General features: G+C 44.6%; 1 protein-coding gene, 1 long non-coding RNA gene and 1 other non-coding gene across 5 annotated transcripts; 2 read left to right on the forward strand and 1 right to left on the reverse strand.

Moving 5' to 3' along the window:
* Positions 1–50722: 50722 nt before the first annotated feature.
* On the reverse strand, positions 50723–332895 carry RUNX1 (RUNX family transcription factor 1). Of its 3 annotated transcripts, XM_055415993.2 has the most exons (9): positions 332676–332893; positions 332418–332534; positions 157261–157299; positions 151171–151424; positions 144341–144497; positions 123601–123705; positions 96363–96554; positions 62102–62263; positions 50723–54788 (listed from the first exon to the last, which is right to left on the reverse strand). In XM_055415993.2, exons 2-9 carry the CDS (start codon positions 332473–332475, stop codon positions 54313–54315), a joined length of 1443 nt encoding a protein of 480 aa, XP_055271968.2. In that variant the 5' UTR covers positions 332476–332534; positions 332676–332893; the 3' UTR covers positions 50723–54312. The 3 variants fall into 3 exon arrangements, with proteins under 3 accessions (XP_055271968.2, XP_055271985.2, XP_055271977.2); XM_055416010.2 differs by lacking the exon at positions 96363–96554 and having other exon boundaries at positions 332676–332895; XM_055416002.2 differs by lacking the exon at positions 157261–157299.
* On the forward strand, positions 253230–281544 carry LOC148778650 (uncharacterized). Its single transcript, XR_016037141.1, has 3 exons — positions 253230–253368; positions 260259–260398; positions 281422–281544. It is a non-coding gene; the product is annotated as an uncharacterized LOC148778650 (long non-coding RNA).
* Positions 332896–414322: 81427 nt separating the features above from the next.
* On the forward strand, positions 414323–414394 carry TRNAS-AGA (transfer RNA serine (anticodon AGA)). The gene has a single exon. It is a non-coding gene; the product is annotated as a tRNA-Ser (tRNA).
* Positions 414395–515232: the final 100838 nt, after the last annotated feature.

The following is a 515232-nucleotide window of genomic DNA, read 5'->3' on the forward strand; positions in this document are numbered from 1 at the left end:
ACTTTGGCCACCTCATGCGACGAGTTGACTCACTGGAAAAGACTCTGATGCTGAGAGGGATCGGGGGCCGGAGGAGAAGGGGACGACAGAGAATGAGATGGCTGGATGGCATCACTGACTTGATGGACATGAGTTTGAGTGAACTCCGGGACTTGGTGATGGACAGGGAGGCCTGGCGTGCTGTGGTTCATGGGGTCACAGAGAGTCAGACACGACTGAGCGACTGAACTGAACTGAACTGAACTGTTGTGGTTAGAAAGGTGAAACCCTACTTCTAAGAGGTGCCTAGAATAGTCAAATTCACAGAGTCAGAAAGTACATTGGTAGATGCTTCAGGCTGGGGCTGGGGCTGGGGGGTTAGGGGTGGGAGGGGGAATGGTGACGTAGTGTTTAATGGGGACAGTTTCAGTTGAGGAAGGAGATGCTAAGAGTTGCACAACAGTGTGAACATACTTCGTGTCACTGAAATGTACAGTTAAGTATGGCTAAAATAGTATGTTTTGTATTATGTTACTTTTATCACAATACAAAAAAAAAAAAGGCAAAATCCTAAAGGCAATTAACTATCCCCAAACTTTGACCTCAGCTAAGATGGGAGCCTTCGTGGGAACAGAATTAAAATTAATCCCTGTAAAGTAAGGCGTCTGACACAGTCTGCTTCTCTTAGTAAACTAATTCTTGTGCATGTTGTAAATAGTCCTCCTTTGCATCTACACTGAAAGGCAGGAGAAACCACTAAAGAAACTAAAATGTCGAGAATCACTGCCCAGGACTGGAGGGGAAAGAAGCACCAGTTCAAGGGCGTTGTCCTCCACCCGCAGGGCGAGGGTGTTTTCTTCCCTAGAGGGGATGTCCCTGTTTTCTTCCGCAGTGCAGGTGGCCTTTCATTGCAGCCCGGGGCCTCGCATGGTGCTGCTTCACTTAATTTTTGGGGAACCCTAAAAAGCTCAACATTCAGAAACCTAAGATCATGGCATCTGGTCCCATCACTTTATGGGAAATAGATGGGGAAACGGTGGAAGCAGTGTCAGACTTTATTTTTGGGGGCTCCAAAATCACTGCAGATGCTGATTGCAGCCAGGAAATTAAAAGACGCTTACTCCTTGGAAGGAAAGTTATGACCAACCTAGATAACATATTAAAAAGCAGAGACATTACTTTGTCAACAAAGGTCCGTCTAGTCAAGGCTATGGTTTTTCCAGTGGTCATGTATCGATGTGAGAGTTGGACTGTGAAGAAAGCTGATCACCAAAGAATTGATGCTTTTGAACTGTGGTGTTGGAGAAGACTCTTGAGAGTCCCTTGGACCGCAAGGAGGTCCAACCAGTCCATTCTAAAGGAGATCAGTCCTGGGTGTTCACTGGAAGGACTGATGCTAAAGCTTAAGCTCCAATACTGGAAAAGACTCTGATGCTGGGAGGGATTGGGGGCAGGAGGAGAAGGGGTCAACAGAGGATGAGATGGCTGGATGGCATCACCGATTCGATGGACATGAGTTTGAGTCAACTCTGGGAGTGGTGATGGACAGGGAGGCCTGGTGTGCTGCGATTCATGGGGTCGCAAAGAGTCAGACACGACAGAGTGACTGAACTGAACTTGGCTGGATCACAGAGGCCTCAAGGGCAAGACCTGGACCTGCTTTACTTGGCAAATGCAGGCAGCATGAAGCACAGGTTCGCGTACCCGGCTCTTCCACGGATGCGTGCTGTGAGTGCCCCTGGGGGGCGGGGAGGGGACACCAGAGGAGAAGGGCCAGTTCATCAACACATCCCTGTGGTCCATGAGGTCCTTTGGATTACCAGGATCACAGAAGTGGCTCTTGGCTTATCAGCTTAATCAAAGTGTAATTAAAGCTGGGGGTGTTCTGGAGGAAACCTGTGGTGTCATGGCTCATGGAGTGTGTTAGCAGTGCTAAGTTGCCTCTTTCTTGTCCAGCCGTCCCTTCCCAGGAGAGCACAGTGATGCCCTTGACACGGCCGCTGCAACTTTGGTGTCTGGGTCTTGTTGGCTGAACCTCCAACTCCCAGGAGCCTTGATCTGCTTAGATCAATGGTGTGTGTGGCTAGTGGGTCAGTGTGTATGTGTGTGTGTGTGGGGAGTATATGTGTGTAAGTGTGTGGGTATATGTGTGCATGTGTGAGTAGCTTCTCCACATTGTGTATTTCATGTCATATATTTTCATGCATTATTTTGTGTGAAACCCTTGCCATAACCCTACTGGGGTGGGGAGTGGGAAGGATCATTTTTTCATATCCAACATTAAACTTGGCAGGAAAGAGCACTGATCTCTAGAATTTTCTTCACTTAGTTCTGTACATATTTCCTACAAGATAGCATATTTTCTTTCAGTTCAGTACAGTTCAGTTCAGTTGCTTAGTCGTGTCCGACTCTTTGCGACCCCATGAACCACAGCACGTCAGGCCTCCCTGTCCATCACCAACTCCCGGAGTTCACTCAAACTCATGTCCATCGAGTCGGTGATGCCATTCAGCCATCTCATTCTCTGCCGTCCCCGTCTCCTCCTACCCTCAATCCCTCCTAGCATCAGACTCTTTTCCAGTGAGTCAACTCGTCGCATGAGGTGGCCAAAGTATTGCAGTTTCAGCTTTAGCATCAGTCCTTCCAATGAACACCCAGGATTGATCTCCTTTAGAATGGACTGGTTGGATTTCCTTGCAGTCCAAGGGACTCTCAAGAGTCTTCTCCAGCACCACAGTTCAGATGCATCAATTCTTCGGTGCTCAGCTTTCTTCACAGTCCAACTCTCACATCCATACATGACCACTGAAAAAACCATAGCCTTGACTATACGGACCTTGGCTGGCAAAGTAATGTCTCTGCTTTTTAATATGCTATCTAGGCTGGTCATAACTTTCCTTCCAAGGAGCAAGCGTCTTTTAATTTCATGGCTGCAATCAGCAACCGAAGTTATTTTGGAGCCCAAAAAAATAAAGTCTGACACTGTTTCCACTGTTTCCCCATCTATTTCCCATGAAGTGGTGGGACCAGATGCCATGATCTTCGTTTTCTGAATGTTGAGCTTCAAGCCAACCTTTTCACTCTCCTGTTTCACTTTCATCAAAAGGCCTTTGAGTTCCTCTTCACTTTCTGCCATAAGGGTGGTGTCATCTGCATATCTGGGGTTATTGATATTTCTCCCTGCAATCTTGATTCCAGCTTGTGCTTCTTCCAGCCCAGCGTTCCTCATGATGTACTCTGCATATAAGTTAAATAAGCAGGGTGACAATATACAACCTTGATGTACTCCTTTTCCTATTTGGAACCAGTCTGTTGTTCCATGTCCAGTTCTAACTGATGCTTCTTGACCTGCATACAGGTTTCTCAAGAGGTTATCAAGTTTTCTGCTGATAGAAAATTTAGAGATCAGAGAAAGTTACCAAGAACAAAATTGACGTAGCTCATGATACCATAAAGGTCTTAAATGACCTGGATAAACACGATGGTGTGGTCATTCACATAGAGCCAGACATCCTGGAGTATGAGGTTAAGTGGGCCTTAGGAAGCATTACTATGGACAAAGTTAGTGGAGGTGATAGAACTCCCACTGAGCTATTTCTAATCCAAAAAGATGATGCTGTGAAAGTGCTGCACTCAATATGTCAGTAAATTTGGAAAACTCAGCAGTGGCCACAGGCCTGGGAAAGGTCAGTTTCCATTCCAATTGCAAAGAAAAGCAATTGGCAAAGAATGTTCAAACTACCATACAATTGGATTCATTTCACATGCTAGCAAGGTAATGCTCAAAATCTTTTAAGCTAGGCTTCAGCAGTGCCTGAACCAAGACCTTCCAGATGTACAAGTTGGATTTAGAAAAGGCAGAGGAACCAGAAAGCAATTTGCCAACATCAAGGGAATTATAGAAAAACATCTACTTCTGCTTCATTGACTACACTAAAGTCTTTGACTATGTGGATCACAACAAGCTGCGGAAAATTCTTAAAGTGGTGGGAATACCAGACCACCTTACTTGTCTTCTGAGAAACTGTATGTAGGTCAAGAAGCAATAGTCAGAACTTTACATGGAACAAGTGACTGGTTCAAAATTGGGAAAGGAGTATGTCAAGGCTGTATATTGTCACCTTGCTTATTAAACTTATATGCAGAGTACATCACAAGAAATGCTGGGCTGGATGAATCACAGGTGGAATCAAGATTTCCAGGAGAAATATCAACAACCTCAGATATGCAGATGATACTACCTTTATGGCAGAAAGTGAAGAGGAACTAAAGACCCTCATGATGAAAGTGAAAGAGGAAAATGAAACAGTTGGCTTAAAACTCAAAATTCAAAAAAAACCCACTAAGATCATGGCATCCAGTCCCATCACTTCATGGCAAATAGAAGGGGAAAAAGTGGAAGTAGTGACAGATTCTTTTTTCCTTGGGCTCCAAAATCACTGAGGACAGTGATTGCAGCCATGAAATTAAAAGACACTTGCTCCTTGGAAGAAACGCTATGGCAAACCTAGGCAGCATATTAAAAATTAGAGACATCACTTTGCCGACAAAGGTCCATATGATCAAAGCTATGGTTTTTCTAGTAGTCATGTACTGATGTGAGATTTGGACCATAAAGAAGGCCGAGTGCTAGAGAATTGATGCTTTTAAACTGTGGTGCTGGAGAAGCTCTTGAGAGTCCCTTAGACAGCAAAGACATCAAACCAGTCAATCCTACAGGAAATCAACCCTGAATAGTCATTGGAAGGACTGATGCTACAGCTCCAATGCTTTGACCACCTGATGTGACGAGCCGACTCATTAGAAAAGACCCTGATGATGGGAAAGATTAAGGGCAAGAAAAGAAGGGGTTCACAGGGGATGAGATGGTTGGATGGCATCATTGACTCAATGGACATGAGTTTGAGGAAACTCCGGGAGACAGCAAAGGACAGGGAAGCCTGGCATGCTGCAGTCCGTGGGGTTGCAAGGAGTCAGACACAACTTAGCAACTGAATAACAGCAGCAACAACAATGATCCCGCCATTCACAGAGAACAATTGTCTCCTCTGGTAGATATCATATACGACATATGTAATAAAAATGTACATGTATTATAACGTAGAGGCATATAATGAGCACATTTTTTTGGTGATCTTTCTTTTCATTTGCTGAATTCCCCATTCCATTAAATAGCCCGTTTCATTATTTTAAATGGGTGTAACTATCACATTCAGTTCAGTTCAGTTCAGTTGCTCAGTCATGGCCGACTCTTTGAGACCCCATGAATCACAGCACGCCAGGCCTCCCTGTCCATCACCAACTCCCGGAGTTCACTCAAACATACATGTAGTTAATTTACTTCTCCGTTTTTGGACATTAAGGTGCTTCCAGTTCTTTCCTGTTATAAGCAATGAAGTGATAAACGTCATTGAAGAAGCGTCTTTGTACACCCGTCTGATTATTTCCTTTAGGATAAATTTCTGTGAGTACAATTGTTGTGTTAAGGATATTTTTAAGGTGTTTTGGTAAGTAGGATCAAGTGCCCTCCTGAAGTGTTGTACTAAGTCCTCCCTCTGTGCTAAATGAGAGAGTGACTCTGAGTGTTATTCATTTGCAAAATAGTTTCCTGTTTTACAGGTGTGTGCTCAGTCACTCCGTCCGGTCTGGCTCTTTGCGACCCTTTGGAGCCCGCCAGGCTCCTCTGTCCATGGGATTACGCTGGCAAGAATAGTAAAGTGGGTTGCCATTTCCCTCTCCAGGGGATCTTCTCGATCCAAGGATAGAACCTGCGTCTCCTGCAGCTCCTGTATTGGCAGGTGGGTTCTTTACTACTGTACCCCTGAGCCATTTTACAGAAGACAGTGACATTTCATTGTGTCTTAATTTTTTAATATTTTATAAATAATTATTATTGAGGTGTAACATGTAAATGCACACATCTTAAGAGGACAATGCAGTGAATTTTTATGTACAGAAATGTCCATGTTTCCACTGTCCAGATCAGGGTGTAGACATTTCCACCACTCCAGGAGGCCCTCTGTGCCCCCTCCCAGATAACTCTCACCTTCACCCCACCCCACCTCACCCCTGGCTAGAAGATAAACACTATTTTGCCTTTTCCACTTTAGAACAGTGTGTCTATTTGTGACTCTCATATAAATGGAAATGTAAGTAACTACTCTGTCCCTGAAATTTACCCATGTCAGTTTTTTGTACCTGTAGCTTGCTTGTTCTCACTGCTGAGTCTATTCCATTTTATGAATAAACCACACTTTACTTATCCATTTCTCCACGGAAGTACATTTTGGTTGTTTTCAGTTTTGACCTACAATGAGTAAAACTCATTTTTTTTTCTTAAAAAAAGTTTTGATATACAATTGACATAAAATAAACCACATATTTAAAATGCATAAATTTTGAAATATGTAAACACACTCATGAAACCATCTCTACAATCAAGATGGGGACCATATCTACCATCCTTGGAAGTTTCCTTCTGATGCTTTGCATTCCCTTGCCTTCCCACTCTTATTACTATTATAGTTGACCCTTGAACTACACATGTTTGAACTGTGGAGGTCCACTTATAGGAGGATTTTTTTTCAGTAAATGCATACTGAGGGTACTTCATGATCCACAGTTAAAACTGAGTATGCAGAAGTTTGGATAACCAAGGTCAGATTGTTAATATGATACTCAACTGTGTAGGAGGGGTTGGCACCCCTAAATTCTGAGTTGTTCAAGGGTCAATTGTACCTTGTCTTTTCTAGAAGTTTATAGAATCATACAGTATGGATTCTTAGTGACCTGGCTTCTTTGACTTTGCTGTGAACATTCTTATAATGTCTTTTGAACCTAAGCACTCACATGGAGTTTATGCCCAGGAGTGAAATGTCAAGTCAGACAGCATTCATATATTTAGTGTTAGTAGATCCAAAGATTTCTAGGTGATTATATCAATTTAATTTCCCACCAGACATGTGTGAGAGTTCCAGTTGCTCCACATCTTTGCCCACACGCAGTATTATTGTCCTTTTTAATTTCAGACATTCTGGTTTAATCTATATTTTTATTATTAGAGATGAAGTTGATATTTTTGGTGTGTGTGTATTGATGATTCATATTTCTTGCTTTTTGAATTGCTTGTTCAAGAAGGATTCTACCCTTCTTTTGTATTGGAGAGACTGTTTCTTATTGTTTTGAGTCCTTTGTTTATTATTATTAATATTATTGTCACACTTGGTAGTGTATGTTGCCAAGAGATATATGCTCTTGTTTAAATAAAATGGGGCTGAAAGCAAATAAGTATTGAAGCCTTACTATGGACCAGGCACTGCTCTCAGGGTTTTATAAATAATCTCATCAATTCTTATGGTTTCCCTGATGGCGCAACTGGTAAAAAAAAAATCTGCCTGCAATGTAGGAGATACAGGAGACTTGGGTTCAATCCCTGGGTCAGAAAGATCCCCTGGAGGAGGAAATGGCAACCCACTCCAGTATTCTTGCCTGGAAAACCCCATGGACAGAGAAGCCTATTAGGCTACAGTCCAAAGGGTGGCAAAGAGTCAGATACGACTGAGTGTGCACATACATATCCATCCTTATAGTTTACAGAAGAAGAAATGAAAGACACAGAAAGGTTAAAGAACTTGCCTAAAGTCATACTGTGAATAATCATTGGGGTGGGATTCACAGTACACCATTGCACACCAGATCACGATAGTCTACCATCTCATGAGTTTTCAACTGGAGCACTGATTGTCAAGGTTACTGGCAGGAACTGTGGGGTCTTCCTTTATAATTGTCTTGGAGTGATGATTTCATTCTATGACGTGACTGATTCTGTTCTATTCTGTTTGTGTGCTCATCCTGATTCACGTTGGAAGAGACGTAGTGTGATCAGGATTTCTGACACAATTGGGCAACAAGCAGCTGAAATCCCTTTGGTGGTTATTCATTGGTTTGGGACCCTGTCTCCCCCACCCTCCTCCCTGCTGGTACCCTTGGCCCCTGGCAGACCATGCTTCTTGGTGTTTCCTGCCCACTGCTTGGGTTCAGGGTCCTCTAGCTCAGTCTTGGACGTGCAGGGCTAAATTGCTATTAGAGACAGCTCAGTTCAGTTCAGTTCAGTTCAGTCGCTCAGAGGTGCAATTAATTCTTTCAGTATCATTCTCCTCTCACACTTGAGAGACACCTATATTCCCACGTTGAGAAGTGATTCTTGAAATAATGGTGGCAGCCAACTCTGGTTCTGTTCATTCCAAGTACTTTGTGTACAGCACAGATAAGTAGGTCGTTTAATCCTCGAATGTTTTCTGAGCATAACAGTCACACCTACCACTTACCTGCCCACAGGGATATAAAGTGGAAATATGAATTATTAAAATGTGGTATTCAAAATTTAAATATTTGTAAAACTAAAAGTTCAACAATCCAAAAAGGAAATTATGATGGAACATTAAATATTGGGAATGTACAAAAATAAAAGTTTTGGAAAAACATACACACACAAACAAGAACACTTCCTTGTCTTGGGAACTACAGTGGCCTGGGGGTTAGTGCCTTGGCTGGGCATTGGACACCCCAACTCTGTCTGGGGCACTGGTTACTAAATTCCTTGCAGTTGTGGAATTCTCGTCTCTGATGATCTAGACCCTGTGAAGCAGGTCCTCTTCCTCTAAGAGGGGCTGGTGGCCACTCATCCCACTTCTGCTGTCATCACTCTAATCTCAGGCTTCCTCTGATGGCCTCCCCTCTCAACCACTCCCTGCTAGACACTCTCCCCCAAACCAATCCTCAAAGCATTTCTGGATTCATCTTAAACCATCTATATCAACAGGTCACTTCTCAAAAGCCCACAGTAAAGAAATGCATTTTAGAATATGAGCCCCCAGCTATGTGTGTGGGCATATACACATTTGTATGCATACATATGGGCTTCCCTTGTGGTTCAGCTGGAAAAGAATCTGCCTGCCAGGTCAGGGAGATCCCTGGGTTGGGAAGATCCCCTGGAGAAGGGAAGGGCTACCCACTCCAGTGTTCTGGCCTGGAGAATTCCATGGAGTCCATGGGGTTGCAAAAAGTCGGACACAACTGAGTGACTTTCACTTTCACTTTTCATGCATACATATATACATGCAACACGTAAAAAAACTCGAGACAAGATTCATGAGGAACCTCCCTGCTGGCCCAGTGGTAAAGAATCCATCTTGCAATGCAGGGGATGCTGGTTTGATCCCTGGTTAGGGAGCTAAGACCCACATGCTATGGGACAACGAAGCCTACGTGCCATATCTCTGAGTTCATGCACCACAACTGGAGATCCCGTGAACTGCCCTGAAATGAAAAGGCCCCTGACGATGAGAGGAAGATTCTGAGAGGGCCTCAGCTAAAACCTAAAGAAGTCTAATTAATTAATTAATTTTAAAAAGGTTCATGAAATGTGAATGTCCTGTGTGATAACCTCTCCGGCATCTTCTATTCCATTCCTTTTCATGTTATTCTATTCCATTCATTTAATTTGATTCCACTTTATTAAAATTAATGTTGCTGATGCCCCAATGCCTTTATTTCATGACCCCTTAATGGGTTGTCCCAACACTTTGACTCAGAGGGAATGTTTAAAATTTTTAGACTTCTTTGCAAGGTTTTTGTGAACTGGCTAGCCCCAGATTCCCCACTCCTGCCACCCAGCCACTATCATCCTCTCAGCTTTTATTTCAGGACTCCCTGTAGAACTCTTGGCTTTATTTCCCCAAACTGGCCCCTTGTTAGCAGTTTCTGACACTCAAGGCTCTTCTCGGGCTGTCTTGGTGTGTCTCATTCTCTTCTTTATCCTGATGGTCCTGTGAGCCCAGCTCAGTCTCTGCCTCCTTCCTGAAGGGTCCCTGACCACAATCCCCCTCTCTGGGTTTCTGCCCAATACACCTGGCACCTAGATCAGAAGAATGGGCTCTGCTTTCATGATGCTTAATTTATGAATAACCCACCATATCTAGATTGCTTTCCCAGTTCAAACCATGGAGAAATGCTTGACCAGAAGTAGAACACTTAGTACGTCAGCAAGTTACTGCAAGTAAAAGTGTTAGTCACTCAGTCGTGTCCGACTCTTTGTGACCCCCATTGACTGTAGCTCACCAGGCTCTTCTGTCCTTGGGATTCTCCAGACAAGAATGCTGGAGTGGGTTGCCATTCCCTCCTCTGGGGGATCTTCCAGACCCAGGGATCAAATTCAGTTCTCCTGCATGGCAGGCAGATTCTTTACCATCTGAGCCACCAGGGAAGCGCACCCCCCTCCACCCCCAGCAAGTTACTGGTGGCTCAGAATACCCAACGCTTCCTTTCCCACAGCCTCTACTTTCAGACTGCCTGTGGTAGTGGTGAGGAAATCAGAATGTTTTGGTAACATGTTGGAACCAGAAACCAATTTTCCCGCTGAGGTAAACAATGCTATATAGGCAGGTACACCTGAACAAACCTTTTGCGTGCTGTGCTTAAAGACGGTGACATAGACTTTCATGAGGCTAGCCAAACAACCTAGCTTCCACTCAGAACGTTGGTTTTACAGGAAAATACATTACATCGCATAAGGCTCTACATCGCTGACCTACAAACAACTTTTGGAACTCTGCCTGTCCTTGGGTTAGCACCTCCTGTACTGCCCTGGCTTACCCCGTTTCTATGTGAGTATATCTTTATCTCCCCAGCTCGATGCCAAGCCTTGGAGCACAGACCTGTGTCCCCAGCTTCCCTCTATTTACTCCCAGGCTGAGCAGGGCGTCTCCTCTCTCTGTAACCACTCGTGGGTGACACCTCCCTCTCCCTGCCTCTTCTGGCTGCCCAGCCTCCTTGGCTCTGCCTTCCTCTTGGTTTATCCCAGAGTAAGTGGGTCCCTTCTGTTGTTTGGAAGATCTTAAGGGATTCTTAGCAGGAAAGTGCGGAGAAGGCAATGGCAAGCCACTCCAGTACTCTTGCCTAGAAAATCCCATGGGTGGAGGAGCCTGGTGGGCTGCAGTCCATGGGGTCGCTACGAGTCAGACATGACCGAGTGACTTCACTTTCACTTTTCACTTTCACACATTGGAGAAGGAAATGGCAACCCACTCCAGTGTTCTTGCCTGGAGAATCCCAGGGACAGGGGAGCCTGGTGGGCTTCCGTCTGTGGGGTCACACAGAGTCGGACACGACTGAAGTGACTCAGCAGCAGCAGCAGCAGCAGGAAAGTGAAAGCAAAGAGAGGAGACAGGAGAATAGGGGAGGAGAGGAAAAGAAGAGGCATGGCAGGAAAGGGAGGTGAAAGAGGTGAGAAGAGGAGAAAACAAGAAGAGGAGAAAAGAGATAAAAGGGCAGGAAAAGAAGCAGAAAGAATTCTACCAATTTGACCAGAGATTGCTTTCCCGAGGGAAAAAAAACAAAACAGAGAATGAGACGATGTGAAGGCACGAGAGTGAGAACTACGATTCAGGATTCCTGCGTTAGACGAAAAGAGACCCTTTTAATACCACTGAGCTGTCCACCTGTAAGTGGTTAATGTTAGTCGCTCAGTTCAGTTCAGTTCATTTGCTCAGTCGTGCCCAACTCTTCTGAGACCCCATGGACTGTAGCCCACCAGACTCCTCTGTCCAGGGGATTCTCCAGGCAAGAATACTGGAGTGGCTTGCTATTTCCTACTCCAGGGGATCTTCCCAACCCAGGGATCCAACCCAAGTCTCCTGCATGGCAGGCAGATTTTTTTACCCTCTGAGCCACCAGGGACTCTGCAAGTGGTTAAGATGGTCAATTTTATGTCATCTGTCATCTTGCCATAATCAAAAGCACTATTTAAAAAGTTCCCATATATCCCCATTTGATCAAGCTCCCATTTGACATTCAACTAGTAGTTTGCATTTGGTATATATACTAAATTTTATTGCATATTTTTAAAAAATTTATTTACTTATTTGGCTGTGCTGGGCCTTAGTGGCAGCACCAGGGATCTTTAAACTTTGTTGCAGCATGCGGGATATTTAGTAGAAGCACGCAGGATCTAGTTCCTTGATCAGGGATGGAACCTGGGTCCCCCTGCATTGGGAGCTTGGAGTCTTAGCCCCTGGACCACCACGGAAGTCCCTTATTGCATATTTTTAAAATATAAAATGAATTCCAAGCTTCATACTAGACATCCAATGGCATTGTTTATTCAAAATAAATGAGAGAAATGCTCCAGGGGGCAAAGATTGGCTGAGAAGGGAAATGAAGGAAATTTATGGGGTTTTGATAATGTTCAGTTCTGTATCTTAATAAGCAGTTAGGTTACATGGGTGCGTGCAGACACTTATGATCACAAATGTACATTTAAGGATTGTACATTTCCTTGCATGTAAATCTTACACCAAAAGAAAAAACTGTAAATAAATATTTAACTCAAAAAAGGGGAGGGTTTGGGCAGGTGTTTTTGATGAATGAGGAGCTATAATCCTAACAGCATCACCAGTTGTTTGCTGACCCAGCTAAGCCGGTAAGGACAAGAGCACTCATCCCCTGTGGCTTTGGGGTGCAGGTGACCCTCCAGGGCCTGGCTCAAGTCCCAGCCTCCCAGGGTGAGGTATTGCTCTGCAGTTGAGTGGGCATCATCCCCTCAAATTCCCTAGAGCTGTGGTCCTGCCCATCCTTGTAGTGGGAGGAGGCAGATGTCAAGCAAGACCATGGAAGCTTCTGGAGGTTTTCAAATCCCTAAGTGCCATCAGGCTGTGGCCCTGAACATCTACATCAGGGTCTGGTGCATACCTGCCTCGGACACACCAGTTCTGAAAAGCAAAGAGAGGTTAAAAATACAAAACCAGATGCAAAGATCCGCCAGAAGGCTGTTCCCTCAGTTCCTTAAACTGGCTTGTTGTGTCATTGACAATAAGACTTTGGAGGATGAGGTGAAATGAATCCTCTGTGCTCCAGTTCCAAATGCCCTCCCTTGACGTATAACATGTTTCTCCTAGGGAGGGTCCTTGAGCCACCAGGAGGAAAAAAAAAATCACTTGTGGGCTACATAATAGAAAACAATTTAATAATGGGTTTCATTTTGCAAGCGGGGAATACATACAATGTCATCTACTTTTTTGGTAAACAACATAGGACAGAAAACTCTATTTGATTTTAGCAAAAATAATACATACATACATTGGCTTAATGTTGAAGCTGGTTAAGAGAAGGAGACAGAAAGAGGAGAAAAGTGAGGGTGGATGGAAATCAGAAAGATGGAGGGACTTCCTGGGGGTCCAGGGGTGAAGAATCCAACTCCACCTTCCAATGCAGAGGACAGAGGTTTGATCTCTGGTTGGGGAACTAGGATCCCATGTACTGTGGGGCAGCTAAACCCGTGCCACAACTAGAGAGTTCCCATGCCGCAACAGAGATCCACCCCGCAAGATGCAGTGAAGATCCTGCGGGTCACCACTAAGATTCAAGGTGGCCAAAAAGTAAAATATTTTCTTTAAAAAGGAAGAAAGATGGAGAGAGGCAGAAAAGAATGAGTGAGAGAAGGAAAATGAAGGAAGAGAGAAAGAGAAAGATGATTGACTGAGAGGGAAAACGGGACAAATATTCTGTATAAAACACATAGGTGCACACAGAGAGAGACCCTCAGGGACGAAAGGAAAAAGACACCTATGTGGGGGGGTGCACCTACATAGACAGGCGAGAGCAAAGGCTGGATGAGGAAGAAATGGTTTCAAGCTGGGGTCTTTACAGTTCAGTGCAGTTCAGTCGCTCAGTCGTGTCCGACTCTCCGCGACCCCATGAACCACAGCACGTCAGGCCCCCCTGTCCATCACCAACTCCCGGAGTTCACTCAAACTCATGTCCATCGAGTCGGTGATGCCATCCAGCCATCTCATTCTCTGCCGTCCCCGTCTCCTCCTACCCCCAATCCCTCCCAGCATCAGACTCTTTTCCAGTGAGTCAACTCGTCACATGAGGTGGCCAAAGTATTGCAGTTTCAGCTTTAGCATCAGTCCTTCCAATGAACACCCAGGACTGATTTCTTTTAGAATGGACTGGTTGGATTTCCTTGCAGTCCAAGGGGCTCTCAAGAGTCTTCTCCAGCACCACAGTTCAAAAGCATCAATTCTTCGGCGCTCAGCTTTCTTCACAGTCCAGCTCTCACATCCATACATGACCACGGGAAAAACCATTGCCTTGACTAGACGGACCTTGGTTGGCAAAGTAACGTCTCTGCTTTTTAATATGCTATCTAGGCTGGTCATAACTTTCCTTCCAAGGAGCAAGCATCTTTTAATTTCATGGCTGCAGTCAGCATCTGAAGTGATTTTGGAGCCCAAAAAAATAAAGTCTGACACTGTTTCCACTGTTTCCCCATCTATTTGCCATGAAGTGATGGGACCAGATGCCATGATCTTCGTTTTCTGAATGTTGAGCTTCAAGCCAACCTTTTCACTCTCCTCTTTCACTTTCATCAAAAGGCCTTTGAGTTCCTCTTTACTTTCTGCCATAAGGGTGGTATCATCTGCATATATGAGGTTATTGATATTTCTCCTGGCAATCTTGATTCCAACTTGTGCTTCTTCCAGCCCAGCGTTCCTCGTGATGTACTCTGCATATAAATATAAGTTAAATAAGCAGGGTGACAATATACAGCCTTGACGTACTCCTTTTTCTATTTGGAACCAGTCTGTTGTTCCATGTCCAGTTCTAACAGTTGCTTCCTGACCTGCATACAGGTTTCTCAAGAGGCAGGTCAGGTGATCTGGGATTCCCATCTCTTTCAGAATGTTCCACAGTTTATTGTCTTTACAGTGGTCCCTAAAACACAAAAAAAATCACGCTGTTTTTTCACATCTGCAGCTTGGGTGAAGATTGCTTCCACCATGACCAGATGGCATTAAGTTAGAAGTCAGACATCAGAGTGACCATCGCTACTCCTGATTGATTTGGATGACATATGGGTCCCCTTTTAGTGATGAGATTTCTCTAGTTTTCCTCTTCAGTGAAGACAGATTTTCAAGCAGCGTTTGTGCTCTTAGAATAATTTGCCATCAATTCATTTGGACATAAAAATGGGGGTAATGGTTCAGGTCTTAATCTTCAGAAACTGTGACTAGATTATGTTACACATTAAAGGGAAATTAAGGTTACAGATTGAACCAAGGTTGCTAATCGGTTGTTGCTGAAATAAAGAGATAGTCCTGGATTGTATGGGGGACCTGGTGTAACCACAGAGTTCCTGAATGGGGACGCAGAAGAGTTAGGAGTAGAGAGGCAGCATCGGGAGAAAGACTCCAACTGCCATAGCGAGAGTTAGGATGGAGGAAGGGGCCATGAGCCGTGGAATGTGGGTGCCTCTAGAAGCTAGAAAAAGCCAGAAAATGGATTTCCCCCTAAAACCACCAGAAAGGCATCCAGCCCTGCTGATACCTTGATTTGAGCCCAATGAGACCCATTCAGACTTCTGACTGACAGAACTGTAAGAGAATAAATTTATGTTTTCTAAAACCTCTAAGTCAGTGATCATTTGTTACAGCAGCCTTACAAACCAAACATAGACAGACAGCTCTTGAAAATCTATTCAAAAGACTTAAAACTCTTCGGTATGCATGCAATGAATACTTCATTTTCAGGCAGCCTCTTTATCATATGTCTATTTGAAAACATCAACCCTGATAATCTGTCTTGTGGGTCAACAGGATGACTATTATGGTTTGTTTTTTTTTTTAATAGCTATTCTTTGAACTCAGTTGAGGAGTTTTCATTATTTTACAATTAGTTTGGAATGTTTGTGTGAGTGTATCACCACAAAACCACATTACACAGGAAAACTTGAAGTAGCCTAAGCTTCAGTTTCTGTTGTTGTTCGGCTGCTAAGTCATATCGGAGTCTTTGCAGCCCCATGGGCTGCAGCACACCAGGCTTCCCTGTCCTTCACCATCTCCTGGAGTTTGCTCAGACTCATGTCCATTGAGTTGGTGATGCCATCCAACCATCTCATCTTCTGTCATCCCCTTCTCCTCCTGCCCTCAATTTTGCCCAGCATCAGGGTCTTTTCTAATGAGTGGACTTTTCGCATTAGGTGGCCAAAATAGTGGAGCTTCAGCTTCAGCATCAGTCTTTCCAATGAATATTCAGGAATGATTTCCTTTAGGATTTACTTATTTGATCTCCTTGCAGTCCAAGGGACTCTCAAATGTCTTCTCCAGTACCACAGTTCAAAAGCATCAATTCTTCAGCACTCAGCCTTTTTTATGGGTCAATTCTCACATCTGTACATGACTACTGGAAAAGCCAAAGCTTTGACTAAACACATCTTTGTCAGCAAAGTGATGTCTCTGCTTTTTAATATGCTGCCTAGGTTTGTCATAGCTTTTTTTTTCAAGGAGTATGTGTCTTTTAATTTCATGGCTGCAGTTACCATCCACAGTAATTTTGGAGCCCAAGAAAATAAAATCTGCCACTGTTTCCACTGGATCAAACCTGGGTCTCCTGCATTATAGGTGGACTATTTACCATCTGAGCCACCAGGGAAGACCCTTAAGCTCTAGAGAGCTATGAAAATTGGTGACCATCTGGAAAGCTGGAAGTGTAGAGACCTCTTCCCTAGTGGTTCAGACAGTAAAGAGTCTGCTGCAGTGTGGAGACCCAGGTTTAACATTGAGGTAGGGAAGATCCCCTGGAGAAAGGCATGGCAGCCCATTTGTTGCCTGGAGAATTCCAGGGACACAGGAGCCTAGTGGACTACAGTCCACGGGGTTGCAAAGAGTTGAGCATGACTGAGCGACGAATACTTTCACATCAATAAAAGTTTAACTGTTCCCCTTATGTGGAGCTGGAGCCTCCAAAATCATAAGTCTTTGAGTCAGAGAAGGTTTAGATCCTGGCTGCCTGTTGGCACCAGCGGGAAACTTCTAGAAGTCCTAATGGGCAGACCACATGTAAGTGAGAAGTTGGGGGAGGTTCAGTTCAGTTCAGTCGCTCAGTCGTGTCCGACTCTCCACGACCCCATGAATCACAGCACGCCAGGCCTCCCTGTCCATCACCAACTCCCGGAGTTGGCGTTAGTATTTTGTGCAGCTCCCCTGGTGGTTCTGGTGCAGCCAAGATGAAGAACTAATGCTTTCAAGGGACCCAAGGAGCATACCCAAGGACCCTCTGGGGGCATCAAGCAGGCCTGCCTTCTGCACATGAGCTGCACAGGGAGACACAGACGCAGGGAAAGTGAAGATGTGGGGGTGGTTCAAGATGCCACGGCATGAAAAGGAATGGAGTTACGCCATTCGCAGCAACATGGATGGACCTAGTGGTGATCATACGAAGTGAAATGAGACAGAGAAAGATATCACATGATATCACTTATCAATAACCTCAGAGATGCAGATGACACCACCCTTATGACAGAAAGTGAAGAAGAACTAAAGAGCCTCTTGATGAAAGTGAAAGAGGAGAGTGAAAAGGTTGCCTTAAAGCTCAACATTCAGAAAACTAAGATCATGGCATCTGGTCCCATCACTTCATGGCAAATAGATGGGGAAACAGTGGAAACAGTGGCTGACTTTATTTTTCTGGGCTCCAAAATCACTGCAGATGGTGACTGCAGCCATGAAATTAAAAGACGCTTACTCCTTGGAAGGAAAGTTATGACCAACCTAGACAGCATATTAAAAAGCAGAGACATTACTTTGTCAACAAAGGTCTGTCTAGTCAAGGCTATGGTTTTTCCAGTGGTCATGTATGGATGTTAGAGTTGGACTATAAAGTAAGCTGAGCACTGAATTTTTGAACTGTGGTATTGGAGAAAACTCTTGAGAGCTCCTTGGACTGCAAGGACATCCAACCAGTCCATCCTAAAGGAGATAAGTCCTGTGTGTTCACTGGAAGGACTGATGTCGAAGCTGCAACTCCAATCCTTTAGCCACTTGATGTGAAGAGCTGTCTCATTGGAAAAGACCCTGATGCTGGGAAAGATTGAGGGCAGGAGGAGAAGGGGATGACAGAGGATGAGATGGTTGGATGGCATCACTGACTCAATGGACATGAGTTTGGGTAAACTCCGGGAGTTGGTGATGGACAGGGAGGCCTGGTGTGCTGCAGTACATGGGGTCGCAAAGAGCCAGACATGACTGAGCAACTGAACTGAACTGATATATGGAATCTAAAAATAATGACACAAATGAATTTATTTACGAAATAGAAATAGACATGGAAAACAATTTTATGGGGATAGTTGCAGGGTAGGGGGTGGGAGAGATGAACTAGAAGTTTGGGATCAAGAGATAACACACTATTATATATAAAATAGATAAAATATCTACTGTACATGTATTGCACTGGGAACTATATGCAATATATTATAATAACCTATAAGGGAAAAGAATCTAAAAAAAGTATAACTGAATCACTCAGCTATACACTTGAAACTAGTACAACATTATAAATTAACTGTGAAAAGTACTCATCACTCAGTCATGTCTGATTCTTTGTGCCCTCATGGACTGTAGCCCATCAGGCTCCTCTGTCCATGGGATTCTCCAGGCAAGAATACTGGAGTGAGTAGCCATTCCCTTCTCCAGGGATCTTCCAGACCCAGGGATCAAACCTGGGTCTCTTGCATCACAAGCAGATTCTTTACTGTCTGAACCACCAGGGAAGCTTTACTTTAATTAAAAAAAAAAAAAAAAGACTCAGAATACAGATGTGGGTCTTTTTAAAAATAATGCTTGCAATAAAACTAAGATGCCTTGGGAAGTGATTCCAACAACTGCCTTACACACATCAGCCTCTGAGACCACGGTCTTCAGTTGTCAGTCCTCTGGACAGGGCTTAGTATTAATGGACACCTGTGGATAGGCACCGGCCACAGAAGCCGAAGTCCTAGAGAGATTCAAGCCGAAATGACAATTTCTGAGCAGGTCAACCTCCTGTGCCCTCAGCTGCTGCCTTGGTGACAGAGGCCCTACCAATCTCCTCACTTCTCGGCCTGACAGGGTCATGGGAGATGAGAGAATGAAAGACCCACGGGAGAGCAGCGCTTCAAGTACTCAGATGGCTGGGGAATGAAGGGACAGCCCAATGTGGGAATGGAATTTCTGTCTACCCACAGGGGACCAAGGGGAATTAATTGAGTCCAGGGGCTGTTCTTCCTTCTAACATAATCATCAAAAGAAATCTAGCTGTAAAATTCTACTTTGCTTGTATAAATAAATAGGAACCTCATAACTCTGAGCAAGTGAAAAGTTGGAAAGTTCTCTCAATAAAAATTTGTAGGGACCAGGGGTTTTTAAAGAACCATAATTTCTCCTGTACCAGTCGCTGATACAATAGTAATGTCATTAATTTGGATCCTGTGAATTTGCAATCTGCAGTAATATACTTGTCCATCTAAATCTCCATGAAAAAATGTTCAAAATAATTTGTTCTCTCATGGAAAAAAACTTGTACTTACCAGCTAAGCTTTTGACTGAATCCAAAGTTTGAAAACCTAGGATAAAATCCTAGATTGGCAACTTATTAGCTAAGTAATACTGGAAAAGGATTTGGATCTCTTCTGTAAAACCAGTAATAATCCCCAGTTAGTTGTGAGCTTAAACATAATGAAACAATATGGCAAACTGTAGACTGCTTCATAATTTGTCTAGTCTTTTTTATCATGCAAATCTAGTTGTTCATGAGTAGCTTTCTTAAACTCAAGAGATGCCAGATTCCTTCATGGGGCTTCAACTTCTGGGTTTAGCAGTAATTTACAAATAAGTTTACCACTGGGCTTCCCAAGTGGTGCTAGTTGTAAAGAACCTGCCTACGATGCAGGAGACGTAAGAGACGCAGGTTCCATCCCTGGATGGGAAGATCCCCTGGAGAAGGTCATGGCAACCCACTCCAGTATTCTTGCCTGGAGAATCCCATGGGCAGAGGAACCTGGTGGGCTACAGTCCATGGGGTCGCAAAGAGTCAGACACAACTGAGCAACTGAGCACGCAGGCACACATGCTTGCCATTAGGTTGCATGAAATACAGAATTTGTAGATATCCCTTTATTAACCTACAAAAACGCATCAGTTCAGTTCAGTCAGTCAGTCGTGTCTGACTCTGTGACCCCATGGACTGCAGTACACCAGGCTTCCCTGTTCATCACCAATTCCTGGAGTTTACTCAAACTCGTCGGTGATGCCATCCAATCATCTCACCCTCTGTCATCCCCTTCTCCTCCTACCTTCAGTCTTTCCCAGCATTGGGGTCTTTTCAGATGAGTCAGATCTTCCCATCAGGTGGCCAAAGTATTGGAATTTCAGCTTCAGTGTCAGTCTTCCCAGTGAATATTCAGGACTGATTTCCTTTAGGATTGACTGGTTGGATCTCCTTGCAGTCCAAGAGACTCTCAAGAGTCTTCTCCAACACCACAGTTCAAAAGCATCAATTCCTTGGCATTCAGCTTTCTTGGTAGTCCAACTTTCACATCCATACATGACTATTGGAAAAACCATAGATTTGACTAGATGGACAAGAACACAGTTCAGTTCAGTCACTCAGTTGTGTCCAACTTCTTGTGACCCCATGGACTGCAGCACGCCAGGCTTCCCTGTCCATCCCCAACTCCCATAGTTTACTCAAACTCAAGTCCATTGAGTCAGTGATGCCATCCAACCATCTCATCCTCTGTCGTCCCCTTCTCCTCCTGCCTTCAGTCTTTCTCAGCATCAGGGGGACTCTTTCCCACATCCCTTTTCAAAAACACATTGTATGTCTTTAAAATGTGTTTAATCATCAAAATCACCAAGGGGACATGGACACACATGGCATGTAGTTTTGTGTGTATGTATGTGTGTGTATGTTTGTATATGTGTATGCTCACACACATACATACACATACAGATATATATATATTCACAAAATAATGGAATATGTACAAATCTGTACAGTACCTAAGAACATACATAGTACATGCTATATATGTATATGGCTTCCCTGGTGGCTCAGCAGGAAAGACTGAAAAGCAGGAGACTGGGGTTCAGTCCCTGAGCCAGAAAGATCCCCTGGAGAAGGAAATGGCAACTCACTCTAGTGATCTTGCCTGGGAAATCCCATGGACAGAGAAGCCTGGGGTCACAAAAGAGTTGGAAACAACTTAGCAAGTAAACAACAGCATCAACCATAAGATCCATGCACATATACACATTCAGATGCATATATAATATAGAAAATGTTCAAATACGTTATATATGTATGGTGGTGGTTTAGTCGCTAAGTCGTGTCCAATGTATAGATATTTTATATATATATATTAATATGTATACATTAATTCAAATGAGTCTATGTATACACACCCAGAGTCTCCTACCTTCTGATTCTAAATCTTGGTGGAGTCCAGGAATCTCTTTTAAGTACCACCTTAATTCTGATTATCAGCAGCTTCAGGGGTGACCTCCCTCTCACTTTTCACTCACGAAGAACCTGGAGATGGGGCTAAGGTCACTGCGGTTAGAGGCAGAGCAGAAAACTGGGCCTGGCTCTCCCAATGTAGCCATGGGGGACAATAAGCCATGGGGGACACTGTGCTTAGCACCCCACTCATAACTGAGCCCCCCAGAAGATCACAACAGGCAGGTATTTGGGTCACCAGACTGGCTCGCTCTATGACTCCTCCACGCCTCCCCGAGTGCCAGATGGAGCTGTGCTGCCCAGAGACATGTCCTCTCGCTCCAGTGTCCCGCCCTCGGGCTCTCCCAGGCCCACCCTCTGGGTCCCACTCTGAGTTTCCCCGAGGCAGGGGCGGGGGTATCATAGTGCCGGAGACTGTCTTTCTCCCAGGAGGCTTGACGTCTGAATCAGAGTCTGACATCCCAGCCAAAATGGCCATGGAGGGTGATGGGAGGTCTGAAGCAGAGGGGTAACGATCCAAGGCTTACACACCTCTGCCTGTTGCTATGGGGGACAGACTGTCAGGAGCAAGAATGGAAGCAGGAAAAGTGTAGGTCCTAAGGGAGGCTGTTCCGGTACCTTGATGAGATACCTCATGGAGAGTAGAAATCCGCTAAGTGCATCCAAGGGCCAAGTCTGGCTGGCCCCTGTTTTCTCCTGTCCTGTGAATAAGACTGGCCAAAGTCCTCAACTGATCTGAAAATAAAGAGCACTAGCTTTCCACGACTGAAGCGACTTAGCAGCAGCAGCAGCAGCTTTGAATCCCAATGAAAGGAAAAGTTCTCCCCTTCAAGAAAAGAGTTCGATGAATAAACACAATAAACATTTTTAAAAGAAAGAAGTTCCGTTCTTCTCATTGGTTGGCATCTGTTTTCAGAACTGTGCTCAGTGATTCACACTGGTCTATTTTAAACTTCATCAATAAAAACATGCGGGCTTCCCTGGTGGCTCAGACAGTCAAGAGTTTGCCTGTAATGCGGGAGACCAGGGTTCAATTCCTGGGTCAGGAGGATCCCTTGGAGAAGGGTTTGGCAACCCACTCCAGTATCCTTGCCTGGAGAATCCCATGAACAGAGGAGCCTGATGGGCTACAGTTTATGGAATAGCAAAAGGGTGGGACACGACTGAGCGACTAACACATTCCATAAAGATGTGTAGAAATATGTTGTCTCCCTTGTTATATGAAAACCTGCATAAAGGTGTCCATTTGGCCTTTTTGTTTCCAGCCTCTAAAATCTTTACAATCTGGCTCTTTACAGAAAAGGTTTGCTGACCCCTGGTGTAGCTGTTGGCACCGAGGGGCAGAAAATGGGTGGATTCAGATCAGTTTTGGAGGAAGAGCTTTAATGTTGGCAGGGAGTAAAATATGAGGCAGGGGCATGGGGCTGCCTGATTTCTGAGAACTTTCGAAACAGTGGGGGGGCCAGTGGGCCAATAGCCAGTAGGATCAAGGGGACTGCCATCTTGGCTACACAGCGGCCCTGCCCAAAGACACCTCTGGGCAGGACCTGTGGGCTCCTGCGTGACTGGGGCTCTAGTGTGCAGACCGCACTGCTGACCGGAACGGGCAATGCCTGAGGCGGGTCCTGGGTGCTTCAAGGTACAGCCAGTGAACAACGATGTATTGATCCATCAGGTATTATCACTGTCAAGTTTCCAGTCGTCTCCCCCATCTTCCATATGACGGACCGGCTGGTTCACAGTTGGCACGGAGAATGAACGGCTTAAAATTTAATCAGGTTCAGGTAACAGGTAAGGACTGGTTCCCCAGCAAGGGGAAAAACACAGCAAATATTTTGGATTCAGCTATGTGTGCCGTGTCTTGCTGGAGCTTGCAGGCCCTTTGGAGGCTCCCAGACGGCTCTTAATTAATTGCTGGAGCCAAGTGGGGCAATCTTGTGAGGGCTGTTGCTTTTGCTAATCTGATCCAGCCAAGCTCAGGGGAGGGGGTGGGGCTGGCCTTGGACTGGGGAGGGGGAGGCGTGGGCATGGGAGGAGCTCGCCCCAAGTGGTTGGGATGAAGCTTGGATGGCCCACCCGTTGGGCAAGCGAAGGGACAGACAGACCTTCCCTTCTAGGCCGAGTTCCCTGGCTTGGAAATGAAGGCCCTGGAACTGAAGCCTGGCTCTGCCCCTCAGTGTCCCCGAGACCAGGAGCCAGTTAACCCGTTTGAGTTTCACTGTCTCACCCATGTAATGAACAGGCGACGACCTCGCAGATCGTTGTGGGGTTCAAATGAGATAAGGACGCCATGTAACACAAGCTCAGGGGCTGTTTCTACAAGGCCGCTGAGCAGCCGGTCGTGCCAGCGGCTACAAGCAGTGTTGACCCTGGGGATGGGGAGGGGGACGAGATCTAGGGTGGGCACATTTCCCATGGGCACTGAGGAGAGGAGGCTCTGGGGGTGGGAGTCTGTAGATGCCAGGGACCATCTCCCTAACCCCTTTGCAGCAGGGCCGGCAGCTCCCAGGGAGCTTGGCAGAGCTGCTGGGCCTGGGGTTGAGGGGTGCCTGCCTACCTGGTCTAGGCTCCTACTGGGTGCAAGGGGACCTTTCCTTGGCCCTGGTCCTGGTGGAGCCCCATTTTGCTTTCACCACCCCTGACCTGGCCTGGGCCCGGATAACCGAGGTTGAGGATATCTTCCCTACCGTCCCGTGGAGGGCCATGGCCTCCTGGAGCATCAGCGTGGGTGGGACCACAGGAAGGACACGGGTCCACTCACCACTCCTCCCTAAGCCACGTGCCTGCTCTCCAGCTCCTCTCTGCCTGGGACCCCTTCCTCCATCACCCCTCTCCTGCAGGAAGTCTTCCCTGGCCAATCCAGAGAAGGACACCCCTCTTCCGCGCCCCAGAGCACCCCTGGACACATCTCTGCCATGGTCTCTTGCCACACTGTTGCACTTATCCTTGTCTTGGCTGCTTCGTTCAAGCAGTCCGCAAAGCTCCCGAGGGCAGCCTCTGGATCTCAGGCAGCCTTGGGTCTCCAGATTGGGAGTCACCTTCCCAACAAGTATTTGCTGAAATAATTCTTTTCTTCCTAACTTAAGAACTGAAGCCACCACCAGAGGGATGGGTACCTGCATCATGTGTTCATCAACAGATCAGCTCATGCTTCTCCGGTGGGGTCAGGCACAGCTTAGATTCTCATCACACTCTTATTCAATGGAAGAATGTCATGCTCACGACTCAGTAGATCAGAATCAGTCAATCGGAAAACACTCTCTGAGCCTCTCAACGTGGAGGCCACAGGTCGAGGAGGTAGGAATTTTTAACAAGCCTCAAACTCAGGTGTGTAGAAATGCAACTGTATTTTTTCCCTTCTTTTTCAATAGAGCACATGATAATAATATAGCAAAGCAAAAAATATATTTAAAAAAATGTAATTTGATTGTTTGGGGACCGTGCTTGGGAAGTCTGCCTTCCTTTTCCTTCCAGGGGCAGCCTCGGGCTAGAATCATAGCATCTTGTCACTTTTCCTGCCTTCCCTAGCTTCCAAGGAGAGGTCTGTGGGCCCCAAATGGCTGCCTCCGGGCAACCAGCACAAGCCGTGTCTTTATTCGCCTCCTTCTTTTTCTTCTTCTGGGTCTCAGGTGTGCAGAATTGGATTAATTGTAACCCTTGGTTCACGCCCTCCCATTGGGCTTAGTTGCTCATTCATGTCTGACTCTTTGCGACCCCATAGACTGTAGCCCACCAGGCTCCTCTGTCCAAGGATTTGCCAGGCAAGAATACTGGTGGTGGTGGTGGTTTAGTCATTAAGCCGTGTCCGATTCTTGCAACCCCATGGACTATAGCCCGCCAGGCACCTCTGTCCATGGGATTCTCCAGGCAAGAATACTGAAGTGGGTTGCTATTTCCTCCTTTGGGAATTTTCCTGGCCCAGGGATCGAACCTGTGTCTCCTGCACCTGCTGCATTGCAGGCAGATTCTTTTATCTGAGCCATCAGGGAAGGCGTTATGGCCCACTTTTGGGGGTAAGTTATTTCTAATGATTAAAATGATTAGTCACTTTATGAGTCTGTGGCCCCCACTCAGGTCTCTAGACGTCAGCACATGACTCTGTTTCCTCTTGTCCTGGCTGAGGCCCTGTGACACTCCTCTGATGCGCTCTGAGCCTCTTGGCCGCTATCTCAGCTGCCCCCACCCTAGTCCCCGCCTTGGCTCTGCTGCCTCTTCTACTCAACTGCTTTGGAGGGTGGTAGGAGCCTGTGAGGTTGCAGGCTCCACTGTGTTGGTAAACATCTAACAACTGGCTCTGATCTTGGGGGGAAGGGCGTGCAGAGAGGAACCCATTTGTAGCATTTTCTGTTTTCAGGGGTGTGAAAACTCCCACCCTGACCAGTTTCAAGCTCCCAAGGTCAAGCAGTTCACAAAACTCCTGAGAATGAAACGGTTGGCTGCTGGAATGAGTGGGTTCCAGTCTCACCATGGGTAGGCCACAGGAGACCTCCCTAAACACCCACAGCATTCTCCCTTACATTTTCATCCCTTAGCTGGGGCAGCCCCTCACCAGCCTCCAGGGAAATGGTCATCTAGCTCTTATCTGTGCTCTTCTCAACCCATCATGCCTGACTTGGGCTTGGCCTTCTCTGGGGATTACCTTAGGACACTGGACGCTGATTGTACTCTGTGCAGTGCCTCTCTTTACTTTCTATGGGGACAAAGGAAGAGAGTCGTGGGGAGAACAAGGCAGCAACAGGGAAGAGTGCATCTGCCATGGAAGGGGTTTTTGGTCTGTTTTGTCTCAGCTGTTGTTTTGGTTGGCATACTGTCAATGTGCCAGCAGTGCATCTCTAAAAATTAATACATATCTAAAATCTTTATCTTGTAACTCAAAAACATAGAGGACACAGTCTTTGCCCTCTTGGAGCTTACACTTGGTATAAGATACGGGATGGACAAAGAGAGGGCTTCCCAGGTGGTTCAGTGGTAAAAAACCCTCCCACCAGTGCAGGAGATGTGTGTTCGATCCCTGGGTTGGAAAGATCCCCTGGAGAAGGGAATGGTAACCCACCCCCATATGCTTGCCTGGAGAATTCCGTGGACAGAGGAGCCTGATGGGCTACAGTCTACGGGGCTGCAAAATGAGTCTGACACGATTGAAGTGACTGAGCCCACAAGGATGCATGAATGAATATAACCTTGCCCTTGGATCAGAGAAGTTCTGGTGCCTCTTTCTGGTGAGTGTCCATCCCCATACCAAAAACATGTGTGTGCCCCTTTTAATTAAATAACCCATGGGCAGTAGTGTCCACTGGGTAGACTTGAGCCTTGAAGGGAAAATGTGAGCCCTGCTTATCACTTCTTTGTAGATCCATGCGTGGAAAGCCTCTACCTGAATCCTTCCCACTGCAGTGAATGGAGCCTCAACATCTACCTCAAATGGCCCCGTGATCATGGGCAGCCCTAAGCCACAGCTGGGTGGACTTCAGCTGCTTCTGTGCTTCAGCAGGTGCCCCCAGACTCTCTCCCAATGGTAGGATGCCAGAAGATGTTCCCAGATGCCCTCTAAAAACATCCACCTTTTGCTGAAGGGCAAGGACACAGACATGCACAGGACAAAGAAGCAATTGTGAAGCCCAGGACTAGCCAGAGTTGAGCTGATTACTTGGCTCCAGGCTCTGTGGAAGAGACTGGGAAGACAATGCCACACAAACTACAGCAAATGTGCACAGCAATCATGGTGTCATCATAAAATCCAGACTGACTCAAGGAGGCTGGAAGATGGCTAGACCACATGGCTGTGTTCAGTGGCAGAACCCGACTGAGCTGACTACTCACCCAACACACACTGACACCTGTGGGGAGAGACAGAGGCATCTGAGCAGAGTCTCCAAGGAACAGGTGGCCTGGGGGGAAACTGGGTGGGAGGAGGAGGAAGGTTTGAGAAGACAACAGGAAATGAAGTTCAAGGGCTTTGAGTTTAAGTCAGCACCTCGGGTCTTGTTTTCCTTGTGACTGACACAAGGGTCAAGTTCATTGGGAAGCGTCCCAGTCCCCAACCGCACATGCTCTTCACCTTCCTTCCGTTAGCCAGGGAACATGCCTCCAGTAATCCCACAGTAGACTTGAAATGCATATCCCACACCACAGCAGGAAAAATAAAACCGGAGTGATTTTACCACTAGCAGGTAAATCACTGGCCTTGGGCCTTTTCCTGAGGGTGAGATAGGATAAGAGAACATTGGGAAGATGGAGAAAGTACTGCCCAACTTGGGAGCTGCAGTAAGGTGAGAGAGGCAGTGAGGAGAAAGACAGGGTAGCAGGGAAAGAGGCTGGAGTGTTTAAAGAGAAACCTTGCTTCCTTTTCCCCCAAATTAATTTACATTCCTTTCTCCCTCCCTCTATTCCTTCCTTCACTTCCCTCCCTTCCTTCCTTCTTTGCTTTCTTCTTCCTATATTTTTTTGAGGCTTACTATGTGTTTTTGGCAGTAAGCCTGTAAAAATAAATATTACACAGACTTTGTCCTCTCTCAGTTCCCAAGAAAAGTGTGTATGCTCAGTGGCTCAGTCGTGGCTAGCTCTGCGACCCCATGGACTGCAACCCACCAGGCTCCTCTGTCCATGGGATTTTCCAGGCAAGAGTACCGGAGCGGGGTTGCCATTTTCTCCTCCAGGAGATCTTCCCGACCCAGGTTGAACCTGCATCTCCTGTGTCTACTGCGTGGGCAGGTGGATTGTTTTACCACTGAACCACCTGGGATGCCCTCCCAAGAGAAGACGAAGAGTAAACTAGCGAGTGAGCAGAGTGACGTGCGACTGTGCATACAGAAAGATTAAAGGTAGAAGGCGATGGAAGAAAGGGGGCGGGAGGGATTGCTTCTGCCTAGGATTGACCCTTTATTCCCACAGGCTGATCTGGAGGGATTTCTATAGAGGCTGCGTGTCTCACCCTTGCCTTCAGCTGGGATAAAAGCAGAAACAGAGGAAAAGAAAGGTTGGTCATAATGGTGGGGGTGGGGTCAGTTCAGTTCAGTTCAGTCGCTCAGTCGTGTCCGACTCTCCTTGACCCCATGAATCACAGCACGCCAAGCCTCCCTGTCCATCACCAACTCCCGGAGTTCACTCAAACTCATGTCCACAGAGTCGGTGATGCCATCCATCCATCTCATTCTCGGTTGTCACCTTCTCCTCCCGCCCCCAACCTTTCCCAGCATCAGAGTCTTTTCCAGTGAGTCAACTCGTCGCATGAGGTGAACAAAGTATTGCAGCTTCAGCTTTAGCATCAGTCCTTCCAATGAACACCCAGGATCGATCTCCCTTAGAATGGACTGGTTGGATCTCCTTGCGGTACAAGGGACTCTCAAAAGTCTTCTCCAACACCACAGTTCAAAAGCATCAATTCTTTGGCGATCAGCTTTCTTCACAGTCCAACTCTCACATCCATACATGACCACGGGAAAAACCATAGTCTTGACTAGATGGATCTTTGTTGGCAAAATAATGTCTCTGCTTTTTAATATATTATCAAGGTTGGTCATAACTTTCTTTCCAAGGAGTAAGCGTCTTTTAATTTCATGGCTGCAATGTACTCTGCAGTGATCTTGGAGCCCAAAAAAATAAAGTCTGACACTGTTTCCACTGTTTTTCCATCTATTTCCCATGAAGTGATGGGACCAGATGCCATGATCTTTGTTTTCTGAATGTTGAGTTTCAAGCCAACCTTTTCACTCTCCTCTTTCACTTTCATCAAGAGGCTTTTGAGTTCCTCTTCACTTTCTGCCATAAGGGTAGTGTCATCAGCATATCTGAGATTATTGATATTTCTCCCAGAAATCTTGATTCCAGCTTGTGCTTCTTCCAGCCCAGCGTTCCTCATGATGTACTCTGCATATAAGTTAAATAAGCAGGGTGACAATATACAGCCTTGATGCACTCCTTTTCCTATTTGGAACCATTTTGTTGTTCCATGTACAGTTCTGACTGTTGCTTCCTGACCTGCATACAGGTTTCTCAAGAGGCAGGTCAGGTGGTCTGGGATTCCCATCTCTTTCAGAATGTTCCACAGTTTATTGTGATCCAAACAGTCAAAGGCTTTGGCATAGCCAATAAAGCAGAAATAGATGTTTTTCTGGAACTCTCTTGCTTTCTCCATGATCCAGCGGATGTTGGCAATTTGATCTCTGGTGCCTCTGCCTTTTCTAAAACCTGCTTGAACATCTGGGAGTTCACGGTTCACATATTGCTGAATCCTGGCTTGGAGAATTTTGAGCATGACTTTACTAGCGTGTGAGATGAGTGCAATTGTGTGGTAGTTTGAGCATTCTTTGGCATTGTCTTTCTTTGGGATTGGAATGAAGACTCACCTTTTCCAGTCCTGTGGCCACTGCTGAGTTTTCCAGATTTGCTGGCATATTGAGTGCAGCACTTTCACAGCATCATCTTTCAAGATTTGAAGTAGCTCAACTGGAATTCCATCACTACCACTAGCTTTGTTTGTAGTGATGCTTTCTAAGGCCCACTTGACTTCACATTCCAAGATGTCTGGCTCTAGGTCAGTGATCACGTTATCGTGACTATCTTGGTCGTGAAGATCTTTTTTGTACAGTTCTTCTGTGTATTCTTGCCACCTCTTCTTAATATCTTCTGCTTCTGTTAGGTCCATACCATTTCTGTCCTTTATCGAGCCCATCTTTGCATGAAATGTTCCCTTGGAATCTCTAATTTTCTTGAAGAGATCTCTTGTTTTTCCCATTTATCTGAGTTTGTGGAGACTCGGTAGCTTTTAGACTTAGCTGTTAAGGCTAGCTTGTGCCTGACTAAGTAATGGCCTTGAATAAGCTGGTTTATCTGCAAGGGCTTCTGCGGGATTAGATAAACTCGGGTGTCCCTCTATGACTTATCCCACAATTGTTTGAAAGCTTTTTGGGTTGATCTCCTTGAGGCAGATGACTCACTTCCCTTACGGAGTTGGCGGTGGGGAGGGAGGCATGGAAACAACATAACTGTGCACCAGTTGCATTCAGGCACCATGCTAGGGAATTTTCTGTGTCATCTAATTGCTGAAGCTGAAGCTCCAATACTTTGGCCACTTAAGGCAAAGAGCAGACTCATTGGAAAAGACTCTGATGCTGGGAAAGCTTGAGGGCAGGAAGAGAAAGGAAAGGGAGAGAAGGGGAAGGCAGAGGATGAGACGGTTGAATGGCATCACCAACTCAATGGACATGAGTTTGAGCAAATTCCAGGAGAAAGTGAAGGATAAGGAAGCCTGACGTGCTGTAGTCCATGTGGTCGCAAAGAGTCTGACACGACTGTGTGACTGAACAACAACAAATTTACTCTTCTCCCAAATCCTATTGAGAGGAATATTATTAATTTCATTTTGTAGATTAGGAAAGCAATGCTTAGGGCAATGAAGCTTACACAGTTAATTTATAACAGGGTACTCAAAATCTATATACTCCATCCATGATTCCACACAGGATGATCCAGCTTTTAAAAGCAATGGGATCTATGTAGCCATGTTCATGAATATCATTAAATAAGTTTAGTTAAATTAGAATCCAAGAGGAAGATATGGTCAATTTTGGATGGCTCTGCTGTCATTAGATTACTTGGCATTTTGATTGCAGCTGTATCATCTTGGATGAGTCACTGAGCTTTTCAATATTTCAGTTTCCTCATCTGTCTACCGGGGATAATAGCAATATCCTCTTCCATACCCTATACTACCTCTGATGACTGAATTCAGTGAAGATCAACTAAGTATAAATACATGTTTTTGAATTGTAGACTGTTATGCAATGTTGGTTTGGTCTAACTTGGTTTATTAGGTTTTGGGTATCCAAATGTTAGCTTTTGGTTCTGGCATTCAAATCCACTTAGACTTTTTTTACACTGAAGTACAGGCTTCCCAGGTGGCTCTGGTGGTAAAGAACCTGCCTGCCAATGCAGGACACAGAAGAGACATGGTTTGATCCCTGGGTCTGGAAGATCCCCTGGAGGAGGGCATGGCAACCCACTCCAGTATTCTTGCCTGGAGAATCCCCATGGACAGAGGAGCCTGGCAGGCTATAGTCCATAGGGTCGCAAAGAGTTGGGAGTGACTGAGGATACACACAGAGATACAGAAAAAGACACACAAATCATAATTTGTGAATCAACTTGATGAATTATTACAAAATGAAACATTTTAATGTAATTATCCACATCAGATATTGAACATTATTCAATATTCAAGATGCCTCTCCTATGCCCCCACCCACTCACTATGCCCTTCTTTATTCCTTAGAGGTAGTCATTATGAAAAAGATCCAGACGCTATGGTCCACCCCCGACCCCTGAGGACACAGTGGGCTGTGTCCTCAGCCTGCCTTTTGTCTGAGCAAAACCTTTAGCTGAAGAATAAGTTTAATCAGAGAAGTGAGAAAATGCAGAAGCAAAGGAAAGCAATCAAACAGGAAAAAAAAACAAAAGTTTAGTCATGAAGCAAAATCAAGGACTTTTAGTTCCTTCTCAAGGGCTATAGATAATATTCTGAGCCATAACCCATGGCCTGTTTTATAGATAGTGAAACCTTTGCCAGGTGGAAGTAGTTATGTAATGACAAGATGGTAGCCATAAGCTGTCACAGTTCCGAGAGCTGGACTCAAATATATGAGAACAAATTGACAGTAAGACTGAAGGTGAACTGTACTAAAAACAATCAAGACAATGCCGGTCAGACCACCCATGACCAGTTTCAAGGAGACTGTCAGAGCTGACTGTGCTGTTTCTGCACGTAGCTCCTTCCCTCCAACAATTACCCCAGAAATTCCCATTTTAAAGCTCTTGCCCACTGCTTGTACAAGGAGATTTGTTGGCCTTTGAATGAGAGTTTGCTCCCACCCACCTTTGAACCCCTCATTGCTGGGCTCCAAAATAAAGCGAACTTTCCTCTCCACCAACCTTGCTCTTTATTAGCTTTTGGGCAGCAAACAGCTGGACCCCACTCTCGGAAACAGTTATCCTGACCTTTTTACTTATTTTTGGACTTTATGTAGATGAAATCATCCAGTATGTTTTTTAGCTTCTTAACCTTATGTTTGTGAGGAAGAAGAAGGTGTTTTTGATTTTGCCTACTGCATAGTATACTATTGTATAAATAAACCATGCTTCATACTAATCTAATAGATTGACTGATTATTGAATGGTAAGCCAGATTGAATTTTTGGAGCAAACCCAACTTTATCTGATGTATTATCGTTTTCTATATTGCTGAATTCAATTTTATACTGTTTGCTCAACTTCTCTGCCTTTGGGCTTGTGAGTGAAATTGGTTTGTACTTTGTTTTTTTTTTTTGCAATGTTCTTGTCGGGTTTTGGTGTCAATGTCACACTGGTTGCATAAAATGAGGTGGGAAATATGTTTTCTTTTTTCCTCTGAAAAAATCTGTGTACAATTGGTGCTATTAATCTTAAGGAGTTAATAGCACCATTGTGTACAAATTTTTTACCAATGAAATATATGGGCTTGGAGTTTTGTTTATGGGAAGGTTTTAAATCATGGAGCCAATTACTTAATTAGACATGAGATCTATTTAGAGTTTTCATTTTTTCTTATGTCAGTTTTGGTAGGCTGTATTTTCCTAGGAATTTTTTCATTCATTGAAAATTTCACATTAATTAGCATAGATTTGTTCTTAATATCTTTCATCTACTTAATATCCCAGGTGTAAAAGAACTTGCCTGCAGTAGATGTGGGAAATGCTGGTGTGATCCCTGGATTGGGAAGATTTCCTGGAGGAGGAAACGGCAACCCACTCCCGTATTCTTGCCTGGAGAATCCCATGGACAGAGGAGCCTGGCGGGCTGTAGTCCAAGGGGTTGCAAAGAGTCAGACACAACTGAACCACTAACCTCACACATGCATGTATTTCTTGGAGGATAAACCCTTTCACTACAGAATGCCAGTATCATTATGAAATGCTCCTTTTTATCTGGTAATGCTTCTTGCCTTCAAACAAATTTTGATGTTAATATGGCCATTTTGGTTAGTGTTTTCATGCGGTATATCTACTTCTATCCTTTTAAAGAACTGAGGCCTCCTGCCAATAACCTCAGGCATGAGTTACCTTGAAGCATCTCTGGCTGACATCCTGATGGCAACCTCATGAGAGGTTCTGAACTAGAGCCATTTAGCTAAGCTGCTTCCAAATTCCTGACCCACAGCAGCTATGAAACATCAAATGCTTTGTTGTTTTAAGCTGCTAAGTTTTCCTTAAGCAGCTACATTTCTTACTTTATTTGGAATAATTATTTCTTATTATTCTTTTACTCTGTCTGTTGGTTGTACCTTTTTTTTTTCCTCTCTTTTACTCTGGTTATTTGCACCTGACTCAGCTTATGGATGGGCTTCCCAGGTGGCTCAGAGGGTAAAGAAACTGCCTGCAATGCAGGAGATGACAGAGATATGGAGTTGATCCCTGGGTCAGGAAGATCCCCTGGAGGAGGGCTTGGCAACCCACTCCAGTATTCTTGCTTGGAGAATCCCATGGACAGAGGAGCCTTGAGGGCTACAGTCCACGGGGTTGCAAAGAGTCTGACACAACTGAAACTACTGAGCACAGCACAGCTTATGGTAGTGATACTATCAGCTAGAAATTCCTGAGGACACTCACCTGGGTCCGCGTCCAGCCCCGTGCAGACATCTTCCCTTTCGGAACCAATGATGTAGCTGGACCAGTCCTTCTCATTATGACTGCAAGATGCCCTCAGCAGCAACCATTTGGAAACTTTGAAAAAAGAGATAAGATCTGTAAGTCCCAACTCTTGGAGGGTACATGGCATGCCTGGGGCCACACAGTGAGGTGGGTATGACAGAGGAGGAGAGAGAAGGAGCAAGCAGGCCTGGCTTTTATTGGAGTCAAGAATGGGGGCTTAGGGTTTTGCAGGTTCATTCCTTATTGGTGAATTCAAAACCTAAGAGTGAGAATTAAAGCATAGCAAGAGAAAATCAATTAGAACATATAGTTATCCAAGTGAACCAGAGATCTTGAAGACGAAAGAAACTTCCGGGGTAGGGCGGCCTGGTTCTTATCTAATCCCTGGCTGGCAATTTGTTTATTTGAGATAGCTATCTTTGAAGTAGATGCCTTAACAATCAAAAACTTAAGTAGGACACTCGCATGACAATAGTAAAAAATAAAACCCCAACTGTCAGGCACTTATATTATGTGTTTGTGTGCAGGCATGCTTAGTCGCTCAGTCCTGTCAACTCTGCTACCCTGTGGACTGCAGCCCTCCAGGCTCCTCTGTCCATGGAACTCTCCAGACAAGAACACTGGAGTGGGTTGCCAAGCCCTCCTCCCGGGGATCTTCCCAACGCAGGGATGGAACCTGTGTCTCTTGCGTTGCAGGTGGATTCTTACCTGCTGAGCCATTGGGGAATCCCAGCTTACAACATGCATCTTTGACATTCAGTTCAGTTCCGTCGCTCAGTCGTGTCCGACTCTTTGCCACCCCATGAACCGCAGCACTCCAGGCCTCCCTGTCCATCACCAACTCCTGGAGTTTACCCAGATTCATGTCCATTGAGTTGGTGGTGCCATCCAACCATCTCATCCTCTGCTGTCCCCTTCTCCTCTTGCCCTCCATCTTTCCCAGCATCAGGGTCTTTTCAAATGAGTCAGCTCTCACATCAGGTGACCAAAGTATTGGAGTTTCAGCTACAGCATCAGTCCTTCCAATGAACATCCAGGACTGATCTCCTTTAGGCTGGACTGGCTGGATTTCCTCGCAGTCCAATGGATTCTTAAGAGTCTTGTCCAACACTACAGTTCAATAAGATCAATTCTGCGGTGCTCAGCTTTCTTTATAGTCCAACTCTCACATTCATACATGATTACTGGAAAAACCATAGCCTTGACTAGATGAACCTTTGTTGACAAAGTAATGTCTGTTTTTTAATATGCTGTCTACATTGGTCATAACTTTCCTCCCGAGTAAGCTTCTTTTAACTTCATGGCTTCAGTCACCATATGCAGTGATTTTGGAGCCCAAAAGAGTAAAGTCTCTCACTGTTTCCATTGTTTCCCCATCTATTTGCCATGAAGTTTGGGGACTGGATGTCATGATCTTAGTGTTTTAAATGTTGAGTTTTAAGCCAGCTTTTTCACTCTCCTCTTTCACTTTCATCAAGAGGCTCTTTAGTTCCTCTTCACTTTCTGCCATTAGGGTGGTGACATCTGCAAACCTGAAGTTATTGATATTTCTCCCAGCAATCTTGATTCCAGCTTGTGCTTCATCCAGTCCAGCATTTCTCATGATGTACTCCACATATAAGTTAAATAAGCAGGGTAAAAATATATAGCCTTGATGTACTGTTTTCCCAGTTTGGAACCAGTCTGTTGTTCCATGTCTGGTTCTAACTGTTGCTTCTTGACCTGCATACAGATTTCTCAGGAGGCAGGTAAGATGGTCTGGTACTCCCATCTCTTTAAGAATTTTCCACATTTTGTTGTGATCCACAGCAAGGATCTTAAGATACCTTAAGTTTCTTTCTGTATTTAGAGTTATCACGACATATTTTAAACTTCTCTATATTTTTTAAGCCTCACAAGACATTATCACAAGTCGTTTCATACCCACATGTTCTACCATTTCCATTGCTTTGCATTCCATTGTATGCTTCCATATGGAATCATTTTCCTTCTCCCCAGAGAATTCTGTTTGTGCTTGCTTTGTACTGCAGTGTTATTTAGTGACAAATTTTCTGTTTTTGTTTGTCTGAAACTGTCTTTATTCTATCATGTAGAATAATATTTTGACATGTAGGAGTCAGGAGTGTAAGAGTAAGGAGTCCTAGGCTTGCATATTTTCTCTCAGCACTTGGAACACCACTCCATTATTCCCCATCATTTGTTTTCCTGTTTAAATGTTATCTGTCAGTCTTACAGTTGCTCTTTTGAAGGTAATATGTTTTTACTTCTTTCTCTGGCTGATAGTTTTTTTACCTTTTGTTTTTGGTTTTCAAGAATTTTGCTAAGATATACCGAGGTGTATTTTTCTTAGTATTTACACTGCTTGTAAGCTTTTTTTTTTTTTTCTTTAAAAAAAAAAAACACTTTAAAATCTGTGGTTTGATGCCATTAGTTGTGGAAATTTCTTGGGTGTCATCTCTTTGAAGATTGTATCTGTTCTGTTCTGTTCAGTCGCTCAGTCGTGTCCGACTCTCTGCGACCCCATGAATCACAGCACACCAGGCCTCCCTGTCCATCACCAACTCCCGGAGTTCACTCAAACTCATGCCCACAGAGTCAGTGATGCCATCCAGCCATCTCATTCTCTGTCGTCCCCGTCTCCTCCCGCCCCCAACCTTTCCCAGCATCAGGGTCTTTTCCAGTGAGTCAATTCGTCGCCTATTTCTTTTTTTCCCCTGGAATTAAAAAAAGAAATATTAAAACTTAGTTGGAGTATAATTGCTTTACAATGTTGTGTTAGTTTCTGCTGTAGTTACCCTGAAATTTTGGTTAAATGTGTGTCAGACCTGCTACCATGTACTGTGTATCTCCTGTGCTCTGCTCTGTACATGTTGCTTTTTTTCTTAACTCTGTATTTCAGTCTGGGTATTGCTTTTAACCTGTGTTCCAGTTCACTAATCCTGTTTTCGGCTGTCTCTCGTTTACTATTACATTCATTGGACAACTGCTTAATTTCAGTTCAAGTATTTTCAGTTGTAGAATGCCCACTTTTTCTTTTGCTAAGGATCAACCCCATAGCCATCTAACTTTTTTGCATTTATTAATCACATATGTTTTGAAGTTCAGAACTGATAATTCCTGTGGGACTATTTCTTTTATTGGTGATTTCTCTTGGTTTTCAGTTATTTGGTCACATCTTTTGGTGCACCAAGTGATATCCAATTGAACCCTAAGCCTTGTGTATAAACATTTTATGAGATAATTTGAGACTCTGTATGCTTTTAATATATTGGTTCCTTAAGTCCCTTCTCCCTTGGTTTAATGTCCTCAGACACACACATACACCCTTTGAAGTCTTTTTTTAGTTCTTATCTATGGGAGTGTTTGCAACACACTAGTCTGTCATTACTGGAGGCAGGAATCTTTCAAAATCTACTCTTCACCTACCAGATGCATAAATCAAGACAGGCAGCTTGGTACAAGTCTGAGAATCAAATCTTTGAAAACCTAAATTATGTTTATGATGTCATGAAATGTGTAAAACTCAAAAGTTTCTGGCATTTGTTTATCCTTCAGTTTTGGCCGACCATCTTTTAGTCTGTGTAAGAAATACTTCGGCAGTCCCAAAGCTCAGATCTGAACTCAGTGTTGAATGTAAAACCGTTGCCAATAAAGCACAAGGTAAAGGGATAGGACCATGACTGTTAGGCAATGTGACCAGGTCCCCAGGCTGTACATGACTTTGGAGCCGTTCTTACACTTCAAGTTCTGGCAGCACCTAGTGAAATGGTGTTTTGTAAGTTTTATCTTTTTCCTGACTTTGTGATGGTTTCTGTTGTCAGTGTGACCAGCCAATTTTGAGTCAGCGTTATGGCATCTTCAGAACGATATACATGGAGGCTCAGACCTGCACTTTTTAAAATTCAACTTCATTAAAGGGAGGTGCTGGGCCTTTTAACACATTGGGAATAGCGTTGGATTGTCCATTAAAGGCATTTATTTACACAAACTGTAGGACTCAGTGTTAAGACAAGATGGGAAGAGCCTAATGGGCCATTCTGAAAGAACCACTCGTTGAAAGGTAAAGTATGTTTTAAAGCGACAAGCCCAAGAGCTGAAAATGACTCTTTGATCTTTAAAAGGCTCATAAACAGGGGCAGTGCACTTGCAGACCTATATTTATGTATTCAAATATTGGGAGAAAATCCAAGCAGAGTCTCAGGACTGCAGGAGTTTGCAGTTTAGACAAAAAGAGGCCAGGAAGAGGGCAATTACATCAAACTTCTTACAGCATGGAACAAGCTTTCTTCCTTCCTTGTTAACCAATGAACTGGAATCTTGCTAAGGGCTTGTTTTTTAAGTGAGGCTTGAACCAATCATTACACAGATGTGAGGTATTTGTGAAGAAAGAAAGAGGCAATTAAAGCCAAAAGAAAGGATGTTTTGTTTCTGAATTAAATCTGTTTTGCCACCTTCTTTTACTTCAGTGAAGGGTCTCCAAGTATCTCCTAACCCTCAGTGCCACCCCTATATGTGTGTGTATATATATATATACACATACACACCTTCTTTGGTACTGAACTCATTAACCACATCTGGAGAGTTAATCTGTGGACAACAGGCCTATTTCCTCTGTTTCATGGAACCACTAGAGAGGGCTCATAAATAACTGCAGGGCCATTGTCAGGGTGTTGAGGTTGGTGGTTGTTGGGAGACATTCAAAGAAAGTCAAATAACTATGGAACTCAACACTCATGACTACTCTCGGTCCTAACAGCATGCTGGGTTTTTCTCTTCGTTTGACCCAGATGGTTCACCCCTGAGGAGCAATAAATTCTACCTTACATATAAGAGCCACAGGCACTGGAAAGGGGAATGTGAGTGGTGGTTGACTCTTTTACCTTTTACTCCTTTTACCTGGTTTCCATGGTGACCACAGGTAGGTATTTGTCACATGACAGTTTGGTTCTTGAGATCCAAGGGAACTTTAGGCCAGAACAAACTCTATTGAGTGAGTTTTGATCTCATTAACCGTCTACTTGAACTAAGTTCTATGAATAATAATAAAATACATACACATATTTACCACCTAAGCAAAGTAAGAGAACACAGCTGTATCCTAGAATCTCCCAAGTGTCTCTCCTGCTGCTGCTGCTGCTAAGTCACTTCAGTCGTGTCCAACTCTGTGCGACCCCACAGACGGCAGCCCACCAGGCTCCCCCGTCCCTGGGATTCTCCAGGCAAAAACACTGGAGTGGGTCGCCATTTCCTTCTCCAATGCATGAAAGTGAAAAGTGAAAGTGAAGTCGCTCAGTCGTGTCCGACTCTTAGCAACCTCACGGACTGCAGCCCACCAGGCTCCTCTGTCCGTTGGATTTTCCAGACAAGAGTACTGGAGTGGGTTGCCGTTTCCTCCTCAAAAATGAAATTGTACTCTATATATTCTTTTGTTTTTTTCCCCTGTGGTTTATCTTGTTATATACAATGACAGTTCATTCACTTTAATATCCAAATATCCCACTGTAAGAAAAAAACATAACTTATTGATCCAGTTTATCCATTCTTCTGTAGTGGACCATTGGGGTGTTTCCAGGTTTGGCTCTCACAGTTGGCACTGGTATTAGCATTTGTATACATCTCCTGTTGTGTGTGAAGAGGATTTATGGAGTATTTTTCTCTTTTTAGTAGTAGAAATATTGGGACTTTGGGTAAATATGCATTCAGGTTTTTGAGAATTAACATCAACTTGTTTTCCAAAAGTGATAAAAGTAATTTATATTCCCAGTGGTGAAGTGTCAGAGATGTGGTTGCTCCTCATCCCCTCTGATATTTTTTATCATCTTCCTTTTGATTTTTTGGTCAAACATGTTTATTATTCAAAATAGTTAAATGGACACTTGTATCTGTACCACATCTTTGTGGAAGCTGAGGCTTGGAGGTTTCAAGTCATTTGATTAGGTTTAAGGAGCATAGATTCTGAAAATGTGCTACATTCAGGAAGGCGAACATTATCCATAATTTGCAAATTTGCACACTGCTTATCAAAGATGAAAAAAAAGTCATAATTGTTGTTAGACATATTCAAGAGTTTAAAAACCAGGATGGCAAATGAGGATGGGACATCAGGGAAAAATGCCAAAACCTTTGAATTTGGGTTGAATTTTAAGGTGACTTCACTCTCTCAGGCAAATGGATCACAGGCCAAGTAGTTTTTAATTAATTGACATAGACAGAGGATGAGATGGTTGGATGGCATCACTGACTCAATGGACATGAGTTTGAGTAAGCTCTGGGAGTTGGTGATGGACAGGGAGGCCTGGCGTGCTGCAGTCCATGGGGTCGCAAAGAGTCAGACACGACTGGGCAACTGAACTGAACTGAAGACATTTTTGAGTTTTCCAAACCCCAGGACAGAGTTATGGTTGCGCTATCTGTGAGGACACAAGGCTGCCCATCTTATGTAGATTCTGGAACCACCATACTGCCCTCTCTCACTTCCTCACTAATTTGTAGTCCCTGAACACCCTGAAGGACCCTGAATAACCTGGAAAGAACCAGAATTTGGGAGAAAAGAAAACACTTCTTCTCTTATCCAGTGCTCCTGCCAGAGGTGACCCCACGGAAACCATTCATGTGTGTGTTACTTAGGAATAAGTTTGCCTCCAGTGACAGAAACCCCCACAGATGAGTAGCTTAAGTGAGAGATAAATATTCAGTGTTGTTTTTTTTTTTTTTTCCATGTCAATGCAATCAGAGGTAGGCAGCCTGGGGCTGGGATGAGGGCTCCACAAAGGCATTGGACAAGGCTCCTTCTAAAGGGATGTGGCTGTCTCCCGCTGAGCATCACCTCCTTATTCTAGGCAGCAAGGCTGGGGAAGGGATAAAGAAGGGGCAAGGTACAGACACCAGTTCTTCTTTAAGAAGATTTTCTAGAAGCTGCCACATCCATCCTCAATTTACATAACCTTGGCCCCAAATTCATCACATGGGCCACCAAACAGCAAGGGAGGCTGGGAGATGTGGTCTTTCATCCAGGCAGTCATGTGCCCAGGGGAATCTATTGCTAAGGAAAATGGATACTAGGGTAGGCAACTAGCAGGTTTCCACTCTCTTGAATTCATTAATGGAAGGAAAATACAGGTATATTTCAGCTCTGTTGTTGTTTAGTCACTAAGCCATGTCTAACTCTTTTGCGAACCCATGGACCACAGACCATCACGTTCCTCTGTCTATGGGATTTCCCAAGCAAGAATACTGGAGTGGGTTGCCATTTCCTTCCCCAGGGGATCTTCCTGGCCCAGGGACTGAACCTGTATCTCCTGCATCACAGGCAGATTCTTTACCACCAGGGAGCCACCAGGGAAGCCCCAGGGAAAACACTATCAGATGCCAAAAGTTCACGCCACTTTGCCAGAGCCCAAGCTTGGAACCTCCCATGGAAGGAAACAGAACCAAGCTGTTGCCCCTATACTCAGCCATCAGTTGACCTGAACCCACTCTAGAGGCAATGACAGGGTGAATTTTTTCCTTCTTTCCTTCTTTCTCTCTTTTTTTGAAAAGCATCTTATATTGTGGTTTGGGATTTTTTTCAATATCACAAGAAAGATTCAGAGAATTTCAGCTCTGTGAATCCCATTTTTGCAGGTTTTAGCAAGCAGGCCATTCTGTTTGGCCACCAAAATCAAGGTACCCACAGATTTCATGAAATCCTCCTCCATCCTTGGGTGCCAGCTGGTTGGTATAAGAGGAAGGTGAGCTAACACTTAGGACCCTGCAGTGGGGCTGCCTGGCCATGGGCAGTAAGGTCAAGGAAGAGGAAATTCCTCACTTATCAAAGTGGACCATGAGAATGTGCAGAGGAGAGGTCAAGGATTTGCAAAGAGTCAGATCTAGATCATGGAGTACATATCAGAAAACAGAATTCTGCTTTTTTATCACAGCTATGTGTGATACTCAAGAGGCATTCCTAACAAGCGAGGTGGATCAACTTTTTTCATAGCTTTTGTTTCCACCTGGACAGATGCTTCATTGTTGGAAGAAATCGTGAAGAGCACACTGTCCAGTCTCTCCTTTCCCTGCTCCACCAGGAGACTGGGTTCCTAGACAAACTCAACTCTACCTAAATTTCCATCTCCAGGAATGGCTACTCCATTCTTCTAGTTTCTCAAGCCCACATCCCTGAAGGTGTCCTCAAATCCTTTCTTTCTCACACACCAGAACCAATTCATCATCATACCCTATTGGCTCTCCTTTGAAAACGGATCCAGAAACCAACCATTCCCTGCCACCTCTACTGCAGTCAAACTCCTGCCTGGAGTGCCTGACCGAACAGGTGAACAGGAGCTGAAATCCAGCCCAGCTTCACTCACTGAAAGGCGTGCTTTGCTCCAAGGCTACATCATTTGGACAAAGGACACCCTTTTCAATTTGTACCAAGATGTGCCTGCAGACAGGCAGCCACCTCATGTGTTAGCTCACTTCACTCCTCTGCTCAAAACACTCTCATTCAGAAGAAAGCCAAAATCCCATAGTGAGGGCTGTGCATGACCTGCCCCTGCTACTTCTGTGATGCTGCCTCCTTTTACTTGGGCCCCACTGGCCTTCTTGATGAATCTCAAATGCCCCCAGCAAGGTCCTGCCTTAAGGCCTTTGCACTTCCTGTCCTCTTTGCTTTCAGTCCCTAAAACTGCCCATTCCCTTCTCATCCTTCAAGTCTCTTCACAGTGACTCCTTCCCTGACACCTAGTGTTCCATCCTTGGGGTGCCCCACCTTCCTCACCCTCGGTAGCCATATCCCCATTTGTTGTGGGCTGCACTCTACTCCCCCAGAAGATATGTTCAAGTGCTAACCGTCATCACCCATGAATGTGATCTTATTTGGAAATTGGGTCTTTGGAGATGTGGCCAAGTTGGCTCATACTGGGTCATACTGGATCACAGAGGATCCATATACAAGAAGAGGGAAATTTATATAAGAAGAGGGAACTTTGTCTTACACAGTTGGTGGGAATGTAAATTGGTACAGCCACTATGGAAAACAGGATAGAGGTTCCCTAAAAAACTAAAAATAGAGCTACCATATGACCCTGCAACCCCACCCCTGGGCATATATCTGGAAAAAATGTGATCAGAAAGGAGGTATGCATCCAATGTTCATTAAAGCACTGCTTACAACACCCAAGACATGGAAGCAACCTAAATGTCCATCGACAGAGGAATGGACAAAGAAGATGTGGTACACATATCCAATGGAATATCACTCAGCCATTGAAAAGAATGAAATAATGCCATTCATCTGCAGCAGCAGGAATGGACCTAGAGATTGTCATACTGAGTGAAGTGAGTCAGACAGAGAAGGGGAAATATCGTCTGACATCCCTTATATGAGGAATCTAGAAAGAAATGATACAAACGAACTTACTTACAAAATAGACACAGACTTCGAGAATGAACTTATGGTTGCCAGGGGAGAACAGCTGGGGAAGGGATAGTTAAGGAAGTTTGGGATGGACCCGTACCCACCGCTACATTTAAAATGGATAACCAACAAGGACCTACTCTATAGCACAGGGAACTCTGCTCCATGTGATGTGGCAGCCTGGATGGGAGGGGAGATGGGGGGAGAATGGATACACGTATCGGTATGGCTGAGTCCCTTCTCTGTGTACCCGAACTATCACAACATTGTGAATTGACTATATACCCCAGAACAAAATAAAACATTTGAAAAAGAAAGGGAATTTTGCACACAGAACAGACGGTGGAGGATGCCTAATGAAGGAGGCAGAGAGGGTAGTGATGCACGTACAGCAAGGAACATCAAAGGGTGCGTGAGCATCAGATTCTCCCTCTGAGTCTAGAGACAGAATCAACCTTGCCAACATCTTGATCTTGGACTCCTGGCTCCCTGAACTGTGGGACAATGAAAGTCTGCACTGTCCCACAGCAGTGCCCTAAGTGTGAGCTCAAACAACAAATGTCTGTTGTTTGAAGCCATCCAGTTTGCAGTGCTTGGTTACAGCAACTCTAGGAAGTGGTTATGCCCTTTGACACACAGTATGTTACTCGTTCCTTGGTTTGGGATCGGCCACCCCCTCTCACTTGATAGCAAGATGCAGTTACAAATCGACTCTTTGCGACCCCGTGGAATGCAACTTGGAAGGAAGGAAAGGACTCTGTGCTTCACTAGAATAGAATACATTTTTGATGAAGGAAGCTGTCCTTTTTAAAATTTTTATTTATTTATTTTGGAGGTGTTGGGTCTTCACTGTTGCTCTCAGGCTGTCTTTAGTTTTGGTGAGTGAGGGCTCAGCTTCTTTTAGGAGTGCAGGCTTCTCATTGCAGTGGGTTTTTCTTGCTGTGGAGCCTGGGGCTCTGCAGTTGTGGCACCTGGATGTAATTGCTCCACGGCACGTGGAATCTTCTTGGACCAGGGATCGAACCCATATCCCCTGCATTGGCAGGTGGACTCTTAACCTTTGGACCACCAGGGAAGTCCAAGGCAGCCATACTTAAAGTGACATGCCTGATGAAACCCTCACTTCATCAAGGAAGAAAGTGTTCACATACAGTTATTTGTAGTGACAAATAGTTGTACTTTCTATGTGTGTAAGACTTTCTATCTTCAAAACATTTTCAAAACATTAATTAGTCCTTACCACAGCATCAGTGAAATGTAAATGAGGGAGAATTTAAAGCATGCAAAATTTAATTATTAATGCTAACATTTGGCACGCAACTAACACTGCTCTTGGCTGGGCAGTGAACATGTCCCATGCCATCTCTTCTCCCTTTGGAAGAACAAGCAGGAAACTTGAAAGTGAAAAAAAAGATGAAAGTGAAAGCCACTCAGTCACCTCTGACTCTTTGTGACCCCATGGACTATACAGTCCATGGAATTCTCCAGGCCAGAATACGGGAGTAGATAGCGTTTCCCTTCTCCAGGGGATCTTCCCAACCCAGAGATCAAACCCAGGTCTCCAACTTTGCAGGTGGATTCTTTACCAGCTGAGCCACAAGGGAAGTCCAAGAATCCTGGAGTGGGTAGCCTTATCCCTTCTCCAGGGGATCTTCCTGACCTAGGAATTGAACTGGGGTATCCTGTATTGCAGGCAGATCTTTACCAACTGAGCTATGAACTTAGTTCCATCTACATCAGGATGGAGGCGCAGATCTTCCTGAGAAAAATCAAGGGATGGGGAGGTGGATTTGTGCATCAAAGAGAGAGGTGGGTTCCAAGTTCCCTCTGGACCCTGGAATCTAGGATTCTGAAATTCTTCCTAAGAGGATCATGAACACAGGTGGGCTGGTTTTGAACAAAGATGTGGTGAATCCTATCAGGCCTCAGACAAAGCTCAGCCAATGATGGCCAGCCTAAAAGAAAAAAAAAAAGGGAATAAAAAGAGGAAAAGAAAAAGAAAAATTGCTGGTGACCTCTCACTGTACTAGGACACTTGATACTTCGGTGAGGATTAAAAAGATGTTTATTTTAGATGTGGATCATTTTGAACGCCTTTATTGAATTTGTCACAGTATTGCTTCTGTTTTATGTTTTGATTTTTTTGGCCACAAGGCAAGTGGAATCTTAGTTCCCTGACCAGGAATATGAACCCACACTCCCTGCATTGGAAGGTAAAGTCTTAACCACCAGACCACCAGGGAAGTCTCTTTGGTGAGGATTTTATCGGCATCATCTGGTTGGGGGTGGAGATGAAGGGAAACCATGGCTGTGAGCAAAGTGGGTCCAAAAAGACAGGCAATGTGATGCACTTCCGGAGCCTGGAAGCTTGGGCTTCTCCAGACAGGAGGGTCAGTGGGGTCATATGCATGCAGTCAGATGGGGAGACAGGCCCATCCCCGCTGGAGCAGACACGTGGCCCCAGTGTCCCACAGGGCCTGCCCCCTGCTATTGGGCCTGCCCTAGCCTGCCCCAGCCAAGGGAGGGAGAACATGTTTCCCCATTTCTTCAATGAGGCCTGGGTGTAGTGAGTTTTTTCCAAAGAGTACAGTATGGAAGTGGGGAAATTAAAGGGTAACCTTACAGAGGAGAACCTGGAAAACACCACTCCCCAGCAGCCAGCTGAGGTCTACATCAGTAGTCATCAGTCATGTGGATAGCATATACCCTTCACAGGATATGGCGAAAATAGCAGGGCACCTCTGTGGTCTTCCTCCCCAAACCCATACCCCGTCAAATCACGAGAGAAAACAGCAGAAAATCCCGACAGAGGGGCATTCCATGACATACCTGACTAGTACTCTTTAAAATGGTCAAGACCCTCATGAATGAGGGAAGTCTGAGAAGATATCCTGGCCCGGAGGAGCCTAGAAACTGTGACAAGGACATGTAGCGTGAGATCCTGGAACACAAAAAGGACATTAGGTGAATCCCGAGGACATCGGAATGAACTACAGACTATAGTTAATAATGAGGAATCAATATTGGCTCATTCACTGGTGCAAGTGCACCGTCTTCACGTTGAAGATGTTAATAATCTGGGAAACGGTGTGCAGGTGTCGGGGGAGGGGTGTGTGTTGGGGTGGGGGGATGGGAGCTGTCTATGCTATCTGCTCAATGTCTCTGTGAATCTAAAACCATCCCCAAAATCAAGTTTATTAATTAAAGCTAAATCTCGATCAATAGATGAATGGATAAAGGAGATGTGGTACACATATACAACAGAATATTCCCGAGTCATCAAAAGGAACAAAACCGGGTCATTTATAGAGACATGGATGAACCTAGAGTCTGCTATACATAGTGAAGTAAGTCAGAAAGAGAAAAACAAATATATTGTACATTAATGCATATACGTAGAATCTAGAAAAATGGCACAGATGAACCTATTTGCAGGGCAGGAACAGAGACACAGAGGCAGAGAATGGACGTGAGAACACAGAGGGGAAAGGGGAGGTTGCAACAAATTGGGGGACTAGGATTGACGTATATACATGATCACGTGTAAAATAACTAGTGGGAGCCCAGCTCATGCTCTCTGATGACCTAGAGGGGCGTGATGGGGGTGGAAGGGAGATTCAAGAGGTAAGGGATATACGTGGACATATAGCCAGTTCATGTCATTGTACAGAAGAAACTAAGGCAAGGTTGTAAAGTAATTATCCTCCAATTAAAAAAAAAAAGATAAATGGAGGGCAGGCTCTATATTATTCTTCACAGGGCCTGTACCAATTTATAGGAAGGTGTGGAGGACTCCAGATGAGACTCCCCATCAGAAGACTGACACACTCAGTCCTGCAGAGAAGAAATTTTTAACCCTAAGCCTCTGTCTCAAGCACTGAGCAGAGATGAACAATCTCCATGGAAGTCCTTTTGACTCCACACTCCACCCTCTTTAACCAGAAACTCTCCCACAGTCATTTTCCCCTTCTGCTTCTCACGGTAGCAAGAAGGAGGCATTATTTGAAGTTAAAGGCCACCCTTGAAAGTTTAGATAGCTCCTTTTTCATCAAGGAGTGTCCAGCGTTGCTCAGAGCTTAAGTAGAGGAGACTGGTTAAAAGCAAGGGGTCCTGAGCTGGATTGCTGGGGTTCCTATCACTGCTCCTCCAGTAGCCATAGGACCACGCGAATGGCTTAGCCTCATGGACCTCAGTCTCCTTGTCTGTAAAATGGGGACAACAATAGTATCTCTTCCATGCAGCCATTGTCAGAACTGCATAAGCTAGCATACGTGAAGCAGTTAAACCAGAGCCCAGCTTGCAGTGAGTATTAGTTGCTCAGTCATGTGCAGCTCTTTGCAATCCCATGGACTGTAGCCCGCCAGGCTCCTCTGTCCATGGAATTCTTCAGGCAAGGATACTGGACTGGCATTAGGCTCCTGAAAATGTAATTTTTTCTTCAGGCTGACACTCCTCCTCTGGAAAGCTTTGAGCACTTTGGGGGATCAGACACTAAGGTTTGGATTAAAAATTTGCTATAGATTGGAATCAAACATCTATCTGGCAAGTTTCTGTTTTCTATTTCCAAGCACAGGGCCCCAACCCTAGAAATCTAATAATACCTTCTGAAAGAGGTATCTAGAGATACATGCCAAAATGTAAAAGTGTTTTGAATTGGCAGGTTTTTTTTTTTTCAATGCACAAAAATTAATTCTTGCATAAAGTCCTAAGATATATACAGGGAACTGTTGTCATAGCAAGACGTTGGGAGCAACCTAAATGTCCACTAACAAAGAAAGGGGTAAACTGAGTAAAACCATGAAATGTTATGCAGCTCAGTCTTTACGAAGAATGACATAGATCTAAGCGGGCTGATGTGGAAGGATGCATGTTGTATACTAAAGTGAAAAATCTATGCAGTGATATGCATATCATATCAGATGATATTAATATCATATATTATCAGATGATAATATCATAATATCAGATTATATTAATCATCTGATGCCTTTCTGCATAGGTACAGATTAACTATGTGGTATATATTATGGGTATAGAAAAAAGTCTGGAATAGTGAACATGAAACTGAATAGTAATAGCAAGGCATGGATTGGACAAAGTAGAGGCATTTAAACTTTTTATTTGATATGGTTTACATGTTTAATAATGGAGAAGGGAAAGGCAACCCAGTCCAGTATTCTTGCCTGAAGAATCTCACGGACAGAGGAGCCTGGTAGACTACAGTGCATAGGGTCGCAAGTCGGACACGGCTGAAGTGACTTAGCACGTACACACGTTTAATAATGTGTGATGTCACTTTGTGTATTTAACATTTATTGAACATGTATTATGTGCCAAGCACTCTTGAAAGCGTCTGATATATATTAATTTATTTAAATTACATAACTTATTAACTCTATCTTACAGGTGAGAAAAACTAAGCCATGTTAACTTGTTCCGTGTGAGAAAGAATTGGAACTCAAACCCAGGCAGTCTGACTCCCGAGTATGTGATTCTGGTGGCTCTACTTTCTAGGCTCCCTTTTTGATTCTTCCACCAATTTCCTGCCTCTATTCATTAGCCATTTACCTCCTACACCTGTCATTTCTTTTGATCCCACTTGCTTTGGTTCCTCGGAGAAGGCAATGGCAACCCATTCCAGTGTTCCTGCCTGGAGAATACCAGGGATAGAGGAGCCTGGTGGGCTGCTATCTATGGGGTTGCACAGGGTTGGCCACGACTGAAGTGACTTAGCAGCAGCAGCTTTGTTTCCTGACATTCTTTGTGGCCATCTTGCAGTTCACTTAAGACAGTGAGGCAGCAGTGGTGAGAACTGGAAAGGACCTTTGGCCCAATTCTTGGCCAGGGGGTGCCTTGGAGAACAGTCTAGAGACTGAAATCCTCATATGCTTTTTTGCACAGGGGTGGTGGTAAGTGGAATCCTTATAAGCAACTCCTCATCACAGTCATCCAGGCTGACTTGTATAATTTACAGAAATGGAGGCAGGTAGAACTGAACTGAAGGGTACCTGGGAAGATTCCCAGGTGGTACTAGTGGTAAAGAATCTGCCTGCCAATGCTGGAGACATGAGACACAGGTTTGACCCCTGGGTTGGGAAGATCCCCTGGAGGAGGACATGGCAACCCTCTCCACTATTCTTGCCTAGAGAATCCCATGGACAGAGGAGCTGGTGGGCTACAGTCCACAGGGTTGCATAGAGGGGGACACGACTTAAGTGACTTAGCACGCAGGCATGCAAAGGTGCCTGGCCTCAGGCTGAACATATACCCTTCTCTCTTGTATCTTCTTTCTTTTTTAGAACAGGCATTTCTGCATGCTTCCTTGTTCCTTTGTACCCAAACTAGCAACCCTGGGAGCCTGGGCTGTACCAAGGCCATGGTGTTTTCAGGAGTAGGACGCTCTGGGAGGAGGTACAGACCTTAGCTTCCAGACTTGCAAAGGGCCTTCACTTCCCCGCTCTCCTTCTCAGAGAAAGACGAAACCAATATGATATGGTACACATACTTGCCAAATGGTTTATTTGCCATTTGCCAATTATAATATTGTATTTACACAATAAACTAGGATGCAAAGAAAGTAAGGCTCCATTGGTTCCTAGGCAATGGCAATCCGGCTGCCCTGCACAGGCTGGGCAAGGGGATGCTCCTGGCAGAGATGGCCACTCAGGTTTCGTGCAGTTGAGTGGACCGCACACGATGGGGTATCTGCTTTCCTGCGCTACCTAGAAACACCACGGAGAAGGGCTTCTGGGGTGTTTGCTCATAATGCATCTCGTTTAAAATTCAAGATTGACAGTTCCCTTGCAGAAAGTGTTCATAGGTCAGTACCAGGAAGAAAGCAACCACACAATTTCCAGGATGCTTTGTGAATGGGATCCAGAAACTGCTACACAAATAGACACAAGGTGGGGCTTAGACAGGTAGTGACCATTTCTCATTATGACGTTTTCAACAGATGTGTTATATACTGTCATTTCAATTTGGAAGTTTATTTTTTTTTCCATTGATTTTTATACATCCAGAATATCACAAATAACCAAGTTTTATTTTTGCACATTCATTTACCCATAACAGAAAATGAACTTCTTAAAAAAAAATTGGAACCATGCTATTAGCTCTTTACAAAAGTGAATAAAAAGTAGCTCATTTTTCAGTCTAAAATAAACAAAGAAAGAAGCATTTTTTTTGTCTACAGTATTTAGCAAACATAAGAAAATGTCCTTAGAAACACACACAAAAAATTGGAAAAAAATTATTACAGGTATTAACAATATTTTATAATGAAAGCTTAAAATCTATTTACATACATAAATACAATTAACTTTGTTGATGCAACTCTTCTGGAAGGGAAAAAAAAAGCCAAATGATCAGCATCAACACTGATCTGGCTAAAGGGAGGGGAAAACCCCAAAGAAAGAGACAAAAAAAAAAAAAAAACCCCAAAAGATTTTATACTGCAGGTAAACAAAAAAGCATTTTGTTCAGATGTGAATAATATCTTCTGATATCATTGTTAAACCAAGTTTTCATGTATAAAAGACTCCAAACATGTCATCCCCCAGAAAACAAAAAACATCGAAAAACAAAAATTACCAGGACGGAATGTCCCAAGGAAACAGGGATTTCAAGAGAGAAATCAGCAATCCTAAATTGTAGGACATTTGTGCGAAACCATTCATTTCCTTTCTAATCAGAGTATTTCTGTTTATCTGCACAGAAACCCTGCCTAGCAGAAAGTCTGTCTCTTAACTCACTGATTGTAATTTGCCCATGAAGGCTGCACTCGGACAGCAAGTAGATCCAAAATGTTGACAAGGTCTCCGTTCGGCTGGAAGAAACCCATACACAGGAGAAAGGCTGACTAAGCTCTTTTATGTAAAGGGAGGGAAAGTGCAGCTCCTCCAGTCCTGTGTTTGGTATCAGGATGGGTGTGTGTGCTGTTTCCTTATACAAAGTTGCAGAACAGAGGAGGTATGATAGAGAAAGACCAAGATGTTTAGTGGGGGCAGAGAGGAAGAAAAATGTAAGTATTTTTAGAGTTAGAAAAACAAAAAGAACAGAAATATGTGTCTATGTTGAACTTATAAATAAGGGCATTTACAAGCAGTAGAGATGGCTTATTTAATCTTTCTTCTTCTGGACTAATGCTCCCAGATACATCCAGTTATTACTTTATTGGCTTAAGGGTCTACTTGATGAAAGGACCACCTCAATTTACCTGAAGGCAGTAGAATGGAATTCCTCAGGGGGAGTGGAAATGCTTTAAGTATGAAGCTCATCTCTGAAACAACTAAAGTTTAACTGTTTCTTTCTGGAGAGATTAAATACTATATATGCTGGTAATGGTCTGTGAATCTCTGAATGGCCAAACCCGTGGGTCTACAGCAAAGTGACAAGCTCTCCTCACACATGGCTTTTTGAAAGTGAAGATTCAATGTGAGGGATTTATATGATTTCCATTATAGGGCATTACGTTGATTTTGAGTTGGAATATTTTCAGGTACCAGACTGAACTGAAAAATACACTTTTCCTTCATTTTTTAATCAACATTTTGTCAGGTCAGATAAGGCAATGTGCTGAAAAGAACACAATTTCAATTTGGGGTGAATGGGTTAATGGTCCTTTTCAGATATAAAAAAAATTGAAATCTACTGACATTTAAGGGTAACTTTGCTGCAAAAACTGTATACAGAATAAAACACGAAAACGAGTTATGGAGGGAGAATTATGTCTAAAATGAAAATAAATAGAATATTCTGAGTTTCTCTAAGATCTGTTTTAGCTCTTTTCTAGATAAGAACGATCTGACAACACAAACTGCTTTACTCTTTAATTCTTACCAAAGTGCTACTGCATCTGTGTAAAACAAATAATCAATACATATATATATATATAAGAAAACTCAAAAACAAGTTGTTTTAAATAAGACCAGCTGTTTTGCTGCCTGCAGCCAAAGATCTTTCTAATTTGAATCCTTAAATTTATAAAATAAAAAATCAAACACTGTTCTGAAGTCCTGCTTTCAAATACTCTTCAGAGTTGACCTGAAATCATTTCAACTAATTTAAGAGGTACATTAAATAACCACCAGATCATTTTGAGCACACATATGTTAAAATCAGCAGTTAGTATTTATGAGTTGTACAACAACTGCCTTGTGACCAAATCCTCCAATAAAAATAGTGCCATAAAATTTACAGTGACATTGGATATGTTTGAATTGTAGCCATGGGCAGTGACATGAATCTTTTCCTGTCACGCTGATGCACCGGCAAAAGTGCACACACCCTACAGGGTAGGGTCTCGGCCTGGTGAGAGCAACACCAAGCTGGGTGCGGAAGGAGCAGCATGGGATGGGTCCTGCACGGGTGGGATGACACCCTCCCCACACGACTTCACTGAGGCAGGTGGAGGGAATTGGGCTTGTTCGGGCCTGCTTCTGGGCCCACCCTATGAAAACTGACCTGGACACCTCGGCTGTCAAAGGCATCCGGTCCCTTCCACTCCCAGCCTTGGGGGACAGCCACAAGCTTTCTTCTGCATCAACCAACAGGTATAGTATCAAAGAGGAATATCTCCTTGGAGCTAAACAAACATCTGAACTCTGGGTTCAGATGATCTCTTTCCTACCCCAGAATGGAGCAATTAAGGAACCCCTAAATTCATTCATTTGGTTTCCATGTGGATACCATTCCTCCACACAGCTTACTTTGGACTCATTCTGTCATAAAGCACGTCTAACATTATTAAGAGGCCATGGAGTGAGCAAACCTCCTAGGCAGAAAATAAATCCTCTCCAGAGGTGCAATCATTGGCATCTATCCCAACCCTCTGGAACCAGATTTGAAGGGAGGGAGTCAGGTATGAGACCCTTTGTTGAGCTTAGCAGAAAATTCCATACTTCAGATCTTTGGAGTGACCCTCAGTATCTAAAAAGCCTAATAAAAAGATGGCTGCATTAGCTACCGACTCGTTTGATTAACATTAAAGGGAGTTTAATGTAAACAATATTTAGATAACCAAGTGATCACATTACCCATCCTTTTTTCCCCCAACCTTCTTCAATGTGATACAATTAACTCTCGCTACTAACAAAAACAAAAAATGTAGTACTTGATATTTTTCTTAATATAAGCATATTTAAATAATAAAAAAGTATCAACACATTAAGAAAGTGTCTAAACATCAAGATACATAAATATCTAGGGATTCCTTGTGGGAATACAGTAGTTGAAAATGACCCAAAGCTGCAGCTGTTTCTCAGAAAAACAACTACACCAAAAGTCCAAAAGAAAAGTTAAATAAAACTTAGAGAAAAAGGAATCATATTTCTTTCATTTGTCAAAGCAAGAAAGCAAAGCTCAAATTTATATATATATATATATATATAAAAATAAAAAAACCACCCCAAATGCAAATACACATTTTGCAATTTATAAGGTGCTGGAAAAGAAAATTAAAAATATGAATTAGATGCCAAACAGAATGAGTTGCATCTCTGCCCGCCCCGCCCTCCCCCCACAAAGAAAACCCCAAGTTCCATACTCTTTGGAATAAACGACTTGGTTAAAAAGTGAAGTCAAGGTTATAAAATCTTTCTTTTATTCACAGCATTGCTAAATCAGAAGCATTCACAGTTTCCCTCCGGGAATCTTCCTGTTTGCCTTAACGACGTGCCCACAGGGCGGTGAACCGGACACCCTCAAGTTGCGTCAGGTCAGAAGAAAAAAATCTGAGACGGGCCCACAGCGGCGGCCAACTGCGCGGACCTCAGAAGCAAGAGACGGCGAGCGCGGGCAGCCGGCAGGTGGCGAGCGCCCCCCGAGGGCCCGCGCGGGCTTCTCCACCATGCGCTGCTGGGCCCGACGGGCGCTTCCGGGACGACGTCCGGCCGCACGCAGCGCGCATGCGCACCCCACTCAGTAGGGCCGCCACACGGCCTCCTCGAGGCGCGCGGCGGGGGCCATGTTGGTGGGGGAGTTGCTGTGGCTGCCCTCGGCCTCCACCACGTCGCTCTGGTTCGGGAGGCTGGGGTTGAGCAGCGCCGAGCCGGTGGACGCGTTGGTGCAGGGCGGCAGGATGCGTGGCGGCGACCGCTCGCCACCCACCATGGAGAACTGGTAGGAGCCGGCCGACGCGCCGTAGTACAGGTGGTAGGAGGGCGAGCTGGCCTGGAACGGGCCGCCCTGCGCCTGCGACGAGCCGGGGTAGGGCGGCGGCAGGTACGTGTGGTAGCGCGTGGCCGAGCTCATGGCCGACATGCCGATGCCGATGCCCGACGTGACGGGCGTTGGGGAGTAGGTGAAGGCGCCGGGGTAGTGCATGCGGGGGTCGGAGATGGAGGGCAGCGCAGGGAACTGGCGCGGGTCGCCGAAGGCCGTCAGGTCGGGCGCAGCTGTGTGGTGGGCAAGAAATATCGTGAGATCAGGGTTCAGGGAGGCCACGCCCCTTCCCTCTCCCGACTGTTGCCCGGGAGAATTTCCCACAAAGCTGCTGCCGTCCAGGGAGCCGGTGTGAGAAGATGGTCATATATGAGTGAGTCAGTCAGTCGCTTAGATAGTCGCTCGACTCTTGGCGACCCCATGGACTGCAGTCCTCCAGGCTCCTCAGTCCATGGAATTCTCCAGGCAAGAACACCGGAGTGGGCTGCCATTTCCTTCTCCAAGGTAATATATGATCTCATGCAATGTAATACGGTTGTAATATAATGTAATATGTAGTCATACTTGCTTAACATAAACATATTAGATATAACTGGTTTAATATAAACAAATATTGCTGTAACTCTAAGATCGGCACACCCACCTGCCAGATTCACCTGCTACCAGTTTTTATATGCCCACAGTCTAAGAATGTGTTTTACTTTTCTAAATGGTTGGGGGAAAAAAAAAATCAAAAGACTTTTTCCTGACTTGAAAATGATATGAAATTTAAATTTCAGTGTTCATAAATAAAGTTTTATTGAAAGGAGCTTCGCTCGTTCTTTTATGTATTAAACTATGACTGAAGGAAATGGTAACCCACTCCAGTATTCTTGCCTGGAGAATCCCATGGACGGAGAAGCCTGGTAGGCTACAGTCCACGGGGTCGCAAAGAGTCGGACATGACTGAGTGACGGAACGGACTACTTTTTAAGTCACCATTTCAGAGTGGTCATGGCAGAGACTGGAGGGCCAGACTGGAGGGCTCAGAAAGTCTGACATATTTACTATCTGGCCCTTTGCAGAAAAAAAGTTTGCCACCTTTCTATATAATCAATATATTAATATGTCAGTATTAATGTCTTATTATAACAATATATGACAAAACAATATAACACTAGAAGAACTATTAATATAATAGGTTCATTAATAGATTAATATTAATAGAATATATATAACTATGCAGGTCAGGAAGCAACAGTCAGAACTGTACATGGAACAACAGACTGGTTCCAAATAGGAAAAGGAGTACGTCAAGGCTGTATATTGTCACCTTGCTTATTTAACTTATATGCAGAGTACATCATGAGGAACGCTGGGCTGGAAGAAGCACAAGCTGGAATCAAGATTGCTGGGAGAAATATCAATAATCTCAGATATGCTGATGACACTACCCTTATGGCAGAAAGTGAAGAGGAACTCAAAAGCCTCTTGATGAAAGTGAAAGAGGAGAGTGAAAAGGTTGGCTTGAAGCTCAGCAATCAGAAAACAAAGATCATGGCATCTGGTCCCATCACTTCATGGGAAATGTGAAAACAATGGAAACAGTGTCAGACTTTATTTTTGGGGGCTGCAAAATCACTGCAGATGCTGATTGCAGCCATGAAATTAAAAGATGCTTACTCCTTGGAAGGAAAGTTATGACCAATCTAGATGCTATATTAAAAAGCAAAGACATTACTTTGCCAGCCAAGGTCCATCTAGTCAAGGCTATGGTTTTTCCAGTGGTCATGTATGGATGTGAGAGTTGGACTGTGAAGAAAGCTGATTGCCAAAGAATTGATGCTTTTGAACTGTGGTGCTGGAGAAGACTCTTGAGAGTCCCTTGGACTGCAAGGAGATCCAACCAGTCCATTCTAAAGGAGATTAATCCTGGGTGTTCATTGGAAGGACTGAGGCTAAAGCTGAAACTCCAATACTTTGGCCACCTCATGTGACAAGTTGACTCACTGGAAAAGACTCTGATGCTGGGAAGGATTGGGGGAGGGAGGAGAAGGGGATGACAGAGAATGAGGTGGCTGGATGGCATCACCGACTCTATGGACATGAGTTCGAGTGAACTCTGGGAGTTGGTGATGGACAGGGAGGCCTGGCGTGCTGTGATTCATGGGGTCGCAAAGAGTCGGACACGACTGAGTGACTGAACTGAACTGAACTTAACCCCCAAAGGCTGGATGGCATCACCGACTCGATGCACATGAGTTTGAGTGAACTCCGGGAGTTGGTGATGGACAGGGAGGCCTGGCGTGCTGTGATTCATGGGGTCGCAAAGAGTCAGACACAACTGAGCGACTGAAGTGAACTGAACTGAACCCCCAAAGAGAGCTTCCCAGGTGGTGCTAGTGATAAAGAACCCGCCTGCTAATGCAGGAGACATAAGAGACATGGGTTCAATCCCTGGCTCGGGAAGATCCCCTGGGGAAAGGCATGGCAATCCACTCCAGTATTCTTGCCTGGAGAATCCCATGGACAGAGGAGCCTGGAAGGGCTACAGTCTGTAGGGCCACAAAGAGTCAGACACGACTGAAGAGACTTAGCATGTGCAAATACATAATATGATACTGTCATAATATGTAATAACATTTTAATATGTTATACATAATGTTTAGGTTGAATTCTAGAAATTTGCCATTTCTACTTTCACTTTTCACTTTGATGCATTGGAGAAGGAAATGGCAACCCACTCCAGTGTTCTTGCCTGGAGAATCCCAGGGACGGCGGAGCCTGGTGGGCTGCCGTCTATGGGGTTGCACAGCGTTGGACACAACTGAAGCGATTTAGCAGCAGCAGCAGCAGCATAGGCCTGCAATAGTTAAAAATAGGCAGTTTCCTCTTATTGAAGTTTATGCATGCCATAGTAGTGGCTGGGAGTGGATGTCCATGAACCACCAGTCTCTTTCTCCTCCACATCTACCTTCAGACTAGTTCTACATTTTTAGAAACAGTACAGCCTTGATTTCACATGCTTATTCTCTAATATGCATCACTTATTTGTTAACAGGAATGGCCACAGGGCCTTGATTTACCTATTCCGTTTTTATACATGTTGAAGTTCTACCAGCAATGGCAAAGCTTGGTCTATAAAACTCATTTTGTTAGGATTATGCATTTACCCTTTCACAGACAGGCTTTGGCAGACTTTCATTGCATCCTTCTGCCTTTCCCTTAATCACAGGCTGCCCTTCCGTACTTTTTTTGGGGGGGGGGTTAGGTGCCAGGACAGGTTTCCTGTATCCCATAGATCAGTTTCCCAGCAGTGGCACTGTTGACATTGGGGGCCAGCTCTATGGGGTGGTGTGGGCCTGTCCTCTGCAGGCCTGTTCTGTGCGTGGTAGCGTGTTTGGCAGCATCCTTGGCCTGTGCCCGCCAGATGTTGGTATTGCCCTCGCTCCCCCCACTGGGACAACCAACAAGGTCCTGACCTTCCAAATGCCCTGGGGGTAGGGGTGAGGCCAGGGCGCGGGTGGCGGGGGGGTTGGCAAAAGTGCCCTTCCACTGAGACAACACTCCTACTATCGATGTAGGATAGTGTCCTGGGGGAGTTTCTGTTCCTCAGAATTATTCATTAAATGACCAGGCCAGAACTGTAGTCTTTAAGTCAGCAAACCCAAAAGGCAGCAACAAAACAGAGCAGAAGCAAGAACCGAATGTTTTAAAATTTATAAGTTCTCAAATCAACATACAAAAAAACTCCAAGCTCAAGATGGCATGTGGCCTGGGTCCTTTTGTGTTTAGGCCCACAGAGAAACCTGACAGAGCCAAAAGCTTGCTCAGAAAGGAAAGCTACCGGGGTGGATTAATCTGTTTTTGGACCGCTTCGGCTGTTGATCAACTTCCTCATATTTCAAGCCTATTATTCCAGCAGGGAGAGCTAGTGTTCTGGTTCTCTCTCTCTCCCCCTCCCCCCCTCCTAATGCACTGTCTAACTTTGGGGTGCCTGTGATGAGGGGATATACTCCTCATCGGAGAAGTAATTAAAGTTTATAGAAACAACCGAAGTCTGCAGCAAATCTCTCCACTAATGAGGAAACCAGGAGTCTGACTTTCAAACAAACAGTCCTGTTAATCTTTTCAAAGCGAGTCAGACATGTGGGCAGGGACAAAGCTGTAAACTGACAGCGGCTCTAGGGCCGCCCTTCCACGGACACTCTGTCGCTAGTCCTGAAGCCAGGCCACACCCCATTCCACAGGGTTTGTCCCTGCCCGCTGGGGCCATCTGTGAGCAAGCCCTGTGTCACTTGTTTGTGTTCACACAGAGAGCCGTGACATGCTTGAGAGTTAACAGGAAGCTTTACTCCATTTTTCCAGTTAGATTTCTATAGTCAGGGAGAAGCATTAGGCAAACACAATCAATTTGTTGTCATCTGATGCAATACTCCGGACACAAATAAATGACTCCACCCATGATTCCTCTTGCTTCATTTGCCCTGAGACAAAAAGGTGAATCCACTGGAAAATGAATGAAAGGTCACCCTGTTTCACGACGGTGTCTGGACATGCTCTGCCAGTCTGTTCCAAGTACTGTGTGGTAACCTGGTGATGGCAGCAAGTTACTGGAATCCCGAGTGAGCCCGTGATTTGTCACGGACATAAGTAATGGAATGGTGTTACGGTCTCAGCTGTCAGGGGAAGACAGTTCTTTCACTTGTGGGCAGAATGAAAGATCTCAGATGCTGCTTGCGGTTCTTATTCTGCCCACAGAGTACCAGTGTCACACTACGAAAGACCATCCGACTTGCCAGTTTATCCTTTACAATACACACTGTGATGATGAAATAACTTCGGCCCATGAGTTAGGCTCAGCTTCAAATGACCTATTCAAATACTTGTTCTCATTTTTATATTCAGCCTGACACCCGCTACCCAAGCAAGCCCCACCAGTCACGGACAGTTCACCGTCCCCCTGGCCTTAACTCATTTGTCCTTTCAGCTGGCCTTGTGCCCCCTTATTCAAGAGCAGTGTGGGCAGGAGTGGGGACCCCTGACATTCACAGGGAGCTTTTAAAAGAGGAGGATATCTGGGGATTAGGCGGTATAGGTATTTTAGTTGGAAATGTTGCCCCACCGATGGGGCTAAATATTTGCCATGACAGCTAAAAGTCTTCCTTCTGCTGGGCCCCTCCCACTGCCCCCAAAGGATTAAACAGCCTGAGCAGATAATGGCTGCCTTAAAAGGATCTTTCGCATGACTCAGATTAATGCTTGCTGTCTGTCGCCCAGGTTGGCAGCTAAACATTATTTAAAAAGAAAAGAAAAAAACCTCTAGATGACAACTCTTTTCAGACAAGGTGTGGAGTCTGTCTGCAAAGCAAAGAAAGACACAGAGCGTAGGTCCCTCCTGCAGAAGGAAGCTCAGGTGAGGCTGGGGCACTCCAAGCTAGCTGGGGGCAGGGTTCAAGGAAAGTAGGCTCCGAACTCTAACAGGCTTTCAAAGCATTGATGGGTAGACCTATGGCTGATTCTTGATGTACAACAGAAAAACCACAAAATTTGGTAAAGCAATTACCCTTCAATTAAAAAAATAAAGTGACAAAAGTAAGAATAAACAGAAAAAGAAAAGAATAAAACTTCACTTGATTAGGCTTAAAAAAAAAAAGCAAAAGTAGCCTCTTCTAAGTATCCCAACCCCCTCCTGCCTCCAGGCAGATGACACCCTTCAGGCCTGGACTTCTGGCTCCATTTCTCAAAGGGAGATCTGCCAAGTTGAAGAGCAGCCTCCCATGCTGTTCTCTGCTGCCACTGGTGAAAGCGCCCCTGGAATTCTCCTGGGTCCACCCTCCAAGACAGCGGCAGGGTCAGGCTTGAGTGCCGAAATGGGACCTGGCTTTTATCTCCTTCACACCCTGGGGCCATAAAACGGCCTTCCACGGCTCCCTGGCTAATTGAAGTCCAGGCTATTCAGAAGTATAACCGTGAGATGGGACAGGGGAGGGTGCATGTTAACTCATTCCTATTAAAAAAAAAATAAGTCACCCTCTCCTCTGAACTGGTCAACAGAGCAGCTGGCCCCAAGGGATAAGGTGCTGGAGATCCTGGGTGCTGACCAAGACAGAAGACTCGTGACACACATTCCAAGGGACAAGACCCGCAGCAGGGACACTTCCAAGGAAAGCAGTCATTGCTTCAGATGTAGGCCGTAGCCAGCAGGCAGAACAGTGCCACCAAGAAGAAACAACAAAAGACAGCCAGTCCCAAGGGAGCAGAGCTGCTGGAGCAACAAGCCGAGGGACTTCATGATTCCTACACCAGTCCCTTCACTCCTGGGCCCAGCAGGTGCCATGAAATTCTTGGCACCAGTGGCCGAAAATAATGTGGAAACTGGTCAAGTAAGTTGGCTTCCCTATTTCACTATCACGCCCAAGAACAAGTGAAGACAGTTCTCAACTGGGGGACGGTGTCAGCCCTCGGGCCATCTGGCAGCATCTGGTCATTTTTGGTTGTCGTGACTGGGGGCGGGGGGTACTGCTGGCATCTAGAGGCCAGAGGCACTGATGAAGACCTGGCATCGCACAGCGCTGCCCCCACAATGGAGACGAGTTACCCGGCCCCAGATGCCAGCAATGCTGCTGTTGAGAACTGGAGAGGCATTCTGTGAAGCTCTGAGAAGAAGCTGAAGCATTTGGTGGAAACCTTAGGTAATCACAATTGTCCGCAGAACACAACATCCCACAGCACTTGAAAATGACAGACATGACGCCTTTGCCCCTTTGCCTGCCCCCTTAATCTGATATAATCTGATCCCAAGAATCGAAAAGCAGGAACAGCCGCCCTCCCCCCCAACACACAAGGAGTGTGTTCGCAGGCCTCCAAAAGCTGAAGTTCTCTGAAGTGTTTTCACAGTTTGGTCCAGCTCCAATTTCAAAGCCCCAAACAGGGAGTTGCTTCTTTTTGCTTTCAACAAAGGAATTTTTCTCTGTAACTCCAGTTTCCCTGCCCACGAGCAAAGGTGAGTGCCAAGCCCAAAGGTCCCATAGGTTAAATGACTAATATTTAATGAGCTCGTATTAACAACAATTATGCCAGCCATGACACCTGAGCTCTCCAGGCTGTTCTCTGGCCTGGTGTGAGCAGCTCTTAGTTGGAAGTATCCCACTGGGGTAGATCTGCGTTGCATTGCACGTGTGCCCCAGTGCGCCATTCATGTGACCTGTGCAAGCTTGCCACTGCAATATGGATCATCCCATCTAACTCCAGAAGCTGACTACTTTGGCCTTTTCTATTATTGACCCTTCAGCTCCCACCCTTGCTTGCCAAATAAAGGTGAGCACCCCAAATGGCCCAAAGAATCTACTTTTTCCAAGCCACTTCTACCTCCACATCCATAATCTCTGCCTCTGAGTGTCAAGGAAAATCAGTGCATGGGTGTGAGACTTAAGAGACAGACAGCGTTGTCATTAACCACATTGTGTCCAGTTAAAAATGATTGCCTCTCCCCATGCATCTTATCTGGCCTCCAGAAACTTCCACAGCAGCCAGACTTCAAAGAGTATATTCTCAAGCAGCTTACTTGAAAGTCGACTGGAAAGCTCGGCTGAGAGGGTCGTCATGCCGCTGGCCCGCCCAGGCGAGATGGGTGTGGCTGGGTGGACAGAGGGAGAGGCGATGGATCCCAGGTACTGGTAGGACTGATCGTAGGTCCACGGTGGGGACGGCTGGATCTGCCTTGTATCTGCAGAGAATCGGGGAGGTCAGTGATGCATGGAGGGGGGGTAAGATTTGAAAAATGAAAGCATTTAGTAAAAAAACCCAGCTACCTTTGTTGAACTCTTAGACATGTTTGTGGCCTACTTACCAGTGTTTAATAAGCTTCCTTAAGTCCCAAGTATTTGCTTTTGTGATGACTTACCCCCCCCACCAAATGATACTGATACACAATTTATATTTAACTCTTGAAGATTTTCTGCTGCTAACTATTCCTTCAAAGGTTTTATGTAACCTCACTATCCCAGGTGGCTCAGTGGTAAAGAATCCACCTGTCAGTGCTGGAGATGCAGGAGACGTGGGTTCCATCCCTGGGTCAGGAAGACCCTCTGGAGGAGGGCATGGCAACCCACTCCAGTATTCTTGCCTGCAGAATCCCAGGGACAGAGGAGCCTGGCGGGCTACAGCCCACGGGGTCACTAAGAGTCGAACAAACCGCGTAACCGAACACACACACACACAACGATGAGAGGAGTTTTTACGCTTTCCAGGTGGAAGTGTTGCTATTCACACTGCTGACCTGCTGTGCATACTGACTGCCCAGGTTTACCAGCCATCACAGTTACCACTGTCGGGTCATCACCCATCTCTGTACTCAGTAAGCAGAAAAGAGTGCAAGGGTTTGGGTCTTTTTTGGTACCTTGGACAAGACTGTTCCATGGCTGTTTAATGTTTTCTGTCCAGGTGATCTCTGTCCCAGGGATAATTGATAAGAAAGTCTGGCTGAGAGACTGGCAGCAAGGCCTGATCACTGTTTCACTCACCCAGCAGTGCAGAGCTGGTTCTGTCATCCCCGACTAACAGAGATGTCTTGTATTTTTTTGTTGTTGTTAAGATCCCAAGTTTGCAACTTTTAAAGGGCAGAATGTTGAGCAAGTGTTTTATAGACTGCCATTAAAAGAGGCCTTCCTGGGATAGAGAAGAGACACAAATCTGACTTCAGAAGGTTTAGGTAAAAAGGATTTTGTAAATTTGACTCCAGCGCTCATAGACATCTTAGTTTTCAAAAGCATCATACTGTTTGCAGATGAAAAGGAGGAGGAAAAAAAATCCTTTCTATTCTTAGATCAAATGTGTAAGAAAATTAAAAACTGACCACTGTCCCACCACGGGAGAGCTTTACATTTCTGTCTTTGGATTAAACATTAGTTTTCTCTTTGTGTCCCACCTTCTTTGTGGACAAAGGTGACAGCAAACACCACTAACTCCCAGGGGTCTTTGCAGCCGCGGGTTCAGGGTGCTGGGAGTAAATACAGAAAGAGCAAAGTTCCTGAGGGAAACACCAGCTGTTAAGTTCTGTGTGTGTCGTCTGCCTCTGCTCCCTCACTTGCTGGGGGTGCAGAATGCTGGGGCTTTTCACTTGCAGCGGTTACCCTTTCCCTCGTCTTTAATGCCTTTGAAACCGTCACAGTGGAGGACAGAATGAGGCACCTTCTTATCCTTACTCTTCTCTTGACGGTCCTCACCCCAGTTCCTCCCATACCGACCGACTTCTTTCTTTTCTCTGAAGTAACTGGCCTAGAACGAATCTGATCAGTCCTTGTGAGGAGGATGAAGCCAGAGCCTGTTCCACAGAGCGAAGGAAGTCAGAAGCATCGTATTCATAACGCATATATATGGGATCCAGAAAAATGGCACCGATGAACCCTATTTGTAGAGCAGGAATAGAGACACAGAGAATGGATCTGTGGACACAGTGGGGGAAGCAGAGGGTGGGATGGACTGAGAAAGTAGCGTTGAAGCACGTCCATCGCCACGTGTAAAACACAGCCAGTGTGAAGTTGGTGTGCAACACAAGGACCTGAGCCAAGTGCTCTGTAGCAGCCGAGTTGGGTGTGATGGGGCAGAGGGCGGGAGGCAGTGTACTTAGGACTGAGCCACGCTGTCTTACGGCAGAAACCAACGCAGCACTGCAAGGCAATTATCCTCCGATTAAAAAAACATCTTCCTGACCATTTAATTGTGAATATTGACAAACCTGGGGAAGTAATTTAGAATCTTTGAAACCCAATGTTAAAGAAAGGTCTTTATTTCCATCTGAATTTGAGAGAATCTGAGGGAATGGCAAGGAATAAAGTACTGGTCCACTCCAGACTCAGTGGAAAATAAGTGCTCAACCACAGTCGAAGATCCTGCATAATCTTAGAGCAAACAGTGCTTCCAGTAATTGAAAGCAAATAGCAACAGCAGATTGTTTGATATTCCCATATTGCTACAAGGATTTTGCTTCAAGTGAAAATAAAAATTATACCCTCAGATATTTTCTATTAAGCCATATGTATGTCCTGGATATATACGTATTTACTAAGTGAATATATATGGTACTCAGATATTTTAATCATTTAAAAAGCAAACAAAAGAGGTTTTATAATTGTCATAAAGCCCTCTGGGTGTGAATTGCGGTACAGTAATTCATGCCCTGTTGTGTAGACAGCCCAGCACCCCTAACCCCACGTCTAAAACCACAGTAAGCATAAAGTATTATGCCATGATTCATGCTCTGTCATGTTTTACTGTAGTGAAAAAGTTGTGCTAGGCTTTTCTAAACTCATAATTAAACCATGCAAACGTTGCATAATGTTTCACAGCCTTTTAAAAATATGCTTTGGTAAAATGATCTTTATGATTAAAGTCTAGGTTCTGTGATTTTTTTTTTTTAACACAGGGTTTCAAATTCAACATCTTCTGAGTTCACACCACAACTCAGCCTTTCAGTGCTGGGAGTGGGGTGGGAGTGGGGAATGGATGGGCAGTACTAAAAGCCCAGTGGCCCCTGATCAGTTTTCATATCTGTGACCACAGTGAACTGTGTTTAGCTTCATTGGCAGTGGTGGGCCAGAAGGTGGTGATGGCGAGCTTCTCATGTCGGGAGTTTTGCGTGTTTTCTTCTAAATGTTACATGGACTATTAATGAAAACAAAACAAAACGAAGGGCCAATAATATGGTTTATGGTGAGTTTACCATTGAGTTACCATTCTTGCCATGATGGGGCCAACATGAATACATGAAGACAAGTATGGAAATGACAGTGCTCTGGGCTCCTGAGCGCTGGGCTGGAGGCAGGAGAAGTGGCCTGTCTGTATGATGGCTCTGGATCATGTGCTTACACTTTCTTATTCTCATCTCTGAAAGGAGATGATCGATCGCTAAGCCCCGTCCAGTGGTGACAGTTCAGTTCAGTTCAGTTCAGTTCAGTCGCTCAGTCGTGTCCGACTCTCCGCGACCCCATGAATCACAGCACGCCAGGCCTCCCTGTCCATCACCAACTCCCGGAGTTCACTCAAACTCATGTCCATCGAGTCGGTGATGCCATCCAGCCATCTCATTCTCCGTCGTCCCCTTCTCCTCCCGCCCCCAACCTTTCCCAGCATCAGAGTCTTTTCCAGTGAGTCAACTCGTCGCATGAGGTGGCCAAAGTATTGCAGTTTCAGCTTTAGCATCAGTCCCTCCAATGAACATCCAGGATTGATCTCCTCTAGAATGGACTGGTTGGATCTCCTTGCAGTATAAGGGACTCTCAAGAGTCTTCTCCAACACCACAGTTCAAAAGCATCGATTCTTCGGCGATCAGCCTTCTTCACAGTCCAACTCTCACATCCATACATGACCACGGGAAAAACCATTGCCTTGACTAGACGGACCTTGGTTGGCAAAGTAATGTCTCTGCTTTTTAATATACTATCAAGGTTGGTCATAACTTTCCTTCCAAGGAGCAAGCGTCTTTTAATTTCATGGCTGCAATCAGCATCTGCAGTGATTTTGGAGCCCAAAAAAACGAAGTCTGACACTGTTTCCACTGTTTTTCCATCTATTTCCCATGAAGTGACGGGACCAGATGCCATGATCTTTGTTTTCTGAATGTTGAGCTTCAAGCCAACCTTTTCACTCTCCTCTTTCACTTTCATCAAGAGGCTTTTGAGTTCCTCTTCACTTTCTGCCATAAGGGTAGTGTCATCTGCATATCTGAGGTTATTGATATTTCTCCCGGCAATCTTGATTCCAGCTTGTGCTTCTTCCAGCCCAGCGTTCCTCATGATGTACTCTGCATATAAGTTAAATAAGCAAGGTGACAATATACAACCTTGACGTACACCTTTTCCTATTTGGAACCAGTCTGTTGTTCCATGTCCAGTTCTAACAGTTGCTTCCTGACCTGCATACAGGTTTCTCAAGAGGCAGGTCAGGTGGTCTGGGATTCCCATCTCTTTCAGAATGTTCCACAGTTTATTGTGATCGACACAGTCAAAGGCTTTGGCATAGTCAATAAAGCAGAAATAGATGTTTTTCTGGAACTCTCTTGCTTTCTCCATGATCCAGCGGATGTTGGCAATTTGATCTCTGGTGCCTCTGCCTTTTCTAAAACCTGCTTGAACATCTGGGAGTTCACGGTTTACATACTGCTGAAGCCTGGCTTGGAGAATTTTGAGCATGACTTTACTAGCGTGTGAGATGAGTGCAATTGTGCGGTAGTTTGAGCATTCTTTGGCATTGCCTTTCTTTGGGATTGGAATGAAGACTGACCTCTTCCAGTCCTGTGGCCAGCGCTGAGTTTTCCAAATCTGCTGGCATATTGAGTGCAGCACTTTCACAGCATCATCTTTCAAGACTTGAAATAGCTCAACTGGTGACAGTACAGGATCTTAATTCAAACAGGCCCCAAACAGTACCTCCCTGGGGCTTCCCAGGCACTACCTATGCACCTGCCAGTGCAGGAGACGCAAGAGATGCAGGTTTGATTCCCGGCTGGGGAGGACCCTCTGGAGGAGGGCGTGGCAGCCCACTGCATCTGGAGGAGGGCGTGGCCGCCCACTGCATCTGGAGGAGGGCGTGGCAGCCCACTGGATCTGGAGGAGGGCGTCGCTGCCCACTGCATCTGGAGGAGGGCGTGGCAGCCCACTGCAGAATTCTGCCTGGAGAATCCCACAGACAGGAGCCTGGTGGGCCACAGTCCACAGGGTCGCAAAGAGCTGGACACGACTGAGATGACTTAGCACGCACACACATATGCAGTACCTCTCTGCTTGTATGTTAATCAGAGTTAGGGAAGAATAAGGTGAAGAATGGTGCTTATAATAATAATATGTGTATTCCAGGAAGGGGAAGTGGGATGGAGGTAAGATGGCGGTTATAGAGAAAAGAAAGTCATAGGCCGAGGAAGAGAACCACTGTCTGCCAGTCTTCAGAGAAGTGCTGCTTGTTCTCAAAGGGAATGCCTTTGATAGGCCAGTCCACCAAAATGAACATGTTTCTTGAAACTTACTGTTAATACATGTGTTAATTTGTGAGTAAGACCAGTTATGTCACTGCCCCGTTGGAACTTAGAGTCTGATGTTAGTGAAGGTCCCAGACCTGCGTGAAGCCTAGAGAGTCTGTTTCTTATCGTGTTAGTCGTCATGCTGAGCTGCTTCATTCATTCACTCAGGCTCGTGGCGTTCCTCACTTCCTCATTCATTCAGGTCGCCAGTGAACACTTTTGCTTGATTACGGCCACTGTTTCCGTGACATATTTTCAGTTTCTATTGAAGAAGACAGCATGCAAAAACAGATGGGTAATGCAAGCAGGGAAGAAATTCTAAGATGCAAAAGGAAGTTCCAGAAATGAAAAGCACTGTAACAGAATTGAGAACTCCCTTTGATGGGCTCTTCGACAGACTGGACGTGAGTGAGAAAAGAATTTCAGTGAAATTGAAAATGCGTCAATAGAAACTTTCCAAACTATCAGGAAAGTGAAGGTGTGAAAGTTGCTCAGTCCTGTCCGACACTTTGCAACCCCATGGACTATAGAGTCCATCGAATTCTCTAGGCCAGAACACTGTAGTGGATAGCCTTTCCCTTCTCCAGGGGATCTTCCCAACCCAGGGATTGAACCCAGGTGGATTCTTTATCAACTAAGCCACAAGGAAGCCCTATTTACCAAACTGTGAGGTAAAGATAAAAAAGAAAAACAGAAAAATCAGAATATCCAGAAACTTTGGGAAAATTTACAAATATGTGTAATATATGTGTAATAGAAATACCAGAAGGAAACTGAGAAGAAAGCAGAGTGGAAGGGATCTTTGTGAACCTGCCAGAATTAATGACAGCCACCAAACCACAGATTCAGGTAACTCAGGGAACACCAGTTAAGCAAAATAAATACCAAGTAATTTACATCTAGGCATATATTGAAACTACAAAAAAAAAACAAAACACCCCAAAGACAGAGAGAAAATCTTGAAAGAGACCAAAAAGGAAAGGTGGGTGGGAGCACCTTACCCAGAGTCGAACATTGGTAAGAATTACTTCAGACTTTGCACCAGAAACCATGCAAGCAAAAATAGTGTGTTGTAAATAAAGTGTTGAAAGAAAAAAAGCTACCAACCTAGAATTCTATATTCAAAAAAATTTTTCTTCAAAAGTGAAGGAGAAATAAAGCCATTCTCTGACAAACAAAAACTGAGCTAATTTATCTAGCAGAACTGCCTTGCAGAAAATATTAAAAAAAATTCTTCAGGGAAAAGAAAAATAATATATGTCAGAAACTTGGATCTACATAAAGAATGGAAGAACAAATGAAGTTGAAGTCTTACGTTTCATATTCTTAACTGATCCAGAAGATAACTGTTTAAAGTGAGAGTAGTAATGTGTCGGGGGGCTGTAAGATACAGGTGAGTGACATGGATTACAGAGAGAGGAAGGAAGAAGTGGTCTCGTGTTATCTGATGGTGACTGACATTCACTGCACATGCATGCTTCAGACTCTAGGACAGTCACTAAAAGCATCTTTAAAGGATAACTGATATACCAAAAGCAGAGATAAAATGGAACGGAGTCATATAAATGCTCAGTTAAAGCCAGAAATGGCCTAAAAAGAGGCAGAAAAAGAACAGCGACAACAAATATAAAACAATTACAAACATGGTCCATGTTAATTCAATGATACCAGTGATCCCTTTAAATATGAATGGTCTGATGCATGTGTCAGCTGAAGGAGATTGTCAGAGTAGATTAAACACAAAATTCAACTATGTGTTGTCTACACAGAAACGAAATACAAAGCCTCAGGTTGGAAGTAAAGGGGTAGGGAAAAGACTGGGCTACTACTAATCAAAGCCAGAGCATCTGTGTTATTTTCGTGTAAAACTGACCTCAGAAGAAGGAAAATTTCAAGAAATAAAGAGGGGAATTGCATGAAGAAGTTATATACGGAATCACTTTTCTCTACAGCAGAAATTAACATTGTAAATCAACTATACTTCAATAAAATAAAGGGGAATTACATGATGAAAAAAGTTATGTCTAAGAAAACCTAAGAATCGTTAGTATGTATGTGCCTAACAACAGAATGTCCAAAGACATGAGATTGAAACTGGTAAGACCACAGCGAGAGACAGAAAAAGACACCATCACAGCGGGAATCCTCACAGCCCTCTTTCAGAGACTGATACATCAGGCAGGCAGAAAGGCGGGCTGCAGCTGATGCGGAGTGCTGTCAGTCAACGTCTTTGGAAAACTCCATCTGACAGTAGCAGAATACACATTCTTTTCATGCTCACAGGGAACGTGCCCCACAGGATATACCATAAAACACACCTTAAACAAATGGAAATGAATGGAAATCATAGAGGGTCCACTCTCAGGCCACAGAGATTTAAACGAAAATGTCAGTGACAGGAAGACAGCTAGAAAATCCCCCAGATACTTGGAGTTTCAACAGCACACTTCTAAATAACCCATGGGTCAAATAAGTCTCAAGAGAAATATTTCGAACTAAATGAAAATCCAACATCACAATTTGTGATGCAGCGAAAGCAGTGCTTAGAGGGAAATTTATTGTATCTTAATGCATTTATGAGAAAAGGAGAATGATTCAGAACCAATAAGCTTCCACCTTAGGAAACTAGATATGGTTTTTGAAGAGTTTAAACCTAGAGACTGTCATACACAGCGAAGTGCATGCGTCAGAGAAAAACAAATATCGGATGTTCACGCAGGTATGTGGAATCTAGAAAAATGGTATAGACGATCTTGCTTGCAAAGCAGAAATAGAGACACAGATGTGGAGAACAGCCGTACGGACAGCACGGGGGAGGGGCTGGCTGGGATGGACTGGGAGACTGGGGTTGGCGTATACATACTGTGCATATCGACATTGTTGGCGCCGTGTATAAAATAGCTGATGGGAACTGTACACCGTGCTCTGTGTGACCTGAACATTTCAGCTCAGTCCAGTCGCTCAGTCGTGTCTGACTCTGAGACCCCATGGACTGCAGCACGGCAGGCCTCTCTGTCCATCACCAGCTCCTGGAGTTTACTCAAACCCATGTCCATTGAGTCAGTGATGCCATCCAACCATCTCATCCTCCATCGTCCCCTTCTCCCCCTGCCTTCGATCTTTCCCAGCATCAGGGTCTTTTGCAATGAGTCAGCTCTTCCCATCAGGTGGCCAAAGCACTGGAGCTTCCGCTTCAGCATCAGTCCTTCTAGTGAATGTTCAGGACTGATTTCCTTTAGGATGGACTGGCTGGATCTCCTTGCAGTCAGATGGGAAGAGGGGTGGGGGATTGAAGTATAGCTGATTCTTCGCTGAACAGCAGAAACTGACCCCGCACTGTAACACAGCTATACTCCAATTAAAAATAAAACTCTCATTCTCTTGTGAAGAAGAGGAAAAAAAAAAAGTCCTACTTTGTCCTCTTGTTCTTGGAGGGCCGCAGGAGAGGATGGCCAGAGATGCCTCCTGGGTCTCTGAACACTCAGTCTGTCCATGGGCACCCTCAAAACCTGGCTCCCCAATGGGCCAGGAGAAAATTGATGGAGGCCCTGTTGCTGATTAGAGTTAGAAGGCCCTTTCTTTGGCTCTCTTGCTGTCCTCTTTAAAGACATGAGCTTTCAGTCACCTTTCAGAGCCACTTAAAAACAAAGACCAGACAATTGTGTACATGCCAAGGCCCCAGTGTCTATTTTTAAAAGAGCCAAGCCAACGTGGTGAACATATAAACCCTCAGGGCGGCGCCGGGTTTTTCCCTAGAGGATCTCTCCCCACTGCCACCCCACCGCACCCCCTTTTCAGCTTGGGAGGCAGAAGGGCAGTTCCCAGGGTGCCCTCCAAGTTCACCTCTGCCACAGGCAGCTGGTGTAATGCCCTCCTGGGTGCCTCAGCACACACAACAGGATGTGACTCAGGACTCAGAGATGTGAGTCAGTTTCCAGGGCGATGTGTCAGGGCGAGCCCCGGTGATGGCTCACTGGCACTCTCCCTGTCTGGGACCCTCGGACGGTAGATGCAGGCTTCCCTGGGAACAAAAGGGGGCACTCCCAGAGGCTCCAGTGCCACCCTCAGAGCCGGGTTAGGCTCTGCCATGAAAGAAGCATTTCCTGAAATGTCCAGCCATCTGTCTGAAGCCCTGTTTCGTCTGGCCTCTGTGATGCGGGTAGAACAGCAACACAGCAAGCAGGCATGGCGGCCCCCTACACGTGCGCCCAGGCAGAGACAGCTGGCGCTGCTATCAGTGAAAGCCCCTGGTAATGTGACTCGGTCCCCGCCAGCTCTAGGTGCTGGAATAAGAAACTATGGAACAGCTCTGGGGATCTGCCCACCATTTATTTGTCTCCTTTGGCCACAGACTCCTTGGTTAGTCATGTACAGCTAGCAGCATCCATGGTTCTAGCAATTACTCCCCAAGGGATGCACGCGGCCCCAACCAGGGGCAGAGACCCGCCTGAGGATGCTGCATTTTTTTAAAGACGGTTGGGGTTCTGAGGGATCCCATCCTCGTAGCTGACTGGCAGGCCCAGGAGGTGGTAGGCTGCCTACCAGAGGGCAAAAGGGAGCCATCTGGCCTCATCCCTATCCCCTCGTTGCCTTGGGGACCCACACTCTTGTGGGGGAGGTCTCCCTGGCAGGGAGAGGCTCCCCAATGTTGTCAGGGCGCTGGGAGTCCAGAATGCTGGTCCTTACCCAGAGCTATCCCCAGCTCCTCCCGTGGCTCAGCACAGCCTCTCAAACCTCTTGCTTCCTCATCTCCCCAAATGGGGGTGACCAGACTCACCTGCCTCACAGGTGTTGAGAGTTAATTACTGTTTGTGGAGCAGCTTTGAGCGCCACAGATGAAAGGCGCTCTATAAACGCAAAGAACCATTCCTCATTAGACCTGCCAGACAGTTCCCAGGGGAAACCATCCAAGCCTTTGCCACGAGGCCGCTCCCCTCGGCCAGATCAGAGTCTGAGCCACGTCTGGAAAAAGGCTCTGGACACAGGCACCGTCGTCTCTGAGGCAGGGCTCGGGGGATAAGTCACTGGCTTCTAGAAGAGACGAGGGTCTGGATAACACCCGATTCTCTGCCAGCACTGTCCCCTGCATCGGAGGGATGTTGGCCTTCAGGTCACACAGACGGAGGGACCTTGGTCCCAAGGGAAAGGAAGGCACCTTCTGCCCTCGGCTGTGTCCCCCCGCCTTGCAGACAAATTATTTCCTTGGACACTTTTAGACAAACATGCGTTGCAGACATCTCACCAGTAAAGACTTTTCTGCACCCTCACTTTCTGAACCTCTGCCCCCGCCCCCCAAACACACTTTCCAGGCCTGAACTGATGGTGCAGATGGGCTGGTAAATTCTGGTAAGGCCAGGCTATCACAGGCACATTCAAATTATTCCACAACTGCCCTGCTAATTTCTGTCCACTCCTCCACCAAAAAAATCTCAGAACGTGGAGGGTAAAGGTATCTCTCTGCTCCCAACCACTCATCTCCAGCAACTTTGCCCCCTTCACTGGTCCTGAAAGGGATGAGCCAGAGGGGAGACTGGGAGATCTCAGGCAGCTTCTAGCTTGGGACTGAGTGTGCCTACACCCCCATCCCAGGTGGGTAAATGAGGACCCTCCCTCGTAAGAGCCAAATTCCTGACACCTAAGGTGTGGGAAGCCATGTGTGGGAGACGCACAGCAGCCCCCAGGACTGTAATCGCTCAGTTGTGTCCAACTCTTTGCAACCCCATGGACTGTAGCCCACCAGGCTCCTCTGTCCATGGGATTCTCCAGGCAAGAATACTGGAGTGGGTTGCCATGTCCTCCTCCAGGGCTTTCCAGACCCAGGGATCGAACCCATGTCTCCTGTGCTGCAGGCAGATTCTTCACCGCTGGGCCCCTAGGGAACCCCCAGGACCGCTAAAGAAACGGAATTTGATGAAGGATCATTCCACTGAGGGCAGCACATGCTATAAAGAGGACTGTGCAGGTTTGACAGTCTTTCGTTCCGTGGCCCAGGGTATGAGGCTGTCAGAACCGAGCTACAGTCCCTTGCGGGTAGGGGTGGGGAGAGGGGACCTACAGGACTTTCAGGGAGGCAGCAGGGCCTCTCCCACGAAGTAGATACAGTAACAGGCGTCCCCTGTGCAGATCCAAGGTCCTCGAAATGCCTCAAGGTGGCAGCAGGCAAGAAAAAAAAAAAAAAAGTGATGTCACTGGGACCCGGGGGGGGCCAGAAGGTGACCATGAATTGCCAGTACTGGAGGATGTGCTTAAGGCTCAGGAGACTCGGTGCACAGCAGGTCCCAGGGAGGCCACTTTGCAGGCTGGCTGCCTCTGAGGTCCCATCCCACTCCTGCTCTGTGGTGAACTTTTCACTTTTAGCACTCCTACGGCTTTGTAAAAAGTTAGACCCTTTTGACGAATTTTACTATTATCATGAGATTTATGTATTTGTCGTAAGTGAAAGCTGCTCAGTCCTGTCTGACTCTTTGCGACCCCATGGACTATACAGCCCATGTAATTCTCCAGGCCAGAATACTGGAGTGGGTAGCCTTTCCGTTCTCCAGGGGATCTTCCCAAACCCAGGGATCGAACCCAGGTCTCGCGCATGGCAGGTGGATTCTTTACCAGCTGAGCCACCAGGGAAGCCCATTTGTTGTAAAGTAACAATAAAAATCCATCTCGCCACACACACACCTGCTCTGGGCTGTCCTCACGTGCATTCTAAGAGTGGCTCGAAGCCTGTTCAGGCACCCTCTGCATCTTGTGCTCTCAGGTGACATGGCCCCTGGTGCATGCCGAATGAATTTGACACCAGACACTCTGACTTGAAGCACACACAGCATCCCAATAAAACCAGGAGAACTCACATGAAAAGGGGGGAAAGCACAAAGAAGAGCCTCTAGAGGAGGGCGAACCGTAGCACGAAAGGCACTGAACCTGCCTTTGGTTCGAGTGGCTCCAGATACTTCTGGGTTTTGGGAACCTGTCCCCGAGCCGCCCCTTGGAGAGAAAGGGCCTGCAACAAGGGCTGGGCTTGGAGGGAGGTTTTGAGAGATGAGTGCTGAGCCCCCAGCTCTCTCCTTGCTCCCCGTGTGCTGAGGCAAGCAGCTTAAGCCATGGGAGACTCAGTTTACCCCCCACCTGTGTGGGGGGGCATTCCGGAAAGAGGAGACGGGATTCCAACCCCATCATTGCTCGTGCAGTATCTGGCTCCTAGTAAGCAAGCTGAAACTCCAGTACTTTGGCCACCTGATGTGAAGAACTGACTCATCAGAAAAGACCCTGATGCTGGGAAAGATTGAAAGCGGGAGGAGAAGGGGATGACAGAGGATGAGATGGTTGGATGGCATCATGGACTCAATGGACATGAGTCTGAGCAAGCTCTGGGAGTTGGTGATGGACAGGGAGGCCTGGCGGGCTGCACTCCATGGGGCTGCAAAGAGTTAGACACGACTGAACAACTGAATTGAGGTCTTCACTCCCTGTCCCTTCAGAGGAAGATTCCACATCCAGAGAGGACCTGCATGGTCCCACCGGAGGGAGGAGGGGGATGAAACCTGCCTTGGCTCCGAGGTCCGAGGTGAAAAATGCTCCCAGCCCCTCCGCCGGGAAGTCAGGGTCTCACCTACATGGGCTGCCTTCCCCTGAAGCACCAGCCCACCCCCGGCCACCCTGCTGAGGGTACCCATCGCCGCACAGAATCCAGAAAGTGGAGGATGCACATTAAGGATGCTTCTTCCCCTTAGTGGGGGCTAGGACACAGGCTCACAGCAGTGGCTCTTTAAGAGCTTCCATTCCACGCTCCCAGCCAGAAAAATGTCCCCACAGAAGACAAGGGAAGTGCGGGGAAGCCCCGAGCAGTGGGGGGGCCTCACCCCTCCCACGTTCGCTCACCGGCCAAGGCAGCGGGCCCCCCGGCCAGCATTCTCCCGTCCTCCCCTCCTGTCCCTGCCAGCCGCTCCCAGTGATCCTACACTCTCAGGCCTTTCCCTTTCCCACACATCAGCTCAGGCTCCTGGGAATCCCAGCTGTAGGACTAGGGGGGTTGGACCCGAGGGGCACCCCCCTCTGCACCCCTCTAGCATCCTTTTGTGGGGGACACCCCACGCCTGCCTGAGGACCGGCCCAGCGCTGTATGGTTCCTGGCCATCCCATCTCCTCCAACACCGCCAGTCCACTTTGCGCTGGGAAAGTCTCCGGACGTACAGAGCGATGCATTTCTCCCCTCTTCCAGGGCACTGCCAACCCCTGACCCTCCTCCCTCCACCGTGCTGTGCCTGCAGCGATGGCACATGCAGGCAGCCTGTCCTCTCCACGCTGGAGACAGGAGGCGCTGTGATTCCCAGACTCCCACCGTTTCGTTTGCTAACCTCGGGCGACCGCAGGACCGGCCGTCCTGACCCCAGCATCCCGCTTTCATCCCTGGAACAGGACGCCCTTCCAGAACCACCAGCTCTGGTTCCCTGTCCGTAAACATCTTTTGGGAGGAGGAACGTTTTATTAGACGTCTTAAAACACGAGGTTTCTCCATACACAAAGAACCCCACCACCCCTCCCTCCCCCAAGAAATGGCTCCTTTTATGCTTCTCATGGTTTTTTGAAAATTGCTCACTACTCAGACATTTTCCAGCAGAGTAGCAAGTGGGAAGGAAGAAGCTGAGCCGTCTGGTCACCTGGTAGCAGTTCTGTGAGCCAGAATATATCTAGGTGTCTTCGGCTCATGGGCCGGGGGCATCCCTGTTGACTTCCTCTGTGGGAGCCCATGGCTCCCCCTGCCTCCGCCCCCCGCCCTGCCATCTCCCCATCCCACCCCACCCGCCGCGAGATCCGCACGAGAGGAACCGGCTCACTTAAGCCTGCAGCCGTTTCTGCACACCCCGAAGAACTGACCTTGACGTGAACTAATTGGGACGGCAACAGATGAACAGCACAGGTTGCCGAGGTGGAGTTCTGCGGCAGGGAGGAGGCCTTTGAAGATAAGAGCTGCCAGCGCTTTCACAAGCTCATCCCTCGTGCTCTGAACAAAGGACGCAGACTAATAAAGTCAGACTCATCTGGGGGCAATCTGCGCTCACAGAGGAACATCACCCCAAACTCTGATTCAGAAAGGCAAACAAATCCGCCAGAATTCCTTTTAAACTGTGGCGCAGACCTGGATTTAAAAACTGACACATCCACATGCACAAAAACTCTTGGTAATAAGCAGACCTCTGATGATCTAAAGAGCCACAGCTTCACGTATTGACTTAGAGAAAGTAAATGGCATTTCAAATACAACCTTCACACTTTGATAGATGAGGTCACCCTGAGAAAGATGATACCGTGGGCCCGGCAGTGGGAAACCTCCCTCCAGAGAACCGCTTTGATTTTCAAGGTCAAGGAAGGCTTCCTCAGAGAAGCAGCAGGTTTTTCATGACTTGGACAAAAATGAAGATTTTTTTTTTTTTTTAAGAAAAAATTAAAAGCCAAGCCTGAGAGAGCAGACGATTAGATGTTCTTGCTCAGCAACAAGGATGACCCTGGAGAACAGGGTTGACCCCAGAGAACAGGGATGACCCTGGCCTGCAAAAGTCAAGGGTCAGCGTGGATTTAACTCCTGAGGTCCAGGTGGTGCCGTCTGTGGTTGACACCGACCTTGACATCATGGTAGAACAACTGAACTCTTGTGAGTTTCCCAGAGGGGTCTCAACAGGGGTGGTGTCTCCTCCAGGGGACACCAGACAGCATTTGGAAATGTTTTTGGTTGTTTCCACTGGAGTAAGGGGGATGCTCTTGGCACTGCATGGGTGAAGGCCAGGGGTTTGTATTTAACATCCCCCAGGGCACAGAACGCCCCTCACCACCGCCCCCCACACACACACAGCAGGGGATGACCCGGCCCCAAATGCCAGCGGTGCTTCAGGAAAACCCAGCCAGGGTAGGTATGCACCTCCCCAGTGTCCAACCATGATGACAAACCAGAACGCTGTGACTTCCAGAGTGCCCCCAGACTCAAAAGAGAATCTGAATGCAGTACAAGCCCTGGGCTGAGTACAAGTGGAACTCAGGGGTGTGAAAAGACAAGGCACCTTCTGGAGCCCTTATGGGAACCCAGGGGTGGCCGGAGGCCATTTGTCCGCCATCACGCTGTGGCCAGGGTGCCAGGGTTGGGGATGGCCGCTTTGCCCACAGTCTCACGGCCTGGCACCTGGTCTCGGACGTCTGGCGTGCCGAGCCCTGGGTGAGCCGCTGGTGTGCATGACCGACGAGACCGCTCCTCCTGAGCTGAGGGTCAGCCATGCCGCCTGGGGAAGGGGACAGGCTGGCACTTGCCTCCCCCGGACTCCCTGGGCGTGAGTCACATGTAACCAGATAATGATGCAGATCTCTGTCTGCATGTCTAAGGTTTCATTCCAGCATCTCAGGGGGTGACAGAGCAGAAAGCAACCTTGAGCCTTTGTGAGGCAGTCCCCAACCCTCTGCCGTCGGAGAAAACCGAAGCATGGCGAGGTGAGATGGCCCCCTCTGGCCCCCGCAGCAGGTTAGTGGCAGGCTGGGGACAGACTGGCTGGGTGCTGGTGGAGGGCTGTTTCTACTGTATGATGGCTGCAGCCAGCTGCCCCTACCCTGCGTCTGGTTACCAGACACTGACAAAACGAAGAAGCCGGTCGAAGCTTAACAAACAAACAAATATATATACACACACACACGGAAGTAGTCCCCAAGTACAGTGCTCTTTGGATGCCGGGGAGGGGTACGTTTTCCTGCTTACAGATCTGGGTTCTGAGCTTTGTGGGGCTGGCTGGGAAGTCCTGATTCCATTTACGTCTCCCTTCCATTCTGAAATGAAGCCCAGACAACCCCAGATCTCAAGTGCAAGTGGAAATCTCTCACTGCTGCTGTGAATTCATGAATAATGCAACTCAAAATTAGGCAGGGAGGATACCATTCCCCCTCCCAAGTTCCCTGTCCCTCACCCCCTGTGGTCTTTTGGGGGTGGTCGTGGGAGAGGCAGGCTTTCAGAAGCGAGGAGTCTGCAGTAAGGCTCACACGGTCACCCGGGTTCTGCCTTTTCTCCTAATAGCCTTCCACTGCCAAGTGGCTGCGACCAACGTGCTGCCTTTAAACCCCTTTATGGAAAGTGCCATACCCTCTTCTGCTCCCATCACTTAAAATAATGAGTTAGGCGCACTTGTATTAGTCTGTCTTTCAAGTGGATTAAATTCACGGGCTCATTCTCCTGCAGTCTCACAAGCTTTGGCCTGGCTGTCTGAACCTCCAGATTAGACAGACGAGCACATGCCAGACGGCAATGAAACGCAATTACCTAGGCAAACTTTTGAAGGATTTGAGCCCTGGGGCACAGGCTGTTTACGACAGACTAAAAGCACCGTTTGTACTGAGCAAGACCAGTTGCCTCTGTCTTTTTGAGTTCTGGATCCTGCCTGCCACTGGACTCCAGGCAGGATTTCTAGGGGCCTGATAACATCAAGCTTCTGTCCGCACCTCAGCACCTCAGGGTCTTTGCTCTGTTTTTCAACAAGAAATTGCAAGTACCAACAAAAGCCTATTATAACATCTCTCTTTGTGTTCGCTGACTCTCTCCCATTGGTTTGTTTTTTTTCGTATTGTGTACCACCCTGAAAAAAAGGCAGCAAGAAATCATCCTAGAGCTAGCTGCTTTGCTCTGTAATGTCTTTGGAAACGAACCACCTTTGCAATAAACAGGAACTTCCTGCCGGCACTGAAAAAAACAAAACCAAACCCCAGCAAACCAGTCTCAGCAGCACGTCCAACGTGCTTTCCCCTTGATTGGAACTAAGGGACCGAAGGAGAGGAGACAAATGTGAAAAGGAAGATTGATAATGCGGGTGGCAAACGCCTTTCCGGCCGCTGGTCCATGTTTCAGGACATTTTTTCAGACAGAGACCAGACAGATGTGTTGGAATCGTCCTCCGTCCACCAGCTGAAAACGATAATGTGACTGTGAAAGGCGGTCTGGAGGCAGGGTGGTTAACCGGACTTCTGTAGTCCTACCAGACACAGGGAGGCCCTCCAGGGGACAACAGTGAAAAGTTTCAGCACCTGGGGACCCGGGACCCTGAGGTCGGTCAGTGGGTCAGTTTGAGCAAGAGGCTGCGATCAGGGGTGGGAAGCTAAGATCGGCTAGCAAGATAAAAAAGTGAAACTTGGAGGGACGGATTTGAAAAGTGCTGGAACCCAGAGGGATCTATGTATGGATGCTGCTCGAGAAGGAGGGGACACGGGAACCCCTGAACGGGGTGGGCAAGGGGACAGAACGCAGGTGCCGAGGGGATGGCAGTGAGGTCAGGAGGGACGGTGTTAGGAGGAAGCCACGGACAGACAACCTCGTCTCAACTTTGGGGTTCTGAGCCATCATTAAATCTGGGAAGCCAGGTTCAGGCATCCAAATGACAGGCTCGGGTGAGCTGTCTGGGACGCTGGAAGGAGGGAAGGAAGACACAGGAGAGTCTGGCTTAGGTGGGCGGCTCAGCGAAGGGAAAGGGGCAGCACTCGAGTTAACCGGAGCTGTGTAAGGTGATGGGGGCAGGAGATGAAGAAGCGGAGGGACTTCTGGGCTCCCTCCTTGTCACAAAAGTGGAGGGAAAGGACCTAGGGAGGGGTAGTGGGTCCCCCAGGTGGGCCCATCCAGGCCCCCCCATCCCAGCTGGGCTCTGGGAATCACAGAAAGGGCAGATCGCGAAAGCAAGAGAGAAAAGCACCAAGGCAGCAGGTGCTTGGGGAGGAAGGAAATCATTTGGGTCAGGAAATGCTGAAGTTGGGATGAAAGCCTGCAGCTCTTGAAAGCAGGGAGAATGCTTGCTCGAGGATGCCCACTGACCCCCTTCCCTACCCGCCCCCCCCCGCAACCCCGGGCATCTGGGCCAGGGTCATGGGGCCTGGAGACATCCTGGAGAGAGTTCCCCTCCCTGGCCTGGGACCTTCTAGGAAAAAACTTGTCATACTCAGAACCACGATTCCGGATGGGGAGGACTGGGCACAGGTGCATGGGGTTCTGTGTTGACAGTCCGAGAGGCAGCCCTGGGGTGCGTTCTGAGGTTTCGATGAGGCCACAGTGTGGAGGGGAAACACCTCATGCGCTTGCTCCCGGGAGCCGACCGTTGGAAATGCAGCCAATCTGTACCCTCCCCGGGTCTCAACGGACAGTGTGGATGGAGGGAAGAAGGTGGGGAGAGAGGTCTCGATCAACAGGTCCAGGAGGAGGGAAATGTGGTCACTGGCATCTCAAGGAGAGCGGGCAGGATGGAGGAGCTGAGCGGGTGAGGGGTTGGGGCTTTCCAGGTGGGCCCCAGCATGGACCAACACAGGTGGGCAGGGCTGGCGATCGGTGTTCCGAGGCCAGAGAGAAGGCAGGGAGAAACAACTGCTCACAGCCTCAGCGCCCCGGCCTCCTTCTGGCTTATCTGCATGCCTCTTCGGTCGTTTTGGAGCGCTGATGGGCTCACTGTGGACCATCTCACGGCCCAGAGACAGGCCGGGGCTCCGATGGATGGAGAGCTATCAGGTCAGTGGGGAAGGTGCCCTGTTATTTCCAGACCAGCCCTCAGTGGTCGTCAGATCCTCACCAGGTGACGTGTCTAGACAGGAGGAGGAGCCTCGCAGCGGAGGCTGGTGACGCCACCTCCCACCACACGGGGTCTTCACTTGTGTGGTCAAGGCGGCACCCAAGGTCACAGAGAAGGGAACCGCGGCCAGGCTGGAGGGGAGCCAGAGTGAGTCCCCGGGTTCTCCTGTCTCTTGCTGTTTACGTGCCTCCCTCTGCCGCTCCTGAAAAGTGAGCCTCTCATCCCTTGGGGACTTTGGCTGATATTCACATAGACACCTCTTCCAGGCGACCTATGCGGGGCTTCCCTGGTGTGCTCAGTGGTAAAGAATCTGCCTGCCACTGCAAGAGACACGGGGTGCCATCCTCGATCTGGGAAGATCCCATAAGCTGTGGTGCAACTAAGCCCAAGCACCACAACTACAGATCTCACGCTCTCGAGCCCAGGAGCCCACGTGTCACCGCTACTGAAGGCCTAGCGCCCCAGAGCCCGTGATCTACAAGAAGAGAAAAGCCGCCATGGTGAGAGGCCTGAGCAGCACAGCTAGAGAAAAGCTCAGGCGGCAGCAGCCGTAAATAAATAAATGTATTTTTTTAAAAAGGTGATTTGTGCTAAGAAAATGCCAGACCCCACTTCCCCTCGGGTAAGTCCTAGGCCTCGGGCGTCCTGTGCCGTGTCTCCGAGGCTCAGGCCATGAGAACTGCAGGGACCTTGAATGCTGACGCAGTCGTCTGCCCGTGACTAGGATGGGGCCGCCTGTTTCTTGCAGAACAAGTGCCCAGATGCTTCCCAGCTCAGGTAAGAGCTTCGCTTACCTTAAGAGAAGGGGGGCTGGAAGGTGTCGGTCCCCCAAACATGGCAGCTCGGCGGGAGAGGAACCCCCAAGGTGGGCTCCACCCGGGGAGTCCGGCACTAAGGGGCGGTTTTTCTAACTCCGGGGAAATCCCTTCAGGACGGTTCTCCCACGGGCCTCCACACCACCCATCCCTATGAAGACAGAGTCATCCCAGGACGGCTCTGACTGAATAACGAGCACCCAGAGCCACTGGCCTTGAGGGGCACCAGCCTGGACCCAGAGACGGTCCCGCCCAGTGGCTGCCGAGAGTCAGGGGTCTCGGGGGAAAAAGTGGACTCGTGAAGGGTCTGCAGACTAAAGTGCTGGCAGCTGGCCGTGTCCTCTCTGCCGACGACAAGGGACACCATCTGCCGTGTCGTGAGTATCATGATACGACCTGAGCAGGAAGCTCCCTTCCGCTCCCATCACTGACACGTACAGCAATGGAAGGGGAAACCAGGAAAAGACCCCCGTCAGCACGGGGGGGAGCTCAAGCATTGGCCCTGGTTGAGGCGGGGAGGGGGTGCCTGCTAAGGCACCCCGCGAACCCACTTCCGCACCCCCACCCCCGCCCCGGGGCCGTGACTGAATTTAGTCTCCAGCAGGCCCTGGGCTGCTTGTTTTGCAGTAGGAAACTCTCCTTCATAAGGGTGCTACTGTTGGTATTGTTTATTTGTATTTTTTTTTTAATTTCCAAAAATAATGAAAGGTTTATAAAATGGGGTGGGGGGTAGGGAGGAAGGAGAGGGCGGAGGGGAGGGGAGGCGGCGACCCCAGCATGTCCCAGGCTCAGCTCTGCTTCTCCTTGCCCCCGCCCCCTGCCCGGGTGCACCCCTCCCTGTTCTGAATGTCGAGAAGTAAGCAGGCCGAGCCGCCTGGGCTAGAGATGCGTCTAACAAGGCCCTCATTGTCTCAGACAGGTGTGAGATTGGACTTGATTTGGGGCCAACATCTCCAGTCCCCGGAGCCAGCTCTGTGAGCCGAAAACATGCACCAACCCTCCAGTAATACCACTGCAGCCAGCCAGAGTCTCAACAATTTAAGGCTTAACACACACAACATAAATCAGAGGAGGATGGACCGGCCGACCGGCAGTTTCTTGGGCGGATGCCTGCAGACTGTCTGCAGATCAGACCCTGCCTGTTTGGGTTATTTGAGACCTTTTTTTTTTTTTGGTAATATAAAGATGAGAAACTGGGTGGAGCAGCGCGCAGAGGCACACTGGTGTTTGCCCTTTCTTGTTCCAACGGCCCCTGCTTCTTCCTAAGTGCTGTTTTGAAGGGACTGCTCAGGAAGCTTCATTTTCTTGCTTAACCAAAGACTCAAGACTGTGTTCGAGCTGGGCAGGACAGGCAGAGGGAAGCCGAGCGCTCCAGTATGGATGCTGCCCGTGTGACCTTCATGCAGTCACTCCTCCTCGCTGGGCTTCAGGCGTCTCCTCTGATGGGGTGGGGGAACAATCTCGTGCTGGTTTAGCGTTCTCTGACTCACATCTCCAGTGCTCAGAAGCTCAAAGTTGCTGCATAAACTGCCCGAAAGTGAAAGCGTTAGTCGCTCAGTCGTGCCCGGCTCTTTGCGACCGCGTGAACTGCAGCCCGCCAGGCTCCTCTGTCCATGGAATTATCCAGGCCAGAATACCAGAGTGGGTTGCCATCCCTCCTCCAGGGGATCTTCCCGACCCAGGGATTGAACCCGGGTCTCTTGCATTGCAGGCAGATTCTTTACCATCTGAGCCATAAGGGAAACCTCTGTAAGAACCGCCTAAAGGAGGAAATCGTCATCTTTGGGAGAAAACTTGCAAACCCTCTGAATGTTCTGTTTGTGAGTGGATGGGATTCCTGGAGCAAGAAACACCCATCACTGGCTTCCTCCTCTTATCTGTTCCTTAGGAACCTGGGATCTGCAGAGCCCAGAGCTCCAGGCCTCGGGGCAGGTGGTTGGGGCAGGTTGCGGGAGGCAAGGAGGAGATGGCAGGTCTGCACTGCTAACTAGAGCAGAGCCTCCGAGTCCCCGTTTTTTCCGTCGCCTGTGAATGAAGCACCATCTAGGAGAGACAGCTACCGAGTCACAGCATCTCAACCTAGGAAGGAGCCCAGAAACCCCGCCTCGGTACGGCGCCTCAGGGAGAGGCATCTGGACTTCACTCCTGGGATTCCTGTGACGCTCCCAGGTGGCACTGGCCCAGCCATTCGCGCCCTTAACCCTGAATTCACCACCAAGGGCGTGGCCACCGCAGGGATGCTGGGGCCTGGCCAGGCAGCCTGGCTGTTCCTGCCAGACACTGTTCAGGGAGCAAACGGCATGGGACTTGGCACTGTCCTGGCGGGGGACGCAGGGACCATCGCTCAGTCTGAGCTCCGGCCTGCCCAGGGCCCCCCTCGATGCACTCCCACGGCTGCGACCCCAGCCTGTCACCCTCCACACCTGTTTCCTGACCCCCTTCTGGCCCAGAGGCGGCACAGGTCACAGGCAGGCTTTCAAGGCCCAGGCTGGTGGGCGGACTCACACAGGAAGGTGAAATGCGGTTCAGAGAAAGCCTTTTGTAGGTAGTTCATCCAAAATGCAGAAGATGCGGACCATTCACATTCTCTGAATGCGTCCGATTCATAAGGGGACCGGCACGTAAGGAGACGCGTCAGGGGTCCCCTCCACCGGCCGCTGCCCACGTGGACCCGGTGGTCAGAAGCGTCCCTGCAGCTGTACCCATGTCTGCACCCTGAAGCAGGGCTTGGGGACACTCGGTGGGACTGAGGAGGCCAGCGGGTGGCCTTGAGATGGGAGTTCTTACTTTTTAACAAGATCCCTACTCCTTCATTAGGAAATTCAGCACTGAAAAGATGTTGACACAGAGACGCCGTGATACAGAATTGAACCAGGGGATCCATCATCTCATCTCATCAACTCATCTCAGTGAGGGGCAGAGCAGGAGTAAACATCCTGGGGTACCCTCTGTACTGACAGTGGAGCTCACGAGCTGTGCCCACCCCTGCCCCACCCCAACAGAAGGACGGGGGGCCAGCGGGAAGGCCTCTGGACCAAGCCCTAAGACTTAAGAGTTCAAGTCTGTCTCCAAGCAGGCCACTCACTGACACTCCCTGGGCCTTGATGCCTCTTGCATGAAATGAAGGACTTCCAGAAAGACATTTTTTGGGTTTCCCAGGTGGCGCTAGTGGTAAAGAACCCACGTGCCAATGAAGGAGACTTAAGAGACGTGGATTCGATCTCTGGGTCGGGAAGGTCCCCTGGAGAATGGAATGGCAACCCCCTCCAGTATTCTAGCCTGGAGAATCCCATGGACAGAGGAGCCTGGCGGGCTACAGTCTATGGCGTCACAAAGAGTCAGACGCGACTGAGTGACTTAGCACGCACACGCAGAAAGACATTTAAGGTCCCTTTCAACTGTAACCTGATGGCTCAATTGGCAAAGAATCCACCTGCAACGCAGGAGACTCTGGTTCAATTCCTAGGTCGGGAATATCCCCTGGAGAAGGGAATAGGCTACCCACTCCAGTATTCTTGGGCTTCCCTTGTGGCTCAGATGGTAAAGAATATACCTGCCATGTGGGAGACCTGGGTTCAATCCCTGGGTTGGGAAGATCCCCTGGAGAAAAGAAAGGCTACCCACTCCCGTATTCTGGCCTGGAGAGTTCCAGGGGGTCGCAGTTCATGGGGTCGCAAAGAGTTGGACACGACTGAGCAACTTTCACTTTGAACTGTAACCATTTCCATTCCATTTGACCCTGTGGAGCAGTGGGTCTGGGCTCTCCTGTTGGTTTACCCAAGGAAACCGAGCACGAACGAAGATGGCGCGAGGCCCACGCCTGCCCTTGTCCACCCCAGGGCTCTCATCGTCTGGAAGTAAGGAGACACACAAGGTCACTATCTCAGAGCAGCTGTGTGGCTCGCAGGAGAGAACAGACGTGCAATGCGCTGGTCACGCAGCAACACCACCAATGTGACGACAGCGATCCTAGTAAAAAGACCACTGGCTGCACAGGAGTGTTTAATGGGCACCGGGCTCTGTGCCAGAAACACGACAGAAATATATCTCTCAGCCCCCGTTCACGAGGAAGTGAGAGTCAATGCCACACGCCAGGTGTCCAGTGCTTTGTGTCTATTAGCTGAGTTCATCCTCACAACTCTCCAGTGATCCAAGCACCATCATTAGTGTGCCCATTTCACAGATGGGGATCACAGGGCAGAGAACTGAAGTAATTCTTGCAAGGCTACCTAATCAGGAAGTGGCCAACCTAGCATCTGAATTCCCATCATCCATATCCATACCTATGGGTCCAGATTCCACTCTCCTCACATAGAGCACTCGGGGGGCTTCCATGTGTTTTCGGAGTCACTCTGATGAAAAGGTGGGAGGAGCAGCTGACTGATGGGGTGGATGGACAGAAGAACTGGCATCCGCAGGCCACTGTGTGCTCCCATGAATGGCCAGGCAGGAAGTTTGAAAAATAAGAGAAATTCCTTACAGAGGCTCCAAGGCGTCTCCCCACTCCCGCCCTCCCCCAGGGCGTGAAAGAACCAAATGAGGAAATCGGGAAGAGATTCTGGAATAAGAATAACAAGATTTCCTCTCCCTTCCACCTGAATTGGCCGTCCGTAATTCTGCACAAATTCAATTGTAAAGTCAAGCTTTGTAATTCGTGGAGAATCATATTAAACAGAACCACGTCTGGGCAATGGTTTTTCCCATTTAGCAACATATGGTGGCTCAGAAAGCCCAATCACATAGCAAAAATATTATTAAAAAAAGAGCCTCTTAATCAGGGGAGCAGAGTCGGGGGAAGAGGGCTCTGGGCCATCCTTGCTGGCTTCCCAAGAACAATGGGGGTTAATCCTCGAGAGCCCCAGAATCTGCCCAGAATTACAACCTATTAGAGTTTAGGGCCACCTCGTTCATGGCCTTCACGATGGGCGAGGGCGGGGACTCACGTGGCTGACAGCCCCTGAGCCGGCGCAACAGGCAAGACCCCCAGGACCATGCCATATACGCTGTGGGTGGCCGGTGGGGGGGCTACAGCAGCCACCAGCATCAGTCACTCCAGAAACATGAGCCACAGCTACTTTGTGATTGCCTTCAGTCAACGTGCGAACCAGGCAATGTCCTCATCTTTCTTCGGGGGCCCCTGGCTCCAAAAACAAGCCAGGTGTACACCCCATCACAGACACACACTGCAGTTTCAAACCTGGGTGGCAGGAGGGGGAAAGAACTACACATTTCAGAAGTTTCCACACTCATCCTGAAGATCCCAGTCCCACTGAATGACCCACTGGATGGCCTACTGAAGCACAGCTTAAAACCCAGGCAACGCCGGCAGATCCACGTAGCAGGCGATTTACAGCCAAGGACGGATGAAGATTAGCAGACCCTGAGAGGAACAATCCCAATAAACCACTTAATGGGCAGAAATGCCAAGTTGAGCCCTTGAGCTTGTGCTGACTTTTGCAGATATTTTAATAACTTTATCATTATGTAATCTGCCATCTGATACGTACAGAGAGATGCGCTAATGGCGCAACGGTGGGATAACCCCCAGGAGATGAAATACAACAATGAGGTTCGCTTCCTCGGATGACCTACAACTCCGAGAAGTGCGATCACTTGTCAGATTATTTCTTCCTCCCTTTGTACCCTGAGATACTGTTTTAAAAACCTACCCAGCAAGTGTATGTGTGCAGCCCTTCCCAAGATGCACGGCATAAGCCCTCTGGGTCTTGATCTGGCCTTGGAATGACTTGTGCATGTAAAGCTGAAGGGCAGAGAGAACTTCATCCACAGTAGGAATCAGCGAGAAATGGGGTCTGGAGACTTCATGCCTTAGGACAGGTGAGCTGCTGCCAACCAGGGTCGTGCTAACTCCCTGGGGCTCCTCAGGGACCTTCCTCGCCCGCCTGCCCTAGGGATGCTCTGGTCTTCTGACCCCTCATGGTCATACCCAAGTGTCATGTCTGAAGGACCATAACTCATCCCCTTTCAAGATCCTCAAAGTTCACCACTTCGAGGACCCAAATCTGTCGCTAACCAGACCCGGTGACACTGACTTATGGAGGCTCAGATCCAGCGACGCTGGTTGGGAGGATCAGCGGTGTGCAGAAATAAGTCCTGTTGCAGCCCATGGGGCTGTTGTGTTTTAAAGCTCAAGTTTCACCAGCCGCTAAGTGACCTGAGGAAATGCTCGGGTCAGAGTCCCCCACTGCCTCCTCCACCCGTTTGTCCACATTTTTTCCAGAGAGCAAGGGGGAGGGTCCCATTGTTAGAAGGATGACCTCGCTACTGCTTACAATTGGAGGTTCTTTCCCACCATCTTGAAATGATACTTGGAATGTTCTTGACCCCAAAGCTAGCCCTGAGCTGATGTGAAATTACAGTGGGCCCCGAAGTGTTGGTACTTGAGCTTGTGTCTGGAGGGAAGGATGGTCTTTTCTGCCCAGTGACTGTCTTTCATACTGATGGCTCATTTGGGGGCCTGGGCCATGGTTCTGTTTTCCCTGGAAAAACACTTATTTCTTTTGAACAGTACATGTTTACATTCCATGCCGCTTGGAAGAGCCTGAATTAGACACTCAATCTGAAGATGCTCCAAAGCTTGATCATCAAAAATCAACTGGATAAGAAGTGGTACATTCCATCCCCCCCACCATAAATTATTAGAAGTGCCCAAAGAAACAGGAAATAAATATGATTGGCCAGTGTTTGTTATTAGGGTGAGTTCTATACCATTATTATCCTTATTTTATTTACTGTGGCTGGTAACTGAATCTCTAGTAGCAAAACATCACATGTTCTGCCAGAAAGAGATTACAGAAGAAAAATCTACAGGTAAAGAACGGGGTTCGTCAGTGAAGATTTTATTTACCGGAGGAGTTTGGCAATGCAGATCTTTAATCTCTGTTAACAATTGGGCTGCAGCAGCAGGACTTTGAAAGCAATTGTTCAATAATAAGAAAGCTCATGTGAGGCTAAAAGCTTTGCAAGTAAAATGTGAAACTACAAATATACCCTGAAGTGGCTGGGAAGAGTTGAGCGTCCCCCTGCCTCTGTTTTTCCCCAAGCTCTGTGCTCAGAGGGCCAGAGGGAAGTGAGGGAAGACAGGAGCGATGGCCGCTCCTCAGCGTTGTTTAAATCATGCGTGTTGAACTTTGAAAAGCATGAAAGTATCTGAACGACAGTGGACCTGCATTTCTCTTCCATGATGGTGGGTAGTGGGGAGGAGATAACGCAAATGAGGCAGACCAGCTCCGTTTGGAGACCTACAACCTCCCCTGGGCCTTTCTGTTCCTATCGGCTTCTGCTGTTTGCCCCCTCTCTGGGTACGGACTTCTGGTAAACTCCAATACTACTTCATGGCCGCAGTCAAAGTTTTGTTTTTAAATATCCAAATGTGAAAGGCTATCTTGGGGTGATTTGTAAATGTGGGATTATGAGATATGCAAAGTGAATCACCAGCCTTTCGCAATGGGTTTCTGGTCCACAGCGCCTGGCCATTAAAGCCATTTTTAACAAGGCAGCCTGTTTCAAAACAAGTGATACGCTGGGCTTCGGGCGGTCACATTCTTGAGTCCAGCCCAGCTGGCCGGCTGCGGTCTCCGTGTCATCTTCTGTCCCCACGCTTACTCCCAGCCACTAACTATGTCATGAGCTTTTGGGGGCCAGGGCGAAAGACACCCAGGCCTCCTGTCTCCTGCTTTTCATTGCCTCCATGTTCCAGGGAAGATGCCCTTTCTCTACCACCGCTGGGTCCTCTGGTTCTACCAACATAGGTAGGCTAGGAAATGTTAAGAACTATCGGATCTCATCTAGGGAAAAAAAAAAAAAAATCATGTGTTTTTGTGGTTGGAAATAAAAGGACCCTGATATGAGTTCCAGCAAGTGAGGGCCTGAATGAGAGTAGCTGGAAGATGTAAGTGTGGCATAAGATACTGAGTTCACATCTACCTGACCATCATGTCTGTTCTGGGGGAAACAGACAAGGGAAAGTTGCCTCCGAACTCAACCTGATGCCCACATCCTTTCTACCTTGGTGTAACGGGCAGAATGGTGTCCTTGAAAAGCTGTGTCCATGTTCAGACCCACGGGACTATGAACATGACCTTATTTTTTTTAAAAAGGGTCTTTGCAGGTGTAATGAAGTGGAAGATCTCGAGATGAGGTCATCTGGGTTATCTAGGGGGAGGTGGGTGTCTAATCCCATCACAGATGTCTTCAGAGACAGAGAGGAGCTGACACGGAGGAGGAGGCCATGTGAAGAGGGAGGCAGAGGTGGACAGTGATGCGGCCACAAGCTCAGGGATGCAAGGAGCCACCGAAGGTTGGAAGAGGCAAGAAAGGTTCCTCCTCTAGGAACTTCAGAGGGGGTGTGGCGCCTTGATGGTGGACCCTGGCCTCCAGAAACGGAAGACGATAAATTTCTATTGTTTTAAGCCACTAAGTTTGTGGCAATTTGTTATACCAGCCGTAGGAAATTAATACGCTTGGTTTGGTGATGCTGATCTGAATAGCCCACAATTACCAAGCCTTACCCATGGGCTGGCTCTCACGTCTGCTCTTTCACCTTTTGCAGTGGTTCCAGGATCGCCAAAAGTAATTATTACTCCCATTTTGCAGATAGGGAAACTGAGGCTTTAAGAAGTTAGGTAACTTGCCAAAAGTCCTACAGTGATGCATGGTGGAGGCCAATTTGGGGCCAAGGTAGTCTGCCTGTTGGGCTCATTCTTAGCCACCAAGCTCTGCTATCTTTCTTGGCCATGAGATTTTCAGCTTAACCTGCCTACTGTTTCACCAGTAATAGCAAGTAAGTCTTCCAGCTGTGTTAAAAACTTACTTTTCTGAACAAAAACCTTTGGGTGTGTGTGTGAAAATGAGAGAGAGGGAACTGGGAGATCACAGGAATAAGGGAACATTTTCGAATGTATCAAATTCACAGAAGGGATACTTTATCATTAGGATCAAGACCTAAAGTGAACTCTTCTTTCCTCTAATTAGGAAAGATGTCCACAGACATTAACAACATGTTCCGGAAAGCATGGTCTGATCACCTTGAACGACATCCATGAAAACGCTCAGTCTGAGAACGCCGTCCCGCTAAAATGTGGTTTATGATGACTAGGGTGCTGACAGCTCGCCAGGTTGGCGGCTCCTTTGAAGGGCTGGTTTATTAAGTACTTAGCTGAGAGGTGCTTGTAAATACATCACAGGCATTGGCGCAGCACTCTTCAGGGGAGTTCTGTGTTGGTGACCACACGGTCCATAAATAGAGTGTGGAGAAGAAGTCAGGCGGGCCACCACCAAGCACCGCTCCGTAAGTCACCCCAGGTCTCGGATGGAAAGCAAGGGCAGCCCGCACTGCTGAGACCACAGGCGGACTAAGAAGCAGCCAAGGCCTGAGGGCTGTTTTTAAAGGAGAAAAAAAAGACGAAAACAGCTTTTTCTCCATGCTTCATCCCCAAAGTTTTTAAATGTCTATGATACAACTGATGGGCATGAGCTTTTTAAGCGTTCCTTAATACTGATACATTGTATCAGCCAAGAAGACAGAAAACAGGACCTGGGTTCTGAGTTCCTCTAACTCTCCCCAGTCATCTGGTTCTAACACCTTATAACCTCTCTGCCCACAGGTGAGAAGAGGGGTGTGCATCGCCCACCAGGAGCCCAGGAGAGCTCTTCATTCTGTGTCCATTTCACTGTTTCTCCTTCCTTCCCTTCCCCTCTTTCCCCACTTACTTCTCACATTTATTTATGTTTATTTATTCATGGGAACACCTGATCCAGGCTTGTTTTCCGTGTAACATTCTGCGGCTGTAGACCTTGCCAGGCTCTCAAATTCTACTACACCTAGATAAGAGAGCTATGTTTAGATCACTCCCTTTTCATGTTCATAGCATGTCTTGTAAGTTGATTTCTAGCACCTTCAATATTTTGCTTTGTGTAACCATGACCATTTGTAGATTGACACAGGAGAATGACTGCAATCTCCAAGGTAATGCAACTGTCCCCAGCCCCCTGCTTTGCTTTTGAACTTCTAGAATTGCTGGAAGAGAGAAACAGAGAGAGAAGCCAGGGAAGGGAAGAGACATTGTGCATTTTATTTTACCCCCAAGGCTGGAAAGGGGATTTCTCTCTCCTCGTACAGAAAGTCAAAAGATTATTTCTTTTTTCTTTGGTCAATCCAGCTGACAGCTGACAAAGATTGGCATACGGAACCCAGTATGGCTGAGAAACAAAGTCGATTCAGTATCTCAAAAGGCTACCCGGATAATAAGTACCAGAAAATGGTGTTTCCAAAGTAACTTTGGGTAAATCACTAGCATAACAAAATAACTTGGAATACTAAAATTTAGGAGGTGATTTAAGAGGTCAAGCCCCGTCAGCCATATGAAAATCTTAGAGCACCCACACTCCTGCAGGCCGATCAGACATTGCTGGGGTTTAGAGGTTAGGAAGGCCTTGGTCCCACTGAAACCCACAAAGAGAGCCTGCCACGCAGGAAGGGTTGCCCCACTAAAGTGAATGGACGGGTAAGAAGCCCTCTGCCTACCCACACATCTTTCCTTCATGCGTGCAGTGCTCAGAGAGTCATTATTCTGAGTTCAGCCTTCTTTTCCCCATCTTCAAAAACACACGTTTCCAAAGCAGGAAATGTATTGTGGTGCCCACCCCCAAGTCTAGCCTAATGGTTCATTATTATCAATACCTCACGATTCTCAGTCTACTCAGGACTGCCGAGGGAATGGCCAGCCCAGCACTGCTCCCATCTCCCCATGGGCGACGGGGGTTTCACTTGATGCTGACCAGCCCTGTGTCTAAGTCCTTGATTCCAGGGTGGGAGCCTGGGAGAACCTGCCACCCACCAGCACTGGTTTTGGAGCCAGAAAGGGTCTCCGTTTGAGTTCAGTTCCCATCTTGGAGAATTCTGGCAATCGCTAACCTCTGAGGTTCAGTTTCTCTGCCTGTAAACCACACCTACAGGACTGTAGGAATAACACAATGTATAAAATGGTCTGACATATCAAAAGATAACTTTTCCCATTAAAGAGTTAAGCCTTGGGCCTTGATGCTGACGGCAAGACACACCAAAAACAAAACTTGGCTTCTTAAGTTTCTCTGGTTTTGACAGTTTTCTGCACCAGTAGATTTCACCCTGCTTTCCCCGAAAGGAGGGAGTTACATACATGGCTTAAACGTGGTTCGTCATTTTTGGTAAATCAGGAGTCAGATTCTTAAAACTACTTGCTCGGGTTGCCTGAAGCCATCTCTAAGGGGAGGTGTGGCTGACACAGTGGCAGCGGCTCTCTGTTTGTCTAGACTTTGCCTGGTCCATCTTTCAAAAGAACATGTGTCGAGTTTTCTTCCCTGTGACTGGGAAAGAAATCTAAAACTCGGCCGCACAAGTGCGTGATGGTGTCCTGACTTGCTTAAACGTGCAGCCATGACCAAATGGCTTTCTGTTTGATTTTAAGACCTGGTAAAGTAGGAAGTTGAAATTAACCTCAGCGCTTTTATAGCTGAAACCTCAACAAATAAACAGTGGTTTGGTGGCATGGCAACCTAGCCCCCTTTTCCATCTGTACTCTGCTTCAGATCACTTGAGGTGTCTATTTTGAGTGATTCTTAAGCACATCTGATTCTAGATAAACAGGCAGTATCCTGATCTGTGATTTCGTACTGCAGGAGTTAAAGGGCCAGGCACAACCCTCCAATGAAGCCCGAGAAAGACCAGGTCCATCAGCCTATCGACCCAGGATCTCTCAGAGCCCCTAACTGCCAACGATTCCGCCAGGCTGAAAACATCCACCCATTGGTTCGGCACGGCTGTAAAATTGCTCTTGTTAATACTATGGGGATGTTTTTCTTCCAACTACTGCGGCCATTTCAAAGAGAGCCATAAACACGTGCTGAATTTTTATACAAGCATCTTCTTAAATATAATATAGAAGCTCTAGTGCTAAGCTGGGAAAATAACCATTTTCATACCCATCAAGAACAAAATGAAGGTTTTGGCTGAAAGCGACTTTACTGTGATTCCTGTTAACTTTCTAATTTCAGGGGGAAAAAAAAAATCCCAAGGGTCTACTCGAAACAGGACGAAAGCAAAAAAGCATTAGATTCTAATGGGGAAAAAGAAAGGAAAAGGAAAAGTCGTTTTACATAAAACTCTCCCAGATACTTATTTTTTAAAAGCTGTTCCTGTAATTTTACAAGTGATGTCCTGAACGGCAAATCATATGTTGGAAAGAAAGGCCATCAGTGACATAGTTAACACATTCTCTACAGAGAGCAACTAAGACTCCAGGGCACTCTCAAAGCAAGTTATTATTACTTAGAGGTTGCAGAAGTTAAAAAGGTTTTAAAAGGAACAAGAGAGGGGGTTAAACCTGATACTGTGCTAAGCATACAGTATTCCAGTGAGCTGAGGAACGCCCGTCAATGGCGGTGCCTCCGACCCAGAGCTGCTGGCGGCTGAGGACAAGACTTCAACACCCCACCCCCAGGCCCACCATTTTCTTTTCGGTAAAGAGAGTGTATCTGACCAGGAAGAGAAATCAGATCTGGCTCACTCTTCACCAAAACCGAAACCAAGCCAGACTCCTGGTGGTGATTTCTACCGGCCCCCGTGTGGTTCAAGTTTCCATTGCCTTTCAGAAGGCCTCATAATTTTGGTTTCAAGAGCAGTAGAAAAAGGCAAATCCTTTTATCAGCCCAGAAGTAGAAATAGTGACGCCATGAGAGGATAAGAAAACAGACGTCTCCCCTTGAACGTTACAAGTGGAGTCCTGCAGGTGATACACATGTAAACGGCCCCAAACACAAGACCCAGCCATCTCCTAAAGAATTTTATTCTATTTAGAAGAAAAGCAGCAATTTCCCTGCCCTGCCAAGCCCATCTCACTTAATGGGCCATTTGATCTAATTTCTCATACACGCTTGCATTTTGGAATTTCAAAAAATCAATATGCATATTTTGAGTAAGTATGCAATGATGAAGCACCAGGAAACCAATGGTTTCATGGGACCTCTTCTTAAATACAGCTCAGAGGCAACTGGAGATGAGAGGCAGCCCTCCCAAAGCCAAGCTTGGGTTTCTGCTGTCCACCAAAGGGCTCATCTACAGAAAGACCCCTAAACAGCTGTCAACATACGATCTTACATGAGGGGGTTCTCTGGGGATTTTTCATGCAAATAAGAGAACCTTCCCCAGAGACATGAGTGTGACAGCGAACGGCATGGGCCATCAGGCTCTGGGGAAGACGATGGAATTCCCTTTTGAGACCCTCACATGTGCTAATCCCAAAAGAAAGCTATGGGCTGGAAACCCTCAAGGACGTGGGATTCTTGCACATCTCACAATAACAGCTTGGAACACAGAGAACGCCCGGGAAATCTAAGTTCTGCTGTCCCAGAAGGGCAGGTGCATGTCCCCTGCTGGCCACCTGCCCCAGATATCTTTTCCTGTGAGTCAAGCAAGCCTGCCCCTTTGAGAAAGGAATCTTACTGTGACCCTACCGTACACAGCTGTGTCCCGCACACCCTGAGAAAAACTACTGCATTTCGGAAATTTGAAATGGTATCACAGAGCAAATAATCACTGACGTCAGTGCTTTCTGCAGTGTAAATGAACTCTGGGCATTATCTCATTTGGCACAGTGGGTTTTATGCAATTACTGTATTTTACAGTGTTTTTGCCATTGCCAGCTAACCCCCATGGTGGTGGGAGCAGGGAGAGTCCACCTTCTGGACTGACTTCAAGTTCATTAGTTGCAATGAATACCCTGAATAGAATGGCGTCCAGACACTCCTATTTCCTTATATTTTCAAAAGGACGTGCACAAAATACAAACCCCACAAATAATCGGGAAGGACGTGAAACGTCTTGACCTGGCTTGATGCGTGCCATGTGTTACTTTCAAGCCAAGTTAGGTGAGAAAATGGCCAGAGCTCCTGCGTAAGAAATTCCAGACATGACCTACAGAGGGATATATACATATCTGGATATGCAGGACTTCCCTGGTGGCTCAATGGTAATGCAGGAAACATGGGTTCGATCCCTGGGTCGGGAAGATCCCCTGGAGGAGGAGATGGCCACCCCACTCTAGGATTCTTGCCTGACAAAATCCTCATGGACAGAGGAGCCTGGCGGGCGATGGTCCGGGGGGTCTCAAAGAGACGGACAGGACTGAGCAACTCAGCAACACCCTCTCTATATCCTCTGTAGCAGGGCCTTTCAGTCTGGGGGTCTTGTCACCAAGCAAATCTGACTCAGTAGCTCTGGGGTGGGCCGGGAGTGGGGTCGGGTGGGTGGACACTGCTGTTAGCAAGCTCCCAGGCTGCCTGCTGGCCTGGGGAAGTGGGGAGGAGAAGCCACGATGGGTCTGGGTGGGTTCTGCCCAAGGGCGCGGCGGCACGGGCTCCGTCCGGGTACTTACCCTGCATCTGACTCTGAGGCTGAGGGTTAAAGGCAGTGGAGTGGTTCAAGGAGGCCCGAGGGTTGGGTGTGGGGGCTGGGTGGTGTGGGCTGACCCTCATGGCCGTTCGCCGCAGCTGCTCCAGTTCACTGAGCCGCTCGGAAAAGGACAAGCTCCCGGGCTTGGTCTGATCATCTAGTTTCTGACGATGTCCTATTGCGGGGAGGGGATGGGGAGGGGGAGAGGGAGGCAAGGAAGGAGGGAGGCAAGAGATCAGAAAATGTACACTGCAGATTTGCTGGAAGTCGGGTGTTTCTGGGGCTCCCCTCCCTCTCCCCTCCCCGCCCTCCCCGCCACGTGGACCTGCTGGAGACCTGCTCATTCACAGGCACCCCTGGGGATTCGGGGCTGGCAGATGGGGGACCCCTTTCGTCATGTAGCTCATGGGGCGCTCCTTCGGTCTGGCCCCAGGTGCCTACTTCAACCTTCTACACCCATCTGCATGGGGCAGAAGGCAGAGGGCACACTGGGCTTGGTGGCAGAGGTGGTGGATGGCGGGGGAAGGGGGGAAGGGGCACGCCGTTGGCACTTGCTTGGCCCTGCGCTGTGGGCTGGAGAAGGAGCCCTAACCGCTTGCCCCCCACCACACACCCAAGCCCAGCTGGTTTCAGAGCAGCGAAGTGGGCCCTGGAGCTTCGTGGCACGCCCCTGCCAACAGGAAATGAGGTGTGGCTGCAAACCACAGCCCAGGGAGGTCAGATTTCCGGTTAAGTGCGGGGCAAGGGCCCCTTCTCCTCTCCTAGCCAGCTCTCCGAGAGCATCCTCTCCTCCCTGGAGCCGACTTCCCCGGGCTCGGCCTCCATGGATACGAGATTCGCAGCAGCCTGGGGCCCCAGGAGCCCAGAGCGGGCTGCCAGCAGAGTGGAGGCGCTTTCCTGGGGGGCCTCTGGAAATCCAAGGTGGGGAGGGGGACCCTCAGCACCTTGGGAGCCAGCAAGTGCCCTTGCCTGCCTGGCTCCTTGTCAAAGTCACTGTCACCAGAATGCAAGTGACATCCTTCACTAGAGAAGGCCAGGAGGGTCGGGCTTCATCTTTCTTCCCTTAGCTCTTCATCAAAACGTCTTTTTAAAAAATGTATTTACTTTCTAGCTGCACTTTGGGTCTTGTGGGAATCCTAGTTCCCTGATCAGGGATTGAACCCATGCCCCCTGCAGTGGAAAGGCAGAGTCTTAACCGATGGAGGGCCAGGGGAGTCCCCACAATATCCTTAAAGCAGAGATTCAGGCCCACTGAGCAGAGCTGAGGATCCCAGGTACCCATGTAGCCACGAGGGTTAGAGGGGTGGGGCTAGGCTTGGCCAATTCATTGGAAGAAAGAGTCTCTGACCAATTTCACAACTCTCCTCCTCCCCTCCTCTGTCGTCAAGGGACCTCAAAACAAGACTGGGGAAGCAGCCCCCTTGCCGGCACACTCCAGTGGCCTTCCCCATGCCTGACCCCCTCCTCAGTGAGAAAGATGATCCCTGGATTCCAGCCCTGCCCACCTGCCACCCCCAGCCCAGGGTGGGAGTGGAGTTGGGAGAAGTACATTTTAGCCCAGCTCCCAATGGCTACAATTATAAAATTAAATTTTATAACTTGTATTATGGTTCCAAATGTCTGTGGTTTGCCGTTTCTTCCTGCTGCCAGGCCCCTTGGCACAGCTGATGCTGTCTCAAATTCCAGACCAGAAAAAGGACCCACTATACTGCAGTGATTTTATCACGAGCAAGACCTGTTTGGCTCTGAGATGAGGAAAAATACTTAAGCATAATATTTGTGTAGCTCAAATGCAGTGCTCCCTCTTTTCATGTGTCACCAAGGCAAATCTGGTCTCTGATTCAGCCCCTGCAGCCCACAGCCCTCGGCCTAAACCAGGCAGCCCATGTCACATGGGCCCAGCACACATGCAAGTCCTCTTACCCGCTGAGTATTTTAAGCACCAGCCTTGTGGGTGAAAGGCCACAGGGCCAGCTCCCAGAACAACCCCTGCCACTCCTTTTCCTCAGAGGGACGAAAACAATCTTTTTCTAGAACATTCTATGTCAGTCCATCATGGAGTCATTTGTGGTCTCTGGATGGAGAGTCTCGGAGACTCCTTCCTCCTCTTATCTCTGTGACACATTCTTAGCTTCCTGATGGTCAGACTGAAAAATCTGAAGCTTTCTTGCAGAGGAGCAAACGATAGCGACTCAAAGGCCATCCCAAGCATATTAGTATGGTCCTTTCCACACCTGCCACTACCTAGCACCTGGAGTTAGGAGTCAAGGCGAGAAGAAAGCAGGACACATACTTCTGGAAAGTTCTACTGCCTCAGAAAGAATGCCAGTTGGCATAGGGGTGGTGCAGAGGCTTCTAGCAGGTTTTGTACCCATTTCAAAACTGCACGTTCCTTGGGCATCCAGTGGTGTTTTTGAAGAACAGTGTGTCAAGGACAGTAGGTGATCCAGGAGAATGATGTGTACCAGATCATTCTGAACACATGCATTTGGTGTTTTGGAGCCTCCGGCCAGCCTTTGAAGAGAGGCCTTGGGTTCTGTCTACCTCAGTCCCCAAGCTTGGGGAACACGTGCCACCAAGAAACTAAACAGGAATAAGTCATTTCAGGGAAGCCACTACTGTGGCCGGGCACAACCCAAGATATATATATATATATATATTATTTAATGAGACCCCTTCTCATCACCCTATGCTTGAAAAAGAAAGTTTCAATGTGTGAGCAGTTTTTGCACCAGCTGACACCTGCCAAAATCGCAGTCATTTACAGAGATTAACTGATGACTGTCTGCTTCAGCAGGAATGTTTGGGCATAGCTCTTAGAGAAAACAATTCTTCACTCTAAGCTCTGTTCTAAGCCCTGAGAGTCTCAGGGCTGAGTTTAATGCTGGAGGAGGGGTGAAAGTTCACCCCACACCCTCCCTGCGTGTGATCCTGGAGTAAGTCAGAGCGGTATTACTTTCCTGGGGACCCTGAGACCCTCCTCCCCACTTGAGCTGGAGAGCTGGAATACCGAGACATGGGGGAGATAAAAAGCATTAAAGGTGTGGTTCTGATGCATTCAGAAGCTAGATCAAAGGAAGACCTAATTCTTCTTTTCTGAAACCATCAGATTTCGTGTGCCAAAGAGCAATATTTTTTTTTTTTGCATGAAATATAGAAGCTTCCGATATAAACTTTCAAGCTGGGGAAAATGAATGCTTTTTCTGTCTCCAGTTTCCTGTATCTGTGTGCAATTAAGATGTCAGTTTGCTCCCTGAATTTTAAATACAGGAGTATGGAGAATGTCCATATCAAATTCATTTTTCTTCTTTCTTACTGACTACTGGGCTTTCGAGGGCAACAGGGAATTCAACCCTGGATCAAACCTTCTGGTAGAAATTATGTGACGCCTTGAACACACGTATGTTGGCAGCCTGGATTTTTTGGACACGTTGGCAGTCAACTGTGAATGTTTACAAGGTGGTCCTGAATACAGTCACAACCTCGAGAGGTCATACAGGAACATCTGATCCTAAATTATGTTTCTCTATTACTATTCCCACATTTTTTAAAAAAGTACTTGATTAGAGTTTTATATATATGCAAAACTATACAAAGCCAAAAGAACAACCACCAAAAAGAATAAAAACTAATTCATCCCATCTGCTAAATTTTACTTCTTCATTCCAAAGACATATGTCCTGCAGTCTTCTGGAATGGGTGCCCACTGGGCATCCCTAAATGTTAGGTATTTGTGATGGATAATGAGACCAGCTTTTAGTTTTATGCTACTGAAAACAAGGCTGAGAGGGTATGCATATTTCACTGACAATTGAAGTCCCCTTTTCAGGAAAGCATTGTTGATCTGTGGCTCAAAGTAACTGAAACACAATACAGATCATTCTCAAATTATGATGGCTGATGTCCCAATAAATCCATCCTCCACTGAAAATATCATAGGCTGAAAATGCATTTAAAACACCTAACCCACCAAATATCTTCAGTCAGTTCAGTTCAGTTCAGTCGCTCAGTCGTGTCCGACTCTCTGCGACCCCATGAACATCTTAGCCAACCTTAAACGTTGTCAGCACGTTAGCCTAGAGTTGGGCAAAATCATCTAACACAAAACCTATTTCATAATCAAGTGTTGACCATCTCAAGTCATTTATTGAATACTGTGCATAATGAAACTGAAAAACAGAACTGTCGTCTGAATACAGACGGTTGCAAATTTATCTGTTGTGGATCCCTAAGAGGTCACGGCTGATCACACAAACAGCTCACCACACATCGTGAGCCCAGGAAAAGATCAAAGTTCACAATTCAAAGTATAGTTTCTACTGAGTATGCATCATATTCATGTCATTGTAAAGTAAAAAAAAAAATTCCAAGTAGAACCATTTTAAGTCAGGGACAGTCTGTATATGATCATCTATTAAAGAAAACGGCTAAGACTAGGTTGTCACCTTTTCTTGTCAAGTTCTGTGTAGACAGAATCATTTTCTGACAGTAAACATGTAAGTCCATGTTTCTGATATAAGTTTACCGATTTTCTTGATGGATTCTCAGCAGAAAAATTAGAAAAGGCATGTACCCAAAGCACCGTCAACATGAGCAGCTGAGGAAAACTGATGCGAAATGAAAAGACCAAAAAGACATCTATCTATATACGTGTGTATACACACATCTCTGGATTCTCTGGTGGCTCAGCAGTAAAGAATCAGCCTACAACACAGGAGATGCGGGTTTGATCCCTGAGTCAGGAAGATCTTCTGGAAAAGCAAATGGTAACCACTTCAGTATTCTCGCCCGAGGAATTCCATGGACAGAGGAGCGTGCTGGGCTACAGTCCACAGGGTCAAAAGAGCAGGACATAACTTGGTGACTAACCACCCGTGTACATCTCTGTCTCCCTCCCTCGCTCCATCCATCCTTCCCATTGTGATTCTTCTAAAAGGGTGTATCTTTTTCAAAAGATGTTTGCCAATCAATCTGGTGCTAATGACAATACCTGGATATAAAAACATCAGTATTTCTTTCTTTAATATGTTATCCTTTATGGACTAGGGAAAAGAAACTGACGAGTAGAGAAGATAGCTCATTTTTCCTGGTATAACATTCTCACTTCTGGGCTCCAGAGTCAGCAAAGTCACTGGGACTCTAAAGCAATGATTCTGAATGTGGATGTGATCCTTCCCCAAAGCCCCCTGGCCGCTGGTGAAGTAAACCTTTCTAACTGCAAACCTATCCAACTGCTGGCTAATGAAACACTGGGAAATATTGTCCCATACTGTGTATAGGTTATATACACACAGATTTATATATATAATTATATAATAATGCACAGATTGCATATTCATTATATACACAATACATAATGCGATATAAAACATACGCTGAGATACGTTACGATATTGGAACACATACGATCAGTTCAGTTCAGTGAGTCGCTCAGTCGTGTCCGACTCTCTGCGACCCCCTGGACCACAGCACACCAGGCCTCCCTGTCCATCGCCAACTCCCTGAGCTCACTCAAACCCACGTCCATCGAGTCGGTGATGCCATCCAACCATCTTATCCTCTGTCGTCCCCTTCTCCTCCCGCCTTCAATCCTTCCCAGCATCAGGGTCTTTTCCAGTGAGTCATACTACAATACATGTTTATATATCACCCAACGGTACATACACGCAGGGAGCCTAACTTCGGCATGCTGCAGTTCACACGGTCGCAGGGAGTCAGACACGACTGAGTGACTGAACAACAAGCCCAGCTTTCCCGCCACCTCCTCCCACACCATTAAGCTTAGAGAAGAGCGCAAGGCTGAAGTCCTTCCGAACTGAAAGGCTAGAGGAATTAGCTTCATTTCTAAACTCCTACGTGGGAGTGAAGTTCAGAGAGACTGTCATTTACCCAATCTCACACAGCCAACTAGACAAACGGCAGGTCTGAAAACACACCCACTCCCTCAACCCCCGGCACCCACCTCACACTCCATGCACCTAGAAATACCCATTTCCCTGACTCCCATGTGATCAGAGCCACAGCGTCCCGTGGCTGTTCATCACAGGGACCCTGGGCGCTTACACGCGTGCACCCTCCGCCTTGACCATCCCACTTCCATTCCCGGCTTGTCCTTAGAACAGAAGATACCCAGAGCTGCGGGGGGGACCTGTCCCAGAGAGCTGGGTCTCACACATCTGAGCGGGCATCAGAGTCTCCTCATGTGCTGGCAGGTCTGGGGGCAGGACTGGCAAGTTCAGAAGGAGGTTCCGGCGATGCAGAGGTTGCTGGGGTTACCGGGGAGTGCGACGGTGAGTGTCGGCCCACTCCTCCCCGCCGCGCATGTGTTTTCAACCTGCTGCTCATCTGTCGTGGGCTGGAAACTAAAACACCAAATCTACCAGAACCATGTTTAGACTACGTGTCCATGGACACTGAGTGATGGCCTTGTTTTGGTGATAACTATTTTGTGGTCTTTAAAAACTTTTTTTTTTCTTAAAGATTCTTCATTGTGCTGTACAGAGTGCCTGAAAATGGGAAAACTCTGCCTGATGATGGCTATGACTGTCTCTCTCCTGCCATCCTGGAGAGGACCCCGTGAGTCACTGCTGCAATCAGCAGGAGGGTCTGAGAGGGGAACCCAGAATTCTCAAATAGGAAATGACTTCCTCCCCGTTGTCTAAGGAGAGGCTTCAGGGGACAGCAGAAAAGGGTTATGTGGATCCTATGAGTCCTTCCCAGAAATGCAGGGGTTATGACCTTGGAGCCCCTGCAAGGATGGGGGTGTTCATGTGCTGTGCTTAGTCGCTTAGTCGCGTCCGACTCTGTGGCCCCATGGACTGGAGCCCACCAGGCTCCTCTGTCCATGGGATTCTCCAGGCAAGGATACTGGAGTGGGTTGCCATGCCCTCCTCCAGGGGATCTTCCCAACCCAGGGATCGAACTCAGGTCTCCTGAACTGCAGGCGGATTCTTTACTGTCTGAACCACCAGGGAAGCCCAAGAACAGTGAAGTGAGCTTCAGTGGAGAAGGCCATCCCTTCTCAAGGAGATCTTCCCGACCCAGGAATCAAACTGGGAATCCTGCGTTGCAGATGGATTTTTTTTTTTTTTTAACCAGCTGAGCTACCAGGGAAGCCCGGGGGTGTTCATACGGATGCTTTAATCCTTCTCCCTGAGAGAAACAGCATGGCACCAGCGAAATGGGACTGCCAGTCTGGATGTTCATAACTCTCCATCCTAAATCTGCTTTTCACTCAACTTTCCTGTGGACAAGAGCAAGTCTCTTTCTCACTAGCCTCCTTATCTGGAAGCCTGGAATTAAAGGACTAAGACGGATTACTGCACGGGGCTCTGAAAGCATTCACAGCAATTACATCTGCAGTGATTCGACTCAACCGGATCCTGTTCGACGACTCTAAGCAGGGCTCTCTTGAACAACTTCACGTGACAGGACTCTGAAGAGTTTGCTTTCGGTCTCTTTTTCAGGCAGATCCCTGGCCTTTGGGAGCCATCAGGCTGGTCTTCCGAACTCTAACTCAAAAACGGGAATCTCTCCGGCCTGCCCTACTCCTGGGTGCGCTGATCGCTGGCAGCTTTGCACAAGGCATCCTGAAAACTCTCTCCCTACCCCGTGCCTCCTGCTGTTTCAGCCGTGGCCCTCTGAACAGTTACGAGCGACCTTGGACATCAGTTTTCACAGATCCTTTCCCCCTTTCCCCTGGAGCCTTCACTGAGCATTTCCTGGGACCTACCAGCCAGGACATCCCCTTCTGTTTCCGCCCCTTCCCCACGATGGCCCAAAGGCTGCATCTGGAGGGAATGGGCCATTCAAGTCACCTTAAAAACCTGCTAACAGGTTGTCAAGGGCTGCAGTTGGTGCGGGGGTTGGGGGGAACACCACTGTGCTGAACTTTAACCCAGGGTGTCATCTTCCTGCTTCCCTAATGGGTTAGAAAACAATGGTACTTTTCAGTGCCCTGGCCACGCCCTCCGTCAGCGGTCAGAGGAAAGTAAGGCTGAGATCAACGCCCATCTTCCCGCGTGTACAGCTGTCCAGCCCCCTCACCCACACTCCTGGTACATGGCTTCTCTTCCCTTCGTGCGTGAGCCTTCTAAATCACACGGAGCCGGTGGGGAGAAGCCACCAGGGTGCCACTGCTCCCTAGGCTGTGGGTTTCTACTGACCGATTCTATAGATGTGGTTTACCCCGGAGAATCTCCACCAGGGGCTGTGATGGGCGTGGTTGAGGGAGCTTTGGTTCCCTTGCAGGCTGTTGTTCAGTCACTCAGTCGTGTCCGACGCTCTGCGACCCCACGGACTGCAGCATGCCAGGCCCCCCTGTCCATCACCATCTCCCAGAGTCTGCTCAGACTCATGTCCACTGAGTCAGTGATGCCACCCAACCATCTCATCCTCTGTCGCCCCCTTCTCCTCCTGCCTTCAATCTTTCCCAACATCAGGGTCTTTTCCCATAAGTCAGTTCTTCGCATCAGGTGGCCAAAGCACTGGAGTTTCAGCTTCAACATCAGTCCTTCCAATGAGTATTCAGGGTCGATTTCCTTTAGGACTGACTGGTTTGAGCTCCTTGCAGTCCTAGGGACTTTCATGAGTCTTCTCCAACACCACAGTTCGAAAGCATCAATTCTTTGGCACTCAGCCTTCTTTAGGGTTCAATTTTCACATCTGTACTACTGCAAAAACCACGGCTTCGACTAGACGGGCCTTTGTCAGCAAAGTGATGTCTCTGCTTTTTAATATGCTATCTAGGTTGGTCATAGCTTTTCTTCCAAGGAACGAGCGTCTTTTAATTACATGGCTGCAGTCAACTTCCGCAGTGATTTTGGAGCCCAAGAAAATAAAGTCTGTCATTGTTTCCAGGTAAGTGAGTGAGCCTTGAGTCTGTGTGTAGCGGGGGGGCTTGTCTATCCTGGGTCTTCCCATCCACGGTCCTACACTGGCTCCTCAAAGGGCATATCATACATACTTTAAAGGTCAGGCTGGCTTTTGCTAAGCCTACTTTCTAGACTAGAAGGCAGACAGCCTGAATTCCCTGCTTTGCTCCAGTAACCTTATGACTGCCTGTATGCCTGTCTCAGGGCCTTTGCACTTGCTGTTTCCTCTTCCCAGGACACCTAGTCTCCAGATACACTTAAGTTTCATCTTCTCCTTGAGGAATTCCTGAACACCCTAGGTTAGGCCGCACCTTCTCTGGCCTGGCCAGTCCCAAGCCCTTTATCGCTGGTTTCTCCACAGCACTTATTAATGTTATTTATGGTTTGTCTCTGCCCACTAGCCTGCCAGCTCTATGAGCCAGGGACTTTGTCCCTTTTCTTCACAGCTGTATCCCCAGTGCATAGAAGAGTACCTGGCACACAGTAGGCTCACTGCACGTTCACTGCCTGACTGACTGACCAGCTGAATGCTGGCGCCAACCAACTGTCCTCCACTAGATTGTGGGAAAGTAGGATTATTCAGGGCAAAGGAAATTTGAACGACAGTTTTTAGCTGAAATGGAACTCTAGAGGGCTCAGAAAAACTACTTAGGGAGGAAAAATATCATCATGGAACACAGACAGTTTTGTGTGGAGAGCTGTCTTATGGGATGTTAAACAGTCCGTAAAACTGGTCTTCCCTATTTTTTCCCTTCGTTACACAAAAAGATAAAAAGGGATAAAAGGCCTTTTGTGTGGAGCGGAGTGTAGTACCCTCACATAAGCAAGGCACTGCTAGAGCTTCCTTGTGTTTCTGGAGAGTAACACACACACACACACACACTATCCCTAGACACAGGCTAGAGAGAGTAACACACACACACACACACACACACTGTCCCTAGACACAGGCTAGGACACAACTGCTAGAGCAAAGGCTTAAAGGAAAGGTGTAGAAGGTGGAGAGTGAAGCCGGCTGGGGCCACAACAAAAACAACTGACCCAGACTTGAGGCCAAAGGGCTGCACAGGGCCTGCCCCCCGCCCGCCCCTCGCTGAACCGTGCCCTCAAAATCCACGGGACAAAAACACGAAGCAAAACGGGGTTCCCTGAAGTGCCAGGCTCACAGTGACAAGCAGTGGGGTTCTTAGCTCATCCCCACGAGCTTTCGGAGACCTGAGGCCCCCTGAAAGCAGAGGAGTCAGGACGGGTAGTCATCGGTTGCCATGGTTACCCCCTGTTTCTGTCTGGTGACTAAGCAGGTAATTGCAGCTTAGGGCGGGGGACCCGCCTGGTTTCTTGCGCTCCTGACCAGAGGTAGCCCTCTGCGGGGGCGGGGGAGGCAACCGCCATGGACGGGTGCAGACAGCTCACAAGTTCGAGATTCTTTCTCCTCTGCAAGCTTGTGATTGCAAGTACTGTCAGCCTGTCCTTGGGGAAGGGACAGTCTGGAGAAAACGCCGTGAATGGGAAAGAAAAAGTAACCCCAGGGTGGTACCTGGGAGTCTGTGGATCCATTAATCTGACGGGCTCCTCCCCACAAGGACAGGCTCTGTGAGTGGGAGGTGGCTTTGGAAGGATGTGTTTTTGGTGGTGAAGCAGGGGTCGAGTTGAGAGGCATTAACCTAGCTGTGGAGTCCAAGCCTCAGTAGTATTAGCCCCGGGGAAGACAGGCAGGCAGGCTTGGAGGAAGGAGAACACCGTCCCAGACGTCCATAGGCTCCACCTGCTCCCTCTAGCTGCCTGGGTGATGCTGGTCTCCCATAAGCCTTCTGACACCCCTGTGGGTCTCCACTCCCCTCCAAGACCTGCACACACTATGCACAGAAGGCAGAGGGCCCCCAACCTGTTCAGACAGGGCTGCGGTAAACGGAGGGCTCTGGAGGTTGGCTGGTGTGCCCCAGTCAGTGCTGGGTGAATGAATGATGAATGAATGCATTCAAAAATAAATAGATAGATATCCAACCCCCTTCCTGGGCTAGACCTACTCAGGGACGAACATCCTACAGCAGTAAGGAAAAAGCCCCTTTCATTGCTAAAAGCTCTCCTGTTGGTCCCTGGTTGGGGTGGCGTGGGTGGGGGGCTTTCCCAGCAGCAGGGGAGGAGTGGGAGCGAACAGCATCTGATTCCCGTCTTCTCTCACGTCACAAATGCCCACTGACTTCTGGGCTGGCCTCACAGCAGCAGGAGGCCAAAAGGCCAACTCAAAGCCCTCACCCAAGTCTTTTAATAGATAGCCAAGCAGGTGTGAAAGGACAGTGGCCCTCTGACCACTCACTGAGCACATGCTCGTCAGAAAGCCAATAGTAACCAGCAGTCATTTGCAACCTGCCCTTATCCCTACCTCACACCATCCAGAGAAAACGCTGGCAGGTTATTTTGGGGATACTGGCCTCACTCAGGCTGTCATCATCCACCATTGCGCACACAGCTGAGAAACAGCACCGGGGGGGGGATGGTGGGGGACCTCTCCCCTCAGTTACTTGAAAGGGCGGTGGCTCTTTGTCTGGGACTCCCCAAGAGGTGCCGCACGATGACAGAAACACTGGTCCCGTGCTTGCCAGGCGATCTTGGGAGGGAAAGTTCTATTTATCCCAAGACACAAGTGCCCCCTATTCACCCCGATGACCCCATCTGAGCCAGCACTGGAGGGAAGGACAAGAAGGGTGTTGATACTTCCCTCCAAACCCCCTGCCCCTTTCTCCCATCTGAATCCTTTCCAGACTGGACAGCAGCAAACAGCAGGCCTTCCTCCTTCCGTCTGCACCTGGGGACTCTTGTCTCTGCAAGGCTGACTCTCATGGGACCAGGTTCCCTGCTCGCCTCTGCTACCAACGCCAACAGGAGAACCAATTTTGCGACGGGCATTTTGAACCTTCTCTCCTTTTAACTCCGTCCACAGTTCCCTCTTCTGTGCGAACACTCTGGTGTGTGAAAGCACAGCCTCCACTGGGTGAGGGTGCCCTCGTAAACTGCAGGTTACTCCCCGTCTTTTCTCAGCCAGACGGGGCGGCCCCCACCTCACTCCCTTCTGGGTCTCTTCCCTACCCCCAACTTTTTTTTTTTTTTTCTGAAACCACTTCTGCTTCCTTCATTTTCTCTGCAGCTGCGGCAGAGAGATATAGTAAAGCTACTGTATAGGATTTTGAAAGCAGGGCCTCTGAGAGCCTTCCAAGCCCTGTACAAGCCGGTTATTCTCTGGCTTGTTTTCTTTGGCTTCAGGTTAGTAACACAGAATGAGTCAAACAGTATTAACTTTCAATAGGGAAGTGGTGTGGTCAACCCAAGCTGTTTGCGGCTAGATGGTGCAGATAGGTAAGGCAGGTAGTGAAGAACAGCCCATAAGGCTGCGAAGAGGCAAAGGAGGGGAAGGCAGCCTCACTCAGAAACATCCAACAATTCGGTCAACAGGACTCTAACCATCTTTTTTTTTAAGTTGGCTGAGGAATGAACCCCGAGGTCTCTGGCCGGCCAGCTTCCGGAATTTGGCCAGGTTGGGGCTCTGTAGCTTGCACAATCGAGCACTTTGTGGGTAGAAGGATGACTTTTTTCCCCCCTTTTCTTTCTCTTTTTTTTTTTTATGATGCCAAAGTCATAGGAAATCAAGTTAGGATAATTTCCCCTCCTTAGGGCATGTCCCTCTGGGTGGACCTTTATCCATTTCTTCCCCCTGCTCGGGTTGTGAGTGGCTGTGCCCTCCACCTGGTCCTCGCCCATCTTCTCAGCCCTGAATCTGGCTCCCCAGGTTGGTGGGCTGGCTGCAAACCTGGGCTCTCCTCCAGGCCAGGTGACCCCCCAGGGGGATGCGCTTGCTCCTACAGACATCAACTCTTCCTTTTAGAAGCTGATAAGGATCTTCAAACCATCTGATCCTCTCTCTCTTGTTTGGCAGGTGAGGAAACGGAGGCTCTGAGAGGGGATGGGGGCTGCTGAGCTCTGCAGAGCCAACCCGGGGCCAGGATCTGCGATCTTTGCACGTGGCCGCCTCTCCCTTGCCCAGGGCTCAGGACTGCTCTTATGGCTCAACAGAACGGTTCCGAGAATGGCTCAGCTCTTGAGACTCAAATTTCAGCGATTCCCAGTTTCTTTCTCCCTGCCCTCAGCTACTTATTTATTTTGAGACCGGCTGAATCACCCACGGAATAGAGTGAGTTTCTCCTCCCAACTGGCTCCAACAGCATGTCAGTGAAGGAACAGGACAGCCAGCCAGCCTCTGGAGCCTTGCAAGGTTCTCACCTCGGAGTAGCTGCAGGTTTTGACTCCTCCTGGGAAACTGGCAGGAAGGCTCAAGGGTGTAATATTTCACCTCCCTGCAATATAATCCCTAAATCTCAGGCGAGCAGCATATATAAAAAGCCACGGGTGAAAACAAAAAAAGAACAAGGACTCGGCAAGCTACACTACAATCTCTGCAACTCTGCCTAAGCCTTTCACGGAAAGAAAATGAAATAACACAGAGAGGAAGAACTGCATTTTGTTTTGGAAAAGAAATAGATATTAAAATTAAACTCAGTTCTCTTAACTGTGAAGTTTGCCTTTTGTTTGTTTCCAAAATGCCTACAGGGTGTGGAACAGTAGGAAAGGAAGTATTAAGATATTCTGATGGCAAAAAGTAAAGCTTCTAAAAGTATGGATTCACAGTGGGGCTGATTTAAATGCCTTTATTTTTTCCCCTATCAATCCTAGAAGACAGGATGAGATGAAATGTACCTTTAAGAAGCCAAGTTTTATTTTAGATCCCTGAGATTTTTGTATAATGTACACAGCAATAATAACATTTCCTACGCTTTTCTGTTATCTAATTACGTATTTATAGATTTCTGATAGACTGATAGATTACCTGACAGACTGTTTACAAAGCATTTGGATATTTATCACCTCAATTCATGCAAAGCAATCTTCTGCATTAGAGCTATTATAATTATCTCCACCTTATAGATGACTCAATGGAAGCTTCTAGATGCTAAGTGTCTTGGCAGATCACACAGCAGCATGTTCAGTTAAGAAATAACTACATTTTGATAAAATCTTTGTTTGGGAGAAGAAACAAAGGAAGCAGGGCAATATGGTGAACCCGGTTTGGCTTCAGTGAGGAGAAAATTGGTGAAGTAATGCAGTATTTCTGCAGTATTTGGGGTTAAAATAGTATTTTATTGTAGTATTTGGGCTGGAAGGAAAAAGACAAAAAAGCCCTTACTGTCTTGTATCCTGAGAGTTCAATCTGCAATGATTAAAAAAAAAAAAACAACCCAAAACTTGGCAATGGCAAGTATCTGGCCTCCACTTAGGCAGAATTCTAGCTGATTCCCTGGTGAGGGGTATGGGATGCGGGAAGGGGGGTCGCCCTGTGTCCAGGGCATGTGCTTTAATAATAACAGCTAATATTTAAGGGGCACCTCCGTGCCAGGCAGCATGTGTCATCATGCGCTCCTTTCTTCAACAAGCCCCAGAATCCCCCGAGATGAACACATCATCTTCCCAGGGTGGCATGTGAGGAGGCCAAACTCAGGGAGACTGATGTGACCACAGGGCAGAGGTGACCTTGAATCAGGCCATCAGCTCTCCAGCCAGGCCGCCAACCGCTGCTCCAGCCTGTGGCTCAGACCGCCTCACATCCCTTAGCAAGGTCGGTGTCACACGCCCATTCTACAGATGGGGAAACTGACGCACAGGTATGGAAGTAGCAGGGCTCAGACACAAGGCCAGATCGGTCCACCTCCAAACTCCTCTCTCACTCCCCCAGCTCAGAGCTTCATTTTTGAAGCTTGGGGCTGTGCCCTTTAGCAATGCCAGAAACAAACAGAAAGATGTGACTATGGGTATTTCTCTGGAGAGCTTTAAAACGAGTGAATCAGAAATATCATAAAACCACTTCAGAGGTAAGTAAAAATAAGGTGATACCAGGAACACATCCAAAAAGGGCCATAAATGTATATAGTTCTTAAGAGCTTAGATATTTCAAATATTTACTTTTTATCTCAAATGACCAGAAGGCTGACTTCTAAGCCATGGTGAACAAAAACAAAAACAAACAAACGGAATCTCAAATGTTCGCCATTTCAGTGTATGAAAGTACTCTGAAAGATTCAATAACAGGCTGAGTTTTAGTCAATACTTGCTTTAATGGAACCTGAGTATATGTAAATCGTGGAAGCACCAAAGTAATGTATTGCCATTAACTTACTTTATAGGGGTCTAGGGAGTTGGCAGATTAATTCAACTGTATTCCTTAGAAAAAGGCAAACAGAAAACAACTTTGCTTTGGGTACTTCAATGTTACCTTGGCTTTCATCTACAAATATATAGCCAGAATATTTGGCTTGGCTATCAGGAATTTTCCCAATGACAATGCATAACTTATCTGCACAAAAACTCACTGTAAATATATCATGTGTAACCGAGAAAGGCATGTCGCACACAGCCAATGTCAGTGTTTGTGACATGTCTGATAATACAGTTATAATGCTCAGTAATAGGCTATACCTAACTTACCCCTTCTTCACAGTCAACTGTTCATAGCAAAAAAAGCAAACCTTTAAAATAGTTTATAAAGGAAAAGCACATGGGAAGAATGGGAGAACACAGAAACTGCAAGCTAGCTCAGATGAACGTAAGCACAGATCTAGAGCAAGGGGGGTTAATTCTACTTTACTTAAACTAAACCTCTTTTTTGGCAGTGTCAGTGAGTTCTATCTGACCCACTGGATCTAATTCTTACTAATGCTTTTCTTAGCTACATGGCTCACAGGAAAAAAAAAAAAATCCAAGCCTTCACTCAAGGAGAGTTTTTCTGAAAAATGGAAAGTGATTAGAGTATAAAAATTCTAAGTCCATCCCAAAGCCGACAAAAGGACGCATTATAAAATGCTGTGCTAACTGCAATGCATTGCTCCATCAGGTCACAAGGTGCACGGGCAGCTATAACGGAGGCACCGCAAGGCCCAGAAGGGTCTCTGATGGTGAAAGGTGGACGCGCGGTCACTGAAACGCATCTCTGAGTGTCTCTGGGGGAAATGAAGGAAACCCCTACCAAACACATACCAGAAGAGAAAAATCCAAATCAAGTCTAGAGAGGCATGTTGGTTTAGGAAACTCAGAGAGTGGCTGAGTGTCACGCCCATGAAGCTTTACTGTGGCTAACAGGGGGGGCCCAAGCACCCCAGGAGGTGAGCTCTGTGCATCTGATGTGAGGCTTGAGACCCCAAGAAGAGTCTGGTACATTTCATGTCAGTTTTCCTAAACAAAGTAGAGGAGCCTCTCCCAAGCTGTCATGCGTATATGTGAAAGGACCCACAGGTAAGACCTCAAACACCCACTTTTTCACTCAGACAGAAGTTTCTCCCCTGCTGCTAAGTTGCTTCAGTTGCGTCTGAGTCTTTGAGACTCTATGGACTGTAACCTGCCAGGCTCCTCTGAGTTTTTCCACCAGTCTCAATCTTTGGTGGCAAACCGATATGCCCATTGAGGGACTTAGAAATGGTGCCCAGAGTGTTTCAAGGGTCCATAAAAATGTAAGAAAAGAAATTTTACTGTGTCTAAATACAAAAGAAAAAAAATGAAAAAAAAAATCAAAATTTATAAATGTTTAATTAAGTGTCTAAAAAAATGAAACATTACGGCAACTTCATGAATTTTTAAACTTAGGAATCACAGATCGTTTTTGTTTCTAGTCCTCTCATTTCCAAAGGATACCAAGATTCAATGCAAATAACTGCTGCATCTCCCGAACACTGATTATGTGCCAGGCATTGGTTCAAAAGGTTGACCGAGGCTGTCGCATTCAGGTTCCCTGCCCTGTGAGGTTCATACGGCCACTGTCCTTGTTTTCCGGAGGCTGGGTCAGGCCGGCACTCCTTCCACCCACCCCAGGGTCCCCACACAGTCAGCAGATGCCAAGACGGGGACTGCAACCCAGTGGTAATCACTCTGCTGATGGCAATGACATCAGGGCTGCAGGAAATTAAATGCGCTACTCATAGCCAGATTAATTTCAACACCAAGTGATAAAAGCCATTCAAAAATTCACAGCAGAAAAAACATCTAACGTAGGACCTGGTGTATACGTAGGACCTGGTGTATACGTAGATGCGTGATGTGATGAAGGATACATCCCCCCGACGCCCCACCCTGTGGAAGGAGGCCGCCAAGGGTTGACCTCTAGGGGGCGCTGTTCGTGGGGAGCTCAGGGCTTGTTTTTCTGATGGTATTTTGCTATCCTTCTTTCAGCGGGAACTAATTTAGAGATTATCACTGGTCCTGTTGCCTGGTTGGACAGAAGAGGACAGTAAGGAGAAAGTACTTAAGATAATTGCATGAGTTCACACCCACTGGCCTGGTGGCGCCAGTCTGAAACCCAGGTCCCCAAGCTGAGGATCTAGAAACCTTTTCACATGTTTTAAGATTAAGAAACTGAAGCCTAAATGCAGAAAGGTTTTTTTTTTTCTTTTAGCACTTCATATACTAAATTCTAACAAGGACTGGGATGTTAGCTTATATCTCAACTTCACCAGGGTGGCATTTAAAATAGTGATGTGGGTCTCCAATGGTCCACAGGGACAGAGATATTCAAAGTCATGGTTTAAGATTCATTCCACGTTTCTTCTCTATCCCCTGCTCCCCTACATTAGATTGAGATGCTACCTAGGTCATTTCTTTATGCTCTCACTGGTACCTGGAAGGAACCATTTTTTCCTTCCTTTCTGCAGCAACACAGAACATCTCAGGACTTCTGTATAAGACAGGGCTAGTTACACCAAGAGGTCACAGGCCTGCCCAGGTCCTGGTGAGCTAATGAAGTGGCTTATCACTGCTTCCAGGGGCAGAAGCTTACTCCTTCCAGGGTCCTCTTACATCCCTCTCATCCAAAGGGCTCGTTCAGACCTTAGGCTGGATGTGAAGGGAATGTAAAGGGAAAGTCACTCAGTCGTGTCTGACTCTTTTCCAGAATACTGGACTGGGTGGCCTTTCGCTTCTCTGGGGGATCTTCCCAATCCAAGGATCAAACTCAGGTCTCCTGCATTGCAGCTGGATTCTTTACCAGCTGAGCCACTAGGGAAGCCCAAGAATATACTGTATTGGGTGGCCTATTTCTTCTCCAGCGGATCTTCCTGACCCAGGAATCAAACCAGGGTCTCCTGCATTGCAGGTGGATTCTTCACCAACTGGGCTATCAGGGAAGCTCTGATAAGTCCACTAAAAACTCAAGAGTCATGGAAGTCTTTGCTGTTTAGTTGCTAAGTCATATTCCACTCTTTTGAGACCCAGTGAACTGTGTAGCCCACCAGGTTCCTCTGTCTGTGGGATTTTCTAGGCAAGAATACAGCAGTGAGTTGCCATTTCCTCCTCCAGGGGGTCTTTCTGACCTAGGGATTGAGCCTGCATCTTTGGCATTGTGAGGCGGGTTCTTTACCACTGAGCCATCTGGGAAGCCTGTGGGAGTCTTTATCTATATAAATACTTCTTGGTCTAGTTTGATGCTACTAAGGATAATAAACAGAAAGACATTCTAAAATTCATTGGAAACATTTAGGCAGGATTATTAGTGCTTTAAAAACTGCTTTTGCCCAGTCATCAGATAATTGAGGAGCTTAGCACAGCGGGGATTATAGCTCCAGTGGAAGTCACCCCACAATGTCCATCTTAGCACCGAAGTGCTGTTCACAGTGGGGAGGAGGAATCTAAGTTGAACATTCTACCTCTCTGACCCTCTGTCTCCTTTATATCTGGGTGAGAGGGAAGAAAGAATTCTTTTTTTTTTTCTTTTCTTTTGGGGATCACGATTTCATCTAGAAAGAATGAAAGTCCACATCCAGCATCTGAAGAATCCAGGGAAAGAGGGATTAAGTAGATGATCATTCATTAGAGAACATGCTTAAAGCAATTCCCAGAGAACAAGGTGATTAGGGATTGATAATTACAATCCTGAGATCACAGATCTGGAAAACCACCTGGCATTCCACTAACCGGTCAGGGGCAAAAAATGAAAAATTTGCATCCTCCTAGCAGGCTTCATGGGCTTCCTGACGGCTCACTGGTAAAGAAGCCTCCTGCCAATGCAGGAGACGCAGGTTCGACCCCTGCCTTGGGAAGATCCCCTAGATAAGGAATGGCAACCTGCTCCAGTATCCCATGGGCAGAGAAGTCTGGCGGGCTACAGTCAATGGGGTCGCAAAAGAGTCGGACACAATTGAGCAACTAAACAATAAGAAGCAGGCTGCACTGTGCATGTGGGCCCTCTAGGAATCTCTTTGCTGAAGGGGGAACTGGACTTGGACAGCTCGTTTGGGGTCATTTTTGTCACATTACTCATTCTTCCTGCCTGCCTCTGCTGGAGGGAGAGGTTTATGTTGGGTACTTCCTTTGCTTCAGCTTCCCAGATGCCAGGCCCCTAAGCAGACCCTGGTGACAGACATGGAACCCATTGTCAGCCTGTATGGCAGGGTGGGTGGTACATCTGACAGCATCCTCACCCCAGGGAGAATGCTGATTCCATCCCGTTGGTACCAAAATGATGAATGTCAAGACTATGAGGCTCTGCTTTCTTGAAGAAAACTGAACTAGAATTTTATTGATAAGCTCTCCTAATAAAAAATTTCTGCACTGAAAATTTCAATACCATAAAGCTCAAGCAGCAGTTGATGTAGTTCTTAAAAACAAGAATTTGGCGTCTGTGGATGGCAGTGTCTGGATGGTTGTGTTTCAGTTCTGGCTTATGAACTAACTGTGTGACCTTGGGCAAGGGACTGGATTTCTCTTTGTGTAAGGATCTATCCTTACCTGATCTTGCAAAAATTATGTCAATTAAGGTACGTGTGGCTCTTTGTACAGTGCTGAGCAAACAGCACTATTTGAGTGTTTCATATTATTATTATTGAAAAGTGAAAGTGAAAGTGTTAGTCGCAGTCATGTCTGACTCTGTGACACCATGGACTGTATAGTCTGCCAGGCTCCTCTGTCCATGGAATCCTCCAGAAAGAACACTGGGTAGCCATTCCCTTCTCCAGGGGATGGAACCCGGGTCTCCTGCATTGCAGGCAGATTCTTTACCATCTGAGCCACTGAGGAAGCCCATTATTATTATTATCAGGCATTTTTATTATTAAGAGAAAATAACATTTTAAAAGAAAACTGTACGTTACTCAATTACCAGAGAAATTCATAAACATTTCTGCTCATCCCATACTCCTCTGGATAAACTTGATTTCAAACATTTTTAGGTCCAAGATCGCTGTAAGTTTATAGGCATCTTTCATGCATTTCTTTTTCATCTGAAATATACTCGCCATAAACAAAGATTCTGTTTCTTCTCTCTATATACCTTCTTTCTATATATATATATATTTTACAGCTTTGCTATTTGCATTCGACATCATGCTAAGTCACTTCAGTCGTGTCCGACTCTGTGCGACCCCATAGACGGAAGCCCACCAGGCTCCCCCGTCCCTGGGATTCTCCAGGCAAGAACACTGGAGTGGGTTGCCATTTCCTTCTCCAAAGTGTGAAGGTGAAAAGTGAAAGTGAAGTCGCTCAGTTGTGTCCGACCCTTAGCGACCCCACAGACTGCAGCCCACCAGACTCCTCCATCCATGGGATTTTCTAGGCAAAAGGAACTAGTGATTTTTTAAAAAAAATATTTTCAGATCTGTGGGCTATAAGGTCTCTGTTAGAACTACTGGACTCTGCTGTGGTAGGTGGAAGGAGCCATGGACAAATGTAGATAAGTGTGGCCCTGTTTCAATCAGTTCAGTTCAATCGCTCAGTCATGTCCAACTCTTTGCGATGCCATGAACCTCAGCACACCAGGCCTCCCTGTCCATCACCAACTCCCAGAGTCCACCCAAACCCATGTCCATTGAGTCGGTGATGCCATCCAACCATCCCATCCTCCGTCATCCCCTTCTCCTCCGCCCTCAATCTTTCAAGTTATATTCATGTGATATAGTTTCAATAAAGTCCTTAACAAAAGCAACTGATTGATGGGGAATGAAGTCTATTTTAAATTGACCAACTTCAACTATAACTCTCCATAAAAATGTCGTTAGTTGGCAAGAAGGCTAATGCCCCATAAAGTAGCGTATTCCAAAGTTTTTAAGTCACAGCTCCACCCCTGTTACTCTGAATCTCAAGAGTTCAAACACAGCAGGTACCGTGAAGGGCTCCATTAACTCGAGGGCAGAGGTTGTCCTAGAAATGGTGAATGTTTGTTTCATGAACCTTTTAAATTTTTAGTTACTCAATGTTCTAGATGTAACGGACACCTGGCCAGCCAGGTGATGGCTCATGCCCTCACAGTGGCTGTCCAATCCTGAGTCCACCCCACTGGGACACCCCCACCCCCACCCTGCTCCTCAACCCCTCCTTAGCAAAGGATCTTCCTCTACGGCACTAAGTCACGCATTCAAATTGTTCAGTGAAATATCTGCAGAGAATATGCTTTGGTATCTCAACATTATCATATTACAGACACATGGGCTAAATTACAGACACATGGGCTGAGTGCTGGAATTTCCCATTAGGTTCCCTGAAATATTAAAAAAAAAATACATAAAAGCAATCTCAAATATCTTTCCTTGAAAACTCCTTTCACTCAATCTTTCATGCTTAAAGAGAAGACCAGTTTTTAATATGTTGACAAGCTTCTAAATGTTCTACTTACAAACTGAAAACAGGTCCCACCTTGCGGCTTACAAGTACTACTCCAGCAGAATATACCTTCTGCTGGTGTTCTTTCTCCATAATAATTTTAATTTTTCAACAGTTAATCATTTCTCTATTCACCTGAGATGTACAAATAACCCTGCAAGATGTGGGAAAAACAAGTTTTTGACTTAATAAGGGGCAGGTCAGTTATGGAAAAGGGCAAGTGATCACCTGAAATGGAAAAAAAAAACATTTTCATTTCTTCTTCTTTGGAAGATACTTTTTGCTACTTCACCACTGAAAACCAGGAAATTGGTTGGGAAACATCAAGTGATTCCATCAGCCTGGCCAGCAGACTAGCAGTGGCATGTTCCTTAATTCTTTGTCCTTTTCTTAATTACCTTACTGGCAGGCTGAATGAGATAAGCTTTCCTTCCGGTTTTTGCAGAAATGCTTTAAGTTGAAGGCTTCATGCCTGCACTCAGGCACTGGCAATTGCCCTTTCTAGACTATCTTAGAGCTGGGACAAATGTGAGAAGTCATACAAGCCAACAACTCGCTTCAAAAATGAGAGTACTGGGGCCAGGTCAGAGAGTCTAGAATAGGTCATGTGCAGATGGTATGGTGCGGGATGGGGACGTAAATGCATGGATGGACAGAGGGATGGATGGACAGAGTTGATTAGTATGAAGCATCAGGAGCTCCTCATTGTAATTCTGGCTTTATCACCAACTCTTTCTTTCCAACCTAAGCAGATCATTTCATTTCTCTGGGGCTGTTTTCCCTTATCAATGAGGCAATTAGCCCTGAAGTCTCTCAGGTCCCTTTGAGCTCTCATAGTCATTAATTTCACAAAACAAAAGAACTTTTCAAAATGATTCAACTTGGCTATGCTGGAACCATGTTGCCAGAATCACTCGGAATTCATAGCGCCATAATAATGATGGAAGGGACTTGGGAGATCTTACTAACCCATAGATTTGACACTGCCTGGGCATTCTAATTTAGATGCAAGGACCTCTCTTAAAACTGCACTGAAAGTGAAAATCACTCAGTCGTGTCTGACTCTTGGCGACCCCATGGACTGTAGCCCACCAGGCTCCTCTGTCCACAGAATTCTCCAGGCCAGAATACTGGAGTGGTAGCCATTCCCTTTTCCAGGGATCTTCCCAAGCCAGGGATCGAACCCAGGTCTCCTGCATTGCAGGCAGATTCTTTACCATCTGAGCCACCAGGGACTGGAGTGGGTAGCCTATCCCTTCTCCAGGGGATCTTCCTGACCCAGGAATCAAACTGGGGTCTCTTGCATTGCAGGTAGATTCTTTACCAGTTGAGCTACCAGGGAAGCCCTAAAACTGCATTGGAAAGAATAATTCACAATACTCAAAACATGATAACAATCAGAAAATGTGTTTTACACATACACACACACACACAGAGGAACATTATTCAGGCATATAAAACATACCCTGCTATTTACCATTTGCAATATGGATGGACCTTGAGAGTGTTATGCTAAGTGAAATAAGTCACACAGAGAAAGACAGATACTATATGATCTCACTTATATGTGGAATCTTATTAAAAAAAAAAAAACCACACAAACTCACAGAAACAGAGAGTAGACTGGTGGTGGCCAGGGGTCGGGGAAAGGGATCAAAGGTACAAACTTTCAGTTAGAAGATTACAAAATTCTGGGGACCTCATGTATAGCATGAACTATAGTTAACAGCACCACCATATATATTTGAAAACTGCTAAGAGGGTAGACCTTAAAAGTTCTCAACAGACAAACAAACCGTCACTATATGATGTGAAGGATGTGTTAACTAATCCCACTACGGTGATCATTTCTCAAGGTAGATGTATATCAAATAATCATGTTGCAAACCTTGAACTAACACAATAAGTCAATGATATCTCAATAAAGTTGCGGGGGTGGGGGGATTCTGTTAACTTCTTTAAAAAAAAAAAAAGTGGCTGTGAACACAGTTTCATCAAAAAGTAGTTCCCACCATGAATCAAGACATCCAAATGATAATAAGAAAAATGCATTCTAAAAGCCTGCCTAGCTTCCAGGAGTGAAAAGGCAACATTACCAAAGTCACCCTGGGAGACTGTGCTTTTGACGTTTTTCTAGAAGTTCCTTGTGACATGGACACTCTCTACTTAAGCCTGTAACACCTCTTTCTATCATACTTCTATATATTCATTTAATTTAATTTGCTTTTTAAGTTACTTTTTCCCCAGACCCCAAATTCCATTTGGCAGGAAAGACTCCGTAAAAATGCGTGCCTCTTTAGAGCCAATCCCTTCTGCCTACTCCAAAACCCTTCTCAATAATGACTGTTTTCTTAAGTCATAAAGCAGCAGGACGTAGAGTCCACTGTATATACAGGCGGCCCATTACAATCACATATTTTTCCCCTCTGACTGCCAGTTCTTAAAAATTCAAGCGCCCATCATTTACTTTTTGAAGTTCAATGACTGTTAGTTCTTTGAATGTTACAGGAAAATACTGGCTATACAGCAAAAACTGTCCTTGTTTATGCACCAATGAAGAGGGGCAGTGGAAGGCATATGGAGGAGTCATCTGATTTAAGTTTCTTCCTCCTGGTAGGTTTGCCTTTGAACTCTCCCAGAGATGGCTGTTTTTTCTTTTACTTGAATGTTTTTTTTAACTGAGGTATAGGGTTTCCCAGATAGCTCAGTTAGTAAAGAATCTGCCTGCAATGCAGGAGACCCCGGTTTGATTCCTGGGTCGGGAAGATCCCCTGGAGAAGGGATAGGCTACCCACTCCAGTATTCTTGGGCTTCCTGTGTGGCTCAGCTGGTAAAGAATCTGCCTACAATGCAGGAGACCTGGGCTCAATCCCTGGGTTGGGAAGGTCCCCTGGAGAAGGGAAAGGCTACCCACTTCAGTATTCTGGCCTGGAGAATTCCACGGACTATATAGACCATGGGGTAACAAAGAATCAGATGCAACTTTCATTTTTCATAGCTGATGTACAATATTATATATGAGTAAGTTTCAGGTGTACAACACAGTGATGCACAAGCTTTAAAGGTTATATTCCATTTATAGTTACTATAAAATATACTCCCTGTTGTACTATATATCCTTGCGTGCATGTGTGTGTTGGTCGCTCAGTTGCTTCCAACTCCTTGTGACGCCATGGACTGGAGTCCACCAGGCTCCTCTATCCCTGGAATTTTCCAGGCAAGAATACTGGAGTGAGTTGCCATTCCCTCCTCCAACTACATGTCCTTGCATCTTATTTATTTTATGCATCATCATTTGTGTCTCTTAACCTCCTACGTCTATGTTGCTGCTGCTGCATCACTTCAGTCGTGTCCGACTCTGTGTGACCCCATAGACGGAAGCCCACCAGGCTCTCCCATCCCTGGGATTCTCCAGGCTAAGAACACTGGAGTCGGTTGCCATTTCCTTCTCCAATGTGTTAAAGTGAAAAGTGAAAGTGAAGTCGCTCAGTCGTGTCCGACCCTTAGCGACCCCACAGACTGCAGCCTACCAGGCTCCTCCATCCATGGGATTTTCCAGGCAAGAGTACTGGAGTGGCTTGCCATTGCCTTCTCCCCTCCCCAGTTCCCTGCTTCCATTTTTATTTTTTTTAATTTTGTAGGCTTATTTATTTTTTTAAAGTCTTCATTGAATTTGTTACAAGACTGTTTCTGTTTTATGTTTCAGTGTTTTGGTCACAAGGCATGTGGGATCTCATCTCCATGCGCAAGGACGGAACTCACACCCGCTGCGCTGGAAGGAGAAGTCTTAACCACTGGACCACCAGGGAAGTCCACCCGCTTCTATTTTTCAAAAAAGGGATTCTGCAGCCTCCTGAGTGAGCCCTTCTGGAAGTTTAAGTATCTCAAGGTCAACCGCCTTAAACCTCACAAGGGCCTGCCCCCCCAACCCGCGCCTGCTGTAATCTGAGCCTGCTTCCTCTTTGGTCCTCTGCAGAACGCCAGGGCGCTTGCGCGGTGTGTCTGGTTTGTTTAACGCAGGGTCACTAGGAGTCTTCAATTTGCCGTTCCTACTTTGGAAAGCTCCCAAGTTGGGTTTGGTTGGAACTGTGTGGTTCTGAGCCTGTGGTTTTCTTTTCACACAGAAATGGGAATCGGGGGTGGTTACCAAGTCCTGGAGTTTCCCGAGTCTGGGTGTGGCCAGAACATCTCTAGGTACTTAAAGAGAACAATCTGCAGGGCGGGGGAAATAAGGTCAGAAAGAAAACAGGCAAAGGGCACCAAAGAGATGGTGAACTGACAGCTTGTCCTCAGGGGTGGTCCCTGGTGGGCATGGTGTTCTCTGTGGGGCTCCGCCCACTTTGGGGGTAATAGGAAGGTTGACTGGGTGATCAAGGTAACATGAGGCTGGGGCCAGGACTCCAGGGAAGACTGCCACGAGTTGTAGGGCTCACAGGATGACCTATAGACAGCCATGCTGCAGGGGCCACTACAACCACCACAGGGCAGGTCCTCTTGGACTGGGGGGCAGAGGGTGGAGGGGCACCCAGAGACACAGGCAGGGAGGCACAACTGGGGATCACTGGCATTTCCTGATTTCATTCTCCATGCCAGGCACACAGCACTGTCTCCTTCAAGTTACAGAGACGCTCTCATTAACTTCTCCATTTTACAGATGAAGAAACTGAGGTTCAGAGAGGCTCCATAACTTCCTGAAAGCTTAAGAACCTCAGCCCTGCACTCCACTATGTGGCCCAGAACTCAAAATCCTTAACCACTTCGCTTTAAGACCTGACACGCCTGCATCTCAACTTCCTGGCCTAGCAGGAAGCCTTGTTTTTCACCCCTTACCCGCACCCTGAGAATAGAGGATAGTAATTTTCCACCGGGGGCCTGACATGGTTAGAAGGCATGCAGATGCCGGGCTGGGGCTCCAGTCAGCTCCACAGATCTGCAAGTATAACCCAGCCTCCATCCAAGGGAAGGGTGTGGTTCTGGAAAAGAGTGCTACTCTTGTGTTTACTCAAAGATAGTCATTAAGTCACCGTGAAGACATTTTTCTGCAGACTAAACAACCCCACTCCTTTAAAAAAAAACTTTTCTTGCAGGAGCTATTTTTCTGGTACCATCTTTCTATATTTGCTGGTTTTCCCCCAGGCATTCCTCCCGCCTCCCATTCTCTATTTTAAACATAAGATTTCGATCTGTGGCACAGAAAGAAAAGGGTCATTTGGGTAGATTTCATCTCCAGCCTCCAAATGAATAAAAGGCCAGCATGGATGGTAATCAGCCCCTTGTGGTCCACTCTGACCCTCTGGCCTTTTTTGGGCCACCTCTGTGCCTGGCCAGTCTTCCATGAACTTTACCACGTATTTGGTCCTTAGGCCCATGCTGTCCCCAAATGATTCTAACATGTACTTGAGTTAGTCTGATTTCCTTCTGCCCTCTAAAAGGATGCTTCGAAAAAAGAGCCTGGAGCCCAGAGACAGCCTTTGACAAGTGAGAACGTCAAAAGTAAAATTCTCTCTCTCTAAGGGGCCTGACATTCCCCTCTGGGAGAGGGTTCAGCCACATCTGCGTGAGTGATGCTGATTGAACGCAAGGTTTCGAAGACATGGTCCCTGGTGCCTGAGTGTACCAACTGGGGCAGGGGCGGGGGGCTGCCAGCCCCGAAGGGGGCCCACTTACTTCGAGGTTCTCGGGGTCCATCCACTGTGATTTTGATGGCTCTGTGGTAGGTGGCAACTTGCGGTGGGTTTGTGAAGACGGTGATGGTCAGAGTGAAGCTTTTCCCTGTTGGAACACAAAAGAGAGCAAAGAAGGATGAGGCGATGGCCTGATTATAGTTGCTAGGTAATTCAAAGTTAATGTATGCTTTCCAGCCCTTGTACTGGAAAGGGGGCAGGGCTTGAGCACGTTATCGGTTTTTCCAATACTCCTTTTAGTCTGGCTCTGCTGACATTCTGGAAAGTACAACTATGCTGTCTAGATGTGGCACGTCTGGTAGTCACATGGCTTTCATTTGGTCATTAATAACACAGGATCAAGAGAGATTCAGATGTGTTTGCTTTTAGGTCTAGAGCCCAGGAACATAGGGGCATACTGGCAGCTAGAAACCCCCATGTCCTCCCTTTCAGTAAGCTCAGGGCAAAAGGAGTAAAAGAACCCATTTTTGACTTTCCCCTCTAATGTTCTTTGTACCTCCAAGGATTAGGAGAGAGAGAATTTCTGAGGATAGGCTTAATTGGAATGATTCTCTCTGTATTTTGAAAATACTAATTGTTGGTGATTGAAAATATTATTTTGACTATGCCATAGGCACTCACGGGGTTGGCCAGACAGAAGGATATGTAAGTGACAGACTGAGATTCAGTGACAATTTGGAGCATAAATAAGCACACGGATTTCCATCTAAGTGTCTTATACGTACTCACAAAATGTGAATATGTACTCATTGCATACCTGTCATGCAGAGTTTTTAAAAATTGTTTAAAACATAATCTATAATAAAAATATTAATACATAAATACATTAGTTATTTAAAAGCATTTCTTCTTGGCAAAGTGCTTCAGAGAATGTCCTATGGGTTTGAATTCCGGCTAACAGACCTTAAACAAGTCACTAGTCTTCCCTGTGCCTGTGTCCTTACCTTGAAGATGAGTACACATAACTTCTCCTGCCTTATAGAGTTGTGCCTGTGCACGTGCTAAGTCACTTCAGTCATGTCTGACTCTGTAGGACCCTATGGACTGTGGCCTGCCAGGCTCGTCTGTTCATGGGATTTTCTAGGCAAGAATACTGGAGTGGGTTACCGTACCCTCCTCCAAGGGATCTTCCAGACCCAGGGATCGAATCTGTGTCTCTCATAGCTCCTGTATTGGCAGGCGCATTCTATTTGGAAAGCCCATAGCGTTATGGAGGAGGTTAAATGAGTTAATGTGAGTAAAATCATTAAAACAGCACCTGGCATATGGTATTCAGAGGTGCGTGTGTGTGTGTGTGTGTAGAGAGAGACAGGGAGAGGCAGACAGAAGGTTTAGGCTCCTGTACTGATGCTAGGAAAGGTTGGGGGCGGGAGGAGAAGGGGACGACGGAGAATGAGATGGCTGGATGGCATCACCGACTCTGTGGACATGGGTTTGAGTGTACTCCGGGAGTTGGTGATGGACAGGGAGGCCTGGCATGCTGTGATTCATGGGGTCGCGGAGAGTCGGACACGACTGAGCGACTGAACTGAACTGAACTGAACACATCTTTAACCTCTGCAGATCTCAGTTTCCTGGTTTGCCAAGTGAAGGCGTTCATGGGATACATACATACAATGTCACTGTTCACTTTGGTTTTGTCTTTGAGATAAATCCCATTGTCCATCTCCATAGGTAGGCGTGTGCCTGCACCCAGGGTGTTTCCCCTGCTGCCTGAAAAGCCAGCATTTCAGATTCCATTAAAACACTGTCTATCCTTCCCAGGGCTGCTGTAACAGATTATCACAAACTAGGTGGCTTAAGGGCTTCCCTGGTAGCTCAGCTGGTAAAGAACCTGCTTGCAATACAGGAGACCCTGGTTTGGTTCCTAGGTTGGGATGATCCCTTGGAGGACAGCATAACAACCCACTCCAGTATTCTTGCCTGGAGAATCCCCTTGAACAGAGGTGCCTGGCAGGCTACAGTCCATGGGGTCGCAAAGAGTCAGACACGACTGAGAGACTAAAGCACAGCACAGGTGGCTTAAGGGCTTCCCAGGGGGCACTAGTGGTAAAGAACCCGCCTGCCAAAGCAGGAGATGCGAGAGATGTGGGTCTGATCCCTGGGTCAGAAAGATCCCCTGGAGGAGGAAATGGCAACTCCAGTAATGCCACTGCAGTATTCTTGCCTGGAGAATCCCATGGACAGAGGAACCTGGCGGGCTGCCATTCACAGAGTTGCAAAGACTTGGATACGACTGAAGCAACTTGGCATGCATGCAGGCAGGTGGCTTAGAACAACTGGAACTTACAGTCTCCTAGTTCTGGAGGCCAGAAGTCTAAAACTGAGGCGTTGAGTGGGCCATCCCCTACCAGGAAAGACTTATTCCTGGTCTTGCCCCAGCTTCTGGTGTTACTAGCAATCCTTGGCTCTCCTTGGCTTGTGGCAGCATCACTCCAAACTCTGCCTCCTTCCTCACATGGCCTCCCTCCCTCTGTGTGCGCTGTCTTCAAATCTCCCTCTCCTTATAAGGACACCTGTCATTGGATTTAGGGCATACCCTACTCCAGTAGGACCGTCCCTTAACTTGCCTATATATAACTTGACTATATCCCCTATTTCTAAGTAAGGTCACATTCTGAGGTTACTCATGGACATGACTTTTTAGGGAATGCTACTCAACTCAGTGGGTTTCCCTGGTGACTCAGTGGTAAAGAATCCACCTGTCAATGCAGGAGATGTGAGTTCAATCCCTGGGTCGGGAAGATCCCCTGGAGAAGGAAATGGCAACCCACTCCAGTATTCTTGCCTGGGCAATCCATGGACAGAGGAACCCCCATGGGATACAGTCCATGAGGTGGCAAAAGAGTCAGACATGACTGAGTGACTGAGCGACAACAACATTCAACTCAGTACAAACACTAAGTGTCATAAGAGTTCCAGTCGTAGCACAAGTGACCACTGCTCTCTAGGTTTTACCTGTGGGTTTGACCCCTGGAAACAGTCTTACTCCTGTGGTGGCCCTCCTATTACCATCCTATTTTTTGTTTTCTAAAAATTTTTATTCAAGTGTAGCTGCTTTACAATGTTGTGCATTTCAGGTACATAGCCAAGTGATTCATATACATATGTATATATATATATAGTTTTCTGCAGATATATATATATATATAGTCTTCTTCAGATATATATATATATATAGTCTTCTGCAGATATATATATATATATATAGTCTTCTTCAGATATATATATAGAGAAAGTCTTCTGCAGATATATATATATAGAGACAGTCTTCTGCAGATTCTTTTCTGTTATAGGTTATTACAGGATATTGAATGTAGTTTCCTGTGCTATCCAGTAGGTCTCTGTTGTTTATTTATTTTATACATAGCAGTATGTATCTGTTAATCACAGACTCCTTATTTCTCCCTCTCTGCCCCTTTCCCCTTTGTTAACCATAAGTTTGGGCTTCCCTGATAGCTCAGTTGGTAAAGAATTCGCCTGTAATGCAGGAGACCCTGGTTCAATTCCTGGGTTGGGAAGGTCCGCTGGAGAAGGGATAACTACCCACTCCAGTATTCTTGGGCTTCCTTTGTGGCTCAGCTGGTAAAGAATCTGCCTGCAGTGCAGGAGACCTGGGTTTGATCCCTGGGTTGGGAAGATCCCCTAGAGAAGGAAAAGGCTACCAACTCCAGTATTCTGACCTGGAGAACTCCATGGACTGTATAGTTCATGGGGTCACAAAGAGTCGGACACGGCTGAGCAACCAAGTTACCAACCATCTTATCCTTGATTTCCTAAATGACAACAAAGATCACTGTCTTCCTAATGTTGGCATTTTCAGGACTGTGTAGAACTTACAAGTTTTCAAGCACTTTCCTCTATACTATTTATCTGGTCCTTCCAGCACTCTCATGAAATAAACAAGACAGATTTCATTGCCTTTGGTTAACAGACAACAAAGCTAAGACTCAGAGAGGGTGAGTGCTTTGTCCAAAGTCACACAGCCTGGATACACAGAAAACCCACATCTCCCAGCTTTGTGTTTCATATTATTGTCATGAGGTCCCCAAGCTCTACCTTCAAACTCAGTGGCAAGAGAACCAGGAATCCAGACTTGTGGTACCTTCGCCATGCTCTGCCACTGCCCTCAAAAGAGAACACAGTCCTGGGGAAGATAATGGCTCCAAACCGTATTCAACAGCTAATTGACATCCTGGGTTATAGTTCAAAACTACTTTCTTCCTGAGCTGAATTTAGGCTCCTGGCGCTTAATGCCAGTCCCCTGGTTAACCACAGAGACTGTCCTACTGAATCGGGAAGGAAATTCAACCAAAGTGAATATTTGCGAAATCGCTGCTTGTAATTATAATTAAAATTCTACTATTTTATGCCCATCATTTTATGTGCAGTCAAGAACTGTCTGTCCGGCAAAAGCTACTAGGTGGGGCGTTTTGGCCCCAGTAACCATGGCTTATGAAGGCGGAGGTATTCCGACTCACAACAGAGCCGTTGTGTACAGCTTTGAACACCACGACATCTGCTCATGACCTCATAGACAGCGGCGGTAAGTGATGACATTTGGCTCACAGGTGTGTGTGACATTTTTCCACTCTAGGAAAGCTCTGCCTTCCACTTCTCGTATTCTTCTATGCAGACCTGGCACCGAACTTGGCACCTGGGGACGGGCCTGCCAGTGGGCAGTCAGACCCTTGGAGCCCCGCCCTCTGCCCTGCCCACACCCCCACCACATCCTGGCCACGCCCCCACCACACCCTGGCCACGCCCCCACCACACCCTGGCCACGCCCCATCACACCTAGCCACGCCCCAGCTCATTTCGGCTGAGACACAGCCATTCTCGGCCAGCACCTACCACGATGGTAGATGCACCCACGGCCTAATGTGTTATTAGCCAAATTCCCTCATCAAAATGACCTATGGGCCTGGTATTTTAAGTGCGTAGGTGTGGAGAGTGAAAGCCTCTCAAGTGTTTTTCTCAGCAAGCTGTGGGCAGACTAGTAGGAAGGCAGAGGAGAGCAAAGAAAAGACAGCTCAGCTCCATAACCACCGCCCCGAAATCGGCTTTTCGGGATCAAACACGGGGCTAGGAGACGGGGCTGCCATAGAGAGAAAGGACGCTCCCTTGTGTAGCCTGCGCGGGTTCTTTCATGGAGAGGCTGGGCAGCTCCTTGTAGGCCATGGTGGGACCCGAGGTGCCCCTGGCTGTGTTGCTGAAAGACTGCATGGTCCTGGACTCCCGAGGGGACAAGGTGCAGGGTCATGGGGGTGGCCCTTTGTGGGTTCGCAGCTGAGGGAAACAAGGGAAGGGGAGCACTCAGACCTGCCTTCTCCTGCGCACAAACCTCACCCAGACAGCACCCTGAGTTGTGGCCGTTGGTTGGGTCCAGGAGGAATTCTTTAGAAGCACACACACTAGGACTGAACTAAGAAGGTGGAAGAAACCACGAAGGAGAGAAGGGCTGTCTTGACTTAGGAAGCCTGCAAGCAGCACAAGACGAGAACTTGATTACACAACCCCGCGGTAGTGCCAAGGCATGGGGTGCTAGTAGTTAACAACGAGGCTGCTTGGGTTCGAATGCCAGCTCTGCCCCTTGCTAGCTGTGTGACCCTGGGCAAGTGACTTAACCTCTCTGAGGAGCTTCATCATCTGTAAAACAGGGGTGATCATGGTCCTTCCATCTCACAGCGTTGTTATGCAAATTACATGAAATAAGGCATTAGCAAATATCAGTCTAATTATCATTAAAGACGTGACAAACACGATTCCACAAAGAGCACAGCTGGAGGCAGTCCCATGAGCCGGGGCTGGTGGCCATTCGGCATCGAGGTCTGATGGTGGGCAGTGAGGGAAGCCTTAGTGCTTGGTGGGTGGTGCCAATGGAGCTCCTTCAGGTTCATCCTCTCTTCTCTAGAAAATTCCAGCAGACCCAGGTGGAGTGCAAAGGACCACAGGGAGGCAAGGATGGGGCCTAAAGACCCATCAGAAAAACTGCACATTCAACTGGAACTTCAAGGTCACTCCTGCCTTGCCAGCTGGCCACCTTCATAAGGCACAATTGCAACTGGCAGAGCCACTTGACAATCAGCCAGCCAACCGCTCCCCCCACCCCCCCCACCCCAGAGCACGTGTTGTTCCCCTCGATGCCCGTGTGTTCATCCAAATGCCAGCACAAAATAACCAAGTGCTTTATTTAGTTGGGAAGAAGGTCACAGGGCGCGTCTTCCTGGACGTCGGCTGCCATGGACACGCTTTCCAAGGCGAGGCAGGGATGAGGCTCCAAGTCTCTGCTTTCTACGGCTCCACGTTTACCAGCCACGGGGCTGGTGGACTCGGGCAGCTGGCTGTGGTCTCATAAAGCCACGGCTGGACACTGCAGTTCCGCCAGGGCCCCGGGGCACCACGCCACTTCCTCACCACATCTGGAAGTGGCGAAACCTCAGGATTGCTGCAAATGGGCGCCCTGCTCCCCCAGCAAGGGCAAGGGTGGGGAGAGGAGCAGAAGATGAAAAGGTGACTCAAGATTATCTGGGGCCCGAGAGTCCTTAGAAGTTCATCAGGTCGCGGCAATGAGCTCCGACGGCCACGGGCGTGTCTCCCTCCTTCTCTCGTGATCATTTGGTTCCCGGGCAGCCAAGCTGCCTGCGTTGACTCCTCCGCCACTGGGCTCACTGTTTCGGTCACTCTCCTTAGTGAAGGTCTGGACCCCGTGAGTCATCTTCTCCTTTTTGGGACCAGTTTCGGTTGGGATGTGAAACTCGCCCTCTGTCACGCAAAGGCAGGCTGTGTGCACCGAACACGGGCTGCTGAAAGGGGTCACATAGCTAAGGAAACGCAATCACGGCATTTTCCATTCATCTGCACATCTTTGCCGGGAGACTGGGTGAGTTCACATACTTCAAGCACCCAAGACAGCGAGAAAGGAAAAGTAAAAAAAAAAAGACACCGAAAAACAAAAACGCAACTTTGGAAGACGAAGAAAGTCAGGGAAGGCTCAAGTTGTGCTCTTTGCAAATTCTGGAAATGTCAGAAGATTTTGAGATGTGGCACGAACGTTTCTCCCCTTACTATGTAGTTTGTGCCGGGTCTAATTTTGATCACCCAGTAATTAAATATTAAAATGAACAAATCGGCAGAAATTCTGGGAGAAATCTGAATCAGAGATGTTTTTCACAAAGTATCTTAATTTATGTTTTTCACTTTTCCACTGGAACAAGCTAATGGCCAAAATGCATGCTTTTGCTCCTCAACCATTTCCTTGCCCAAACACATACCACTATTTTTGACACTGGGGCTGTATAATTATTTATTTGGGGATTTCTGAATAGAGGGCAGATTCTTCAAGTGGTGCAGAACTTTCTGGTTTCTCTGAATTGAACTGAGGTGACGATGTCTGTGCGTGTCCACTTGGATGCAGAGTGTCCATGTTTAAGATGTCCTTTTCCCATAGCACCTGCAGCCACTCGGGAAGAATGCAGGGGGGCATCCCCAGCTATTGGCACAAGGACAACCCCCCAAAGTTGCCTGCAAGTCAAGTGTTTAAAATACAAAACTAAGTTTTCCAGAAAAAAATCAGCATGCATTGGATATGATGGAACATTTGAAAAACAGCAGTTTGCTTGGAGAAAAGCCAAAACATGCGAAGTGTTTTCTCTGGAGCTGCTCTAGAAAAACGAGTTGTTTGAGGACAGGGACGGTCTTTTATTAATCTTTGCATCTTCTGTTCTGAGGCAATAGAAAAATGTTTGATAAATGGATCAGTGAATTATTCTGTAAAGTTGCAGCTTGACAGCTGGTTCTTTATGATGTCTGACTTCACTTGGAAGGTTTGACTCTCCTTTTCAGTGGCCTGGATGTGAGCTCCGCTTTAGTAAGGGGATGGTTGGACAAGTCCTTCTCTTCATGAGAAGCATTAACCAAACCCCAAAGAACCATGATGCTCTCACATGATTTTTGCATTTCTTCCAGAGGAGGCTGGCAGGCTACAGATCATGGGATGGCCAAGAGTCGGACCAGACTGAGCGACTAAGCACAGCATGCCCGCTAGATATCACAGTCCCTTTCTGATCTTCCCTTTTCCTTTTGGTGTCCCAGTGCCTGCTTGTCTCGGATGAGCAACCAAGGTTAATCTCTGCAGCCAAACACCTCCAGGGCCTTGAATTCACAGCTTCTTTAGGTCAAGGCCATGCCTTCTGCCCTGTATTTCCACCCTGGGGAGCCCTCTGGTTGGCGTACTCCAATTCCCTATTCTCCACCCATCAGGCCAAAGGCCACACAGGACAGGTGACCACGGTAACCTCCTGTGGCTGGCCTAGTCTTGGCCCTGACCTGATGGCGCCCACAGCCCAGTGCCTGAAACACCGAGCCTGAGGCCACCTGGCGCCGTGACAGACAAGCCCAGGGGTGGGCATTCTGCAGGGAAACCGGCATCAGGGTCCTCAGGGCCTGCTTGCCAGACTGTTGGCACCCACGGCTCTGCTGCAGGAGGTTAGGAGGGTGGGTGGGGGGCGGAGGCTGAGCAGGAAGAAGAGGGAAGCTCCAGGCAAGACTGCAGGGCCTGGTAGGCGGGTCCCAAAGGGAGCTGATTTCTAGAAACGGTGGCATTTACCTCCGTATCTGCGGCGTCAGCACCTGCAAATTCAACCCCCAAACAACCTTGGATCCCATCTCTGAGCTCCCAGTTACACTCCCAAAGCCCTGTCTGCTCTTCAGCCTGCAGCCCCAGCCTCTTCACACCATTTGTATATGGTGATGTCAATTCCCTGATTAAAACCTCCATTTTGCCGGCATCAAACCAGATTCCCAGCGTCGGAGGTCAAGGCCCTCTCTGCTGGCTGGATGCTCCTCTCCCACCCTGTTTTCTCTGCTTGGACATCCTTCCTGATGCCTTCCCCCAGAGAGCCGCATCGTCACGTGGAGGTGTCCCCACTGAGATGACAAGTGGTCCAGAAAGACCCCTGAGCTTGTAGTGGGTGAGACACCTGGTGGTGCGTTTTGCCTCGGTCACTGCAGTCCTCTCACCCTGGCCCTGGCCCCTCAGAACAGCAACATCTGTTAACTGGGGGCCCCTCACTGACCCCTGCAGGCTGTGGCTTCTCTCTGGCTGACCTTTGTGTCCCCGGGGCTAGCCCAGTGCCTGGCACATGGCAGATGCACACTGTTCGTCTGATGAATGAATGAATGAAATACCCTCATGAAATGACCTCTGTGGGTGGAGGACAGTTCTCATAAAGTCGCCATGGGCGCTATACTTCTTTGATCAAAGCCTGTGAGCAACTCACCAGTGAAAACAGAGAACACCAGGTCAATCACAGGGTACGACTCTACCTGAGATGACTATATTATTATTATTCCTGTGTTTATGTACAGATAAATACAGCAAATGCCTGGGATGATTATATTATTATTATTGCTGTGTTATTTATGAATATTACGAAATTCCTGCTGTGTCTGACAGGCATTCTCATTTACAACCTTCCTTGGAAGATAAAGGAACGTAAATTCCTTGCCAATGAGGAGTGGAAAGTGGAAATGGTATCGTTCTTGCCTTGCTGATTCAGGGGGACATGGGCTAACACCTGCCTGGTCTCTGCCCTCCTCCCTTAAAGAGTCTCCTGTAGAAAGAAGGATGTTACGGAGGTGAGTCGTACCTCTTTCTTCCTAAGTCTTGTTACACACACATCATCTCCTTTGAATCACTCTAAAAACCTTTTGCAGTACGTATGAAGGGCACTGGTATACCTATTGTACAGATGAGGAGAGTGAGGCCAGCACACCTAAGTGAGTCCAGCAAGCAGGCCACCTGCTCGTACTTTGTCACACTACCTTCCAAAGAGCCACAGAACTGGCATGAACAGATGCATGCGTAGTTATCAGGAAATGGAGGACTATCAGTTGGGACTTGATGGCCATGGGGGCCTCTTGAGTCCATGGATTTTGGCAGAATGCAAGACACCTCTTCAAGCCAACAGTCAGGTGAATCGATTCTCTGCTAAGATGTGGCCAAAAAAGAAAAACACACACGGATGTTGGGTTGTGTTTTCTCAACACGCTGAGATACAACCTTAAGATGGCCTGCAGGGGAACAGCAAGGAGGTCCTGAAGTGCGTGGTCCAGGGTGCCACAGTGGAGCAACTATAAACCCCCCTCCATTTGGGTGGAGTCAGCAATTACGGAGCAGGAAGAATGCAATGCCGCTGGGTGTCAGCCTGGGGAGCCAGCGACAGGACAAAGGGACTATTCTGCCTCACTGTGAAAATGGCAGTGTTTATTGTTAAAATACGATTGGGAACTAAAGGGGCATGTATGAATCATAAATATTTGCATGCCGTTAATGTCTGGACAAAAGAGTTGCAAGGGCTAAGTTGGGAGGCCTTCTTTTCCCATGAAAAACAGTGCTTTGGATTACAGTACATATTTAATTTCGTCCCTTCCATTGCTGATCTGAAATTGCCGTGCCTGCCACGCATAACTCTTTTGTGACCTGAGAGCTAGCCCTACGGGGGACAACGGATCAGGATAAAGGCCTGATGTCTCAGAAAAGTCCCTCATTTAAACAAATAAAAAAAGCAGGTCCCGGTTGTATTGTTTGTTAGGAGCTCACAGAGTTGCCATCAGAAACTCTGCAGAATTAGGGTCAGAGCAACTGACCTTGCCATGACAAGTAATAACCCCTAAAGACTGTCTTATTTCAGGCAATCTTCACTGCACTTTGTCCCCTTTGGACAAAGTTTGAATCGGGCTCAGATAGGTCAAGGAACTTGCCCATGGACACACAGATCTGAGTCAGTGCTCCTTGCCTCCACCTCTCCCCCAGGGAGGGACATTTGGCAAATTCTGCAGACATTTCTTGTTGTGAGCACCCAGGATGGGGAGGGAGAATGCCGCAGGCTACTGGGTAGAGGCCAGAGATGCCACTAACCATCCCAAAATGCAGAGCACGGCCCCCACCATAAAGAATAATCAACCCTAAACGTTGCTGGTGCCCAGCTTGAGATGCTGTCCTCCCAGTGGCAAATCTAGGACTGTCCATGCAGTAACCACTAGGCTCTACTGCCTGGGGAGGTCACTCATTTGGATATTTAATGAGTCCCCACTCTGTATCAGGCACCGGTCCACCGATATCACACAGGGCTTCTCTAGTTCAGGGTGGAATCTCTTGTGTTTTGAAAATTCTTGGAAGGTAGTCTCCTGGGGACTCTTGGGCCCACGTTCATCCTTTCCCGGGTGCTGGGGTCTCAGCATCACCGTGCCCCCGTGCGTGCCTGCCTGCCATAGTTGGTCCTTCACACCTGCAGCCGCCCAGGATCTCCCACGTGGAGAGTTAACTCTTACCAGTCTCAGAGGATGTAACACACAACCGACCTCCATGCCGGATGTGGGAACTGATGACTTTCCTGAGGGAAATGCAGAGGAAGCGGACGGGGCAGGAAAGTTCAGAGTGAGGGTCCCCAGGCAGACTAAATGCAACCAACCAACCAGAGTCCACAGTCACAGCAAAGCATATTCAAGAAATTCCACCTGTCTGGATGAACCTAGAGCCTGCGACATGAAGTGAAGTCAAGTCAGAAAAACAGTGTACGTGAACACATACAGATGCAATTGAAGAAAATGGTCCTTGATGATCCTATTCGCAGGGCAGGAATACAGACGCAGACATACAGAATGGCCTCGTGGACACAGTGGGGGAGGGAGAGGGTGGGATGAACTGAGATCGTAGCACTGAAACATATGCACTACCATGCATGAAACAGACAGACAGCAGGATGCGGCTTTGTAACACAGGGAGCTCACAGGGCTCTGGGAAAACCTAGAGGGGTAGGGTAAGTGGGTGGGAGGGGGGTGCAAGACGGAGGGGACATGTGTATACTTACGGCCGACTCTCAAGATTGTACAACAGAAACCAACACAGCATTGCAAGGCAATTACCCTCCAGTTAAAAAGAAATTAAAAAAAGAAAGAAAATTACACCCGTAGGAGACACCACCATGATTCAATGAGAATGCCAGAGGACTCTTTTTTTTTTTTTCCCCAGACCTTTTTTTAAGCCATCTTTCCCTGAATCTTCTTGTAGCAAACAAGTGATGGCAGAACCAACATGGAGCTGGTGGGAGAAAGCTCCAGAAGAACCCAGCTCTCTGTCTGTCTGTGGTCCCTGCGAAGCTAGCCTGTCGGCCGCTAACCAGGGCTTCCCAGGGACGGATGGTAAGTCAGTCTCCATCTGTCTCTGCAACTCCCCAAGGTGTGCAAAGCGACTCCTTTTCGGTCTCTGTAAGGTACCGGTCAGCGATGCACACCAGGACCTTGCTTTTAGCGCCTTGTAGTTCAGATGGAGGCAATGGCAAGCCACTCCAGTACTCTTGCCCAGAAAATCCCATGGATGGAGGAGCCTGGTGGGCTGCAGTCCGTGGGGTCGCTGAGGGTCGGACACGACTGAGCGACTTCACTTACACTTTTCACTTTCACACATAGGAGAAGGAAATGGCAACCCACTCCAGTGTTCTTGCCGGGAGAATCCCAGGGACGGGGGAGCCTGGTGGGCTCCTGTCTATGGGGTCACAGAGAGTCGGACACGACTGAAGTGACTTAGCAGCAGCAGCAGCAGTTCAGATGGACACTGTCCACTCACATCAGTTCGTGTTCCTGGAGAGCGGATCTCTGGCCCCTGACTGACACCTGATGGATAGGGGCAGGCACTGAGAAGCCAGCTGTGCATTTTCACTGCTTGGACGGTCCCCATGGACCTGCACCTGCGTGCATTCCTAAGGGAGAGGCTGCAAGGAGGGGGGCAGTCCTCCAGGGAGAGATTTTCCTGCCGAGGGCCCCCCTCCGCCTGCAGTCTCTTTTTCCCGCAGCCACACACCCCCCCAACCAGGACATGCGGAGATGATGCGGTTCTGTGTATACAGAACTCTAGTATATTTTGATATTTAGAAAAAGACTTTCATATTTAGTGATGTCCTCTACTTTTTAAAATTCTGTGTGAACTTTCTGATTTCAGTTTTTCATAAATTTTGTGAAGAGGCAGAAAGTGCTAGGAAAAAAAGGAGAGACATTCTATCACTGATCATGATCAGCATGAGAGGCCAGCCCAGGGTTTCTCAGTCTCGACGGCGTGACTAATGCTCTGCATAGCAGGGCTGTCCTATGCACTGCGGAATGGCCTCTGCTCTCCCACCCCGGGGTGGGACACAACCCAAAATGTTTGAATATATTGCCAAATGTGGGGACCCACTGTAGGAGACCACCACGAAAATTGATAAGCAGATACACAGGTAAGATCTACCAGCTCTAACCAGCCCTGAGGTTTCAAACGAGATGGGGAAAGCAGAAAAATGTCTGGACCGATCCCGGGTCGTAGGTACTGGAAACACACCATTTAAAGAGGTGAAAGCTGTGTTGGGATACGAGTTTAAACTGTTTCTCATTCATTATAGACAGACAGACAGACAGTGACTATACTCCATACAATGATTTCAAATGGAATCAAGGAAAAACATCTCTAAAAACCCCAAATCAATGCCTGGAGCAACCTGGAGCACTTCCACCTCTGAACAGGCCCACCCCACCTAGCCTCCTCTGCTGAGATCTGATAAGCACACAGATCACCAACTGTGCTCAAACGCTCATATTCATGTGCTCTGCCTTTGTTTGAGCCAAGGAAGTCTCCTTTGTTTGCATAAGGTGACTCAGTTAAGGCCACACACCACCCGCAGGAGGGTGCTGGCCAGACCTCCCATTCACCAGACCCAGGAGAGTCCTTGGATGGGAGGCTGGGGGTGGGGCTGGGGGTGGAGGAGGCACAGCTCTGCAGACCAGGCTGCACCTACATTCTTTTGAACTGTGGTATTGGAGAAGACTCTTGAGAGTCCCTTGGGCTGCAGGAGATCCAACCAGTCCATCCTAAAGGAAATCAGTCCTGAATATTCACTGGAAGTACTGATGCTGAAGCTGAAGCTCCAATACTTTGGCCACCTGATGCAAAGAACTGACTCCTTGGGAAAAGACCCTGATGCTGGGAAAGATTGAAGGCGGGAGGAGAAGGGGATGACAGAGGATGAGATGGTTGGATGGCATCACCGACGTGATGGACATGAGTTTGAGCAAGCTCTGGGAGATGGTGATGGGTAGGGAAGCCCGGCATGCTGCAGTCCAAGGGGTCGCCAAAAGTCAGACACGACTGCGCGACTGAACTGAACTGACATCATTAATGATGCTCTGAAACCTCAAGGTAAAAGTAGGGATTCACTGAAGTTGAGAAATAGACAGGAAATGTACTTCCATCTTCAAGAAAAACAGTCTAAGTGGCTCCTACATGAAAGCTTACTCACCAAGGAAACCAGAGGAAGCACATTCTGAGTCCACTGATAGTATGGCCACAGGGTCTCCTGAAGGAGGTTGTTGGGATCACCTTACGATTTATGGGTCTTCAACAACCTGAAACCCTTGGTGATGGAGGAAGTTCGGTGACAAAATAGAGTTTTTAAATGAGATACACTGCCCGATATAGCCTAAGAGAGACTGGAACGTGCTAGACTCTCAAATCAGTGCCAACAACAGGAATGCCATAGAAAGCTCTGTTCTCAACATGGACTAAATAATACATCTCTGTTGAATACCGTACTTGCATCAGGACCAATGACAGAGGGTAAGTGTCCACTAATGCATGTTCATAAACATAAAAATCTTAAAGAGCAGCAATTCATCCTCCACACCCTAAGACCGAATGGATAAAACGAGAAACCTTTGAAAGTATTCATTCACAGGCAGCTCATTAAAGCTACACTGCTCACTTATTAATTTCTGTTAACTGCTTTTGGGGGGCCTCAGATGAGATGTTATTAGTATGGATTTAGTCCTCAAAGATAATTTGGTCCAGGAAGTCTTTTCAGTGGAAGTACATACACACAGACACACGTACACATACACACGAGTGTACACACACATACACACACATGTACACACACCCGTACACACACACAGCCCTTGTGACTGAAAGTCCAACAGATCCTTCAAAACTACATAACCCTTCCATACTAACAGTACATGGATAGTCATAAACAACCCCTTTTCTGATCTGACAATGTTTTATAATCACCAACAGAAAGAAAACAGTCATCAGGCAGTATACCATCTCTCTTTTCAGCAAGTCATTTTTCTTTAAAAATAATAAAGAAAAGGAAACAGCATGACCAGTCCTCACCACCCTCTCTCGCCCCTCACCAACCAGCACAAAAGAAGATACAAAACTGATTTATTAGAACCAGTGCAGCACTGAAGCCGTTGGCTGGATCACTGTTTGTGTCTATAATGCTTGCTGCTGAAACAGGAAGCTCTAAAAATCACTCAACCATTATTTCTCTCAGAAGCACTTTCTGACTGATAGTCTTCTGTCCCCGCCAAAAAGAGGTGCTTCCACCTAAAGCGAGTGGGCCAGCAAGGAAGTGATTTGCAGGGGTGGGATGGGAGGTGGGGGTGGGGGAGTGGTAGACAGAGTCCAGCTTCTGCCCATCAACTCTTACAAATAACCTCAACTTAAAAAAGCTGTCTAACACCATCAACAATACATAGCACTCCATAAAATCAGCAAGCAAACCATGAAGAGATCTACTGAGAAGCTACGTGTTCCAGGTACAAGCATTTTTTAAGAAAGCTCTTCTCCTTGGTCTTTGCCACGACACCAAGTGGGACAGGAACTGCTGGGTGGTGGTCGGAGGAGGGGGCCGGTGGACAGCAACTTGCTTTGAGGAAATGCTATTCTTTTATGCGCAAATGTGAAACAGAACGAGAACAGTGATCTCTAGAAATGAACTCTGCATCAGATCATGGATACCAGCTTTCAACCCGCCATCAAAAGGCGTTATCTGCTTGGGCTGCCTGAGGCTGCACATATCAGAGGCTGAGTCTTTTCCTATCCATGTTTGCCCACCTGGAAGTCTGAAAACAGATTTTAGTGTATATATTATCATTTTAAAAGGTAGATCTATAGCAATCCAAAAAAACCCAGGGGGCGGGGGTGGTAATGGGAGAGGTGACTTTAATACAACCCATGTCTTTTCCTTGTATTCTCTCCAGGAGGTCTGACTGCCAACTCATTATCTTGAATGTTATCCACGAAACAACGATGGGATTGTCAGATGAATTTTCCTCCCCCTATTATATGAGTCTGTGATAAAACAGAGAATGACTGGGATCCGATGATAATACTGTGAGTCATCCAGATCATTTCTTAGTAATAACCACTCCATAAAGACACGTCTTGCTTTGTTTAGAACACCGGTGCTCTCTCTCCTTTCCTGCATGTGCCTTTCCTTCAAGCGGTCTTTCACTCATCTGAAAGGCAGCCTCCCCATCCTGTTCTGCGAATACAGTCAAATACCTCAAGAATGAATATCCTTCAGTAACGAACATTACACAAATGTACAATCACCCTGATTGTGGCAGGGTAAATATTATGTCTGGGAAGTCGTCCACAGCAAGAAAGTGAGGAAGGAATTTCATTTTATAAAAGGGTTGAGAAGGGTACTATTTGGAAAGTGGGCAAGATTAAAGTTGCTATGGAGGTCAACATAAACAGACATTTCCACCAAGAAATTAAACCCGCTCCTAATGGACGGTGGGGGACCATGTGGCCTTGCTGGGCTGGTTGGGAATGCGAATTGCAGGTCTGTAGCACTCCAGTGTTCTTGCCTGGAGAATCCCAGGGACGGGAGCCTGGTGGGCTGCCGTCTATGGGGTGGCATAGAGTCGGACACGACTGAAGCGACTTAGCAGCAGCAGCAGCCAGGTGGCCAGGCAGTCACTAGAGAGGAGGCTGCCCCTTCAATGACAAAATAAGCCCTTCTCCTTTGTAAGGGCCCATCTGTGTGTATACCTGCTGGCGTCTTAAAGGTCTGGACCAGCAGTTTGAATGGGATCTCCTTTACTAATTATGCAAACCAGGCCCTGGATACAATAAGAGCAGGTGTAACCAAAACAGCACAGGGCGCAAGACTGTCTAACTCATGTGTTCATTCAGTTCCCCATTGTCTAGTTATCTGTAATGTGCAGCACCATGCGAGGCTGGCCCTCCACGGTCAAGGCAAAGTTCCAGATTCACAGATTCTCGCCTTGGGGAGAGCGGGTCCATGGGATCCCCAGAAGTTCTATAAAAGGAGCTTCAGCAGCCCTGAAATTGCAATTGTACAAGAAACTGGGTGTGTGAGTGCATACATTCATTCCCCCCCCCCTCCCCAGGGAGAAGGCTTTCAAGGATTTTCAAAATGATTCCTGATGTTCCGAAAATTAAAAATCTCAGTCTTAGAAAAATCAGAAGGAAATCTGCAGTGGATTCTCTTCCCCCATTTACAATATGATAGATAATACGGTCTGGTAGATTTCCTCTTTGGTTCTAAAATGAATTAACTAAGGCCGTATTCCCTGATTGATCGATTCCTTTCCAACTGATTAAGTACTCCAACAGGGGAGGAAGCACTCACGGATTTCACCGCTAAAATTTCTCCAACGTCTCTCGACTGCAGCCATGATACAATTTCTTATAACTGAAAATGTCCACAGCACCTGCTGCAACGGCAGATGGAAGCTATGTGAGTTGCCACTAATGAACGTCACAAAACAAGAGTTCCCCTTGATCCTGAACTTGGATTTTTCTGGAGGTAAGGGACAGTCCCCAGGACGTGTGTTTAGGTGTGAACGGTTCTGAACAACAACCCCCTCTCCTGGGATCTACTATCTCACCTTCCATTGTAAAGGAATGGTGGATCTATACAGTGATACTGAATCAAAGGGAGAAAATTCCCAGGGTGAGATAGGCCTGAAGGAGAGATTTAAGTTGTCAGGGACAGAAAAGAAAGGAAGGAGGAAGGCCTAGACTGCTGCAGCCTTCACCAGTATTTTTTAGGGGCCAGGGTTGTCAGCGAGGCCTTCAAAGCCGGATGGGCAGGTTTTCCCAGTTGCAGGCTGAACCCGAGGTTAGGAACCGCGATCCTGGACACGAGCCAGCGCCCAGGCAGATCGGTTTTGTGGAACAGAGAAAAGCCCTTCCATGTTCCACCTCTGACAATTTCTAGGAGGTTTTACAATCCCTAGGGACTGAAGGCTGAGAAAAGGAAAGGGAGTTTCTTTTTCTACCCTTTATTTAGAAGGGAGTACCAGGCCGCTTTGAGAAAACTCATCAGACCACTGGCTTTGGACAGAATGGGAAACTGGCTTTGAAACGTTCGGATGAGCCAGCAGCCAGGACCTTCCCGGCCCTGGTGTAGTGTGTTGATGCCAGCGTTGTATTTTCAGACACATTTTCAAAACCAGAAAATGAAATAGGGGATAGTCTTAAGATCACTTAATAAAACATTATGAAACTTTTAAAAGGACGAGATTCCGCAAGGGAGATTAAGGCTAATTGTTAAAATGAGGGAAAGTCATCTGCTCCCTTCGTAATGAGAAGCAAATTGCAAAAAACGAAAAAGAAAAAACCTGGCAGGCGCTGATGTTGACACTCAAGACTTGAAAGAGTAAAATAAAGTTGTATTTTACGACTATGGAGAGAAATTACCAGTCAGAGTCAAACTGGGCCTTTTGACAGCTCATTTTGTCTTGCAGTACTTAACCAAAAAAAAAAAAATCACTCAAGACTGACAATATACACGGTAACTAATTGGGTACAACATTTATTTGGGGGTTCCTCTGTTTTGGATTGTTTATTAGCATACATGGGAAGCAGAGCCTGGTCAAAACAGATACTGTTCATATTTGCAGCATTTCAATTAAGTGTCTCATTCCACACCATCAGAAGACAGCCCAGCCTGGGTTGCAGCTACTCTGCAGACTCAAAGGCATCCTGGCACTAATCAGGCAGCCGAACGCAAACAATCCACACCTTGGGGAAACAGTTCACTGTTCCCCAAGTCAACACAAGCTCCTCTTAGTCACCCACTCAAAACAGACATGGCCAGTGAGGGATGAGAAATGCCAGCGCAGAAAGCAGGCTGCTTTCAGCATGTCCTTCTTTATCATCACCAACCTCCTGGCCCTTGCTGGAAGGCCACCTACTGTGCTTCTTAGGGGAAAATAGCATGGACCACTAAAGAGTTCCCAGAACTTGCATAACCAAAACCCGACCCATAGACCTACATAGATGCACACGATGTAATGCTACTTCCTCTGGAAACACAACCCAGTGACCCTCAGCTGTGGCTTCTTAGGAATAGAAATCCACAGGAATTGAACTGAGATGGTCACTGGACCGGACAGTCGGGCATTTGTTTTTTATTGTCTTCTCACCCACTCTGCCAGCTACTCATCTGAAACCTCCGAGATGTTTTCCAAACATGCATCTCTGAAGCACAATGGGAATTCCATTTCCTGAAAGGCGAGGACTTTTAATATAGCAAGTGAACCCATAGACGAACTTGTGCCTTTATACTTTATAACATCATTCATGCTTTCAATAAGTGGATAGAATTTTCTTGGCCTTAGCCTACTATTAACATAGTGCTATAAACAAACATTTTCAACCATGTTATAAGTTAAAAAAATTTCTCTCCACCTATGATTCTGTTTTGAAAATTCCCCAGACAGCTAGGATAACACAAACATAACAGCCAAAAAAAGCAACGTGCCTTTACTCCCTTTCCTCTCTGACTAATCAAATACCCCAAGAACACAGATTTTCAAATGCCTTTATAAAGACTAATGATTAATCTTCCGTTTAACTGTCTGTTGGTTGTACTTTTACTTTTTTTCAAAACGAGTCATTTACTGTTATTTAGGTATTTTCTACGTCACTTTTTATCACACTCAAAATAACTTTTATTCATAAGCTTATTCAACACTGCATCCCAAAAATGTGATTTTCAAAACAAACTATCTTACCTCCTTCAATTAAACAAATAGTACTTACTTCTATTTATAAAATAGGACCAAGGTTCTTATAAAGAAAATACAATATTTGAAACTGATTGGAAACCAGAGGAGATTACAACAAACCAAGATTTCTCTTTCAGGTTGAATACTTTGATAACATGTATGGAGAAAGAAAACTACACATAGAAACGCATTGATATAACAATTTCTCGGGAGAGTTCAACCTTTGGTATTATTAGTATCTAAAATATTAACTGGGCCCAGCCCCTCCCTACAGATAATAATAAGCCATCCAAATTATATATAGGAACGTCATGTTACCATCAGAATCACCGAATCAGAATGTTACTAACACTATTTCTTCCTATTTCACCATAAAAAGTGCTTCTTTGAAACATATTGCAATAATCATCTACTATATAACCCTTAAAATTACCAGAAGTGATCATTTGAAACTTGGTCACTCATAGCCCATGGACCAGACGTTAAAGGCTTCCAGTAAAGAGATTTCTGAAAATTATCAGAGAGAACCCCAGTTTTATAATCTTAGCTTCCATGATGGCACGTTTTATATTTTTACATTTTAGTAAAGATCTGAGAGGTTTTCTTGGAATTTGCAATTCATGTCTTATCTGCTTCAAATCAGTCTTAAACCAGTTCAATAACAGAAAGCAATAATGTAAAGCCATATTCTGTTAGAAACATTAAATATTAAATAACAAGGCTGACATAGCAACAGCAATGGGAAGGAATGACTATGCTTCCAGGGAATCCCATCACAGAAACTTCTAGATGTTTTGAAATCTGGGTTTGTTGGCATGTAAATACTGGGTGTTTCAAGTTCAGTTCTGACAGATACATACCTCTTCCACTCCGACCGACAAACCTGAGGTCATTGAATCTCGCAACTTGGTTTTTCATGGCCGCGGTTGCATTTCTCAGTTCGGCTGAGTAGTTTTCATCATTCCCTGCCATCACGGTCACCAGAGTGCCATCCGGAACGTCCCCCAGAGCCACCACCTAAACACCCGTCAAGGGACAAACACAGACATCAGGCATGTTAGAAACTTTGACGTCATGTGTGTACCTGTTCTTAAACTGAATGGATATTGTGATGCTTTTTAGTTTGCAAAGGAACAGCAAACTAAAACATAACTTATATCATAAATTAAAACAACAGAAAAGTTACTAATAGGAAAATTTACTTTAAGTTCCACTATGTAAAATTATGGGCTTCCTTGGTGGCTCAGATGGTAAAGAATCTGCCTGCAGTGCAGGAGACCCAGGTTTGATCCCTGAGTGGGGAAGATCCCCTGGAGAATGGAATGGCAATCCACTCCAGTATTCTTGCCTACAGAATTCCACAGACAGAGGAGCCTGATGGGCTACAGTCTATGGGGTCGCAGAGTTGGACACAACTAAGTGACTAAGTACATGCATGCACGCGCACACACACACACATATGTAAAATTATAGATATTTAAATCATAAAACATTCACCTAATAAAGCCACATAAGGTCACAGGAAACGGCTGGAATAAGGTTCACTATAGCAAGGGCTTTGAAAAGCTATGGCTTCTCATGAATACAATCATCTCTTCTTAATTCTCCATATTTGAGAAACAGAACGTTTTTTTTTTTTGTAAGTTTATAGCCTAACCCATTTTTAATTTGTCCAGACCTCCACCAGTAGGCCTAAGAGGGTTGATTTTGCCTTTGAGGTGTTTAAATTTCTGCTAAAATTAAATCTGATTGCTACCACAGAATTGCTGACTGTTCGTGAATGACTTACACTCTCCCTTCACAATTAGTTCAACCTTATTGTCCCTACTTGATTCTATGATCTTGCTTTTCATTAACACTGAATTGCAGTATGCAAGAGAAAAAAATCAGAAACATAATATTAACTACAAAATCAATAGACCTCAGAGAAGAGCAAGGCTCACTTTGATGTGCTGCTCTGATTTCAGGAGCAAAATTTCAACACATTTTTATTCTGTGAGTCCCAGAGATGTCTTGCTGCTGCTGCCAAGTCGCTTCAGTCGTGTCCGACTCTGTGCGACCCCATGGACTGCAGCCCACCAGGCTCCTCCGTCCATGGGATTTTCCAGGCAAGCGTACTGGAGTAGGGTGCCATCGCCTTCTCCAGAGATGTCTTAACATAGACCTGATAGATGACTGAGATTTTTTCCAAACCCAGATGATGCTGAAGAATTCCTTCAATGTACCTGAATGGAAATGGATTTCCTATCAGGACTATTAAAGTAAATTAGTAAATAAATATTTGGCACTTAGGTAATTTTTTTAAAAAAGCAGGAATTTTAAGGCAAAATGCATGGCCAATGATGCTTCACGTAGGAGTGTCCATTTCTTGGGTCATCATTTGATCCTTCTAAAAACTATTTTCTTGGTCAAAACTATTTCCATTGTTTGTGTTTTTTAAAGTGGTCGTAGAATTTCAAATCAAAACAAGTTCTACTCGTGATCACGATCTCCTATCACTTGCAATATCCCTGATTGGTATTTTCTCAGTCACTAGCGAAATGTGTGCTCATCATTCCAATTTTATAATTGTTTGGGGGGTTTATTTCATTTTATATTTTTTAAACTTATTAAATACATTTATTACGAAAATAAACTAGTCTTTAACCCAATGTCCATAAACTGATAATGGACTTTAAAACAGTGATAGATCCATACAATTGATATCATCTCATCACAAAAGGGAATAAAGTTCTGATACATGCTGCAACACAGATGAACCCTTGAAACAGTATATTAAGTGAAAGAAGCCATTCACAAGAGGTTCACATGTGATTCCATTTCTATGAATAATCTAAAATATGCACATCCACAGAGATAGAAAATAGATGTCTGGTTGTCAGGGGCTGAGGGACAGAGGAATCGGGAGTGATTGCTAAAGGGCATAGGTTTTATTTTTGAGTTGTGTTAATAAAGCATTCCCCAGTGGTTATTCCTCCTCCTGTTTTCCACTTCCCCATTTTCCCCTAATATTTGATACGTAATTTTTGCAGGGGTAACACCTATATTTCAGTCCTCTGTTTCTGTCTGCATATAAGGCTGCCATAGGCCCCATTGTATGACAGAAAAGCCATGTTTCTCTAAATTCTCATCTCCATTGCCTGCTTAGTCATCACCCTTTCTCGTGTCATCCAGTTGACCATTTATTCCTTTTATTTCCTAGGGTGCTTCCGCTGTTGGATTCTAAGGCCTATGACGGGGAAACTGAACCAACTCACTATAAGAGGTAGGCATCCTTCCGACCCCAGGACTGTACCAGGAGACTCAATTCTTATAGCAACAGGCAGGCCTGTTCCTCACCTATTTTATCCAACTTGCACTCTTATCTTTCTTTCTAGTCCTTTCCATCCAAATGTTGGACGTGTTTTCTATAGAGGAAATTTAAAAGCGCAGCTATTTCTTCCCCAAGCACCCTCTAATTAGGTAGTTAGAGCCCATTATAAGTATGTTTGTTGCTGTTAAATTAAGAGCAGTAAGATGACAATTCCCTTTTGTTTCAAAACCATTATTGAAATAAATCTCCTTGATCAGTTATATAGCTCTTGTTACCGTGTTTTCTATTGCCATGAAATAGACTTGCTTTATTCTGCTCTCGTCAGTCTCTTAAAAATCCATCCCCAGTCTGTCCCCCCCCGACTGTTTTCACTTCCCTCTGTAAAATTAGCTCACAATGTTGAAATGTCCTCCTTGAAAACATATTTTTACTTCCTCATCCCCATCTCCTTGTGATGACCTGGCGTCTCTGTTTTAATCCCACACTCAGTAAGTAAGTATACAGGGACCGGATCAACTGCATGGTTTTCAAACTGAATAACTCATTGTTGGCTAAAGAGCTTAAAATAAGTGAATCTTGCTTTATAACCACCAAAAGGTATTCTCAATCACCTTCCTCCCACTGGCCCCTCACAGTGCTCCACGCCTGTGCCTCACTAGCCTCATCAGTAACGTGGCAACTTCACGAGGCAGTCACCAAAAATACAGAGTAAAATAATCACGGGGGCTAAACAAGAAAAAGCTGCTGATGCTGGCATTTAAGACTAAAGAAATCAAGAGTTTAACTCCTTTTCCCTGTTTCCAAACTGAAGCAGGAGTCAAAGATATTTCGGGGCTCAAAGATCATTTATTTGGCCTTTTATAGATTTTTTTCTTGGTGAGGAGGAGGGAAAGAATTAAATCCAGGAAAATTACATTAATAAAGAATACCATGTAATTGTTAGCAAGCATTCTTAGACTAGAAAAATATTTTTAACTTAAAAACTAACATTTCTGTTAATTTGATATAGATTTTATCACTGATAGGCAATATGCAGAGAATTTTTTTTAAAAAAATCTAACTTCAAACAGAATAAAAGAAACAACTGGAATGAAAAGCTATAAACAATAGGTAAGGAAACACAAACGTTTACATTTTAACACAGACCAAACAGACAAGAAGAGACTTGTTGGCCAAAGGATATCTCATTTTTTTTATTTTAACTTCTCTGTTTTTAAAGTATCAGGAAGTTGGGCAAAATATCAAGCCTCTTCTATATTACAGAACCTCCCCACACTGCTCTTGGTCAGCCTGTTCACGGCTGAAACTGGCATTTTAAACCAACACTAGTTAGGCTGAAATTATAGTCACAATTCATTTATTTCAAATTCCTTAAATTTCCAGTGTTTTAAAGAAAGCTGAGGGGTGGAACTTAGCATTCAGCTGAGATGACATTTACTGCATAGCTAGGAGACCATGATCTCACCGACAGAAACGTTACTTCTTTCTTTCTTATGAAAAGAATATTACTATCAGCGTCCAAGGCCTCTCAACTTGCTGAAGACATGTTTATGCCTTCGGACTCTGGTGTACCAGGGCCTAAATAAACTTTAATATTACAGTCTTACAAAACATATCCTAAGTCATCCAAACAGCTTTTTTGACTGCTTCGGTAATTAATGAGTAACAGGTAGCAAATTTAAGACTTTTCTCTGTAGTAAAATAGGGATCTCTCCTAAGCTAAAAAATAAAGGCAATTTCACCAGAGACACGGGGGCGTGGGGGATATTTTAGGGCCCAGGATAAGCAATTAGGATGGTTTTCATCTATTTTAAGGGAAACTCACACCTTTAAATCTCCCTTTAGTTTCAAAGATTAAAGCAGAGGATTTACACATATTCAGAAGATGCCTAAAGAATCATTTCAGTGCTCCTTCTCATTACTACTGTCAGATTTTATCATGGTTTTACATTTTCTCCCCCTTAGTATGGGGGATCTTAGTAATTCTTTAGTGCTTACCTTCTTAAAGAGGTTGTCTGGGGCTTACATAAAATCCAAATTCTAAAGTAGTAATTTCTATAGAAAGTGCTTGGGAGGTAGGTAGTGCAAGATGAGTACAGAGTGCAGTCAGGGACATGAAAGTTTCGCTTGCTTTATTCCTAATCTCTGTGCTTGCTCCCTCACTGGCAGTTTTGTCTGCTTCTTCCGTTAGGCGGTGAGCAGGTCTCCTTTAGAAAGAGGCCCCTCTTCCTGGGGACTGGAGTGGCGACAGATTGTTCACCAAGCGGTCTGAATCCTCTCCTGTCCTTTCCTTTGCCCCCAGAGTTGTCAAGACCCACTTGAACTTTTTTCAAGAGGTTTATACCTTGATCTTGATCCTAGAAATTATCACTCAGTAAAACAGATCTTTTTAAAGCAGTGAATTGTCAAAAGTCATTTTAAAAAGGAAACCTCTAGGGTTATTAAGATTTCTGCTAAAGGGAATTCCCTGATGGCTCAGGAAGGCAATTTACATGATTTTTTTTTTTCCTTTTTTTCCCCATTCTTTTAGAAGGAAATACTTTCCTGGGGTGGCTTGAGAAATGACCTGGCTCTAACTCCTTCAGATTCTTTCTTAATCAGTTAGTATTTGGGGTGTGGGTTCCCTAGCCGAGGAGGAGAGAGGCAGAGGAGGCTATGACAGCCCAAAGGAAGCCACAGATCTGTGAGAACCCACACTCCCTTGGTGTGTCCGTAGCACCTGGTTTAAAGGACCCTCTGGGTTGATTATCAGCCTGTCCCCTCCCCTCTGCACTTATCTGCAAGTGACCCAGGGCCCATCCCTGTCAGAGCCTAGGAGGTCTGCCCGATGAGTCTGTTTATATACAGGGATTAGAGTGATTTAAAATTGAAATGGGCTCCCAACCTAAATCTACAGAGGTGGCGGAAGAGACAGGATAGAGTCCAGCAGCTGCTCAGACTCATCCTCCTTCCTATCCTCCTCAAAAACTCCTTCTTTCAGAAAATTGAGGCAATTCTATACAGGCAGCCACCTGCACTTTTTGTTTATTTGTCTGTTTTAAAAACCATAATCTAAGTTTGGAAGGTGTCTAAAGCTTAAAAATAAATAACTCCGATAGTTAACTTGTTTTTTAAAAAGTGAACATTTATTCACTGTAACTAGCTAAAATCCATCCCAGGCTTGGAACCATAAAAAACTTTAATCTCCCCTTAAAGAGGACAATTATGTAGCCAGATTTTTTAAGAGAGAGAAAAAAAGAGTAGCTGATCTTTATAGCTTCCACCCCCAACCCCTTGCCTGCCTTAGCCCCTTTAAAAGAACAGGAAATGACAGCACTGATTGTATTTAAAAAGCTGTCCCTCCTTCAACCCACCCAAGACAGAAGAACTGAATCCCTACCGCCGAAATGAAACGTCTTCTGTTTGCTGCCAGGGGTGGTGGGACGGTTGTTTAAAAACGCCCGGGGTTGTTTATATAGCCCCTTTGAAGGCCAAGGTTTTTCAAGACAGCTGAAAGCTAGCGCACGATGAGCGGTGAAAAGGGAACGCGGACCTCTGAAACTAAAAGGCTGAAGTTGTCCTGGTCCACGTCGCCGTCCCCCTCCCCTCAAACAGCAAAGCCGGCGGATGAGACCCCCAGGCTCGCGGCAGCCCGCCTTGCCTCCTTTCTCTGACCGGGGCTTCAAGCTAGGTGAGCCGGCGATAACGTTCAGGAGGGTTCCCGGAAAAGAAACAGGATTCGCTACTTGCGGCTTCTGGCAGGAATAGGATAGAAGCTCAAAACAAAACCTCAACAACAACAAAAAAGCACTCCTCCGAAAACTTCTGCAGACTTAACAGAGTCCGTCCGCCGTGGACTTTGAACTTGCTAATTCCTACAGTGCTGTTAAAGAGGGGGTGGATGTGGGGAAAAGCCCTGAGTGTTTTCCTCGTCAAGTTTCTTTTCCTGGACCCAAAGGTATATCAAAGTATCTCGATTTTATTTCCTGATGCCTTCCTCAGAAGGGCTTGGGTGTCAAGCCGGGAGCAGACTGGGTTCCGGCCGGGTTATAACTTTTCTTACTTTGGATCAAAGCGAAGGACCGCTGCCCGGGGAGGAGGTCCCGCCGGCCCTCTGTGGACGTCTTTGGCCGGGGGGGGGCACCCTGATTTTTTTTTTCAACCATCCCCCGGCCGCGGCGGCCTACTGAAGCGGCCCCCCCGCCCCGCGCCCATCGAGGGTCGCCACGGCAACGCAGCATCCCCCGTGTGCGGAGCGCACAGGGATGGACCACGGGCCTCCGCGCCGGCCCCTTTCTAGAACCCTGCCCCGCCTGCCTGGCCGCGGCCCTCCCCGATCGCCCATGCGATCGACCGGCCTCTGCCTGTCCTCCCGCTACCCGCTCCGGCCCGAGTTACCTTGAAAGCGATGGGCAGGGTCTTGTTGCAGCGCCAGTGCGTGGGCAGCACGGAGCAGAGGAAGTTGGGGCTGTCGGTGCGCACCAGCTCGCCCGGGTGGTCGGCCAGCACCTCCACCATGCTGCGGTCGCCGCTCCTCAGCTTGCCGGCCAGGGCGGCGCCGGCGTCCGGGGCGCCCAGTGGCAGCGCCTCGCTCATCTTGCCCGGGCTCAGCGCGGTGGAAGGCGGCGTGAAGCGGCGGCTCGTGCTGGCATCTACGGGGATACGCATCACAACAAGCCGATTGAGTTAGGACCCTGCAAACAGCTCCTACCAGACGGCGACAGGGGCGCGGATCTTCAGCAAGCAGCTCCCGGGAGACCAACATACAAGTTCAGGGGCCTTTATTGCTGCAAGGTGGCTGGGGGAGAGGGGGAGACTAAGTTACGAACAGTCTAGGAAGGCGGAAAAAGTTCTAGTTCTGAAGATCGGCCTCAGCTCAGACCCGGAGAACGACCGCTTAGTGCTTTAAAAAGTGGGCGACCAGAATCCAAAGTCAAGTGCCAAGGGACCCTATCTTCTGAGTCTTGCTTTGAGAGTTTGAAGTTTCAGTCTTTGGCTGTTACAGAAGTTCCCGGAGGCAAAAATTCCCATACACTTCCTAAACTATTTATGCGGAGAGCAGAATGACCAGCAAATACAGGATTTGGAAGTTCCAGTTGTTAATTGCCTGTCAGTTTTTTTTTTTTTTCCCCAGGTGAGTTTTGTCTAAAGTCCAAATACAACAGAAAATACACGAGTGTCTTCAAATACGGCGCCAATTTTTATTCATGCAAAACTGGTTTCGGTCCTCAAAAGCGAGAGCTGAGACTTCCAAAAGGTCCTGCTTCTAATGTATGTGCACATATATATAAACATATACATATGCTCTACTTCATAAAATATTTACAATACAATCTGTAGAGAATTTAAACACAACAGAAACCCATTAATGTTCGCTGCAGGGTTTTTTCCCCCCCTTCTAAGTAGCCTTGAGAATCAGCTTCAGTAGTTGAAGAAGGGCTGGGCGAGAAGGACTTGTCATATTTTCAATAAATGCTCAGTTCAGAAAATTCAAGCTTTATCAAAGAAAAAGCTGATCTTAAAAAAAAAAGATCCAAGTCGATGACACTCAGGGTTCAGCTCTCCACATCTGAGAACTCGGGTTTGGGGATGTTGGTTAAGTTCGTGGCTGATCCTGTGGTTTGGTGGGAGGTGAGCTGCAGCGGAGTCAGACGCACGCAGGCACGCACTCTTCGGAAGCCAGCCGCGGTCTACATCGACTCCGGTGAGTCAGCCCCGACTCGGGCAGTAGCGAGAAGAGCTTCCTCCAATGTCGCCCCAGCGCCGGCTGGGTGAACTGCCCGGACGCGCCAGTTTACCCACACTCACCGCGGAACCGCAGCAGGTGGAGCGGGCCCTGGCGAGAAAGGCTCTGCAGCGCAGATCGCAACAGACGGGGCGGCTCGAGTTACACAAGCACGCACACCCTGCCACGCACACGCGCCACTTCACCACTCGCCACGAAGCCCGGCGCACTCTCTCCCGCTGTTGTCAAAGGACACAAACGGAGAAAAGTTCACACCCAGGAAAGAAATGGAACCATCCAGCCAAGAAACCAGTTCATTCAAAAGTAGGAAAAGGCAAAAAAAAAAAAAAAAAAAACCCGACACACACACAAATCAAAATCGAAGTTCCAACGCGGTTCTAGGAAAAACAGCAAAGATTGACTTTCTTCTGGCGTCCCCAGTATCCCCAGCAAGAGGTGCCTGCCGGCGCAGGGCCGGGCAGCGTGGTGCCCTGGCTGGGTCCGGCCGCGGGCGCTCGTCCCGCCTGCGCCCGCTGGCTCTATGAATGAGAGTGCCTGGAAATGAACGTGCTTTTACTGTAAGCCCGGCCCGAGGAATTCCATTCCCTCAGCTCGTTTGCATAGGGGCGGCCGCCGGCCAATCACAGGCCTTTCCGGTATCAGGCAGGGCGCGGCTCGGTGCCGCGGGCTCCTGGAATTGGCCCGCGCGCCCCCGCCGCCGCCGCGCGCTACTGTACGCGACCCGGGTGGAGAGTCCACCGCCTGTGCGGTGGCCACGCCGCGCTCCCCGCGTCCACATCCCCGCACGCACAAGCTCTCACGTTCGCTCGAGACCCCCATCCCAGTACGGACGGCGGCTCTACGGTTTTGCACACCCGCGGGCTTGCGCGGCCGGCAGTCCGCCAGCCCGCCCCGGGGGGCTGCCGTGAGCGGCTGCGCCAGGGGCGGCCGTGGTTCGGAGACCCAGGAGGTGGAGCAGAAGGCCGGTCGGCCTGGAGGGACTGGGGCCGCGCGCTGAGCTCCGAATGGTCCGGGCTCAGAGATCTGTCGGAGGGAAGCGTCCCGCGAGCCATGGAGATAGATGAAACGGCCGCCGCTAGGCTCCCGAGACCGTCCGGCCCCAAGGCCTCTGCCTTCCCGGCGTGGATGGGATTCGGCCGCGAGGGGGCCGGGAAGGGCCGAGGGCCCAGCCCGGGGAGCCGCTCGGCGCCGGTTGGCAGCAGCGGCGAAGTGGCGCTGATTCATTTACTGAGGCCAGACGGTGGTTGGTCTCCACGACCTGCTTTTTGTGTGTTGAGTTTTCTCTCTGGGTTTGTTTTCTTGCTGTTTTTCGCTGCGTCTTGACGCGGCGCGCCTCGCTCAGGTGGAGTTGAGCTTAGCGGCCAGCGAAGGACTTTCGTAGTTCAGAAAAGAACCCCCAAAGAACAAGCGCCTGGAAAGAAAGTGGAAAGCCTCCGGGCGGGCTTCCCTCGCGGGGCCCAGGTCGTTCGCGCCCCGCACCCACCTCCGGCTCCCCGGAAACGGCCCCCGGGCTCCGCTCCCCGCCCGCCCGCGCGTGCGCGCGCCAGCCGCCCCGGGAGCTGAAGCCACCCCATCTCTGCGCGCGGGCGGGAACGTCCCCCCTGCTCCCGTCCCCGCGGCGCCGCGGGCATTTTCGCGGGGCTTAGAGGGGCCCCGGGTCCCCCCTTCCCCCCACCGCCCGACCGCGGGGCTGCACCCCAACACACACACTCCGCGCGGAGCCCACCAGCTCCCTCCCTCGGGGGGAGGGCGCTCATCCACTACCCCGGTCTCCTGGTACGGAGCCCTCCACGTCGATCTTCCCTGGGCGGGGGTCCTTCGCCCGCCCCCGCTCCGGGGTGGGGGACCCTCCCTTCCCACCCCCCGCCTTGGTTCCCCCTGCCGACGTGCGATTTTGGGGTGCCGGAGCGCTGCCGCCTCGGCTCCGGCCTCCCCAGGCCTCCAGCGCCAAGGGGCCTGCCAGAGGCGGGGGCCGGGGCGGGCCAGCCCGCGGAGGCCTTTCCGGGCGCCGCGGCCGCTTCCCTCGCCCCAGGCCTGGAGAGGCCGGGCGGCTCAGCGCGGGCGCCAGGGGGCAGCAGGCGCCCGGCGGCCGGCCCGCGCGCGGGGGAACGCCCCCGACGGCGCGGCTCTCGCGCAGTACTTCTGGCGGCCTTTGGGTCTCGGTTAGGAACCTCAGCTCGGGAAGAAGCGAAAGGAGAAACGGCGGCCGGATCTTGCCTGCGCGGCCCCGTTCCGCCCCCAGCCCCGCTATCCCAGCGGCCGGGAGGGCAGCAGGGGAACCTTCGGGCAGGGGTCCCGGCTGTCCCAACCCGCGCGCATCGGGGTCTTTTTTCCCCGAAATCCCTTGGCCGTCCCCACCGTCGGGTGGTCCCAAGCCGTAGGGGCTGCGGGCGTCCCGGGCGCCCTGCGGCCCGGCCCCCTCCTTCCGGCCCGGCATCTCGCCTGGAGCGCCAGTCCCCTCGCTCCTCTCGCTCCGGGAAACCTGGGACATTCCGGCACTTCTAGCATTCAGCTGTATTTTGTTTGATGGGTCTGGGGGTTGGAGGGAGTCTCAGAAAACGCCCTTGTACTTTTATTTAAAAGTGGTTTTTGAAGAAGCCTCATTTCAGACATTGTGGGTGTAAAGACCCCCCACCCCCAGCCGTCTTCTCTCCACCCGGGCCGAGCGATCCCGAATACCGAGCAGTCCCCAGACCCCTCCCTCGCCACCGTCTGCACCGGAGCCCCGGGGCCACACAGTCTCTTTTCTGCGCCCGGGCTCGACGCTGCCCGCTCTAGAGGCGAGTTCGGGCCGAGTGAAATCTTTCTGCTTGGGCTCGAGTGTATTTCCTCAGGAGCCGATCAAGTGCATCCCCATACACCCCCGAGGACCGGGGCTGGGGGGACTCAAGAGTGTAGTGGAGGCAAAAATGGGCGCTGCCTCGGAGGATGTATCGCTGCGGGGTGGGGGGTAAGCCGCCTGCTCGGAAAGCTCCGAGAAAGCGCCTCTGGGGCTGCGACCGTCTGCCTGAAACCCTCAACCCTGCGAGGGGCCGCGGGTGCCCCATGCAACGCGGTCTTCCAGGCGGGGATCAGGTTTCCTTAGTAAGAGAAGAGGCTTAGCGATAGATGCACCCGGTTCAGACGCTGCTTAGCTCAGAATCTCAATCAGTAAATCCCGAGTTCAAACTCCAAGGACAGTAGCAGCAAGGAAAGCTGCTACTGATTGTATTTGAGTGGGGCCGCCGGGCATTTGGGGTTCTCAGGACCTTGCGCAGGCTGTAACTGCGCTAACGGGGTGCACGCTTGAAAACCAGCAATAAAATACACCGCCCTCCGTATCGAGGAACTAAAATGAATGGAAAGCTGGCAGCCTGGGATTCAACTAAAGGGGTACCGCGAACCCCTTTAATCTAAGGGCTTTGTACATATAGCGTATGGAGTTGAATGTACTCTTTTTCCACCAGGAGCGCTCGTTTAAGCGGCGATATAGAATTTCCCTTTCTTTGCTTCTCTGAGAGAAAAGGAAACATTTCTGTATACACTCGTAGTGTTCCCCTGGAATAATACTAATATTTGCTTTTGTCATAATACAATACAAAAATTACAACGAAGCAATATGTTGGGCGGATGGATGCTGTGTGACAGCTTCTTCCAAATTTGCTGCATGGGGGAAATTTCTAAAAGGCTCCTAGTTAATTGAATGAAATGTGAGTTTTCACAGTGAATTGAAAAATCAGTATTTGCTTTGCTGGAAGGGGAAAATAAAACAATATCACTGGAAAACAGCTTATTGACACTTTTTTCCCCTACAGCTTTAGGTAAATATATACTGATGGGGGTCTCAGAAAACATTTAAATATTACACATTTTTTACTCTTTCAAAACGCTCTCAAAAATAAGGATCTCAACCATTCTCTTAAAATCCCCTCTGTAATATATTTCTGAAATTATATTCCTAAAAATGTAACATTTCTAAAAGAATCGTTTCTGTTTTCAGTGACCATTTTCATGAAAATGGAAATCAGAAAATGTATTTTGCTAGAGATGGACCACATTATTTGGTACAAATGGCACAGGGAATGAGAATAATTTTGATGCAGACTAACATACATGTAAATATATGTATGATACACATTGTCCGGTTTTCAACATTGGAATTTAAATAATTAAACATCCCTTTCTCCCAGTGGGTTTGAGATGATTTCACTTTTGAAATATAATTACTTTGGGGCACCAGATCCCTTCGTTTTTCCACTGCATCCTTCCTGTGTGTGAACGTTTCCATGGGATCCTGTGGTTGATATATGACTATTTCACAAACTTTATTAATCAATTTACAACTTACAAGTAACAAACTGGGAAAGAATTTAATCTTTTTAAAAATTAGGGATGCTTGGTAAGCATTTTGCTCATAAAAATTTTTCATTAACACTGCTATAGCAAAAGTAATAAACAAGGTTATAACACATAGAAGCCAAGCTGTTTTTTTTTTTTTTTAGAGAGAGAGTTATATAGAGTCATTTAATAACAGCACAATGTATCTGTGGTAAACGCTGTAGAACCGAGGGTATCATTTAAGGCTTCATTGGAATGTTTTATACGTTTGACATTTACAATATGGAAAACATTTTAAATATTTTTGAATCAGCAAAAAAAAAAAAGTCTTGATTATTTGGGTTAATAGAGATACACAGGTAAAATGTCATATTTATGCATATATGAATATGCATGTAAAGAATATAATTTGGAATCTAACATACAGTGAACGTCTCTAGATGGATTCATTCCATGAACACATTCTGAAAGAGTAGAAAATAGGAAAATAAAAATAATTGTGTGAATATATTGACAGCAAACACCAAATTTACTGAAGTTGATTAATTGTAATTGGAACCAATGCCAGTGTGAAAACTAAATCCCCTCTCTCATTTTTTTTTGGAGCTTGTTGCCTCTCACACTTTTTAGCACTGGAGATTTTTATAGCATATTGTCCAACTTTGGGTCAAAAATAACTTAAAACAGTAAATCATCATATAAAAAATGAACTGTTACATATGCATATGGTTTTTATGTACCTTCTACCAATGTCTCTCTTTGCTAGCTAATACTGAGGTCTTTATCATTCATAGAATCACTTCTTTTAAGCTCTATATGGAATGCAAATGTGATTTATTTCATGAACATTAAAACTATATTTGGATAATATAGGGATGGATCACAATTCAAAGTGAAAACCAAACCCAAAGGGGAAAGGTGGGAGGGGGTATAAATTAGGAGTTTGGGATTAACATATACACACTATAAGATACAAAACAGATAATCAATAGGGACCTACTGTATAGCATATGGAACTCTAGTCAATATTCTGTAATAACCTATATGGGAAAAGAATCCGAAAAAGAATGGATATATGCGAATGTGTAATTGAATCACTTTGCTGTACGCCTGAAACTAACACAACATTTTAAATCAACTGTACACCAATGTAGAATAAAAATTAAATTGAAAAAACATTGTTGATAGGTAAGGAAAAGCAAACAACAACAAAAGCTCCCAAACCCTAACTTAATACAAAAACATTAAAAAATCTGTGACATACTAGAAGCTAAATGCAAAAAAGTAAAAATACAAATAGTTTTCAAAGTGATAAAAATAACAATTTGGAATATATCTTCTAAAAGAAACTAGTAGACAAACATTATGATCATTTACTTCCAATGATAAGATATTTTAGAAATATTTTCTTCCCACTTGACTTCCTTTCTTTCCCTTTGATAGGAGGGCAGATTGCTTATCCTGAAAGCTTTCATTCTTAAAGTGACAGATGATATCAATTGTTACTGAAAATAATTGTTAGGATAATTTCCACATATGGATCACCTACTATATACTATATAAATAATTGTTAGGATAATTTCCACATATGGATCACCTGTACAGTTACAGGTAAAGTCACAGGTAAATCCATTAAGTAAAGCCATATGAAGCTATTTCTCTTTCCCTTGAATATCTATGTATAATGTTCTGAATTTGAAATGATTTCATTAGCCTTGTTATGGATAATGGTCAGAACTGATTGATTAACATGGAGGAAACAGCATTTTTCAAAGCCTTAAGATCTGAACATTTCAAAGACTGCAGACTGAGAGCTTTCAACTCCACTGCACCATATTAGTATAATATTGCTTAAATAAAACCTTTAAGAAAGGAGGTAATTATTTCAGATTTCCAGATGCTGTTTAAATAGGCAGGAGAACAAGATTTTCAGCTCCTTAGTTTTATGGCTTTGCTAAGCAAAAAGGGCAACTTAAATAATAAGGGGTTCTGAAGGACTGCCCTGTGATGAAAAATGAAAGGAATTAAGTATGTATAGTCTCAAAGGAGGCTTCCCTGGTGGCTCAGCGTTAAAGAATCCACCTGCCAATGCAGGAGACGTGGGTTCGATCCCTGGGTTGGGATGAAGGAAATTGTCATCCACTAAAATATTCTTGCCTGGGAAATCCCATGGACAGAAGAGCCTGACAGCTAGAGTACGTAGGGTTGCAAAGAGCTGGACACGACTTAGCAACTAAACAACAACAAAATTCTCAAGAGAGCCTTCTTAAAGACACACACACACACAAGATTGTGGTTTACAAGTACATAAAGTGACTCCACAAAAATTTTTTAAAAACAGAGCAGAGAAAGTGTTATTTGCACTAATTGTGAATGTTAAGGCAGAAAATAACAAATACACCCTGAAGTTAGTAAATTTAGTTTTAATAGGCGTGGGGGTCGGGGGAAATTCACAGCAGTAAGATTGACCAGACAGTTGAGTTTATGCTAAAGAGACCTAACAGAATTAACCACCCTGGAAATTCTCTCCTGAGACCCTGAGAAGCCTTTCCATGTCTGAGACTGAGAAATAGGAGAAGCAGAGTGGAAAGGCAAGTGTTTTGTCTACACACCTAATATTTCAGTGATTCTGAGAGAAGAGCCAAGAATTTTTTTTATTTAACCTAAAAACAAAGGCAGAAGTGAGAGGACTTTGAAAGGTGTGCGGCGGTCTGTTGAGAGCTCTTTTTGTTTGTCCTGTGTCAGTAGCTTCAAGGAGACAGCATGCATCATTAAGCTGGGCGGTAAGAGGGGAGAGAGGAGGCAGGTGTCTGTACCCGCAGTCACACCTGTAGGAATTTGAAATGATTTGCCCAAGGAGTTGTTAATGATGCTAGAACCTGAGCTGTAAGAGAAGAGAGGTCTTGGGTATTCACAGCAGTGAGAGCTGACTTTGACCAGCGTTCGCTTTCAGTCTCTCCATGGCTGCTGTATGCCAGGCCATGGCCAAAAAGCTTACCTTGCCCAATTTATTCCTTGCAACAACCCCATTCCCATTCTAAAGACCAGAAACCTTACACTTGGACAGTTTAGGAAATCTGCCCAAAATTACTTCACTCTTGGTTCTCTGTGGATACGCACACATTCTCATCCCCACATCTGGGTCTACACACGTGATGAGCTATGTTTCTTTTCGACACAACTATGTATTTTTATCAGTGTCCTTTGTAGCCTTCTGAATGATTAAACTGATCTCATCTTTGACTTTTATCCTCCCTTGTCTCAAGGTCTCTATCAGAAAATAGCCCTGAAATTCTTTACTGAGCAGAATCGCCAAGTATTTAGGATTCATATCCCGAGGTTATTTCTGGCCATCTACAAAGTTTGAGAGCAGGTCAAGGTCCCTTTGGCCAATAAGTGGGAGCTGTGGAGTATCAAGCCCCCAATGAACATGTGTGTAGAGTCCAGGAAGCTGGAGGGAGCACACACAGGGATTGACATCACCTGGTGGGCTTTGAAAAGACCTGATTCTTGGTTGGAGAGATTATTGATTTGACTCTTGGAGGTCATGTAGATTTTCACCAGGTGGTCAGTAAGGCTTGGGGGTGCCTGGGGGGTTGGAAGAGAAGCCTTTCCAAACAGAAGGATGAGCATGAGAGAGGCACGGAAGACGTTATGACACAGACCCACAGCATAGTTGGGGCGTAAGTTGGGGATCAGGTTGGGGTGTGGCAGTTTGTAGGTGACACAGCCCTGGCAGACACAAACACAGGCAGGTCAGAGGCAGCTTACACAACCTAAAGCAACCTGAACTTCAATGTGAGGGCAGCGGGTTCTCTCAGAGCCTGGAAATCTGGGAAAGAACACGATGGAGATATATTTCAGGAGAATAAATCTATCAGAAGTGGACAGGTGAATTAGATGGAGTAGAGAAGGAGCAGACAAGCTACAACCTTGCCAAGCAAGACTTGTGAGCATTTAGGTGAAAAAAATGGAGACTGAAAAGGGGGGACTGAAGTGAGGGAGAGGGATGGACCTTCCCCCATTTCCCGCCCATGTGCCATTAGGAGCAGTCAAGACCAGTGACGATGGGTTGGACGTGGACATCAGCAATCAGCTTGGAACGGACAGGACAAGACACTGGTAGAATAAACAGGAGGAACCAGTGTTGTGTAAGCTGCAAAGTTGGTGATCATTTGCTAGTTTGGCTGCAATAGAAAAGTAGCACGCCAAGCATGCCTTCCCCTCCTCTTATTGTTTGGGGAGACACCGCCTGCGTCCTTATGAGTCTCTGTTTCTGGGGTTCAGGGGCAGGAAGCCACATGCCTAATTCCCTGTTCTCCAAAAGTCCTGTCTGTGATAAGGCTGATAGTTTGACCTCTGTCTGCTCTGCTTGTTTGCCTGTCTCACAGTTGGTTCTGGATCACGGGAGGGCAAGGGTGTCTTGCACTGGTCTCCCTCAAGCCACCTCTGTAACTGTCTCGTTCTCTTCTGATATCACCCTCAGCCCCTCACAAACACATAACCGCTAGGGTCTGAATGCTTTGCAGGGAGGTTCCCTCCTCTTCAAATCCTAGACAGCCCCATGTAAGCAATGTGTACCCCAGGCCCCTGGGGACCAGGTCAAGTGCAGACTCTGATTCACTAGGTTTGGGCGGGGGGACTGAGGTCCTGTATTCCCAGCAAGCTCTCTGTGATGCTGCTGCTCCTGGTTCAAGGACGCCACTCAGAGCTGGCAAGGCCAGCAAAAATGATGCCCAGCACCCACTAGACTGCAGTGTCAAAAAGGTGATTGTAAACAAATTGCAAATCGTCGTGAAATCTCTCTCTGATTGGACTTTTGAAATGAATGTGTTGGACTGAATGTCTGCCTCCACCTAGCCTCCAAACTCATATGTTGAAGCCCTAAACCCTAATGTGATGGTCTTAACAGGTGAGGCCTTTAGGAGGTCATCGGGTTTAAATGAGGTCATGTGTGTGGAGTGATCATGATGGACTTAATGCCCTTGTAAGAAGACACTGGAGCCTTTCTCTCTCCTGCTCCCTGCCATGTAAGCACACAGCAAGAAGGCAGCCAAGTATTAATACAAGCCAGGAAGAAGGGTCTCACCAGAACTCAACCATGCTGGCATTCTGATCATGGACCTCCAGCTGCCAGAGCTGTAAGAAATAATTTTCTGTTGTGGAAGCCACCCAGTCGATAGTATTTTGTTACAGCAGCTGGAGTTGCCCAAGGCAATCATGATTATTGAAGCTCCCTTTGATCAGTGCATCAAACCTCACACTAAAGTCTTGACATGCATTGTTCCATTTAGCCTTCTGGCAGTAAACAATCCACCATTACTCCCTACATTTTACAGATGAAGAAACTGAGATGCAGTTATTGGCCAGTTTGCCCCTACATTGCCAGTCATAGCCAACCAATTCAACCAGCTTGCAAGATTCACATCATTATGTCATTGTCACTCAAACTTCTTTACTAGTTCTTGACAATTTACCTTAAATCCTGTGGGCATCTCTCTTATTCTAGAGCAGCACTGTCCACTAGAAATGTAATATGAGCCATATATGTAATGTAAAATTTTCTAATAACAACATGAAGAAAGTAAAGAGAAATGGGTGAAATTAATTTTGATAATAAATTTAAACTGTACAAAAAAGATCTTCACGACCAAGATAATCATGATGGCGTGATCACTCACGTGGAGCCAGACATCTTAGAATGTGAAGTCAAGTGGGCCTTAGAGAGCATCGCTATGAACAAAGCTAGTGGAGGTGATGGAATTCCAATTGAGCTATTTCAAATCCTGAAAGATGATGCTGTGAAAGTGCTGCACTCAATATGCCAGCAAATTTGGAAAACTCAGCAGTGGCCATAGGACTGGAAAAGGTCAGTCTTCATTCCAATCCCAAAGAAAGGGAATGCCAAAGAATGCTCAAACTACCGCACAGTTGCACTCATCTCACACGCTAGTAAATTCATGCTCAAAATTCTCCAAGCCAGGCTTCAGCAATATGTGAACTGTGAACTTCCATATGTTCAAGCAGGTTTTAGAAAAGGCAGAGGCACCAGAGATCAAATTGCCAACATCCGCTGGATCATGGAGAAAGCAAGAGAGTTCCAGAAAAACATCTATTTCTGCTTCATTGACTATGCCAAAGCCTTTGACTGTGTGGATCACAATAGACTGTGAAACATTCTGAAAGAGATGGGAATACCAGACCACCTGATCTGCCTCTTGAGAAACCTGTATGCAGGTCAGGAAGCAACAGTTAGAACTGGTCATGGAACAACAGACTGGTTCCAAATAGGAAAAGGAGTATGTCAAGGTTGTATATTGTCACCTTGCTTATTTAACTTCTATGCAGAGTACATCATGAGGAACGCTGCGCTGGAAGAAGCACAAGCTGGAATCAAGATTGCTGGGAGAAATATCAATAACCTCAGATATGCAGATGACACCACCCTTATGGCAGAAAGTGAAGAGGAACTCAAAAGCCTCTTGATGAAAGTGAAAGAGGAGAGTGAAAAGTTTGGCTTGAAGCTCAACATTCAGAAAACGAAGATCATGGCATCTGGTCCCATCACTTCATGGGAAATAGATGGGGAAACAGTGGAAGCAGTGTCAGACTTTATTTTTTTGGGCTCCAAAATCACTGCAAATGCTGATTGCAGCCACGAAATTAAAAGACGCTTACTCCTTGGAAGGAAAGTTATGACCAACCTAGATAGCATATTACAAAGCAGAGACATTACTTTGCCAACAAAGGTCCGTCTAGTCAAGGCTATGGTTTTTCCCATGGTCATGTATGGATGTGAGTGTTGGACTGTGAAGAAAGCTGATCGCCGAAGAATTGATGCTTTTGAACTGTGGTGCTAGAGAAGACTCTTGAGAGTCCCTTGGACTGCAAGGAGATCCAACCAGTCCATTGTAGAGATCATTTCTGGGTGTTCACTCGAAGGACTGATGCTAAAGCTGCAACTCCAATACTTTGGCCACCTCATGTGACGAGTTGACTTGCTGTAAAAGAGTCTGATGCTGGGAGGGATTGGGGGAGGGAGGAGATGGGGACGACAGAGAATGAGATGGCTGGATGGCATCACCGACTCTGTGGACATGAGTTTGAGTGAACTCCAGGAGTTGATGATTGACAGGGAGGCCTGGCGTGCTGTGGTTCATGGGGTCGCGGAGAGTCGGACACGACTGAGCAACTGAAATGAACTGAACTGAACTGATCTGAACTTAGTACAGCCCAAACAATTTCAACATGTAATCAATATTAACGTTGTTTATAGATATTTTACATTATTTTTCTTTAGTAAGTTTTCAAATTCCTCCATGTATTTTGTATTCACAGTGTATCTCAATTCAGTTTCTTTGTGTTTCAAGCCCTCAAATGTCAGAAGGCCAGTGGCTACTGTATTAGACTGTGCAGTTCAAGGGCGATCACTCAAAACACAATTCCCTCTGAAGAGCAGTTTTGCTGCTGTTCAGCTTGTGCTCAAGCGAGCCCTGTTTATAACCTGCTATTAGCAAAGGCCATTAAGTAATGCATCTTTCTTGACTCATATTTTCCCTCCGAGCTGTCCTGAAGTTCAGAATTTTATTACAGCATCACTTGATTGGCTGTGTCATAAGGACACACACATACCCGGTGAAAACAACTAAGCTGCAAAGATTAGGGACCACTGTCATTGCCACCACTGCATTTTCACAGCCATGGATGAGCTATGGGTCTACCTCATGCATTGCTTGTTTCCACTTAAAGTTTACCAGCCACTGATGGCACAGCCTATACAATATGCTTTGGTTTCTTCGACTCTGAAAGAATACTACTAAAGAATCTCTTGACCCTTTCTTTTCCAACACCCTTGTGCTCCATGAAATTAGTACAGGCAACATGTATTAGAACAAGAGGTTTTATGTTTACCAGCCCATGACTTCAAAACAGAACTGCAAAGTGATAGAGGGATATTCTCAAATAGTGGCTGAGTGTTGAAGAGTCGATGCTTTCCAATTGTAGTGCTGGTGAAGACTCTTGAGAGTCCCTTGGACTGCAAGGAGATCAAACCAGTCCATCCTAAAGGAAATCAACCCTGAATATTCATTGGAAGGACTGATGCAGAGGTTCCAATCCTTTGACCACCTTATGTGAAGAGCTGACTCACTGGAAAAGAACCTGATGCTGGGAAAGACTGAAGGCAAAAAGAGAAGGGGGCAGCAGGGAATGAGATGGTCGGATGGCGTCACCAACTCAATGGACATGAGTTTGAGCAAGCTCCAGGAGATAGTGGAGGACAGGGAAGCCTGGCATGGGGTCGCAAAGAGTTAGACATGACTTAGTGACTGAACAACAGCAAATAAACAGGTTTATTTTGAAGTACTGCATACAGATTTTAAAACAAAACCAAACCACCCAAGATATCAATTTGGAAGCCATCTTCTAGTTTAAATAATGAGTTCCCATCAGTGGTGAGTTGGTTCCTGGCCTCAGCTGTGGAGTGGGCCCACCTGTTTTTCTTCTAGTTCTCAGAAGCAATAACAAAGAAGAAATATGGAGCCAGGTTTGTAACAGAAACGACAGGTCCCACCTCGTAGCTTTGGTTCCTTGGGGGCTGTTGGAATCTGTGAAGCTCCAAGCATCTCTTAGGAGCCAGCCGCCCTGGCCTCCACCCCTCGGTGCTGGGCTTGGATGGGACCCAGATCTCCCCCACATTCTCTCTTTTGCTGTTCAGTTGCTCAGTCGTGTTCCACTCTTTGTTGGCCCTGTGGACTGCAGCATGCTAGGCTTCCCTGTCCTTCACTATCATTTTCTTTGGCTCTTTAAATGAAGGGCTGAGAAACCACTTGTGACACATAAAATTAGTTCTCGGAGTGACTTCCCCCATCCAAGCAGTATGGAAAGTACCCAAGCGTCTAGGAGCTTCTCAAAGTCCACGACTCTTGAGAAACACACTTGAGTGTACACACTTTTCTGTGGCTTTGAGTCCCCCAACTGGGGAATGTTACAGCAGTCAAGTTTTCTAGCAGATCACAGAAGTAGCTTCTACTTAAAAAAATTACTTTCGGAGGCTGCTTTAGACATTTTAATTAATATTTTTAAAACCATTTCTGCCATTATGAATTAGAAACAAAATACAAATTTTCTACAAATTTATGGTTACTAGGGGATGGGGTAGGGAGAGGAATAAATTGGAGATTGGGATTGACATATACACTAGTACTAAATACACTATATTGCTGTAGAGTAAAGGGAACTCTACTCAATACTCTGTAATAACCTATACTGGAAAAGAATCTAAAAAGAAAAAAAAAGTGGAGATATATGTACATATATACACCTGATACAGTTTGCTGTATAACTGAAACTAGCATATTATAAATCAACTATACTCCAATAAAAGTAAAATAAAAACAAACAAAAGAGCCCCCAAAGAAACTAAAAAGAAACAAAACACACGTTTTCTAAGTTGAGGAAAGAAAAATAAATGAGAATGTCTGAATGAATATTTAGGAATTTCAGTTGTCATTTCCCAGGGTTCCTTCAACAGGGGACTCTCCTCCCCACAGCGAGCACTTTATTTTATTCTTTGTGTTTATAATTTATCTTTACTCTCTCACTGGGGCAGTTATGACAAGGGAAGGTCTGACTCTTTTCCTTCTGCATCATTTATGTTTAAAAATAGCTAGGTGAGTCAGTTTAACTGGTTCTTGAACTGCTAGACACAGGGAGGAGGGTTGGAGGTTAACTGTAGGTCTGTTTGATTAGTCACTTTGTGCTGGCCTCAGTTTCCTCCTCTGAAAAATGAGAGCCCTGGACAAGCTTTTCCAGTTTTGTATTTAAGTGCCACTTGGAACTGTGAGAAACTGACCTGGTCTGATACTGATGAGGTCAGCATATGGCTGGAGTGAACTTGGATTTTGAGTGGGAAGGGGAAAGAAAAGAAAAAGGGAAACATAGCATCAATTCAAGACAACACATTTTAAGAATGTTACCAGTTTACATAGGGTTCCTCCAACTGCACATATGTCATTTCTATTCATACAAGCAGGCCTGAGAAGCTGTGATTTAAATACACACACAAATAACTTTGAGATTCTCCATCTTCTGGAAAATAACAGAAATACATTGCTGTTCTGTACTGTAATTTACACAGGACTGAGGTCAGAGAGGCACTAGCAGTAAAGAACCCTCCTGCCAATGCAGGAGACATAAGAGACTAGAATTCGATCCCTGGGTTGGGAAGATCCCCCGGAAGAGGGCACGGCAACCCACTCCAGCATTCTTGCCTGGAGAATCCCATGGATGAGGAGCCTGGCGGGCTATAGTCCATTGGTTCACAAATAATTGGATACAACTAAAGCAATGCAGCACAAGATTAGAGAGAAGTAGATATTTACTCATAACTATTACCTATAATTTATTACCACAATTATTTAAAAATATTAAAATTCATCCTTTTTACTAATTCTGTTTTCTCTATGTCAACCCAACTAGTGAGGTTTCATTCTATACTGTATTATAAAATGATCACTAAAACATATGCATATATAACATACTTTAATTCTTTTAGAATAAATAGCTACAAAGTTCATCATCCTTATTATTACAACTGTGCATCATATTGGAGCTTTTTTTCCAACTGAAATAAAAAATTATCTATCTATGATCCCGTATAGCCTGTAGAGAAATTTCTCCAAATATAGCAGAACTGTCTAGAAAGAGAATGTAAAGGCCTGAGATAAACCTTAGGTGCTGACTCCCCAGTCTGTCCTGAACATGGAAATATACCTAAGAATCAAGAGTAAGCAGTGATATTTAAAATGGATAACCAACAAGGACCCCCTGTATAGCATAGGAAACTTTGCCTAATGCTGTGTGCCAGCCTGGATGGGAGGGGAGTTTGGGAGAGAAAGGACACATGTATGCATATGGCTGAATCCCGTCACTGTTCACTGAAATGATCACAACATTGTTTGTTAATCAACTATGCTGCTGCTAAGTCGCTTCAGTCGTGTCCGACTCTGTGCCACTCCATAGATGGAAGCCTACCAGGCTCCCCTGTCCCTGGGATTCTCCAATCAACTATACCCCAATACAATTTTTTTTTTTAAGTTTAAGAATTCTTTTCCTTCTTTATAAAGTTTTTTTTTTAATTGAAGTATAGTTGATTTTTGAGGCTTCCCTGATAGCTCAGTTGGTAAAGAATTGCCTGCAAAGCAGGAGACCCCAGTTTGACCCCTGGGTTGGGAAGATCCCCTGGAGAAGGGAAAGGCTACCGTATTCTGAAGAATTCCATGGACTATACAGTCCGAAATCAGATTGATTATATTCTTTGCAGACAAAGATGGTTAAGCTCTATACAGTTAGCAAAAACAAGACCAGGAGTTGACTGTGGCTCAGATCATGAACTCCTTATTGCCAAATTCAGACTTAAATTGAAGAAAGTAGGGAAAACCACTAGACCATTCAGATATGACCTAAATCAAATCCCTTATGATTATACAGTGGAAGTAAGAAATAGATTTAAGGGACTAGATCTGATAGAGTGCCTGATGAACTGTGGATGGAGGTTCATGACATTGTACAGGAGACAGGGACCAAGACCATCCCCAAGGAAAAGAAATGCAAAAAAGCAAAATGGCTGTCTGAGGAGGCCTTACAAATAGCTGTGAAAAGAAGAGAAGCGAAAAGCAAAGGAGAAAAGGAAAGATATAAGCATCTGAATGCAGTTTCAAAGAATAGCAAGGAGAGATAAAGCCTTCCTCAGCGATCAGTGCAAAGAAATAGAGGAAAACAACAGAATAGGAAAAACAAGAGATCTTTTCAAGAAACTTAAAGATATCAAGGGAACATTTCATGCAAAGATGGGCTCGATAAAGGACAGAAATGGCATGGACCTAACAGAAGCAGAAGATATTAAGAAAAGGTGGCAAGAATACACAGAAGAACTGTACAAAAAAGATCTTCACAATGAAGATAATCACAATGGCGTGATCACTCACCTGGAGCCAGACATCTTGGAATGTGAAGTCAAGTGGGCCTTAGAGAGCATCACTACGAACAAAGCTAGTGGAGGTGATGGAATTCCAATTGAGCTATTTCAAATTCTGAAATATGATGCTGTGAAAGTGCTGCACTCAATATGCCTGCAAATTTGGAAAACTCAGCAGTGGCCATAGGACTGGAAAAGGTCAGTCTTCATTCCAATCCCAAAGAAAGGCAATGCCAAAGAATGCTCAAACTACCGCATAGTTGCACTCATCTCACACGCTAGTAAAGTCATGCTCAAAATTCTCCAAGCCAGGCTTCAGCAATATGTGAACTGTGAACTTCCATATGTTCAAGCAGGTTTTAGAAAAGGCAGAGGCACCAGAGATCAAATTGCCAACATCTGCTCGATCATGGAGAAAGCAAGAGAGTTCCAGAAAAACATCTATTTCTGCTTCATTGACTATGCCAAAGCTTTTGACCGTGTGGATCACAATAGACTGTAGAACATTCTAAAAGAGATGGGAATCCCAGACCACCTGACCTGCCTCTTGAGAAACCTGTATACAGGTCAGGAAGCAACAGTTAGAACTGGACATGGAACAACAGATTGGTTCCAAATAGGAAAAGGAGTATGTCAAGGTTGTATATTGTAACCCTGCTTATTTAACTTATATGCAGAGTACATCATGAGGAACACTGGGCTGGAAGAAGCACAAGCTGGAATCAAGATTGCTGGGAGAAATATCAATAACCTCAGATATGCAGATGACACCACCCTTATGGCAGAAAGTGAAGAGGAACTCAAAAGCCTCTTGATGAAAGTAAAAGAGGAGAGTGAAAAGGTTGGCTTGAAGCTCAACATTCAGAAAACAAAGATCATGGCAACTGGTCCCATCACTTCATGGGAAATAGATGGGGAAACAGTGGAAGCAGTGTCAGACTTTATTTTTCTGGGCTCCAAAATCACTGCAGATGCTGATTGCAGCCATGAAATTAAAAGACGCTTACTCCTTGGAAGGAAAGTTATGACAAACCTAGATAGCATATTGAAAAGCAGAGACATTACTTTGCCAACAAAGGTCCGTCTAGTCAAGGCTATGGTTTTTCCAGTGGTCATGTATGGATGTGAGAGTTGGACTGTGAAGAAAGCTGATCACCGAAGAAATGATGCTTTTGAACTGTGGTGCTAGAGAAGACTCTTGAGAGTCCCTTGGACTGCAAGGAGATCCAACCAGTCCATCCTAAAGAAGATCAGTCCAGGGTGTTCATTGGAAGGATTGACGCTAAAGCTGAAACTGCAATACTTTGGCCACCTCATGCGACGAGTTGACTCACTGGAAAAGAGTCTGATGCTGGGAGGGATTGGGGGAGGGAGGAGATGGGGACGACAGAGAATGAGATGGCTGGATGGCATCACCGACTCGATGGACATGAGTTTGAGTGAACTCCGGGAGTTGGTGATGGACAGGGAGGCCTGGCGTGCTGTGATTCATGGGGTCTCAGAGAGTCAGACACGACTGAGCGACTGAACTGAACTGAACTGATACAGTCCAAAGAGTGTCACAAAGAGTCGGACATGACTGAGAGACTTTCACTTCACTTTCACTTCATAGTTGATTTATTCTATTAATTCCAGCTGTATAAAGTTGTTTTTAATTATGCTTTCCCAATGAAATGTCATTTTATAATTAAAAATAAATAATATTATTTATAAAAATAGTGAAGGAATTGTTGAGATAGCTGTGATAGATCCATTTTATTGATAAATTAAATCATAAATTGCTAAATGTTGATCTTAGAGTGTTTTTCCAGGCACTCAAAATGAATCTTTTTGTATTAATCCTTCTGTCTTCAGACTTGAAAAACAGAAGTTTGCATGGAATAATGGATTAAAAGACTATCATTATCCTACTTGCTGTGAGGTCATGGAATTATATGCCACGAAAACTTGGAAATTTTCATGTTATAGCATGCAATAGAAAAGACCTAAAAGAATTTGCAACAATGGAAGCAATCATTCTATGAAATTACATTTCCTAAGTTTCATAAAAATCTTAAGATCTGCACTGTAATGTTTACATATTTTTAGATTACAATAATACTATTAAATAATATATAATCGATGTTCCAGTAATAATCACATTTCTATGGATAATGTTCCAGTCAATGAAGTAAGATAATAACAATTCTGTTAACAACTAATAGGGACATATTGTATGACACACGGAACACAGTCAGTATTTTATAATAACTAAAAATGGAATATAACCTTTTAAAATCTGTATATAACTGGATTGTACAACTGTAACATATATATTGTACAGCAACTGTATGTCAATTAAAAATCTGTTTTAATTAAAGAAAACAATTTTGGGGAAGATTTCTTAGGAAACATATTGCCTATTTCTCAATCAAACAGTAGTCAAGTCAGATTTAAACTTAAGGATAGGATTGTCTTAGACTTCCTTAGAAAAATGCTATGCATGCATGCTCGATTCAGTTCAGTTCAGTCGATCAGTCGTGTCTGACTCTTTGTGACCCCATGAATCTCAGCATGCCAGGCCTCCCTGTCCATCACCAACTCCCGGAGTTCACTCAAACTCATGTCCATCGAGTCGGTGATGCCATCCAGCCATCTCATTCTCTGTCATCCCCGTCTCTTCCTGCCCCCAACCCCTCCGAGCATCAGAGTCTTTTCCAGTGAGTCAACTTGTCGCATGAGGTGGCCAAAGTATTGCAGTTTCAGCTTTAGCATCAGTCCTTCCAACGAACACCCAGGATTGATCTCCTCTACAATGGACTGGTTGGATCTCCTTGCAGTCCAAGGGACTCTCAAGAGTCTTCTCCGGCACCACAGTTCAAAAGCATCAATTCTTCGGTGATCAGCTTTCTTCACAGTCCAACTCTCACATCCATACATGACCACGGGAAAAACCATAGCCTTGACTAGACGGACCTTGGTTGGCAAAGTAATGTCTCTGCTTTTTAATACGCTATCTAGGTTGGTCATAACTTTCCTTCCAAGGAGTAAGCGTCTTTTATTTTCGTGGCTGCAATCAGCATCTGCAGTGATTTTGGAGCCCAGAAAAATAAAGTCTGACACTGCTTCCACTGTTTCCCCATCTATTTCCCATGAAGTGATGGGACCAGATGCCATGATCTTTGTTTTCTGAATGTTGAGCTTCAAGCCAACCCTTTCACTCTCCTCTTTCACCTTCATCAAGAGGCTTTTGAGTTCCTCTTCACTTTCTGCCATAAGGGTGGTGTCATCTGCATATCTGAGGTTATTGATATTTCTCCCAGCAATCTTGATTCCAGCTTGTGCTTCTTCCAGCCCAGCGTTCCTCATGATGTACTCTGTATATAAGTTAAATAAGCAGGGTTACAATATACACCCTTGACGTACTCCTTTTCTGATTTGGAACCAGTCTGTTGTTGCGATGGCACCCCACTCCAGTACTCCTGCCTGGACAACCCCATGGACGGAGGAGCTGGGTGGGCTGTAGTCCATGGGGTCGCTAAGAGTCAGACACGACTGAGCGACTTCACTTTCACTTTCTGTTGTTCCATGTCCAGTCCTAACTGTTGCTTCCTGACCTGCATACAGGTTTCTCAAGAGGCAGGTCAGGTGGTCTGGTATTTCCATTTTTTTTGCTGGCTCCAGCAGCGTGCACACTGTCATGTCCAACTCTTTGTGACTCCATGGACTGTAGCCCGCCAGGCTCCTCTGTCCATGGGATTTCCCAGGCAAGATTCCTGGAGTGGGTTGCCATTTCCTCCTCCAGGGGATCATCTCAACCAGGGATTGAACCCAAGTCTTTTTCGTCCCTTGGGTTCCCACATTGATTGGCACATTCTTTACCACTGAGCTACCTGGGAACCCTGAAAAATGCTACAATTTAAACCTACTCAAAAAAATGAAACAAATTTTTCTGTCTTTTTTGAAAGAATAATGGTGCTGATTCTAGAGAGTTCAGTTCAGTTCAGTGACTCAGTCATGTCCAACTCTTTGCGACCCCATGAATCACAGCATGCCTGTTTACCTCTTCTTAAAAGGTAGAGTGGAAGAGTGAAATAATCTTTAATGAAATTACAGCTGAAATATAACTATCTGTTAGGTAATTGCCAATTTGTACTTCTATGTTCAATGAAAGCAGTCTACAGAGATCATCCAAAACTTATTAGAAATGATTAAATACATAAACTCCAAGACTTTTTGTCATATATTTTTGCAGAATTGGTAGTTTTTTTTTTTTTTAATAGCAAGAGCAAAGGAACAGATGACAGTCCAAATATGATGACAAATAAACCCCTGAATGAACTCAGGTTTTTTCTAGTTGAATTACTGATTTGGAAGTTCACTAATGTTTCACAACTATAAAATGACTAATTCTTATTTCTCTTGTCACCTTAACAATGCCAATTCCATGACTATACCCAACCGAAGGAGAATTTCACAAGTATTATTGGGAAATAAAGTACTCCAGGGTAAATTTTGAAAAGGGGCATGTAGTAAGTATTTATATAAAAGTGGATTTGAATAGTTTTTAAAAAGCATTCAATTACAAGAAGTTTTTTAATTGTCAAGTTCTCCATTTAAGAAGTATCTCACTTTTTTTTTTTTTTGAGAAAAATATCCCAGATCAAGTCTATTTCCTTACCACTTATGAAATAGGAAATATTTGTTTAGCTAAGAACTCTCTTTTGCTGAAGACATGAGATAATGACATGGACTTCTAAGAGGAAAGAAGCAAACTTTACCAGGGTGCCAGTGAGGGCCCTCCTTTGTCCCTGTAAGCACCACGATGAGCTGTCACCCTGCACTGGCTCCAGGGTTAGCACAACCTGAAGGGAGAGTGACCAGAAACTGCCTAGTGCCCTCAGTGCAGGAGACCTAGGCAGACAGACCCCTTCGCTGGATCCACACACGGTTCTGGAGATCACTATTCAATACTGGCACATTAAACAATGACACGAAGTCAGGTTTTACCCCTCACTAACCAAGCTCGCAAGAGAATTCATTGCTTTTCTTTTTGCCTCAGGCATCTATAGGCTAGCCATTTCTATTCTGTTACTGAAATGATTTTCCCCCATCCTTCCCAATTAGAGTGGAAAAGGGTGAAGATATCAGGTTAACCCTTTGCTTACCGGGAATGAGACGGGAACTCACATGGAAGCTGGATGCTTTCTTTTCACTTTTGTATATGATTTATTTTTCTAATTATGGTAAATGATGTTTCGATTAATCATACTATCTCCCAAAGACACTCCTTTAGCAAAAATGTGATAATACCTTAAGGTAAAGCAGGAAAAAAACCCCAAACAAAACAAAAGCCCCCAAAACAAAACCCAAACTTCTTTTACGAGAATGTTATTGTTACTTATCATCTTTATGTGTTCTAGAATTCTTATGAATAAAACTAGATATAAATTTGGATACACCCTAAGAAGTTACAGCAACAAATGCACACTTCTTCCCTGTATTACAGGGAATAGATACAGTAAAAGTGGAATTTTTTGTTTGTTTATCCTAAGGTTGAAATATCTGGAGCTAAACAAGAGAAGTGTGGATAAATATTTAGAAGCATCTGAGACACCTGAAACTTACTAGGTAAGCTCTCCCCTCCACAAATCTAAGAGTAAAAACTTCTACAGAAAAATATCTTCTCTTTGTTGATCTTTAAAATTTTGGCATGTTGAAATCCAAAGTACATAGACTTCAAATAACTCCTCGGCAGAAACCTGTGAAACAAAAGTCTTTTCTCTGCTGAAGGTCTGTTTGTTTCACTTTCAACATAAGAGAAAGGAGCATTTCTGATGTGTGTTATAAATCAGCAGTCCCTCAAAAAGCAAAACTCCCCATGGGACAAATTTTTGGATATTTAAAAGCAAATATAATTTTTTTCTTATTTTTTTAAGGAAAACTAATATATAAGTGTTTATATTGACTTAGTAGGTTGAATAAATAATTGATCATATCAGGAGCAACCTGCAGTAGCTCAGGACACACAGCGACGTTGGATTTTGGCTATGCTAGGTTTTAACAGGTTTGGGGGATTCATTTACCTGAACACAAGAGAGTAGGTCACTTGACCTCTGGGGATCCCTCGTGTTACTTGCCTCTGAGAACAGAGAAAGCTGTAGAATTGATTCATGAAATCTGAAAGCTTTCTTTACACTAGTGAACGAATAAGAAGGATCGGTAACACTCATTCAGAACTGGAGCTGCTCTGAGGCCCAGGCAATGGGACAAGGGCTACCCAGGACTTGTTGCTGTTGTTCAGTCGCTAAGTTATATCTGACTCTTTGCGACCCCGTGGACTCCTGCAGGACACTGGGCTTCCCTGTCCCTCACTTTCTCCTAGAGTTTGCTCAAACTCATATCCTTTGGGGCTTCCCAAGTGGCGATAGTGGTAAAGAAGCTGCCTGCCAATGCAGGAGACTAAAGAGATGCAGGTTCGACCCTCTGGTCAGGAAGATCAGCTGGAGGAGGACATGGCAACCCACTCTAGTATTCTTGCCTGGAGAATCCCATGGACAGAGGAGACTGGAGGGCTGCAGTTCATAGGGTCGTAAAGAGTCGGACACGACTGAAGTGACTTAGCACGCTTGCGTGTCCATCGAGTCAGTGATGCGTTATCTCATTTAATTCTCTCCATGGTCTTACCGAGTTTGGAACTCTTACCCCCTTAAGTCTAAAGAAGTTTAAGAGCTTGCCCTCGGCCACGTAGAGATGGAGCAGCGAAAGGAAGAACTTGACTGGCTGCACTGAGAAGTCAGTCTCTGAATTGTATGTATTTTTAATAAACTTGCCGTCTTCACGTTTCTCACCGAAGAAGTTTCGTAGACAGTGACTTTCCAGAAGGACAGCCTTTGCTTCTGCCAGGCCGCCCGTCCCCAGTCCAAGGGCATGTGGAAGCAGGTCCCCTCGAGGAATGTGACACCAAGAACTGAGCTGCTTCCGAAGCTCTGAACTCAGAGAGATGGATTAATATTTCAACGGCTTATTCCAGAATGGTACTTAAGGATGAGAGCCCATCTCAATTTGGGTTTGAGCCCAGGGCCTTACGGTTTAAATATAAAATGCATTAAAGCCCTTTATTTAGAGAGCCAGATGCCATTTTTAGGGAGCAGCCCCGGTTCTCCTTCTGACTTTGTTGGGAGTACAAAGCAAATAGGTGTCTCAGGGTTGTCATTAGTATTCATTATTTATTAGGACTTGATGGTGTACTCATAGCCCGGAGGGTCATGATCTGCCTGCAGTGCAAGGCTTGACCCTAAGGACAGTGCTTCCCTGGTGTACAGGCTTGCGGGGTGGGGGCATTCTCGACAGAGCAAGAAAATCACAACAGGAGGAAAACACACAGCATCACCTGTGGAGGGGTCAGGGACTCAGCTGTACTTCTCTGATTTAGAAAGCAGCAGAAGGACATTGCCTTGTGAAAAGCTTTTTAACAGTGACTTCAAAATCATAGTCTGTGACCCATTCAATGATTTCAAATGAAACAATAATAATAACAACCATAACAGGCTTCCCTGGTGGCTCAGATGGTCAGGAATCTGCCTGCAAGGTAAAAAGTCCTTGGGTCAGGGAGATCCCCTGGAGAAAGAAATGGCAACCCACTCCAGTATTCTTGCCTGGAGAACTTCATGGACAGAGGAGCCTGGTGGGCTACAGTCCATGGGGTCACAAAGAGTCGGACACAACTCTAATAACTACTATTACTGTTATACATATGCAAGAAAGAGAAGCAAAAGAAATAGAAGGAGATAAATTAAAGAGCACTTCACAAGTAGTTAGAACAAGTATTGCTTCCTGGCCCTTTTTTCAATTGCTAGAACCATCTCCTGAGTCATGGTGGTGGTGTTTTAGTCACTAAGTCGTGTCCAACTCTTTGCGACCCCATAGAATGTGTAGCCCACCAGGCTCCTCTGTCAATAGAATTTTTACCTTCAACTTACTTCCTATGGTCACTTGCAATTCAAAAATGTTTGAAAGCTTCTGGCCTAAAATGTCTTTTTTTCTTGATACTTATTTTGTTAAAGTGACTTGGTGGGGGAGCCTCTGTGAGTCTCTGTGGGTCCTCTAGCCTGGCTGTGCCTCTGTTACCTCCCTGGCCAAGTTTAGAGCCTCTGACACTGGCAGAAGGTTTACAGAGAAGACCCCTCTCAACCATCACTGCTGAAGCACTTGGAAAAACCTGACATGATCATCAGAAGTCAAAGATTATTATAAAACAAATCAGAGGGAAACTGTTTTGAAGGCCACTTTTCCGTGGAATGGCCTCTGATCATTTTGAGAGGTGAAGACAGTTTGAGCAAACATTTTGAACAATCTATTCATTGAACTGTGGTGCTAGAGAAGACTCTTGAGAGTCCCTTGGACTGCAAGGAGATCCAACCAGTCAATCCTAGAGGAAATCAATCCTAGCTATTCATTGGAAGGACTGAGGCTGAAGCTGAAGCTTCAATACCTTGGTCACCTGATGCAAAGAGCCGACTCATTGGAAAAGACCCTGATGCTGGGAAAGATTGAGGGTAGAATGAGAAGGTGATGACAGAGGATGAGACGGTTGGATGGCATCATCAACACAATGAACATGGGTGTGAGCAAACTGGGAGAGATAGTGAAGGACAGGGAAGCCTGGTGTGCTACAGTGTATGGGGTCGCAAAGAGTCCAACACAACTTAGTGACTGAACAACAATGAACAATTCATTTTATACAGAGAAAAAAGGTTCCAAACAATGAGTGGTTTTTCCCAAATCCCCTAATAGTGACCCACCTGGGACCTCTGGACCGGTGAATTAATGTCCTGTCCCCAAACCTGCTACTGTTTCAATAGCCTTGCTGTTTCTCCTTTTAAAACAGGGATAGTCTTGTGAAATTTTATTTACAGAAAATTTACAGCTCACGAAAAAGTAAATTGATTTCTTCCCTTTCAAAGTGGTTTCCTGATTGCAATCACATAAACTAAACTCCAGCTCCCAGAGAAATTGCAGGGACTGAGTATTAAATCTCCAAGGAGAGATAACTGAAAATCTTTGGGAAATCTCAAGAAATAATGAAATAAGATGCAAAAAAGGAATATGACTCAACTACTACCTGAAATGTCAATCAGGAAGGGATTTTTACAATTGTATTGGAAAGGCAGAAGAGAGAACATCTCTTTTCTCTCTTTGCCCGTCTAAACTGAAAGTAGTGAACCAAAAACATGTCACCCCAAAATGTCCCATTTGTCTTTCCAGTGGGGGGAAAATGTGCTATAAAACAAAAGACTTGGATGATACAGCAAGGTCGTTGCTCAATGCTATGTTGTAACACTACTTTAACTGTCACTGAGGGCCAGGATGGCAAATATTGCATCAACTCCTCTGCAAGGTGTTTCCTGGGCTTTGCAGACAGGGTTGTTCAGGGGCGGTGCAATCTATTCTTGTGGAGGCCAGATAAAGCCTTGTGCTCTGGGCCACTATCTTTCAGTGCTGAGGCTGTAGATAACACAGTTTCACACCCGCTGCCCAAGTCCTGCTTTCCCAATTTGTAAGTCTTTATTGCTAAAGTCTTTTGTGTGTGTTTTATCAGACACATTTTATCATCCTTCTCCAAATGCCCTTTGTCAAAGTCAGCCTTTGAACTTCTTTTGCATATACATCGAATGTGACCAATGATGCAGTATATGTAAAGGCTTATCTTATAATTCGAAAGAAAGAGGAACAGAGTCATTGATCTTTCTGCTATAATAGACTTTGGGGGGGGGCAGTGTGTGTGTGTGTGTGTGTGTGTGTGTGTGTGTGTTTGTACAAGTGGGCATGGATGCTGGAGGCACAGGAGGTATAATCTTGTTATCTATCTTTTTAGATATTATGCAACAGATTACTCTAAGCAAATTGTTTGTCTTTTTTCTGAACAAATTAAACCTAAACATTAAGGCAGCACAAAAATTGCTATAAGCCTGTTTTGGATGGTGCTAAAAGATGGGGCTGACCTCGGGAGTCTTTTCACAGGACCCCCTGTGTGGACAGCACACCAGGACAACTCCATGTTCCTTTTTCTGTGCAGTTTGTGCACAAAAAAATGATTCTTGCTCTCCTCTCATTTGATATGGGCACCCATCCTCACAAGAGGGACTGATGCTCTCTCACATCATTTATGGGCTTCCCTGGTGGCTCAGATGGTAAAGGATTGGCCTACAATGCGGGATACCTGGGTTCAGTCCCTGGGTTGGGAAGATCCCCTGGAGGAGGGCATGGCCACCCACTCCAGTATCCTTGCCTGGAGAATCCCATGGACAGAGGAACCTGGCAGGCTACAGTCCATCACATCATTTTTATCTCCTTTACACGGCAAGCAGATGGAATTCATTTGGATCACACCAGAAAGGTTTATAACTTTGTCCCTCCCTTCTCATTTGTTTTCTTGCCTGGAAAATCCCAGGGACGGAGGAGCCAGGTAGGCTGCCATCCATGGGGTCGCAAAGAGTCAGAGATGACTGAGCAACTTCACTTTCACTTTCTCGTTTGTTTTAAGCAAAATTTCAACACTGCTCTGTGAAAATCAACCAGAAAAGGAGAGGTGGGGCCAGATGAGGGTGCACTGTTCCCTTCTGGGACACAGAGGCAACTTCTTTTGAAAAAAAAAATATATATATTTTATTTATTTATTTATTTGGCTGTGCCACGCAGCTCATACGCTATACCCAACACAGAGAAGGTTGACTGCTTATGGGGACAATATTACACTTCTTTAAAAGATAGACAAAGATCATGGCATCCAGTCCTATCAGTTCAGTTCAGTTCAGTCGCTCAGCCGTGTCTGACTCTTTGCTGCTGCTACTGCTAAGTCACTTCAGTCGTGTCCGACTCTATGTGACCCCACAGACAGAAGCCCACCAGGCTCCCCCGTCCCTGGGATTCTCCAGGCAAGAACACTGGAGTGGGTTGCCATTTCCTTCTAATGTGTGAAAGTGAAAAGTGAAAGTGAAGTTGCTCAGTTGTGTCCGACCCTTAGCGACCCCACAGACTGCAGCCTACCAGGCTCCTCCATCCATGGGATTTTCTAGGCAATAGTACTGGAGTGGCTTGCCATTGCCTTCTCCGTCTGACTCTTTGAGACCCCATGAATCACATCACTTCATGGCAAATTGATAGGGGGAAGTGGAAATGGTGTTAGAATTCATTTTCATGGGCTCCAAAATCACTGTGGATGGCAACTGCAGCCACAAAATTAAAAGACACTCGCTCCTTAGAAGAAAACCTATGACAAACCTAGATAGTGTATTAAAAAGCAGAGACATCAAATTTGCAACAAAATTCCATCTAGTCGAACTATGGTTTTTCCAGTAATCATGCACAGTTGTGAGAGCTGAACCAAAAAAAAGCTGAGCACCAAAGAATTGATGCTTTTGAACTGTGGTGTTGGAGAAGACTCTTGAGAGTTCCTTGGACAGAAAGGAGATCAAACTGGTCCATCCTAAAGGAAATTAAGCCTGAATATTCGTTGGAAGGGCTGATGCTGAAGCTCCAATACTTTGGCCACCTGATGCGAAGAGCCAACACATTGGAAAAGACCCCGATGCTGGGAAAGATTGAAGGCAGGAGGAGAAGAAGGGGACGATAGAGGGTGAGATTAGATAGCATCACTGACTCAATGGACATGAGTTTGAGCAAACTCTGGGAGTTGGTGATGGATAGGCAAGCCTGGCGTGCTGCAGTCCGTGGGGTCACAAAGAGTCAGCCATTACTTAGCGACTGAACAACCACGACAAAATCAAACAAACATAGATAACAGGTCTCATATCCTGCATGTCCCCGAGGGAGATGCAGAGGATGCTGAGGGCTGAGATGAGTCAGGAGGGTTGATCGTGGTTCTCTGGTGCCAGCCAGACCATCCTTCCTTCACTGGCGTGAAGGTGAGCTTCTCTCAAGGTTGGGAAGAGAAGCAGACACGCCCCGTGAAGATCCAAACCTGCTCTTTTGAGTTCTGGGTCCTCTCACCAAATTTCCTCACTTTTCATCACCTCTTTCCCTGTTTCTTTTTTCTCCTCCTTTTGAAAGCTTCCTTGCTGCCTTGCATGTGGGCCACTCTGCAGTGTCTTATGGTGGAAAGAACACCACCAGGCCAGTATGGACAGTGAACCAACGGATTCGGTTCTAAAGAAATCGAAATGTACACCAACTGACCCTGAAATCAGCTTCCATCAACCAGCTGGACTCCTGGCTTAGCTCTCCCTTCCCCAGGGACTCACAGACATCTCTCATCCTAGGCTGGCCATCCTGGAAAACCAAAGCTTCTGGGTGGGGTCCTGAGTCATGCCTCGTGGCTCCCTGGTGTCTGGCAAGTGAGCAAAGAGCTCGGCTTCTGTTGCTCCCTCACCTTCCCCCCTCCCCGCTAGCTGGAGGCTCTGGGCTCTCCCAGGTCCAGTTTTTCTCCTTTCCTGATCCAGTCGTCAATGACAGAGATCATTTTTAAGACATACCTACTTTTTCTAGTGGGGAATTCACTTCGGCTTCTGGGAACTAAGAACAAATGAGCTGGTTCTTTCTGAAGTCAAGAACCACATAATGAAAGCAACATGCGGAGGCGGAAAGCTCCCTTGTGCATTGTCCTGTCCATCATGAGTCCTCAATGTGGCACTAAAGCTCCCTGTCCCCCATGGAAACCCAGCACCAGACAGAAGCCTCCCCACCTACCCCGGGGCACACGGGGCAGAACCCTTCCCAGTGGGTATCATCCTTAGCACTGGGCACTACAGGTGGGCTTGTGAGTGAATCACACACCAGTTGGGACTCCTAATAAGCATGTTGGCACGGTGGTTGCCATGACCTCCTCCAGGGGATTTTCCTGATCCAGGGACTCTCATTAAGTACTTTTATGAACGAATGAATGAATGGACCATGAATGATGAGGACCAGTGGCAGCCACCTCCTCTCTGGCCTGCTGTGCCCTGAGGCAACCCAGGTCTCATATTGGTGGGGGGGAACTGATTGCAGGTGTGGAGTGGTGAAAAGGCATCTCCCTTTATGACTTGCTTCTTTTAATCTCCGGGTCTCAGTCTGGGAGCCCAGGGAACTGCCCCTCTGTTTCTGACTCTTGTTGCCTTGAGGGTTTTGGATGTTGACCTGGTCAGCAACCTGAAGAAGCACCTCAGATGGTCTGTGAGTTTCAGACACAGCAATAATCACAGCTGGCCCGCAGCCAGAGGAGGAAGCATCCTACTAACAGGAGCAGAGGATGCTTTGCTTATGCAAATATATGGTTTCTTTTTTCTCACTCGGATGGTAAAGGTTTCTGGTTAAATCAAAACCAAAGAACATAGAAAGCCTAGGCCCTCATCCTACAACTATAGACCATTGTTTCCCCCTGTTTTCCTTGTGTTTGGGGTGCAGGCTCAGCTGAGGAGGAAGGGATTCTCTCTACCTTTGGGGAACCCACGTCTAATGGTATCTGAAGTGCCAGGCCAGTCTCAGCATTGTTCCTGGATACGCAGGACTCAGATGGATGAGTGTCTTTGGATCTGAGCTAAATAGTCTGAGTTAATACAAACCAGGGCCTGGGAAAAGCTCTGGCCTTTCCACCCGGGTGGCTCCATGGGCCCAGGCCAGGCTGGAGACAGGCCTAGAACTGCAGGTGCAGGGAGAGTGGTGGGCCTTGCAGGAGCTTGTCTCTGGGACACATGGGACTCCAGCAAAGGAAGAAGCCTGTAGGGCTTTGCACAGAGCTGCCCATCTACCAATGAATGAAGATGAGCAGACCAGAGTAGACCTTCTACAGTCTTGTCTGAAGGCTTAGGGACACATGTTGCCAACCCACAGCTGGCTAGCATCATGAGGTAGCCTTTAGCAGCATCAGCGTGTTCCTACTTTTCTGCCCCATGCCTCCAAAGCTTTGTCACTTTCTCTCTCCCTTCCTCTCTCTCCTCTTTTTGGCCCCTTCAACTGTGTATGATTTTCATTTGGAATTCAGTGCATCTTTTGAACCGCCCTATGACACAGGGCTTCAGGTAGGGGTGGGCAGTGGGGACCTTTAGGTTATATTCTTTAATAATTCAAATGGCAGCTTTGTAAGGATACTCTTAACTACTTCTTAAAAGTAATTAATTGATTTTCTGACATATCAGTTAACCATGTATTCCACTGACACGAAGTTGCATTGAGGTTCTTGATTAGGTTGAAGAATAATGTGACTTAAATTCAGCCCAGAGTTTCGCTTCAGAGATTCTAAAAATATGCATCTGTAAAAGGACAGGTTTTTTTATTTTTTTTTTTAACATGGAGTGTTGTCTAAAAATCTAAACCATATGTACTTTCCTGGCCTGTCAGTGGGCTAAAATATAGGTTCCAGTGTGTGTAGCTGCTCAGAGGTCGAACATTCAAGAAGCATGGAATAACCTACTGTTACTCAATATGGTCAGCATTCTGGACGAACATCCGTGCGGGGTCTGCAGGGGGGATTCACTCTCTCAGTCAATGCCTGACGGGAGGAACGCCATCCAAACACAGTTTGCTCAGGACTCTTAGAAGAAGGCAGACCAGCTCTCTACTGGGGGTGGTCACCTGTCTCCCGGCAGACTGGGTCTTTTTGTAGCTGAGTTTGGAGGTTGCTTTACGGCCGCCCATGGTGGAGGCATTCTGCATGGAGCGGATTCCCATCCACGGTGCAGACTTTATTAATGGGGACATGAAAACACAGACTAGCTCAGTGGCTTGCCCTGGGCCATGCAGTGAGTCAGAGCAAGGACTTCTGACATCGCAGTTTCTGGAGGGATTCATGCGACAGAATTTTGCAATGAGGATGGGGGGATATTAAAGGGTCACACCTGCCAAGAAGTTGTCATGTATATTTGAACGATGATGATGCCTGTGATATGATACTCCTTAGCATAAACTTTCAAGGAACCAGGACTTCTTCCCCATTCCTAAAACTGGCTGCCACATGGAGGCACCCCCCGACCCCAGGGAGATGGCTCTCATCTCTTCCCCTCACTTGGTGAGTTGGTGGGTTTGGGAGGAGGAACTGATGCATGTGGGAACGTGGTCCCCTCCTTTCTTCTCCGGGGGTTGGTGACTGTACACACTTTGGTCTGTGTCTTTGTGTGGTGTGTTTGGCAAGGTGCCTGAGACAGAGAGTGAGTCTGTTGGATATTGAGTGCCTTGTTGCGGGGGAGGGCGGGCATTAGCATTGCTGTCCCAGGTCTAAGCTTCGTTCTGCAGCCTGGCTTTGAGCAGCAGTACAGCTGGCCTTTGGACCTATGTTTTTGCCACTCCTTTCTGTCTGTCACACTATTGATTCAGGATTCAGGAAGGCTGTCATTGATTGGACGCGCTTCAACCTTCAGTGTTCACAGAGTATAGAGCATCTGAACATGAAGCTGGGATGCAGGCTCATAGGAGAACGAGCCCACGTGAACTTGATATACGCAACTCAGAGAGCTGAATCTGACTTCCTGGCTCTGTTACTTCTCTTGGATTGGTCAATGGATCACTTTCCTGAATCACGGAATGGAAACAGTTCTTCCCTTATAGCCCTGTTATGAGGATCCGATGAAATATCCTGTAAGACTAATCTTCGACTATATTTAGGCAATCTGTTGTCTTATTATGGCTTGGACATATTGAACTTGAACTATTTCTATTGAAAACTATCAGAAGAGGGAAATATAAAAGTATTTAAAAACCTTAAAACATTTCTACATCATGCTGCTTTCTGTTTAGTCACAAAGTCATGTCCGACGCTTCGCAACCCCATGGACTGCAGCACGCCAGGCTTCCCTGTCTCTCACTGTCTCCCGAAATTTGCCCAAATTCATGTCCATTGCATTGGTGATGCCATCCAACCATCTCATCTTCTGTTGCCCTTTTCTCCTGCTGCCTTCAATCTTTCCCGATTGTGCCACTTTAATTTTTACTAATTTGAGAACATTTTAAGCTCTGACTGAGTCTTATGAGGAGGAAAATTTAATGGAAGGATGAAAAGCCAGGTGGAAAAAAAGGGAGTGAACCTTTTAAGAGGTGGGAGAGCAGTAAGAAACACAACACAGGTAAATTTCAGCTCATCACCAGTCTGATACTGCTGAGAACGGACTTGGACTTGAAATTTCTTTAGTGATTATTCGAATTATTGTTCCTTTCTCCTTGTTGAGCCCAACCCAAGTGGGTGTAAAGATGCATGCTCATAGCACTTGCTTTGATTTCATAGCAGGATTGCCCCATAGTGAACCACAAAGGAGAAAAGCATTTTAAACTTATCGAAGAAGAGTTATATGCAAATGTAAAAGGTTCTTATTGACACGTATATGCCACTCTAGTTTGATGGCATCTGTTACTGAGTTTGTTGCTTCTTGGCAAAGTGCAAGGTGTTGTCAGACTAAAGAAATAAGGGCAAGAGATCCAGAATGTTTGGATGACTTATTACAAATTATCTTCAAATTTTAATGCTTGGCAAATTCCATCTTTTTCCTAAGTCAGTGTTATTTTGCTGACGTGGATAACAAACCATAACATTTTAAATATATGAAAAAAAGTATCCTCAAGGGTCCCAAGTGTTGAATATCAAGAGCCTCTTCATGTTGTTTGTCTTAGGAAGTGAAAAGCTTTTACCTTGAAATGGAAGGTGTTTTCTTTATTCTTTAAGTATGATAATAGGAGATCCAAGCAGATTCAATAATGCATATTCTGAAAGTTACTCAGGTTTAAGAATAGAAGACTTTTGGGGAGAGGGGGTGGGGAAAGGGACATCAATTATTTACCATGGCCCTGGAGATAGAAGACGGTCTCGAGATTTTGCTGAAGTCACTGATTGATTTTCTGACCCAACAAGGGAAATGAAACTTCAGTGGCTCGTTGGTTTTACACGTCTGACACACCACCACTTGGCACAGCTGCATTTCAGGTTCTAGAAGTTTGTATCCCAGGGCAGGGGAAAGAGTGGTGATCTCTGCTGCCTTAAAGCGATTACAACCAGACTTCCCTGATGGTCCAGTGGTTTAAGAATCCGCCTACTGATGCAGGGGTCATGGGTTCGATCCCTAGTCCCGGAAGATTCCACGTGCCGTGGAGCAACTAAGCCCATGTGCCACAACTACTGAGCCGGTGCTCTAGAGTCTGTGTGCTGCAAGAAGGTAAGCAGCTAGAGAGTAGCCAATGCTTACTGCACCTAGAGAAAGCCTGCGCACAGCTATGGAGCTCCACCACAGCCAAAAATAATAAAATAGACAGGTAATAAAACAAAAAATGAATACCTTTAAAGTTCTTGATGCAATCAATAAAATATGAATTCCATAGTCATGCAAGCACTTTGCACCCATATACAAAGACCTGGCCTGGATAGTCTCAAGGGGTAATATCTACTAAAGGCACAGCCCTAACCCTTATCCGATGCACAGTTCAGAAGTGGCTGTTTGATCGCCAAATACTGTTTAATGTAGATTATAATGAATGTGATGATGGAGGGATAAACACAGTGTCAAGGGAGCTTAGGAAAGGGGAGAAACGAGCTCCATCTGGAAGAGGGCTGGGGACGCGTTGAGGAAGAGATGGAGGGAGGTGTGAGCCTGGAGAGAGTGTAGACTTCGGGAAGGGACTTTAAGATAGCTCACAGGACGTGAGCAAGGGAGGAAGCCCTCACAGGGGATGTGACGGATGCAGGACGCAGCTGCAGCACATGCTGGCCTGGAGAACAGAAGGTCCAGGGGGGATTGGAGGCTGCGGGGAGGCCAGCCACATCAAGGGGTCACATCTACTGGGCGCTTACTGTGGGCTGCCAGGCACTAAGTCAGTCCTGTATGGATATTATCTAGTTTAATGATCATAATAACCCTTCAGTTAAACAGCAGATTTAGAGAGAGTCTTCCCTAGTAGCTCAGTTGATAAAGAATCCTCCTGCAATGCAAGAGATTCCGGTTCGATTCCTGGGTCAGGAAGATCCGCTGGAGAAGGGATAGTCCACCCACTCCAGGATTTTTGGGCTTCTTTGGTGGCTCAGCTGGTAAAGAATCCACCTGCAATGCGGGAGACCTGGTTCGATCCCTGGGTTGGGAAGATCCCCTGGAGAAGGGAAAGGCTACCCACTCCAGTATTCTGGCCTGGAGAATTCCATGGACTTGATAGTCCATGGGGTCACAAAGAGTTGGACACAACTGAACGGCTTTCACTTTCACTTTCTTTCAAAGAGAGTCAGTAATGTCCCCAATTCCACTGAGACCATAAGTGCAGAAACAGAACCTGGACTGTTCTGTCTGCCATTGGCCAAGCCCCTGCCCCAAATGCATTCTGCTCCCTGCATAATGTGAAGTCCTATAACCAAGTCTGTCCCTAAAGGGTTTGGAGATTAAAGTTCTGACTCCAGTTCCAAAGTATGTATGGGGCTGGGGGGGTTTCCCCACACACTCAAGGAATTCTTTCTGTCTCTTTTTATTTTTTAAAATTTTTATTTAAATTTATTTTAACTGGAGGATAATTGCTTTACAATATTGTGTTGCTTCTGCCATATATGGATGATTATGATTCAATATATGATTCAACGTGAATCAGTCATAGGTACACATATGTCCCCTCCTTCTGAAACCTCCCGCCCACCTCCCACCCCATCCTAGTCCTCAAGACTGTTAGAGCACTGGATTTGAGCTCCCTACATCATACAGCAAATATCTACTAGCTATTTAATTATACATTTGGTAATGTATATATTTCAATGCTTTGAACTCTCAATTCGTCCCACCCTCTCCTTCCTTCCCCTGTGTCCAGAAGTCTGTTCTCTGTGTCTGCATCTTCACTGCTGCCAGGTTCATCAGTACTATCTTCCTAAATTCTATGTATAAGTGTTAATACATGATATTTGTTTTTCTCTTTCTGACTTACTTCACTCTGTATAATAGGTTCTAGGTTCATCCACCTCATTAGAACTGAGTCAAATGCATTCCTTTTGTATGCCCAAATAATATTCCATTGTGTATATGTACCACACTTTCCTCTCTTTCTAACTGAAATACATTTTATTTACAGTGTTGTGTTAGTTTCAGGTGTTCAGCAGAGTGATTCAGTTACATCCATATGTATGTCTTTCTCTTATTTAGATTCTTTCCCTTATAGGTTACTATAATGTATTAAGTATAATACCCTGTTATACAGTAAGTCCCAAGGAATTCTCTGACACCAGCTGGTGTCCTGCAAGTCAACTCAGTTCTGACACTACCTACCTGGAGACAATGTCAGATCTCACCAGTTAAGGGCTCAGTCTTACAAGACTGCCCACATCTCTCCCACAAGGCAGATGTCAAATGCAAGTCCAGGTTGTCACCGGCTATGAATTGGAGGTTCCGAAGACCTCCCTTCTTGGGTGTGATTACTTTGCTAGAGTGGGTCAGGGAACTCAGAGCAACATTTTACCTACTAGATCACTGGTCCATTGGAAAAGCCAGATAGAAGAGATGCCTAGAGCAAGGTATGGGAATATGGCCCAGAGCTTGCTTGCTCCTTTTTCAGCATGCGGCTCTCCTCACCTCTGTGTGTTACCAGCCCAGAAGTTCTCCCAACCTTGACCTTTTGGAGTTCTGCGAAGAATTCATTCGATAGACAGGCTGATTAAATCATTAGCCATTGGGACTTGAACTTAACCTCTAACCCTCCCCCCTCATCCCCCGCTCTGCCCAGAGGTTGGTGGTTGGCGTGGGACGGATAGTTCTAAACCTCCAATCACATGGTTGATTCTCCTGGCAAACAGCCCCCATCCTGGGGTGCAGTCCCGAAGTCACCTTATTAATACCACAAGAGACCTCTTTATCACTCTTATCACAGGAAATTCCAATGGTTTTGTGGTGCTCTGTGTCAGAAACAGGACAAAAACCAAATACATGATTCTTATTATAAATCACAATGTCACAGGAGACTTGTTTCCCAAGAACAGGCAGGCATTACGGAGGCACCACAAGACTGATGCTGAAGCTGAAGCTCCAATACTTTGGCCGTTTGGCACGAAGAGCCGACTCATTGGAAAAGACCCTGATGCTGGGGAAGATTGAAGGCAGGAGGAAAAGGGGACGAAAGAGGACGAGATGGTAGGATGGCATCACCAACTCGATGGACATGAGTTTGAACAAATTCTGGTGGACAGTGAAGGACAGGGAAGCCAGAAGTGCTGCAGTTCATGGGGTCATGAAGAGTTGAATGCGACTTAGAGACCGAACAACCACCGCAAATAGTCTTAAGCACACCCTTGCTTCAGGGAGAGCATCGGGGAAGGACGAGTTTGAGCCGCTGGGATTGGAAGCCCATAGATCATTTAGGAGGTGAGAAGGTGGACTTGGTGACAGGCTTGTGGCAACCACGGAAAAGGAAGGCAGATGGAGAAGAGCTGGGGTAAAAAAGAGTCAGAACTTGGAACAGAACGTTGGGGTGGGGCTCGGGCACAGGAAGAGATGTCCAGGATTTCAGTCTGGATGGCTGGGAGATGGAACAAACCCATGTAACGAATCACTCAGTGGCTTTTGGTTGATCTCAAAGCGTTCAGTTCAGTCGCTCAGTCGTGACCGACTCTTTGCGACCCCATGAATCACAGCACGCCAGGCCTCCCTGTCCATCACCAACTCCCGGAGTTCACTCAAACTCATCGAGTCGGTGATGCCATCCAGCCATCTCATTCTCTGTCGTCCCCGTCTCCTCCCGCCCCCAATCCCTCCCAGCATCAGAGTCTTTTATGCGAGCATTCTACCTTCCACTTCTGAATGCATGAGTATTTGATTCTTAGGCAGTAAAAGATGTTGGGCAGGGTCATAATGCTGAGTCGAACCTAGGGTGCCTTTATCCTGGATGAGAAATGTAATGAAATAATTGTATCCCTTGGTATTCCTTCCTTGGAAGAAATATCTCAAAGGTGAGAGACAGATGGAGGGGTGGACAGACACAGAGAAAATGAGGGAGAAAGTCCGCTCTGTTTAGCCCTCATGTAAGTGCTGAAATGAATGTGGAGTCTGGCAGGTATGAAAGGCAAGCCAATTAGCACCACTGGAACGTGGAAGCAGTGTGTGAGATGGCTCAACAGAACCCCAGACACATAAATGGGAGAATAAGAGACGGTTATAAATCCTTGGCTCTTGGCCAAGTTATGAAGCTGTGGTAAGATCAGCTTGACCTAAGAATCACCCTGCAATAAACTGAGTTTTTCCCCTGTGGGCGCTCAGGGGATGGTGACACTTCTCACCTTGAAAACCTCTTGGGAACATTTCTCAACACAGGTCTATGACAGCTGTCCTCTGGCTACGAGTTGAAAAAGTCTGGCCAGTCATCAGCACTGAGAGATGGACATTTCATTCAGTGAGGTAGTTAGCCCCAGATGCAACAGGTATGTGGAAAGATCTACATTTATCAGATGATTTTCAGATTGTTTGCTTATTTTATGTACTCTGCTCTCTTACAGATGCTTTGAATTTTTTCTTTGTTGGGAAGAAACATCATGGTTTTATAATCCTGAGGGCTGTATTGTCGATCTTTCACAAATTTAATAAATTACATAAAGCAAAAATTCATAAAATAGATGTAAAATCATAATACAGTGTATTTTGAGATGAAAGTGAAAGTTTCTTAGTCGTGTCCGACTGTTTGTGAGTTCATGGACTATACAGTCCATGGAATTCTCCAGGCCAGAATACTGGAGTTGGTAGCCTTTCCCTTCTCCAGGGGATCTTTCCAACTCAGGGATCGAATCCAGATCTCCCACACTGCAGGCAGATTCTTTACCAGTTGAGCCATAAGGGAAGGCCAAGGATCCTGGAGTGGGTAGCCTATCCCTTCTCCAGGGGATCTTCCTGACCCAAGAATCGAACTGGAGTCTCCTGCATTGCAGGTGGATTCTTTACCAACTGAGCTATGAGGGAAGCCCAGTTTTTGAGATTTGGCATAATATTTAATGCCAGATGCTATTGCAGTGTATCAATTCATTACAAACTAATATACCAATCCCTTTCACATCAGTGCTATCAGGTAGGTATTATTATCATTATACATACTTTACGTATGAAGAAACTGAGCCACAGAGGTGTTGATTAACTTACTTAAGGTCACTTAGCTAGCAGGGCTTGGAATCGAACTCAGTTTGGCTCCAGAGCGCACACTCTTAATCACTTTCTTAAAGTGCCCACTCTTGATACCAAAACTTAGTCCTTGGTGTGGATTCGGAAGTACAGTTTTTGAAAAGTGATGACCCCCGAGACAAGACAGTTAGAGGGGAGAAAGAAGGTCTGATCCAGTAACCAATGAGATGACTATGTGTTCTCAGTCGTGTCTGACTCTTTTGAGACCCCATGACTGTAGCTTGCCAGGCTCTTCTGTCCATGGAATTTCCCAGGCAAGGATACTGGAGTGGGTTGCCATTTTCTTCTCTGGGGAACCACTGAGAACCCGATGACTAAATTCATTTATGACTGTATTTAACATCTGCACTCTTTTGCTGGAGACCAGATAAGAGACCTCCCCAGTTCTTTTGACTTCTTGACCTATTGACCCAGCACACTATTTTACTAGCTTTGCATGGAAACCCCTGCTGTATAAGGTTTCATCAGCACCATGGCCTGTCCTTTGCTTCAGTGGGTCTGGTGGTCTGCCCTCATTCCTCTGGGGCTTTTTCCCCACCCCATATCTGCATGTGTTCAGCAGAGCTTGACTCTTCTGGGGAAAAATGATTGACCAAATTAGTGTGGAGATAAAAATACTTCCTTCTTTGATTGGGTGGTCTACTTATAGAACGGAAAAAAAATTAGATCCAGGAAGTGGCAGGTATTTTGGAAACTGATACTTGAGTATTATTAGATTTAGGTTTTTGACCCAGGCAAACTTTGGAGATTTTTAGGAAAGACTATTTCAGATGAACACTTTTAGGGGTGAATCAAATAGTAAACAGGACAGGCACACCCTATTCTGTATTAGTGCTGTGAGTTTGAAACATCTTTGAGAACTAGCTTTAAGCATCATTCATGAAATCCATTGTTTTGAGCCAGTCCTCCTGGCCAGCACTGTTTTAGGAACCTGGATAAGAGCCCGTGAACCAAAGAGCAAAAACCTCTTCCTCCAGAAAGCCGACCTTCTCGATTCAGAAAGGGAAAGCTGAACAGATTCAAGGTCCATGTTTTGCACGTGGACAAAGCAAATAACCGCTTTCAAAATAAAAAATGCTCTTCGACTTTACATCCTCGCCTTCACACTATTTGCCCCGTTATGTCCGGGATTCTCAGCTATTTTCTTCCAAGGATATATTTCAGCATCTTAGCACATTTTATGGCCTCACCCCCAAACCCCCTTCCAAAACTCTCCGTTACTTTTCCAGCAAAATATTTATTTCTGATTCCACAACCAAAGGCTTCCCCAAGACCCCAGGTTTCCCACCTTTCCAAGCTACTTATGTCCAAGTCATCAAAGATGGTGATAGTCCCAAGTTTCTAGCCAAAAACAGATGAAACAGACATAAAAGCACTTGAAGCTCTTGGTACCACCTATAAGGGGATAACTCTCAATCAGAAACACACCAAGAACGTTTCCAGTTTCTGAACAAATGGGACCGTGAGTAATAAATCCCCACGAGCAGCCCCACTTTTGCTCTTGTCGCTCACGCCACACACGGTTACACTCCGGAGGACACTGGAAGGCATCTTTCAGATGAATCTCCAGAGAAAGTCTTCACTCTTTGCAGAGTAAAGGCAGCATCCTGTTCCTCATCTAAAATCTAGAATTAGAAGCCTGGGTTCTCAGGCCGCCCCGATCCTCTGATGATACTGCAGAGGTTGGAACAGTTCCAGACGTGTGCACATGGACAAATCACATATGCTCTAAATAAGCCCTTTGTGCAACTACCAGGCGCTCCTTAACATGATTTCCCCCTTTTGTGTCGTAGTAAAGTGTTAGTCGCTCAGTCGTGCCCGGCTCTTTGTGACCCCATGGACTGCAGCCCACTAGGCTCCTTTGTCCATGAGATTTTCCAGGAAAGGATACTGGAGTGGGTTGCCATTTCCTTCTCCAGGGGATCTTCCCAGCCCAGGGATTGAACACAGGTCTCCTGCACTGCAGATAGATTCTTTACCGACTGAGCTACAAGGGAAGCCCATGTATTATAGTAAACTGTACATAATTCACCATTTAAACCATTTTAAGTGTGCAACTCCGTGGGATGAAGTACACTTACTTTGTTGTACAACCATTCATCTCCAGGAAATTTTCACCGTCCCAAACTGAACCTCTGCACCCACTAAACACTAACTTCCCATTCCTACTTCCTCCTAACCCCTGTCACCAACATTCTGTGTTCTGTGTCTATGGTTTTGACTGCCTAGGCACCTCATCTAAGGGCAATCATGCAATATTTGCCCTTTTGTGATGGGCTTATTTCCCATAGCATGACATCTTCAAAGTTCATCTGTGTTGTAACTTGTGTCAGAATTTCTTTCCTTTTTAAGGCTGAATAATATCCTATTGTCTGGTTAGACTGTATTTTTTTTTTAACCTATTCAGTGGTCGATGGACCTGGGGCCGCTTCCAACTTTTATTAATGCTGCTCTGAACATGCTTGAACAAATATAAATATTCTTATTCACTCTCTTGACAAACGGATTTTTTAAAATGTGGTAGGCTCAACTGTGAACACACTCCTGAAAATCTGTAACAGAATAAGGTGAACTTAACTTTTCTAGGACACTTTGTACCCTTTAGATAGACAAGTGCCCACCAGGTACTAAGCACTCTATGAGATTTGGGGAATTCCAGTAGGTATGGTTCTGGCTTTTAAAGGAGACAGATGTGTAACTGACAGGTTAGCCTGGCACCCTGTGTGCCTTCAGAAAGGTGTGTGTTGGCTAAAAAAAGGGAGAATGCAGCTACGTTTCACCTGTTCTGAATTGTCAGTGGAGGTTCTGAGTGGCGGTGATACCAGATCTAAAGGAGAAGCCCCTGAGATATGTGGTCCCTGATGTATACTGTTTGGTGCAGTTCTCGCAATAGTTTTATGAGGTAGGTGCTTTATTTGACCCTATAGTATAGATAAAGAACCAAGGCTTGGAGAGAGTAAGTAATTTATCCAATGTCACACACCTAGTAAGAAGCACAGCACTTTACAGTTAACTACTCTGTTATACGGGTGTTCCAAACCAGAACTCACAAAGTAATGTGGAGGGTAGGGCTGGAGGAAGGACATTCCAGGAAGAGGAAACAGTAAACTGGATGCATGGACTAAGGAAGGCATATGGAGGAATTAGAGAATGTCAAAGCATCCTATGTGACTTAAAAAGCAATGGGCATCTTCAGCAATAGGGATGGACCTAGAGATTGTCGTCCTGAGCGAAATAAGTCAGACAGAGAAGGAGAAATATTGTATGACACCCCTTATACGTGGAACCTAAAAAGAAATGATACAAATGCACTTACAAAACAGAAAAAGACTCGCAGACCTGGAGAATGAACTTACGGTTGCCTGTACACACTGCCATATTTAAAATGGATAACCAACAAGGACCTACTGTGTAGTGCAGGGAACTCTGCGTAATGTCATGTGGCAGCCTGGATGGGAGGGGAGTTTGGGGGAGAATGGATATATGTATATGTATGGCTGAGTCCCTTTGCTATTCACCTGAAACTAACACAGCATTGGCTATAGTTAGTTAGTGTTACTTTCTCAGTCCTGTCAGACTCTGTGACCCCATGGGCTGTAACTCACCAGGTTCCTCCATCCATGGAATTCTCCAGGAAAGAATACTGGAGTGGTTCAGGAGGGGGAACTTTTGTAAACCCGGGGCAAATTCATATCAATGTATGGCAAAACCAACCAATATAATATTGTAAAATAATTTGCCTCCAATAAAAAATAAATTAACTACAAAAAACAAACAAACAAAAAAAAAGAATACTGGAGTGGGTAGCCATTCTGTACCCATCATCCCGACCCAGGAATCAAACCCAGGTCTCCTGCATTACAGGTGAATCTTTTACCATATGAAGCCCCAGGGAAGCCCTAATTGACTATACTCCAATACAAAATAAAAAGTTTAAAATAAATTGTAGACATTAAAAACAATTGCCTCCTGAAACCCTCAGTGTTTAGGTTTGTATCCGTCCTTCATTTTCCTTCTGGGTAGGGACGCAACTGTGACCTCTGGAGAACCCTGACAGTAGGAAACCACACGATATTTTCTGCCTGATTTGGGTCTCTGCCGCTTGCAAACTTCTGGTATAAACATATGGAAAATATAAAAATCATTTTTACTGAATAAATACGTATCTACCATGGACTGATGGTTTTTTCTAAGTCAGACACTCTTCCAAGTACTTCTCATGTATTAACATTCTAATTCTTCACAGCTAGCCTTAGAGGTAGGTCCCAAGATGGTTCTCTTTTACAGAATAAAATAAAACCCAAGGAAGATAAGCAACTTGTTTCTGGTAACACAGCAAGGAATGGGCAGGGCCACGATTTGGAGCACACAGAGGTCCCCCAAATTGCAGATGGACTTTGCCAACATCCTCCTTTTGTGTCAGATTCTCAAGGCCAACTTTCTCTCCATGGAATTATGCAGTGAGGTTCTCGGTCCACTCTCTCTGAGACTGCCGATCCCTGGCCGTTAGGACAGGTGTCTACCCAGCTCAGGGTGCCCAGAATACCAAGTGGAAATACTGAGCACTTGAGAGTTGTTGATCCCCTCTCATCCTGTGCAGCAGCAGAGACGAACCATCTGTATTTAAATGGACCTCTTCAAGAGGCAGGCAGTCACTGTCCGTTAGCTTTGTGGTTTCCATTTCTTTCCAGGTTACAACTGGACTCGTGAAACAACAGAGCAGGGATGACCTGGGTCCCTCTCGCCCTGAACTGGCAGCTGTGTTCATTTTAAGTCACGATGTTATGAAAATCTGAGGCACACTTCTCCAGAGTCAGAACTTGATCTCAAACATGATTCTAATTATAGTTCTTACTAAAAAAACAAAACAAAACAAAACAAAAAAACCCCACATGACCTCCACAACCCCTACCACTTAGTTGCTAACTTTATAAAACCTAGATGTCCCATGGGAATTCAAAGTACGCAAGAGCAAAACGAAACTTGGGGCCAACCCCACACCTTCCTGCCGTCCCCATTTCTCTGAGCAGAAATTCTATCAGCCATCCCTCAAGGGAGTCGCTCACTTCTTTCTCTCTCAACATTGCGATCCTGTCCATGCTACCTCCTCATGGGTGGTTCACATCCCGTGACTCCTTCCCGCCCTCAGTGTTTCTTTGGCCTGCCCTGTTCTCTCTGGGGTTGATTAGTTTTTTCCCCTGCATCTGGCTTTGACCGCAGGATGCCATCGCCTTCCATGTCGCTACTGTAACATCTCCTATATTCAGACCCAAATGCATTTCCATGCCAGGAAAAATTCTGCAGTCACTCATCACTGAGGCCCTGCTCACTGGACCTCTGTGTCTCCTGCCTTCCTCCTCTTGAGTCTCATGCTTTGGTTGTATTGACTCTTTTGTGTTTTCCTAGCACATCAGGCCTTCACTCACTCACACACTGACCCCCTCCCATACCCATGGTATGTTTTGAGCCTTCCCCAGTGAGGACTTACTTGCTTGTCTTCACCATGGCTCAATCACCAGTCCATCTGCAGATCCTGGCCCTCGGCTAGGCTGCAGTGAGGCTCATCCCCTCATTTCCTGCCCACGAAGAGTTCAGTTCAACTAGATTTCAGTAAACCTTTGGTGAGCAATGACAGTGCTAGGCTCTGTGCTCTGTGTTGGGAATACAGAGACTCCTGGGGCATGGTTCTCATCCTTAAGGGACACCAGGCTATGAGTCAACATCCACAAGGTGTGCTGGTGGCCCTAGGAGAATGGTGACTAATTCTCTCCAGGGGTCTGGATTCCCGGAGCTATGATGTCAAGGTTGGGCTTGTGGAAGGGTGAATCGGAAATTGGACGGGGGTGGTGGTGATGGCAGGAACTGGTGAGGGGGCATCCTGGTTAGAATGAGCAATATGTGGACAGGTGTGATGGCGCAAAAGAAGAAGATGTCTGAGGGACTCCTGTGTGGTTTAGCATCGCTGAGCAAGTCTCCTGGGGCCTGAGACTCAAGAGGAGGGCAAGAGCTAGCTGGAAAAGTACCTTGTTTACTATGCCAAAATTAAAATTTAATTTTTAAAGTTATAATTGTGTCCCCTTCCCTGGAGTGTCTGCTTCTCCCTCTATCCATCTTTCCTACCAAGATCCACCCAAGTGTAATGAAATTCATCAACCTTTTCGGAACTATCTCGTCCTTCTAGAATAATTCTATGAATTTCCATAGCATTGGTAGATTGGGTCATGTAGCTGAACACTTAATTTTACAGGTCTTTTATTGTTCTCTAACTGAATCCTGGGAAACTTTTTGCTTCCTCAGTGCTTTGGATCGAATATGTTGAAGATCTAACTCCTAGTTAGATCTGTGAAGGTGACCTTTATGGAAATAGGGTCATTGCAGTTTAATGAAGTTAAGAGGAGGGTCATTAGTGTGGGCCCTAATCCAATATGACTAAGGTCCTTATAAGAAGAGGAAATTCCATAAGATGACACAGACACTCTAAAGGCTACATGATGTCAAGGGTAGAGATTAGAGTGATGTAGCCAGAAGTCAAGGAACCCCAAGGATTGCCAGCAACCACCAGAAGCTATGAAGAAGTAAGAGCTATCCCATAAAGATTTCAGAGTGTGGCCTTGCTGACACCTTGATTTCGGACTTTGGGAACTCCGAGACAATACATTTCTGTTGTTTTAAGCCTTGCCGTTTGTGGTACTTTGTTAAGGCAGCTGCAGGAAACTAATATTCCAACTAAATCATAAGTTCCTTAGAGGCTGAAAATAGATGGGATATTTTAGCATCGTTACACCGTAGCTCAGAAAGGTGTTCAGGAAACCTCATTTACTGCCCGAGTGCTTGGAGTGGGGGTGGGGTTTACAACGTTTGGAAGGGCAGAGAGTTTTGTGTGTTACCCAAGTGCCAGTGCTGCGGTGGGTCTTCCTGGGCATCTCATTTAGCTGTGGAAAAGCTGGGTTTCTCCCCATTAAACTTACCCTCTTCCATGGAGATAAAAGGCAATACTAAGGGTAGAACATGCACACAATTGTTCTAGAAGGTGAAACTTTGAGTAACTGTGATCCACTTTTTGCTTGGTTATAATTTCTAGGTTTTTAAAAAATGAACAGGTATTACTTTTATAATAAAAGGCACGTATTGTCTTTTTTAAGGCAAATGTCTTATGTGCCCAATATGAAAAGACAGCACATTTTTATTCTTGATTGATTAAATCTGTCAGCATTTGGATCCACAGCAAACACAAACTTGGGTTTTTCTAAAGCTCTTTGGGGCTTCTCATAAGCAACGTTTTGAACAGATCAGGTGAAGGTATGTGAAAGAGTCGTTCCAAGTAGGATTTTTTAATAATGCAATAAGAACTGAAGATTTAGTAGGGGGATTTTTTTCCCCTAAGCATAGGAAGAAGCAGGTAGTTGTTAATCATTCTTCGTATGCAGCACTTCAGTTTTTCTCTTGGACACACAGATAAAACAAATGTTCCTTGTAGACATCACACCTTCCATAGAAAATCCAAATTGCTCAATAGAAAAATGCAAGGAGGACGAGAGAAGCAGCCAGTGTCTATAATCAGCGGCTCAGTAGCTCTGTGATTTTTTTTTTCCTTCCCCCTGCATCTCTTTCCCCAGATGTCCTGGGCTTTTCCACTTGGCAAAAGTGCTGTCAAGGGCTTCCCAGGTGGCTCAGTGGTAAAGAATCCTTCTGCACCGTAGGAGACACGGGTTTGATCCCTGGGTTATGAAGATCCCCTGGAGAAGGGCATGGCCACACACTCCAGTATTCTTGTCTGGAGAATCCCATAGACAGAGAAGCCTGGTGGGCTACAATCCACGGGGTCACAAAGAGCTGGACATGACCGAGCAAACAAAAAACAACAACACAGTGCTGTCAAAGGATGAGCTGTTGGAGCCAGTTGCCCGCACAGTGAGTTGCTGAGCCAGGAGTGGACAAGAAAACAAAAATGGTGACTCAAACATCAGAAAGTTCGGAGCAGGGAGGAAATTGATGAAGGAAGCGAGTGCGTTAAAGAACAGCATTTGGGGGTGCTGACCCAGGGAGAGAACTCAACCTGGAAAGCAGCACTCAGGAACCAACGACAGTAGCCTGGACTCCAGCTTTCTCTCCCCTTGCCACCTGCAACACAGAATGTGCGGACACAGCGCTGCGTGGGTGGCTTCTTCTGGCGCACAATTGTAGGGCGACCTGATATTCAATCCGTAGTCAGTTTACCATTTGCTGACTGGATAGCTCAGCTGGTAAAGAATCCACCTGCAATTCAGGAGACCCTGGTTCCATTCCTGGGTTGTGAAGATCCACTGGAGAAGGGATAGGCTACCCACTCCAGGATTTTTGGGCTTCCCTGGTGACTCAGCTGGTAAAGAATCCGCCTGCAATGCGGGAGACCTGAGTTCAATCCCTGGGTTGGGAAGATCCCCTGGAGGAGGGAAAGGCTACCCATTCCTGTATTCTAGCCTGGAGAATTCCATGGACTGTATAGTCCATGGGGTCACAAAGAGTCGGACATGACTGAGCGACTTTCACTTTTCACCTGTGAGGCAATTACTTTTCCAGAGATGTTCTGTTTGGGATAGAAGTCAGTGGGTGGTATGCAAAGGCCCTGTTCCAAAGGTGGTCCCTCTTCTCTTCTGTACGTTGGGTGGACGGGGCACCTCCTTTCTCTCGAGGCTTTTCCTTTGTTTATAGAAGACTTACTTGTATGTTTGGACTCTGAACTCTGTATGCTTCCCTTGCGTTGACTTGGTGATTTGCAGAAGCACCATTTTTGAGCATTGTAGCATTGTACACTGGCTATGTTAGAGCATGGCAAGGATGCTAGTCGAACAGATTAGACATAGTGTCTGCTGCATAGTATATACTTGCAACAGGTTGTCTGAAAAGAGTTTGCTTTAGGGACACCACCACACCACCTGTTGAACTGATGATATTCAGGGGTTTGAATGCATCCGTTAATGTATTGTCTAGTCTGCTATAATAACTCTAGTAATGTCCCTTCTAGAACAGTGATTCTCACCTTTGACCATACATTAATGATTATCTGAAGAGGTTTTAAAAATCATGATGCCAAGGCTACTGCCCAGACAAAATGAAATCAGAATCCTTCGGGGTGGGACCCAGTCATTGGAATTTTTGAAAAACTCCCCAGTTAATTTCATTAAGAAGCACAATTTGAGGACTATTTACTACTCTAGACTAGAGTTAGATTATCTAAAAGTAGCTACTAGTCTCATGCGGTAATTTGAATTTGGTATCATTTAAAATTAATTCCTCAGTTGCAATAACCAGTTCTTAAGCACTTAATAGCCACATGGTGGCTACCATAAGGGACAGAGTCGATTGTTGAAAGTGCTCATCATGGCAAAAATTTCCTCTGGACAGCATTACTCTATAGTCTAGACTTTTAGATTTATGTCTAGTTCTTCACCCTAAATGAACACCAAACAACTACATAATTGATAAGAATTTTAAGTAAAATATTTTTGAGTATTGTTATCATTTCTCTATCTTGACCTCCATCTCTGAAAGGGTCAAGTTACAATTAGAAAGGTAACTAAAACAATTTAAGATTTTCTGGACAAAGCTACATCCTTCTTGGGAGAAGGGGATCTGATGTACAGGCCAAAGCAGTAGTGTGCTTTCTTGAATCACAGTAGTGGTTGGGGTCCATGGTGGTTGTCAAGCCCTGTAGAAGTGGTACTCCCTCCAGAATGCATTGATGAATTCTGGGGCTCAGAAAGGTCCATACAAGCTTGTAAGTTTCTTTCTCTATATCTCCTTGGGATTTCACTTTGTGGATAAAATCCTCTTTAGGACTGTTCTTATTCTGCCCCCATTCTGGAATCTGTAAGGAAGCATGCCCCCCTTCATGACAACTCTGGATCAGCCTGAAGCAACTTACCACCAAAAACTAGAAGGTTAGAAGCAGATTTATCCTCAAAGTTAATAATGCAACTTATTAAATGCAGTCTTTATTTGGAAAAATCAGATATATAAGTCAGCGGGTTGCTATTTCCTTCTCCAGGGGATCTTCTTGACCCAGGGATCAGGGTATCTAGAATTGCAGGTGGATTCTTTACCACTGAGCCACCAGGAAACCCCAAGAAGAAAGGTGTATTTATTTAGGGGTTTGATTATAAAACACTCCTAGAGCAACACTATTGATCTAAGGGGAAAAAGCAAAGTGGAATCCAGTAGTCAACTTGGAAATAGCATCACTTTGATAAATTCACTCCATTTAAACTAATGGAAATAAATTTATTCCCAGAACTTTTTTTTTTTTTTTTGGTAGGGAGAGGGATAGGAAACAACAGAAAAAAAGGCATCCAGGGAGGATACTGATCTCTTTGCTCTTTACCTAAGGTAGATTCTCAAATTTTTGACTTTTTATGGAGCTTACCAAGGTGCCCAGATCAGTCTTTCGGTGGAAAGGGATTTTGGCTGAACAACATAATCACCAAGGGAAAACTAGTGCTGGTTTTGATAAAATACTGATGAGGACAATTTTTAAAAATACTCAATATATGATTCCTGTAAGGAGAACAAGTGACACGAACAAGAATGTTGGTTCTTCATGAGATAAAACTAAGAACCATCTTGAGCCCTTCAGTAAGGTCCAACCATAGTAAGTTTTACTTAAGTCACTTTTCTTCTGTCCTTTTCTATTCCCCTTCACTAAATACACACAATACACACACAAGCATGTGTGTAGGAGATTCCTCACAGTGGCCTCCTGAGAGCTCTGAATGGGGCTATGTATTCTTTGAACTGTCTTGGAAAATTTCTAATATTTGAGTATTCATGTATACACTGTAGCAGATACAAAAAAGTATCACACAAGTCTTCATTCTTTAAGGATAAAAGATGCCCCATATCTAGAGCCAGTTACTCAATTCTAAGGTCATACCCATTTTTTTTCTCGATTTGTAGAAAGATGATGATAGTTTGTCTCCCAGGAATTTCATGGTTGTTTCTGCTGGGTTTTTCATATTTATTAACCTACAAACTCAGGCATCCCTGGTAGCTCAGCTGATAAAAAATCCACCTGCACTGTGGGAGACCTGGGTTTGATCCCTGGGTTGGGAAGATTCCCTGGAGGAGGGCATGGCAACCCATTCCAGTATTCTTGCCTGGAGAATCCCATAGACAGAGAAACCTGGTGGGCTGCGGTCCATGGGGTCACAAAGAGTTGGACACGACTGATCGACTAAGCAGATCACAGCACAGCATAAGGCTTGTCTAATTTATCTCTGAGTTTTTCTTTGTGATTCTTGGAGCCTAAAGTCTTGACGAATGTATACAGGGGATTTTGAAGTGGTTTGTGGTAGTTATTCTTACACACCTATGCCAAGAGATGACTGACTCCTTAAAAATGTCTCCAATAATATTATTATTTTTCTAAGTGTCTGGAAGATAGAGTCTTTGGTTACTAGGGATTTTTTATATTTGAAAACAGGTTAATCAACATATCTTGCTGTTAAAAAAACAACTAACAGTAGCAATCAAACAGTCTGAACCTAAGGTAGATTCTAGATTTATTTTTTTTTTTCTCTGACCAGAGGAACTACAGCAGGGATGGCCAAATAAGGTTCAGCTGGAGTCTCAGTTCTGATCAATTGGTACAATCTGAGGATTCTGAGACCATGACTCAGACTCAGGAGCAAAGGGTGCTGTGATCAATTATTGATGTCTGCAATAGGCAAGGGGTGAGGGGAAGGTGTGGTGGTATACATGCCAGATACTTCCAATCTCCAGACTAAGGAATTTGGAGAAGATAGTGGAAGATAAGGCAGTACAGGAAGGTTGGGTTCATGTTAAAATTTGTATCTCTTTCTGTAGGCAGTGGAGAGTCAAGAAAGAGTCTTGAGCATGATGGAAATATGATCAGATTTGAGTTTATAGGCAACCAGGTTGGCCATATCTGTAAGATAAATTGAAGTGGGACAGTGTACCCAAAGGACTAGGAGTTCATAAAAAGAGACATGGAAAAGGCAGATGTAAGAAACATTAGAATTTCCCAGGAGCCAATGAAAACCATGAAATTTCCATTTTGGATGATTTATTTCATAGAGAGTCTTCTCAGTATCACTTCCCAAATAGAATGCTTTGTATATGAGGGGATGAAGGAATGAATGAGTTAGTGAATGGAAGTTAGGAGGAGAAGCTGTAGAAGTTTTTACTATGTTCTGAGTTCGGGGTGTTGGTAGAGCCTCTATGGAGGTGCCCAGGCCAGATTTAGTTCCCCAAGTTTCTCCAATCATGACACCATTGAAAGAGTGTAGATCCTTTTCTCTTAGCAACTATTTTCAATGCATCACTTTCCCCTATAGCTGGGCCAAGATGCTCCTTTAGGAAACCACGCCAGAGGTCTTTACCCATCTAAAACAATGACTATTTATTGAGGACTCAAACTACATATTTTGTGTGATCCAGTATGTCATTAAACCTTTATGACTACCTAATATTTTATGCATGCTCCGTCGCTTAGTCGTGGCCGACTCTTCAGACCCCATGGACTGTAGACTGCCAGGCTTCTCTGTCTATGGAATTTTCCAGGCAAGAATACTGGAGTGGGTTGTCATTTCCTTCTCCAGCAGATGGGGAGAGTTTATTTCCACTTTCTGCAGAAACAGAGACCAAGCCTTGGAGAGGTTGAGCCACCTGCCAAAGCCCGCAGAGCTGGTTGCTAACTCAAGTAGCAGAGCCCAGAATTAGACCCCAGGCCTATTTCATTTTCTCATGCTGCCTCTCATTTCCAGGCGATCTATTCTAAAACAATGCTCATCCCAGGCTGTTAATTTCATGTCAACTGATCATGTATGGTGACCCCTGCATCACGCTTTGCATTTTCTATGCTTTCTGCTGCTGCTAAGTCACTTCAGTCGTGTCCGACTCTGTGTGACCCCATAGACGGAAGCCCACCAGGCTCCCCAGTCCCTGGGATTCTCCAGGCAAGAACACTGGAGTGGGTTGCCATTTCCTTCTCCAGTGTGTGAAAGTGAAAAGTGAAAGTGAAGTCGCTCAGTCGTGTCCGACTCTTAGCGACCCCACGGACTGAAGCCCACCAGGCTCAACCATCCATGGGATTTTCTAGGCAAGAGTACTGGAGTGGCTTGCCATTGCCTTCTCCGTTTCTATGCTTTCTACTTACTTGTTAATTTGCCTCATCCCTACTTCTGTAACCACTTAGCTGTTCTTCCCTGTTTCCCAGATCCATCTGGGTCCTCACTGGGTCTGGGTTCTCTTTTGTGTTCTCACTTTCTGCTATTTCTCTCATCGGTACAGATGCATCTATGTGCATAATGATCACGCATCTTTGGAGCAATGCAAGGTAATCTGTGTAAGAAAACATGGGACAAACATGGGTGCATTGCGGTATGGGTTCAAAGCTGCTGGCTTTTACCAGGGATTGGAGAGGCTTATGCAGAAGACATTGACTGTTTATTTTGGAAAGTTATTGGTTGAGACCATCTTGATGGTGAAGTTGTTTAGAACTAAATGACTTTTTTCTAACCTATAGGCCACTTGCCTTCTACACTCAGTACCGTGAGACGCATGATTGTTACACGCTACAAAGAGCCCTGCAGGTAGGAGTCCATATTTCCCAAACCCACATAACTAGGTCAGAGGACATCCGGAGCTAGGCTGTGATGAGGTGATGCTGTTGACATTGATTCGTTTCAGTGACTCTAACACGGTAAGTTACTAATGATACACTTGACATGGGATATTTTAGAAGTGGTGGGATGTCGTCCATCCTTCATCAAGTTTTGGTGTGCTTTTTTGAAAACCGACTTCTGACAAGTTGGAGTCATTAAGATTTATTACCAGAAAAGGAAACCGATTCCATTGTTTTACTACATTCAATGTGTACCGAGGTGAAGGTAGAAAATTATCAAGGCCTGGGTTCCTATTTAAATAAAAAATTCCTGTGTCTTGCCTTAGTCTTTGGTTTGACTGGGCATGGAATACACTGCCAAAGGGAGTTCACCGAAGCGGACAAGGCTCTCTCAGTTCAGCTTGGTTTTGACCTTCATGTCATGCCCAACTGGCTACCTGTATCTTGGTCTGGCTTGCTTTGTCTTGCCAGGTGTTGGGAACCTTGGCCCTGGAGGCACTAACAAATTAAAAGGATTCCAAAATGTGAATGCATAGGCTGACTCATGTGCTGGTGTTTTAGGGGTCACTGGGGCCATGTCAGGGCAGCAGAAGGGCAGTGTGGAGGGCCATGGTTTGTGGCTGCTGGCTCTGCAGGTCTAGCAGTGAGAGCGGAGGGTGTGATGGACTCAGAGAAGGTGGCTGTGTGGCTGTGAATCATGGCAAGGGTTGTGAAGTCAGGGGTGGAAGCCGGGTTGGAGAATAGGCATAGGACCCAAGTGTTCCACGGAGGTCTCATGTGCCAAAGGCATCCAGCCGCCCACCAGGAAACAAAAGTCCTTGCCTATTTTCCCCTCTTTCCTCTCTGCCCTGCTCCCCCAGCGTTATTCGTTTACTCTCGCTCTGCCTTTCTTTCACACTTCTGTTTCTGTCTTCAACATCTGACGATTTAAAATACGATCTCTTTACAGCTAATGAATTCTTAAGCCAATGACATTTAAAAGAGTGATATTAATAAAAAGGATTAGAGAGGAAACCAAAATATACTTCTATAATTAAAATAATGTGTTTCTCACATGCCCACTGACTCTAGTTGACTGCTCTTGAGGAACATAAAGAGAACCAAGAAATGGATCACACGGTTGTGGGCGCTCCTTCTACACCACCCTTTCCCTTTGCAGAGTCATATTGGGGGTCATTTCTCATCAGGATGGAAGTTGGACTGAAACCTGGGCTTAAATCCCGACTCCAAAAATTCAACATTATACGACCTTGAGTGAATTACATGCTTTCTTAGCTTCTCCTTTGCTACTCAGAACATACATAATATGGAAGTTTAAGAAAGATAAATCGTCTGGTAAATGTGACTTTGAACATTTTTCAACAGCACTCTGGATTCAGGGATTTGGTATTGGTGGTAATCACATGGATGTGAGAGTTGGACTATAAAGAAAGCTGAGTGCTGAAGAACTGATGCTTTTGAACTGTGGTGTTGGAGATGACTCTTGAGAGTCCCTTGGATAGCAAGGAGAACAAACCAGTCCATCCTAAAGGAAATCAATACTGAAAAAGCATTGGAAGGACTGATGCTGAAGCTGAAACTCCAATACTCTGGCCACCTGATGCGAAGAACCAACTCATTAGAAAAGACCCTGATGCTGGGAAAGATTGAAGGCGGGAGAAGAAGGGGATGACAGAGGATGAGATGGTTGGATGGCATCACTGACTCAGTGGACATGAGTTTGAGCAAGCTCCGGGAGATGGTGAAGGACAGGGAAGCCTGGCGTGCTGCAGTCCATGGGGTCGCAGAGTCAGACATGACTGAGCGACTGAACAACAGCCACACTTAGAAGAAACCAATACTTAGGAGACCACACTTAGAAGAGGTCCAGAAGACCCCCTTCTAGATCAGAATGCCCGTGTGAGCACTGACCGTGAATTTATTTATAACCCAAATGCTATTTGTCCACATCCACCAAATAAAACCCGAGACTTAAAGACCCAAGCCAAAGTGTTCATTCATCCTCTTCATTTCTGATAACCATTGAAACCATTGAAAATTCAGCCTCTCTGTTTTTTTTTTTTTTTACAATAGCCTTCTGTCATTTCCAGAAAATGTTTTAAATTAGTATAAAACTTGGCTAAATTTAGCTTTTATAGAAGAACGAATAAAACATAATTAACTGTTTAAAGAAGAAAACAAAAACCACATGAAGGCATGGGACTTGCTGGCGAGAAATCTAACAGTAGTGTTTGGTAGCTAACCCGTCTCCTGTGTAACAGATGTTCACGGATTTAAATGGAAACAGGATGGGCGTCCGTGTAGAGGGCGTTGGTGATAAAAAAGCTGGTAACTGCATACACGTAGGAGTCCGGTACAAGTGTGCTGTTTTAGCTGTAATTGCCCAGAGATGGGTTCTCAAGAACACTGTGGTGGACAGAGGACTCTCAGTGTAGTCAGAAACCTCGGTAGATAGATGCTCTGAGAGCCTTGGCAAGCAGGTTGCCCCCTTAGTAACTTTTTGCTTGCTAATAATTGCCAGCCCATGTGGAAGATCATGCATTCTATTTTAAGGCTCTGGAAGCATTCGTCTCTGATTTTAGCAGAACATATACCATCTCCTGTAATTTCTATGTAAATACTTGCGAGTTGAACAAGTTTTTTTCTCCCTATCCGGACTACTATTTATGACTGTTCACTGGGAAAAGGGGTTAATTTGATTTAAAAGCTAAAAATGATTCTCTGTTTGGCTTCAAAAAAGGTATTTAAAAAATTCTCCGTAGAACAGAGAGAGACAAAGGATTCTATTGTACCCCTGACCTAGGCATGCCGTGTCTTTTTCCTCCATGCACAGACAGAAGGTTTGGCCCAAAGCACAAACGATTATGCACAGATGGGTCCAATCTTTGTCACCTAATAAAGACTCATTAAATCAAAGGCCAGGTTATCATTTATTCTGCCTGACTGACTAATGCAACATTCTCTCTTTCATGCAGTCTTTTCTTAATACTCAAACGATTATCGTTATTATTATTATTGTTGGTACTGTAATTTTTTAAGACGCCGATGGACCTGGGAGAGTGCCACTATGACATGATGGCTCTGAGCCAAAAAACTACAGTCATCTATTGTTGAGAACTGGAATGCCCTGGGTGACTCGCCGAGGCTCTGGGGTAATGTGTCTGCAATGATCCCAACAAGTTCATTGACTGGTTCTGCTTATATTCCTCAGTCTCTGCATTTTATCTCTTTTTGAATAAATAAAATGAATAATAATTCATTTTAAATACATTAATAACATATGAGATAGATTTAAAACAAATGGCATAACCCATAAGCACCTTGTAAGATGAACTCATTAACAATCACTTTTAACCTGAAGTCCCTCTAAACATTCCATGGGGCTTCCTTAGTGGCTTAGTTGGTAAAGAATCTGCCTGCAGTGTAGGAAAACCGGGGTTCGATCCCTGGATCGGGAAGATCCCCTGGAGAAGGAAATAGCAATCCGCTGCAGTACTCTTGCCTGGAGAATTCCCTAGACTGAGGCGCTTGAGGGCTACAGACCATAGGGTCATAAGAGTCGGACTGACTTAGTAACTACACCACCATGACTAAACCTTCCAGGAATGGTTTTCTTCAGTTGGAAAAATCTAAAACACTGGATCCTAAAATGCTCTGAGGCTCAGTGTGGGGCTCTGGGGTTCACCTTTTGTGTCATCCCTCATTCCATGAAGTAATGCAGATTCATAGTGAAAAAACATAAAGAAAAAGTACTCTGTCCCCTGGGATGGGGATGGTAAGGGAGCATCCTCTTCTGCATCAGTGAGCCTACTTTCCATATTTGGGGTTTTTATTTTTCAAAGTCAATCAACTTTATTTTTTTAAAGTGAAGATAATCTTTTTTAAATAAATAAATAAAAAAACGCCAGGTGAGATTGACCTTCCTATCTCTAAAAGTGTTTTCTCTTCAACTCAGGTAACGCAAAAGGCCTCTGAGCTCCAAAGAAATGAGACATTAAATTTGCTATTTTTTTTAACATAATTCTCCCCAAAGATGCCAAACCTTATTATGCAAGCTTTTAAGGGTGTTTATTGTGCAGGCAAGCCTGCATTTCAGAACCTGCGCAGGGCTAATTTTTTTCTTTTAAATTTACTTTTAATTGGAGGATAATTGCTTTAGAAATTGTGTTGGTTTCTGCTGTACAACAACGTGAAGCAACTGTAAGTGTACACACATCCCCTCCTTCTTGAGCCTTCCTCCCAAGCCCCCATCTACAGAGTGCTAGTTTATGGCTTTTGATTAATTGGAGAAATTAATAAACCATGAGTTATATAATATTCACAGTGAAAAGACCCTCTGTGACCAAGAAGAAACTGAGATACTAGATGCCTGTATGTATCATACATAGATTCTTTCAAGTAGTCACATGCCAATTGCATTTCCAGGAGAACTACAGTTCTTATATTCTTTTTTCACTGCGGAGTAATCTCTTCCAAAGCCAAAAGGAAGTGAATTCTCTCAGTACTTGGTATTTAACTGAACTATTCCAGTCTCTAATTTATAACCAAATTAGTTCTCACTGGAATGATCTTCTCTCTTAAGTTTAGTTACAGTCTGTCAGTCCAACATCTTGCTGAGGGTCTGTGCAGACAAGTTTTGTTTGTTCCCTTGTTCCTTTCCATTTTCGTCCTGCTCTGCATTTGCCCTTCCTTTTTCTCTTGGAACTTCATGCTTGTCTATCCGTGGGATCCTTCTGGCCACATCTGCCAATATGCTGAACACACACTGTTTAAAATAAGGATGGATTTGACCAATGGTACTGGGACTACTGGATATCCATGTGCCAAAAAAAGTGGTGGTGGGGGGCGATCTAGATACAGACCTTACATCCTTCACAGAAATGAACTCAAAATAAATCAGAGGCCTAAATGTAAAACACAGAACCCTAACACTCCTAGAAGATAATGCAGTAGAAAATCCAGATGAGCTTGGGTTGGTTTAGCGACAATGCCAAAGGCACAATCCAGGAAAAAAATAATTGATATGCTGGCCTTCATTCAAATTAAAAATGTGTGCTTCTGTGAGAACGAGAAGAGAAGCCACCAAAGGGGAAAAATCTTTGCAAAAGTCACACCTGACAAAGGGCTGTTATCTGAAAAAAAGAACTCTTACAACTCAAAAATAAGAAGCAACCCAATTAAAAAAAAAAAAAAAAACGGGCCAAAGACTTCAACAGATACCACACCAAAGAAGACACAGATGGCAAATAAGATGCTCCACATCATATATCATCAGGGAAATATAAACTGAAGCAACAGTAAGATATCACTATCCTCCCATTAGAACGGCCAGAGCTCAGAACACCGATAACACCAAATGGTGAGCAACAGGAACTCTCATTCATGGCTGGTGAGATTGCGAAACGATATAGCTAACTTTGGAAGGCAGTTTGGCAGTATTTTTTTTTTTTTTTACAAAGCTAAACATACTCTTACCACATGATCCAGCCATCTCACTCCTTGGTATTTACCCCAAAGAGGTGAAAACTTATGTCTGCACAAAACCATGCACAATAATGCTTATAACAGCTTTTTTCCCCCCCATAATGGCCTAAACTGGAAAGCAACCAAGATATCCTTCAGTAGGTAAATGAATAAACTGTGGTACCTCAGACAATGGAATATTATTCAATACTAAAAAGAAGTGAGCTATTGATCTACAAAAAGAATCTTAAATGCATTGTACTAAGTGAAAGGAAGCCAATCTGAAAAAGTTACATACTGTATGATTCCAACTCTATCTCAATATTCTCGAAAAGGTAAAACTATAGACAGAGTAGAAAGATCAGAGGTTGCCAGGGGTTGAGGGCAGAAAGGAGGGACTGAATAGGGAGGACACATGGATTTTTAGGGCAGTACAAATATTCTATATGATACCATAATGGACACACATTATTAGACATTTTCCCAAACCCATACAAGACCAAGGTGAACCTTACTGTAAACCAAGGGCTCTGGGTCATAATGTAGTATCAATGTAGGCTCATCACTTGTAACAGATGTTCCTCACTGTTGGTGGGGGATGTTGATAATGCAGAAGGCTGTGAGTGTATATGGGCAGACAGGATATGGGGAAACCTTGTATCTTCCCCTTCAATTTTGCTGTGAACCCAAAACGGCTCTAAGAGTCTTAATTAAAGAAGATGATTATAAACCAATAATAATAAAAGGCTAGAAACTTGGCCTTCATTAAAATCTATGTAACAAATGCCATTCTCTTTTTTTGCAATATTTAATTTTTAAATTGATTTTATTGGAGTATAGCTGATTTATAGTGCTGTGTTACTTTCTGCTGTATGAAACAGTGAATCCATTAAACGTATACATAAAGCCACTCTTTTTTAGATTCTATTCTCTTACAGACCACTGGGACTTCTCTGACCATTTGAGTGGAGTTCCTTGGGCTACACAGTAGGTTCTTATTATCTATTTTATTTATTTAGTTATCTATTTTATATATAGTGGTGCATAGATATCAATTCTAGTCTCCCAGTTTACCAATACCTTTTTGTATTTGATATTATCATCTGTAATAAAATTTTGTTATGTCTTTGCCTATATCTTTTCTATGTCAGTTATACAGAGTAATAAAAAGGAATAAGCCTCTGATGAAACTCTTTATCAGATAGGTTCCTGAGAATATTCTGATGACAAAGTTTAATCTTGGTTTTGTTACTTATTTTGCAAATTGTTGAGACCAAAGGGACTTATGCATTTTACTGGTAAAAATTATTCTAAATAAAATTTATATTTATCACTCTTTTTCTAGATTCAGTTCATATAAAGGCAAATTTCATATTTTAAATGTTTTCTTCACAAAGGTTTTATAGATGAAATTTGTAAACAAATTGGATGATTAATTAATGATCATACTGTGTCAGCATTCGATACTTTAAAGTACAAGAAAATTATTAATATAATAGATGGGTAGTTTCTGTATTAGATTTCTAATGGATTTTTCATTTAAAAAATTTACCCCAGAGAACAAAAAAATCCAAGAAACATGATTTAATACCTCACTAGGCTCAATAGGTATATTTTCGTTTTCCAACATCTGCTTCTGTGGGCAACAATAAGAGATGAATACATGTGATTTCACAGCAGAAATGGTCACATTTATTGGATTGGCAATTGTCAATAGTATCTGTTTGCTACCATGTTGTCCATCAGTGGACTTTATTGCTAAAAGATAAGAACGTATGATCAAGTGTAGGACACACACTCACACACATATGAAAGAACAGAGTCAGAAGGAGAGGAGAAACAGGGGTGCCTTAGTCTCAGTCTTGAGTACCTTAAACGAACATCAAAACTTGGGGTCCAGGGTCCAGCCTCCCAGGAAAGTATCTAGTATAAGCATCAAGTATCATTTCTCTAAGACAAGGGCTACTATAGATTACTTAAATCTTCCCACCCAGGGATCTAAACATATCTACAAAAACGAGAGCTTGTGGAGACATAGCTACACCCTTAGTGGGGATGCTAGAACCCCACCAGGGGCTGCCCTGAAGGGGTTGGAGAACTCTGGTACATTTCAAGTTCTGTGATCTCTGTATCACTTTGTTTCCAGGTTTTGTTTTGCTTTGTTTTTTTCCTTGCTCTGGTACAAGACCTTTCAGGTTAGCCTAACAATTGTTCAATCTATAACCAAGTATGCCTCTCCCATTCATGTTTGGTTTTGTTTTTCATTTAAAATGAGGAATAAACAGCCAACCACCCATTTATTGATCTGCAACAAAGAGATTGGGATGTTTCACTGTTATAACTTTCCTGGATTCTTTCCCATGTTAAAAAAACAATGTTAGTTTCTTCTGGTCCACAGTCAACCCTTACTGCTTTTGCTTTGGATGTCCAGTGGGTGCTATGACTTGAGAAATAATGCCAGAAATTGGCTCCTGAGAATCTCAGGAATGGAAATTGCCAATGGGATAGAGAGACACTAATGACTTAATGAGGCAAATTAATAATGGCAGCGCCCACAGAAGCCACAGCCTAGAATTCTTGAGCCATAAGTGAAGTGTTGCTTGTGGTTCCCCAAGTGGCTGAGGACTCATTGGTTCTTTAGTGTCCCAGTTACATGGTTTCTGTTAGTCATCAAAATCTGGAATTTCTCAAACCAAGTTCTTAACACACAGAAAATAAATGGCACATGAAAGGAATAATTATCCTCAGGATTTTAAAACTCAGTCTTTTGATAGCACACTTCCCATGTTCCTATAGAGTGCAGGAAAGAGACGAGTTGACTACATTTAGTTTTGTGTTAGGAGCAAGAACCTTGTGAGCCCTTTAGAAGCCTCACCAGTAGTTAAACCCACTTACCCCTGAACTGTTCTGCTTTTCAAATGAAGCAAGACGATGCTTCACCTACACCTTTCACAGGGAAGTGTAGGAACTTTCTGGTGCTCTAAAGACTGATACTGAGTAGGTATCTCTCACTGGGCTCAGAAATGTTCGATTTGTGCTTTCGGCTCCTCCAAAATGTATTTGCCTTCTTCAACTCAAAATCAGATGAATGCAAACCTAGCTTTCCTTCTTGATGAGAGCAATGATCCAGCACTACTCAAATGGCAGAGAGCTGGAGAGGTCTAATTTACCCTGGAGGGATGGCTGTGGCTTACCAGTACCCTGGAGATGCCAAGAAATGGCCCTTCCTCAGCTCTCTCTAACCTAAAGATTCTGGCTGAGGGTATTTCAGTGCCTTTCTCTAACCTTAATCATCTGATCAACATGTGAACAGCCAAAGGATGCTTCAGACAAACCTTTATCCAGAATTAGGATAATGCCTATGTTCGCTCTGGTGTCCAGGAGGCAACCTGGCTCCCTTTAGCCTCTGTGCCTCCAGGGAGCCCCAGACAAGGCTGGCAAGTTGGCACTGTTCTGCCTCCGAGGGAGGCATGGGTTTATTCATGGGACATGGGTCTAAATAAAGATGGAGAGAGAGAATGAGTGCCGAACCAGGAGTTAAGAGCCACTTTTCTCCTCCTGGCTTTGCCACTAACTAGGAATGAGATATGGAGAAGGACATGGCACCCCACTCCAGTATTCTTGCCTGGAAAATCCCATGGATGGAGGAGCCTGGTAGGCTGCAGTCCATGGCGTCACTAGGAGTTGGACACGACTGAGCGCCTTCACTTTCACTTTTCACTTTCATGCATTGGAGAAGGAAATGGCAACCCACGCCAGTGTTCTTGCCCGGAAAATCCCATGGATGGAGGAGCCTGGTGGGCTGCAGTCCATGGTGTCGCTAGGAGTTGGATATGACTGAGCGCTTTCACTTTCACTTTCACTTTTCACTTTCATGCATTGGAGCAGGAAATGGCAACCCACGCCAGTGTTCTTGCCTGGAGAATCCCAGGGATGGGGGAGCCTGGTGGGCTGCCGTCTGTGGGGTCGCACAGAGTCGGACACGGCTGAAGCGACTTAGCAGCAGCAGCAGGAATGAGAGATGGGGCAGTTTCCACTTTGGGACTCGGTTTCTGTGTCTTTAAAATGGAGGCTATCCAGTCACATCCACGAACTGGAACTGTGGACCGTCTGTATGAACCCCTTCTCTGGGCTCCCCTGGTGGCTCAGACAGTAAAGAAATCGCCTGCAATGTGGGAGACCTGGGTTTGATCCCTGGGTCGGGAAGAACCCCTGGAGGAGGGGCATAACAACCCACTCCAGTTTTCTTGCCTGGAGAGTCCCCGTGGACAGAGGACCCTGGTGGGCTGTAGTCCGTGGGATCACAAAGAATGAGAGACTAAGCACAACACACTTTCAGAATAATCGTGTGCGATGCATTATTTTGTACCCCTATGTGTTTTAGAGAAACAGGTAAACGGAACACAACGGCATGTGTTGAGGGAGAAAACTGAGGTTGACTGTGGATGGTGCCTACCGTGGGAGAAGAAAGAGCTCCTGGAGATTTCTCTCTGATGCTGACTGTATTCTCATCTTGGGATTTCAGCCTCTCTGTTCTTACAGAAACTCCCAGGGCTTCTCCCACATACCCTGTGTGAATAGTTACTCTTCCATATGGGCTCAGATTCGCGCTCGGTCCAACCCATCCTGAGTGAGGTATCCAACGATACTACACAGAAAGTGTCTGACAATGAGACACAAAGATCGACCCAAACGTAAGTCCAAAGGCACATGCTTTACTTCGTGATTCTTAACATAATCTTCCAATCAATCTTTCAAAACTCTTGTCTTTTCATGTATGACATGTTAAGACTCTTACTAAAAAAACTCTCTTAAATGTCAGCCCAGATACTCTGCAGAAAATATTTTACCTCTGTTCACCCACATTCTTTTTGAAGGTTATTTTACTAAAGCTAGACATCTGAAAGATGAAGGTATAAAATCTAATTTCTTAATGGTATGGAGGGCTAATAATAGCTTTATTGTTTGATGTTTAGCTATAGATGATGACTTGATTTTCTTTTTCTTTCTTTTCTTTCTGTTTTTGAAGTTCAGTGGATTATTTAATGAGAGACATATGCAGCAAGTTAAAGCTTGCAAGCTTACTTCATCTCAGCAATGCATAAAACTCCTTAAATGGTGGATTTTCTTTCAGAGGGCACTCTGAATCATGCAAATGGGGTCTGATTTCTCAAGGAGAATGACAAAACAATGAAGAAAAAGTACCTTCAACGCTTATGAGTTCATCACCCCCCTGGTCCTTGTAACCCAATCCAGGATTGAATTAATAAGATTCAAATACCAGAGATGTTATGATAATGGGTTGTTTAGAAGTCATTCCCTTGAGGCACCGACCTCTGTTGGGTTGGACTGCTGGGTTCCTGGGGATGGAACGTGAAACCAGGCCCCAGTGGTTTGATCACTAGCCTAGGTGATCTTCTATAGGCTGCTTATATTACAGTTTTCCAAGATTTGTGAGACTGTACCATCTTTGGACTTGCGTTAACGAAATAAAGTAAAAGTTTCAGGTTCAATTACTTGTACACTGATGACTATCTGGTAAGATTGTCTACAAGTGTCATTGTGGAGAATTTTCACAGTCCATTGGCCCACTATGCAGATTTCATAGTCACCTGACAATCACTCGACAAATGCCTTAAGGAGCTTCTTTCCTTCAAGCTCAGGTAAATGTCCATTATGGCTCTAAGAGCTCTTCTTGATTGGATTTAATTGGTATTTCCAGTAATCTTATGAAGACAGATGGTGATAAATGCTGCAACTGGTCACAAATTGAGTACAAGATATCCTTTGCATCCACATGGGAGGGTGAGCAGGGTTTTAATTAGTGGGGTTCATGTGCCCTTTCCGGGGATGAGATGATGCCAGATGCCCTTCTGTTGCTGGCATTCAGTGTACACTCATGTTTGGGTTTTCCTGTGTAGCAGATCACATTCTTTTGGACCCAAGAGGCTCCATTCGTCAGTGGTATAACTTTGAGCTGGTGTGCTAAGACAGCATGGCAGCAAGTGGCTTGAAGCCTTGGGTCAGGTTGGAGGAAAGTTTCCGTCCTCCCCAAATGGATGGCCACTTCAGGCTTGTAACCTGAAGTTCCTCAAAGCTGTCATGACTGCCCACTGCCCTGAGTTCAGAGCCCCAGGTGAGTCTGTTCAGCTTTAATCCCCTTTCCTCAGGCTGTGTTGGCACACTCTAAGTCTCCAAGTAACTGGGAAACAAAAATGGAAAAGGTCCACAGGGGCCATCAATCTATATCGTCAAGATCAGATTCTGAAGAAAACAACTAAAAGTGAAAATAAACTAATTTCACCCTGAGTCTTCTACTATTCTTGGTTTTATGACCATGGTTTTCACAGTGGGTGGAAAAATACCAATTGCCCAGGAACTAAACACAGAAAAGAATCTGTTTCGAGGACAATTTTCCCCTGTTGACTTCTCTGCTGTATTGACCAGACTTAGTCCATGGGTTCAAAAGGAATCGCATAATGGAGCTTAGGTCCAGTCCAGCACACAGTACCTAAAAATGTAGATTCTTAAAGCCCAAAAAGCATCTTTAATGTCTATTTGGCAGAGTACTTCACTTTAATTGCCAGTTTGCCAGTTGTTACACCAAAGAGTAATCAGGGGACCAACTATTCCAAACTATTTTACTTAATACAAAAGAGAAAAATAATTGTAGAAGGCCAGTGGGGAGAGAATAGGCCCCAGTGTTGGTCCAAGTATTAGATCCCATCATCTGCCTTACGTTATTTATGATGGTGTTTTCCCACTTCTCTAAGCAGGCTCAGAGATTTATAAGATTCTGCTTTGGGGCTTGTTCTAATGAACTCAAATAAAAATCCCATACATCAACAACGGGGTATGGTAAAACCTCTGACCTTCCCAAGTCCATTGTATACAAATGTGTTTGAGCCAAGCATTTTCACTTCTAGTCCCTTGATAGGGGTTTTCCTGGTGGCTCAGTGGTATAGAACCTGCCTGCCAATTCAGGAGATGCGGGCTCTATCCCTGGATTGGGAAGATCCGCTGGAGAAGGCAACCAATGGCAACCCACTCCAGTATTCTTGCCTGGGAAATCCCATGGATAGAGGAGTCTGGCAGGCTGCAGTCCATGGGGTCACAGAAGAGTTGGACACGACTTAGAGACTAAACAATAACAGTCACTTGATAAGGATGCTGGTGGTAGATTTGCCTAGAGTATATGTTTACACAATAACTTTTCTCTTTTCCCCAAATACTTTCTTTTCTTTCCTTTTGTAATCAGATAGGAGGAAAGATAGGCGATTTACGAAATTATTTCATGTGCTTACTATACTCCCCAACAATTTTCTTATTCTTTGAGTGTGTCAACCTTATTGGATAAAGTTTCCTTGAGCTACATAGTGATGAGGGAGAAGCTGTGTAAAACAAGATCAAATTATACTTCTTTTCTTGAGCAGTTCTTCTGAGAGTTTAGGTGGGGCAAGTATTCCTCTGGATTGGTTAGTATTGGAGTGCACAAGCATCTCAATACATGAAAATGTGGTGAAATATTATGGTGCTTTGGGTGCTTCATTTAAGGTGAGTGCTTCTTCTAGCATGAAGCTCATTTGGCTAACTTGATCCTCCAAGTTCAAATGACCTATGTGGATGGAGAGTGCTAGAAGGTCCATGTTGCATTGGGAATATTAGATCTATGGAGAATTGTGTTTGTATTTATATGACTAGAGAATATATTAACCATCATAATTAGGTTGTGTCTGTGAGTAAAGAGAAGTATTTTATTTTCAATAGTATCAATGGCTAAGTAAGCATTTTGAGAATAAGTCTATAACTCAAATATCTTCACTGGCTAATGTTCATCAATCAGCTAAGAGCTAATTATATTAGCAACATAATAAATAATTTCTTTTTCTTGCAGAGAGTCTTGGTCCCTGTCTCCTGTACAATGTCACAAACCTCCATCCATAGTTCATCAGGCACTCTATCAGATCTAGTCCCTTAAATCTATTTCTCACTTCCACTGTATAATCATAAGGGATTTGATTTAGGTCATACCTGAATGGTCTAGTGGTTTTCTCCACTTTCTTCAATTTCAGTCTGAATTTGGCAATAAGAAGTTCATGATCCGAGCCACAGTTAGCTCCTGGTCTTGTTTTTGCTAACTGTATACAGCTTCTCCATCTTTGACTGCAAAGAATATAATCAATATGATTTTTGTGTTGACCATCTGGTGATGTCCATTTGTAGAATCTTCTCTTGTGTTGTTGGAAGAGGGTGTTTGCTATGACCAGTGCATTCTCTTGGCAGAACTCTATTAGCCTTTGCCCTTCTTCATTCCGTGCTCCAAGGCCAAATTTGCCTGTTACTTCAGGTGTTTCTTGACTTCCTACTTTTGCATTCCAGTCCCCTATAATGAAAATGACATCTTTTTTGGGTGTTAGTTTTAGAAGGTCTTGTAGGTCTTCATAGAATCGTTCAACTTCAGCTTCTTCAGCATTATGGTTGGGGCATAGATTTGGATTACTGTGATATTGAATGGTTTGCCTTGGAAGCGAACAGAGATCATTCTGTCATTTTTGAGACTGCATCCAAGTACTGTATTTCGGACTCTTTTGTTGACTATGACAGCTACTCCATTTCTTCTAAGGGATTCTTGCCCACAGTAGTAGATATAATGGTCATCTGAGTTAAATTCACCCATTCCAGTCCACCTTAGTTCACTGATTCCTAGAATGTCGATGTTCACCCTTGCCATCTCCTGTTTGATCACTTCCAATTTGCCTTGATTCATGGACCTAACATTCCAGGTTCCTATGCAATATTGCTCTTTACAGCATCGAACCCTGCTTCCATCACCAGTCCCATTCACAACTGGGTGTTGTTTTTGCTTTGGCTCCATCCCTTCATTCTTTCTGGAGTTATTTCTCCACTGATCTCCAGTAGCATACTGGGCACCTACCGACCTGGGGAGATCACCTTTCAGTGTCCTATCTTTATGCCTTTTCATACTGTTCATGGGGTTCTCAAGGCAAGAATACTGAAGTGGCTTACCATTCCCTTCTCTGTAATCACTCACCTAGAGCCAGACATCCTGGAATGTGAAGTCAAGTGGGCCTTAGGAAGCATCACTACCAACAAAACTAGTGGAGGTGATGGAATTGCCGTTGAGCTATTTCAAATCCTGAAAGATGACACTGAAAGTGCTGTACTCAATATGCCAGCAAATTTGGAAAACTCAGCAGTGGCCACAGGACTGGGAAAGGACAGTCTTCATTCTAATCCCAAAGAAAGGCAATGGCAAAGAATGCTCAATTCTCCAAGCCAAGCTTCAGCAATACATGAACTGTGAACTTCCAGATGTTCAAGCAGGTTTTAGAAAAGGCAGAGGAACCAGAGATCAAATTGTTGACATCCGCTGGATCATGGAAAAAGCAAGAGAGTTCCAGAAAAACATCTATTTCTGCTTTACTGACTATGCCAAAGCCTTTGACTGTGTGGATCACAATAAACTGTGGAAAATTCTGAAAGAGATGGGCATACCAGACCACCTGACCTGCCTCTTGAGAAACCTGTATGCAGGTCAGGAAGCAACAGTTAGAACTGGACATGGAACAACAGACTGGTTCCAAATAGGAAAAGGAGTATGTCAAGGCTGTATATTGTCACCCTGATTATTTAACCTATATGCAGAGTACATCATGGAAATGCTGGGCTGGAGGAAGCACAAGCTGGAATCAAGATTGCTGGGAGAAATATCGATAACCTCAGATATGCAGATGACACCACCCTATGGCAGAAAGTGAAGAAGAACTAAAGAGCCTCTTGATGAAAGTGAAAGAGGAGAGTGAAAAGGTTGGCTTGAAGCTCAACATTCAGAAAACGAAGATCATGGCATCTGGTCCCATCACTTCATGGGAAATAGATGGGGAAACAGTGGAAACAGTGGCTGACTTTATTTTTTGGGGCTCCAAAATCACTGCAGATGCTGATTGCAGCCATGAAATTAAAAGACACTTACTCCTTGGAAGGAAAGTTATGACCAACCTAGACAGCATATTGAAAAGCAGAGACATTACTTTGCCAACCAAGGTCCATCTAGTCAAGGCTATGGTTTTTCCAGTGGTCATGTATGGATGTGAGAGTTGGGCTAGAAAGAAAGCTGAGTGCCAAAGAATTGGTGCTTTTGAACTGTGGTGTTGGAGAAGACTCTTGAGAGTCCCTTGGACTGCAAGGAGGTCCAACCAGTCCATCCTAAAGAAGATCAGTCCTGGGTGTTCATTGGAAGGACTGATATTGAAACTGAAACTCCAATACTTTGGCCACCTGATGCGAAGAGCTGACTCATTTGAAAAGACCCTGACGCTGGGAAAGATTGAGGGCAGGTGGAGAAGGGGTCGACAGAGGATGAGATAGTTGAATGGCATCACCAACTCAATGGACACGGGTTTGGGTTGACTCCGGGAGTTGGTGATGGACAGGGAGGCCTGGCATGTTGGGGTTCATGGGGTCACAAAGAGTCGGACATGACTGAGCGACTGAACTGAACTGGAGTAAATAATTTCGGTGTTAACACTTCCACTCTCAAATGAATTGCTTAACAGATGACTTCTGACTTATTTGGATGATGAATGGCATCACCAACTCTATGGACATGAGTTTTAAGCAGGCTCCGGGAGTAGGTGATGGACAGAAGCCTGGCGTGCCCCAGTCCATGAGGTTCCAAAGAGTCAGACATGACTGAGCAACTGAACTGAACTCTGACTTATGTGGGAACTGTTATAACATCAAAACCTGGTTTATAAAGCTTGGCAAATGATGCCTCGTGTTTGAGTGTAATCTTTAGTTTCCAATGTTATTTCTAAATTACCTTTTTGGATACCTAAGGTTAATGAGCATGTAGGAGCTTACCTGTGCACTCAGTCATGTTCCACGCTTTACCACCCCACAGGCTGTAGCCCACGGTCTTCTCTGTTCATGGAATTTTCCAGGCAAGAATCCTGGAGCAGGTTGCCGTTTCCTCCTCCAGGGGCTCCTCCCCACTCAGGGACTGACCCACATCTCTTGCCTCTCCTGCATTGGCAGGGAGATTCTTTACCAGCTGAGCCACTAGGGAAGCCCAAGATTAACGAGTACAGCTAAATAAATCATTTCACTGAGAACAGGCAGGCGAATGTAGATATTATCAAGGCAAGTAATTTGCTAAAAAGTACTGGTTGAGTATCAGCCATGTGCCAGCCATATAGTGGTGAATATTTATTGATCGTTCACAGCTATTGGATATAACATTTGTATAATCTATATTTTCAGGTGGACTGCTGCTGCTGCTAAGTTGCTTCAGTCGTGTCCGACTCTGTGCGACCCCATAGACGGCAGCCCACCAGGCTCCCCCATCCCTGGGATTCTCCAGGCAAGAACACTGGAGTGGGTTGCCATTTCCTTCTCCAATGCATGAAAGTGAAAAGTGAAAGTGAAGTCGCTCAGTTGTGTCCAACCCTCAGCGACCCCATGGACTGTAGCCTTCCAGGCTCCTCTGTCCATTGGATTTTCCAGGCAAGAATACTGGAGTAGAGTGCCATTGCCTTCTCTGTCGGGTGGTTTAAAATATCCTAATTACATAAAATATAGGAAAAAGCTTTTTTAGAGTTTATTTCTTTTTCAAGAGTAAAACGATTCCATGTTATCTGGATGCAGGTCCATTTCCCTGTGATTGAAAACAAGTATTTTTTTTTTTTTTTTTTTGCCTTTCATACTGTTCATGGGGTTTTCAAGGCAAGAATGTTGAAGTGGTTTCCCTGCAAAGAGATCAAACCAGTCAATCCTAAAGGAAATCAACCCTGAATATTCTTTGGAAGGACTGACGCTGAAGCTGAAGCTCCAATATTTTGGCTACCTGATGGGAAGAGCTGACTCTTTGGAAAAGACCTTGATGCTGGGAAAGACTGAAGGCAGGAGAAGGAGGGGATGACAGAGGATGAGACGGTTGGATGGTATCACCGACTCGATGGACATGAGTTTGAGCAAGCTCCAGGAGATGGTGAAGGACAGGGAAGCCTGGCGTGCTAGACCATGGGGTCGCAAAGAGTCAGACACGACTGAGCGACTGAATGATGACAACAAAGAAACAAACTGGGGCTTGCCTGGTGGGCGTGTCTCCCACTTTTGCGTGACCTCACTCCCTCCCTCTTTTGAGGGCAATTTCCTTTCTCCACTTCTCTGCTAGATCCTCCACAAAAGTGCTCCCACCTTCCACCTCCACATTCTCACCATCTCCTCATTACGCAGCCCAGCATCCTGCTTTTTACTCCCACTGCTCTCCTGAAATTGCTTTCTCAAATGTCACCAGTGTCAACAGCTGCTGATTCAATTCTTCCCTTCTAGATTTCTCTGCAACATCCTTGACCATGCCCTCCTTGAAATATCCTCTACCCTTGGTGTGTCCTTGACACTGTAGTAGCTGGGGGTTTCTCCACCCCTCTGATACCTCCTTCCATCTTCTTTGCTTTCATGCCCTGATGGAAGCCTTCTTTAAGGCTTTCTTTTCTCTGTACACAGATTCTTGTAGATCTTGGGTGTTTCCTGAATGCTGACTACTGTATATATGAAAGTGAAAGTGTAGTTGCTCAGTCGTGTCTGATTCTTTGCAACCCCATGGACAGTATCCCCCCAGGCTCCTCTGTCCATGGAATTCTCCAGGCAAGAATGCTAGTGTGGGTAGCCATTCCCTTCTCCAGGGGATCTTCCCAACTCAGGGATCGAATCCAGGTCTCTGGCATTGCAGGCAGATTCTTTACCATCTGAGCCATCAGGGAAGCCCTTTCAATCCTTGCCTCCAGACTTGCCTTCTTCAACTTCAGCCCTCCGTCACTATTTGTTAGCGGAATACCTCATCTCTCTTTCTCTCTTTTTTTGTATCAACATCTGAAGAAATAGAACTTATTCCTTTCCTTCTTTTACAAATGTACTCGGCCCTACATGCTACTAACACTTTTATTAGGAACATTAAAACATGAGGTCTGCATGAAAAGTAGCAGGGCTCTGGGGGTGTAGTAATACCACTTCCTAGCTTTCAGTGTATCAGAAAGAATATTAACAGGTACATTGTTGGCACACTTAGAAGACCAGAAAACTGATCACCTGTTTTTTTTTTTAATTTTAGTTATTGACAAACCCAAACTGCCTTGAGTTATTTTAGATTAAAAAAATACATAAGTTTGGATGGAACAAGTTATTCTCTTACTGCAAATCAACTATTGAAAACACATAGAAATTAAAAGATTATAATCCACCAAGTGATCATTCAGAAGTTCCTCGAACTGTGAGCCTTATGATACTCCCATGCCCAGCTTTGAGCCAGGCAAAAAAGTCAAAGTGTGTACACCTTGTCTCTTGATGAACTTTGGAATTCAACTTATCCCACGAGAAACCCATCGACTCCTTCTCCCTGGTAGTCTCCTTTTCCAGGATTTCTGGTTTGGACCTGGCACCCTCTTCTCCCAGTTGCCTATGTAGTCATGGATGGGCATTGTCCCCATCTGCTGGTTGTCCAGTTCTGTCAGTCCTCCCCTCACTGTGTCTAGTGATATGTTTCACTTCCTGGTTTGCCCTGGCACCCCCTCCATGCAGTCCCTCCTGGATTCTCTCTCTGAACTGGTCTCTCCAGTTCCAGTGCCTTCCCACCCTCCAATGTCTTCCCGTCTCTCAAGGTCTCTAGGCTAATCTTTCCAAAGAAATTATATCACTGTGACACTGCTCTCTTCTCAAATGCTTTGCTGTGTTCTGACTCATAAACTCATGTTTAGGAGCCTTGTATCTGCTCTTCCTCAAACAGGTAACGTGTCCTTCAAACCCAGTGGATTTGGTGATGGTCTGAATCACTCACGGCATTCCCCTCTCTGCCCCTTTGTCTCTGCTGTTCCAGCTGCTTGAAATACCCTCCTTCACACGTTCCTGCCCTTGTCATCCTTCAAGTCCCAGTCACACTTTCCACAAAGCTTGTGGTGATGCTCTGAAAATTAGAATAAAGCTTTGCACCGTTCCATAGCTGGGCTTGTTGAATGCTCTGCAGATACAAAGTTGGTCGGGAGCATCACATCACACAGCAAGACGTGAGGACAAATCAACATCGGAAGTGGTGGAGGAGAACGGAGGTTAATTTAGCAAAGGCTATATAGCTCTGCAAAGAGAGGGTATGAGAATACATCTGGCCAGGATCATCTGGTGACTGATGAGCAGACATGGATGGCAGTCCGAAATGAGTTTGAGCGGTGACATCCCAGCTGTCTCCAGGCTCTGCTAATCATCTCGAAGGGACCAGTGAACCCTACAGGACTCTAACGCGTGGGTATCACATGTCTCCTGAGCTTAGAGGAGAGACAAGCTCTTCCACCTTCAGATTTACCCGTATACACTGCACTTGGTCTTATCGTGGTCTATAATAAATTATTTATTCCCATCTTGGCCAAACTTTGGCCACCTGATGAGAAGAGCTGACTCATTTGAAAAGACCCTGATGCTGGGAAAGATTGAAGGCAGGAGAAGAAGGGGACGACAGAGGATGAGATGGTTGGATGGCATCACTGACTCAATGGACATGAGTTTGAGTAAACTCTGGGAGTTGGTGGTGGACAGGGATGCCTGACGTGCTGCAGTCCATGGGGTCACAAAGAACTGGACATGACTTAGCAATTGAACAACAACATCTTTAAAAAGAGAATATGAGTTTTTTGAACGGGAGACTGAATTGTATTCATTATGACCCCAATGGCTTCAGACACAACTGATGTGACCTCTTTTTCCCTCAAAAGGCCAGGCACCACTTCATCCAAGAGAGCCGTTCATTTCATTCATCTGAACGCACCTCTAAGTGTTTCCTGTCACAAGAAGCGTTTTAGAAGACTCTGTTCTAGAAAGGAATGGGCTTTGGGAGGAGGATTTCTCAGAGGAAGTCTCAAGGGCTCTGCTTAGGTTTCCCAGGGCCCAGACTCTCTGGGCTATGAGTCCAGGAAGGGGACTGAGGTTGCCTTGTGGGCACAGTGATTAGCATCCCAATTTGGGAATGACCCATTGCCAAGGCTGGGCTACATCTGGAGCAGTGCAGAGCAGACCACCGCCCACTTCTTGTGAGTCTCAATGGTGCAGAAACCAGGGAAAGTGCAGAATCTGGTTTAGAGATGTTCATTTATTTATACATTACTTCTCTGATCCATCTCCCAAACAACTCAACTATCTAGAGAGTTGGAAGATGGTAATGAACAGATGTTTGTGCATTAAACAGAGGTTTCAGTTCAGTTTGGCCTAAAAGTGGGGGTGTGAACCATGCATGCTTGCATGCTAAATTGCTTCAGTCATGTCTGACTCTTTGTGACCCTATGGATTGTAGCCCGCCAGACTCCTCTTCTCTGTTCCTGGGATTCTGCTGGCAAGAATACTGGAGTGGGTTGCCATGCCCACCTCCAGGGGATCTTCCCAACCCAGAGATGGAACCCGTGTCTCTTACATCTGCATTAGTAAGCCGGTTCTTTACCACTAGCACCACATGGGAAGCCCGGCATGAATCACACAACACGTCAAAATCCTTCCTATTCATCAACTACTAGGATAGCAATCAGTTTGAATATTTCTATTAAAAAAACTACTTTTGGGGTTCACTGGGGGCGGCTTTACTAATGGCAGGATTTAAAGACAGCAACATGGGGACTTCCCCAGTGGGCCAGTGGTTAAGAACGCACCTGGCAATGCAGGGGACACAGGTTCAATCCCTGGGCAGGGAACTAAGATCCTGCATGGTGCAGAGCAACTAAGTCAGCGTACCCCAACCACTGAGCCTGCGTGATGCAACCAGAGAATCCGTGTACCGCGACGAAAGGTGTGCATGACTCTACATGCCACAACTAAGACCCAACACAGTCACATAAAAAAATAAATATTAAAATAAAACAAACAGCTCCACTCCCCGCCCAATCAACCTTTGTCTTCTTGAAGATATGCCCTCCAGCTGCAGAACCATAGAGCGAAAATATACGAAGTAAATGGTGTGTGTTTTTTATTCCATGACAAAAACAGACATGCGATCTTCATCCCAAAGAGGCTAGGTTGAAAGCTTTGGTCAGAGACTGAGGAAGGGGACATCGTGAAATTGTCACAAGCCAACGAGGAATGGGGACTGGCTGCCCTTCCGCGGTTGCTCTCATCCATTAAGGGCAAGGTCATGAAGGAGCCCCAAGGCTGGAGACAACCACAGGGGACAAGACCACCACACCAGTGAGAAAAAAGGCCAGTCAGGCCCGTCCTGAGATGTGTACTCAGTCACAGCCCTACAGGGGGTGAGGGGGGGACATCTCTAGGCTGTCACCCAGCCCTGTTCAGCCAACCGATAGCTAACATTTATTGGTCATATCCCTTCTGGCAAGTATTGAGCTAGGCCCTGGGAGCACAAAGATGAATAATACATGAAGACCTCCTTTAAGGAGCTTAGAGTTCCTCCAGGCTAACCAAGTTAGGGTCCTCCTGAATGGGCTGGACACCAGTGAAAGTTGCGACATACTGCATGCAGCGTTACAGAATCACCGCTCAGTAGCTATCGCAGGACTGCAGAATGTTCTAAGACTAAAGGATCTTAAAGATCTTGTAGCAAATTGAGGCAAAATCAAATGATTGTTATAGTTGCTTATAATCTACCCAGAGCTAAACAAACATTTAAAGGAGATCAGTCCTGGGTGTTCATTGGAAGGACTGATGTTGAAGCTGAAACTCCAATACTTTGGCCACCTGATGCGAAGAGCTGACTCATTGGAAGAGACCCTGATGCTGGGAAAGATTGAGGGCAGGAGGAGAAGGGGATGACAGCGGATGAGATGGTTAGATGGCATCACCGAGTCAATGGACATGGGTTTGGGTGGATTCCAGGAGTTGGTGATGGACAGGGAGGCCTGGTACGCTGGGGTTCATGGGGTCACAAAGAGTTGGACACAACTGAGTGACTGAACTGAACTGAACTGAAACAAACATTATTATCTGGTCTAAGTCACACAGTTTATGAAGGAGAAAGATGGACACAAAGTTAAGTGATTGTCCAGGGTCTTATAGCCATCTCATTACATCTGAAGTTAAAAATCACAACTCACACTCTATTTCTTGTTTAGTATTCAAAACCAATATCTTATTTTTAAAACTATACTGTGAATTGGGCTTACCTGGTAGCTCAGACAGTGAAGAATCTGCCTGCAATGCAAGAGACCTGGGTTCAATCCCTGGGTCGGGAAGATCCCCAGGAGAATGAAATGGCTACCCACTCCAGTATTCTTGCCTAGTGGGCTATAGTCCATGGGGTCACAAAGAGCCAGACATGACTGAGCTGCTAACACTTTCATACTATGAATAATAGAAATTATACATAAGTGCATAGAGATGATGGGAAAAATTGCATTGAGGAAATAACGGAAATGCAATTTTGTTCTGCAAAAAAATCAAAATACGTGTGTATGAGCTTAAGTAATAATTGATTATACATATAATTATGCATTTTATAGAGTACAATGGTAGGCAGAATCTTAAGATAGCCCCCTAAGATTTCCCTTGTGGATCAGCTGGTAAAGAATCTGCCCACAATGTGGGAGACCTGGGTTCGATCCCTGGATTGGGAAGATCCCCTGGAGAAGGGAAAGGTTACCCACTCCAGTATTCTGGCCTGGAGAATTCCATGGACTGTATAGTCCATGGGGTCGCAAAGAGTCGGGCCTGACTGAGTGACTTTCAATTTCACTACGATTTTCTACCCCAATCCCACCGGTGTCCTTCTTTGTGCTAACTTCCAGCATGATTTAGGGGAAGCACTGACATCCTGATGAAGTCTACAAAGTATAAATAAGGTTCTGTTTATGAATCCTTTATTGACATTTAGTCAGTGATTACAGGACTACATACTGCCCTGTTCTGTAATAGCTCATTATGAAGTTTGCTAGAAAAGACATTAGAAGAAATTTGTCCACAGCCCCTATTGACTTTCCAGGTATTTATGTTTTACAGTGTTGCCAACTGTTAGGTATCCCCTAGCAGGCAGAGCTGTTTCATCAACTCATCTTCCCAAAGGGACTTCATACAGGTGGTTCAGATGTTTTCAAGACATACCGTAGTGAATTCTCCAAGTCAGCTAGGAGCATAAGACACAGTTCACATTTTTAGGTATGAGTTAAATAGCTGTTTTTGAGGTGGGAGGAGAAAATAAGAGAGGAAATGCCATTTATAGGGGATCCCATCTGGGATGATGTTAAGAAGTAGGACTAGATGCCTGTGTCCCTTTCCCCTACCAAATTCGTATGTTGAAGTCCTAAGCCCTAGTATGTTAATATTAGGAGGTGGAGTCTTTTTATTTTGGGTTAGATGAACTCATGAGGGTGGGGAACTCATGATAGGATTAGTGCCCTTATAAGAATAGATCCTCCAAGAATTTGTCCTCTCCCCTGCATGCATGCACGCTAAATCACTTCAGTTGGTGTCTTACTATGATCCCATGGACTGTAGCTGGCCAGGCTCCTCTGTCCATGGGATTCTCTAGGCAAAAATACTGGAGTGGGTTGCCATGCCCTCCTCCAGGGGATCTTCTGGACACAGGGATCAAATCTGCATCTCTCACATCTCCCGCATTGGCAGGTGGGTTCTTTACCACTGTGCCACTTGGGAAGCCCTTTGGCTACTTGAGGACACAGCAAGAAGACAGCTGTCTACAACCTAGGAGGAGAGTCTTCACCAGAATCTGATCATGCTAGCACCCTGATCTTGACTGTCTCAGCCTCCAGATCTGTAAGAAAAAAATGCCTGTTGCTTAAGCAACACGGTCTATGATATTTTGTTGTAACAGCTTAAAATGGCGAATATGGATGTCTTTTATACCTTTCTGTGGGGGAAGTACTTTGCAGACAGTTTCATTGCAGGAGTCATGCTGGAGGTGAGCCTGAAAGGCAGGAGGCAAAAGGAGCAGAAAACAGAGGATGGAGAAACGAGGTCCAGTCCCAGTGGTTAATGAAACCTGGGGTGTTTGGACACTGATACCTAGTCTCAGATCTCTCACTTGGGTGTCACTAAACAGACATGTGATCCTACCATTTCCTCAGCCTCTCTCACAGTCAGACTGGGGCCACCTGGCTGAATTATGACCAATGTGATGTAGGTAGAAATGATCTAACCTTTTACAGGTGGGGCCCATTAGTATCCCGGGTGATCATCCAGCATTCTCTCTCTCCACTGGGGTGACACTGGATCTTGTATTCCAGGTGGCATAGTGACCAGGTGGAAGCAGCCTGGAGCCCTGGGTCACTGGCTGGAGGAGATCCTTGTGGATGAGTTACCCTCAGAAGAGTAGCCTTTGCCAAAGCGAGAAATAGTCCTTGGTTGTGAGAAGACACTGGAACTTGGAACTGTTAGCAATGTCACCTAGAGTTAACGACTCTGACATTGTGGAAATCACTATCAGTCCTTCATAAAGTGCGTGAGGACTGGTGCACCTTTGGGTAGGAGCATGGAATTCAGAGTTGGCATCATGTAGGCTCGGTTTGATTTCTGAGTCAGCTTGAGCAAGTTTCCTACTGTCTGCCCCAGATTTTTACCAATAAAATGGTAATAATATTTGAACCTGCTTTCTAGGGCAATATTTTGCAAAATGTAATCTCATAGACTACCTATCCGGACCCTACTCAACCTAAATATTTGCAGTGGTGGGAGAGCTGGAAGTCTTGTTTGTAATAAGCTCCCGCAGTTGATATTCCTATACTCACTAAAGTTTAAAAAATGTTTGTTCTCAGGGGTTTTGAGGATTAGATGAGATCACATGACCAAATGCACAGCACAATATCTGGCATATGGCAAGGGCTTCATAAATGGGAGTAATTACTTTCATCATTAGAAATCACAGTGGTACAAAACTCTTCTCAGGAAAGTGGGCAAGTACAGGAAAAGTAAAGAGGAAGCAGACTTTGTGTTTTCTCAGGCTCATCACTCTGGCCTCAAAGGAAGCCAGGAGGTCAGGCACACTGAATGTGACCTGATTTGACTTAAATGGAGAGTTCACTGGAAAAGAGTCTGACGCTGGGAAAGGTTGAGGGTGGGAGGAGAAAGGGACGACAGAGAATGAGATGGCTGGATGGCATCACCGACTCTGTGGACATGAGTTTGAGTGAACTCCGGGAGTTGGTGATGGACAGGGAGGCCTGGCGTGCTATGATTCATGGGGTCGCGGAGAGTCAGACACGACTGAGCGACTGAACTAAACCGAACTGAGGCAAATTGCTGTGATGTGGTGCATATCCAGAAACAAAGCAACAAACTGAGAACAGAAGAAGGAGAAGGTCATTCCCCTTCAGCAAAATCCCTGAAGACCCCTCGGCTTTAGGAAGGCGGATTTTTAAGCACTGATGGAGGTGTGTTAATGAGCATGCACAAATGTGGTTGTCTGGTGCCCACCATGCCTGAAGCCCTGTTGAGAAATTATTGACAGCTATATTGCTTATTCCTGTAGTGGTTAGGAAATGAAATGCCTTTCTCTCATCAAGTAATTGCATTAAGGAGCTACTGGGAACATTGGGTCGCTTTTCCGGAATAGGCAAGAAGTCAACTGCACTTCAACCAGGTTAACTGTCAAGAGGAGTTTGGCTCAAATTTCTTTTAGTTCAAATGACATATTTTTCCCCCTCATGCATATGCAAACAAAAATAGAAAAACAAAGTGGACTAATACTTAAAACACAACAGCACATTTGCAGTAGGTCTTTGCATGTTTGTGAAATGAAATTTAGCAAAAGAAGTGTTTTTTCCCTTCTATTTGGAGGGGAGATGAGGGGTGATTTTGGACACAGTAGAAAGCCCTGGAAAGAGCAGTTGCAGAGCTGGGGTGAGAAGGATCTCCAGTGACTTAAGAGAGGCAGCTTTGGGAGGAGCCTTAACAGCAGGGAGAGTCACTGTACGCTTTGCTACGACCCAGGTGCAGAGAGAGAGATTTTCTAGTTAGGATGGTTTCCATTGGCAGCATTTTCCTGAAAATACAAAGTCCAGCAAATTTCTCACTTGAAAAATCAACTGAGGGAAAATCACAAGCACACAGAACAGTAAAGGAAATGACTGGAAAAATGGTCAGTTTTTGGTGAACCTGATATTATGCAGCTTCAAGTCTTTGCCCGCTGATGTCTACACTTCTTAAACCTATGGCCACTAAGCAAGAAAGGAGTTCCTGGCCGGTTTATTCACATAGTGTCAGGTTCCTGGCCACTCCTGCCTGTCACCCACTTGCCGATGACGGGCTTTGTTTTTACAACACACACCAGGCGCGATGTTGTGAGTTTGTGTGTTCTCCCACCAGGAGGGGTGGCCACCTCACTCGTGGGCTATGGTTCCAAGGCCCCTGGAAGCTGAGCGTGGTGGGTCCGAGTTGCTAGAACTTTTGACCTCATGGTCTCCAATTTCTCCTTTTTCTCTGCCATTTATGACAGTAACATGCAGGGCGTACCAACACCGCATACAGCTCATCCCTCTCAGCTGACAAAATTCCCTTCCTGAGGTCAGTGTTCTCTTTTACTTCAGCTTTGAGTTTTGCCCACCAGCCTTAAGGTGAAGAAGAAAGGATTCCCACGTGGCAGGACAATAGGTTACAGAGCACAGGTGGGCACCAGGACAGGTCTCCACATCTGTTCTTGTTTGAAAAGACGGTGTTCTGGAAGGGGATGCCGGAAGAAGTGACTCCAGAAAGAAGCTGGCACTTTGTGCGCCTGAACTTCGGGAGGTCGTGTGCCTCCAGGTGCCAAACAGGGAGCAAAACACCGACTTTGCCAACATGGGTGTTAGGAGGGTTGACTCGTGTTTGCTTTGAAGACGAAAAGTCTTATGGGGCACTGAATGTGATCATGATCAATTATAAATCCTCACACGACTCCCTGGACAATTAGGGATGAACGGGCAGGAAATATAAAGGTTTGTGACAGGAAGCTTAGAGCCAGGGTGGCTTGTAAAATGGGGGGAACTCAGCACAGTGTCATTACCTGGAGTCAGCCAGGGACTCACTTGTTTTTGGAGAGTCAACGCTTCCTTGAGCTGAAGTAGTAATATTGGGAGCTCAGAGAAGAGGAGATCTGTTTTAGGCACCCAAGGCATCCTGAGCTGACTGTGTACTGACCTGCGCCTCTTACTTCCTGAGAGGAAGCACCTCTTAAGCGTGCCACCTCCCTGAATGCTATGAAAGGGACACCCTGTTTAGAGTTTGGTCTTCACTTTCTCCTCAACCCTTTTTTATAATTAGATGATGGATAGAAGACCTTGTCGGTCTTACAACATCTCTAAAGTTTATTTCTCTCAGTTTTATTGAGATATAATTGACATGTAAGCCTGTTTAAGCTTAAAGCATTCAGCATAATGATTTGATATGTGTATATATTCTGAAATGATAATGGCAGTAACTTATGGTTAATAAGTCAACCATCGCCTCACATAGCTACACATTTCTTTCCTTGTCATAAGAACTTTTCAGATCCACTCTGTGAGCTACTTTCTAATATACAGTTCAGTTCGGTTCAGTTCAGTTCAGTCGCTCAGTCGTGTCCGACTCTCCGCGACCCCATGAATCACAGCACGCCAGGCCTCCCTGTCCATCACCAACTCCCGGAGTACACTCAAACTCATATCCACAGAGTCGGTGATGCCATCCAGCCATCTCATTCTCCGTCGTCCCCTTCTCCTCCCGCCCCCAACCTTTCCCAGCATCAGAGTCTTTTCCAGTGAGTCAACTCGTCGCATGAGGTGGCCAAAGTATAGAATAGTATAATTAGCTACAGTCATCAAGCTGTACATTACACCCCTGAATTTATTTATCCTATCACTGAAAGTTTGTCCCTTTGTACTACCTTCACCCAATTCCCTCTCTGAATGTACTAAAAAAGACAAGTGTGTCTGTGGACACATTGGATCAGGTGGGAGAGATGGCCCTGAGTGAAGCGTGGACAAAGGGGTGTCATAAATGTCCTTGGGTGAGGAAGGATGAGAGGGGAAGGGAAAGTTGGGGAACTATCCTGCAAAGTTCCTCTAGGATTCAGGAGCCATATCCTTTCTGAATTAGCAGATAACTGTAAAGGAAAAATATCCTTGTGGCATAAGATGCCATAGCAGTCATAAGAAATTGAAAGAAAGTCAAAGTCAGTCATGTCCATGGACTGTATAGTCCATGGAATTCTCTAGGCCAGACTACTGGAGTAGGTAGCCTTTCCCTTCTTCAGGGGATCTTCCCAACCCAGGGATCGAACCCAGGTCTCCCACATTGCAGGCAGATTCTTTACCAGCTGAGCCACCCGGGAAGCCCAAGAATACTGGAGTGGGTAGCCTATCCCTTCTCCAGTCCATCTTCCCAACCCAGGAATTGAACTAGGGTCTCCTGCATTGCAGGTGGATTCTTTACCAACTGAGCTATCAGAGAAACCACAAACCTAATGAGTTTTAAGGAATAAGGATAGATAGTCCATATCCATGGACTGGAAAAATTAATATTGCTAAAATGTTTGTGTTATCCAAAGCCATCTACAGACAATGCAATTCCTATGGCTTGCCTGGTGGCTCAGATGGTAAAGAATCTGTCTGCAATGCAGGAGACCCGGGTTCAACCCCTGGGTTGGGAAGATCCACTGGAGAAGGAAATGACTACCCACTTCAGTATTCCTGCCTGGAGAATCAATTGACAGAGGAACCCGATGGGTCCATGGAGCTGTAAAGAGTTGGGCATTACTGAGTGACTAACACTGTGTATCTAAGTATCCATGATATTTTTCAGAGGACTAGAAAAATAGTGCTAAAATTTGTATGGAACCATAAAAGACCTGAAAAGCAAAAGCAATCTTGAGAAAAAGGAAGAAAGTTAGAAATATTATGCTCCCTAACTTCAGAAGGTGATACAAAACTACAGTAACCAAAGCAGTATGATTTGACACACAAAATGGACACAGAGATCAATGGGGCAGAATCAAAAGCCTAGAAATAGACCCCTGTACTTACAGGCAATTAGTCTACAACAATGGAGGCAGGAATACATAATGGAAAAAAACAATCCCTTCAATAAGTGGTGTTGGGAAAACCGGACAGCTATATGTAAAAGAACAGAATTCAAAAAAATTTCACACCAAATACAAAAATGAAACATAGCTGTACTTTTTTGGATCTGTTTTCTAAAACAAAGGAAACAAAGCCTAAACAAATGGGACCTAATTAAACTTAAAAGCTTTTTTACTGCAAATGAAACCACCAACAAAATGAAAAGACAAACTATTGAATGACAGAAAATATTTGCAAGTGATATGACTTATAAGGGGTTAATATCCAAAATATATAAATAGCTCATACAATGGAATATCAAAAAAAAACATGATTAAAAAATGGGCAGAAAACCTGAATAGATATTTTCTAAAGGAGACATACAGATGGCCAAATATGGATGAAAAGATGCTCAACGTTGCTAATCATCAAAGAAATGCACATCAAAATCTCAACAAGATATCACCTCAAACCTGTCAGAATGGCTATCATCAAAAAGATCACAGATGCTGGTTAGGATGTGGAGAAAAAAGAATCCCAGCACACTGCTGGTGGGAATTTAAGTTGATGCAATGGCTGTGGAAAATGGTATGGAGGTTACAGAATAAACTAAAAGTAGAATTACCATATGATCCAGCAGTTGCACTTCTGCATATACATACAAAGAAAACAAAAAGACTAATTCAAAAAGATACATGCGCTCCCATGTTCATAGAAGCGTCATTTACAATGGCCAAGACACAGAAGCAACCTAAGCATTCATCATCAAATGAGTGAATAAAGATGGAATATGTACACACACACACACACACACACACACACACACACTGGAATATTATTCAGCCATAGAAAAGAATAAAAGTTTGCTATTTGCAAAAACATGAATGAACTTACAGGGTATTATGCTTAGTAAAATAAGTCAGACAGAGAAAGACAAATACTGCCTATTATCACTTACATATGGAATCTAAAAACAAACAATTGTATGTAACAAAACAAAACTAGACTCACAGATACAGAGAACAAATCAGTGGTTGCCAGTGGGGAGAGGGAAGGAATAAGGGGCATGGGGCAGAAGATTAAGAGGTACAAACCACTGTGTATAAAAGAAATAAGCTATGAGGATATATTGTATAGCACAAGGAAAACAGCCAATATTTTATAATAACTTAAATGAAATATAACCTATAAAAATACTGAATCAGTATCTTGTACACCTGAAGCTAGTGTAATAATATAAACCTGAATGCAATTTTTGTAATAAAGTAAAAAAAAAAAAAACAGGAAATAAGGAAATTCATATACTTCTTCCATGTTTTGACTGCCCACTTGAGAGAGTCATAAATAATGATATGTGATGAAAAATTGGGGTGACATTTCTGCAATTCATCTAGATATTTAGCTATCCTGAAACTCTGGCTATGAAACTTTCCTTGACAATGGTACTAGTGGGTGACGTAGGTGATTTCAAGGTGACTCTTGGGTTTTATTGATAACGGTGTGAACCTACATCTCCTTTTTATTTCTGTCTCTGCAGTGAGCAATGACTTCTGTCATGATGCACACATGATAATCTTTCCCAAGTAAACCTTCTGTGAGAAATAGGGGAAGGGGTGGGCAGGCATATTTGGTCTTTTCTCAGCAAATTATCTTTCTGAATCAGTGTCCTTCTCTAAGTAAGCCTCTTTCTGTGTTTCAAAGTTCTTGCCCAGTTTGATGGAAGTTCTGTTTATGTGTTTTATTAATTTATAGTTTTTTGATGTCTTAAGAAGTTCATTGCACTTTCTGCTCCCACTAAACATTTTTAAACATTTAGAAAGAAGAGGCTGTGTTTTGCCAAAGGCAAAAGGCTGAGCACCCTTTTTGACTTAAGAGCTTGCTTGGGACTCAAAACAGGATGTTCTGTTCGACCAAAAGAAATTTCTTTCTCTGCTTTTAATGCTCTGATTAGCTCTTCTTCTTTGATGAGATTTGAGACAAATGTCATCAGGCAGCTGGTAAAGAGAGAGCTTACAGAAATTTGCACAAATGAGGTAAATATCCCACTCCCACATTCTTTTCCCTACAGAGAGTTGACATCTCGCTATGGCTCTATTAGTGCTGTTTTGTGTTTATTTCTTTACTGCTTTTCTCTGGCACTTGGAGGCTATGTTGTTATCATTCAATTGTGTCTGACTCTTCACAACCCCATGGACTGCAGCACGCCAGGCTTCCTTGTCCCTTACCATCTCCCGGAGTCTGCCCAAGTTCATGTCCATTGCATTGGTGACTATGATTGGAGGCTATGCTTGAGTTCAGACAACCAAGTCAAAGGATTTTGGCCAAATGGATCCGATTCAGATTTAAGCACCAGGTAACGTTCTATGTCCTCAGACCCAGACATACACATTTCTACTGCAACCATCTAAAAGAGGGTGATTAAGAGTCGAGAACCTGGCGTTTCTTCTGAAAAGCAAATGAAATTCACCCACAGTTGTCACTTTCCCTAAAACCTTGAATGGCGCGGCCGTGGGGATGATATTTGAGTATAGGTTTTTGTGCTTTGGCAGTCAAAACTCGTGCCTGCCCCGTGGTCCTCAGGAGAGGTCCCAGCAAACGGAGGAAAGAAACAAACAGTCCTATTGACACCAGCACTTGGCTCTCAATGTTTTTGAAAGGCTCCCCAAAGGATTGTCACGTGGAATCAAGGTTGAGAGTCCGGATGACAGCGTGTTTGGCATCTGTAAGACTGTGGACCCCCTGAGGGCAGGGCCGTGTCTCATGGCGTTAGTATCTCGGTCATGTGATCCAGAGCATCATGGCAGGAACTCTCACTAAGCACTTGCACTGAAGACACACCCACATTCCTGCAGAGCCTGGCACCCCGAGCTGTGCCCTCGGTCTCCCAATATTCTCAGAGCCTGCTTTCCTCTAGCTCAAGTCAGTAAAGGTTAGTTACAAAGATGGAAGGCTGGGCTGCTGTTCATTTATTCATTATCTCCAGATCCTGTGCTCATGTGGCTGATGGCAGAGGGTCTCTGCACTTGGACTGGGGGGAACACAGAGAAGAGTCAACTGACGGGGCTCAGGGTCCTGCGGCCACTGCGAGCAGCCTGGGAGCCGCGAAGACCGAGGGGGAGGCTGTGGTCCTTGTGGCATTCAGGGTGTTTCAGTGCCCACCCTGGACTGCAGACAACTGTCTAGACCCGGGTGCATGTCCCCCAGAGCAAGGGCTGGAGAAACACACCGTTAGCATAGGGGGACATGAGAAAATAGCCCAGAGGTGGTGGCGTCTCAGAGGTCAGCAAAGAGGAAGGAAAAGGAGCACGATGGGAAGGGAGGTGTAAGAGGAAACTGCTCTCGGATCAGGCCTCTGCCTCAAACCAGCTCTGCCATCAGGTGAGCTCCACCCCTCTCCTGACATGACGTCAACGACTGATGCCAGGTGGTCTCGAGTCTCTTCTGGAAGAACATCCTGAAGGTGTGATGGGTGGATGGAGCAGAGTCCACACGCAGAGTGCTCTCACTGCACACACACACACACATGCACACACAGGTACACTCCAACTCATAGTTTTGTGGGCATGCGAGCCAGGAAAGATTGAAGGCAAAAGGAGAAGAGGGCGGCAGAGGATGACTGAGTGGCATCACCAATTCAAAGGACATGAACTTGGGTGGACCCTGAGAGATGGTGAGGGACAGGGAGGCCTGGCGTGCTGCCGTCCATGGGGTTGCAAACAGTCAGATGCGACTTAGTGATTGAACAGTGCACAGTCACATGCACGCACGCACACACATACACACACACACAGGCTTATAGACACGCCCACTTCCACGCACATGCAACACCCACACAGCTACACTCATACACACACACAGACACACGCACAGACCTCCTGACACGCACTTCGACCCATGCACACACTCTCTCGTGCACACAAACACATCCGTGCAAACCAATCTGAGTCTAGATTCCACGCTTCATCTCCAAATTTTCAGAAAATGGTAATAGACCCATCAGGAAACTAAAATAAAAATTATCTGGTGTGTTTTCATCGGCTTCTGATGCACTTCTGCCTCTGGTTTAGCCTTTCTCCACTGCAGAGGGCTGGGGACTTCAGCTTTTAGGTAGGCACCACTTTCAGGGCAACAAGATGTTAGGAGAAGAGAGCAAAGGCATTAAGGGCGCAAAAGGAAAAAGCTCTCCGCCCGCATCCGTAGGGGGAGGGGAGGAAGGATTTTTGGTGTGTTCTTTGAGAACATTTGTATAAAGAACTGCATGTTCTTGTTTACTTTCCGTGGAGCCCTATTTCCTCTCTAGAACTCCTGGTGGTCAGAGTCACCAGCTACAGCCTCTTCAGATGAAAACCCCAGACACAGAGAACGCACACACGCACTAGAGCAGGGCATCCTCTGGGTCTGGGTCTCCCTCTGAGATCTGGGGCATTTCCGGATGAAGTGTCTACCTTGCTCCTCACTGTTCTCTGACCTGACCTCAGGCTGCAGAGAGAAGTTGAAGAACATCTTTGGGGGGTCACACCTGGAGACACCAAGGTGTCCTGTTGTAGCAGCTCAGGAAATCCGTGCAGAAATGGGGCAAACCTGCTCCTGCACACCAGGGCAGGGACTGGCCAGTCACATCCCAGGGAGCCTTGCTGGAACTCTGTCCTTTGCAGCAATTCCAGTGCCCCCAGGAGAAAGGTGAATTCTGAGGACTCAGGTTCAAAGACAAACTGCTCTCCCATTTCTTACTCAATGTCGTCAGTCAGCACATTAGGCAAACTGATAGAGGCCCATTTTACAGATAAGGAAACTGAGGCTTCGGTTTACTGGCCCAAAAGAACATGGTCAGAAAACAGGAGAGCTTAAACTCAGATTTGCAACTTAGCCCAAATCCATTCCTATTACCATTGATTCATGGATAATAAATAATAATAAGACATAATAATAACAATTAGCTAACATTTTCAGTTAGCCAACTACCTGGTACCTCTTTAAGTGCATTATTTCTTTTGTTGTTGATTTTCAGTTGCCAACTCTTGTCTGACTCCTTGCAACCTCATGGACTGCAGCACGCCGGGACTCCCTGTCCCTCACCATCTTCCAGATGTTGCCTGAGATTTAATCCTTACAACTGTATTTTATCCTTGTTTAATCATTACAACTCACCCAGGTAGGTACTTTTAGAATCATCAATGAGCAGATGAGAAAATCGAGCCCCAAAGGCTCAAGAAACTTGCCCAAAGCCACCTATCAATGAATGGAGAAGTGGACGCCTCAGCCTAGAGACCATTCTGCAGTCTAGAGGAAGCCCTGGGTGGGTGGGAGCGGTCACCACCAGTCCCACCGGATCCCCCACTCCTTCCAGTTTCAGTGGACATCATCCATGCGTTTCCTCCTATCCCACATGGGCTTCACCCACCAATCAATGACAACCTACTTTCTCCCTGAGGATCTGATAACTGATTCAATTATGGGTTTGCTGCAAATGGAAATTAATGTCATTTGACCTTCTATTTATTTTTGCTTTCTCGGCTGAAATGGCTATTATGGTTACACATGCCATACAAAGATTGTGGTAATGTTGTTTCTAAATTAATTTCCACCTAAGAGTTTTCGATTTCCACTTTTCGTGGTGATGGAGGCTACCAACAAGAAAACTGCGATTACGGGAAATGGTTCTCGTCCCTGAAGCACGTGGAGGAGGTGAGGAAGGGGAGGATCGGGAGCCTGAGAAAGCACGGGCCTGTTTACAAATACATTCAGACAACCATCTCATTTCTTCAGTAACTAGAAAAAAAATATCTTACAGGTGTAATGAAAGCTAGTTTACAGATCCTCAATTTTTAAAAAATTTGTGTTTTACTTTTGCATTGAGCTTTGGGCCGGATGAAAGGAGTGGTTGGTGGACCCCTCTAACCAGGTCACTGTGAGTGTAGTAACCCATCTCTCTCTCCCATAAATGTGTTGGAATGAGCCGGGGTGGCTGACTCCCTCCAAAAGCCCCTGAACCATGAGGGATTCGTGTTGTTGCAAATCCACCCTTTTGTAGGCATGCATGGGGGTGTACAACAGTCACTTCTGGTGTTATGTTGAGCAGGTCTAATTTAGTGTTCTAGACAGAAAGATTCTCCAGCCCCATTGTGGTGAGAAGTGACACACAGTCACGCTAAGTAAACTGACAGGGCGTGATGTCCTTGTAACAGCGAGGTGACTGACACTAGTGCCGGTGTCCCCTGAGACCCTGGGAGCATCCCAAATACTGGATCGAGAGGCTGCATTTGGAGACTGCCAGAACTAGGCTGCACTCTCCCAGTTTGTTGTTTAGTCGCCAAGTTGTGTCCGACTCTTTTACAACCCCATGGACTGCAGCCTGCCAGACTCCTCTGCCCATGGGCTTTCCCAGGCCCAGATGTCTGGAGTGGGTTGTCATGCCCTCCTCCAGGGGATCTTCCCTCCCCAGGGATTGAACCCATGCCTCCTGCATTGGTAGGTGGATTCTTTACCACTGAGTCACCAGGGAAGCCCTAGGACCGCAGGCATTTGTTTCTAAGGCAGCTTCCATTCAAGAGAGCTGCAAACTCGCTGTGTCACGCCTGTTCTGGAGAAACAGGGTTTTTTCCATTCAGATCAGAATCGACTGGGAGCCCTCTGAAATGCAGCTGCAGAATCTGAACAAGGCAGAGAATAAATGGACGGCTCCTCTGCTCTAAGCCCTCTCTTCCCAGGGCCTGAACGTCCGGGGGGAAAAATACCGATCTGCCTTGGTGGGCTGCCGAATTTCCCTCTCCACCGCTACACCCTGGATGCAGCTCTGTGCCATCTTTTCAGGTCCCAGACTGCCTCAGGAGGCAGGCTGCAGGGGCATCTAGGGCTGTGTCCTGGCCTGCCTATCATACCTGAGCAAGTGAGTTGGTTCTAAGCTCTTAGCACGACTCTGGCTGGCTTGCTGCTTTGGACACTCTTCTACAAAAACACAACCCTCCACAGGGACCCTTAATTCCCAGGCAGGAGGGGAGAAGCAGGAGGGACCCTGAGAAGCCTTAGAAATTGAAGTCCTGGCTAAAAGGACCCTTTCACCTTATCCTCTGAAGGGGTTGAGCCTGGGACAGGGCCCTCTGAAGGCAGTGGCTTGTGGAGTCATTAGTGGACAGGCTCGCCTTGGGAGGAGGACTTACACTCCACGTCCTCACAGATGCAAAATCCATTCAGGCGGCCTCCCAGGGACTCCACTTTCTATTCAAGGTCAAGACACTCTTTTCTAGAATGTTCTTTCATGCTTAGTCCAACTGACAGCATCGGTATGGGGTGCGTATGAGGAGGGACGCATTTCCCAGTGGCCAAGTGGTAAACAATCTGCCTGCCGATGCAGGAGATGCAGGAAATGCAGAAGACATGGATTCAATCCCTTGTTGGGAAGATTCCCTGCAGGAGGCAATGGCAACCCACTCAAGTATTCTTTCCTGGAGAATCCCAGGGACAGAGGAGCCTGGCGGGTGACAGGCCTTAGGGTCACAAAGATTCAGACATGACTGAGCGCACGCACATGAAGAGAGATATATGACTTGCTCCCAGGCTCCTCTCTCATGAAATCCCAGGTGGTCTTTCAGGGAGGAAGTTTCTGGAACATTCTAACACTGCTGCAAGATGTCCATGACCTGGGGAAACCTTTAGTGACTCACCCAAGGGACAGAAACTGCCCTTTGTGATTTGAAAAAGTAAGGCCGATACTTTTGTCACTTCCAAATTTGTCCCCTCCTTAGTGAGGGCTGAATTTGTATATATTAGGAAGAGGCCGTATTTGGGTTTACATCCAGCTAAAACAATTCTGTATCCGCACAGTCAATTCTGCAATAGGTCTTGGTGTGGCGAAATCAAGAATGAAAAGTTCTCTTTCCCTGTTTAGAACAATTGAGCTGAGGGATCTAAGTCAGGCCTTTTGTATCAGAGTCTCCTGTCTGAGGATGAGGTTCAGTTTTCATTTATCTCCTGTGTGCCCTTTGAAGTACAAGCCTCTGTCTGCTTAATGCCCTAAGCCAGTGAGACTCCGATGAATTCCTTTTACATGAAACAAATCCAAGTCTGGAAGGGCAGTAATATTTCTAAACAAGCAAACCCAGCCTTGACTTTGGCTTCTGCAAAGCTCAAGATGGTTATCCAGACTGTTGCTAACGGAGTAAAAATCTAACACACAACTAGCAAGGACCTGACGGAGGTGCCTGGAGACCCTCTGACGGGTTTCTGGCTATAAACCCACCTCCTCTTTGAATCCATCCTATTCACAAGGCAATCTGTCTCCTTCAGGGGCTGAGAAAAAAATGGGACAGGGAGTCCGGAGAAAAAGCAGGCAAAAAAAAAAAAAAAGGAAGAAAAGATGAAATAGCAGAAGGAAATGAAAAGAACTTTACTGCTCAGTTTCTTCTCCTGCCTGACCCAATTATCAGATTTTGCATTTAAGTTTAAGACAGTAGATCAAACAGCAAGAGGCACTTTGTACTTCTGCCAGGAGACCATATGATATCTTTCAGTGGCTCTCCTGCATGCCAGCAATACGGAACCATGCCTCTCTGCCGGGCCTGCATATGGTACAATGTGCAAAAAAATAGCAAAATTCGTAAGCGACTGCACTCATGGATGTTGTCCAGGATTCACGGCACTTTATCAGTTCAAGGAAGAAAAAAGGCAAATCACGATCTAATTATAACTTTCCACAAATAAGTCAAAAGTAGAACAAGAATGAAAGAGAGACAGAAGGAGAGGGTCGTGCTCACTCTGCGAAACTGATCATCTCCAGGCTTGTTTTTATGCGACACAGGACGTTTTAGAAGTGATGGGTCATATCTTTTCTGGGTATTTGGACATGGCTGCTGCTGGCCGTGTGCATTCTCCAAGAAGGCCTGGATGGCAGACGTTATCGTCTCCCAGCCCTCATGCTTTGCCTCTTGAGAGAATTTGTCAAAGCGCATCCTTTGCTGTGTATAGAGATGGTTTCTGTGGGCTGCGCATGGTATTTAAGTGGTTTTCATACCTTTGGACAAGGATTTGTCTTTGTGGAGCTAGATGAATAGACTCTTTGGAAAGGCCACATCTCACTTCTGAGAACGGTGTTAAGTGCTGGGAAACTGTGATTCTATTCCAGGCTTGGGGTTTGCAAGGAGATGGGCCAGAGGGTGTTCGAGTCTTCACAGTAACCCTTTGGAAGCGCCGCAGATGACCTCTACTTCACGGATGCGGTGGATTTAGCAGCACTCACTCACTTCTCCAAATTAATACTCCGCGAATAGCCTTTATGCAGAAGGAAATGGCAACCCAATCCAATATTCTTGCCTGGAAAATTCCATGGACAGAGGAGCCTGGCGGTCTATAGTCCACGGGGTTGCAAAGAGTCAGACGTGACTGAGCGACTGAGCACAATATTCTTTAGAAAGCATCAGTCTCCAACCTTTTTGGCACCAGGGACCAATTTCATGGAAGACAGTTTTTCCCTAGACTGAAGGGCAGGGATGGTTTCAGGATGATCTGAGCCCATTACATTGATTGGGCTCCTTGTTTCTAATCTAATACCACTGCTGGTCTCACCAGTGGCACTGGTCCACGGCTCTGAGGCTGGAGACCCCTGCTTTAGAGATTTTGCCAATCCAACCATTTCTCTGGGTAAAGACAAGGAGTGGTGCATGGAAATCACTGTTTTTGTTCTGATCCTGGATGTCTGGGTGTTCAAAGACTGACCTCAGGGGTCACCTCCTGTGTGGTGGGCTGCCCATTGGTTGGAGGTCCCTTGAGGCTTTGCTGCAGTTTTTATGTTTATGGGTCTTCTTTTTCACATCTGTGAACTCATCCAAATCACACAATGGCCCTCTGAGGTCAGCACAATGATCACACCTGCTTTACAAACTCTTCTAGACCCCATCACACCCTGATGGAAAATATCAGCTCGTGGAGCAAGAAGTGAACAATTAGTCAATCTAGGTGAAAAGTATACAGAAGTTCTATGTATTACTCTTGCAACTTTCCTGTATGTTCAACTCATTTCAAAATAAAAAGTAAAAAAGAAAAAAAAAAGCCTCAGGACTTAGGCAATTCTGAATTTCAGCACTGGCGCCACCACTTACCAGCTGTTTATAAACTAAGGGTTTTACATAGATAACCCCTCTTGATCTTCATAATCCTAGAAGGTGAAGTAAGCATTATATGTTTATCCCACCCAACTCTACACATGAGGAAACTGAGGATCCTAGAGGCTGAAGAACACGTCAAAAAGGCCAGTGCTTATGTGCACCATGCTGGTTGTGCAGTTTTAATTGACTTATTAACACAGTGTTCAGCTCCCTAGAGCTCTGGGAAAAAAAGAAATAGAATGTTGGGTCAATTCCTTTTACCAAAGAAATCTTATGGAACACGTAATAGGTTTCAATCAAGACTCTGACCTTAAGAAATGGGGTGTGTAACTTGAAATTCCTTTTGTTAATTCATTTTTAGATAGTACAGCAATAAGAAGACTCCAGGAAAGGCTTCCCTGGTGGCTCAGACAGCAAAGAAACTGCCTGCAATGTGGGAGACCCAGGTTCAGTCCCTGGGTTGGGAAGATCCCCTGGAGAGGGACATGGCAACCCACTCCAGTATTCTTGCCTGGAGAACTCTGGACAGAGGAGCTTGGTGAGCTACAGTCCATGGGGTCGCAAAAAGTCAGACACAACACAACTAACACGTCACTTCAGGAAAGGCTAAACATTTGGAATTTTGTTAATTCTATCCTTTCTTTTATTCATTACAGTTTAAAGAATGATATTTTTTTTAATCTTATCTTAAGAAACACTTTATCATCTTATTGGCCTTAATTGCTTTCTGCTGCTGCTGCTGCTAAGTCACTTCAGTCATGTCCGACTCTGTGTGACCCCATAGACGGAAGCCCACCAGGCTCCCCCGTCCCTGGGATTCTCCAGGCAAGAACACTGGAGTGGTTGCCATTTCCTTCTCCAATGTGTGAAAGTGAAAAGTGAAAGTGAAGTCGCTCAGTCGTGTCCGACCCTTAGCGACTCCATGGACTGCAGCCCACCAGGCTCCTCCATCCATGGGATTTTCTAGGCAATAGTACTGGAGTGGCTTGCCATTGCCTTCTCCGTAATTGCCTTCTAGGCACATGTAAAATTTTTGTTATACTTCCTTCCTTCCACCAACCACCGATCCATCTATCCATCCATTCAACCATCATCCGTCCACCAATTTATCCATCCATCCATTCGTCCACTCATCATTTCACCAACTTACCCATCCACTTATTCATCCATCTACTCATCCATCCACCAACTTATCCATCCATCCATCCAGCCACTCATTTGTCCACCCATGATCCCACCATCTGTTATGATGGAATTCATGGTGTATGTACTATGAACAAGGTCTTTGTAAAGGGGAATGTGCATATTTTGCCTTCACTGAATTGAAGAAGATACATGTACAACCAGACACAAAGAGGGAGGGAAACTCTAGCAGCTTAGAGGAGGGAGAAATGATTCTTCTATGAGGCCCATGAATTGCAGCAATCAAACCTCAAGCACCACATATTGCACAGAACAAGCATAACAACATGTTGTGTGGTTCACCAGCCCCTTTTAAAGGATTTCTGTGGCCTGAACTGGATGGAACAGTACATTGCACCGATGTCTCTACTGGAAGAACATTTTCTGGGACAATTTTAATAATCTTTTGTAGAGTTGTAACTTAGAGACCATAATTTTCTAAACATGGTTCAAAAAATCTTTTCCTAAAATAATAGGCCAACATTTAAGTTGATGTGATATTCTCATATCCACTACCCAGATCTTTACTTACTTTATTCCATTTATATGGCACCAGGATAAGCTCATTTTTCACTAGGAATAAAACCTGGAGATTTCATTGCCCACTGCTCCAGCTTCCAAGTGATTAATGAAATATTGAACTAGAGAGCCCAACCGTGATCTCTGGGGCACTGAATTAATACTTTTCATCTAGAGAAATGTCCATATGGTTTCTGCCTCCATATCAATATTCTATAGCAAAATATCTTCAAATCCATGGTGATTAAACAAACAGAAGACTTTACTAGGTTCTGTGCCAAAGACCTTCTGGAAGGAGAAATTGATGTCTGTTGGCCCCATTTATCCATTCAGAAATTTATAATATGCATTGACTTAGAAAAGCAAACATATGAAAATAAGCAAAGGCAAACCTGTTCCCCCAAAGTGTGGGCAAAATGTAATTTTCGTTTTGCAACTTGAGAGGTGAGGCAGCTGCTACCATCACCAAAGACATTTGCCATTTGATAGAATTCCACTGTGAACGCTATCATAAAATATGTGATCACCCTTGATTGATCTTTTATGTAAATAAGGTATTTATACCTTAGGTTTGGTATTTATGATGGACGATCCTATAGTGGATGTGATTCCCTGGTGGCTCAGCAAATAAACGAATCCACCTGCAATGCATGAGTTACCAGAGTTTTGGGTTTTTCTCTCTGAGTCAGGAAGATCCTCTGGAGGAGGGAAGTATGACAACCCACTTCAGTATTCTTGCCTGGAGAATCCCATGGACAGAGGAGTTGGTGGACTACAGTCCATGGGATTGCAAAGGCTCCGACACAACTGAAGTGACTGAGCATGCACACATAAACGCCTCCTGTAGTGGATAGTAGGATGTGACTTACTATTATACTTAAAGGCAAAAGTGGTTTGGGATTTTGCATGACCAGCTCTGAAGGATGACAATGAGAATGGCCCCTTCAGTTGATGGCACGTGGCCCTGGCTAGCAGCCATCATTTACTAAGCCTGTTCTCTTAGGTGTCCTGTGTCATCCAGTTGCTTGTATAGGACTTGGGGGTCAACCCCCCATGCTCCCTTCTTCAGCAGACTGTCCTGGGGGTATTGCTGACCAACTGCCTCGACATCGTGCTTCTGCCGGTGTGCTCAGTCGTGGCTCTCTGTGACCCAGGGGACTGTAGTCCACCAGGCTTCTCTGTCCATGGGATTTCCCACGAAAGAAAGCATTATGGAGTGGGTTGCCATTTCCTTCTCCAGGGGATCTTCCCAACCCAGGTATTGAACCCATGTCTCTTGAGTCTCCAGCATTGGCAGCCAGATGTTATATTCTTTACCACTATGCCACCTGGGAAGCCCATTCCCAAATCCATGTCTCCAGCCCAGAATTCTTTCCCTGAACACTTATACCTAACTTTCTAGGGGATCTTGAGAGCTTGCCTTGTATATTTCACGAGACCCTCAAAACCAATATGTTCAAAACTAAGCCTGCCACTTGGATGCCTCACAGAATGGCACCATGTTACAAATCTCGTTTTCTACAGCTCTGTCTCCCAGAGAGATTCTAGTTTTCTGTCCTGCATTCTGTTGTGTAGAAAGAGAGGAGTGCGGGGATCTTTAATTCCTGCCCCTTAACTCTTTATAAGATATTCCCACCCTGGGACATTATATTGCAATGATTAGTACATGTGATTGTCTCCTTTTGCTGTATAGCAATTCTGCCGGGAGAAATATCAATAACCTCAGATATGCAGATGACACCACCCTTATGGCAGAAAGTGAAAAGGAACTAAAAGCCTCTTGATGAAAGTGAAAGAGGACAGTGAAAAAGTTGGCTTGAAGCTCAACATTCAGAAAACTAAGATCATGGCATTTGGTCCCATCACTTCATGGGATATAGTTGGGGAAACAGTGGAAACAGTGTCAGACTTTATTTTTTTGGGCTCCAAAATCACCACGGATGCTGATTGTAGCCATGAAATTAAAAGACGCTTACTCCTTAGAAGGAAATTTATGACCAATCTAGATAGCATATTAAAAAGCAGAGACATTACTTTGCCAACAAAGGTCCGTCTAGTCAAGGCTACGGTTTCTCCAGTGGTCATGTATGGATGGGAGAGTTGGACTGTGAAGAAAGCTGATCGTCAAAGAATTGATGCTTTTGAACTGTAGTGTTGGAGAAGATTCTTGAGAGTCCCTTGGACTGCAAGGAGATCCAACCAGTCCATTCTAAAGGAGATCAGTCCTGGGTGTTCACTGGAAGGACTGATGCTAAAGCTGCAACTCCAATACTTTGGCCACCTCACACGACAAGTTGACTCACTGGAAAAGACTCTGATGCTGGGAGGGATTGGGGGCAGGAGGAGAAGGGGACGACAGAGAATGAGATGGCTGGATGGCATCACTGACTCAATGGACATGAGTTTGAGTGAACTCCGGGAGTTGGTGATGGACAGGGAGGCCTGGCGTGCTGCGATTCATGGGGTCACAAAGAGTTGGACACGACTGAGCGACTGAACTGAACTGAATGAACTGAACTGATCCTGCCAAGGTTGTGTCATTGTCTGTGCGTGCTGCATGTGTGCTAAGTCTCCTCAGTCATGTCTGACTCTGGACTGTAGCCCGCCAGGCTCCTCTGTCCATGGGATTCTCCAGTCAAGAATACTGAAGTGGGTTGCCATGCCCTCCTCCAGGGGATCTTGCTGACCCAGGGTTTGAACCCACATCACCTGCATGGCAGGAAAATTCTTTTTTGCACTGAGCTACCTGGGAAGTCCATTATTGTCTGTGGATGGAGGTAAATGAGAGAAGATAAAATTCCTGCAGTATAATAACCTCTTGACCTGGATTGGACAAATACATCATCTTTCCAAGGTCTTCACTGATTACCTCATGGATTTTTTTTGGGGGGGAGATGGGGTGAATGATCCAGTATGTCAATGTGGGAAGTTTTGTGTGTGAATTTTATAGTATTACACAGATATAAGCTCTTTTTCAACAGGTCATTTATTTTCTCTTATTGTTAATCTTTTAAATTTTGCATTTATTGATGTAAAAATGCTTATTTATAGATCCAATCCATTCTTCCATGTGTTCACGATTATAATCCTCTTATAAATCTCCAGCACTCATTTAATTTACAGAGAGAACAATGGTGGACTGCTTTAAAGTCAAGGAACACTCTGCTTTAGAGTTCCTTCACATTAATCCTTCTCCAAATGTCATCACCTCCCAGGGAAAATGGCTCATCTGACACTCTTGGCTTCTAAGAAGGGCTTTAATCTCCTTCTAAGGAAAGGAAAGGGCTTCCCAGGTGGCTCAGTGGAAAAGAATTCTTTGGCCAATGCAGGACACAGGAGACACAGGTTCAATCCCTGGGTCAGGAAGATCCCCTGGAGTAGGAAATGGCAACCCACTCAAGTATTCTTGCCTGGGCAATCCCATGGACAGAGGAGCCTGGCGGGCTATAGTCCATGGGGTTGCAAAGAGTCTGACACTGCTGAGTGTGCACGCGTGCACACACACACACACACAAGGAAGGAAGAACTGAGTGGTTTCATCGCTCCATACACTCATACAGGCCACTTTGCGTTTATTATCTTACTATGTCCTGTGAAAGTGGAATTTTGGCCTTGATTACTCTAAGAATTTCTTCAAATCTCCTCTTTGCCACCATACATAGATAAATCTTTAGACTTTCCCAACTCTTTTTGATTCATTGCTTTTCAAAAATTTTCTTCTCTGTTTTTGTAAAAGCTAAGTACAAAGAGATGAACTGATTGATTGTATTTCTTATCAATTCATCTTATGATTTTCAGTCATCTTAATGATCATGTGATTAAGATTGCACAAAACCTGGGCAGTGTTTGAAGGGCAGAATGAGAAGAAATTGCCTCTACGCAGGCTGACTGAAGCTGCCAATGTCACAGAGTCCATACTAGCTGAAGCCTTGCCTGTACTCTGCCAAGGAACTCCTCTGAAACTAGGGCAAGCTTTGCATGAAACCCCGTTTTCAAATCGAAACCATAAAAAAAATGGTGGTTCAGTGTGGTTTTTACTCAAAACCAGGTGATGCTTTGTGGTTCAGCCACGTTTTGACTTGAAGCCAAAGAGAGCTCACTGTGTTTAGTTGGGTCGTGTTTTATGTTTCATGGGCCATTTGGTTTTGTTTCCCAAACCTGAAATCTGGGGTTCAGATGATGGGTGCAAACAGAGGAACATGAAGGTGGAATGAAGTCTGGGGCAGATCAAGATGGCACCAGGTTTGTAAGGGCCACCCCACTCTCCTGGGTTACTGTCTGCTCCTGTTTTGTTTCAACATTCTTCCTGAAAAGAATTATCTGCACACTAACTAGTTCCTTGGGACTTTCTTTCAAGGAGCAGAATTATCAATACTGTGCAAAAATAGCAAAGCCTATCTCACTTGTCTTTTCTATAGGTCCATTGAAAATTTTGTAATTTTGGGTCAGCCATTGAAATACTGGGGGAAAACGTTTTAAGCAACAGATTGTGACATTATATATGCATGCCATGCTTTAAGCTTCTACTTTGTGTTGGATATCTTAAGTTGTTAAATTCTCACACTGTATCACAATATTTTATAGAAGTGAGAACAAGGCTCAGAGTGATTGGACAACCTGACCATAGGGCAAGTGTCCAGCAAGCAGTAGAAGAAAATGTTCCTCCTTAATGAGCTTCCCTCATAGCTCAGTCGGTAAAGAATCTACCTGCAGTGCAGGAGACCTGGGTTCAATTCCTGGGTCGGGAATATCCCCTGGAGAAGGAAATGGCAACCCTCTCCAGTATTCTTGCTTGGAGAATCCCATGGACAAAGGAGCCTGGCAGGCTACAGTCCATGGTGTTACAAGAGTCGGACACGACTTAATGACTAAACTACCACCACCAGGGTTTTCTCTAGCTCTTTTCATGATACCATGTTGCCTAGTATGTGCGTGTGTGTGTGTGCGTGTGTGTGTTAGTCATTCAGTTGTATCCAACTCTTTGCAACCCCATGGGGTTCCTCTGTCCAGGGGATTTCCCAGGCAAGAATACTGGAGTGGGTTGCCATGCTCTCCTCCAGGGCATCTTCCTGACCCAGGGATCGAACCCATGTCTCCTGCAAGTCTCCTGCATTGCAGGTGGATTATTTACTGCTGGGCCACTGGGGAAGCCCCCAACAGAGACCTTCTGCATAGCAAAGGGAACTATACTCAATATTTTGTAATAACCTGTAAGGAAAAACTATATGAAAAAGAATCACCAAATCGCTTTGCTGCACACCTGAAACTAACAATACTCTAAAGCAACTCTACCTCAATAAAAAGTAAATTAAAAAATATTTTCATAAAATAAAAAAAAACTAAATAAATAAAACCAAATTGTTAAAGTTTGAGAGAGGTTGAGTATCTAATTATTTGTTTGTTTTTTATTTGACTATGGCTATTGTTTGAAATGTTCAGAATCTTCACCAAGAAAACACTGAAGAGTACTTTACGCCCAGTGAATGATCTGTCCAAAAGGTCTACCACAATCACTTGCTTCACACGGATGAGTATGAAGGTGCTGCTTCTAGGTTAGTTTTCTGCTGCTGCTGCTGCTGCTGCTAAGTCGCTTCAGTCATGTCCGACTCTGCACGACCCCATAGATGGCAGCCCATTGGGCTCCCCTGTCCCTGGGATTCTCCAGGCAAGAACACTGGAGTGGGTTGCCATTTCCTTCTCCGAGGTTAGTTTTCTACTGAACTCAAAATTCAGTGGTCCTCACAGGGGAAATCAATGGGAATACTATTCCATAAAGTAAAAAAATAAATAGACACATTTTCCCTTTTAACCACCTTCAAGTATATGTCAAAAAGCCTAGTTTTATTGTGTTATTATTTGTACTTTCACAGGAAGAAAAAACTATTGCCAAACTTGAGGATTCTATTTTTTACTGGAATAACAAGATGTCACTGGGAGAACATTACTTTACTGGAAAGTTTTTGTTTATTTATTTATCTTACTTGTCTACTGCAGCTTCACATATTTCATCGCTGTGTGTTTATTGGTTAAAAAGCACTAAACTTTGCAACATTTTCTGCTCCTTTTGTGAACCAGATCAGCGCTAAGAGATTCCAATATTTAAGAACAGCTGTAGAGGGTAATTAAGGGATTGTCTGATGTTTCTGCCAGTTTTGCTGATAAAGCGTGGGCTGCCTTATCATTTAAACCTCTACATGCTTCAAGTCTCCCTTTTCTGATACTGAAGCATGTTTTCCTAAGCCACCTGGATTCAAAAAGGAGTTTTTAGGTGGCCATGGAGTCTCCCTGGCCAGAGTTCTCAGACAAAAATAACTCCTTTATTCATGCTGGACCAGGTAAGCTCTTCCTGTCTTTTAGGAGACGGATGTTCTTTCTCAAGTTGGAAAGTTACTCTTTACTAGCTCCATTGAGATTCCCACTCTTATCAGTAGGCTGTGAGCACTGAAGTTTCAGCCATGGGTGGCTCAGACAGTAAGGAATCTGCCTGTAATGCAGGAGACCCAGGTTTGATCACTGGGTCAGGAAGATCCCCTGGAGAAGGAAATGGCAACCCACTCCAGTATTCTTACCTGGAGAATCCCATGGACAGAGGAGACAGGTGGTCTACAGTCTATGGGGTTGCAAAGAGTTGGACATGACTGAGCAATTTTCATTTTCACTTTCAAGGCTAACTGGGAGCCATGAAGGCTTCAGGATGCTCTGCATATTCCCATGCCCAAGTTGTAGGGTACCAGCTGTGACTCACACAGTCCATGGGATGAGAGAAAGATGCTTTCTGGATTTGGCCCTGCTCTTAAACATATGCTCCAAGCTTTATATGCTGTAAACCTTCTTCATTTTTTCCTATAAGTTCTATGGTCAATACATTTTATTTTTGCATAAGTTGGCAACTCAGAGGCAAGTACTGAATATTATCACCATCACACAGTATTTATTAACAGAAACTTTTCCATGGGTGCTTTACCAGCTGCTCTGCAAAGAGAATTATATAAGTGTGTACATGATTTGTTCGGGGGCTTATGGTATCATTCAGCAGAACTTGACAAACAAATGCTAACACGAAAAGCACAGGGCTGGGACTTCCCTGGCAGTCCAGCAGCTAAGACTCTGTACTTACTTCCATTGCAGGGGGTACGAGTTCAATCCCAGGTCAGGGAACTATGATCCCGCATGCTGCACAGCATGGCCAAAAACTAAAATAAAGTTGTAGTTAAAAAGAAAAACGTCACAAGGCTGATTTTTAGCCAGTCCCTCTGGGGTGGCCGTCTCGGCCATCTTACTGCTGCCTTCCTTCCAAGTGGTTGTACCAGTGAGTGTTCTTGTGGTTCAACATTGTGGTTATCTTCTCTGAAAACGTGTTTATCATCTGCTACAGACAGTTGCTCAGTCGTGTTCAACTCTTTGTGACCCCATGGACTAAACAGTCCATGGAATTCTCCAGGCCATAATACTGGAGTGGGTAGCCGTTCCCTTCTCCAGGGGATCTTCCCAACCCAGGGATCGAACCCAGGACTCCCGCATTGCAGGCGGATTCTTTACCAGCTGAGCTACTGGGGAAGTTGTCTGGTAAGTCTGTGTCATATCTATTTTTAAACCTTCTCTGTTTTTAAGTGACTGTGGTAGTACTTGGATGACGGTCGGAGTAATAGAAAAATATCAACTTGGAAAACTCAGGCTAAGTTTTCACTAACAATCTTTTCTCTCCTTGGTCCAAAAGCAACATAATACAGAGAAGAAGGTAGGAGCAAGAGTCAGAAGTGTTGGCTTTGGATGGAAGAGTGAGGTGTGGAACTCACCAGATGCTAGAACCAGGCGGCCTGTCTCCTAGCATAGCCTTGCCCTCCACTGGTTCATGGCCTGGGGCAAGCTGCTTGTAGTCAGACAGGATAACAATTGGACTGACCCTGCAGGTTATTGTCAGGATTAAATGAGTCAATGTACACAGAGGGCTCAGAGCAGCACCTGGCTTGACAGAAGGCGCCATATGAAGATTTGCTCTTATTACTCTGATCCTAGCTTTGTCACTGAGGAGCAGGGCTTAGACCCCTCAGGGTCTCCATCTCGCCATATGAACAATGGACTAAGTTCTCTGAAACCATTTCATCTTATTATTTTCTGTCTAAATAAGGCATCTTGCAAACACCTAGGGGTAAGTCTTGGAAAGTTCTTTGGAGAAGGAAATGACAACCCACTCCAGTATCCTTGCCTGGGAAATCCCATGGACAGAGGAGCCTGACAGGAAACTTATCATCAGAATAGAATATTTTCCAGCTTGACTGGAGATATGTGTGCTGTACTAAGTTGCTTCAGTCATGTCCAACTCTTTTTTATACTATGGACCATATAGCCTGCCAGGCTCCTCTGCCCATGGGATTCTCCAGGCAAGAACACTGAAGTGGATTGCCTTGCCTTCCTCCAGAGGATCTTCCTGACCCAGGAATTGAACCTGCATCTCTTGTGTCTCCTGCATTGGCAGGCAGGTTCTTTACCACTAGCGCCTTTTGGGAAGGTGGTGCTATTACTAACTAAGAACTATTGGGATGGTCAAAAAGCTCACTCATATTTTTCCATAAAAACGCCAATGAGTGTTTTGGCCAACCCAAGACTCTAGGACAATGGGTATAAGCCAAACCAGTGTGGTCCCCCACCTATAGCAGAACATTGTGAGCCATACATAAACTGGGGACAGGGGATTCTGCTTTGAAGATACGAAGAGCGCATTTTCTGTTTCAGGTTGTAAGGGTGGCATTTAAATAGCACAAAACTGAAACAACAATTTCCAAAACATGTTGTACTGTTTGGCCTCCCACTTTTTTCAATTTCCCTCTTCATTTATTTCCAGGTCGCTGGCAGAATAAGGATCAACATCACTAAAAAAAAAAAAAAACAAAACACGCAGATTAAAAATCAGCTGTGCTGATTTTTATTTCTGCTGAGTTTTCTTTTATAAATCTACCTCTACCGTCCTGAGGGAAACCATTTTCCCCATTACTGTTGGAAAGTTAAGTCTTCTCATAAGGAGGATTTCCCTTCCAGAAATTTAAAACGAGAGAAAAAGTACCAGACAATGTGATTTTGCGCCAACAAACAGCCCTTTCCAAAGATTTGAATGGAATAATTTGTTTTTCATGGTTTATAGGTAGCAGATAAAACCTACATGGAAAAATGGACAAGGAGAAATGGAAAATAAGACACAGAATCTGGACCTGTAAGCTTAAAAAGCAATTTATTTTATTTCAGCTGTGCCCAGAAATAACTTGAGGTTAACAAGTGAGTATTTCTACTGGAAGCATCAGCTACAATTAGGTCACCAACTTAGAGAAGACGTAGGCAGAAATTTAAACGCCAAGTCTATCATTATAAAGGTTCTTTATCAGCAGAACTGTCAGCTATGGATTGTTGACTTAAAATGATTAAGAGGCTAAAATATCAAAGAGGGAGATGAAGTTTGTGGAAAGGCCCCCGTTAAGATCAACAGCAGCTGAGGGTCTAAATGGGAGAGAGTTGTTTTACTAACATTCCTTGGGAAGTGAATTTTGAACTTCTTGATTTCTACATTAGTCTGATGTGAAAGAAACATAAGTGCTTCCTCTTGAAGACTCTGCTGTGGCCACATAGCCCTGGAGTCACACATTTAATTCTGGTGATGATAAAATGACCTATCTGTGATTGTTTAGGATAGCTGAGATGTGGTAATACTCTTCTGATTTCCCACTGCTAAAATTAGATATGAAAAGCCTATAACAGTACTATTCGAACTTCCTAATAAAAATAAGCAATAGGGACTTCCCTGGAGGTCCAAGAGTTAAGACATCACCTTATAATGCAGGCAGTGCTGGTTTGATCCCTAGTTGGGGAGCTGAGATCCTACATACCTCCTGGCCAAAAAAACAAAGCATAAAACAGAGGCAGTATGGCAAAACATTCCATAAAGACTTAAAAAAATGGTCCACATCAAAGAAAATCTTTAAAAAAGCAATAAACCAATAAAAATACGGGGTTCTTTGATCTGGCACCAAGAATTGATTCTGTGTGGATCGTCTTAGCTCATCCAAGAATGAATTTTTTTTTCCTGAAAGTTTATTTGAGAGTCTGAAAAAGGTTTAATAGTTAATTTACTACCTATCATTGGGTAGTTTAGTCATGGCTAGACTTTACAAAGATCTGGATCCACATAGCCATGGAATTCAGAAGAATATTATTTCCACTTACATTGAGAACTGAGTTTTCCTGGTGTGTTTCACTTGATCATGAATCTGATCCATTTAGTTTGATCGTTTAGATGTTCCAAACTATTAAACAATGACCTAGTTTTTAAAGTTTCTGTTCACCATGATGACACAGCTTTAAGTTTCACAATGGCTGTGTCTATTTCCTTAGAGAAAATGTCCCGAGACCTGTTTTCTCATTATTTGTAGGTCATTGCCATCACTGCAGTGGGAGCCCCCATTTCAGATTGCTCTTGTTAAGATGGGGCTGTTGTTTGAACAAAAGTCTGAAAGGATGGGTCTTAGAACAGCTGCTAAACATGCTTCTCTAAAGGGAGACTGCAGTGCACCTTGCCGGCAGCTGGCTGGGCATGTTCATTAGGATGTGTGGAGGTTGAGGGCTTCGTGCAGACAGAAGGGGCTGACCCTGGGACCCTCGTAAGAGCTACACTTTCACCAACAGCAAATCTTCCTTTTACTTAACGTCTGGTATCAGTGGTAGTTGCATGGGTAGATTGAATTTAGAAATCTGTCCCAGGACTTCCCTGGTGGTAAAATGGATAAGACTCTGCCTGCCAATGCAAGGGGGTTCGATCCCTGGTCCAGGAAGATGCCACATGCTGCAGAGCAACTAAAGCTGGTGTACCACAGCAAAGAGTAGCCACAACGAGAGAAAGCCCTCGAGCAGCAGTGAAGACCCAGCGCAACCAAACACCAGTCGGTTAATCAATTTTTAAAACAAGCAACTCAAAGAAATTCTGTCCCTGAAAGAGCTCTCTATAACTTGTACGTGGCAAAAGAGACCTTAAATCTTCAATGGGAAGGACAAGGGCAATGTATAGTTGCAATGATTCCAGGAGATAAGCATTGATGTACTTGTGACAAAGGGAAGTGGAGCCAGGAGCTCAGTGAATGTTGGACAAAAAGCCCCTTCTGTTTGCACGAAGCCCTCAACCTCCACACTAGTATAAAAGTGTGTGTGTGTTTGTGCACGCGTGCGCACACACTCACGTGTGCCTGAGAGAGAGACAGATGGATTGGCTGGGAAAGCTATCATCCACTGGGTTCTTAGCTTCATTGTCGATTTTTCTCCTTTATAATTTAAAAATTTAGCCTCATGAATAAAACTGTGATATTATCTCCACTTTGTAAAAAAGGAAATAAACTTAAAGGACTTAAGCCATCCCCCAAGATCTCACAACAAGGATGTAATAGAACCCAGATTTGAAGCCAGGTTGACATGTTCTGGTGTCTACTCCATCATGCTGTTAACCAAGTGAGTCTTCGGGAATGTCCCACGCACCTAGTTCTCTGTGGCTCTTCTCTGCATCCAGCAGACTACACAGGGAGAAGGCACTGAACATACCTGTTGTCAACCAGCAAGTTTGCGAAGTTGAATCTTTGGAAGATTCAGGCCTTACGGAACAACCCAGATTATGCCCCCAAGCATCTCTCTTGTCTTTCAATATGACTTCTAGGAAGGTTAAGCATTAGAAGCTCCAAAGGTGATGTGAATCACAGGAAGCACGAAGCTAAAATAATGAGTGAGTCATTCTTTCCAGAAAGAATGGCCTTTATTTCTCTAAAATGCTTGATAGACTTTTATTAATCGGGGTAAAAGAAAAGCTAGTTAAATTTAATATTGTGACTATTACTAATACATGCTGAAATAAATTGACTTTTATTTATTAAAAATAAATAAATTTGTGCCGACTACTAAATGGCCTTCGCTCTTTGATAAGTTATCATGTTGGATTCTTTGCTCATTCACACAGCTGATAGCATGCCACATGCCTTCTGGGAGCAACGTAAAGGTTAATTACAGTAAGTGGAACGATGCAGTCTCGTTACCGTGTTGTCCTACATGGTCTCTCTCTTGTGTTCCGGACCTACAGCACACTTGGTTCTCAGATGGGAGGGAAGAGTTTTAGAAGCTTCATGGAGTTGGAGTTTATAGAGCTCTGCCGTGGTTGGGTGTGGAGTGAAGGATGAGCATTCACGTAAGTCAAGTCTGAAATTTCAGCCCTGGCGACTAAGGGCTACTTTCTAGAAAGAGGGAAGTTTGAAAGTGTGAGACAATGATGACAGTTTAGAATAATAATAATGAAATTGTGTCCCTCGCTTAGAGAACCAACTTATGGTTGCTGGGGGGGATGGTCAGAGGAGAGGAATAGTTAGGGAGTTTGGAATGAACATACACACTGCTGTATTTAAAATGGACCTACTGTCGAGCACAGTGAACTCTGCTCCATATTACCTGGCAACCTGGATGGAAGGAGAGTTTGAGGGAAAGAATGGATACATGTATATATGGCTGAGTCCCTTCCCAGTTCACAACATTCTTTGCTAATTGGCTATACCCTAATACAAAATAAAAAGTTTTGAAAAGATTGTGTCCAGGTGGTTTGGTAATTCCACTAATACTTAGGAGGCTTAGAGTGAGACTAGATAAAGGACGTTGTGGAGTTTTTACCAGTAGCCCTTAGTCACCAGGGCTGAAAGTTCAGACTTGACTTACGTGAATCCCCATCCTTCACTCCACACCCAACCATGGCAGAACGCTATAAACTCCAGCTCCATAAAGTTTCTAAAGTTTGCCACAGCCCTTCTTTGTGACTGAAGAACGAGGGTGAAGACTTCAGAACTCTGCCGAGAGGTAGAAGGGAATTCATTTGAATGTTGGGTTGAAAGCGCTCATGGTCCAATTGCAGTGTCTTGCAGTAGTGTTGATGGGAATGTAGGTGCTGGTGAGACCTTCAGGGAATGATGGACTGCAGGGTCCAGCCCATCGTGTCTGGACAGTGCTTATCAAGGTGCTGACTGGCTTGAGAAAAGGGTTGGCCAGAGACCTCTGGGGTCACCATGAAGGAGTGAACATGGTGGATGGAAAGAGTGGAGGCTACAGATGGAGGAACATTCCAGAATGTAAGATCTTGGAAATGGTACCAATTTTTGCTCTGAATGCTAATAGCCAATGGTGCACATTAAAACATCCCAAAGCCATGGTTTCTCTAACCTCCATCCTGATTCCTTGCTCCAAAAGTTAGAGGGAATCCTTGGGATACCTTACGGGAGTTCCTGCCACGTTCCTTAGTGGGAGTATCTTCCTTTCTTATATGTGGACAAGGACTATAATGTGTGGGGTAGATGAATATCTTATTCAATCATTTTACTATCCTCTATTGCGATTGTTGTTTTATTACGATCAACATTTCCTTCTTCAGTGAGGGCACATCGGATTAACTAACAGTTCTGAGGAAGCGTGTCTGCTGGTCTATCAGGACATGACTCTTTGACCAGACTATGCCGACTGGGAACTGCCCACTCTTCCAGCTTCTAGATTTCCCCACAGAAACGCTCAGTGCTCTTTCCACCAAACCATACCAGTCGTGTGTCACAGGCTGACACTGTTCTCTCAAACATGAAAGTCAAAAGGTCAGGATTCAACATTACACACCGAGTTGCTCAGTCGTGTCTGACTGTTTGCGATTCCATGGACTAATTCTCCAGGCCAGAATACTGGAGTGGGTTAGCCTTTCCCTTCTCCAGGGGATCTTCACAACCCAGGGATTGAACCCAGGTTTCCTGCATTGCAGGTGAATTCTTTACCAGCTGAGCCACAAGGGAAGCCCAGGAATACTGGAATGGGTAGCCTATTCCTTCTCCAGCAGATCTTCCTGACCCAGGAATCAAACTGGGGTCTCCTGCATTGCAGAGGGATTCTTTATCAACTGAGCTATGAGGGTAGCCCAGGTTCTAGTCCAGGAGGCTCCAAAATCAAGGCCAGGAACAACGAAGTCTGCAAGATGGACAGGGGATGATGTGGGGAACACAGCCAGTGAGCCATGGTCTCTGTCTCCGAATATGCATGTCTATCTGGAACCTTAGAATGTGATTCTGTTTGGAATTGAGATCTTTGTAGATGTGACTAATTTAAGTTAGGATGTGGTCATGCCAGATTAGGGCGGGCGCTGGATCTAACGATGGGTGTCTTTGCGAGAAGAGGAGACACGCATACATGAGAGAATGCTTGTGAAGACAGAGGCAGAGGCTGGGTGATGCAATTACAATCTGAGGAATGTCAGGGATGACTGGGAGACATCAGGAGCAAGAAAGGACTCTTCCCTAGAGCCTCAGGAGGGACTCTGCCCTTGCTGACACCTTGATTTTGAACATCCAGCCTCTACAGCTGTGAAACAATACATTTCTATAGTTTTAAACCAGCTCATTTTTTGTTACCTGTTACAGCAGCCTTGGATCCTGATACATCCCCTCACTCTGTTGACTTCTCACTGCCCAGCTGGGAAGCTCCTCCCTGGAGCCAGTCCTCCTGTAACTAACACGATTGAAAGTCCCGGACACCTCACCCCAGAAGGCTTCAAGCCCAGGTAAGTGTATTTCTTCAGGCTGCCCTTGCCATGATACCGTTCTCACTGATGTCTTTGTTCCTTTGAACTTCATTCAATGGCTGAACCAGGAACATTGTTTTGACTATGCTGACAGTTTCTAAACTCCCCACTGTGTGGTTTCCAGGTCAGACGGTCGGGCTTTTCTTCTGTGAATCATCGCCAAGAGATTCAATTAAATCTCGTTTTGCCCGCCTTGTGGCCAGGGTTTCAGTGACTTAGTGAGAACAGGGGCACTCAGGGATTTACTGAGGAAAGCCAGACACAAGAGGGGAGCCGAGTGCTGACACGAGGCAGGGAACACGAAGATTAGGAGGTTTGGGGGGGGGGTGCTGTGACGAATGAAGTCACCAGGAGCTCAGTTTCTTGGCTTCGTAGGCAGCTGTTGATTCCTGACATACTATTTTAGGACCCGAAAGAGAAAGTGAGGGGGCTTTGTAAAATCACTTGAAAGAGACTGCATGTCAAGGGGGAGATGAGACATGTGTTAGCACCACCGTCCTTTCCTCCGCAGGAATGAGAAAGAATCGCTAATGTGAGTCTGGTCGTGATCTTTACGGTGGGAGGCTTCCTTTGAAGTCTGACATTGCACACACACACACACACACACACACACACACACAATCCTCATAAAACCAAAAAGAAAAAAATAAAAGCATCTCATCCTGACCAGGAGCGCTCTAGACACCAAAGAATACAGGGATGAGAAATAGTTATGGCTCTGCTGAAACAGAGGTTCAGCAGAAGACACTAGGAAGAGAAAAGAAAAAGACAGGTGTTTTTCAGTGGGTCCGGAGGATGCTGCCTTGGTGGGGAGGCTCACTCTAGAGGAGAAGAATCCCGGGTGATGCCAGGATAGCCTGGCCAAAGAACAATCCCCATCCTGAGTGCCCACGTGGCCTTGGGCAAGTCATGAAGAGTTGGAAGCTTGTGTCCTCACATGGAAGAAGGGCCAGGACTCTTACTTCTAGTTTGCTGGTGATGCAAGTAAGGTCTGGACCCTCCTAACCATGGTGATTGCTGCCGGAGGCTCCCCACGTTGAAACCGGGGTCCTCGAGATGGAAGAGCTGCATGTGTGACCATGTGGTACCCATGTGTCTAGACCTCGCATTTCAAAGAGAATCAGGTGTGCGTCTTTGCCTCAGTGGGGAACATGAGCAGATGTGATGGGTCATAAAAGTAGATCAGAGGCGCTTCCCTGGTGGGTCAGTGGTAAGGAATCTGCCTGCCAATGCAGGAGACATGGGTTCCATTCCTGGTCCAGGAAGATCCCACATGTCTCAGAGCAACTAAACCCGTGAACTACAACTACTGAAGCCCGTGTGCCCTAGAGCTGGTGCTTTGCAGCAAGAGAAGCCACCACAATGAGAAGCCCCAGCACTACCACGGAGAGTAGCCTTTGCTTGCCACAACTGGAGAAAAGCCTGCGCAGCACTGAAGACCCAGCACGGTAATAAATAAATAAATAAAAGTATTTGCTTAAAAGGTAGATCAGAAGGACAGGTTTTAGTTGCGAGACATCAAGACAGTAAGCCTCATTGCCCTACTGTGGTCGTATCATAAGTCAGGCTCACACACACACGCACACACACATCTGGGATGCCTCCTTTAATAGATACAACACCGGGAGACACACTGAATTTTTTGCTGATGTTTTTCATAAAATTAGATGAAAGCTCAGCAACTCTTTCACAGGAAACCTCACCTCTGGGCTTCCTTTGTGATCACAAAGTCACTGGCAACCCGTGTATTGGTCCTGAGAGCTGGGTAGTTCAAGGGAATACTGGTTTATTCTGACCAACCCAGGGCTTAGATAACTACTGATGCTATAGACTGAATGGAAGTGTCCTCCACAAACTCATGTTAAATCCTGATGCCCCAGGTGATGCTATTTGAAAGTGGGGTCACTGGGAGGTGAGAAGGTGGAGCCCTCAAGGACGGGATTAGGGTTCTCACAAAAGAGACCCCAGAGAGCCCCTGACCCTTCCAGAAAGCCCCTGACCCGTCCAGAGAGCCCCTAAGCCTTCCATGTGAGGACACAATAGAGACGATAACATCTGTGAACCAGGAAGCCAGCCCTCACCACTGAATCCTCCAGAACCCTGGTCTCGGACTTCCCAGCTTCCAAGACTGTGAGAAGTAAAAGTCTGCTGCTTATAAGTTGCCCAGTGTATGGTATTTTCGATAACGCAGCCTGAACGGATTAAGGTGTCTGAAAGCCAGAAGCAACCTTTGAGAACTCCAGGGGCCTACCCCCTTGACTCCTCTGCCTCTCTTGCTAACTATCTCGACCAGTGACCATTTCTGAACATGCCAGGTCCCTCCTGCCTCCTCCCCCTTCCTACTCCCACCACCCCCCACTCCAGATGAGATGCCCCCTTTCTCCTCTCTTTCCTTGGCTCAATTCTTCTAGATAAAGAATATTCCCATGTAGCATGGCTTCGACCTGGTTGGGTGTCCTGCCCTGTGCTTCCTGGCTGGCCCTGTGAGTCTGTTTCCTTTACCCGTCATCCCCAGAGGGGTCCTGGATGACACGGATGTCCAGTTCACCTCTGTGAAGCATCTACAGGCACTTGGCTGGCCACATCTTACCCTACGCAGCTCTCCAGGTGTTCCAGTCACCCTACTAAGCACATGACAATAACCCAGAGAGGCAGGGATGGCTGGCATTCCTATTTTACAGCCAAAGACACAGAGCACAGGGAGGGCATATGACTTACAGCAAGTAAGTGTGTGGGGTCCACTTGCCTGATCTCAGTTGGATAGTGTCTCCAAGATGCACGCCCACCCATAGCCTCAGAACACAACCTTCTTTGGATATAGGGTCTTTGCAGAAGTAACTAGCTAAAATGAAGTTATTGGATTAGCTGCTGTTGCTGTTCAGTCTCTCAGTCATGTCCGAATCTTTGGGACCCCATGGACTGCAGCATGCCAGGCTTCCCTGTCCTTCACTATCTCCTGGAGTTTGGTCAAACTCATGTCCATTGAGTCGTTGCTGCCATCCAACCGTCTCATCCTCTGTCGTCCCCTAATCCAATGACTGATATCCTTGTAAGATGAGAGAACAGCATCCCACAGAGGAAAGAGAGATGCATATGATGATGATGGAAACAGAGACTGGGGTGATGGCCGGACACCAAGGAACACCTATTGCTGGGAACCAGTAGGGGTGAGAAGGGTGCCAGGAAGGAAGCCTTCAGAAGCAGGGTGGCCCTGCCTCAATTTCAGACTTCTGGCATCTGGAACTATGAGAGAAAACACTTGCGTTGTTTCCACTCCTCTGCCCTATGATCAGTTGTTACGGCAGACACAGAAAAGTAATAAACTACCTCTCAGAAAGAGAAGCGGGGGGCGGGGGGCTGTGACATCCCTACCCTTTCCCTGGACAGGGGAAAGGGTGGGCCTGCCTGTCCTTTCATGAGACAGCATTTTGGGAGAGACACAGGCAGGAGCCTGGGGGGACATTCCCAGCAGCTGGACTCCAGGAAGATTGGAGGCAGCCACCTGGTGCCTCAGTTTTTATGTTTTACAATGTGGAGCCCATGAGTGAACATGAGTTAGGCATGGGTATAGGCAGTGGGAGACTGGAATAGACAGTGAAACTGATCAGGTCTCAATCTCTGAGGGAACCGATGATAAGAGTTTATGCAGAATCTTTATCCTTTAAGCATGCTGCCCCGTTTATTCAGGCTCCTCGGACCAGAGGAAACATTGAATGAGATTTAATATAAAAATGGTTCTTTGCAGTATGCTTTTAAAATTCTTCTATAGCTAACTTTTTATGTCCAGATGGTGCGAGTTGTGGAGAACCCACATGCCAATGCAGGAGATGACATAAGAGATGCGGGTTCAATACCTGGGTTGGGAAGATCCCCTGGAGGAGAGAATGACAACCCACTCCAGTATTCTTGCCTGGAAAATCCCTTAGACAAGGGAACCTGGCGGGCTATGGTCCATGAGGTTGCAGTGTGGGACACGACTGAAGCAGTTCTGCATGCATGCACTGTCCCCACGAAATTTACATTCTAGGGGAGACAGGCTGTGACTAAATCAGTAAACAAATGATTTCAGAGAATCACTAGGGATGGGAAGAAAAAAAATTCCCATCTCTAAAGATAACGAGGCTTCACAAAATTAAACATTCTAAATAAAAACAAAAAACTGAGTTGAATGGTTTGCCTGTGATAACGATCGGACAAATGTCTGCCCGGTGGTCCAGGCAGGAGCCTGCGAGCTCTGACTCAGAAGGGCCTCGGGCTGGCCCTGCTAGACTTATGCCAAAGGCCAGCCTAAGGTGCAGCCAGAATGTGGCCCATCCAAGTCTAGTTTCTCCATTTCGGGGCCAGCAATAAAAGAGATGACTGGGCAGGCAGCCTGCCCAGACCTCGCAGGAGGGAGAGTACATACCCTGGGCCAATTCTCCAGGCTGAACTGGCAGAAAGGCTGACTGTTCCCCGAAAGGGCCATGCTCCTTCCCTGCCAGGAAGAGCATCTGCAGGCCCTGGAGACACGCCTATGAGAGGTGCCGGTACTGGACATGCCTCTTGTCTGTAGATTTCACCCCCCTGAGGGTGCAGTGGGGTGGCCTCTTTGAGAAAGGCACATGGAGCCAACTTCAGGAAGAACAGAAGGCAAACTTTCCAAATCAAATGAACACGGTCGCGAACATGAACAAGGATGGTTTTAGAGGCAAGCACAGAGATGTAGCTATAGAACAGGACAATGGAAAAGACAGGTGCCTTTAGTCATGGGTGACAGAAGCAATGGAGAAGGCAACGGCAAGCCACTCCAGTACTCTTGCCTAGAAAATCCCATGGATGGAGGAGCCTGGTAGGCTGCAGTCCGTGGGGTCGCTAGGGGTCGAACACGACTGAGCGACTTCACTTTCACTTTTCACTTTCACACATTGGAGAAGGAAATGGCAACCCACTCCAGTGTTCTTGCCTGGAGAATCCCAGGGACGGGGGAGCCTGGTGGGCTTCCGTCTATGGGGTCACACAGAGTCGGACACGACTGAAGTGACTTAGCAGCAGCAGCAGCAGCAACAGAAGCAATGAGAGAAATGGAACTGTTCTGGAGAGAGGAGCATATAAAAGCTGCTTCTGGGCTCCTGTGTCCGCAGTGACTTTTCACCCAGTTTGTCTTCTCAGGTCAAACATCCGAACCAGTGTGGGACTGGAGGAGAAAACTGGCCTGTTTGCTTATTACTAGACACACACATGGAGAAGGCAATGGCAAGCCACTCCAGTACTCTTGCCTAGAAAATCCCATGGATGGAGCAGCCTGGTAGGCTGCAGTCCATGGGGTCGCTAAGGGTCGGACACGACTGAGCGACTTCACTTTCACTTTTCACTTTCACACACTGGAGAAGGAAATGGCAGCCCACTCCAGTGTTCTTGCCTGGAGAATCCCACGGACGGGGGAGCCTGGTGGGCGTCACACAGAGTCAGACACGACTGAGGTGACTCAGCAGCAGCAGCAGCAGCAGACACACACACACATGACTGAGGAATGTGGGGGAAAAACATGGAATAAAGGCACTAGTCTAATTTCTTCCGTGTCAATCATTGAAGTTCCCCACTCTCTAATTGTCCTAAAAGCCGATGTTCTTTTATACTTTGAATTCAGGCAAGTGGATTTGGGGAAAGCCCCTCTGAGGGGCTTCCCAGGTGGCTCAGTGGTAAAGAATCCTCCTGCCAATGAAGTAGACACAGAAAACTCGAGTTCAATCCCTGGGAAGATCTCCTGGAGAAGGAAATGACAGTCCGCTCCAGTATTCCTGCCTGGAGAATCCCATGGACAGAGGAGCCTGGTGGGCTACAGTCAGTGAGGTAGCAGAGAATTGAACGTGACTGAACACACACACACATACACACACACTCACATGTTCCCTCTGAGGTGGCTCTTAACATGTCAAGTTACCTCAAGAGCTACTTCAGCAACAGAAGAAAGCTCCCTTTATGAATGAGAGAATAAAGACTGTGATTCTAACTGAATAACTATGGAGCTTGTTTTGACAATCTCTGGATCACTAAATGCTTCCAGAGCAACCAGGAAGAACAGGGTTTTCTTGACCATTGACATTCAAATTTTTCTTAAGTTAAAAATATAGCCAATATTTTCAAATAACTTTAAATGACGCATAATTTGTAAAAATATTGACTCACCATGCCATACACCTGAAACTAATATAATACTGTTAATTAACCACAGTTCAATTAAAATAAATCTTTGAAGAAATTTTATAAACTTGGAGATAGGTAAACTGTCTAAATGAAATGATGCTTTATCTTTTTCCACTGGTGAGTATAGAATGAACGTTTTCCTGTTTTAAACTCTTACACATATATATCAACATTTTTATGCTCATAGAGAAATTGCTCAATAAATTAAGTTGACCTAAAAAAAATCAGCATTGGTGTTTTGTATCTATATGAGATGGTGGATGTCAGCTAATCTTATTGTGATAATCATTTCACAATATGTGTAAATCATTATGCTGTACATCTCAGACTTACACAGTGATGTATATCAATTATATCTCAGTAAACCAGGAGGGAAAAGAATGGAAGAAAAGAAACAAAAAATGGCCTTCACTCCTAGCCTAAATATTGACTGAGAACCTCTGTTCTTGTCCACCCTCAGAGACTTCAGCCAAATTCTGGGGCGGTTAATTTGGTTTCCTGGCTGGAATTGCGACACCGATGGGGCAGAGTGTCTTGTAGCTGCCGACAAGCCCGTGAACAGGGTGTCAGGAAGTCCGGGAAAGCATGAGTCAGCTCAGCCTTGGCACCCTTGGCACTGGGGCTCCAGGGGAAACTTGACCAGTAGCCGAAGTCAACACAGGGCGTCAAGCAAGCCATGCAGATGCAGGGAGGTGGGGGGCAGGCAGCTGGCTCGTGAGCAAGGGCTGGGGAGGGCCTGCCAGTGTGTCCCCATGATCCCCACACAACCACACTCCACCCTTCCCAGCAGAGCCGGTCCAGCCCTTTCGGCTCTGACCACAAAGGGTGGAATTTAACGACCTGGGGACTAATTCCTTGCTGGTTTTGGTAAACTAAAAATGACAGAATGAGTAATGCATTAAAATCATCTTTTTCCTAATTGAAAAAAAATTTTTAAAAAAAGCATTACAATTCCGTTGGAGACGTGATGTCTTTGGAATATAGAGTATAACTTTCTGGGAGATAATTTGAGATTTAAATATGTAAATGCTCTAATTGACTCACTGCCCTGTGCTGACACAGGGGCAGGATTTCCAGAAAAGATTCACAGGAACTACGCGTCTCTTAGTTCTTTCCGTCTCTTCTCTGCCTCTCAGCACGCATGTGTAGGTATTTCTTTGTATTCTTGGTTTCTTCTATCACTCGTCCCTTCTAAAATATTGCTGCCCCACCTTCAGCATCGGCTTGAATGCTGAAAATTATTGGAAGCTTTTGGTCGTTTTTTTTTTTTTTTTTTTAAACACCTTGAACCTGATATATCTGTAGCCTGCCCCCAGGAGTGCAGAATAATAGAAACGCAGATTTGGTAGGACCATGGAGCCAGGGGACCTTCCATCTTACTGGGCAGGGATTCCCCCCAGAGTACCGTACTCCCAGAGTTTGACCCCACTTCACCAGGTTCCATCTCTGCTTCTGCCTTTCCACCCAGCTGGGGAGCTCAGACGTGTAACTACTGCAGACAGGATGAGGAGGCGGTTAAACTGAGGGCCAAGCGAGAAAAGCCCACAGTCTGGTGCAGGACAGGAGCTGACATCAGTGGAGATCTCGGGAGAGGTTGCGCCTGCAGGGCTGCACTTAGAGACTGGGGGCCTCTTGGCCTAGAAGCAGGCTGGAGAGGTGGTTCCCCAGATGCTGCCTCACCTGCCTCTGGCCCATGGCTCCTCCCTTCTCAGACCCCAAGGATGAATCTGTCAAGTCAGCCCATCACACACCTCTAGAAGTTTCTGGGTGTGCAAGGAACTTATAGACCAAAACTCTGGCCTAAAAGCAGACTTCTCGGACCAATATCAACACAAATAATTAGCTTGAAAAAGAATACCAAGCTCCTCCTCTCTCTCCCTCCTCTCCCACTTGACTTCATGACCCATCTCATCTCTATTAAAACTGTAACTGGAAAAAAAGCTGGTTTCGCAAAGATCCCTGTTATAGAAAGTGTGGCTGTAAATTATCTAGTAACTTGAGCATTTCTGCTTTACAGCTTTCACTGGAACTTATCACTTGTCTTTACATTCCGAGGCCAGGAGGTTAAAAACAAAAACACACATAAAAGAAACAACCAAAAAAACCAACAAACAAAAAGACCCCAAAAGTAAGATTTTAGATCTTGAGAAATAAGACATAGATACTATCAAAACATGTTGCAAAATTACAGAAACATTGCTACATTTTCCATAGGGTTCACTTTTGAGATGAAAAACTAATTTGGAACTTATGATTTCTTTGAAAAAAATTCGCTTAACCAAACCGAAGACATTTACTTGGGAGAAGAAAATGACTAACTTGTAGTTTCCACAATGAGAAACACATTCCCATGGCTTCTGGCCACTTTATGTCATTACGTGATGGGCTTAAATTGTGTTCAGTTATAATGAGTTAAAAATATGAATGAAATCTTTAAATTAGTCAGAATAACGTCATGCCTTAAACATCCTCCCCTGCAAAGAAAGAGAGGATATTGGATGGCAACTGACCTAACGATCGTTTCTGAGGATCGATCCCAAACCTGACAGCCCATATTTAACTTCAAATCAAGTGATGCAACTTCATAATTTAAAAAAAAGAGAAAAAATTTGCAGGCCTCTTATGGTTGCCATGAGATAGGGCAGTGTAATGGCTTTGAGCATGTCTCTTCCTGCAGCGTATCTGGCCTTGAGTCCACAGAGCCCCCGTCAACATCAAAGGAAGCTGTAGGAGCTGGTGTGTGGAACCCCAGATAGCCCTAGGAAGGGGGAGGACCCATCCTCTGCCAAGAGGAATTGCTAAAATTAGATGGTGAGGTAGTCCCAGTGCTGGAAGGCATCTTGCTGATCATCTGCTTCCATCGATGATAGAACCCGTCAGACCTTCCAGACCTTCAAAGAAAAGGGCTTATGCAACCGGCAGGAATGCCTTTCTGTTGGAGATTCTTCCCTCCCTCTATCTTAAGCTCTTCATGTGATATTCAAGTCAATTTCCTCTTGCTTTGGGGCTCAGTGCAGATGGCGGGCAGCCAGGCCCTGCATTTTCCTCCGGGCTTTCTAAGACGGTTTTTCTTTATAATCTGAGACCATCATTTGGCCCTCCCCCTTCATCTGGGATGCTGTCCTGAGGTCTTTATTTTGGTTTCTGGGTGCACTGGGGATGCACACGAAATCCTGCAAGGAGGACTGGAAAGGTCAGGGCCAGACTCACACTGGGGCCGAGTGAGCAAGTGGTCCAGTAGCATCTTTGCTGCTGCTGTTCTGTCTCTAAGTCATGTCCGACCACATGGACTGCAGCACGCCGGGCTTCCCTGTCCTTCACTATCTCCTGGAGATATGTCCATTGTTCAAATTCATGTCCATTGAATTGGTGATGCCATCCAACCATCTCATCCTCTGTCGCCCCCTTCTCCCCCTGCCCTCAATCTTCCCCAGCATCAGGGTGTTTTCCAAGGAGTCAGTTCGTCCCATCGGGTGGCCAAAGTATTGGAGTTTCAGCTCCAGTGTCAGTCCTTCCAATGAATGTTCAGGGTTGATTTCCTTTAGGATGGACTGGTTTGATCGCTTTGCTGTCCAAGGGACTCTCAAGGGTCTTCTCCAGCATCACGATTCGAAAGCATCAATTCTTTGGCACTCAGCATCTTTATCTCCCCCTTATCTCCCTCTCTACCCGCCTTGCCTTGCCCTGGTGACAGTATCTGAAACGTCTGTCACTCGAGAGTTAAGCTCAGGGGTAAGCACTGCCCCTCCTTCTATGTTTCTCTTCAAAACTTTGGGTCTGCCAGGAAAGGGTTAAGTCCCTTAAAATTAATATCTTTGCTGCCCTGATTTCCTCTCTAGGAAATATTTAGGGCAGCAACAGAGGCTGGGAGAGGGGATGGGGAGGAGAGAAAAGGGACTTAGGAAAAGGGGACCTGAGTGGGGACCACAGAGATCAGGCTCACTTCCCTGAGAATGTCCCTTGTGGCTTCCTCGGCAGGACCACACAATGTCCAGAGGCCACTGTGTGACTCGTAGAGATAACAAAGGCAGTTCCTGGCAACATCCGCTCCATCCTCCCCCCCCTCCATCATCCGTCTTCCTCCCCAGAGAATCTCTCTTTGGCTTGGGGCACCACGAACCTCAACTCTGCCGAGCGGGGACAGAGCCAGATCCTCGTGAGTCCAGTCTGCAGCCCATCTTGTCAATTTCTTTCTTCTCAAGACCAAAACAAACCACAAACCCTCTTATCCCCTGAAATATCCACCCATGAAGCACAAACAGGGGATCTGTGTTCCAAAGCAAAACCTTTCTCTTTGAAGGGGCCAGCCTTTACTGCTTCTGCCCTCCAAATGGTAGGTTTAATAGACATGACCCTGAGGCAGGCATATGGTAGTAAGCAGGTCTATTACGGGGTTGAATTGGTGACTTGTGGTGGCTGTCAAGCATTGGGGGCCTTGAATTCAGGCCTGTGGGTGAGCAGGGCACACACAGCTGGGCAAGAGCGGCCCTTAATCTTCTGCCAGCTGGACCCAGAGACAGGCCTGGGAGGCTGGAGTGCTTCGGGCTGCTCTTGGCACATGTTCCAGAAACAACTCTGGTAGCAATGTGGGGCCGTGGCTCCAGGCCTGCCCCAGAAAAACACACTGTCAGCATATGTTAACAGGCTGCCTTTCCTCCAAAGATCACAAAATGCATTCCATCTAGTGTCTGTTTTGCAAGTGTTACTATCTGTGTTTTATGGGCAACAAAACCAAGATACAGCAAGGCCTTTGAGCTCTGCTATGTGGGGGTGAGTGCTGAGGGACTGACCTGGGGAGACCTGTGCTTCCCGAGTCTCAGGAGGTTGCAAAAACAGCTCCCTCTCCCTCTCCAAAGTTCTTCCAGAATGGTCTTCCTGGCTGGCAGATCTCAGGGGCTGGTGGGAGTTAAAAGGAACACGTGTGTTCCAAACTCCCTGGAAGAGAGAGTGGTATTAAAAACACATGCACCCAAGCCAGTGTTGCCATGTGTGGACCCGGCTGAAAGGGGTTGGCTGCTTCAGAACTGGGCTTTGTGACCACACGTGGTGAGGCCTTCATGCCCCAGGAAGCACGTGGAAATGAACAGAAGGCCTGGCTCCTTCTTTCCTGTGAAGCATAAGACCATGCAGATTCTGGTCTTTCTCCTTTGGAAAATGTGTGTATCAAGTCACTTCACTGGTGTCCAACTCTATGTGACGCTATGGACTGTAGTCCGCCAGCCTCCTCTATCCATGGGATTCTCCAGGCAAGAATACTGGAGCGGGTTGCCATGCCCTCCTCCAGGGGATCTTCCTGACCCAGGGATCGAATCTGTGTCTCTCGAATCTCCTGCATAGCCAGGCGGGTTCTTTACTTCTAGGACCACCTGGGAAGCCCTTTTGCAAAATGTGACCATCCCGTAAGACTCGATTTTCTTAGGAACTCACCACCGACACCAGCCAACAGAAAGAGGAACCTTCTAGTCTAATATTAAGTGAAATTTTCCAGTTGACTCTGTTCTATTTCAGCTGTCTCTACCCACATAGAGCTTCATCTTCATTGGGCAAAACAAGATAAGCTTCCCTCCTGAGACCTCAGAGCCATATTTACAATATTTGAATCTTACACAAATTATTCTTTCATTGAAATTTAAGCGATCACTAGAGTTAGGAACTAAAAGTTAAGACACCGAGGCATCTCAAACCAATAGGCTGAAAGGTGTCTAAGGGACCTTTCCTCAGGGCAGTATAATAAGCGACCTGTGCACTCATTCGTGTCTGACTCTTTGTGACTCTATGGACTGTAGCCCGACAGGCTCCTCTCTCCATGGGATTTTCCAGGCAAGAATACTAGAGTGGGTTGCCATTTTTTGTCTCCAGGGGATCTTCCCAACCAAGAGATCTAACCTGAGTCTCCTGTGTCTCCTGCACTGGCAGGAGGATTCTTTACTACTGTGGCACCTGGGCAGTCTATGGGTCGGAAAGAGTTGGACGTGACTAAGTGACTGTTTATTACTCTGTGCAAGGCCGTAATCAATTCCAAAAAAGGCAAATTAAATCTATGGACCTTTTCAAATCTCTATGGAAGACGAGCCCAGAATTTTCACTGGAAACTAGTACTTACCAACCAACCAGCAAACATTTACCATATACCTACTGTGTGTGAGGTTCTGTGGGCACAAAGATCTCACGCAGGTCTGCGTGATCCAGTGGCTCCTGCTCTTTGCCCTTCTGTAATTGGCAAGGACTGCTCTCAGTATTTGGGGATTCTTTGTTATTGCTCTCAACTGTGTCTCAAACCCTGTATTCTGGAGTGGCCTCCGAACCTGAGTTCTGTTCTGGGGGAGCTGGAGTTTGGGCCAACTCTTCATGATAGCCTTGCACATACAGGGAACAGCTGTTAGTTATCAGCGGTGGAGCCACTTCTCCCAGGGCCAGGATGAGCTGGGGATAAGGCAGCAGAACGCAAAGGGCTGGCTTCAGTGTGTCTGAGCCTAAACTCTGGATTGTTTCCTCCCAAATCTAGTCTTCCATAGTCCTCCGTACTTCTGCACCAACTGTAACTTCCAAATGGTTTAGAAGAACGTTTGATTCTTCCATGCCTTTTTTTTTTGCTCATGCCCTCTATCCAAACTATCATCAAATAATGGTTTTAACCTTTAAATCAGCCACTTTATCATTCCCATGAATTACCATAATTTCTTGCTTCCATTTGCAATATTCTCCTATTTGGCTTTTTAAAAAGTTTTTTTGTTTTAATCTTTATTTGAGACATAATACACATAAAATTCACCCAATTAAAGTGCAAAATTCAGTTTTTTGTATACTACATTATTATTTTTTGAGTTGTAAAATATATGCAACATGAAATTTTCCATTTTAACTGTATTTAAGTAAATATTTCAGTGTCATGAATTATATTCACAATGGTGGTTGTGTGACCATTATAACTATCTCTTATCAAACCTGTTTAATCACCCCTAAACAAACACTGTAAACTAGGAATAGAAAGGGACTACTTCAACGTGATAAAGACCATATATGAAACACCTATAGTTAATATCATACTCAACAATGAAAAACTGAAAGCTTTCCCTCTGCAATCAGGAACAAGATAAGGAAGCCCACTTTTGCCATTTCTATGTAACATAGTACTGGAAATTCTGGCCAGAGCAATTGACAAGAAAAAATGATCTCTGTTCTTCAGTTCAGTTCAGTTCACTTCAGTTGCTCAGTCGTGTCCAACTCTTTGCGACCCCATGAATCACAGCACGCCAGGCCTCCCTGTCCATCACCAACTCCCGGAGTTCACTCAAACTCATGTCCATCAAGTCGGTGATGCCATCCAGCCATCTCATTCTCTGTTGTCCCCGTCTCCTCCTGCCCCCAACCCCCTCTGTTCTTAGGTGATGTTATAACCCTCAAAAAATCTGCAAAGCCCCTGTTAAATCTAATAAACGGTTTTAGCAAAGTTGTAAGATATAAAATCAACATATCAAATTAGTTGTGTTGCTACATATGCTTAATGAACTATCCAAAAAGGAAATTAAAAATCAATTCCATTTACAAAACTATCAAAAAAAAAACAAAATACTTAAGGGTAAATTTAACCAAGAAGGCAAAAGACTTGTACACTGAAAACTACAAAACATTACTCAAAAAAATTAGAGGAGATTTAGATAAATGGAAAGACATTCCATGTTCATGGGCCAGAAGACCTGATAATGTTAAGATGATGATGATACTACTCAAAGCAAACTAGAGATTCAAAGCAATCTATCAAACCCCCATTGGTGCTTTTTCAGAGAAATAGAAAAACGCATCCTAGAACTCTGATTGGCCTTTCACTTGCTAGTTCCTCTGCCTGACACTCTCTGGCACCTGTTATCTGCCTGACTCCCTGTCTCAGCTCCTTCAGGCAAGTATGATGGTGTCAACACCCAGGTCACATGCCATCAGCCATCTTCTCATCAAGGCCCTCCCTTCCCACCCTTGCCCTCCCAATCGCCTCTCATTTGCCTTATTTTTCTTCATTTTGCTTACTATCAGCTGCCCCCATGGTATACTTTACTTATTGTTTGACTTCCCTTTTTGAATATAAATTTCATGAGGTCAGGGAATTTTTTTTTCAGTTGGTTCACTGCTACATTCCTAGCACCTAGAACACGTCAGGCGCATAGTAGGCACTAAAGATAGATTGAGTGCAGGAATGTAAAACACACAAGAAAAATAAATACATTAGAGTCTATTGCTTTTGTCCTGAAACAAGAGCAGCAAGTGACTACTAATGGGAGTTCTGCCTCGTGTCCTCCTAACAGAATTTAGCATAAAGTGAAACACGTTGGTAAAAGAACAATACAGTTTCATCAAACAGCCAAGTAAGTGGTGAGTTCGTGTATTTCCTCCTATCTGAATGTCATGTTCACTTCGGGCCGTTTTCAGACCATCAGTTCTCTTTCCCATGTACTGCTCCACGAATCTCAATATATTTGAAATCACCTCCCAGTCTGAAAAAGTCATCAGGGTATCTTAATGCATCTTAATCTTCCATGGCAAAGGACCTGAGTGCGTCGAGATTCGGTTATGACTATATGTGAGAGGCCAAGAACTTGACTTTGGCTGGGTGAGAGCAAATCTCGATACCAAGGGAGCAGGCAGACAGCTGGTAGGAAAATAATGGGAATGGACGCGAGTGAGTAAAACAGAGCTGAATGGTAATGAGAGACTCCCATGAGTGCGAAACTTAGTACGTGTAGACACAACTACATGCCAAACAAATTTGCAATTTCACATACTTAAGTTATGATTTTCACTTTGATGATGATGAGCGAACAAGAAGGAGGAAAGCTGTCTGTTAAAAGAGATGACTCATCTACGTCTTATTTTGCATCCATCTTGGAAGCGTCCTCCTGAATGACATCACTGGCCTAATGAATCCGTGATATCTCCAATAGAACAGCACAGAACTCCAGTTTCAGTGACAGGGTCAATGCATTGGGACAACCCCCGCTCCCTGCAAGGCTCAATTCCTACATTCCCATTCTCGGGGGGGCGGGCAGTTACTGTCCTGAGAAGGAGAAGCCTGCTGCCTCCCCAAGATCACAGATGAGCTGTTCCTATCCTGACATTGACAGAGCTGATGTTCCTGAAGCAATCATTCCATCAGTGGAACAGAATGTTTAGAACACTCATGAGGTAAAATCAATGAAAACAGAACAAATATGCTTTAGAAATTTTCTTTTAAATATGTTCTTTATGTAGGGTACGAGTGTGGACCTTCCAACTTTGCATTTATCTATGTATCTATCTATAGATTTTCAAAATACTCCGTTTGCACTGATGAATCCCTTCCGTCTAAAGTTTCTTTAAAGTAGAAAACCATTTTCACTACCATTTGCCGTTGAGAAAATGAAGGTAAGAGGTTGCCATGGTAGCCGCCTTCAGGAAATGGTCGAGTCAAAGAAGGAAGAACTTGAAAATACAGAACTGTGCTCATCCTGCGCTCTGCTAGCCGTCATGCAGAATCAGTCACACCCATGGTGGTAAGACTCCACAGGCAGCACAGCATCTTCGGCTGCAGCAGATGCTTGTTGTATCAAAAGATTCTAAAAGCCCAAAAGGCCCAGAAACTATAACTAGGACAGCCCCTTATTATGAATGACGAAAACCTCCCTTGTTTTCCAACGGCAGCTCTGGTGACAGCATGTAAGATACAGACCTCAGCATCAGGGCAAATCTCAGAGGACCCTGAGTGAAAACTGCTCTCTTTTTATGCTGCCTGAAGAATAAGACAGCAATTACAGGGCACAGCTAAGGGCGTGTCGCGAGTCAAGTCAGAAAAAGTTCAGACCAGAACCCAGAAGTTTTGACCCTGTTCTTATCACCCTGTCCATTGTAGAACCGGCCATTTAATCTTTCTGAATGGACCAAGGATTCTTTGAAATGGAGCCCAACATGGTCCCACCCCACCTCCAATTTATCCTATTGCTTCTACACCTGTGGATATCACCACGTGATTGGGTTGTGTCCCGGGGAAGTGGATACACTCAGCTTTCAGGTCCACAATGGCAGGCAGCTGAAAGCCCAGCCCTTGTTGGTTGCCTGCCTCCTGGAGGGGTGACTTTCTTGTGCTCAGCCTCAGCTAGGGTCAAGACCGAGACCTTCAAGGGCACAACTTGGCCATGATGCCCATAATTCAAATTCACATCACTTGCTCATCACCAAGGAACTTTGGTTTGCCTCATTCTAAAATGGGATTGGGAAATCCTTAGTTTTGGTTAAAATTTCTGTGCTTCAGGGTTTTAAGACGATCTCATTCCTTTTTCCATTAACAGCAAAAACCTTGAAACCTGATGTCTCTTCTTTTTCAGTCACTGAAGTCCTGGGCAGATTTTGTTGATTTACACAGAGGTAGAAAGCATGTTCTTTGTTAGAGTAGCACTTCTTACTTTTACCAACATACGCATCCCCTTTGACAGAGAGATGGGGAAATAGGACAAACAGAAAAGAGAGGAGGGAGGAGAGAGAGACAGAGGAAGAGAGACAGACAGACAGACAGGGGCAGAGACTATATTTTGCTTTTTAAAGACCCCCTCCTTCCCCAAGGCTGTCTACAGTCTATAAACACCATTTGGATTCTATGTGACTCATTTTTTATCCCAGGAAATAGCCTCTTCTGCCCTCCAAAGCACCACATTTTAAATTCTTAGACTTGAGTCTAATTGGAGTCAGATTAGACTTCTGTTCCCCTCTCCCCTCCAAGACCTCAACAATTATTTAGTTAATAAATGCTATGAAACTCCACATTACACAGTTTCTATTTTTAAGCCTAGAAACCCTCTGCTTTCCAAACATGCTATACTACTTAACAGACTGTCTCCACAATTCCACCCTTGTCCCTGGGATCTAAGCTCCATTCCTATAAAGGACACAGATTGGTCCTGCTGGCCCCCAAGCATCCTTCTTGAAGTTCTGTCTCTTGTGGGTATGTGCTATGTGCTTAGTCGCTCAGACATGTCTGACTCTTCTCGACTCCATGGACTATAGCCTGCCAGGCTCCCCATGGGGATTCTCCAGGCAAGAATAGCTGACTGGGTTGCCATGACTTCCTCCAGGGGATCTTCCGAACCCAGGGATCGAACCCAGGCCTCCTGCACTGCAGGCGGATTCTTTACCATCTGAGCCACTAGTGAGTGGGTCTCTAAATCCTCCGTCAGCACTTGTCAGCAGGGCACCTTTTCTTGCCATGGAAGACGTTGCACAAGGAAGAAAACTTTGGCATTTGGCTCAGCCCAGACCTCTTCCCCACTGCATACCTTTGAAGCTCCCTTTGAATTTCATGCCAGGACCCGGAGTGTTGGGATGGCACTATTTTGTGAATTTCCTGCTGCCCTGCCAGGATCGATACAGGGCCTTGACACGTTTACTCCCTGCCCAACTGGGACACGTGGCTGCCAGTGCTCCAACCCCCAGCTGGAATGCCTGGGATTGTACTTGACTGCAACTGCCTCTTCACAGCTGGGAACATCTTCCCAGGGTCTCCAACAATGAGTAAGTCTCTCACATCATCCTTGGCAGGCTCATCCCAAGCATAAGTCAAGACTGACAACAAGTGTGATCCATCATTGCCAGAACTTCTTCAGGGACTGAGGAGCTAACATGTCACTTCATAGCCAGGGATCAGGCACACTGAAGCTGAGAGACAGGATTACCGGGGGAGGTGAAAACACACACATGCTAGAGATTGGAGATTTACAAATTCAGTGTCCTCAATATTTTTACGGGCTTCCCAGGTGGTGCGAGTGGTAAAGAATTCCTCTGCCAACGCAGGAGATGTAAGAGACGCGGGTTCCATCTCTGGGTCGGGAAGATCCCCTGGAGAAGGAAATGGCAACCCACTCCAGTATTCTTGCCTGGAGAATCCCCGTGGATAGAGGAGCTTGGTGGGCTACAGTCCATGGGGTCACAAAGAGTCAGACACGACTGAATGAGTAAGCACACACGCGTACATATAATATTTTTAGAGAAAATCTGCTTTGCTTCCATAAAAGGCTCAAGAAGGCAAACCAAACTTGCTATTTTTTTCAGAAAGCACAACGAGAAGGACAGTCCATCTGGTTAGCAAAAGAAAGCCACATTACTCTTTCAAGTCTTCCAGCATCTTTCATATAATCCCCTCTCTCTAGCCAATATGGAAGAAAATTATCCATGTGGCTCAGATGCCGAGAGCCTGGCAACTAGAGTCAGCCAGACCTGAATCTGAGTCCCTGTCCAGCGCTAAGTTAGGTATTCCCTCTGGACCTCATAAAGATAACAGTGATACCAATGTCAAGGATGTCACATATGCAGGGCTCAGCCCAGGACAGGACACATACATGTTCATGTGTTAGTGACATTGTGATGTTAACATTTTCTTTTTGCAGGGTGGGAACAAGGTGCACAGTGCAGGAGTCATGGCAGCCAAAGCTTTGACACCAGGGCTCAGCTTGGTGCTTCTGACAGGCTGCCACTAAGATCTGAATCAATGCTTGGACACAGACCCTTCCCTTTCTCTGCCAAACTGAAGGTCCTGGGGTAACAGGGGAGAAAACAAGAGGTCTAACCTGGAGTCTCCTGTAGGATACCGCCCTTCCTGGTTCACCAGGATGGTCCCCATCTCCTGCCTCATCCCTCTCCCCTCCTGAAAGTGCCTCAGTTTGGAGGACAAATGATGTGCTCACCCTATCCTCGAACTACCTTAGGTAGCTTCCAGAACTGTGCCGTCTATAGTTGTGTGTGTGTGTGTGTGTGTGTGTGTGCACACATGCTTAGTCACTCAGTCGTGTCCAACTCTTTGCCACCCCATACACTGTAGCTCCCCAGGCTCCTCTGTCCAAGGAATTTTCCAGGAAAGAAGACTGGAGTAGGTTGCCATTTCTTACTCCAAGGGATCTTCCCGTCCCAGGTCAAAACCGCATCTCCTGTAATGGCAGGCAGATTCTTTGCCACTGTGCCACCTGGGATAGCCACTCGCAAATGTGGCCTATAAACCCTTGAAACATAGCTGGTCTGAATTGAGATGAACAGCAAGTGTAAAATACCCACTGGATGGCAAAGACTTAAAAAATGTAAATTATCACATGAATAATTTTCACAATGCATGCTGAAATGACATTATTTGGCTATATGGGCTCAATAAACATACAAGCAGAATTTAATTTTGCAAGTTTCTTTTTACTTATTTGATAGGGACTACTAGAAAATTTGAGCTTCAGCCAGCTCCAGGAGATGGTGAAGGACAGGGAAGCCTGGTGTGCTGCAGTCCATGGGTCACAGAGTTGGACACGACTGGGTGACTGAACAACCACCACCAGAATATTGAATATGCGGGCTTGCGTTATATTCCATTGGACAGCGCTCTTCTAGAGAGATGTGTGGACCTCACACACATAATGCCCCTTGGGCGTGCGCTGTGCCTGCCCCTGAATTTTCCCTTGAGCTTTAGGGGCCTTTGCCCGCCCCGCGGAACTGCCCTAATGTCCTTGGCTGGCTGGCTCTCCACTCCTCAACCCCTGCCTCCAGACCAGACTTCGCTTCTTTGCTCCTTGGTCACATTCGAAAGGGACCCAAATTCAACAAGTCCAAAGCAGACCCCATTGGGCCCCAGGTTCCACCGTGGTCTTGCTTCGCACCCTGGATGATTACTCTTTGCTTCACCAGACTCCAGACTTTCACATCACCGTCTCTCTGACCTCGAGTTCTTCCCTCCAGAGGCTAAGTTGATTGCCAATCTCCTGGGGCACTTCCCTGTCATACCTCTTCCTCTATTCTTGCTACTACCCTCCATTGTCACCTGTATTCTTTAATAATACATGCTATATTTATAAAAATATAAAAATAAATAATATGTTGTTTCAATATTCTTCAAAAGTATACTCTAGCCTCTCTCATAACCACCATCCCAAACATTTTCCAAGCAACATCAGCAAGATCTTTATACAACCCAAAACTACTTCATACCTCAACTTAAAATATGTTTTTGACCTTTCATTGTGCCTAAGCTCTTCATCCTAACATCGAAAGCCCTTGAGAACCCAACCCTGTTTTATGGAGTCAGCTTAATTCCCTATTATTTTCCCTGCCTTTCCATTGCTAGACCACGCTATTTTATATGAACATGCTCTTCTGCCTCTAAGTCTTTAATTGGTGCTGCTTCTTACCTCCGATGTCCCTGTCACTGCCTCATTTGCTTGGGAGAGTTCTATGTAATTCAAGAGTGCAGTTAATACCCACATTCACCAAAAACTTGCCCAACTCCTCCTGCAGTGAGAATTGATGTATCCTCCTCCTTTCATCACGGAGCCATGATAGCACATTTACGGTGGTTCCATGTTAGCATCACGTACATAAGTTTTCCCCCTTCCCAACCAACTAGAGGTGTACTTCTTTACTATTTAGTTTATTCATCTTCTGACCCTCCCTTCCCCATGACCACTAGCCCCAGTTTCCAACAATCATTTGGAAGGTGTTCAAAAACCTATGGTGAGTTGGATCCATGACAAGTGTGTGCTTAGCATGTTCTTTGGAGGGATCACAGACCAGTTTTGTCTCAGCTCTGCCCTGAAAGAATTCCTTGAGGACAGAAAAGGAAGAGCCAGATCAGGGAAACATTTAAGGAGCAAAAGGGAAAAAATTAGGTTGTGCACATCTTTCTAAGCAGATTTTCTAATTATGTTATACCAAAATATTTGCTGAATGTGAACTTCAAGACTATCAGGGTCAATCTTCAGGAGCAGTGAGCCAAGGCTGTGCTTCAGACACTGTTTATTCCACCACTTACACCTTCTTTTCCTTCATTACAGGTATGACAGGTGCCTAGAGGTGGACTCATTTCTAACTGCAATGATGATGGATGGTCATTAGAGGCTGTGAAAAAGGAAGGCTTCTGGAGAAAGACGAAATTACACTTATATGAGGATGCCAAACTGGACTTTGCTTAAAAAGAGCCATGGATCTAAAGGGGAAAAAGATAAAGAAAAACAAAAACAAATGCAAACTTGAGGCCCCTCCCCGCACTGTAACAGAGAAGCTGATGCTTGACTTTCAGGAGAGCTGGTCGTGTGTGTGCTGAATTACAGGCAGTTATCGGTGGTCACCCCGGTGGCCCTCAAGAATTTTGAACAGCATCAAAGGGAAACATGATCGACCAGAAGGGAAATTCTACTGCATCTTTTAACCCTGGGCCAGCTCTGCTGAGTCGATGATGTATTTTATTTTTGATGATGCATTTTATTTCCATGATACGTGTTGTTCTTAAAGTCTCACAAATAGTTGCTAGTGAAGGGCAAGGTGAGGATAAATACCTCTCAGAGACCATGTGTTTGAACAATCCAAACGGGGTCTGTGACATTGCTGAGTGATTCTGAAATTAATCTGGCTTCATCCGGCAGTCAATCCACAAGGGAGGAAGTAACATTTTTGCATTAATCACCTGTGTGTTGCTCACCACCATGAAGTTGGGGTGCAAGACCATGCGATTGGTCTGATGCTTCAAAGAAAATGACACTCTGGTCAATGCAGCTTTAGTATTAATTATACCTCATCTTGCCTGGAGAATCCCATGGACAGAGGAGCCTGGCAGGCTATAGCCTATAGGTTTGCAAAGAGGCCGACACGACTTAAAACTGAACAGCAAGAGCATACTTCATCATATTATTATATTTCTGGGAAATGGTACATTGACCTACAAGCACACAAGGCAATGCACAGACATCTTTGGAAAATAAGGGATACCAGAGTCGTTCAAACCCTTCCTTGAACCAGGCCAGCTGGGGCGTAATGGACATTCAGTTAATGCAGAGCCACCTGAGCTGATGAGAGATGGCTTTGTTCAACTCTGTTTCCAGCCTGAATCAACAACTTCTGTTGAAGTAGATGAAATGAAGCTTATTGAGGAAGAAAATGGAAGATAAATGCTTCAAGAATGGCTGTTTCTAGGCTCCTAATTTCCAGGTTGGATCAAAATCTTGACATTAACTAAATGCAAACCGTGGCCAATTAGTTTAACATTTCTATGTTTCATTTCCTCATATGCAAAAAAATGAGCATCTGATTGTATGCTGCTCCCAAACGTAAAAGTTCTATCCGTGGATGCTGAAGAAGTATCAGTGGTTTGTTAGACAAACCACACCCATGTATAAATATTCTAGATGAAAATCTCCCCTGAGTGTTCACACAGTTTCATAAAGAGCTGATTTTGAGAATGAGAGCCTACATTAGAATAGTTCAGGGAAAGCATTTTAGTCTGTAATAGCCTGAATATTGGTGATATGAAGTTGGAGTCTCTTTCAACTCTGGCTTTAGGGCATATGAAAACCATATTGCATGGTCTGGTTTCAGGGTTTTATTTCCCCCTCTACGTTTAGGCCAATAGCAAGGGATTATTTCTCCATAAACTTCAGGAAAATACTTTTAAAAAACACCCCATACCATAGATTTGGGGAGACTGATAACCACTGCTGGAAATGTTATCTGTTCATTCATCTCCTTTTCATTATCTTTTCCATCATAATGTTTGAATAAGCAGAGGCCCAAAGCACTAACAATTCCTGTATTTAGAACGTTCCTACTATACTTATCATATAAAGGCACAGTCTTTGTTTACGAGAGTGTCTTTATCTGTTTGTATCTTGGGTTTCCTCCCATTCCTAGTCTCTGGAATGCTTCCTGGTAGGGAAGGATAGTCAACAAAAGTTTGTTAAAGGAATCAATAGATTAATGTACCATCCTGAGCAGAAAATACATTCACACACACAGAGTTCTACACAAGAAACTATTGATCTTGGCAGCTCTGCTGAAAATCTGTCTCCTTCCTCCGAGGCACAGGGAAGATCGCTACTCAATCATGAGTTGTCACTTGGGAGAAAATAAATATATAAACCAGACATTGCTTCTCACTGGCCCAGGATATGTTCATGTGCTGGGTTAAGGTAGATCGCTCAATGAGTTGAAATGGAAAAGAACCCAGAACAACTTGATGTTGGTCAAAGGAAGCAAAGGATGATTGGTGATAAACCCACATTAACCAAAATGCTAGAGGAGGTTTTAGTGCCTCTGACAGTCACTGCCTCAGTGACTGTCAAAACGATTTCTGTTGATTGTCAAATGGAATCTAGCATGCTCACATTTTAATTGTTTGAATAGTGAATTAAAGCAAAGGAGCATTTATTACCAGAAAGCAGAGAAGGCTTGCTAACACCCCTGCCATTTTGTTTCAAAGTATAGTAAAATTTTGGGCCCTCTCGCTACCCCAACTAGTTTCTTTCCTTGGCTTTTATGTGGGCAGGGTTGCTGTAATTTCTCTGTTCAAATAAAGTCTGTAGAAAGCCACAAAAGGAGATCTGGACCCTACAGCTTAACGAATTCTGGAAAGCAGCTGGCTTGTAACATGAGTCATTCCAGCCAAGGCTTTCTCTTTTGTATGTTTCTCTCTGACCTAAAGAGTGGGTTATTGGATGTCTTCTGGCAGGTGCTATGGGATTAAGGAGGTAGTTGCTCAGAAACAAACTCTGAATTAGGGTTTTTTTTTTTTTTTAAGAGTTTACTAAAGTAAATACGATCGTTAACTTAATCTCCCATATCTAATGTACCAAACATGAGGTTCACATTTAATAGTGAGGCTTAAAAATATTGGTTGCTGTGTGTATCTATTATTTGTGTACAGATCTCTGTGCTTTTCTCTAAGAGTTCAAGTGTTAATGATGAAATATCTAGTAAATTTCTATTTATCAGGATTCAAGCATCCCCAAAGCTCAAATATCCACATACTTTTTCCTTTTCTGCCATAATGAGAGAAAACTAGCTGCAATATGAATGAATTTACAGTGAGGTGGCAGAGAGGCTAAAGTCACTTTTAAAGGATACGATAAGATCTGTGAGGATTCAGTCACCCACATCTATAATTCTGGGCCATGGAAAACTAATAAATTTTCATATGATAACTCTCAGGTATTTCTGAAAGTGGCTCGGGTTTCTGAATCATGGAAGAAAGATTAACTTACATGCCAACTCTGTCAATATACTTAGGACTCCAATTGTATATCCACTTATTTTATATGCATATATATAAAATACAGGTTAGAATCTGCTTGAATATGTCACCACCACCAACACATCATTCAATTTCCCAAGGGAAGGATCTTATAAAAAGAATTTGGGAAGGAACTGACACACAGTGTTTGGTAAAGAGACGCAAAAGAAGAGGCAAAACAGAGAAGCTTCTTCCCTCTAGAAAGTAGAAAGCATCAGATTGCAGAGCAAAAGTTCTGAATTCAAACTTCAGCTCCTCCTCACAGAAGCTAAGCCTGACCTTGGACAAAAATCTAACCTCGAAGAGATCCATTTACACATCCACACACTGAGATGAGTAATGATGCCAGCTCTCTGTCCTGAAACAGCGAGGAATGAAGAGTGAAACTCTTTGTCTGCTTTTAAGTAGAGTATAAATCAGGCGTGGGACACTTTCTTTTGGTAAAGTGCCAGACAACAAATATTCTAGGCTTTGCAGATAAGGTCTGTACCAAAATGACTCAACTGTGAAATTTTAACAAGGGAGCAGCCGCAGACAACGTGCCAATAAACACCTATTCACAAAATCAAGTGGTGGTCATACGTGCCCCACGGGTTATAGTTTGCCGATCCCTGAAATAAATCATAATTCTTATTGTGACTGCACAACATAAGTGTCCACAGTACAACATGTCTGCAGATGGATTATCCCAATCATAATGTACATTTAGACATCATTTCTGCTCATTAAAGATGTCCTGTCCTTTTCCTGCCAACCTGTGTTTGTAAGTAAATGAAATTGAACGGAAGTCTACAGGTACAGTTGAATTTTCATCTTGGTGCTCTAGGGCAGAAAGCTAGGCTGAGGCAAAGCATTTGAGAGCTGATACTTACAAGTTACGAAGTCTTATCTAGATACAACTAATTCACAGACATCTTTAAGTATTCCTATAAATCTAACTTCTAACTGAATATCAACTGTTTCGTTTATTAGATACTAATTCATGGATCCATAAAGAGGAAGGAAAGACTGCCACAATGAAAGAGCAACTCTGAGAAGCTGAAATTAGAGGGAAAGAGTATCAGAGCTGAGTTATTAAAGGGCCTCGCCCCCAAGCTGGAGGTGGGTTATAATCAAAAAAGAATAAAACAATGTGAAGCTGGTGTTCAGTGATGGTAAATGGATTGGAATGCACTATGGGTTGGAATGTTCACTGGTGTATCCTTTCCAAAGGGTAACACGTCAGTATCAAAACCCTTAAAAAGTGCTTGGAGCCTCTGAAATAATGTCCATTTCTAGGAATTTATCCTAAGAAATAATCAGAAATGCAACCTAGATAGTATATTAAAAAGCAGAGACATTACTTTGCCAACAAAGGTCCGTCTAGTCAAGGCTATGGTTTTTCCCGTGGTCATGTATGGATGTGAGAGTTGGACTGTGAAGAAAGCTGATCGCTGAAGAATTGATGCTTTTGAACTGTGGTGTTGGAGAAGACTCTTGAGTGTCCCTTGGACTGCAAGGAGATCCAACCAGTCCATCCTAAAGGAGATCAATCCTGGGTGTTCATTGGAAAGACTGATGCTAAAGCTGAAACTGCAATACTTTGGCCACCTCATGCGAAGAGTTGACTCACTTGAAAAGACTCTGATGCTGGGAAAGGTTGGGGGCGGGAGGAGAAGGGGACGACAGAAAATGAGATGGCTGGATGGCATCAGCGACTCGATGGACATGAGTTTGAGTGAAATCCGGGAGTTGGTGATGGACAGGGAGGCCTGGCGTGCTGTGATTCATGGGGTTGCAAAGAGTCGGACATGACTGAGCGACTGAACTGAACTGAACTAAACCCAAAGATTATGTTCAGAAATGTTCACTCTAGCATCAATCATTACAGTGACATACTGGAAACAATCTGAATTACCAAAGATTTAAGGCTGGTTAAATAGATTATGTGTCATGCAATAAATAAAATAACGTTTTGAGTTATTCTTAATGGCACAGAAAAGCTCACACTACTGTTTAAGACATGAGCCACTAAACTGAACTGAACTGGTAGTGTGACAGCTGGCGCACAGGGGCTGGCATGCAGCGAACGGGCAAGAGGAGCTACTGACTGGAGGAGGGAGGGGAGGTGGGGGCGGCAGAGCTGAGGGGTCGTCAGCATAGGAGACGGGGGGCGAGACGCAGCGTCACTCATGTCTGACATCGATGGCACAGGTTCTGGCTCCTTGCTGGAATCGGATGCACATTTGCATCTTTGAAAGTTTGCAGCTTGAAGGTTCACATGTAGGGAACTTACTGTAGCCTATATGGGAAAAGGATCTGAAAAAGATTGCGCGTATATATATCACTTTGCTGTACGCCTGAAAGTAACTCAATATTGTAAACCAAGTATACGTCAATACAAAATAAATGTATTTTTAAGAAAGTAGTTTATAAAGTAATACTTCAAATGTGATATCAGCTAAAAATGCACTTTAAAGGACACTCAACAAGGGGCACAAATAATTATTAGGTTACCGACAAAGCAAACTTCTCCTTTATACTTTTCTGGGTTTTCACAATTTCTCCAATTAACTCTTGAAAAACATTTTTTTTTATTCAAGTATGGTTGATTTACCATGTTGTGTTAGTTTCAGGTGTATAGCAAAGTGAATCAGTTACACGTATACATATACCCACTCTTTTTAGATTAAAATCAGCTTTTTGAAATAAAAAAGAAAATAAACTTTATCTAAAAACCAGATTCAACTGAATTCTATTTCACTGGATGTTTTTTAAAAAGAAATGGACCACCTCTTCAGGTATTTAAGAGTACAGTTTTCACATTGAGGACCACACAGAATCAGTCTAATATTTCAATCCTCTGCAGCTACTGAATTACATCATAGTGGAAACAGTGTCAGACTTTATTTTTTGGGCTCCAAAATCACTGCAGATGCTGATTGCAGCCATGAAATTGAAAGACGCTTGCTCCTTGGAAGGAAAGTTATGACCAACCTTGATAGTATATTAAAAAGCAGAGACATTACTTTGCCGACCAAGGTCCGTCTAGTCAAGGCAATGGTTTTTCCCGTGGTCATGTATGGATGTGAGAGTTGGACTGTGAAGAAAGCTGATTGCCGAAGAATCGATGCTTTTGAACTGTGGTGTTGGAGAAGACTCTTGAGAGTCCCTTATACTGCAAGGAGATCCAACCAGTCCATTCTAAAGGAGATCAATCCTGGATGTTCATTGGAGGGACTGATGCTAAAGCTGAAACTCCAATACTTTGGCCACCTCATGCGACGAGTTGACTCATTGGAAAAGACTCTGATGCTGGGAAAGGTTGGGGGCGGGAGGAGAAGGGGACGACGGAGAATGAGATGGCTGGATGGCATCACCGACTCTGTGGACATGAGTTTGAGTGTACTCCGGGAGTTGGTGGTGGACAGGGAGGCCTGGCGTGCTGTGATTCATGGGGTCGCGGAGAGTCGGACACGACTGAGCGACTGAACTGAACTGAACTGAACTGAAGTCTTGTTCCACTGATGCCATACAGACTGGAGTAGGAATCAGACAACTTTCCTTCTGGTCCAGGATCAAGTCTTAGCTTTAAGCACATTTCATAGATCATTATCTCAGCATCTACACCTATAAAGAGGAGCTGATCAGCTTTGCTCAGTTTACCTCCAAAAAGTCGGTATTTAAACATGAAAAAAAGACATAGACTGAAAAAAAAAATCAGTATCCTCTACCTCAATCAATAGTTACTCAATACTAGAGGTAGCATTTAGGCAGGAAATTCAAGTTAAAGATTTTAGAATGATGGTAGGAACAAGGTAGAAACAAAAGTTTTCTGGTCAAGTTCAAGTCAACCATACAATCCAATTTGCCTTCCTTTTCCTACAGTCTCTACTGTGGAGGAAAATGGGAAACCAGAGCTCCCTTCCAGGAACCGACGTTGTACTGTCTTCAAACCCATCTGCAAAGGTAAAAATGTTTAACTCCATTTCATGGTCAAAACTCCAGCCTCTCTAACTAGAACCTACCTAAAATGTCACCACAAGAGAACACGGAGGGCAGGAGGGGAGACCCTGCAGGCTGAGAGCCTTGGCCGTGGTGAGGAAGGGATGGATCGTGGTCAGCCTAGCTAGCCACTCTCTGAAACACGTCTGAGGGAGTCAGGTCTCTGGGTGCATCCTTTCGTGTTGTTCCTGACCGACTTCCTGACCTGTCTGCTGGATCGCGTGTGTGCATGTGTGCTCCCCCAGCCCAACAATATTCATGGTCCCAGGGACACTGAAGACAAATCAGGCTCATCAGGGTGTGGAACGCCCAGAACCACAGTTTGTCAAGTTTTCCTCCAGAGTCAGGAAAGGAAACCACGTGCCTAGCAATTTTGAGAATCTCTGTTTTGGTGAATAGCAATCCATTGTAGCCAACCAGAGCCTCCCTGTGGGCCGGTGCGTCCCTGGCACTCTGTCCACCACCCACGGGTGGGCTTGAGACCTCTGTGCAGAGGGGAGGAAACACTCTGCCATGCCCTGCAGGGCCCTTGGCTGCTTCTGTGGACCCTCAGAGCACCTGGGATATTGCATTGTCTTGGATGCTGTGTTGGAGGATGAGATGGTTGGAGGGCATCACCAGTTCGATGGACATGAGTCTGAGTAAGCTCTGGGAGATGGTGATGGACAGGGAGGCCTGGCGTGCTTCAGTCCATGGGGTTGCAAAGAGTCGGACATGACTGAGCAGCTCAATAGCAACAACTGTGTGTGTCTCCACATCTACATGGGCTGCCTCTGCTCAGATCTGGGCTGACCCCCCACCTGGAGATTTCCTACAAGCTTCTCTCCAGGTCTGGGTGAGAGCGCCGACACTGGGCAACCCACACAGCTGACCTACCTGTGGGAACAGTGAGGGTGAGAGAGGATGCAACTCATCACAGCTTTGGAGAAAGAGAGGAAACTAATGGGGGAGCATGGGTCAGAGCAGAGACTCATCAAGGACCCCCAAGCTGACCTTGACCTTCCCCAATGACCTTGCCTTCCACCCTCTACTTCTTCCTGAACAGATGACCATGTGAGGTTAGGGTCTCATTTGCCTCATTGCCCCTCATGTTTCCTTCTGGGGTGGATTCTAAAACTCACTGATGTGAGCTTGGATCTGCTCAAACACACCAGCATCTGAATGGTTTCCCTTCAGGGAAGTCCTGAGTGTGTGTAGGTGGGTGGGTTGTCATACAGTGGGGCTCTACATGTGACCAGCCTTGTCACTGCCACTCAAATCTTTTGAGACACTTCCCTATCTGCCTCTCTTAGAGGTAGCTTGTTTGTTAAATGGGAATAAGCATCATTAATGGTATTTCTCCATTTTTTTACAAAATACATCTTCTTATCCATTCACGGATCCCCATAAGGGCTTCCCAGGTGGTGCTAGTGGTAAAGAACCCGCCTGCCAATGCAGGAGATGCAGGAGATTCGGGTTTGATCCTTGGGTGGAGAAGATTCCCTGGAGTAGGAAATGGCAAGCCACTCCAGTATTCTTGCCTGGAGAATCCCCCGGACAGAGGAGCCTGGTGGGCTACAGTCCATGGGGTCGCAAAGAGTCCAACAAGACTGAAGTGACTTAGCATGCACAGACGCACAGATCCCCATAAATTGTGATACTGTTTAGAAGTCATTCACCATTCGAAGGAAGAAGATTTTCTTCCCCATCTCTCTGGAGATGTTCACCATGAATTCATTTTCAAATGAGAGAGGTCACAAAATAGATCTCCTTACATATGGTCTGTTCAGCTAATCCCAATGTGTGTGTGTGTCCTGGAGTACTAATAAAAGGAGGGTTTGTTGTTACATTGGTTTGGGGAACAGAGTTAAAACACAGAAAGCATTCATTCCTAGAGACCTTCTGAGAGCCTGTAATGTATTCAATTGACCAAAAATTTCATTCAGCTTTTACATAACATTGTACAGAAAATCCGAACGAACTTTTTGGCAAACCCTATACCAATCAGTCTTGTGATTCTTCCAGAGGGGGCTTTGCGGGCAGCAGAAGCATGTCTGCCATAAGCATCTCTAGGAGCAAGGTTTTGAGCACACTTCTTTGGAAAACGTCCCTTTGGTGATGTCCTTTTCATCCTCTAGATGAGGAACATGCCCAAGAAGGTAAGGTGACTTGGCCAGACTCACAGAGCATGAGTTGCAGAACCTGGATTGATGTAAAACCACTGTGAGGTGCGTTTCCCATTGCCCTAAAGATTTTGTCCCAGGGAGGAAAGTGTACCTTTTCTAAGGGCCCACTCTGAGTGAGAAAATATCCCTGTGTTTACGGAGGCTTGTCCCTACCTGTCTGTTTATCTGGGCTACAAACAGTTTCTTGATTGGACAACAGAGAAAGCAGTAGGACATTTGAGAGGTGGTGTCCTTCATATGATCTGAGAAGTCTGTCCCAGGATGGGTATTGGGACACTCGGAAGGTCCCAGGGAGGGGAGCCAGAGAGGCTAGTACAGGAGAAGAAAGAGGAGGAGAGAAGCAAACTACCCTATTATACACTTTGCCCCTGTTCTAGAAAGGGGGTGTTGCCACCCCTTCCTCCTCCAGCACATGGTAACTTTATCTTAGGACCCAGATCTTCAGGGATTTCTGCACTTGGCATATGTTGGGGACCATTCCATAAACCTGATTCCCATGTATAACCTTATTTTAATAGAAAACCTGACTCAGGCTGCAAATGACTGACTCATCACTGCTCTTTAGGAGAGAAGAAACTGTTTACAAGAAGAGGTGAACATCCCGCAAACTTTGCTCCAGATCAGCCCTTCACCTTGTGCCCATCTCCCGCATAAATGGGATGGGGTCTCGGAAGGCAATGCCACATTGAGAGCAAGCAGGATATAGTTAACTACAGCCAGGCCTGCCCTTGCAAACTCGCCAACCAGACACTGTTTCCACTTGCCTAGCACCCCAATTCTGTCTCCTTCCCACTGAATGGCTCTTTGCAGGCTTCTGATGCTGTCATTTGGGGATCAGGCTACTTGAGCTGTTCTGAAGCCTGAACCACCATCGAGGTTACTGTCAGTCATCAAGTAAAACTCACAACAAAGTCAGTTGAACACACACACAATGGTTTCTGTAATTGCTCTTGGGCTGCGTGGTTTGGAGTGAAGCAGCTAATGGGTTGGAGTCATAAGGACCCAAGCTTAACTCTCTGCTGGGTCATGAAATAGCTCTCAACCTTGGGTGATCTCTTCACCTCTCTGAACCTTGGTTTCGTCATCCCTAAAATGAGGACAACACCCCCCCCCATCATGTTCCAGTGAGATGAATGGAAGATGATGCGAGTAGAATAGTCCTGTCATCCAGGGCTTAGAATACAGCAGATGCCCAAGAGACGCTCTTTTGCTTCCTCCTCCCTGTATGATCATCAGGCACACCTGGTAGGCCACTGACATCTGTCTAGGTAAGCCCTGCCATTGGTTTTCTCACGCTTGTTATGAGCACTAATATTTGACATTCAAACTTGGGCTACCACCGCCTCCACGAGCCTCTGTATATTTCATTACCAGTTAGATGGTCAAGTTCTTTCTACCTCGGGTGGGGTGGAGAGTCTTAATAAAGCAGCCCTAGTCCTTCTAGGCCCACAAATCAAGGGCCAGTGCGGTCATTTCAGAACTTCATTTCTGGGGCCAGGAGGATCCAGCAATCAAAAGCCCAAAACAGGAGCCCAGGGGCCTCCCAGTGTTCCCCACCCCCAGAGCGCCTGGGCATCCAGATCGCTTTCTTTTCCCCCCACCCAAGGGCTGTGAGTGAGCAGCCTGCAGGGCTCTTACCTCAGGATGTCTGGGGCTTAAGCCATGTGGATGGTCTCTATGTGTGTCTGGGGTTGGGGGGAGGGTGGTGGATACAGCATCTTTGTGGCCTTGAGACAGAGTGGGGAGCAGAGAAGCTCAGAAAAGGCTAAGTGACAGAGCAGGTGAAAGGAAGGGAGGAGGGATTTCAGGATCTAGAAATCACCACTTTGCAGATGGTCGGGGCATCACCCTTGGGTAGGTAAATAGGCTCCATTTTTGTCTATGTTTGAGCAGTGCCAAAGAATGCTCAAACTACCGCACGATTGCACGCGTCTCACATGCTAGTAAAGTGATGCTCAAAATTCTCCAAGCCAGGCTTCAGCAATATATGATCGGTGAACTTCCAGATGTTCAAGCTGGTTTTAGAAAAGGCAGAGGAACCAGAGATCAAATTGCCAACTTCTGCTGAATCATGGAAAAAGTAAGAGAGTCCAGAAAAACACCTATTTCTGCTTTATTGACTATGCCAAAGCCTTTGACTGTGTGGATCACAATCAAATGTGGAAAATTCTGAAAGAGATGGGAATACCAGACCACCTGACCTGCCTCTTAAGAAACCTGTATGCAGGTCAGGAAGCAACAGTTAGAACTGGACATGGAACAATAGACTGGTTCCAAATAGGAAAAGGAGTACATCAAGGCTGTATATTGTCACCCTGCTTATTTAACTTCTATGCAGAGTACATCACAAGAAACGCTGGGCTCGAGGAAGCACAAGCTGGAATCAAGCTTACTGGGAGAAATATCAGTAACCTCAGATATGCAGATGACACCACCCTTATGGCAGAAAGTGAAGAGGAACTCAAAAGCCTCTTGATGAAAGTGAAAGAGGAGAGTGAAAAGGTTGGCTTGAAGCTCAACATTCAGAAAACAAAGATCATGGCATCTGGTCCCATCACTTCATGGGAAATAGATGGGGAAACAGTGGAAACAGTGTCAGACTTTATTTTTTTGGGCTCCAAAATCACTACAGATGGTGATTGAAGCCATGAAATTAAAAGATGCTTACTCCTTGGAAGGAAAGTTATGACCAACCTAGACAGCATATTAAAAAGCAGGTCCGTCTAGTCAAGGCTATGGTTTTTCCAGTGGTCTTGTACGGATGTGAGAGTTGGACTATAAAGAGAGCTGATCGCTGAAGAATTGATGCTTTTGAACTGTGGTGTTGGAGAAGACTCTTGTGAGTCCCTTGGATTGCAAGGAGATCCAACCAGTCCATTATAAAGGAGATCAGTCCTGGGTGTTCAACGGAAGGACTGATGTTGAAGCTGAAACTCCAATACTTTGGCCACCTGATGCGAAGAGCTGACTCACTGGAAAAGACCCTGATGCTGGGAAAGATTGAGGGCAGGAGGAGAAGGGTACAACAGAGGATGAGATGGTTGGATGGCGTCACCGACTCAATGGACATGGGTTTGGGTTGACTCTGGGAGTTGGTGATGGACAGGGAGGCCTGGTGTGCTGCGGTTCTTGGGGTCGCACTGAGTCGGGCATTACTGAGCGACTGAACTGAACCAAACTTTGTCTATGTTTGGGCCAGAAAGTCCAAGCCAGAAAATCTGAGAAGGAACCAGGCACAGTTGTGTAAAGGTGCAAGAATGCTGAACTGGAAGTGAAGATATCTGAGGTCAGGTGTCATCTGCCCTGGGTGATTTTGGACCAGGCACTTGACCTCTCTGAGCCAGGAGAGGCTGACCTATGGAAGGAGCAGGGGACAAGTGGGTTCCTGAAGCCTGTCCTGCTGCGACTTGCTCTGAGCCTCTGTTTGAGGAACTACCCAAGTCCTGGGAGCCTGGGTCCTCAATCTTTCTCATCTGTGTCTCCAGTCCACTTTTTGTCATCACTAGCTTTCAGGAAGAGATCTGTGAGCCCTTCACTCTGGGTACCAATGACCAACAACACTTCCAGAGACAGAACGAACGTCTTCAACTAAAGAATGGAAGCTGGATGGTGGAATTGTCCATGAGTAAGCTGATTATTACTCTTGCCTGGAAAATCCCATGGACCAAGGAACCTGGTAGGCTGCAGTCCATGGGGTCGCTAAGAGTCGGACACGACTGAGCGACTTCACTTTCACTTTTCACTTTTATGCATTGGAGAAGGAAATGGCAACCCACTCCAGTGTTCTTGCCTGGAGAATCCCAGGGACGAGGGAGCCTGGTGGGCTGCCATCTATGGGGTCACACAGAGTCAGACACGACTGAAGCGACTTAGCAGCAGCAAGCTGTTTATTAGGGTGAGCTGATATTTTCCAGGTTACTACTCAATTTGGGGACTAGATAAAGGCACTCTAGGCATAAGTAGGTCCCCAGGTGTGTGGCTTGGTGAGCAGATGATCCCTTTGTTTGAAGAAGGCACCTTTTCCTCTGGGCAGTCACACTGCACACAGGGACTCTTGATCAGCCAGTGGAGCCCAGACTGGATTTTATCCTCCACTGGCCCTCAGCTGGTTGCCTTGTGCAGTGCTCAACCTACTCAACTCTCTGTAGTGAACCTGCATGAGACCAGGAGCCCACCGGGGACAGAAGCTTATCTTCATCTTTCTGGAACCCTCAGAGTTAACCCTGGGCTAGCCCTCTAAGAACTCTTAGCCAACTTTGTAGTTTGAATAAAGGCAGCTTAAAAGAATAGATATATGCATAGCTATAATTGAATCACTTGCCTGTACACCTGAAATTAACACAACATTGTAAATCAACTGTAGTCCAATATAAAATAACTGTTTAAAAGATCAGCAAAGACCTACTATATAGCACAGGGAACTATAGTCATATCTTGTAATAAACTACAATGGAAAAGAACCCGGAAAAGAGTATATACATATACATATAGATTTACATATGTACATATTTACATATACTTATTTAAACATTTATACAATACATAATAAATATTTCATTTTAAAATAAAGACTATTATGCATATGAATATATTCTTTTCCAGATTGTTCATTCTATATAGATACATATTCTTTATTCTATATATACAGCTGAATTGCATATATACACACACACACACAGAGAGAGAGTTGAGTCGCTTTGCTGTATACCTGAAACATTGCAAAATCAACTATATTTCAATTAAAAAATAAATTAAAAAGCAATCTGAATGGCTTTCAGGTTTGGAGGAACACAGGGACTAATTTTGCCTGGACACCTTCTGCTCTTTCCACTGTCTTGGGGATGAAGTCCTACCCCTTGGCTTGGACCGACCTGAACTAGTTTAGCCTGGTCCCACCAACCTGTCCTGACCTCTCTACACCACATTCTCCTTTAGTCAAGGTGATCGACTCATCACTCAGAAATTCCTGCCTTGCCTATGCTGTTCCACTTTCCTGGATAACTTTTCCTTACTCTCCTCTGAATGTTTAAATCCTGACTTGGCCAGAGGCCTCTGTGATGGTGCCAGCCACACTGACCTGCCAATTCTTTGAGCTGCCTTTGCATCACTGCGGGTACTGTTCAACTCCTTGCAGTTTTATGACGTCACCCAGCTATTCCATGCGCCTGTGTCTTCCATCCCCAAAGACAGGGTAACTGCTGGAGGCAGAAGCTACACAGGCCTCCTGTGTGTTTACAAGAAGCTTGGTACACTATTGTCAATGAGCACAGCAAGTTAGCCACAGATTGAAATAAAATGCTCATGCATAGCAAATAAAAGTAATTTAGCATGTGTTTTTAAAAGTCCTAAAGTTATCACCTACACTTGGGTAAAACATTCTGGAATTGCACTCAGTGAATGAGGTAAATTCCTTGAGATCCCAGGCTTTTGTAGGTCATATGGGGTCACCTCTGCCCCAGAAAGATGAGTAAGATGCTGTTCTCAGCAACCATCCAGGAAACGGGATTGATAGACAACCTGCCCAGCCAGCCTCTCGCCTGGTTAATCATAAACCCAAACCTACAGATGCCAAGATCATCACCAGAACAAAGGACAGTTAATATTGCCTTTGGACTCACTGGGAAACCCATTTACTACTTGGCTGACACAGAGCACCAACTTTCTCCTGCACCTGGAATGTTCTAGCAGAGGGCTGCTTATCATTCGAATGTCATTTTCATGGCAAAGCAGGCCACTGTAAGCAGACAATGGGCCGTTTGCACAATTTGGGGCATCCCAGGATCCTGGGGTTTCCCAATCTTAGATTTTTCAAACATACAAAACATCAACACAGTCATGCCCTCCCCCTCAATGATTCAATCCTGTACATATGGCCAAGAAAGAACTGAAAAAGCATCACTCCCTAAACCCTTTGCATTCATAGGTGGTTTAGAAACAGAAATAGTGTGATTTCTATTTCAAACTCTCTATAGAGAGTTTTTGTCATTTTCTCCTAGACCCTATTCTTCAGAGAGCCTGGAATCACACAGAACGGTCTCCTGTTCACTTTTCATCACAGAAGTATCCATTTACCAGCACCCAGGAATCCTGAGCTGTGGCGGTACCTGGTAGAAAACAGTGATTTCATGGTTGGCTTGGGTTTGCCCTCATTTAGATTTCTGAGGGATGTTCCTGAGGGGCTTTGTCAAGTTCTTTGCAGAGTTGAGGACTGGGAGGAGAAAGTTAAAGGCGATGAGACTTGAATGGCTTTGGTTATGCAAGAGCATTTCCATGTACCCCAGAGAAATGCCTTCTTAGTCTCACTGTCATCTTGATGATGAAGAAGAGGAAGCTAAATGTCCATCTCTGTTTTAGAATTAAGCCAGGACTCATTCTCTGTGGGCTAGGCCAAGGTGTAGGTAGAAATCTTGGTTTAAAAAAAAATAAGTGACTAAATTAATTGAGACTGAGAATGCCTTGAATCTGCCCTTAAATAGTAGCAGAAATACAATTAAACTACCACTTTCACTTTTGTTTTTTAGAATTTGTATTGGAGTATGGTTGATTTACAATGTTGTGTTAGTTTCAGACGAATAGCAAAGTGAATCAGTTATACACATACATCTGTCAACTCTTTAGATTCTCTTCTCATATAGACCATTACAGAATATTGAGTAGAGTTCCTTGTGATATAGAGCAAGTCCTTATTAGTCATCTATTTTATATATAGTAGTGTAATCTACAACTTTTAAAAGAGGACTTTGCTTCTATGGAGTCTCACAAAAGGGTCTGTCATGGCCTCTGAGAAGGTGACGGGAAGTCTATTATTTCTTCCCCAAACGAAGGGACTCTAGCTGGTTTGTGACTCATCAGAAACCCTCCCTAGGTCTGGATGGAGGTGGAGAATGAGGTTTACAGAGGACTTTGAGGTTTCATGTCATTCCCAGCTTACCTCCAAGCTGGCTGGCCCTGTCACCTGGGAAATAACCGTGGGGGAGTTGGGAACGTATGTGGCTTTTCTTGAGAGACAACTCCATGGCTGGCAGAACCCCCTGGGTACCTTGTCCTTGGGGTTAGGGCTGCACTTAGGCAGGTGAACTCGAACCCAGGGCCAGCCTGTCTGAGTTGGAACTCAAAACCCTGGGCACTAATCGGTGCCTCAGTTTCTTCATCTGTAACGCAGGGTTCACAACAGTATCTACCACGTGGATTGCTCTGAGGGTGACATGAGTTCCCATTTGCAGTCATTAGAACAAGGCCTGGCACATCACAAGCACCACATAAAGTTTGGGAGCTGAAGTAACTAAATGAGCTGGTCCTAAGCTTCTAGGCAGTAATATTGGGGGCATTTTGCTTGTTTGCTATTTGTGAGGTAAGCAACAACCGCAGAAACTCAAACCCATAGTCACTATGGGGCACTAAGGGGTATTCTGTGTATTTGTGGGTGTACATCCTGTGGCTCAGTGATAAAGAATCCACCTGCAATGCAGGAGATGCAAGAGACAAGGGTTTGATCCCTGGGTCAGGAAGATCCCCTGGAGGAGGGCATGGCAACCCATTCCAGTATTCTTGCCCGGAGAATCCTTTGAAGAGAGGAGCTTGGCGGGCTATGGTCCAGTGGGTTGCAAAGAGTCAGACACGACTGAAGTGACTGAGCACACAGGATATGATAGAAATATGCCGGCTCAATCGGTACTGCCCTCCCCACTTCAAACTCTAAAGTCGCTGAGAAATAGACCGTAAAATCCAGTGGAGACATCAGGGGTGTTATTTTGCTTGTGGAGATAGGTTGGAGGATGGGGCTTGTTGCTGAGACCAGAGCCCAGCGGGCTTTCCTGCGATCTGTGCCCTAGAGTGGATCATGGGAAAGCACCCCTAGGGACCCAGGAAGCCAGCCATGGGGGCCTGAATTCCTCATCCCTGCTGAGCCCTGAAGTGAACGGTAGTTAGACAAGGAGTAGGTGTTCTGGAAGGCTGGCCTGCTTGGGGCAGCATCCCAGGAGACCGAAGCCAAAGGACAAGTACCCATTCCAGGCAGCCTGGTCCCAAGGGCTCTCATCCAATGCAACTCTCCTCCCACAGGGGAGGGGGAATGGAGGGAAAAGGTCAGAGCCATTATCTCCATGTTTCCAAGAGGATGGAAGCGCTCATGTTACAGGCTGGCAAGAGCTCCAGAAAGAAAAGAAAGTGAAGTCGCTCAGTTGTGTCCAACTCTTTGGGACCCCATGAACTGTAGCTTACTAGGCTCCTCCGTCCATAGAATTTTCCAGGCATGAGTACTGGAGTGGGTTGCCATTTCCTTCTCCAGGGGATCTTTCCAACCCAGGGATTGAACCCGGGTGTCCCACATTGCAGGCAGACACTTTACCACTGAGCCACCTGGGAAGCCCAAAGAGCTCCAAGAGCAGGTGAAAAATGGTCTTCTAACCCCTTTTCCCTGGAAAAGACCCTGATGCTGGGAAAGGTTGAAGGCAAAAGGAGAAGGTAGTGGTAGAGGATGAGATGGTTAGATGGCATCACCAACTCAGTGGACACGAATTTGAGCAAATTCCAAGAGATAGTGGAGGACAGAGGAGCCTGGCATGCTGCAGTCCTTGGGGGTCGCAAAGAGTAGGACATGACTTAGCTATTGAACAGCAGCAACAAAACCCTAATGTTAACATGGGACTCAGTGGGAAATGAATGTTTTTATTTTTGGATGTCTTCTACCTAAGTATTGAAGAGCCAACTCATTGGAAAAGACCCTGATGCTGGGAAAGACTGAGGGCAGGAGAAGGGGCCACGGAGGAGGAGATGGTTGGTTCGCATCACCGACTCCAAGGCCATGAGTTTCAGCAAACTCTGGGAGATAGTGAAGGACAGGGAAGCCTGGGCTGCTGCAGTCCACGGGGTTGCAAAGAGTCAGACACAACTGAGCAACTCAACAACTTAAGTATCAAAAGCAATTTGCTGAGGGATCATCATTTGTCTAATCTGTACTGGGCACAGATTCAGGGGTGGCTGAGGTGACCTGTGGGTAATAGCAACTTTCCTGAAGGAGCTGCTTAGCAGTCCTGTGGTTTGTGGACAGCACTGAAGATAGAAGCATGGCTGGTCTTTGAACAGGATAAATGGATTGGAAGGGTCTGTACTGGGTGTGTGCAATCAAGGGATGGTGAGAATTAGTGTTGTGAATTAGATGGTTGAGAATTAGAGAATTAGCAACAAAGAGACTCCTTCTCGGCCTTGCTTTTGATGGAGTCTGTGGTCTTCTCAGACCCACCCAGAATGGCCTGAAATGCATTTGGTGTCAAGGACAGCCTGCAGCTGGCTTACTATAAATAGAAAATATATGCATATACAATAGGTAAATTATTTACATTTTACATGTAACAAGCAGCTCCCCAGGACAAAATGCCTGTAGGGTTTTTGTAGATGTCAGCGATCACCCATCAGCACCATCTGCCCACAGTCCGCAACACTGTGTTTCCACCATTCAGAAATCACAGGTGTAAATGACCTCAAACACAGATGACCATAAACCAGAGTAAAATAATCTGGCAGCCACAAATTTTGAACATTGTATTATATATGTTGTCCTAGAAGTGGTTGAGCTCCAAGTTTATGTAAGTTCATTTTGAATGAGGGCTGTGTTTACACTCCCAGCAGGCAAAATTCCTGAAAATTTGCAAGCAACTCTTGTGAGATGAGCCAGGCGTGACAGGTTTGAAGCCCACCAGTCCTTGCTGTAGGAAGACGAGGCCCGTCTTCACCCACAGAGGCTTCCCTTCTCCTTCTGGGATTCTCTGTCCCCTCCCCCACCCAGCGTGGTGAGCAGATGGGCTGAACCTGCCGCTACATGGCAAGCAGGGGGCGGGCTGGGGGCCTGCCAGTGACCTGGTTTGCCTTCCCATAGTGAGGCCGAGGGTCCTGGGGGCCAGACAGGCTTCCCCTGCACTTTGTGTCCTGGTTGAGCACCGCTACTTTCTCTCTTGGGTGCTCCCCATGTGCAAACTCATCTAGATGTCGATGGGACAGAAGCTTGTGCATGGTGAAACGGTAGAGGGGTGACGCTCCGGAAGCAGGCCCAGAATCACCTGGTCCACAGTGGGGGCCTGCTGGGGCCACAGGCGTGTAAGACTGAGAGCGCTGAAGAGAGAACTCGGGGAGCACCGTGGGCGCCAGAAGCTCTGGGATGTCAGTCTGCTCCTGGTGCACAGGTAGATAACATATAGATGACATCCAAAATACAAATATACTAGCTACATCTTTATATAGCAGATGCTGATATGTATTATTTATTATGTTAATATGCTATGTTAATAAGTTAAGATACATTATTACAATGATCATATTAAAATCATAAGTTAATATATTTAAAATCTATGCATTAAACTATTTTTATTATATTATTGGGCTTGCCTTGTGGCTCAGCTGGTAAAGAATCCACCTGCAATGCAGGAGACCTGGGTTCGATCCCTGGATTGGGAAGATCCCCTGGAGAAGGGAAAGGCTACCTACTCCCGTATACTGGCCTGGAGAATTCCATGGACTGTATAGTCCATGGGGTCAAGTTAATACAGTTATACAGCTTCCCTGGTGGCTCCTGAAGTCTAAAGAATCCTCCTGCCAATGCAGGAGACATGGGTTCGATCCCTGGGTCGAGGAGATCCCCTGGAGAAGGAAATGGCAATCCACTCCAGGATTTTTGCCTGGGAAATCCCATGCACAGAGGAACCTGCTGGGCTACAGTCCACGGGGTCACAAAACAGTCGACACAACTTAGTGACTAAAAAACAACAAACAATTATATTTTATATAATAATATAGTAATATAGCTAAATAGTAAATTAAATATTTTATTATATTATTATATATTATATCATATACTTATATTAACTGTGTGTTTTACATATGTATATGCTTATATTTAAATATAAATATGTGTTAATGTATTAAACATAAATAAACATACATATTTAGTTTGGCATATGGCTGCCCAGCAAGACTATATTTCCCAGCTTCCCTTACAGTTAGGTGGCCCTTGGGTGTTTGTTTAGACAATGGATTGTGAGCAGGAGTGTTGTGGCAAATTTCTGAACCTGGTCTTAAAGGGAAAGGATAGATCTTCTGCTTCCATATTTTTCCTTCCTGCTGGCTGGGGTGTGGACGTGATATTGGGGACTAGAGAACCATTTTGAGCCATAAGTTAAGAACCACATGTTAGAGGGGAAGAGACCTCGTTATGAAGACCCCATACCAACCTACCTAGACTTCTACAAGGGAGAGAGAAGCACACTTCTATCTTGTTGAAGCCTCAGTAATTTGGAATCTCTGTTACAGCAGTGAAAGCAGTGCCCTGATACAGCACAACGCCACCATCGGCCTGCTGTGAGTAAGCAGAGCCTGTCTTGGGTCATAGTTGATCGCTTAGCATTCCCCCAAAGACTACAGAATTTCAACGCACTTTCTGCATCTTATTCTTTTAACTTTTAAAGCAGTGATGATCCGTTTTATGGTAAAGTCCCTTACCAGTGCAAGAAGCCTAAGAGTAAAGGTCCTGCATCGTGACAGTGCATCAGGCTGGTTATTTTTTGGTTTCTGTTTTCTTTTTCAGTTAGGTGTGGTTGTAAGTTAAAGCTGACTTTTTAATATTGCCTTGTTCAATTTTACATTATATTTTGGTGATGCTGAAATTCTCAGCATCCAGTAGGATGGAGGATGGAGCATACTTTCTGGAATGACCACAATGTCTGAAACATCAGCAATGGATCTGATCTTTAGAAACATCCAAAAGCCATTTAATCCAGAAACTAGTGATAAATCAGGTAGCTAATGAAGCATGGTAATGCTTGTCTGGGACAAAAATGAAGTGGATCTAAAAGTTATGAGATTTTCTGACTTGCTTTTACCAATAAAATGCCCAGAAAATCATGTCAAAAAAGTAGCTCCCAAAAGGCTTAAAATAATAAGGCAACTGTTGGAATGATGGTATACTTCCCCTAGGGGACTACTTTGAAGGACACTGCAATTATAGATGTGTAAATTCCAGAAAACATAGTTAAAATCAGATCTATTATTTTCTAGTCACCATCTTTGTAGTCATCTGTTATGATTTTTAAATGAGACAGAAAGCCCATTTAGGGCATCACTGAGGTCTGCAGAGTAAGTAACAAAAATAATCACGCCATCAATTTGGGCAATTGCCCACAAAAGAAAGTTCCTCCTTAAGTGTATTTAGAGCTCTCCATTGGCCATTCCCACATGAGCAGCAGTATCACCCTCTCCCCCCAGCACCTCCTATGACCTAAATCAGCCTTAGGAGACAGCCAGTGTTCCCCATCAGACTATTTCTCATGAATCTTACCTGGCTCACGTCAGCCCATCTCAAACTCTCCTTTATCCCTAAGAATCGACCATCCTTTGGCTTGAGTTTTCACTCCTTTATTTCATTGTACCAGTTGAGTTACACTGTCTATACCTAGATCGACCAGAAAGTATAGGGCCTTCTATTTATCTGGATCAAACAAAAGATAAAACAGCTAGTGGGAAGCTGCTGTATAGCACAAAGAACTTAGCTCACTCTGTGAAGACCTAGTGGGGTGGGAGGAAGGCCCAAGAGGGAGGGGATATATTATATACACAGAGCTGATCTATACTGTCGTACAGCAGAAACTAACACAGCACTGTAAAGCAACTGTAGTCCAACTAAAACTTTATCAATTTTTAAAAAAGATATATTAAGAGTGAGTTCCCCCAACCCCCCCTCCAAAAAATAACCAAAAAAGTAAATGGTACTAAAAAAACATTTGTTTTCTTCTTTGATAGTCAACTAAATAAATAGAGGAAAACCAAACAACAACAACAAAAAATAAAGAATAAAAGAACTTCAACCACATGAGGCCACACCTGAGATAAAAGAGCGAAGGTCACTGAAATGGGAACAGGAGCTCCTAATAGAGGTCAGAGCAGTGATCTCCTGTGGAGTTTCTAGGGGAGGAAGTGGAAAAATGACAGGACTCTCTGGAAATCCTTAAAATAGGTAGATTCTTATTCACCCAGCGTAGTTACTCATCAGGAACACTGAAACATTAATGAACGGGTGTGGTCTGTTTCTAGCCTGCCTTTTGGGACAAAGAGGAACAGCAGAAGCAAATTTGAAACTTCAAGGTAGCTAGTGGCCCCAGTGATAATCAGGACCCTTTGAAAGCACGGTGGTCTCCTTCTGCTGGATTTTCAATTAGCCCCAGTAAGAGCTGTGTTCTGTGATGTTCGTGTGTGTGTGTGTGTGTGTGTGTGTGTGTGTGTGTGAGGGGGGAGGGGTTGTCCTTTTGAAGCTCAGAGAAGTCCCAGTGACTGACTTGAGAACAGTGAGTTTCACAGCTTGTGCGAACCTATTTTCAGGTTACTTCTCAATGACACCCTTGCCTTGGAGGGTCAAGTCGTTTGGTTTCCAGCGAATCCTGTGGTTGTACCTGTGGTTACCCACCGACTTCTCATCTGCTTTGCTTATCTGATAACAGGCGAAGGGGGAAAGAGCTTTTAATATCCCCCAAAAGGGGAAGACTGGTAATTAGCTATTCACCGCAGGGAATCAGGCCAGGTTAGCCAGCTCCAAGCAAGAGAACAATCTGGATGTTGGACTTGGGTGATATTTTGAAATTTGCTTCTATTATTCCTCTTTTATACAAGATTTAGGTGTTCGGGTCTTATCTGGATTGCCTTTTCTTTGTCCTGCTTTTTAAAAGCCAGGTCAAGGCATGATACGCTGCAGGGGAAAGAGAAACTTCCGTCTCTCCTAAAACTGTCTTTTGCACGACAGCTTGTACATTTCGGGCCCCCGTGTGAATCTGCGCATAGAGTCGTCCCTCCATCCCTCGTCGCGCGGCAGCGAGGGGATCCTTTAGAAAAAAAACGAGTGAAGTAACTGAAAGAGCGGGAGCAGAGGTAACAGCCAGAAACGGCGAGGACGCGAGCGGCAGAGACAGGAAAGGAGGCGGTGGCGCGGGCCCTGGCGCGCTGCGCGCTGCAGCGACGGAACTTCTGCAAAAGCTGCCCGCCCGCGCGTTATCAGCGGCGCGCAGGCCTGTGGTTTTCTCGCTCTCGCAACCCTGCTTTAACTGCCGGTTTATTTTTCGACAAACAGGATGCCTCCATCTGAGGCTGTCAGCATCCCAGGCTCTTTGAGAGAAAAGAGGTAGTGCAGCCCCACCCTACAGGCAAGGCCTGGGGCGGGGTTCTCTGCTTCAAGGGGCTTCCCAGGGAGGCGACAACCCTGCAGGTGCAGCGGCTGGGAGGACTTCAAGGAGGACCAGGAGGCTGGAGCGAGTGCAGCCCGCCTTCCCTCCGCCACCCCTCCCTCCCTGCAACTGATTCCACTGCCCAGTCTTGCTCTGCAAGCACCCCGAGGCAGAGAAGCCCAAATCGTGGGGCGCAGGTTGGAGACAGAAAAGGGTGCTTCTTAAACTGTAATCTGCAGGAAAATTTTCATTTGCAAGCCAACTGGAAAGTGCACGCCAGTCACCTGCAGCTCTTGTGAAACCTGCAGACTCTGGTGGCTTCCGGTCTGGGACCCCCATCTGAGAATCTGCACTTTTAAACCCTGCTCCCAGTGATGCTGGTCTGCCAGTCCGAAGACGACACTGCGAATGGCCCGGCTCTGGGAGATTGCTATCTTGTCACTCTCCGTGCATTTCTTGCCGCCAGTCTCTGTATAGGCTACAAGCTACGTGCAGAGGAGTCCGCATTTAGAAGAAACCCTAATGCAGACCATCCAGTTTCAGCCCAGCTGTATTTATTCCTGTGGCTTGGGTTTAACACTGGCCACCTTGCTAATGGAGAAGAAACTTCCTTTGTGTTCCAGGGGGAAGGGAAGCTTGAATGAGCCAAGAGATTTCTTCAATCCTAATAGGCAACACCTTCAGGGATTCAGGGGAGATGATGTTCTGAGCCTAGAGTTAGAGGGGGTATGAAAGTGAAGTGAAAGTCGTTCAGTCGTGTCTGACTCTGCGACTCCGTGGACTATACAGTCTATGGAATTCTCCAGGCCAGAATACTGGAGTGGGTAGCCTTTCCCTTCTCCAGGGGATCAAACCGAGGCCTCTCACATTGCAGGTGGATTCTTTACCAGCTGAGCCACTAGGGAAGCCCAAGAATACTGCAGTGGGTAGCCTATACCTTCTCCAGTGGATCTTCCCAACCCAGGAATTGAACCAGGGTCTCCTGCATTGCGGGCAGATTCTTTACCAATTGAGCTATCGAGGAAGTCCGAGGGCGCAATGTAAAAACACAACCTCCCAAACCCAACTTAGTCAAGGTTTCCAATTGATTGAAACATTTACATCTCACAGTTGGAATTCAACGAATGTCCACATTTTCCAGAAGCTGTGCACTTTTGGGTTGCAGTAAGAATTTGGAGCCCATATTTGAATATTCTAGACCCAACTTGATCTCAGACTTCCTTTAGGATCTTGCGGTATGCTCTATAAAGTATGTATTTTTGAGTCACGTTGAATTAGCACTAAGACTTAGATTTTGAGAGACTGGACTAGGAAATCCACAGCATGTGTATAAAATGGCAAGAGAGGGCTCACAATCCAGAATGTGTAGGTCCTGCCAAAGGCGGTGCTATCAGATGTGCAAAAAAGTCTCCTAAATTTTGCTAAGCCCTGAAATTTCATGAAGATTCCATTTTGACTTCATCAAAACCAGTCAAGGGCTCCCTGTTGCTCAGTATTTCTCAAAGTACGACTAAGATTACAGGGTGGTTAAAATGCAGACTCCTGGGCCCTTGAATCTTATTTCTCACGGCATCCAGGAATCTGCATTTTAGCAGACATTCCAGGGGATTCTGATGTACTGCCTGGTCTGCAAGTTCACATCCAACATTCTTACGGCAGCGTTCAAAGTTCTGCCTTCAGTTTCCCTGTTCACCTGTGAGCTGAAGTGGCCTCTTCGTTGCCCGTGAATGCTCCTTGACCCACTCTGAACGGCTGTCTCCTTTTCATCTCCTCCATCTTCCCAGCTCTGTATAAAATGACTTCTTCCTCTCTGAGCCCTCCTGGGATCGTGATTTCTCATTCAGCAATCAGTTCTTTTCCTGCTCTGTGATGACTCTTGGATTGGGCTGGGCTATTTGCTTCTCCTTTTGTTCACTGCCTATTTCTGATACTTCTCTCACTGGGCAGTAAGCTTCTGGAGAGATGTTTCATGCCATATGATCTTTGCATTCCAGACCATTTTGTCAACACTGTGTCACCCACACCCTTCACGTGTTCAGTAAATTTACTGATGGGTCATTACTGACATGTTTTACCTTGTGTGATAAACCTGGCACCCTAAGTCCCAGGATCAGAAGGAGCTGGGAAGGGAAAGGGTGATGAGAGCATCGAGAATCTGGTTCTATGGTCACAAAAGACACAGAGGAAGTGAGAAAAAGGGAGTGTGGACCCTCGCTTACGTGTCTGCTATATGACTTGGGGAAGGAATTTCCTTTTGTTTAATATAGCTTCCGTTCTACTTGAAATCTCGACTATTAAATCTATGATCCAAGCGGCAGCTGTTTGCTTTTCACTCCCACTCCCCATTGCTAGATTTCTTGGGTGGCCTCTCCCCACTGTCTCTTGATCTGACTTTTTATTTTTTTGTCCTATTGGTGGTGGTCAATAGCCCAACTCCAAGCTCAAGCTGGAAGAGATTTCAGTTTATGACATAAAGATTGAAAGAATGGTAGTAATTTAATGATTTAGCTGAAAGCTGTAAGCATACCTCTGTTTTAATCCTGACATGGCCAGGGTTATTACTGGTCATGAAATCTGGTTTTTCTTTCTTAACCTTTCTAAGCTTTGTGATGCTGGTTTTTGTTATCTAAATCCCAAGCCTCCGTGTTTTCATCTTCAAAGTCAGCCTGACAATAATAGTTCACGAGGCGCTGCAACAGTGTGCAGAGACTGCTGAGAGGTTTGAGTCGCCAGCAGCTTCCAGTAAACCCTGGTTCCCTGCTCCCTAGCCCAAGTGTGGATGAGTGTCTCCTCATGTTCTAGGCCATTCCTTGCTTCCCACACCTTGACTATCATCTCAGCCTCAGGCCCGCTGCTCTTCCTGGACCACCCTGCTGCTGCCCTCCAGTCCACAGCTTCTCTCTTAAGGCAATCTTCTAACCTCTGTAGAAAACCTTCCTTCTCAGGCTTCAGACACAGTCATGTTGGCATCTGGTCAACCTCAGTGTGGCAGTGCCCTTGACTCTGCTCCAAGAACTCCTTCTCCTGGTTTCCTCTTTCCAGCCTCTGCTCTGGGGTCTCTCAGTGCTTCCCTGGTAGCTTGGATGGTTAAGAATCTGCCTGCAGTGCTGGAGACCTGGGTTTGATCCCTGGGTTGGGAAGCCCTGGAAAAGGCCATGGCTACCCACTCCAGTATTCTTGCCTGGAGAATCCCATGGACAGAGAGCCTGTTGGGCTGCTGTCCGTGGGGTCATAAAGAGTCAGACATGTCTAAGTGACTAACACTTATTCTGTCACAAATGGCAGCTTATATTTTGGGGGATTCTTCCCTGGTGGCTCAGATGGCAAAGTATCTGCCTTCTATGCGGGAGACGTGGGTTCGATTCCTGGGTTGGAAAGATCTCCCAGAGAAGGGAGTAGCTGCTGACCCCAGTACTCTTGCCTGGAGAATCCCATGGACAGAGGAGCTTGGCGGGCTGCTGTCCATGGGGTCGCGAAGAGTCGGACACGACTGAGCAGCTAACACTTTCACGTTCAGTGCTCCCTTCCGTTTTGACTCTTCATCCTCAGTTCTATTCTGTCTTCTTCCCTTTCCTCTGATACTCAGAGGCCTTATGATAGTCTCCAGACCATCTCTTTACAGTAATAGCTTCTTCCTCCACATAGAAAACAGAGTAGAAGTCCTTTTTATAATATTAAGATGCCTACAGTAGATCCTGAACCATGGAAGTCCTTGGAGATCCCAAAGTGACATAATTTCTAAGGCCTTACAGGTTCCCCATTTACCCTTTGACACGTACTTGTTCTAAAGGCACAGTCGTTTTCCCAATTTCAAAAAGCAAGGAGGGTTGCACTTTTTAGAAATTAAAATGTTAAAAGGGAATAAACGGAAGAAATATGTCTTCACAACCATCATTTTGGTGGTTGGATTTCTCAACTATTCATACGTGGGACCTGATTATCCAATACTTTGGCCACCTGATGAGAAGAGCTGACTCATTGGAAAAGACCCCGATGCTGGGAAAGACTGAAGGCAAGAGGAGAAGGGGACGACAGAGGATGAGATGATTCAATAGCATCACGGACTCAATGGACAAAAATTTGAGCAAACTTTGGGAGATACGGGACGTAGAGGAGCCTGGCAGGTTGTAGTCCATGGGGTCGCTAAGGAGTTGGACACAACGTAGCTTAGCGACTAAACAGCAGAAGCAAATTCTTTGTTGATGGCAAGGATGTTCTGTGCTCCTCTGGTCTCTACTCAATGGATGCCAATGTACTTCTGCTACTCCCCACCAGCTGTGACCACGCAGGGATCGAACTTAGGTCTCCTGCATTGCAGGCTGGTTCTTTACCAGCTGAGCAAACAGGGAAGCCCCCAGTTGTCTCTAGACATTGCCAAACGTGTCCTGGGGACTAAACTACCCCCACACCTCTCACCCTCTCTCTCCAGTTAAGAACCACTGATTTAAGATATTCAAAGGTGACAGGCATAGGGAAGAAAATAGGAAAAGTAAGGAGAAGGGACTACTCTGCCAAGAAGTTCCCTACATATGATCTCAATAAAAGAACGGATATGAACAAACAAACCCATGAGGAAAGAACCAGGAGACCCAATGTTAAAGAAAAGTATGCCAAGTACAAAGATAAGAAGGCATTTATTTGAACAGAAGATCTACTAAGGAACATTCTTGAATGGAGCAAAGAATGAGGTCTAACCTTCAGGGAATTCCTCTCCTGTACAGACATGGCGTATGGACAAAGTTGGGCGCTTCCATGTGCCCAAAGTTCAGGCTTGGCTAAAGGGGATTTATGTGCAGAGGGACTTTTGGGGAATGGTTAGGGGTGATTTGGAGTACCAGACCCTACAGTTATTCAACAGATGCCCAAAGTCTTGGAATGGAAGGGGAAGTCACATAATATAACATCACCTGCCCAACATTTCACTGAAGATAATGCTCCCCTAAATTGACAGATGGGTTTCCCTGTTGGCTCAGCTGGAAAAGAATCCACCTTCTAATGCAGGAGATGCTGGTCTGATCCCTGGGTCAGGAAGTTCCCCTGGAGAAGGAAATGGCAACCTACTCCATATTCTTGCCTGGAAAATCCCATGGACAGAGGAGTCTGATGGGCGACAGTCCTGGTGTCGGACATGACTGAATAACTACACAACAATAATAAATAGAAGGATATAGAGGCATGGTGCTGGACACAACGGGTCTGCGGTCCAGCAGGACAGTCCACATGCATGCCCCATCCCTGACTTCACCAAGACAGGCAAGACCTAGAACTTCAGGCGAGATCTACTGTGTGTTATCCACCAGCTGTTTCTGATGTTCCAGTACTTCCCTCTTCCGAACAGGAAAAGACATAGTTAAGATTTCCCACTGAAACAAGTTTCTTTGAGCAGATGACAGGAACACAGAGCATCATTCCTGGTCTTCGTTTGCTGTTGTAGAGGTAACCCAGTGGGAAATGGACTGGGCCTCATTTTCAGTCCTGTGATTATGGCTCTTCCACATACATATCCTATTTAAAGCGCAAACCAATCAACTCAGGAACAGAAAGAAATCCCTTTACTATGTATCATTTTTCAAAGGTTCTTCTTACACTTGCCTAGCCTCCCACAAGGAACATCCATAGGACTTCTAGCTCGGCACTCTTTGGATAGAAGTGGCACCAGCCCCTGCCATCTGCTCTTCTTTGCTCCAATATGCCCTCACATTCCTTCCTGTTCTTAGCTGATCACAAGTCTTAAGGGGAAACCAAGTCTGGGTGGAGGTCCTAGTTACTTGCTCCCTGCCATGGTTGTATAGGTGTGACCAGGGTACAAAATCAGGCGTAGGAGTACAAATATGCTGTGGAGGGTTAAATCGTCACTGTGGACTCTTTTGCTCATATCCATTGGGGTTTCTACAGATCAGCAGTAAGTATGAGACTGATGGAGCGCCAACGTTCTATCTGTTCATCTGTCCATCCATCTATTTATCCATCGGTCCACCCCTCAGTTCATCAGTCCATCCATCCAACATTTGTTGAGTGCCTGCACACTGCCATGTATTGGGAATAAAGAGAAAAATGAGAATGAGTAAAGCTTCTCTCTCGAAGAATTTAGAGAATGCTTCGGAGAAGGCAATGGCACCCCACTCCAGTACTCTTGCCTGGGAAATCCCATGGACAGAGGAGCCTGGTAGGCTACAGTCCATGGGGTCGCACAGTGTCGGACACATCTGGAGTGACTTAGCAGCAGCAGCAGGAGAATGCTTCCACGAACAGAAAACCTTGAATTACTGCTAACATTTCAGTGGGTGCTACAGTAGCTTCATGGACCGAATAAACACCAGCCAGAACTAGAATGTGGTCTTTTGCGTGATCCTCTAATGGGTATCCTACAAGACTTGGTCATCAGAGCATCATTGATGCTTCAGGGAGCAAACACAGATCATGTCCGTTCATGTCTGTGGTGGGCATACGGGGAGACCTGCTCTTGTACCCAGCACCCATAACCTGCACAGTGATTTCCCTCCACTGATCAACAGCCCAGTTAGGTTAATGATCCTGCTACCAGAAATTTGGGGTGTGATGGGAATTGTGCAGAGCAGCATGGAGAAACATCCTTCTAGAAGGGATTTGAAAATAGCGTGTAGAAAAGTGAAACTGAATGTGCTTTGGGAGTTTTGAAACGTTTGACCAAATTGTCAGTGATTCGTCGGTCCTTGGAGCAGTCATTAGCTGGTTTTTTGATTACCTATTTTCTAGATTTCAAGAGCTTCATCAAAGACCTGCTAACAATCCCTTTACAAAAAGGGAAGGAAAATGAATTATTCAAAATCAGGCACTGGAAAGATTCAGACTGACAGTACCATGTGCTTCAAACTCTTAACACACTGTTAGGAGTGTCAACAGTTAAGAGCTTTTTCATCATCAATCCCATGATGTCTGTAATTAGAGATTCAGATCACTCATTTTGAATTTATTCCAGATGATATAAGTGTCCAGGTTATAACCTCTCTGGAAGACCATCTCTTTGGAAAGAGGCACCATTCAATAGTTAAGTGCTCAAGATCAAAAACCAGACTACAGTTGAAATCAGCCTTGCCACTTCTCAGCTGTGTGACCTTGGTCAAATCTTTTGACCACTCTGTGCCCTAGCCACTCATGTGTCAAAAAGGAGGCTAATTGTCTCTGCTGCCTAGGTGACAATGATGACATGAGTTTCTGTGTGTAAGGCGCTTACAGCAGGGCCCAGCCCATGGAAAATGCTAATAATAGTGTTTGTTCAATAAAACTTGAGGTTCCAACAGTGCTTTCTTAGCACTTCTTATCAGCTTACTTCTGTTTTCTGAATTTAATCATTATGTACATTAACCCAGGTGGCTCAGTTGTAAAGAATCTGCCTGCCAATACAGGAGGCTCAGGAGACTTGGGTTTGATCACTGCGTTGGGAAGTTCTCCTGGAGGAGGAAATGGCAACCCACTCCAGTATTCTTGCCTGGAGAATCCCATGAAAAAGAGGATTCGGGTGGGTTACAGTCCATAGGGTCAAAGAGTTGGACGCAACTGAACACACACACACGTGCCCATTAACCAAAGCAAAGGAGGAGGAGGCATTGTTCTAGGAGTACCTAATTTTCTCTCAGTAGAAAAACTATTAAAGATTGAGTTCACAGGCCTGGCTTCTGCTGGAACTAATCCTAGCATATTAGTTCTTTTTGGTTTGTCCTCAGTAGACTGGAATCATGGATGGTTTTAATTTCTGCTTTTAATTATGGGGAATATGACTGCTCACTCTGCTCTCAAGCTTCCTGCTCATAGACTGCTAGCTGTTACAGACAGCTTGAATCAACAAGAAGGGATGGGGTGGAACCAGGGTTCAAACTTGGTGTAGGAGCACAACCATGCTGTGGAAGACCAAATCATTGTTGTGGTTCGCTGTTCGGTCACTCAGTCACACTTGACTCTTTACGGCCCCATGGAATGCAGCACACCAGGCTTCCCTGTCCTTCACCACCTCCCAGAGCTTGGTCAAACTCGTGTCCATTGAGTCGGTGATCCAACCAACTCATCCTCTGCCATCCCCTTCTTCTCCTGCCTTCAGTCTTTCCCAGCATCAGGGTCTTTTCCAGTGAGTCAGTTCTTTGCATCAGGTGGCCAGAGTATTAGAGCTTCAACTTCAGCATCAGTCCTTCCAATGAATATTCAGGCTTGATTTCCTTTAGGGTTGATTGGTTTGACCTCCTTGCAGTCCAGGGAACTCTCAAGAGTCTTCTCCAACACCACAGTTCAAAAGCATCAATTATTCAATGCTCAGCTTTCTTTATGGTCCAACTTTCACATCCATACATGACTACTGGAAAAACCATAGCTTTGACTAGACAGACCTTTGTAGGCGAAGTAACGTCTTTGCTTTATAATATGCTGTCTAGGTTTGTGATAGCTTTTCTTCCAAGGAAAATAATGTATTTTAATTTCATGGCTGCAGTTTCACCATCCTCAGTGATACTGAAGCCCAAGAAAATAAACTCTGCTACTGTTTCCATTGTTTCCTCCTCTATTTACCATGAAGTGATGTAACCAGATGCCATGATCTTAGTTTTTTGAATGTTTAGTTAAAACTTTTTCAGTCTCCTCTACATTTTTTTTAATTTCTTTGGCCCATAAATAAATAGAAGGTGACCATAGTACACTGGTTCCTAAGGGATCTCTGGACCAGTAGTTCTCAAACAGGGTAACTGTAGCCCTCAGGGACACTGGACCATGTTTGTAGTTTTTGTTGTCACAGTTTGGGATGGTGGAGTTACTGGCATCTAGTGGGTGTAGACCCAGATCACAGATACACTTCCTGTGACACACAGGTCCCCTCAGCAAAGAAAGAGCCCACCCCCATGTCAGCACTGGTGAAGTTAACAGAGGGCAAAGTGTCAGGCTGCATGAGGCCGGATGCCTTCCTTAGAAAACCAGAGCTGCAGTGAACACTCGGGTGCATGTTTCTTTTGTACTATTTACTATAATCAGGACATGGAAGCAACCTAAAGGTCCATCAACAGAGGGATGGGTAAGGAAGATGTGACACATATGTACCATGGAATATTACACAGCCACGAAAAGGGACAAAACGGATCCTTTGCAGAGATGTGGATGAACCTAGAGACTGTCATCCAGAGTGAGTAAGTCAGAAAGAGAAAAACAAATATTGTATATTAATGCGTATATGTAGAATCTAGAAAAATTGTAGAGATGAATCTATTGGCAAAGCAGAAATAGAGACAGACATAGGCCACAATCGTATGGACGCCAAGGGAGGAAGGGGGATATGTGGGATGAATTGGGAAATGGGATTGACATATATACACTGTTGATAGTATATATAAAATAGATAACTAATGAGAAGCTAATGTGTAGCACAGGGAGCTCAACTCAGTGCTCTATGGTGATGAAGACTGGATATGTGTATATGCAGAGCTGACTCGCTTTGCTGCAGAGCAGAAACTAACACAAAACTGTAAAACAAGTATGCTGCAAAAAAAAAAAAAAGAAGCAAAAAGCTCAAAAAAAAAAAAGAGTACTGGGACTGAGAGATCTCAGGGAGGGGCTGACCGGGGTGCAAGGGCGCACACCGCCCCAGGAGGGACCCCGTGTCAGCCCCAGGCTCCTCTGCCACTGCATCGCAAGCCTCACCCCACATGTCAGTCCTTTGCAGCCAGCAGCCAGGAGGCATCAGATACCCACGCACCGTCACATGAGTGATGGGATCAGGGTTCACTTTGGGGATCTGGGGGGGCCTTGCTGTGTAAAGAGGGAAAGGGGAACATCAAACTGAATGGTGTCTAACGCACAAGGGCAAATCAGATTGAAAGAAGAAGCGCTTTACAAGCGGTAAGATCAACTCGAGGTGTCCCATGCCATTCCTAATACAGGTCCCATGACTGTCTGTGAGGTGAGCATCATCACCGTTACTCTGGGCAGATGAAGCAAACGGAGGCCCAGAGAGGTGAGGCCATCCGTCCAAGGCAACACAGCAGGAAACAGAGCTGGCTTTACACACAGAGGCTCTGCCCCACGTTGTAAGGTGGCAGTGAGTAAGGCACAGAGTCGGTGCTCCCCACCTGGCTCGGCATCCTATTAGCTGTGCGGCCGGGCGGCTTGCTTCACCCATCTCTGCTACACCCTCCTTTAAAATCTTTATCAACTGGGGATTACGAGCTGTGCTTTTCTCTACATCTCTGTCTCTATTTCTGTTTTGCAAATAAGATCTTCTATATTATTTTTCTGGATTCCAACAACAATTAATTAAAAATCCCACAACAGTCACTTTCACTTTCAAAAAAAAAAAAGAGTTGTACTTACATACAAGTTTTTTGATTAAAAGAGATGAAGGAGGGATCGTGCCTGACACATCATAAACCATTGGTTAATGTTAGCTACGCTTGTCATCATTTATAAGCAACAGTGTCACTTAATTATCTCATGTGAAGACCGGAAGCTTTCCCAACAGGAGTGTGACGGAAGCAGGATGTAACTGAGCCTGGGGGCCACTGGGAGTTGGGGCTGGGGGCGTGGGGAGGTAGGGAGGTGGGAGAGTGGGACAGGTTCCCTGAGGAGACGGAGGACTCCCTATCTTCTCTCCCCATTGTGGACTTTTCCAGAACCCGTCCTCAGGCCCAGGCCACAGGGGTGGTCCAGGCTGACGTGAAGCTGTGGGGTCAAGGTCCCTCAGTTTTTCATTTCTTCAGGTTGTGAGGTTCTTATAGAAAAGCTGACTTAGAGGCAAGAGGCTGTGTTGAAACAACTGCTTCTGCGGCAATGACCTGCTGGGTTCTAACCAGACGTGCGTGTGTGCTTGCCTGCTCAGTTGCACAGTCATGTCCAATTCTTTGCGACTCCATGGACTATAGCCCACCAGGCTCCTCTGTCCATTGGGTTTTCCCAGCAAGACTACTGGAGTGGGTTGCCATTTCCTCCTCCAAGGGATCTTCCCGACCCAGGGATCGAACCCATGTCTCCTGGATTGGGCAGGCAGATTCTTTACCAGCTGAGCCACCTGGAAACTGACATGGGAGGGGGTAAAATCTGTCACAAGAAACAGTGGTGGCGAGGGGGCGGGGGGGGCACTGGGCCTCAGAGGGCGACCACTAGTGGGGAGAAGGGGTCAGCTTGGACCTGAGGCCAGGACTCCCCAGAAAGAACTCACCCTCAGTAAAGGTCAAGTGGAACTCACGGAGGGAAGATGGAAGAAGGAGCAAGGGAAGTGGAGCTGGGGGTCAGGCCAGGCCCTGGGGTGTAGGCAGCTGGCTCTAAGCATGGCGAGGACACTTTCTGAGTCACAAGAATTCCTCAGTGATAATCTTTCAGTTCACACCATGAAATTTTTATTTCCCTTCATACTCTGTATAAGGAAATCGAGTCTAATACAGAGTCACCTTTCCAAAGGAGCTTTATTAGTTTATTATTATTTTTTTATTGCGAAGAATAATTAGCCTGAGCGCCTTTTAATTTGTTCCCATTACGATGTTTGCATAACAACAATTAGAAGCTGGCCAGGCTCCCTGCTTCTAGGCAAGCAGGCGACTCTCGCAGGCTGGCTGGGAGCTGGTTTGGGTGAAGAGGTTGCGGGGGCATGTAATTAATTATTGTGTCCTTTGCCACGTGGAGCCCAAGGAGAAAGGGAAGGAACTTCGTGCGACCCTGTGGTAACTCGCTGGAGAATAATCAGATGAGACGCGACTTTTGTACAAATAAGGTCAGAGAGAGAGAAAAAAAGAAAACCTCAAACACACCTGCTTGAGAGAAGGATTTGTAATGACATCAGAGAGCTGGAGATGTGGACTTTTGAAATGACAGCTATTTGCAGAAGGACAGAGAGATGATTTCCAAATGCCCACCAGGCAGTGTGTCTCTGGCTTTGCAACTGAGGGCTTATGATGGGTGGTGGGGGCGGGGGGGTTGGGTCTGTCGTTGGGAGGGCAGGAGGCCACTTTTGCTAATCACCTGTTTCTGGGTGGAGTTTTTATCCCAACCATGGGAATAGCTGGATGTGAATGCTTACTGGGAGCAACACTGAAAACCCTGGCTAGGGTTTTGACTGGCAGGCTCCCAGAGGCTCCCTGGCGTCCTGAAGGATAGACTGGGGTCTGAGGTCCCTGATTTCGGGCGGGGGAGCATCGTTTGGTGGGTTCTTCCATACGTGGGTCCCAGGACGAGGACTAGGATGGGGCAACAGAGGCACCTTAGACACGGCATTTTAAAAAGGTGCTATCTCTCCAAGTCTTCCCAGTTCAGGGTCAGCTTTACATGATCCTCAGAAAGAGCGCCTCCTAAAGGTTTTTTCGGGAAGTGCCTTATTGAATCAAACTAGTCTTACTCCAGACGAATGGCCAGACTGGTGAACTAACAACTATCTGGTTGGGAAGAAAGGCTTAGTCATGGCATCCACCCACTCCCACCCCTAGCCAGCCTATCACCATCATCTTGGGAATGGGTGATTCTGATGTACGCTTGTTTGAGCACTGCTGGCTCAGAGTGGCATCCTTCATGGGCAATCCTGGGGCCACCAGGGTGTCTCTCTCCCTCTCTCTCGGGGGGCAGCTCTGATAGGGAGGGGCCCTGAGGATGTAGCTAGTGACCAGGGGAGGCATTCATACCAATGGTGGGCACCTAAAGCCACCAAATGTGTCCAGAGGCATGCCAGCCTCCAGGAGAGTGGACTCTGCCGGTGGACAGTGGCCCCAGCCTGAGGCTCTCTGAGGTTCAGAGCCCCTTCCCCACCTCCTCACAGCATCGCCTTCTGTCCAGGGGCTTCGGCAAGTCTTTAGCTCCATAAAGCTCAGCTCTCTGGTGTGTCAGACTGAGAGAACGGTAACAGCCACTCTTCTCCCTGCAGAGAGAACCCCTCCATTTGAACCTGGCTCCCTCCTTTGCCAGACGCCTAACCTCAGGGTCCCACATCTCTGCATTCCATACCCCTGAATAAAAAGAGGATTAGCAATGAGGCGGCCTACTCACAGGTTTGCGTGAAGGGTTTAACGAAGTGACACAAGGGAAAGCTGGACACAGTGCCAGGGCTGGCACAGAGCACATGCTCAATAAACAATACCCCTTGCTGGGATCAGCTTTGCAGAGGATTTCCCAGGTGACTCCAGTGGTAAAGAAGCCGCCTGCCAATGGAGGAGACATAAAAGACGCAGGTTCGATCCCTGGGTCGGGAAGATCCCCTGGAGGAGGGCATGGCCACCCACTCCAGTATTCTTGTGGGGGAAATCCCACAGACAGAGGAGCCGGGTGGGATATAGTCCATAGCGTTGCAAAGAGCCAGACATGACTGAAGTGTCTTAGCAAGCACGTAGTCAGCTTTAATGTTTGTAAGCTCAGCCCTCTGCCATGGAGTACTGAGACCATCCCTGCACAGCTGTGTGGGGAGAGAGAAGGAGACCCAGCTCTCCATCTGCTATGTGGCGCTTCTCTGGGCACAGCTGCCAGGCCATGTTCTGGGCCCAGCAGAGGCTCCTGCCCTGCCTCCATTCTAGACAACTTCAGTGGCATTTCCCACGGTTACCTTTCCTATTGACTTCTCTGTGTCCATTACTTTTTATATATTATCTCCAGTCTTTTTGACAACCATCTGGATCATCGTGCCCACTTACAGATGAGAAACCCAGGCTCTGCAAGGTTGGGGAAAAGCAGGTCAAGTTCACACAAGGGATAGGAGCCAATCTCTTGGCCCCAAGCTCTGGGCTCCCTGCTCCCTGATCTACTGGCTAGTCAGGTCTGTCCACCTCATGGCTTTGGCACCAATGACATTTCATAGAGAAGAGCCTGGGGCTCAAGAATACACAGTTCCTTCTGGAGTAGAGTTGGTACTTCAATACAAGTGGAAGGTTGGGGGACGGACGGAGCGGGAGATTGGGGTTAACAGATATAAGCTATTATCTGTGGAAGGGATAAACAACAAAGTCAGAATGTAGAGAACAGGGAACTATATATATTGATTATCCTATGATGAAACATAATGGAAAAGAAGACAAAAAATATATATATATATATAGATGTATAACTGAATCACTTTGCTGTATATCAGAAATTAGCATTGTAAACCAATTGTACGTCAATAAAAAAACCAAACCAAACCAAACACACCTACTGGAACTTCCAGCTGAAGGACTCAAGGGTGCTGATATAAGCTGAGTCTCAGTGAGCATGAAATATATAGTTACCTGGGGACCTCCTGATTTAAACTGAGGTATTCATGAATGAGCAAGGTAGGGGAAGGAAAAGCATCATAATTTACCTTTTTAGTTTTCGTCTTATTTTAACTTCTATTTTGGGGGTGTGTTTACACTGAGCATACTATAATCATACAGTACAGTAGTATGAGTACAGTAGTATAGGCGTGTCACTTCCAAATAAATAAATATGCATAGGTTTAGGGGGCATGCGAAAATAAGCTTTACTTCTATTTGATGTGATCAAAAGTGTTTGGAAATGACTGCCTTGCTGTTCAGTGGTTACTGGTTCACTCAGAAGCAGCTTTGCTGAATTGAATGCTTCAGACGAAGAGGAGCCACTAGAATCCTGAAAGCATGGGACTTGAATGCCTGCCTCTGTGTGTGTGTGTGTGTGCGCGCGCACGCACGCACAAGAGACAGAGAGACAAACTGACATGTCTGCTGAGGGAGGCCGCCTTTGAGAGTAGGAGCTCTGACTGCAGAGTGCCATGAGGACATGTATCCTTGATGGGACTCATAGCTGGGTTCAGATTTGGTCAGGAGAGAGCACCCCCCCCACTTCCCAGGGGTCCCTTTGAGAACCGGTGGCTGGCAGCCTCGGCGGGACACCAGCTGACACCCTCTGTCCCTCCGTGTGAACACAGGCACTTGCCCTTCTGTTGGTTGTCCAGATTTCACAAGCGATGCTCATCAGAGCCAACCTGGTTGACTGTAAAGTTGCCTCGGGGATGGGGGTGGCGGTTGGACACAGCTGGATGCTTGGCTCAGGTGGTGCTGGGTTTCTGGGTAAGAGATGACACCCAGAACCACTGGGCAGGAGAGAGCATCCAGGCTGCACCGATGGGGCGGCTGCACCTCTTGCATGCACCCGTGGCAGATCTTTGGGCCTCGGGGCTCCACAGAAATTGTCTGCTTGATGTTTCCACACAGAGCAAGGGGTTTAGCCCGACGCGGGTTTAGAGCTGTGGTGTCTGACTGAGGTGATGGAACGGAGGGTGATGAGGAGGAGAATCTGCTGAGTATTGAGGCTCCCGAGTGGAATCAGCCCCTGAAGGCCAGTGTCTGCGAAACTCTAGGGTCGGGAGCAGAGCGGACCCAATCTCCAGCTCTGACTCAGGCGCTGAGCCAACAGTAGGACCTCCGGCAAGGGACTGTCTCTGGTGCCCCAAGGCACAGAGGTGTCTAACATGATTCTAGCCAAAAATACAGTTGTTTAATATTTTTATAGTTATGTAGTTTTATATATAACATTATATAATTTCAGATGCTAGTCAAAACTAGACAGAACTATATATAGAAAACATATAGACACATCTTCGAATGTATCACATGTGACAATATCTCATAGTTTATATGTCTCATAGTTCATTTGCTATTTAAACAGATTCATCCACCTCTAAGATACAATTACTTCTTTGTTTTGAACACAATCTAGTGGGAAGCATGTTGGAGGTATAGTTTTTTTTTTTTTTTAATATGAAGTAATGACTCACTGGAAAAGACTCTGATGCTGGGAAAGGTTGGGGGCGGGAGGAGAAGGGGATGACAGAGAATGAGATGGCTGGATGGCATCACCGACTATGGACATGAGTTTGAGTGAACTCCGGGAGTCCCTGATGGACAGGGGGGCCTGGCGTGCTGTGATTCATGGGGTCGCAAAGAGTCGGTCACGACTGAGCGACTGAACTGAACTGAATGATGCGGGATGATTGGCAGTTGAACAGAAATTCCCATTGTTGGTGTTTGTACTTCTTTATACGACCCCACCCCTTTCACAGCCTGAATATTTGTTTAAAATTGTTTGGTAATTGTTTCTTTCCTCTCGGACTTTGGGAGGCATAGCCATCCTGATTTTTCTGAACGGTGGAGTCAGTCAGTAATAATAAAAGAGCAGTGTGAGTTTCTGTTTATACCCACCAGTGCATAGATCATTTCATCGTCACTCGGTCCTTCTATGTTACTAACCCCAGGCTGCAAAAGGCAGAGACAGGACAGCAAACTCATAAAAGATATGGATAATTTTTCACTTCCTCCTAATTCCTCCAGACTTTTGCACGGGCTGTGTGTGTGTGTGTGTGTGTGTGTGTGCACGTGTGTATACATCTATATACAGTTTCAGAGTTTACAGATTGTATACTTTCAAAGTGGGTTAATGTCAAGTTCAGCTGTGACTGTTAGTGAGGTGGATGGGGCTGCACAGATGCAGCTTGCAGATGGTGTGGAGTGAGCGGCCTCCAGCACGTAGTTCAAAGTGCAAACAGAAGCTGTGTAATAAAACAGCAAACTGTGGTTGGCGCTGAAACTGCTCCTGGAAAAATGGCACCCAAGCTAATGTATTTTTGTCTACATTCTGTTTTGCACGTTTTGAAGCTGTAATAAAAATGAACATCAAAGGTTATACGAGATCTTTTGTGTGTGTGTGAGTATAAGATGGAAATTGTTCCTTCACTGAGCAATGAAAGATTTTCTGACACTGTGCTTAGCCTCCTTGAAAAAACTCCACTCACAACAGCCTGTGACCACCTAACAGTGAGCCATGTACTCAGGGTTCTAACTTTATTTTTATTGAAGTATAGTTCTTTTATAATGCTGTGTAGTTTCAAGTGTACAGCAAAGTGATTCAGCTATATGTGTGTGTATATGTGTGTGTGTGTATACATGTGTGTATGTGTGTATTTTTTTTGTGTTATATATATATATATATACACATAGACTCTTTTCCATCATAGGTCTTTTATAATAACCTATAGGTTATTACAAGACAGTGAATGCAGTTTCCTATGCTGTACAGTACGTCCTTATTGTTTATCTGTGTTATATACAGTAGTGTGCATCTGTTAATCCTAGGGTTCTGACTTTAGTTTGCTCTTTTTAATATAGCCCTATCTGGCAAGTTGACCACTGGAATATTTTCTAGGTCTTTCGTTAAGACATCCTACTAACAAAAAAAATCTGAATTCTTATACATTTTCAGAAAAACTTACATGCTGTTCAGGACCAATATGGCTCTCAAGGAGAAGAGGTTTGAGGCTATATTTGATTTACGGCTCATATCTTATAATTTTGTTCCCTATCAGAAAGGGTTTATTTTAAGAGTGCTAGTCTTCACAGAGGACATCCAAAAGACCAGGAGTAAAAATCAGATGGTTGGCAAGGAAGGTGAGCAGAAGTTTTGAAAAATGTCAGTGACATATTTCTTCCAATAGACATGGCTTCAAGACTTCATAAGCTGAGCTTTGAATCAATTTAGCACAGGTGGCAAATTTACACAAAGAAACATCAGTCTTGAAAGCAGCAGAGCCACTGAACAAACCCAACTAGCCAACTGTGATTTCTATTTTGAGTGACCTTTTACCCTGGGGCTCCCGAGTTGTCTGGGAGAGCCCACTCTTTAGAGAGAAGTCCCCCTGAGAGTAGATACAGAAGGACCAGGGGCAGGGAAGGCAGTGTGTTCCACAAAATCAGCCATTCTCCATGTTCACTGATCTTGCAGCAAAGCAGGATGAAAGATTTACACTTTCTTATTTCAGGGAAAAACTGAATAAAGGCTTTTTTTTTTTTTTAAGGCATTGACTTTCAGGGAAGTAGATTTGCATCCAGACTCAGGAAGCAGACAGGCCAGTAATTACGAAGCAAAAATAATCTGTAACTTGCGGAAATACAAGGTATGAATGCGTGTTCTATCTCCCAGATAGAGGGGTATTATCTGGTCGTTGTCTTTCAATCAGAGATAAAACATCCTTGGGTAAATTTAAGGAGGGTGACTTAAAAGAAAATTTCCCTCCAGAAATTCTGTAGAAAAGAATTCTCTTAAAAAAAAAAGAAAAGGTGTAGAGGGTTAGGTCTTGGGGTTTTGAGAATTCAAAAGGGCGAGGAAGAGAAGAAAGGAAACTATTTCCAGTTACGAGTAGATACATCAACCCAGGGGCCAGGTGTGGTGGCTTTTATATAAGCAACACTCCGGTCTATACAAAGCTGGTTGCTTTTTGCAACACTGTGAGAGTCAAGTGTGCTTCTGGGTTTCAACCCTGAAAATAGGTGTGACCCTGACTGACTCCCTTTTGACAGGCTCCCTGTCCCACTCCATCCCATCTCATGCCTATTTTGCTTTCAGTAAGTCAAAAATGAAAGAGCATTCATCAGTACCATTTTTCTAGATTCCGTGTATATGCATTAATACACGACGTTTGTTTTCCTCTCTGACTTACGCCACTCCGTCTGACAGGCTCTAAATGCGGATGCAGCGAATGGACTTGTGGATGCGGAGGGGAAGGAGAATGTGGGACAAATTGGAAGAGCAGCACTGCATATACACACAATCATGTGTAAACAGCTAGCGGGAGGCTGCTCAGTCCCCAGGGAGCTCAGCGCTGTGCACTGTGACGACCTAGAGGAGCGGGATGGGATGGTGGGAGAGAGCCTCCAGAGAGAGGGCACAGGGACACGTGTGTGCATACAGCTGATCCACTTTGCTGTATGGCAGACACTAACACAACATCGTAAAGAAATTATATTCCAATAAAAAATGCTAAAAGTGGGGAGGGATAACTTAGGAGCTTGGATTAACAGATTGACACCACTATATATGAAACAGATAAACAATCAGTGTCTACTGTATAGCCCTGGGAACTATATTCAATACCTTATAATAACCTATGATGAAAAAAATCTGAAAAGGATATATAACTATTCACTATATATCTGATATATATATATATATGTATGTATATAACTGAATCACTTTGCTGTATACCTGGAATCAACACATTGTAAGTCAATTATACTTCAGTAAAAAAAAAAAAAATTCAAGACCTTTACTTGAAGGTGCTTTCATTTTCTTTCATAAAGAAAAAAAAGAAAAAATACCATCCTCCCCACCCCCAGGATTCACTGGCAACTTCCAAGGACTGAAGGAATAACTCAGAGCTTCTCTGAGTGTATTTTCTTCTTCTTTTTAAAAAAGTTTTATTGGAGTATAGTTTCTTTACAGTTTTGGTACTTGCTACTGTACAGCAAAGTGAATCAGCTATGGCTGTATACATCCCTTTTATGGATTCCCTTACCATTTAGGTCACCACAGAGCACTGACTGGAGTCCCCTAAGCTATTATAGTGGGTTCTCATGAGGTAACCCTTTCAGACATAGTATTGGGGTGACACTGGTGGCTCAGGGGTAAAGAATCTGCCTGCCAATGCAGGAAACTCAGGAGATGTGGGTTCGTTCCCTGGGTCAGGAAGATCCCCTGGAGGAGGAAATGGCAACCCACTCCAGTATTCTTGCCTGGAGAATCCCATGGACAGAGGAGCCCAGCGGGCTACAGTCCACGGGGTCTCAGAGTCAGAGATGACTGAGAAAGCAGACGTGTATCAGCAGTGTGTGCATTTCAACCCCAGTCTCCCAGTTCACCCCACCTCTGTGTGTATTTTCAAAGCACAGCTCACATGGAGGACATAGGAGAAAAGACATCACCAGGAATGCCAGGGTACCTGCCAGGGAACAATGTGGCCTGGCAGATGTTGCCCTGGGCTCCCTGACATCATTCCCACCCACCTTCCCCTCTGCTTTCCTCTGCTCTGTGAGCTGATAAGTGCTTCGTCTGCTGCCCTGGGCACCTTGCAGTCAGAGACCCTGTGACATGGTTCTGTCTTATGAGATACATAAGAGGGAGCTGGCAGAGAGGGGCTTCCTTTCTTGAGTAAAAAGACGAGCTCCAAGAGGAAGGGTTTGAGGCCCCCATCTCCTTCCTGCCTGAACGGATCCGAGATGCAGGCATCTCGTGGTGGAACCAGAGCACAAGAGCATCCTGCTGTACCAGCCATGGACCACTTATTCTTGAACCACATGTCACCCGTGCTGGACCAAGGCCTGGCTGCTTGAGCCACTGTAGTCAAGTTCCCCTTAATGTACAGCTGAACATACTTCACACTGGTAAACGCTAGCAAGAGTTTCAAGCTCTTTATGTCACTGTAAGAAAATGCAGCATTTCAGTCATCTTTGGGATGCATGGTTTTTCCACCTGAATTCCTTCTTTTCTTTCTCTGGCATCATTAAGTGTTTTCAGGACAGCAGAGGGGAAAAGGAAGGGAGAGATTCAAGGAGCTAAGAGAAAATGAAAGGATGTCCCTTCGATGAAGAGAAGGTTGTGTGATCCAGGGGAGTGTCCAGCTTACTTGTCCAGCAGGTGAAAGCTTACATGAGACTTCAGACTCTGTTTCGTGTCCTGGTTCCAAATCGGGAAAGGAGTACGTCAAGGCTGTATATTGTCACCCTGCTTATTTAACTTAAAGGCAGGGTACATCATGCGAAATGCCAGGCTGGATGAAGTTCAAGCTGGAATCAAGATTGCTGGGAGAAATATCAATAACCTCATATGCAGATGACACCACCCTTACGGCAGAAACTGAAGAAGAACTAAAGAGCCTCTTGATGAAAGTGAAAGAGGAGAGTGAAAAAGGTGGCTTAAAACTCAACATTCAGAAAACTAAGATCATGGCATCTGGTCCCATCACTTCATGGCAACTAGATGGGGAAACAATGTTAACAGGGGCAGACTTTATTTTGGGGGGCTCCAAAATCACTGAAGATGGTGATGGCAGCCATGCAGTTAAAAGACACTTGCTCCTTGGAAGAAAAGCTATAACCAACCTAGACAGCATACTAAAAAACAGAGACATTACTTTGCCAACAAAGGTTCATCTAGTCAAAGCTATGGTTTTTCCAGTAGTCATGTACAGATATGAAAGTTGGACTATAAACAAAGTTGAGCACTGAAGAATTGATGCTTTTGAACTGTGGTGCTGGAGAAGACTCTTGAAAGTCCCTTGGACTGTAAGGAGGTCCAACCAGTCCATCCTAAAGGAGATCAGTCCTGAATATTCATTGGAAGGACTGATGCTGAAGCTGAAACTCCAATACTTTGGCCACCTGATGCAAAGAACTGACTCATTGAAAAAGACCCTGATGCTGGGAAAGATTGAAGGTGGAGGAGGAGGGGATGAAAGAGGATGAAACGGTTGGATGGCATCACCAACTTGATGGACATGAGTTTGAGTAAACTCCAGGAGTTGGTGATGGACAAGGAAGCCTGGCATGCTGCAGTCCATGGGGTTGCAAAGAGTTGGACATGACTGAGGGACTAAACTGAACTGAACTCGTGTCCAGGAACCACCCATAGTTCTCTGAAAGCACTCCCTGATTATGTGCACGGTCTGCAAAGCTCTTGAAGGAGATGTTCCCTCCCTTTCTATCACCCTGGGGCATCATATAGATATTTTTGAAGGGGGATAACTGGGCCAAGTATAACACATTACTTGAGGCTCTTTTTACTTAGCAAAGAGGCTGAAGGAGGGGATCGGTGGCCTTGAGGAGAAGGGACAGGGGAGCTCAAGGAACAAAATTTTTGGAAAAAGAATATTTTGCAAACTTTAAGGACCAAGTAAAGGAAATGGCAACCCACTCCAGTATTTTTGTCTGGAGAATTCCACAGACAGAGGAGTCTGGCGGGCTACAGTCCGTGGGGTTGCAAAGAGTCAGACAGGACTGAGAGACTAACACTTTCTTTTCAGGTACCAGAGCAGCTTCTTGGGAGCTCTCTCAAGAATGGGAGTTGGAAAAAAAAATTTTTTTAAGAGAAATTGGTAAAAAATGTTTGCCATATGTGAAATGGTAGGATCACTGTTTTCCACTGGGAAATAAAATAATTAAAAAAAGATTGCTTCGTGTTGTTACACTGAGACACTTTGTGATGCGTTTTATGGTACCTCTCTCTGACATGTTCAAAGGTTTTGAACAGGAACTCGGTCATTCGGAGGCAAGCTCATCTAGAACGTTATTAGTCCCTTTTGCAGAACTCAGATGAGACACGGAGCCATCTAATGACTCATCTAGGTCACTAGGAAGTTACCTGAGAAACAGAAAATTCATTTGAGTTTCCTGTGCGGCCTTCACTCCCACCCGCAACCTGGCAAGCAACCAAGGTGCCTTCACTGGTGGCGGTGGTGGTGGTGAAGTCGCTAAGCCGAGTCTGACTCCTGCGACCCCATATACAGCCTGCCAGGCTCCGCTATCCACTGGATTCTCTAGGACTTTGACAAATACACAGAAATATCCCCAGAAGCATGGATCTGGGGGCACCTGTGGAAGGTCACCAGGTGAGGAGGTGGCTGTTTCATTAAGAAGGGACTTCAGGAGAATAAAGTGATACCAGGACCTCAAAGAGGAGAAACTTCCATCGGGATTCCTGTCCCAACATGCCCCAACTAGCTACGACAGTGAAAAGCTAAGCCCACCAAGTGACACCAAGTGCCCTCACCTTTCCTCTGTCCTCTTTCTCATAGAGCTAGAGAGACATGGTGTTGAAGGGACGGCTAATTTACTCACCAAATTCCACACCCCATTGGGGTCCTGCCACCCTGCCTTGGCCTAGGCTGGACCCCCACGGCAGATCCCCTTCCCTCCTGTCTTGGTTCTGGCCTTCCACACTGTCTCCTCCCCACCCCGAGTCTCTCTCTTAGGGAGCCCCCGCCCGGGGTCCCTATGACCTCTCCCTTCTGAGCGTAGGTGGCCTTGACTAAGCATCATCTGGGAAGCTGAACCGCAGTCTCCGCGGCCGACACTGACTGCCCGGGTTTTATGACTGCACCGAGCACTGTACTTGGATTGTTTAATTTAGTCCTTGCAGCCACTCTAACGACAGGTCCTACTATCGGGTTGGCCAAAGAGTTCATTCGGGTTTTACCATACGGAAAAGCCCAGATGAACTTTTTGGCTAATCTGATACCATCCTCACTTTAGAGATGAGGAAACCAAAGCTCAAGAAAGAAGCTGTCCCATGCTATTTTGGCAAAAAACCGGAAAAACTGAAAAGAAAGGAAAAGGGTGACACTGTACTGTCTGCCTGGTCCTTCTTCAGCCCTGGCCCCTTCTCTTTTTTCGTCCTGGCTGCTCTTACAAACTCCTGGGCTCTATGCTTTAGACCAACACCCCCAAGCCTGTCTCTCTTAGATTCTGTGTGTGCAGTGGCCCAGCATCACTCGCTTTCTCAGGAAAAGGGCAGATCTTTGCAAAGTCCACAATTCAGACCTGTTTCAAGAGAAGAGAGAAACCTCCTGGCGATGAATTTGCTTCCAAAAGCTCTCCCAGGCTGTTTGCTTTCCGGTTAGCCCCTGGGTCAGCTGTTCCTTCTAAAGTTGCTTCTGCTCCTGGCAGCTCACTGGGCCAGCCCTTGGAGTCTGAGCAGGTGTGGGGCGTCCTGTGGCCCGTCTCCCAACCCCAGGGGTGGGGTGTGCCTTGGGAAGGTCTGGAATTACAGGGACGATCCCTGGGGAGGAGGCAGAGTCAGGGAGGTGGCATCTCTTGGGGGACTGTTCTTTGCTCTTTTAACGCTTAAACATTTCAGAATTGCCTTGTCATTTTCACAGGTCTCTCAGCATGCAAAGGAACTAAATGGCAAAGGGTCTGATTGTGAGTTTAGATAGATTTTAACACCTTTTTTTTCTTTCTCAGTTTCAAAATGTGTGGACAGTTTCAGAACGCAAGAGTTGCATCTCACATGGAGGGAGCTGGGATCTGATTCCTCCACATCCAGGAGGGCACTTAGGAAAAGTCCAGGCTGCCTGTGGGTCCAGGGGAGTCAGACTGGCTAAGACACACCGTCAGGGACTGAAGCGTGTCCTCCCCAAGTTCACACGTTGAAGTGCTAACTCCCAGCGCTTCAGAAGGGGACTGTATTTGGAGATTGGGTTTTTGCAGAGATCATTGAGTGAATGAGGTCCTCATGGTGGGATCTAATGCAGTACGATGAGTAACCTTGTAAGGAGAGGAAATTATGACACAGATAATTACAAAGGAGGACGGTGTGAGGCCACAGGGAGAAGACAGCCGTCTACAAGCCAAAGAAAGAGGCCTTAAAAGACCTCCCGATGCCTTGAAGCCTTCCCAAGACCAAAGCTACACCAGGGTTCTCCATGAGATTCTGGCCTCCAGAATCACAAGACAATCCATTTCTGTTGTCTAAGCTACTCAGTCTATGCTTGTTTGTTACAGCAGCCTTGTCAAACGGACACGGTATTCACACAGTGTCTGATACCCAGTTGAATCAACGGCTTTGTGTGATCTTAAACCTCCAGCAGAGCCAGAGATGTCTTCATGAATATTTCTCTGCAAAGAAGTGGCAAACTGAGACCCATGGAGAGGCACGCCTCACACGTTCAGCCTCCGCTCCTGCAATTCCCTTTGAGAGATAACCTCGAGAAGACAGCGGTGCGTCAGCTCTGCCGAGATTTTTACCTGTGGTTCTAGGAACTCGGAGGCATATTAGCATTTAGGCTTTGCATAGACCACTAAGCCACTTCTAAGAACACGGCTACCTGAGGCATTTTGCAAAAACACGTATGTGCCGATGTTCTTCCTCCGCACTCCTTCCCCACTCCGCGAGCCTGCACGCGGTACCCCGCCAGGGGCCCGAGTTTGGGTCCTGCAGGGACGGCGTGCCGTGAACCCCGGGGGATCATGCCTGGGAATTTCAATCACGCCTCATCTTGCCTGAGCACATTCAGTGAGAAGGCACAGCAGCAGCCTTCTCTGTGGCAGACCACATTTGTTTTGCATGCCAGGCTCTCAGACTCTCGCTTGCCTGTCACACAGAAGGGAACAATGGTTGGCCTGGTCCCACAGCTCTTTTCCGCCTTCGTTTCCACATGGGTATCTTGCTCAAAAAATGAGTTACGGGTTTCCTCCTGTGAGAATTGCACGCACTGATAAACGGCCATCCCAGGAAGAAAGCAAGATACTTTCCCCGCTCCCTTGGAGCTGCAGTTGGGGAGGGCACACACACTATAAATTACAGGCGACAATAAATGAGCACAGTGCGGGGCGCTGCTCAGGCCAAGCTGGGGGAACAGGGTAGCCACTGCGAGGAGAATACAGACTTTAATAGAGAGTAGGGCAATTCTTCGATCGAGCATCGTGCTCTAAGGCAGGGTCCACATCATACCAAATGCGGTGATGTTTTGCTATCTCTCCAGACTCAAATGAATGGTGTGGACTGCGAACCCAGACGATGCAAACCCTCAGTCTGACGAATCAACTTGATAAACTGAGCCGTGAAAAATGGCCCAGATTTCACTTTGAGTCTCTGTAATTCAGTCTCCGTTTTATATTCTTGAGTGAGTGATTGTAATCGTCCCTGAGTTCCTTTTAATGACCGGAAGGAATGAAAAGCCCTTTTCCCGTGAGCCCTTCTGAGTCTTGGTTGGGGTGCTAGGGTCCCCTGCACACAATTCCTCTTGAAAGCTATGCTGCCACCAGTTCCTAAACCTGGGGGGCAGGTCTGGTCAGTGTCCGTCCTGGGGACACAGGGACTGTGGGGCTGGGTTAGGGGCTGAGCTCCTTGTCTTTGCCAGCGTCTGAGCAGGTCACCACGTCCCCCCTCGCTTAGCTCTGCAGTATCACCAGTAAGGACAAGAAGGCAGGCCAGTGCTGCACACCGAAATCCCATCTATTACCGAGTGGGATGTTGAAAAATTTCCTGAATCTGCCTTCCTGAGTTGATAGAATAGGAAACAATCATCATTTGGAGAGAGTATTGAAAGCAGAGTTGAGGCAGGAAGATTTTTTTTTTTCTTTCTGTTATTCTACAAATATTGCTTCCTCTGCTTGTCAGAGGCCCAGAGGAAATGCAGCGAGAGGGCCCTTCACAGCTTCTCACCCCCAGCGGCCGGCGTTTCTGCCGCAGGAGCTCAGCACCCTGAGGATGTGTGACTCATACCCAGCGCATGACTCAACTTCACTAAAATGTCCTCAGCTGCCAGTAAAGAAGCACTTGAAAACCCTTTAATTTGAAGCTTTGAATCGGTTAATGACTTGCTTTCTTCCCCTTCTCCTGAAATCCTACTCTCCGTACAACACACACACTCACACACACACACACTCACACACACACACACTCACACACACATCTTTGTCAAGTGTTTAAATTTCAGGGACCCGGAAACACAGAGGCTCTGTGGCATCCACAATAGCGTTTGTTGTGACAAAGTGGCTGGCAGCCCTCTGCATTCTTCGGCTAACTTGGCTCGATGAATAAATAATGAGTCACAGACACTATTTGGGTGCGCAGGAGCGTTTGTAGTTAGAAAATGAATGATCCCCACCCCCCACCCCACCCCCCATCCATCCCACTCCATCCCAGCTCTGCCAAACCATCAAGCCACATGCTGTGAAGGCACTGGTCAAAGGGCTCGCCCCGACGCACACGGCAATGTCTTGGTGACATTTCTGCATTTTTCTTTGTGTTTGTTTAGGCGTGGCCCTCTTTTTTCCCAGCAAAGATAACCCCAGACGCCCATGCACACCACACACGTACTCACACACTCAGAGCTCAACCACAGCTCACCGCGTTTCAAGAGGCTGGTTGCCAACATGCAGGCAGGTACCCCGCATTAGCTGCTTCTATTAGGAAGCACGCAATCTCAATGACTTCAGCTGCCACTTCAGACGCTTGACTTAGGCAACTTCTTCGTTGCTCTTGGCGGGAGAGACGTATGTATGCTTCGCTTTCATTCTCTCTCAGAAGATGCCGGCAGCCTCTTTTGCATTGAGGCTGCAAGGAATAACCCAGCAAGGCCCCATTCTGGGGCTTTCAACCTAGACCAGTCTGCCCGGCTCCTCTACTATCCGCCTTTTGGAGACAACTGACTTGCTACTTTGTCCCTGCGGTGTCCCCACCCGGGTGGTGGGCCGACCTCTGCCTCCGCCCCACACTGGCACCAGCCTTCTTGGCCGGCGATGCTGGAGTCCGCTAAAGCCCAGAGCAGGCTGGCATGTGGGCCACACTGCCTGCCCAGCGCGGGACAACTCAGCCACAGCCATCTCCGGCCAGGAGGGCAACCAGAGAAAACCCAGAGAGCTTCCTGCAAGCTTTATGATGTCTAGGATTTTAATCAGGAACAGCCCAACTGAGCCCCGGACAAAGTTCTCACCCACCGACGGAACCCCTCGACAGCTTAACTAAGTATTTATGAAAACATTTCTCAAGAGCGGCCATCTGATGAATAAGTAATCCAATAGCCTTGAAATCTTACGCCAGAGGAGGTGTTTGAATTCCTCCCCCCTAAACAGACGGGAGAGCGACAGGGGCTCTCCGCACCCAGTTACAACAGGCAGCCACTTTATTATCTACAGAGCCGAGCAAAAGTAGATATTAAAATCTCAGAGTGTACTCACCTCTCATGAAGCACTGTGGATATGAAGGAAATGACTCAAACATGCTGTCTGAAGCCATCGCTTCCTCCTGAAAAGGCACCCTCTTCTGAAGGCGGGGGATTCAATGAGTTCTTTTACCTTAAGAGCGAGAAACCAAGAAAGGTCACCGTTTTAACCTCACCCCCAACCATGGTTCCCTACAGGTCCTTTTTGGTTTTTTTTTTCCCTTGACACCTCTGGGGCTCCCTGAGCCCTAAGGAAAAAAAAAAAGAAATGTACCTTTGCAAAGACAAATATTCAAATTGGTAAAGATTAAAAAAAAAAAAAAGCGGCGCCTTGGCTGTGGGTTGATGATGTTCAGAACTCTGCGAAACCCTGTGGTTTGCAGTCAGAGTGATCCGTCTTGCCTGCTGACCACTATGCTGGGCTCAGACTTCTGACACTGCCAGGCTACCCAACTTGTGGTTCTGTGGTTGTTTATGAGGCCCAAAGAAGTTTTCACACAACCCAAATTACAAATTTAACTGTTCCCCTTTCCACAGCCCATCTTAATTGGTTCTTGCCAATCATGTGACTTCAGTGATGTCAATTTTTTCTTTTTTTTTTTTCTTTCTGAGCAATGCCCTTGCTTCCCTCCACCTGCCCTCCCCCAGGCGGTACAAGAAAATAGCCGAGGAGACTTTGCAAGAGAGAGAGAGACTGCAGAAAAAAAGTGACTCAGAATCTTATTATATCATAACGATCTTTGCTGATTTAGTACAACTTGAGTCCCGTTGTTGTTATTTGTGGTTTTGGGAACCCCTGATTATTTTGATAAAGATTTCACTGCTGCTTATTCAATAGTAATTCAACCCTGGCATCGGGCTGCTGTGCAGACAGGATATGGAGCCCATCATTTCAGATGCTGGGCATCAGATCAGCAGAACTCAGCCCCTGGTAAAGATGATCACAGCATAAGTGAAACTGTAAAAGGAAAAAATAATAAAAGGAAATGTTTGGATGAGAATCTGACCCCTAAAAGGGTCTAGCAACTTACTGGTATTTTAAAGCCTGCAAAGAAGAAAACATTTTAATTTTGTGACTAAAAGACCATTTTAATAAAACCAAAAGTATGTGGTTTTCTTCCTCCCAAGTAGACATCCTTTCAATAAAGGGGTAAAATTATGTTTATCTCTTACACACACATGCACACACTGAATTCAGGAAGCTAAAGGAAAGCAAAGAAAAACGAAATTCTGTACTTGGGGTCGAAGCAGTGGCTGCCTTAACACTGTTCACTTTTTGCTTTCACCCATGAACGATCCCTGTATTGCCCTTCTCAAGTACAATTCAAATTAGTAGGCTAATTCACACCTGTAGGTAAAACTCAGCCCAGCACTGTGGCAATTGCACTTTGAGAGCATCAAGAAGGCTTCACAAAATATAGGGAGGGCAGAGGAGATGGTCCTCCAGAACAAGAACTGACAAAAGAATACTAGACAGCTCATTCTGTAGCTTAGGAAGAAGACACGCCTGCTTGGAAGTGCTGAAAACAGGCTAATCTTGCACATGGGCCAGCCATTAGGGGCACACATACTTATTTATTTTTCCTGCCCATTTGTTTTGTTGTTGTTGTTCTGTCCTACTCTTTGTGACCCCATGGACTGTGGCCCACCAGGCTCCTCCGTCCATGGGATTCTCCAGGCAAGAATACTGGAGTGGGTTGCCATTCCCTCCTCCAGGGGATCTTCCCGACCCAGGGATAGAACCCACAACTCCTGCATTGGCAGGTGGAGTCTTTACCACTGAGCCATCTGGGAAGCCCCAGCCCACTGGTTTTACCAGCTCACTAATCAAATGTTGTTCATTTTGAAGTTCCAAAGTAAACATCTCCTTTCCCCATTAATGACTTTATTTCTTTTGCTCTGTTCTGTATACATCCTCCAGGGCAGGATCACCAACGCCCTTCCCTGGGCTGCACAGCAGGAGGTGAGAGGCAGGTGAGCAAGAAAAGCTTCACCAGCTGCCCATCACTCACATTACCACCTGAACCATCCCCTGCCCCCAGTCCTTAGAAAAATTGTCTTCCACAAAACTGGTCCCTGGTGCCAAAATGTTTGGGGACTGCTGTTCCAGGGCACTCTGTTCATGATTTCAATGCACATGGTTAAGAGACACTATGAGATAAAGGTTTGCTTTTTTTTTTTTGGTGGGGTGCGGGATGCTCTGCTGGGTCTTTGTTGCTGCTCTGGTTTTTCTCTAGTTGTGGAGAGTAGGGGCTACTCTTGAGAGCGCAGGCTCAGCAGTTACGGTGCATGGGTTTAGTTGCTCCGCTGCATGTGAGATCCTCCTGGATCAGGGCTCCAACCCGAGTCTCCTGCCTTAGCAGGCAGATTCTTTACCACTGAGTCACCAGGGAAGCCCGAGACAAGGGGTTTTGAACTGCTAACCATGGATTCCAAGCTGGTCAGCGATAGCCAGCAAAGACACTTTGTAATAAAGTCTGTACTATTAGAATAACCCCCTGGGTTTTCCCCTCCCATTCTCTCAATTTCACCCCCACACACCAGGGATAACACAGTCAGAGATCAGGGCACAGGGCTTTTAAAAGGAATAGACATGATTCTTTCTTACTATTGTTTTGACTAAAGCAGGAATTGAAACTCCAGAGAGAGACTGCTTTCTCCCAGACGGGTGTGAAGTTAGCTTGCCAAAGCTTGACACCTTATTAGTACTTAGAAGGATAACAACGTGTGCATTTCTTCAAATTTATGAAGATCTCAATGTCATGCATGTTACCTAGAGCTCTCGGTGGAAATCCTCTGTTAAGATAATTACCAGTGTGTTTCTGGGCTCCCTGATAAAGTCGAGGCTGGTTAAACCCCATACCAGGGTCTTTTCTCTCTGCTACACTCAGTACTCCCAGGACGGACCCTACGAGCTCAACGCTGTAACATGCAGCTGCCACGTCAGAGTTGGTTGAGACTTAATAATGACTTAGAAATTCAAGTGGTGATGCAACTAGTCCTTTGGGTATTCCATTCCAGAAACTGCCCAGAAAATTTTAACCTGAAGTGTCCAGATGCTCAACGACAGAGTTTGGATGTGCCCATTAAATGCACAGTTTCTTGGCTTTTCTCTGTGGGCCCAGTTGGAGCTGAGTATGGATCTTTCCCAGTGGGATCTTCCTAGGGCAGGTCATGGTTAAAGATGAAAGGAAGACTGGGGTTGCAGAGATCTCATGGTTTGTTGTGGGCTTCCTAGGTGGTTCAGTGGTAAAGAATCTGTCAAGATCCCCTGGAGAAGGAAATGGCAAAGCCACTCCAGTATTCTTGCCTGGAGAATTCTGCTAGAGTAGCCTAGCGGGCCACAGTCCATGGGGTCTCAAAGAGTCAGACACAGCTGAGCACGCATGCACGCACACACGGTTTGTTGCAGTCATCTGTGACCCTTAGGGCTGGAGCTGCCACGGAGCAGCAGCAGGCAGAGTCTAAAGGCCTGCATGCTGGCTTGGAGCTGCCTTGCTCCAGGTTATCTGCTGCAACAGCAGATAACTCCCCGAGGCCACAGTTGGAGTTTTTCTGGGTTTCCTGCAAGTCATGACAATAGCAAAGACTCAACCAGCTGCTGGTGAACTTGGCCTTACCACTTCCTTAGGAGTCCGAGAGCAAAGGACACATGCACCACCCGTGAAACGCCTCGGGGGACACCTTTGGCCATCTCTCAGCTAGCACTGTTCAGGATTCCTTAAGTCTGTGCACTGGCCCACCCCTCTCTCCTGCTTCCTCCAAGTGACTCAGGCTCTGGGCTGGCGGCGCGGGACTTGTACCCAAGTGGCTGCAGCGAATGTGGTTTTGCCAAGTAATTGGATGGCAGTTTTCATCCTCGCTCAGATTGGCTACGGCTTCTACTGGGGGACAGATACGCTCAGGTGGTATTTTTAGCGGCTCTCTAAAAATAATAGCAAAGCTGGAAAGATGTGTGTTCGCATAATCCTGTAATTAATGTATATGCTTCTGTGTGCAGGACGCAGTCCAAACGTCCTCCGAGACTTTCGTTTCATGATTAGTGTACATTGTCTCTGAACCTGCTTATCGTTAAGAAGATTCTCCGGCCAGAAAATGGAGGCAAAGAAAATCCCCCCCAAAACTGTACAGAGTCTTTATATAGTCTATATATAGTCTTTACATGGTCTGTGCGCAATCTTTACATAGTCTCTACATAGTCTGTATATAGTTTATAGTCTGTGTATAGTCTGTATATAGCCTCTATGTAGTCGGTATATAGTCTATACCTGGTCTTTATATAATAGTCTGTATAAAGTCTATATATAGTCTTTCTATAGTCTTTATGTAGTCTGTGTATAGTCTGTATATACTCTAAAATCTTAGGAGGACAAATGAGCTCTCCCTAGCACACATTTTCCATTATTTTATAAGTCTTTGTGTTCCAACAGAGGTGCTATCCAGAAACTCCATGCCATGCTGACAATGACCTCAGTGATGATTTTTTAAAAATTAAGTTAAATATATGTTTAGCACCAAAAGAATTTTGTGTTGTGGTATAACCGATTAACAACGTTGTAATCGTTTCGGTTGAACAGCGAAGGGACTAAGCCATATATATACATGTATCCATTCTCCCCTAAACCCCTCTCCCAACCAGGCTGGCACATAACATTGAGCAGAGTTCCCTGTGCTATACAGTGGGTTTTTGTTGGTTATCCATTTAAAATATAGCAGTGTGTACATGACCTTCCCAAAGTCCCTAACTATCCCTCCCTCCTCCCTCAGCAAGCTTGAGTTCATTTTCTAAGTTTGTGAGTCTCTTTTTGTTTTGTAAGTAAGTTCATTTATATAATTTCTTTTTAGATTTCCCATATAAGAGATGAATGATGATTTTTAAACTGGGACATAGACGACAGAACTTCATGGAAGGATTATAACCTGCTGTTTGGCAAATCCAAAAATTTAAAGCAACTGGAGAGTTCTGCAGGCCCGAACATTAAAAGCTTTGTCTCCTGGACCCTCGTGGTGGGGTCCAGAGTGGAGACATCTGTCTTGCACAAAAGGCTCTCAGGATAAACGTACAATTCAAATTTAAGAGGATAGTTTTTTTTTTAAATTATTTATTTTATTTATTTGGCTGCACTGGGTTCTCATTGTGGTATGTGGGATCTAATTCCCCTACCAGGGACTGAACCCAGGTCCCCCACATCCAGAGCACAGCATCCCAGCTGCTGGACCACCAGGGAAGTCCCAAGACTTAGTTTTATAGACAGGCAAGAGTTTCAGTGTTTATTTCTTAACCTTCCTGAGATGAAGACATATTGCTCAATGGGGAAATAGGAATTTTTTAAAAAGGCATTGAAACTAACCCAGCAAATGAAAGGTGTCTAATGGTATAAAGAGCTGTTTAATGACCCTTGTTTCAAATACAAGACGTTAAGCTACTGAGCTCCTCAAAGTGGTCCGTGGATGAGTAGCACTAACATCACATAGGAATTTGTTAGGAATCAGAATCTCGGGTTTCCCTCACCCCCCAGGCTGACAGAACCAGAGTCCAGAATTTCATAAGATCCCATGGGGAATTCCTCCACCCAGTCAAGCTGGAGAAGCGTGGCTCAGAGGGAAGCCTTGCCTGTGCAGGATTCAGTAAAGAAAGCATATTTTAATTTCTCACATGCTTTGAGATCAGTTTTTCCCTCGCACTTTCTGAAAGGTCTGACTTTCCTTCCTCGCTCTTGTTCAGTCGCTCAGTCTAGTCCGACTCTGCGACCCCACGGACTGCAGCACGCCAGGCTTCCCTGTTCCTTGCCATCTCCCAATGCTTGCTCATACTCATGTCCATTGAGTTGATGATGCCATCCAGCCATCTTATGCTCTGTCATCCCCTTCTCCTGCCCTCAATCTTTCTCAGCATCAGGGTCTTTTTCAGGGAGTTGGCTCTTCACCTAAGGTGGCCAAAGTATTGGAACTTCAGCTTCAGCCTCAGTCCTTCCAGTGAATATTCAGGGTTGATTTCCTTTAAGATGGACTGGTTGGATCTCCTTGCTGTCCAAAGAACTCTCAAGAGTCTTCTCCAGCACCACAGTTCGAAAGCATCAACCTTGGTGTAATTTGTTCAGTTCAGTTCAGTTCAGTCACTCAGTCGTGTCCGACTCCTTGCAACCCCATGAATCACAGAACGCCAGGCCTCCCTGTCCATCACCACCTCCCGCAGTTCACTCAAACTCATGTCCATAGTTGGTGATGCCATCCAGCCATCTCATTCTCTGTCGTTCCCGTCTCCTCCTGCCCCCAATCCCTCCCAGCATCAGAGTCTTTTCCAGTAAGTCAACTCGTTGCATGAGGTGGCCAAAGTATTGGAGTTTCAGCTTTAGCATCAGTCCTTCCAATGAACACCCAGGATTGATCTCCTTTAGAATGGACTGATTGGATCTCCTTGCAGTCCAAGGGACTCTCAAGAGTCTTCTCCAGCACCACAGTTCAAAAGCATCAATTCTTCGGCGATCAGCTTTCTTCACAGTCCAACTCTCACATCCATACATGACCACGGGAAAAACCATAGCCTTGACTAGACGGACCTTGGTTGGCAAAGTAATGTCTCTGCTTTTTAATATGCTATCTAGGCTGGTCATAACTTTCCTTCCAAGGAGTAAGCGTCTTTTAATTTCCTGACTGCAGTCAGCATCTGCAGTGATTTTGGAGCCCAAAAAAATAAAGTCTGACACTGTTTCCACTGTTTCCCCATCTATTTCCCATGAAGAGATGGGACCGGATGCCATGATCTTCGTTTTCTGAATGTTGAGCTTCAAGCGAAACTTTTCACTCTCCTCCTTCACTTTCATCAAGAGGCTTTTTAGTTCCTCTTCACTTTCTGCCATAAGGGTGGTGTCATAAGCCCCGGATGTTTCTAGACAACAGAAACCCCCAAGAGGCATGGCTTATGTCCTCCAAGATGGAGCTTTCTTGAATGGCTGCTTGAACTTCTCAAGCTCTGGGTTTGGGTCATGTTTCTGAGGCTTGACCCACAGCGCAGGAGACTCCTGTGTGTTCCCTCTGCCAGACGGGTAGTCACATGCATGTAAATGGAGTAAGTCAAGTCAAGTCGCTCATTTGTGTCCGACTCTTTGCGACCCCATGACTGTAACCAGGCTCCTCTGACCATGGGATTTTCCAGGCAAGAGTACTGGAGACGGCTGCCATTTCCTTTTTTTTCTCCAGGGGCATCAGAGTGTCAGTTTCTACCTTGTTCACGCTTTGGAAGCACATTCCTGCTCCGAGGGAAGCCTTGCCTGTGACCCCACAGCTGTGCAGCACAAGTTTGCAGAGCCACAGCACTGCAGGTGGCTTCAGGGGTCCCAGGAGGGGCTGTCCCCCTCCCCACTGGTTACCTGCCTCTGCTGTCCAGTCACAGCCTTGCCAGTTCACACCCAGTGCTGTTCCAGAAAAAGGGACCCAGCCTTATACTGTATCTGCTCGTAACAGCCAGACCTTCCAGAATCCAGAGGCCCTTTCACACAGGCACCCAGGAGTTTGGCGACTTCAATCAGATCCATCTGGAGCCTTTCAGGCCTGCCTTGGGCCAAGAATCTTGTTTGGAATAGCTTCTCCTTACAGATTTTGGCTCTTCTGCTTCGGGTGCCATTTGAAACCAGGAGGGGTAAAGTTGGGAAACTTCAACAAACCCTCTTTGAATGTTAGAAATGTTCAGTATTCGAGGTTTGGTCAAAAGATGGAAAACATTTTGGGTTGGTCCTGAACTTTCCAGCTCCTCCAACCTTGAGGTTAATTTTAGCATGAGATCCAGGCAGAGAAAGCTAAGGGGAATGAGCAAACTAAAATTATTCTGGGTGAGAGATGCCAGAATTCACATTGGTGAGATGGTGGAGGATTCAGTGATTCAGTTTGGGTGGCAAAGAATGATGCATGTGCCCGGCCTGAGCAAAGCACCTGGCTCCAGGAACTTTGGACTTTTATTGTAATTGCTACTTGTTTTCCTGGTGATAGGCAAATTAACAAACTTCCACATGACTCTTTAGAAGCATGAAGCATAATACTGCCTTTTTCACTAGGGTGCTGTGAGGATCACTAATTTTTGGACTATGCAAAGTGGTTTTGAATGGAATAAGCGAGATCTGTGGTTGATGTTTCAATATGGAAAAATGCAATATGTGAATTTTAATACTTGCACTTGCCAGTGTCATAAAGACATGGCATTGGGCCCCTAAATTAGAGGTCTGGGTAAGAATGAGTCGCAAATCTCCTCTGCAGAAAGAAACCTTTGGTGTTCATCACTTAATTATTGAATTCAATGTTCTTTTGGAAGAGAATCATTCAGACTTTACAGATGCAGGCTGCAAATTCTTACAGAACCTCAAAATGTCAAAATGAAAAAATATCAACTCTACTGAGAAAACAGAATATCACACTTACAATTTGTGGTGTGTGCTTTAATTTCCTCCTCCTTAAATTCCCTTCCCCTCCCACTGCCAGTTCAGACACTGGCTGGATTTCTGGGGGGAGGGCAGGAAGCAAAATCTTGTTCATGTTCTGGTTCTCATTTCATCATCTTCTTAAGTTTTTAGTTTATTCAAAAGCAGAAAGAAGAAACCAAGGTACCACTTTATGCTACTCCACCTACATCCAACTAACAGACTATGACTCCCTCAGCCTCTGGGGCTGCCTGTGAAAGGGGGGTCACATTACATCATTACTGGAACCTGGGGTCTTTAGAGATGCATATAGACACAGAGATTTTATTGAAGATACTGTTTCTCACAAAGGATTTACATCTGGGATAATATTCCTTGCAGGATAAGGACATTTTCAGGACTGGTGAGCGTTAATGGAACGAAAGGATTATAGAGAGGTAAAACAGAGGCACGTTCATCTGGGTTTCCATCATGAGGGCAATCGATGATCTTTCCTTGCAGGACACGTCAGAGCTTTAATGACTTTCAATTATTATGGAGGTATTCCCTTGGTTGATTTCCCTGTGCTTTTTCTGATTTTACTAGTGCTTGTTTACAATTATCAAATTAATGTTGAGAATGAAGACTCAAGACATTAGCTTTTGCCCATGTGGTCTGTGTGGTGTGAACTGCGACTCCAGAACTTACTGAAGTAGTTGTCCAACGGACGTTAAGGGGTTTCAGAAAATCAATCTAATGAATGCTGGAAGGCCTGGAAGTGAAGTGAAAGTGAAGTGAGAGTTGCTCAGTCATGTCCAACTCTTTGCGACCCCATGGACTACACAGTCCATGGAATTCTCCAGGCCAGAATACTGGAGTGGGTAGCCTTTCCCTTCTCCAGGGGATCTTCCCAATCCAGGGATCAAACCCAGGTCTTCCACATTGCAGGAGGATTCTTTACCAGCCAAGCCACAAGGGAAAGGCCTGAAATTGTACCCAAATCATCTGGGGCCCTTAAAAAATCCTGAGTTCATTAAGAATATTGATTCTTATGTCTACATTGGTCTCATTGTCAATGAAATGCCTTACAGGGAACTTGCACTTTACCAAATTTTGCAGATGTTTTCCTGCTGTGCCTTTGTCTTTGTTAAACAGGAACCCATCATTGCCCTTCTGACTGGTCTTTTCTGAATCACATTTCTGTGATGTCATGGGCTTCCCTTCTCTTGACCCCCTGTCTTGGCTATGGCCATAGTCGTGCATGTATTTAGCTTTATCCTCCGGAGAAGGGAATGGCAACCCACTTCATGCCTGGAGAATCCTATGGACAGAGGAGCCTGGTGGGCTGCAGTTCATGGGGTCACAGTGTTGGGCATAACCGAGCAACTAACGCTACTACTACCCATTCGAAAACTCAGGTCTCCCTGTGTCTGTGGGTTTTTTCCATCTTTATGAATTTACATCTGGGCCCTCCCTCTCCCCTGCTCAGACTCATGATTTTTATGCTTCTCTCCATCCAGCAAGCATCACACCTCTCAAGGATGCTCCATAAACCAGCAGGTCGCTTTCCTTTAATTCATATCACAGAATGAATAGACTTGTCTTCGTCTTTGGCAGAATTACCCAGTCCCCCCTTTATCCCTTCATTCTTTGTTTCTTCCAGTCTTTTTCCTGAGCTTTATGCATTACAGGCAGATTCTTTACTGTCTGAACCACCAGGAAAGCCCTTACCAAATATTAGGAACATCCTGCTTTCCCTGCAACTTTAGTTATAATATTCCACTGAATATTTCCTAACCTTGGGTGAGGCAGACTTGGTACTGTTAGGAGCAGATTTATAGTCTTATGAACCATTGACCTTGAGAAAGGAAATGAATAGAAGATATCAAAATGACAGGTATGGCCAAGGCGGGGACTGGGGAGAGGTGAGTGAGGCTCCCAGGATGCGATTTAAGGAAGCACTGACTGTACTGTGGTGGGTCTGACTCTGAACTGATGGTGCATGACCCCGTGAGTGAGTGCTTCCTTAAATACTGCCCCCTAGGCACCTCATTTTTCTTACCCCAGCCAGGACCCTTGGTCTGCCCAGGGACTGTGGGTTGGGGAGAAGGTGGTGTTTGAGTCAGGAAGAAATAGTGTGACTGAAAAGTCTGTAGCCATGGAATAGCAGAGTCCTGAACTGGACATTGGCAGATACAGGTTTCATTTTTTTATTTTTTATTGGAGGCTAATTATTTTACAATATTATATTGGTTGGTTTTGCCATACATTGACATGAATCCGCCCTGGGTGTACCTGAGTTCCCCTTCCTGAACCCCCCTCCCCCTCCCTCCTCCCTTTATCCTCCCTCTGGGTCATCCCCATGCACCAGCCCAGAGCATCCTGTAACATGCATCGACCCTGAACTAGGGATTCTTTTCATATATGACAACATACATGTTTCAATGCCATTCTCCCAAATCATCCCACCCTCACCCTCTCCCTCAGAGTCCCAAAGACTGTTCTATATATCTGTGTCTCTTTTGCTGTCTCGTATACAGGGTTATCATTTCCATCTTTCTAAATTCCATATATATGCGTTAGTATACTGTATTGGTGTTTTTCTTTCTGGCTTACTTCACTCTGTATAATAGGCTCCAGTTTCATCCACCTCATTAGAACTGATTCAAATGCATTCTTTTTAATGGCTGAGTAATACTCCATTGTGTATATGTACCACAGCTTTCTTATCCATTCGTCTGCAGATGGACATCTAGGTTGCTTCCATGTCCTGGCTATTATAAACAGTGCTGCGATGAACATTGGAGTACATGTGTCTCTTTCAATTCTGGTTTCCTTGGTGTGTATGCCCAGGAGTGCGATTGCTGGATCATATGGCAGTGCTATTTCCAGTTTTTTGAGGAATCTCCACACTGTTCTCCATAGTGGCTGTACTAGTTTGCATTCCTACCAACAGTGTAAGAGGGTTCCCTTTTCTCTACACCCTCTCCAGCATTTATTGCATGTAGACTTTTGGATAGCAGCCATTCTGATTGGTGTGAAATGGTATCTCATTGTGGTTTTGATTTGCATTTCTCTGATTATGAGGGATGTTGAGCATGTTTTCATGTGTTTGTTAGCCATCTTTATGTCTTCTTTGGAGAAATGTATGTTTAGTTCTTTGGCCCATTTTTTGATTGGGTCGTTTATTTTTCTGGAATTGAGCTGCAGGAGCTGCTTGTATATTTTGGAGATTAATCCTTTATCAGTTGCTTCATTTGCTATTATTTTCTCCCATGCTGAAGGCTGCGACTTTCCTTATCTATGTGAGGGGGAGTGGCAGGGAAGGAGTCACACTAAATAGCTTTAGAAGGACAGTGAATGCCAAAACTCAAGTTGCTTTTCAAAAGGTAGAAACAATCCCAAGGGTCCATCGAGGAATGAATAAACTGTGAACTATCCAGACAATGGAATATTATTCTGTCATAAAAGACCTTTGATATATGTTATGATACGTACGGACCTTGAAAACATCATGCTAACTGAAATAAGCCAGAGACAGAAAGACATACATTGTGTGATTTCACTTATGTGAAATACTAGGAGGAGTCAAATTCAGAGACATTAAGTAGAATACTAGTTAAGGGGAGCTGAGAGGGACGGGGGTTGGGGAGTCTTTGTTTAATCCATACAGAGTTTCACTTTGGGAAAATGAAAAATCTGCAGACAGACAGTGATGATGATTGCACAATATTTTGAGTGTAATTGTGAATGCCACCGGATTATACACTTATGGTTAAAATGATAACTATGTAAACAAAATGAAAGAAAGCCCCACGGACTGGGAGAAAGTATTTGCCAACGACGCAACTGACAAGGGCTTAATTTCCAGAACAGACAAAGCGCTCACACAACTCAGTGACAAAAAAGCGAACAAGCCAATCAAAGACTGGATAGAACTAAATAGACATTTCTCCAAAGAAGACATACACATGGACAACAGGCCCATGAAAAATGTTCAACACTGCTAACTATTAGGGAAGTACGAATAAAAACTACAATGAGGTACCACCCCACATGAGCCATCATCAAAAAGCCTACAAATAATAAAAGCTGCAGAGCGTGAGGAGAAAGGGAATACTCCTGTGCTGTTGGTCAGAATGTAAATTGGTGCAGCCACTATGGAAAAAAGAACGGAAGTGCCTTAAAAAACTGAAAATGGTGTTACTATATGATCCTGCAATCCTATTTCTGGGCATAGGTCCTGAAAAGATAAAAAACTCTAATTTGAAAATGTACCTACATCCCAGTGTTCAAAGCAGCATTTCACAATAGCCAAGGCATGAAAGCAACATAAGCATACTTCACCGATGAACAGAGAAACATGTGGTGTGTACATATTCAATGGCAACAACGTGGATGGAAATAGAGATTATCATACTAAGTGAAGTAAGTCAGACACAAAAAGACAAATATTATGTGACATCACTTTTATGTGGAATCTAAAAGACAGTAGAAATGAACTTATTTACAAAACGGAATGACCCACAGACATGGAAAACAAACTATGGTTACCAAAGGGGAGTGGGTGAGAAGGACAAATTGAGAGGATGAGACTTAGAGATATATACTGCTGCTGCTGCTGCTGCTAAGTCGCTTCTGTTGTGTCTGACTCTGTGCGACCCCACAGACGGCAGCCCACCAGGCTCCTCCGTCCCTGGGATTCTCCAGGCAAGAACACTGGAGTGGGTTGCCATTTCCTTCTCTAATGCATGAAAAGTCCTTGAAATTCTCCCAGCCAGAATACTGGAGTGGGTAGCCTTTCCCTTTCCAGAGAATCTACCCAACCCAGGGCTCAAACCTAGATCTCCCGCATCGCAGGCGGATTCTTTACCAGCTGAGCCACACGGGAAGCCCAAGAATACTGGAGTGGGTAGCCTATCCCTTTTCCAGGTGATCTTCCTGACCCAGGAATGCAGGCAGATTCTTTACCAGTTGAGCTACCAGGGAGCCCATATAGCATAGGGAACGATATTCAATATCTTGTCATAAACTATAATGGGAAAGAATGGAAAAATAATATGTAGATGTATGCTGGTGTATAATCGAGTCACCTTGCTGTACACCTGAAACTAACACAATATTGTAAATCAACTTCAGTGAAAAGAACAAAATCATATATTTTGTCACAATGAAGAAAAATCAAGTGGTTTTTGATGACTGGACTCAATGAATCCCTTGTGCCCAAAACAACTTTATATTCATGGTGGGACATTTGTATGTGTGTGGTGGTTAGTCCCTGGCTAGTCATCTGGCCTCAGCTTATTGCAAGGAAGCCTGGGAGGTGTGATCAGTTTTCCTAAGGAGGAAGATTGTTGTTAAGGCACTAAGTTGTGTCTGACTCTTTTGCGACCCTGTGGATTGTTAGCCAGTCTCCTCTGTTCGTGGGATTTTCCAGGCAAGAACACTGAAGTGGGTAGCCACTTCCTTCTCAAGGAGATCTTCCCAGCCCAGGGACTGAACCCTTGTCTCTTGTATCTCCTGCATTGGTGGGCAGGTTCTTTACCACTCAGCCACCAGGAAAGCTCAGGATTCTTGTATATTTGTTCACAAAGCTCCAGGGTAAGGAGCAGTGAGATTTATTTATTTAACATTGCTTATTCCCCTTAGCAAGGATGGGTCAGCCCATTTAGAACAGATACAGCCCAGATCTGAGCAGTCATACCTCATTTTAAAGTGCTTCCATTTATTGCACTTAGCAGATATTGCAGTTTTTTGAAAATCAAAGGTTTGAGACTGTGTCAAGCAAGTCTAACAGTGCCAGCTTTCTAAAAGCATTTGCTCACTTTGTGTCTCTGACTTGCATTTTGGTAATTATTATTACCGAGTTATCACCATCTTTCAAACCTTTTTTGTTATTATTTGTGATATGAATCTGTGATTAGGATCTTGATGTTACTGTTGCAAAGAGTTACTGTACTCTGAAGGCTCAGATGATGGCTAGCATTTTTTAGGAATAAAGTATTTTTGAGTACATGTACATTTTTTTTAGACATAATAGCTTAATAGACTATAGTGTAAGCATAGCTTTTATATATGCACTGGAAAACCAAAAAAGTCATGTGAATCACTTTGCTGCTGCTGCTGCTAAGTCACTTCAGTCGTGTCCGACTCTGTGTGACCCCATAGACAGCAGCCCACCAGGCTCCCCCGTCCCCGGGATTCTCCAGGCAAGAACACTGGAGTGGGCTGCCACTTCCTTCTCCAATTCATGAAAGGGAAAAGTGAAAGTGAAGTCGCTCAGTGGTGTCCGACCCTTAGAGACCCCATGGACTGCAGCCCACCAGGCTCCTCCATCCATGGGATTTTCCAGGAAGAAGTACTGGAGTGGGGTGCCATTGCCTTCTCCAGTGAATCACTTTACTCAGTATTTAATTTATCATGATGGTCAGGAACTGAATCCACGAACCTCCGAGTTCTGCCTGTATAGACAGTGCCTTTAGGTAGTTGGGTCTGTCAGTGCAGTGTATCTTACGGCTTGAGTCTCTTCAGAAGTTTCCTTTAAGTCCATGTACAACACAACTGAAATACTACTGATTATCTGTTAGGCACTTACTGAATTTTTATTGTTTCTCTGATAACTGGAAGAAATCAGAAGACTTCCCAGAGAAATGCTTCTTCAGAAAGTTTCTGACTTTGACTGCATCTTACATGGTGTAGACTTTTCCTTAGCTTATAGAAGAATCTAGAGCTCTATCTTGAGAAAAATGAAATTTAAGATTTTTTCCAGAATATGGTAGTTTGTACTAAATTTTGCTTCAAAAACTAGATAGATAAAATAGAGAGATCCACACACTCAGATGCATACAAGTACACACACACACCCACACCCACACCCACACACCCCTGAATTCAGGAAACTGATTTCACTTTATGATCTGCCCTTGCTTGACCACCAATGTGGGAGCAAGCCCAAACATCATCTTAAGGTGTTCCTCATTTCTGTAGTTAGCAGACCACACGGAGGGCAGACCTGGAGGAGAGAGCCGTTTTAATGATAAGCCAATGCTTAATCCTCTTGCTGCATCATCTTAATATGCAGACAGTATCTTGTTTGATGCCTGAACTGTAAATGCATTTCCACTTGTGATCAATCCTAAAATACTTATTTTTTCCATGGATCTAGCATTCTTGGATTCACCATCAGGCTCCTACGTTTCCAGCTCTCAGATCAATCAGGTGAGCCCATGAAAACGTGCTGATTAAACTGTTTTATCCTTTTTGGACTGACCTGACTCCAGCGCACCCTTTGCAGAGGTGCCAGTGGAAACTGACAACCAGGGAAGGAGGGATGACTCTGTGCTGACTGTTAGGTCCCCTGTGCTGTGCTGTCCCTGGACTGTCTAGGGCCTGGTTACTAAGGTGATGAGAAGGAGACGATGACTTCTTTTCGATTCAGAACCTCTCACCTATTGAAATACACACCTTTTAACTCCAAGAATTCCATCATCATTCACATCCCTTACCCAATGAGTAAATAAATTCTAGCTCATTCTCCCTTTTAGGATGGACTGGAAACATTGGGAACAATTAAGTGTTAATAATTTCGCTGTACTTTCTTAAAGCTCTAAGCATACTGGAGTAACATATCACTTACTTTCAAGTTCAAGGTTACCGCTATGCTTCTATAATGCAATCTGGTAGGGTTGATAGATATAGCAAAACAAAATAAACAAAAAAAAAGGATGCACTGTTATCTTTGAATTTTAGACAAGAAATGAGTATTTGTTTGTCTCAAATACTGCACGGGACACACTTCTAGTAAAGGGCTCTTCACTGTTTAACCCACATTCAGATTTAACCAAGTGACCTGTATTGTACCTGGCAGTTCTCACTGATGGTCCAGACGTGAGATATGGATCTATACACATATCACCTAAGGAGCACAGACCTTGGGAGTAAATTTAATCATATAGGAGAAGATAATAGAACACGCCTGTGGACGTCAATCTCAGCAGGCTGGCACGGATTTTGTTATTGTTTACCCTTTTTCTTGCAGCCCTTTCAAGGTCTGGGAGGAGCATTTAAAACCAGGCTCACTTTGCCTGCGGTTTGTCCATCGGTAAAGAAACAATGGCCAAAGGGATCATTTACCATATTTTTTTTCCACGCTGGACTCACCTGTCTTCTTGTCCAGGAGGATTGGCTGCGGCATTGTTCTTCCGTGCTCCCTTTCCAAAGGAGAACCCAGGCAAGGTAATTGCCGGGTGGCAGCTCCGCTAAACGGAGGTGGACGACAGCTGGGAGTGGGGCACGTTCTGCAAGGAGAGGTTTGGGTTTCCATTGTAGTCAAGGCATAATCTTGCACCCTTCCATCTGCACTAACTTTTGTTTTTGGTCTCAAGCAATTGGCTAGCCCTGAAAACATAAACACCCTCGTGCGCTTGCCCTTATCATTTTCCTTTTATGTTGGTTTAGAAAGTACACCTGAGAGACCAAAGGCACACAATGAACCCAGCAATTACCAGCCACTATGGGCAGGAGGCAAACGCTCAAGCAACAAGACACCGGAGGATGGGCTGCTGCTGGCTTCTGACCTGCCCCGTGGCGCCGGGCGCCCCTCTCAGGCTCCGGATCTGAGTCTAAGGCTCCCTCCCACTTCTGTCCTGGGACAGCTGATTTCAGTGCTGCCCAAAGATGGGGAGTTCAGGAACTTTCTCTTCTGATTTATTTTGGGTAAATACCTGGTACAGATCATGCACAATGCTGGGAAAAAGATTTAATAAAGGGAAAGAGGCAGGGCATAACTAGTCTGCCATCTATGAAACGCTTCCTAGAGAAACTGTTAAAAGGAAAAATAGATCTCTTTTTCTCACCAGGTATGGCTTTGACAGAAAAATCCCAAAGGGGCATTCGAAAGCGGAAGGGGAGGATGGGGGATGGGGAGACACACTTGAAAACATCACCTCCTTTTCACAGCTCAGGGACTGAAACTTCCACGCATTCAACAAGCATTTATTCAGCATATTCTGTATGTCTGGCACCGCTGCAGTGAGCAAGGCAGACAAAACTGCCTGTTCTGGGGCAATGCAGTCTAGAATAGTGGTTACAGATGTGTGTGTATATACGTACATATGGTTTCCCAGGTGGCTCAATGGTAAAGAATCCACTTGCCAATGCAGGAGGTGCAAGAGATGTGGATTCTACCCTGGGGTCGAGAAGTTTCCCTGGTGAAGGAAATGGAAACCCACTCCAGTATTCTTGCCTGGGAAATCCCATGGACAGAAGAGCCTGGTGGGGTACAGTCCATGGAGTTGCAGAGTCAGACATGACTGAGCACACATGTGCACACACATGCACACACATTTTCCACTACAGGTTATTACAAGATACTGAGGTCAGTTTCTTGGGCTGTACAATAAAAAGTTCTTCCTTTAAGTAATTCTTTACAAATTATCAGAACAACATCAATGATATGAGCCAGCTTTCAGAGCGTGTAGAAAGCCCATTTACCATCCTGAACTAGAAATCAAAATTATCCTATTGGGTGGCTAGACTCGATTCTTGTCCAGAATATTCTCTGAGGTCCTCTGGGCCTCACAATCTCATGTAAAATCCTTCTTTGCTCAGTCTGCCCCGAGCATGGCAGCAATGGGGCGGCTCTTCAGCAGACAAGGAGCAGAACCACAGCCAACGTGTAGCTGTCAAACACTGTGGGGAAGAGCTCAATTGCTGTGGCCGTAAACCTTGAGATTTGGGTAGTTTGTGGCCATAACCTGCCCATCCTGTCTGATATAGTGGCTACAACCAACATCCACCTAACTCGTGGTTTTCTCTCTTTCTCTGAAGTCAACTCTTCCTTTTGTGTTAGGTGGTTATTATACAGAGTGTAAGTTTCATGCACTAAAAAGTAAGAGTTATTAGAACAACCTTGTCCGCTTACTAAATGATTATGGATTCAACACTCATGCATTGATCTAAGTTCACCATTTTTCACTTATTCACTGGACAGTCCTTTGAATGACACCCAGTCTATAGTACTTTCTGGGCTGAGTGCTGGGGGAAGCAGAGAGGCAGTTCAGAAATGCATATAAGTCAGGGTTCCTGTCTTCCAAAAATTATCAAGAGAGCAGAAAACATTTGTTTTAAGACACATAAAATTCTGGACATTCATTATATGCTGTGTAAGGTAACATTTTGCTTAGCTTTTACCATCTACCCTTCACTTCAAGGCCTGGCCCCTAGTTATAATATTTTATAAGGTGCTAGTGACTTGTAATATTTTATAAGGTGATATTAGCTTCCCTGGTCGCTCAGAGGGTAAAGCGTCTGCATACAATGCAGGAGACCCGGGTTTGATCCCTGGGTTGGGAAGACCCCCTGGAGAAGGAAATGGCAACCCTCTCCAGTACTCTTGCCTGGAAAATCCCATGGATGGAGGAGCCTGGTGGGCTACAGTCTGTGAGGTCACAAAGAGCCAGACACGACTGAGGGACTTCACTTTCACTTTCACTGACTTAGTGGTTACCCTAATAGTAACCTTTATAAGGGTTACAACGTAAATCACACCCCTCCTTCCTTAGCCTTCCATGATAATCAGGAGCCTTTAATTAAAATAATCTTTCCCCAGAGTTCCCTCTATCTTCTCAATACTGTTGGTTACCTCTTATTGGCTATTCACTCCTCAGTAACTTTTCTCTTCTGGGAAGATATCTAAAGTAACCAAAATCTTTCCAGGTTTTGATATTCTATTATTTTTTTGGAAAAGAAGATGATTTTTTTTTCTACTGTTTTCCTTCCAAAAAACATCCAAGTGATAAACACTGCAGACATATTTCTGATTGCCATTAACGTCTGGCTAGAACTTTCCAGGTAACAGGGTCAGTCTTCTATTTCTTTTCCCTCATCATCCACTTGCACTTGGGATATTATACACACTGAGTCCAGAAATAGGGGAGTAAAATTCCTTAACTTTTAAAGTAAAAATTGTTTAAAGTAAAATTTCCAGGAACCTGGGTATATCACATATTAATTACCAAATGACTATGCTTTTAATAAGTCTAAACTCTTAAACTGAAGAAGAAAATGGCAACCCACGTCAGTATTCTCGCCTTGAGAATGCCATGGACAGAGGACCCTGGCAGGCTATAGTCCATAAGGTCACAAAGAGTCAAACACAACTAAAGTGACAACACAGAACTATAAAACAAATATATATAATGTTTCATGTAAATATGGGCAAATGAAGTTTGCATCTCAATCAGAGTAAGGAGTTAGACTAAAAATATGATGATGATAATAAGAAGTAATTTTTCTTCCTCTGATGGCCATATTTTCACCTGGAATGTTTTCTTCTGTGAACAGAGAAGGAAAAGAATGATTGTGCTTATTTCTGTTGTCAAATTAGTAACCTTGGATAATTTAAAAACTCTTCCTTTATAAAAAATTAAAAGTGAAATGATGGGAAAGCACTTGACATGTCTTTGACACATCATGACGTATGTATGACATGTGACAGGTGACATCTTGATTTCATCCACAATTGTGTTTAATAATTTGAGTGAGTGAAAGTCACTCAGTCATGTCCGACTCTTTGGAACACCATGGTCTGTTCATGGAATTCTCTAGGCAAGAATACTGCAGTGGGTTGCCATTACCTTCTCCAGGGCATCTTCCAGACCCGACCTGGGGATCAAACTGGGGTGTCCTGCGTTGCAGGTGGATTCTTTACCATCTGAGCCACCAAGGACGTCCATAATGGCGATGATCACTGTTTGACCCCTGCTAAGTGCTTTACACTAATTTAATTCTCACAACCCCACATTTATCCCCTCTTATAGATGGGAAAACTGAGGCATAAAGAGACTAAGCAATTTATAAGGCCACACAGATAGAAAGTGGGGGAGCCAGAGTTGCAAACCTAGGTAGTCTGGCTCCAAATCCCATGCAAGCCTTCACTATAAAATAGTGCTCAGAGCATCCCAAGCCTGCACACTTACACTGTGTTTATTCTCAATCCAGGAATCAGCTAAGATTAGGAAAGAGAAGATTTGTTTCAACAGGAATTCAAACTTCACATGCTTTGTGGATCAGCACTGGGATCATTTGCTTGAGGTTAATAGAAATATTTTCACTCAAGTTCAGAGGGTTAGTAGGAGGTAGTTCCCAAATTTTATTGTCTTTCTTGTCTCCACAATATGTATTATTTACAAGATGTTCAATTATACTACAAAGGGGTCATATGTTCCCTTTGGAGATTTAAATAGCATTTTTCAGGGATAATATGAGTTGACCATGCCCAGGCCTGCATGTGTCCTTGTCTTTATAAAACGTAGGATGAATTCAGGTCATTTTAGATCTTGTTCAACAAGGAAAGAGGATGATTTAGCAGTTAACTAGATTGTCTGTGAAGTAATTCAAAGTGAAATCTTTCCTTCCTCCAAATTATACGGGTACTTTTCAACCATTCATGCGATGAATATTGTGTACCACCCTGGCTACCCATGCCCACGCTTTATCTTCCCTGACAGGCTGTATTATGAGACTTGCAAAGGGCCTGTCTCAATCACTGTTATAGTACCTTTAGGTCTTAGAAAGTCATAGGGTCCCATCACTTTTTTGTTGACCAGTGTATCCATTGTCGAGTGCCATAATCATGCTGCATTAAAAATATCCTCCCATCCTGAGTGCCTTTAGCTATGAACGTTTATCACTGTTCTTGGGTCTGTGAGTCAGTGGCACTCACCCATACATCTTCTATCAGCTGCATGTTGAGTGGGCAGCTTTACTCATCTCGGCCGGACTCTCTTTCTGGTTGGGAGTTGGCTAGTCTAGGAGGGCCTCAGCTAGGATAGCCAGGCTCTCTTCCACGTGGCCCCCTGTCCTCCAGGACAACACCCTAGGGAGGGTCTCATGGAGATGGCAGTGATAGAGAGCCAGCAGAAACGCACCTAGCTGGGAACTGACAAGTTATCATTTCTACTGCATTCTATCGCTGAAGCAAGTGAGCAGGCCGGGCACCGTTGGAGGGGTAGGGGAGTAAGCTGCACATCTCAGTGGGAAGAGCAGCAGAATCCCGTTGTAAAGGACATGTCCACCAGGAGGGGTGAAGAGCTGTGGCCATCTTTGAAATCAATCTGCCACCACTGGAATAAATCAACAAAAACGAATGGTGTCATGCAACGGGGAGAAAAGGAAAGGGTGGAGCAGCTGGTTCAAGATCCTTGCCCTTTCCATAGATGCTGGATCATGAATATGTCATATCTTGCCATGTCATGTCATGGCATTCCCCCATCTCCTCAAGGTTGTTGGGGGAATCTAATGGAATAAAGCATCCCCAATTGCTTTGTAAATTATAAATCTCAATGCATGTGTGAATCATCAGTGCTGTTATTTTATCTAAGGTTGAGCAGCCTATCGACAACCTGAAAGAACCTCGTTATTGACAGATGCTGAATAGCACCCGCAAAGAATATGTAAATCTCCTTAAGCCGCCTTTTTTTCACTTTCCTCCTGAGAATCAGGGATGGTCCTGCCGTGTGTAGGGGGCATCACAGGACCCCTTCTGAAAGCTGTCACGATCACCTCTCAGAGCACAGATGTATGCTCCTGCCCTGGGTGCCTCCCACACCAAAGGACAGAGGCATGCAGAACATCCGACTTCTCTATTTGTTTCTGCTTGAAGGATTAACAAGCTCTGTAAAAAAAGAAAGTCACAGCTTCTCCTCTTCCAGATTTTGTGAGAGCACATCCCTCTTTACTGCTGTCTAGGATGATTTTTACGGCCCTTGTTGAAGTGAGAAATAGTCTCTGGTGATATTGAAAACAGTTCTCCCCTGTTATCCATAGAGGATTGGTTCCAGGAGCCCCCCATGTGTGCGTACTCAGTCACTAAGTCATGTCAGACTCTGTGCGACTCCATGGACTGTAGCCTACCAGGCTCCTCTGTCCATGGGATTTCCCAGGCAAGAATCCAGGAGTGGATTGCCATTTCCTTCTCCAGGGGATCTTCCTGACCCAGGGTCAGAACCTCCAACAGATACAAAAATCCTTGGGTGCTCAAGTCTCTTATTTAATTGCCCAATTCAATGAATATAGTCAGCCATCCATATGCGGGATGCAAAATCTGAGGATACAGATACAGAGGGTGAGCCAATTGTATTTACCGACTGGATTTGAATGGGTGGATTTTTCCCCTCTTGTGACAGCCCTTGTGATTAAAATCGAGATGCATTTTGCATGAAAGGCTCTTAGGGAGTCTCTTACACACCACTACCCCCTCCCCCCCAGGGAATCTGGCCCTGTTTATGAGCCAAGTGTGAATGCAAATATTTAACACATTGCTAGAAAAGACATTTAGGGGAAATAGGCCCAGCACTGATTTCATATGTGTAGGGAACTGCCCTCACTGTTTTTCCCCACATTCAGAACTCTAGTCAACAATTGAGGCCTCTGAGAGGCTCCATGGGGGTGTTTATGGTGCCTGAGAGCATGTGTCAATTCAGTTCAGTTGCTCAGATGTGTCTGAATCTTTGCAATCCCATGCCAGGCTTCCCTGTCCATCACCAACTTCCAAGAGCACGTGTGTGTGTATGCATGTGTGCTAAGTAGCTTCAGTCGTATCTGACTCTTTGTGACCCTATGGACTGTAGTCCACCACACTCCTCTGTCCAAGAGGATTCTCCAGGCAAGGATACTGGAGTGGGTTGCCATGCTCTCCTTCAGGGGATCTTCCCAACCCAGGGATCGAACCAACGTCTCTTATGTCTCCTGCATTGGCAGGCAGGTTCTTTACCACTCAGCCACCTGGGAAGCCCAAGTGCCTATGGGACCCCAAATTAAAAGACCTTGCCAGCAAGAGAGAGAGGCTAGAGAGAATTTGTCGTTCTGGATTCCCCAAAAGATTTACCATGGTCTGTAAAAATCCTAAATCGCAAATTACCTTAAATGGCAGTACACATTGTACATAAACCAAAGGGACATTCAAACCCACAATACACTTTTTTTTTTCCTTCGGTCTTCCTGGCATTGACATAACCCACACACTCCAGGAAGTTCAATCTGTCATTCATTTATTAACCAAACCCAAGGCAAGGGCGGTACCAGTTCTGCACAGACAATCGTTAATTCCTTTGAAATGGAGTTGCTTCTTTCACTGGGGCTGCCTTAGGCAGATGGGGAAAAAAAGCCGGCTGGCTTTTGACTTCCTAATATACAAGCCAACACTTACCTTTTCCTGGCTCCCTGTCCCCGAGTTGTCTTGGCAGAGGGGCTAGAATTCAGAAGATGGCCTTGGAGGAACAGGTCATTCTCTTGACTTCCTTTGAGCGCCATCGTGCTGTGCTGTCAAGGCGAACTGTGGGAGGGGAGGGTGGCGGGGTCTCTGGGGGTGGATGGGGGTGGATCCCAGAGCTGCTGGACCCTCTGGCCAACAGCAGCAGCGAAGTCGTGGAGGAAAGACAGCACTGTCCTTTTTTCATTAAGTGTATTTATAAACATACCGAACATGAAACATTCTTCCTTTCTTCACAGTGATGGATGATTATATGTCTATGAAATGTTTTCATTTATTTGGCGCCAGGGTAATCAAAATCAGTTGAAACTGTCCCTCTGAAGGGAAAGAAAACAAGGAGGCGTGGGACAGCCCATGCTCCTTGCCTCCTGCTCTGCAAGGGCAGTAGCTGGCAGAAGCGCTGGCTTCGCAAGGAGCACCCTCTCCAACTGGTAATTACTCCCAGTCGCGTTCAGGGCTGCCATCCACAGAGGCTGCAGCTCTGCAGGACGTTCAAAGCCGTCGCCTCCTCTCTGGGAGCCGTGTGGGAGCGCCAGGACCAGCCTGTGCGTGACTCTGTTTAGGCTGAGAAAGAGCTGGTCCCAGGAAACCTTTGTGAATGAAACTCTCGTGCTTTCAAGTCTGCCCTGGCCCATGTTCTGGGTCAGCCGTCCTGATCTCTGACATCCTGTTTAAACTGGTGTTTTCCACTACATGCAGACAAAACGATTTCTATTCTAAGCTCGCAATGATCCTGCAAAGACAGGCAAGGGGGATTAGGTGGGGAAGTGGGGTTGACCTGCTAGGGAGAAAAAATACAGGAAGCAGAGGCCTGATTCCTTCTTTGGATGGGGCTCCTTGGACAGTTAAGGAACTTGGTTCTTTGTTTTGCAAAACCGACGTTCCTGTGGAAAGGCCACTGTTTTGGTGAGCTTATCCAGCCTAAACCACAGAAGGGTTTTGCTCACTTCTGGCTATCTCTCTGCTTTATGGGTTGTGATACAGGCCAGTTGAGAAGCTGGAAGGCTAAGATTCTCAGTGGGTAAAGTAAACACGATTTCCCTGGTCTCAAATCATCATCACCTTTCAAGAAAATCATTTGAATAGTAGATCAAGGAAAAAACTTTCACTTCTTGAAAAGATGTGAAGATTTTTTTAAGTGAATTTAAAAAAAAATCTCTTTAGAATATATATATATATTAACACAGGCAGAGTCCTGAGTGATCCTTTCAAAGCAGGCTCAGAAAGGCATGACCTATTGGCTCCAAAGTTACAAGATGAAGAAGGATTTGGAGAGGGTCTTTTCAGAACTTACCTGTGTGTGCTAAGTCACTTCAGTCATATCTGATTCTTTGCGACCCTTGGACTGTAGCCCACCAGGCTCTTCTGTCCATGGGAATTCTCCAGGCAAGAATACTGGAGTGGGTTGCCATGCCTACCTCCAGGGGATCTTCCTGACCCAGTGATTGAACCTGCGCCATTTGATTCTCCTGCATTGGCAGGCGGGTTCTTTAAAACTAGGCCCATCTGGGAAGCCTATATCTAATTAAAAAATATATGATTTCAGTTACAGTGTAGAAACCACTGTCCTAGATAAACAGACTGCATTTATTCTGTAGTCGTTAGCTACAGGAAATTAGTGACCTCTCCTGCTGCTGCTGCAGCTACTAAGTCGCTTCAGTCGTGTCTGACTCTGTGCGACTCCATAGATGGCAGCCCACCAGGCTCTGCTGTCCCTGGGATTCTCCAGGCAAGAACACTGGAGTGGGTTGCCATTTCCTTCTCCAATGCATGAAAGTGAAAAGTGAAAGTGAAGTCACTCAGTCGCGTCAGACTCTTAGCGACCCCACAGACTGCAGCCCACAGGCTCCTCCATCCATGGGATTTTCCAGGCAAGAGTACTGGAGTGGGGTGCCACAGCCTTCTCCGAGTGACCTCTCCTAGGACTTTTAAAATTCTGACATTGGAGTTCCCAGATTCTTTATGTTAGAGACGATAATTACTTGATAAACTTGACCTACAAGGACACAAAGATTTTACGTTTGTGCTGTACCAGGGCATGAAGTTGGCATTTTTACGTATGAAAACTGAATAAAAATTATAAAATTAAAAATATCCCTGGGGGTTCAGTAGTTAAGCATTTGCCTTCCAGTGCATGGGGGATGGGTTCAATCCCTGGTCAGGGAGCTAAAATCCCATATGCCTCGGGGCCAAAAAACCAAAACATAAAACGAAGCAATATTGTAACAAAGTCAATAAAGACTTTGAAAAAGGTCCACATCAAAAATATTTTTAAAAAATTCCTCTGATATGCAGACATCTTTTCTATGGGGAACAAGGGAAAAAAGTGACCACTGAATAACCAATATTCTTTCCTGTTGTTTTCATACATGTTACCATGTATGGGTGTAAACTTTGGAGGCGCCCGATTTTTAAAAGTTAGCCAGCATAAATCTCACATAACAGAGTGCATTATTGGAGATATTTTAAATTGCTTCTGGAATTCTGGAGCAGTTTGAAAAAGACAGATACAGGAGTGGGAGAAAGTTTTCTGTTTCATCTTATCTTTCCATAATTAAGAATTAACCACTATGGTTAAAAAATACCTTGGTAATACTTATAAAACAAGGTGTGAGGAGACTCTGGATCAAAAAGAGGTGGTTTGAAAAATGCGTAGGGCGTCAACCCTGATTTCAAATGTTTAGCTCTTCGATTACTTGATGTGAAATCTGTTGCTTCACTAAGAGAGGAACTGATTAATTCAGAAACTGGTAGCAACCAACTTCCTCCCAGTGAGTTGCAATGATATCACCCCCAAGGTCGGAGGGTATGCTAAATACAATTTCAAAATAGCCAATCACATGGGCTGAGATGAAGCAGCCACAGCCAACCACCATCGCTCATCCTTCATCGTCCAGCCCCATGACCCCAGCCTTCAGGAAGCATCAGAGTGAGCAAAACCAGGGGCATCCAGCCAAGTCTTAAACAAATCCCTGAGACGCCTTTATCTCTGGATGAATAGATCATGTTAAGGATTTCTGTGGCAGAAAGTGATCCTATAGAATGTAAAGCTTTGGTGTCTTTTTTAGGTAATATGTTTCCTTCCTGGACAGAGCCCACTGATGTATTCTAGAATAAGCATTTTCTATTTTTATAGATTTTTTTTTCCATTTTACTTAGAATCTTATCTGAAGTGTGAACAAACCCTCAAAAATTTTACTCGAATTGAGAGGAAAGAACCCCTTAGTCGGAGTTTGACTAACTGGTTTTGTTTGCCAACAGATTACATATTTCACAAAAACAACTGGCTGCCACCACTCCTGCTTGGTTACTTCCCAGTGGGTTATAATCCCTTCATTTCTGCCTGTAGCTTCTTCCAGGTTTAGCCAAATGGACTTCCTTCTCCCATTCACCAGCAATCATTCTTTCTATAAAAGACTCAATTTCTTTAAATATACACAAGGCTGCATATACACTGTCACTTATATTCAGGAGAGGCTATATAATTTGTGAGGCCCAGTTCAAAGTGAAAATGTGGGTCCTTTGTTATAAAGAATTTCAAGATGGCCATGAACTTATTAAGAATTTTAAAATAGCGACAACAGAATTTCAAGAGCATTAAACCAAGAGTGAGGGAGGCCCTTTTGAGATGAATCCTTATGGGTTGCCTGCCTGTGACACGACCCCAACATTCATACACACGCATCTCCTTACAAGTGCATAGCAAAGAACATGCATACAAAAATCAAATTTTTACTTTGTGCTAAAGCTTTTCTTTTAGCCCAACACCAATTCCCCAAAACTCAGTTGTTAGGTGAGCAACAAAACTTTGATTTCTTACATTAAGATTTCTAGGACATTTATCTCTATTTTCCCTTCGATATTCAGAAGTTACTATGCCCAATGTGCCAGTATGCAAACAGGCAAAGTCACTTACTCAAGGCCACACTCAATATTTTTTTCTGATTATAAGAGTATTCTAGAGAACATTTGAAAACTGTGTGGATTTAAAACTCATAATGCACAGTCAATTAGAGATAGCCACTATTAAAGTTTTGGTGATCTTCACGACCCAGATAATCATGACGGTGTGATCACTCACCTAGAGCCAGACATCCTAGAATGTGAAGTCAAGTGGGCCTTAGAGAGCATCACGACGAACAAAGCTAGTGGAGGTGATGGAATTCCAATTGAGCTATTTCAAATCCTGAAAGATGATGCTGTGAAAGTGCTGCACTCAATATGCCAGCAAATTTGGAAAACTCAGCAGTGGCCACAGGACTGGAAAAGGTCAGTTTTCATTCCAATCCCAAAGAAAGGCAATGCCAAAGAATGCTCAAACTACCGCATAATTGCACTCATCTCACATGCTAGTAAAGTAATGTTTAAAATTCTCCAAGCCAGGCTTCAGCAATACGTGAACTGTGAACTTCCAGATATTCAAGCTGGTTTTAGAAAAGGCAGAGGAACCAGAGATCAAATTGCCAACATCCGCTGGATCATCGAAAAAGCAAAAGATCTCCAGAAAAACATCTATTTCTGCTTTATTGACTATGCCAAAGCCTTTGACTGTGTGGATCACAATAAACTGTGGAAAATTCTGAAAGAGATGGGAATCCCAGACCACCTGACCTGCCTCTTGAGAAACCCGTATGCAGGTCAGGAAGCAACAGTTAGAACTGGACATGGAACAACAGACTGGTTTCAAATAGGAAAAGGAGTATATACATCAAGGCTGTATATTGTCACCCTGCTTATTTAACTTAAATGCAGAGTACATCATGAGAAACGCTGGGCTGGAAGAAGCACAAGCTAGAATCAAGATTGCTGGGAGAAATCTCAATAATCTCAGATATGCAGATGACACCACCCTTATGGCAGAAAGTGAAGAAGAACTAAAGAGCCTCTTGATGAAAGTGAAAGAGGAAAGTGAAAAAGTTGGCTTGAAGCTCAACATTCAGAAAACAAAGATCATGGCATCTGGTCCCATCACTTCATGGGAAATAGATGGGGAAACAGTGGAAACAGTGGCTGACTTTATTTTTCTGGGCTCCAAAATCACTCTAGATGGTGACTGCAGCCATGACACTTACTCCTTGGAAGGAAAGTTATGATCCACCTAGACAACATATTGAAAAGCAGAGACATTACTTTGTCGACAAAAGTCTGTCTAGTCAATGCTATGGTTTTTCCAGTGGTCATGTATGGATGTGAGAGTTGGACTGTAAATAAAGCTGAGAACAGAAGAATTGATGCTTTTGAACTGTGGCATTGGAGAAGACTCTTGAGAGTTCCTTAGACTGCAGGGAGATCCAACCAGTCCATCCTAAAGGAAATCAGTCCTGAATATTCATTGGAAGGACTGATGCTAAAGCTGAAACTCCAAATCTTTGGCCACCTGATGCGAAGAGCTGATTCATTGGAAAAGACCCTGATGCTGGGAAAGATTGAAGGCAGGAGGAGAAGGGGACGACAGAGGATGAGATGGTTGGATGGCATCACTGACTCAAGGGACATGGATTTGTGTGGACTCCGGGAGTTGGTGATGGACAGGGAGGCCTTATATGCTGCAGTTCATGGGGTCGCAAAGAGTTGGACATGACTGAACTGAAAGTTTTGGTGTGTATGCTTCTATTTTTGCATTATTTCTAACATCAGAATTTTTTGAGTTCCTTGTGTATTTTTCAATACAAGTGGAGATAACCTTTATAAGGTAACCTATTATAAGCCTAATAACCTTTTTGACTCAGTAATATGACCCAGGCCTTCCTCACATTATTAAACACTCTTAGGAAGAATAATTTTTAACTACATAGTTAACTACATAGTTTTCCATCATGGTTGGCAAAGAATCCATTTAGGAATGAATGAATAGCAAACAGAGAAAAGATGGCACAGTCAGTGCTAATTCTTTTTCACATTATGACTATTACACTTCACAATTGTCTTATAAGCTAGATGTTACCGTCTGTATTTCACAGATAAATAAGCTAAGGCACCAAGGATTTAAATAACTAGCTACAAGTCACACACATTTATCAGGGAAGAGTTGGGATTTGGACCCAGGTCTGACTGAAGGTAAGTCTATGTTCAAATCATTCTGCAATAACAGTGATACAGAATTTATTATTCTATTCTCAGGAAAGGTCCCTGGGTCAACACATTAAAATTTAGAGCCTTGAAGATGCTTGAGGTGTGGCAGGTTTTCTGCTATTTGGAAAGGGAAGCCAGGCAAGTCCATGGAACAGAGAGTATCTCCAGATGGAGATACTGACAAATAATGACCAGGAACAGCCTCTGGGCTAGAGACCTGTCACTGCAGAAGTTATTTGCTGGTTGCTGGGAATTTTGGGGTCAAAAGGCAGTCACGTTCACACACCAGGAGAACCTAGCAATGAAGATCGTATGCTCACGAAGAACAAAACTAGGAACAGAGATAGGGCAGTGGGTTTCCATGGTAAGAAAGTGGCATTTAGAATCAATCCCCAAGTCATGTGTCTGTTGAACTGGTTGTTTACCCTCTAAGTGAGAATTTAGGACAAATTTCAAAAAAAAAAAAAAATGTTCCTAAAAGTTCTCAGAAGAGATCACTTGAAAGTGATTTCCCTGATGTAATACTGTTTGCCTGTCTCACTCGCCCCCACCCCGGCCAGACTTAGTCAACTAGTTTCTCACTGATGTTCTTAGTTCCAGGAGCTTACTCCCAGAGGGGTATGGAAATGATTCTTAGCACGTACACGAGATGAGTAAGAATAGCCTGGGCTTCCCTGGTGGCTCAGTGGTAAAGAATCTGCCTGCCAATGCAGGAGTCTCGGGTTTGATCCCTGGGTGGGGAAGATCCCCTCTGGTAGGAAATGACAACCCACTCCAGTATTCTTGTCTGGGAAATCCCATGGACAGAGGAGCCTCGCAGGCTTCAGTCCAGGGGGTTGCAGAGTCAGACAAGACTTAAGGGCTAAAAGCAACGACAAACAAGAATAGTCTATCACCCACCTTGCCTCAACTACAAAACCTCTCCACAAAGTGAAGGAGATTAGTGGGCAAAGCTTCCTGTGTCTTTTGTAACCACGTACCACAGACAGAGTGGGCTATAACAATAGAAGTGTCCTCTCCTTCCTCTTCTGGGGGCTGGGAATCTGAACTCAAGGTGCTGATGGAGCCATATTCCCTCTGATAGTCCTGGGGGGAGATGCATCCTGCCTCTCCCAGTCTCTGGCAGTTCCAGGTGTCCCTCAGCTCATGGCTACACCATTCCAGGCTCTGCCTCCATCTTACATGGCCTTCTCATGTCTGTGCCTTCTTCTTGTCTGTATCTTTTCCACTTAAAAAAAAAATTATTTATTTGGCTAGTATTGAGTCTTGGTTGCAGCATGTGTGATCTTAGTTCCCTGACCATGGATTTAACCCATGTTTGCTGCATTGCAAGGATTCTTAACCATTGTACCACCAGGGAAGTTGCCCTATGTCTTTTCCTCTTTGAGCTCTTTTCAGGAGACTTGTCTTTGGATTCAGGGCCTGGATAATCCAGGATGATCTCATCTGGAGATCCTTAATTATTGTGTGTGTGTGCTAAGTCACTTCAGTCTTATCTGACTCTATGCAACACTAGGAACTGTAGCCCTCCAGGCTCCTCTGTGTATGGGATTCTCCAGGCAAGAATACTGGAGTGGGTTGCCATGCCCTCCTCCAGGCGATCTTCCCAGCCCAGGGATTGAACTCACATCTTTTATATTTTCTGCATTGGCAGGAGGGTTCTTTACCACTAGCGCAACCTGGGAAAATAGTTTCTCCAAATAAACTCATGTTCACGATTCTGGGGGTCGGCTCATGGATGTACATTTCAGGAGCCACCATCGACCTCTCTCCAGGGCCAAAACTTAGACGCTGATGTGTCCCTGAGAGAGAGGCGCTGAGCCCTCTGTAGGGCCTCTTGCCCTGGACACAGCTCTGGCAAGGAAGGAAATGCTCAGAGCCAAAGAGTTATTTGGGTTACCTAGGCAGACAGATCTCTGGCTGTCTCTGAGCTCCCAAGTTTTAAATTCAGTAAAACCATGTCTGTGCACCCCAGGGAGGCATGGAAAAGAGGAAGCCATACCTGAAGGCACCACCCACCTGAGTGGCAAAGGAAATGTTTGACCAGGTGGGGTGATGATCACTTCATCAGATTTAAGCCTAGAGACAGAAGATTACCAAGGACCCAAGGCCCACTTTCCCACCCTGGGTGGACACAGCAGAGCCTAGAACTTTGACTTTGGCCAACAGGGTGCTACTGAATTGGAGATGAGTATCCGGACCCAGCGACTGGATGGAGAGTCAAAATGGAAATCAAAGCTGTACTTTCCTTACTGTGTTAGTCATGGTTCTCTGGAAAAGCAGAACTGTTAGAGAAGGAAGGTTTATTTTAAGGAATTAACTTATGGGATTGTGAATCTGTTATGTCTGGAATCCGGGCAGGCCGACAGACTGGAAATTCAGGTGAAAGTTGAGGTGATTGTCTTGAGTCCTCTCATTCCACAGGTCAGCAGGCCAGAAACACAGGCAGTGTTTCTGTGCTGTAGTCTTAAGAGCTCCTTTGTCTTTGGGGAACCTCAGTTTTAGCTCCAAAGATCAGCTTGTTGAATGGCGTTCATATGCATTATAGAGGATAATCTGCTTGTTAATCACTTCTAAGACAATACCTCTCCAACTACATCTATCAAAGAATCGATGCTTTCAGATTGTGGTAGGAGAAGACTCTCGACTCAACAAGGAGACCAAGCCAGTCAGTCCTAAGGGAAATCAACTCTGAATATTCACTGGAAGAACGGATGCTGAAACCAAAGCTCCAGTCCTTTGGCCACCTGATGTAAAGAGCTGACTCTTTGGGAAAAAAAGACTGATTCTGGGAAAGACTGAGGGCAGGATGAGAAGGGGGTAATAGAGGATGAGATGGCTGGTTGGCATTACCAACTGAATGGGTGTGAGTCTGAGCAAACTCTGGGAGATGGTGCAGGACAGGGAAGCCTGCATGCTGCAGTCCATGGGGTCACAAAGAGTCGGAGATGACTGAGCAACAGAACAACAACTACATCTAGCCTGGTGTTTGACTCAATGACATTGCGCTGTAGCCTAGTCAAGTTGACACATAAATTAACTATCACATTTACACATTGGAGCATGTGGACTTGAAATTCCAACTTGTTCTTCAGTACTCCTGAGCACCTAGTAAGTGTCAGGCATTGCGGTCAGGCCAGCTGTGGCCTCTGCTGCCAGAGTTTACTGTTGAGCCATCAATCTAGGTCAAACTGGGTGGGTGTTACAACATCTGGAGGCATCACGAGAACACCTCGAGGGGTCTTGATTGATGGCTGTGGGGCCTGGGAAGATTTTCTCCTGACTTGGAGGACAGTGGGTGTGAGTCACGAGGGGTGAGGAAGGTAAAAGGAGAGAAAACAGAAGCAGAGACGAAACAGCGTGGAAGAAAAGCATGAGGGGTTTGAGAAACTGAAAAAAAAATCATTAAGAGGAAAAGAAGGTGAGACTCATAGTCCTGGGGATACGAGGTTAGAGGGGTGAGTGAGCTTGGGGACCAACCCTCCTGCTCCTCCTCTGAAATGCTGTAGAAGTCACGGCTTAGCTTCAGTGCACTGAGGAGCCCCTGAAGGGTGCTGAGCTGGGGGCTGGTGTGATCAGATCCCCTTTGAGAAGAGAGCTCTGACTGCTGTGCGCAAGTGGGTTGGAGGTGGGGAGGTCAGGGTTTGGGTGGTTGAAGCATCCCAGTGAGATGTGATAATGGCCAGTTAGGGCATGATGGGGTGGACGGCACAAAGTATTGGCAAGAGAACAAGTCAACCAGTGGTTGACCTGGTATTTAGAGATAGCTTTACAGACCGCTGTTGGAGCTGGGGTGGCTCATCAGGCAGAAATATACTTTCAAATTTGTTATCTCACGTGGGGATGGAATTTGACAGCCTTACAAGTAGTTTATCATCTCATCTCTGATTATCTTTCTACCAGTCTTTCCGCTCCTATCCCTAGCCTTAATTCTTGAGATTAGAATCAGATACTATGTTTCTCAAATGTTTGATGTCTAAGTCAGAGTAGCGTGCTTTATTTTTAAGCTGTGAATTAACTTATCGTCAAAGGAACAGATGATCATGTCAACGTGAAAAGTGCTCCATCCTTAAATCTTTGCAGGACTGTGCATACCCTCAGCAGAACCCCTTCCCAATTCCTCCCCCTCCACACCAGATGCTGAAATGGCCCCAGTTTACCTCTCTTTGGCAGCCCCTTCCCTTTCATTGAAAAGATGAAAATTGGAGTGAATTGTAATCGGATGTTATTCAACCTTTCCATATTAAACTGAACATGAGATCAAATTGTCACTTTTTCCAAACTTTATGTCATTTTGTATTAGATTACTTTCCTCATGCCAGGACATAGAGCTCATGTGAACCCAAATGGAAGGAATCTTCAAATTTTGCCAAGTCTATAATGTGGAGAAGAAAAAAAAAATCTAGGTGAAGTGCATTTGAATGTGAATGAAACCCCTGCTCTGCCTTGGCAGCAGGATGAAATGAACTCAACTAGTAGTTGGCATTTGGGTTGCTGACGTCCTGAACCACACCTCCTGAGTGGTCCAGATTCTACCAAACCAGAAACACGTTTTGCCAGCTGCTTTCTCCACTCATTTCCAATGTGTGTGCTTGTGCGCAATGGAATCCATATGTTTCTTATCCATTTACACTTAAATCATCAAGATGTTACTCAACGATGCTTCTGTGATTTACAGATCCTTTCAGTTTTTTTTTTAATTTGAAAAAGAGGGAAAATCATATTTCGCAAAGTGTAGACTTGCAACCACAAATTTGTACAATGAAGAAATATGTGTGTCTGCTGTTTTCTTTCTTTCCTCTTCCAAATTTCAAAGGGGGCATTGCCAACTTGCAAACACATGACTTCCAGAAGCATCTACAGCAACTGCATCCATCTTTTATAACTGCTGTAGTCCCCATCATGGGCGAAGTGTATGTGTGTGTGTGTGGTGGAGGGAGGGCAGGGAGGTAGATGAAGGAAGAATGATTTAGAGAGAAATCGATAAGGAGGAAAAGGAAGGAAGATACAAAGGGAGGGTGGAAGAGAAGAATTTAAAATTTTGGAACATATGGAAAATCAATATAGTCAGAGGTAAAGGAAGAGAAAATATGTATAACAGAAACAGGTTAAGTCAGCCAACTACTTAATCATCCACTTGTTAAAAGGATATTTTTACATGTAGTGCCTTCTATGTACTGGAATGTGGCAAAATAGATGGTGCACATTCTTTGGCACCTCCCTATCAAGAGGCAGGCATATTGCTTCTCCACTTGATGACGAGGTGGCCTGAAGCTTCTTTGACCAATGCGGCTTGGCAAAAGTGATGCTAAGGCAATCCTGGACCTGGCCTTTACTAGCACTGACACCTGCTGCCTTGGCCTCTAGGAGTCAGCCACCACGCTGAAGCCATGTATACACCCAATGAACAACCCCACACATGCTCCCAGGTGACAGCCAGCACCAACACAAGCCTTCGGATATAAAGATTGCATCACCATTTCATCAGCTCCATGTTTGGAGCCAAAAAGTTGTTTTTCTAAAAAAACTTTTGTTAACACTAGCTGTCAGGAGTGTTTACTTATACTATATGGTGTCTTTAAGATGAATCTTTAAAAAGTTTATACCACAACTGGCATGAATAAATGATGTATGTTTTTCCAGGTAATGAATGTTTTCCTTTTAATGACTTCATGTCCAAGTAACAACCATTGCCCTCCTAGAAGCCTTTCCCATTTGCACCACAGTGACTCTATTCAAGAGATCTTTGCCTGTTTCTGTGAGTATGACCCTTGTATTCGGTATCTGCTGCTGCTGCTAAGTCACTTTAATTATCTACTGGCTACTGTCTATCTACCCGTGCATCTTAAATGTCAAATTCTAAATATGTCTCACACATACGCTATATACACACATATTTACACTTTATATTTATTTATTTATTTATTATTGAAGGATAAATGCTTTACAGAATTTTGTTGTTTTATGTCAAACCTCAACATGAATCAGCCATAGGTATACATATAGCCCTTCCCATTTGAACCTCCCTCCCACATCCTGCCGCATCCCACCCCTCTAGATTGATACAGAGCCCCTGTTTGAGTTTCCTGAGCCATACAGCAAATTCCTGTTGGCAATCTATTTTGCATATGGTAACGTAAGCTTCCGTGTGACTCTCTCCATACATCTCACCCTCCCCTCCCCTCTCCCCATGTCATAAATTTATTCTCTGTCTGTTTCTCCCTTGTTGCCCCACAAATAAATCCCTCAGTACCATTTTCCAGATTCCATATATATGCATTAGAATACGATATTTAGCTTTCTCTTTCTGACTTACTTCACTCTGAATAATAGATTCTAGACTCATCCACTTCATTAGGACTGACCCAAATGCATTCCTTTTTATAGCTGAGGAATATTCCATTGTGTGTATGTACCACAGTTTCTTTATCCATTCATCTGTTGATGGACATCTAGGTTGCTTCCATGTTCCAGCTATTGCAAATAGTGCTGCAATGAACAATGGGATTCATGTTTCTTTTTCCATTTTGATTTCCTCAGGGTATAGGCCTAGAAGTGGGATTGCTGGGTCATATAGTGGTTTTACTCCTAGTTTCTTAAGGAATCTCCATATCATCTTCCATAGTAGCTGTATCAATTTACATTCCCACCAACAGAGCAAGAGTGTTCCATTGTCTCCACACCCTCTCCAGCATTTATTGTTTGTAGACTTTTTGATGATGGCCATTCTGACCAGTGTGAGGTGAAATCTCATTGCAGTTTTGATTTGCTTTTCTCTAATAATGAGCAATGTTGAGCATTTTTTCATGTATTTGTTAGCCATCTGTATGTCTTCTTTGGAGAACTGTCTAAGTCTTTTTCCCACTTTTTGATTGGGTTGTTTGTTTTTCTGCCATTGAGTTGTATGAGCTGCCTGTATATTTTGGAAATTAATCCTTTGTCAGTTGTTTCACTTGCTATTATTTTGTCCCATTCTGAGGACTGTCTTTTCACCTTGCTTATAGTTTCCTTTGCTGTGCTTTTAAGTTTAATCAGGTCCCACTTATTTACTTTTGTTTTTATTTCCATTATTCTAGGAGGTGGGTCATAGAGGGTCTTGCTTTAATTTATGTCATTTAGTTTTCTGCCTATTTTCCTCTAATAATTTTATAGTCTCTGGTCTTACATTTAGTTCTTTAATCCATTTTGAGTTTATCTTTGTGTATGGTGTTAAGAAGTGTTCTACTTTAATTCTTTTACAGGTAGTTGTTCAGTTTTCCCATCCCCATTTATTGAAGAGGCTGTCTTTGCCCTGTTGTATATTCTTGCCTCTTTGTCAAAAATAAGGTACCCATAGGTGCATGGGTTTATTTCTGGGCTTTCTATGTTGTTCCATTGGTCTATATTTCTGTTTTTTGTGCCAGTACCATACTGTCTTGATGACTGTAGCTTTGTAGTGTAATCTGAAGTCAGGAAGGTTGATTCCTCCAGCTCTATTCTTCTTTCTCAAGACTGCTTTGGCTATTTGGGGTCTTTTGTGTTTCCATATGAATTGTGAAATTTTTTGTTCTAGTTCTATGAAAAATGCCATTGGTAGTTTGATAGGGGTTGCATTGAATCTGTAGGTTGTATTTGATAGTATAGACATTTTCACAATATTGATTCTTCCTACCCAGGAACATGGAATATCTCTCCATCTGTTTATGTTGTCTTTGATTTTTTCATTAGTGTCTTATAATTTTCTGTGTGCAGTTCTTTCATCTCCTTAGATAAGTTTATTCTTAGATATTTAATTCTTTTTGTTGCAATGGAGAGTGGGATTGATTGCTTAAATTCTCTTTCTGATTTTTCATTGTTAGTATATAGAAATGCAAGTGATTTCTGTGTATTGATTTTGTATCCTGCAACTTTGCTAAATTTACTGATTAGCTCTAGTAATTTTCTGATAGCATATTTAGGGCTTTCTATGTACAGTATCATGTCATCTGCAAACAGTGAGAACTTTACTTCTACTTTTCTGTCTGCTGCTGCTAAGTCGCTTCAGTCATATCCAACTCTGTGTGAGTCCACTAGCCCCCCCTACCAGGCTCCTCAGTCCATGGGATTTTCCAGGCAAGAATACTGGAATGGGGGGCCATTGCCTTCTCTGCTTTTCCTATCTGGATTCTCTTTATTTCTTTTTCTTCTCTGATTGCTGTAGCTAGGACTTCCAGAACTATGTTGAATAATAGTGGTGAAAGTGGACACTTTTGTCTTGTTCCTGATCTTAGGGGGAATACTTTCAGTTTTTTACCATTGAGAATAATGTTTGCTTTGGCTTATCATATATGGCCTTTACTATGTTTAGGTAGGTTCCTTCTGTGCCCATTTTTTGAAGAGTTTTGATCATAAATCAGTGCTGAATTTTCTCAAAGGCTTTTTCTGCATCTATTATCATACGGTTTTTAATCTTTAAATTTGTTAATATAGTGTATCACATTGATTGATTTGCATATATTGAAGAATCCTTGCATTCCTGGAATAAACCCAACTTGATTATGGTGTATGAGCTTTTTGGTGTGTTGCTGAATTCTGTTTGCTAAATTTTGTTGAGGATTTTTGCATCTATGTTCATCAGTGATTGATATTGTCCTGTAGTTTTCTTTTTTTGTTTTGTCTTTGGTATTGGTATCAGGTTGATGGTGGCATTGTAGAATGAGTTTGCAAGTGTTCCTTCCACTACAATTTTTTGAAAGAGTTTTAGAAGGATAGGCATTAGCTCTTCTCTAAATGTTTGATGGAATTCTCCTGTGAAGCCATCTGGTCCTGGGCTTCTGTTTTTTGGGAAATTTTTTATCATAGTTTCAATTTCAGTGCTTGTAGTTGTGTTGCTCATAATTTCTATTTCTTCCTGGTTCAGTCTTGGAGGATTGAACTTTCTTAAGAATCTTCCATTACTTCCAGGCTATCCATTTTATTGCCATATAATTGTTCATAATAGTCTCATATTATCCTCTGTATTTCTGCATTGTCTGTTGCGACATCTCTTTTTTCATTTCTAATTTTGTTGATTTGATTCTTCTCTCCTTTTGTCTTGATGGGTCTGGCTAAAGTCTTGTCAATTTTGTTAATCTTCTTAAAGAAACAGCTTTTAGTTATATTAATATTTACTATTGTTTCTTTCATTTCTTTCTGCTCTGATCCTTATGATTTCTTTCCTTCTAATTTTGGAGATTTTTTGTTCTTTATTTTCCCAGTTGTTTTAGGTGTAAAGTTAGGTTGTCTATTTGATATTTTTCTTGTTTCTTGAGGTAGGGTTGTATTGCTGTAAACTTCCCCCTTAGAGCTGCTTTTGGTGCATCCCATAGCCTTTGAGTTGTGCTTTCATTGTCATTGGTTTCTAGAATTTTTTTGATTTCCTTTTTGATTTCTTCAGTAACCTGTTGGGTATTTAGAAACTTATTGTTTAACATCCATGAGTTTGTGTTTCTTACAGTTTTTTTCTTGTAACTGGTATCTGGTCTCATAGCTTTGTGGTTGGAGAAGATGCTTGGTATGATTTCAATTTTCTTAAATTTACTGAGATTTGATTTGTGACCCAAGATGTGGTCTATCCTGGAGAATGTTCCATGTGCACTTGAGAAGAAGGTGTATTCTTCTGTATTTGGATGGAATGTCTTGAAGATATCAATGAGATCCATCTCATCTAATGTATCATTTAAGACTTGTGTTTCCTTATTAATTTTCTGTTTTGATGATCTGTCCATTGGTGTGAGTGGGGTGTTAAAGTCTCCTACCATTATTGTGTTACTGTCAATTTCTCCTTTTATGTCTGTTACTGTTTGTCTTATGTATTGAGGTGTTCCTACGTTGGGTGCATCAGTTCAGTTCAGTCGCTCAGTCATGTCCAACTCTTTGCGACCCCATGAATCACAGCACGCCAGGCCTCCCTGTCCATCACCAAATCCCAGAGTTCACTCAAACTCATGTCCATCGAGTTGGTGATGCCATCCAGCCATCTCATTCTCTGTCGTCCCCTTCTCCTCCCGCCCCCAATCCTTCCCAGCATCAGAGTCTTTTCCAGTGAGTCAATGCGTCGTATGAGGTGGCCAAAGTATTGGAGTTTCAGCTTTAGCATCAGTCCTTCCAATGAACACCCAGGATTGATCTCCTTTAGAATGGACTGGTTGGATCTCCTGGCATAGATATTTGCAATTGTTATATCTTCTTCTTGGATTGATCCCTTGATCATTATGTAGCGTCCTTCCTTATCTCTTCCAACCTTCTTTATTTTAAGGTCTATTTTTGTCTGATATGAGGATTGCTACTCCAGCTTTCTTTTACTTCCCATTTGCATGGAATATATTTTTCCATCCTCTCACTTTCAGTCTATAGGTGTCTTTAGGTCTGAAGTGGGTTTCTTGTAGACAGCACATATAAGGGTCTTGTTTTTGTATCCATTCAGCCAGTCTGTGTCTTTTGGTTGGAGCATTTAATCCATTTACATTTAAATTAATTATTGATATATATGTTCCTATAGCCATTTTCTTAATAGTTTGGGGGTGATTTTGTAGATCTTTTTTCTTCTATTGCATTTCTTGACTATACAAGTCCTTTTAACATTTGTTGTAAAGCTGGTTTGGTGGTGCTGAATTCTCTTAACTTTTGCTTGTCTGAAAATCTTCTTATTTCTCCATCAATTTTGAATGAGATCCTTGCTGGATACTGTAATCTTGGCTGAAGATTTTTCCCTTTCAATGCTTTAAATATATCCTGCCATTTCCTTCTGACCTGCAGAGTTTCTGCTGAAAGATCAGCTGTTAAGTGTATGGGGTTTCCCCTGTATGTTACTTCTTGCTTCTCCCTTGCTGCTTTTAATATTCTTTCTTTGTGTTTAGTCTCTGTTAGTTTGATTAGTATGTGTCTTGGCATGTTTCTCTTTGGGTTGATCCTGTATGGGACCCTTTGTGCCTCTTGGACTTGAGTAACTATTTCCTTTTCCATGTTGGGGAAATTTTCATCTATAATCTCTTAAAAATTTTTCTCATACCCTTTCTTGTTCTCTTCTTCTGGGACCCCTATAATTCAAATGTTGGTGCATTTGATATTGTCCCAGAGGTCTCTGAGACTATCCTCAGTTCTTTTCCTTCTCTTTACTTTATTCTGCTCTTCAGAAGTTACTACCATCATTTTATCCTCCAGCTCAGTGATTCACTCTTCTACTTCAGATATTCTGTTCTTGATTCCTTCCAGAGTATTTTTAATTTCAGTAATTATGTTGTTTGTCTCTGTTTGCTTATTCTTTAATTCTTCTAGTCTTTGTTAATTGATCCTTGCATTTTCTCCATTTTGTTTTCAAGCTTTTTGATCATCTTTACTATCATTATTCTGAATTCCTTTTCAGGTAGCTTGCTTATTTCCTCTTCATTTATTTGGACTTCTGTGTTTCTAGTTTGTTCCTTCATTTGTATAGTATTTCTTTGCTTTTTCATTATTTTTTTTAACTTATTGTGTTTGAGGTCTCCTTTTTCCAGGATTCAAGTTTGAATGCTTTCTTTCCTTTGGTTTCTGCCCTCCTAAGGTTGGTCCAGTGGTTTGTGTAAGCTTTGTATAGGGTGAGATTTGTGCTGAGTTTTTGTTTGTTTGTTTTTCCTCTGATGGGCAAGGCTGAGTGAAGTGGTAATCTTGTTTGCTGATGATTGGGTTTGTATTTTTCTTTTGTTTGCTGTTTAGATGAGGCATACTGGTACTTGGGTGATTCTGGGTCTTGTATTCAACTTGTTTCCTTTATGTGAGTTTTCACTAGAAGACTCTTGAGAATCCTTTGGACTGCAAGGAGATCCAACCAGTCCATTCTAGAGGAAATCAGTCCTGGGTGTTCATTGGAAGGACTGATGCTAAAGCTGAAGCTCCAATACTTTGGTCACCTCATGGGAAGAGTTGACTCACTGGAAAAGACTCTGCTGCTGGGAGGGATTGGGGGAGGGAGGAGAAGGGGACGACAGAGAATGAGATGGCTGGATGGCATCACTGACTCAATGGACATGAGTTTGAGTGAACTCTAGGAGTTGGTGATGGACAGGGAGGCCTGGCATGCTGTGATTCATGGGGTCGCAAAGAGTTAGACACGACTGAGTGACTGAACTGAACTGAACTGATGGTTAGTTCTCTGGTAGTCTAGGGACTTGGAGTCAGTGCTCCCACTCCAAAGGCTCACGGCTTGATCTCTGGTCAGGAACGAAGATTCCACAAGTGGTTTCTTGTGGCATTAAGTGAAATTAAAACAAATATCTAACAATGAGTAACCAAAGATGAACCCCAGACAAATGGCAGTTACAAAATCAGGCAAATAATAATTAAAATATTGAAATATAAACATATACATATTCACTCATGAGCAAAGTGAAAACAGTCCAACAAAAATAAAGTACAGTAGCTTGCCCTAGTGAACAAAGTAAATCAAAAATTATATTTACCAGTTAAGAACAAAACTAACTAAAGCACAAAGTGGAAAACAAAACTAAAGCAAGGTGCCAAGTGGGGGAATAAAGCAATGAAAACAAAACTGAAAAATAGGTTGAGAGGAAAGGAAAGGAAAGAAAGAAAGAACAGATACGCAAATTTAAATATAGGTAGATGAAGAAGCGGAGAAGGCAATGGCAAGCCACTCCAGTACTATTGCCTAGAAAATCCCATGGATGGAGGAGCCTGGTAGGCTGCAGTCCGTGGGGTCGCTAAGGGTCGCACACGACTGAGCGACTTCACTTTCACTTTTCACTTTCCACTTTCACACATTGGAGAAGGAAATGGCAACCCACTCCAGTGTTCTTGCCTGGAGAATCCCAGGGACGGGGGAGCCTGGTGGGCTTCCATCTATGGGGTCACACAGAGTCGGACACGACTGAAGTGACTTAGCAGCAGCAGCAGATGAAGAAGATTTATATGCATTAAAGATTAACTGCAAGGGGAAAAGAACAGTAGGAAAGGCAAACAAAGGAATAAATGTAGAAAAAATACATAGATTTTTAAAAAATTAAAATTATAAAAAAGAGAAAAGAAGGAAAAAAAAAAGGAAGAAAAAAGGAAAACTCCATAGAGCTCAAAACCCAACATAGAGGCAGAGGTTTATAGCAACAATAAGAAGTGTGACTGAATATACACATATGCATATACACCCATCAGTTCAGTTCAGTTCGGTTGCTCAGTTGTGTCCAATTCTTTGCGACCCCATGGACTGAAGCACACCAGGCCTCCTTGTCCATCACCAACTCCCGGAGTTACTCAAACTCATGTCCATTGAGTCAGTGATGCCATCGAACCATCTCACCCTCTGTCGTCCCCTTCTCCTCTCACCTTTAATCTTTCCCAGCATCAGGGTCTTTTCAAATGAGTTGGTTCTTCGCATCAGATACCCAAGGTATTGGAGTTTCCGCCTCAGCATCAGTCCTTCCATTGAATATTCAGGACCAATTTCCTGTAGGATGGACTGGTTGGGTCTCCTTGCTGTTCAAGGGACTCTCAAGAGTCTTCTCTAACACCACAGTTCAAAAGCATCAATTCTTCAGCATTCAGCTTCATAGTCCAACTCTCACATCCATACATGACCACTGGAAAAACCATAGCTCTGACTAGGTGGACCTTTGTTGGCAAAGTAATGTCTCTGGTTTTTAATAAGCTGTCTAAATTGGTCATAACTTTTCTTCCAAGGAGCAATCATCTTTCATAATCAAACAGCCCAACAAAAATAAAGTACAATAGATCATTCAGGCAAACAAAGGAAACCAAAAATTATATCTGCCAGAACAGAACTAACTAAAGCACAAACTGGGAAACAAAACTAGAGCAAGGTGCCAACTGGGGAATTAAGCAATGAAAATAAAAGTAACAAGTACATTGAGAGGAAAGGAAAGAAAGAAAAGAAATGCAAAGTTAAATAGAGGTAAAGGAAGAAGATTTATATACATTGAAGATTAACTGCAAGGGGAAAAGAACAATAGGAAAAGCAAACTAAGGAATAAATGCAGAAAAAATAATAATAGGTTAAAAAAATTAAAATTAAGGAAGAAAAAAAAAAAAGGAAACTTCACAGCAGTGCAAAAGCCCAATGTAGAGGCAGAGGTTTATAACAACAATAAAAAAACGTGACTGAGAAAAAAAAGTCTCAAAAGCTTAATTAGATTTCATAGTGCCAATAAAATCAACAACTACAACAGAGCAGGGGGAAAGGAAAAAAAATCCAAAAGAATCAACAGAACAAGTCAAAACATAAGAATAATAAGTGTTTCTCATAAGTCACTGCTGTCAAGAGTCCTTTCCCTCACTGGGAATCACAGCCCCCCCTCACCTCCCTAGGATGCCCTCCAGCACTGTGCTGACCTCTGGACCTGCTGCAGTGGCAGCTCAGATTCTAATCTGGTCCTACTCCCATGTGTTCTTGCCTCCAATGTCCACAGCTATCAGATCTAGTGTGTTTTCTTTTGTGGGAGCTCTCAATGACCTTTTACATATTCCATAGACACAGTCTGCCTAGTTGATCGTGTGGATTTAATCCGTATCTTGCAAAGCTGGTGGGAAGGTTTTGGGTCTTCTTCCTTAGCCACACTGCCCCTGGGTTTCTATTGTGATTTTATTTCCACCTCTGCATGTGAGTCGTCCACTGGGATTTGCTCCTGAGACTGCCCTGGAGGACTTGGGTTTGCCCCGTGAGGGCCAGTGTGGAGGTGGTGCAGCTGCTTGGGTCACAGGGGTTTTGGCAGCACCAGGTACTCAGGGGAGTTGGCGGCTAGGGAAGCAGGAAATATAGTGCTCTAGAAGGGTTTGGCAACCAGTATTGGCCAACATGCTACAGTATTCTTGCCTGGAGAAGCCCCTCTCTGACAGAGAAGCCTGGCAGTCCACAGTCTACAGGGTCGCAAAGAATCTGACACTACCCAAGTGACTCTGTGCGCATAGATGCAAGACTTCTTTTGCCTGTGGCAGCTCTGCCCCAGTGACAGTTAAGCATGAAAGTCGTGCAGCTGCTTGGCTTGCAGGGACCCTGGTGGTGCTGAGTGTGAAGGGACATGGACTACCTCTGCCACAGGAGTTATGGCCCTATGAGAGTCTTTTTGGGGGCCTCTTGTGGCTGGCAATCAGAAGGCCTCTTTGGACAGTCTTTCTCTGTAGATCCACCTGATCAGGGACATAGAGGGCTCCCTTAACCTGGGCTCCTTCTCTGTTGTTCGGTGTGCCAGGCATTTGCAGGGGCCCCTCTGTAGACCAGCATGTCAGGCTCCTAAAGGGGCACCATGGGTGGGGTCCCACTCTGTAGCTGGGTGCACCAGCCACTTAAAGGAGCGCCCTGGGTGGAGCCCTGCTCTGTAGTTCAGTGCATCATGTGTTTGGTGGGCCCGCCTCTCTATTGTTCAGCTGCAGATGCTGGCGTGTGGGGAGAGAGAGGCTATGGTGATGGCTCCACCCCTAAGTGTGACTCAGCAGTATCGCCTTGCTTCCATGGCTGCCTGGCTTTCCTCCACAGGCATTTCCCACCACGATCTCCTCCCTCACATCCCCTTGATCCGTCTCTCTGCAGTCAACAGCAGCCCTTGCCCTGGGATCACTCCACACTCCCCAAACTCCAACTCCTGGCTGCTATGCCTTCCAGGGGACCCTCATCCCTGTCCAGGGTATGTGTGGCTGCGGCAAGGACTGTCTGATTCTCATTCCACTTAGGCTGCCACAGATCAGCTGTTTCACTCTCAGACTTAAATGTTTCTCCTCTGACTCAGACAATTGCCCCAATATGGGGATCTGACCCCTGCTTCAGTTCCCCCAGCCACCAAGGGCAGGTCCAGTCCTACTAACACTCCTGTTTTCCCCCCAGTTCCTTCAACCTACCGAGTTTTACTTGGTTCTATGTATTCTTTTCCTCTGGTACTTCTGTCCACTCTCAGCTGGTGTTCTGCATGCACTTCTGAGTCTGAAGGTGTATTCTGATTAGTGGAGAGAGATGTACTCCACGTCCACCTACTCCTCAACCATCTTATTCACCAACACTTTATATTTTAATTTCATAGTACCTTGAATGGTTTAGTGAACTGAATTATTTTAGATTCTATCTTCCTACAGACTAGTCTTTCTTTGTCTTCTAGATTTATTTTCTTGGACTTTGATGTAAGTCTGGAGGGAATATATGAGTAACTTCTAAAATATTGACATTTTCATCTACATTACTTGCTATATTTTTCTCTTTTTTTTTGGACGGTGTTTGAAGGATAATAATAATGATAGCTTCCATTTTTGAGTCTTCATTTCAGAAACTACACTAATGAGGTAACATATGTTATCTCATTTAATTCTTGGAATAACCCCGAGAGGTTGATATTATTTTTCCCATTTTACTGTTCAGGAAGCAGAGAGTTAGGGAAATTCAGAAACTTGCTCAGGGTCACACATCAGTGATAAAAATCAGGGCTTGAGTTCATATTTATCTGATTCCAAATCAATGAGATTGTAATATCTTGCCTTCCTGTCTTCTTATAAACTGACTCATTCAAATGGATTAATTTGGTCATCTGTCCAGTCATGTCAAGCATTTCTCAGATATCTTCTGTATTGAATAGTTCGTATAAACCATACAAGGTAAAAGGCCAAGAGAAATAAATAGGACATTCTTCACATTTATAAGGAGTTTTCTGGGAAAGAATTTGAGTCATTTTAAATTTTATCCTGAAATGGGACTGTAGATAAATATATACTTTTTTTTTTTCACCTTCCTTAATGTATCAGTCAGAATAGTCTCAGTTATGCTGCAGTAACAAATAATCTCACAAATCAGTGATTTAAAGCAAAGTTAATTTGTCACCCAAGATGTTCATCCCCTGGAGGAGGAAATGGCAATCCACTGCAGTATTCTTGCCTGGCGGTCTACAGTCCATAGGTTGCAAAGAATCAGATATGGCTGACTGGTTGACTGTGCACTTTTATCCCCTGAAGCTGGTGTAAGGCCTCTGTTCCATGTTGTCATCATTTTCACTTTGGGACACACCAGAACATTTATGGTCACTGTGGAAGAAGAAAACGAGAGCTTGGTAGGGTCTCACTGGGTTGAAGAATTGCTCCAGCCAGAAAGTGACACACACATATATTCTCAGCATATTGGCCAGAGCTAGTCATATCCCACCATAGAGGAGACAGGATAGGCAATCCTCCAGAGGTGGAATTGCTGAGAAGGAGGAAGAATTAGAATATTTGGAAACTGGCACTAATGACTACCACATTTACAGTAACATAAGAATTCATAGTCTAATATATGATAGGACTTTAAAACCAGAGAACATTTAATGCCTGATATGTGTCATTGCTTTATCATTGTCGTGGAATTCTATTGAGAAATTTGGTAATTTCAAGATTGTCTTCAAATGCCTTCATCCAGGATCTCCTAAAGGGGAAAGAAAAAGTATTTAATGGAAAGGTTATTTGAGTTTTTGATTTTTAATCTTTAGAGAAAGGCTTCAATCAGTTACTCTGAAGGGACAGCTTGAAACAGACCAGTACTACCATCAAGAACCAAGAAAAGTCGGATTATGTTGGCCTGTGTACATGCTTGTGCACATGTGCATGCACACACATAGTGTAACTCTGAGTGAAGAGTTACTAAAATGAACTTGATCTGAGGGTCTAATATCTTGTAGAAAAGGACACTAATTGAAGAGAATCTGACATTCATTATACAGCTGAAGGACAGTTTAGTTATTGGGAATATGTTGGCAGATAATAGCCAGACTAGAGCAGGGAGAAGACTATAAACAAGTGGTTTGTGATAAATTAAAATGAACATAAACAAATGAAAGTAAATACAAAACAACTGATGATGTTCAGAAAGTAGGAGTCTCACTGTCACACACACACAAAAGACAATTCTCCCCAAGTTGAACTTTTAGTTTGATATAATCTAATGAAAATGACAGCAAATTTGTATTTAGATGTGTAGAAATTGACAAGTTGACATTAAAATGTATATAGAAATGCAAAAGGTCAAGATTAACCAAGTTTTATATTCAAAAACAAAAGTAGCGGACTTATATGGTTAGATTTCAAAACTTATTATAAAGCTACAGTTACTGAGACAATATGTATCAGTGCAAAAAAAGAAGTTACACAGCCTGAATTAGTACAGTATTTTATGAATACCAAAAAAAAAGAAAGAAAGAAAAAAAAACACAGAAAAGCACATTCAATGGAATAACCTGTCAGAATGTGGTAAGCTGTAAAGTAAGAAAAAATACTTCTGATACGTTTATATCTTTTATTTTGATTTGTCTCTTTGTTGAGTATAAATATAGAAACTAGGAAAGATAAATTTAGGGGCTTTAAAGAAAAACTTTTGTTTGAACAATGTCATCAAGTTTTTGAAATGTTTTTTCATTACATGTTTCTGTACTAAATAATAATATTTATTGTGTATTTTCTTTTTTTTTTATTTTTTTTTATGTAGTTAATTTATTTTTTATTGGAGGCAAATTATTTTACAATATTATATTGGTTGGTTTTGCCATACATTGATATGAATTTGCCCCGGGTTTACATAAGTTCCCCCTCCTGAACCCCACTCCCACCTCCCTCCTCCCTTTATCCTCCCTCTGGGTCATCCCCGCGTGCCAGCCCCGAGCATCCTATAACATGCATTGACCCTGAACTAGTGATTCGTTTCACATATGACAACATACATGTTTCAATTCTGTACAATACTTGTTATGTACTTTCTGTATAATATTTATTGTGTACTTTATATACTAAATAATAATAATGACAACAGTAACTAATAATGCTAATTCTTTACAATTCCATGACACATAGTGCTCAAAGCACATGGTCTCATTTAATTTTGCCCCTCTACACTAAAAAAAAAAAAAAAATGAGGCAATTCAATGTTGATCTATTCTCACAATAACTCTGTAAAGTAGGACTGGAAAGACTGACTCTACTTCCTGTTAAGAGTTGAGAAAACTGTGATGCAGGGGGCATTAACCTACTTGTCGGTTATCACATATCTAGGCAAGTACAGACCAAGGGCTGAGAAGAAAGTATTGTGACATTGATTGCTGCTGGTATTTCCCACTAACTTCGTCTTCCTCCTGTCTGTCTTGATTTGGATTTAGAAAGCTTAGGATCGTCAGTTTCAGGTCAGGCCTGGCAGAGAAAGAACACTAATAAAGAGTTGTGTAATGGGACAAAGTCAAGCTGACAGGGCTGGAGAGCTGGATAGAGGCAAGACTGGGCTTCAATTTCCAGAACCAAACTATAAGCCAAGAAATTGAAAGAGGATGGTCATTGTACCTTAGTTGTTATTGATTAAAAAGAAAAAACCATGATGTGAACAAAACATAGAACAAGATATTGAAAACGCAGTCTCAAGAGAACACATCTGTTTCTTAAAATTTCCACTGTTTTATGAAACCAAAACTGAGAATCTTCCAACATCTCCCTGCTTCCCTTCTAATCCTGTTTCTCTGGGAAATTACTTGCAGAGCTGCACTGTGAACATTTTGTGTTTCCTTGTGCAGTAGCAGAAGGAAAAGGATCATGTGAAGGCAATTTCAACTCTGCATTGAAATCCAAGAGAGTCAGTGAAGACCCCTCAGACTTTCAAATGCCTGATCCTGGTGACTGCCCTCAAAGTGCCTTGACTGCACAGATCTGAACTCATAATTTCCTCTGTCTTGATTTCATTGCCCTCTGCCTACACTTTAATGGGCTGGGCTAGGAAGTGATGTGACAGTTAATCACGTATCGTCCTTGAATCCACTGACTTGATGACCACAAGATGAAAGAGTTGGGGTACTCTGGGATCATTGCTAAGATACTCTGGGTTCATTTTCCATGGGTGAGAAAAACACTTTGACTCCTTGGACCTCCTTTTGCTCCCTCCCTCCCCAGTCGGTTCTTCCTCTCTCTAATCTCTGATTCTCATCATCACTGATTGGCTCCAGAGACCAGAATTGATCTTGGATCCCATCTCTGTAAACTTCCATTTCCCTACTAGTTCCCATCTCAGAGATGGGATCACTCCCTACAGCCCAGAAACGTCTTTCCTTCCTCCACATTCTTGAGATTTCCTGTCTTCTTGCCGCCTCTCTAATGAGCCCTAGAAATGAGGGCTACATGTCCAACCATGTAGATTATTGCTAAGTTCTTACTCTGAGACCTCTCATTGGAACTGGTGTTATCTGAACTGTGATGGCAAGTAACAGAAAGAAATGAATCGTGGCTCAGAAATACAATCACTTTATTATCTTCCGTAAAATTTGGAGGTCGATGATTTTATCTTTGCTGTAGCAGATGGCTTGTGTCCTCAAGGACTCAGATTCTTTCTCTCCTACCTTCACTGAGATCTTTGGCCAGTTGGCTTTTTGTCTTCCGACTTATCATCTCATGGTCATAAGATGGCTGCTATAGCTCCAGATGATGCAATGTTGTTCCAGTTAGCCAAGCAGGAAGGAAGGTATTAACACAGAAAGTATTCTTCTCAAGAAGCTGTCTTTTGATTCAGAACATGAAGGCCCTCCAGTGTATGTCCCCTTGTGTCTCAAGGTGAAGAACAAAGGCATGTTCCCATCTCTTGTTGATCACAGGTGAAGGAGATTAAAATTCTCATGATTGGTCTAGGCTAATAAAGATTCATGATAAATTGAGAAATGGCCTCACTTCCTGGGGATGAAGTTACCTCTGTTCAACATTTTGAAACAAATTTGGGAGGAAGCAGCTACTGTAAAGTCCGGACCCAGTCTGAAGTTGGGTTTTGCATGCAGACATCTGCTGCTAGAGGGTGAATTCAACTCTGTCTTCTCCTTTGTCTTGACCACTGCCCAAAGCTAGCACAAAATGAACATACAAAGCATGCATGCATCACGCGTGAATGAATGAGCACGTGAGTGAGTGAATGAGTGAGTGAGTGTGTGCATCCCTTTCTTCTTATTCATGGCAGACTTACCAGGACCTTCCTCTTTATCCTAGTATTTGTTTCTACCAAGAGGCTACTTTGAGTTCCATCGTCACGACTTAGTCTTGCATTTATCATCCCGCCTTCTCTGTTTATCATTCTTAACTCTCTGACTTCCAGGAAGCTTGTCTCTATCACGTTCCTTTTTCTGAAGCAGGCTTCCCCTCATCAAATCCTCACGTCTCTTCCCTGTCGGCTGTGTTTTCCCTGACACTAGTCTAATGTTTCTCAATTTTTAAAAGTCACATGTGTTGACATATAATTCAAATGGATTAAAATTCACCATTTTTTTCTGTGTGCAATTTAATGAGTTTTGCCAAAAAAAACCTGTGCAATCACCACCACAAACTAGATTGTGGCTTCCCTGGTAACTCAGATGGTAAGAGTCTTCCTGCAATGCGGGAAACCTGGGTTTGATCCCTGGGTTGGGAAGACACCCTGGAAAAGGAAATGGCAACCCACTCCAGGATTCTTGTCTAGAAAATCCCATGGATGGAACAGCCTGGCGGGCTACAGTCCATGGGGTTGCAAAGAGTCAGACATGACTGAGCAACTAACACTTTCACTTTCATCAGACTCAGCAGTCTCCTGCCCCATCTTGCTTCATTGCAATCAGTCCTCTCCAGATACCCCAGCCCTTGGAAACCACTAGTGTGACCTCTCTTCCCACAGATTTGCCTCTTCCATAATTTCATGGAAATGAAATAATTCAGCAAATGTCTTCACTTTGTTTAGTGTCTGTGAGGTGTATCCACGTTGCTGCATGTATCAGTAGTTTGGGGTATTTTTTACTGTTGAATAGTATTTGCTTGAATGTATGTACCACACTTTGCCCGTTCACTGGCTGATGAACATTTGTATTGTTTCCAGTTCTTGGCTGTTATGAATAACGATGCTATGAACATTTATGGACACAAGTCTTTGTGTTGGCAAATCTTTTCATCTCCCTTAATAACTAGTAATGGTGCTGGGTCATTTGGTAAGGTTATGGTTTGCTTTAGGGGAGAATGGGTGCATGTATTCATATGGCTGAGTCCCTTTGTTGTCCACCTGAAACTATCACGCTGTCAATTTGCTATACTCCAATAAAAATAAGAAAATGCTAAACTGTTTGAAAATTGGAGAGTCTAATTTACATTCCTACCATAAAACATGAGGATTCCAGTTTCTTTTTGTTACATTTATATTTGTCTTTCTTTTTTATTACAAGCATCCTCAGTTCAGTTCAGTTCAGTTCAGTCGTGTCCGACTCTTTGCGACCCCATGAATCACAGCACACCAGGCCTCCCTGTCCATCACCAACTCCCGGAGTTCACTCAAACTCATGTCCATCGAGTCAGTGATGCCATCCAGCCATGTCATTCTCTGTCGTCCCCATCTCCTCCCACCCTCAATCCCTCCCACCATCAGACTCTTTTCCAGTGAGTCAACTCGTTGCATGAGGTGGCCAAAGTATTGCAGTTTCAGCTTCAGAATCAGTCCTTCCAATGAACACCCAGGATTGATCTCCTTTAGAATGGACTGGTTGGATCTCCTTGCAGTCCAAGGGACTCTCAAGAGTCTTCTCCAGCACCACAGTTCAAAAGCATCAATTCTTCGGCCATCAGCTTTCTTCACAGTCCAACTCTCACATCCATCCATGACCACAGGAAAAACCATAGCCTTGACTAGGTGGACCTTGGTTGACAAAGTAATGTCTCTGCTTTTTAATATGCTATCTAGGGGATGTTATTTTATTGTGGCTTTGTTTTGCATTTCTCCAGTGATGTTGAGTATCTTTTAATGTACTTGTTAATCATTTGTATATCAGCTTTGGTGAAATGTCTATTTAAATCTCTTGCCCATTTTTAAACTTAGCTTTTCGTATTCAAGTTATAACTTTCATGAGTTTGTTATATATTTTGGATGCAAGTCTTTTATTACATATGTGATTTGCAAATATATTCAGGCAATCTGTATGGCATGTCTTTCTGTTTTCATTGTAGTATCTTAAGTGTGAAAGAATTTTGCGTTTCTTTTTAAAATGTATATACTTTTAATTGGAAGAGAATTGCTTTGCAATATTGTGTTGGTTTCTGCCATATAACAACATGAATTAGCTACAGGCATACATATGCCCCCTCCCTCTTGAATCTCCCTCCCACCTCCCACCCCACCCCACCCTTCTAGGTCATCATAGAGCACTGGGTTTGAGCTCCCTGAGTCATACAGCAAACTCCTACCGGTTGTCTGTTTTACATCTGGTAATGTACATGTTTCCATACTACTCTTTCAATTCGTCCCTTCCTCTCCTTCCCACACTGTTTCCACAAGTCTGTTCTATGTGTCTACATCTCCAAGTTGTTCTGCAAACAGGATCATCAGTACCATCTTTCTAGATTCCATATATATGTGTTAATACATGGTATTTGTTTTTCTCTTACTGGCTTACTTCACTCTGTACAATAGGCTCTGGATTCATCCACATCATTAGAACTGACTCAAATGTGTTCCTTTTCATGGCTGAGTAATATTCCATTATATATATATATATATATATATATATATATATATATACCACAAGTTCTTTATTCATTCATCAGTCAGTGGACATCTAGGTTGCTTCCATGTCCTAGCTACTGTAAATGGTGCTGCAATGATCATTGGGGTACATGTGTCTTTTTCAATTATGGTTTCCTAGGGGTACATAAACATGAATGTTTTTAATTCTGTTTGGAGGAGAGGATTCGGGCTGAGAAATGTGAAGCATTTCTCCCTCTCTCTAAATTCTGTGGCAATTCTAGCAGTGGCTGAATCTCCCCTGTGATTCCAGCTCCCAGTTCTGGCAACTCCACTGCTTCCCTTTCTTCCTCCAACCCCCCTTTTTGCTCATCTCTGGGTAGCCCTGTCATCACTTGGGATGTTCACCTCTTTCAAAGTCTGTGTAGCTAAGTCCCCCTATTAAAACTACCTGATGGTGGGCTCTGTTTTTCTCACTGCATCCTGGCTGAAACAGCATTGGTGTTAGACATACCATCTTAAAACACAGGCAGTGCCTCTCGATTGCTGTTCACACTGTCTGCAATCTTTTATTGACTCCACAGTAAAAGAATAAATAAAAGGCTCTTAATCTGACTCTGGATAAACTGAGGGATCACTGTTTTCTCACCTCCTCCGACCAGAGGTGTTTGTACTTTTGGTATGATTCCCACTGTTACTTGACGACATGCTCATTCCCCCTCTCCTAGACTGTGAGTTGCTTCCATGAGGGCAGGGGCCGTATGCTGCTTGAGGATTTTATCACCAGATAGCAGCTCCAAGCCAAGTGCATGGGATTTGGATCACTCAGTGGAAGACTGCTTGGTGATGACAACATAAGAAACATCAAGGTCTGCCCAATGGAGAATGGCCAGTCTGAGATGAGGCCTCAGGCAGCCAGTGGTTCTTCCAGAAGGAGGTTAGAATAGTCTTTGCCCCTTCAGAGCACAGGGATCCTTATGCTGGCAGAAAATCACGAAGAGCTTCAACGCTCTGAGCATTGGGCGTTTGGTATGAATGAGATGTGGAACTTCCTCCCTATTTCTCCATTCACCCTTTACACACTCACACACACACACACACACACTCTTTTCAGCCTAGAAAATCCTTTAAACTCGTAAAAATTCAGTCTTTAGGTTTTTTTTTCTGGAAAGTCCAACCAAACGAAATCAATGGGTCCTTCTTCTGGGTTCCTCTAAGAATACAGGCATATTTCTTACAAGCACTTAGCACACTGAATGTAATTAGGTGTTTGTATGTCTGTCTCCCTCACCAGACAGATGCTCAGTTTCGTTAGGAATGGGGCCTTTTCATGTTCATGACTGGCCCACAGTCGGGCACAGAGGGCTCTTAGCACACACTTGTTGAGTCAGTAAATGCAGTTTCTTTCAGCTTGCTATACTTTTCACATAGAGATGTTGTGGTGAAAAAAAGAAATAAGAGATTAGCATCTGAGCTTGGTTCTGTGCTGGCTACTATCCAGTGGAAGTGGAAGTGTGAGGTGAAGCCGGCCATGGTGCCCCAATTCAGCTCATCTTTTGGACCAGGGAGATAATTTCCCAGCTGTCTGTGGCTTGCTCTACTGTTTCCATTAGTCATATGAACCTTCTCAACCCTTACACATCTACATGTTGTGATCGCCGCCCTCCAAGTTTTATTTTGAGGAAAAATTTTTTCGAGAACTTTATGCAGTCATCTGAAAATGTTTTAATTTAGAAATTCCATGTTCTGGAAAATTCTTCCCCATAGTTACAGTAAAAATAATTCTGAATAATATTATTAGACTTTTCTTTTTTACAGTTTCACTTAACTGCTTCTTTCGGGTCTTTGTTACCCACTGCAATACCCACCAAGAGTTCTTCCTTCCGTTCCGTTCGGTTCTGTCGCTCAGTCGTGTCCAACTCTTTGCGACCCCGTGGACTGTAGCCTACCAGGCTTCTCTGTCCATTGGATTCTCCAGGCAAGAATACTGGAGTGGGTTACCATTTCCTTCTCCAGGAGTTCTTCCTTAGGTTCAACTAAATCCTCAGGCTCACAAGTTATCATAGGATACCCTCAACATCCACTTATCCAGAGGATGTGGGGCGGGAATCACAGTTTGCCAACGAATGTCCAGTGCTTGTAAGCATTCTTGCAATAGTTGTCTACGCAGCAGGAAGATGAATCCACCTTGGACCTGTAGGGAAGTTGCCCTGGTTTCAAAGCCTCCTGCTCTCAAAGTTCACCAGCATGAAAGTGTTAGTTACTAAGTTGTGTCCAACTCTTTCATGACCCTATGGACTGTAGCCAGCCAGGCTCCTCTCTCCATGGGATTTCCCAGGCAAGTACATTGGAGTGGGTTGCCATTTCCTTCTCCAGGGGATCTTCCTGATGCAGGGTTATCTTGTAACAGCTGCAGAGGTGGAGCTCCCAGGCTCCCCTTAAAGGCCATGGCTAATTTCAAGAGTTACCAGGCTCGGGGAAACCCCCAAACGGGACACCCTAACTGGGTTCACTGATGGTTCCTCCCAGTCCAGATGTGAGCTGCATCAGGCTCACTTTCACCATAACAAATCCTGCCTAGGCACAGAGTTGACATTTTTAATTTTATCAGGTATCACAAGAACAGAACTAATCAAAGGTTGGCTTCTGACACAGAAGGCAACACAGTTTGGCCACAACCACACAACGTAAAAGCCAAATTCCTTAGTACAGAATTCAAAGGCATCTCGGCCACGCAGAGAGGGTCTTTCCAGGTTTATTCGTCTTCCTCCTGGGTCTTAAGCATCAGCCACATCTCACGTTTGACAGTTTTCTGGAAACATCCTGCACTTTCATATGGTCTAAACTTCTCCCCCTGAAAGGTCTCCCCACTTAACATCTTTCCTTCCATATCCACCTTCACCCTCTTTCTCGTCTGATTCGTGTTCTCCTGTGAAGGTGTAGACCCAATGTGACCCCTTCTAGTAAATGTTTCCCTGACAAGACTCTCTAGGTAGATTCAGTCTCGCTCATCTCTGTACCCACAACGTTTTAGTCACACCATTGCTTAAAGTAAAAGCAACAGAAAGATACAGAGGTTGTCCCTGTGCATTTCAGTGAATTCCACTTGCATCTTCAGGCAGACTGGCAGCCCTCGCCCATGGGCAGCCCTCATCTTTGAGTCTCTGGACCAAGCAAAGGGCGTGCCCCAGAAATATTGTGGAGAATTTAATGAGATCACATCAATGCCCTTTAATCCCTACATCTTAAAGCTTAAGAGCAGTGATGATGTAGACTAGCTCCTCCTTTTCCCCAAACACAGATTGTGTCTAAAAGAGCATCACACACATGTATAGCATGCAGAGCATGAAAAGAATTATGACACATGTCCCCAAGGGGTCAATGAGTTATGTGCAAATTGATACAAAATATGTTTATGTGCTTCAGTGTGTGTTGGCTGGAGTTTCACACAGATTCTTGGAGTTGGCGTGGAGCCAAGTGTTCATCCAGTCCTCTAGCTTTGCTAAGTAAGAGAAAGATGCTCACAATATCTTGGTTCGAGTGCAATGAGGTCACCTCTTATCACAGATATTCCATCTCAGTATTGACTCATAGATGCTTTCTGTCAAGTCCAGTACCCAAACCATCTTCACAAACCCCATTAAGCCACAGCTCCCCGTTGTGCTTTATACTCCCCCAAAGTTTTATGCTCAATCTTCTCACCCTCAGTTTCCTAAAGTCCCTCCAGACCTTGGTTCCTCCATTTCTCTTCCACCCATCAGGATCTACCAGACTTGACTTCTCTTCTTCTCTAGTTCAAGCTCCTTGGTTTGCTGGAAATAGTTGTCAGTTCAGTTCAGTTCAGTCGCTCAGTAGTGTCTGACTCTCTGTGACCCCATGGACTGCAGCATGCCAGGTCTCCCTGTCCATCACCAACTCCTCGAGTTCATTCAAACTCATGTCCATTGAGTCGGTGATGCCATCCAACCATCTCATTCTCTGTCATCCCCTTCTCCTCCCGCCTTCAATCTTTCCTAGCATCAGGGTCTTTTCAAATGAGTCAGTTCTTTGCATTAGGTGGCCAATTAGAGTTTCAGTTTCAACATCAGTCCTTCCAATGAACACCCAGGACTGATCTCCTTTAGACTGGACTGGTTGGATCTCCTTGCAGTCCAAGGGACTCTCAAGAGTCTTCTCCAACACCACAGTTCAAAAGCATCAATTCTTCGGCGATCAGCTTTCTTCACAGTCCAACTCTCACATCCATATATGACCACTGGAAAAACCATAGCCTTGACTAGATGGACATTTGTTGGCAAAGTAATGTCTCTGCTTTTTAATATGCTATCTAGGTTGGTCATGACGTTTCTTCCAAGGACTAAGCATCTTTTAATTTCATGGTTGTAGTCACCATCTGCAGTGATTTTTGGAGCTCCCCAAAAATAAAGTCAGTCACTGTTTCCACTGTTTCCCCATCTATTTGCCATGAAGTGATGGGACCAGATGCCATGATCTTAGTTTTCTGAATGTTGAGCTTTAAGCCAAACTTTTTGCTCTACTGGTAAGCCCCTGTTTGCTCTGTCTTCTTGTACTCCAAATCTGACAAAAAGCCAGCTATCCCTCCATCAGTGACTCTGTCTGTTCTCAAGCCCGGAAGGCAGCACACTGATGGAGAAAATCACTAAGATTCTTCAACCAGTCACACCAGGAAGCTAGTGTGTCTATTCCAAACCTTCACCTCCTTTCTCCATGCCTTTGCCTGATTAACTTCCTCTATCACAGCTAATGGCCTGGCATCTGAGGACAACCAGGCCCTCAACTTCTTGCCTCCAAGGCCTAGAGGAATGTATCATGTGCACAGACTCACCTTTAACTCCCCGCCCTTGTTTCAGCTCTTTGCAGCCAGTCCCAGCAGCTGGGCTCTGGTTCGCAGTCTCTCTCATCACCTCCAGACCTTGACCACTCAACCATCTCCCCTCTCAGCTGCCTGCTTCCATCTCCCTCTCTTCTAGATCCTTCTCTTTAGCACAGAAACATGGTTAAGTTATTTCCTTGTGTAAGAGCAAACCAACATAGCAATGAGTTTTGTGTTTTTACTTTTTTTAAAATTTCCACTCAGCTCTTTTCTTGACATTCTCAGTGTCATTGATTTTCACCTTCCTTCACTCCAGACACACTTCCAGGGCCATGCCCTGGATCTTCTTATAACCTGGAATTCTTTCTTCTGCGAAAATTTACACCCATTCCTCCCTTCCTCTGCCCACAATACTGTATTATTCTTTCTTTCATACTGCTGTATACCTCGGAGAAGGCAATGGCAAGCCACTCCAGTACTATTGCCTAGAAAATCCCATGGATGAAGGAGCCTGGTAGGCTGCAGTCTGTGGGGTCGCTAAGGGTCAGACACGACTGAGCGACTTCACTTTCACTTTTCACTTTCACACATTGGAGAAGGAAATGGCAACCCACTCCAGTGTTCTTGCCTAGAGAATCCCAGGGATGGGGGAGCCTAGTGGGCTTCCGTCTATGGGGTCACACAGAGTCGGACACGACTGAAGTGACGCAGCAGCAGCAGCAGCAGCTGTATACCTACTGCATTTGTTCTTTTGTCTCTGGGCTGATCTGCTGGCTCTTCATCTCTTACTAGTCTCACTTTGAGCACTGAGCAACCTAGATCTCATGACCCACCACCTCAACCCCCCTCTTGTCTTCATCTTCCATTTCCAGGTGTTCCTATCCCTCCAACACACTAGCTTGACAAGCCCCATCCCTGGATCCATGTGACCATCTACTTTTCTGCACCTGGACGACTGGTAAAACTTGGATGCCATGTAGATTGGGCTCCTATATACCCATAGTCTCCAGCTTGAGTTGGGATCTCAACTCTACCAAATTCTCTTTCCACAAATCCCATAATAGTTCTCTCTTTCACTCTCCTAAGGGAATGGAGACTGCTACTTCCCTCTAGTCTTTACATACCCTGGGATCGTCTCCCTTCCCTCTCTTAGAGGATGCCATCTTTCTTAATTCTCTAAAAATGGAGACCACAAGATATAGTACTTTCGTGTTCTGCCGCAAGCAGTGAAGGTAAGTGGATCTGCTTTTAGGGCCCCAGGATTTCCATGGAGAAGCTGATGTCCTCGTGTTACAGTTAATGTCCTCACATGGCCTTCAACTCCTACACCCTATCTGCTTCCTCCAGGGTCTTTCCTTATCAATTACCTCCTCTCTATCTTCAATTTCCAGTGACTTTTGTTCTACTTTCTCTTCTCTCTGAACATGTGGTTATGTTGAGGTATTCTCTCATGTAAAAACAGACAAAAATTTAAAATGAAGATGAAGTATAAATTCATCTTTGATCTTATATCTTCCTATTGTGAACACTTTATTTTTTTGCTCTCATAACAGGCAAACTTTTGTTCTGTGTCATCCCACAGACCTTCTGGGGACCTTGCTTCTGTCCCACCATGCCACCAAAAGCATGCTTAAATCCCTAGGACCTTCCCGTCAGCGGGCACTACCGTTTCATATCATTCAGCCTCTGTTGGGACTTTGTGGTTGGAAATTCTCTCCAGCCCAGATTGCTCTGATAGTCCCGTCCAGGCTCTCTGTATTTTTCTGACCGTTTCTTCTTACTGTCCTCTTCAGATTCCTCCTGCTCTGCTTTCCCTTAAAGTATTAGCATTTCCCAACTCACAGTACCTACCAGCATCCTTCAAAACCCACCTCTGCATTCCCCTCCTTGGTGTAGTATTTCCTGATGGAAGCCTTTAACACTATGGAAACTTACTATCCTGATGCACAATCTAGTGATTCGTATGCTTTCTTTTTCTGGTCTGTGAGTTCCTGGTAGTGGCTTTTTACAGAGAAAACAGTAGATACTTGTTTAATTCAACTGATTTGTTAACCTTCCTCCCTGTTGTCTGTTTTTACTACCAGCTGCCCTTCCAGAAGGTCTACCCCATCCTTGTTCTTTTTCTTGACCCTCATTTTAGACTTAGCATATTTTCTCAAACCTCTTCAAAGCGCAAGACTTCTTGACACTATTCCTTACTCTCATTTATATTCGTTTTTTTAAAAACAAGTGCTTTTACATCTGACTTTACAAACGATTTCTTGTTTGGTCTCCTCTTTAACTGCTTCCTCATTTTCTTCCCGGGCAGGATTATGCCGTTAACAAGAGATTTCTATTCTATTAAAAGCAACCTGCTATTCCATCAAGGCTTGGAGTCCCACTGGTCTTTGCTCTCAACTTTTAGAACCCTGCCTTCTTGAAACCAGGTCGTCCAACTGACAATACCCAGCTCGCTCATTGTTGGCTGTCTCTGGAGTAACCTGCTTTCTTTTTTCCAGGGCCCCTGCACTTCCTTGCTGGTTAGAAGAGACCCAGAGAAGCAGCTCTGTGTTGCTTCCTCCTTTGGCGAGTCGATCTCTGGCAGATGTCCCCACGGCTCCTCCTACCCCGTCCCCTCCCTCTGCCATCACCTCTCACTGCATCTGTGTCTGTCGTTTGATCCACGCCTGGAAAACACCATCGCTTCCGCCATCTGGGCGGGTGGACTCAGCGTATTCCCACTCCGCTTCTTTCCTTTAATCTTCAACCAAACTCTGCCCTGCACGATCCCATCATCCCAGTCACACATTTCACCTTAGGTGTTCATGACCCTAACTGGCTTAACATTGAACCTGATTTCTCTTGAACAGACATTTCATAAACTACAGTGTCTTGACAGTCAAGGGTCTGCTTCTTTACATCCTAGGGATGGCAAGTAGTGATGCTTATCTTCCCTTGCTCAAATCCATTTTACCTTTTTATTTGTTAAACTATATTTTATGCCTACCCAATTGGTATATGGACATAAGCACTAATTCTAGGCTTCTGGCAAATGATTCTTGAAATTATTACTGTCTCAGTCATATTATTATATGATACTTTTTTCCCTGATCCACATAAATTTTCCTGTATTTATTTGATGCTACTCTTGTTGCCCAGATAACCAGGAGGGTGTGATCACATACCTAGAGCCAGACATCCTGGAATGTGAAGTCAAGTGGGCCTTAGGAAGCATCATTACTCAATAATTCCAGTTGAGCTATTTCAAAGTCTATTGACTATGCCAAAGCCTTTGACTGTGTGGATCACAGCAAACTGTGAAACAGCAAACTGTGGAAAATTCTTAAAGAGATAGGAATACAAGATCACCTTACCTACCTCCTGAGAAATCTGTATGCAGGTCAGGAAGCAATAGCTAGAACCAGACAAGGAACAACGGACTGGTTCCAAATTGGGAAAGGAGTATGTCAAGGTTGTATATTATCACCCTGCTTATTTAACTTATATGCAGAGTACATCTTATGAAATGCTGGGCTGGATGAAGCACAAGCTGGAATCAAAATTGCCAGGAGAAGCATTAATAACCTCAGCTATGCAGATGATACCACCCTTATGGCAGAAAGTGAAGAGGAACTAAAGAGCCTCTTGATGAAAGTGAAAGAGGAGAGTGAAAAAGCTGGCTTAAAACTCAGCATTCAAAAAACTAAGATCATGGCATCCAGTCTCATCATGGCAAATAGATGGGGAAACAAAGGAAACAGTGACAGACTTTATTATCTTGGGTTCCAAAATCACTGAACAGCAGCCATGAAATTAAAGGACACTTGCTCGTTGAAAGAAAAGCTTTGACAAACCTAGGCAGCATATTAAAAAGCAGAGACATTACTTTGCCAACAAAGACCTGTCTAGTCAAAGCTATGGTTTTTCTAGTAGTCATGTATGGATGTGAGAGTTGGACCATAAAGAAAGCTGAGTGCCAAAGAACTGTTGCTTTTGAACTTTGGTGTTGGAGAAGGCTCTTGAGAATCCCTTGACTGTAAGGAGATCAAACCAGTCAATCCTAAAGAAAGTTAGTCCTGAATATTCATTGGAAGGACTGATGCTCAAGCTGAAACTCCAATACTTTGGCAATCTGTTGCAAAGAACTGATTCATTGGAAAAGACCCTGATGCTGGGAAAGATTGAAGGTGGGAGGAGAAGGGGACAACAGAGGATGAGATGGTTGGATGGCATCACCGACTTGATGGACATGAGTTTTAGCAAGCTCTGGGAGTTGGTGATGGACAGGGAAGCCCAACAAGCTGCAGTCCATGAAGTTGCAAAGAGTCAGACATGACTGAGCAACTAAACTGAACTCTCTTTGCAGAACAAAGCCTTGGTTATTTTTCTTCTTCAATTTTTTTAGTTTTGACTTAAAAATTTCTAACTTCTATTTCATTTTGTATAGAACAACATTGTTTTTTATTACTATGATTTAAATTGTTTTGGACTTATCTTCATAAGATACAATTTCTAGCCAAGAATTCATATTTCATTATAATAATTCCAAAACCAAAGTCTGACAATAATTTTATTAGTAGTTATACTAGGAGTAGAAGTAACAGTTACCATTCATTCAACAAGTATTTATTAAGCACCTACTATGTGCTAAGGAGCATGCTATAAATGAGAACAAAATTGTGAGACAGTCTCAAACTGTCCCTGGCCCCATGGACACTGCTGTCTACAAATGATAACCAAATATTCACACAAACAAAAATAAAAATCAGCCCTAAAATGCAGGTATGACAGGGACTACTGATCACCAACCATTATCTAATTTCTCTCTTGACCTTTGGTGGTGGAACTTCTGAGTTAGCCAGACTCATGGGTGCCCAGACAGAGACAAGGAGACCACATCCTCCTTCTAATAAAGAAAAAGAGTCTTCTATTTACTAAGCACTTATGTAACACTCCCTGAGTGCTAGCCGCTCTTCTAGTCCCTTACACATACAAGCTGATTTTGAACCCTTTTTGTGTACAGACTATTATTCTCCTCCTATACCATCGAATATTTAAAGGTCATGTACTTCTTAAGAATTGGGTTACGAATCTGGTCAGTCTAGCTTCAGAGTCAATGCTTTTAATCATTCACTAGGGTTTCTGTATAAAGATCTCCATTATTGTATGTGTGTATGCACGTCTGATCTATGTGTGTAAATGTAAAACTGAAAGTGTACGTGTCTGTGTATATGTGTGTGTCTGTGTATGTCTATGTGTCCATGTGTGTCTGTGTGTGTACAGAAATCCATCATCTCACTTAGATCAACACCAGTCCTTTAACCTAATACTGCAAATCCAATCCTTCCTCCTTACCCTATAGGATAGACTCAGTGACCATCTTCAGTTATTGGCTATAGACACCAGTTGATCAAATGCATAGATTCAGTTCAGTTCAGTTCAGTTCAGTCGCTCAGTCGTGTCCGACTCTCCGCGACCCCATGAATCACAGTACGCCAGGCCTCCCTGTCCATCACCAACTCCTGGAGTACACTCAAACTCATGTCCACAGAGTCGGTGATGCCATCCAGCCATCTCATTCTCGGTCGTCCCCTTCTCCTCCCGCCCCCAACCTTTCCCAGCATCAGAGTCTTTTCCAATGAGTCAACTCGTCGCAAGAGGTGGCCAAAGTATTGCAGTATTAGGAAATGGATTATACTCCATTTAAAGTTATTATAAAATACTGGCTACAGTCCCGGTGCACTACACTATATCTTTGTATTTTATTTATTTTATGTTTAGCAGTTTGTACTTAATTTCTCTTAAAAAACTAACTTCAGCCATAGGTTATTCAGATGATCATGACTATTCAGATTACATGGTCCCAGTTTTCAAAGGAATCTGTGATGTCTCATCTCATAACTTCAGCTTTTCCTGCAAACAGGACCCTCATGCTATTTTTGATACCCAAGGACATTAAAAATCTCAATCCAAACCTAACCGTGATGATTTTAGAAAGATACTTTTCTTACTGCTGTTAATTGAAACACACAATTCTGTGGAGGATACATATGGGAGAGAAAAAGTTCTTTTCTACCACCTGATCCTCATTTGTTGGTCATCTGTGCTGAGTTGGACTTGAGCATAGCCTTCAGTGGAGTAAGTGCTGGCAGATAAGTGGGATCACATGGGGAGTGCAATATAAGACCACAGCAGCCTTGTGCAAATGTGAACAATGCTTTTCTAAGTGGTCTTCTGAGAAAAAAAGCACTATTATCATCAGCATTGTTCACACATATTAACAGCTTTCCTTGGAGTTTTCAACATGTTGGTTCTTTGAACCTTGAATTATTTGCCAGGGAAGAAACTCATCTCCAGACCAACTAGCGGTGATTAGTGTGGCTCGTGGCTCTCCAAGCAGTTCCCAGTGTCGTCAGCACAGCAGAAAGGTGCCTGTTCCTAGATAGCCACTGCCTGGAGCCAGCCCAACCCTGCCTAGTGGGCCAGGCAAGGGGCAGCAGCCAAAGCTTTTGGTAAAACCTACAGCAAGCCTCTCAGAGGTGTGTTAGGTCTAGTGGGATGCTACAGGGAAAAAGTAAGAGGTATAAACCACTAGGTATAAAATAAATAAGATGTAAAGATGTAACATATAGCACAGGGAGTATAGTCAGTATTTTATAGTAGCTCTAAATGGAGTATAGTTTATAAAAACACTGAATCACTATGGTGTATGGCTGAAACTCATATAATATTATAAATCAACTATACTTTAATAAGAAATAAATATTAAATCAGAGAAAGACAAATGTCATATAATGTCACTTATCTGGAGAATTCTATGGACAGAGGAGCCTGGGGTCTACCTTGCATGGGGTCACAAAGAGTCAGACACAATTGAGCGACTAATACTTTCACTTTGGGGCTTCTCTGGTGGTGGTAAAGAATTTTCCTACCATGCAGCAGACCCAGGTTTGTTTCCTGGGTGGGGAAGATCCCCTGGAGAAGGAAATGGTTACCCACTCCAGTATTCTTGCTGGGGAATTCCATGGACAGAGGAGCCTGGCAGGCTACAGTCCACGGGGTTGCAAAGATCCTGACCCAGGGATTGAACCCCAGTCTCCTGCATTTCGGGCAGATTTTTACTATCTGAGCCACCAGGGAAGCCCATACACACACATATGTAGAATCTAAAATAATGATGCAAATGAACTTATTTATGAAACAGAGATAGACTCACAGATACAGAAAACATGATTACCAAGGGGATAGTGAAGGTAGGGGACGGAGATACACTAGGAGTTTGAAATTAACATATACACACTACCATATGTAAAATACACAAATAAAAAGGACTTATTGTACAACACAGGGAACTATATTCAATATCTTGTAAAACATATAATGTAAAACTTATATAATGGAATCACTTTGCTTTACACCTGAAACTAACACAAGCTTGTAAATTAACTATACTTCAATTTTAAAAAGTGGTTGAAAATCAATCAATTTTTTTAAAGCTAAAAAAAAAAAAGCAGAATAAAACATGCAGTTTGCTTCTTCTCTATTTTCTGCTTTTCTCTTTTAAAACATCAATATACAAATGGCCATTTCACTATCTAGAAGGGGCCTTAAAGTTACATAGGACATTTTAATTCTGGTATATTAGATTCCTAATTTGAACCAGATGGAGTATTCCACTTTGCACTTTTCGCTCTGCAAAGATATGTCCCACCACAATTACTCTGTGACTCTCCAAGTTGCCAGCATGCCCAGTACAGTCAGTATTTAAAAAAATAAAAAACAAAAAACTGTTAAAGTGAATGGAAGATACAAAATTCTACCACTTCTTGTCATCCACTGATAAAATGTGTAAGTAATCCTATAGTGCTTCCCATAGATGTCCTAGAGATATTTATAGAGCTATTTTGAGTGACTAAATATACAAATATTGAGACTGGAGAGAGAGAAAAACTCTGCGATAAATCTTCCATTTTGCTGATCAGGGAAAGGTGTGGAGAAGTGTCAGGACTTTTGCTTTCAGTCTCTGGACCATGCTTTCTTCACTGTGTCTCCTGATTCATTAATTCACTCAAAGACTTTGGAGTCAGACAGGTCAGGGCAAACTCACTGTAGTTTGCACCTGATGGGTACTGTTGGGCAAGTATCTGGTATTACTAAACCTCAGTGTCCTACAAAATGTGAAATTAATTTATTAAGTCAAGAGATGGTTGGGGACCCCTCCTAGGTTCCATGCACAGCACAGAGGAAAGAAAAGAGACATTGTTCCTACTTTTCTGAAGCAGTTAATGTCAAAACAGCAAATTAGAACATAGATTTGAAGAAATGTGGAATTCTGCCCACAGAGAGAAGATGGAAAATATGAAAGGGAAATAGAAATAAGAAGGACTCATCAAAATTTCAAGGAGATACTAGAGAGAGAAGAAATGTTAAAGATATCAGGCTGATGATTTTTCAGACATCATGAAAGATAGACCTCTCAGATTTAAAGAGCAAGTGGAATTAAAAAAAGGAAATTGGTATCTAGGAAACATTACAGTGATAGTATCGAATTTCAAAATGAAACTTTGACCTAAATATTTCAAAGCTGCCACAGAGAGAAGGCAGTTATTTCAACGATCAGTAATCAGATCAACAGCAGAATTCTCAACAACAATGAATATCCAAAGACAGGGAAATAAATGCAAAGAGAACTTTACCCAGCTAAACTATCTTTCAAGAATGAGGGTAAGCACATTTTCATACAAGATACAGGGAATCTTACTTCTAAGGAAGACTCACATAAAGAGCTTTTAAAACATATATAATTGACACTTGACCAGCTGGTGTTACGGTCATCAACCCTATGCAGTCAAAAATCTACATATAATTTTTGACTCCTTCAGAGCTTAACTATTAATAGTCTATTGTTGGGCTTCCCAGGAGGCACTAGTAGTAAAGAACCTGTCTGCCAATGCAGAAGATGTCAGAGATGTGGGTATGATCTCTGGGTTGGGAAGATCCCCTGGAGGAGGGCAAGGCAACCCACTCTGGTATTCTTGCCTGAAAAATTGCAGGGACAGAGGAGCCTAGTGGGCTACAGTCCAAAGGGTCACAAAGAGTCACAACTGAAGTGACAGCACAACCTATTGTTGACCCGAAGCCATGCTGATAACATAAACAATCAATATAATTTTGGACATTATATATACTGTGTTCTTACGGTAAGCTAGAGAAAAAAATATTATTATAAAATAATAAGGAAGAGGAAATGCATTTACAGTATTGAACTGTATTTATTGAGTTTACATTGTCTGTCTACAAGAAAAATTCTGTCAGTACCTATACCAATATTGTTTTATATGATGCAAAACACAATAAGTGTTATATTATTACTAACACTAGGCATAAAACACGAAAACATAGTGTGAAAAAGAAATTTATATTTATTTACAGGTACTCATATACTGAGAGGGCCTCCTATAAGGCATTAGTGGTAAAGAACCTGACTGCCAAGGCAGGAGACGTAAGAGACACAGGTTCAGTCTCTGGGTTGGGAAGGTCCTCTGGAGGAGGGCATGACAACCCACTCTAGTATTCTTGCTTGGATAATCCCATAGACAGAGGAGCCTGGCAGGCTACAGTCCATGGGGTTGCACAGAGTCAGAAACAACTGAAGTGACTTATCACATATGTATGCTCTGTACAATAATGTATTTTTTAAGACAAAGTTATAAAATAATAAGAAAACTAACACATTATTAATTTTATATGCCTTATCACTCACCTTGTGCCTATGTAAAGATAGACTAGTGCTACATGTATATTATACATTCCCAATATACCTAATTTTTCTTAATTTCTTGATATTTCTAGGCTATGTGATTCATCCATGAGGTTTTTCAAATTGCTGTACACCTCCAATTTTTTTTTTCAATATATTTACTGAGAAAAAAATCTGTGTATAAATGGACCTGTTCAATTCAGACCTATGTTGTTCAAGGGCAGGCTGTACTTCAGAAAGATAGAACGTCAACACAAAAGCAATATCTTAGATCTCAGATGTGCTTAGGAATGTTAGCAAAGAGAAACTGGGAACTATGGGAATAAAATCAAATATACTTTGACTGTATAGACCAACAAGAGTAATTATGATGACTTACAGCATAAAGAACACTGCAGAATTAAAACTCAGAACAGAAAACCGTAATATACAAGATAGCATGTAGGGTGATAAGAATTAGAGCAATATCGATTTTTCTCATAATTATTCAGGAGGAGGAAATACTGATAAATATTTTTTTTAAAGTAATTGCAGTTAAAAATTCTATTTAGTTTGGAATTAAAAAAGAAAATATAAAAATTGAATATCTATCTTCCAAACAAGTAGCAGTAAAAAGAGAACTGAACTCAGTAGAGTATTGTAATAAGAAGAGCTCTTTAGAAAGAAAATTGATAATGAAATGGAGGTGGAATTGGATGAGTTGAGAAAGAGGAGGCAGGGAGAATTATTAATGAAATAAAGTATAAGCTTTGTGTCCAGAATTATGTTGGAACCAGTTCATGGAATAATAGATAAGGCTTAACTTTATCATGGCAGGACCTGAATGACAGAATGTGGAGTTTGGGTATTATTGGAAAGATGGTTGAGTAGTTTTTGATCAGATCTGTAGTTGAGTTAAAGCAATGTGGAAGTCAGATTCAGTGGGAAAACACTAGTGGTGGTATATCAGGAATGCTTTCAGCTGCAAGTCAGGATACTTCTAAAAGGAGCTGATAAAAGCGTGGTTGTGTTTGTCACATAGCTCAGGCTATGCTGGTTGGGGTCAGATGTTCATCATCCTGCAGAGGATCTTCCCTTCCCAGGGATCGAACCTGTGTCTCCTGCATTGCAGGCAGATTCTTTACCTGCTGAGCCACCAGGGAAGCCATCATTGTATCTACAAAGGACCCCAAACTCTTTCTGTTGCTTTGCTCTGCCCTGCTTAGCACACATTATGGGCTTTAAGCTTCACAGCCACAATGTGACTGCCAGCTTCATGTCACATAACCTCAAACGAGAACAGAAATCAGGGGTGTAATTAGGGCAAAGGGAAACTTCTCCTTGTGTCCTTCTCACCTTTAATTGGTCTGTTAATTTGCCAGGGCTGCCCTAACAGAGTGCCACAAACTGGTGGCTTACAATAGCAGCAACGTGCTCTCTTACAATTCAGAGAAGTCTGAAAACAAGGCTTTGGTAAAGCCACGCTCCCTCTGAAGGCTCTGGAGAGCATTCTTTCTTCCCTCTTCCTAACTTCTGGAGGCCGACAGCAATCCTCGGCACTCCTTGGCTTCCTCCAGAAGTTAGGACATCATATGTCCTTCTTCCCTGAGTGTCTCTCCTCTGTGTCTGTATGTCAGAATCTCCCTCTCCTTTCTTTTTATAAAGACACCCATCACTGGATTTAGGACCCTCTCTGACCTAATGTGACCTCATCTTAACTTTATAATCTACAAAGACTGTGTCTCCAAATGAGGTCACATTCACACATACTGAGGTTAGGACTAATATAACTTTTTGAGGGATACAATTCAACATGCTATAATCCAGGGATCAAAATATTTTTCTCAGAAGTGCCCAGCGGGCAACTCTTCACATCTTGCAGCCAGTTCTGAGTCACAGATCCATCCTTCACCAGGGATGCACACTTCCAGGGGTGTACACTTCTTCTCTGGATATCAACAGCTTTCTGGTTGATACCTGATAAAAATCTAAATTAAAATAACAAAGGAGAAGAGAAGTGGATCTTCCAGGGTCTATTATATAAGGAAACAAGTTGGGAAGCTATATATAGCAAGAGACAAGGGACTGAACTTAAAAAGGAGGCATAGTATATGAGCAACGTATGCAGTGATGGATTCAATACATCCTGGAAACTACAATTACAAACACAAGAGAATCCATATGCAAGGATGAAAGCAACCTAGACTCTGGAAAACAAGAGACTCTGTGAACTTGACATTGAGTGAGTGAGTAGAGGGTGATTTGGAAAAGTGAGTAATAACCAAACTATGGGCTTCCCTGGTGGCTCAGACCATAAAGAATCTGCCTGCAATGCAGGAGACCCGGGTTTGATCTCTGGGTCAGAAAGATCCCCCTGAAGAAGCTAATGGCTACCCACTCTAGTATTCTTGCCTGGAGATTTCCATGGACAGAGAAGCCTGGCAGGCTACAGCCCATGGGGTCACAAAAAGTGGACAGAACTGAGTGACTAACACTTTCACTTTCAAGTCTTTCAACCAAGCTATGGAGAAATGCGGGCACCAATGAACCCAAACTTCTCTTTCCTTTTATTTGTAACCTTGATTTCCAGTCCCCCATATCCACTCATCAGCCCAAAGTGGGAAGTGTATTTCCAGCTTCAACAAATGCCTGGCAAGAGCAACTCTTTAGGAAGATATGCAGCACATACCACGGGGACTGGAAGACTTCTGGATGATGCGTTGCTTTTGTTTGGGGAGTGAACATCAGAGTGCCTGAGAATCAACGGCGGGAACTGCCGCGTTCTCGTCTTGGCTGTATTTGGACATAGCACTTTGACCATTCCTACCGCCCCATCTCCATCTACCTGAGTGGCTGCGATGAAACGTACACACTGGGCTTTTCTGTTAGTCACTGAGTTGGTTGGCCTCCAGCTGGAAGGAGTGAGGACGATGTTGGAAGCTGAAGTCATCCCTTGGATTCTGGTAACCTGGCTGGAGAATCTGCACACTTGGAAACCAGCATATTCATTTCCAGAAAGTCAAGGTTGGTAAATTAGTTCCTCATCTATTTCATTCTCAAATCCCCATCATGACAGCTTATATGAAGTTGAAGGAAAAACTTTCCAAGTCTTTCATTTAAAACATATTGTAGATTTTATATTAGCCCTGAGAAATGGTCTATGTAACTCTATTTTCCTCTTCTTTTTTTTTTTTGTTTGACTTCTGGTTCTCTTCCTGCATGTTTCATCCACACTAAACTTTCTACAAAGTTTTCCTTGAGACTTGATCTAGAGGAAACAATACATGGTGACCTGACTCATTTTACTGGCCTTGGTTATGTCAGAAATTGTCTAGTTGACTCAGAGGCCTTAGTAGCCTTATGTCCTTGTTGTTCAGTTGCTAAGCCCCGTCTGACTCTTTGCAACCCCATGGACTGCAGCATGCCAGGCTTCTCTGTCCTTCACCATCTCCCAGAACTTTTTTTTAGTGTATGTGCTGCTGAAGGGTATATCTCCCTGAGTTTGCGCAAACTCATGTCCATTGAATTGATGATGCAATCCAACCATCTCATCCTCTGTCATCCCCTTCTCCTCCTGCCCTCAATCTTTCCCAGCATCAGTCTTTTCCAATGAGTCAGCTCTTGGCATCACGTGGCCAAAGCATTGGAGCTTCAGTTTCAGCATCAGTCCTTCCAGTGAATAATCAGGACGGATTTCCTTTAGGATGATCTGGCTGGATCTCCTTGCAGTCCAAGGGACTCTCAAGAGTCTTCTCCGGCACCACCTTAGTAGAAGATAAAAGAACACAGGGCCAATTATCCCCGTTTTTTACATACAAGGACTGCATTTTAGACAAAGGAATCCGAAAAAATGACTGGGTTGCCCAATTTTTGGTGTGCAGTCTGGGGGATAATTTACCCACTCTTCCGCTCTCTGAGATGAAGGGACAGCCTTTAGCTTTCCTGTGAGTAGACATCGGCCTTGAGGAAGAGAATTCAAAAATCTAACCAATTTATGGGCTTCCCTGGTGGCTCAGTGGTAAAGAATACCCCTGTCAATGCTGGAGACATGGGTTAGCTGGATCCCTGGTCCAGGAAGATCCCGCATTCTTCTGAGCAACTAAGCCCATGAGCCACAACTACTGAGCCTGTGCCCTAGAGCCGGGAGAGAAACCACTGCAGTGAGAAGCCGGGGCACCGCAGCTGGAGAGTAGCCCTCAGTCAGCACAACTAGAGAAAAGCCCATGGGCAGCAAGGAAGACCCAGCACAATAAATAAATGCATCAGTAACATTACTTTTAAAAGTTAACTGATTTAAAATGCACATGCTTTGAATTGAAATCTGTAATCTGAAAGCACTGAATGCATATCTGCCATGTAGAATATGATCTATTAATACTGTAAAATTTAACTTTCTACCTGCCAATCCCTGTAGTCAAAGCTACGGTTTTTCCAGTAGTCATGTATGGATGTGAGAGTTGGTCCATAAAAAAAGGCTGAGTGCCAAACGATCGATGTTTTTCAATTGTGGTTTTGGAGAAGACTCTTGAGAGTCCCTTGGACTGCAAGGAGATCCAACCAGTCAATCCTGAAAGGAAACCAACCCTGAATATTCATTGGAAGGACTGATGCTGAAGCTGAGGCTCCAATTCTTTGGCCACCTGATGCAAAGAGTCGACTCACTGGAAAAGACCCTGATGCTGGGAAAGATTGAGGGCAGGAGGAGAAGAGGGTGACAGAGGATGAGAAGGTTGGATCATCGACTCAGTGGACCTGAGTTTGAACAAACTCCAGGAGATGGTGAGGGACAGGGAAGCCTGGAGTGCTGCAGTCCGTGGGGTCACAAAGAGCTGGACACAACTGAGTGACTGAACACCAACAACTTCCCAATCATGGCCTCAGTGCAGAGTTTTGTATTAATATTTAGACGCAGAACTTTCACACATTGGAGCTTAAACGCAGTCATGTGACACTATCGTCTGAGCTAGAAATGATTTTCTCCTCTCCTGAGCTGCTGTGAACCTTCCTTCTCTTCTCTGATGGTTGGCGATTTGTGTGTGAGGAAGGGCATGAGCTCAGCCTTCTCACCTTCATTCCCTGGGACAATTTTGAATCCGTGTTTGAAAACTTTGTGTACTCTAGTTTGCAGGGAAATAAAAGTGAACTGAAATCTGAGGAACTGAGTTAACAATTCGTTTTATCATCTAGGAAGATTCTTGCCTTTGCTACCGCTCTCCTTGGGGTCCCTGCTGGAGCATGTCACCCTTCTGAATCCGTCTTCCAGTTATTATGGTGGATTCAAGATTATTAGGATGGAGAATCTCTAAGTTTCTTTTCCAGCTACAGAGATGGTTGTTGGCTGAATTATGTCCCCTCGAAACTCATGCGTTGAAATCCTAACCCCTGAAACTTCAGAATGTGATCATCTCTGAAGATAGGATCTTTACAGAGGCAATCAAGGTAAAATGAGAACATGAAGCTGGATCCTAACCCAATGTGACTCATGTCCCTGTGAAAAGAGGATATTTGGACACAGAGAAATGCAAAGAAGGTAGCATGCGAAGATACAGAGAACAAACTGTCATCTGCAAGCCAAGGATACTGGCCTTAGAAGGAACCAGTGCTGTTGACGACACCTTGATTTCTGACATCTGGCCTTCAGATCTGTGACCCAGTGCGTTTCTGCTGTTTCAGCCGCCCAGCCTGTTGTACCTTGTTCTGGCAGCCTTAGCAAACCATACAGTGTTCTATGACTCCACTCTGTTTAACTGCATCATTGCAAAGTTAATACTAATGAATAACATTTTTGTCAAGGCTGTCATATCCTAGTTTTACTGAATCCTGGCTGTTGTGGGAGATGAGGATCATTCTCCTAGTCTCTGGGTGGTTAGACACTCACCCCAATTTAAAGAGGAGGAAAGATGGGCTCATGGGGGACTGTTGTGGGGCAGTTTTGGGTCACAAAGACATGGCCTGCTTCCAAGATTCATGCTCTAACTTTTCTTTCATGCTCCCCTGGGAAGGATGGTAAGAACTCAATTAATAATTATTATCAGCAAATCCATGCTTTAGAAAAATAGGAATTGTATATTTGTACAATGAAATACTATTCAGTCATAAAACAGAATGAAAGAATGCCATTTGCATCAATGTTGATGGACCTAGAGATGATCATACTAAGTGAAGTAAGTCAGAAAGAGCAAGGCAAACATTGTAAGATATTGCTTATATGCGGAATCTAAAAGAACGATGCAAGTGAAGTGATTAACAAAACAGACCCAGAGACATAGAAAGCAAACTTAGGATTACCAAAGGGGAAGGGGGAGGGAGAGGGATAAATGAAGTGTTTGAGATAAACATATATACGCTGCTGCTGCTAAGTCGCTACCTTATATAAAACATATAACCAACAGGACTGACTGCATAGCCGGGAACAATACTCACTATTTGTAATAAACTATAAGGGAAAAGAATCTGAAAAAGAATATATGTTAATATATGTGTATGAAACTGACTCGCTTTACTATGCACTTAAAGTAGCACAACATTGCAAATCAGCTATAAGTTGAATTAAAAAAAAATAGGGATCACAAAAGTTAAGGTAGCTATTCTGGGAACTTGCATAAACACTCTAAGCAAAGAAAGTTAGGGCTGACTATATGGGCAGTTGTACTTGAACAGAGAAAATATGGCAAGAATGCTTGCTTTATCAGTGTATCTCATTTGCTTGCCTCTTCAGCCCAAGTTGGCTGAAAAGATGATGGTAGCTGCCAAAAACTGCAAGATGAAGGAAGGCACAGATCTCTCAGGAAAAGAAAAGAAATTCTGAGTAAAATACCCCTAATTGGTTCCAAACTGGTAAACGCACAGCTGGGGAACCACCCTTTAATGCACGAAGACGTTTACCGCCCTCACAATGAGGATGGAAGAGCGAACATGGTGCTGGAGGGGCTGCTGGTTGGTATAAACTCCCGGACAGCAATTTGGTAGCACATCTCAAAGACCTCTGTCGTCTTTGATCCCATAATTCTCCTTCTAGGAGTTTATCCTGTCCTGTAGAAGATGGGAGAAAATGTGTGTATGAAAATGTTCTTAGCAGCTTAGGTTACCGCTTTGGAGGGTGAATAGTAGACAATGTCTCATGGGAAACTTGATGAACTGGGATCTAACATTGAGGGCTGCAGACCAGGCACTGATTATCATACAGTTGTGGTGAAAGTTGTTGTGATAATGTGTTTATCTAAAAACATGCAAAGATGTCCATGACACAGCTTAACTAAAAATAAAAAAAATACCCACTAGTAGGATATGTAACCTGACCCCATCTATACACACGCATGTTGTCATTGCTGTTCAGTCGCTAAGTCGTTTCTGATTGTTTGCAACCCCACTGACCGCAGCACTCCAGGCTTTCCTGTCCTTCACTGTCTCTTGGAGTTTGCTCAAACTCACGTCCATTGACTCAGTGATGCTACCTAACCATCTCATCCTCTGCCACCCTCTTCTCGTTTTTCCTTCCCTCTTTCCCAGCATGAGGGTCTTTTTCAGTAAGTTGGCTCTTCGCATCAGGTAGGCAAAGCACTGGAGCTTCAGCTTTGGCAACAGTCCTTCCAATGAATATTCGGGGTTGATATCCTTTAGGATTCATTGGCTTGATCTCCCTGCAGTCCAAAGGACTCTCGAGAGTCCTCTCCAGCACCGCAATTTGAAAGCTTCAGCTCTTCGGTGCTCAGTCTTCTTTATGGTCCAACTCTCACATCCATACACGACTACTGGAAAAATTATAGTTTTGACCATATGGACCTTCATCTTCATGTGGAAAGTAATATCTTTGATTTTTAATATGTTGCCTAGGTTTGTCATAACTTTTCTGCCAATGATCAAATATCTTTTAATTTCATGGCTGCGGTCATCATCTGCAGTGATTTGGAGCCCATGAAAATAAAATCAGTCACTGTTTCCATTGTTTCCCCTTCTATTTGCCATGAAGTGATTGGACCGGATGCCATGATCTTCATTTTCTGAATGTTGAGTTTTAAGCCAGCTTTTTCACTCTCCTCTGTCATCAAGAGGCTCTTTGGTTCCTCTTTGCTTTCTGCCATAAGAGTGGTGTCATCTGCATATCTGAGGTTATTGATATTTCTCCCAGCAATCTTGATTCCAGCTTGTGCTCATGCAGCCCAGCATTTCACATGATGTACTCTGCATATAATTTAAATAAGCAGGATGATAATATACAGCCTTGACATACTCCTTTCCCATTTGGAACCAGTCCATTGTTTCATTTCTAATTCTAACTGTTGCTTCTTGACCTGCATAAAGATTTCTCAGGAGGCAGGCAAGGTGATGTGGTATTCGCACGTCTTTAAGAATTTTCCAGTTTGTTATGATCCACACGGTCAAAGGCTTTAGCGTAGTCAATGAAGCAGAAGTTCTTAGACAGTTATCATCTTGCTGTGTCCTCAGGTGGTGGAGGGACAAATGAGATCTCTATTGTCGATTTGATAAGGGCACTAATTCTATCACAGGGCCTACATCCTCATGACCAAATCACCTCCAAGGGCTCCCCCTTCTAATACCATCACATTGAAGACCACGATTTCAGCATACGAATTTAAGGGAGAACTCAAGAATTTGGTTTATGGCAGAGTCGATGAAGACCATTCACATAAGGGAGGCTAATATGCTTCCCTCAACCTACCAATGCAAATGCTCATCTCACCCAGAAAGATTCTCACAGACGCACCCAGAATAATGTTTGGCCCAATGTCTGGGCGCCTCATGGCCCCGTCAAGTTGAGATATAGAATTAGCCATCACATCGGCTAACATACAAATGTGTCTCCATGGGCAGAAGCCACGGAGCCCACACATCCGAAGGTGCTGCTACCACATGTCCTCTAGATTCTAGGTCCCCTGGGCTGGCTTCCTCTCGTGGGGTCGCCCCGTAGTCGACCTTAACAATATGGAAGACCACGAGTTAGTCATTGGAATGTACTTCTACGTATTTGATTTGAATTAAAGACTGTGTGCAGCAGATGTACACCATCGGATCCAGATGATTCAAATTAAAAAATGCACGGCTTAAATTCTTCCCTGACGTTATGCAGTACATTATCAGTCGTTCTGTGGTTTGGTGAGGTTTGGTAAGCCGTTGTCACCGTCAGGTTGGCCGCCCCGTACTGGTGTTGCAAGCAGATTCATGGTCTCAAAAGCTGAGTGGTGGAGTCATTTACCTACTCTCCCTTGGATGCTCCTGACAATGCTGGTGCCAAAAATAGAGGCCCTGGCACAGCTTTCCTAGTTGGTCCCTGAATGCACGGTTCTACTCAGGTGGCTCAAGTGGTAAAGAATCTGCCTACAACTGCAGGAGACTCAGGTTTGCTCTCTGGGTCAGGAAGATTTCCTTGAGGAGGACATGGCAACCCATTCCAGTATTCTTGGTTGGAGAATCCCATGGACAGAGGAGCCTGGCAGACTACAGTCTGTAGATTTGCAGAGGACAGGACTTGTAGACTTGCAGAGGACAGGACTGAGCATGCTTGCACTCACACCCTAGCTCAGGAAAAAGAGTGACTCTTTCAAGGCAGAATTGGGACCAGGAATGACACTGCACTTGGGGGCTAGGAGAAGTGCATGTCCTTCGGAGCAGGACTGCAGAGATGCTGGGAGAGAGGACAGATCCAGTATTCAAGGAGTCCTATCTTGTCAACTTGGAAACTGGGCAGTGTTGGTTTCCCAGTCAGGGGGTAGATTGCAGACCTGGGGGATCAAATAGGACTCAGGACTGGAGTATGGGGCTGTGGTCACTAGGGACACTTATTCATGGACAGTTCAGTTCAAGGGGGAGGGTGGAGCAAGACAGGTGGTGCAGGGGGCAGGGGAAGGGCTCAGATGTGTTATAGCAGAATTGAGGTCCACATCTTGCCCAGAGGTTCTCAAATGTGACTTTGCAGTGTCTGGAGACATTTGGGGGCATTGTATTGTAGAGGGGGCTACTTGCATCTAGCGGGTAGAGATCAAGTGCTTAGTTGCTCAGTTGTGTCCACCTCTTTGCAACTCTATGGACTATAGCCCATCAGGCTCCTCTGTCTATGGGGAATCTCCAGGTAAGAATACTGGAGTGGGTTGCTATTTCCTTCTCCAGGGGATCTTCCCAACCCAGGGATCGAACCCAGGTCCTTGCATTGTAGGTGGATTCTTTACTGTCTGAGCCACCAGAGTAGAGATTAAGGGTGCTGTTAAAATCCTACGTGCCCAATATCAACCACGTATGTGCATTTATGTGTACACACACACACACACACAAACTCACAACGGCTTCCCAGGTGGTTCTAGTGGTAAAGAACCCACCTGCCAATGCTGGAGACCTAAGATATCCTGGAGGAGGGCATGGGAACCCACGGCAGTATTCTTGCCTAAAGAATCTCCATGGACAGAGGAGTGTGGTGGACTATAGCCCAAAAGGTTGCAAAGGGTTGAACACGACTGAAGTGACTGAGCATGCACACACACACACACACACACACACACACACACACACGCACAAGTGTGCCCGCACAGACCAGCAGTGTGGAGGCTTGTAGACTGGGACAGCAAAGATTGGAGGAAGAGAGCTTAGAGGGGGAGCAGAGTGTGTGTGGGGGAGAGTTTAGAGGTGTGGGAGCTGGGCTGGGGGGCAACACAGAGCCTGGGAGCCACCACCGAGGGCTGCAGGCTTGGCCCAATGGGCAGGAAAAAGGAGGTGACTGGCAGAAGCCCAGTGCTGATAAAGAGGTTGTATTCAAAGGCTGGATCTGGGGGTGCTTCTTACCAAGATCCACCGAACTCGAAGGAGGGAGAAGAAAGTGAGGATGCAGCCCCCACCTCAGGCAGGAAGGACTCAGGGTTGTGGGCCATGAAGAGCTAAAGCCGAGGGTAATGAAGCAAAGGCACAGACCCCTGAAAGCCCAGAGAGGGAAAACGTGACAACTTATGCACAACACCCATTTCAGGGGCTTTCTCTTGACCTCCGGCCATCCTCTCCTCTTTGTGCACAGGCTCTCCTGCAGGGAACAGACTCTGGTAGCAAAAAGCATCCACTTTCCAGCTACCCTGCCTGGGTGTTAGCAACCTCCCTCTACCACTTTGCTGGCTGAGTTGGTTTCCGGCAATCTACTTGACCTCTCTGTGCCTCAGTTTTCCCGTCTGTAGAGCGGACACAATAAAAAGACGCTCATCTCAGAGGAATAACAAGAGTTAAGTGAGATGTTATTTTAACACCGGGGACTATTGGTGACACCTGTTTCCCTTCATGTCTCAAAATAGATAATCTTTTATTGTCCACCTTCCAAAATCCAGCCTCATAAAATTGAAACTGGGAAGGTGAAAGAGACAGAGACAGAATGGGAGAAAACGAGGTTCTTAGCCTCTGCTGTTCCTTCCTCCCTGGTCCCGGATGGCCGGGGCTGTGAGCTTTAGGGTCGGTCACATCTTCTTTGCAGGGACTAACATGCAGAGGGATGCTGGTTGGGCTGTTTCATGGGTAAGGCAGCCCTGGAGTAACATGGAGGGGATACTTTCCCTTGCTGCTGCTGCTAAGTCGCTTCAGTCGTGTCCGACTCTGTGTGACCCCATAGACGGCAGCCCACCAGGCTCCGCCATCCCTGGGGTTCTCCAGGCAAGAACCCTGGAGTGGGTTGCCATTTCCTTCTCCAACGCATGAAAGTGAAAAGTGAAAGTGAAGTCGCGCAGTCGTGTCCAACTCTTAGCGACCCCATGGACTGCAGCCTACCAGGCTCCTCCGTCCATGGGATTTTCCATGCAAGAGTACTGGAGTGGAGCGCCATTGCCTTCTCCTACTTTCCCTTAGGGATATAAAAACATCTGCCCAAATTATTTTTTTGTTTATTGAATATATTCAACATATAGCACTGTGTACCTTTAAGGTGCACCACTTGTTAATTTGACACACTTACATATTGTAATGCAATTGCCATTGTAGCCATATTTATCGTTTCTATTACACTGTATCATTATAGTACAACGTTGTTGTCTGTGTTCATCGTTGTCTATGTTATGCTGTACGTTAGATATCTGTCTCATTCACTACTCGTTGCATCTGTGTACCCTTGAACAATGTTTTGCTCCCCAAACATTCCAAAAAGTGCAGGTCATCAGAGTGCGGGTTTACAACAGAGGGGGTGTGAACTGCCTCAGTGCAGTACAGAGCTACAACGTCTTACACAGGGCGACTCATCAAAAGACCCGCAGACCACATCTCTGCACCCCAGACACGGCAATGCCGCTGAATCTCGTGTCTAAAATATTAAAAAATGAGAGCAATGAAACAAGCTGAGATTCTCTTTTTAAATGTCTTCTATGCACTCCAGTGTTCTTGCCTGGAGAATCCCAGGGATGGGGGAGCCTGGTGGGCTTCCGTCTATGGGGTCACACAGAGTTGGACACGACTGAAGTGACTTAGCAGCAGCAGCAGCATGCACAAGGGAAGGTTTTTATTAAGTAGTCTTTAATATGCATAGAGGTATTTACACATCTCACCAACTGTCTCACTAAAGCATGCCAGAATAAAAAAAGTTTTGTGTTTCCTCGCTGAACTTTTTTTTCTTCTATGAGCTTTTCTGCTGTGATTCTGCTTATTATAAAGATACAAGATAGATTTGGTTGACCAAGTTCAACACTGGACCCTTGATTTCGTGTGATGACTTTTACTGCTAGTTCTGGCTTGATTAAACTGGGTATCTAGAAAGTTGAGTATGGAATAGAGAATGCCATAGAGTCAGATAGGTGATTTAAGACAGCTGCAAGTTCTTACTTCCCACTGAGATTCACAGCGCTCAGGACACTTGTGAATATCAGGGGCTTTGTTGAAAAGGGACAGCTCTGGGCACGAAATCACAAACGACCCCTGGTACCTCTCTCATCCCTGTGAACTTGGAAAGGTATTCAATCAAGAAGTCCTTAGGCTGATACCAATATGCACAAGACATGGAGCTGGATTTTTCTTTGTGATTTACTCCACAATGCTAGGAGCTGGAATTGACCTTCACTGCCCACGTGGTTTGTTTTAAGAGGAGCTGAGAGCCACTGAATATACATCCTTGTCCGAGCTTCCACCAATCTGTGTCTGAGGACAGCCCTACTCACAGGACTGGTGGTTCTTACTTCTGGGCTCCTTCCGCCACGCCAGGTGGGTCCCTTCCTGTACAGATACCTGCTCTGAAACATTCGTGCTTTAAGAGTGAAGTGACAAGTTTCAGCATCAATTCCTCTCTGGAAACTGGCATGCAGTGTCGTCTTTCACTTGGTACCAGCAAGTCTTCATTTCCGACTTGGCTTTAACTCAAACCTCACGCAGTGTTTCCAGATGCTGTCTCGGTCCACGTGGACTTTCAACACTGCTGACACCAAGCGAGGGTTAACTGAGATTCTCTTCTCGCTTTGCTCCTGGGGAAATGGACAAACATTAATTCTCAGGCTCCTCTTCTCCAGTCCATGGTTACAGCTAGACAGGCAGGCAGAGCCCACCCAACTCACTCTATTTGTGACCATCTTTCTAATCTCAGTTTAGTTGTCCATGGCGATTGCAAGAAACACACTGTTGCGGTTTTTCCAAGTCTGCAAAGTTTTAGAGATTAGTCAGTTGTTTCTACTTTTGACATTCACGAGTGTGAACACAGCCTAAATCCTGCCCTCCATAAGCTAAGCAATGAGAAAGATGAAAACACACCGGCATGTCTGAAAAGATGCAAGAAAGAGTAACTAGTACTATTAAAGCAACAGTGGGCTGTGACAGCAGTGTGGGTGCTTATTTGCAGAGAACGCTGGGGGCTGATTCATAGAAAATGCTGAATTTCAGGGCCTGGGGGAGGGTCCATCTGATATTCTTAATTGGCTTCATTTTAAAAGAATAATTGTCAGAAAAAGTGAGCTTTAATGCTAGTTCTGCCGATTACAGGCACCGTGAATAATCCATTTAGTTTCTCTGCATGCTTCTTCCATCTAGAGTGGGAAGAAGAATTTACTAATCTTTCAATCTGTTTTTTTTTTTTTCCAAATGTAGGAATATATATCAAACTACTGGTTTTTATTGTTGAAATGTTACTTATTGATATTATTTATTGAAATATTACTTATTGATATTGGTATTAGTAATGAGGGGCTTCTATAGTGACAAAATTGAAAACCATTATTTGCATACCACCTTGAGATAACTGTGATTTCCCTGGTGGCTCAGATGGTAAAGCGTCAGCCTAGAATGCGGGAGACCCAGGTTCGATCCCTGGGTTGGGAAGATCCCCTGGAGAAGGAAATAGCAACCCACTCCAGTACTATTGCCTGGAAAATCCTTTGGACGGAGGAACCTGGTAGGGAGTTGGACACGACTGAGCGACTTCACTTTCACTTTGAGATAACTGCTACTGGTGTTGATGTATTTCTCTCTTTTGATGCATTTTTTAAAATACAGTTGAAGGCATTCTAAAAAATTTAAAAGGACAACTCTTTCTTGAGCACCTTCTGAGGCGTCTCCTCTGTCTCCATCGGTCGCCTGTCACCCATGCTGATGCTGCGTGTGACTGGGGTCTTCCGTATCATCCACCCTGTTTCCTTTTGTAACACTTAGCCAAATCTCATCATGAAGACAAGAGAGGAATGTGTGAACGGACTTAACCCCACCTAACCCCTAAACATGGTTAAAATGGTTAATTTTATGTTCTGTATGTCTGAACACAATAAAAAAGAAATGCATGATTTTAGAAAGGAAAAACTGATATTCTAAAAAATAAGCATAATTTTAGCTGCAGGTAAAATGTAAACTTATGATGAAAATGAGTTGAGCTGGAATCATGGTGGATCTGAGCTTCTAAGGCCTTACTAGATGTTTCACTTCCTGGAAGTTGAATTGGGGGTGGCTCTTAAAATTCCCTATCTATGTATATCAAAGTCGCTCAGTCGTGTCCAGTACTTTGCAACCTCATGGCCTATATGGTCCATGGCATTCTCCAGGCCAGAATACTGGAGTGGGTGGCCTTTCCCTTCTCCAGGGGATCTTCCCAACCCAGGGATCAAACCCAGGTACCCTGCCTTGCAGGCAGATTCTTTACCAGTTGAGCCACTTGGTGATATAAGTAGCCTACTGATGGATCTCATTAAGCGGGGAGGTATTCAGCTGGAGCAGGAGGCCCAGTGCCAAGGAATTCAATTGCTTCATTGCCACTTGTTGCTATTTATTGTGTGAAAATGACACAGATTTATCCTGCCATCCAGAATTTTAAACAAAAACAAATAACTTTCATGAAAAACGCTTCATTTTCTGTCTGGTTTTCTCCTGGGAGCAAAGTCTTGCTTTTCTTAAGTGGGATGAGTTTTGCACTTCATTAAATGTCCTGATCTTTTCATCACGTTAGCCTTTAAGGCAATAACATAATCTTAGTTCATCTAGATTAATGATTACAATAAAACTATGGGTATAAATCTTAAGAAGGCTGTGAAAATGAACAGCTGGAGAGGCTAAAGTCTGATTTCTAAAATTTCAGAGAGATTTATCGTTATTGATGGTGATCCTTTTTTTTTTTTTCTGTCTAATTAGATGAAACAACTTTTTGTTATGTTTCTTTCCTAGAGAAAACTTATCAAACCTTCCAACTTATCAAACTTCCAGTTGAAGAGATGAACAAGTCTTCAGGGTGTAATGTTCCCCTGGACAAAATGTTCATCTCAAATCCTTCTGGAATGATTTAATTACAGTCTTGACATTTTCACAGGAACCCTGACAGTACAAGGAAGGAGTGCTATCTATACATGAAATGGCATTCACCACGATTCCCTACAGCTCAAGATTGGTGCCCTGAATTTATGACAGAATGGTGAAGATGTTTCCAAATGCTAGAAGGGGCTCTGGTTAATGCTCTGATCTGTACTGATCTACAAAGGAAAAATGTCCTCTTGGTCTTCACACCAGCAGGAGTGATGGTCTCAGGTCTCCAGGCTTTCACGGAAAACAGGGCAGTGAACTGAAGCTCTGGCACTTTTACATGTGCATTCGCCAAGGAATTCCAAACTCTTCTTGAAGCTCTGTCTCAATGCATCAGTTAGGGCTCCTTAACAAGGCAGGGAAAAAGAGACCTGGAAAAAGTTGGAGCTTTGTTGATTCTTCTGCATAAGGTAGCACCTTATGGTTCTATTCAGATTGTTCTGGAACACTCGATGGCTCCAGAGGTACAAGATACAACTTGTGCGACTATTCTTTGAGATAAAGTTTGAAGATGCTTATGTGCCCCTGTGCTAAGTAGCTTCAGGTGCGTCCGACTCTGTGCGACCTTATGGACTGTAGTCCACCAGGCTCCTCTGTCCATGGGATTCTCCAGACAAAAGTACTGGAGTGGGTTGCCATGCCCTCCTCCAGGGGATCTTCCTGACCCAGGGTCGAACCCACATCTCTTATGTCTCTTGCATTGGTGGATGGATTTTTAACACTAACACAACCCGGGAAGCCCAATGCTTATATAACAGAGCATAAAATAATTGTATGCCTTAGAGATACCAGTGTCTTCAACCTCATGATATCAAACACCTAGAGGTCCAAGTAACAAAATCCAAGTCAGTGTTTGATTTTTTCATTTTTCATCCCCTTGAATCATGGGCTAAGCATGACACTAGTGATTATGTTGTGGGGGCCTAGTTGGGAAGCCGAAGGAGGGCAGGCCTCAATGTGGGCAAAGTCCATGCAAACCAGACAGCTTGGTTCAGTTCAGTTCAGTCGCTCAGTCACGTCTAATCCTTTGCAACCCCATGGACAGCAGCACGCATCACCCTGTCCATCACCAACTCCTGGATCTTGCTCAAACTCATGTCCATTGAGTTGGTGATGCCATCCAACCATCTCATCCTCTGTCATCCCCTTTTCCTCCTGTCCTCAATCTTTCCCAGCATTAGGGTCTTTTCCAATGAGTCGGCTATTTGCATCAGGTGGCCAGAGGATTTGAGTTTCAGCTTCACCATCAGTCCTCCCAGTGAATACTCAAGACTGATCTCCTTTAGGATGGACTCGTTGGATCTCCTTGTAGTCCAAGGGACTCTCTAGAGTCTTCTCCAACACCGCAGTTCAAAATCATCAATTTTTTGGCTCTCAACTTTCTTTGTAGTCCAATTCTCACATCCATACATGACTACTGGAAAAAATATAGCATTGACTAGACAGAACTTTGTTGGCAAAGTAATGTCTCTGCTTTTTAATAGGCTGTCTAGGTCAGTCATAACATTTCTTCCAAGGAGCAAGCGTCTTTTAATTTCATGGCTGCAGTCACCATCTGCAGTGATTTTGTAGCCCCCCAAAATAAAGTCTGTCACTGTTTTCATTGTTTCCCTGTCTATTTGCCATGATGTGGTGGGACCGGATGCCATGATTTCTCGGACGAGCCTTTGCATTGTCTATTCTCAAGTTATTCTCATTCAAGGGTGTCTGTCATTGTCGGCTCTAGCCAAGATCAGAAGTCTGGCTCCAAGACATGGTTACAGACAGCAGTGGGTTAGGGTACCAAGGGCTGCTGGCTGTCCTCGTCCAGGGGAGATGGATGAGCCATAAACAGGTGACCCACATCTGCCTTAGTGAACAATCTTCCCAAGTCCTTTTCCAAATGCAGTGGCTTAAGGTAAGCCAATCTATCAAATACCTGCCACAGAGGAAATACATATCCAAAGATATGTTATCCAGAAACAGGGCAGCATTTGGCAAAGCATAAAAGGAAATAATTTCTTTGGTGAAAAATTAAATGCAGAATCACACAGTTAGACTCCAAACCAAGAATCTCCTTTTTGGGGAGATCTGGCTATTGCAATTTTGCAGCTACTTGGCCTGGGGTTGGTGATGGGCAAGTTCCTGATTATTTCTGCCTTGTCTTTGTTGGCCCAAGATGCTGCTGGTACCCTGCTGAACTATTCTGAAGATACTCTTGCAATACTTAAGATGGCTTTACTAATGGCTGTGCGATAGATAAGAGAAAGAGAAACAGAATGCCACAGACAGTGGGAGTGTGACTGACAAGGTTCAATCCCTGTGCCTGAAGCCCAGCAAACCTCCAGTTCGTCTGCTACTTTCCCAACTGTCTCAGAGTTCACATGCTGTGTCCTAACACTGCAGCACAGGAAGGGATTTACCCCACGTGGTTCCCCGAGACACCATCCCGTGTAAGAGAGATGGCAGCATCTCCCACTTCCATGGAGCCTGTCTTCTATCTGCCTCCGTGTCATGGAGAGAGTCAGTTCCTAGGTAGGTTGATAAGAAGTCCAGGGTTCCCAAGGAGGAGAAAGGGTTCTGGAATCCTCGAGAAGGAGAAAGGAGTCTGGGACAAATGTTCTTTTCTACATTGCTTTGTCTGAGTCAATATAGTATTATATCTTGCTCGAGGACATGTTTCTCTTTAACAAGAACCTTCTGACTAATCCTATCATCTTAAAATCTATATTATGGGAGTGGGTCTGGTCAGTTCAGTTCAGTCGCTCAGTCATGTCCGATTCTTTGTGACCCCATGGACTTCAGCACGCCAGGCCTCCTGTCCATCACCAACTCCTGGAGCTCACTCAAACTCATGACTGTTGAGTCAGCGATGCCATCCAACCATCTCAACCTCTGTTGTCCCCTTCTCCTCCTGCCTTTTCCAGCATCAGGGTCTTTTCAAATGAGTCAGCTGTTCGCATCAGGTGGTCAAAGTATTGGACTTTCAGCTTCAACATCCAGTCCTTCCAATGAAAATTCAGTATCAATTTCCTTTAGGATGGACTGGTTGGATCTCCTTGCAAGTCCATGGGACTCTCAAGAGTCTTCTCCAAAACTACAGTTCAAAAGCATCAGTTCTTTGATGCTCAGCTTTCTTTGGGTGGGTCTGGTAAGATCTTTCTATTGGTCATTCTAATCTTATTAATTTAAAATGTATGTTGTGGGAGTGGGTCTGAAAAATGTATATAAGGCCTTGATAAGACTAGCTAGGGAGGCATTCTCCGTCCCCCTTCTGATGTCTATGTCAGAAGCTTTCTCTGTCGCTTTTCTTACTTTAATAAAACTCTGCTACACAAAAGCTCTTGAGTGATCAAGCCTGGTCCCTGGTCTGGAAGCTATATCTCCTTCTTTGGAGATCACGAATCCAACATTGTTCACCGTAAGCTATCATCATCCCCTGGGAACTGAAGCCAAAAATGTCCTTTCTGGCCAGGGGAAGCTCTACCCACTGGGGTGCCAACGCACCTTTGCATCAAGAACGAAATCATAATTCCTTATATGCTAACTAGCTTAGTCATGTCCGTCTCTTTGCGACCCCATGGACAATAGCCCACCAGTCTCATCTGTCCATGGGATTCTCCAGGCAAGAATATTGGAGTGGATTGACATGCCCTCTTCCAGGGGCTCTTCCCAACCCAGAGAGCAAACCCAGGTCTCCTGCATCGCAGGCTGATTCTTTACCATCTGAGCCACCAGGGAATGACAACCTCCTAATCCAGGCAAATAAGATCTACTAGACAGACAAGCTAACTCACTTATTTAGCTTCACAGAGATACTTCATGCTCTTATTTCCCCCCCATTTCTTTAAAATGTTTGCTCCACAGGTAAGATGTTCTTCTGGAATTCCTCTTTGGGTTAGGACTTCCGCTGTATCACTTAGGAAAGGGAACTTCGGAAGACTTCCCTAGTGGTGGCAGAGTGAGGGAGTGAGAACAGGGATCAGAGAAAGTCATAAGACGCAGGACCTGTAGATCTTGTTGACTGATAGGCGACAGTTGACCAAACTCCTGGTGTGTCCAAGACAAATGGGTTTCCCAGGACACGGTGTCACCGAGACAGGAATTACTGCCAGAGGGGGTGTCAGGCCACCGCCCTTCTCACTCACAAGCAGCACCCTCTAAACACTGCTCACGCCCCCGTCCCATCTGCTCAGGACCACACAGAAGTTATCTTCAGTTTTTCGACGACTTACACGAGTTTCGATCTCTTTTCATTGCTCTTGCAACCTTGTACTGCAGTGTGTTGATTCTGCATTAGAGTTTTGGGGCATTTACTTTTTAAGTAGCATCCCTGGGGGTAAATTGTCTGAGACTGCAGATCATTGCTTGTCCTACTTAGTACCTGGTCTAACTGCCTTCCGCTCTGAACTTCCACCTTCAAATTTCCACATCTGGAAGAGATGCAATGTGGACCGTGAGAGATGGGGGAGTAAGGTCAGTCCTTAGCTGCTGCTGCTGCTGCTGCTAAGTCACTTCAGTCATGTCTGACTCTGTGTGACCCCATAGACGGAAGCCCACCAGGCTCCCCCGTCCCTGGGATTCTCCAGGCAAGAACACTGGAGTGGGTTGCCATTTCCTTCTCGAATGTGTGAAAGTGAAAAGTGAAAGTGAAGTTGCTCAGTCGTGTCTGACCCTTAGCGACCCCACGGACTGCAGCCTACCAGGCTTCTCCCCAAAGAGGTGGAATGGAGGGATGGTGCTCCATGGAAAGAGTGAATGGCTGTCAGCCTCCAGCTTAGACACGCCCCTCTTCCATCCTTTCAGCCCGCTTTCTCTATCTCTCCCTCACCGTCTGGAGGGTCTTCTGGGTTTGTACTTATCCCTTGTGAAATACACAGAGTCCTTTTCTCTGCATGATCCCTCAATACTCCACAAGGCTCGTGAGTCCATAATACCAAACTTCTAAATTGTGTGTGTGTATGTGTGTGTGTGAATGTTGGTGGAAGTGGGTGTGTGCAGAGGGGCTTGAAGGCAAGAATCTGTATGATTACTCATCATAATGATATGAGTATTATAAATATGTGTTTACTAAATATATATTGCTTTGGATTATTTCTCTATCACATGGATGGGTGGCTCTGGAAAGAAATTAGTCTTGGGTCAAATGCATTTTGTGGTGATGGCTCCCAGTCCAGGGCAGGGACCTGTACCCTCCCACCCTCCATGAGGGCTGAGTGAAATGTTGTTTTTCAGTGGCTAAGTTGTGTCTGACTCTTCGCAACTCCATGGGCTATAGCCCGCCAGGCTCCTCTGGCCTCCACTGTCTCCCAGAGTTTGCTCAGTTTCATGCCCATCGAGTTGGTGATGCTATCTAACCATCTTATCTTCTGTTGCCCCTTTCTCCTCCTGCCCTCAATCTTTCCCAGGATCAAGGTATTTTCCAATGAGCTGACTCTTTGAATCACATGGCCAAAGTATTGGAGCTTCACCTTTAGGATCAGTCTTTCCAATGAATGTTCGGGGTTGATTTCCTTTAGGATTGACTAGTTTGATCTCCTTGTAGTCCAAGGGGCTCTCAAGAGTCTTCTCTAGCACCACAGTTAAAAAACTTCAATTCTTTGGTGCTCAGCCTTCATTATGGTCCAATTCTGACATTCATACATAATTACTGGAAAAACCATAGCTTTGATTTCCCTGGTGGCTCAGATGGTAAGGAGGATGCCTGTAAAGCAGGAGACCTGGGTTCGATCCCTGTGTTGGGGAGATACCCTGGAGAAGGAAATGGCAACCAGTATTCTTGCCTGGAAAATCCCATGGACAGAGGAGGCTACAGTCCATGGGGTCTCAAAGAGTCAGATATGACTGAATGACTGAATAGAGAGAGGGGATTAAAAAAAGGAACTGTTTCCTTATTGGTAGGAGAGCCGGAGAAGGCAATGGCAAGCCACTCCTGTACTCTTGCCTAGAAAATCCCATGGATGGAGGAGCCTGGTGGGCTGCAGTCCGTGGGGTCGCTAAGGGTCGGACACGACTGAGCGACTTCACTTTCACTTTTCGCTTTCACACATTGGAGAAGGAAATGGCAACCCACTCCAGTGTTCTTGCCTGGAGAATCCCAGGGACGGGGGAGCCTGGTGGGCTTCCATCTATGGGGTCACACAGAGTCGGACACGACTGAAGTGATTTAGCAGCAGCAGCAGCAGCAGATCTGAGAGGTCATAAAGAAGGGATGTTGGGACGTGTGTGGTTGTGTTTCTGTGAGTGTGTGTTGTGAGCAGGCACTAGTCAATACAGGCCAATACGGTGAAACAGAAGAACTTGGGTTTGAACGTTGGCTGGCTGGCTTCTTGCACCAGCTCTGTGCTTTGGGGCAATTTCTTTAACACATCTCAATGCTACACTTTTCTCATCTGTCCTTCATAGAGCTCCTGGAAGGACTAACTATCTCAACACACATAAAACACTTAGCACGGAGCCCGGCGTATAGTAAACACTCAATAAACATCAGCTATTACTATTATTAGGGCTGACCCCGAGCATAGATGAGAGGCTTCTAAGGCCCCAATAAATCTTCATGAGGGGATGCCAAGAGGAGCCTGGGTTGTGCTGGCTTGAATTTTTTGGAACTGTCTTAATATATTTGAAATTTATACTGAAATCCAATGTGCTGAGGTCTCCTGATAAAAACAGGGGAAAAAAAAAAGTGGAAGCATATGGTGGTCTGAGTCTTAAAGAAGAATGACTTCTATTATAGAAACAGGGTGATGGAGAAATGTGTCTTTTCAGCCCCGTCAGTCACAAACCGTTTCCAAATGTTGACATTACGCATGATATTAATATATGATAAAGGATCCGTGGAAAAGTGGAAAAGCACAAGCACGTCATGCAAAGCCTGAGCCCCACTAACGCCCCTAATGGATTAGAAGCAACAGATCACAGCTCGTTTTAAGTATTTGCAGTGGCTGGTGTCAGGAGGCTGACAATTAATCCCCATCTAAGGACGTGGCCAAATCTGGGTTTTTCTAAATCAAAGGAAGCGTATTCTCATCTAAGGTCTTGTTAAAGCTTTATTTTATTTTACTTTATTATCAAGGACTTTTTCTTTTTTTTCCTTTTTGGGTCCCTCCTTGGTTTGTGAGGTAAATTTCTATTTAGGATAAAGGTTCATTTTTTTTTTTTTCAACCCCTAAACTTGGAGGAGTTACTCAGGCAGAGAATAACCTTTGAAGTTAAGAGAAACTGTCCTATCAAGCCAGGATACAAAACAGAATCAGAAAGGGGGCTCCTAATGCATTATGGAATACAATGCAGAATCTGCCCGAAGGTGATGCTAATTTCTGCTCTGGTCAATGAAAACCAGACTTCCAGACGACTTGCTCTGTATTCATCTGAATCCTCCGGACTCTGAGTTGCCACATGGTGATACGGGAAAGCTAGTGGGTCTGGTGGGCGAGGGGGGAGCCCCATGATGGGGCAAGAGCTGGCTCCTTTATTTTCTTTGGCATAGCTTATGGAAAAGTCAGAGAAAATGAATTTCAAATGATGGGTCAACACTCAGGATTTGAAACACATTTCTTCCATCCTGTAGGTCTCCTGCATCCATGGAAATGATTTTTATAACTTTAATTTCATTGTCAGTTGCAGGTATGTTGTTCATAGAGTTCTAGATACCCCCCCACACCCCAATATCTTCATTTCAGTCATTTACCATGCAATGGCTCTTTCTCAAGCCCATAAAATCATGGAAAAAAGTTCAAACTGGCTGTAAATGATTACACGAATTTCCTGTTTTCTTTCCATTTTTTTTCTCCTTTGCCTTTTAAAATCGTCCCTTTCTCCTGTGGCATATTTTATATCAAAAATGTGGAGGGTACAGAAGACCCACATTAAGGCAGCAGCTGGGATGGGCCGTCGCTCAGGCAACTTGTTCCCTCACTCTAATTTTTGTCCACGTCGTAAAAATGTTTCAAACGCTCAACAAATGTTGGCATGGTAACTGAAAATGTGGAAATAACAGAATGCCATTTGGTGGGGAATTTTAAGAGATTAGACAGAAGCATGAAAGCACTGATGAGCAAGGGAGAGGTGATTGTTTTCTAAAGACACCCTGAACTTCTCAAAACGTGGGAGAGGCCGATGCTAGAAGCAGAAGGAAGAATACAGTCAGCAGCACCTCTTCTTGCTGCTCCTTTTGGTTAACTTGGTTCAGCTTCTGAAAAGGGTCACACGCATGTGTGTTTTGGAGTAAAATGGAATTATGATAAAAGCGAAAATTTGTGGCTCAGACGGTGAAGAACCTGCCAGCAATGCGGGAGACCCGGGATCGATTCCTGGGTCAGGAGGATCCCCTGGAGAAGGGAATGGCAACCGACTCCAGTATTCTTGCCTGGAGAACCCCATAGACAGAGGAGCCTGGCAGGCTACAGTCCATGGGGTCGCAGAGTCAGACACGCCTTCCACTTCCAACTTTCTTTCCACTGCCCACCACCAGCCTGAGCTCAGGGAGCGCCTTGTATTCCCTGTTTTTCTGGCACAGAGTGCCTGCAGAGAATGGCAGATTCTGCCCTTGACCTTGGATGCCCCGGCGCTGCGGGGTTGTAGTGTCCTCTTCCTCTCCTAGCCCCGTGGCCCAGTGCCCCACACCCTATCCCTGTTGATTGATCGAGCCTTCCTTCCCGTGCTCAGCTCTGTTTCGTTCCCAGGCACACAGGCCCCATAAGCACACCGACTGAGGGTCCCCAGGACCCAGCTGCACAGAAGACCCCAGCCTGTAAGAAGACTCAGAGCAGCATCTGCCTCCAGCCCACCATGGAGCGGTGGGAGGGTGGGATGACCCTGTTTCTTCCCGTCCCGAGGGTCTACAGGGAGGAAAAGTTTGCTCAGAGTTGGGAATGCATCAGCATTTCCCTGGGGTGAGGGAGATGAAGAAATCGAGGTCTGGGTCTAATTCAGGGGGTGTTACTGTTCAATCTCTAAGGCGTGTCTGACTCTGTAACCTCATGGACTCAGCACCCCAGGCTCCTCTGTCCTCCACTGTCTCCCAGAGTTTGCTGAAATTCATGTCCATTGAGTCAGTGATTTTATCAAACCATCTCATCGTCTGCCATCCCCTTCTCCTTTCACCTTCAATCTTTCCCAGCATTAGGGTCTTTTCCAATGAATTGGCTTTTCGCCATCAGGTGGCCAAAGTATTGGAGATTTAGCTTCAGCATCAGTTATTCCAAGGAATATTCAGGGTTGATTTCCTTTAGGATTGACTGGTCTGATTTCCTTGTAGTCCAATTTAGGGGGTACTGAAGATATAAAATTGCCCGAAGAGAGACTTGGACTCTGCCCTCAGTTTCTGGAAGGTAATCACTAAGCCCTTGGAATGTCAAGTCTGACAGTAATCTTTGTTTGCCTGCGGGCCTTGGACCAGACAGATAATAACAGCACAACTTAGGGTGGGGACTGTGAGACACAGCCGCTTGCTGTAGAGTTGGGGCTCTAGGTCCCCTGGTGTCAGCTCTGCCCCTCAACCCCATCTGTATGATGGAGCCCCAGGAAAGCCTGGTCCCTGAGGCTGGCAACGCTCTGTGGGTACATCCTCCTTTGCTCTCAGGAGGATAACTGTCCTGAGGGCACCGGGAGGCCCCCTGCAACCTCGGTGTCTGGCGTCCTTCTCGAATCAGCCCCTCTCTCCTCCTTCCTTGGATGATTTTAACCTTTGTTCTTTGCCTTGAACAAATGCAAGTGGAGGATAACAGGTTCCAGTGAGCTCTGCTTGTCTTTCTAGCAAATTATTGAAACTAAGGGTGCTTTCAGAACCCCTGAACCTGTAATTGGTGTCGAAAGTGAAGGTGGTGATCTTCCAGACACACACTCTCTAACTTGACAGTTGGTGGGAGCTCTCACTTGGGGTCCTTTTCCTTTTATTTATTTTTTTAACATTTTCCTAATTTATATTTTTGTATATAATGGAAAAATTTAAATATACTTAATGGCAATTTTTCAACTCCATCACTCTTTTTACATTTGCCATCTGGAAATTACAGGTCTACCATAAGCAAGAGCCTTCTCTCTCACCAGGGGTCTTCTTTCTGAAGTGAGGACCTGAGGGTATGCATGCCTGGCCTTCTAGAAACTTCTCACTTTTCCACTTCTTAACAGCCACTTACTCTCCTTCCTCTTCTTGATCTCACTTTATCCACCTGCAGTATTTTCATCTGAGTCACTTGTCGTCCAACTAGCAATTACTTCTAGTGTTCAGCTGATAGAGTTTTTTAAAGCGATGCCATCGAAGCTTACATATCCAGGTGAAAGGAAAATTACTCTTGGAAGAATTCAAAGACTCCCTCTCCAAATCTGCAGGCTCAGTACAATGTACAGATTCACTGGGGATGGTGAAAGTTAGACCGAATGACACAAAATAGCCTCTCAATAAATCCGAGTTCTCACCCACATGGATTTCCTGTGTGTGTGTGTGTGTGTGTGTGCGCGCACGCGTGTGTGTGTGCGCGCACGCGTGTGTGTGTGCCTGCACATGAGTGTGTGTAGGCACCAGCTCAGTCACTCAGTTGTGTCCAACTCTTTGCAATCCTATGGACATTGTAGCCTTGCCAGGCTCCTCTCTCCGTGGAATTTTTTTCCCGGCAAGAATACCAGAGTGGGTTGCCACTTCCTACTCCAGGGGATCTTCCCAACACAGGGTTTCCCAGCGCTGCCTTAATGAAGTATCATAAACTGGGTGGCTGAAATCAATAGAAATTCATTGTCTCTTAGTTATGGGGACTGGAAGTTTGCAGTTATTAATAAAGGCTCAGTAGGACCATGCCCTGCCTTTGAAACGTGTAGGGAAAGCCTTCCAGCCTCTTCCAGCTTCTGCTGGTTTGCTGGCACCTCTCAGCATCCCTTGGCTTGTAGCTCCATCACCTCACTCCTCCATTTCATGTGAGTTTCTCCCTATGTCTCTGCCTCTTCACGTGAACTTCTGTCCATGGATTAGGGGCCCAACCACATCCATTATGACCTCATCTTAATTAATTACCTCTGCAATGACCCCATCTCCAAATAAGGTCACATTCCTGGTACTGGCGGTCAGGACATGAGAATCTCTTTTCTACACAGATACAATTCCATCTCTGACACCACCCTCTTTCTGAGCACGAGAGCCAAGCACGCGGGCTGCCAAAGTCTCAGTTTCTTCACCCGGGAAATGAGAAGCGTCACGTCAGCTCTTGCCAGTCTAGGAAGAGATCAAAGAGACGGAAGCACTCATGCGCCCTGCACACACATCCATGGATGGGCTTGATAGTTCAGGCGGTGGAGAAATGATCCCTCCTGTCGCTGAGAGTGGTGACTCCAACAAGGATGTTTTCTGATGCATTTACAGCCGTTAGAATCTGAGATGAGCAGCGGCTCCTTGCCTCACCCGTTCTTTCTCGTCCCACTGCCACCAGGTGCCTGGAGAGCGGAGAGGAGCCCAGACCGAGGGGCATTGTTTCCCAAGGAACTTCATTCATCAGCTCCATTTGGACAGCCAGCACAGCACGCTCAGACAGTCCCTGGCTACACCTTGCCTTCTCCCGTGTCTTGACTTCGAGCTTATCTGAGAGCCTTTTGTTCGGGCTCATAATTAGTCAGTGACTCAGTAGCCCACAAGCATTACCCGGGAGCCAGACAAGACCAGCAAGCTCTGAGGACCACCTGTTCCAAGTCATTTCCTGTGTGGGCGGCAACTTCACAGGCCTGAAAATGTGAGTTACGGTAAAAATGGCTTCAGCCCTGGCACACTGCGCTGTTGAAACTAGATGAAATCTCGCCTATGTTCTGGCCAGACACATTTCATTATCGTCCTTTGCATATATATTAAAAACTCTTACTCCTTTATAAACAAATGTTCTCCATGGGGAGACAACACGCCCTGGCTGTCAGAAGGAAAACACACCAGCGTTTTATCTCCTGGGTCTGCCCTGAAAGCACATGAGCTACTTAGGAGGGATGGTGAAGGAAGAGGCCTGTTTGCTCCTGTGGGACCATCACCCCTGGGGGTTCAAGAATATTCTTAGTCCATGTTAAGCTACACTCTGCACTAAACTGGAATTTTGGAAACAGTAATCAAATCTTCTGTTCGCAGGACTCTTAACTTGGCCGATGGAGTGGAAAAAAAAAAGCTCAAACAGTTATTTATGTCATGTAGACAAAACATTGGGTGGGTTGACTGATTATTTCCACGGTATAGTGAGCCATCACTGCCATTTTCACTCTGAATTTAACTGCCACGTTTTTCCATGAATAAAACTGTTCCCTCTTGAAGAGTTTTTTAAACTTATTGCCCCTCATCTTTTGTCTGTCTGATCTTGATCTAGATTGTCCAGTTCTTGGGTCATGATGAAACCTTAAAAGTCATTTCTTTTTATTTTTTCTGATTAGAAAAGTAATTCAAGCTCACACAGCACGTTTCAAAATGGAGATATGGATGAAGAAAAGAAAAACCAGCTCCAGGTCCACAAGACAGGAAAAAGTAGCACCCGATTTATTTAACCAGTCTTTTTCGTTGAGCATTCGATGGCTTTAATAGGTATTTATTTTTAAAAGCTAATATTCTATTAGTATTGGATACAAATAATGCTTTGATGATCATAGTGCAGGATTAGTTTTGAAGTTAAAATATATTTTAAAAATGCTGCTGTTTTATCTTGTTTTTCAAACTTTCATTGCTTTGCCCTTCAGCAAAGAGGGCAGTTTTAGCTAGGGCTGCAAATTTATCCATCATAAAACTGAAATCAGAACAGAGTACACAGGAACCACGGTAGCACGCAAGTCAAGGTGGAGATAAGAGGTAAGATTCTGCCCCAGTCATGGCTTCTCCAGCTTTGACACTGAAACAACTCATTTTTAAGAACAACGTTGACACTGTTCCATTAAACCAACTCTTACATAGTCCCCGGAAACCAGCCACCAAGACTAGTGAACTAAAAGTTCACTAATGAAGGTAGAGTGAACTGCTGAGTGTCGTGTGCTTGTTATGTGTGTGAGGTCGTGCTAAAATACCAGGTTTTTCAGCTCCATATATAACCTTTTTTTTTTTTTTAGGTGTATGTTTGTTCCAAGTATTGCTTATAGTGAAAAATGACTTGTTCTTTATCTGAAATTCAAAGTTACCTTGAAGTCCTGTGTTTTATCTGGGAAAACTGTGCAGAGAACTGGTGGTTTTACAAGCAGCATTTATGTCTACTGGTTGGTCTGTGCCTGTGAGCTGTTAAATGTTTTGACCATCAGCCCCCTGCAAAAACATCAAGGCACTTTGCATTCAAGAAGACTTTTTGTTTATAACCAAAGAAACAAACTAGAAGAAAATCCTCTTAAGTTCATGGGGCCAGATGGCACTGTGATATCTCAGAAAGAAGGGACTTGGGAACCTAATTTGACTTGAGTCTTGGCTGTGTGACTTTGTGTTAGTTATTTAACCTCTCTCAGCCTTGATTGCTTGATCTTCAAAAAGGGGCTAATCATATCTACTTCCTAGGGTTTTAGTGATGATGAATGAGAGAATGTACATTATCTATTATTAATATTAATTCTTAAGAAAAAGGGGATATTTTGGCTAAAATTTATAATTTAGTCAAAACAACTAACCTCCTGTATACCGCAGTGACTAGTATTAAAGCTGGCATCACATACATTTTTCAAGTAGAAGTAGATAGAGTTGGGAATGGGAACTCCAGGAAAACCTGAAGTTCCCGGAGTAAAGGGTGCAAATCTCAAGTACAAACTATTCTTTGTGCTTATAAAGGTGATCTTGTTGGTTTCAATCAGTGATTAGCCTTGCATTTTGACTTAGATCATTAATTCACACACGCATGCATTTATTTCTTTAAAAAATAAATCCCCGGGGTAGACAGCATCCTAGGCTCTGGGGAATATGAGACGTACATTGGACCTGGCACAGTCCTCATGGCAGCCCACGGTTCTGTGGGGTAGGTGGACATATTGCAAATCCTCAGGCAGGTAAGCATTTTAGCACAAGTTCTGATTAGCATTGTTAAAGCAAGGTGCCGGGTGGCATGGTAAGTGAAATAGGCAATGGTGGTTTAGAATATGGCTGTGTCGTCTCCACGCTCTGCTCTGTCTCCCAACCAGGGAAATGCACTGTCAAGGCAACACTGAAGAAAAATTAATGGGTAAAAGGAATCTGGGAATATAAAAAGTGGAATAAAGGGGGGACTTCCTTTTTACTGTTGTTTCTGCACGTTTATATAAAAAGGGCCTTTCAACATTTACAGAGCTTTAAAGTGTAACATGAAAAATAGCACTTTGTTCTCATTAGAGTGCCTTTCATCTACGTCACTGCTGAGTCCCAGACGTTACCTCACCCGCCTTCAGAGCACTCCTCAAAGCAGGTACAGAGACACTCTCGCCCCCATTTTACAGACGAAGAGACTGAGGCAACAGGAGGTGAGGTCAGGGGCCGGGGTGCCTGAGTTCTAGCCCTGGTTTTTTCACTCAATATCTGGGTGACTTTCAGTGCCTTCGCTCGGGTGTTTGGAATGGAAAATCGCCAAAATCTCACACAACATTAATCATCTGTGATGGTGTCAAGCAAATGGACAAGTGTCAGAGTGCTCATTTCCGGGATATAATTTAAGTCTTCACTGATAACTTCAGCTTTGAAATAACATCTCTGCAAGGAGACTATCCAGAAAGATTGTTAGAATAACTGAATGTTATTGAAAAGAAGAATTGTGGAAAAACTTGCTAATCACACTGATTCTTGGGACCCAAGGCAGACTTACTATAGCCACTAACTCCTACTTTTAAGGTTTCTTCTTCAATATTTCTTTAGAGTACCTATCTATCATATTCATAATACAAAAGAAAAAGCCATTTCTAGTAGAAATAATCCCAAGTCAGAGCCTGGTAAACCATTAAAGAAATCATTAGGCAAGTTTGGAAAACACAGCATCTATCCAGATCTGTGAGCTTCCCGGTGGCTCAACGGTAAAGAATCCACCTGCAATGCAGGAGCCACAGGAGGCTCAGGTTCGATTCCTGGGTCAGGAAGATCCTCTGGAGGAGGGTGTGGCAACCCACTCCAGTATTCATGCCTGGAGAATCCCATGGACAGAGGAGCCTGGTGGGCTACAGTCCATAGGGTCACAAAGAATTGGACACGACCGAAGTGACTTAGTACATATGCATCCAGATTTGTGGTCTCAAGCTTGGCTGCACACTGGAAGCACTAGGAAGCTTAGAAAAATGGGATGTCTGGGCCCCACCCTAGAGATTTTGATTTACATGGTTTGGGATATGTCCTGAGTGTCAGGTGTGCTAACCTCTCTCCAGGTGATTACAGGGGCAGCCAAGGTTGACAACCAAGTATGTTGTCATGCAGGGAAAATGAAGGGGCTTGAAGAGACTAACCTCACACTTGGAAAAACAGAGTCCAAAGCTGCTCACTGATGGGTGACAATAGAAGGCTGGATACTGAATCCCAGATTTCTGACTCTACCTCTCATTGTTCATGCATTATATGGATGCCCATAATACCTGAAAGCAAAATTTTTGTGTAAAATACAAAAAGATTTTAGTTACATTAGTTGAAGAAAAACATACCGAAAATGGAAAACTTGGGATTTCATAAAACATTTGTCTATTCAGAAATCAAACTTTTCTGTATGGCCTCCATCACCACCACCTATTGGTGGTGAAGATAGTTAAAAGACAAACATTCAGTTCAGTTCAGTTCAGTCGCTCAGTCATGTCTGACTCTCCGCGACCCCATGAATCACAGCACGCCAGCCCTACCTGTCCATCACCAACTCCCGGAATACACTCAAACTCATGTCCACAGAGTTGGTGATGCCATCCAGCCATCTCATTCTCCGTCGTCCCCTTCTCCACCCGCCCCCAACCTTTCCCAGCATCAGAGTCTTTTCCAGTGAGTCAACTCGTCGCATGAGGTGGCCAAAGTATTGCAGTTTCAGCTTTAGCATCAGTCCCTCCAATGAACATCCAGGATTGATCTCCTTTAGAATGGACTGGTTGGATCTCCTTGCAGTATAAGGGACTCTCAAGAGTCTTCTCCAACACCACAGTTCAAAAGCATCGATTCTTCGGTGATCAGCTTTCTTCACAGTCCAACTCTCACATCCATACATGACCACGGGAAAAACCACTGCCTTGACTAGATTGCTGGGAGAAATATCAATAACCTAAGATATGCAGATGACACTACCCTTATGGCAGAACGTGAAGAGGAACTCAAAAGCCTCTTGATGAAAGTGAAAGAGGAGAGTGAAAAGGTTGTCTTGAAGCTCAACATTCAGAAAACAAAGATCATGGCATCTGGTCCCATCACTTCATGGGAAATAGATGGAAAAACAGTGGAAACAGTGTCAGACTTTATTTTTTTGGGCTCCAAAATCACTGCAGATGCTGATTGCAGCCATGAAATTAAAAGACGCTTGCTCCTTGGAAGGAAAGTTATGACCAACCTTGATAGTATATTAAAAAAAAAAAGACAAACATTAACTTGCAAAAAAACTGGGCTGGAAGAAGCACAAGCTGGAATCAAGATTGCTGGGAGAAATATCAATAACCTCAGATATGCAGATGACACCACCCTTATGGCAGAAAGTGAAGAGGAACTCAAAAGCCTCTTGATGAAAGTGAAAGAGGAGAGTGAAAAGGTTGGCTTGAAGCTCAACATTCAGAAAACAAAGATCATGGCATCTGGTCCCATCACTTCATGGGAAGTAGATGGGGAAACAGTGGAAACAGTGTCAGACTTTATTTTTTTGGGCTTCAAAATCACTGCAGATGCTGATTGAAGCCATGAAATTAAAAGACGCTTACTCCTTGGAAGGAAAGTTATGACCAACCTAGATAGTATATTAAAAAGCAGAGACATTACTTTGCCAACCAAGGTCCGTCTAGTCAAGGTTATGGTTTTTCCAGTGGTCATGTATGGATGTGAGAGTTGGACTGTGAAGATGGCTGATCGCCGAAGAATTGATGCTTTTGAACTGTGGTGCTGGAGAAGACTCTTGAGAGTCCCTTGGACTGCAAGGAGATCCAATCAGTCCATTCTAAAGGAGATCAATCCTGGGTGTTCATTGGAAGGACTGATGCTAAAGCTGAAGCTCCAATACTTTGGCCACCTCATGCGAAGAGTGGACTCGCTGGAAAAGAGTCGACTCGCTGGAAAAGAGTCTGATGCTGGGAGGGATTGGGGGTGGGAGGAGAAGGGGACAACAGAGAATGAGATGGCTGAATGGCATCACCAGCTCGATGGACATGAGTTTGAGTGAACTCCGGGAGTTGGTGATGGACAGGTAGGCCTGGCGTGCTGTGATTCATGGGGTCGCAAAGAGTTGGACACGACTGAGCCACTGAACTGAACTGAACTTGCAAAAATACCTGCAACATAGGTGATGAAGCGTTATATGAAGCATCTTTTGAAATCAGTAAGATGAGTAATCCAATAGAATAATGAGAAAAGCTTATGAATAGAAAATTACACAAAAGGAGATTTAAATGTCCAATCAAAACGTAATATGGCTTTGATCACCTTAATCATTAAAGTTGTTCCTATAAATTAAAATGTTAGTGAATTGCTGATATCCACTTATCAAATTAAGGATGATTAAATGATTGATAATATCTGTTACTGGTGAGGATGCGATGGCTGTTGATGAGGTAAATTGACATAACCTTTCTGCAGAGCAATTTGGAAAAAGCCTTAAAGTACGTGCACGCTCTTTGACCTGATAATTGCATTTTAAACAAATTGTCCTAGGAGAAAAGTGTATTAAGATGTACATATAAGGATCTTTTCCATCATAGGGTTTCTTATGATATCAAACATTTGGAAATAATCCAAAACGTCCATCAGTAGAGAACTGGTGAAATAACTCTTGATAGATCCATACGATGGAATAATGAGCAACTATTAAAAATTATATTTCATAATATATGTAAATGTTTTTATTGACACAGAAACATTTTAAGCTTTCTTCTTCTATATTTCTTTAGAGCACGTATCTATCATGTTCATAGAACAAAAAACCAACAAAGTCATTTCTACTAGAACTATCCCATGTGTTAACTGGCATCTGTTTCCAGTACCAAGGAAATGGCACTTAAAATTGTAAAGTGCTTCTGTAGAATGTCAATCACAGACATTTACTGCAGAATAAGAGCTAAAGTCAAGAAGTTCAAGAACAGGGTTGAGTCACAGACAATATCTCCCTGTGCAACCACAATACCTTAGAGGGGACATGAAAATTGAATCAACAAAAATTTACTTCTTGTTTTATGGAAATAGCAGCAAATATCCTGTATGAAGTGAGTATAGATGTTAGATTTGAATCTAGAATGATTTAGCTATTTTGGCTCCCAGATAAAAAGATTGTAGCTTATGAACAATTTTCAAAGGGAGTCCTTTTTTTTGAAAATATTCACCTTGAAAGTTTCAACATCAATAATTTTTACATAGCTTTGGTAAGGCTAAATAATGCCTTTCAAAGAGTCTTGTGTTGATGGTATTAGCTTACCAAGAGAAGAGTCCTAGTAATACATGAAGTCTAGAGGGTCTTTAGAAGGAAGTTTCCCAGAAAAAGCTTTGGCTTAGGTGAAACCTACAATTGGCTGGTTTTGGTTAGCGATGGTGCTGGACAAGAAGTTGCCACGTGCCCCAACGTATGAACCACACCCTGAAAGGAGTGTAGGAGTAAGACACACTCTTCTTAGAAATGTAGAATTGTACATTTGGGCATGAATGAAATGGAAGGCTCTTCATGGTGGCTTTAACACACCTGTAGGCCTAACTTCCTCTGGGGCAAGCATCCTTGGTAATTTCTCACCTGTCGTGCAGCAGCTGCAGAAGCTAGTGGAGCCTGAAAAAAGCAAGTGAATCAAGAGGTTGTGCCCTCCAAATACCTGGCTCCCATCTCTCCAGCAGAACCCCCGACCGTGCCCCAAAACTCTCACCTAAATGCTGGATGCATTTTTGCACGTTACAACTTTTTAAATTTCCTTCCTGACGTTGTAGTCTTTGTGCTTTGTTCTCCATTTCAGGAAAAAAGCAGAGACGTCCCCGAATCACTGTCAGTTCTGCCTTCGTAAACACCTTCACTTTCTTCTGTGTCTGGAAATCACACCTGGATTCCAAAACATCCTTCATGACTTTTGATGAGAAAGTCTGATGAGAGAGCATGGTTTGATTCACTGGTCAGGATTCCTGACAAGTTTTCACACGAGGATTCCTACGGCAGTTTGACAAGTCATTTGGGGTGAAAGATGAGACTTAGCGATCCCATTAAGCAGTGAATTTCCCCTTGTCTGTCTATTTCCCCAAATTTATTTTAATTAAGCAAAAACAGGTTTCTTCTCTCAATTTCTCTATCCAGATTTACAATCCTCTCCCCTCTGGCAGAGGGCCTGCTTGGCAGCAGCCTCAGATCCCAGCCAGGGTTGCTGGAAACACAACTGTCCATGGCTAAGGCCCAGTTCCAGACCCGTACTTTCTGAAATACCTATTTAACCCAGAAAGATAAAAACACAAACTAAGTTTCTGAATATGGACAATTAAAATACTGTGTGTATTTTCTCTGGCTGCTTTGGAAAAATACATTCTTATCCAACTTTTGATGTTTAGTAGCTAAGTCATGTCTGACCCTTTGTGACCCCATGGACTGTAGTCTGCCAGGCTTCTTTGTCCATGAGATTTCCCTGGCAAGAATACTGGAGTGGGTTGCCATTTCCTTCTCCAGGAGATCTTCCCCATCCAGGGATCAAACCCAAGTCTCCTGCATTGGCAGGCAGGTTCTTTACCATTGAGCCACCAGGGAAGCTAATCCAAATGCCACTCCCTGAAACACTTCTATGGAATTATGATGGTTTGGGAATGAAACACTGAATAGAATGCTTATTGAAAACTTTGAGCTCATTCTACTGTATTACCACCTTAGATTGCCAAACTATAGGTACGTCCAAAAAAACACAAAGACGAACCCTCTAATCCTTTCTCAACCAAATCTTTTTTTTTCTTTTTAAATTAATTTATTTATGTTAATTGGAAGCTAATTATAAAAATCAGCCAAATCTTTTAAATAGCAAAATCAATTAAATTTGATTTCAATCATGGTCTTTGGTCTGTTGCTAACTGACTGCAGTGGACAATGGACTTCAAGAGTCATTTTTCTAACAATCTATGTGTTTACGCATGACATGAATTTTTCCTTTTGCTTCATTTTTATTCTTTTCTTATCTTTGTTCTTTCTAATTTTTTGTAATAGACAATTGATTAGTCTGCTTAGGCTGCCATAACAAAGCCCACAGGCTATGTGATTGAAACCACAGAAATTTATTTCTGGAGGCTGGAAAGTTCAAGGTCAAGGTGCTAGCAGATCTGGTTCCTGATGAGGCTTTCTTCTGTTCTTCTCACTATGTCCTCACAGGACAGAGAGACAGATTGAGTGAAACAGAGAGGAGGATACACTGTGGTGTCTCCTGTAAGAACACTCATCCTACAGGATGAGGACCCCACCCTGATGACCTAACAATCTTAATTTCCTCCTTATAGACCCCATCCCTGAGTTACAGTTACATGGGCATTAAATCTTCAACATAGGATTTTGAGGAAGGACACAGGTCAGTCCAGACTTAATTGATTAAATAAGTGAAGATGGACTATTCCCTTTGGGAGAGCTGGTAGAGTCTGAATGTTTCTTGCTTTTTGGAGGGAAAGGTTTGGTACAGAAGCCTTTATATAATGGCTGCAAAGCACTGCTGATGAGGAAGATCATCACTTGAATAAAGACTCGAGAGATACCTAGACTCCCTTCTCCACTGTATCCCTTTCTGGTTGTGTGAGCGTAAACACATACTGTAACTTTTCATGACCTGTTATTTCGTGGGAATAATTGTATTTATCTCAGATTATCGTTGACTAATTTCACTTGGAATTTGCATGTACAGTGCTTGGAAAGGGAACTGAGGCATAGTCGGTTCTCACTTTTAGCCACTATTTCTATCATCACCATCAACATCACCACCGTAATTATCATTTCCAAGCTAGTTAACAGAAGGATAAAGACTTGCAAGTAGTCTTATCAACCCCCAAACTGATATATTTAATAAATTAGCCCCGAAGCATAAATTTAAATACTTTTTTTCTCAAAGCAAACCTTAGAGAATCCTGTTGACTGGTTGTGTCAAACATCTCATTCTTCAGAGAAAAGCTGTTTAGACCCCCCAACCTCTGATGCCCATGAAGATATTAGCCACTAAACATAAAATGGGCTTCCCTTGTGGCTCAGCTGGTAAAGAATCTGCTTGCAATGAGGGAGAACTGGGTTCAATCTCTGGGTTGGGAAGATTCCCCTGGAGAAGGGAAGGGCTACCCACTTCAGTATTCTGGCCTGGAGAATTCCATAGACTGTATAGTCCATGAGGTCGCAAAGAGTCGGACACTACTGAGTGACTTCCACTTTCACAAACAGAAGATTCCTTTAAAAGTCTGGTTTCTTTTCCACCATATTGGTGACTCTGTGGTGATTTGCAAGAATCTCACCATAATACCAAGGCCGGAAGTATCTCCAAGATGAACCAAAACTCATAGAAAGACAAGAAAAAAAGATGTCACTTGAATGAAATTTCAATTCAATACAGTAAGTTTTTCTCAAAATCTTCAACATTTGTAATGCTTGAAAACACTTTCTCCAAAACCACTTCCAACCCACAACTCATAATGTTTTCATGATTAACCTTGCTGCTGCTACTGCTGCTAAGTCACTTCAGTTGTGTCCGACTCTGTGTGACCCCATAGACGGCAGCCCACCAGGCTCCCCTGTCCCTGGGATTCTCCAGGCAAGAACACTGGAGTGGGTTGCCATTTCCTTCTCCAATGTGTGAAAGTGAAAAGTGAAAGTGAAGTCGCTCAGTCGTATCCGACCCCTAGCGACCCCACAGACTGCAGCCTACCAGGCTCCTCCATCCATGGGATTCTCCAGGCAAGAGTACTGGAGTGACTTGCCATTGCCTTCTCCGATGATTAACCTTAGAGACAGGAAAAAGTGTAACCAGAACTATGTCACATTCCCACATCCAAACTTCTGATCTTTTCCCCCACTGGGGTGGGGAAGGGTGAGGGGTAGTGGTGAAAGGATGGAGAGAGACAGCCCTTTGTCTGGAGTGTTTAATTGCTGAGGGGTTTTCACCAAAGAATCAATTTCTTTCGCGTACACCGTGTCTCACCTTGAGCTCTTATCCACTGGAGACATAGTTGATCAGTGATGTAATTCTCCAGTTATTTAAGGATAGTGATTCTTTTATTCTCACAAAAGGTTTGTAGAAAATTAAAAGAAGCCTGAAGTCATTTATTTTAATCTCTCAAGATTGTTTATTGTTTCTGCAAGTCAGGACAGCCCCATCTTTGGAAGGCATATTCCAAGGGAAAAGTCAATGAAATTATTGCATTGTTAGATGGGTGGGGTTTTTGCAAAATAGACTCATTGTTGATGGTCCTTTAATGCAATGTTTCATATTTTATCTTATGGTCTTTCAGAAATCCACGGATGGTCATTTGGTGTAAATAACAACATTAATTTACCTTTAGAGACTTTTTTACCTTTGGAAAGTCAGTAAAGTTCTATAAATTATAAACTTCAAAAATAGATCATTGGAAATGTTCGTTTCCCATGGGACTTCCTTCCATTGCCATAAAGTCTTGACTTTTACACCAGTATGAAATGAGGAGGAATATATGAACTGAACTGAACTGAATATGCACTCAATATGGTTTCTTTGACTATTATAAGTTTCTCCCTCTCAATATAATTAATCACTTTTCTGTGTGTAATGGAAACTGAAAGACATTTCCCCCCTTTTGGGTTATAAAAATATGCCAAGGTTGTTAGATTTTGGTTTTCAAATTCTTTGATCTGCTTCAAATATGAAAGGTGCAGGACCCCAAACTGGGTGGGTGGCCTCTAACCCATAGTGTGAGTAAAAAAGCTACGAATTTTCCACCTTATTTTTTCATACCCATGAGTTTCTTATTTAGAGGAAAATTTAATACACAGTGGGTGCCTTTATAGTTAACTCACCCAAATGTTACTTGTTTAAGAGCTATTTGGTGCCCAATACACCCCTTGTTTTATTTTTTTTTTTAAAATAAGTCTTGTTAAAGCTCTTTTCCTAGAAAAAGGATATTACCTTTTGCCAAGGGCACATTATTCTCAATATCCAACATTTCAGTCTATTTTCTGCAACTTAAAGTTTCCACATCTTAAATGGTCTCAGCTCTCCAAGCTACAACTTGGTAGGGTTAGGGAGGACTTCCTTTTCTTAGTCGTAGAGTCTTCTTGCTTAGGAAGCTTACGGGTCTCCCCCAGTTGATGGAAAAACCCATCATTAAGCACTAATGCAAGAATGGCAAGGTCTTCAAAGTCTTCCTCTGTTTAGATAAGCACCTTCCAACTTCCAAATCTGCTCTAAGCTACTATAATGTTTACCATGTTTAAAACTGATAAAAATACCTTACAAGGCAAATCACCTGTGAGCCAACATTTTAAAAATGCTGTTATGATGATAAAACATCAGAGGAAAAGGACTCAATGAATTTTAAAGGGAGAACAGCTCATCTGTTATTACAGATGTGAATAAATTATATGAGTTAATTTTCTGAAATACAAGATCAGCCTTGTATCTATAGGAGAGGTCGCTAATTAAGGCATGACCCCAGCATCAGTATCCAACCCATTTTTGAAGATGTATACAAAGGTGGTTTTGGAGGGAATGTGCCTGAGTAAGTGCTTTTTTTTTTTTTTTTTTAATCCTGGCTATGGTTCCTTAGGTTAAAATAAAATTACTTGGCTACATTTGCTATGCCAAATAGAGTGTTTCATACTCTCCTAAACAACATAACTCCATTGGGAGATTTGATCAAGAGGAAGTCAGTCACATAAGATACTGTGCAGTGATGCACTACCCTTATCATCCCCAAACTCTACCCATTCCAAGTGTCTCTACACTTAGACTAACCAGCACTCAAGTGGAGGTTAATAAAGCCTCCTGGACCTTGGATGTTCTCCTGGGCCTCATACTAGGAAACTCAGCAGCTGGTAAGGATTGGTGTGAAAAACTTCCTTGATCTACACTGGATGGCCTTGGGAAGTAATTTGAAAAGACGTGGTTGCAGAAACATATTAGGTCCCTTAGCAGTCAGTACGGGCTTCAGGCAAAATGGTTGTCTGAGGAAGCCTTAGGAATAGCTGATAAGAGAAGTAAAAGGCAAAAGGTGAAAAGGAAAGATATACCCATCTGAATGCAGAGTTCCGTAGAATAGCAAAAAGAGATAAGAAAGCCTTCTGAAGTGAACAATGCAAAGAAATAGAGGAAAACAATAGAATGGGAAAGACTAGAGATCTCTTCAAGAAAATTAGAGACACCAAGGGAGCATTTCATGCAAAGATGGGCTCAATAAAGGACAGAAATGGTATGGACCTAACAGAAGCAGAAGATATTAAGAAGAGGTGGCAAGAATACACAGAAGAACTGTACAAAAAAGATATTCATGATCCGGATAACCAAGATGGTGTGATCACTCACCCAGAGCCAGACATCCTGGAATTCGAACTCAAGTGGGCCTTAGGAAACATCACTATGAACAAAGCTAGTGGAGGTGATAGAATTCCAGTTGAGCTATTTCAAAACCTGAAAGATGATGCTGTGAAAGTGCTGCACTCAATATTCCAGCAAATTTGGAAAACTCAGCAGTGGCCACAGGACTGGAAAAAGTCAGTTTTCATTCCAACCCCAAAGAAAGACAATGCCAAAGAGTGCTCAAACTACCGCACAATTGCACTCATCTCACACACTAGCAGGGTAATGCTAAAAAATTCTCCAAGCCAGGCTTCACAATACGTGAACTGTGAACTTCCAGATGTTCAAGCTGGTTTTAGAAAAGGCAGAGGAACCAGAGATCAAATTACTAACATCCACTGGATCATGGAAAAAGCAAGAGAGTTCCAGAAAAACATCTATTTCTGCTTTACTGACTATGCCAAAGCCTTTGATTGTATGGATCACAATAAACTGTGGAAAATTCTGAAAGAGATGGGAATACCAAACCTCCTAACCTGCCTCTTGAGAAACCTGTATGCAGGTCAGGAAGCAACCATTAGAACTGGACATGGCACAACAGACTGGGTCCAAATAGGAAAAGGAGTACGTCAAGGCTGTATATATCACCTTGCTTATTTAACTTATAGGCAGAGTACATCATGAGGAATGCTGGGCTGGAAGAAGCACAAGCTGGAATCAGATTGCCAGGAGAAGCATCAATAACCTCAGCTATGCAGATGATACCACCCTTATGGCAGAAAGTGAAGAGGAACTAAAGAGCCTCTTGATGAAAGTAAAAGAGGAAAGTGAAAAAGCTGGCTTAAAACTCAACATTTAAAAAACTAAGATCATGGGATCTGATCCCATCACTTCATGGCAAATAGATGGGGAAACAATAGAAACAGTGACAGACTATTTTCTTGGGTTCCAAAATCACTGAATATGGTGACGGCAGCCATGAAATTAAAAGACACTTGCTCCTTGGAAGAAAAGTTTTGACAAACCTAGACAGCATATTAAAAAGCAGAGACATTACTTTGCTGACAAATGGCCATATAGTCAAAGCCATAGTTTTTCCTGTAGTCATAAACAGATGTGAGAGTTGTACTATACAGAAAGCTGAGCACAGAAGAATTAATGCTTTTGAACTGTGGGTTAGAGAAGGCTCTTGAGAGTCCCTTGGATTGCAAGGAGATCCAACCAGTCAGTCCTAAAGGACATCAATTCTGAATATTCATTGGAAGGATTGATGCTAAAGCTGAAGCTCCAATACTTTGGCCACCTGATATTAAGAGCTGACTCATTGGAAAAGACCCTGATGCTGGGAAAGATTGAAGGCGGGAGGAGAAGGGGATGACAGAGAATGAGAAGTTGGATGGCGTCACCAACTCGATGGACATGAGTTTGAGCACGCTCCAGGAGTTGGTGATGGACAAGGAGGCCTGGCGTGCTGCAGTCCATGGGGTCACGAAGAGTTGGATTTGACTGAGCAACTGAACAACAACAATGATGGGCTTCCCAGGCAGAGCTAGAGGCAAGGAGCCCACCTGCCAATGCATGAGACGTGAGAGAAGAGAGTTCGATCGCTAAGTTGGGAAGATCCCCTGGAGGAGGGCACTCTAATATTCTTGCCTGGAGAATCCCACGGAAAGAGGAGCCTGGCAGGTTACAGCCCATGGGATTGCAAAGAGTTGGACAGCAATGAAGCAATTTAGCATGCCTGCACTCGCTTAATCAGTACTCTAAAAAAGATACTTCAAGAGTTCTTATGGGATGGTACAATCCTCAGATTGCTAATGTCTGCTCTTGGACTTCATGAAATATTCTTGCCCTTGCCAGAAACATTCTCCACCATTGCAGAAAGCTGTGGAATACTTGTTAGTTTCATTCCTAAACGTGGTGACCTTTTAGGCAAACCCCCAAAGATGAGAGAAAATAAAGAAGAAAACTAGGAAATGTCACTTGTAGGCACAGTCACTGTATTCATTTCTTGTTTTTGAAATCAACAACTCTTGAGCTAAGAGTTTAGAAATTCTATTCAGGCATTAGAGATTCTATTTAGACATTCTTTCAACAATAAGTATGTAAATGATTTCCAAGTGACCCACTCCGTAGTTTGTACTTAGTGGGATCATGCAGTCGTTGCTGCAGGCAAAGTCAAGAACAATTTGATTTTCATATAACAAACTTCTGATTAAATACTCAGTGGATTGTGTTTATCCATCATGACCTTCAGCTGACCTGTTGTTCCAAACCAGTCAGGAAGCAAGAAGGATTGGTCTTAGGAGAAACAAGCTCTGTTATATGTAAGTCTGAACTAGAGGGTCAAGAATTCTGCCATTAATTCACTCATGACTTTTAAACAGTTTCTTGTCTTATTTGTAAAAAAAAAAAAAAAGGCAGAGGAAACAGAAACAGAGCATCGATGTTGAGTCAAGTAAAAATGTGATTACTGGGTAGACCTCGCAAGGATATTGTGCTTAGTGAAAAAAGTAAACCTCAAAAAGTTACATGTTGGACTTCCCTAGTGGCTCAGTGGGATGAAAATCTGCCTGCCAATGTAGGGGACATGGGTTCGATCCCTGGTCCGGGATGATTCCACTTGCCTTGGTGCAACTAAGCCTGTGCACCACAGCTACTGAGTCAGCAGTCTACAGCCTGTGAGCTGGAACCACTGAAGCCCATGTATCTACAGCCTGTGATCCTTAACTAGAGAAGCCACCAGAATAAGCAGCCCACTTATCTCAATAAAGAGTACCTCCCACTCACCACAATGAGAGAAAGTCAGCACAAAGCAACAACAATCCAGCACAGCCAAAAAAGAAATAAGTAAATATTTATAAGCTTCCCTGGTGGTAAAGAATCTGCCTGCAATTTGGGAGACATAGGTTCAATCCCTAGGTCAGGAAGATCCCCTGGAGAAGGAAATGGCAAATCACTCTAGTATTCTTGCCTGGAGAATTCCATGGACAGAGGAGCCTAGTAGACTTCAACCCATGCGATCACAAAGAGTCAGACATGACTGAGCAACTAACACATTCTTTCAAACAAATAAAAAAATTTTTAAAGTCACAAGCTGTTTGATTCATTTCTACAACATTCCTCAGTTTGGTTCAGTTCAGTTCAGTCTCTCAGCTGTGTTCAACTCTTTGTGACCCCATGGACTACAGCACACCAGGCCTCCCTGTCCATCACCAACTCCCAGAGTTTATTCAAACTCATGTCCATTGAGTCCGTGATGTCATCCAACCATCTCTTCCTCTGTCATCCCTTTTTCTTTTTGCCTTCAATCTTCCCCAACATCAGAGTCTTTTCCAATGAGTCAGTTCTTCGCAACAGGTGACCAAAGTATTGGAGTTTCAGCTTTAGCATCAGTACTTCCAATGAATATTCAGGACTGATTTCCTTTGGGATGGACTAGTTGGAGATCCTTGCAGTCCAAGGGACTCTCAAGAGTCTTCTCCAATTCCACAGTTCAAAAGAATAAATTCTTCAGTGCTCAACTTTCTTTATAGTCCAGCTCTCACATCCATATATGACTACTGGAAAAACCAAAGCTTTGACTAGATGGACCTTTGTTGGCAAAGTAATGTCTCTGCTTTTTAGTATGCTGTCTAGGTTGGTTATAGCTTTTCTTTCAAGGAGCAGGTGTCTTTTAACTGCATGGCTGCTGTAACCATCTTCAGTGATTTCGGAGCCCAAGAAAATAAAGTCTGTCACTGTTTCATCTATTTGCCATGAAGTGATGGCACCAGATGCCATGATCTTAGCTTTCTGAATATCGTTTTAAGCCAAATTTTTCACTCTTCTCTTTCACTTTCATTGAGAGAATCTTTAGTTCTTCTTTGCTTTCTGTCATAAAGGTGGTGTCATCTGAATATCTGAGGTTATTGATATTTCTCCTGGCAATCTTGATTCCAGCTTGTGCTTCCTCCAGTCCAGCATTTCTTATGATGTACTCTGCATATAAGTTAAATAAGCAGGGTGACAATATACAGCCTTGATGTACTCCTTTCCTGTTTTGGAACCAGTCTATTGTTCCATGTCCAGTTCTAACTGCTGCTTCCTGACCAGCATACAGGTTTCTCAAGAGGCATATCAGGGGGCCTGGTATTCCCATCTCTTTCAGAATTTTCCACAGTTTATTGTGATCCACTCAGTCAAAGGCTTTGGCATAGTCAATAAAGCAGAAATAGATGTTTTTCTAGAACTCTCTTGCTTTTTCGATGATCCAGCAGATGTTGGCATTTTGATCTCTGGTTCTTCTGCCTTTTCTATATCTAGCTTGAACATCTAGAAGTTCATGGTTCACGTACTGTTGAAGCCTGACGTAGATAATTTTGAGCATTATTCTGCTAGTGTGTGAGATAATTACAATTGTGCGGTAGTTTGAGCATTCTTTGGCACTTCCTTTCTTTGGAATTGGAATGAAAACTGCCCTTTTCCAGTCCTATGGCCACTGCTGAGTTTTCCAAATTTGCTGGCATATTGAGTGCAGCACTTTCACAGCATCGTCTTTTAGAATTTGAAATAGCTCAACTGGAATTCCATCACGTCCACTAGCTTTGTTCGTAGTGATACTTCCTAAGGCCCACTTGAGTTCCAATTCCAGGATGTCTGGCTGTAGGTGAGTGATCACACCATTGTGATTATCTATCTGGGTCATTAAGATCTTTTGTGTATAGTTCACCATTCTTGAAAGAACAAAATTATAGAAGTTCAGAATAGATTGGTTGTTTTCAGTAGACAAGGATGGTGGGTATGGCTGTAAAAAAGTAGCAATAGGGAGTTTCTTTGTGACAATGAAACAGTTTTGTGTCTTGGTTGTGTTAGTTACGTGTATCTCTACACTGGAGAGCGTTGTGTAGAGTTACGTGTGCACACACAAACAGATGAATGCATGTTAAAAAGTGGTGAAACTAATTACGATTTGCAGGCCACCTGATAGGATTGCATCAATGTCAATACTTGGTGTCAACTTCTGGGTCTTGGTATTTTACTTTAGCTGTGTGAAATGTCATCACTGGGGAGAGCTAGATGAAGGTAAGGCTTTCCAGGTGGCTCAGTGGTAAAAAAAAAAAAAAACAAAACTGCCTGCCAGTGCAGGAGACACAGGAGACAAAGGTTCAATCCCTGTTTCAGGAAGATTCCCAGGAGGCAGAAATGGCTACCCACTCCAGTCTGCTTGCCTGGGAAATCCCATGGACAGAGGAGCCTGGCGGGCTGTACAGTCCATGGAGTCAGAGTCTGACATGACTGAGCACACACATGGATGAAGGTATTATTTCAAAATAAAACATGTTTAAAATGGCTTTACATACCTGTCCCAAAGTGCCTTTTTGACCACTCCTATGTTCTCTGTGTGTACAATTGCAATGAAAATAAAAGTAGAAATAATTAAAACAAAAGAAAGTGGTGAAAGAATGACAGTTGTTACATGGAGTGGGATGAGTCACAACAAAACCATCAAACGGAGTTCTTCTTTTATAACTTAACTTTGCATAAACGTGAATACAATGGCTCCTTGTTGAACATCACTTTGAACTTACAAGGCAAAGTTCTTAGGGACAGCGTTTTGAAATCTAAGCCTTTTGTAAGTTGAGATGCTGTGGAACATTTGTTCTATGGGCTGCTTCACAAAAACAAAGGCATCTGTGGTAAAATAAGTTAGGGAAATCTGAATTAAATCTTTTTCTGGGTCTCTTTTCATAATAATAATAATTTAGAAAGTCATACTTTTGAAAAAAGAAACTTTGGACTTCTACTTCTTGACATAGTAGACTAGTTGATCCAAATAATTTGGATCAACTCTCTGCTGAAGACAATCCCAGGCGGTTCAGTGGTAAAGAATCTGCCTGTAAGGGAGATGTGGGTTCAATCCCTGGATTGAGAAGATTCCCTGGAGAAGGAAATGGCAACCCACTCCAGTGTTCTTGCCTGGAAAATTCCACGAACAGAGGAACCTGGCAGGCTGCAGTCCATGCTGTAGCAAAGGAGTCAAGACTTACTGATTAAACAAAAACAACTGCTGAAGACAAAGAGAAAGTTAGATAAAACAACCCTGCCCCCCGCCCACACACACACACTGTCTAATTGGAGTAACTGAAATCTTTGGAGAGTTGTCAGTGCAATGAAGAAATCCAAGGCCAAGATCCAGAAGGAGACAGAAATACAGAGAGATGATCCCAGCATTTGGGATCATTTTTATTCTAAAGGTGAGTGGGATTCTGGAAGAGGGAGCTCAGAACTTGAAAATACAAAGTGTGCTGATCTTTTGCCAAACTCACATGGTGAGTGTGAGAATAACAGAAGTTCAGGGCCCCCCACAAGTCAGGGCTTAGAAAACCTCTCATGCTTTGGTTTGAAACACCCAAGTGCTATACCCTAAAAGCCCAGGTAAGTGGGAAATAGCACAGCCCTGTGGGAATGGAAGCATGTCTTAGGATCATTTCAGTTCTTGAAGTTGATGCTGACCAATAGCATGCTGTGCTTCACTGATGTTGTGGCTGACTCTTTGTGACCCTTTGAACTATAGCCCACCAGGCACCTCTGACCATGGGATTTTTCAGCCAAGAAATACTTGCCTGAAGTATCGCCTGGTGTGAGTTGCTATTGCCTCCTCCACTGAATCTTCCCAACCCAGGGATCGAACCTGACTCTCCTTTGTCTCCTGCATTGGCAGGTGGATTCTTTACCCAATAAGAGGACTCAAGTGGTAAAGAATCTGCTGGCCGATACAGGAGATGCAAGTTCAATCCCTGGGCTGTGAAAATTCCCTGAAGGAAGAAATGGCAACACAACAGTATTCTTGCTTGGAAAATTCTGTGGACAGGGGAGCCTGGCAGGCTACAGTCCAAGGGGTCACAAAGAGTTGGACACAACTGAGCACACACACACAGATCCCATTCCAATAGTATGCTGGTGATTCTGGCCAAAAATCAGTTCTCCAGTAAGTCATGGCCCTGCATAAATGTTCTAATCTATTACATACACCAGGTAGTCCATCAAAAATATGAAGACATAGAAGGGAATAAGAAAAATAGATAATAAACAGATCCCAAAGGGCTCCAGAATAGAGTTACCAACAACAGAATTTAAAATAACAGAGTACAAATAAATTGTCAATAAGATACAATAAAAGATAAAGAATTTTGATGAATAATTGGGAACTGTCAGGTTAATCAAAGGGAAATTTTGGAATTGAAAAGTGCAATGACGGAAATTAGAAACAGTGAAGCCTATTAAAAGATAAGAGAGAATAAGGGATTTGAAAGATAGATTTAAAGTAAATATCCAGAAAAAGTCATATAAAAAAAAGAATTAAAAAATATGAAGAAAGGATAAGAGACAAAGGAAATACAATAAGATTCATCATACATGTAATGAGATTCCTTCCAAAAGAATAAAAGACGCAGAGTGGTGTGGACACAGAAGCAGTGACTGACAAATTCCCAAACTAGTATAAACTCAGAAAGCAGAAAAATCCAGAGCAAATAGCATCAGAAAAAATGGTTGACAATCAAACAAAAGGAGAAATCTTAAAAATGACCAGAGAAAGAAAGACATATTGATTTCAGAAAAGGAATAGTGGATTACAGCTGTCACTGGAAAAAGAAAGTAAATCAACATAATGAAATAGTGAAATTTCAAAATAAACACACAAATAAAATATAAACTATAATAAAATGACATAAAATTTAAAACATAAAGAAAAACAGTAAAAGTAAAATGTGAAGTAAAACTAGAATAAAATGAAATAAATGAAATAAAATTATGAAATTTTAACAAAGGTAAAAATAAATTAATAAAGTAACATAAAATAAAATAGAAAGTAGGGATAATAAAATCAATAATGAAATAAAATAGATAACAGAACCAGAATGTAATAAAAGGAAAATTTTCATAATACTGAAAACTAATTCCCAACCTAGAATTCTACACTGGGTGAAAAAAAATTCTTCAAGAATGAAGATAAAGAGATTTTCAGAAAGCAAACAGCAGAGAGGATTTGTCACTAATAAGCTTGCATTTACTAGAGTAATATTACAGGGCATAACTTATGCTGTTTTATACAGGGCATATTTATTTTATATAGGACATATTTTATACTATGCACATACTAGAGCAATATTGCAGGGCTTCCCTTGTGGCTCAGCTGTTAAAGAATCTGTCTGCAATGTGGGAGACCTGGGTTTGATCCCTGGGTTGGGAAGATCCCCTGGAGAAGGGAAAGGCTCCCCACTCCAGTATTCTGGCCTGGATGACTCCATGGAGTCACAAAGAGTCAGACATGACTTTCACTTTCACTATAGGGCAGGAAATATAAAAGCCATTCTGCTGAAGGAAGGCGAATGATCCCAGATGGGATCTTAGAGATGCAGAAAGGATGAAGAACAAGAAAAGGCATTTATGTCTGTAAACTGAAGTGAATGTAGATTGTTCAAATTTATAATAATAATATTTGAATAGAATATGAATGCGATTAAAATAAATGACAACAAAAGCAAATAAGCTGACAGGAAGGGGAAGCGGTTCTTTCATGTTTGAATGAAGTGAGGTCTCAGTTTGTGAGTCAAGCAGGTCTCAGCGATCTTTAGGTCAGCTGTGAAAGAACAGTAACCCCCCCATGCTGAGAGGTGAAAACAAGACAAAGTGGAAATACTCCATGAAACCAAAATAATGCAAAAACAGAGGGAAAAAATTATCGAAACAGGTATAACAAGTAGAAAGCAAATAGTAGGAAGCAAATTTTGCCTCAAATACATTACTATGTACAAGACCACAGTTATCGTAAACTATGTTCTCAGTTACTGACAATATAGCTAATTTTGAAGTCATGCTGTTTGTTAAACCACTTAACATTCAGTAGCTCAGTTAATCCTCATAGCACCCATGTGTTGTCAGTATTACTATTTCGTACGTATTGTTGTTTATCCCCACGTTTAAAATAAGTGATTTCAGGAACAGAGGAGTTGAATCACTGGCCAAGTTTGTCCAGCAGGGAGGGGACGGAGCTGGATTTGAACATGTGTTTAACTCCAAGCTGGTGCTTTTGACTGCAGTGCTGTGCGTGTGACCCTACTCCTCACATGCTGGCACTGAGAACGTTCCAGGTTATTGGGCAAGAAAGAAAAAAAAATTGTTTGGGACGTTAGGGATTTCCCCTGAATTAGGTAATGAAGCCACTAATATACTAAAACTTACAGTGAAAGACCATATTGAAAGCAGTGTGGTCGCTGTTTCTTTTAAGAGCCTTAAGCAATTTCATTTTTTGATGCATGCTTTGCACATCTAGGAAATCAACCCAAAGACAAAGTAAGAAAGGAAAAGGTGGGTAGAAGGACGTGTTTGTGGGAACCTTATCTGTGACAGAGAAAAGGTGAAACAGTGTGACTATGTCATTAATATGTTTAACGGGTGAGCAAATAGGTGACCATTGGAAGAGTACTGACAAATAAAAGCATATGTGTATTAGGGTTAGACTTTTGTGTATATGTGCTTTTATTTATCAAATTTACTTTCATTATAAACATGAATGTATTCTTGTCATACACATATAAATTGTACATATATACACATACAATTTATATACATATAATAAAAAGCTACTATATTAAATGACGGGGAAAAGAAACAAGATTGCATATGCTAGAATCTTCACAAGTGTATACAATCCCCCTTTCCATGCTCTTTGATAAAAATGCCCATGGCGGGGGATAAGGGGTAAGAAACTATTCAAAAGCTAATATAATCTTGAATCAAATATGCTAAAACGTTAGTAATATGTATATTTGGGTTGTAGAATAAGATACATATTTGTTCCTCTCTTTGTATTTTCTGTTTCTCCTCGGGGCTTACACTATAAGTAATTCATTACTGAATTCACGTGTGAACTCATTAACACAAACTATGGTTGTCTGAAGCAGCCCGTCTTGTCTAATGAGGGGCCCTGCGCTTTCCTTGAGCAATTCAGGAAAGAACACATTAAGCAAGAAGGACAGAGCTCCTGATGGGAAATAGCCTTGTTTTCATGCATGGAAACAGCATGAACATCAAGTGCTTTGGATGTATTCATCTTGCCCTCTTTGCCCTTGGCATGGAGGGAATGGGACATAAGACCACCTGGCTTCTGGATGGTGATGATGGACAGCTGCCAGAGCCAGCTGCTCTAAGGGAGGAGCCTGGGCATGCCTCACAGATGGCATGAGAGGGGAGGGAAGGGGATGCTTTGTTGTTCAGTCGCTCAGCAGTGTGCAATTCTTTGAGACCCCAAGGACTGCAGCATGCCAGGTTTCCCTGTCCATCACCAACTTCTGGAGTCTGTTCAAACTCATTGAGTCGGTGATGCCATCCAACCTTCTCATCCTCTGTCGTCCCCTTCTTCTCTTGCCTTCAATCTTTCCCAGCATCAGGGTCTTTTCTAACGAATCAGCTCTTCACATCAGGTGGCCAAAGTATTGGAGTTTCACTTCAACATCAGTTGTTCCAATTAGTATTCAGGGTTGATTTCCTTTAGGATGGACTGGTTGGATCTCCTTGCAGTCCAAGGGACTCTCAAGAGCCTTCTCCAACACCACAGTTCAAACCATCAATTCTTCAAGCTCGGCCTTCTTTATGGTCCAACTCTCACATCCTTACATGACCACTGGAAAAGAGCAAATAATAAAACAACTTGTGAGTTGAGTCCACTGCTCTCTCTGCAACTTTAAGTGACACTGTTGTCAGTTCATTGGTGCGTCCATCAATGATCTTTAATAAGTAATATTGTTAAGTAACATTGAGTGTCTGTTACATGGGAGTACTATGCTGGGGACCCAGAGGGGCTTAAATAATTTGTGGGAGAGATTTAGAATTTGTCCCCAAAGCCAATCATTCACGGAAAAGGAGGCTTCATTCACGCTCTCCCTCTGTCTGCCACTCTCTCCTTTTTTTATAAAACCAAAGTCTACCTCAGTTTCCCTGTCTATGGAGCATATATTTTTCAGATGTTTGGTGTTTGGTTATCCTGAGGATCAAAGAGTCCAGTAAGTGTTTACTGTGTCCCTTTAAAGGTAGTTTCTCAAAGCATAGTTTATCCTGCTGCTGCTGCTAAATCACTTCAGTCGTGTCCGACTCTGTGCTACCCCATGGACGGCAGCCCACTAGGCTCCGCCATCCCTGGGGTTCTCCAGGCAAGAACACTGGAGTGGGTTGCCATTTTCTTCTCCAACGTGTGAAAGTGAAAAGTGAAAGTGAAGTTGCTCAGTCTTGTCCGACTAGTAGCGACCCCATGGACTGTAGCCCACCAGGCTCCTCTGTCCATGGGATTTTCTAGGCAAGAGTACTGGAGTGGCTTGCCATTGCCTTCTCCGATAGTTTATCCTAGGAAAGCATAAAGGGATGATTGTTTTTATCTCAGAGTTTCTTTTATTAGGCTCTATGGACCTTGAGAGAGTGAGGATCCTTATGAGATTGGTTACAACAAAAATTCGTGTTTATCTTTTTCTAATCTCTAACCTCAGATATGCAGATGACATCACCCTTATGGCAGAAAGTGAAGAGGAACTAAAAAGCCTCTTGATAAAAGTGAAAGAGGAGAGTGAAAAAGTTGGCTTGAAGCTCAACATTCAGAAAACGAAGATCATGGCATCTGGTCCCATCACTTCATGGGAAATAGATGGGGAAACAGTATCAGACTTTATTTTGGGGGGCTCCAAAATCACTGTGGATGCTGATTGCAGCCATGAAATTAAAAGACGCTCACTCCCTGGAAGGAAAATTATGACCAACCTAGACAGCATATTAAAAAGCAGAGACATTACTTTGCCAACCAAGGTCCGTCTAGTCAAGGCTATGGTTTTCCCAGTGGTCATGTATGGATGTGGGAGTTGGACTGTGAAGAAAGCTGGGAGGACCTGGGAGTCTTGGATCTGGGAGAAACAGCACCATACAGTACATGCTGATTCAGAGCATATAGAGCCTTCTGGAAAACCTTACCCCAGCCTGAGAAGGTATCAATGCCTAGCTGATGCTATTGAGCTTTCGAAAGACCATTGTGCTGTTCTATCAAGCCAGTTGCTTCAGGATGGTGGAGAAATACAGTTAGAATTACAGTGACTTCCATGAGATGGGTTCGTTACTGTACTTCATTTACTGTGCAGTGAGAGCCTGGGTTAGAAGCAATGTGTGGAATACCATGGCAGTGACCAAGGCATTCTGTATGTCCAGGAGTGATAGTTTTGGCAACAGCGTTGCATGTAGGGTAAGCAAGTGCACATTCAGAGTATCTATCCAGTAAGAAGAAAACGCTAAGCCTCTGCGAAGGCAGGATCTAACGTCATCAGCCTGCCACCAGGTGGCTGGTGGTCATTCCTGTAATGGTGACATGCTGGGGGCCTTGGCGGCTGGTAGATTGGGCACTCGGGGCAGGCATGGCCGTGTGGACCTTGGTGACTGGAAGTCCCTGTGGCTGAGCCTGTGAATTACCTTCAACCCAGCCACCATGGCCTCTCTGTTCATGAGCCCATTGGACTGTGATGGCAGTGGCTGGGGAAAGCAGCAGACTGGTACCCACAGAACAGGCCATCCTATTTACTTGACTATTGAACCACCTCTCTGCTGAGATATGCTTTTGGAAAGCATTCACACGGGACACAAATATCTTCACTTTTTTTGCCCCATTCTGAGGGGTCTATCCACATCCTTTCCCCCAAATTCCCTTGTTATCAGTTTTCCAATCACATGCTTTTCCGGACTCTCCTGACAGACCACTGGCCCCAGCGCCTGAAACATACATAATCACACACCTGGCCATTTCCCTTCCAAGCAAAGTGCAGCCAAGGGCAGGGCTCAAAGTCCTACCCATTGGAAGGATTGCCCTCACTCTTGTCCTTCAGGGATGTCCCCGAGGTCTGCAGTGTTGCAGCTGTCTCCTTCAAGTCATGCCTGCATATTGTGCAGAACCATCTGTAAATCAGGCCCTAGTCTTTTTTTCCTTTATCAACGGGGTTGCAGGGAATTCCTCTTGAGTCACAGGTATGGCTGGGAGAAACGCAGAGTAGCAGGAGGGGAGGGCATCGTGGGCATTTGAGCCATTTCTCTGTGTACCTTATTCATGCCTTCAGGGCCAGCTCAGTCCTGCTTACTTAAGTATCACTTCCATGTGACAACAGAGCATTGCTGTGCATGACCAACTTTATGGTTTGTGGTCACATGGTAACTTGGTGGCCCCTGGTCAAGCATTCAGTCTCTGCTAAGGCCCTGGCTTCCCTGATAGCTCAGTTGGTAAAGAATCCACCTGCAATGCAGGAGACTCTGGTTCCATTCCTGGGTCGGGAAGATCCCCTGGTGAAGAGACAGGCTACCCACTCCAGTATTCTGGCCTGGAAAATTCCATGGACTTGATTTATCCTTTGCCTCAGAAGGGATATATCACTCTGACTTGCCCCACTGTGACTGAAAGTTGTCCAGCCAGGTCCGACTCTTTGCAACCCCATGGACTATCCAGTCCATGGAATTCTCCAGGCCAGAATACTGGAGTGGGTAGCCTTTCCCTTCTCCAGGGGATCTTCCCAACCCAGGGATCAAACCCAGGTCTCCCGCATTGCAGGCAGATTCTTTACCAGCTGAGTCACAAGGGAAGCCCACTAGACTTACCCCACTAGATGCCTAGAAATTTCACTGAAGTAGAAGGACCCTGAGTTCTTGTTGGGTTATGTCCCATACACTGACAAACAAGGGTCTTACCAGTAAGTCTAGAGTAGTTGCTGCTTCTTGTTCACTAAGTCCAATCAGCGTTATGCTACCAACATAATGACCAGTATAATAAATATCTTATAGACTAGAAAAGCAATCCAGGTCTCTGCAAACTAAATGATGACATGGGTTGGAGAGTTGATGCACCCTTTGAGGTAAGACAGTAGAAGTGTATTGCTGGCTTTGCCAGCTTAAAAAAAAACATGTTTCTACTGGCCTTTATAAATATATTTCAAGAAAAAAAGCATTTTTCAGATTAACAGATGCATGCTAGGTACCAGGTTATCTGTTAGTTTCTCAAACAATGAAACCACAGCTGGCATTGCAGCTGTATTGGAGTCAACACCTGGTGAAGCTTACAGTAATCCATTGTCATTGTCCAAGATCCAACTGCCTTTGGTACAGGCCAAATCAGCAAGCTGAACGGGAATGTTATGGGAATCACCATCCCTGTGTCTTTCAAGTCTCTGCAGCCTCTCTAGGAATCTAGTATTGTCTATCCCGAAAATCAAAGAGTCCACTGGCTATTTATTGATGTCCTTCTAAAGGTAGCTTCTCAAGGGTTATTTATCCAGGAAGAAGTCAAAGCAAACTAGTCTCTCTGCGTCTCAAGAGTTTTTCTATGGTTAGCATTTTTGTGACCTAGGTTCAGTTCAGTTCAGTTCAGTTCAGTCGCTCAGTCATGTCCGACTCTTTGCGACCCCATGAACCACAGCACGCCAGGCCTCCCTGTCCATCACCAACTCCCGAAGTTCACTCAAACTCATGTCCATCGAGTCGGTGATGCCATCCAGCCATCTGATTCTCTGTCATCCCCGTCTCCTCCTACCCTCAATCCCTCCTAGCATCAGACTCTTTTCCAGTGAGTCAACTCGTCGCATGAGGTGGCCAAAGTATTGGAGTTTCAGCTTTAGCATCAGTCCTTCCAATGAACACCCAGGATTGATCTCCTTTAGAATGGACTGGTTGGATTTCCTTGGTTAGAATACATCTTTACTTTTACAAATTTCTCACTCAAATAGAGTGTTTCCTTTAATCATGAAATACTTATGACTTTCTCACCAATAGAAATCACAGATATTTTCACACTGCATTATAGTTGTTACAAATGTATCAAAATATTGTGTATGCTCATCACTACTCTGAAATTAAAACCATTCATCTTGATATTTAATAAGCTAATAAAGAATAGGAGAAGGCAATGGGAACACACTCCAGTACTCTTGCCTGGAAAATCCCATGGACGGAGGAACCTGGTAGGCTGCAGTCCATGGGGTCACTAAGAGTTGGACACGACTGAGCAACTTCACATTCACTTTTCACTTTCATGCATTGGAGAAGGCAATGGCAACCCACTCCAGTGTTCTTGTCTGGAGAATCCCAGGGACGGGGGAGCCTGGTGGGCTGCCATCTATGGGGTCACACAGAGTCGGACACAACTGAAATGACTTAGCAGCAGCAGCAAAGAAGCATAATAGTTACTATTCCTATTATTTTTAAAAACCATTTTGATAACTATCTTTATATTTCAGTATAATTGCATTGGACAGAGTAAAACCTTGATACAATACTGAACGCCCTGTGTCCCTGATCCCCTTCATAGCTTATTTGGTATCGGGAAACATCTGTATTTTCTATCTGTGTAGACAATCTGTAATAATCTTCCATGACACTGATGATACTATTTTATTTTTGTTTTTCCTCTCACTCAGCCATTTCCCAAGTTATTTTGGACCTGAGGCACACAGTTTCTATGGAAATGTGTATCTTCTTGTTTCTACTCCCCTAAGTATTCCTTTGAATCTAGTTCAATTGAAAGAATTATGCCCTCTGTTGTTGCATTCCAAACACGAGCCTTCCTACGATCTCAGAGTTTTGGGAATGGCAAAATGAGAAAGAGCTTTCCATCAGGATAATCACAGAAGATATTTATTCATAGCTCCTTCATTCAGCTAGTGTTTTTCAGAGACCAAATTGAATGTCAAGAATAATCCCAGGTTATTTAGAGCTTCAAGGATAGCTATGACATGGTTGCAATGTTAAAAAGCTTAATTGAGCAAGACAGACAAGCAGGCAAAAGGCTTTAGGCACACAGAACATGGAGCAGGGGACTCTGTCTGGCAGAAGAGAAGATGGCTTTGTGAGTGAAGGGATAAATTCAGTCTGTAAGAATGAAAAATCAGAAAGAGAGATTTAGGAAACAATCCCATTCACCAATTTCAACAAAAAGAATAAAATACTTCAGAGTAAACTTACCTAAAGAGACAAAAGAGCTGTATGTAGAAAACTATAAGACACTGATGAAAAAATAAAAGACAACACACACAGATGAGAGGTATACCATGTTCTTGGATTAGAAGACTCAATATTGTGAAAATCACTGTACTACCCAAAGTAATACACAGATTTAATGCAAACCTTATTAATCTACCAATGGTATTTTTCACAGAACTAGAAAAAATAATTTCCAATTTGTATGGAAACACTGAAGACCCTGGATAGTCAAAGTAATCTTGAGAAAGAGGAATGGAGTTGGAGGAATCAACCTTCTTGACTTCAGACTGTTACCAAGCTAGTTATTAAGACAGTATGGTACTGGCACAAAAACAGAAATGTAGATAATGGAACAAGATAGAAAGCTCTGAGATAAATCCACGCACCTATTGGTACCTCATCTTTGACAAAGGAGGCAAAAATATACTATGGAAATAAGACAGTCTCTTCAATAAGTAGTGCTGGGAAAACCGGACAGCTATGTGTAAAAGAATGAAATTAGAACACTTCCTAACACCACGCACAAAAATAAACTCAAAATGAACTAAAGACCTAAACATATGACCAGGAACTATAAAACTCTTAAAGGAAAACATAGGCAGAACACTTTGACATAAACCACAGCAAGACCCTCTATGACCCCACCTCCTAGAGTAATGTAAATAAAAACAAAAATAAACAAATGGGACCTAATTAAACCTAAAAGCATTTGCACAATGAAGGAAACCATAATCAAGGTGAAAAGACAATCCTCAGAATGGGAGAAAATAATAGTAAATGAAACAACTGACAAAGAGCTAGTCTCTAAAATATACAAGGAGCTCATAAAGCTCAATACCAAAAAACAAACAACTCAGTCAAAAATTGGGCAGAAGACTTACGCAAACATTTCTCCAAAGAAGACATAGAGATGGCTAATAAACACATGAAAGAATGCTCAGTATCACTCATTACTAGAGAAAAGCAGATCAAAACTAAAATGAGGTATCAACTCACACGTTTCAGAATGGCCATCATCAAAAAGTCTACAACAATAAATGCTGGAGAGTGTGGAGAAAAGGGAATCTTTTTTCACTGTTGGTGGGAATGCAAATGGATACAGTCACTATGGAGAACTGTATGGAGATTTCTTTAAAATTTAGGAATAAAACTACCATATGGCCCAGCATTCCCACTGCTGGGTGTACACCCTGAAGAACTGTAATTTAAAAAGGCACATGTACCCCAATGTTCATTGCCTCAGTGTTTACAATAGCTGGACATGGAAGCAACCTAGATGTCCATTGACAGACGAGTGGATAAAGAAGTTGTGTTGCACACACACAGTGGAATATGGTTGGTACTCGGTGACAACATAGAGGGGTGGGATGGGGATGGAGTTCAGAGGGAGTTTTAAGAGGGAAGGTACATATGTGTGCCTATGGCAGAGGCTGATTCGTGTTGATAGATGGCAGAAACCAGCACAATATTGTAAACAATTATCCTCCAATTAAAATAAAATAAAATTTTCAAAAAGAGTATGGTTTGCATAGTAGAGAAGGGACAAAGGAGAAGAGCTGATGATGAAAGACTGGATTGCTGGTGGAGCCCTTACAGTCAGAGGAAGCTAAAGAGGTAAAGGAACACGTTTTAGGGAGCATAACTGGTGTCTGTCAGCTTGGAACAGAAGTTATCCGGATGGGAAAAAGGAAGAAGATGTTACTGGAAAGGTAACATGCTATGGAAACTGGACTTAGGATTTCTCAACAGGTTAATTGAAAGCTGTTAATAACTTTTTAATTTAATTTTTTACTGGACTATAGTTGATTTATAGTGTTTTGCTAGTTTCTGCTGTACAGCAAAGTGAGTCAGTTATACATATATCTGTTCTTTTTTAGATTCTATTCCCATATAGGTCATTAGAGAGTACTGAAAAAAGTTCCTTGTGCTATAAAGTAGGTTCTTATTCGTTTTCTACTTTTTATATAGTAGTGTTAATAACTTTCAAGTAGGAAGATAGCACTGTCAAATGTAAGCATAAGAAAATTGACTCAGGAGATGACACATTGAAGGAAAACAGTGGCATCCAAAAGACCCTGCGAACCATCTGTAGAAAAAGAGTAAAGAGCCAAAGGTGTCTTTCTGGCTTAGGTGAGAGGTGTGGTGGTGATGTTCTTCACTGGGGAAAGGTCAAGTTAGGGGCAGAAAGCAAAGTCCTGGAGCTCGTGAGCGATATTGAGAGTCTGGGAAAATGAATGTGTGAGTCATGTGCATGGAAGTGATAGTTAAAGCTCTGGGAACAAACGCGCCTCCCTGGGCGGGTGTCTAGACTTGAGATGTGAACAACTTTGAGGGCAAAACCCCGGGGAGCACTAACGTGAAAGAGTGGAGCCAACAAAGATGAGTCAGGGGAGTGAGCGAAGGACTCGAGTCAGAGGCTCCTTTGGCGAATCTGGACGCACCACAGGAGGCAGACGCAGGCCTGGGGGGTGGGTGGAGAGGATCTCAGTAAGGATTTCCAAAGCAGCCACCGGGACTGAGGTCACAGATGAATGTCCCGGAGGTGCAGTGGCATTATCCACATAGGATGACATCTGGGGGAGGAGGGCTTGCAGTAGTCTACTACAGCTCACAAGCGTATGCCACAGACCAGGGGGCGGGAAGGACAGAAGTTTATTTCCCCTCCATTCTGAAGGCTGAAGTCCACCATCAAGGTGCCGTCAGATCTGGTCTCTGCTGGGGCCTCTCTTTGCTGTGCAGACGGCCGCCTTCTAGTTGTGGCCTCGCATGTCCTTTTCTCTGTGCATGGACCCTCTTGGTACATTTTCCTCTTCTTATAAAAGCATCAGCTCTATTGGAAAGGCCCCCATTCTTGGGACTTCATTTAAGCTTAATTGCCTCTTTAAATGTGTTGCCTCTTCATACAATTGCACTGAGTGTGAGACTTCAGCAGATGAATTTGGAGAGGACACAGTTCCGAAGCTGTGGTGGGAAATGGTGACATGGGGTAAACTTGAAAAGATCCAATATTTCAGAGTTATTGAGCAAATCACCCCGGAGAAGGAAATGGTAAACCATTCTAGTATTCTTGCCTGGAGAATTCCATGGACAGAGGAGCCTGGACACAAACTCAAGTCCACTGAGTCGATGATGCCATCCAACCATCTCATCCTTTGTCACCCCCTTTTCCTCTTGCCCTCCATGTTTCCCAGCATCAGGGTCTTTTCCAGTGAGTACCCCCTGAGGCTATGACATAAGTGAGAGAGGGGACATACACCCAGGTACCATAAGTATGAATCCACTGGGTTGTGCCTGAACCAACCAAAGCCTCAGCCTCATACCACTGAGCTTTTAGGCTCCTAAGAAACTGCCTTTTCCAGATACCTTTCCCCTGAGAAGCTACTTTTTCTGGTCACTACTGCTGCTGACTCAGCAACTTTGGAGTTGGTGCTTGGCAACGAAGAAGGTAATTTCTTGCCATGGTCAGATGCTTGGGGACACTCATGAGTATGAGGTACTCTCCCTTCCTAGGACAGATGTCCCCCAAAAGCCCAAGCTTCTGCCCCTGCTCTCACCTCTTTCTGAGCCACCCAAGTTCCTGCTGCCCATCAGCCAGAGGTCCCTTTGGAATGAAATTTACTTTGAATTACTCTCAAGCTTAAAATCCCCCAACAGATTTCCATTGCATTTAGAATAAAATCCAGTGGCTCAGATGGTAAATACTTTCCTCGCAATGTGGGAAACCTGGGTTGGATCCCTGGGTCAGGAAGATCTCCTGGAGAAGGGAATGGCAACCCACTCCAGTATTCTTGCTTGGAGAATTTCATGGACCAATGAGCCTGGTGGGGTTCATGGGGTTGCAAAGAGTTGGACACAACTGAGCAACTAACACTTTCACTATCGAGGATCATTACCAATATCTTTTTTTTTTTTTTTGATAGAGTGTGAGATGCTACACACTAGCAAATGTTCAAAATTCTCCAAGCCAGGCTTCAACAGTACATGAACCAAGAACTTCCAGATGTTCAAGCTGCATTTAGAAAATGCAGAGGAACAAGAGATCAAATTGCCAATATCCGTTGGATCATAGAAAAAGCAAGAAAATTTCAGAAAAACATCTGCTTCATTAACTATGCTAAAGGCTTTGACTGTGTGGATCACAACAAACTGTAGAAAATTGTTCAAGAGACGGGAATACCAGACCACCTGACCTGCCTCCTGAGAAATCTGTATGCAGGTCAAGAACACTCAGAACATAGAACTATAGACTGGTTCCAAGTAGGAAAAGGAGTACATCAAGGCTGTATATTGTCACCCTGCTTATTTAATTTATATGCAGAGTACATCATGAGAAATGCCAAATTGGATGAAGTACAAGCTAGAATCAAGATCGCCGGGAAAAATATCAATAATCTCAGATATGTAGATTACACCGCCCTTATGGCAGAAATGAAGAAGAACTAAAGAGCCTCTTGATGAAAGTGAAAGAGGAGAGTGAAAAAGCTGGCTTAAAACTCAACCAAAAAATGAAGATCATGGCATTTGGTCCCATCACTTCATGGCAAATAGATGGGGAAACAATGGAAACAGTGACAGACTTTATTTTTGGGGGCTCCAAGATCACTGCAGATGGTGACTGCAACCATGAAATTAAAAGACACTTGCTTCATGGAAGAAAAGCTATGACAAATCAAGAATGTATATTAAAAAGCAGAGATATTACTTTGCGGACAAAAGTCCGCCTAGTCAAGGCTATGGTTTTTCCAGTAGTCATGTATGGATGTGAGAGTTGGACCATAAAGAAAGTTGAATGCTGAAGAAGAATTGATGCTTTTGAACTGTGGTGCTGGAGAAGTCTCTTGAGAGTCCCTTGGGCTGAAAGGAGATCAAACAGGAAATCAATCCTAAATATTCATTGGGAGGACCAAAACTGAAGCTCCAATACTTTGGCCACCTAATGTGAAGAGCTGACTCATTTGAAAAGACCCTGATGCTGGGAAAGATTGAAGGCAGGAGGAGAAGGGGACGACAGAGGATGAGATGGTTGGATGGCATCACCAACTCAATGAACTTGAATTTGAACAAGCTCTAGGAGTTGGTGATGGACAGAGAGGCCTGGCGTGCTGCAGTCCAGGGGGTCACAAAGAGTTGGACATGACTGAGTGACTGAAATAAACTGAACTTATTCATTTTTTAAAAAAATTAGGATATAGTTGTTTCACAATGTTTCAGTTTCTGCTGTACAGCCACATGAATCAGCTACATGTACACATATATCCTTTCCCTCTTGAACCCTCCCCACACTTCCCATCCCGCCCCTCTAGGTCACCACAGAACACTGAGCTGAGCTCCCTAGCTAGACACTGTAGCTTTCCCCTAGCTATCTCTTTCACACATGATAGTGTATATTGTGAAAATGGGCAAGTCGCTCAGTCTGTCAGACTCTCTGTGACCCCATGGACTGTACTGCCAGGCCTCTCAGTCCATGGCATTCTCTAGGCAAGAATACTGGAGTAGGTAGTGTATATATGCCGAGACTTTTTCTTCCCATAACCTACAGGAGCGATTTTTTATGCACACACACCCCCACACACCCACACACCCACACACACACACACACACCCACACACACACACCCAGCCCAGTGCTGGGACATTTGGCAATGTCCGGGAACTTTAAGGTAGTCACAACTTTTGGAGGTGCTAACAGCATCTGCATAGTAAAGCCCGGGGATAAGTTAAACATCCTGATGTGCGTAGGACTCTGACCTCCCTCCCTCCACCGTGACAAAGAACTCTCCAGCCCCAAAGGTGAAGAGTGCTGAACCAGAGAGTCTCTCCAGGCCCCCACGCTCTGATCCTGTCTACGCTGTCCACCTTTCTGGTATTCCTCTTGGTCACCCTTCTCCTGTACAGTCATGGCTTTCCTAGACACACCCTAGTCCTCTTCGGACATTTGCATTCAGTCCTCCTTCTGGTCTCTCGCCTGACTGTTTGCAGGGCGTGCCCCTTCTTAAGACTTTCTCTAATCTTCCATTCAGTTCTGTTCAGTCGTGTCCAACTCTTTGCAACCCCGTAGAGTGTAGCCTACCAGGCTTCTCCATCCATGGGATTCTCCAGGCAAGAATACTGGAGTGGGTTACCATTTCCTTCTCCAGGGGATCTTCCCGACCCAGGGATCAAACCCGGGTCTCCCGCATTGGAGGCAGACGCTTTAACCTCTGAGCCACCGCTCCCATTCCCTTCTTTCTTCATAGCATTTCCACTTATGGGCAGTTACAGTACTATTGACCTCTCTTCATATGTCTTACTTGCACGGAGGTGACCGCTGTGATAGCATGGGCTTTATCCCCTTTCCTGCCATGTAGGCCATCCCCAAAGTAAGGGCCAGCACACAGTGGACACTCAATGAATTTTCTGGAAATTATTTTCCAGAAGACTATTTCCCACAATGCTATAAAGTGTTTCCACCATCAGTGAATTAAATGGAACTCCCAGAGTTCCCTATTCAGGAACATGAAGTTGTCAGAGAACATTTTGAAGAGCTTCTGGCTGACTCTTTGACAGTCAAAGAGTCAAAGGAGATAGGAGAGAATGGAGACCTCTCCTGAGAGGAAGAGAAGATTCCAGAGGTGCCCTGCTGGATGTGTGATTCCCTCACTCTCTCAGTACTCATCAAATGAAAGCTCTTCCCTTTAAATTTGGGAGCTGCTTGGCTCTACGAGTGCCCAGCACCCTCCCAACATAATGAGAGAAGGTCAATGGAGTCAAAGGGTTAAAAATCATGGAGGTAAATGCCCCACGTCTCTGATGGGCTTGCTTTGGTGAAAAGACCTTCACTTCATTCTCCTTTTATTCTGGACTTTAGGTTTTTACAATAATGGGCTAGACAGGTTGACCAGCAACCTCAAATTCAAGTGCAATTTCCAACACTATTTGCATTGTGTCAAATAAGCCACTTATTTGCATGTAAGTGTGCGCACATTCACAGGCTTGTTGTCATAAGGGGCCAATTGTGAGTCACTCAGTTGTGTCCAGCTCTTTGTGACCCCATGGACTGTAGCCTGCCAGGAGATTCTCCAGGCAAGAATACTAGAGTAGCTTCTCCAGGGGATCTTTCTGACCCAGGGATTGAACCCAGGTCTCCTGCATTGCAGGCAGATTCTTTACAGGCTGAGCCACAAGGAAAGCCCCCATTAGGGGCCAAGGTTCTCTTCTGATGGGTCAACCAACTAGTGTTAGTCAAATTGCTTCTATGAGAATATGGATTCAATACAAACAAAAGTAAGTCTCTAAAGACTGAGATTTGGGGAAGGAGAGTCAGCCAGAGACTCTTCAAAATGTTCTCTGACAACTTTATGTTCCTGAATAGGGAACTCTGGGCATTCCATTTAATTCACTGATGGTGGAAACACTTTATAGCATTGTGTGAAATTGTCTTCTGGAAAATAATTTCAGAATGCACTCATCTTCAGGACTCTTGATTTCCTGTCAACAGCAGTTTTTGCTTTTCTTTTTTCTTACTCTCTCTCTCTCTCTTTTTTTTTTTTTTTTTGGTATTTTTTGTTTTTTGATGAGAGCTCTCCCCAGGGAAAAAGTAAAAACAGCTTTTCCTGGAAGAGTTCCTGCTACCCTCATTTACCTTTTGCATAACAAAAGCCCAGACTATAATTCTGAATGGCTGTTTTGTGTAGTTGAACCAGGTGTCCTGCTTGGAGAGACTGAACATTAGAAGTCAAAGAAATGCCAATTTGCTCTGTTTCAAAACACTTTGTTTCAATTGCTGCCAAAGCCTCAGGGCAAAATGCTATAATCTATTTTCAGTTCCAGCTTTTCAGTTGGCTCAGCCTCTTTTTCTTTCTTTATTTTTTTTTAAAACTTATTAACATGCCCAAGTGACTGTATCACTTATTAACCTTATTGATCTGGGAAGCCTTTTATTAACTACAAAAGATATTCATTATTTGAAATTAGTTCTAGTTACTTCTTGGCAAGAGAACATCAAAGGTGTGAAAGAGGAAAACTAATTCATAAATGACAAACATGCTGGTTAAGATACATCAGCAATATATCTGTTTGTAGATTAAATAATCAGACAACAGTAAGTTACATTGAGAAAGGTATGGCCACCCAACTTGAAGAAGGATTCTGACATATTTGATGAGGGCATATTTTCAATTTAAAGGGTCAGGGGGTCATTCTGTCACCATTGGGGTTACATCACATCTGCAGGAGCTGATCTCTTTTTCTCCAGGGCAAAGAAGGATGCTAAAGAAAAGGCAGTATATGGGTTCCTAGCTGCCAGAGACACAAAAGGTCCCAGGTGAATGCACAAGACTCATTCATTCAAATATTTTCTGAGCATGTACTATGGACTGGCTATCATTTTAAACGATAAGTTTGCAAAATAAACATACATGTGTGTTAACAGAATGTTAAATGTCTGGTACTCTGAGCTGGGATTTTCCCATAATTCTTAATCAGTATCTGGACCAGTTCATACACTATAAACTTGCGGTTTTTCTCTCCAAAATGTTAGTCGCTCAGTTGTGTCCAACTCTTTGTGACCCCATGGACTGTAGCCCGCCAGGCCTCTCTGTCCACGAAATTCTCCAGGCAAGAATACTGGAGTGGGTTGCTATTTCCCTCTTCGGGGGATCTTCCTGACTCAGGGACTGAACCCAGGTCTCCTGCATTGCAGGAAGATTCTTTGCTGTCTGAGTCACTGACATTAAAGACCTGAGAAGTTAAGTTTAAACCGTGGAAAGAAATGGGACTTCCAAAGATATGGAATCTAATCTAACACGACAAACTGAGATGGACAAGTGATTTTAAATCTTTGAATCTCAGGATTTTTCTTTATAAAATAATCTGACCTCATCAAGTCAGTATCATGGGCTACATAAGATAATGTATATGCATTGCTGGCGGGAATGTAAAATGATACAGCTGCTATGGAAAACAATTTGGAGGGTTCTCAAAAAGTTAAAATTACCACATGATTCAGCAATTCCATGCTGATGTATACACAGAAAAAAAATTAAAACAGGTATTCAAACAAATACATTTAAATGCATGTTCATAGCAGCACTATTTACAATAGCCAACAGGTAAAAATAGCCCAAATGTCCATCAGTGGATGGATAAATAAACAAGTGGTGATATCTACAGACAGTGGAATACTATCCGGCCAAAGAAAAAAAAAGAATGAAGTACAGATACACACTACAGATACAACAGGGACCTACTTCAAAAACATTATGTTAAGTGAAAGAAGCCAGACACAAAAGATCACACATTGTATGATTTCGTGTGTGTGTGCTCAGTCGTGTCTGACTGTTTGTGACCCCATGGACTGTAGCCTGCCAGCCTCCTCTGTCCATGGGATTTCTTGGGCAAGAATACTGGAGTGGGTAGCCATTCTGTTTTCCAGGGGATCTTCCTGATGCAGGGATCGAACTCAGGTCTCCCGCATTGCAGGCAGATTCTTTACCATCTGAGCCACCAGGGAAAGCCAATAGTGCTGTCTAAACATATGTTGTAGGAAATGCTGAGCTCCCCCACAGAGATTCAGAAATACTTTACAAAACTAAAGTACCATCAAGAAGGAGATTAAAAAACTGCCCCCAAATATTGTCCACTGTCTACAAAATAGTGACTTCTTTAAGAAACCCTAACTTTCAGAGACACTTCTACAAGAGACATTAGAGTGAGAGGTGACTTAGAGAGGCTGTGGATGAGAAGTGGAAGAAGCCCTTGGACAGGAGGACATGAAGCGAGTCTGGGCTCAGAACTCCTAGTAAGACTGGATTTATCCTGCATGAACTGAAGCGTCCTTGAGCCTCAGTTTTAATCTGTGAAACAAAGAAAGCAATACTGTCCTCAGGGAACTTGAAAGAATAATACTCCAGGGTGGAAAAATGCTTCATAATCTTCTGTTGTATGGAAAGCATTGACTGAATTCTTTAGACAATCACACCACAAGGACATACAGCTTCCTTCATGATACTGTTGTACTGTTGTGTCATGTGTCAATATATTGAAGGATTTGAAGCAGTTTAAACATGGCGGATGAATGAATAAATGAAGCATTAACATACCTAACTGGAAGGAGAGGTTCTGATTGGCCAGTGAGCTCCTCAAAATTCCCCCAATGCAAAAAAAAAAAAAAAAAAAAATTCCCCCAACGAAGCACTCACCATTGGTTTCCCATCAGCACGCTTCCCTCATTAGAATCTCCAACTCATACACCATAGACCTGGATTAAAACCATTCTCTATGGTATGCATTTCTAGGCTCCTTACTGTCAGGACAGGACACATAATTTGGGGGACCCAGTGCAAAATCAAGACCCCTTGTTTAAAAGTTTTTAACAGTCTCAAGATGCAGATCAAACCAGTCAATCCTAAAGGATATCAATCCTGAATATGCATTGGAAGGGCTGATGCTGAAGCCGAAGTTCCAATATTTTGGCCAGCTGATGCGAAGAGCATTGGAAAAGACCCTGGAAATGAACACACATTTACATGAATGCTGCTATGAACATGCATTTACATGTATCATTGGAAAAGACCCTGATGCTGGGAAAGATTGAAGGCAGGAGAAGAAGGGGGCAACAGAGGATGAGATGTTTGGATGGCATCACCGATGCAATGAACATGAACTTGGGGAAACTTTGGTAGATGTTGAGGGACAGGGAGGCCTGGTGTGCTGCAGTCCATGGAGTCACAAAGAGTCGGACATGACTTGTAGATTGAACAAGAAGGTGACAGATGAGAATTTGCTGAAGTTGGGGGCTTTCTAAGCACAAAATATTGTTTGATGGTCCAGATCACATGGTCATGAACCCTGCCCCACTTATCACCTACAAGTGAGATATTCAAATGCCTTAGCACATTATATAAGGCTTCCATCCTCTCCCCCAGGGTTCCAATTAGTTAGGATTTATCTCATGGCTCTTACGTCACGTTTGTTTTACAACTGGGTATTCCCACAACAAAGTGAGCTCCTTGAGTTCAGGGAACATGTCTTATTTCCTTCTGTGTTTCTAGCTCCCAGCCCAGTATCCAGCATGTGGATGGTTCCAAATGAATGTGGGAATGGCCACCTGCCTGGATTACAGCCACTGTGGACCATTCATTCTCTGATGTGGCTCTGACTGGGATCTCTGAATCTTATCCTGTGCCTGTTCAGGTTTCGGCTTTGACTCTTGACCTTGCCCCCAGTTGATGGGACAGTAAGTCTTTTCTTGGACCCTTAGTACCTCTTTCTTCTCTCCTTTGATTCTGAGCCTCAGGGATGGTGCTAGCGCTCAGACTCCTGTTGTTCATATTTCTGAAACAGCGTGACCTAGGGTGAAGTTTCTCTAAAGCAGAATCCAACACAAGGGTTTGGGCCAAGATTTTTATCTGGGCCAAGGACTGATGCTGAAGCCGAAGCTCCAATAACTTGGCCACCAGATGCGAAGAGCCGATTCACTGGACAAGACCCTGATGCTGGGAAAAATTGAAGGCACAAAGAGAAGAGGGCAGCAGAGGATGAGATGGTTAGAGAACATCACCAATTCAGTGGACATGAGTTTGAGCAAACTCCGGGAGACAGTGAAGGACAGGGAAGCCTGGTGTGCTGCGATCCATGAGGTCACAAAGAGTCGGACACGACTTAGCCACTGAACAGCAGCAACAACATTTTATTTGCATGGTGAAAGACTGGGGAAGTGAGAAAGTGAAGGATGCAAAGCCAAGACGAGATACCTTAATTAGTAGGTTCCATTATGGGCAACCTGAGCTCAAGCTGCTGGGGACCTTCTGAAAAGCTGTGCTGAACCCAACTCTAAGTGATCCTATCAGGGTTATTTATTCACTACTGTTGCCTCTCCTTGATTGACAGTCACTCTGGGAACTTCCTGGCATGTCAGCCTGTTTTGTATGTGGGTGTGCATGCCCATGGAAGGAGGATGCTCTCAGCCAGGAGAGGCAGGAAGCCATCAGCATCGCTGCAGGTAGCCTCCGGGATAGGGGTGTGTGCATGTATGGTAGGAAGATGTGAGCCACTGATGGCTTCAGTTACACAGAGAAATGCTGTTAAACAAGCCTTGGCAGAGATGTTCTGAGAGGATCGTGAATTCCAGCTAGTGCACGAGTGGCAGGAGCTACAGCAGATAGTTCCTTAAGGCTGCTGTTACAAAGTCCTACAAACTGAGTAATACATCCTCTCACAGCTTGGAGGTCAAATCCACAGTCAAGGTGTCAGCAGGGCCATGCTCCCTCTGCAGGCTCCAGGGGAGAACCAGCTCCAGTCTCTCAGCTTCAGTTCAGTTCAGTCGCTCAGTCGTGTCCGACTCTTTGTGACCCCATGGATTCCAGGCTTCCCTGTCCATCACCAACTCCCGGAGCTTACTCAAACTCATGTCCATTGAGTTGGTGACGCTATGCAACCATCTCATCCTCTGTTGTCCCCTTCTCCTCCTGCCTTAAGTCTTTCCTAGCATCAGGGTCTTTTCCAGTGAGTCAGTGTCCATCAGGTGGCCAAAGTATTGGAGTTTCAGCTTCAACATCAGTCCTTCCAATGAATATTCAGGATTGATTTCCTTTAGGATGGACTGATTGGATCTCCTTGTAGTCCAAGGGACTCTCAAGAGTCTTCTCCAGCACCACAGTTCAAAAGCATCAATTCTTTGGCGCTCAGCTTTCTTCACAGTCCAACTCTTATATGCATACATAACTAGAAAAACCATAGCCTTTGACTAGACGGACCTTTGTTGGCAAAGTAATGTCTCTGCTTTTTAATATGCTGTCTAGGTTGGTCACAGCTTTTCTTCCAAGGAGCAAGCGTCTTTTAATTTCATGGCTGCAATCACCATCTGCAGTGATTTTGGAGCCCCCAAAAAATAAAGTCTGCCACTTTACAGCTATACTCCAATATAAAAGAAAAAGTTTAAAATAATGCACAAGATAATAGCATTTTTGAAAATATAATATTACAAATGCTTTTAATATAAAGATTTAAGTTAAATGTATGATATAATTTGGGATTACATGGTGGCTCAGTGGTAAAGAATGTGCCAGTCACCATCTGCAGTGATTTTGGAGCTCAAAAAAATAAAGTCTCTCACTGTTTCCATCGTCTCCCCATCTATTTGCCATGAAGTGATGGGACCGGATGCCATGCTCTTAGTTTTCTAAATGTTGAGTTAGTTTTAAGCCAACTTATTTGCTCTCCTCTTTCACTTTCATCAAAAGGCTCTTTAGTTCTTCTTTGTTTTCTGCCATAAGGGTGGTGTCATCTGCATATCTGAGGTTACTGATATTTCTCCCTGCAATCTTGATTCCAGCTTGTGCTTCATCTAGGCCAGCATTTCTCAGGATTTACTCTGCATATAAATTTAAAAAGCAGGGTGACTATACACAGCCTTGACGTATTCCTTTCCCTATTTGGAGCCAGTCTGTTGTTCCATGTCCAGTTGTAACTATTGCTTCTTGACCTGCATACACATTTCTCAGGAGGCAGGGCAGGTGGTGTGGTATTCCCATCTCTCTAAGAATTTTCCGAAGTTTGTTGTGATCCACATCAAAGCCTTAGTCCTTAACTTGTAGATACTATCTTTTCCCTCTCCATCTTTCCATGGCCTTTCCTCCACATGTGTGTCTGTGTCCAGTTTCCCTTTTCTATAAGGACACCAGTCCTATTGATTAGTTTGTTCGTGCGTGCTCAGTTGTGTCTGACTCTGCAATGCCATGTAGCCACCAGGCTCGTCTGTCCATGGGATTTCCCAGGCAAGAATACTGGAGTGGGTTGCCATTTCCTCCTCCAAGGAATCTTCCCTACACAGGGATGGAACCCTAGTCTCCTGCATTGTTAGGCAGATTCTTTATCACTGAGCTACCTGGGAAGCTTCCTATTGGATTAGGACCCACCGTAATGACCTCATTCTACCTTGATTAGCTCTGTAAAGACTCTATCTCCAATTATGATTCCATTCTATATGAAAACTGGGACTTCAGCATATCTCTTCAGGGGACATAATTCAATCCAAAGCATGATTCAGTGAAAAGAAAGCACCAACTTTGTCTCACCCAGTCTCCCTAAGTGGGCAAACAGCTAACAAGGAATTGTACCCCTTGTCAACTTAGGTGTTTCTCGCAGTTCCCCAAACAGCAGCCCCTGGGGTGTTCTTTTTTTTACTTCACTCAATCACAGTAAAGAGAAAAGAGGGCGAGACTCAGCAGGAAGACAGACTATCACCAAAGGTATATGCATAAATGCATCTGAGATGAAAGCCAGCAAGCCTTGCAGAAACCATGGGGTAATTCCGTCCCGGGGAAGATTCGCTGGAAACCCTTTTAGGTGAAGACTACTATTGTGGGAGGTTTGTGGTAAACTAGGAGAAATCCACAGGGGAATCTTTGTAAAAACTGAAATAATTAAAGGCTTCAAAAATAGGACCTAGAGAAAAAGCTAAAAGGAATTTGATAATTTTGCCTGCAGAAAGCAGACCTAGGTGTGGCTTCCCAGCTCCCCTGCATTTGAAAGGTGGCCAAAGGCACTCCTATTCCTGCTGAGAAGACAGTGATGGGAAAAAGGCTCAGACTGAAGGGGGAGATCCAGGTGGGATAAACTGAAGAATGTTCCAGAATTAGCCTGCATGGTGTCAACACTCTGGGATTGGTTCACTGACAGAAGACTTTACTTTTGCACAAATGTAATGATTTGTGCAGATTCCTTTTTTACATGTCATCTCATCTGTCTTCCCACTCTCCTTTGGTGGGGGGACAGATTAGTAACATAGTATAAACTGTAAAGTGCGGTGCACATGGCTTAGACACTGCCTTTTGCCAGTCCAGGGTGTCTCAACCTCAGTATTATTGACTTGGGGGACCTGATGATTCTCTCTTGGGAGAGACTGTCCTGAGCATAGTAGGATATTTAGCAGCATCTCTGGTTTTTACTCAGTGGATGTGAATAGGACCCCTCCTCCCATCTTGACACCCCAAAGTAACTCCCATCATTAAAAATGTTTCCCCAGCTGAGAACCACTCATTAGTCTAAGTTTCCCCAACTTCAATTTAAGCCCTTTCACTACTTTTTTTTTTTTATCCTTTGGGGGAAATGAGATGTACTGTTGTTCACTTTTTAAATATTTGAGAAAAATGGAGAGACGTAGCCAGCGATTCCAAGGGGCTCTCAGACCACTGGGGAATGGTGCCATCATTCTCCCCTCAGTGTGAAGGTGGCTGTCGCATGATGCACCCAAGGGTGCAGAGGTCACAGGAGCCGTGCATCTGCTTAGCATTGTCAGGGAGGAAGTTTCACAGAAGAGGGAAGATTGAGGCTAAAGTGTTAAAGGATGGATGGGAGTTTATCTAGTAGATCTTGTTACTTATCATGCTATATTCAACTTCTTATTCTAGGTCAGGGATTGTCACATGCATTATGGGCCAGATCAGGCCTGCTGTCTGTTATTTATTTATTTGGTTGTGTTGGATCTTCACTGTTTACGTGAAATCCTCCATCGTGGTGTTCAGGGTAGCTAGTTGTGGCATGTGAACTCAGTAGTCTCAGCACACATGCTTAGTTTCTCCAAGACATGTGGGATCTTAGTTCCTTGACCAGGGATCAAACCCACAACCCCTGCATTGCAAGGTGGATTCTTAACCACTGGGCTACCAGGGAAGCCAGTGTCTGATTTCATTAATAAAGTTTTATTGGAACACAGTCATGATCATTCATGTGAGTAATGTCTATGGCTGCTCACATGATACAATAGCAGATCTGAGTAGTTGCACCAGAGTCCAAAGGGGTCACAAAGATGAAAATACCTACTATGTGGCTCACAGAACAAACTTGTCAACTCCCATCCTGGGAGCTGTGAAGCACAACTGGGATTGTGAAGCACAGAGGTCCTTATTGGATAACTGTTCTGCCGCCTCACTTCTTACTGCTTAAAGTAAGACCATGCACCATGTGCCAAGCACTTTGGTTATAGATGCTTAATTTCTTCATGGCAATGACCTTGGCAAATATATACTGTATTCACCAGTCCAACAAACAGAAGTCCAGATAAAATGGTGAACTTTACAAAAGTATGTAATGACCTGATGTGAACTCATGGGAAAAGAGCCTGATGCTGGGAGAGATTAAAGGCAAAAGGTGAAGGGGGTGGCAGAGGATGAGATGGTTGGATGGCATCACCAACTCAATGGACATGAATTTGAGCAAACTCTGGGAGATAGTGAAGGACAGAGGAGCCTGATGTGCTACAGTCTGTGGGGTCGCAAAGAGGTGGAAACAACTAGAAAGGCTGGTGGATGGGGTGTTCAAAGTCCCATTTTACAATTCAGTGTCATTCAAACTCCATGAGTATCGGTTTCTTATCTATTAAAAGCAAATAAAGATGCCTACCAGTTTTGGACAGATAAGCTTTCTTCTGGAATAGAAGTGCTATTAACTCTTCTGATAACAGAATGCCATGTCTGTAACCGCGATCCCCGCTGTAAAACGAAGCACTAGGTGACTGCTGTGCTCTGCCTCTAGAGGCAATGGGATCAGCAGTATCACACACACAAACTATCACAGGTTTGTCCTTTTGCACCATTTGTGGCTCACTTCAGTAAATGCTTCCTTCCCAATCACAGCGCAGTTGGCAGCTCCAGGGAAACAAATAAAATTCAAGCGTGGAGTTAAAAGAGGCTTGAGAGTAGCAACTTGAATAAATCCGCTCTGTAAAGGGTTTAGAGATCCTGGAGGCCACATTAAAGACATTCCCTAAATCAACTCAGGATGGGGCTGCCTGGGTGGTAAGGGAAATTGACATGCCCCAAAGATCTGAGGGCTTCCCAGGTGGCGCTAGTGGTAAAGAACCCGCCTGCCAATGCAGGAGACATGAGACTGGGTCCGATCCCTGGGTTGGGAAGATCTGGCAGAGGGCATGGCAATCCACTCCAGTATTCCTGCCTGGAGAACCCCACGGACGGAGGAGTTTGGCAGGCTACAGTCCATGGGGTCGCATAGAGTCGGATACAACTGAAGTGACTTAGCACGCACATGCAAAGATCTGATGTTGCCCTCTCACTAGGGCAATTAGGGTTGGCAATTAACCCAAATCAATTAGGGTTTGGGTCAGGTTAGGGTCAAGGTATAATAAAGCTGGCAGCAGTTGTGCAGATGAGCTTCAAAACCAATGGACTGGGGGATCATGCATGCCCCCAGCCTTGCTTCTCTTTCCTGGATGCATTGCTGGGTGCACGTGTGTGGAGAAAAACAATTATCATGAACGATGGAGCAGTTCATTAACAATCAAGGCCCAGCACAGTACACAACGTATGCTATTAGTTTTTTCTATAAAAATATTTAATCAGGAGAGAAAGATAATCACAATTATAACTTTTAAGGGTGACAGCAATTAACATGAGATTGTAATAATTTTGGTCATAACATTCATAAAAGATCTCTGCTTACATAAATTATGTTGTGTGTGTGTATGCTCAGTCCTGTCTGACTCTTTGCGACTCACCAGGAATGTAGCCCTACCAGACTCCTCTGTCCATGGGATTTGCCAGGCAAGACTACTGGGATGGGTTGCCATTTCCTTCTCCAGGAGATCTTCCTGATGCAAGGATCAAACCTGAGTTTCTTGTAGCTCCTGCATTGGCAGGAGCATTCTTTACCACTGAGCCACCATGTAATCCCAAATTATATCATACGTTTAACTTAAATCTTTATATTAAAAGTATTTGTAATTGGAGGGACTGATGCTAAAGCTGAAACTGCAATACTTTGGCCACCTCATGTGACGAGTTGACTCACTGGAAAAGACTCTGATGCTGGGAAAGGTTGGGGGAGGGAGGAGAAGGGGACGACAGAGAATGAGATGGCTGGATGGCATCACCGACTCTGTGGACATGAGTTTGAGTGTATTCCAGGAGATGGTGATGGACAGGGAGGCCTGGCGTGCTGTGATTCATGGGGTCGCGGAGAGTCAGACACGACTGAGCGATTGAACTGAACTGAAATGAATATTATATTTTCAAAAATGCTATTATCTTGTACATTTTTTAAAACTTTTTCTTTTATATTGGAATATAGCTGTAAAGTGGCAGACTATTTTTTTGGGCTCCAAAATCACTGCAGATGGTGATTACAGCCATGAAATTAAAAGACGCTTGCTCCTTGGAAGAAAAGTGTGACCAACCTAGACAGCATATTAAAAAGCAGAGACATTACTTTGCCAACAAAGGTCCATCTAGTCAAGGCTATGGTTTTTCCAGTGGTCATGTATGGCTGTGAGAGTTGGACTGTGAAGAAAGCTGATTGCTGAAGAATTGATGCTTTTGAACTGTGGTGCTGGAGAAAACTCTTGAGAGTCCCTTGGACTGCAAGGAGATCCAACCAGTCCATCCTAAATGAAATCAATCCTGAATATTCATTGGAAGGACTGATGTTGAAGCTGAAACTCCAATACTTTGGCCACCTGATGCGAAGAGCTGACTCATTAGAAAATACCCTGATGCTGGGAAAGATTGAGGGCAGGAGGAGAAGGGGACGACAGAGGATGAGATGGTTGGATGGCATCACTGACTCGATAGATATGAGTTTGAGTAAGCTCTGGGAGTTGGTGATGGACAGGGAGACCTGGTGTGCTGCAGTCCATGGGGTCACAAAGAGTCAGACACGACTGAGCAACTGAACTGAACTGAACTGAACTGATAGCTGATTCACAGTGCTGTGATAGTTTCACGCACCAGGCATTTGAAATTCACCATCTTGTTCAATCCTTACAATCACCCTCTGTGGTAGGCACTGGTAATAGCCCCATTTTACAGATGAGAAAGGTGAGGCTCTGTAGCTTAAACAACTTCCCTTGCATCATATCATTGCAAAGATTGAAAAGCAGATCTTCCTGTTTCCTAATCAGGTCACAGTTCCATCATTAGTGAAGCAGGGTGTTCCCTGTTGAGGGCATTTCCTGCCCAGGGAGCAGAAAGGCATTCCAGCTTCCTTGAGCCAAATGGTTCTGCCCACATCTGACTGCCAGGTCCCTGGCCTTGCCAAGCTGGCTCAGATGGGCTATGGGTGTGTTGAGCACCTCAGAGAGTGTAGACCCCCCACTACCCCCAGAATGGGCATATGTAACCAATCAGTGTAGTGAAAAAGAAGGAAACGATTAAGCCCCCCATGGACAGAACATGTGGAAGGTATCTGAGCAGTAGAAGAAAGAGGTGTGAAAGTCCCCAGTGCCTCAGGCCAGAGGCAGCAGCTTGAGCCCACATGGGAGGATGCGCCCTCCCTGCCAAAGCTATGGGCTGATGCAGCCTTGGGCGTGTGGGGTCTGTCCTGGCCTGTGTGTGCAGATGTGGCTGGGAGCATCTCTGTCTCTCCCCAGCACATCCCAGCCACAGCTGCCTTTCTGTTCTAAGCTTCCTCTAGTTGTCAGGACCCCCCAAGAGGTCAGCATTAGCACCTCTGTTCTCACTGGGGCTCCCCTGGAAAGGTGAGTCCTCTAGACACTATCTAGGGGCAAAGCCAACTTCAGGTACGCTTACTGGAACCTTCCCACCATTGCCTTTTGTTGTAGGTGGAATTGTGTCCCTTCAGAAAGATATGCTGAAGTCTTAACCCCCAGGGCCTTTAAATGTGACCTTAATTGGAAAGAAGGTCGCTGGGATGGAATTGCGCCCTTCCACCCAAAAATCTACATATTGAGCTAACCCTCAATGTGGCTATATCTGGATATAAGGTCTTTAGGAAATTGTTGTTGTCCAGTGGCTCAGTTGTGTCTGACTCTTTGAGACGCCATGGACCACAGCAAGCCAGGCTTCCATGTCCATCACCAACTTCCGGAGTTTACTCAAACTCATGTCCATAGAGTCAATGATGCCATCCAACCAATTCATCCTCTGTTGCCCGCTTCTCCTCCTGCCTTCAATCTTTCCCAGCATCAGGGTCTTTTCCAATGAGTCGGCTCTTCACATCAGGTGGCCAAAGTATGGGAGCTTCAGTTTCAAGATCAGTCCTTTCAAAGAATTTTCAGACTGATTTCCTTTAGGATCAATTGTTTTGATCCCCTTGCTGTGCAAAGGACTCTCAAGAGTTTCAGCTTCAACATCAGTCCTTCCAGTGAACACCCAGGATTGATCTTCTGTAGAATGGACTGGTTGGATCACCTTGCAGTCCAAGGGACTCTCAAGAGTCTTTTCCAACACCACAGTTCAAAAGCATCAATTCTTTGGCCCTCGGCTTTCTTTATAGTCCAACTCTCACATCCATACATGACTACTGGAAAAACCATAGCCTTAACTAGATGGACCTTTGTTGGCAAAGTAATGTCTCTGCTTTTTAATAAGCTGTCTAGGTTGGTCATAACTTTCCTTCCAATGAGTAAGCGTCTTTTAATTTCATGACTGCAATCAGCATCTGCAGTGATTTTGGAGCCCAGAAAAATGAAGTCAGCCACTGTTTCCACTCTTTCCCCATCTATTTGCCATGAAGTTATGGGACCAGATGCCATGATCTTAGTTTTCTGAATGTTGAGCTTTCAGCCAACTTTTTCACTCTCTTCTTTCACTTTCATCAAGAGGCTCTTTAGTTCTTCTTCACTTTCTGCCATGAGGGTGGTGTTATCTGCATATCTGAGATTATTGATATTTCTCCTGGCAATCTTGATTCCAGTTTGTGCTTCCTCCAGCCCAGCATTTCTCATGATGTACTCTGCATATAAGTTAAATACGCAGGGTGACAATATACAGCCTTGACGTACTCCTTTTCCTATTTGGAACCAGTCTGTTGTTCCATGTCCAGTTCTAACTGTTGCTTCCTAACCTGCATGGTCTTCTATGAAAAGCTCTCCAGGTCTCTTTCTCAACCCAGTGAAGATATAATAAGAAAGTGACTATCTGCAAGCCAAGAAGAAAGCTTTTACCAGATGCCAAACCAGCTGGCACCTTGATCTTGGACTTCTCAGCCTCCAGAACTGAAAGGAAGCTAATTTCTGCCGCTTGAGTGATTCAGTCTATGATGTTTTACTACAGCTGCTCAACCGGACTAAAACAAGGGTCTTTGCAGTTCTAATCTAGTTCACATTGTTAGTCGTGATCATGGGCCCCAGTACAAGAGGCAAAGGGGTAAGAGACAGACACACACAGAGGATAGACGAAGTGAAGGCACACAGGGAAGGTGCCCACGCAAAGGCGGAGTCTGAGATGATAGCAATGCTCCCACAAACCAAGAAACCAGAAGCTGCAAGAGGCAAGCAGTCATACGTCAAGGGAGCTTTCAGAGAGCGGATGGTGCTACCGACACCTTGAGTCTGGACTTCCTGCTTCCAGAACTTCGAGAAACCTGAAAATTTATTTTGTTCTTAGACACCAAGCTTGTGGTCCTTTGTCACAGCAGCCATAGGCAGTCGAAGACACCATTTATTCAGAAAAGGCTGCTAGAGTGCAAATATTTGAAAAAAACCACTAGTAGCAGGGTATTCAGGATTCTGCTGTAAGGATTTTTTTTCCAATAAATTATTCTCAGAGCATTCTCTTGGCCTCTCATTAGTAAGTAAGACTGTGCAATGTGCTTGGCTGTATCGGCTGAGAACCATTTCACTGGAACCTTCTAAGCAGTTACAGCCCTGCCTCCCTCTAGGCTTGTGAGGGACACAATGGTGTGATGGACCCCTGGGCTCTGTGGACGTCCCCAGTGAAATAACCAATTTTGCTGCCACTGACTGGCTGTTGGTGCTTTTAGTAGCTCTTCCCTCCTAGGTGTAATTTTATGTCCACTTCAGTTGGAAGGCAACATTGCTCTGTAGTTGGCAAGTGGTCACAGTGACTATGGGCTTCCCCGATGGCTCAGACAGTAAAGAAATCAGCCTGCAGTGTGGGAGACCTGAGTGTGATCCCTGGGTTGGGAAGATCCCCTGGAGGAGGGAACAGTTAACCAGTCCAGTATTCTTGCCTGGAGATCTTCATGGACAGAGAAACCTGGTGCACTACAGCCCATGAGGTCGCAAAGAATTGGACACAACTGAGTGACTTTCACTTTTCACTTTCATGGTGACTGCAAAGGTATGAAAGTCTACAGAGTGCACTTCTAAATTTGGGCACTTAGGGTAAAGCATGCCTTGATATTGCGTAACTATGTAATCTGTTGCCTGCCACTCAATGCCCTGGGTCTGGCACTGATTGACCTCCCTAACCAGTCCACCTGACATCAAACTAAGCCATGAATGACTCTATGGACAGCCATGTTCACAGGCCTTCAGTTTATGCTGTGCTGTTTTCCTATTGCTGCTGTGACAAGTGATCACAGAGTATTGAAAGAACACAAATTCATTTGCGGTTCTGGAGCTCCAACATTTAAAATGGGTCTTGTTGCTGTTCAGTTGCTAAGTCATCTCCAACTCTTTGTGACCCCAGGGACTGTAGCATGCCAGACTCCTCTGTCCTCCACTATATCCCAGAAAAATGGGTCTTAGTCTTACAGACCTAAAATTGAAGCATCAGCAGATTTACATTTCTTCTGGATTTTTCCTGTAATTCATTGCTGTTGTTTAGTTGCTAGGTCATGTCCGACTCTTTGTCACCCCCTGTACTGTAGCCCTCCAGGCTCCTTTGTCCATGGGGATTCTCCAGGCAAGAATACTGAAGTGGATTGACATGCCCTCCTCTGGGGGATCTTCCCAACCCAGGGATCAAAGCCCTGTCTCCTGCACTGCAGGTGGAGTCTTTACCACTGAGCTACCAGGGAAGCCCCTTCATGCATTCTAGAACAAAGTACTCAGAACCATAAAGGAGATCTTTATATTGATCTTAGGCAACTCTCATCAGGTTCCCTGATGAGATGCGGATCATAGTTGACTTGCTGGGCCTATTGGTCCAATTAGACTTTGAGAATGGTCCCAGAAGGCTGTTTTCTCAGCATATCAGAATGGCTGCCCACCCCCTATAGGATGAAGCTCTGATAAGGGTGCCGGATATTCACCATATGCTCCCCTTACAACCCCAGGCATGCTCCCCAATACTCTGCTGCCCTGCTTCCTGCCCCTGGGGGTGACCTCTGTGGGGCATGCCTGTGTTCCTAGGGCTGCCTTGCCCTCTGGCAGGAGACTGCAGGAGGAGGGGAGAGAAAGGGCAAAATACTTTTTCCTCCCTCTCCTCCCACCTTGCTGTGGCTCCTCTGGGGACTGGGCTGTATGACTGCAGCTCCAGGTGGGTGGTGCTTCTTCTGCAGCTCCAGCCTCAGCCCCTCTTTGCCTGGCTTCCTCAGACTTAGAGGTGCTAGGATCTGGGTGCCTCACTGTTCCTTATGAGCTTCCCAAGCTCATACATCTGTAAATAGTTACCGTCATTAAACTCTGCCCAGTTTCCACAATTGAATGGCAGGTCATCTTTTTCCTGTGGGCTTCCCCAGTGGCTCATGGGTAAAGAAGCTGCCTGCAGTGCAGGAGATGGGGGTTCGATCCTTGGGTTTGGAAGATTTCCTAGAGGAGAATATGGCAACCCACTCCAGTATTCTTGCCTGGATAATCCCATGGACAGAAAAGCCTGGCAGGTTACCATCCAAGGGTAGCTAAAAGTCAGACATGACTGAAGCAACACAGAAGGCAGGCAGGCATCTTTTTGTCTGCTAGGAGTCTAATGGTAAGCATCAAGAACTGTTAGTGAGCATTTTTACCTCTACCATGTTATTTATACGTCTATTATGTTATCCTTGGTCCATGCTCTGGAAGATGCAGTGAAGACTTTGAGCCCATATTTGCCCATGAGAACCAGAGGATCAGCCTTTTCAGTCTGTGCCACATCTCTGTGGCAAACATAGCTCCAAAGGATCCAGAGAATTCTGAGAACACCTTGTTTTGTGTTATGCATTTTAGTTTTCAAAGGGTTTGTCTATTCACTGAAGGTATGTTTACAACCTCTTTTGAAGAAAATCATAGAGATGTTATTAGTGTTCTTCCTGTTTCACACTTTTGCCCAAGGACGTCTCAATGGCTCATGTGCAACTTGTACCCATATTTGTGGCTTTTCTGCCAGCTCTCTTTTCCACTGAGCTGGGAAGACTCCGTTATGGATTTTCCTTTCTTCCTCCTACAGCTTTACTTTGGCAGAGGCCTGAAGCAAAAAAATCCAACAATGGAATGTACCAGCTCATGCTGTAAAAGGTCACTCCACTTCATGGCATCCTGTGACACACACACAGAATCAGCTTAGTCAGAGCCATGTGCCATCTGACTAACGATTGGCCCTGAATCGAGCATTGTGCTGTGCAGCTGGAACAGATGGTCCCATCACTCTACGGTACCCCGTGTCAAATGAGCAATGCCCAATGGTGCCAAGAAACCCCTTGAGTAAGCACAGAAAAATCTCCAGTGTCAGCGTGTCACAACTGATCCTAGCACACGGGACATACTCAGCGCCACATAACTAGACCATGTCCAAAGTCAATGGAACTTCAATTGCAAAGCGGAAGCTGTGAATGCCAAACTGGGGCAGCACAGAGTGCCAGTCTCAACTTCTCTGAAGTTTGTTTGTTCAGGTTTGGAAATCACTGAAATGTGGATGAACCTTTGGCCAAGGGAGGGGGAAAAAAAAAGAACAACTTGGTTAAAGAAAGGGCAAATGGAGATAACTGTGAAAAGCAGTAAGTGTGCGGTTATTCCTGCTTATGAGTATTCTGTACCCTAGGTAGTCACAGATGACTTGGTAACGAATTCCAACAGTGGTATCGATATCAATCCTGAGTTAGTGTCTTTTGGAAAATGTCATTTCATGCATGTGTTAGTCGCTCAGTCGTGTTCGACCCTTTGCAACTCCATGGACTATGGTCCCCCAGGCCCCTCTATCCAAGGAATTCTCCAGGTAAGAATACTGGAATGGGTGTGTACCATGTGCTTAGCTGTGGCTGACTCTTTGCGACCCCATGGACTGTAGCCTACCGGACTCCTCTGTGCATGGGATTTCTCAGGCAAGAGTACTTGAGGGGGTTGCCTTTCCTTTTTCCAGGGAATATTCCCAACCCAGGGATCAAAACTGGGCCTCCTGCATAACAGGCAGATTCTTTACCATGTGAGCCACCATGGAAGCTCACTTTATACATAATTAAAAGGAGACAGAATAACTGTTTGCCTCTGAGGGGGTGCACATTGACTGAGAAAGGGTGTGGGAGAGCCTGGTGGGTGATGGTCTTGTTCTCTATCCTGGTAAGGGCTGCATTGCACACTTACCTGCGTGCATTTGTCAAAACTGTCAGAAACTCATAAGATTTATGCATTTCACTGTAGGAACTGTTTTCTAAATAAATATATATAAGCAAATATTGAGCTCTCGCTAATGATATGCATAAGGAAATATTTACAGATGAAGTATATTAATGTCCAGAAACTTGCTTTAAACTGCATCATATGCATCACATCTATCTGAAAAGTGGGTATGGATATTTTCTGTGCAATCCTTTCAATTTATTTGTATATTTTAAAATTTCTGTTATTACTGTATACAAACTAGGTAACCAGCAACAATTGTATAGCAGAGGGATGTAGCCTCAATATTTTACAATACTCTATAAGGGAAAATATGTGTATATATATATAGATAGATAGATATGTACGTGTGTATATATACATATATGCATATACTCAGTCACTTTAGTCTTGTCCGACTCTGTCATCCCATGAATTATAACCCACCAGGCTCCTCTGTCCATGGGATTTCCCAGGCAAGAATGCTGGAGTGGGTTGCCATTTCCTCCTCCAGGATATGTATATATCTGAATCACTTTGCTATAAACCTGAAACTAATACAACATCGTATATCAACTATATGTCATTAAATATTAAAATAACTTTTTAAAAAGTGTTGGAAATAAAATGAAAAGAAAAACCCCAGGGCTTCTCATACAGTTGAGAATATTTTAATACAAGTGGCATCAGTTCAGTTCAGTCGCTCTGTCGTGTCCGACTCTCTGCGACTCCATGAATCACAGCACGCCAGGCCTCCCTGTCCATCACCAACACCCGGAGTTCACTCAAACTCATGTCCACAGAGTCGGTGATGCAATCCAGCCATCTCATTCTGTGTCGTCCCCTTCTCCTCCCGCCCCCAACCTTTCCCGGCATCAGAGTCTTTTCCAGTGAGTCAACTCGTTGCATGAGGTGGCCAAAGTATTGGATTTTCAGCTTTAGCATCAGTCCTTCCAATGAACACCCAGGATTGATCTCCTCTAGACTGGACTGGTTGGATCTCCTTGCAGTCCAAGGGACTCTCAAGAGTCTTCTCCAGCACCACAGTTCAAAAAGCATCAGCCTTCTTCACAGTCCAACTCTCACATCCATCCATGACCATGGGAAAAACCATAGCCTTGACTAGATGGACCTTTGTTGGCAAAGTAATGTCTCTGCTTTTTAATATACTATCAAGGTTGGTCATAACTTTCCTTCCAAGGAGAAGGCGTCTTTTAATTTCATGGCTGCAATCAGCATCTCCAGTGATTTTGGAGCCCAAAAAAATAAAGTCTGACACTGTTTCCACTGTTTTTCCATCTATTTCCCATGAAGTGATGGGACCAGATGCCATGATCTTTGTTTTCTGAATGTTGAGCTTCAAGCCAAGCTTTTCACTCTCCTCTTTTACTTTCATCAAGAGGCTTTTGAGTTCCTCTTCACTTTCGGCCATAAGGGTAGTGTCATCTGCATATCTGAGGTTATTGATATTTCTCCCAGCAATCTTGATTTCAGCTTGTGCTTCTTCCAGCCCAGCGTTCCTCATGATGTACTCTGCATAGAAGTTAAATAAACAGGGTGACAATATACAGCCTTGACGTACTCCTTTTCCTATTTGGAACCAGTCTGTTGTTCCATGTACAGTTCTGACTGTTGCTTCCTGACCTGCATATAAGTTTCTCAAGAGGCAGGTCAGGTGGTCTGGTATGCCTATCTCTTTCAGAATTTTCCACAGTTTACTGTAATCCACACAGTCAAAGGCTTTGGCATAGTCAATGAAGCAGAAATAGATATTTTTCTGGAACTCTCTTGCTTTCTCCATGATCCAGTGGATGTTGGCAATTTGATCTCTGGTGCCTCTGCCTTTTCTAAAACCTGCTTGAACATCTGGAAGTTCACGGTTCACATATTGCTGAAGCCTGGCTTGGAGGATTTTGAGCATGACTACCAGCGTGTGAGATGAGTGCAATTGTGCGGTAGTTTGAGCATTCTTTGGCATTGCCTTTCTTTGGGATTGGAATGAAGACTGACCTTTTCCAGTCCTGTGGCCACTGCTGAGTTTTCCAAATTTGTTGGCATATTGAGCGCAGCACTTTCACAGCATCATCTTTCAGGATTTGAAATAGCTCAGCTGGAATTCCATCACCTCCACTAGCTTTGTTCGTAGTGATGCTTTCTAAGGCAAACCATTCAATATTACAGTAATCCAGGCCTATGCCCCAACCAGTAACGCTGAAGAAGCTAAAGATGAACGGTTCTATGAAGACCTATAAGACCTTTTAGAAGTAACACCCAAAAAAAAATGTCCTTTTCATTATAGGGGACTTGAATGCAAAAGTAGGAAGTCAAGAAACACCTGGAGTAACAGGCAAATTTGGCCTTGGAGCATGGAATGAAGCAGGGCAAAGGCTAATAGAGTTTTTCCAAGAGAACACACTGGTCATAGCAAACACCCTCTTCCAACAACACAAGAGAAGACTCTACACATTGACATCACCAGATGGTCAACACCGAAATCAGATTGATTATATTCTTTGCAGCCAAAGATGGAGAAGCTCTATACAGTTAGCAAAAACAAGACCAGGAGCTGACTGTGGCTCAGATCATGAACTCCTTATTGCCAAATTCAGACTTAAATTGAAGAAAGTAGGGAAAACCACTAGACCATTCAGATATGACCTAAATCAAATCCCTTATGATTATACAGTGGAAGTGAGGAATAGATTTAAGGGACTAGATCTGATAGATAGAGTGCCTGATGAACTCTGGACAGAGGTTCGTGACATTGTACAGGAGACAGCGACCAAGACCATCCCCATGGAAAAGAAATGCAAAAAAGCAAAATGGCTATCTGAGGAGGCCTTACAAATAGCTGTGAAAAGAAGAGAAGCAAAAAGCAAAGGAGAAAAGGAAAGATATAAGCATCTGAATGCAGAGTTCCAAAGCATAGCAAGGAGAGATAAGAAAGCCTTCCTCAGTGATCAATGCAAAGAAATAGAGGAAAACAACAGACTAGGAAAAACAAGAGATCTCTTCAAGAAAATTAGAGATTCCAAGGGAACATTTCATGCAAAGATGGGCTCGATAAAGGACAGAAATGGTATGGACCTAACAGAAGCAGAAGATATTAAGAAGAGGTGGCAAGAATACACAGAAGAACTGTACAAAAAAGATCTTCACGACCAAGATAGTCACGATAACGTGATCACTGAGCTAGAGCCAGACATCTTGGAATGTGAAGTCAAGTGGGCCTTAGAAAGCATCACAAGTGGCATACACCATCCTATTATTAAATATTGCTTTTAAGAATTGAAGTATGCCCCATAGGATAAGACACAAGTTATCCAAAGTGAAACCAATTCTCCCAAACTACATCTGGTTAGAAAAGCTGGTCCCAAGTCAGACACAACTTAGTGACCAAACAACAAACAAATAAAGGGGGATGAATAAGAGTTTACATGGAAAGATACCTGAGGGTCAAAAGATTGCAAGAAATGCATGATTTTGAAGAGGCTATTTCTAAAAATTAAAAAAAAAATTACTTTGAGGCTAAAGGTTGATTCAATCTCTACACCTAGCAGATCCACTCCATTCCTTTGTCCCCAAACCACTAAATTCATGTCACAGATGGTCTAGAGGTATGAACCATGCATGGGCAATGGGCAAATGTTAGATTCTGCAACACAGAATGGAGGGAATTATGGACTTACACTTTCAGATACTTCTGAACATGGTTAAAAACCAGAGCCCTTCAAATGTTCAACTTTTACAGAAATGCCTACAGTTTTATTCTTTGACAGTTTAACATCTTGACTCTGTTTTTGGAGAGACCATCAACAGGATGCCTCCATCTGTCAACATCTGGGTTTACTAATAGACTAATAACATTGCAGAGAGTACCTTGTAGAATGTAGTTGTTTCATGAACATATTACAATGGGTTTGGAATCCTCCAGCTGCTCCTCTGCCTGCCCGCATGACCTTTAGACAAATGCTTCAACTCTGTGAACCTCAGCTTCCTTATCTCTGAAAAACAATGGCAATAGTAACACGTACCTTTGGAGTCATCGTGAGAATCACATATGTTTAAAAAGATGTGAAATCTCTAGCAGGTGGTTGAATGAGACCCAAAGGAAACAAAAGAAGATGAATGAGAAAGTCTTTACCTGCTGGCCCAGCCTGTTGGACTGGCTTACAGTTGGGAAAGGAAAAAATGATCACAGCTAATGTTGGGATGAAAAGTTGTTCTGGTTGAGCTCTCAGAAGACAGTGGAGGAGGCCACTGCAGTGGGAAGAGCAGAAAACTGACCACAGTGTCTAGACATTTCTTGGGAATAATCTTTCTGGAGAGAGAGGGGTGAGGAAGTTATATCCTAGTACTGGGGGGTATGGAGATGAACAAAAAACGTGAGTTAACAATAATCACCATGGACAGATGGAACAGCAGGGACCCCGGAGTTCCTTGAAACGCTCTTTCCAGGCACTCTACTATTTATATGACAACAGCCTTGATTATTAAAGAATATTACTTTATAGTTCCACCACTCTTAATTGCTTCTCATAACTGTAATCCTGGCTGAAGGATGAAATAGAGGAGATGAGGATTAGGGAGTAAGCCACTCTTGGGTCACAAAGAGTGTTCTCAGGAAAACAACAGCAAAATGCTGACACACACATTTGATGAAGTGTATGGAGATCAGGTCTCCAAGAATAGTGCTTTCCATGTTGAGTTTGGAGAGTTGCTTCTAATAACGGAACCCATTTGGACCTGTTTTATTAACTTATTCCATTCACAAAAGCGAAATCTCTTAATGGCCGTAATAAGGCAGTGTTGCAAGCTGAAGCGACTTCCTTAAAGCGGAAAATAAGCATTTTACTACAGCTGTGGACCATACTAAACAGCTTGTAATGTGCAACAACTCCCCACCCCCATAACATCCTCTGAGGACCGCAGGAAGGAAAATGCTACTAGTGGGGAATTTTGCTAAGAAAGAAATTGGAAAGCAAACTCTTAAGAAAGCCTCTGTTCGTTATCAGAGCATGGGACTGCCAGCTATCAAAGGTGAAAAAAATGACAAATGACAGTTCTTGGTTAACCAGAAAGCAATTTCCCATTCAGATTTTGCATGCTAACTAATGTTGCGTGGTAGAAATAGAGGATGAGATGGTTGGATGGCATCACCGACTCAATGGACATGAGTTTGAGTAAGCTCTGGGAGTTGGTGATGGACAGGGAAACCTGGCATGCTGAAGTCCATGGGGTTGCAAAGAGTCGGACTCAACTGAGGGACTGAACTGAACTCATCAGTAGTGTTTGATAGACCAAGACGAGGGAATGTTACTTCATCTCCTTCCAAGTATAAAAGTATGAAAGCCCTTTGATGTTGTCCTTGAAGATGCATGAGGCCCAAATAGTTTGTTCTAATATTTCTCTAAGTCACAGGCAGTGTTTTTTTTTTTTTTTCCAAAAGTGTGGGACATTTTTGCCCTTGGTCAGAGACTGTTTAGGGAGATGGAGAAATTTTAATGGGCTTCCAAACCTTGTAAAAGAGAACTACTTTTCTCACCACGACTGCGTGCTCCATCTGGGAGGCCAACTTGCAATATTCAGTGGAAATTTTGTCTTGCTTTTCAGCTTTTTGGAGCTATGGAAAATTTCTGTATATTTTTTATTGAAGTGTTAAAAGGAAATACTTGTCATGTAGGCCTAAAGAAAAATTCAGACTTTTTTGACCCTTAAAGAGATGTAGATGAAAGCATGTTAGAATATTCAAACATGAATAAACACTTTTCAGTACAATTGAAAACTTGAAAATTTGCCTTCTCTTAATCTACCTAGTGACTTGGAATCACAAATTGCAAAAAAAAAAAAAAAATTATAGTTAGAAATGGGCAAGTGATGATCCTCACTTGAATAAACTAGATATATCAGAGAACTGTACAAAAATAGATTTTCCCTGTTACATTATTGCATGACTCAGGCTTCACAAGGTTGTATTGTAATAACACAAAATCCCCCAATTCTGAGAACCTCCTAAAAATGAAAGCTCTTTTTCCACCCATGGTATAGTATATTCACATGCCTTCCATTCTAGCATCTGAATTAAAGGAGCACTTTTTGACAATAGCCCTGCTCATGAATTGTAGTCACACAAACTGGGCTTCCCTGATGGCTCAGATGGTAAAGAATCTGCCTGCAATGTGGGAGACACAGGTTCCATCCTTGGGTCAGGAACATCGCCTGGAGAAGGGAATGGCTACCCACTCCAGTATTCTTGCCTGGAGAATGCCATGAACAGAGATACAGTCCACGGGGTCACAAAGAGTCAGATATGACTGAACGACTAACGCTTCACTTCAAACTGGGATCACTCCTGCCTCTATAACTACAGGCTAATTTTTTCCTTTTCTTTTTTTCTGCAAATATACAGTTTTAGCTTTACATTGTTATTTAAGAATCTTTCAAAACCTCTTTGTAAGCATCTTGCTTTGTATAGTATTTCTTTTTTAAGCTTTATTGAGGTGTAACTGACAAATAAAAATTGTATATATTTAATATATACAAACTGATGATTTTATAAAATATCTGCGAAATGACCACCACAACTCACCTGATTCTTAGGAACAAGACAACGATCTTAAGGCCACCCTAGGGCTCTATGTGCTTAGTCGCTCAGTCCTGTCTGACTCTTTGCGACCCTATGGACTGCAGCGCTCCAGGCTCCTCTGTCCATGGATTCTCCAGGTACCAATACTGGAGTGGGTTGCCGTGCCCTCCTCCAGGGGATCTTCCTGACACGAGTCTTCAAACCCAGGTCTCCTGCATTGCAGGTGGATTCTTAGGGCTCTAGGGATCCTAGAAGAAAGAGGAATATGTGAATCTCATGAGCAGCCATGAAGAATGGACTCATGGCAGGAGGGTGTAATTGTGTGTGTAGATTTTGGCAGGGATCATGCTCCTCAATCAGTCTTTTCAAACGCCTGTCATGTGTGACAGCCACATGTGGCACCTCTAAATCTGATGTATTATAATGGATACACTAGAAATTAAAGTCAGGAAACTGATAGATCATCCAACCAGGATGAAGGTGTTGTCAGTTTCCATTCACCCAACAATGTAAATAACCAGGGAACTCAAAGAACCAGATGCTTTTTGTTAGGAGGCCTAACAGCAACAGCTCAGATCACATGCACATTTAATGAACGTTCCCTCACATGCAAAGCGCCCTGCATGCATTATCTCCTTTGATCCTCACAGCAGCTCTATGAGGCAGCTATTATCATGTTTATTTCTTACAGATGAGGAAACCAAGGTTTAGGAAGATTAAGTAACTTGAAAAGGATTGAACACTTGGTAAGTGGTAGAGCCTTTATTCCATCCAAGGTGATCTGATTTTGGAATTTACACTTATAACCAAAGTAGAAGACAATCATAACTGAGGATCATAATCTTGAACCTGGAATATTACACATTAGAAGTGGCTTCTGAACCAGAAAAGGATAATTTATGCTCCATGAGGTTTTTATGTTAAATGTATTTTGTTATAGGCTAATTCAACGGTCAACACACTTTTTCTAAAGAACCAGGGCTACAAACAACCTCTTTTGTTTGTTTGTGGGCTACAAACAATCTCTTTTGCATATTTTGGTATTTTTATAACTCCTTAAATATGTGGGGAAAAAAACCCACTCAGTTCAATGTGACAACTGATGAGAACCTATTGCACAGCACAGGGAACTCTACTCAGCCTCTGTGGAGACCTAAATGGAAAGGAAGTCCAAAAAAGAGGGATGTATGTATACACACAGCTGATTCACTTTGCCGTACGGGAGAAACTAACACAACATTGTAAAGCAACTACACTCCAATAAAAATTAATTAAAAAAAAAAAAAAGAAACAAGGCATGGACCAGATTTGACCCGCAGGCCATTTTTTACCAATCCCTGGTGATGCTTCAAAGCTTGATACACTGAGTGTATAAGATACTCAGTGCTATCTCTCTAGCAAATGATGTCATTTGCCAGAACATCCTTTTTAAATCTGCCTTGAAGCAGTGAGAAGTTATTTAAACTGGAAGGTGATTTGGATCTATACTGCCTGTTCTCTGCGATCTTGTTTTCTTGAGTCATCTCATGGTGAAGTCAGGTTTACACAAGGATTCCAAATGCCACCTTACAGCCGGAAATGCCCTTTTCAGTCCCCACTCTGCCCCTGAAAATGGCACCAGGTCATACTTCGTAGACGTGCATGCTGCTGTTCTTGAAAACATCATCAAAAATACCAGTGCATTTTATTTTATCTGCAAGTCTCCTCTTTCTCAAAAGACATCAAAAACCACCACAAAAAATATTACACCCCAAATAATTTATAGAGCAATAACATGGCCACAAATTGTCCCTTGGATCTTTGGCATTATACTTTTGGGAAGCTGATCAGGAAGGATGAAGTTCAGTTTTATGATAGGCCGTGAGTCTATAGAAGTTCCTGGGTACTGTTCTAAGCCTCATATATAATAACATTTAAATCTCACAACTCTAGAAGGGAGGTCATAGTTTTACCCCTACATTTCAGATGGGGAAACCAAGGCACACAGAGCTATAGATAATTCATCTGAATTTATTCAGCGAGTAAGTAGTAGGTCTAGGATTTGACCCAGGCAGACTGGCTAAAGAGCTCATGAACTTGGCCACTTTATCGCACTCTTTCCATGAATTTGAAAACAGTTAGGCTGAACAGCGTTTAATTCAGGAGTGAAGTGCATTAAATGAAATGGTCCAAGTTACCTAAGGTAACTGGGGAGTGAAAGCGAAAAGAAAGTGAGTGTTAGTGGCTCCTCTGTGCTCGACTCTTTGCGACCCCATGGACTGTAGCCCATCAGGCTCTTCTGTCCACGAAATTCTCCAGGCAAGAATACTGGAGTGGGTAGCCATTCCTGTTTCCAGGGGATCTTCCTGACCCAGGGATCAAACCTGGGTCTCCTGCATTACAGGCAGACTCTTTCCCATCCGACCCACTTTCTAACTCTACTTTTCCCAATCATGGTATTGGTCACCACGGCACTGAAAGCTAACCTTGCAATTTTATTGCGTAAAAGATGCTTCGTTCTTAACACAATCTTCTCTGTCTATATGTTAAATATTTTCTAATCACTTTAAGCCCCCTTCCTCCATAGGAAGCATAAGCATGCAACCTGTGGCGTTCTCAACCAGGTCTGGGACTTCAGGGAAAGTTCTCTCTCTGAGCACTGGTCTTATTCATTTATTCTACACATATTAATATAGAGCAGTCAAGTTTTCTCATCTATATAATGCAAAGGTCAGACTGTGAGCTCTAAGGTATCTTCCATCAATAATATTTGTGTTATTGAGTGGCTCCCATAGTATTTGTCACTGAGGGAATTCTTTCCTTGATGGATGTGAGTGAAAGTCGCTCAGTCGTGTCCAGCTCTTTGCAACCCCTTAGATTATACAGTCCATGGAATTCTCCAGGCCACAATAGTGGAGTGGGTAGCCTTTCCGAGGTCTTTATTCACTAAACGAAGTCTTCCCTTAAATAAATCTCTACAGATCTCTCTTGACTGTGGCTGTTTGCAGCAGAATATGTTTTTTCATTAACGACAGGATAAAAATGTCCTTAAAATCAGATCAGCATTCATAACAATCCAGTATAATAATAACCATGTAACTCCATGTCACAGGCGATTCAGCCCTTCAGGAGTAAGAATGACTGAACTTAACTCATTCTTCTTCAAGGGCCAAGATAAAAATCTCAAGGTATCCTTTAGATGCTGTAATCTGCTTTGAACTTTGACTCAGCTATTTCCATGAACATCCTCCATTTCCACTAGGGTAGATGCTATATAAGACTGAACATTACAAATCACTTTGTTTAAAGTTACCGAAGTGGGGGTGGGGGTGGGAGTGGAGAAAAAACAGCTCAGAGTCTGCTGTTAATTAAAACCAGCCGATGATGTACAGCGATTTGTCTGGGGGCACTTCTGACTGGGCTGGTTCCTTGACAGCTGTGCATTCTTTCCTGCCTGTATTGTTTGAACTGTGTCCAATGGGACAATCATGAAATCTTTGATAGCTGTTGTTTAAATAGGAGAAAGGGGGGCGCTTTTTGTTTTAAGCAAGAGAGGGAGATGAGTCTTGTATTACATGTAAAAAGTTAGGGTTTATTAGATCATTTTCAATGGGTTTTAGTAGCACGCCTCTGGTCATTTTTGAATTGTCTATTGACACTTTTTCACAACACAAATGTCAAAAATCTTACTTCCTCCCTTCCCTCCTAAGGGATTCTTGCTGTGGGTAGGAGGAAAATGTATGAAGCACCTGGTCTTACTCAAAGGGGACTGTGGATAGGTTAATTTCACAGTTGAAAGTTTCATAAGCTGGAATGCCTCTAAATGTTTGCTAATAGCGAAAAAGACTACCAGAAAAAAAAAAAAAAGGAATTCAAGTGGCTTCAGGAAAATTGCTCACAAATGCACACAAAAATTCTGTTTCATCCTTGAGTTTGAACGGATGTTTGATGATTAACCCAAGATTGCTAAGCTGTCTATCTTCAAATACCCAAACAACTTTAAAAGGGATCATTCACACTTTCTAAAAGACAGATCAGCATTAAAAATGTAAAAAAAAAGAGACATTTAAACATTTATCCATATCTTTCAGCTTGGGTGTTAAATATTTTATAAGTATGATACACTTTCCGAATAGCCATTGTGATATAGCTATCTATTAAGATGCATAGATTAGATAGATGATAGACTGATAGATTGATAATAGATGGCAGACAGGCAGACAGATAGGTAGGTGGATGGATAGATAGACTCAGTGTTGGTATTTCAGGTGAAATTTCATTTTTAAAGTTTAACTTCAAGGTAGTGTTCACCTTCCATCAGGAGGGTGTTTGAGGGTTCACACGAGCATTCTTGCCAGCAATTGTCGCTCTGGAGTCCAGCCATACTGTGTAGCTCCCCTTCTTTCAGGAGGGTCATCCTACAAGTGTGACCTCGTTTCTTCCGAAGACTGAGACAGATTGTCATTTCGCTGGGACTCTAAATTCCCAGGGCGAAGTTTTTCAAGGACAGGTGTGAAAATTATCCTTGCTTATTTAGAAATGAGTCATTGTCTCCAGGCTGCTGGTGCTTATCTCAACCTGGTAAAGGTCAAATGAAGTTCTAGTTCACAGAAAAATGTTCTAGGCTGAGTTTTTAACCTCATGGGGGATTCTTTTGTTTGGTTCAGGAGAGCCTAACAACATTGCTGATATATTCATCTATGTCAGATGAAACTTTGACCGGACAATCATGGACCAGCTGGCCTATAGGAAAGTAGGTGAGCTGGGAGCCTTATTAGGATTACTCCTGGAGTCTGACAAACAGACAGTAAAGAAAAGAAATCTTACTGGTAGTAAAGGCAACTGACTTAGTGCCAGTTGCTTTTGTCAAATATGAGAAACATTTGACTGCTCTGGATGTTTTTTAGTTTGATCCATCTCTCAGTTAAATTTCACTGAGACTGCCCAGATCAATACATTCATTTGTCCAGATCTAATGCTAAAGCTGAAACTGCAATACTTTGGCCACCTCATGTGACGAGTTGACTCACTGGAAAAGACTCTGATGCTGGGAAAGGTTGGGGGCGGGAGGAGAAGGGGACGACCGAGAATGAGATGGCTGGATGGCATCACCGACTCTGTGGACATGAGTTTGAGTGAACTCCGGGAGTTGGTGGTGGACAGGGAGGCCTAGCGTGCTGTGATTCATGGGGTCGCGGAGAGTCGGACACGACTGAGCAACTGAACTGAACTGAATCCATTTAAGCTAGAGCCCAGTGTTTGCTTATTTGCCTTAAAAATAGTGGCTTAGGAAATATGAGTTAGAGTAAACTCTGGGAGCTGGTGATGGACAGGGAGGCCTGGCATGCTGCAGTCCATGGGGTCGCAAGAGTCGGACACGACCGAGCGACTGAACTGAGCTGAACTAGACTGAGGAAATATGAGTGCTCATGAAGTTCTTGTTTCCGTTCCTGGTTGTATCAGCATGGGACAGCTATCAGAGTAGCAAGCTAAGTTGCTATATTCAACTCTCTCCTCCCTCCACACTCCTGCTGCTCACAGACCTCACCTCCTCTAGAGTACCTAAAAATATCAGATACTAGATTTATAGCTAGATCATGAGGATAAATTATAGGCTAAGATCTGAGGGGAAGGCACCTGCAGGACTTATGAGAAAGGTTTCACTTCATAATTACAATGCACTACCCGGGAGGACATGTTCCTCTTTTATGGCCAGATGTTGTTGTAGTGATTGCTGGAATAGCTGCATCCATTTTGTCACCAGAGGATGGCACATAGACAAAGAGAAAGAGCCCTAGTCTGCGATGATATCAAGGAGCCACCAAACTGGTCCTGGACCCATGTATCTCTGAATGTCTTGAAATGTGTCTCAACGTGTATGTGAAGCATGAAACAGGCTTAACTGAGACAGGCTCAGGTTAAACAATTTGACCCTTTCACAGTGTTCTTGTGCCTATAGATCCACAGCAATGGTCTCAGTGCTCGCTAAATGCAGCAGTTCCGAGGAACTAAGAACATCAGGCTCTGGAAGGCTCAAAGGAAGGGGCCAAGTCAGCAAACAGTTGTGAGGACACTAAGCAACATATTGAAGAAAGAAATTATCGCACTCTAGTTTCATTATCATGAAACTATATTTAATCCAAAGCTGGTCTCTGAAAGTGTAAGAAGAGCCAGGAAAAGGAAATAGATCCCTGAATGAGAAGCTGAGCTCCAGAACTCAATTGAAAGTTTCTTTCAACTGTTAACATTGCATGATGTTTAGAAACACAAACTGATCATTAAAAATATGCCACCCCCCAAAATAATCCATTAGTTAATTAGAAATATCCTCATGCTCTCTGCATTTCAAGGAAGGTTGATCTGCAGCCTGAGTTTTTGGGTAATGGACTTGAAAGAGAGGGAGGGTGAGCAGGTCTGTCAGCTCTCCTTGCATGAGGGTCTGTCCATGGCAGTTAGACTTCTGGGCTCATGTAAACGGACAGGTGTATAGAATAGAGTCAGACTTGGGTTCAAATCCCAGCCTGACCTTCAACAGCTTTGTGAATAAGGTTTCTCAACCTTCTCAGCTTCAGTTATTTCATTTTAAAAATGGAAAAATAAATATTTGTCTATGGGAGTTTTTTTGATGATAATTAAATAATCCAAATAAATCATTTATCATGTCAGGGACATAACAAATGCAAAAAAATTTTAGCGACTATGATTATTTTCTTGAAAAGAGCTCTTGTTTTTCCTATTCTGTTGTTTTCCTCTATTTCTTTGCATTGATCGCTGAGGAAGGCTTTCTTATCTCTCCTTGCTATTCTTTGGAACTCTGCATTCAGATGCTTATATCTTTCCTTTTCTCCTTTGCTTTTTGCTTCTCTTCTTTTCACAGCTCTCTGTAAGGCCTCCTCAGACAGCCATTTTGCTTTTTTGCATTTTTTTTTCCATGGGCATGGTCTTAATTTTTTTGGGCTCCAAAATCATTGCAGATGTTGATTGCAGCCAGGAAATTAAAAGACGCTTACTCCTTGGAAGGAAAGTTATGACCAACCTAGATAGCATATTAAAAAGCAGAGACATTACTTTGCCAACCAAGGTCCGTCTAGTCAAGGCTATGGTTTTTCCCGTGATCATGTATGGGTGTGAGAGTTGGACTGTGAAGAAAGCTGATCGCTGAAGAATTGATGCTTTTGAACTGTGGTGCTGGAGAAGACTCTTGAGAGTCCCTTGGACTGCAAGGAGATCCAACCAGTCCATCCTAAAGGAGATCAGTCCTGGGGTGTTCATTGGAAGGACTGATGCTAAAGCTGAAACTCCAATATTTTGGCCACCTTATGTGACGAGTTGACTCACTGGAAAAGAGTCTGATGCTGGGAGGGATTGGGGGTGGGAGGAGACGGGGATGACAGAGAATGAGACGGCTGGATGGCATCACCGACTTGATGGGCCTGAGTTTGAGTGAACTCCGGGTGTTGGTGATGGACAGGGAGGCCTGGCGTGCTGTGATTCACGGGGTCGCAAAGAGTCGGACACGACTGAGCGACTGAACTGAACTGAACTGATGATTATTTTTATTATCTCTTACAACTGTGTCATACAGATTCTAGAGAGACTGAAACAGTTTCTAAATGGCTCCATATGTTCAACAGAAATAATAATGCTTGCAGGAGGAAAATACCTGTCAGTTACTACATCTCTTACACTAATCATTGCTTTTCTAGAATAACACTTTTAAAAAGTATTTAAGGGAATAATTTTGAGACAGAAACTATTTAGTTCTCTCATATAGGATTTGCCAAATTGCTTATTTCTGCATAAAACATGAGGATTTTGAATTATGACTATTAAATAAGAGCTTTAAAATGATGGACAGATTAAGTATTTCCATGTTCGAACTGCTTCTGGATTATATCTGGTTTCATATCATCACTATTTTAATGGGCTACTTTGTGGCCAAATAGTTTTAACATGTGTTCAGTCCTAAATAATCACTCATTAATCTTACATGACAACCAGATTTTAATATTTATTAGATTGCTATTGCTAACAACAGACTTTATGCTATTTATAGTATCTGAAATTTTTTTCCAGAATAAAATTACCAACACACTAAACTACTTGTCTCAAAACCATGACAATTAGATACAACCTTAGGCAAACCTTCATGAAATGTATGTTTTGACTAAAACCCAGTCTTGAAATCTTATTTGAAATTAATTGGCAGCATTCGGTAAAGGAATCTCATGATTCATTCTTAAAAAATAAAGAGATCTCATAAATGTAAGCTTGCTTATACCTTGTTGTCTTGAATACAAATATACACTGATTGTTGTTGAAAGCTTCTGACATAATCACGAAACCTGCTAAAGAGAGATCATGATATCTACAGATGGTTGATTCTTATGATAATGAAGAAAATGATAAGAATTCAAGGGTAAAATAAGACTTCAATTTAGTTGAGTGGTTTATTTTCTCTTTGAACATTATACCACTTCTTTGCAGCTCCTAGAGAGAATGCTGATTATTTTTCAAGGATGTAGGTATCAGCAGTTGTTCTGTCACCAAGTCCTGTCCGACTCTTCGCGACCCCATGGACTGCAGCACACACCTGGCTTCCTGTCCTTCACTATCTCCTGATCTGCCCAGACTCATGTCCATTGAGTTGGTGATGCCATCCAACCATCTCACCCTCTGCCATCCCCTTCTCCTCTTTCCCTCAATCTTTCCCAGCATCAGGGTTTTTTCCAATGAGTTGGCTGTTCACATCAGGTGGCCAAGGCATTGGAGCTTCTGCCTCAGCACCAGTGGTGGCTCAGATGATAGGTGTCAGAGATGGGGTTAAGCATTCTTTTTCACTTCTCTCTGAGGCTTCTAAACCATTATCCCAATACCCTCAGAATATCATTGCTTCAGTTCAGTTCAGTTCAGTCGCTCAGTCATGTCCGACTCTTTGCAATTCCATGAACCGCAGCACTCCAGGCCTCCCTGTCCATCACCAACTCCCGGAGTCCACCCAAACCTATGTCCATCGAGTTGGTGATGCCATCCAACCATTTCATTCTCTGTCATCCCCTTCTCTTCCTGCTCTCAATCTTTCCCAGCATCAGGGCCTTTTCAAATGAGTCAGTTCTTCGAATCAGGTTGCCAAAGTATTGGAGTTTCAGCTTCAACATCAGTCCTTCCAATGAATAACCAGGACTGATCTCCTTTAGGATGGACTGGTTGGATCTCCCTGCAGTCCAAGGGACTCTCAAGAGTCTTCTCCAACACCACAGTTCAAAAGCATCAATTCTTCGGTGCTCAGCTTTCTTTATAGTCTAACTCTCACATCCATACATGACCATGGGAAAAACTATAGCCTTGACTAGACGGACCTTTGTTGGCAAAGTAACGTCTCTTCTTTTTAATATGCTATCTAGGTTGGTCATAACTTTCCTTCCAAGGAGTAAGCATCTTTTAATTTCATGGCTGCAATAACCATCTGCAGTGATTTTGGAGCCCAAAAAAATAAAGTCAGCCATTGTTTCCACTGTTTCCCCATCTATTTGCCATGAAGTGATGGGACTGGATGCCATGATCATTGCTACACTGAGGCTAAATTCTCCTCACGTTATCCTTTTCTACTTCTTCTTGTTCTTAGTTGCCTATTTCCTAAGCCAACCCTATGTATCCATTGAAGAACTGGACGCCTAAAAAAGTTCCCTATTTCCTCTAAACTCACGGATCCACTGTTCTTTTCAGTGATTTTGGATCCTTATGCTTTTCTTGTTCTGTACTTCTTAACTTCCATATCTACAACGATCTTCATCTCTACCCCTTTTCAGGCACTCTCTCTCAAGGTTAAATCATAGAATCTCTCCATCCTTGAATTCTTCAACACGATAATCTACTCTTTAAAATCTCCAGTTTGTCTGATTTTATCACCACTTCTACTCTCTCTGCTCTTTAGACTTCCCATGCCTTCACTTTCTTTCAGAATCAGTTTCTCCTGATCCTCCCTCCCTTGGCTCCAGTAATTAACACCACTAGGATTCTCAGTTTCCTTACCCGCTAGCCTCCTAAAAAAAACCTACAATATTGAATCAACACTTCCAGCCACCTTCTTGGACCTGGTGGTGGAGGTGGAGGATTTCAAAGAGCGTGTATGATCTCATGTCTCAATTAGATCTTCAATCATGAATCAGTTCTCCTACTTATTGTTTGGCAAGACATTTTTTTTGATACTTTTCAATGTCCATTAAAAACCTTCATCCCTCTTCTTAAGAATCATTTCTCATACAGATGCCTCAGGATTGGTAGCCAAACTTGTCATTTTAATAGAAAATTGAGATGAATAGAGAGTTTGTTCCGTAGCTTTGTTGCAAATATATCAATGTGTACCAACTATGATATTTGATTCCCTTTTCAAATCACGAGGCTTGTTTTTCTTGTTGAAGTTCACAAGTTATAACTTTATTGGCATCTCTTTCCTCTCCCCTCATGTCCTTTTCATTCATCATCCTTACTCTTTCCTGTACCTCTGAAGTCCTCTCAGTTGAATCTTGTGGAGTAAGTCCCCTGCATACAAATAAATCCCGTGCCAAGGGTGCATTCTTAAGTCCAACAGTGTTATCCCAGGTACACAACTGACACAATCAGCTATAAGTGACTAACAGGTTATAGTACTTTGCACACAAATAATGGAAAAACACAAAGACAAAAAATAAGGAAAACATTTTCAATCTTGCAGTACAGCACTTTGAAAAGTACAGTAGTATAGTGTAACAGCTGGCATACAGGGGCTGGCATCAAGGGAACAAGCAAGAAAGGTTATTGACTGGAGGAGGGAGAGGAGGTGGGAGATGGCAGAGCTGAAGGACCGTCAGCAACAGGAGATGGAGTGAAAGTGAAAGTCGCTCAGTCGTGTCCGATTCTTTGTGACCCCATGGACTATACAGGCCATGGAATTCTCCAGGCCAGAACACTGGAGTGGGGAGCCTATCCCTTCTCCAGGGGATCTTCCCAACCCAGGGATTGAACCTAGGTCTCCCATATTGCAGGCGGATTCTTTTCCAGCTGAGCCACAAGGGAAGCCCAAGAATACTGGAGTGGGTAGCCTATCTCTTCTCCGGGGACCTTACCGACCCAGGAATTGAACCAGGGTCTCTTGCGACCCCATGGAACATACAGGCCATGGAATTCTCCAGGCAAGAATACTGGACTGGGTAACCTTTCCCTTCTCAAGGGCATCTTCCCAACCCAGGGATTGAACCCAGGTCTCCCATATTGCAGGCGGATTCTTTACCAGCTGAGCCACAAGGGAAGCCCAAGAATACTGGAGTGGGTAGCCTATCCCTTCTCTGGGGGAACTTCCCGACGCAGCAATTGAACTGGGGTCTCCTGAACTGTAGGCAGATTCTTTACCAACTGAGCTATGAGAGAAGCCCAGGAGATGGAGGGCAAGCTGAAATTTCAGTTACACCTGACTCTGATGGAGCGCACATTCGTATCTTTGGAAGTTCCTAACGTGAAGGTTCATAAGGAAGGGACTTACTGGATTCAGACTACTGGTGGGCTTGAGATTTTCCCCATTTAAGCACTTCTTCCTGGGTTGGGCTTTCATCTCGCCACCAGCTTGTTCTGCCTACTCCCATATTGTCTCCGCATCTTCAGTCAGCGTGTCTTTCCCTTATGCCCTTTTCTCCTTTACCATCCGTCCCTTCCTTGGTCCTTTGCAGTCTGGCTCTTCTCATCTCTCTCAGTGAGGAGCCAGTAACCTTCTTACTGAAAATTCTAATAAAAAGTTCAGACCTTGATTTCCAGGCTTTCTGAAGCTCTGGCTTTGCTAATTAGGGAAGAGTTAAGAAGAGATTGGAGAAGTCCACGCAGAGCAGGTGGAAGGCTCTGTGAGGCACACTAAGGAGTTTGCAGTTTCTCACTGAGATTCTGAAGAAGTTCTGCAAGTTCACATTCATGAAGCTCTTTACTTTCTTTGTTTCCATGATCTTGCACTCTCCTGGTTCTCATTCTACCTTTTCCATCTCTTTATTAGACACCATATCTTCTGCTTACCAATGAGTGAGATGCTATTGCCCAGAAGTCACTCCTGGGTTATCTTAGCCACACTTACACTTTCAAGTGTCTGATACAGGGTGTCGATTCCCCCGTGGACAGCTTTAGTCTTTTCCTCTATTGCAATGGGCTTCAAATTTACATACAGAATGGGCACCGCGAGGGTGCAGTGTTCCAAAGTTGGGAAAGAGGGTGAATTTGGTGTATACATGTGTGCAGAAAAGAAGCACTATACCTGACCTAGAAAGGATTTAGAAAGGCCTTCCTGCAAGGTTGGTCCTTGGCTGACATCCACAAGCTTGCATTTCAGTAGTGTTTTCACCATTCTCTAACTGATAAGAATAGTTTACTGTGCCTTACCTATTTATACACACAATGTGATTTATGCTTTCCTTTTCAAGAGTCTGGGATTTTATTAGGTGTTGGGGAAAGAGTACCTACGTGGCGAACTCCCAGTAAAAGCCCTGAGTCTCTAACCATCTTCCTTGATAGACAACAGGTCACGTGTGTTGTCTCAGTTTGATGGTGGAGGTACGACGCCTGTCTGTGCGACTCCAGTGGAGAAGACTTGTAGACATTTGTGCCTGGATTCCTCTGGACTTTACTTCTTTCATCTTTTTCCCTTTGCTGATTTTTCTGGGTACACTTTCACTGTAATATGTTGTAACTACGAGTATGACTGCACATGGACTCTCATGGGTCTTTCTGGTGAATCATCTCCCCTGGGAATGGTCTTGGGGGCTCCTGATAACACATGTACTCTTATTTCATGGGACTCATGTCTGATATTTGGAGAAAGGAGTTAGAATGAACAAAAGAGTTGGATTTAGTGCTAAAAGCAGAAAGAAATAAGACGGGCATAAGAAAGATGGGCTTGAGATAGCTCACCAGGCTCCAAGGTGAGGAAATCCTAGCTTTAACTTTTTCTGGGGTATTTTATGACTTTCTGGTCATACTCATCCTTTATAGGAAATCCCAGGAATTGAAATACTTTTTTAAAAAAGATTAAAGTATAGTTGATTTAATATGTTGTGTTAGATTCAGGTGTAAAACAAAGTGATTCAGTTATACATACATATACATCTATTTTTCAGATCCCTTTTCTTTTTAGATCGTTAGAACATATTGAGTATAGTTTCCTGTGCTATATAGTAAATCCTTGTTAACTACCTATTCAGTATATAGTAGTGTGTATCTGTTAATCCCAAACTCCTAATTTATCCCCCGCTAAGTACTTTTAAATACATTCTTAAATATTGACTTAAATCTCCATCTTCCTAAAATGCCTTCCCCCCCCCCATATTTACAATCATAAGAATCCACAAAATGAACTGCCTTTAAGATTTCTTGAGATTACATTATTCCATCATTCAATAAGTATTTCTTGAGCACAGACGTTTTATTGTGCCCCAGGTACTATGGGTAGTCACTGGTGATTCAAAGATGACTAAGATAAAGCCCTCTCTTATCCTCAAGGAACTCACTTAAGGGAAAGATGATGCCAAAGGAAAAACAGGCAAAAGGACTTAGTTCAGACCACAGTTTTGCAACTGGATGTAAGTCTCAGGAGCCTTCTGACCACCCAGAGTCACATGTGCTCGGCCACAGCCATGCTCCCGACAGGTGAGCACAGGAAACTGTTAGGTGAGTCAGCACAGAGAATGCTGGGGATTCCTGAAATAGCACTGAGTCATGAGTCTCTGATGCCCTGGCTCAGTTCACGAAGCAGCTGGAAATGAATAAGCAGAGAAAGTGGACTAATGGTTAGAGGACGGAAATACCCCAGGGGACATTTGTTGAGTCAGTTTAAGAACGTGGAAAACTTCAACTGTCATAGATCCCAACGGAATGAAGTAAGAGGAGAAGAGCGTCTTCCAACAGCTTGACCTCCATTTGAAATTTTCTGGCACACATCATTCTTCTGGATTCTGTGGGGAGCTGGAGAAAGGAGGGAAGGAGAGGAATAAAATACTGTTTTGACCACAGTGAATTCTGGATTTACATGGTGACAGTACATGGTATATAGCCAATATTTGACGCATGATTTGGGGTTGAGTTATAAAAGGTACATGATAATACAAAGGAAAAGAGAAGTGACACATAAGAAAGCAAGCCGAGAAACTGCTGGGAGGAAAAATGTACCTTGGAAGTTATAAATTAATAACCTAAACAAAACATAGACTTTTTTTTAAGATTTTATTTATTTTTTAAAATTTAAATTTATTTATTTTAATTGGAGGCTAATTACTTTACATTATTATATTGGTTCTGCCATACATTGACATGAATCTGCCCCAGGTGTACATGTGTTCCCCATCTTGAACCCCCTTCCCACCTCCCTCCCCATCCCATCCCTCTGGTTCATCCCAGTGCACCAGCCCCTAGCATCCTGTATCATGCACCGAACCTGGACTGGCGATTCGTTTCACATATGATAATATACATGCTTCAATGCCATTCTCCCAAATCATCCCACCCTCGCCGTCTCCCACAGAGTCCAAAAGACTGTTCTATACATCTGTGTCTCTTTTGCTGTCTCGTATACGGGGTTATCATTATCATCTTTCTAAATTCCATATATATGCATTAGTATACTGTATTGGTGTTTTTCTTTCTGGCTTACTTCACTCTGTATAATAGGCTCCAGTTTCATCCACCTCATTAGAACTGATTCAAATGTATTCTTTTTAATGGCTGAGTAATACTCCATTGTGTATATGTACCAAAGCTTTCTTATCCATTCGTCTGCAGATGGACATCTAGGTTGCTTCCATGTCCTGGCTGTTATAAACAGTGCTGCGATGAACATTGGAGTACATGTGTCTCTTTCAATTCTGGTTTCCTCGGTGTGTATGCCCAGGTGTGACTGCTGGGTTGTATGGCAGCTCTATTTCCAGTTTTTAAAGGAATCTTCACACTGTTCTCCATAGTGGATGTACTAGTTTGCATTCCCACCAACAGTGAAGAGGGTTCCCTTTTCTCCACACCCGCTCCAGCATTTATTGCTTGTAGACTTTTGGATAGCAGCCATTCTGACTAGTGTGAAATGGTACCTCATTGTGGTTTTGATTTGCATTTCTCTGATTATGAATGATGTTGAGCATCTTTTCATGTGTTTGTTAGCCATCTGTATGTCTTTTTTTGGAGAAATGTCTGTTTAGATCTTTGGCCCATTTTTTGATTGGGTCGTTTATTTTTCTGGAATTGAGCTGCAGGAGTTGCTTGTATATTTTGAGATTAATCCTTTGTCAGTTGCTTCATTTGCTAGACTTTTAAAAGCTATAAATAAGAATATATATATATGACTTCTTTTAAAATATTGAGTCTTAGTAAAGTTGACTTGAGAGAAAGAGCAAAGAAACACTAGATGTTGATAAGTCTTTTAGTGAAATCTCCCACTAAATTTGGAACTTCTCAAATTTTGCATAGGTGAGTTTCTGAAAAAAATGACCAGATATTTCATTCATTTCCACTGCAAAATTAAGGATGTGGTTTTTTTTGTGTGTGTATAAAAATCATATTTTGAAATACAGTAAACTTCAAAAAATACAACTTAGAAGTTGGAAAAACACCAGTTCTAACAAAACACCATTTTCCAAATATTAACAATAATAGTAGATAGTAAGTTCTAAAAATGCTGAATTGGCTTATATGTGTCATTTATAAGCAAATTTATATTTAGTTATTTATATAAATTCAGAAATTTATATTCGGTTAAAGGTGTCAGTTTTGAATAATGATCAAGTCCTTTCAGGAAACTCAAATTATCTTCATATTCAGCAAAGCAGTTTTTCGTTTTTTCCACTTTCTTCACTTATGAACCTGTTTCTACATGTCTCCCTTTAGAATCTGCACGTGTTTCAGCATCTCTGAAGTAGAGATAAGATGGAACACCATCAGGACCACAACCTTGGTAACCACTGATTGTGCATCCTGCCCATTCAGGTATCGTGCTAAGCTGGATGGTCGTATTCCATTTAACGTTCTCAACACAGTGATCTCATCCTCATTTTATGGGTGAGAGAACTCATGGTTGAAACATCCATTCTCCCCTCACACGTGGAGAAGGCCCCTTTGCTCTGGATACCAGCTGGTTCCTAGGATGCCCCAGCCACCAGGAGACAGAATGATACACGGGACTCATCCCAATGGTGTCTGTCAGGCTAACCTGGGGTGGGTCATTACTGTGTCATTGACTGGAATTAATGAATCTCAGGCTTCGGAAGATCGCTGAAGGATGACATCCAACCACACCGAACGCATGGCCTCCTGGCATCCTACCCCTCTTCAGAAAGTAGAATTAACTCAGCAACCTGGTAAGGAATTTAGTTCCAACCAGGACTGGGTGATGATAACGTCAGCATAGATTTACCCGTGGAAGCTGTGTGGCTGGGTCATCATGTGTTTGGCAACACCTGTATGCCACCTCTGCCTCCAAGAAGGGCATTCAGAGGAAAGTTCTGATGGAAACTCTTTGGATTTTATCTCATTGCTTCACTGATTCTTCAGTTTGCCTCATGGATGCCAATCAATAGAGACTGAATACTGTACTCTTAGCTGTGGAGGAAAGCTTTGTGGATGCAAAGCAAACTCATTAAAGTAAATAACAATATTATCAAGTGAAATACCGTCTTTTAGGATGTCATTGGCTCTTTCCAGATATCTGTTGCTGAAATTTTTCCCATTGCTGTTAAGAAAGACATTTTCTCAAGTCTCATCTTTCTGAGACCACAAGGAATTCAGGAAGTTATTTTGTTCAGGTGCTCAGTCATGTCCAACTTTTTGCCACCTCATGAACTACAGCATGCCAGGCTTCCCTGTTCTTCGTCACCTCCTGGAGCTTACTCAAACCCATGTCCATTGAATCGGTGATGCCATCAAACCATCTCATCCTCTGCCATCCCCTTCTCCTCCTACCTTCAATCTTTCCCAGTGTTAGGGTCTTTTCCAATGAGTCAGCTCTTTGCATAAGGTGGCCAAACTATTGGAGCTTCAGCCTCAGCATCAGTCTCTTCAGTGAATATTCAGGATTAATCTCCTTTCGAATTGACTGATTTGACCTTGCAGTCCAAGGGACTCTCAAGAGTCTTCTCCAACTGCTGCTGCTAAGTCACTTCAGTCGTGTCCGACTCTGTGTGACCCCATAGACGGAAGCCCACCAGGCTCCCCCGTCCCTGGGATTCTCCAGGCAAGAACACTGGAGTGGGTTGCCATTTCCTTCTCCAATGTGTGAAAGTGGAAAGTGAAAAGTGAAAGTGAAGTCGCTCAGTCGTGTCCGACCCTTAGCGACCCCACGGACTACAGCCTACCAGGCTCCTCCATCCATGGGATTTTCTAGGCAATAGTACTGGAGTGGCTTGCCATTGTTGGTCTTCTCCAACACCACAGTTCAAAAGCATCAATTCTTCAGTGCTCAGCTTTATTTATGGTCCACCTCTCATATCCACTCATGACTACTGGAAAAACCATAGCTTTGACTATACAGACATTTGTCAGCAAAGTAGTGTCAGTGATTTTGGAGCCCAAGAAAAGAAACTTTGTCATTATTTCCCCATTTATTTGCCATTAAGTAATGGGACCAGATGCCATGATCTTAGTTTTCTGAATGTGGAGTTTTAAGCCAGCTTTTTCACTCTCCTCTTTCACTTTCATCAAGAGGTTCTTTAGTTCTTCTTCATTTTCTGCCATAAGGGTGGTGTCATCTGCATATCTGAGATTATTGATCTTTCTCCTGGCAATGTTGATTCCAGCTTGTGCTTTCAGCTTAAAACACAAGCAGGAAGCTATGGGTTTAATAATAATAGGATCTGACCAGCTCATTTCTTTATGCTTTCAATCAATCAATCATCAATGCTGAGCAGTTCTGATATCCTTGAGCCTTCTTGGAGTGAGAATATTATTTTTTTTTTCTTTAATTCACTGACATATTCTTTTACCATCTCAGTGCATAAAGCTCATTTGTTCAAGGCAGACACCTGAGGAGAGCTTACCTGTTTACTCTTCCTTTTGTCCCCCCTTACCGGTCATCTGGTCCTGCCCGCTGTGCCTTCCAAGCCTCTCTGCTGGTCCCCAGCTTCTCCCCTCCTTGGGTCTGGGTCTGCTCCAGCCAGCTCAGATTGCTGGAGGAAATTCTCAACAGTCCACCCTCAATGATAATCACGGTCATTCCTTCCAAAAGGAAAATATGACCTCATTATCCCTTGCTTAGAACTCTCAAGGTTTCTCTGGCCAAAGGGCAAACACACATTTTCGCCCATCAGAGAAAGCTATGCATTCCCTACCCTCATTCCTTTCTATTTATTGAGTCCTTACTGTGTGTTGGGTATCAATCTAGGTGCTGGAGATACGATGTCCATGCTCTCATGGAAGTTTCATTCTAACAAGGAGAGACAGATAATAGACAAAATAAGTCGTGTGTGTGTGTGTGTGGTGTGTCTGTGTGAGAGAGAGACACATACACATATGGGTCTGTATGTTTGGAAGATGACTTTTGGAGAAGGTACAGAAAATGACTTTGAGAACAACAAAGCCAAGCAGGATTCTAGGAAACGATGGGACAGGAATTAGTTAAATAGGGGGATCAAGGAAATCTAATCGAGACCCTGACATTTTGACAAAGACATGAGTTAGTCCCTGCCTCTCAGGGCATCATCAGTCCCACCACCTCTCCACCTTGCGTTTCATTTCACAACACTAAACCCATGGTCTCTCCCAGACCCACTGGTCCCTCTGGTTCCTAGGCCTCTGTGGGTACTGGTACCTCCCTAGGACATGTCTGCTCTCCTGCAAAAGGAGACCCAGTTGTCCTTGCCTCTACCCCCCTCCACCCCGTGACTAGACTTCTCCAGGCAGAATATGACTTGCAACCTCACCTGGGCCAAACCTTCCAGTGTGACTGTAATCTTGTTCCCTCATCTTCTTCCCTCTCTAAACACATAGACACAGATGCTAACATGTGCATGCGTGTTATATATATATATGCATCATCACTTATTTATTGAGTCTCACCATGTACAGGGACTTTCCCTGGTGGCTCAGAGAGTAAAAAAATATATGCCTGCAATGCAGAAGACCAAGGTTTGACCCCTGGGTAGGGAAAACCTCTTGGACAGGGAATGGCTACCCAATCTAGTGTTCTTGCCTGGAGAATTCCATGGAGAAAGGAGCCTCGCAGGCTACAGTCCATGAGGTCACAGAGTCGGAAACAACTGAGTAACTAACACTTTAACTTTCACCATGTACATACTCTGTATTCCATATTCTTATTCACAGCAACCTAATCGGGTGAGAGTATCCCTATTTTACAAGTGAGAGAAGTCATTTGCTAAGACCATTTCTATTGATGGAGCTGGACTCAAGCTCAGAGCTCTCTGACTCTAATGGCCTTGCTCTCCTTCAACTTTCTCCCAATACTAAACTACTTTAGGGCACTTGCTGTAACTTTGGATTTTTATATCCTTGCACCTAGCTCAGTTCCCAACACAGAGTAAGTGCTCAGCAACTATTTCTCCAACAAATACATTTTAATACTATTTGTTCTTTCATTTTATCATTCACAATGTCCAAAATTTCCATGTCCAGCCCTTTGAGTATCTCCCCATAGTCCTAACCTTTCAATAATAACAACAGCAATATTTCACAGCACCTACTATGGGACAAATAACTCTTCTGAGTACCAAAGCAAGTTTCTTTAATACTCATGACAACCAAGTGAAGTGGGAGATACCACTTTTATCCCCATTTAACAGGTGGAAAAACTGAGGTTCCAAGCAATTAGATCAATTTCTGAACCTCGCACAGCTAGTAAGTGATGGAGCTGAGATCTGAATCCAGGTGACCTGGCTCTGGAGCATCTGTTTTCCATCACAGCATCACGCTGCCTTCCTTCTCTTTCTAGATTCAGGATGTAGACCCTGAATGATGTACAAGGGTGTGTATGGTCTATTCCCTACGTCTGAAACAAGGTAATGCCACTAACATCTGCTTGGTATTGATATAGTTGAGAAAGTAAGCTTTAAAACTATTTCTTTCAGTGACTATGCAATATCCAGGGGAAATTCAACAGCACCTGTGCATGCACTGGAGAAAAGGAGTCATCAAAACACGAGAGCAAAGTATCCAAAAAGAAAGTGGATAATACTGTGCTGGAGGAAAAACATCAATAAGGAATTTTTGTTATTGTTTGGTTTTATTTTTAAACAAGGAAATGTTGGGAAAACTGCTGTTAAAGAGGATTGAAGCTGATACAAAAGAAGTAATGTTCTAGATCACAAATAAAATCTGTCTTTTAATGAAATATCTAAGAACCCAGAAACCTACCTGGGAGCCAAGAAGGAATACACTAATTTAGAGCAGGATCCTTAGACCTGGAGAACGTGTTACTTTTAGCAAGCAGCTACTTTCGAGCTGAAATGAAGCATCTGAAAAACTTGAAAGGAAAATGTGATCAGGAAATCAATCTGTGCTTTTTACACAACTTGTCACTCTCCTCAATCTCTTCCAAAAGAGAAGAAATGATGTTTCCACTGCCTCATGAAAGGGACATCATCTTTGGTGGTTTCTTTGCCTTGGAATAATGTTCATCTTATAAAACTGTACCTCCCACCGCTGGGCTGATTCCAGCATTAAGCAAGCACTACTGCTTTATAGAGGGATGCTGAGAAACGCTCGTTGGAGAGGTAAGTCTGCTCAAGGGTCATTTTTTTTTCTTTCTATTTTTGTCTTTCTCAGCATTTGAAAGAAAACCAGATATTTTCTTTTCATGAAAGTTGATGACTTCAGGTAGGGAAGAAACAGCTGTGGCAGATGGACTTTTGAAACGCAGTAAAATATCCTGTCTTCATATAAATGTTTATGGGAGCCAGAGAACTGAAGAAGAAAAACACAAGCAAAAAGTTGCATGACTCACAGGATCATTTGCTTCTAAATAAAGGTTTTCTCAGAGTTTCCCATGAGGTGTTTTGAGTGAACAAGCAGCAGGGTCTCCGGTAATATGAGGAAGGACGTTTTTAAAATACAAAAAAGGTGTCTCCAATAATAAGTCAAGAAAATCATCCTGCTGCTTTTGATGTTTGAGCAACGTATGTCTAAAGTGAAGCTATGGGGTCACATATGCACCGTTCTTGTCCACATGTGGGTGGTGGCGTCACTAGCCGTTCTTGGCTGGACCACTTTGAAGGTGATGAGCATAGGTTGAGCAGGACGCCTCCTGTTGACTCACAGACTTTCCTCTAACAGAGCATCGTGAAGCGATGATAATTAAGTTTAATTTTAGGCCTTGTGTGCAGAACCTGGGAATGTTTTCAAACTCAGATCAGGCTCCGTTGACTTTGGCACTTGAGATTTGAAAGGAAGGTCAGAAGTCCTAGACTGCCTATATACTCTTCAGTTCTTTACTTCCAGAAAATGGCAAATTTGGAACTAATTAAGGAAAAAATCTTCTATTAAAAATATCCTGCAAATAGCAGGCATTCCTGGCCTTGACTCAGCTTCAAACACAGAAGCATCACCACCCTCTTCCACACTCAGGGTGTTCTAATTAATTACCTAGTGCCTTTACCACTTGGGCTAAAATTCTTTTTTTCCCCCTTCAAGTCTAAAGGGCTTGAGCTTATTAGGAAACATGTTGGAATAGTCTCCATATTCTCATTGTGATTTGCCATATGACCTGATGACAAATTGGTAATATTAGATTAGTTGACTCAACCATTTCTAGCTACCTGGTATGAGTAGCAATATAGAAATGAAACAGCTGTCCCAGTGTTTAGAATAATTACTATCTAGAACGTGTTCAGGGGACTTCCCAGGTGGCTCACTGGTTAAGAAATAGCCTGTCAATGCAGGAGACACAGGAAATGTGGGTTTGATCCCTGGATTGGGAAGAGCCCCTGGAGGAGTAAATGGCAACCCTCTCCAGTATTCTTGCCTGGAGAATCCCATGGACAGAGGAGCCTGGCAGGCTACACCCATGGGGTTACAAGGAGATGGACACAATGGAGCATGCACACATGTTTGACCTCTCTACATGCTCAGAGGACCCTGTGGTAGAATGAGCTGGCTTGCCAAATTTTACAGATAAAAATACAAGATATTCAAATTTGAATTTCAGGTCAACACGGATGACATTTTAGCATATCTACACCCTGTGCAACATTTCATTATTCATAGTTTACCTGGACATCAAAAAAAAAAAATCTCAAATTTAAATTTTAGCTGAATAACCTATATTTTATCTGGCAACCCTTCAAGATGCATGAGCTTTTCTAAGGTACTCTTTAATCAAAAACACATTCTGAATATTTTTCTGCAAGAAGTGGGGTATCTAGAGGAAATACATCAAAAACATTTAATTTAAGCAAGAAAATAGCCACTCTGAAGAGACCTTTCCCAGCCATTGACACATATTGTAGAGCTACACCCAGAAAACCAGCAGGGAAAAAGTAAAAGCAATACAACAATTTAATGATTCCTATTGTAACCTAGCACTTCCGTGTAGACAGAATTGAAATTCCCTGCCGGTCACCCTGAGGTTCTTATTCCAGCATCTTCATTTTTCTTTCCTATGTTTCACTGCGTCCTGTGGGTGGGGGGGGAGGAATAGATAAAAGAAAAAAAAAAAGGCCTAGCATTTTAATGTACATTTGTTTTGGCATTAGCTGAGTTCTGGAGACAAAAACAATCTCCTGCTTTTAATTCAGTCCATGTGTAACAAAGTTGTATGTTGGGAGATCTGGCTTTAAATAACGATTAACAAGCGTTTTTGATCACAGGAAGTTCAGAAGAGTCCCTGCTCCAAAGAATATAATAAACATCGACTTAGCAGTTAGACGGTCCATGTTGCCCATCAGTCACTACTGCAGCATCCACTTTGATTGGTGTCACCGGGACACAGGGCCTGAGATCTCCCCGCCTCCACCATCCATCCATCCATCCGTGGGCCCCTCTGCTCAGAGCCGACGGCCCTTCCTTCCCGCCCAGGGAGGCTAGCTCAGCTGCTGGTTTCTGGGCAAATGGCCATGACTGGGGGATGTTTGCTTTAGATAGCCTGCAGCTGGCTGAGTGGGCGTTTCATTCAGACAACACAGGCGCCTCCCACTGTCTACTGTTTCGGGCTAGTGGAGCTCTGGGGTCTTTTGATTTATAAGGCGCTTTACATGCCTGGAGTTATACTTTTAGGAAGCAGAGTTGTGATGAACGAGGGTCTGGCTGTCGATCCCAGGGATCCACACAGAAGGCTTGCAAACCTCTCCTCTGACTGTTGTTTGGTGGCTGAGTTGTGTCTGACTCTTTGTGACCCCAGGGGCCATAGCCTGCCAGGATCCTCTGTCCATGGGGTTCTCCGGGCAAGAGTAGTGGAGTAGATTGCCATGTTTTACCCCCAGAAGATCTTCCAGAGTCAGGGATTGAATCTGCGTCTTCTGGCAGGCGGATTCCTTACCATTGTGCCACCTGGGAAGTCCAGTCTTTTTTCTTGGGTTGGTCTGAAAAAGATTCTAGGGAAGTGACATGGGAGATATGGGTGCCTGGGTGTGGAAACCTGGTCGTCACTAGGCAGGGCCACTGCTGTGTTGTTTATTCCGCAGCTGCCCATCTAGGGCTGACCCTTATAGTGAGAACTCAATGCGTGAGGCTTGATGGCTGTCTATGTGTTCTAGATATTCTTACATCTATGACACTGTCAATTTGAGACCATCAAGGACCTTGAAAGGAAAAGCTTGAAGGCTTTTCTGAGCAAAGCCTCAAGCTGATACTTTTTCCGTCCAGCGGATTATTCTCCTAAGTGCTATGAATGAACAGGTTCTCAGGAGGAGGGTGTGGGGGAATTTGACATAGGGGCATCCGGGAAGTCTTATTTTCTTATCCCAGATGACAACCGACTGCTCCATTGAGAGAACTTCTGACTACCATAGCTCACTGGGGGAAATGTGCAAACAAAGTGACCAGAAAAGAAATAGAAACCCAGACCTTTCAGTTCCTGTTTATCCTATTTTTAATCTCAACATCTCGGTTGCTCTCTTTCTTGCTTCCTTGGCCTTGCTGGAAATTCATACCCACACCTGGCTTTCCAAGTGCCTTGGGGACAGAGAAGAGGTGGGGCCCCCACCAGGGGAGGGCTCCACTGCCTCGCGTGTGGGCTGAGAGCCAGTGTCCACACTGGCGGGCGTAAGAGTGGGGAGATACCAGGAAGCTCGGCCACATCTAATTTGGAGCTGTTGGGAAAGTATGAGTGTTCATCTCTGCCTGCATTATCTACCTCAGCTAAGACACCGGCTATTCCAGGAACTGGGGAGAAGGAAAGATGGAAAAGGGTCATCGTGAGATCGTGGACAAACGCTCAGACTGACCGGTGACTGCAGAGGTAGGAGCGGCTGTGTTCATGGGTCCTTCTGCATTTCCTCTCTCTCCCGGCCCCCGCTCTTCTCTGTGCTTCCACTCTCAACGTGAGGCTTTAGTGACACAGAGGCGAAGAAAACCAGGAGTCCTGGCCCCGAGAAGCCTCGAGGGAAACAGAAAACGTTCACAAGAACGCCTATCTGGTTCCCTGTAGTGGCTGTTGGGACTCATACCACAGTGCGCGCACATGTGTGAACATACGTATTTTTTTTTCTTTTCCCCATGAGTGAAATAATTCATCCCCTGTGTGGTGCTGTGACTGAAAAGAAGAAGAGTGAATAAAGCGCCCCACCACCCAAATAACACGTCCCGAATGAGAGGTGAGCCCTGCAGGGCCTCACCCTGATCGCCCAGAGTGCTCTGGATCCGTGGGCTGTGGTTAAGCATCTGTGAGCCTGTCTTCCTGCCTGACTGTAGCCTCGGAGGGGAAGGCTGCACCTGTGTGCGGCTTCATGCCCAACGCTGCAGTTGGCACCTCACCTCCCAGGAACAGGGCAGGGGGACCTGTGAGGAGACACTGCCAGCAGTGGTCCATACCCAGGCCCCCGTCCATGGTCACCTCCCACTCAGCACATCCTCCACGGTCATCTCCCGTCTCACAGCCTGGAAACCCAGAGCGTCTGCTCAAGGGATACTTTTCCAGTCTCCCACTTGCTTAGCCATTCACATCTGCAGTTAGCAAGTCTCTCCAGGACCCTCATGGTATTGCTGATAGAGCTATCCCTCTTCCCCTGATGGCTTGTATTTGGCTAACTGACTTGGGCTGTTACCTTGTGAGACGTGAAAGTGTTAATTGCTCAGTGGTGTTGACTCTTTAGGGACCTGCCGAGCTTCTCTGTCCATGGAATTCTCTGAGCAACAATACTGGAGTGGGCAACTATTTCCTTCTCCAGGGCGGAGGGGGTCTTCTGAACCCAGAGATCGAACCCAGATCTCCTGCATTGACTCTCAGATTCTTTACCGTCTGAGCCACCAGATGTGAGAAGAACCATTACTAATTTCTGTCTCAGAGGAAGAATGAGTCCAGACCTGTGGGACCAGGTCTGTATCTACTTCTACCATGGGCCTCCTTCCCCAGTCTGGAGATCGGGAACCTTCTAGAACTCTCTGGAACCTTGTACAGGATGTAGAACTGCTGACAAGAACTTGGTAATACATTTACTCAGTTCAAGCAGGCTTCAGCTATAAAGGTGCTCAGTAGAAACTGTTGTACTACCTAGGCTTAAGGGGCTTCCCTTGTAGCACAATATGTAAAGAATCCATCTGCAAAGAAGGAATCTGCCTTCAATGTAGGAGACCTGGGTTTGATTCGTGACTCAGGAGGACCCCTGGAGAAGGAAATGGCAATCCACTCCAGTATTCTTGCCTGGCCAGTTCCATGGACAGGGGAGCCTGGCAGGCTAGAGTCCACAGGATCGCAAGAGTAGGACACGACTGAGTGACTAAACCACCACCACCACGACCTAGGCTTAAATGATTTGAATGAAAATGGGTGCATTAATAAAAGTGATCCTCTTTGCAGAATTATCTCAGGGTTTTGTTTTGTTCTTTTTCGATTCTTATTTTCTTCAGTCCCAGATAATCTTGAAATACATTGCTGATGTGTAATTAATTTTAAATGCCATAACATTTTGAGCAAGGCTGATTTTGATGACTGTAAAGAACATTTTGAAGCAGTTTCATGATTTTCACAACACTACTGATTTTATAAGGGGAAAAAAAAAAAAACACAACATTCCCATATAGTAAAACTTTAAAAGTGCTAGCAGTGTTGTTATTTCCTCCAACATAAGCACCCACAACAGGAAAGCAAACAAACCCACAGTGGACCAAAAATGTGGTTTCTGGAACTCTCTTAAACCTTAGCTAAATTTTGGGGGCTCCCAAAGGACAGGATTACTTCATGTCAAAGCAAAAATTCTCCTGACTCTGTAAACAGCCCACGGTTCCGGGAAATATGGGAAATGTAGATGAGAAATGAAGTTGTGTTGTATTTGGAAAAGCTGTCGAGATCACGAAGTCCTCATCCTGGGGGATCCATCTCTGCTGCTTTGGGGCCTTTGGGGCCTTTCTCTTCTTTGTACTCACTGCATCTGTTACCAAGTCCAAGCTCCTACTGCTCTCCGCACAACAGGTCAATTAGTTGAGAGATGAGTCACTGGGGCAAAGAATAGGGATTTGATTGGGAAAGCCAACAGACTGAGAAGATGGTGGACTAGTGTCCCCAAAATCCACTGCCCCAAATTTGGATTTTGGGCCAGTTTCAATAGCAGTCTTCAATGGCAGTCCTTCTCCAGGGGATCTTCCCGACTCACAGATTGAACCCAGGTCTCCTGCCTTGAAGGCAGATTCCTGCATTGCAGGCCGATTCTTTACCAACTGAGCTACGAGGTAAGCCCCTTAAGCCTAGGTATTGCTTACTGAGCACCTTGATAGCTGAAGATTGCTATTGAAACTAGCCCCAAATCCAAACTTTCAAACTAGTTTGAAAGCTAGTTTCTTTCATAGAGCAAACAGAGGTGACAAAGTAGAATGAAAAAGGTGATAAGTTGCTGCAAATATTTCCTGGTTCTAGTCAAGACTCTGAAGCGGATATGTT

Source organism: Moschus berezovskii, chromosome 1 (genome assembly GCF_049115385.1).
Source record: "Moschus berezovskii isolate FMDL1 chromosome 1, NW_MosBer_1.0, whole genome shotgun sequence".
In the NCBI taxonomy this organism is placed as follows: Eukaryota; Metazoa; Chordata; class Mammalia; order Artiodactyla; family Moschidae; genus Moschus; species Moschus berezovskii.

Coding starts and splice junctions, on each gene's coding strand:
- RUNX1 (XM_055415993.2), bottom strand. CDS start 332,475: ATGGCTTCAGACAGCATGTTTGAGTCATTTCCTTCATATCCACAGTGC. Junction 144,498..151,170: donor CCCTGCCCATCGCTTTCAAG/GTAACTCGGGCC, acceptor ACGGGTGTTTAG/GTGGTGGCTCTGGGGGACGT. Junction 54,789..62,101: donor GCTTTCCAGTCGACTTTCAA/GTAAGCTGCTTG, acceptor CCCACCACACAG/CTGCGCCCGACCTGACGGCC.